This window comes from Staurois parvus, unplaced genomic scaffold (assembly GCF_062004578.1).
Source record: "Staurois parvus isolate SC_StPar_1 unplaced genomic scaffold, SC_StPar_1.0 ptg000054l, whole genome shotgun sequence".
Taxonomy (NCBI): Eukaryota; Metazoa; Chordata; class Amphibia; order Anura; family Ranidae; genus Staurois; species Staurois parvus.
Window position 1 is genome coordinate 4224247 of NW_028317850.1, and position 496774 is coordinate 4721020.

The 496774-nt window shown below is 41.4% G+C and overlaps 4 protein-coding genes across 9 annotated transcripts; 2 read left to right on the top strand and 2 right to left on the bottom strand.

Annotated features, from left to right (window-relative positions):
* The first annotated feature begins 5346 nt into the window (after positions 1-5346).
* On the top strand, positions 5347-64443 carry DNAAF4 (dynein axonemal assembly factor 4). Its single transcript, XM_089667890.1, has 9 exons — positions 5347-5515; positions 15226-15373; positions 17756-17889; positions 23214-23421; positions 38455-38582; positions 41314-41423; positions 55015-55168; positions 57423-57528; positions 64215-64443. Exons 1-9 carry the CDS (start codon positions 5393-5395, stop codon positions 64319-64321), a joined length of 1218 nt encoding a protein of 405 aa, XP_089524016.1. The 5' UTR covers positions 5347-5392; the 3' UTR covers positions 64322-64443.
* An 11107-nt stretch (positions 64444-75550) lies between these two features.
* Positions 75551-87051, bottom strand: PIERCE2 (piercer of microtubule wall 2). Its single transcript, XM_089667910.1, has 3 exons — positions 86899-87051; positions 83035-83176; positions 75551-76023 (listed from the first exon to the last, which is right to left on the bottom strand). Exon 3 carries the CDS (start codon positions 76011-76013, stop codon positions 75666-75668), a length of 348 nt encoding a protein of 115 aa, XP_089524036.1. The 5' UTR covers positions 76014-76023; positions 83035-83176; positions 86899-87051; the 3' UTR covers positions 75551-75665.
* Positions 87027-179119, top strand: CCPG1 (cell cycle progression 1). Of its 2 annotated transcripts, XM_089667907.1 has the most exons (11): positions 87027-87229; positions 105145-105210; positions 114680-114791; positions 114879-114958; positions 126713-126977; positions 137779-138027; positions 139488-139609; positions 146112-146237; positions 156497-157878; positions 158759-158824; positions 176357-176494. In XM_089667907.1, the coding sequence occupies exons 2-10, from the start codon at positions 105151-105153 to the stop codon at positions 158799-158801; spliced, it is 2439 nt and encodes an 812-aa protein (XP_089524033.1). In that variant the 5' UTR covers positions 87027-87229; positions 105145-105150; the 3' UTR covers positions 158802-158824; positions 176357-176494. The 2 variants fall into 2 exon arrangements, with proteins under 2 accessions (XP_089524033.1, XP_089524025.1); XM_089667899.1 differs by lacking the exon at positions 158759-158824 and having other exon boundaries at positions 87029-87229; positions 176357-179119.
* A 26022-nt stretch (positions 179120-205141) lies between these two features.
* Positions 205142-444099, bottom strand: NEDD4 (NEDD4 E3 ubiquitin protein ligase). 5 transcript variants are annotated; one of them, XM_089667943.1, is made up of 29 exons: positions 443963-444099; positions 383918-383991; positions 378777-378855; positions 376603-376641; positions 365329-365382; positions 314769-314819; positions 309763-309824; positions 297037-297139; positions 283000-283160; positions 270665-270782; positions 265555-265719; positions 258796-258861; positions 251688-251807; positions 248280-248474; positions 245210-245287; positions 244590-244644; positions 243355-243413; positions 241230-241295; positions 239869-240098; positions 238803-238924; positions 230054-230124; positions 220430-220525; positions 220244-220317; positions 219103-219163; positions 216085-216144; positions 215894-216001; positions 213584-213680; positions 209860-209932; positions 205142-209781 (listed from the first exon to the last, which is right to left on the bottom strand). In XM_089667943.1, exons 1-29 carry the CDS (start codon positions 444002-444004, stop codon positions 209679-209681), a joined length of 2682 nt encoding a protein of 893 aa, XP_089524069.1. In that variant the 5' UTR covers positions 444005-444099; the 3' UTR covers positions 205142-209678. The 5 variants fall into 5 exon arrangements, with proteins under 5 accessions (XP_089524069.1, XP_089524074.1, XP_089524046.1 ...); XM_089667948.1 differs by lacking the exon at positions 365329-365382; XM_089667920.1 differs by lacking the exons at positions 365329-365382; positions 376603-376641; positions 378777-378855; positions 383918-383991; positions 443963-444099 and adding an exon at positions 358614-360650.
* Between the last annotated feature and the right edge of the window lie 52675 nt (positions 444100-496774).

The window sequence follows — 496774 nt, forward strand, 5'->3', positions numbered from 1 at the left end:
GGGTTAGGGACTGATGTGAATGTACAATATATATATTTAAAGTGCTGAGTAAATGGACGGCGCTATATAAGTACCTGAAATAAATAAATAAAATAAAAAAATATACCCATGGCATGTGTGAGCAGTAAATTGTTTTAGTGATAATTTTGTGTAAAAAAGAAGAAAATTTTTTTTTGTCATTTTCCAAAACTTGTGGTTAAAAAAAAAAAAAATTCTTCTATTGATTTAACATACCTCTCAGCAAATAGTTTGGGGTGTCTACTTTTTAAAAAGGGGTCGTTTTGAGGGGTGGGGGCATTTTATACTCAGCATTAGAAGTTTATGCCACACATCACTCACTCCTCTAACCACCTGAAGATCAAGCCTTTTCTGACACTTTTTGTTCACATGAAATAATCAGTATTTTTTGCTAGGAAATTAATTTTTTTAACATTTTATTTTTTTTTAAAGCAGACACCCTAGTGAATAAAATGATGGGTGGTACAATTTTTTATGTCACATAGTACTCGCACAGCGAATTTTCAAAAGCAATTATTTGGTAAGATATAAAAGAAGATAGTATGCCAAGTAAATAAATACCAAACATGACATGATTTAAAACTGCGCATGCTCCGTGCAATGGCGACAAACTGCATATGTTTTTAATATCCATAGGCAACATTTTAAAAGCCTTTTCAAGCTACCATTTTAGATTTACAGAGGAGGTCTAGTGTTAGAATTTCTGCCCTTAATCATAAAGGTTCCCTTATGATTAAGTCGATGACGAAACGCATCAAGGGAAGTGACGTCAAGACGCACACGGGAACCGGAAGTTGACCGGTGGCCATTTTGGAAAAGGGAAAAAGACTATCTACTTGTCCCTGGACGTTTCCTGGATGGCAGCAAGGCTACTGCACGGTATTTAAGCGGTCTAAAAGTTTTAATAATGTGAGCATTTTGAATAAAGTTATTTTACTGGCATATTTCTGGCGGTATCACACTATTCTGTCCCTCATATGTTTATATCCATATGGTGCCTGGTATATGGAGAAATGGAACATCATGACTTATGGACCTAGATAGTACCTTGAATACAGTGTAAACCTTGGGGAGCTCTACAGGAGGGCCGTCTCCCACCAGATTTTATATGATATTGAAAGCGAGTTTGTTTTGGATTATTGGTAAGGGTATGCATTCCTTACTGCAATTAGAAGTGTCACAGTGTTGGTTTGTTTTGGAGCACTGAAGAGTGATTCACATACACAGTGTCCTTCACTGTTTGGATTCACGATTCCTCACTTTGTTCACCTTTGCACTAATTACCAATTTTATTGGTTATTCACTTGAGTGTTGTCACTATTTTGTATGTGGTTAAAAAGGTAATACACTATGTGATATTTCTTTTTTTGAGGGTATATCATCGTGGAAAGCATTGGAAGTATTTGAAGGAGTATATAATTTTTGGATACTTTTTTTTATCACTATTATCACATAAGAAGAAGATATACAATATGCTATATATTCTAATTTTATTTAATGTGTGGACTTATAGGATTTTGATTTTCATTGTAAGGACACTGTTCTGGAATATAATTCAGGCTTGAATAAAAATTGTCCACGTATAAGTGGTACCCCATATAGAAAAAGGAGGACACCAAGTCCCAAACTATTTTGCCACTGCTCCCCATGTAGTCTGGGCATCCAGGGGGCTCCAAGTAACTTTCTTTTCCCTCCTAAATCTGAAACTTATATGTATAGCCTGTTGCCCTCTCACAGGTCTTGTACATCTTGACTCCATATCTGGCATGCTTGCTGGGGAGAAATTGTTTAAATGCAAGGCGGCCAGAAAAATTAATGAGGGACTCATCAACGCAGATATTTTGCTGGAGAGTATAGACATCTGCAAATTTTTTGTTAAGGTGATTTACGAGGGGCTGAATTTTGTGGAGTCAGTCAGTCAAATTCAGGGTCACCTTGAGGATGACAGAGTGTATTGTCATTGAAATGCATAAAACACATTATACTCTCATATCTATGCCTGGCTATGGCAGCAGAGAACACGGGCATGTGAAGAATTGGGTCTGTGGACCAATACAACCGCAATTTTTTTTTTTTTTAGTAATGCCCATGTTGAGGGTTAGGCCCCAAAATAATGTAAATCCGGAAACCATAATGGGTTTCCATGTAAATGGTCTGGCAAGATTTGAATTTGGGTTGACGGCGATAAATTTTTGTGCATATAAATTGCTTTGATCCACAATCAATGCATACAGTTATTCCATGAAAACAGCTCCAAAAAATCAAGGGGAGTAGTTGAATTTGCTGTTTCCACCTGAATTCTGGGTTGGGCAGTGAATGGGGGAAGTACCGGTGCTGCAGAAGTTGTGGGCTGCCAATCAGGCTTTGCAAGTACATCCGGAAGGATACTAGGAGCTCTACGGGCCTGTGTGCAAATTCTTTGTGGTTGCAGGACAATACTTGTGCTCACCAGCTTGTACTACACTTGGAACTTGCCCAGGGGCGGACTGACCATTTGGAAACTCGGGCATTGCCCGAGGGCCTGGGGTCAGTAGGGGGCCCCATGAGATGCCCCTGGCACCTTTCTCATAGGCTTTTTTGAGTTTGGGCAAGGACACAGGGGCCCCATGATCCCCTATTTCCCGGGGGCCCCATGAGTTGTCAGTCCGTCCCTGGACTCGCCACTTCACCAAGTGATACTGCAGTGCTGGTATGTGAAAGACCAGGATGTACTAGGCCAGGTCACCAAAAGGTAGCGCGGCACTAGTACTGGCACTCTGCTGCATATGAGAGTCATCAAAATTTACCGGCAAGTGCTAACAGAGATCAGGCCTGATTCTGCGAACACTGCGGTTTTGTGTGCAATTTATCAAGTGACAGTGACCTACTTGGGGGAGAAGGGGGGGGGTAAGCGTAGGGTCTAAATGCAAGTGCTGGCAGGTGCCGGGGCTGATCCCGCTAATGCTGTATTTTTGGGGACGCTATACTAATGTGAACGCTGGTATAGTGCTGATCTGATCGAAGATATTGATCCGTTCAGACACTATACTAGCAATGGAGGTTTATTGTACATGAGCGTGCTCCTGGCAATTGAGGGGTTAAATGTGATTACTGGTTTACTGACGAGCAATCTGATGCTATCTGAGAGGGGTGTGAAAACCACGGGAGCATGAATCATGTGTATATATATGCGACTTTGTGCACCCGTGCCACCCTGTAGTAGTATTTCTGCTATAGGGCAGTCAGGAAGCGGTTCCATAAGCAGTTTGTGCTAAGTTGCTGCGTTACTTTAACTGACAACTGTGCCGTCATGCAACGCTGCACCAAAATTAAATTTACGTCCTTTTTTCCCCACAAATTGAGCGTTCTTTCGGTGGTATTTGATCTCCTGTGCGTTTTTTATTTTTTGTGCTACAAAAAAAAGACCGACAATTTTGAGAATAAAAACCATATTTTGGACTTTTTGCTACAAAACATGTCCAGTAAAAAAATTTAAAAATCAAAATTCTTCATAAATTTAGGCCATAATGTATTCTGCAACATGTCTTTGCTAAAAAAAATCCCATCAGAGCCCATCACGGAGGACGGCTGAGGTACTGCAGATGACCCAGGAGAAGGGGATTCCAGACCAGGTTGTGTGCATCCTTAAAGGGACCTCCGGCTGACCACATTACTTATACATGCGTATTATTATTAAGCATCTGGTGAGTGCGTAATCTTACCACATTCCTGGCACATCACTGAATATTGATTGTAATACGCGAAGCACCGATTTGAGATCATATTTACCTGGATCTCCACTTTTGTCACTTTATGGACATTGAATTGTCATTTTTCATTTAATTGACAGCCACTTATTGTCATTTGTTCACTACTGTCACTTTATTATAATAAGCACTTTATTTTCATGATGTTTATTTATGAGTGGTTCATTATTAGCAATATATTACAATAGCACTATATTTGCACCTTGTCACTTTCATGGACATTCTATTGTCACTTTTGTGGAATTGACAGTCATTTATTATTGTCACTTTATCACAACAGCTATAATAGCATTTCATTTGGATATTTATTTGAGATTGGTTCATCAACAGTACTTGATTTGCACTTTATATTGCGCATTTTTTTGATGGTCATTAGTTTTTTAGTCCCGTTTAGCTCTGCACCTTTTATATATTATGTTTGTCTTGGAGGTTTTTTTGGTTACCTTTCTGGTGCTTTAGTGCTCGCTTGTCCATTTATATTTTATGTCTTCTCTTCTGATCCCAATCAAACACCTATAGGGAATTCTGAAGAGACAAGCTGAGCATCACTTTCCATCCAGCATCCAGGCTCTAAAAGAGATCGTTCTTGAAGAATGGACAAAGATAGACGTTGCAATATGTCACCAACTTGTTCATTCCATGCCTAGAAGACTTGCTGCTGTCCTTACACATCATGGAGATCATACATACTAGATGTAGTAGTTTTTGTTGTGAGGTGTATTCATTTTTGCATCAACTAATTTGAGTAAAGAAGATTTTGTAATCAGTTATAATAAACCTTACTTTCATTTCATGTATTGAGTTAAACAAATGTTCTATAAGACGCTGCTTTGGCAGAATTGTGGAAATTGTGTTTATTGAGATATTGATTAAAGTCTTACTTTTCAAAAGGGGTGTACTCATTTATGCTGAGCGCTGTATCTGTGTGAGGGAAATACTCCACCTGGTTGCCTCCACCTCAGGAGCCCCAGGCACAGCCCATGTCTCTCACAGAACCCCAGCCTTGGCTGCAGCTAATATACACAAATGGAGGAGTGAGTGGTCACAGGGAACAACCCATGTCTGCTCCCAACACCTCCAATGTGACCAGGGGTGGACTGACCATTTGGAAACACTGCCCGAGGGCCCGGGGTCAGTAGGGGGCCCCATGAGATGCCCCTGGTACCTTTTTCGAGTTTGGGCAAGGACACAGGGGCCCCATGATCCCCTATTGCCCGGGGGCCCCATGAGGTGTCAGTACACCCCTGAATGTGACAGACTCAGGAACAAGACACTACTAGGGGGGATGTATTCCAGTATCAATGAGAGACACCAAGCAGTCTTGTTATAATGTCTCTGGCACAATGAGCAGGGAGGAGACCCCACACCTCAGAAATCCATGGCTAGGTGTGTGTAGAGTGGGGAGGACACAGGACATGGCGTTGTATTGTACAATGATACAGCAGGCAGTGTCGGCTCTATCCTGTCACCCAGCTCTGCTCTTCCTGCAAGCACAGCCTGCCACTACCCCCTCCCACCAATCAGGGGGAAGCTGTACAGAGCCGGATGTAGAACTGCTATAGAATACGGAAGGCACCCGGAAGTTGTCAGTTACCATAGCGACAAGTGATACCTCTCTAATCGGGAACATGCCGATTATGGTGAAGGATTTCACCTGGCAGCAGACGGAGAAGGAGATTTATATATCCGTACCGGTAAAGGGAGCCAAGGCGTGCCAGAGCAATGTGCTGTGTACCGAGGACTACATCAAGGTGAGGGGACAGCAACATGGAGGATGTCACTGGTCACCTCCACCTGCTGATAATGATACATGCCTGACAGTCATGCTGCACTCCTGTAATTGCTAGACACTTGTTTGTCATGTGCATCTCTTGAATATGTTGAAAGCCTGGCTGTCACGTGCATCTTCTGCAAATGCTATACACCTGGCTGCCATAGGCACCTCCTAAAAATGCTAGCACAGTGGCTAAGTGGTTAGCACTTCTGCCTGTCAGCACCAGGGTCATCGGTTGAAATCCCAATCACAACACAGCATGGAGTTTGCATGTTCTCCCTGTGCCTGTGTGGGTTTCCTCCAGGTACTCCAGTTTCCTCCCACATTCCAAAGACATACTGGTAGGTTATTTGGCTCCTGTCTAAATTGGCCCTAGTATGTGTATTAGGAATGCAAAGTTACCAGAATCCGTGCCAATACATGAGTACTCCTACTTGTGAAAAGGCTCCTGAAACTGACATTCTGCGGTGCGATTTGCGTCAATACAAAATGTATGGATACAAACTGCACCATAAAGAATAGCATGCAATTTGAACAGGAATGCAATTCCTCTCCAAATCGCATGTGATTTCCCCATTGCTCCTGTGTGAACCCAAGCTTGTCATACAGGAGCAGTGCAGGAAACTTCCCTGCATGGATCCCATGCTGTCACAGAAAGAAAAGCTGGGGATTTAAAATCCCCGCGGCTTTCTCTCCTCTGAGTGGAGGGACAGCAGTATGGGCTAGACGGCTTTTGACTGTCAGCACCACCACGGAAGCCATCTAGCCTGTACTGTCATCCCTGCAAGGAGAGGAGAGAGCCACAGGGATTTCAAATCTCCAGACCAGTGAAGCAGCTCTCTCTCCTCTCCTTTCAGGGATGACAATATGGGCTTGATGGCTTCTGATTGGTTAGCACCGTGGTGGTGCTGATCAATCAAAAGCCATGTAGCCCGTACTGTCATCCCTGCAAGGGGAGGGGAGAAAAGAAAGCCATGGGGATTTCAAATGCCCAACTTTTCTTTCTGCAACAGCGTGGGATCTGTGCAGGGAGGTTTCCCGCACCCCTCCTGTGTGAACTCAGGATATGACAAGCCTGGGTTCACAAGAAGCAATAGGGAAACCGCATGCAATTTTTAATAGGAATTGCATTTCTGTTCAAATCACATACTATTCTTTCCGGTGCAATTTGCGTCCATTCATTTGGTATGGACGCAAATTGTACCACAAAGTATTGGTGCATCCCTAATGTGTATGTGTGAATGTGAGTTAGGGAACTTCGATTGTAAGCTGCTTAGTCCTTAGGGATCGAACATACAATATATACATATGTAAAGCACTGTGTAAATTGATGCTGCTATATAAGTACCTGAAAATAAATGTTTACAAGAAACCAGTACTAGAAGAAGTGTAGAGGCTGACTTCAGGTTGTCCTGTTGATTCAAAAGCATTAAAGCGATTCTAAAGGTTAATTTTTTTTCTTGGGGGGGAAATAGCCAACATGTTACACTTGCCTACTGTGTGCAGCGGTTTTTGCACAGAGCTGCCCGAGTCCTCCTCTTCTCTGGTCCCCCGTGGGCTCTCTTGGCTCCTTTCTGTCGGGTGCCCCCACAGTAAGCAGCTTGCTATGAGGGCACCTGCTGCTCCGTGTATCCATTCACACACAGAGTCACAGCTTGGCCTTGCCCACTCGCTCCTCATTGGCTGACTGGCTGTGATTGACCGCAGCGGGAGCCAATGGCTCCCAATTGCTGTCTCAGCCAATGAGAAGGCAGAGACCCAGGACAGCTGTGCACATCGCTGGATTGAGATGAGGCTCGGGTAAGTATTAAGGGGGCTGGGGGCACTGTTGCACACAGGTTTTTTACCTCCATGCATAGAATGCATGAAGGTAAAAAACATTGAGCCTTTACAACCACTTTCAAACTAAAATCCAGGCTGCTATGTTGGAAGTGTGACTGCAGTTCTCAATGGAACATACACTATATTGCCAAAAGTATTGGGACACCCCTCCAAATCATTGGATTCGGGTGTTCCAATCACCTCCATGGCCACAGATGTATAAAATCAAGCACCTAGGCATGCAGACTGCTTCTGCAAACATTTGTGAAAGAATGGGTCGCTCTCAGGAGCTCAGTGAATTCAAGCGTGGTACCGTGATAGGTTGCCACCTGTGCAATAAGTCCATCTGTGAAATTTCCTTGCTACTAAATATTCCACGATCAACTGTTAGTGGTATTATAACAAAGTGGAAGCAACTGGGCACAAAAGCAACTCAGCCACGAAGTGGTGGGTCACATAAAATGACAGAGCGGGGTCAGCGCATGTTGAAGTGCAGAGCGCACAGAAGTTGCCAACTGTCTGTCAAGAGTCAATAGCTAAAGACCTCCAAACTTCATGTGGCCTTCAGATTAGCACAACAACAGTGCGCAGATAGCTTCATGAAATGGGTTTCCATGGCTGAGCAGCTGCCTCCAAGCCTTACATCACCAAGTGCAATGCAAAGCGTCGGATGCAGTGGCGTAAAGCACACCGCCACTAGACTCTAGAGCAGTGGAGATGTGTTCTCTGGAGTGACGAATCATGCTTCTTTGTCTGGCAATCCAATGGACGTGTTTGGCGGTTGCCAGGAGAACAGTACTTGCCTGTCTGCATTGTGTCAAGTGTAAAGTTTGGTAGAGGGGGATTATGGTGTGGTTCCATGAAGGTCCTGGCATCTAGTGGAGATCGCTGGAGTAGCGGTGTCTGCTTCAGTGATTTCTAGGGGGCTTAGCCAGGTATAGTTGGTATAGTACAGTTAGTGTCAGGAATGGACTGGCCAGCAATAGTGGGACTCAGCTGCCTTATGAGCTGCAGTACCAGGGCTGGCCAGCGGGTGCTCCCAGCAATCAGAGACTCAACCTGGCAGCCAGTCAAACCCCTGGAACTAATTATACTGGTGTATTTAAGGGACATTCAGACCTGCAGACTCTGCCTTGGTGTTGTGTTTCTCTTGGGCCCTGTATCCTGTTCCTGCTCTCTGTTCCTGTCTGATTCTCTGCTGACCCTGCTCTGATCCCTGGCTTGTCTGACCATTCTCCTCTGCCTGACCCTTTGTACCACGCTGCCCGCTACCTGCTGAACCTGGCCTGTGACCCCGACCATTCTCCGCTTGCTCCCCCTGTACCTACCTGCCCGACTGATATTGACCCGGCTTGCCTGATGACGCTCGCGTTGTATGTACTGTTATCTGTGGGTGGTTGGTTGGTTTGTTTGCACTGTGTTAAGTTTTAGTATTGCACTGCGTTTATGTTTGTATGGTTAGTGTTAATAAATTACATTGTTTATCACATATCTGAAGTCTGCGTTTCCCTGCGTCAGTCACACACCTCTGGTCACACTTGGGAGCCCTGACATTACACCAAGGCCAATCCTGACCAGAAGTGGCTGCACAGGGAAGCCATCTTGGCTTGTTGATGGGAAGGATGGATCTGGATGAGGTTGCGTATTTATATCTGCTAGTGTTTGATGACAGGGAGTATGCTTATCAAACTCTGAAGGAGTATCCCCGGGATGAACTGCTAGAATGTATACGGATCGCTCATGTTCTAGTAGATCAGGGCACAGAGTTCTCTGAGGTGCAGCCATTGATTCAGGTTTGTGCTGAGTTGGTTTCATCTGGTTCCCCCGAATGCAGGGATGAATTTTTGCCACCATTTAGTGCAGACCAGGTAGAGTCCCTGGTGTGGTTATTAGAGGATGATGTGGATTACTTTCTGGAGCGTTATTCTGCATGTTCACCACAGACACTAAGAGATTGTATAAACGCAGTGCAGTCTTTGGTCAGACAGGCTTTGTGTAAGCTCAGCTTTGTTCAACCCATACTGCAGACATGGACAGACTTGTTGCACCCAGCCCCAGTCAGCTTACAAAAACCCAGTCCTGCTTCTAACCTATTTCCTCAAAACTCTATTCCTGCATTCCCAACAGCTCCTCCTGCCCTGCTATCTACCGCATGTCAGTACCCTGTTCCCACTCGCTGCACCTATCCTGCCTTTAACCCTGTAAAAAAGCCCTCTGTAGCAACTGCTCCCTCCCCTGTTCCATCCTCCAGTTCTTCTCTGTCTCCAGCTGCTCCATTCGTTTGCAGACCTGTGTTTACTTGCAGTGCTCCAGTAGTTAAAACCAGAAAAAAGCGAAAATTCTTTCCAACCAATACCATCCTGCCAGTATCCAAACCGGTGAACCTGCCTTCCGTGGTTCAGTCTGAAGCCTCTACTCGGCCTGATGCCTCTACTCGGCCTGATGCCTCTACTCGGCCTGAAGCCTCTACTCGGCCTGAAGCCTCTACTCGGCCTGATGCCTCTACCCAGCATGATGAACTGATCCAGCCAGACGATCCAATACCTGGTGACCCGGTGCCCACTGCCTTGCCAGATGACGCGGTGCCCGCTGGCAAGCCAAATGACCTGATGCCTGGTGACCCAGTGCCCGCTGTCATACCTGGTGACCCGATGCCCGCTGTCGAGCCAGACCACCCGGTACCTGATGACCCGGTGCCCACTGCCTTGCCAGATGATGCGGTGCCCGCTGTCGAGCCAAATGACCTGCTGCCTGGTGACCCGATGCCCGCTGTCCAGCCAGACGATCCAATGTCTGACCCAGTGCCAGCGGTCATGCCAGTTGACTCGGAGCCTACTGTCGTGCCTGGTGACTTGGTGCCCGCCGCTTCGCCTGGGGGCCCGAGACCTGTCGCTCCGCCTGGGGGTCCGGCGCCCGCCGCTCCGCCTGAGGGCCCGAGACCTGTCGCTCCGCCTGGGGGTCCGGCGCCCGCCGCTCCGCCTGAGGGCCCGAGACCTGTCGCTCCGCCTGGGGGTCCGGCGCCCGCCTCTCCGCCTGAGGGCCCGAGACCTGTCGCTCCGCCTGGGGGTCCGGCGCCCGCCGCTCCGCCTGGGGGCCCGATGCCCGTCGCTCCGCCTGAGGGCCCGAGACCTGTCGCTCCGCCTGGGGGTCCGGCGCCCGCCGCTCCGCCTGGGGGCCCGATGCCCGTCGCTCCGCCTGGGGGCCCGATGCCTGTCGCTCCGCCTGGGGGCCCGGCGCCTGTCGCCCCTCCTGGGGGCCCGGCGCCTGTCGCCCCTCCTGGGGGCCCGGCGCCTGTCGCCCCGCCTGGGGGCCCGCTGCTCCGCCCGGGGGCCCGCTGCCTGCCGCCCCGCCCGGGGGCCCGCTGCCTGCCGCCCCGCCCGGGGGCCCGGTGCCTGCCGCCCCGCCCGGGGGCCCGGTGCCTGCCGCCCCGCCCGGGGGCCCGCTGCCTGCCGCCCCGCCCGGGGGCCCGGTGCCTGCCGCTCGGCCCGGTGCCTGCCGCTCCGCCCGGGGGCCCGGTGCCTGCTGCTCGGCCCGGTGCCTGCCGCTCCGCCCGGGGGCCCGGTGCCTGCCGCTCCGCCCGGGGGCCCGGTGCCTGCCGCTCCGCCCGGGGGCCCGGTGCCTGCCGCTCCGCCTGGGGGCCCGCTGCCTGCCGCTTCGCCTGGTAATCCGGTGTGCCTCTGCCCGGAGTCCAGCCCGGTGTGCCTCTGCCCGGAGTCCAGCCCGGTGTGCCTCTGCCCGGAGTCCAGCCCGGTGTGCCTCTGCCCGGAGTCCAGCCCGGTGTGCCTCTGCCCGGAGTCCAGCCCGGTGTGCCTCTGCCCGGAGTCCAGCCCGGTGTGCCTCTGCCCGGAGTCCAGCCCGGTGTGCCTCTGCCCGGAGTCCTGCCCGATGTGCCTCTGCCCGGTGTGCCGCTGCCCGGAGTCCTGCCCGGTGTGCCAGTCTTTGATATCCCGCCAGTTACCAGACCCGGGCGGTGGAACATTTTGACCAACTAGGACTGTTTGGAGCGTCCTGAGGCTGCTCCTTGAGGGGGGGGTACTGTCGGGAATGGACTGGCCAGCAATAGTGGGACTCAGCTGCCTTATGAGCTGCAGTACCAGGGCTGGCCAGCGGGTGCTCCCAGCAATCAGAGACTCAACCTGGCAGCCAGTCAAACACCTGGAACTAATTATACTGGTGTATTTAAGGGACATTCAGACCTGCAGACTCTGCCTTGGTGTTGTGTTTCTCTTGGGCCCTGTATCCTGTTCCTGCTCTCTGTTCCTGTCTGATTCTCTGCTGACCCTGCTCTGATCCCTGGCTTGTCTGACCATTCTCCTCTGCCTGACCCTCTGTACCACGCTGCCCGCTACCTGCTGAACCTGGCCTGTGACCCCGACCATTCTCCGCTTGCTCCCTCTGTACCTACCTGCCCGACTGATATTGACCCGGCCTGCCTGATGACGCTCGCATTGTATGTACTGTTATCTGTGGGTGGTTGGTTGGTTTGTTTGCACTCTGTTATGTTTTAGTATTGCACTGCGTTTTATGTTTGTATGGTTAGTGTTAATAAATTACATTGTTTATAACATATCTGAAGTCTGCGTTTCCCTGCGTCAGTCACACACCTCTGGTCACACCCCGGAGCCCTGACAGTTAGGTCCATATATATGTGGACAGAGGCACAATTTTCATACTTTTGGCTCTGTATGCCACCAGCATAAATTAAAACAAAACAATCCAAATGAATTTGAATTGCAGACTTTCAGCTTTAATTCAAGGGGTTGAACATACATATCAAGTACAAATTTTAGAAACTGCAACCATTTTTATACACAGTCCCTCTATTTTCAGGGGCTTAAATGTAATTGGACAAATATAATCATAAATAAAATATTCGTTGTTAATATTTTGTTGAGCATCCTTTACTGGCAATGACTGCCTGAAGTCTGGAACCCATGGACATCTGCAGCGGTCTTCAATTGTTCTTTGTTTGTGGGTCTTTCTGCCTTTAGTTTTGCCTTCAGCAAGTGAAATGCATGCTCAATTGTGTTGAGATCAGGTGACTGACTTGGCCATAGCAGAATATTCCACTTCTTTTCCTACAAAAGCTCCTGGGTTGCTTTTGCAGTATGTTTTGGATCATTGTCCATCTGTACTGTCCAATCAACTTATCTGCATTTGGCTGAATCTGGGCTGAAAGTATATCTCTAAACACTGCAGAATTAATCTGGCTACTTCGGTCTTCTGTCACATCATCAATAAACATCAATGACCCAGTGCCACTGTAAGTCATGCATGCCCATGCAATCACACTGCCTCCACCATGTTTTACAGATGGCGCTGTGTGCTTTGGATCATGAGCTGTTTCAAGCCTTTTCCACACTTTTTTCTTCCCATCATTCTGGTGCAGATTAATCTTAGTTTCATCCGTCCAAAGAATGCTTTTCCAGAACTGGTCTGGCTTTTTTAGATTTTTTTGGCAAGTCTAATCTGGCTTTTCTATTCTTCAGGCTTATGAATGGTTTGCACCTTGTGGTGAACCCTCTGTATTTGCTGGAGAGTGTCCTTCACTTGTCTGGATGTTGTGAATGGGTTTTTCTTTACCATAGAGAGGATCCTGCGATCATCCACCACTGTTGTCTTCCACGGATGTCCATGCCTTTTTTATGTTGCTGAGCTCACCAGTGCATTCTTCTTTCCTTAGAATGTACCAAACTGTTGATTTGGCCACTCCTAATGTTGATGCTATCTCTTTATTTAATTTGTTTAGTTTTTGAAGCTTTACAATGGCCTGTTTCACTTGCACGGACAACACATGATGTAGGTTTACAGCAATAGATTCCAAATGCAAATACCACACTTAGAATCAACTCCAGACTTTTACCTGCTTAATTGATGAAAAAACTAAAATTGTGCCTGTGTCCAAATATACAGTATCTCACAGAAGTGAGCACACCCCTCACATTTTTGTAAATATTTTATGATATCTTTTCATGTGACAACACTGAAGAAATTACACTTTGCTACAATGTAAAGTAGTGAGTGTACAGTTTGTATAACAATGTAAATTTGCTGTCCCCTCAAAATAACTCAACACAGCCATTAATGTCTAAACCGCTGGCAACAAAAGTGAGTACACCCCTAAGTGAAAATGTCCAAATTGGGCCCAATTAGACATTTTCCGTCCCCGGTGTCATGGCACTCATTAGTGTTACAAGGTCTCAGGTGTGTTAAATTTGGTGTTATTCCTCTCACTCTCTCATACTGGTCACTGGACGTTCAACATGGCACCTCATGGCAAAGAACTCTCTGAGGATCTGTTGCTCTACATAAGAATTGTTGCTCTACATAAAGATGGCTTAGGCTATAAGAAGATTGACAAGACCCTGAAACTGAGCTGCAGCACAGTGGCCAAGACTATACAACGGTTTAACAGGACTGGTTCCACTCAGAACAGGCCTCGCCATGGTCGACCAAAAAAGTTGAGTGCATATGCTGAGCGTCATATCCAGAGGTTGTCTTTGGGCAATAGACGTATGAGTGCTGCCAGCATTGCTGCAGAGGTTGAAGGGGTGGGGGGTCAGCCTGTCAGTGCTCAGACCATATGCCTCACACTGCATCAAATTGGTCTGCATGGCTGTCATCCCAGAAGGAAGCCTCTTCTAAAGATGATGCACAAGAAAGCCCACAAACATTTTGCTGAAGACAAGCAGACTAAGTACATGGATTACTGGAACCATGTCCTGTGGTCTGATGACACCAAGATAAACTTATTTGGTTTAGATGGTGTCAAGCGTGTGTGGCGGCAACCAGGTGAGGAGTACAAAGACAAGTGTGTCTTGCCTACAGTCAAGCATGGTGGTGGGAATGTCATGGTCTGGAGCTGCATGAGTGCTGTCAACATTGGGGAGCTACAGTTCATTGAGGGAACCATGAATGCCAACATGTACTGTGACATACTGAAGCAGAGTATGATCCTCTCCCTTCGGAGACTGGGCCGCAGAGCAGTATTCCAGCATGATAACGACCCCAAACACACCTCCAAGACGACCACTGCCTTGCTAAAGAAGCTGAGGGTAAAGGTGATGGACTGGCCAAGCATGTTTCCAGACCTAAACCCTATTGAGCATCTGTGTGGCATCCACTAATGGAAGGTGGAGGAGCGTAAGGTCTCTAACATCCACCAGCTCCATGATGTCGTCATGGAGGAGTGGAAGAGGACTCCAGTGGCAACCTGTGACGCTCTGGTGAACTCCATGCCCAAGAGGGTAGGGGCAGTGCTGGAAAATAATGGTGGTCACACAAAATATTGACACTTTGGGCCCAATTTGGACATTTTCACTTAGGGGTGTACTCACTTTTGTTGCCAGCGGTTTAGACATTAATGGCTGTGTTGAGTTATTTTGAGGGGACATCAAATTTACACTGTTATACAAGCTGTACACTCACTACTTTACATGGTAGCAAAGTGTCATTTCTTCAGTGTTATCATATGAAAAGATCTAATAAAATATGTACAAAAATGTGAGGGGTGTACTCACTTCTGTGAGATACTGTATATGGACCTAACTGTATATACAGTACATAGTTACATTGGTCCAAGATGGACCAAGGTAACCATGTATAAAATATCCACACCTGGAATGGTAAAGGGGCAGAACACAGTCTTAAAATATGGAAACTATGCTCTGTTCCTTCACTGTTCGTAATAGGTAAAGATTACATTGTAACTACATAATAAGAAGATGAATACTACTGACATGGCTCTGGATTGACTATGGTGAGTTAAAGACTGAAAGGCAGAGATTGGTGGATGCTGAGCTACCTTTTTCATTTATCTTACAATAAGGAATAACAACATGTTTCTCTTTTCTTTGTAATATATAGGTGAATTTTCCTCCATTCTTGTTTGAATTATTTCCACTGTTGCCTATTGATGTTGACAAAAGTAGTGCAAAGATTGGCAATGGAGTCATCCTCTTTACCCTACATAAGCAGGAGCCATCTATTTGGGACACCCTGTCTAATGCTAATAGTAAGTACTTTCCATACTGTGCGTGTCATTTGTTCATTTTTTTTGCAGCAACACTGAGCAAAACAAGAGCAGTAAGACTGGATTTACTATGAGTTGCATCTTGGATAATACATTCCTTCCCCTGCTTCTTATGTGTAGTACAGCACTAGTACAAAGCCTTTCCACAACCACTTCCTAAGTGCTTGTAATTCAGCCACTAAACCATCTTTGGGCTGATTCACATGTTTAGCTTTTAGTTCTGCCCCTCTGAAAAGTGATCTATGGTAGTGTTTACTAGGTGAAGATGCGATGTGTCTCCTGCTCCCTGCCTGTTTGTGCCCTCAAAATGCAGACCCACCGTGCTGCTACTGCATGGTTGCAGGGCAGTTGCAGTGTGGCCCCATTAACTTGAACAAGGCTTGCCATATAATTTTTTCTCTGGCTGCAAAGCAAATCATCGTGTTTGTGGCATGTGTACAGCCCTGGGCGGCTGCATCTCTGTGTTTACATGGGATGATGGGGTGATAAAACTGCAACTCAACCACCTACTTTTACATCTACCTGGTCGCCCGTGTAAACAAGCTTGTGTTTTTATACCAACACCAGCTATGCAGTATATTGTTTAGGATAGTTTTATATGAGGATTTCAGGATTGGAACTTACTAGTCCATTTGAATAGGGGTGCATATTGAACATCAATTAAATATATACTGTATATTACAAAAAAACTGACCTTCAGTACTCTTTATATCTGAAGAAGTCAGAGGGCTCAAGCTGGCTATACACTACTTGACTTGCGGCTGATTCCTGCTGAATTGGCTGAAATTTGAGCTGGGGTTGGTCCTTTTGGCAGTTGCCCACAAATCCCCTCCTGCTTCACAAAAGTTGAAAGAACAGTTCCAAAGATTCTTAGCCGAACAGCCCTTGCTTCCAATCAGATGCAAGCACTGTTCAGGTATTCAGCAGTGGCTGCTGAATGCAATAGCCAGCAGATGATATTCCTGTATCCACACTGCTTAGCATAGACGGGGTAATCATTGGATTTCTCTCATTCAGCCCACTGGACTGAACAAGAGAATTCAAAGTGTGCATGGCCAGTTTCATTGTGCAGGTGTGGCCTGGCTGAAGATGCTTTTTGTAAAAATTTGGAGCAGGTAAGTAAACAGCTTGGTAGAGGAATTTAGTTTGGATTCCTCTTATTCGTAAGCTGGCCATACATAGTTTTTTTTTTTTTCAGATTCCTCCATCTACACAAACAAGGTGGATGAAGGAGCCCCCCTCCTGCTGGCTGCCCGGGACTTTGTATTCTGACAGCAGGATCTTCTACTTGGCTGCTGCCATGAAAAAGAGTTTCCAGCATGTCCCTTCAGCATAAATCAATCAAACGATCGACTTCTGTTAAGCGGGGACAGGCACACACTGATTAAAATGTTCCCAGTTCAGTGTCTGGCCAGCTTTATTATTTTATAATGCAGGGTTTGTATAGAGCAAACAGTTTGGGCAGCAATTCTCCATATAAAGGAAGACAATACAGGTAAAATACAATTCAAGACAAGAGGGCTAAGCTGGCCATACATGGCCTATTGCCTGCAGTGCTGATCTATCAACTTTTATTCGACTGGGATGTTGAACAGATGTTGATTGGTAGATCGACTTGTGTTCAACTGCAGTGGCCATGCGTAGAACGAAATTCTGAACTGGCCCAATTTCAATCCATCTAGGGCCAGCTTTAGAAGAGTGTAGACTAGTTTTGCAAGACTGGGAAAGGGAAGGTCACCAAGTTTTATTAAAGAATATGTAAACCCAACATTTCAAATTCCTGATGCTTTCTGTACCATATACTTTTATGAAAAAGTATCCTGTTCTCTTTGTATCGGTTCCTTTGTTTTAAATCCCTAGTGTTCCTGCCAGTTCCTCTGCTTTCCTATTGAAAAATGACCACACTAGGCATGAGAGCACAGTGTGGTCAGTTCTCTAGTTCTGCTGGGAACTCAGTGTACTCCCCTCCAATCATCATACTTCTGCTGACACACCCCCTCCGCATACAGCCTTTCACTGTGAATATCGGTGTTCTGCTATTTCTCCTCCACCACTTCTCTATACAGCTGAGAACAGAGGGAATGTGATCACTTATAAAAAAGGGAAAAAAGATATTTGTAATGTTATTTTCTATCTATATGCAAAGGTTTTAACCTTTCATTTCTATTTTAAACTGAATGAGTTGTTTTACAAGGTGAAGGGTTTACAATCACTTTCAATGACAGCTGTTCTTGAACAAAATAAAAAAATATTCAGATATGTTATGGTGACTAATGCTGATCTTTTATGCTCACTTATGCAAACATCCTGAAATACATGTTTAGCTACAAATAAATGTTTTATTTTATATTTCTTAATTTTTAGTGGATAAGGATGCAATGCAGAAAGTCAGAGAGAAAGCTATTGCTAGAGTGCAGGAGAAAGCTAAAGAAGATGCAGAGGCTAGAGCGATACGTAAGAGAGAAAACGAGAAGTACTCTCTGGAGGTCATGATGAAGGTTGGTAACATACATGTCTGATTTAATATAAAGGAGACCATATCTTGCCATTACTTAACATTCCAATGCGAGACTGAAGCATGCATTTGTAGAGATGCTTCACGTTGCTCTCCAATGCGGGGGAGGAACTAACTTGACTGATTACTTCTTATGCCTCACTGTTGTACAGCAAATTACAGGCTTTTTTTCTTACTTGAAGTACAGGTGCAAAATCACATGTATTTGGCCCCATAGACTTTTAGATAGTAGCACCTGAAAAATGTGCATAGTCAATCCTATGGGGGCAAAAACAAGCAATTCTGCCCTAAAGAAGCTCATGTATTTTTTTTCCAGGTTAATTTTTTTCAAAAAGCTAAGGGTTATATTAGGTGTTACCTAGCACCACATCCCATAATGCATAAGCAGATAAATGTCTGTCAATCAAGACAGCACAAAAGGTATTGAGGACTTTATTGGTGTGTTACCTCTCAAAGACACACATGCATCAACAAATTAAATAGCAAATGTTATTGATATCAATCCAACCCGACATACCAGGTTAATAGATACTAAAATCCATCCAACAAAGCACAAAATGAGTTAAGAACATATGCTTGGTACTGAACATGACCGCTATTATTTATAGCCCCATCAACAGCACATACATACATACATACATAGTGAGGAGCAGAAGTATTTGAACACCCTGCGATTTTGCAAGTTCTCCCACTTAGAAATCATGGAGGGGTCTGAAATTCACATTGTAGGTGCATTCCCACTCTGAGAGACAGAATTAAAAAAAAAAAAAAAATTCAGGAAATCACATTGTATGATTTTAAAGAATTTATTTGTCTTGCACTGCTGAACATAAGTATTTGAACACCTAAGAAAATCAGTGTTAATATTTGGTACAGAAGCCTTTGTTTGCAATTACAGAGGTCAAACGTTTCCTGTAGTTCTTGACCAGGTTTGCACACACTGCAGCAGGGATTTTGGCCTACTCCTCCACACAGATCTCCTCTAGATCTGTCAGGTTTCGGCGCTGTCGCTGAGCAACACAGAGTTTCAGCTCCCTCCAAAGATGTTCTATTGGATTATGGTCTGGAGACTGGCTGGGCCACTTCAGAACCTTGATATGCTTCTTACGGAGCCACTCCTTGGTTATCCTGGCTCTGTGCTTCGGGTCATTGTCATGTTGGAAGACCCAGCCACGACCCATCTTCAATGCTCTGACTGAGGGAAGGAGGTTGTTGCTCAAAATCTCACAATAAATAGCCCCATTCATCCTCTCCTTAATACAGTGCAGTCGTTTTGTCCCCTTTGCAGAAAAGCACCCCCAAAGCATGATGTTACCACCCCCATGCTTCACAGTAAGGATGGTGTTCTTGGGATGCAACTCATCCTTCTTTTTCCTCCAAACTCGACGAGTGAAGTTTAGGCCAAAAAGTTCTATTTTGGTCTCATCTGACCACATGACTTTCTCCCATGCCTCCTCTGGATCATCCAGATGGTCATTGGCAAACTTCAGACGGGCCTGGACATGTGATGACTTGAGCAGGAGAACCTTCCGTGCAATGCATGATTTGAAACCATGACAGAGTAGTGTTCTAGTGAAGTGACCTTTGAAACTGTGGTCCCAGCTCTCTTCATGTCATTGACCAACTCCTCCCTTGTAGTTCTGGGCTGATTCCTCACCTTTCTTATCATCAGTGATACCCCACAAGGTGAGATCTTGCATGGAGCCCCAGTCCAAGTGAGACTGACAGTCGTTTTTAGCCTCTTCCATTTTCTAACAATTTCTCCAACAGTTGATCTATTTTCACCAAGCTGCTTGGCAATTGCCCCGTAGCCCTTTCCAGCCTTATGGAGGTCCACAGTTTTGTCTCTGGTGTCTTTTGACAGCTCTTTGGTCTTGCCCATGGTAGTAGTTGGCGTCTGACTGACTGTGGGGTGGACAGGTGTCTTTAAAGAGCTCAGACAGGTGCTACTAAGTTAGATTAATGAGTGGAGTAGAGGTGGACTTTTTAAAGGCACAGTAACAGGTTTTTGAGAGCCAGAATTCTTGCTGTTTCTTAGGTGTTCAAATACTTCAGTTCAGCAGTGCAAGACAAATAAATTCTTTAAAAATTATACAATGTGATTTCCTGAATTTTCTTTTAACATTCTGTCTCTCATAGTGAGAATGCACCTACAATGTGAATTGCAGACCCCTCCATGATTTCTAAGTGGGAGAACTTGCAAAATCGCAGGGTGTTCAAATACTTCTGTTCCTCACTGTACATATAAATGTTACATCTAACTGCTCTAGGAAAAGCGTATTGGCCCACCGGATGTATACTGGTTCAATATAAAATATAGTTCATATGCCTTGAAGGGGTTACTATATCTTGCCACATTGTACAGATGTGCTTCTTCAGGAGCGGGGTGTTCAAAAAAAGTATGTAGGATGTTGATGGCCAGTGAAAGGCAATTTGAACCGAGCTTCCTAACTAAATGGGAACATGAATTGTACACGATGCTCAAAAAAGAGAATCCTGCTATTTGCTCATAAAGCCTTATTAGCAAACACTTACTAAGAAAATGGATATAAAATACTCACAAGGTGGTACAAAATGGCTCAAAGTGCCCAGTGCTAACCGCTTTCTGGTCTGAAGCCAAGCGCTTTATCAAAAATCTTACTAGATGGTCCCTGATGGCAGATTCACCACATATCTTTTACATGATATGCAAATATTTTACAAATGCTGTAAAAACTCACTTCTGAGACAGCTGAATGCAGCAAAAGTGTGCATAGTGGCTTTATGGAAAACCACTGACTCGCCCACCATAGAACACTGGGGCGCTAGGGTATTAGACATCCAACTTATGGAACAATTAACCGTATTTCTCAAAGACAAATCTGAAAAACATTTAAAAATCTAGATACCGAGGTAGTTATATACTGACTCCCTATAAGCTGCCTTGTCACTGCTTTTATCCTCTAATCAGATTATTTCCCTACCCCTCTGGTTTATGTTTTAGTATTATTTTGTAAAAAACAGACCACTACAGGGACGTGATGCAGCCACAATGAAAATTCTGTAAGCCTGTTTTGTTTGATGAATGTTTGATGACTTCTGTCAAACTGACTTGTTGGAAAACTTCTATTCGACCAGCGGCTGCAGCTAATGCGCTGTAGCTGTTGATCAGTGTATTCTGACAGCAGACAGTTCCAGCTGTCAGAATACAGTGTCTCAGCGGTGAGGATTCCTCTATTCCACCTTGATTGCACAGATGGAGGAATCCATCTGTGTCCAGCCCTAGACTGTACTTACAGATGGTGTTGGTAAACGGTGAGTGTCTTAAAGGAATTCTAACCACAAATTACACACACTGGAATTTTTGAATAAATAGGAAGTACAAAAAGTGGTTCACTGAGATGCCTCTTGTTGTGTTTTATGGCTATCAGCTGTTTCTAAATGCTTCTTTGGGGCACAGTGAGGAAGTGAGAGGAGCACTCCCCGACATGGATACATACAGAAATAAAATCTGACAGAGGTTTAACTCTTCTGCACTGCATCCAAAACTGGACTTTTTGGGAAACGTATATCAGAAATAAAACATGATCACAATAGCAGTAAACACCTGGCCGAACTGTAATAAACACCGGGCTGACCTGAAGCATAAAGTGTGAAAATCAACAAAAACAGTATTAAATGATTGTAAAACAAATGAGGATCCAGTGGGATTCATATTGAGCATATTGACTTATATTTTCTATGGGTCAGCTGTTAAGGTGAGCATGCATGCCTGAAGGTGGAGGAGCACGATAGGTTTGCACACCTGTTGAAGTCACTGGTGCATTACTTTAATGTTGGAAGAAAGAGACTGTTATATCACTTTTGGACTGCAATTTGCACTTTATTAAGTGTTCTCTATCATTCATCATTTCTCTGGTTTTGTATATATTCAGTAGAGCTGCTTGGCTCTTCTTCTCCTTCTCCCTCTACTTCTTTTCCCTCTTCTTCTTCTCCCTCTTCTTCTTCTCCCTCTTCTTCTTCCTTCTCCCTCTTCTTCTTCCTTCTCCCTCTTCTTCTTCTTCCTTCTCCTTCTTCTTCTTCTTCCTTCTCACTCTTCTTCTTCTCTCTCCCTCTTCTTCTTCTCTCTCCCTCTTCTTCTTCTCTCTCCCTCTTCTTCTTCTCTCTCCCTCTTCTTCTTCCTTCTCCCTCTTCTTCTTCCTTCTCCCTCTTCTTCTTCCTTCTCCCTCTTCTTCTTCCTTCTCCCTCTTCTTCTTCCTTCTCCCTCTTCCTTCTCCCTCTTCTTCTTCCTTCTCCTTTTTTTTTTTAATGCACTTTTTGTGAACATCTAGCTTAGTTGAACATTTACTTGACTCATCACATATTTATTCCACTGGGGGGCTGATTGCTCAGCTGGGCATTCATTTTACAATCATTTAATACTGTTTTTGTTGATTTTCACACTTTATGCTTCAGCTCAGCCAGGTATTTATTACAGCGCGGCCAGGTGTTTACTGCTATTGTGTTTACATTTTATTTGTGATATACGTTTCACATATTTTACTGTTTTTTTTAATGGTTTTTACACTTTATTCTTCAGCTCAGCTGGGTGTTTATTATATGTTGTCCAGGTGTTTATTGCTACTTGATTTTGGTTTATTTTTGATAGATGTTTTACATATCATTTGGATTTAGTGGCTCAGCCAGTTTTGTATTCACTATTGACTTTATTTCACAGATTTATTCTATTACACATGGGGTTTGATGCTCAGGAGGGTGTTTATGTATTATTAGTGTATTTTTTGGGTCACTAGAGGGCAGCGCAGCACTCTTCTTGGGGAGTTTTATTGATGTGGGAACACATTTAGGTGCTTGCAGCAGCTTATCATTTATTTGTGGTAGCGCATGAGTATCTTATCCTTATCTTTGGGTGACGTTACCCTTCATCCACATAAACAAAATGGGCCATAGTAAGCCTATAGGTGATGTCCCTGCTCCAAGCTTTACTAGTTGTCGAAAACTCTCTGCTCTCCCCTGCAGCTGACTGCAATTACATCAAACTTGTGTGGGTTTGTTGTGGGAACTGCATGAATTACTAACCTGTCTTGTTTTTTATCTGAAAGATTTCTCTTAGATCATGGTTAATTTTTACGAGTAATCAATAAAGCTGTATAATGTTTTAATAACTGTATTTTTTTTTTAATTTTTCCCTACAAATAAAGAAATTCATCTCCACCATATTCTGTTGATATGATTACATACTGATAGATTTGTATCGCATATATGGGGCGTCATATTCACATTGATATAAATAAAAACAAATGTTCAAATCATTTTATATTTTTTAAGATTGACGAAGAAGAAAGAAAACGAATAGAAACTATTAAAGAAGAAGAAAGGTGGAAAGCGAGTGAAGAGCTGGAAAGGTTTAAAGAACAAAGAACAGAAGAAGAGCAGAGGAAAATCCAGAAGGAGCAGCAGAGGAGAGAGGAAGAGAAGAGAAAAAATGCTATAAACAAATCCAAAAATGCTAATAATCAAAAACCCCATCTACAAGGTAAACTAGTTATTATTGGTGACTGTCACTTAAATAAAATAATGTGTTAAAGTGACAATGAACTATTTCTGTATTCTCCAACTATCATTCATAGACATCTCTACTTTAACCACTTGCCTATCGGGCACTTTTATCCCCTTCCTGCCCAGGCCAACTTTCAGCTTTCAGTGCTGTTGCACTTTGAATGACAATTACGCGGTCATGCAACACTACCCAAACAAAAGTTTTATCATTTTGTGAGACATACAGAGCTTTCTTTTGGTGGTATTTAATCACCACTGAGTTTTTCTTATTTTTTTGCTAAATAAACTAAAACATACTGAACATTTTGAAAAAAAAGTTTTTTTCTTAGTTTCTGTTATACAATTTTGTAAATAAGTAATTTTTCTTCTTCACTGATGTGCGCTAATGAGGTTGCAGTGATGGGCACTGATAGGCAGCACTGATGGGCATTGACAGGCAGCACTGATGGGCACTGAAGGGCAGTATTCATATATAGCACTGATAGGCGGCACTGACAGGTGACACTGATTGGAACTGATAGGTGGCACTGAAAGGCAGCTCTGATGGGCAGTGATATGTGACATTGATGAGCACTGGTATGTGGCATTGATGGGCACTAACAGGTGGCACTGATGGGGTTCCACTGATAATCGGGTAGATGTCCCCTCTGAGGAACGCCGCTTACCAGCTTTCCTCTCCTCACGTGCAGTCAGCGTGAGAAGAGGACTGCCGATAACTGGCATTTCTTTTTTACATGCGATCAGTTGTGATTGGACACAGTTGATCATATGATAGAGCCTGTGTCATCGGCTCTTTACTGCGATCGGTGATCTGCTTTGTCCCAGGGACACAGTGCACCACCAATCGTCGTGCTGCTCACCCCTGGGGGTGCACATGCACAGCTAGAGTGGAAGGACGTCCTTTGACGTCCTCCCAGAACAAGAGAGCCACTGCCTGTCCGTCATTTACTTATATGGTGGGTGGGAGGCGGTTAATGGCCCTATAATTTATTCTTTGTTAAATAATTTCTCACTGTGTTTTTCTGCGTCTTGGTAACGTCACTGTGAGGTCTCAAACTTCTCCTTCCCCCCCCTCACTTCTGTTTGTTTGGAACGAACAGTGCACTTTAGTTGTTGTGGTCATGTGTACTGTTCTATCCACACTACAAATACCATTTTCTAAGGTCCCCAGTCCTTCCCAGGAGTGAGCAAAAGCAGATGGCTACATTCCTACATACAATGGGATTAGGAAGAACAAGCGTAGCCACCCTCTAACAGGAAGTCAGGTCGCAGCAGCAAAAACAAAGGGGGGGGGGGGGTTTGGAGGAGACTTAGAGCAAGAGAGGATTCTTTTTAGTTAAGAATACATACCTGAATACATTTTTTTAAAACTAAAGTTAAGTGTTACTTTAAACCTAGTGCAGCAATACATGGCACCTATATCTGTATTGCAGTGATGAGTGTTATGGATGTATGCTTCTTTTCATCATCACCTTTTATTACATGATTGGGTGAAGTTGCCTAGAGAGATATCATGCTAACAGATTAGGAGCATGCTAAATAATAATTTTCCCAGTATGAACAGTCCTGACTGTCTTTGCAGGCACTTGCATGTTTGTGTAATAGGTCTTCTCATGGCATTGCATCAGAAGACTTTTTCCAAAGACTTTTCTTAGGAAGGTTTATGTGACTGTACATTATATTTAATTTTTTTTTCTCCACAGCTATTTACTGACTTATTCATAGCAACATTTACAAATCTAAATTATAAGGAAAAATGTATCTAAATATAGTTTAAACAATTATTCACAACTGATTCAGCATGGATGTCCATAATAAATATTAGTCTCTCATGTTTGTTGTGAATAGAGGTTTGTAATATCACCTAAAGTTTTAAGATTATGACATGGCAGTTTTATACACTGTACAGACAGGTTTGTTGTGGGTTTTGGATTTTGTTTGCCCTCTAGTGGTGAAATCAAGAAAATCTCAATGAAATTTTACATGACTATAGTAAAATCATTAAAGTGGTTTTAAACGAATAGAATACATTAAGGTAAAAAACCTTCTACATTTAAAACCACTCTAATGATTTTACTTGATTAATGATTATAATTACCTAAGGCCCATCTTGATCCAGCGATGTGCATGAGAGCCGTTGCTCTCCCGGTTCTCTCTCTCCTCATTAACTCACACAGCAGTGGGAGCCATTGGTGCTGTCAATCACAGCCAGTGAGCCAATGAGGAGAGAGCAAGGGTTGAGACCAAGACACGCTACGTGTTTGAATGGACAATGTCTATTCACAGGAGAATGGCTCAGGCGCTAGCCTGCTCTACTGCCCCCATACCAAAAGGCTTGCTATTGGGGGCACTCGGCAGGGGGGAGGAGACAGAACCACTAATGGAGGAACCAAAAAGAAGAGGATTGGGACTGCTCTATGCAAAACCATTGGACAAAGCAGGTAAGTATAATATGTTTTTTTTTTGTTTTTTTTTTTGTAATTACAACCTTCAGAATAACTTTAAACATTGAAGGGCTCATCCTCATAGAGGAAACCACACACAAGGAAACTACCATGGAGTTTATACCTGAAAAACAGAAGAATGCTGCAGCCCCAGTTGTGTTCATTTAGGAGATTGTGATGTTTCCTAATTAGCCTATACAGATGGTAACATACAAAGATGCTGCACACATTAAATGGAACACTCTATAATAAGACCTTAGCACTTTTTCAGTGGTTAACACTTTTTTTCTCTAAAGTAGTAAACCATCAGATCTTTTTCATCCTTTCATCTGGTTTGCTATTTTTTTTACAACTCTTAGTAATGTACAAACCCCAAAAAGTTGTGTAAAAATCTACACAAAAAAAGATATCAAATGTTTAAACTGAGAAAATGTACCATTTTAAGAAAAAAATAAGGTAATTTTGAAATTGATGGCTGCAACATGTCTTGAAACAAATTTGGAACAGGCCATGTTTACCATGGTGTAGCATCCCCTCTTCTTTTAACAAGACTCTGAAAACATCTTGGAACTGAAAAATTTGGGGAGAAGGAAGTTGTTAACCCTTTGATCACCCCACATGTTAACCCCTTCCTGCCCAGTGCCATTAGTACAGTGTCAGTGCTTTTTATTAGCACTGATCACTGTATTGGTGTCACTGGGGATGTCAGTGACACCAAGTCAGTTCACCCCAGTGTCAGAATGCCTGCCACAGTCCCGCTATAAGTCGCTGATCTCCTGCATTACTAGTAAAAAAAACTAAAAAATCTCAGTATATATACCGCCATTTGTAAACGCTATAACTTTCACATAAACCAATTAATTTACATGTATTGGGATTTTGTATTGGGAAATGTAGCAGAATACATTTTGGTCTAAATTTTATGACGAAATTTAATTCTTTTGATTTTTTTACTGGACATGTTTAATAGCAAAAAGTCAAAAATATTGTTTTTTTTTCTCCAAATTGTCAGTCTTTTTTTTTTTTTTTTCATAAATAACGTAAATAAATTAAAAATGCACAGGTGATCAATTACCACTGAAAGAAAGCTTAATTCATGGGAAAAAAGGATGTAAATTTCATTTGGGTGCCGCGTTGCATGACCACACGATTGTCAGTTAAAGTAACGCAGCACCGTAATGCAAAAAAATGGTCTGGTCAGAAACGGGGGTAAATCCTCTGGAGGGCAATTGGTTAAATATGCTTTGGCCCAGGGAAGACGGCGGTGGTTCTCGATCATGTTCTGATATGGCTTCTCCATTCCATGATGGAGCTTTAACTTGCCTTTTTTGATGGAACGGTGAGCTGTGTTCACAAACAGTGATTTTTCCTGAGGATTTCCTGAGCCTATGCAGTGATGTCCATCACAGAATCATGCCTGTTTTTAATGCAGTGCTGCCTGAGGACCCAAAAGTCAAAGGCATACAATATTATGGTTTGGCCTTGTCCTTTTGTGCACCGAAATTTCTCCAGATTCTCAGAATTTTTTATGTACTTTTAGATGATGATATTTTTAAAGTCACTGCCCTTTTACGTTGAACATTATTCTGAAATTGTTTAACACTTTTTAGATGCAGCTTTTCACAGATTGGTGAACCTCTGCTCATCTCTACTTCTGAGACATTCTGACTCTCTAAAATGCTCTATTTATACCCAGTCATATTACTGACCTGTTGCCAATTAACTTAATTAGTTGCAAAATCTTCCAGCTCTTCCTTGTTAGTACCATTTACTTTGCCAGCTTTTTCTGGCCCTGTCCCAATTTTTTTGAGACATGTTGCTGCCATCCATTTCAAAATTATCTTATTAAAATGGTCAATTTTCTCAGTTTAAACATTTAATGTTTTCTATGTTCTATTGTGAATAAAATATGGGTTTATGAAATTTGAAAATCATTGCATTCTGTTTTTATTTAGATTTTACACAGTGTCCCAACTTTTTTGAAATTGGGATTGTAAATTTTTTTACACGAGTACTGTAAACCTATTTCACATATTTTATCAAAAACACAACCAAAAAGGGGGCACTCTACAATTATAAACCTTATTAAAGGTACCACATACTAAACATCAGACAAGTGAAACTCCCTAACCATAAAAGGACTTTAAAGGTACGAGGTCACAAACTAATTATCTAAAGTACACAATTTTTATTCTTCCATTTAAAATTCCAAGATAAAAAGTATATTGCACGTTTGTTCATTATACATCCATATTACAAAATACAGTATTTCATCCCAAAAAATCAATATAAATTTACAAGTTATGTCTTAATACATATTTCCATAACAGGTGCATATCGAGATATTAGACTTCAATGCATTTCTCAGGTCAGCTCCCTCTTCTCCAGTAAAATATGGGAGAATAGTTGTCCCCAAAACAGCAATCAATCTATAAACACAGTAGTACAAAAGTTAAAGAACAGGGCAGTGTTCCCAGCAGTGGCTGCATCCATCTCTCAAGTATGTTAACCACGGTTGTGGATATCACATCACATATTCTACTTTTGGCAGCTTGATGCTTATGTTAGATTTGATGAGGTGGCATTCACATATGGGAGTGTCTGACAAAACCAGCCTTGGTCATTCCTGCCCCTTGATTGGCTAGAATATGGAGCCCCTCTCCCGTTTGTTAACATACCTGAGAGTTAGATGCATCCACTATTTGGATCATGAAAGGATGATTTTCTTTATCCCCTCAGAGACCCCCGGTCTGTGGAGAGATTCCTGGTTTATCAGCAGAATTCTGGGAACACCCCTTGAACACGGAAATAACGGCAGCTTATGTTCAGAGATGTTCAAAGTTTATTAGACATTACTAAGATTTTATAGAATACAGATAACATAAGGGAGGGGGGAGCGAGTTTCAAAACTGTAACTTGTAAATTTCCATCATGAGCTAACTACATGAAACATGACATATACATTTCTTGGTATAAATTGTTTTGGCTAGCTTTCTGATAAACAACCAGACAAAGACATTGTCAGGGTCATGTTAGCTTCTGTTGATACATCCTTGAACAACTACAACAGTTTCATTAAGCTTCTAATATATCTGCAAAAAGCTAACTTAATACTTAAAATGGAGGTTATTTAGATCCTTTCAATCCCCTCTGAGATCATGAACATGATCTCAATTCTTTACCTCATTCATCTTTTTGTACATAGCCAGATAACCTTCATTTGTATTTTGCGGCTTGGTAGCTCTAGCAATGCAATATAATGAGCATTTAAAATATAGATATAAAGATAAAACAAAAAACAATATCATGACTATGCTTACAGCGATACCTTTCATCCATGAAAAACGGAACCAAATCCTGATCCTAACCAATCAAAAGGACTCCATCCATCTTTCCCTCTAGCTCTAGCTTCTTCCATTAATCCATCTACCTGTTCCCTATGTTGCTTTATTATTTCATAATAATCTGGAACAGTCATTGTGGTATTATATATCCAAGTACAACATTCATAATCCTCTGTCATCTCACACAAACCTGTCAGAAAAGCACTCATGCTTTCAATAGCTAATTCTTGCATCTCCAGCTGTTTTCTAATAGCTCTGGTCTCGGTATTTAGCAACCCTATATCCTTAGAGTTCCTCTCCAGTATATCATCAATAATGTTTGTGTAATTATTTATTTTGTTCATGAGTGTTATTCCCCATCCTGTGTAGGTAAGGAACCATGACCAAACCTTATCACCTGTAGAGAAAAGATCTACCTTTTCTTGTTTGGTTTCCCTTCTCTGTCTCGGGGTTAGTTGGTGTTTTGGGTATGTACTGGCTTTTACCTGGTGTTCCTTTTGGTCTATAGCTGCCATGATTGGCACTAATTGGGCTACATAGCACCAGCCCTGGACATTACTCGGTATCCAAGGATAACAGATCTTACCACAACAGATATAGGTATTGTTTCCCAAAAAGATCGGCAATTTTTGTATTGCAGAATGAAATTCAGGGTTGACAAGTGTAAAATAAAAAAACATTTTCCAAACATAGTTTTCCCCACATTATCTTGTATCCCTTCTAAACTTTCATTCAGAGTTCTACCATTTACTTGCGAGAGTTTCACAGAAGAAGTTCCATCCCTCCTTCCAGGATCAGATTTGTTTAATATGGACTGAGAGCACATTCCCTTTCCCTTGTGGGAAGTATTCCCCAGTCTAAAACACCAATCGGGGAGTTGAGTGACTCCCAAAGTTGGAAAAGATATGGTGGCATTAGAAGTAATATTGGTCAAACCAATACTTACATTCCCAGTTATTAACAAAAATATTTTGACTGGAGCGGCCAGAAGAGGAATTTCATATGTGCTAGGATGTAACTTACTACATATCCAACATTTATCATAACCTGACTTTTGAGCATAAGCATATTTAAACTGCATCATCAACATTTTTCCTGAAAAAGGATTGTTCTCTTCAAAACTTCTCTTTGACTTTCTTTCACTTTTGGTTATCTGGGTCTCATTTAAAACTAGTCCTTGACCACAGATACCTTTTTATTAGGCCCAAGTCCTCAGGGTGATAAATACAGTTAGTTATGATCCATACTGGCAGGAAAAATAGCACAGTCAGTGTGCCCAATAGTACCCAGATCTTTAAAGCACCATGAGGGCAGTAAAAAATGTCATCTTCAGTGTCTTTTTCACTTACTTCACCCGCTCCTCGAGGATTTTCCTCTCATACTTCACCTCCTTTTTCCATCTCATGTTTCTCAGGTGTTTGGTTCACTTTCTTCACTCGACTAGCATGGATCCAGGACTGGGAATCTCCACCAGAACAGCCGTTCTGGTAACCGCTATCACCGTAGTAGGTGGTCCGAAGGGGTAGCCTTGCTTCTTGTCTTTAGCGAGTTGGCGGACCACTACGACATCTCCCACTTGGAAAGGGTGTGTTGGTTCCTGAAAAGATAAAGAAAAAAGGTGTGAGCAACATTTCTTTCAACCTTATCTAAAGTTTGAATCAATTTTCTCACATATTCTTGTTGTACCAGGTCAAGGTCCCCTCTTTCTAACATAAGTGGTTGTCTAGCCCAAGGAGTGGGGAACGGTCTTCCCATTAATATTTCAAAAGGAGATAACCCTGTAGTCTTATTAGGTGTCATTCTTACTTCTGCTAGAATTGCAGGTAACATCTTCCAGTGGGTATAGGTTCCTCCAGTGGCCTTCCTCAACTTATCCTTAATTGTCCTGTTCATCCTTTCTACTATACCCGAACTTTGAGGATGATAGGGAATATGAAATTTCCAATCTAAGTACTTTTACCAGGTCTTGGCATACCTTGGCCACAAAAGCTGGTCCGTTATCAGAATTTATCTGCAGTGGACATCCCCATCTGGGTATTCTCTCCTGTGTAAGAATTCTGACTACAGTCTGCTCGTCCTCTTTATTAGTGACAAATGCTTCCACCCATCTGCTAAACATATCCACCATTACCAACAAAAACTCTTGTCTCTGTCCTGTTTTTGGCATGTGGGTAAAATCTATTTTTAAATGGGTGAAAGGTGTAGTTGGGTACACTAGATGCTGGTGTTGTGATTTCTTTGGGTTCTGTGGATTGTTCCTTATACATGTAATGCACCTGGAAACATATTCTTTCACCAACCTAGATAAGCCTGTAATGTAAAAATCCTGCAATAATGTTTCACATGTCGTTTTCCAGCCACTATGTCCTAGACCGTGGTAGTGTGCAATGAACAGTGGGGCACTTGACATGGGAATGCATGGTTTCCCCTCTAAACACACTAGACCAGAAGCTGGATCTAGTTGTGTGTGCTCCAGAACCATTCCAGTCTGCTAGATCGATTTTTGTAGCAAATTTTTGTAAATCTGCATACATCTGGTCATGTGGGGTAGTTGTGACGCCTGAAGTGAGCATAGGCATCTGTTCACTGGCCACCTGTTGTAATGCAGCTTCCTTTGCTACCTTATCTGCTAATGCATTTCCTTTGGCAATATGATCTCTGCGATTTGTATGTGCCCTGCAATGAAGAATGGCTAATGTTTTTGGTAACTGTATGGCTTTGAGTAGATCAGATATCAAGGAAGAGTGAGATATGGTTTTGCCATCAGCAGCAATGAATCCTCTTCTCTCCCAAATGACCCCAAAATCGTGTACAGCACCATGGGCGTACTTGGAGTCTGTGTAAATGTTGACATCCTGTCCTGCAAATAATTGACATGCTCTTGTAAGGGCAATCAGTTAGGCTGCTTGGGCTGACTGATATGGGATTGGCTTTGCCTCGAGTATTTTGTCAGGAAGTTGCACAATGGCATCTCCTGCATGGTAAATGCTGAGGGGGTGGTAAGTATTATCATTTGGCCTAGAGCATGAGCCATCTACAAACACATCTGGGGCCCCATCAAGAGCCACAGCTGACATGTCGGACCTAGGGGAAGTGTCTTGCTGTATGTGGGTTATACAATTATGTTCTGGTGCAACTTCATCCTGTTCCCCCTTTAGCCCCAATAGGGCATTCAAAATTGGAGCAGGACCTGAATTTGCTGAAGAATATTTAATAATCAAGTTGGGATCAGATAGAAGAATCACTTCATATCCGCTCAACCTTTGTGCTGACATGTGTTGAGTGTGTATGTTTTTCAGTAGTAAAGACACTTGATGTGTGTTGTGTAGGGTAGTTTCATGTCCCAATGTGAAAGAAATAGCCATCTCCACCAGAATCGCGCAGGATGCAACAGCTCTCAGACAAGCAGGCATGGCCTGAACCTGAATTGGCACTACTTTGGAAAAAAAAGCTACAGGGCGGAGCTTGCCTCCATATTCCTGAGCCAGGACCCCCGCCATGGTTGTACAATTTTCCCTAGCATACAGATGAAACATTTTCTTATAGTCAGGTAGTCCAAGACCAGGGGCCGTTACCATAGCATTCTTCAGGTACACAAAGGCATCAACCATTTCATTTGACCATGTGAGAATGTCAGGTGATTCTGAAAGTGTGGCAGACCTCAGAGTGTGATCATAGAATGAACAATCAGGTATCCATTGGCGGCAGTAACCAATCATACCAAGAAAAGTTAGCATGTCCTTTTTTGTTTGTGGGCTGGGCAGACCCACGAGAGCCGCAGCTCTTTTGTGATTGACATTCCTCTCACCATGACTTAGGATAAAACCAAGGTACTCAACCTGTTTTTGGCACCATTGCAATTTCTTTTTAGATGCTTTGTGACCTTTCCCTAACAACCATTCTAACAGAGACCAACTATCCTCCTGACTGGCCGCCTGACTTGAACTACAAATCAATAGGGTCATCCACATATATAATGAGGACCGAACCATTGGGAGGGGTCCAGGACCTCAGTGTGGTCTGGAGGGCAAGTGAGTAGACTACAGGCGAATCTACAAAACCCTAGAGCATTCTACACCAGCTCATCTGGCGATTTTCAGAATATAAATACAAATAGCGCTCTCGTCTGGAACCGAAAAAAATGCATTTGTTAAATCAATCGCTGTAAAATATTCTGCATCGGACGGAATGGAGGTGAGGAGTGATGGCACACCAGGCACTATTGGGGCTATTGGAACCACCAAATTATTTATGGCCCTAAGATCTTGTACAAACCTGTAAGAGCCATCCGGCTTCTTAACAGGATCGATAGGTGTGTTGTAAGGAGAAACAGTTTCTTCTAAAATACCTGTTTCTAAAAATCTTTCCACTAGAGGAGCAATCCCTTCCTCCTTCTCTGGCGACAATTTGTATTGCCTCTGTTTGTAGGGCAATACCCCTTCCTTGAGTGTGACTGTGTATGGTGTACATGAAATGAATCCTACATCCATAGAATTTGTGGCCCAAACTGGATATGTATCAGGAGGGGGTGTAATGTGTGAGGGATGACTCTCATCATTGAAATAGGTGGGTATAATGGGTACTTTGGAGGATCTGGCAACAATACCTCCTTCTGATGTTACTCTCAGAGAAATCCCTAAAATTCCCATAAAATCTATCCCTCTCTCTGGAATGGGTCTGTACTTCCCATGGCTTCTGTCCAACCTGCCATACAATCCACCCAGGGATTTATTAAATAATAGTCCGTTCCACAAACTCTAGCAACATCATCCTTACAATTTTCTCCCTTTTCTGGGGGACTTGGTGGGTAACTACCTCCTTGACCCATATTTAGACAGTGGATAAGACAATTTTACCTTAAAATCTTATTTTGTTCCACACAACAAATTATCTTCTACTTCTACGCAACAGAAAGAAAAAGCAAAATACAGATAAACCAGAATCTGCTCCACAGACTTATTAACCTTTTGATAACTTCCCAAAAGTTATCTCTTCACTGTTTTACCAAAAAACAGTGTGTTCTACCAGAGAACAATCTGTGTTTACCAAAAACACTCCTTTTTTTTTTTTTTATAGTGCACTATTTTGTAACTCTACCAAAGAGTTAAGTCTGCTTACCAAAAGCAGCTACAGATTATCACGGGTCTATATAGACAATACAGAATGATTCAAGACCTTCCCTCAACACAGGGCAAGAAAGAGCTTTTAGTCATAAAAAGACAAAAGGTTTACTTACCAAGTGAGGTGGGTGGTCATCCCGGACGAGCCCCCAGCTGAAAGGATGATTTTCTTTATCCCCTCAGAGACCCCCGGTCTGTGGAGAGATTCCTGGTTTATCAGCAGAATTCTGGGAACACCCCTTGAACACGGAAATAACGGCAGCTTATGTTCAGAGATGTTCAAAGTTTATTAGACATTACTAAGATTTTATAGAATACAGATAACATAAGGGAGGGGGGAGCGAGTTTCAAAACTGTAACTTGTAAATTTCCATCATGAGCTAACTACATGAAACATGACATATACATTTCTTGGTATAAATTGTTTTGGCTAGCTTTCTGAGAAACAACCAGACAAAGACATTGTCAGGGTCATGTTGGCTTCTGTTGATACATCCTTGAACAACTACAACAGTTTTATTAAGCTTCTAATATATCTGCAAAAAGCTAACTTAATACTTAAAATGGTGTACATTAACAAAATGGAGGTTATCTAGATCCTTTCAGATCACTGCCCTGTTCTTATGATTGTCTACTACTGTGGTTATTGATTGATTGTAGAATCTCTATTTGTCACATGGGTCACGAAACAAAGTGTCCCCATTGGGAGATTTCTTCTCTGCTCCTGTTCTGGTGACATCTCATCATTTTGGTCCTTCTTTCACTTTGAGGGATAATGGCAAACAGGACAATACAAAAATTATGTGAAATGTGTTATACTTTACTGGCTAAATTGCATCTACTACCATTCTGCTGTCCAATGGGTTTAGCCTTAAGGGCCGCAGAGGCAGTCTTAGGGGACACTGGAATTTCAGTTGGCACAGAATTGTGAGCTCCACAAAAGTCAGTCCGTGAAACTAAATAAGAACAGGCAGCACAGTGGCTAAATGGTTAGCACTTCCGCCTGGCAGTACTAGGGTTGCTGGCTCAAATCCCAACCACGTCACCACCTGCCTGGAGTTTGCATGTTCTCCCTATGCCTGTGTTGGGTTTCCTCTGGGTACTCCAGTTTCCTCCCATACTCCAAACATATGCTGGTGGGTTAATTCACTCCTGTCTAAATTGTCCCTAGTATGTGTATGTATGAATGTGAGTTAGGGACCTTAGATTGTACACCCCTTGAGGGTTAGGGACTGATCTGAATGTTCAATATATATGTAAAGCCCTGTGTAAACTGACAGCACTATACATGTACCTGAAATAAATAATACAAATAAAATAAGAATGGAAGAGGAAACTGGCTAATATGTGGCATCTTGCAGTGATTGTTCTTAGGTCAAGCTTTAACATTGGAAAGTTCTAAAATGGTTCATGTTAAATCATAATTTTGATAGTTTCAGTTATAGGTGGAGTCTGCTTGACCGAGTCATCCTTTTTGGTTTCTTATATCTGTTGGATATTCTGATAACATGAATGTCCATATCAGTGGTTCTTCGCTCTGTTCTTGTCAACCTTGGTGTGCTGAGAACTTCCACCCAATTTGGCTTTTTTTCTGGCCTTTCTGTTGAAATCAGAAAAAAATACAAAATTGAATTAAAAATCCAATGGAAAAAATTGAATCCCTTTGTATTGGCTGTGGCTGATGTGTAGATGTGTAGTTTTGGGGAGCACAGAGATCTTATTACAAAAGTCTTGAACTTGAGTAAGCACTTAGTGGTCTAAATCTTCAGTGTACTCCAAAAACTGAAACATTGGTTGAAGGTCAACTAAACCTTCAAAAGTATGTGCTTTTGATTCTCCCTGCGTGGAAACAATGTTCTTTATATACTGATTGCATAATACAGCAAGGAATATGCAATCTCCTTAATAGAGAAATTCAACAAGAAAAAGGTGTATGCACTTTCCTCATTCCGTTGGACGTTCGCATAGTATTGGTGGATGTAATACATGACACAGAGTAATTGTCACTGATTGTTTGTATTGATCCTCAGTTAGCTTGGTTATCTGTTTAAAGTGCTAAGATTTTCTCTCTCCTCAAACTGATCAGAAATATGAATGATGTTATTAAATCTGTCAAATTATTGATTATATCAAGATTAAAATAAGGCAGTTTTTACCCCTCCCCCATATACAGTCAGGTCCATAAATATTGGGACATCGACACAATTCTAACATTTTTGGCTCTATACACCAACACAATGGATTTGAAATGAAACAAACAAAATGTGCTTTAACTGCAGACTGTCAGCTTTAATTTGAGGGTCTTTACATCCAACTCAGGTGAACAGTGTATGAATTACAACAGTTTGCATATGTGCCTCCCACTTGTTAAGGGACCAAAAGTAATGGGACAGAATAATAATCATAAATTAAACTTTCCCTTTTTAATACTTGGTTGTAAATCCTTTGCAGTCAATTACAGCCTGAAGTCTGGAACGCATAGACATCACCAGACGCTGGGTTTCATCCCTGGTGATGCTCTGCCAGGCCTCTACTGCAACTGTCTTCAGTTCCTGATTGTTCTTGGGGCATTTTCCCTTCAGCTTTGTCTTCAGCAAGTAAAATGCATGCTCAATCGGATTCAGGTCAGGTGATTAACTTGGCCATTGCATAACATTCCACTTCTTTCCCTTAAACTCTTTTGTTGCTTTTGCAGTATGCTTTGGGTCATTGTCCATCTGCACTGTGAAGCGGCGTCCAATGAGTTCTGAAGCATTTGGCTGAATATGAGCAGATAATATTGCCCGAAACACTTCAGAATTCATCCTGCTGCTTTTGTCAGCAGTCACATCATCAATAAATACAAGAGAACCAGTTCCATTGGCAGCCATACATGCCCACGCCATGACACTACCACCACCATGCTTCACTGATGAGGTGGTATGCTTAGGATCATGAGCAGTTCCTTTCCTTCTCCATACTCTTCTCTTCCCATCACTCTGGTACAAGTTGATCTTGGTCTCATCTGTCCATAGGATGTTGTTCCAGAACTGTGAAGGCTTTTTTAGATGTCGTTTGGCAAACTCTAATCTGGACTTCCTGTTTTTGAGGCTCACCAATGGTTTACATCTTGTGGTGAACCCTCTGTATTCACTCTGGTGAAGTCTTCTCTTGATTGCTGACTTTGACACACATACACCTACCTCCTGGAGAGTGTTCTTGATCTGGCCAACTGTTGTGAAGGGTGTTTTCTTCACCAGGGAAAGAATTCTTCGGTCATCCACCACAGTTGTTTTCTGTGGTCTTCCGGGTCTTTTGGTGTTGCTGAGCTCACCGATGCGTTCCTTCTTTTTAAGAATGTTCCAAACAATTGTTTTGGCCACGCCTAATGTTTTTGCTATCTCTCTGATGAGTTTGATTTGTTTTTTCAGCCTAATGATGGCTTGCTTCACTGATAGTGACAGCTCTTTGGATCTCATCTTAAGAGTTGACAGCAACAGATTCCAAATGCAAATAGCACACTTGAAATTAACTCTGGACCTTTTATCTGCTCATTGTAATTGGGATAATGAGGGAATAATACTCACCTGGCCATGGAACAGCTGAGAAGCCAACTGTCCCATTACTTTTGGTCTCTTAACAAGTGGGAGGCACATATGCAAACTGTTGTAATTCCTACACCGTTCACCTGATTTGGATGTAAATGCCCTCAAATTAAAGCTGACAGTCTGCAGTTAAAGCACATCTTGTTTGTTTCATTTCAAATCCATTGTGGTGGTGTATAGAGCCAAAAATGTTAGAATTGTGTCAATGTCCCAATATTTATGGACCTGACTGTAAATGCAGCTGATAATAAGCTAACAAGCCACATATGCCAATATGCTATGCAAAAGAACCGTTTGAACCCCTCCAACTGCTAAAATGGTTGCGTTTGAATTAGTGAGAACATTGTCACAAATTTGGTAATTTCATATCACTTAACACAATGATTTAATCACAGAAGAGGCCAGAATGAATTGCATTTTCATTTTACATTATCTTGCAATTATGGCCATCGTGCTAACAATTGCTTTTAGGATAAAAATGTAAGCAAAAAAGTAAACAATTTTGTCTTATTTTTCAGCATCTGAAAAACCTGCCAGTGAAAAGATTTTGCCTCCCACCAGGAAATGCTGCAGTATACAAATTCAGTTTACCCCCCGTGTTTTCCCTACAGCTGTCAGGGAATCTCGTCTGGCAGAAGAGGAAGAGGTAAGAAGCTAGACTGCCAGAAGGATGCCATTGCACAAAATAGTAATTAAAGGATGTCTAAATCCAAGAACAACATTGTAATAATTGACAGATTTTCAGTTCTTAGATGTGTTCGCTACATTGGTTCCTTCTCTTAGGCTAAAAACACTTTCTACAAGCAGAGAAAAATACCTGTAAATCCTGCTAGAGATCCAGTGTCACTGCAGCTTCCTTTGCACCGTACTGATATTTTAAACAGCGATATCGACTTTTTTTTTTAGCTATCTTCTGTGAGCTACAAAACTATAAACACTCGAAATACAGAGTAGGGGAGGTGTTTGCAGTCCAAATCAAAAGCGCTGCCTAGGGTGACAACACTGCTCCTAACAGATGTAGTACAGTAAGTGAGTTCTGTCACCCTAGAACAGGAAGTATGCTACTGACTGGTTCACCAGGTAAAAAAAAATGGTAAAAGCCAAGAAAAAGAAAATTAATTTAGGTGCTACCTCTAAGGAATGGTAAGCTGCAGTGTAATAGATTTTGGGTTTTATACACTTTAAGTCATAGAATGCCAAGTCTTTTGCTAGCCATTAAATCTTTTGGGAAACATGGCTTCATCTTTATCCTAAGCATCTTCTTTATCCTGCTTGGGATGTAGGGGAAATAGACTGAGCAGCCAAGCCATTCCCTTTACTCCATCATGGACTCAAAGTGCCACTGGAGGATTCCAAGGCTAGCTGGGAGATACAGCCTTGGTCTGCCTAGGGTCCCTGCCAGTTGGGTGTATCATGAACATGACCCACATTGACTGGCTCTTGAGATGCAAGAGAACTGGTTTACCATGTGGCACTCCCAGATCACAGACCCACAATTCAAAACGGAGAGTAACAATCTTGTAAAGATGCCTCTTTTTTAGGATCATTTCACGCTGGGATCGATTCCTTCACATTCCCGTGCAGTGTGATTTTTGCAGCCCCTTCAACTGAGTGAAAAAAACATTCCGCACCAAATCACATGGTACTGCGATTTACCCTAACCCCCAAACAACAACTAACTACATTAATAATAAATAAATACATAACAAATAAAAAATCAATAAATTAATCTCTAACCCTAAAATAAATACATTTACCTTTTAAGGAGTACCCATCTGCAGACGAGCGGCCGCTGTTGGCAAAGCGACATACCCAAACTTTTAGGCGCCCGGATGCGCCACCCCCGGCTGGCACACTCTGTACACAGCAGGTGCCTGTCAGCAAGTCCCGCCAATGAATAAAAGCTGGGACCTGCTAAACGGCTGCAAAGCAGGGATGAGAAACTTAGAGATCTATTAGTAAATGCAGCACACTTTACAAACCAACATAGTTAGGCACAGATTTAACCCCTCGTTTACCCTAAATATTTACCCCTTCCTAGCCAATGTCATTAATGCAGTGATAGTTTATACTGTTATCACTGTATTAATGTCACTGGTGATGTCAGTTCCCCCCAACATTTAGTTAGTGTCAGATTGTCCACCGCACCATCGCAGTCCCATTATAAGTCGCTGATCACCGCCATTAGTAGTATAAAAAAAAATATTCCAGTATATATACCATAGTTTGTAGGTCCTATAACTTTCACGCAAACCAATCAATACACACTTATTGAGATTTTCTTTTTATCAAAGACCTGTAGCAGAATAGATTTTGGACAAAATTTATGAAAAAGTTAGATTTGGTTTTTTACATTTTTTTTGGAGATATATTTATAGCAGAAAGTAAAAAAATATTGTTTTTTTTTTCTGAATTTTCAGTCTTTTTTCATTCATCGCAAAAAATAAAAAACCCAGTGGTGATCAAATACCACCAAAAGAAAGCTCTATTTGTGTAAAAATAACTATATAAATTTTGTTTGGGTACAGCATTGCATGAACGCACCAATACCAGTTAAAGCAGCGCAGTACTAAGCAGCATAAAGTGGCCTGGTCATGAAGGGGGTAAAATCTTCCGGAGTGGTTAATAACAATAAATAATACAATTAATTAACCCCAAAACCCTAACAAAACCCTAACAAAAATAAATAATTAAAAATCCTAAATAAATAATCAGTAAAAGCAGATGAAAAGCTGAAAAACGTGGTAAGAAATAATGAAACATATGATTTTTTTCTTTACTGGCTAATTAAAAAAACACCAACGCTCAAAAATGCTGTAAAGACGTGGTACAAAAACGCTTAAATAACATGCATAAAAATGTGCAATAAAAAGCTTGAAAAATTGTACAAAAACTCCGTATTCAAGTGTGAATGCAGCCTTATTGCTCATACCTGAAACTGTTTAAATAGTTTTGACTCAATAAAAGACAGTGAAGTATTTCTGTAACATCTCTGATTTGTTTGACGCCTTCCTAATCAACACATGAGCTACTGTCTGTCTAGAATGCCATCCTTTATGTGCAAGTTCAAGGCTTCTTGCATAACTTCTATTGCAGCAAATGTAAGTATGGGATTGTTGGCAGCATAAAACAGGCTGGTAGTTAAGGAACATTTTTTTCTGCAGACACATTTGGCCTTTGTTGCTCACGCAGCACCTTCATAGAATGTTGCCAGACATAATACAATAAGTCTTGAATCTCTGATTTTTTTTTTTTTTTTTCTGAGTTCATTTCTATTAAAAGTTGTTCTTTTGCAGAGGAGAACTTTTAATATAAAAAGAAAGAGAATGTTGTCTGTGAGGGTTCACGCCATGGTTATTTTTTGATTTATATTATAGTGGTTGCAGAAGCAGGCAGCAGCGCGCAGAGCTATTATCACTGAGAGCCTTGAGATTCAAGACTTAAAGGAAGAAGAAAAAAACCCTGAATGGTTGAAGGATAAAGCCAAGTAAGTTTATTATACAGCTTTCTATAGAATTAATAAGAGCTGCTATTCCTGAAAAGTGACATATAGAAAGTTGGAGAGTAAGTAATTCCTCACTTTGAGAAATATTTGGTAAAAGAAAAAAAGGTAGATAGCATTATAATTCTTATAGCAACCTGTCGGCTATTGACTTTAAGAAGTCTAGTGTCACTAGATGAGCAATTTTTACTAAGGGCTTACACACAAGTTTACCTATGCCTTTTGAATGCAGCCCAGCTTGGCTCTTGTATAAAGATTGATCAACAGTAACAACTAACCACGTAATTTCATCTATTTTTCATACTGCGCTAGAATTCAAGATTCTTATTGGTTGTGGCAAACAGCAAATGTTTTCACTTTTGTAGGACAGTAAATGGCTTGCGTACAATATAAAGCATTTTTTTAAACTTTTGGATTGGGTGGGGCATGGTTATAACCCCTATTGCGTTTTTTTTTTTTTGTCATCTCTCTTTCCTTAGGGAGATTACCATTCATTTTACATAGTTACATAGTTAGTCTGGCTGAAAAAAGAAAAAAGACCATCTAGTTTAACTATATAAAAAAAAAGTTATAATTCTATACCCACAGTTGTAACATTTGACAAAACAGGAGGTGAGAGGAAAGCAAAATTTAGACAGTTGTCCATTAAAAGGCTTCCCCTCTATTTCTGTTTTGCTGACAAAACAAAGCTCTAGATTTTCCTTCACTTTCAGTCCTGGTTGCAATGGTCCGTTCTCACCTAAGCGAGCACTATGAAAGTTTCACCTGCCCCCCTCCCTGCATGCAACCTCTTGGGACACATCACATGTCCCAAAAGGCTGCAAGACAAAGCGCAACTCATCTCATGCACACGTAGTGTCAAGCGAGCTGTGAAACAGTAGCAAGCTACAGACCGCTTCCCATAGTCAAGATGGCAGTGCCAGGGACCTGAGGAACTGGCTCTGGTGAGGACAGCGCTGGACTCCTGGCCTTGTAAGTGGTTTATTTTTTTTGAGAAATAAACATAATTTCTCTTTAAGGATTACTTATCTAATCTGTGGCTTGTAATGTTATTCTTTCTGTCTTAGTAGCGTTGGTGAAATAATATTATTGCACTGTAACTTTAAAGAAAATAAAAAATTAGAATGAATCAGTGAATTTGTGTCAACACCACTGGTGAAACTTAAAAAGAATCAAAATATTGAGCTTCCCAGTGAGTTCCGCCACTGTTGCCACAAACAGCATCTTACCAATCCAAAAGATCCCAAGTTATTGGTGGTCTTAATGTGCTCATGGATGCCTAGGATCTGCTGCAGCAAAGCTATCACGGGATATGTCCAACAGGGACTGCGTTAAATCGCCTCTTCCGCTCAGCACATATAAAGAAAACAGATGTCGAAAAGCGTGAGGACATCCCTCCGAACCGTTGCATCAGGTGCGTGGGCAATGACAACTCATCACCCATGGAAGCAAGTACAGTGGTAGGGACCGGGGAAGGGGGTGGAATAGGGGGTTGTGGGGAGGCCACCTTTTCTCTCCCTTTTTCTGTAAAGGTGAACTATCACTTTAAGCCTTAAATCTAATAGCATGGAGTCTCTTTATGATATGGTATTGTGCTATTGTGTTGTACAGGGATTCCACTTTGATTTCTGCTCTGTAACCCAATGCTTCTAAAACTCACTCTTCAGTACATGTAATGTTTCCTCTATCAACCTGTCATTATTTTCTTGGATGGCACCTGCGGTCTGCTGATTGCAGGTGTGATGCTTTCTAAGCTCCTAGTAGAAAAAAAAAGAAATGCACAGTATTTTAACTGCAAAAAGATGTGCATTATCCTTTAATTGAAAGGTTTGTCCTGTGCCCTATAATATAGTCTGCGAAGCAATACTTGTCTTCAGACTGGAAAAATAATTTACATAGGGTTGTAGATTCTCCTTCTAGAGACTATGGCTGGCCATACATTATACAATTTTCTTGAGATTTTTGCTTTAGATTTACCAAAACCATATAATATGAGGTCAAACCTAATCAACACTTTCAATTGTATCCAATTAGGCAGGCCCTTGCACTACATGGTTGAAGGTAAATCTAAAGGAAATTGGGCAGAAATTGGACAGAAAATTGTATAGTGTATGGCCAGCCTATCTCTGTGTCAGAGACTGTACTCAGCATCCCGGTCTGACAGTACTGGAGAGATAATGAATTTGCAGCAAAGTCCTTGTTTATCACTGAGAGAAGAAAGGGCAAGAATAACACACAGTGTGCAACCTGATAAATATCCTACTAATAGATCTTTATATCATTATTCCTTCATAAATCTATATAAAAGACTACTTTAAAAAGACTGACTTTGTTTAATAAGTCATTCACACTTCTCATTGTGAACTTGTTGTAGTCCCCCCCCAAAAAAAATTAATTGCTTTTGTGACTTCAAAGGAAATGTAGTATTTTATACATATTTCTTTCTTTCTTGGTAAAGATTATTTTTTCTTTTATTGTTTAAATATGCTTGTCGGATAAATATGAAACATTGTATATAAGTATAAAGTATTCTTATATCCAGCCTAAAAGTGTGGTTACAATATATTTGTTTACATGTTTTCTTCTGCCTCCTTGGCTCCTTCTTGTTTGAAAAAAAAAAAATGTTGCTTACAGAGTTTAATAGCTCAAGCAGACCCTTCCCCCTTCCTCCCTACATTTTCAGTGGAAGTGGAGTATATATATAAATAAATGTATGTATTTCCCCTAAATCAACAAATATAGACCATCTGACACAAAGCAGTCAATAAGATAGGAAAACAAGTAAATAATAAAATTGCTTAGTGTTTTTCAATAACTCTTGAGGCAACTTAGTCCTAAAATCAAACATTTTTATTTTATAACGGATTATAAACCTAAGCAACATGCAATGTAATCTTGAATATTCAGCTTGTAGTAGATGGTCTTCATCTTCACTTGGAGGAGAAAGAGGAAGCCCTAAACATCAATAGAGAGTATCAGTATTAGACTCATTATTTGGCTTTGTCTAACAACTTCTACAGACCACTAATGTTTTGGGGGTCCTAAAAACTTCCTAATAGCAGCCAGCACACTTGACTGCTAATAATGACTAATGAAATATGTACTTTACTGGTAAATTTGCCAACAACTGTCATGTAAGTTCTATCACTCACATAGATTGCACACTCTTTTTCACACTTCTGCTTTTCAGTTAAGTGAATGAAGTGAAGCTCTGCTGACCTCAATTGTCCAAATGTGCAAGCAGGGATGCAGATTTTTTTCTTTTTCTTGCACACGATTGTGTATTCATGGCAAAGCAAAACTTCACTGAATTTGTGGAAAATTGCCTTGCAATGTGAACAGCCTGTTTGCGTTTAGTAAATCAACTCCAGTATCTCATATCATTGACTCTGCTACTCCAGTCACTCCTGTATCCAGGCTCTTCTGTCCCCCCGCATCCCGTGACCATATAACTCAGTTGTTTTTCTAGTCCCATTAACATATAACATTTTCCAGCTTTTTGTTGCCTTCTGTACTATATGATGCTGATCTATTCTCCCTACTTTTGGTAAGTACAGTGGATATAAAAAGTCTACACACCCCTGTTAAAATGTCAGGTTTCTGTGATGTAAAAAAATTAGAGAAAGAGAAATATATTCAGAACTTTTTCCACCTTTTTAATGTGCCCTATAAACTGTACAGCTCAATTGAAAAACAAACTGAAATCTTTTAGGGGTGGGGGAAGTAAACCTAAAAAACTAAAATAATGCGGTTGCATAAGCGTGCACACCCTCTTATAACTCTGGATCTAGCTGTGTTCAGAATTAAGCAATCACATTCAAAATCATGTTAAATCGGAGTCAGTGCACACCTGCCATCATTTAAAGTGCCTCTGATTAACCCCAAATAAAGTTCAGCTGTTCTAGTAGGTCTTTCCTGACATTTTCTTAGTCGTATCCTACAGCAAAAGCCATGTTCCGCAGAGAGCTTCCAAAGCATCAGAGGGATCTCATTGTTAAAAGGTATCAGTCAGGAGAAGGGTACAAAAGAATTTCCAAAGCATTAGATATACCATGGAACACAGTGAAGGCAGTCATTGTCAAGTGGAGAAAATATGGCGCAAATGTGATATTACCAAGAACTGGACGTCTCTCCAAAATTGATGAAAAGATGAGAAGAAAACTGGTCTGGGAGGCTGCCGAGGCCTACAACAACATTAAAGGAGCTGCAGGAATATCTGGCAAGTACTGGCCATGTGATACATGTGACAACAATCTCCTGTATTCTTCATATGTCTGGGCTATGGGGTAGAGTGGCAAGACGGAAGCCTTTTCGTATGAAGAAAAACTTCCAAGCCTGGATATATTTTGCAAAAATACATCTTCAGTCTCCCAAAAGCATGTGGGAAAATGTGTTATAGTCTGATGAAACCAAGGTTGAACGTTTTGGCCATAATTCTGAAAGTTATGTTTGGCGCAAAAACAACACTGCACATCACCAAAAGAACACCATACCAACAGTAAAGCATGGTGGTGGCAGCATTATGCTTTGGGGCTGTTTTACTTCAGCTGGAACTGGGGCCTTAGTCAAGGTAGAGGGAATTATGAACATTTCCAAATACCAGTCCATATTGGCACAAAACCTTCAGGCTTCTGCCAGAAAGCTGAACATGAAGAGGAACTTCATCTTACAGCATGACAACGACCCAAAGCATACATCCAAATCAACAAAGGAATGGCTTCACCAGAAGATTAAAGTTTTGGAATGGCCCAGCCAGAGCCCAGACCTGAATCCGATCAAAAATCTGTGGGGTGATATGAAGCATAATCTGTCAGATTGCAAGGGCATCTCCTATTGACTGGCATGGTACCACTGGATTGGCGTAAGGCCAATGTGGTACTTGCATTTAAAAAGGGATCAAAATCTTTACCAAGTAATTATAGACCTGTTAGTTTAACTTCTATAGTTGGGAAGATACTGGAGAGTTTAATAAAAGACCACATAAATGAGGTCTTGCTGGAAAAAAATATTTTACGCAGCAGACAGCATAGATTCATGAAAGACAGAAGTTGTAAAACAAATCTGATTTCCTTCTATCATTACAAATCATTTAGTAAGACCTCATCTGGAATTTGCAGTTCAATTTTGGGCACCAATGCTCAAAAAGAACATTGGGGAACTGGAGAAAGTACAGAGAAGGGCAACCAAACTGATAAGAGGCATGGAGGAGCTCAGCTTTGAGGAAAGATTAGAGGAACTGAATTTATTCTCTCTTGAGAAGAGGAGATTAAGGGGGGATATGATCAATATGTATAAATACATCAGTGGTTCATATAGTAAGTGTAGAGTTATTCACCATAAAGTCACCATAGAGGACAAGGGGGCACTCTTTACATTTGGAGGAAAATAGATTTAATCTCCAAATACGGAAAAGTTTCTTCACAGTAAGAGCCGTGAAAATGTGGAATAGACTCCCTCAAGAGCTGGTTCTGGCAAGCTCAGTTGATTGCTTTACAAAAGTCCTGGATTCTTTCTTGGATACACACAATATACCTGGATACTAACATTTATAGGTAAAGTTGATCCAGGGAACATCCGATTGCCTCTCGGGGGATCAGGAAGGATTTTTTTTCCCCTGCAGGAGAAAATTAGATCATGCTTTGCTGGGTTTTTTTTCACCTTCCTCTGGAGCAATGATGGGTATAGGATTATAACTTTTTTTTTTTTGGTTGAACTGGATGGACATTTGTCTTTTTTCAGCCAGACTAACTATGTAACAAGTTACTTATCTTGGTTACTGTGACATATCATAGCTAAGAACCTGTAATATATGGGAGGTAAACTTATTATTTTGTCTAGGAATATATTAATCTAGACTAAATTCTTACATAGAGTGTTCCATACTCCACAACGCCTATATAGGATCTGTCCCTAGACATTGCAGGCCTAGCCTCGATGTCGGGCAAACCCTGGAACGTACTTCCATATGTTTTGGACTTGAACCAAATTGTTCCAGTTTTGGATGGAAATAATTGAACATATCAATGTCCATCTGCAAATGAACCTGTTAATGTCCCCCGAGTTGGCTGTACTTTGGTATACATGATGATCATCAAACACCTCCTCACACTAAATTGCTGATTTCTTAATTGGGGTAATACAAGAAAAAAATCATTTTTGGGTGAAACTCACCCCTACTACCACAGTCAATTCTTGGCGTATATGAATAGAAATTGTCCTAAGAAATATGATCAGATTTGGCAGTCTTGGACAACTCATTAATGCTTGGATATGGGTATCTGCTGGTACCTCATTAAAATCCCTGGTTCCCTTCTCGTCCAGTCCTTTTCTTTTCCGCACCTTTCCTTCCTTCCTTCCTAAAGTGGTATAAAAGGGTAAAGGTTTTTTACCTTAATGCATTCTCTGCTTTAAGTTAAAAAAAAACTTTAAGGTCCATCCCCAAAGCCCCCCCCCCAGCCCTTTCTTTTAGCTTCTTGAGCCCTACGTTGGTCCAGCAGTGATGCGCGCTTTCTCTCTCTCCCCCTTCACTGGACCACTGGCCATTGGCTCTTTCTGCTGTCAATAAATACAGTGACGAGAGAGCAGGGAGTGGGACTGAGCCGAACTGTGTGTCAAAAGACTCGCATAGTGTGGCTTTGGATCGAGCCCGCACTAGTATAAAGCCAAGGGACCTGCCACCTTAGCCTCTGTTTGATCAGCAGTTGCCATGGGGTTGCAAATATGATCAGCTAAGATCCCCCCATGCACAGCTATTCACTAGGAAACACTAGTGTGCTGCTGTTTCTCCTCCCCAACTCTCTGAGCTCCTTATGCACCTTAGAACAGAGGGTATGTGATCACCTATAAAAAAGGGGGGGGGATTTATAATGTTTATCTATACACAAATGTTTTGCTGTTCAATTCTATTTTTAACTATTTTACAATGTGAAGGTTCACATATACTTTAAGATATTGTTTAGTCACATCATAACAAGTCAAGTTACTGGAAGTATTGTTTAACTCAGAACCGCATTAGTGCCAGATCTGTGAGCCTGGACAGATTATATTACAACAATACCCAAAATGCAGTTTTAAGCCTCTAAATGAAAGGGTATAGATAGGATTAGCCCTGAGTAGATTGATGTTAGGTAAGTGCCACTTCAATGAGCAAGGTATACAAATCCATTAAGAAGTAAGAAAAAACATGTTGGGGGGTAGAAGGGGGTACAGAACAGTGGGGATCCTCCAGGTGGGAGAGTCTCCCTCTTACTGAGAGAAGATCCAGGAACGAAGGGTGGGGAGGAGTTAGTTAGGAATAATAGACTCCTGGTACTAATCTAGTGAGCTAAGTAGGTGGTGTGAGGGTAGAAGTCGATTGCCCTGTAAGCAGTTTGTATTCATCTGTGAGTGTAAGTTCTAAACAATAGAGCCAGGTGGTCCTAAATACGGGATTGGTGCTATTCCTGGGTTTGGATGTAAACTTACATATGTTTAAGGACTGCTTTAGGTGGTACAAAGGAATAGGACGTTGCCAATATCCTTTTGTTAAAAGATTACAGCTTACAAATAGCTGTCAAGGTCAGTGTTGAGAAAAAAAAAAGCCCAGAATTCCAATCCTGGCTCAGATATGAACCAGAACTGGATTTTAAACTCCATTTTTGTTGAGAAAAAAAAAATCCCCTTTGGGTGATCAATGTACCTTGTTGGGATTTTAACATACACTGTTCGTTCCTGTTTCTGCTATGAAGAGATAGCTGTTTATTTGAACATGTGATTTGGATACTGATTCTGATGGGAGGAACTGGTTCATTATAATCGCGTGGTACACTCTCAAAATTAGAAAAGTTGTAGCATCTGCATCGTTTTATTATACAAAGGTTTGATTGGGTTTAAATTTTGTTTCAGAGTTGTACACAGTAGTGCAATATAAAGAAAAGGGAAAGAAGGTAGCGGAGGCAAGTTCATATTAACAAATCCTCCAAACATGGAGGTAGTACACAAAGTTACTTTGCAATTTGTGAGAGGTACAGGTAAGTACACATTTCCAACATCAGTGTAACTTAGGAGACGGGCCAGTAGAAGTGAATGCTGCTAACAAAGGCACCCGCCTCAGCAGGGATAGGGAAAAAGGCTCTAAAGCCCAAGTGAGAGCGCAGTGTTAAGGAGGAGGAAAGAGGAATGGAGTATAACTGCCTGTTGTCCATAATGGCCAGCAGAGAAAAATGGGAAGTTGAAGGGGAAGGAAGTTTGTGTGGGGGAACATGACCAGGCCATCTTTTCTTATATAATTGGATGCTGTTTTAAGTTTAATAAACTGTAATTGTTACACTGACATCACCCTGCACTCTGCTGTTTGTTCTTTTCTTTTTTCTTTTAATTAACAAAATAAAATTGATGTTTTCGAACAGTTTGGAGTAAATCCAATGTTTTCTTGGTTTAGAGGAATGCTTCATCTCTTTTCATATATGAAGCCCATTATATCATAGTCTTGTAAATACTCCTGTTTATATATTGTCTTTTGGCTGATCTGTGCTGGAAGCACCCCTATGAATATAATTTAAAAAATAGTGGTAATTAAAACGGGAGATTGTTTATTTTGGTTAATTTTTATTTACGTATTTTGTTCTGTAATATGGGTTTTTTGAAGTACGGTGTTCTCTGTGTATTGCTTACATCTATAGAAGTACTGTATTAAGCATTTAGCAGAAATAGCAAGTGTAGATGTTAAATACATATATTTGATAGCAGAGGGAGAGCAATCTGTATTCTCTCATGGGGAAGCTGTACAATATCAAGAGTCCAGGATCCACATACACTGCCTGTGCTGTATAGCCAGTGGGGGGCGAAAGTGCAGGGACCAGAAAGGCTGTAACAGGTTGACAGCAAGCAGCGCTTCAGAAGGAACACACGGGGATAAAGGGAAATTTTCTGTGTGATCTGGCCCATTATACAATACTGGGGTGGGCCATCTTGGCAGTCATATAAAAAGTGAAGAACAATCCAGGTTTAGGCAATCATTATAGGTTATATATGGGTCCCAAATCTTCAGAAATTTGGTGTGTGTATCCGTAAATATCTGGTGAGCTCCTCGTGAACCATGGTTCCGATAAGACCTCAGCAAAATTAAGAAACAGCTGGCAACAGTCCCTAACTAATGTTTGTTGTGCTGCTAGACTAACAAACCCTGCCAGCTTTCTCTTGGGCTTTGGTCAAGGATGGAGTAGACATATGCAACAAGGCTTTCACGGAGTCACGTGCTAAAGAGACTTTTAACACTGATCTGGACAATTAATAAACTGCAAGTGCAAGGCTTTTGGGCAGGACCACCAGACATAGATAAAAGGGTACCTGGTTCCCTGCACCCCTGGAAGCATGAAGGGGATTCAAAGGGAACAAATTTGGCTACTTGTACTGGGGTCATGTACCATCAAGAGAGCAACTTGTAGGCGTTCTCCTGTGCGAATATATTCCAGGAACACTTACTTAGATGAGTCAAGACAAATTTGGTTCAGGGTTCAGTTTTGCTTAAGTTAGTTTCCTATTTAGAAACATGGGAAAGTGTGCGGGGTCCCATAGGGGTTTATTTACTAAATCTGGAGAGTGCAAAATCAGGCTCACTTCTGCATAGAAACCAAGTGGAACGGTCTGCATCCCTCTTAGAAGTGATTTGCCCTTAGGGAGTATCTAACCAAAATTGAAATTTTAGTTGTAAAGGATGCCTGAAATCTGATATGCAGATTTCTTGGAAAATCAATGAACCAATCACATAAGCAGGAAATTACATTTTTAGAGGCACTTTGTACATCAATACCTCCAGTTTGCCACATTAAGTATAAAGTTCTCCAGATTAAAATGGAAAGGTAATTTTTAACAAAATTTAAATTAGGGATGGACGAATACCGATACCAAGCATTTGCACGACTACTTGTACAGTTGTGTTCAAAATAATAGCAGTGTGTTGAAAAAAGTGAATAAAGCTCAAAATCCTTCTAATAGCTTTTATTTCCATACACACAAAAGCACTGGGAACACTACACATTCTATTCCAAATCAAAACATGAAGAAAATATATCAAATGTGTTTTGTTCCTCTAAATAAATTGAAGAAAAGTGAATATTAGATGGTTCAAAAAAATAGCAGTGTTTGTATTCTTCTTTACAAACTCAAACATTCACTATATAAACTGAAAAATGTTTGAAGATTTTGCTTTCCTTTGAATCACTTAATGAATATTTAGTTGTATAAGCACTGTTTCTGAGAACTGCTGTACATTTGTGTTGCATGGAGTCAACCAACTTCTGGCACCTGTGAACAGGTATTCCAGCCCAGGATGATTGGACTACATTCTACAGTTCTTCTCTATTTCTTGGTTTTGCCTCAGAAACTGCATTTTTGTTGTCACTCCACAAGTTTTCTTTTGGATTAAGATCCGGGGATTGGGCTGGCCACTCCATAACGTCAATCTTGTTGGTCTGGAACCAAGATGTTGCACGTTTTACTTGTGTGTTTGGGGTCGTTGTCTTGTTGGAACACCCATTTCAAGGGCATTTCCTCTTCAGCATAAGGCAGCATGACCTCTTCCAAGTATTCTGATGTATTCAAACTGATCCATGATCCCTGGTATGCGATAAATAGGCCCAACACCGTAGTATGAGAAACATCCCCATATCATGATGCTTGCGCAACCATGCTTCACTGTCTTCACAGTGTACTGTGGCTTGAATTCAGTGTTTGGGGGTCGTCTGACAAACTGTCTCCGGCCACTAGACCCAAAAAGAACAATCTTACTTTCATCAGTCCACAAAATGTTGCGCCATTTCTCTTTAGGCCAGTCAATGTGCTTTTTGACAAATTGTAACCTCTTCAGCACGTCTTTTTTTCAACAGTGGGACTTTGCGGGGGCTTCTTTCAGATATCTTGGCTTCACATAGGCGTCTTCTAATTGTAACAGTACTCACAGGTAACTTTAGACCTTCTTTGATCTTCCTGGAGCTGATTGTTGGCTGAGTCCTTGCCATTTTGGCTATTCTTCTATCCATTCGAATGGTAGTTTTTTGCTTTCTTCCACGTCTTTCAGGTTTTGGTTGCCATTTTAAAGCATTTGTGATCATTTTAGCTGAGCAGCCTATCATTTTCTGCACTTCTTTATATGTTTTCCCCTCTCCAATCAACTTTGTAATCAAGGTACGCTGTTTTTCTGAACAATGTCAGTAACAAACCATTTTCCTCAGAATTTCAGAGAGAAATGCACTGTAACCAGCATGTACAAGATTTGCTGCCTTCCTTCCTTAAATAAGGGCAATAATTGCCACCTGTTTTTCAAAGAATGAATGACCTCACTAATAGAACTCCACACTGCTATTATTTTGAACATGCCCCTTTCAATTAGTGATTCAGTTACACAGAATCAGCAGCATGCATGTCATGACTGTTGGGTCTGTTGGATTTCTATTACTCTACTACACCTGCTAGTAAATTATTTGCCATGTAGAAATATAATTTCTACCAAAAACAGTGATTGATCAGGTTAGTGATGTCTGACTGCTATTATTTTGACCACAACTGTACTTGTGCAAATGCTCCAATACCTAAAACCGATACCTTTTGGGGTGCAATTTGAGCGCACACAAAATGAATGGGCTCAAATCGCACTGCAAAGAATAGCATACAATTTGAACAGGAATGCAGTGTGATTCCAGTCTAAATCACATGTGGTTTTTTGTGTCGCTCCTGTGTGAACCCTGGCTTCAGCCTAGGTTTACAAAGGGACGGTAAGGGAAACCGCATGTGATTCGGACAGTAATTGCACCGCATTTCTGTTCAAAATCGCACCACAATTTTATATCGGTAAGTGGTATCAGTGAGTACTTGAGTACAAGTATTGTTACTCGCTGGTAAAAAAAAAAAATGGTATTGGTGTATCCCTAATAAAATACAATATGGCTTGTGTAGTCATTGTATGCTATAATATTTTTTATTGGGTGTATTTTTTTCCACATTTCCACCTTTAAATGAAGGTGGTGTAAATTACTTTTGCTGCATAATCCCAAAGAAAAAAGTGCCTACCACCACTTTACAGCCACCTTAAAAGAGAAGTATGGGCTTTCTGAAAAAAAAAAAAAAAAAAAAAAAGAATTATTCTCACCTAGATGGATGCAGCATCGATCCATAGTTATATAGTTGGTCTGGCTGAAAAAGACAAATGTCCATCCAGTTCAACCATTTAAAAAAAAAAAAAAAAAAAAAAAGTTATAATCCTATACCCACAGTTGAACCAGAGGAAGGCAAAAAAAACCCCAGCAAAGCATGAACTGCATATATCCCCTGCCAGCTTTGCATTACAAGAACTGAGCGATCAAACACTGCTGACTGCTCAGTCCTCCCCCTCTAGTATCAGTCACAGGCTCTCTGCGCTGCCTCTCCAGTGCTCACTGTAGCATGGGCTGTGGAGGGGGTGGGAGTGGCTGGCTCAGGCTTTCAGTGACTCTCTGAGAGGCTGAGCCAGGTGCTGATCTGGGCTTCTGGGTATGGTCGGAATCTTTGCAGACTCTGGCCTGGCTCTATGATGTCAGCTAAAAACGGGTCACAGGAGTGCAGACCTCCTGTGATCCATAGGAGAAGTATAGCCAAAAGGCTATTCTTCTCCTTTTAAAGTGGAACTTTAGTCAGAAAATGAAGTCCTGCTAGATGACTTCAGGCAGGTATATCCATGTAAAACATTTAAAATAAGTGCCTATACTGTTTAAAATCCAGTAATACACTGTCTCACCTTGCTCTGCACATGTTCAGTTTCTCTCTATTTTTTGGCTCTTTACCCAAAATGTAGAGATCAATCTGCTGACAGCCTAAGATTTAATGCTGCTCAGGGGCTCTGGGTTTCAGCAAAATGGCTGCCTCCAAGTTACAGGACACACTACTTTTGGTAGCATATTTATCCATGTGGAATGTATGTGCTTTGCTAAAGAACATTATTTTTTATCACGTTTTTCCTGGGTAAAGTTCTACTTTAAAGCTATCTATACATTAATAGAAATCAAAGTTGTTCTTTTAAAAAAGATTTGTTCAAAATTTGAATCATTAATGGGGTCAAACCACCGTTCATTTTCAACCACAGTGATGAGAAAATACAAAGGAGCAGGATGGAAATTTTTTTTCAAACAAACTAATTTCTAACTGTACGTTCTTTTCGATTGGGAAATTACATTCACTCCAAAAAAGAATGGTAAAAGCAAATGAAACTTCGAAGTACTTTTGAACAACGTTTGTCAAATCATCAAATGTAGAGCATTTTCGTACAAATGGTAAATGTATACACTTTCCCTATTATTAGAGAACATTTGTGTAGTTCTAGGAACTGTCGTAAATTAACAAGTATATCATGTGGAAGGTTAATTTGTGTTTAGTGAATCCAGATATTCAATCTTGGCTCATCATCAATAATTCTTCTAGTAACCATTTCTGTGAAGTACAAATTCAATAAACCATTTTGAAACGTTATCCTTGTCTACTGGATTATAGAATTTATAAAATGACTAATTACAGATATTTGAAATTATTTTTTCTTATTCATTTTTCTTTTTGTTTCTTTTGGCGACAGTAAACTCTTTGCTGTCGGTGACTATCTTGCAGCTGTGGACGCTTTGAACCTGGGGATACGAATAAATGACAAGATCCCAGGACTGTACCTTAATCGATCAGCCTGCCATCTTAAATTAAGGAATCTTCATAAAACCATTGATGATGCCTCCAAGGTATACCTAGGTGACACACTGTGGAATTCTCAATGTGTATTTATTGCGCACAGCAGGGAGAATGTGGAACTATTGTATGAGCACAAAACATTGAAGTCGGTAGCGTGAACTTTTCTTGACCTTCAAAAAATTGATTTTATTCTGCTATATTATGGATTGCATTTCCACCTTTGAAGAGTGTATCTGCGTGCTTGGTTATTTGATAATGATTTTATTACAAATGTTTCCCTACATATCACCTCTGGCTTTGAAGGAAATATTACCAATTTATGTTATAAAGAATATCTGATCACAGATATTTAGGATATTATATTTTTATATATGGAGGGAATGGCCAGTAGTGCTAACGTGTATGTAAGCCCAAATGGCTAACGTCTCGAATTTGGCCCCTTTTAGGTCTGTTAAATATAGTGTTGAAAAGGTTTTGTTACATTTGTTCGATAAAGGCAAGGAGTACATGTTAATACTTTCAAAAGTCCGCTAATAATATCCTGTGCTTATTGTGTATGCTGCACTCTTATGAATTACATGGCTTCCAGTTATCTGAGGACTACAGAACCCCTCCGCTATGTTATGGGAGATGTTATCGTTGTAGGGTAACCATGATATACAGAATGGTGAATGAGCATTGATACCATAGGACAGGAAGAGTGTTGCTGGTAGAATCAGCATATGAAAATAAATAGGAGAATATCTCCAAGTAGGTGACCCCCATTCCATCCTGGCTAAATGGCAGAACGTTTCAATGGCATTCCCAACACTGAAGGATCAAGCATGTTGGCTTGTTCAAAGACTGCCTAAAATTAGACAAAAGCGCTGTTTATGAGGACAGTCAGCTACACTCATACAACTTTATATACATTAACATTCAATACAGCTGCTTTGTTATTTATATTTGGCTTTATGTTTATGTCCGCTTATTTGATGCTATGCAATTATTTGGGACTCATTTAATATTCCCCTTAACTAAAGCTCGGGGTTATAAGTTGTTTTCTGCTTATTCATTTCTAAAATTAGACATGTTGCAACTACATGAAGCGAAATCAATTTAGTGCTCAGAGTAAGAGGCAAAGCCTTAGGTACACATGAAACCCAGACGACTGGTAGCAGGTTAGTGTTGGATGACCAAAGTCACTGAAGGTGGACAGCAGGAATGGATTGAAGTTCCATGTTTCTCTCTGCAAGCAGGAGCAGCATCAGGTGGATGCATCCTTTTAATGTTGTGTGACTTGCAGGTTAACTCTACACTGTCCATCCCATTTGGGTCCGGACATAGAACTCCAAAAACTGGATAGTCATTAACACAGCATAACTGAATAAAAAAACTGAGGCATGCCAGTAGTAGGAGGGGTCAAACTGAGATGGCAATTTTTTTTGCCAGTGTCTGATCCTCCTGTAGGCAGCAGTATTACCCAAAGGTTGAAGGGTGAGTCATCAACCCACCTCTCCACCTCAGTCATTCATAGGAAGCGCTGTATTCCTTCATCAAAATACAAGATTTCCTGTGAATGGCTGTGCATTGCTGTATACTGTGAACACAGCATTGTATACTATGTATAGCTGGTGCTACATACAGTTCATACAGTGCTCCCAGAGGGCACATGTATTCGTGAACATAAGTCAATAGTTGGAATAATTGCCACGTGTTTGACCCACATTAAAGTATCAATAACTGTGGGGAAAAGTTAGGAACAACTTTTCAGATTTTATAAAATACATAGGACACGCATGCGGGGGGAAACGCTGATGCTGTATGCGGAACGTGTGGATCCCTGGGTGCCGGAGATCGCCAGGGATTTACGCTAGATTCGGAATATGCTATAAACTCCTCATGCACATGAACTCTTAGACTTGGGCAAATCTGTTGCATTTGGTTACTCAAGGTTACGGATGCAGGGGTCGCAAATCCACATGAAGCTGTCACATAGACCGGGCAGCCTGATTTGCATCTAAATGAGCGTCTGCAAAAAAAAATATTTTTAAACCTGGTATTTGCATCACTCAAGAATGGTAATTTTATAACAAGAAATGTTTTTTGATTAGTGTTTGTGTTTGCTAGATTGTCACCAAAGTTTAGCTTTTAATGTTACAAACCATAAATGCGAGATGACATATGAGAGTATGAGGAAGCAAAAGTCTTCCAATTATTAGTGAGCAGTTATTTCATGAGTTGTTTTCTATGAAATGTTCTGCTTCTACCGTACTTGTCATTTGATTTTTTTAATGAACTTCTTATTGATGTGAATTATTCTAGGCTCTGGAACTGCTGACACCGCCTGTTCCAGACAATGCTGCTGCCAGACTTAAGGCTTATGTGAGGCGTGGAACTGCCTTTTGTGAGTTAGAACTCTACGTGCAAGGTACAGATTATTCATGTTGTCTCAGATGCAAAAATCAATGCAGAGTTATCTAATGGTATTGACTGCAGCTGATGTAAATCTATGATTTATCCATCAGGTCTTATTCGCATGGGTGTCTAAAACACTGAACTTAGATGCGTTCACCATATGGTTTTGTATGCATCTAAACCCAGCACTATAGTAATCACTGGGGCCATACACACAGCTGCATCTACAAACATACAAGGGTAGAGTCTCTAGAAGAATGTTCAGAGTATAAATGCTGTGCACATCTAAACACAAGTACTTTAGATGTGTTTTCTATGCAGGATCTCTTGCTAGCTCTGCCAGCCAAAACCTGTGTTCAATGCAGAAAGTACACATGTGAATGTATAAAAAGGCAAAGCAACAGGTTTATGAATGCTGTGTGGTTCCTGTACAATTTACATGTGGTTCTGTGCAGTGCGAAATTTTACCGCACCAAAAGTAGTGCATGTACAACTTTATGAAACACATTGCAACTGGAATGCATGGTACTTTTGATCGTGTGTGAGCAAACGCACTGCCTTTGGGGTGTCGTTAACTTTGCACTGACACTCGCAGCAGATCGCTTGGCATGCGGTGTGGGAAAGCTCACCAGAACACAGGTTTTCCCGCATTGCATTCTAATGTGAACAAGCCTTCAGCCTTTTCTTGAACAGTGGCTGCCGTCACTGATCAATGTATACTGACAGTGGTTGAGTGTAGCTTTCAAAATACAATGTCCCAACAGGGATGGATTTCTCCATCTATTTTGTTTTTGTGGATGGAGGAAAAAAATATCAGTGTATGGCTGGCTTAAGGCCTGCTTCACATGGCCATGTGACAACATACATCAGCAGATTCTTGTGGTTTGAACGACGGGTGCATGTGGATAGCAGCGGCCGCTCTGCTTGTACAAAGTTATTGAGAAGCTGACAGCGGCTGTAACATGTAGCTACACAATAAGTGGTTACCTGTGGTTAGGGACAGGTGTCCATGCCTGGACACATCCGAACTAAGCATTGGAATCTGACTGTAAATGTATGAGTTAGCGAGCGCACCAAGTAAAGCTGCTGATGCACAAAAAGGAACCACAAAACCTTTCTAAGAGTATGACATAAAAATGGGGTGTGCAGCGCTATACAAATAAAACACACTGTCACAAGTATGGCAAAATATGACAAAAAAGTCCTATAAACTGAATAATATACAGTCCAAGGTGATGTGATATCAGTCCAAAAAGGTATATTCCAGTGATGGAGTATGAATGACTTCAATCCAAATGGGTATATTCCAACATCCTAACATGAAGGTGTAGAAAAATTTGCCCACTCACCGGAAGTACAATTTAATGTGCACATAGAAATTCCATGAAGCCGGAAGTCCCGTGAAGGTACAGCCTGATGATGAAGGTGCCCTCTGGTGGTAAATAGGGTGACGGCTGCCAGAGATGATGGTCTGGACCTATATCCCAAATTCTCCTGCCTGGATGGACTCCTAAAATGCTGGGCTGAGATGTGGAGGCTCAGTGCCAGGTGATAGAGATGGAAATACTCATAGTGTAGTATTATGAAATGTATTTATTGGGTAAAAATCATAATGATGAAATAATACACGTACAGGGTTAGAGTACCTATACAGATATAGTGTGAAATGAGCTCTTTGAATACACTGACCAGTGGGTAAAAAATGGTGGCCACCGGACCTCCTGATCCGGTGGCGTAACGTCAAGGCGTGCAGAGGCTCCTCCTCCTTTTAGGAGGAGCCTCTGCATGCCTTGACGTTACGCCACCGGATCAGGAGGTCCGGTGGCCACCATTTTTTACCCACTGGTCAGTGTATTCAAAGAGCTCATTTCACACTATATCTGTATAGGTACTCTAACCCTGTACGTGTATTATTTTATCATTATGATTTTTACCCAATAAATACATTTCATAATACTACACTATGAGTATTTCCATCTCTATCACCTGGCACTGAGCCTCCACATCTCAGCCCAGCATTTTAGGAGTCCATCCAGGCAGGAGAATTTGGGATATAGGTCCAGACCATCATCTCTGGCAGCCGCCACCCTATTTACCACCAGAGGGCACCTTCATCATCAGGCTGTACCTTCACGGGACTTCCGGCTTCATGAAATTTCTATGTGCACATTAAATTGCACTTCCGGTGAGTGGGCAATTTTTCTACACCTTCATGTTAGGATGTTGGAATATACCCATTTGGATTGAAGTCATTCATACTCCATCACTGGAATATACCTTTTTGGACTGATATCACATCACCTTGGACTGTATATTATTCAATTTATAGGACTTTTTTGTCATATTTTGCCATACTTGTGACAGTGTGTTTTATTTGTATAGCGCTGCACACCCCATTTTTATGTCATTGGAATCTGACTGTTTGCAATCAGAAAGTACACACAGTTCTTACTTCGTACACTTTGATTTGTAGGGTCCAGTATTCAGATGTAGAGACAGATGGGTGGATTGTCTCCTCTGTCTTCCTGCATGCTGGGAGTCCATTCTGAATAAAACTAATGGCGTTTTTTTTTTTTTTTTTTTGCAATTATACAAAACAAAGCCTCTGGGCATTCCCCGGGACAGGTAGATGCAAAACAAAAATAACACAGATTTACAGTCAAACCAGAACATAACATAACAAATAACCTTAACAAGCCCCATACTTGCTACTTCAAAAACAGCTTTAGACACTCTGCAAGAGAGACATAGCTGCCATGATAGAAAACAAATGACCTTGGAACTATCGGTCCCCCTCCACCCCCCTAGATAACTAGTGCATGATATCACAGAATATGAGAAAGACCTACGCTAAACTGCAGAAGGACAGGTATGCCCAGAAGACTGCATCCTGTGTTAAATTCTGTCATTGAGTTCGATTTAGGGTAGAGGATCCAGAGGAGTCACCTGGGCTCACAGTAGTAGCCTTCGATTCTAGCCATATATCCCATACCTTGCTGAACTTATAAGGGCATACCCTATTCAACTGAATTGACATGCGACTTCCAATTGTTTAAGGTAGGAGCAGATGGAGCTCTCCATTTCAGTACAATTGATTTCCTGGCCTAGAACAGGAGCAACCCCACCAATGTATGAACCGCTCTTGTAGGGGCCAGGGCCTCGACCAGCCCTTATATGCAAATGACTGTCTGTTGAGGTATAGAGATGGTGGTCAATTGAGTAATAAACTGGAGGAGTCCTGTCCAAAATATCTGCAAATGGGGACAAGTCCATAGCTTATGTAGGTATTCAGTCTACATTGCAGTGCCAGCAAGTAGCGGACAATCTGCATAGATTTGTGGAGTCTATGAGGTGTATAGTAGAACTTATGAAGAATTTTGAACTGAATCAGCCGGTCCCGGGAAGAGACCAGCTGAGTGAAGGGATACTCCCAGACCTCCTCCCAATCCTCATCGTCCATCACCGGCAGCTTCGCAAGTCAAAATGACCTTAAATCACCCAAACGATGATGTACTGTAGGCTGGAGGTCCTTCTATATATTCGATAAGGGTTTCACAGGGAAACGTTCCTGAGAAGAGATTACATGTCGAAATGGCGTAGAGTCAAGGAAGTGGTTCCAAATTGGTCAGCATAGGCATGGCGGAGCTGGAGGAAAAAGTAGGAGTTGAGCAGTGCAAACCTACTATTAAGGTTATCAATATGCCACTCTCACAGATATGGGACAGATATCGGATCCCCTTAGCTGCCCAGAGGGAGAGGTTCAGGATAGAAAAAAATTAAAGAAAGGTGGGATTCATCCATAATGGAGTATCAGAGGAGTACCACCCGGAACGATTCCCTACTGGAGGTGTGACCTGGGTCCAGACTCGTATCATGGTTTTCATGTTAGTAGTTGGGGTGTGTGGGGCTTTAACTCACTGAAACAAAACATTCCGCATTGCTTCAAATCAGCCCACAAAAGCAGCTTCTAGGACCATCACGGAGTTAGTATCGTCTGAGATAAGCCAGTTATGAGCATGAGAGAGTAATGCTGCTAGAAAGTATGAAAAGAAGAAGGTTAAATGACCTTTAATTGAAACAGCATTAAGAGCAATCTAAAGTAGAGTTTCTTCGCATTTTTTGAATACACATTGCTGTTACAAAATCAGATGCTTTGATTCAGTGGAACAAAAGTAGTATCGATTAGGGAAATTATTTTCTCTTTATATTTGATCGGTGTTATCTTTTTTTTTTATTAAAATATGTTTTCATTTCTGAGTTGTCTGATTGAGGTGGGAAATCTTTGTGAATCTGGAAGAAAGAGTATGAAAAGGGCTTTAGAGCCAATTAAAGGATATATTGTTCACCTACTCAGCTGTATTCTTCCGGAAAGGTCACTTTTATTTATTTTTCATGTTTGGAATTCCTTGTCATAGAAAGTGCCGACATAAGAAATCGCTTAAGCTCAAGAGCATTTGACATTGAGGAGAATAAAACAAGATGGTTCAAGCCCTTCCTGAATAAAGCAATTTTCTTTGCATTTTTCAAGATGGGTTCGTACAATGGATCCATTATCACTAGACAAGGCAATAAGTACAGCTGAGAAGACACTGGAACAATGACAGTTCAGCAGTCTGAAAACTTTCATAGTTGCTTTTCATTTGCTCTTTGTACTCAATGATACATAAAAGAATCAGACGTGTGTTAATCACTGAAGGACAGTTCGAAATAATTATAAATTGATTATCCAAAGCTTTTTTTTGCTAGCTCTGACACATTAATGAATGACTGTTGAAGACACAACATACTTGGGTTTGTTGCTTAAAGCTGCCCATACACTAGTGGAAGCTCGTGGGAAAAAAAATTTCATTTTCAGAACATTTGTCTTAAGCCGGCCATACTTGGATCAAAATTCAGATGGTTCTGCAGGGACTGGCCAAATTTCAATTCATGTATTGGTAGGCTGGTTGTACAGAAATCAGTCTAATCGGTCTTGCCCATCGACTTCTGTACAACCAGCCTGTCAGGTTTTTCATGATCAGTTCCCACTGTCAGAATACAAAGTCTCAGCGGGAGGATTCCTCCATCCACCTCGAATGTGGATGGGGGAATTGTGTAATTTCTTTTTGTTTAACCTGCTGGCTGAATGAAGAAAAAAAAAAAGTAATGTATGGGCTGCTTTAGATTATGTTTAAATAACAAATCTGGATGAAATTTAAGGGTTTTCAAATGAAATTAGTTGGCTCAATTGTAGCAAAAAAGGATGTTCTGACAAGAATTTTCGTACAAAATTTGTGAAAATTTTACTAGTGTATGTTGGCTTCACTGTTTTTGGGTTCAGTGGAAGGCATAATCGAGCTTAACCCCTTCACGCCTAAGGGTAAAACAAATCTAAATGCCTAAGCACAATTTTGCAATGTTGACATGTGTTAGTAAAACCGTACATATCATCACAACTACTTTGTACATCTAGCTGGATTATACCTTGTTTTTTTCAGGACACATTGGGCTTTCAATTGGTGGTAAATGGTAATGGATATCTCCTGATTTTTTTTTTTTTATTATTATTATCAAAGGAAAACTGGCCCAAAATAGTAAAAACAAATCATTTTTTAATATAGCTGTGTATTTCTTGTTACTACTACTATAACCTACCGCCAACAACCCAAAATAAGTTTTCCAGCTCTTGACGATTGCAGCGATACATATATGTGTATGTTTGTACTCGTACGCAATAGTTAGTGTCAGTGTGTTTTGGGTAAAAAAGACAAAAACAAAATGCGCACTGACACCAATTTTTTTTAAATCCTGACAAACCTTGACCATTGATCCTGACCTTGACCCAAACACTTACCCTGGCACTGAACTAGATCAAACCTTGATCTAGGTATTTTTTCTCTTTTCTTTCTTTCCTTTCTTTCTCCCTCTATGCCAGGAGTTAGAGAGATACTATGTATCTCTCTCCTCCATTCAGAGAGAGAAAAAAAACAAAGGGTGCCGGGCTGTACACTGACTGATCACTGTGATAGCCAATCAGAGGCTATCACAGCGATCATGTGACCCGGAATCGGGAGTGCCGGAACCCGGTGTTCTCAGTGACACCGCGGTCTTTGTGCTGGGAGAGCTCCGCGCGGCGAGCTCCCAGCAGAAAGACCGGTACGCAAATGTGTGGACCCACAGAAAAAAGCCCAGTTCTGTGAGGCCGCATATTTGTGTTATGTCGGTGTCAAGGGGTTAAAGAAGAAATCATTCCCCCCTCCCCTTTTGCATCAGTAGTATCTCCTTTTAAACCCCCTCATCACATCAGAGTCCTCCTTTCACATCAGAAGCTCCCCCATCACATCAGAGGCCCCCCCCCCTTTCACATCATAAGCCCCCTATCAAAACAGAAGCCCGGCCCACAATTGCTATTGGCCAGATAAAATCTTGTAGAGGGCTGGATTTAGCCCTCTGGCCCTATCTTGGAGAGCCCTGCCCTAGACCTCAACAAGCAATTAAACCTTGCAGTGCGGACACAGCTCCACTGCAAGGGATCATTTTTTTGTTGCCCATAGATGGGTATAACCACTGATAATCTGACAGGACTGCAAATTGTTGAATGTCACAAACTCTGCCCACACAGGGAGAAAACTAGCTGCTTGAATTGAATTCACTCTTCCTATTGGTCACATCTTGTGTGGCTGTTACATTGTGAATTAATAGTCATTTTGTACCTAACAGGTCTAGAAGACTATGAAGCTGCCCTTAAGATTGACCCTGCCAACCCCACTCTGAAATCTGATGCTCAAAAGATTCGATGCGTTATCCAAGGCTCCATTTCAGACTAGGAATGCTGAAATGTTTGTATCACTTAATGTTATTTTTTTTTTCTTTGTACTATTTGCTGGTTGTATTTTGTTTGTGTTTTATGTCTCTGTTAATTTGTAATAAATCATCTTGCTGTTTTGTATATTTGTTCTCGGCATTGGATGTTGAAAAAAAAAAAAAATGCTAGGGAATGTTTTTCAGCGTGTAGGCTTAAAGAGTAATTCCACTTTTGTTGAGAAACAAATGTTCCCCTCTGGGTGATCTATGTACATTGCAGGGATTTTATCAAACTTTATAGAGTCCTACTTGTTTCTGTTCACACCATGTACATGAATGAATGTGCGGTTCACATGCCTTTCTGTGCGGTGCAATTTCAGTTTATTCATTTTGAATGGTCTAAAACAGCATTGAACCAATAGTAGCGCATGCATTATTAACCACTTCCAGTCCAGACACTTTTACCCCCTTCCTGACGAGGGCAATTTTCAGCTTTTAGCTCTATCACACTTTGAATGACAATTGCGCGGTCATGCAACACTGTACCCATATGAATTTTTACCATTTTTTTGAGACAGATAAAACTTTATTTTGGTGATATTTATTCACCGCTGGGATTTTAATTTTTTTTGCTATGTAAATGAAAATGTCCAAAAATTTTGAAAAAAAGTGTTTCTCTTATAAAATTTTGCAAATATATATTTCATCATAACTCTTGGCCAAAATTTTTTCCGTTATCTTTTTAGTACAAAAAAAACACATTTAGTTTATAACCAAAAATTATAATTTTTAAACTTTTTTTTTACATTTTTATTTTTTTTATATTTATTTTATTTATTTATTTTTTTTACATACTGTCACTCTAGCAGTACACTTTTGGGGGGTGGTGAATATATATATATTTTTTTTTTTACACTGACTGCTTTTACACCCATATAGGATATAAAAGCAATCATTTCTCTTTCTCTCGGTCTGCATTCTTGCAGCCATTGAGAACTACTGAGTGAGCTGTGATTGGTCACAGCTTGCAACATGGTACAAGGCTGTTGTGAATAGCCTTGTACCATGTGACCTCTGTGATCATTCACAGATTTCACACGTAGTAGGTTACATGATCGGGACCTCGTACAGAGGTCCCGTCTGACGATCGGTGTTTCACTGTGTCCGGAGGACACAGCGGGCACCGGATCGCGGTGCTGCGCGCTCCCGGGGAGCACGCACAAGCAGGGTGCAGGGAGGCCGTTTATATATTAACCCTCAAGGGGCGTACAATCTAAGGTCCCTAAATTAAATGCATACATAGACATACTAGGGTGAATTTAGACAGGATCCAATTCACCTACCAGCATGTCTTTGGAGTGTGAGAGGAAACCAGAGTACCTGAAGGAAACCCATGCAGGCACAGGGAGAACATGCAAATTCCAGGCAGGTGGTGCCGTGGTTGGGATTCAAACCAACGACCCTAGTACTGCCAGGCGGAAGTGCTAACCATTTAGCCATTGTGCTGCCCTACTACTTTTTAAAACGCACAAAAGTACCAAGCATTCTGGTGCAGGCAATCGCACTACATTTGCAACCTGCGTTTGAGGTGTCTCTATTTCTATTGACACCTGCTCCAGATCGCAAATGGAGTGCGCTTTGCATTCAGTCTGAATCGCACAGGAACACAATGTTCCTGTGCAATTCATGTGCGGGCATGGTGTGAACTGACTTTTAAAGCGGAACTTTAGCCACTCAGTCAGCATTAACCTATTTAATCCTTATGCTCCTAGCATTAGTAGTAAATTGATAGGAAGGTTGAAATATTTTCTTGTTTTCTGGTTTCTGCCCTAGACCAAAATGATGCTATACATCCCAGGGGGTCTTCATTGCATTTTTTTACTTTCACCTGGAGAAGGAATAGAGGGGCTTTCTCAGCTAAGCACACCTTCCTGCCTGCATGTCTGAGCTAAGGGCAGATGGATTTCAGGAAGTAAATGCTACATGACTCATCTTCTCTTACTCAAGATGGTCATGGCTAAAAATGCTAGGGAATGTTTTCAAAGTGATATCTCAACAAAGTAAAGCATTTCGACATGGATGGGAGAGTTTGCTTTGAATATTAAAAATGTACACTTTATTTCCACTTTATGAAAAAGCTGTGTGTTCACTATGTCCTTGGAGTTCCTGAATGGGAGTGTATTAATTATAATCAGCTGATGCGCGTATATATATATATATATATATATATATATATATATATTTTACCTTTTTAAGTTGTCTACAGGCTATCTGGCTGTTTTCAGCCAGATGAGAAGAGAATCTGTCTCTTTTTTGCAGCACACGACACTGCGTTTGTGGGACAAAGTAATTGGGTGTCGCACAAAAAACCTTGCCTGATTTCTAATATATGCGGGTTGTGTTTCCACCAGTCAGTCACCACTGTACTATGTTTTTTATGCGTGCTCACAGAGCATACCTAAAAGTAATTTAAAAGTATTTCTTACCCTTCTAGTTGTTTGTAGCAGAGTTAGGTCTCATGTACACTACTGCTCCTAAATGTGGTTTTAGGACCTTTTGGCGTTTTTTTTGCCATGTACACATAGGCTTTTACCAGAGTTTAGTAGCAGCAGAGTTTAGGAGCAGTTAAACGTTCCTCTCCTGAACGCAGAAGAATCGCATTTAGGAGAGGAATGTTTTGGACAAAAAGTACTAAATGCGTCTAAATGCTAGCTGCGTTTAGCACTTGGGCATTTATTCATGTCAATGGAAAATACTCTGGGCAATCAAATGAATAAACATCCAAGCGCTAAACTCAGTTTACACACGTTTTTACCACGTTTAGCGTTTTTCTGTTGCCAGGAGAGCTTAAAGTCTAGGGGAGTTTGTGTGTACATGAGGCCTAAGTTAGATTTGAAAATAATAGACCCATTCAGACAGTGCTCACACCATAACCCTGTATGTTTTCCTTCTGTACACACCTTGCTCATTGTTTGCTGTTGCATTAAGTGTACTGAGATTTGATAGTTGTGACAAAAGTCACAGCTTGCAGGATATGTATGGAAAATTCAAGTATTTATATTCAGTGCTTTTTAGTTACTATGTTTTTATTGTTATAACATTCACATACAATTAGTGATCATTCAGTAAAGAATGAAAAAAGAACATTTATGCACACTACAGCTCCTAAATGTGAGTTTAGGAGATTTTGGCTTTGTTTGCCAAAGCCACTGCAGTCCACTCTGAGGTTTGGGCGTTTATTCATGTCAGTGGAAAATACTCTGGACAATCAAATGAATAAATGTCCAAGCGCTAAACGAGGTATCACGTTTTTGCCTTGTTTAGTGTTCTACTGCTAGGATGGCTAAATGTGTAGGGGAGTTCCTGTGTACACGAGGCCTTAAACACTATTATAACAGTAATAGTTACCTTTACTTCAATGGTTCAATGCCTGAGAGGTCCCTCACCGGGATGTCATCGCTCCTCTACATGTGCAAGAGTGTATTCATCCTGACACATAACTGAACTGTGCATGTACAGCTCAGTGCACATGTTGTAGAAGACTGTGAGCAGGCAGGGTAGGTTTATTTTATTGCAGAAGACCGTTTATATGTCTCTTCTGCAATAAAGAGCCTGCCTGCTCCCAGTTTTTCCATTTTAAAATTTACTTCCACTTTAAACTTGCTCATTACTGTACTAGGAACTACCCCAGAAACACAGAGAGAGAAACAATATGAAAGCTGGTAGAAGGGCATTATATACTTTGCTTCTAAGTGCAATATTATAAAGCCTAAGTGTAGCCGAAATGAAAAAAAGAAAAAAAAAAATCAGCAAAAAGGGACATAACTTACAGTCAGTAGGATGTGTCCCTGTACTATTAGCCACCATAATCATATCTTCTGGTGCAGCGGGGGTTAAATTAATCAAAGGGCTGTGAGAGGCCCTCTTCAAGAGAGACGACTATGCTCACCCTTTCCCCCCAGCTGTACCATTCATAGATGCCATACTACAGGACAGAGGAAGATTTTCAGTAGCAGAAGAGGAATCCGCACAAGGGACATATCCTGCTGACTGTAAGTTATGTCTCTTGTGCTGATTCTTCTGCTAGTGAAATTCTTCTACCGTCCTGTAGTAAAGCTTCTTTGAATGTTATAACTGGGTGGAGAGTAGGGTTGCTACCTCATCCCTTTAAAACGGAACACATATTAATTATACAGGTTCTGTGCCTGATTAAGGTGGAAATTAAACTCATTTAGTGCCTTATCTGCATTATATTTAATTGAAATATGTGTTTGGTTTTAAAGGGATGAGGTGGCAACCCTAGTGGAGCGGGTGGGTATAGCTCTCTTGATGGGAGCCTGTCACAGACCTTTTGTTGAATTAACCCATGCTGCATCAGAAGATAAGAATTAACCCATGCTGCACCACAAGGCAGCCAATAGTAGGGACAAAGATTTTCCACTAACAGAACAGGAATCAGCATAAAGAACACATTCTACTGACTGTAAATTATGTCCCTTGTGCTGATTTTTCTATTTCTGATTTTAGAAGCACTTAGGCTTTAACTGTTCCATCTAACAAGCCCATTTAAACACCTGGGGTTTCAGATACATTTTCTGAAGCTGCAAATTTGCAAACGCCATCAAATGTCAGTACATGTAATGCAGTGTATGCTGTATTCAGAAGGAGGAAATACTATTGGGCTATAGTGTGAGCTCTTTCTGACATTTTGGAGGGCTACGTTGTTTCAGACTCTGTTGCTGCATTTGTTAGCATGAGCTGGTAGGTTCCCAACTTGTGATTGTAGCATTTCATTACCATATTTAGGATTTGAAAATAAAACAATACAGGAGACACTGTAGCTGTAAGCACGTAAAATATGTAAATAATCCAACCAGGTTACTTAGGCCTCGTTCATATGGCGAAACAGGTGGCGCACACACCTAGTGCATTATCCAAGGTTTATTGTAGGAATTAAATCATAAAAACATACTCACAGACGAAGCATGTATCTAAAAAGCATAGAAAAATGACAATGGCCACAACGGCAGGCAAGGTGTTCTCACTGTCAGTGCGGTCAAATGGCTGACGCGTTTCAGGGACGAATCCCTTTCCTCAGAGCTGATGACCAACCTCTGATGCTGATGCACGATGAATGGAAAGTAAAGTGCCTTCGAGGCATCAACAGCAGGGCTCTCACTTTACTTTCCATTCATCGTGCATCAGCATCAGAGGTTGGTCATCAGCTCTGAGGAAAGGGATTCGTCCCTGAAACGCGTCAGCCATTTGACCGCACTGACAGTGAGAACACCTTGCCTGCCGTTGTGGCCATTGTCATTTTTCTATGCTTTTTAGATACATGCTTCGTCTGTGAGTATGTTTTTATGATTTAATTCCTACAATAAACCTTGGATAATGCACTAGGTGTGTGCGCCACCTGTTTTTCTCTCTATCCAGTGGCTGATTTCCCCGTCTGAGGAGGGCTGCACCCCTGGAACATTTCCTTTTGGTTGTCGCTGTCCTGGTATCCTTGGCTTCCCTTTTGGCTGTGCATATCTTGAGGCGCTGGAGAGTACATACGCTATCTCGTTCATATGGCGCTGAGGCCTGTATACCATAAATGGGATGTATTTTTTTTAGCGTCTCTTTAGCCTCCTGGTGCTGTGTGCAGTCAGCCTATTGAGGTCTATCAGGATGCAGTGGCTGCACAGACAGCCACTGGTCCTAATGTGCTAATGCACCTTCTGAGTTCGGGGACTCTCATCCACATCTAGACATCTGTCCCAATAGGACTGCCAGGAAGCTGACACTACACACTGCCAATCAAAAGTAGCCAAGGCATTCCTGCCCTCCGCCACATGTATACACACCCTTGTTTATGTGCAGGTTGGGGAATGCCTCACTGCAATCCAATTCAGTGACAGCTTCCTGGTGGCATAGCTCAGAACTCTCTGATGTGTAGGCAAAGATGGCAGTCCTGTACCTATTGAACATATGGGCCTGCAGGCTTCTGAGCTAAAAAAAAAAAAAAAATACTGGAAACTATGGGGATTAACAAATAGCCAAGTGCAGAGAATATATGCAAGAAAGACATTTTTGTTGATAGGCCTTGTATCCTTATACAGTTGTGTTCAAAATAATAGCAGTCAGACATCACTAACCTGATCAATCACTGTTTTTGGTAGAAATGATATTTCTACATGGCAAATAATTTACTAGCAGGTGCAGTAGAGTAATAGAAATCCAACAGACCCAACAGTCATGACATGCATGCTGCTGATTCTGTGTAATTGAATCACTAATTGAAAGGGGCATGTTCAAAATAATAGCAGTGTGGAGTTCTATTAGTGAGGTCATTCATTCTTTGAAAAACAGGTGGCAATTATTGCCCTTATTTAAGGAAGGAAGGCAGCAAATGCTGGTTACAGTGCATTTCTCTCTCTGAAATTTTGAGAAAAATGGGTCGTTCCAGACATTGTTCAGAAGAACGGCGTACCTTGATTAAAAAGTTGATTGGAGAGGGAAAAACATATAAAGAAGTGCAGAAAATGATAGGCTGCTCAGCTAAAATGATCGCAAATGCTGTAAAATGGCAACCAAAACCTGAAAGACGTGGAAGAAAGCGAAAAACTACCATTCGAATGGATAGAAGAATAGCCAAAATGGCAAGGACTCAGCCAACAATCAGCTCCAGGAAGATCAAAGAAGGTCTAAAGTTACCTGTGAGTACTGTTACAATTAGAAGACGCCTATGTGAAGCCAAGCTATCTGCAAGAAGCCCCCGCAAAGTCCCACTGTTGAAAAAAAGACGTGCTGAAGAGGTTATAATTTGCCAAAGAGCACATTGACTGGCCTAAAGAGAAATGGTGCAACATTTTGTGGCCTGATCAAAGTAAGATTTTTTTTTTTTGGGGTCTAATGGCCAGAGACAGTTTGTCAGATGACCCCCAAACACTGAATTCAAGCCACAGTACACTGTGAAGACAGTGAAGCATGGTTGCGCAAGCATCATGATATGGGGATGTTTCTCATACTATGGTGTTGGGCCTATTTATCGCATACCAGGGATCATGGATCAGTTTGAATACATCAGAATACTTGAAGAGGTCATGCTGCCTTATGCTGAAGAGGAAATGCCCTTGAAATGGGTGTTCCAACAAGACAACGACCCCAAACACACCAGTAAACGTGCAACATCTTGGTTCCAGACCAACAAGATTGACGTTATGGAGTGGCCAGCCCAATCCCCGGATCTTAATCCAATAGAAAACTTGTGGGGTGACATCAAAAACGCAGTTTCTGAGGCAAAACCAAGAAATAGAGAAGAACTGTGGAATGTAGTCCAATCATCCTGGGCTGGAATACCTGTTCACAGGTGCCAGAAGTTGGTTGACTCCATGCAACACAGATGTACAGCAGTTCTCAGAAACAGTGCTTATACAACTAAATATTCATTAAGTGATTCAAAGGAAAGCAAAATCTTCAAACATCTTTCAGTTTATATAGTGAATGTTTGAGTTTGTAAAGAAGAATACAAACACTGCTATTTTTTTGAACAGTCTAATATTCACTTTTCTTCAATTTTTTTAGAGGAACAACACAAATTTGATGTATTTTTCTTCATGTTTTGATTTGGAATAGAATGTGTAGTGTTCCCAATGCATTTGTGTGTATGGAAATAAAAGCTATTAGAAGGATTTTGAGCTTTATTCACTTTTTTCAACACACTGCTATTATTTTGAACACAACTGTAAATGCAAATTTATTTTCTGCAATTGAGCAGAGTTGACATTTTTGGCATTCATAATGCAGGTTCAGATTAAACTAGGGCATATAAAGCAGTGAATGTGGCATTCAGCATATACTCACTGCAGGTGAACCTTCCATGTGGCCCATAATAGTGTGAACCAAGCGTGAATGTAATTTTCACTGCGTTATGAATATGTCTGATCCAGATTTTGTTTTTGCAACAAGGAACATACCTTATTATTTATTTGTTTTAGTTACTTATATAGCGCCGTCAATTTACGCAGCGCTTTACATATATATATTGTACATTCATATCAGTCCCTAAGGCCGGCCATACATGGGTTGAAATTCGACTGATTTTTCATCCGAAAATCGGACCTAAGAATAATTGGCCGATTTTCGCTCTGTTAGTGGGTCAATGGCACCGGCCGATTTTCGTGGTTCCTCCCCTTTTCGGTGATCGGGCATGTTAGAAAATTTGTGAAAAACTACCGATTCTCGACTCAATGGTGGTCAAATCATATGATCATTTTTCCAAAAAGAATATGCGCATGAGCCTTGACCTGGAAGGAACAGAAGTTTTGCCTATTATATGGGGTGAATGTTATGATTTGGTCGGCCGATTTTCAAAATCATTGATGGCACCATCGGATTACCAAGCGAACGATGTTTTCGATTTTTGGACGAAAAATCGTTCGGAATTCGAACCATGTATGGCCTGCATTACCCTCAAGGGGTGTACAACCTAAGGTAGCTTAGAGGTGTTGGTTCTTTTAAACACTCTGGGAGTCCCAGCTGGTGAAGGAACAAACTAGGACATAATCCATTCAGCTACTTTCTACTTCCATGTGGGTGCAGACATCACCAGGTGCAGTAGAATTCTATCCCTTCTTTAGAGTAGAACCCAGTGCAAAGTAGTTACCCGGGTACAATCGGAAACACCAGTTTTTTTGTTATATTTCAATCTTATTTCTCATATAATTCAGGTTAGACGAATATTAGCATAGCCATCGCAAATAATCCCCATAATATGTCTAATCCGTGTATTTCCTAAGATCATCAGCTCCATCTAATGGACATTATGTAGTCTTTTCTTGATTGCAGTATTTCAGGAAAGTAGTACTCTATGGTCACTAGATGGAGCTAAGGATCATAGGAAATTCACATATTAGAAACATTATGGGGATTATGCATGACAGCAATTTTTTTTCTCAATAGATACCTTAACCAGTTGCCGTCCGGCCTATAGCCAGATGGCGGCCGGGCGAACAGCTCGTCCCTCCGGGTGGACGCCACATGGCGTCCTTTCTGGAACGCACATTGCACATTACATTACATTACATTACATTACATTGAGTTTATATAGCGCCAAAGGCTTTGCTCAGCGCTGTACAATAGAGGGGGGGACAATACATGAAACATTACAGCAGCTACGAACAGCACACGAGGGGTAAGAGGGCCCTACTCTTTCGAGCTTACAATCTGGGAGGGAGGGGGTAGTCGTACAGGAGGAAGTGGCTGTGGGGGATGGAGTGGTAGGAGGAATGAAGGAGAGCAGCAGTTAGGTGAGGGTGGGGTAGGCTTCCCTGAAGAGGTGGGTTTTCAGGGAGCGCCTGAAGGTGAGAAGGGAAGGTGACAGTCTGATGGATTGGGGTAGTGAGTTCCAGAGGATGGGGGAGGACCTGGAGAAGTCTTGCAGACGTGCGTGTGAGGAGGAGACCAGGGAGCAAGATAGAAGGAGGTCCTGTGAAGAGCGAAGGGTACGGGTAGGGTGGTACTTGGGAATCAGGTCGGTGAGGTAGTTAGGGGCAGTGTTGTGAATGGCTTTGTAGGTCAGAGTGAGTAGTTTGAATTTGATGCGTTGGGCGATAGGGAGCCAGTGGAGGGAGAGGCAGAGGGGGGTGGCAGAGGTGGAGCGGCTGGTGAGGTGGATGAGTCTGGCAGCTGAGTTCAGGATGGTCTGAAGCGGGGAGAGTTTGCACTGGGGTAGGCCGGTGAGGAGGGAGTTGCAGTAGTCAAGGCGTGAGATAATCAGGGAGCACATGGCCGAAGGGCCGCACAGTAGCGAGATCTGTCACCAGGCGTGTACCTTGGACACGGCCGATGACAGATCTGTGTACTGGCCCCGTTGCCAGTACCATGTGACCTGCTGTGACCAATCGCAGCAGGTCACATGACAGTTGTATACAATGGATGGCTTCCTTTCATGCCATCCATTGTATACAAGTGTGTCTAGCTGTGAATGATCACAGCGATCACATGCACAAGCTGGGCCAATCACAGCCCAGCTGTGTCATGTGATTAGCCGTGGCCAAATCACAGCTAATCACAAAAAAAACCCTGAATGAATCGATTTAATTCAGGTAAATGCTTGCTTATAGCAAAGTAATTCTTTGCTATAAGCAAATTGTGTAAAAAAAAAAAAAAATACAGATCACTTCCCCAAAGTAGTGCAATGTTACTATGGTAATGGTGCAATATGAAAAAAAATCTTAAAAAAGAGAAAAAAATGTAATAAAAAAATTTGAAAAAAATTATAATTTTTTTTTTCGTACTGTCAACAGTCAGTGTCCCCGATCACCGCCATGCCAGTTATATGATGATGCTGTACTGCACTGGTGACCGTATGTAAAAAAAAAAAAATAGTGAAAATCATTATTTTCATTTCTTCATTTTCCGAAAAATTATGACAAAAAAAGTACAACTTCAAAAAACTCGCTATGCCTCTTATAAAATATGTTGGACTGTCTACTTTGCAAAAGGGGTCATTTGTGGGCTATCTGTACTGTTCTCATATTTTTGAGCCTCAAGAAATGATATTGGCTGTCACTACTTCAGGATTAATCAATTTTCAGATATATCCCATAGTTTGTGAACTCTATAACTTTCCTACAGACTAAATAAAAAATACTAATTTGGGTTATTTTCACCAAAGAAATGTAGCAGATACATCTTGGCCTAAATTTATGAAGAACAATTATTTATTTGCAAACTTTTATAACAGAAACAAAGAAAAGGGTGTTTTGTTTTTTTTTTTCAAAAGTTTTGGTCTTTTTTTGTTAATTTAGCAAAAAATAAAAAAACCCCAGTGGTGATTAAATACCACCAAAAGAAAGCTCTAGTTGTGTGAAGAAAATGATAAAATTTTAGTTTGGGTACAGTGTTGTATGACTGCGCAATTGTCATTCAAAGCGTGACAGCACTGAAACCTGAAAAATGGCCTGGGCAGGAAGGGGGTAAAAGTATGGAAGTGGTTAAAATGTAACTAAAGCCAAAATATTTTGGCTAGGGAGATTCAACCTATTAGTTTGTCCTGCTAATTGTTATCAACAGCAATAAAAGTGAGGAAAAAATCCACCTTTTTGAGTTGGCACCAGAACAGAAATAGAAGGTATAAAGTCAAATGAGAGATTTACTTTACTTTGGAGAGAGATTTCCTCTCATTTCCTGTTGTGTCTACAGGACAGGAAATGGAGGGACATCTCTTTAACCATTCCCTATTCTATTCAAAATGACAAACTTAGTAAAGTATATAGCAAAATGTTTTATTAGAGAAGTCATTCTTTGGGTATTACTTTTCAAATCCCTTGGTATTTAGGTTGACAATCGCCAATCTCATTATTGTGCCGCAATACATGGCTATAAAGTGTTGTGCAGGTTGATACAGTCATTTACTCTGCTCCTATCAACAGCCGTGTTTAATGAGTTATTTCGGTACATCCCACAAGTACCCAGGTGTTCGGAAAACTTCTGAGACACAGGGTAGTGATAACATGGAGCCATCTCGTAGGTGGGACGGAGAGCGCCATATTCACTGGACGTTGTCTTGAACAGGATGCTCATTGGTTTGGCCTGGAATACACTACTGGAGGAGATCTGTGGATTTGTTGTACAGGAGAAGACCGGATTACCAGGACTTGTACAAGTTACCTTGGTCTGCTCTGTATCAATTTCCAAAGCTGGTGTTTGGCCCTCCAAGGAAGACATGTTATTTTATCTGTGAAATAAAATTTATAGGCAGCTCATCACTAATTTTTAGGATCATCAATATCTCAATATAACAGTGCATTGTTCTTCTTTGGTTGCTATGCTAGCAATTCATGCAAAGTCATTTCCTTTCATTCAACACGTTATTACAGCTGTGCATTGTGTGTAGAGCCCGTGATTCCAGAACATCTTGCAATATCACATATGTTTCTTACTATATATATATATATATATATATACAGTGGGGATCAAAAGTTTGGGCACCCCAGCTAAAATTTTTTATTAATGTGCATAAAGAAGCCAAGGAAAGATGGAAAAATCTCCAAAAGGCATCAAATTACAGATTAGACATTCTTATAATATATCAACAAAAGTTAGATTTTATTTCTATCATTTACACTTTCAAAATAACAGAAAACAAAAAAATGGCGTCTGCAAAAGTTTGGGCACCCTGCAGAATTTATAGCATGCACTGCCCCCTTTGCAAAGCTGAGACCTGCCAGTGTCATGGATTGTTCTCAGTCATCGTCTGGGAAGACCAGGTGATGTCAATCTCAAAGGTTTTAAATGCCCAGACTCATCTGACCTTGCCCCAACAATCAGCACCATGGGTTCTTCTAAGCCAGGGGTCTGCAACCTTTAAGACATAAAGAGCCACTTGGACCCGTTTCCGAGAGGGAAAAAAAGACTGGGAGCCGCAAAACCATTGCAACATTTAAAACAAATCCGACACTGCATATATTGCAAAAAGCGCTCTGGTCATGAAGGGGGTTTAAGGGCCCAGTAAGCAAAGGGTTAATCAGGGCCACAGTGTATCGTCATAATCACAATCATAGCCTTAGGTCAGTGGTGGGCAACCTTTTTTTTCAACTGAGCCAAATCTCGCCAAAACCACGATTGAAATTTATTTTGAGAGCCACATTTTTAAAACTGAAAATACATCCCCCATATAGTAATTCATCCCCCATAATAATTCATCCCCCATATAGCAATTCATCCCCCATAATAATTCATCCCCCATATAGTAATTCATCCCCCATATAGTAATTCATCCCCCATAGTAATTCATCCCCCATATAGTAATTCATCCCCCCCATAGTAATTCATCCCCCATATAGTAATTCATCCCCCATATAGTAATTAATCCCCCATAGTAATTCATCCCCCATATAGTATTTCATCCCCCATAGTAATTCATCCCCCATATAGTAATTCATCCCCCCTATAGTAATTCATCCCCCATATTAATTCATCCCCCATATTAAGTCCCCAAGTCCCCTGTGTCAATTCACTTACCTTTGCTCCGCGCGTTCCTCTCGCCATGTTCCCGCGCCGTTCCGGTGTAGCATGAAAATCTGTCTCCTATGAGGATCTGTCCCCCTCGACGTATCTGCACATGTGCCAGTTTCAGGCATTAGCAGCCGATCAGCGATCTCCGGCACATGCGCAGATATGTCGAGGGGGACAGATCCTCATAGGAGACAGATTTTTATGCTAAACCGGTCTTCAGGGCGGACTGTGAGAGGAGCCTAGCGGGAGCCTAGCTCCGCGGGCCGGATTAAAAGGTCCGCCGGGCCGTAGTTTGCCCATTGCTGCCCTATTGCCTGTCACCTGGTGGGCAGTGTGCTCCGGAGCCGCAGCCAAGGTGAAAAAGAGCCGCATGCGGCTCTGGAGCCACGGGTTGCCGACACCCGTTCTAAGCAGTTGTCTAGAAAACTGAAAATGAAAATAGTTGATGCTCACAAAGCTGGAGAAGGCTATAAGAAGATAGCAAAGCATTTTCAGATGTCAATATCCTTTGTTCGGAATGTAATTAAGAAATGACAGTCATCAGGAACAGTGGAAGTTAAAGCAAGATCTGGAAGACCAAGAAAAATATCAGACAGAACAGCTCGCAGGATTGTGAGAAAAACAATTCAAAACCCACGTTTGACTGCACGATCCCTCCAGAAAGATCTGGCAGACACTGGAGTTGTGGTACACTATTCCACTATAAAGAGATACTTGTACAAATATGGTCTTCATAGAAGAGTCATCAGAAGAAAACCTCTTCTACGTCCTCACCACAAAAATCATCGTTTGAACTTTGCAAATGAACATATAGACAAGCCTGATGCATTTTGGAAACAAGTTCTGTGGACCGATGAGGTTAAAATTTAACTTTTTGGCTGGAATGAGCAAAGGTATGTTTGGAGAAGAAGGGGCACAGAATTTAATGAAAAGAACCTCTGTCCAACTGTTAAGCATGGGGTTGGATCAATCATGCTTTGGGGTTGTGTTGCAGCCAGTGGCACAGGGAACATCTCACGAGTAGAAGGAAAAATGGATTCAATAAAATTTCAGCAAATTTTGGATGGTAACTTGATGCCATCTGTGAAAAAGCTGAAGTTAAAGAGAGGATGGCTTCTACAAATGGATAATGATCCTAAACACACCTCGAAATCCACGGGGGATTACATCAAGAGGCGTAAACTAAAGGTTTTGCCATGGCCTTCACAATCTCCTGACCTCAACATAATTGAAAATCTATGGATAGACCTTAAAAGAGCAGTGCGTGACAGCCCAGAAATCTCAAAGAACTGGAAGACTTTTGTAAGGAAGAATGGGCAAAGATACCTCAAACAAGAATTGAAAGACTCTTGGCTGGCTACAAAAAGTGTTTACAAGCTGTGATACTTGCCAAAGGGGGCAGTACAAGATATTAACTCTGCAGGGTGCCCAAACTTTTGCAGACGCCATTTTTTTGTTTTCTGTTATTTTGAAAGTGTAAATGATGGAAATAAAATCTATCTTTTGTTGACATATTATAAGAATGTCTAATCTGTAATTTGATGCCTTTTGGAGATTTTTCCATCTTTCCTTGGCTTCTTTATGCACATTAATACACATTTTTAGCTGGGGTGCCCAAACTTTCGATCCCCACTGTATATATATAAAACAGAGACCGCATAACTGCAAGTTACTGAAAATTTAAGAAAAAGATATGCGTACTTCTAGTAAATGTATACTTAATCTGCCATAGACTGTTCGAATCTTGGCCAGTACAGCAGGGACTGCCTGAGATTCGAACCATGTATGGGCAAGCTGATTGTACCCAAGTTGACGTCTCCTCCCGACGGGAGAACACAATGGCTCCGCAGGAAGGATTCCCCCATCAACACTGACTAGCGATTTTCTTTCCTGCAAACCGTGGTGGCATACTTTAGTGAGGCTCTTCATAATGCTAAGCATTTTTTTTAAATAGGATATCTATTGATTGACTTCAGTACAACCAGCCTGTCAGGTTTTTTTTGTTCAATGACTGCCAACTACTATAGCGAGCTACTATAGCTGCAAGCAGTGACCATTGTATTCCTACAGTGAACAACACGGGGCGCCAACCTAAAACCCTCACTTTAAATCAAGAGAAGCAGCCCTTTAAAATGTGCAAAACACTCTTTAGAAGACATTAATCATAAAATGCGCTACTCCCACCAATATTAAAAATAATAATTATGCATCAATCCTAGTATTCAAAATAATATGCAATTATATGGTGCAAAAAAATCATGAGGTTTCCTGATGACGCGATTCTGAGGCCTGGCCGCTGTCATCACTTCTGTCCCTTTTGAACATCACTTCCAGTGGGTTGGATCCGGTCCATGGAACGCACGCCAGCTCAGACAGGGTAAGCGACAGGGCGCATCGCTCTAATCTATTCCATGCTGTTGTAGTAGTAGTCCCGCAGGCCAGTGTAATATTTTACTTATCTCTTTCAATTTTAATAAACCTACTACACAATAACAAAAATGTTTCTGAGTGCATGTATTGTCACATCCCACTAACAAGTACTTGTAAGAAGATGTTGGCGATATCTGCTTCCTCCCCCTTCTGGTGGTTGTTTACACTGTGATATGCCTATTATGATAAGTATCTGGTAAATTAGCAATCTTACCGCACGTTGTGGAATATTGCATCATTGCAATTTATACTCATCACTGGTTTTGGGCACACGGTTTACAAAGATTCTTTGTGGAGCCACTGCATGGACTATTTATTTTATGGACACTGTTTGTTGTATTTTATTGTGTAGAAAAATGACTTCATGATTTTTTTGCACCATATATTTGCACATTATTGTGAGTACTAGGATTATTGCATAGTTATTTTGAATATTGGTGGGAGTAGCACCTTTTACGATTAATGTTTCTTTCATTATACTCTGACGGCTGGAAAATCTCCCACTGTCAGAATACAATAGCTCTATGCAGAAGCCTCCAGCTTTAGTAAATAAACCCCATATTTACATGACAGTTTTTGTGCAGAGAGTTTAGCTTTAAATCTTTGACTGCTTGAAGAATTATGATGTCAGATACCCGATACCCTGCTGGAGCGGAGCCTATTTACATATCTACAGTTTAATATCGCACATGCAGTTGTGTTATCCCATGTTATTCTGCTTAGGTGTTTTAAATGCTGCGTTTACATTAGTACAAAAGTAAGGGATGCATCATTCATTGGTGCACTGATAAGTGTCACTGATAGAGCTGCACTGAATCAGGGCCTAGATGATCAGTGTAAACAAAGTACTGACAGCCTTGCCAGGTATTGGCTGTCTCTTCCTCACACATACACAGCATGTGAGGAAAAGACTGCTGATAACTGGCAAATCTGTTTACATGCGATCACCTGTGGCTGGACACAGCTGACCACATGGTAAAGGGACGCTGTGATTGACAGTTTACTGTGATCTGTGATCAGCTGTGTCCAAAGGAAACATCGGTCACAGAGTGTATGGGAGGCGTGTTCTGGGATGACGTCTACAGGCGCCCTCCCAGAACAAGAGCACTGCGCTGTAACTGTGTGTCTGCTATAGTGCGGTATTAAAGTGGTTAAACTGCCTACGCCAATCAAAAACACTTGAAATCTTCATGTAATGTTCACCATAAGCCTGTTGTGACAGCTAAAATTTCACTCGCACGTTTGCCAATTTTCACCCAAAATTTGATGATAACTGGCTGCTCCAGATATTTGTCGCTCATTTTCTGTCAACAGCACAAAGCACACACGTTCGAGTGAAAATGGCTGTGTGACGCACCACCATAGTGCTGCACTGTGGGCATTCCAGAAATTAAACTCACACCTTGTATCTAAAGCCAATAGAAGAGCTCTACAAATTTAAAGGCAAGTACTCCAAAGACATGCTGGTAGGTTAATTGGCTCCTGTCTAAATTGTCCCTTGTATGTGTATGGATGAATGTGAGTAAGGGACATTAGATTGTACACCCCTTGAGGGTTAGGGACTGATGTGAATGTACAATATATATATGTGTAAAGCGCTGCGTAAATTGACGGCGCAATATAAGTACCTGAAATAAATTTAAAAAAATAAGTACTGTAGGCTTTATTCACATCTGTGCATTCCAGGAATGTGCGCAGAAGCACGTTTCCAAGCACATTCCTAGAACACAAAAATAACATGTTGCGCTCAGGGGCGGACTGACCATCTGGAAACTCGGGCACTGCCTGAGGGCCTGGGGTCAGTAGGGGGCCCCATGAGATGCCCCTGGTACCTTTTTCATAGGCTTTTTTGAGTTTGGGCAAGGACACAGGGGCCCCATGATCCCCTATTGCCCGGGGGCCCCATGAGTTGTCAGTTCGCCCCTGATTGCGCTTCATACCAGTGTGTTCCGGCAACACTTATAGATACATGTGTTTCTGCGCACATTCCTGGAACATGCTACAAATGCGTATCATGCCTGCAGTGCCATTAACTGTAAATGGCACACGAAAAGCAGCCAGCAAATGTGCGTTTTTTCACTTGACATGATGCACAGTAAAAACACACTAATCCCTGCAACCTAAAAAGGTGCAGGAGCTTCTTTTGTACATTTGTCAAGCTTAGTGCAGCCCAATGAAGTAAATAGGTTGTTCTATGCTGTCCTGCTAAAAAAAAACAACAAAAAACAAAGAAAGAAATGCGTATTACCACTACACCTAAGTGTGAATTCAGCCTTGAATGGGCTGCCCTACACATGAAAAACACACCAAAGAAGCTCCTATCCCTTTTCCGAGTGCAGAGCCTAATGCTTTTTTCTAATTATGAGTCTTGTTGTGAGACAAAACACGCGTTTGCTGGACATGTTTGGAATGCCATAATAATTAATGGCACTGCAAGTGTGATGCGTGTTTGTAGCACTTTTTTTTGTGCTTTCCCAGTATGCACAGGTGTAAATGGGGCCTTATGCTCACCATGCAATAGCTTGTATGAACTTTCTTTGTACATTCGATCAATAGATAAATGTTGTTTGAAAGTTTTGCTTTCTTTTAACAAATTAAAACCAATTCCCAAATGAAAACCACATAAACATACCAATTAACTTTCCATCCTGCTCCTTTGAATTTTCTGGTCACTGTGGTAGAAAACAAATGTTCATTTGACCCCACCAAGGATTTGAAAATTGAACGAACGTTCTTAAAGCACAAATTTTTTAACGAAAATCTATATGTGTATAGCCAGCATTAGGCCCTGTTCACACATTGCTTAGTGGGCATGCGTGTTCACGCTAGCGTCTCACATAGAGCAACTTATTCCCTCAGGGACCAAGAAGAAGCTCAGTTATCCCCCCCTTCTTTTTCTCTTTGAGCCCTGGTTCACACTTATGTGGTGCGGCATATCGCCTGTGGTTCGCACAGGTACCAAACTGCATTCCTGTGCAAATCACATGCGATGTCTGTGTGGTGCGATTTGAGCCATACATTTTGTATGGCTCAAATCGTATCTGCACCAAAAAGGTGCAGGACCCTTTTTTTCCTGCACCTGATTTGCATCCCATGGGTGTTCACAATGGTAATCGCACTGCGTTTTGCAATCAGTTTCGGGGTGTTGTTAATTTACCTGGTAACACCTGGTACATTGATACCTGTACAAGACGCCATGCAATTGCAATGGGGTGCAGGAAACACACAGAATTTGCTGTGTTTCCCACACCGCATTAGTGTGAGCTGAAGTTGAAAATGTGGCACATATAGAATTGCTCACCTGGATACAGATATTCCTGTTTATTCGCACTATTTTCCTTCCGACGGTCAGGCTGAACCCAGTAGAGTGCCTGCTTGGTGGCTTATAGCTGCTATTCAAGTGGAAGCTCGAGCTCGCACCAGCTGGGGGAACGTTCGAGTTACTGTAAATAATGAGAGTTACTTATGATTTTTATGGACAATACCTTTTGTTCTTGACCGTATTTTCATTGTTTTTGTATTACGCATTTTTACGTTTATTTGATTGTTATTGTACCAGACTTCTTAATAAAACTTTATTCTTTAAAAAAAGATGAAAAAGCTCAGGGACCCAATTTTGGCCCTGAGCCAGGTGTGTTTTTACACTAGTTTTTCTGTAATTCTCATGCTTTTTGTCACGCCATTAATGTGGCGAAATCATGTTGCATTTGGGTTGCCATTCAGAACAAATGGCACTTAAATGTTTGTTGCATGTTTTGCCATGATTTGAAATTGAGGATGATTCTGCCTGCAAATCCAAATTGCCTATATGTGAATGGGGCCTTAATGCCACTCTAAATGCAGCCAGCGAATGTGTGTTTTCGTGAGCGCAGCAAAACAAGTTGTGAAAAAAAACGTGTAAAGATCAACGCCCAAAACAGCTGTGGGACTCTCTTTAGGTGCAGTTGTTGTGTGTAGGGCAGCCCATTCACTATGCGTGTTGCGTGGAAAAACACACATGTTCATGTGACATGCATGTGAATGGGCATTTTGGTGTATTTTGCACAGGATCTTCTGCCAGCAATACACACATACACCCATGTGAATGGACCCAACACAGCAACACGGCACAGAGAATATACAGATGAAATTGCTGTGTATGCGGTGTGTAAGAATGGTACACTAATGGATTAGAATAATAATAATATACTATACTATGCTACAATGTAATACAATATAATATACTATACTATAATGTAATATAATATAAATATAATATACTATAATGTAATATAATATAAATAGAATATACTATACCATAATATATAATAATTTAATATAATATACTAAATATACTATACTATAATATGATATGTAATATACTAAGCTATGCTAATGGCTTAGAATATTAATAATATAATATACTATGCTACAATGTAATACAATATACTGTACTATACTATAATGTAATATAATATAAATATAATATACTATAATATAAAATATTGTAATATACTATACTATAATATTCTATAATATAATATGATATATAGTATACTAAGCCATGCTAATGGGTTAGAATACTAATATAATATACTATAGTATAATATAAATAAACAGTAATATACTATACTATAATATAATATACAATAATGTAATATAATATACTATATATACTATAATATAACATGATATATAATATACTAAGCTATGCTAATGGATTAGAATATTAATAATATAATATACTATATATATTATTATTTAAGGTACTTATAAGCTATGCTAATGGCTTAGAATGTTAATAATATAATATAATATACTATCATTTAATATAATATATTATACTATACTATAATATACAATATTGTAATATAATATACTATATGTACTATAATATTCTATAATATAATATGATATATAATATACTAAGCTATGCTAATGGGTTAGAATACTAATAATATAATAAAATATACTATAATATAATATAAATAGACAGTAATATACTATATAGTACTATAGTATAATATACAGTAATATACTATAGTATAATATAAATATACAGTAATATACTATAGTATAATATAATATAATATACAATAATGTAATATAATATACTATATATACTATAATATAATATGATATATAATATACTAAGCTATGCTAATGGATTAGAATATTAATAATATAATATACTATAATGTAATATAATATATTCTACTATACTACACCCTGTTCCAAATTATTATGCAAATTCTATTTAAGTGTCACAAAGATTAAATATTTTGTTTTTCAGTGTAACTCATGGATGGCATTGTGTCTCAGGGCTCTTTTGATCACTGAAAACAATCTCAGACACCTGTGATAATTAGATTGGCCGGTGAGCCCAATTTAAGGAAAAACTACTAAAGGACGGTGTTCCACATTATTAAGCAGAGCACCATTTTCAAGCAATATGGGAAAGAAAAAGGATCTCTCTGCTGCCGAAAAGAGTGAAATAGTTCAATGCCTTGGACGAGGTATGAAAACATTAGATATTTCATGAAAACATAAGCGTGATCATCGCACTATTAAGAGATTTGTGGCTGATTCAGAGCACAGACGGGTTCGTGCAGATAAAGGCACATTGAGGAAGATTTCTGCCAGATCCATGCATCGGATCAAGAGAGCAGCTGCTAAAATACCATTACATAGCAGCAAACAGATATTTGAAGCTGCTGGTGCCTCTGGAGTCCCACGGACATCAAGGTGTAGAGTCCTCCAGAGTCTTGCAACTGTGCATAAACCTTCTATTCGGCCACCAATAACCAATGCTCACAAGCAGAAACGGCTGCATTGGGCAGAAAAATACATGAAGACTAATTTTCAAACAGTCCTGTTCACTGATGAGTGCCGTGCAACCCTGGATGGTCCAGATGGATGGAGTAGTGGATGGTTGGTGGACGGCCACCCTGTTCCAACAAGGCTGCAACGTCAGCAAGGCGGTGGTGGTGTCATGGTAACAGAGCTGGTTGGCCCCTTTAGGGTCCCCGAAGGTGTAAAGATGACCTCTGCAAAGTATGTGGAGTTTATGACTGACCACTTTCTTCCCTGGTACAGAAGGAAGAACTTTGCTTTCCATAATAAAATCATCTTCATGCATGACAATGCACCATCTCATGCTGCAAAGAATACCTCTACATCAATGGCTGCTATGGGGATAAAAGGAGAGAAAGTCATGGTGTGGCCTCCATCCTCCCTCAATCCTATTGAGAACCTTTGGAGCATCCTCAAGCAAAAGATCTATGAGGGTGGGAGGCAGTTTACATCCAAACAGCAGCTCTGGGAGGCTATTCTGTCATCTTGCAAACAAATTCAAGCAGAAACTGTCCAAAAACTCACAAGTTCAATGGATGCAAGACTTGTGAAGCTGCTATCAAATAAGGGGTCTTATGTTACAATGTAATGTGACCTGTTAAAATGTTTAAAAAGTTAAAATGTTAAAAGTTTGATTGAAATAGCTTTTGATTTCAGTAAATATGCTGCAAACACAACAAATGACAATTTTCAGTTCTTTACAACCTATAAAGTGTTTTGAAACTTAGTGTGCGCAATAATTTGGAACAGTGCATTGGAAGTTGTTTATGTTTAACAAAAATCCTGTTATCATTAGGAGGTTTGTTCAATAAAATGTGAATTGTACTCTTAATAGTTGATAACATGAGAATTATGCTGACTGTTATTTACATCAATTATTTAGGTAAATGAGAAAAATATCATTTGCATAATAATTTGGAACACGGTGTATACTATAATATACAATATTGTAATATAATATACTATATGTACTATAATATTCTATAATATGATATATAATATACTAAGCTATGCTAATGGATTAGAATATTAATAATATAATAAAAATATAATATAATGTAATATACTATATATAATATGATATATACTATGCTAATGGGTTAGAATAGTAATAATATAATGTAGTATAATATAATTGTAATAATACACTATAATGTAATATATAATTCTGATGTACTGGAATAGCTGATGTGAATGTATAATAGATACAGTATGTAAAGCACTGTGTAAATTGACAGCGCTATAAAAGTACCTGTAATAAAACAATAAACCTGATATACTATGATATAATTGTGATGTATTAGAACATCCCAGCCCCCTCCACTTCCATTACCTGTGTCCCCCTTTCACCGTCTTCCTCCGCTCTGTATATCCAGCCGTCTCCATAACAACCCAGCCGGCCCTGCATACCCGGCCCCTTTGTTGACATCCGGAGCCAGGTAGGCGGGGCGGGACTACAGTTCCCGGCATACTCCGCGGTGTGAGGATCTGCCCTCCTGTCAGCTGTCTGTGGAGCGGGTGGCAGCGCAGTTGTTTTTGCACAGACGTCATTGGCTGGGGGATTGGAGGTGACCCGGAGCGGCGGGCGGAGGACGGGAGTCTGCCATCCCGGCACATGTAAACACGAGGCCTGGGGCTCCCCGGGGCCGACCTGTCTCCCAGCGGTAAATAGCTGTAGTGGGGGAGGGGAGGGGCTCATTCTCATCACACTGGTGGGGGGTCGCCTATCACTGCCCTCTATGTATGTCACTCCTGGCTGTGCTGTGTATGGCGGGTCCTGTCAGTGGTGATCACCAGGGGGGCTCCTCAGACCTGGTTGTCCTTGGAAACATTCCAGCCAATCAGAGGTGTGTGAGAGACCTGTGCTGGCTGTCACTGCTGACCTTCTATACAGCTTACACATGTAGTGTCTTCAGTATGCAGATCAGGAGTTCTGACTTCACTGGCTGCATGCTTGTTCCTGCGAAGGCCTCATTCACACCTGTATGACAGCAATGGGCGGCCCTTTCAGTTGAATGGACTTGTCTTATATGCAAAAAAAGACAGCAAAGTACCTAGTGGAGCATTTTGTCACATTCTGGCTTGCACAATCTTTTTCATTGTGTGTTTTGCAGTGTTTGTGGTGTCATTAACAATTAACAGCACTCCAAGTGTCACAAACAGTTTTGGCACATTGGGGGAAAGGTCACGTGACTGGAGCCTAATTGATGCCGAATATATCAATGGTGGTGGCAGCCAGGCAGATGACATCTGTAGATGGAGGTCACCCCTGATGGCCCACAGGTCCCCTCATACAGTCTTCTATTAAAATGTGTGTTGGTGAGAGTTCACATGATGTACAGTAATCTAGAAGGATTCACTCAGGCCCCGCACTGGCCAAAACAGTTTTTTTGTTTTTAGCTTTGATCCCTGTGGGGGAAGGGAAAGGACCTCCAGTGAGTTCATTGTTGTCAGTTGGAAGATTTGCCCTGACTTCCTGTAGACGAGAGAGATGATGGGAAGTCTCTCCAATGGGGACATAGACTGCTGCAACTGGGGAAGGACTCTTTCGCACTCACAGTGCAGAGCGATCCACTTACAGATCACTTTTCAGAGGGTATTTGACTGGCTGAGAGAAGGTGTTATATAGGGTTTCTCCAGTGGTTGCAAGGGGTTCCTTGAGTAGTGAGCAGTAGCCGATTGATCTTGTGCCTGACAGTGTCCAGCACCAACACCAGTCCGCAAAGCCAACCCAATGGGACTTCACTTCTAGTTTCTCAGATAAGTAATCACTGGCACACCAATGATCAGGTTAGCAGTCTGTAAAGGGAACATTCTTCCCATTGACCACCAACGGAAAGAGTATCCCTTCCAAAGGCCAGCAACGGAAGGAGTATCCCTTCCAAAGGCCAGCAACGGAAGGAGTATCCCTTCCAAAGGCCAGCAACGGAAGGAGTATCCCTTCCAAAGGCCAGCAACGGAAGGAGTATCCCTTCCAAAGGCCAGCAACGGAAGGAGTATCCCTTCCAAAGGCCAGCAACGGAAGGCGTATCCCTTCCAGTGGCCACCAACGGAAGGGGCATTCTCTCCAGTGGCCACCAACGGAAGGGGCATTCTCTCCAGTGGCCACCAACGGAAGGGGCATTCTCTCCAGTGGCCACCAACGGAAGGGGCATTCTCTCCAGTGGCCACCAACGGAAGGGGCATTCTTCCCACTGACCACCAACGGAAGGAACATTCTTCCCACTGACCACCAACGTAAGGAGCATTCTTCCCAGTGATCACCAACATAAGGAGCATTCTACCCAAATACCACCAATGTAGGGGTCATTCTTGTCATTGACTTCCAAAATGTAAGGGAACTATTCTGACAAGTCACCTGGCATGATTTCCACTGACCACCTGTATAGTGTGGGGTGATATACTGTGTTCTGTAGATATAATTTTTAACAGTTTCTCTGATATCAGATCATTATTTCAGGGTTCCTCCATGGCAGGTGTGTTGAGAAAGGCTGATATAGACTATTGTGGCTCAGTTGGATATGTGTTGCTTCTTGGTTGTCTGAGCCGGTAATGTCTTGGGGTAAGTTGGGTTATATCAGCCCAGTTGTAACTTGTCTCTAGAGACTATAATGTTGTGAAGTGTCATGCTGAGGAAGTGCAGGTTCCCGAGCTTTGTTTTCATAATGCTCAGTTCTGGCTTCCTGTGCAGTAAATCAAGATTATAACCTCCCAATGCACAAGTATTGCAGAAATATAGTCGCTATTTCATCAGCTGTGTTAACAAGTATTTAAATTCATAAGGAAATGTATCTGAATGGTGTTCATGTGGTGAGGACAGTTCATGTACATACAAAGAACAATAAACTACTCTAGTTATCGCCTTGTAGGACTGACTACAGACCTACCCGAGGCTCGTGAAGAATTGTTGAGCAGCCTAGAGCTATTAACCTGTTTCCACTGACGTGGCACATATATGCGGTCTCTCTGAGGCTGGGCTTTAACACCAAGCAGCCACATATATGCGTCTATTTGTAAACAATTTATTGTGCTGAGACCTTGCTCACAGCACGCTCCCAGCTCAGCAACTAACATAAGGCAGAGTTCCTGATGCATACTTGTAATTGGGAAATTTCCAATCATGTGACCGCTGGGACAGCCAATCACAGCAGTCACATAATCAGAATGCCCGCCTTTGCCTCCTGATATTTAGAACCTGTTAAAGGGGCAGGGGAAAGGGTGAAAGAGTAACTTCACTTTTGTTGAGAAAATGACAGTCCCCTCTGGGTGATAAATGTACATTGCCAGGATTTCAACAAAGTCTGTTGCAGATTCCTATCTGTTTCTGCTCCAAAGAAATAGCGGTTTGCTTGACCATGTCCTTTGGATACTGATTCTGAACAAAGAGGGTCTGGTTTATTATAATCACCTGGTACACTCTCTGATGAGAAACCTTGCAGGGTCTGCATCCCTTTAGACATGATTACCCTTTGGGAATATCTCACCAAAAAAATAATTCCTATTACAGAGGATGCCTAAAATCTGATTTGTATTTTAGTGCAGACTTCTGGGAAAGTCAGTGAGCCAATCACACAAGCAGGAAACATCATTATTGGAGGCATTCTTTATACCAGTGGTGTACAGAATGCCTCCAGGTTGCCATATTGCTTTGATGTTTACAGAAAAATGACAGCACTGCAGATTGAAAAGGAAAGGTCATTTTTAATACCATTAAATTACAATGTAAATCAGTTGTATATACTATATTATTTTTGTTTTTATTTGCTATATTTATTTGCCCACCAAATTAGAGTTACCCTTTAGGGATGCTGCTCATTTCATACTATTGCATCACTCTTAGGAGGAAAATAGTCAAGTTGATTAGAGGTCTGTGCATTAGTTCTCAGCCTGTGTAAAAGGTGGTATGACATGTTCCTCTCCCTGGAAGGGGCGGCTTTCTGTAGGAGTACAGAGTCTAGCCTCCAGTGATATAATTATAGTCTGTATTTAGAAACCAACTTGATGACTCCTCCTAAGGCTTGTTAATCTTGTGACTCTCAGATGCTGTTTGTTCAATTCTGAGGATCTTTTACACATTTATTATAGAGGTTCTTCTAGGGATTTACTTTTTAAAGGGTAAATTCACATTTTCAGAAAAAAATGAAGAGATGAACCAACACCATACACCCTCCCAACCCCCCACCCTGGTCCCTGCTGTTCTTTCCTCCATGATTGATGAATTGTCGTTGCCCACGCAGCTGATGTAGTGGTCTGAGGATATGAAATACCAGTTCTTCTGCCCCTTCTTTCTGTAGGGCTTCTTGGATGGATCAGAGTGATTCCAATTTGTCAAAGCTGGCTCTGACAAATCAGAATTGCTCTGATCCATTCTGGAGGCCTTACTGAAAGAAGAGGGAGAAGAGTGGAAGAGTGGAGATTTCAAATCCTGGACCCAGTCTACACCAACTGCATGGACACTGACAGCTCATCATCCACGGAGGTAAGTACAGCGAGGACTGGGGGGCGGGGTGGCTGCGGAAGGTGTACGGTGTTGTTTTACCATTTAATTTTTTATGAAAATGTGAAATTAAACTTTATTAATGCAAGTTCATAAAAATGCATATCTTTTAGGGTTGCACCGATACTGGTTTTTTTTTTTTTTTTTTTTTTTTAATCGGTGAGTACGAGTACCAATATTTTTGTTCAAGTACTTACCAATACCTTTGTGGTGCGATTTGAGCCCATACATTAAGTGGCTCAAAATCGCACTGCAAATCTCATTGCACCCACAGGGAAATCGCATTGCATTCCCATTCAAATCACATGCGATTTTTTTTTTTTTTTTTTTTTTTTTTTTTTTTTTTTTTTTTGAGCCCATTCATTTTCTTTGGACTCAGATTGCACCGCAAAGGTATTGGTTTCAGGTATCGGAGAATTTGCACCAGTGTGGGTACTCATGCAAATGCTTAGTATTGGTTTTGATATCGGTGCAACCTTAATATCTTTTTTTTATTGGATACTTATCTGGATTTAATTAGATGTATACCTAAACTGAATGACAGCTTGAGCTTTCTGCTTCTGTAAAAAAAAATTAAAGAGCAACTTTTCCTAGATCTGGGAAAATTAAACGTCAGCAGCTACAAGTACTGTAGTTGGTGACTTTTAGGAAACCGATACGTACCAGTGTATGCAATCTGTTTCCTATGCAGTTGATGCTTCTTAGAGTTCCTGTTCCTCTATGCCACCATTTTGATTTTGGATACTGGCTGTCACTTCTTGATGATTCACAACCGGCTCCCTACAGTGAATGTGCAAGACGGTCTGCAGCCTCCTGAGATGTGTGATGCTATCCCAGGAGGTTGCAAGAGGGCTGAGGCCATGTCATCCTCATCTAGATGAGTAACAAGGAAGTGGGAGCGAGTACCCCCAAAATAAAAATCTGTTATTTCTTGTCAGACGAGTGAGAGAAAAACAAAACATTAGGGAAAAAAAGGCAGACCTTCTGGACCAGTTGGTCCTTTTCTGCTGTCACTCTATTATGTTTCCATGTAATTGATATTTTTTAAAATACTTGTTTTCACCTTTTTAATCTTTGTAGTATCTCAGTTCTGCTGATTTCCTGCTGCACTTTTTATAGACACCTTCCACCTAAATGAATGCACTTCTGCACTGGCAAGTAATGTGGTCTAATACTAATGCTAGCAACATAAGGATTAAAAATAGTCAATGTTGACTGAGAGAGTGAAGTTCTCATCAGAGAAAGATAATATCACCCCTTGCACCACAAAATCTGGAGGAGGTGATTATATCTTTTTCCCAAAACAGGTTGTTTTGGGTGTTTTTTCATTATTTCTTAGCAATTCAGTAAGGTGGGGGGGGGGGGGGGATTGGCGAGTCCATCATAAACAGCAGACCTTGTGCTACATGTAAGGTCCACTTTAAATAGTTGACTAGAAGCTTTAACTTGTTTTTAAATTTCTGTTCAATAATTATTGTATTAACCACCACATTACTGCTGTATTGTATAAAAAAAAAAAAAAAGGCAGAGTGACGGACTTCTATATTTGGCATTTATAAATGTCACTCCAGAAATACGGCAGGTAAATAAGTATTGAACATGTCACCATTTGTCTCAGTAAATATATTTCTATTTCTATTGACATGACATTTTCACCATATGTTGGTAACAACCCATGCAATCCATGCATACAAATAAACCAAAACAGATAAGTTCATAAATCAAGTTATGTGTAATAAAATGGGGAAAAAGTACTGAACACATGAAGAAAGGGAGGCGCAAAAAGGCATGGAAAGCCAAGACACCAGCTGAAATCTTATCAGTATTTAGAAAGCAATCCTTCCCCTTGTTGGAGCAAAATAATATCAGCTGGTTCAGTCTCAACTGATGGCCTATGAAAAGGTCTCATTACCAAGGTGTGACACAAGAAACATCTCATGATGGTTAAAAAAAGAGTCCTCTCAAGACCTTCGCAACCTTATTGTTCAAAACATACTGATGGCATTGGTTACAGAAGGATTTCTGAATGTTCCAGTGAGCACTGTTGGGGCCATAATTCAGAAATGGAAAGAACATCATTTCACCATAAACCGGCCACAACCAGGTGCTTCTCGCAAGACTTCTGACAGAGGAGTGAAAAGAATTATCAGAAGAGTTGTTCAAGAGCCAAGGACCACTTGTGGAGAGCTTCAGAAAGACCTGGAATTAGCAGGAACAATTGTTTCAAAGAAAACAATACGTAATGCACTCAACTGCCAAGGCCTATGTGCAGGCTCACCACCAAGACTCCATTGCTTGTTTAAAGTTTGCTGCAAAACATTTAGACAAGCCTGTGAAATACTGGGAGAATATAGTCTGGTCAGATGAGACTAAAAATGGAACTCTTTGGATGCCATAATACACGCCATGCTTGGAGGTCAAATGGCACTGCACATCACCCCAAAAACTCTATACCAACAGTGAAGTTTGGAGGTGGGAACATCATCGTGTGGGGCTGTTTTTCAGCACACGGTACTGGCAGACTTCTGCAGATGAAATGAGGGTGGACATTTCGGCAAGACAATGTTCCCAAACATGAAGCCAGGGAAACTCTCAATTGCTTTCATAAAAAATAAAGCTGCTAGAAAATTGTCTGACTTTAATCTGATAGAAAATCTATTGAAAGAACTAAAGATCAGAGTTCATAGAATAGTCCAACGGAACCTTCAAGATTTGAAGACTGTTTGTGTAGAAGAATGGGCCAAAATCACACCTGAGCAATGCATGCAATTAGTTTCTCCATACAGGAGGCATCCTGAAACTGTCATTATGAACAAGGATTTTGTGCGAAGTATTAAATAAATTTCAGTTTCGTGTTCAATACTTTTTCCCTGTGTCATAACATTTTATTACACATAACGTTATAAAACTTTCATGTCAATAGCACCTTTTGAAATATATTTACCTAGAAAAACGTGTTCAATACTTCTGTTACCCGCTGTAGCATTTGGGCAGCAAGTGCACCCAATATTGTTGGTGAATTGAGCCATCCTTGAATGGCTGCATTCTCAGATAAAGATACACCAATCCAAGTGGCTCTATACCTTAGTATAGCTGTGATTGGTCATACAGGGGCCAGTCACTGTGATCCCATGATGTAAATAATATGCGCTTTACATATGTGAGCCCACCCCTTTCTCTTATAACAGAGGAAGGGGAGAAAGTGAACGAAATTAATGAATGAGTCATTCATTTCTGAACACAGTAGAGATGATTCAAGTACAGTTTAACTCTTTCACTCCCCCTTCTCTCCTATACATATGATCTGCAGCCTGTATCTTCAGTGAACTGTATATTAAATCTGCAGCATCCTTAATCTGTGCATCTGCGCTTCATCCCATCCCATGGCCTGTATGCACCACATCTAGTGCACCATTGCCCAGCCCTATGTTCTAATCCCTTCTACATAAGCATGTTTCTTAAAAATAAAAAAGTGCACAACTGAGATCACCCCAGGGTCTCTACTTTCCAAAACTGGATAATTTGGGGATTTTTTCGGACTGTTCTACCCCCCCCCCTTCCCCCAGTCCAGCTCAGAAGAGGAGAGTGTTAATCCTGTTCCATCTTTGGTTGTGCCATGTAATAACTGCACAGGCAGAGAAAAAGATATGAGCTGTCTACTGACAGCTTACATCCCATATGACAGGTTCGCATCTGATGGGAATCTGCAGCAGTTTTCTGTGGAAAACTGCCTTATTTCCTCTGTTAATTAGGTGCAGACCTGTATTAGTTTCTATATCACTCTGTAATAGAAGCTGAGAAGGTGGTGCAGATAGACCAGAAAGGATAAGTTCAGATTAAAAAAAAAAACATAAAAAAACACAACAACAATGATAATAAATAAATAAAATCAACTGAACTTTGATCTCCCTTCAGTATGAGGACAGTACATTTACAGTTGGACACCCAGCAGCTGGTATGACAGTAATGTGTCCGCACTCATCTCCTTCACTGCATGGTGATGACAGACCCCCCCCCCCCCATACATAACAATGTATTCCAAACTCCTTATTTTCAGAGATTTTATTTCTTATTTTCTGGCTTAGCCATTTGTATCGTGCTAAAGAGCAGGAATGGCCAAACACGATTGAAATTTCATACTTCCCAACATGTCCTACCATGTCCTACCTACTAGGGAACACAACGCATCACAAATTTTGTTACAGCCCATAAAGTGAAGAAGCCTTCGGTTGTGTATTAAAATATTAATTCTGGAAATACCAGAATACCTTTATACACTACTTCTCCTTACAATGGACAGATAAAAGATTTTTCCTCAAACCACTGACAGATGTAATGCCAATTAAATAACTCAGCTCAGCACTATCTTTACCTATAATGTCCACATACCAGAACCACAATATAATTCTAGAAATGATTCTTCTGTGAAAGAAATAGACTTTCATAAAGGAGAAGTATAGCCAAAGCTTTTTCGGCTATACTTCTACGAATCACAGGAGTGCAGTTGATCCTGCACAACTGTGACCCATTTTCAGCCAACAGTAGGCTAAAGCCATCACTCAGCTGGTCTAGGCTCTGGAAAGATCCAGACCATACCCAGAAGCCTGACCAGCACCTGGCTCAGCCTCTCAGCAATCCACCGAAAGCCTGAGCCAGCCACTCCTGCCCCCTCCACAGCCCAGTGCTCTGGAGGGGCAGAGCAGAGAGCCGGTGACTGACAATTATGGCTCTCTGTTTAGAGCAGAGGAGGAGAATTTAGCGATCAGCAGTGTTTGATCACTCAGTTCTCACTGCAGAGCCAGAAGCATTGATATGATACTGCAGCCACCTAGAGGAGTATACTTTTTTTTTTCTTTTAAAGCCCATAGTTCTGTTTTAAGCATATGCGAATACTCCAGTGTTCATAGGCTGGGCACAGGTTCACTTCAACCAACAACTTTCTTGTGTATGTATATTACCATATCAACCTATGAGATTGTGTTGTGGCATTCTTAATCGCATCACAAAGCTTTGGTGGTTTGATGTTAACTGATGGCAAAAAATATAAGCAGAATTAGAGAAGTGGATAAAAATATTAATCCCCAAAACGTTTGCTACTTTCTTTTACATGCTGAGAAAAATATAAGTGTGTTGATGAAGCCTCGAGTATGAATTTGAACAAAGTGATGTTCTGCGATGCTTAACTGTTAAGTGTTTGTATTCTGAAGTTATAATTATCCTTTATGGCAAGGGTAGGCAAACTTCAACCCTCCAACGGTTGATGGAGCTACAAGTCCCATCATGCCTCTGTCTCTGGACGTTATACTTGTGGCTGCAAGACTCTTGCAATGCCTCATGGGACTTGCAGTTCTTCAACAGCTGGAAGGCCGAAGTCGCCTAGCTTTGCTTTATAAGATACAATATAGTGGTGCAAAGATTAAACGAGGCAGAAACCAAACTAGTCTTCAAAACATTTGTTTCTCACCACAGCGTTCTCTCTGTGGCCTCCAAAAACAATTACAGCTTTAACTGTCACACCCATTCTTCCTTCAGTCTAATACCCTGAAATTCAGATGACAAACACCACTTTCAGATGGATCGTGCAATAATCTAATCGTTAGTACACAGCTTTCAACAGCCAATCACAACAGTTCATGCGACAATATCCAAAGGAACATATGTATGATAACAGCGCAAGTAATTTGCATTTAATCAGTACAGTATTCGTCTGAACAAAATCAAGAGACCAAGACCACGAATGCTCAGAAACTAAAGGATACATTACAATACAATATATTACATTACTTTCGAAGTTTTCTTCTGTCATACGAGAATTTTTGTAACTCTAGTAACCTCTTCATTTTCAATGTAAGACTAACATGCAACAGAAAACGAAATCAGTTGCCCGATTATCTAATCATTTGTACTAGGCATAAGGCAGGGCATAGATGATTATTTATTTTTAATTCAAGCAGCAGGTTGAAAAAAAAAAAAAGACGAACCGATTCCCTCATCCACACATTTGATGTGGATTGAGGAGTCACTTCTGCTGAGCTATTGTATTCTGCCGACGGGGAGCCTTCTGGCACTGATCATTTGGGAAAAACTTAACAGTCTGGTTGTATGTAAGTCAAATGGACAGGTTGACTTGTGTACAACCAGCTTGCCCATACATGGACTGAAATTCAGCTGGTCCCACCTGAAGAGGCAGAATAGCAATTCATGTGTGGCTGGCTTCATTTTGTAACCTTACCCATACTAATCACGTTTAAGCCATGGGTTGCAGGAAAGAAAATCGCTCGATTGCCCCACAGAGTTATTGTGTTCTCACGACAGGGGAGGGGAAGCCGTCCCTGCCAGGAGAACACAGCTGGCAATAATAGCATGAAAAATCCGACAGGTTGGTTGTACCCAAGTCGTACAACAATTGAATTGGGTACAGTCAGCCTGCTCATAGATGGTTCCATCTAATCCTAAAATACGATTTTGAGATAACGTGGACCATAGCTCAAAATGCATGGTGTGCATATCAGATTACAGATAACAAGTTTACTTGCCCAAGCAACATGGGCAAAAGCCAGGGTGTAAGGCAAGAGAATTTTTTTTTTTTTTTTGAGGGTGATGTCATTGGCCCTTTCAACAAGATCCTGGGAATGGAGAAGAACCCAAATCCCGCAAGAAGATGCTCCTACACAGTGCTGATGCGTGGGAGATTTGGAATTCTCAGCCTTGACCTCTGAAACATGTTTACTGATGAGTACTTCTAATGGCACCCATAGGTGCTCTGGTGCACACCAAATCTTTTACAGCTGTGCATAGTAACCAATCAGCTTATAACTTCAGCTTGTTCAGTTAAGCTTTGACAATAAAACGTGGAAGCTGATTGGTTACTATGCAGAGCTGCACCATATTCTGTGTACACCAGTTTTGGTAAATCTCCCCTTAGCTCCAGTTCACACTGGTGCTGCTTTGAAATCGCGCTACTTCTGCGCAATTTTAAAGCCGAATTTCAGTGCGATTTGCACTGCCGATTTCATTGTGGCTTGTGACTTCATATAAAAGAAGTCAATGCAAGTTGCAATAAAATCGGCATGAAGTAGTGCAGGAACCTTTTTCATGATCGCTGCGACATGAGAACGTTTACATTGCCAGCAGTGGGGTGTGACTTTTAATGCGATTTAGAATTGTCAAATAGCATGATAAGTCGCACCAGTGTGAACTGGGGCTTAGTGTTTGCTAGAGTTGCATTCATTTGAAGCCATATATTTTATTATTGTTATGCAGTCCGTTTATATATTTTTTTCTACCTAATATGTAGACTGTTGCAGTTCCAGCTGACTGTCCCTACATAGAGTATAGCGATCCAGATCTCCTGCAGTGTGACATGCTTCCTGCATAGTGCTTCACTCATAAACTGCTCAGGGAGTGGGAGGGTTGTTGATTGGAGCATCATGCATAGTGCGTGTCGGACTGCTGGAGATACAGACCACTGTGCTTTGTGTGAGAACAATGGTCTGTGGCATGTTGCTGCCACAAGGCAGATTGATGTGGCAGTAAAGCACTTCTAACACCCAGACAAAATAATTTACTGATTTTTATACACCGGATCTTTACATAGCTGTGTGCATTGTCCCATAGACAGTAATGCACCTGTATTTAGATCCATAAAAAGAAAAAACACTACAATGCGTCTTTTTTGCCCATCTGCAAGAAACAATATTCTTTACTTATTATGTAGCCTGACTGCAAAACAATAATACGCAACATGGCTTAAATTGGGCTTTAGATCACCAGTGTTCTGTACAAGAGAGTTTCTGCTTCTGGGAAGGAAGTAAAAAAATAGATTTTTTTTTTTACATGCTTACCTGTAAAATCCATTTCTTAGAGTACATCACGGGACACAGAGCAGGCTATTCATGACTATGTGGTTTATAGGCCACCTATAGGTGTATGGACACTGGCTGACCAATTAGAGAGGAGGTCCTCCCCTATATAACTCCTCCTATATAGGAAGTACTTCAGTTTTTGTAGCAAGCAATGAAAATTCCAGAAACGGGCGGGACCTCGGTGTCCCGTGATGTACTCCAAGAAATGGATTTACAGGTATGTAGAAAAATCCAATTTTCTTTATCATACATCACGGGATAAACCGTAGGCTATTCATGACTATGTGGGATGTTCCAAAGCAATTAGAAATTTGAGGGGAGGTGACACCATGATAGCCACCATCCATCATCCCTCAGGACCTACTCAGCCGCCCGTAAAACACTGCGGCCAAAGGCAGAATCCTCTGTGGCTCTGACATCCACCTGGTAGAACCTTGTGATTGTGTGAACTGAAGACCATGTAGCAGCCTTGCAAACCTGAGCCATTGATGACTGATGGTGGATTGCCCGCCAAGATGCCCCCACACTGCTGAAAGAGTGTGCCTTCACCTGAAAGGGTGGGATTTTAACTTTCAAACCATAGGCTTGAATGATTAATTGGTAGATCCAATGAGAAAAATAGCCTTGGATGTCGCATGCCCCTTCCTAGGCCCTTTGGCAGCACAAATAGAGCATCTGACCTCCTGACCCGTGCTGTCGCCTTCAAGAAGACTCTTACAGCATGTACCACATCCAAGGTATGCAGAGATATTTCTCTTGCCGACTGTGGCCTAGGAAAGAATGAAGGCAGAACTATGTCCCGATTGAGATGAAAACTAGAAACCACCTTAAAAAACCACAGATGAGGTTGCAGCACCACCTTATCAAAATGCAAAACCAGAAATGGATCTCTGCAAGATAGAGCTGCCTGCTCTCACACCCTTTTCGCAGAAGTGTTTGCCACTAGAAACAACACCTTATGAGTCAACAGAACCAGTGGAATCTCTCCAATAGGTTCAAATGGTGGCTTTTGCAAAACCTTCAAAACCAAGTTCAGGTCCCAAGGACACAAAGGCAACCTGACAGGAGGAGCCATACGCATCACTCTTTGTAAAAAAAGTGCAGACCAAAGAGTGAGACACAATGGGCCTCTGGAAAAAAATAGCTAATGCTGAAACCTGACCCTTAATGGTTCCAAAAGCCATATTCTTCTGCAACCCTGTTTGAAGAAAACAGAATCTTGCCAATCACTTTCATGGGTAATATTTGTGAACCTCACATCAGGCAATGTAAGCCTTCCAGGTTCTGTAATAAATGTTCCTAGAAACTACCTTTCTAGCACCCAAAATGATGGGGATGACAGAATCCGATACGCCCCTATCCTTCAGGATCTAGATTTCAATAGCCACGTGGTCAAATTTAGCGACCGTAAAGCTGGGTGCAATATACCTTGAGACAACAGGTCTGGCCAATACGGAAGGGCCCACGGCCCATCTACTGCCATCTTCACTGTGTCCAAGTACCTGGCCCTCCTGGGCCAGGCTGGTGCAATCAGTATCACCGGAATAGACTCCTGAATCCTGATCAAGAGACGCGGCAGCAGCTGGATCGGAGGAAAGGCATAAATCGGTAAGAACTGGTTCCAAGAAATCCCTGAGGAGTCTATCCTTGCTTATCCTGGACACAAAAACACTGACCTTGTTTAACCTGGATGCCAAAAGGGCAACCCCATCGCTGGCAGACTTCCTTCAAAATATCGTGATGCAAAGCCCATTCCCATGGAATCAACTGCCAGTGACTGAGATAATCCACTTGCCAATTTTCCACACCTGGAATGAACACTGCTGACAGACTTGGAACATATTTCTGCCTAGGTTAGAATGTAGCTCACCTCCATCTGAGCCTGGTGGTTGATGAATGTGACTGCTGTGGCATCTAACTGAATCCTTACAGGCCAACCCTGAAGCCTGGATGTCCAATACCTCAGAGCCAGCCTCACTGCTCGAAGTTCCAGGACATTGATGGGAAGAACCCTTTCCCGTGGAAGCCATGTTCAATGAATTGTGGCCTCCTCCAGAATGGCACCCCAACCTGAAAGGCTGGCATCGGTGGTTACCAACTTCCATACCACTGGTCAAAAAGATCTTCCCTTCTCCAAATTGTGAATTATCAACCACCAATTCAGGCTCTGCTGCACTTCTGGAGACAGAGATATGCAGTAATCCAGGCTGGAATATTTTTGTTCCAAACAGACAGAATGTACCTTTGCAGCAGTCTGGAGTGGAATTTAGTATAGGGAATAGCCTCGAATGAGAACACCATCTTCCCCAGCAACCTCATACAGAGGCAAATTGAAGGATACCTCTTGTTTTCAAACTGCAAACCTCATTCCCCAGGGCACAACTAGAGGCAGAAATACCTTTGCCTGAACCGGGTCTAGGACCATCCCCAAATACTCCAGCCTCTGTACTGGTTCCAGGGCCAACTTCTTGAGATTGAGCATCCAGCCCAGCTGTTCCGGGATGTGCATCGTAAGGACCACATCCTGCTTCAGATCTGGCACCGACGAATTTCTGAGCAAGAGATGTAGATAATCTTTGACCGATTACTTCCAGAGTTCTGAGTAGTCCCAACACCGTAGCAAGACGTTTTGTGAAAACTTAGGGAGCCGTGGCCTGCCCAAATGGTATTGCTATGAACTGGAAGTGCTGAGCCCCTACTGCAAACTGCAGAAATCTTTGGTGAGGAATGAATATCGGTACATGCAGGTATGTGTCCTTGATGTCTATATAATGCCAAAAAAATCTCCCTCCTGTAGGGAAGCCACTACTGACCAAACTGATTCCATACGAAAGGTTCGGACATTTAAGAACGGATTTAGCCCCTTGAGATCCAAAATGGGCCTTACATCCCAATTTGGTTTTGGGACTGTAAACAGGTTTGAATAAAACCACTGAAATCTTTTATCCGCTGGAACCTCTATGATCACTCCCTGAGACAATAAGCAATAGAGTGCCTGAAATAAAGCTCTTCTTCTTCTCTGAATTTATTGGTACATTTGATCTTAGAAACCGGGGAGAGGGAAATACCCGAAATTCTAGCCTGTACCCCAGAGAAATGCAGCCATACAATTCACAAGCCTCCCCCCCCCACACCTGAACAAGTGTGGGCGCCCCTTCATAAGGAGGCAGACCATGGATATGTCTTAAATGACATTTGTACCCAGGGCCTCCTTGGGTTTTGATTCTGAGATCTACCTCTGGAGCCTGGGACCTGTGTGTGGCGAAACGACTGCCGGGTAGATGAGGGCCCAGCAACCGAAGCCCCTGACACCTTAAATGAAGGACATTTGGATTTCCTCTTGAAGGGCAGAAGAGCACTCTTATCCCCTGAAATCTTTTGGATATAGTTGTCCAAATCTTCCCCAAACAGCCATTCCCCATGAAAGGGAAACCTGCCAAAAGTTTTTTGCATGGCAGATCTGCTGACCAACTCTTCAGCCACAAAACCCTGTGCATGTTCACTGTTAAGAAGGCTAATCGAGAAATTTGCTGAATTGAATCCTTAAGAGCATCAACCATGAAACACAAAACACGAGAAACATCCTACAAATCCTCGGCTGAGCATTTCCCCTGCACTGATGGTCCTCCAATCCGCTGCTTGATACGGTCAGAAAAACTCTGGCAAATGCAAATGGCTGGCTGTGTGGCAGAACCTGCCAGGGACAAGGAGGCCATAAGGAGAAACTCCAGCTTTTTATCCGCTGGGTCCTGGAAAACCTGTAAATTATCCACATGTTAAAAATTTATTCAGGGATGAAACCTCTGTATCCACTACAGGCAACCCCCATTTCTTAACAAACTTTTGTTCCATGGAGTACAAGAAAGAACACCTCTTTGGTGGAACAAAAACCCTGTCTGGATGATCCCAATCATCATACATAATTTGCTTCAGAAGAGGATGCACTTAAAATGCCTGAGTACTCTGTGAAGGCTTCAAAGAGCCCAGGGAAGAATAAGTAACCTCAGAAGTTTCTATCGGAGGTAGCCCGAATCTAGACCGTACCATATCAGCGAGGTCCTGGACTAAAAATCTCTGAGACTGGGAAGCAGAGACTACCTGCTTCTGCTCAGGCTGTGACTCCTCAGACAGAAATTCTACTGCCTGACCTTCCTCTAGCTCTTCCTCATCCTCAGGCTTCACCCATTCCTGCTCCAGGATTGGTGGTTCTTGTGACGGGGATCTATTCTGCTTCTTAGTCCCCTGAGAAACTGATGCTATCATCCCAGCAATCGTATCTTCTAAACCCCCTAAGGCTGAAGCAAGATCATGCATGGTTACATATGCTGAGGCAGAAGCCCCAGTACTAGCCACAATGCCAGATAAACGCAGAAGCTCAGGCTGCCCAGTTGCTTCTGGCCTGTCAAGAGAGGATATTACAGCGGACCTTTGGCTAGGTTCCTGAGGACATGGCGGTGGTACATTAGTGCCCTTTCCTGCTGCACCTCCCCCACTCTGCTTTCTGGAAGACATTACTTCAGATAGCGCAAACCTGTGTACCTCCTCTAGTAAAAACATCTCATGATACAGCTTTGCAAGTTGTGTACTGAAGTAAAAGTACTCAATGCAAATGCTGCCTTATGAGCCACCTAAGGTGGCTCCTGACTGGTCCACGCTTCCCCCTCAGGGGAGTACTCACACGCCCCTACAGAATAGCCCACTCTTTGTCCTGGCCACAGGAGATTCCCAAGCAGCAGCAGCCCACATGTGTCCTGGCCTCCAGATAAACAAATATGGCCGACTTCTGTTTCCGGCCACTACTGTTCATGCGCGTGCCCAGGCTGTACTCCCTCTAGTGGCTGAAAACAGAAGAGCAAGCACATCTCAGGAACAATTGTGAGCACTCCCCCTAATGGAAACTCACAGCCACAACACCTCTTCTTTTCCCTCCAATTTAGAAGTTTGTTTCTCTTTACAGAGAGAAAAAAGGAGATCTCTTACCAGTCCCAATGCAGATCCCTGAGTTCCATCAGGCACCAACCTTTACCCATCATGGTGGGCATTGTCATACATACCTTCAAGGGCTCAGTCTGCTGAGGGGCCACTGCCTTGGACCAGTATAGCACCCTGCTGGAAGCACCTTGGTCAGATTTTAAATAGCACAGGGTTCCATCTGCATGGGGTCCACCGCCATAAGGCTGCAATACAGGCAAACCCATGATGATTCTTCTCCTTATCCAGCGAGGCTCGGGTACCATCCATTTTGGCTCACAGCTTTCCGAATGGATCAGATTTAAGTCCCTGATTCTCTAATGGAACCGTTCTGGACTTTCGGGTATGTTCCAAGAGCACAACAACACTTTGTGACCATCCACCTTACAGACACTGGCGAAAAAACTGAAGTACTTCCTGTATAGGAGGGGTTATATAGGGTAGGATCTCCTCTCTGATTGCTCGGCCAGTGTCCATTCACCTATAGGTGGCCTATAACTCACGTAGTCGTGAATAGCCTGCTCTGTGTCCTGTGATGTATGATAAAGAGAGCTCACTTCCTTTAACTTGCTGGCAAATGTTTTTCTTGCACCTCAGTGACTACAGATCTGAAGGGTAAGAAATTTAGATAAAAGCATAGAAGAATTTTCAGATCTCGCAATTTGAAAGGCATTGCAGAGCTGTATAAAATATAATAATGAAATCTAAGAATTGTGTTCAGTTTATCAGGGTTGGAAGCCCATGGCCTTGCATCCAAGAAGCTATTGGACACGTTGACACTTGTGGTTTATTAGAAGTCAGATGTATGAAGGTCAGCTCTATGAATATGTGTGGTTTTGAATGAAATTAGCTTTTTAATTGTTAGGTATTTACTTTACAAGTACATCTAACATTTACTGTATATTCAAGTAAAGTAATGGCATCTTTTTATTAGACTGCTTTTCAGTCTGGATTGTCCTTTTTAATTGCATTCATTGGAAAGGAAAACACTTTCTTCTGTACTTTGTGAATATTTCATAAAAGTAGTGCTTTCTTTGTAGTGAAAACATAAATCAGCGGAGGCATTAGCATGACAAATGGTTCAATATAATAACCAAAACTCAATTCAGAGAAATTTTCTGCTGGCAAAGAGGTCTTTTGTTTTTTGAAGTGCTCTAACCTTCTTCAGGTCCTTTTGTTTGATTATTGCCCAGAGGACAGTTAGTCTGAATTCTTGACATCTTTTTCTTTTTTTTTTTTTTTTCAGAAAAACATGTCAGAAAACTCTAGTGACAGTGAATCATCATGCGGGTGGACAATTATCAACCATGAGGCAAGTAACTTTATCCTTTGTTCTTTAATCGAACAAAATGTTCACTCATATGTTTTTATTTGTCAGTGTCTTGATTCTGGGTCACATGTTCACTTTTGGAATGTTCTAGAGCAGAGGTGTCAAACTCAATTTCATTGTGGGCTGCATTAGCATTATGGCTATCCTCAAAGGGCTGGTTGTAGCTCTAAGACTACTTAAATGTATCTACTCGTTAACATATTAAATATTGCCTCTGCATTTGAATGTTACTAATTTTAGTAATAACTTGGGACTTAAAGGAGACGTATAGCCAAAGCTATTTTGTCTATACTTCTCCTATGGGTCATAGGTGTGCACTTAGTTCTGTACTCCTGTGACCCTTCTTTAGCAGCCTAAAGCTCGCTGTCGGCTTAAGTCACAGAACCGGTTCAGTCTGGGGAAAGATAGAGACCATATGGTTGACATCCACCCAGGAGCCTGAGCCAGCTCTCCAGTGACTGACAGTCACCGCTCTCTACTCAGAGTGGAAGGGAGAACTGAGAAATCAGCGGTCCGGTCTAAAAATATCCCAACCACATTGTTGGGATCTGCCCAGAAGCCTGGACTGGCAGCTGGCTCAGCCTCTCAGCGAGCCTCTGAGCCAACCATTCCGCCCCACCTCACCCCCTTTCCCAACACTCCAGCACTCCAGTGAGCACTGGAGGGCAGAGCAGAGAGCTGGAGACTGACAGTCTCTCTACTTACAAAAAGCTGAGAACTGAGCAATCAGCAGTGTTTGATCACTCAGTTTTCAGTGTAGAGCCGGTGGGAAACAGATGCAGCATCAGACCGATGCTACATCCACATAAGTGAATTTCCTTTTATTTGTTTTTTTCCTAAATCCCATTCTTCTTAAGCTGTGAAGGGCAGGTGCAGACTAGCATGGAGCCTGCTTCACACTCCTGTAGCATATGATGCAAGTCTGACAAGGAGGGTTGCATACCAATGGTATCATCCTTAAGAAACTTTATTGGAGACGGCTCAGACAGAATATGGACCTGCCATGGTGTTCTATATGAGCGGTCTCCAATAAAGTTTCTTGTGAATTATACCAATGGTGTGTGATCTGCTTTTTCAACTGCCATAGAGTGGTATTATTTTCATAATAATTATGAGCAGATGTCCAAAGCCCTCCCTTACATCAGATGTCAAGAGCCTTCCCATCAGAAGTCAAGAGTCCCCTACCCTCCCTTACATCACCTTGTGCTGCTGGGGGCGGAGTAGGGAAGCAGAAAGTGCAGGGTCTGGAGGAGGACCAGACGAGGGCTGGAGTCTGCTGAATACTGAGACCAGGGAAGGCAGAGATGAGGGGGTACTGTGGCTGCTAAGAGAGGTGCAAGATCTGTAGGAGTTCTGTTCTCTTTTCTGCCGACTGCTAAGATGATCCTCTGCACGACTGCAGGGAGAAGCACAGGATCTGGTAGAGGAGTTCTGTACTCCTCTTTTGCTGCCGATTGCTGAGACTAGAGGCTGGTGCTGCAGCTGCTGGAGAGGTGTGTGAGGGTCACATGAAATGGCCTGGAGGGCCAAATTTGGCCACGGGCCTTGTGTTTGACAGGTGTTCTAGATGCTAAAGCCAGGTCACTTACTAAAAAAATCAAGACCAAGGTGCTGCTAGGTATGGACATCCCTGGCTCATTCCTCTGGTCACATGTTTGGTACCATGGTTGTCAGGCTCATCACCAACACCCCTAAAGGTCCACCTTTAAAACCTGCTCATGTTATTTGTTTTCTACTCCTATTGCTTCCAGAACACTTTCCTTACATAAGCTTTCCTTTCATGTTTTGAGGTTGCTAGTCATCTCTTTTCACAGCTTCCCAGATTCCTTATATGCTTTGCAGCTTCTCTTCTGCTCATTCCTTTGGTTTACTTTCACTTTCTGTAGACTGCAGATCCCATGGCTCCTTGCTGCTTGCCTTCCTTCTGAATCTCCTTCTCTTCAGCACCTCCATAGTATAGTTTTAGTTTGCTCTAAAAAACACAGCAGAGCATATTAATTAGGTATAGTAAATATGATCCACAGAACTCATGGAATCAAAGGTGTGGGATTCTTTAAAAAGTACAGTTTCATACTTCAAGACCATTCATAAGAATACGGCCGAACTAATTGAAATTAAATGTGAAAATGTATATATTTTAAATGTTAGCCATAGACACACTTTAAAAAAATATGTAAAGCCAACATTTCATGTGCCTGCTGTACCATGTACTTGTATGATAAAGTATTCTGTTCTCTCTGTATTGCTTTCTTTGTGTGAAATCCCTGGTGTTCCTGCCAGTCCTTCTGCATTCCCTAAAGACTGACCATGCTAGGCATTAGAGCACAGGGAGGTCTGTTCTTTACCTGTGCTGAATAATAAGTCTGCTCTCCTCCAATGATCAGGCTTGTGCTGACACTCCCTCCTCCTTCCCTTGCACCCATTCACTGGGAAGATTAGTGTGCTGCTTTTTCTCCTCCCCCAGCTCTGAGATCCTTATGCAGCTGAGAACAGAGGGTATGTGATCACTTATTAAAAAAAAAAAGGGGGGGGGGGGTGTATATAATATTTTTTCATATGTATACGCAAATGTTTTGCCTTTCATTGCTAATTAAATTGAATGCGTTGTTTTACAAGTTTCACATTAATACTTAAATCAGCTTCTTGTAAAATGGTACCAATGGTGCTGCTAGTAACACTCATTTATAATAGAGAACAATAAGTTTTTACAACGTCATTCACTTTCATAGTGCTCCACTGGTTTCAGAGTCTCAAAGCTGGCAGTTTACTAAGCACATTTTTGAATCCCATCAATGTGCATTATCAGGGCTTGACAAATTTGCTTTAAATTTATGAGCCAGCTAAAAAAGTTAGGAGCCATTTTTTTTTGTGTAACGTGGGTTGTCAGTGCCTGGGACTTCACGAGATTTGCCACGTGACAATTACGGCAAAACCGCACCACGTTTTAGGCGCCACTGAAAATAATGGCACCTGAATCTGCGTTTTGCTATCACGGTGATTCTGCTGTGATCCCAAAACGCCCAGGTGTGAATGGAGCTACCCTGGTTCACACATGTGCGGTTCTGGGTGCGTTTTGAAACTCACTGATTCACATGACAGGCTGGATATTTTGTGTTCCTATTGAGGTGGTTCACACAAATGCAATCCACATGCATTGTGTGCCATTATGAAAAGGGTCGTGTGTAAGTTTGGAGCGGTGCGTTCCAGAAGCAAGTGATAGAATAGAGTGGCATGAATGTTTACATAGGATTGCTATTGACAGGAGTTTTTCCATTGAAGGCGGTTTCCCATTAACCCTTTCGCTGCCAGAGCAGTTTTTACCTTTCTTCACACGTTTAATTATTTCAGGCCTGAAGATAACACAAACCCCCAAACATATATTTTCTGAAAACAGACACCCTAGAGAATAAAGTAGTGGTAGATCCAATTTTTTATGTCACCGGATTTTCCTGCAAATGACTAGGAAATGCAGAATATCAGTAAAAAACGCTCTAAAATGAATTTTAGGGCAAACAAATGCAATAAATTACCCACATTTTTGGTAAAATATAAAAGATGAGGTTGCGCTGAGTAAATAGATACCCAACATCCCAAACCCTAAATTTGTGTGCGCCTATGAAATGGCGACAAACTTCGGTACCCTATATTTTCTATAGGCAACTCTTCAAAAGCCCCTATAGGTCATCAGTTTAGTGTTATGGAGGAGGTCTTGTGCTAGAGTCATTGCGCTCACTCCAGTGTGCGTGGCGATATGTAACGTGTATCGCAATCAACGTTCTCTTGTGTAGACACCCTGGTGTGTGCGTTTACATTTATACGTGCATATATGTGGGGGTTGGGATGCCTCAGAAATATTTTGTGGGGAATGTTATGTGCTTAGGTGTAACTTAATTTGTTTGCAATACGTCATGCACGTCACATTCCGAGTCACAGAAAGAAGGCACCCGCTCCTCCACCCACTGACACCTGTCATGGCGCACCCAGGCCCGCGATTGGGTAAGTGGGGCCCAGATACATTGCGGGAGCGTGTGTGGGGAGGGCACAGGTATCGGGGGCTGTGGAAGTGTTCAGGCAGCAGCTTGACTGCTTGTCAGTCTTCCTGTCAGTATTATACACAATCCCAGTGACTGAAGCCACCAGATTGTGTATAAAATCCCCTGCTGTTAGGTCTGTACGATGTACAGACCTGACGGCAAAAGGTGAGCGTGATTTCCCATTAAAGTCTCTGGGGCGTGATCTTCCATTAAATTTTCTGGGATGCGATCTCCCATTGAATCGCTGGGGTGCGATTTTTCATTGAAGTCTATAGGTGGCAGTGTGTGAACCCAGGTGCCAGGATGCAATGTCTAGTCGCCATTGCGACCTGGCGCCTGGGATTCATTGAGCCCTGTGCCTTATAAATGTGCGGATCTTTTTCTTTAAAGTAGCGGTATGATCTTAGTATGGCCATCTTGCTGCTTTATGAATTAGCTTCTATGTTTTTTTGTCATTGTAACATGGTGTCTGTAAGAACGGTGTTATTCAGAGTTTTGTAATGTTGTGCTATTCTGTCCTTCATAACATGGCACCTCTAGTGCCATTCTCTCTTTTTGTAGAATGGCACATTCAGTTATTTTGTGTTGTTCTGTCTTTTATTTACATTGCCTTGAAAAAATATTCATACCCCTTGAAATTTTCACATTTTGTCATGTTACCGAAAACGTAAATGTATTTTATTGGGATTTTATGTGCTAGACTAACACAAAGTGGCACATAATTGTGAAGTGGAAGGAAAATGATAAATGGTTTTCAAAAATTTTGACTAATAAATATGTGAAAAGTGTGGTGTGCATTTGTATTCAGCCCCCTTGTGCCAATACTTTGTAGAACCACCTTTCGCTGCAATTACAGCTGCAAGTCTTTTTGGGGATGTCTCTACCAGCTTTGCACATCTAGAGAGGGACATTTTTGCCCATTCTTCTTTGCAAAATAGCTCAAGCTCTGTCAGATTGGATGGAGAGTGTCTGAACAGCAATTTTAAAGTCTTGCCACAGATTCTCAATTTTGATTTAGATCTGGACTTCTAACACATGAATATGCTTTGATCTAAACCATTCCATTGTAGCTCTGGCTGTATGTTTAGGGTCGTTGTCCTGCTAGAAGGTGAACCTCCACCCCAGTCTCAAGTCTTTTGCAGACACTAACCGGTTTTCTTCTAAGATTGGCCTGTATTTGGCTCCATCCATCTTCCCATCAACTCTGACCAGCTTCCCTGTTCCTGCTGAAGAAAAGCATCCCCACAACATGATGCTGCCACCACCATGTTTCACGGTGGGGATGGTGTGTACAGGGTGATGTGCAGTTAGTTTTCCACCACACATAGCATTTTGCTTTTAGGCCAAAAAGTAAAATTTTGTTCTCATCTGACCAGAGCACCTTCTTCCTTCTTCTCGCAAGCTGCAAACTGGACTTCTTATGGATTTCAACAATGGCTTTCTTCTTGCCACTCTTCCATAAAGGCCAGATTTGTGGAGTGCATGACTAATATATGTCCTGTGGACAGTTTCTCCCACTTGAGCTGTGGATCTCTGCAGGTCCTCCAGAGTTACCATGGGGCGGTCGCTGCTTCTCTGATTAATGCACTCCTTACCCAGCCTGGCAGTTTAGGTGGATGTCCATGTCTTGGTAGGTTTGCAGTTGTGCCATACTCTTTCTATTTTCAGATGATGGATTGAACAGTGCTCCATGAGATGTTCAAAGCTTGGGATTTTTTTTATGACCTAACCCTGCTTTAAACTTCACCACAACTTTATCCCTGACCTGTCTGGTGTGTTCCTTAGCCTTCATGAGGATGTTCACTATTGTTCTCTAACAAACCTCTGAGGATTTCACAGAACAGCTGTATTTATACTAAATTACACACAAGTGGACTCTGTTTACTAATTAGATGACTTCTGAAGGCAATTGGTTCCACTGGATTATAGTTAGCGGTATCAGAGTAAAGTGGGCTAAATAAAAATGCACACCACACTTTTCAGATATTTATTTGTAAAAAATGTTGAAAACCATTTATCATGTTTCTTCCACTTCACAATTATGTGCCACTTTGTGTTGGTCTATAACATAAAATCCCAACGATTTTGGTTGTAACATGACAAAATGTGGAAATTTTCAAGGAGTATGAATACTTTTTTAAGGCACTGTATGTCACCCCTAGTAACACTGAGTTATCCCTTGTGTCTTTATGTAGCACGACTTCTGAATTAAAGGGGTATTATTCTGTCATTGGTAACATAACAACCCTGCTGCATTGCATTATTCTGTCTGTTAGGACATGGCGCTGATAGACACTCAGCAACATCCAGCTTGGGGTTTTTTTTCGCTAGCATACATGTGGCCACAGTGATAAGCTTATTTTCTAGTTCCCAGGTTGACTCTTGACATAAGAAGTTCATGCCCCTGCTATTAGCAAAAAAAAAACATAAAAGAGCAAAGCTTTTAGCTTTCATTCCACACATTATGGCATTATCTTGTTTGTGTATATACATTGAATACACTTACACACTAAATGGGTAGACCATGCCAATGTTTTCATAGAACATTATTGTGTACAATGTTATAGACACTTCTAATACAGCTCTAACTATTCAGGCACAATAAATTCTTTTGCTTAGTTTCAGAAATTATCTTTCTTATATTTTTTATAAAGTTAAAAAGTTCTGTCATGTGACCATGCATCTCTCCTTCCTGATAGTGAGTGGCGGGTTTACGGGACACTGTGCAGAGACACAGCATGCCTGTATTCCATTCAGCCTGAGGCAAGATGCAGGCTGTGTGATCAAGAGGCAGGCTGTAACTGAGAAGGGGTGTGTGCCAGAGACAAGCGGTGATTGGTCAGAGGCATGGTGGCTGAACAATCTACCCAATGCAGGCATGCTGTGTGTCCTGTCCCACTGAATGACTACCCAAGGGATGAAAACTGACTAAGCAAACACACCTCAACTCCTATGCTTTGTGTGGTCACTTTAGAACAAGCAAGAAAGGTGACTTACAGTATCAACCTGGTACTTAAGATGGAAGAAGTACATAAAAATTATAGCGACTGATTTATAAAATATGCATATGTGAACACAGATCGAAAAAAAAAAATATTTAGTGTAACATGTACGTTAAACTCTGCTTAAAAGAGAGGTGCAGGCCACCTAGGTGGATGCAGCATCGGTCTGATGCTGCATCTGTCCCCCACCGCCTCTAAGACTGAGAACCAACCAAGCAAGACTGCTGATCGCTCAGTTCACGGACTTCAGTGAGCAGCGATCTGGCGTCTGTCAGTCACTGGCTTTCTGCTCTGCTCCTCCAGCGATCATTGGGGCACCGGCTGTGGATGGGGCAAGATTGGGTGAGCCCAGGCTCTCAGTGGTGTGTTGAGAGGCTGAGCCTGCTGCCCGTCAGGCATCTGAGCAGACATTATTGCCAGGATCCCTGCAGAGCCTGGACTAGCTCTGTGTCATGAACTGTCAGCGAACTTTAGCCCACTGTCGACTGAATCTGTATCGCAACAGTGCAGAACGAAGTGCACTCCTGTGACCCACAGGAGAAGTATAGCCAAAATAGCTTTAGCCATACTACTGAATTACTTTGAATCACATATATTGTATGTTTTAGACAAGTGTGTGTTGTCAAATTCTTCTCTACCCTGCAGGGTACCTCTTGGTGTTCCATGTCTTTTGGTAAGCTGGTTGCATCTTTCACTTGAGACATAATTTAAAAGCTTAATTTTAATAATTTATTTAGTATATTTTTAAAGTGGTTCTAAAGCCTAACATGTTTTACTTTAACTGCATTAAGGTAAAAAAAATGTTGCAGTACCTGTATTGCGTTCCCCCCCTTATACATACCTGAGCCCTCACTCGATCCAGCCCATCTGGAGCAGCTATGTAGCTCTCCCAGCTCTCACAGGCTTTGCTGTAAAGGCCATTAGCTCCTGCTGCTGTCAGTCAAATCCTGTGATGAGGGAGTGGGGGACAAGGCCGAGCCACGCTGGCTGTGTCTATGGACGCAGGCAGCGTGGCTCAGGATCAAGCGCCCAGTTGTGCCACCATAGGAAGCAGATTTCTCTGGTGGCACACCAAGAAGAGGAGCCAGGAGTGCTGTCAGGGGACCCCAGAAGAGGAGGATCGGGGATAAGTATTACATGTTTGGAAAAAAAAATTAACTTTACAATCACTTTAATACAGCTACCTTTAGTTTTAACATAGTATGGCAACATTTCTAATTGCATGTAACCTTTTTCATATTAAAGTTGTTGTCCACCCCAAAATTACTGTATGACCATAAAAACAGCCATATAACACATGCACCCTGATAAATGCATAGCACCATGCTTGACTTCTTGACTTCTGCTCACGCTCGGTTGTCTTGCAATGACTGTTGGATGCTGCTGGCCATTTACCAACAATACCATGCAACTTATGGTGTTATCAAGGTACATGGTTTATATGGCTGTTTAATGTTTGTTGAGTAATTTTAAGGTGACTTTACACTTCAACTTCACAACAGATGAAATTTTAAATTTGGCTTGAAAGGCCACATCATAAGTTGCTATTGAAATAGGAAAGGGAAAGAACGGATAGTCTTGAAACAAAGTTTTATAGTCTTTCATATCTGCAGTTGGAACAGTTCTGAGTAACTTACTTTGCTAATGTTTAATAGTAAATATTCTGTTTCAGAGCACTGCTGAATTCAGGACTATTTGTTCTTAATGTTATCCTGATATGTCCTAGGTGCTGGATTGTAACCACCATTGTCAATGCACTACCTATTTATGCCTTGTGACTTATCATGTAGTCGCTTAGTGACTTCTGGATGAATTATTTATCCAGCACATTGTTTTAAAACATCTGCTACTTCTTTTGTTAACAATTAAAATTAACTTTCCATATTAGATGTCTGCTCTTAATGGACCTGCATAGCGCTTATTATAGAATTACAGTATTTATGATTGTTCAATTCAGTATCTTGTCACTGGATTTAGTTACTGTATCGTAATCATTTGTGGAGATTAAAGGACACAGTTTTCAGAGCTAGTTCTTGATTAGATCTGGACTCCCCAGTCAGGAGCTGGCTAGGATCTGAAAGGGAAACTCTATTGTAATTGTGTTGGTCCATTTTCTTTTTTATGTTTGTGAGTTTTTTGGCTGTTCTGCATCTGTTTGTACTACATGTATAAACTCTTTTCTTTTTACAAACCAACATGTAATACCTGACAAAGGATTCCCAGAGAACAGTAGGTTTTCTTAAAACGGAGCACCATAGTACTAACCTCATTATAGACTCTGCTATCTCACATTGAAACCTTAGAATCCATCATTTTACTAAGCTTACAGGTTTACTTTAAGTTGTACATAAACATGTTCTATAATATTTACTTTTTCTAACATGATTCCTTGTTTGTTTGTTTTTTTTTCTTTAGGGTTCAGATATAGAGACACTGCACTCAGAAACTGGAGAAATTGGCTGTCCTTCAGAACACAGGAGGACATTTGTCCAAGATTCGAAGCCAGATTCTCCAGCAGAGGCACCTGGTAAAGAAAGAATATTAAAAGAAGTGTAAATCCAGAGCAGTCATTTAAAGTCAGTGCACCAATTGTTTCTTGTTTAATCATTTATAGATCCGGGTATCAATGAGGATTCCTCTTCTGCTGTAGAGAATTTACAGTGTGCTACAGAAGAACATTTCCTGGCTCCTGAGGTAGGCATGTGTTGTAAAGAAATATAGGGTGCCGTATCTCTTCTGTATAAGAATGTTCCAGTAATGGTGTCAGGTGATTTTATCCATCGGCATGTGGTAACATTCAGTATAGTTTCGGAATGTATATGGGATTTGTAACGTACAAGAGGGTTTTAGAGGGTTTAGAACACAAGGGTATTTAATATGAGCATGTGGATTCGTTCTAAAATTATCACAGTATTTCATGTACAGACATTCAGCTCAGTAAGTCCTTGTTCACACGGGCAGCGGAGGGTTGATCCATGTTCAGACTGCCCAAGGATAAGTTGACATTGCCGGCGCACATGTCTGTGTAAATTGCCACAGTCACAGAGTGGCAAATTTTATACAGAATGTACCTTTGGCCGGTGGTACTGCTGCCAAGTGCACTGCATTCAAGTGAATAGGGCCATGCCTCAACTCCATCTAATGCACGTGGTTGCGGTGCAGTGCTGCGCGATTTCCACAAAAAAAAAAAAATAGGTAGCATATTGTCCCTGAGCCGCCTGTCAACCAGCTCTTAAAAGCTCTCCTCGTGAATCACTTTTCAGAGTGTTTAAAGAAACATTCACCTGTGTGAATGAGGCCTAACATTTTACTTTTAAATAATATTAAATATATTAAAGAAATCTAGTTTTGACAGGCCCCCCCCCCTTCCAAATTAGTGCTACAAGTTCATAGTCTGAATTGAAAGTAAAGCTTTGATATGCATTCAGGGGGGCTTAGTTGCCTCTGAGTCTTTTTTTTTTTTTTTTTTTTTTTTTTTTTTGGCATTGCCAAATTGCTCCAGACATTAATTTCATTCCTGCAACATAAAACACCACTTGTTGAGCAATGTTAGTATGCAGGCAAGATATTCCCAGCCCTTGCATTGTCTTGCACACATAGGGAAGTCACACAGTGTCATGTGACAAGAAGCTTGACTTCTTTCCAATAGCAAACTTAGAGATACACATGTGGGATTACATGGACATTCAGACAGTTAGGTCCCATGCACACAGGACGTTTAACCCCAGTGTATGAAGCTCTGGCATTTAGGTGCAGGCTGTGGGCACAGATGCACCATCACTACCAGAAGTCTGTCAAACTTTAGGGAAGGCTGTGAGCTACTGGCGCTGGACAGTGCTGCTAGAGGTACTTACAGTTAGGTTATTATGGGCCCAGGGACAAATTGCTAGAAAACAGACTGCTTGCAATTCAAGCATTTGTCCCTGAGCATACAGTGCCTTAAATTTGAGTACTGCTAGGTGCACCGTCCAGCCACATCCAGCTATGGCGGCTGTCAGCTTCTCTTAGTATGGTGGATGGTGCACTTGTGCCTGCCACCTGCACCTAAATGCTGGAGTTTCCAGTATTTCCTGGACACAATTATCAGTTTTCTTTTGCATGGTGCATGAGGTTATGTATTTTATGTTATAGAGGTTATGTATCCTGGGTGACGTGTCATCAGGTTTGCTTCCCCTTAAAAGAAAAGTTTGAGAATAGCCAAAAAAAATAAATTGTACTGGTCTATATGCCTGCACACCAATCCCAGCTGCAGCTGTCCCCCACTGGCTGTACACAGAGAACTGAGTGATCTCTCAGATCTCCCCCACCGCTTCGAGCAGGTAGTGGTGACTGTCACTCTCCAGCTCTCTGCTCTGCCCCTCCATTTCTCACTGGAGCAGCTGGCTCAGGAGGGAGGGGCCTGGAGCGCCAACAGGGGACCCAAGAAGAGGATTGGTGCTGCTCTGTGCAAAAGCAATGCACAGAGCAGGCAAGTATGACATGTTTATTTAACCACTTGGTGTCTGCCCTATAGCAGACTTGTTGCTACAGGGCGGAAGCTGTGTGTGTATGTATATGTGTAATATATATATATATATATATATATATATATATATATATATATATATATATATATACACACACACACACACAGTGGGGCAGAAAAGTATTTAGTCAGCCACCAATTGTGCAAGTTCTCCCACTTAAAAAGATGAGAGAGGCCTGTAATTGGCATCATAGGTAGACCTCAACTATGAGAGACAAAATGAGAAAAAAAATCCAGACAATCACATTGGCTGATTTGGAAAGAATTTATTTGCAAATTATGGTGGAAAATAAGTATTTGGTCACCTACAAACAAGCAAGATTTCTGGCTCTCACAGACCTGTACCTTCTTCTTTAAGAGGCTCCTCTGTCCTGCACTTATTACCTGTATCAATGGCACCTGTTTGAACTTGTTATCAGTATAAAAGACACCTGTCCACAACCTCAAACAGTCACACTCCAAACTCCACTATGGTGAAGACCAAAGAGCTGTCGAAGGACACCAGAAACAAAATTGTAGACCTGCACCAGGCAGGGAAGACTGAATATGCAATAGGCAAGCAGCTTGGTGCGAACAAATCAACTGTGGGAGCAATAATTAGAAAACTGAAGACATACAAGTCCACTGATAATCTCCCTTGATCTGGGGCTCCACGCAAGATCTCACCCCGTGGGGTCAAAATGATCACAAGAACGGTGAGCAAAAATCCCAGGACCACACGGGGGGACCTAGTGAATGACCTGCAGAGAGCTGGGACCAACGTAACAAAGGCTACCATCAGGAACACACTACGCAGCCAGGGACTCAGATCCTGCAGTGCCAGACGTGTCCCCCTGCTTAAGCCAGTACATGTCCAGGCCCGTCTGAAGTTTGCTAGAGAGCATTTGGATGATCCAGAAGAGGATTGGGAGAATGTCATATGGTCAGATGAAACCAAAATAGAACTGTTTGGTAGAAACACAAGTCGTCGTGTTTGGAGGAGAGAGAATGCTGAGTTGCATCCAAAGAACACCATACCTACTGTGAAGCATGGGGGTGGCAACATCATGCTTTGGGGCTGGTTCTCCGCAAAGGGACCAGGACGACTGATCCATGTACAGAACAGAATGAATGGGGCCATGTATCGTGAGATTTGGAGTGCAAACCTCCTTCCATCAGCAAGGGCATTGAAGATGAAACCGTTACAGGCCTCTCTCATCTTTTTAAGTGGGAGAACTTGCACAATTGGTGGCTGAGTAAATACGTTTTTGCCCCACTGTGTATGTACACACACACACACACACAAACACACACACTCACACACACTCACACTCTAGGAGGCGTGCATGCACTCCAGGAGTTCCGCCCAATGGAAGAGTGCTGTGTCCTGTCACCGGCGATGTGCTAGATTGATCCAGCACATCCATTAGTAAAAACAGCACATATTACACAGTAAAACACTGATAAGGCGCGTATTTAACCTTTTTATTGCCCTAGATGGTAACCATTTCACTGTCATTTAATACAGTTACAGTGTATATTTTTAGTGCTGATCACTGTATTAGTGCCACTGGTTCCTACAAAGTGTCATTGTCAGGCTTTCCACCTCAATATCTCAGTCCCTAGGTTGCTGATCGCCACCATTACTGGTACCAAAAATGAGTAGCAGGATACATTTTGCCCTGAATTTTATGAAGAAATTAGATTTTTTAAGTGGATGTGTTTTAAAGCAGGAAGTAAAAAAAGTTTTTTTTTTCCAAACTGTCTGGTTTTTTTTTTGTCTACAGCACAGAAAATAAAAAACCCAGGAGATCAAATACCACCAAAAGAAAGCTCTGTTTGTGGGGAAAAAATTATATAAATTTAACGTTGCATGACCGTGCAATTATCAGTTAAATTAACGCAGTGCCTTATTGCAAAAAATGACCTGATCATGAAGGGGGTAAATCTTCCAGAGGACAAGTAGTTTAAAGAAAAAAAATACAAGCCTTTAATATCACTTTTAGAGTGTGGGACTGAAGGAAGCTTTGTAATAATGTTAGAAAGTAAAGCTGAGAATTTACCATTGCTTTATAGCTCCACTCACCACCAACATTTAATTTCTGGATGGAGTTGTTAACCCATATCTGTCCTACTCTTTTGAAACATCTGTCCCTGCCCTCTAGCCACGCTGCTCATGTTTGCTTCTCTGCTTAGTCTGCCATATGTTCATTCTGTGTGTTTTTCTACATTAACTAGGTTAATCGCTTCATGACAGCCTTGAAATGACTAAAGATAGCGGAGATGTTGCATAATGTATGTACACAGTGCACAAAGAATTTGCCTTGCAGAGAAATATAACACTTCATTGTGCTGTGGTGGAGAGGTGTGATTGCATAGTTCCCTCCCAGTCCAATAACTTGGAGAGTGACTCAGTGGAAATAGCTGGGTATATCAACAGTCAAAAAAAAACCAAATACATTATTCTAATAAATATTACTAACAACAACGATATATATTGTTAACCGTGATCAGCACCTTGTGTATTACTAAAATAGTTGGCCTGAATTTACCATTTTTGTGCTGCTTATGCAGTAAAGCTTGCTTGTTATACTCACTGTGGAACCTAAGGGGTTAATCCTCTGCATTGTGTAAAAAGGCTGTTTGATCCTGACTTCTATGATCTTCTCCTTCTAGCGGCCCCTCTTATCTCCTGATAAGACATATGGTGTGGAGTCACTCTGCACATGCTCAGTTTGGTGTGAATTTGTAGAGAGGTTTTTTTTTTTCTTGGGAGAGTGCATGTGATCAGAACAGGGCCAATCAGCACTGTCCAGCCAGAGGTCAGGAGTTCTGCATCCTCCTAAAGCAGAATTAAAACTCCCCCTACATGTTTTAACCAGTGCTTTGCTGGACAGCGATAGAAGTCATAAGACTGCTCTAACTGCTGATAAGAAAAAGGTATTTAGCAGTTTATATTTACTAAAATAATTGCATTTCCATGTTGTGTGTTCTGTGGGAGACCAGATATAGTGAATGCAGGGTCCTGGGTTTAGTAACACTTTAAGCTCTGACTTTGCATGTTTTGCAAACCTTGCATCCAATGTGGCTTATTTTATGCTCCTATAAAAAAACACAACCAAAAACCCTTGCACTGAATGCGTACTCAAATAAAAATGTATAAATAATCTCATTAAAGTGATGATAAATAATGACCACTGCTGCCACCTTAAATGAAATAACTATGTATAAGTGAACATAAATAATTCAGTGGCGTTGTGACCAACCAGTGAATGATACATTCTCCAGTGACCAAATACAATGGAATAAAAGGAAATAAAACAATTGTGATATAAATAAATCAACTAATGTAAAAATAAAGTCCATTATAACCTATAGATGTCGCTTCCAGTGCCAAAATCACCACGTGCTCATGAAACAGCCTTCCCTTTTGGGTATGCACTCACCAGTCCCACATGCCTTCCACTCTCATGGTCAGCATGTATAGCTTATAAAATCTCCAATTGTGGTATCACCATGTAAACTTCATAAATCTCCTTACTCCTCTCCACAAGATACCATGGTCATGTAAAAGTAAGAGATCAACTCCAATGGTAGAGTAACCAATAATATCTACTTTATTAAATGTACTTGAAAAAATGCTTATCATAATCCAATGATATTAGATGCGAGAATCGTGCTCTCACCACCCATGGATCCCACAAAAAGGTGCTCCCACGTCCCTTCCAGTTCACAACGTCACTTCCGGTCACCGCACAGCCTCACTCTGACGTGTTTTGTCACTTCTGACTTAGTCATAGGTGATCCCTAGGACTAAGTCGGAAGTAGCAAAACCAGAAGTGACGCAGGAGCGCCATTTTGTGGGATCCAGCGGTGGTGAGAGTGTGATACTCGCATCTAATATCATTGGATTATAAGTGTTTTTTCTAGTACATTTTGTGAGTGGGTTTTACTTATTTAATAAAGTAGAGATTTTTGGTTACCGTACTATGAGAATGGAAGGCATGTGGGTCTGGTGAGCACATATCCAAAAGGGAAGGCTGTTTCATGAGCATGTGGTGATTTTGGTTTGGGAACACTGAGCAAATAAGATCACAGCACTGAAAGTGACATCTATACGTTATGATGAACTTTATTTTCACATTAGTTGATTGATTTATAGCACATTATTGTATTATTTAATTCTATTCCATTGTATTTTGTCACTGGAGAATGTGTTTCATTCACTTGTTGGTCACAGCACCACTGGATTATTTATGTTCACTTACGAGTGTATTGAGCTGCTGCCATGTGATTGACTGATTAGCAGTTTGTGGTACCAAGCAATTGAACAGGTATACCTAATAAAGTGGCGTGTGTGTGTGAGATTTTTTTTTTTTCACTACTGTGCAAAAGTTTTATGAAGGTGTGAAAAAATGCTGTAAGTTAAAAATGCTTTCAGAAATAGAAGTGTCAATAGTTTTTTTATCAATTACCAAAATGAAGAGTAAATGAATAGAAAAGCGATCTAAATCACATTAATATTTGGTGTGACCACCCTTTGCCTTAAAAACCGTAACCTCTAGCTACACAGTGCTTGTGCACACAGTTTTTGAAGGAACTCAGCAGGTAGGTTGTTCCAAACATCTTGGAGAACAAACCACAGGTCTTCTGTTGATGTAGACTGCCTCAGATCTTTCTGTCTCTTCATGTAATCCCAGACAGATGCAATGATGTTGAAATCAGAGCTCTATGAGGGCCAAAGCATATACTTCCAGGACTCCTTGTTCTTCTTTATGCTGAATATCATTCTTAAAGCGGAGCTTAATTCAAATGGGGAAGTTCCATCTTCAGTAGTGGTCCCCTGCTCCCCGTGAGGAATTGGCACCTTTGGGGAGGGAGGGGGGGGGTTAGTGGGTATCTGATTTTGACAGGTACCCGCTCCCACTTCCTTTGCGATCGCCTAAGTCAGTGGTCCCCAAACTGCGGCCCTTTGCTTGCTTTTATCTGGCCCTTGGGGCACAATTTCATCCACCTATACCAACATTGGGACATAATTCCCCCCCAATTAACACTAATAAAAGAGCAAAATTTGACCCAATGATCAGGCACAATGACAAAAATAATGAGGCATAATTCCCTCCCAGTGACAACAATGGGTCACTGTGACGGGAGTGACTTTTGGGGGTGGGGGGACCTCTGTATCATCTTCCCAAATTCTTATGTTTAAGTGACCCTGTGCCTGTTAGGGTGCAGGGTGTGTATGTGAATGTCTATTGTGTATTGGTGTGTCGTCCTTTGTTCTCGGCCACATGGCTGTCTATTGTCCTTTTGCCATGTGCTGCCCCATTGTTCTGTGTCTTGGTTGGATGGGGAGGGGTGATGATGTGTTTCCTGTAGCCCTACCCACTGATGGGGTGGGCTGATGATGTGTTTCCTGTTCCTGGTTGTGTTTCCCCGCCCTGTGTATATAACTTGTTGTGTGTGTAAAATAAAGTAGTTGACTTCCTGTTTTAAGAAGAGTCGGGTGCTGTCTATTTCCTGAGGGATTTCAAGGGTGTGGTCCGTGGATTTGTGTTCGGACAGAGAAGCTGCGGTATAACGGAATATACCCAAGTGCGGTCTGGGGTCCGGTTCTGTTACAGTCACAATTCCTCCGAATGACACCAATGATAGATGACAATTCCTCCCAATGACACCAATAATGAGTCACAATTCCTCGCAATGACACCAATAATGGATCGCAATTTCTCCCAATGACACCAATAATGGGTCGCAATTCCTCGCAATGACAGCTATGTTGGGCTGCAATTCCTCCCACTGACAACAAAGATGGGACATTGTCTGTTCCCACTGATGTCAGGACCTTTTCTACTCCCAATAGCCAAAGTCTGACCCCCTTGAAGTCTCAAAGGACAGTAAACTGGCCCTTTGTTTAGAAAGTTTGGAGACCCCTGGCCTAGGTGATTGGGGAGGGGAGGGGACAACTTCTACTTCCATAGTCTTCTGGGACATGCGACCGGTACCAGAAGACTATGGGACCATTCACAAAGTGCAGCGCTACTTGAGTCGGGTGCCCACACTTAGGATGCTGCCAGTGAAAATGGCTGGATTGTTGGACAGGTGAGTGGCTATTTTTTAAAAATCAGTAGCTACAGGTTTTGTAGCTGCTGTCTTTTATTTTTTTTTTATCTTTGACTGGAGCTCTGCTTTAATGACATTGGCTGTATGTTTGGAGTTGTTGTCCTGCTGCAGAATAAATTTTAAAATCAGTCACACGCCTCCCTGATGGTATGGCATGATGTATAAATATCTGCCTGTATTTCTCAGCATTGAGGACACCATTGATCCTGACCAAATCTTCCTCCATTTTCAGAAATACAGCCCCAAACTTGCAAGTAACCTCCACCATGCTTCACTGTTGCCTTCAGACACTCATTATTGTACCGCTCTCCAGCCCTTCGGCAAATTAACTGCTTCCTGCTACAGCCAAATATTTAACATTTTGACTCATCAGTCCAGAGCTCCTGCTACATTCATTGTTTTGTGTTGAGTTGCTTAGCTTTGTTTCCATGCCGGAGGTATGGCTTTTTGGCTGTAATTCTTCCATGAAGAAGACGTCTGGCCAGGCTTCTCCAGGCAGTAGATGGTTGTACCTGGGTCCTACTGGTTTTCACAAGTTGTTTGCTGATGATACTGCTGGACAACTTCTATGAAGACCACATCTAGATGGTAGATGGGTGTACCTGGTTTCTGCCAGTTTTGTGTGGATGGCACTGCTGGACATCTTCTGATGTTGAAGGGAAGAGAGCATGATATGTCTTTCATCTGCTGCATGTGTTTCCTTGGCCTACCACTGTGTCAACGATCCTCAACATTGCCCATTTCTTTGTGTTTCTTTAAAAGAGCTTTAATAGCACATCGTGAAATCCCAGTCTGTTTTGAATTCTTTGCCTGGTAGAGACCTTGCTGATGCGGTAGAATTACCTTATGTCTTGTTTTTGTGCTCAGTCTTGCCATGGTGTATGAGCTGCGACATGAAACTGTCTTTCACAACCTCACCGTAGGAGCAGAGTTTGACTGTTTCTGTCCCAGTTTTAAGCCTCCTGCACAGCGGTTTCTGTTTCAGTTATCAACTGTTTTGACCTACATATGACATTGATGATCATTAGCACCTGCTTGATATACCTGGTTAATCGTACACCTGACTTTTTACCTATAAAATCCCTGACTTTATGCAAGTGTACAAAGTGTACATTGCTATTGGTTTGAAGCCAAATGGTAGTCACACTAAATATTGGTTTGATTTAGATTTTTCTTCTGTTTACTCACTTTATATTTATATATCTAAAAATCAATTTACAAAATGCAAACAATCAAAATATACATTTTTGAAAGCATTCTTACTTTACATAATTTCTTCACACCTGCTTAAAACTTTTGCACAGTAGTGTATGTTTACATACATTCATACAAACACATACTAGGGCCAGTTTGACAGGAACCAATTATCTTACCAGCATGTCTATGGAGTGTGGGAGGAAACTGGAGCACCCCGAGGTACCCTACACAAACATGCAAAATGAATGCAAAAAGTGTCCTGGCTGGGATTCCATTTGCGGACCCTGGTACTGAAAGTTCTAACCACTAAGGCACTGTAGTTTTTTTGTATGTAAGCCTGCATCTCTTTTCTCTCGCTGTATATCTGGAAGACACAAAAAGGCTATTTGGAACAGCAAAGCGTTAGAAATGCTACTCCAGGACACAAGCACGGGTTTTACCAGTGTTTGAGCGTAGCAGTACTGTTGGTATTCACTGATGATAGCCACAGGCACTAAGTTTGTTACAGTTCTGTCTTATAAACAAAACCATATCTGAGACAATATGGAGAATTGTAATACTCCCAACATGCCAAAAGTAAATAGGATGGGATTTTTATTTTTAAGAACTGCTTACTATAAGTAATATAATTTTCATAAACATTCATCAATGTTTATTGGATTTGAAGTGAGGATATTAAACAATCTAATACAGAGTCGTTTTTTTCAATACACAACACACATTTCCTAAGCATATAAGGATACCTGCAGAACCCTTAGATGTCTGCCCCAGCACCTTGAAACTCCCAAATTCCACATCATTCTCTTGTGCAAATGTTAACACTTTTAGTGCTAAAGACTCGTACCCTTCAGACTTTCCCATTTGCCCTCATAGCTGCTCTTCATAATGCTGGACCAATAGCAAACCATAAACATTTTATAGGATAGTGGTGTGGAGGTCAGAGGGTCTTGGGGTTCTGGAGCAGGTATCTGAAGGTCTGTGCAGTCCCACCTAGGTACTTTGTGTTGTACTACTATAGTCAGCCCCTTCCTGCCCATGCCAGTTTTCAGCTTGCAGTGATATTACACTTTGAATGACAATTGTGCGGTCATGGAATACTGTACCCAATATTATTATTATTATTATAATACAGGATTTATATAGCACCAACGGTTTGCTCAGCACTTTACATACCCATTAAGTTTGTATCTTTTTTTGAGACAGATAGAGCTTTGTTTTGGTGGTATTTAAATAAGTTGACATTTTGGACAAAATTTTATAAATGCACATTTTTTTTCAGGCAAAAAAAAGTGCATTTATTATTTTTGTCCAAAGGATCCTGGAAAGCATTGCACCAGTGATCAATGGATCACTGATACCATGCAGGTCTCCTGGAGACCTGTCAGAATATCTGCTTGCCATACGGGATGTGCGAACAAGCAGATAAACTGAAAGGAAGCTTCAATGAACTACCACAGCGCTGTGGTAGTTCGTTGAAAACTACAAGCCGACAACCGCTAAGGCTGTCAGGACTTGTAGGCACTCATTCACAGAACTCAGTGAATGAGTGACATGGCTATGTGGGCGGAGCCCCGCATGGCTACGCTGTTTTCAGATCTGGCAGATAGTACGGGAAACTTCTCCCAGTACTATCTGTCAGAGGGAGGGGGTGGCAGGGGAGACTGCTGCTAAAAATGGGTGGAACATGTTACATGTTCTAAAGGTGAACATATCCTTTATGCACCACTGTTTTGTTTTTTTTTTTGTTTTTTGCTAAACAAACATGGATATTTAGTTTTGCTCTGATGGGCGGCATTGATAGGTTGCACTGATGGGGCTGCACTGATAATCAGGGCACTGATCATCAGTGCCCTGATCAGAGAAAACGATGTCTTGGCAGGCTTGCTGGTTAAAGGTTCTCTTTTCCTGCCATGGACACAGTATGGAAGGAAAGGAATGATGATAACCAGCAATCTGTTTCCATGTGATCAGCTGTAATAGGACACAGGTGATCACATGGTAAAGGGCTGCTGTGATTGTCCCTTTACCCCAATCTGTGAGAGAGTGTGCCCAATGTGCACAGCAGGAGGCGCATGGGAGCGGGGTTCTTGAAGGACGTCTATTGGCGCCCTCCCAGAACTGGATGACTGCGCTGTAGCCATCTTTCAGCTATAGTGCAATCGGCAAGTGGTTAAAGTACATTTAAACTCTTAATAGTGAACTATTCTTGTCAGTTTAATATACCATTTGAAGTATTTTTTTATATGTCTATTAAAGAACCTTACTAGTTCTCATCTTGGACTACAGATTGATTAGCTGGGGAAATAAATGTTGCCCATTTGTGTTTTAGATTGAGGCTTTATGTCAGGAGTAGGCAAACTTGGCACTCCATCTGTTATAAAAATAAAAGTCTCATGAGGCATTGCAAGACACTGACAGCCAGCACAAGCATGACTCCTAGAGCTAGAGGCATGGTGGGATTTGTAATTTCGCTACAGCTGCAGTGCCAAGGTTGCATACCTCTGCTTTATGTACTGCAGTTCCCCTTTAATGTTTTATTTATGTGAATGTACCCTACTCCTTTGAGGATGAACAAACAGGTTGCTTTTTGTAATGTAAGTTTATCTTTCTCTCACTTTTGTCAGGGTTTGTCATCTGCGGGTGTAGTGTCTGATAACTCACCTAAAAGTACAGAATGTGACAATAAGGAAGGTATGTCGGTAGATGAAGGTCACTGCGAGGCCGTCAGTGATGACTCTGACATTGTCACCTTGGATCCTCCCAAGGCTGATGAAGCTGGAACTCAAGGAGAAGAAGAAGAGGAAATTCCAGAGGATGGCACTGAAAGCAATGACCTTAACATGAGCTTTTCTTCAAGCAGTCAGTACACATTCAGTCAGCCAGAAACTGGTAAGATTCTGCATGGAAGGTTATTTATACTTTACAGAGTATTGTCACAGATGAACCTTTCTCTGTACCAGTAATAGATGGGTAGCCTTGTCCCAGTGTTGGCAGATCTAAATTATCAAATACAGTTGTGTTCAAAATAATAGCAGTCAGACATCACTAACCTGATCAATCACTGTTTTTGGTAGAAATGATATTTCTACATGGCAAATAATTTACTAGCAGGTGTAATAGAGTAATAGAAATCCAACAGACCCAACAGTCATGACATGCATGCTGCTGATTCTGTGTAATTGAATCACTAATTGAAAAGGGCATGTTCAAAATAATAGCAGTGTGGAGTTCTATTAGTGAGGTCATTCATTCATTCTTTGAAAAACAGGTGGCAATTATTGTCCTTATTTAAGGAAGGAAGGCAGCAAATGTTGTACATGCTGGTTACAGTGCATTTCTCTCTGAAATTCTGAGGAAAATGGGTCGTTCCAGACATTGTTCAGAAGAACAGCGTACCTTGATTAAAAAGTTGATTGGAGAGGGGAAAAACATATAAAGAAGTGCAGAAAATGATAGGCTGCTCAGCTAAAATGATCGCAAATGCTTTAAAATAGCAACCAAAACCTGAAAGACGCGGAAGAAAGTGAAAAACTACCATTCGAATGGATAGAAGAATAGCCAAAATGGCAAGGACTCAGCCAACAATCAGCTCCAGGAAGATGAAAGAAGGTCTAAAATTACCTGTGAGTACTGTTACAATTAGAAGACGCCTATGTGAAGCCAAGCTATCTGCAAGAAGCCCCCGCAAAGTCCCACTGTTGAAAAAAAGACGTGCTGAAGAGGTTACAATTTGCCAAAGAGCACATTGACTGGCCTAAAGAGAAATGGCGCAACATTTTGTGGACTGATGGAAGTAAGATTGTTCTTTTTGGGTCTAGTGGCCGGAGACAGTTTGTCAGACGACCCCCAAACACTGAATTCAAGCCACAGTACACTGTGAAGACAGTGAAGCATGGTTGCGCAAGCATCATGATATGGGGATGTTTCTCATACTACGGTGTTGGGCCTTTTTATCGCATACCAGGGATCATGGATCAGTTTGAATACATCAGAATACTTGAAGAGGTCATGCTGCCTTATGCTGAAGAGGAAATGCCCTTGAAATGGGTGTTCCAACAAGACAACGACCCCAAACACACCAGTATACGTGCAACATCTTGGTTCCAGACCAACAAGATTGACGTTATGGAGTGGCCAGCACAATCCCCGGATCTTAATCCAATAGAAAACTTGTGGGGTGACATCAAAAATGCAGTTTCTGAGGCAAAACCAAGAAATAGAGAAGAACTGTGGAATGTAGTCCAATCATCCTGGGCTGGAATACCTGTTCACAGGTGCCAGAAGTTGGGTGACTCCATGCAACACAGATGTACAGCAGTTCTCAGAAACAGTGCTTATACAACAAAATATTCATTAAGTGATTCAAAGGAAAGCAAAATCTTCAAACATTTTTCAGTTTATATAGTGAATGTTTGAGTTTGTAAAGAAGAATACAAACACTGCTATTTTTTTGAACAGTCTAATATTCACTTTTCTTCAATTCTTTTAGAGGAACAACACAAATTTGATTTATTTTTCTTCATGTTTTGATTTGGAATAGAATTTGTAGTGTTCCCAATGCATTTGTGTGTATGGAAATGAAAGCTATTAGAAGGATTTTGAGCTTTATTTACTTTTTTCAACACACTGCTATTATTTTGAACACAACTGTAGAACATCAATCATACTATGTTATTATTGAAAGCCCATCTGATGTTTTCCTTCACAGTATATAAACCATTTCAGGGTACAGCCAAACAGTAAATGATGAAGATCCTACTTTTGATTTATGGTGCTAGATGAGCTTCTTTAGGGTGAAATCAGCCTAAATTCCCCCAAGGTTTTTAGCTGCAGAGAGTCCTACTAATCTCTGTCTGGATGTAGGGGTCAGCAATCCAACACCCACCTGCTAAGTCAAAAGTAGAGCTATAAAAGGAGCATTCTATTTAACAGGGGATGTGTCGGACTGCTGTAGAGTGAATGCTACTTCCATAAAAAGAGCAGCGGTCCTCTACAGATAATTTCAGTTTAACATATCTTGAACTGGGGATTAAAAAAAAAAAAATATCTGAAGCAAAAATCCTTATGCTAAAGTAAATGACAAGAGACTCAAGGCAGATTGTTTGTTCTGTAGTAGGATGCAATAGGTAACTTTGTTTCACACTGCTCATTAACTGTCTAACTTTCTTCCTTCATTTTTCTTTCTTTCAAATTATGTTTTGTGTTCTTTACAAAATGGTGTCCGGTGGAGCAGTGAGTAAGAGGCTTATTATGTGAGGGCATGGCTTAGTGAATAAAAGCATGTTGTTGTTCACTATAGAATATCTTAATAGTGTGAAACTCACTCAAAATGCTGCAAAACTGCTAACACAAAATTGTAATAAGTAAAGGTATTTTTTAATTGCCGATGCATGTTAACAAGGAAACCGTTTAAGCCAGCTTATAATATGTCCAAGTGCAGCTCCCACACAGAAACCTTGTTTGCTCAAATGTTAATTGATAATATGTGGCCTGCCAGCGTAAAGGTTATACAGTAAATGACTGGTGGACAGCATATTAAAGGAAACGTATGGCCAAAGCTATTTTGGCTATATTTCTCCTGGGGAACATAGGAGTGCACTCCGGTGACCTTGTTCAGCCGACAGCAGGCTAAAGCTTGTTTATTGGCTAACGCCACTTAGCTGGCCCCGGCTCTTGAAAGATCCTGACTTCAAAGTTGGGACCCACCCAGACTGCTGGAGCGGCAGCTGGTTCAGCCTCTCAGCATGCCAACGAGAGCCTGAGCCAACCGCTCTTACCTGTTTCACAGCCTGGTGTTCCAGTGACTGCTGAAGGGGCAGAACAGAGTGCAGTGATTGACAGTCGCCACTCTCCACTCAGAGCAGAGGGGAGAGCCGAGCAATCTGTGGTGTTTCATTACTTGGTTTTCAATGCAGAGCCAACAGGGTAGAGATGCAGCATCAGACCAATGCTACATCCGCCTAAGTGAGTATAAATGTTTTTTTAATAAACCCGTACTTCTGTCTGGTATAGAGAAGAGCCTGGAACGCATGACATTGGATATTTAACCTAAACATAGCAACTCCTGATGAGCAGTTTAATAGGCTATATCAGAAGAGGTATACTAACTAACCAGCTATATTTGTCTTCTGAATGAATTTTGAATATGTAGTTTTATTTAACTTGCCCTGCACAAAATCACTAACCTCCATGAAAGCAGTTCTTGCTCCACGTCCTTTGTTTTTCCATCCTATATTTTATTTTGCAAACATGCCTGGCCTAGCGGGGTACAAGAGAATGCACTGTCTGATGAATATGTGCCAGGTTAGGCAAATTTGAAACATGGCAAATCAAAAGATTGGTTTGTGATTTACATGAGAGTAGCATTCCCAGGTTTCTGGATGAGCCTGCAGGGCTCTCTCTGCCTCAGGTACAAATGGTTTTGGTACTACTCAGCTATGTTAGGTTACAAGCATTGAACCACAGCCTGAGTATTCCAGCATTAGACTGTAAAACAGCACTGCAAAGTATATTGGCTATGGATCATATGGCATACCTGCAGCTCAAGTGCCAGGCTGAAAGAAGCTATAGAATGTCAGGCTGAGAGAGAGGCTGCAGAGCACCAGGCATAGAGGGAAGCTTCCCACCAACATCAAATGGAAATAGCTAAGCTTGAGCAACAGCATCAGGATCAGTCCTTCAGTTTCCTTGAGCGTAGGGAAGCACCTTGTACTGTAAGCCCTGCAGCTAATTCCAGTAACAGAGAAGGGCAGTGATATTGATACTCATTTGGTATCAAAAATGTGTTGTCAGTACCACTTACCACAGATAGAGTAGCTTCAGTATTTGACACCAGGGCTGAGAGGTAAAACCCTGGAGGCCTATGTGGCATTGCCAACCGAGGAGGATGAGGATTACGAGGCCATAAAAGTAGATATAATCACAAGGTATCAATTGACCCCAGAAGAATACTGAAAGAAGTGCATGTCACTGCAGAAAGGACCTGTATACACTTACACCACCACATCCTGGCAGTGGAGTAAAGAACTGAAAGGACCAATTCCTTTGTACTGTTCAGCAGTAGAAAAGCCAGGGGCAACATCAACAACCTACAGCCTGTTACTGTGGGCAGACAAACAGTTACTGGCATGTGATACACTGGCACAGAGGTCACACTCCTTCGCTCTGAGAGAGTTTCACCCTGGATAATCTCCTTTTACTGGAGTTGGGAGAACCTGCTCACGGGTACCTCGTGCATGGGTTTTCATTGGTTCGGGGATTGGAAGTGGGATAAGACTGGGATGAAATTCCCACACCGATGCACGGATCGTGGGCCTCTGGTCTCATAATATGCGCGTTCTGATGATACCCAGGATTCACCAACCCAATTCTTTGGACATGCCAGAGTACTGTGTAAAAATGTGGGTATGACATCTTGGCTAATTGGGAATGAACAGAGGGAGGGAAGCTTGGTGGAGGTACACAGTTCTTCTAGGAAACCTGATGAAGTGACCGGCTTGCATGCAGTTACCCGATACATGTATGTTTGAAGTAAATGTAATTCCTCTAGTACATCACTTGGAAACCAATAAGACCAAGGCTCGATAGAGGCAGATACTTTCCTGACCTAACATACTTACTGACATAGTCAACTACTGTCAGTCCTATGTTACCTGCCAGCAGGTTATCGAAACAGAATACGTTCACAGGGCTTCACTGAAATCTTTTCTTGTAATTGATGAACCTTTAGGAGAGTGCTGATGGATATTATTGAGCCAATAGCCATCCCAAGAAGTTCAGGCGAAGGATACATCTTGACATTTTTAACTATGCCACCTGACACCCAGATGCGTTTGCGCTCTCCTCTCTCAGGGTGGAGAACGTCACTGATGGTTTATTGGGGATTGTTAGGGGAATAAGATTCTCTGCAGCGCTTCCTTATGATCAAGGCCTGTTATTTGTTTCCAACGTGATGCAGGCTGTCTGTGTCACAATACAGATGACACATACCATGGCTTGACCTTAGCAGCCACAAACAAATTGGCTGTGCATGTTTTTCAATAGGACTTTGGAACACACACTGATCAGCCATAACATTATGAGCACTGAAAGTTAAAGTGAATAACATTGGTTACCTTGTTACAGTGGCCTCTTAAAGTGGGTGAAATAAATTAGGCAGCAAGTGAACATGTTGTCCCTGAAGGTGATGTGTTGAAAGCAGAAAAAAAAAATGGGCAAGCATGAGATTTGAACAGCTTTGAAAAGGGTCATATTGTAATGGCAAAACTCATGCTGGCCCTTGTCCACAGCCAAAAGTGCCTACACATCAACATCAGAACTGGACCATGGACCAATGAAAGAAGGTGGCCTGGTCTGATGAATCAGATTTTTATCTACATCTTGTGTATGGCCAGGGGCATGTGTGTTGCTTACCTGGGGATTAAATGGCACCAGGGTGCAGTATAGGAAGAAGGCAAGCTGGAGGAGGCAGTATGATGCTTTGGGCAATGTTCTGCTGGGAAACCTTGGGTCTTGCCCTTCATGTGGATGTTACTTTGACAAGTACCACCTACCTAAACAGTGTTGCTGAGCATATACACCCTTTCATGGAAACAGTACTCCCTGAAGACAGTGGTCTCTTTCAGCAACATAATGTGTCCTGCTGCACTGCCAAAATTATTCAAGAATAGTTTGAGCAATACAACACGTGGTAGGTTTGATTTGGCCTTCATATCCTCTGGATCTCAGTCCAATCAAGTATCTGTGGGATGTGCTAGAAAAACATGTGCGATCCATGGAGGCCCCACCTCAACACAGGATTTAAAAGATCTGCTACTGACGACTTGGTGCCATATACCACAGCGTACCTTCAGAGGTCTAGTGGAGTCCATGCCATGACAAGTCTGGGCTGTTATGGTGGCAAAAGGGAGATCTACTCAATATTAGGTTGGCGGTCATAATGTTATGGTGGGTGGTCATAAAGATATGAATGATCATTGTACGCTGAGGATATTTGTGGAATCTCAGGAAAAAGAGTGGGAGTAATATGTGATTTACCCGCTGTTTGCCTATAGGGAGGTGCCCAGTTCATAGGCATTTAAACCCTATACTGAAGTAGCCTGAGAGGACTCTTCGATCTTGTCTGAGAGACCTGGGAGGGCAAGATTGCAGGCTCTAATGTCTCTGGTCAGTTATATACTAAGGTTTTGGGACAAAATGGAGACATTGGTTGGAATGGTATGGGAGAAAATAAAATAGGTTCGGTTTGTAATACATCACATTCTGGTCCTCATCAGTGAGATCTGAGTATGTAATCATCACAGTCTTCTCTTCTGAAATCCCACATTCAGATATGATGTTGTATTAATTCTGGTATAACTGAATAGACATAGACCACCAAGAAAATTTTAACATCAACAGAGTGAGGGTCTTACTGTTAATGGTGAAAAACCCATCTTGATATTACTAGTAATAGTATTAATATTTAGAATGTTATTTCTTTGCTTACTAACAATACATATCTGCAGTATAATGGAGATTATATAATGAAACCTTACATGTTATGAAGATCAGATCACCTTCATCCATTGTGTCAATAATTTGATTGGTGGAGAAATGGGTATATGGCTGAATTATGGTATATGTCTACCACTCTGTTCAACAAAAGCTGGTCATTTGACCAGTCCTGCCAATGGCTGCAGTGCTGATCTGTATTTTCTGAGGAGGGGGGAATCCCCATGGTCAGAATACAATCGCACAGCAGGAGAGATGCCTCCATCCACATCATCTGCGTGGATGCAGCTATATGGGAGTTTTTTTGTTCAACGAGGTGGTTGAATGAAGAAAAAAAAAAACTCAACGTGTATACCCAACTTTAGTAACCAGTCAAGATTGGTAGTGTATGGACTTCTGGTAGAAAAAAAAATGCTTCACCTCTTTGAAGAGATATAGAGGACTGCTCTGTACTTGATCAGTGATGTATACTGCACTGTATGTGGTAGTCTAGATTGCATTGTAAAGTCACAAATAGTAATGGGTAAGAGTCCTTACAACAATGAGAAAGAGAGCAGGAAACATTGAAAGGTTTTCTTGTTCTTGTTAATAAGTTGAAAGTTAAGAAAGATTGGAACCATTATTGGAAATGACTGTAAGGGCTTGTGTTGCTGGGCTTGTGTCACTGGAGTCAGTTGGAGATACTTCTGAGATCATTCACAGTTCATTAATGGGTACATCTGACTTTCTTCCCAGACTTGTAAAAGAATGCAAAACCCACTTAAAGTGAACAAAAGCCTTCTGCCACAGGCTGTTATTTGGACCTAATTGCTGTAAATTTGAAAAAGTTCAAGTAGAACTAGCTTTCCTACACTCCCAAGCAGACCACATTTCTGGTAATTATGAAGCATTTTTTGGGTATTCTTAAGCATTTTACAAGCTTTGTGCGTTTTTGCACATGTATCATATGTCAGGCGTTTGTTTCCTGGGCTGGGCAAGATGAGGAGGGCAGTCATATAGAAAGAGAGGAGTTCTTGAAATTTGAAAACGTGGGTCACACATGCCTGATTATGCTTGACAAATAGCATACAATGTCAGTGCATTTATTATGCTTTATGTTACCTAGAGGAACTGTATGTTTATTTCCTCTTCACTGTTACTTCTATCCTTGGATTTATCTGATCTGATGACTTAATAAACTCCATTGTAAAAGAAAAATAGCATACAGTGAGTGAGCATTGAAATATAAACAGGCACAAATACAAACAATAGAATTTTGCATATTGAGTGTAGTCACATATAGGTAATCACTCTACAAAACACTAGAGTGTGTATGGGGACTCACAGTGCTGGGTAGAGAAACCTCACATAATTTTAGTGCCTCAAAACAATTAATGAAATCTAGGTTATTAAAGTGGAACTTCACCTAAACGGGGAAGTTTCCCTTTTCTTCCTCCTCCCCTCCTCATCTGCCATATTGGAATATATCTAAATATATATAGATTTGTTTTTTTGGGGGGGGGGAGTGGGTACCTAGTTTTGAGAGGTACCCAATCCCAGCTCTGCTTTGGCTGCCTAGCTGATCAGAACGCAAGTTTGCCACCCTATCCTGTCTGAAACCTTCTGGGACACATTACAGGTCCCAAGAGGCTGCAGGTCTGTTCACCACACTTCACATGCTGGTGCTTGGGACCCGGTGCTTGGGGCCTGAAGACTAGCAAAGAACCAGACTGGGAGAGGACAGCGCTGGATCCCTGGACAGATGAGTGTCTGTTTATTACAAGTCAGCAGCTACAATTTTTGTAGCTGCTGACTTAATTTTTGGAAAGCTGGCTCTTCCTTAACCTCCCTGGCGGTATGATTATTTCAGATTTTTGGTGCTGAAAGCGGTACCATTTTTTTGCATGGAAATATGTATTTTTTTTATTGTAGGCTATAATTTTTAGGAAAAACTCACTGAAATCTGTCCGAACAAGAGTCTAGTAAGCATCCCGGGTATGATAAAATTTGAAACACAAAATCATAAATTATAATTTAATAAATAATCATAAAAATAATATAAAAATAATAAAAAATTTAATTCAATAATATAATCAAACCAAAAACACTGAAATGTGAAATAGAGCGCCAAGTTCGCACATTGCTGAGCTCAGTCGCAAAATCGTTTTCAGTGTCTGATGACAAATTTCCCCCACGAATCATTATCACTCAATTCTGCAAGTGGTTCTGATTTACTATCGCTGTTCTCTAGCTGATCTAAACCGCTTTTGACCTAAAGGGACACTTTTTGGACGCCGTGGACATTTCTCAGTTTCCAGGCAGAAAGAACAGACAAAATGCAGGCAGGGCGCAGGACAAAGCACTAGGGACAATATGTATGTGAAATTGGTTGAGACAGCAATGTTTTACTATGTAAAATGTAAAAAAAAAAAAATGACATTTTTTAAAATTTTTAAATTTCCCGCCGGCGGCGGCGGCGCCCGTACGTCCCGACGTCACAGGACACAGAAGCCGGATGCCGGCATCGGCCGAAGGAGATGGCCGGGGACGCTGCAGGGGACACATCGTGGGAGCGCAGGGTAAGGTAAGTGAAGAACACTTGCCGGAGCAGTGCCGCAGGGTAAGCCCGAGTGTAGCTCGGGGTTACCGCTTTTGGTACTGAAATGTTACCCCGAGCTACACTCGGGAATACCGCCAAGGAGGTTAATGTTTTTCCACCAGCCCTCACGACCAACAACGCCACCATCAGCCCCACCGCGCAAGCCAGAGTACTAGGTGTCATTCTAGACTCCAATCTGTCTTTCCAGCCCCTGATCCAACCGCTGACAAATTCATGCAGACTCCACCTCCGCAACATCTCCAAAATACGCACGTTCCTAACTCCAGAAACTACAAAGCAACTCATTCATTCCCTTATCTCCCGACTTGACTATTGCAATTCCCTCCTCGCCGGCCTACCCCAACACAGGCTATCCCCGCTTCTGTCTATCCTGAATTCTGCGGCCAGACTCATCCACCTTACCAACCGCTCCACTTCTGCCATCCCCCTTTGCCAATCTCTCCACTGGCTTCCGATTGCCCAACACATAAAATTTAAAATATTAACATTAACATACAAAGCTGCTCATAACACTGCCCCAAACTACATCACCGACCTGATATCCATCTACCACCCAAAACGCACTCTCTGCTCCTCACAAGACCTCCTTCTCTCCAGTTCCCTGGTCTCCTCCTCCCATGCCCGAGACGGACTTCTCCAGGGCTTCCCCAATCCTCTAGAACTCACTACCCCAATCCATCAGACTGTCACCTTCAGGCGCACCCTGAAAACCCATCTCTTCAGAGAAGCCTACCCCGCCCTCACCTAATTTGCTGATCTTCTCCGCTCTTCCCACCACTCCATCCCCCACAGCTATTTCCTCCTGTACCACTCTCCCCTCCCTCCTAGATTGTAAGCTTCAAGGAGCAGAGCCCTCGAACCCCTCGTGTATTGTATTGTTACTGTACTGTCTCGTGTACTGCCTCCCATTATAATGTACAGCGCTGACCAAACCGTTGGCGCTATATAAATACTGTATAATAATAATAATAATGTTTTATATCTCTGTTGGTTGCATTACCATGTGACATAAAACCACATAGAAACCTTTGTTTTCCAGCATTGCTTGAGTTTATAGCAGTCCTGATACAAGTTTGTAAACCGGGATCTAGTATCTCAAGTCTCTGCCTTCTACTTTGCAGGTATCAGATCACCTTCTGTGTACATCTATAGACACATGCAAGCTTCTTGTATAGCTCTGCACTGAAAGACTTCCTTAGTGGTGACAATATTGACAGCAGAATTACAGCTGGTTTGTTGCCTTATCAGACTGTGTGAATTCTGCAAAAATTGAGCATGATTGAAAGGAAATTGCCTAAAGTATAATTACACTGGTTATTACAGATGGCGGCTGTGATAGTCTAAGCAAACACTAAAAAGTTGGTGTTAGTGAGACTTTAAAGAGTTAATAAAATGAGTGTTATATGGTTCCAAATACAGTAAAAATCCTTTCAGCTATACAAGTTAACCCGTGTTGCTGTTAAAGAGCAAGTATAATCTGATCATTGTCATGCCAAGTAACACCCACTACATCACCCCTGCGTTTGGTGTGAACACATTTTTCTGACTTGGCTACAAGTTGTGTTGTAATTGGTGTAAGTAATGTCTTTCTCTCTGCAGTGTATCCTTCCCAGCACAGTGAAGATGAGTCCAGCAATGATGAAGCAAGTGATGATTCTGGACCCATCTTGCGACGGCGACGTTCTAAAAGATCAACTGCCTCTATGTCAGAGTCTGAGAACAAGCTTACTCCTGACCATGCAGTGCTTCCTGAGCCAAGAACACCAGCAAAAACAGGGAACAACCTGAACAAGTGCATTATTCTTGCTCTGGTCATAGCTATAAGCATGGGGTTTGGACATTTCTATGGTAAATATGTTTCTCTAATCACAGCAGCGCTCCACACTTTTAAAAGCTCATAGTCTTCCACCAATTGGTGATGAAAAGTGCAACAAATCCCAAACAGTCAGTGAGACGTTTTCCTCTGGGTCAAATAGCTCACAGCTTCACTCCTCCACCTTTACTCAGAATAGCAGATCAATCACCCTTTGTGCTCAGTGAACCACATCCCCTTAGGATACACTCACTGCAAGCAAATGCCTGTCATATTTCTGAGAGGCAAACACTTTTATTCGATTATCCATTTAGGCGGATCCATCCAAAATCTTCCTTCCCCACAGCGGTACTTTAAAACTCTAAAAGAAACATAAAAAGAATAATCACTTATCACAGTCCCAATTCGTTAGACCTTTGCCATCACAGTAAAGTATGCAGTATCTCACCATCCCGCCGTTTAGCCACGTCCCTAACATTTTGTCCTTATGACTTTCAGGGAATTTTAGGGAGTTGCCTAGCTATCTCCAGCTCCATTACTTTCTGAGGTACTTATAAAGGACAAAATCAGAATCGGCTGACTTATTCCAGGTCAGAACACAAGGACACATGCAACAATTTGAATGCCAACCTATCCCCTTGCAGGCATCACAAGACTCTGCACTTCAGCATTTGTTATCTTAGACATATTTTAAGACATTTCAAGTTTACTTTTGTAGCCAAAGAAAGCTAACAACTAGAATGAGTTGATTAGGAGCTGTGGTGGTCTCCATGTTGCTTTCATGACAGATGCTGTTTAATATTTGGATTCAATGTATTTTATGTAATTTTTTTTTTTTTTGTAACGTTGAAAATAAGCCAGTTCTATTGAAAAAAAAGGAAGTTGTACAGGAGGAAACAAAACCCACTGTACAATATAATATGTGTGACTTCGTAAATAATGATTAAAAAGAACTAAAGGCCACATGAAGGACAATCAAATCAAGAACATAAAAACACTGGAGGTAGCATCAGTTGTCAAGGTGCAATCGTGAGGATACATAGCTAAAAGTGTTAAAATGGCTTACGATTAACATATAAAGTGGCAATAATACCAAGGTCCTTAGTGCCTGCATATAGCAAGTGAGAAATACCAGAAATGGAACCAATTAAAGTATCCCACAAGAAACCCTGGCCTGTTTCATAAGAAAGGAAGCGATCATATCTAGGTGTCAAGAGTGTAACAATCAGTTATATTTGAAGGGGTGGATTCAATGAGGGAGATATACCAATACTGAAGCATGTAAAATCTGGTGTAGTTCTGCATAGAAATCAATCAGTTTCCAGGTTTTACTGTCAAAGCTTAATTCAACAAACTGAAGTTAGAAGCTGATTGACTGCCATGCAGAGCTGCACCAGAATCTTAGTGCTCCATTTTTAGTAAATCTCCCCCAATGTATTTTTTAAAGTGTTACCAGTTTAGTCTAAAATTCCATGAGAAATTTTTTCTTTTAAAGGTACTGTTCAAATAATGGAACGTCAAAAATATGTGGAAAAAATACATGAAAATGAGCTAAATGACATGAAGGATGACCTGGTTCAGTGTCAAAAGGATCAAGAATCCACATTAGACCAGAAAGTGAGTCCAAATGCTTATATAGTGCATTTTTTTTTTTACCAAGGTGACCATTTTTATAGATTGAAAGTGTTTAAGCTTCTGTGTTGTACTTTTGTGTATGGTGGTTGAATCAGGGGGAAAAGGATATACAGTGAAGGAAATAAGTATTTGATCCCCTGCTGATTTTGAACGTTCGCCCACTCACAAAGAAATGATCAGTCTAAAAACCAAATGGTAGGTGTATTGTAACACTGAAAGACAGAATAGCAACAAAACATTCCAAAGAAAATGTATGTCTAACAAATTATGCACTGATTTGCATGTTCATGAGGGAAATACTGTAAGTATTTGATCCCCTATCATTCAGCAGGATTTCTGGCTACCAGGTGTCTTTCATACAGGTAACAAGCTGAGGTTAGAAGCAGTCTCTTAAAGGGAGTGCTGCTAATCTCATATTGATAGCTGTATAAAAGACACCTGTCCACAGGAGCAATCAAACAATCAGATTCCAAACTGTCCACCGTGGCAAAGACCAAAGAGTTGTCCAAGGATGTCAGGGACAAGATTGTAGACCTACACAAGGCTGGACTGGGCTACAAAACTGTCGCCAAGCAGCTTGGTGAGAAGGTGACAACAGTTGGTGCAATCATTCGCAAATGGAAAAAGCACAAAACAACTGTCAGTCTCCCTAGGTCTGGTGCATCATGCAAGTTCTCACCTGGTGGAGTATCAATGCTCATGAGAACAGTGAGGAATAATCCCAGAACTACATGTGAGGATCTTGTCAATGATCTCCAGGCAGCTGGGACCACAGTCAACAAGAAAACAATTGGTAACACACTACACCGACAAGGATTGAAATCCTGCAGTGCCCGCAAAGTCCCTCTGCTCAAGAAAGCACATGTCCAGGCCTGTCTAAAGTTTGCCACTAAACATCTGAATGATGCAGAAGAGGACTGGTTGAAAATGTTGTGGTCATATGAGACCAAAATCAAGCTCTTTGGCATCAACTCCACTCGCCTTGTTTGGAGGAGGAGGAATGTTGCCTATAACCCCAAGAAGAACATCCCAACTGTCAAACATGGTGCTGGAAACATTCTGCTTTTTGGGTGTTTTTCTGCTAAGGGGACTGGACAACTGCACCGCATCAAAGGGACGATGCACGGGGCAATGTATCGTCAAATTTTGAGTGAGGACCTTCTTCCCTCAGCCAGAGTATTGAAAATGGGTCGTGGATGGGTATTCCAGCATGAAAATGACCCAAAACACATGGCCAAGGCAACAAAGGAGTGGCTCAGGAAGAAGCACATTTAGGTCCTGGAGTGGCCTAGCCACTCTCCAGACCTTAATCTGATTGAAAATCTGTGGAGGGAGCTGAACGTTCGAATTGCCAAATGTAAGCCACCAAACATTAATGAGTTGGAGAGGATCTGCCAAGAGGAGTGAGCCAAAATCCCTCCTGAGATGTGTGCAAACCTGGTGGCCAACTACAGGAAACGTCTGACCTCAGTACTTGGTGGCAAATCCCTTGTTGGCAATCACAAAGTCATGTTTTGTGAAGGGGATCAAATACTTATTTCCCTCATGAACATGCAAATCAGTGCATAATTTGTTAGACATGCATTTCTTTTGAATTTTTTGTTGCTATTATATCTCTCAGTGTTAAAATACACCTACCATTCGAATTTTAGACTGATCATTTCTTTGTGAGTGGGCAAACATTGAAAATCAGCAGGGGATCAAATACTTATTTCCTTCACTGTAGTTACATAGTTACAGGTAGTCTGGCTGAAAAAAGACAAAATTCCAGTTATAATCCTACACCCAGAGTTTATCCAGAGGAAGGCAAAAAACCCAGCAAAGCATGACCCCATTTGCTCCTGCAGGGGAAAAAATTCCTTCCTGATCCCCCAAGATCGCATATTCCCTGGATCAACTTTACCTATAAAATGTTAGTAATCAATTATATTCTGTGTATCCAAGAAAGAATCCAGGCCTTTTTTAAAGCAATCCACTGAGCTGGCCATAACCAACTCTTGAGGGAGTCTATTCCACATTCTCACAGCTCTTACTGTGTAGAAACCTTTCCGTGTTTGGAGACTAAATTTATTTTCCTCCAGACGTAAAGAGTGCCCCCTTGTCCTCTGTGAGGACCTCAGGTTGAATAACCCGAGTTCACTATATGAACCACTGATGTATTTATACATGTTGATCAAATCCCCCCTTAATCTCCTCAAGAGAGAATAAATTCAGTTCCTCTAATCTTTCCTCATAGCTGAGCTCCTCCATGCCTCTTATCAGTTTGGTTGCCCTTCTCTGTACTTTCTCCAGTTCCCCAATGTTCTTTTTGTGAATTGGTGCCCAAAACTGAACTGCATATTCCAGATGAGGTGTTACTAATGATTTATACAGGGGTAAAATTATACCTCTCTCTGGAGTCTATACCTCTTTTAATACAAGAGAGATTTTGCTCGCTTTAAAAACCGCAGCTTGGCATTGCATGCCATTATTAAGCTTGTGATCTACCAGAACTCCCAGTTCCTTCACCACCATTGATTCCCCCAGTTGTACCCCCCCCTAGTATATATGATGTATGCATATTCTTAGCCCCCAAGTGCATCACCTTACATTTATCAACATTAAACCTCATTTGCCACATAGCTGCCCAGTTAAACAGTGCATTGAGGTCGGCTTGTAAATTGAAGACATCCTGTAAGGATGTTATTCCACTGCACAGCTTGGTGTCATCTGCAATGACTGAAATTATATTTTTAATGCCAAATCCTATATTGTTTATAAATATATTAAAAAGTAAGGGTCCCAACACTGAACCCTGGGGTACACCACTGATGACCCAGACCATTCAGAGTATGAATCATTAACCACTACTCTCTGAATGCGATCTTTTAGCCAGTTTTCTATCCATTTACATACTGATTTTTCCAAGCCTGTAGCCTTTACCTTACACATTAGCCGTGTGTGGGGAACTGTGTCAAACGCTTTTGCAAAATCCAAGTATACCACGTCCACCGCCACCCCTCTGTCCAAGGTCTTGCTCACCCCCTCATAAAAAGAAATCAGATTTGTTTGACAACTTCTGTCTTTCATGAATCCATGCTGTCTGTTGCTTAAAATGTTTTCCATCAAGAACTCATCTATGTGGTCTATTATTAAACTCTCCAGCTATGGAAGTTAAACTAACAGGTCTATAATTACTTGGTAAAGATTTTGACCCCTTTTTAAATATAGGCACCATATTGGCCTTACGCCAATCCAGTGGTACTATGCCAGTCATTAAAGAGTCCCTAAAAATAGAAACAATGGCTTTGAAATGACAGAGCTCAATTCTTTATGGACCCGTGGGTGTATGCCATCCGGTCCAGGTGCTTTATTCACCTTTATACTGTCTAAATATTTCTGGATCATATCAATTGTGAGCCAATGTGGATCACTAGAGCTGTGTCAATGCCATGCCCATTATGGACAAGAGCTCCCCCATGCTCCTTTGTATACACAGAGCTGAAGAAGAAGGTATGTAATAAATTTGCTTTCTCTTTGTCCCCAGTCACCCACTCTAGATTATTTTTTAAAGGGCCTACATGCTTGGACTGGACCTTTTTACTATTAATATATTTGAAGAATTTTTTGGGGTTTGTCCTTCTATCTTTTGCAGTCTGTTGTTTTAAATTTTTGCGACCTTGATTTCCTTTTCACATACGCTGTTATATTCTTTGTAATGTTTAAACAATGATAGTGTTCCTTCTTAGATTTAATAAAAGCTCTTTTCTTATTATCTATAGCTTTTTTAACTTTGGCCGTAAGCCACATAGGTTTGGTTTTTAGCCTTTTAAACTTGTTGCCCATAGGAATATATTTTGCAGTGTGTTCACACAGTCCTTTTGAAGAACTCCCATTTCTGTGTTGTGTTCATTGATGCCAATATTCCCTCCCAGTCTAAGTCCTGGAGAGCATCTCTCAGCCTTGGATAATTTCTTCCTTTTCTGTAAGCCCCTACCACTCCCTCATTACAGTAGCCCATCTTCCTACCTGATAATTCTGATTAGTTCCTCCACTCACCACATCAATCCCATTAGCTACCTGCTCAGAGAGCAGAAGACCCCTTTCAAGGTTGTTGCTTCTGCCCAGTGTGGCAACTTGCTCCTCTAATGCAAACTTCCAGAAGGGCAACCCGCTCACATCTGTTGCAGGGGTACCCATCCTGGAGTTGTTGCTCCATTACTGCATACATGCAGCACACTGTGCACTGCACAAAACCTTCAACCCTGCTAGCGCTCATATCCCAGTTACAATATTAATAGGAAATATCAGTTGTCACTTACAGGTTAGTAGATTACTGTTGTAATCTCCTGTTTTCCACTCCGGTTTTTTAACTCCACTTAAGCAAATTTCCACTTGCTGAAGGGTCCAGCAAGCAAAATACATGCAAGCTCAGAGTGAGCTCTACAGGAAGTGGAGCGCCTGTGACCAATTAACCCCTTCCTGTAATTAGTAGACTGAAGGAAGGCCAGGAAAGGAAGGGAAAAAAAGCTATTTAAAAAAAAGTAAAAGCTTCTAGCAAGACCCAAAAAAGAAAATAAAACAACTACAACCACCAGCAGTCAAAAGAAAAACTGCTTTTCACTCTCCACTCAAATTTGCCACTCTTTTTAGCTATCAGCCAGCAAAATGTGCCAGACTTATGCAGGCAATACATGGGTCTAATTACGAACAAATTTTCTTTAGAAAATTGGAAATTTTGTGCGTTTTGTAATCCGATGGTGCCACCATTGATTTTGAAATTCAACCAACCAAGCCTTCAATTTCACCTCATGTTGCTACAGAAAAGAATTTTTGTGGCAAAGAATTTTCTTTTCTTTCCAGTTCACTGCTCATGCTCATTTCTTTTTCGTTTATATTTCCCGCACGATTCTCCCATCATTGATTTGAAATTCGTTCATTATTCAAAAATTTCCAACATGCCCGACTACTCAAATTCAATGGTCACATAAAAATCGTCCGTTTCCGTGACCCACTAATGGTGCGAAATTCAAGCGAAAATTCTTAAAAAAGATCTTCTAAAGCAATATTTTTGGAATTCGACCCACGTGTGCCCGGCTTTAGTTCACTGACATAGCATAATGAAAGGGCAACTCAGGACTGAGTAGAAAAAGAGAATCAGAAAAGTCATGGAGCTTGCAAAAATGCCAAAAATTGAGGTAAATATCAGCATGGTAATAAGGGAGCACACTATACTTTTTGTTGTTGGATACAATTTAATGATGTTATAAATTAGAATTGGTGTGAACTATCAGAAGATTATCTTAACTTCCAATGGGAAACTGTGATTTCCACGGAGCCCTTTCAGATTCCAGCTGTTTTTCTAGTATAGTTGCGATGATAACTGATAATATTGTATTGCTTTACTATTAGAAACATCCACTTGGTATCAACTCCAAGTATGTCAGATATTGTCCCTCCTCATATGGTACAGGGGTTTCCTCTTCACACTGCAGTAGCATAAGAAGTCACATAATCTAAGGTGCTGCCCAACACTTTGCAGTGATGTTTTTGTGTTTCTTGGATCAGCATATTACTCCTAAGTGGTACATTATGAATACCAATTGTTCTTTCAATGTGTAAGGTGATCAAGGATTTATTGATTTTGCATTTATAGCCTTTGATTAGGTGTATGTTTAGGCAATTGTAATGGGCTTAGATATTTTTTAAAGAAAACCTTCCCCTTCCCTCACCCAGTCCCCCAGGCCCTTTTATAGATCACATCATGAAGATGATCTAAAACATAAACAAGTAAACTTCTCTACCTCCATAATACGTCTTCTAATTTTTTCTTACTTTTTATGGAGCCTCCATGCTTCTTGTGCTCTCACTCCTGTGCTGCCATTTTACAATTCTTTTCCTGAGTCCCCTCACAATATAGTCATTTTTGTGTGTTGACAGGATGGAGTGCACAATGTCATGTAACTCATCTTGCACATGCACCATATGGCATTACATTTGTTTGTTTAGAAAAAAGAAGCCTTCCCTCCTGAATCTGGGTGATAGGCTCTTTATTTTTTTTAACCAGAGGAATGTAAAGCCATATGGTGCATGTGTGAGAAGAGCCACATGACGTCATATGCTCCATCTCGTGCACGCACGGTACAACAGTACTGTGATAATCTAGCGAGATCCCACAGATAAGATACGAGATCTCTCAGAAGGCACTGATGACTTTGCCTTCCCAGGGAGTATCAGTGCGGCCAGGGCTACATAATCAGTGCCTTCAGGGAAACCAGAAAGTACACAGAGATGCATTGTAGTAAAATAGTGGTTGGTCCACTTTAAGTCTCTAAAAGCTCAGACTTTAGGACCATTTTCCTCACTTCCATATCAGAAGAGGCTTTCATTCCTTTGAATCTTGCAGAATATTTGGCAGTTATTCACATCAGTTTGGAAGAGTGACACAAGCAAGTATAATGTTAAGATTATGATACCATGATATATTTTTTAATGTTTCTTTCAGGAGGTTGTGGAGCAGCTTACAGAAGATCTAGAGGACAGACAAGATCTGGTTCTATCTCTTGAGGGACTAATGGATAAAATTGCCAAAGAAAATCATAAGCTCAAACAAAAACACACCGAGTTAAAGGTATCGTGTCTGCAATATTTTTGTAATTTCTAGTTGTATATATGGCATATCAGCACTGCTTTTTTTTTTTTTAAATTAGTTTGGATAGAGTAAGGGAGGGTTATAACCCCTGTGAGGTTGTTTGGGGTTTTTTGCCATCTTTGTCCCATTGGGAATATTTCCCTTTCTGTCCCATAGCCAAAACAGGAAGTGAGAAAATCCCTCCAAAGTGAGGGAATCCCAGCATGCTACCAAGGTCCCCATTGGAAGATTTCCCCTCCATTCCTTTTCTGGTGACACAAAAGTGGGATTTTACTTCACTTTGGATGATAACGGTATACAAGACAAATGGAGAGAGTGAATCTCCTTAACAGGGGCACAGACAGCAATAAAACCTGACAGGTGTTCTAATCCCTCCCCCGATCTAACTAAAACTAAAAAAAAAAAAAGTTTTGTGTTTAGTTCAAATTTAACTAGAAAAAAAAGTTATCAATAAAGACTTGAAGGTAATTTTTGCAGGGTTTTGCCTGTAAAATAAATCATTTTCTGTTAGTGAATGCTGTCAGAATTACAGGTAGAATACAAATAGTGTTAACTAGCTCAGACATTTTGTTACATATAATATTGTAACAATTATATTGACTTTAGATATCCTACAACTGTTTCCCAGCTATGGCATTTATAACATAGGTGTTACATCTTTTGGCCCCATTCATACCTGCATGGTCTGATGCAGTACATTATTGCGCATTATGTTGTGCACTAGTGGATTGAAACAAGCACTTGTGTCATTTTTGCCACCTCAGTGCATCATAACACACAGTAGTTTGATGCTGTATGATGTGGGGTGCTGCATTGCAGGTGGGTTGGAAGTGTCAAAGCTGAAGGCTCAGGGAGCCCTGAAAATTCTGCCTTTCAGTGGGACTATGCCTGCACTGCTTGTGTTCACTGCTCATTTAGTCCAGGGGATGGTATAAGCAATTTTATTTACCCAGTCCTCCACTCCTGCGATAGATGACACTTCCCTGTGCTCCAGTGGTGGACTGTGCCTTGGTGTCCTCACGTCCACTGCAGAGCTATGGACCCTGCATTAGTTTTAACGGCTCTCGGACCTTAGAACACCAGAGCATAGGGGAAAAGAGGATGCAGGGACCAGTCTAAGAGGAGCTTGTAGAAGGGAGGATTGGGTAAGTAAATCTACTTTTCCATGCCCCCTAGATCTAAAGGAGCAGTTAACCCTTGCTATGCAAATGCAGCTCCGCTGCATGGGAGGATTTTCACATTTCATATTGTGGTAATGCTAGTAAAAACAATGCATAGGGGTAAAGCCTGCTTGAAGGTTAAAGTATGTGTAAACCCTAACGATTAATTGTGCTTCCTTTAGATCTGTGAAGTATGCTAGATATACCGTATTTATATACTGTGTGTTCCCATGGTATATATTCAGAACAGTCCTGTGTTCAGTTCCCCTTGTTATCTCAAGGAGAGTTGATAGCCCTTGTATTCCTTATTCTTGGACTGCAAATTGATTATATTGTGCAGATGGGAGACTAGGTCAATGTGTGTAATTTGGCAAGAGAAAACTGGGCAGTGCTGACAACATTCAGTATTCAAAAATGTAGACAAAAAGAAAAAACCTCAGCGCCCAGGATTCTCTTATTAGACACACAATTCCCCGTGAGATGCTGCTGTACACAGGTGCAAAAACCGAAAAAAACTTATATCAATAAATACCAGCGCAAACCCACATAATAAATTGCATCACCCAACCTAATTAGACAAACTAAAAAAACGTGACCACTTATATGCTAATTAAATAATAAAAAATATATATAAATAAATACATAAATAAATAAATAATTATTGAATTAATAAGTCCAGTGACAAAAAAATCCCAAAATAACAGTCCCGTGACAAAAATTGTAATTATACTGTAATTTTCATTGGATTCTTCCGTGCTTTTGATCCCTTCACCATCCACCAGTGCAAAAACCAACATTAACCGCACTCACCAGATATTAGTGAGTCACACGCCTTTCAGGAATATTAAGGGCTCCTGGACCCCCTTTACTTTATATAGGACCTCCAAATAATACCTCCTTTCAGATCTGGGTACCTCTTCTGGTTACTCCTCTCACCGAATCCCCCAAGGAAAATCAGGAAGAAGAAAAAACCATAGCGTAATACCGTAGTGATTTCTCATCAAAAAAAATATATCTCTCCAGACCACTCACATTTTAGCAGGATATAACCCACATTTTATTTGAAACAACAACGATCTTTCTTTAAAAACTATCCTCTTTCCATGTACAGCGACTCTTGCATAAAAGACCCCACAGCCTAGTATACAGCAGGATGGCAGACCCATAGACCCAGTGGGTCTGCCATCCTGCTATATACTAGGCTGTGGGGTCTTTTATGCAAGAGTCGCTGTACATGGAAAGAGGATAGTTTTTAAAGAAAGATCGTTGTTGTTTCAAATAAAATGTGGGTTATATCCTGCTAAAATGTGAGTGGTCTGGAGAGATATATTTTTTTTGATGAGAAATCGCTACGGTATTACGCTATGGTTTTTTCTTCTTCCTGATTTTCCTTGGGGGATTCGGTGAGAGGAGTAACCAGAAGAGGTACCCAGATCTGAAAGGAGGTATTATTTGGAGGTCCTATATAAAGTAAAAGGGGTCCAGGAGCCCTTAATATTCCTGAAAGGCGTGTGACTCACTAATATCTGGTGAGTGCGGTTAATGTCGGTTTTTGCACTGGTGGATGGTGAAGGGATCAAAAGCACGGAAGAATCCAATGAAAATTACAGTATAATTACAATTTTTGTCACAGGACTGTTATTTTGGGATTTTTTTGTCACTGGACTTATTAATTCAATAATTATTTATTTATGTATTTATTTATATATATTTTTTATTATTTCATTAGCATATAAGTGGTCACGTTTTTTTAGGTTGTCTAATTAGGTTGGGTGATGCAATTTAGTATTCAAAAATGCTGTGTGTTTTCTGTTCCCAATAGAATTTACTTGTTTTAGTGCATTTCTAGCAGATCCCTAAAAAGGGATAAAACATGGTGAAATGTGCATGTATTTCAGAGATGTAATGCATAGGCTCCAGTAAGCAAAGATATTTACATGGAGATGTATTACAAACTGTATGCAGCAAATATAAGAGCAGTAGATAGGCAACATTTAAAAGGTGGTTATTGCATAGCCTTTCCTTTTACTTTAACTAGCACATGTGTGAAGTATTGCGTGCTGATTGTATATCAGTGATTGTGAATCAGTGAAATAAATCATTAAAGTGTTGCTCCTTCACTGGCTAAAAACTGCACACATTTCTGATCAGGAAGGTGTAGTCATCTAGAGCAGCGGTCTCCAGACTACAGCCCACAGGCTGCATCCAGCCCGCTACAAGATTTTATCCAGCTCGCAGCTAGGGTCTGTGATATATTATTAATGGGCACTGATTTAGGGTTAAGGTCAACAGAGGCTGCCTATGGTCTCCACTTCTGATGTAAGTGGGGACTCTGATAGGGACCTTATTGTAAGGGGGTGTTCCTATGGTAGAGTCTGATGTTGAAGGGGCTTTCATGGGGACCCTAATGTAAGTAGGGACCCCGATGGGAACCTTCATGTAAGTGGGGACTTTGATGGGGATTCTGATGTAAAGGGGGAACTCCTTCAGTAGACTCTGATGTAAAACGGCCTCTGATGGGGCCCTGATGTATGGGGGGACTGCATTACAAGATTGTTATAAGATTTTATCCAGCTCAAAGCTATGATCAGTGGCATATCCTGAATGTGCACTGACTGAGGATTAAGGTCTGCAGAGACTGTCTATGGTCTTTGCTTCTGGTATAGTGGGGATTCTGATGGGGGCCCTAATGTAAGGGGGGCTTCTATGGTAGACCCTGATGTAAAATGGGCTCTAATGGGGTCCCTAATGTATGAATGACTCTGATAGGGAATCTGATGGAAGGGGGGGACTTTGATGAGGACCCTGAAGTAAAGGGGAACTCTGCTACAAGATTTGCTAAAAGATTTTATCCAACTCGCAACTAGTGGCATATCTTCAATGTGCGCTGACTGAGGATTAAGATCAGCAGAGTCTATGGTCTCCACATCTTATATAAGTGGAGTCTCTGATGATGACCCTGATGTAAGCAGGTATTTTGATGGGGATCTTGATAAAGATGTAGATGTAGGGACGACCTGATAAAGTTTTTTTTTTCCCAGCCCACAGTTATATGTAAAAAATACAATGCGGCCCAGATAATGAAAATTTTGGAGACCCCTGGTCTAGAGCAACAAAACGGGGAATATCTGCACATTTGCCTCATATCATGTAATGCTTTGTTAGTTTTAGATAAATAGATTCCAGCATTAGCAAGTTGATGTGAGTACATTCTGTTTGGATTACAATACATTTAGTCCGTGATGCAATGTAGTGTAACAGCCTTCACTTCATCAGTCCTTTACTTCTTTCATACTTAGAGATTTATGAAGCATAGAGATCAGATTTTTGCTTGCATCAGTGTACAACATAATTGAACTTGGCATTGTTTTACACAGAGATAGAATGTACTGCCTCTGTTACAAGTTAAGAAGTTAAGGCTGAGGAGATCTCCGAGATGATTTGCTTAGTTAATTATTCAATTCGTTGTCCTGTGTCTAGGGGGCAGCACTAAATTATTCACAATACAGCACATGAATTTATCATAGGTTCTTAAATCAGTGGCAATGATAACGTTTGGATGGGCACATATATTGGCAAATCTATATTGTATACACGGGAAAGGATCAGAAATCAATGTGATATCATTTTATATAGTTAAAACTTTAATTCGGATGTTTTAAATGTAATTTACAGTAATTTGACTTTACATGCTTTAAATTTAATGGGGAATTCAGTTCAATCATTTAATGTGGAACAGAGCTATTATATTTAAAAAAATATAGTTTTGTAAGACTTTATAGACATTTACTATGGAAATGTTTTTTGTTTTGTTTTTCTAATTTTATACTTGTAAATTGTATAAAAGAAAGGAAATAAGCTAAAATGTATTGTATTGTTATCAAAATTCTAAAACTAAAGGAAAAAAATTTTGGAAAGGAAGTCCATAAAATAATTACAACATAATCATAAGATTTTATGTTTATAATTATATACATTATTGAAATGATCTATATAATAACAGAAAATGGATCATTTCATAGTAAAACCGACCCCTATTTTACTCTGATGAGTATATTTCTTTAATATATTGAAGTGGTCCTAAAGCCTTGTTTTTTTTTTTCCTTAATGCATTCTCTACATTTAAGTGGTTCTAAAGTAGGGGTGCTCAACCTTCTGAAGAGCCAGGGCCACTTAAGTAATTTAGTAAGTGGTTGCCGGCCACAATACAATGGCGCAGAATTTAATTTTTTTTATTTTGAATAGAATAATGAACATTTTCCTCCTACAGCTGCTTAATGCCGGCAGCAGGGAGAGGAGGAGAAGCCAGTTTTCAGTGGTTGCAGGAGGAAAATGGAGAGGATCAGCTCCTGTATATGCCGCCCCACCAAATGTAAAACAGAATGTGACAGGGAGGCCGTACGGGCTCCCTACAGCATGGGACAGGGTTGTGACCCCTGATGCTACACCAGTGGTTGGGGGTGTGTGGTAAAAACATCTCAACCGTAAATGTAAATGAGCCCTTACTGTCCTGAGCCCCCTACAAGGCTGTTTTCACACTGATGCATTGTGCTTTTTGGTGTGCTTTCAGAATGGTCATCAAACCCGCAGGATATAATAGAAGTCTAACCTGCAGAAAAGCCGCAGGTGCACTGCGCTGCACCTGCAGATCAAGGTGAAAGTAGCCTAATAGTTGTTAACCCCTTCACTGGTGCCCATTGCAGAAGATCAGTGTATGTGTTTTTCAATACCTTTTTTCCTCTTCTAGCTTCTCCTGGCATCGCTCTCCATCTCCAGGCTGCTAGAAAGGTCCCTGGCGAAGTGCACTTGGTTTTGCCTGGGATAGGAGACGGCACTACATAGGAAGCATCAGCTTATACAGCTCCTGCTCCCTCCACAGCAGCCAGCTTCCTCCATTACCAGTGCCAGCTTGATGCACTCTGATGCTCTGGGATGCAGGGTTGGCATGCTCAGATTACCGACCCCGGGCATGCGTGTTCCTGGTTTGAGGTTCAGGGCTACATGTGGCCACGGGTTGAGCACTCCTGTTCTAAAGGTTGAAGGTTTGTTTTTTTTTTTTTTTGTTTTTTTTCTTAGACCTTCATGCATTTTTTGCATGAAGGTACAAAAACCTTCAGTGTACAGCTCCCCCCTCAGCCCCCCTTATATTCACATGAGCCTGATCCCGATCCAGCAATGTGCACGAGAGCAGAAGCTCTCCCGGATCTCTGCCTCCTCGTTGGCAATCGCAGCCAGTCAGGAGGGAGCTAGGGGCAGGGCCAAGCCGTGCTCTGTGTGTCTCATAGACGCACGGAGGCAGCTCGGCAGTGGGCACACACGAGTGCCCCCAGAGAAGGCAGCTTGCTCTGGGGGCACGCAGTAGGGGGGTGGGGCCTGAAGTGGCGGCAAGGGACCTGAGAAGACTAGGATGGGGGACTGCTCTGTGCAAAACCATTGCACAGAGCAGGTAAGTATGACATGTTTGTTTGTAAAGGTTTACAAAAAAAAAAAACAACAATCACTTTAAGGTAAAAAATACACCCCATTAACTGTTTCCCTCCCCACTTTGTAAACACTTACCTGAGCCTGTCAGAGAACAAGCACTGTACCTAGCTGCAGTCTTTCCTCCCCTCTCTTCCTTTTCTTAGGCAGCCATTGGCTCCTGTTGCTGTCAGTCAGATCCTTTGAGCAGAGAAAGGGTGTTGAGTCTATAGATACACAGTGTGGCTCGGGATCAAGCCCATAAGTGTGCCACGATAAGAAGCGGCTTCCTATGGTGACATGTGAGAAGAGGAGTATCCAACAGTGGCCAGCATACACAATTATATGTATTTAATGCAAACATGTTAAAGAGAATGTGAGGTCACTTTGTCAGAATTCACCTCATTGTTTAAAATCTAGCCAGACAGATGATCGGAACAGCAGTGTTTAAGGCTTCAGGATTAGTAATATGATAGGTGTGAAAATGGCCAATACAAATGACACACATTAAACAATTAGAAAACACTAAAGATTTGTTTACATAGGCTTCAGCTTGTGTAAAGCAGTGTATACAGTAAGCTTTGAAAAAGCTTTTTGCAAGTTTCGATCAGCTTGGTTGAAGCCTTTTAAGCACCATCTCATTCCACAGTTTTGACACAAATCTTAATGGTATTGTTGACTGTCACTTTAAACAAGCTGCTAGCAAGCTTCAGCTCTACCTGATGTTTATTAAAAGCATGCTGAAGCCTGTTAACTGCTTGTTTAAAGTGACAGCTGTTCCATTAAAATCTTTGTTTAAAACGGCACATACACTATATTGCCGAAAGTACTGGGATGCCTGCCTTTACACGCACATGAACTTTAATGGCATCCCAGTCTTAGTCTGTAGGGTTCAATACAGAGTTGGCCCACTCTTTGCAGCTATAACAGCTTCAACTCTTCTGGGAAGGCTGTCCACAAGGTTTAGGAGTGTGTCTATGGGAATGTTTGACCATTCTTTCAGAAGCGCATTTGTGAGGTCAGGCACTGATGTCAGACAAGAAGGCCTGGCTTGCAGTCTCTGCTCTAATTCCTCCCAAAGGTGTTCTATTGGGTTGAGGTCAGGACTCGGTGCATGCCAGGCTAGTTCCTCCACCCCAAACTCACTCATCCATGTCTTTATGGACCTTCCTTTGTGCACTGGTACGTAGTCATGTTGGAACAGGAATGGGCCACCCCAAACTGTTCCCACAAAGTTGGGAGCATGAATTTGTTCAAAATATCTTGGTATGCTGACACCTTAAAAGTTTCCTTCACTGGAACTAAGGGGCCAAGCCCAACCCCTGAAAAACAACCCCACACCATAATCCCCCCTCCACCAAACTGTACACTTGGCACAATGCAGTCAGGCAAGTACTGTTCTCCTGGCAACTGCCAAACCCAGACACATCCATCAGATTGCCAGAGAAGCATGATTAGTCATTCCAGAAGACATGTCTCCACTGCTCTAGAGTCCAGTGGCGGCGTGCTTTACATCACTGGAGCCAACACTTTGCATTGCACTTGGTGATGTAAGGCTTGGATGCAGCTGCTCAGCCATGGAAACCCATTCCATGAAGCTCTCTACACACTGTTGTTGGGCTAATCTGAAGGCCACACGAAGTTTGGAGGTCTTTAGCTATTGACTCTGCAGACAGGTGGCACACAACGCGCTTCAGCATACGTGACCCCGCTCTGTCATTTTACGTGGCCTGCCACTTCGTAGCTGAGTTGATGTTGTTCCCAGTTGCTTCCACTTTGTTATAATACCACTAGCAGTTGACCGTGGAATATTTAGTAGCAAGGAAATTTAATGGATGGACTTATTGCACAGGTGGCAAACTATCACGGTACCACATTTGAATTCACTGAGCTCCTGAGAGCGACCCATTGTTTCACAAATGTTTGTAGAAGCAGTCTGCATGCCTAGGTGCTTGATTTTTTACACCTGTAGCCATGGAGGTGATTGGAACACCTGAATCCAATGATTTGAAGGAGTGTCCCAATACTTTTGGCAATATAGTATACTTAATTTTATACACTGCCTTTTTTTTTTTTAAAAAAGGGCATATATAATAGGAACCTACAAAGCATTGCACCCAAGATCAGTGGAGCCCTGATTTGAAAAGTGGCAGCAGTTGTGGGGAGATAAATCTCCCGCACACTGTCCTTGGGGGATGAGGGGGGCACATTTTGCACCATGTACCAAGTTACACCCTAAATACGGATGTAATGTAACATGGTGCAAAAGATGGAGTTGGCCTTTAAATAGAACTCCAGTGCACTAAACCAACACACTTCCACTAAACGGCAAACACGCTATGTACATGTGTTAATGCATCTCATTGGACCGGATACATCTAAATAAGACTTCAACAAAGCTGATCAAAGATTGCCAAAAGCCTTACAAAAATTTGCTGTACACACTGCCATTGCCATGAAAGTCTTATTTTTTTTATACACATAAAACAGATACAAATACGTAACTTGAATGTGTTATCTCATATTTCTATAAATTTCCTTCTCTGAGTTTTCTTTTCAAATTGCCCCCTGGCCGCACTAACACACTCCCCATACTATCTCTGCCCCCTGTGATTCCAAGATCCATAAAGTCCTGTATGAGTCTCCTCTAAGTTCTCACTCCCACTCTGTACGGCAAATCTGCGTGTAGCCATTGCAGGTGCTGCAAACACAGGCACCGCTCAAAGGACACAGGACAGCTGTCAGTCACGCCAAACTGTGGCGGAGGAGAGGTATGGTTTTAGCTCTGTGTTCCTCAGCGCTGCCTGTGTGTGCAACAGTTGCAACAGCTGCATGTAGAGTTGTAGTATGAAGCAGAAGAGCACACGTAGAGAAGACTCAATGGGACTCCATGGATCCCGGCAGCACAGGGGGCAGAGATAGCATGGGGAATGTTCACAGAAGAAAATTTGAAACGTAAACTTAGAGGAGCATTTTATAGAAATAACAGATAATACATTTAGCCCTGGTTCACACGGATGCAGTGCGGAATTCGCAGCAGTTTCTGTGCAAATTCTGCACCGCATCAGAATCGCACCCCATTCATGCAAACCGCTGCGGGTGTGTATGTTAACACGCGGTACGATATGCAAAATCTGATTTTGTATGGCTCAAATTGCACCGCACCCGCACCAAAAACGTGCAGGACCCTTTTTTTGGTCAGCACTAGAATCGGATCGCATAGGTATTCACACCTATGCGATTCGATTCTAGTGCGGACCAAAAAAAGAGTCCTGCACGTTTTTGGTGCGCTGCAATTAGAGCCATACAAAATGTATGGCTCCAATCTCACCGCACACAAATCGCATGTGATTTCCACAGGAATGTGGTGTGGTTCCTGTGTGAATCACATGCAATATAACACACCGAATATATGTGAACCCAGGCTTAAGTTACATTATTTGTGTTTGATTTAAAAAAAAATATTTTATTGTCATTTCAAGCAAGCTAAAGACCAAATGAAGTCCTAGTAGTTTTAGAGTAATTAATATATTCACATTTTAGTTATAAGGTGGTACATTATTTAAGTGGATGAAAAAACAGATACACACAAAGTGTGTTTTCCTTTGTATATTGCAGTTAGAGGCGGATGACCTGGCAACTAGCTTAAAAACAACAGAAGTACAAAATGGAAATCTTGCTTTGGAAAACCAGCACCTTAGGGAGTCTTTAGAAAAAGAAGAACAAGCTTTATCTTCTCTTAAAGAGGAACTAAGGAAATTGAGGGAACAAATAAGAAACCTAGAAGAAAAAGGAAGGCATGAGACAATACAGTCAGAAAACCATAAGCTGAAAGAACATTTAAAAGAGGAACGGCAAAAGATCCGCAGTTTTCGTACACAAAAGGAAGCATTGCTAACCGAAGCCCAGTTTCTCAGGAAAGAACTTGACAACGAGAGGCAAATTACAGACTCTCTGAAGGTGGAACTTGAAGAGATAAGTAATAGGAGAGCCTCTGGTGTCACTTATGATTCTATTAAGAGTAATGAAGAAATTGAACATTTGAAGAACCGTCTTTCCGAGTTAGAAAAGAAACTAAATTTTGAGCAGCAGAGGTCAGATTTGTGGGAACGGCTTTACATTGAAGCCAAAGAAGAAAGTGAAAAAAAAGATGGCAAAAATCCACATGCTCATCAGGAGCAAGACAATTCTAATGAAGGTAAATCAAGCAAACAAAAAAAGAAAGGTAAATCTACATTTTTCAACTCCGTTAAAGACACTTTTGATGCAATGAAAAATTCAACCAAAGAATTTGTGAGACATCATAAGGAAAAAATCAAACAAGCAAAAGAAGCAGTGAAGGAGAATTTGAAGAAATTCTCAGATTCAGTGAAAACAACATTCCGACACTTTAAAGACTCCACCAGAAGTATGTTTGACAAAAACCGCTATAGAAAACATGCAGAAAGAAGGAGGGAGGAATCTAAAGAAGCACATACTGTACGCCGAGAGTTTAAGCCTGGCTTTGAGAAGAACTATCCCAACAAAGCAACAGCCACTGAGCACAAATACAAAAACTCACACAACACTCATAGAACTGAGGACTTTAAAGATGCAGCAACCCAGCCATTAAATGATGATGAAACAACCAAAAGCCACCAGCAAAAGGGTTGTTCTGATGTTTATGAATGTGCTCACCAAGAATCAATTAGTCTCTTCAACAAGGTGCTGGACCCTGTGACAGTAGAAGAATTTCACGATTTGATGCAAGTATATTTACAAGAGCAAGTGGATAATTTCCGACACTGGAAAGAACTAGAGCAATTCATTAGTAAATTTTTTCACAATGGTGTTTTTATTCATGATCAGATGCTTTTTACTGATTTTGTGAACAACGTTGAAGATTACCTGGAGGACATGAAGGAATATCAGACTAACACTGGAGGAGTCTTTGAAGACCTTGATGAATTTGTTTACAGACACTTCTTTGGGAGTGCTTATTCCATTCCATATGGACCAAGGTTGGTTTATACTTAATGCTTTAAAATGTCATCATATTGATGCTGTCAGAGATTTTTGCAAGCAAATTAATATCCATCCTAAATATTAGTACTGCTATTATAGATTATACTTTTATTTGCCTAGTTATGCTTGTAGTCCATGATCTCCCAAACCAAACTGATTTCTGCAACAGGAGCCATAGATTTATAGAAGTTCTGGCAGGCCTCCCATGCCTTGTTGGGTAGGGGTCAGTCATTGTCTCAGCATGTAGTTGAATTTGGGAGACCTTGAACTGCAGGCAGAATGATTTAGGAATACATTCAGGCATAACTAGTAATAATGATAATACTAATCAGATAAGAGATAAGCAACTTATCAAAATTCATTCCACCAGAGATTTTGGACGCAGAAGGTTTTTCTGTGATCTGCAGGTGTCAAGATAGCTAAAAGGTCAACTTTGTACTGTATTTCTATAATCAAAAATGTGCTGTGCAGTCTTTCCACAGACATATACAGTAGCTACTTCTGTATGTTTTACATACAGACAGTATTTTTGGTTAGATTATAGAAAATTTCCTACAGTATGACAATTTGTAAACTTTAAACTGTGATAGATGTATTTTAGAATCTCTAAAAAAGATATTAGCGTGGAAGATATTGTTTGTGTTTCTTTGTTCAGGAATTGTATTGCCCAATGCAAAACCTAAGTCTTTCCCCCAAAACATTTTTTTACAATCCTATAAATGTCTAGTCCTAGCCCTGATCTACAGCACCGAGGAGTCTTCATATGTGTGGATTCTTATAAATGCACAGTGGTAACTAGGATGTAACTATTTAGAGAGCTGTATTCCATTTGTGTAATAGCCACCCACAGGCCTTAAAGCACATCTAATATTGCAGTTCCCACCTCCAAGACCCAAATGTTTTTGGATGTCCTTTTTGAATGCCCTAAAGACTGAATGACTGGTAAGTGGAATATTATAATTTAGAGTGCATGCTTCTCCTATTTTGGATGAGGTACCTTTAGTAACAGTCATGGTTGATGTTCGTGACCATGACAAGTTTAAATATAACAGTAGTGTGTAGCGGACTGGTTTATAACAGACCAAAAATAGTAAGATGGGTATGGCCGGTGACATCAGCACACAAACAGAATTTATGCCAATATTTCAACAGGCAGTAGACCCCATAGCCTTACCACGGCTGGTGTAATATTCAAGAACACAAGTTTTCCCTTCCCCATATGCTTACTAAGGTTTGTGCAAAATGAAACATTTTTATTCTGAATAGATATTTAAAGCATGGTGCACTGCCGCTAATGCTCGAAATAAGCAGTGTATAGATTTACTACTTGCATGAAAATATTTTGTAAAGATCAGAAAAAAGCAAACTTATCATAAGCTTTAATCGCATAGACTGAACCTGCTAATATGTATGCAAATCCTCTGCAAAGACTAAGCCTTTTTCATGACTGTGCTTGAATACAGTTTAGTGTCTGATATACAGTATATGTGTTTTACTTCACTTCTGATGGCTCAGTCTACAGTGTTCCAAGTAGTGCAAGAAATAAGTAGTGTTTAAGCAGCTGAGCTAAAGAACTGTTTCCTTTTTCCTTGCTATTGGCCTGTTAAAGTGGTAGTAAACTTGTTTCTGGGATTTTTACCTACAGCTAAGCTTATAATAAAGCTTACCTGTAAGTAAAATGAACATTTTCTAAACGTGCATCATTTAGAGGATATTCCAGTGAACAGCAGCTGATGATCGGCATACTCATGACATCCCTTCAGAGCTCTGTGCTGTGACCTTGACTCCCGTGACTAAAGTCATTGCGGCTCAGCCAGCCAAACGGCCAGAGCCTGCAAACCTGGAAGGAAGACCGGGTGAAGATGGAAGCCCTGTCAGTGATGACAGCTCACTGCTGAAGGGCTTTGTTTTAAGGTAAGTTTCTCATAATGTGCTAGTATGCAATGCATACTAGCACATTATTGCTTTGCCTTGCAGAGGGAAATCTTTTCTTTTAGTACTTTACTACCATTTTAATTAGACAGTAACTTTATTATTTAGGTCCTGGAAGTAAGGCCTATATTACTGTTTGGGGGAGGAGGGGTATTGTTTTTCAGAAAGTTTTTTTTTTGTTAACAGAAAAACAAAGCAATAATGGCCAATAATTGGGCAGCAATAATTTGGAGACTAGGGGTCTATTTATCATTCTTTTAACTTAAGATTTACACATTTTTTTCACCTACGATTCATTTGGAAAATTCTGTGAATCTTGAGTATAAAAACTAATTAGACCTACAGATTCAGAATAGATAGTGTTAAAATGGACCTTTTAATGCTAATATAGATATAAAATACAAATTTTATTCTGCAGTTGGTCTCGTTTATATGACACTATATTTATACACATTGTGACAAAATTATTTACAAATAGAATTAAGGCTTTATTTAATTTAGTTTGCAATGTGTCTTTTTTAACATATGCTATGAAAAGTGAGCAAATTCGTGTCTCTAAGGGCTTGTTCACACTTGACTAAATTCCTATCTCTTCAAAGACGCCCCTATAGCGTTATACAGGCGTTAATGAGCTTTAGTATGGGTGTTTTACAAGCATTAAAAACGCTCCTCAAACGCCCTATGCGTGGTTTTGAGGCATTTTATAGGCATTGTACAAATGTTAAAACCACTCTACAAATGCCTATAATAAACTCTAATGGTACTAACGCCCCACAAACGCCTGCCAGGGCATTTGAGGAGCATCACCATAGACGTGAATGGGAGGCGTTGAAAGGCTTCAACTCCTGGCTCTACATGAGGCTTCAATTTTGAAGCAACTCTAATGTTTCATGTTTTGATAATGTGAACAGCACTGTGTGCTGTCCATAGTATCATTTCCATAGGCATTTGAGGAGCGTTAAAAATGCCCCTCAAATGCCTGCTTTCAAAGCTAGTCTGAAATAGCCCTAACTCTAAATAAAGGTGGGTCAATTTGTTCAACCCTAGTATTGATATTCAGTGCTGATATTCATTTTCTAAATAAAAATCTGTGACAGATACAGTTTATATCTGAGCAGTTTTCTTGTTTAAAAATATTGCACTGTGTTCTAAAAGCTAGACAAAAAGATTATAGGTTTTTCACCCAAAGTTATTTTTTCTTTGATTTTCTGTAACATACACCAGAACATTTTTTACATTTATTTAATTTATGTTGTAACAACATATAATTTCCTCTCTTCCATTTGTTATAAATCAACCCTTTGAAAACTATATGTAATTTTTATAGTGGAGAAGGTGTAGATCAAAACGTCTTATTTTAAGACACTGCTGTTTGAAAAATATAATTTTGTACTCACAGTAAAATCCTTTTCTTGGAGATTGTTGAGGGATACAGGAAGTCTTGACTGTCAGGTTATACTGCAGCCTACAGGAAGACTGAGCATAGGAAAACAAGAAAATTGTAGGTCAGTCCAGAATAACCCCAAAATTACAAAAGAAGCTACAAACTCAGGGAGGTAAACCATTTGCCATCTTACTGACTCACCATCAATTTGGTGAGGGTGAACTTACCAAAAAACAGGATCAATATAAACTTATAAAGAGAGAGAGACCCACTAAATTCTAAGTAACTATACCAAGACCATGGGTGGGTCCATATACTGCCATGGATAGGCGCCAGGAAAAGAAATTTATTGTAAGTATTTGATACAATTTTCCAGTTTCCTGGTGCCTACATGGCAGCATTCTATTGATAAATAACTAGCTGCCAGAGAGGGTGAGGCCTGAATTGTCTTTCTGACAAAATCAACTGTTATGAAAGCTCTTGGATCTATGATGTAGTGCCTGTGGAAAATATCCTGTGACGATCAGCTTGAAAATGCTCTCCAATTAGACTATGACATGTGCCACCCACCAAAAGGCAATAGACCTAGTCAAATGAGCGCTTGCCACTACTTGAGGCTCACACTGAGCTACCTTGCACATTCTCTGGAAAATTTTAACAATCAAAAACAACAAAGTTCTAGAAGTAGTTTCCTTTTACTTTTTCGATCTGCCAGACAGCAGGATTAATAGCCTGTTTGAAGTATTCAGTGAAGCAATGGCTTGAAGATAAGTGCTTAGAGCTTTGGAAATGTCAAGCTCATGAAGAAGCAAGGCTTCTGTGTCCATCATGCCCATCTTTTCCTGGTGAAGGCTGGAATGGCTGACACCAGAGCCTTCAGGACAATGAACAAATGCACAAATCCAGACTCATCTACAGAAAAGATAATAGCTGGGAAATCCCCAGGCGTGTGGGTTGCAGTTCTGACCTGCTGCAAATGCTGTGAATCTGTCAGTTTTGGGAATAAAAACTGTTAGTTGAAGACTTCCTGGAAGGTCCTGATCAATGATAGAGGACAACCTAATTTCTCCAACCCTTCTACCCAACATCAAGGCCTGAAGAGTGAGCCGTGCAGGCTGACGATGGAGAGGCTCTTCCTGGGTCAGGAGTTGCAGAAAGATGAGGCACTGAATTTAGTGGGCAGAGACTGGGTTCTATGGCCATGTTAAACCATAGCCTGTGGGACCAATAGGGTAGGATGTCTATCACTGTGAGCCTTTCTGACAGTAACCTCAACAGGAACCTCAGAGGTATCAATGGCAAAAGTGTAGTCTTTGCCCTTTGCCAGTAGGTGAGAGTAGTGAGAAAAAAATGCTGTCCTGTTGTCCAAATGAAAAATGTTTGGTCGACCTTGACTATGTGACAATAAGATTATGAGAGCCTTCTGTGCTGCATGCAATTCCAGCATATTGGGAACCATCTTCTCTCTGAGTGGACTCTGGTACTATCTCTTACTGGAACCAGAGAGTGTCCTGGTACTGGTGGAGTATGCTTCTCTTTTGTGAAGAGTTCACCACTTTGGTGAAGTGAAAGAATATGCTGGTGGTCAATATCTGAGCATTCAGAAGCGGCCATCTTCACCATGGAAATTACCCATGGATCCTGGTAAGGATCTACCCAGATGTCCACAAAGAATTCAGGTGGGCAGTCTAGCCCCTGTGCCCACCTGAATGGGCTGCCAGCCGAAAAGTTTTATGTGAATTTGTAAAAGCTGAGAGGGTTCTGGGCCTCTGTGTCTTCAAGAAGGTGACCTGTGTACTCTTCCACTCTTTTTTTGAAATCTCTACCCCGATGAAAGGACCTCAGGTCCCTAAACCTGGACTGGTCTAACCTAGAAGATCAAATCTGCTGGTGTCTCATCTCTATCATGTAGGAGCAGGCCTGACTTGCCCCATGACTATTAAAATGGCCATATCTAAGTTCTGCCCAAAAACAAACTTGCCATCGAAAGAAAGCTTGCAGCAGCTCTGCTTTGAGGATGGGTCTGCTGACCAGGGTCTCAACAACAGGGCCCTTTTTATCTGTAATGGAATGCATCATAGCCCAAGAGGCACTTCTAGTAGTGTCTATTGCTGCCTCCCCAATAAAGTCTGCAGAGAGCTTGTGTTCATTCAGGGCACGGATAATATGTTCTTTGGGTAATGTATAAGCAATACTGTGTTGCACTGCCTCTTTAAATTATAAATCCAAAGGTGATATGATTACAAATTCAGTGATTATATTGCCACCATCTCAAAATCTCAAACACAATGATCTTTAGTCAGTGTGAATCACAGCGCTCAGTATCGATCAGTGAATAACTTACTGATAAACAAAGTCCATCATGTTTCAAACAATATTTGAATGCTTCATGCAAGAACCATCCATCCAGTGCTCCTCCACCTACACATGAAACTGCTTACCAGAGCAATAAACCCCACATTTGTAAAGGGTCTCTCAGCACTTAACATAAGTCCCGGATAAATGGATCAATATATTCTCCTTTATGCAAACTCCCTAAGTGATCTTCAAAAGCTCAAGCATATCACACAAGGAACACAAGAGAAAGCTCCATAGTGTAGTAATATTGGCAACCATTTTTTTTAAAAAAGAAGAAATCGGTACATAAAAACATTAAAGATTGTAATATAATACAGTGGGCCCACTAATATGAAAACTGGGCAAAATACTTGTGCTTATGTTGAGGGAGATCTGGATGTATTTAAATAATTATTTCTGTTCAGTCTTCTCAGAAAATACATTCTACTAACTACACAAGTTGGGGAATCATATTGGTTCTAGTAATGATGGTTCATTTTTAGGATTTCTGGAGACAGAGGTAGCAGAGGAACTGGCTTGGTTAAAGCTTAATAAAGCTATGGGCCCTGATGGTATTCATCCCAGAGTTCTAAGAAAACTAAGGTATAGTTATTGAACCATTAACAGATCTTTTTAATCAACTGCTTCTAACAGGAGAAGTTCCCCATGACTGGTGGACAACTAATATTGTATCTGTCCACAAGAAGGGTAGCAAGGCAGAAGATGGCAATCACAGGCCAGTGAGTTTAACATCGGCTGTAGTCAAGTTAATGGAATTACTCCTGAAAAGAAGGATCATAGATCACTTAAAAACACACAACATGGTGGACCCAAAGCAGCATGGCTTTACTAAAGGAAGATCATGGCAGACTAATCTGATTGAATTTTCTGACTATATCACTAATGTTTTGGACTAGGGTGATGCTGTGGACTTGGCATATCTTTATTTCAGTAAGACATTTGATATAGTTCCACATAATGATCTAATTAAAAAATTGTACAAGATAGGACGTAACCCTTGGGTGGGTCAGTGGGTATGCAGCTGGCTAAAGGGGTAGATACCAGAGTGTGGATGCAAATGGGGTTAATTCAGAACAGAGACCAGTCACTAGTGGTTTACCATAAGGCTCTGTACTAGGTCCTGTTGTATATAATCTATATGTAAGTAATGCAACTAAAGTGTTAGTGGGTAAGGTATGTCTTTTTGCTGGTGATACAAAGGTGTGCAATAGAGTTGATATCCCTGGGGGGTGTCTATAACATGGAACATGATGTGGCATTGCTGAAAGATTGGTCGAAGCAGTGGAAACTGCAGTTCATTGTTTCTAAATGTAAGATAATGCTCCTTGGAAAATAGAATCCCCTGACAGAGTACAGAATTGAAGGGACAATGTTGGCTAGCACTACAGAGGAAGAAGATTTGGGGGTAGTTATTTAAGATTATTATTATACAGTATATAGCGCCAGAAAGTTTGCTCAGCACTGTACAGAGTAGTGGGGGACAGTACATGAGACAATACAGTAACAAAACAGTATACGAGGGGTTCGAGGGCCCTGCTCTTTCAAGCTTAAAATCTAGGAGGGAGGGGATAGTGGCAAAGGAGGAAGTGGCTGTGGGGGATGGAGTGGTAGGAGGAGTGGAGATCGGCTGTTAGGTGAGGGTGGGGTTGGCTTCCCTGAAGAAATGGGTTTTCAGGGTGCGCCTAAAGGTGAGAAGGGTAGGTGACAGTCTGATGGATTGGGGTAGTGAGTTCCAGAGGATGGGGGAAGTCCTGGAGAAGTCCTGCAGTCGAGCGTGGGAGGAGGAGACCAGGGAGCTAGTAAGTAGGAGGTCTTGTGAGGAGCAAAGAGTGCGGGTTGGGTGGTATTTGGGTATCAGGTCGGTGAGGTAGTTTGGGGCAGTGTTATGAATGGCTTTGTACGTCAGTGTTAGTAGTTTGAATTTAATGCGTTGGGCAATCTGAAGCCAGTGGAGGGAATGACAGAGGGGGGTGGCAGATGCAGAGCGATTGGTAAGGTTGATGAGTCTGGCCGCTGAGTTCAGGATAGACTAAAGTGGGGATAGCCTGTGTTGGGGTAGGCCGGTGAGGAGGGAGTTGCAATAGTCAAGTCGTGAGATAATAAGGGAGTGTATGAGTTGTTTGGTAGTGTCTGGGGTTAGGAACAAGCGTATTTTGGAGATGTTGCGGAGGTGGAGCCTGCAAGAGTTTGCCAGCGATTGGACATGGGGTTGGAAGGACAGGTTTTAATCTAGAGTGACACCTAGGACTTTGGCTTGCGGGGTGGGACTGATGGTGGCGTTGTTGGTCGTGATGGAGAGGGTGGGGGCTCGGGGAGGGGGAAAATTAGGAGCTCGGTTTTGGAAAGGTTTAGTTTGAGGAAGTGGAGCGACATCCAGTCTGATATGTCGTTCAGTAGGTGGGTGATACGGGCGGAGACTGAGGGGGTGAGGCGAGGGGTGGAGAGGTAGATTTGTGTGTCATCGGTGTAGAGGTGGTAGTTGAAGCCGTGGGAGTGTATCAGTTGGCCAAGGGAGGAGGTGTAGATGGAGAAGGGGCCCGAGGACAGAGCCTTGGGGAACCCCAACAGAGAGGGGGAGAGAGGGGGAGGTGGTAGCATTATAGGTAACGCTGAAGGAGCATTGGGTTATATAGGAGGAGAGCCAGGAGAGAGCAGAGTCTCTGTTGCCAAGGGAGTATAGTTTATTAAGGAGGAGGGGGTGGTCAACTGTGTCGAAGGCCGCGGAGAGGTCGAGGAGTAAAAGGACTGAGTAGTGGCTATTAGCTTTGGCGGTTAGCAGGTCATTCGTGATTTTGAGTAGGGCGGTTTCGGTGGAGTGTAGGGGACAGAAGCCAGACTGTAGTGGATCGAGGAGGTTGTTGTCATTGAGGTGGAAGCTTAGGTGATTGTAGACCAAGCGCTCAAGGAGCTTGGATGTAAATGGCAGCAGGGAGATGGGTCTAAGGTTGCTAAGGTCGGAGGGGTCCAGGGAGGGTTTTTTGAGTATGGGGGTGATGTGCGTGTGTTTTAGGGGGGAGGGGAATGCGCCAGTAGAGAGGGAGAGATTGAAGATGTGAGTGAGGGAGCGTAGGATGGAGGAGGAGGGTGACCAGAGGAGTTGTGTGGGGACAGGGTCAAGGGGGCAAGTGGTGAGGCGGGCTTCTGTGAAGACCTCGGTGACTTCTTTGGTGGTAGCAGGGCTGAAGCAGTGGAGTGTTGGGGAGGCTTTAGTGTGCGGGATGTTAGGTATGGTGGGGGTCAGGGCGATTGCGAGGTCAGAGGAGGGGAGAGTTGCGGGGGTTATAAAGGGAGGAAGGCTAGGTGGGGAGGTAGATTGAGCATTGGCGATGTCCTTACGGATTGCGTTGATCTTGTTTTGGAAATGGTTGGCAATCTCGTGGGCGGTGAGTGAGGTACTGGGTGGAGATGGGGGGGGGAGAGAGTAGGGAGTTGAAAGTGGAGAACAGCCGGCGAGGAAAGGTGGAGAGGGAATTAATGAGAGTTACGAAGTAGGCTTGTTTGGCGGCGGCGTGGAGGGAAGAGTTGTAGGTGAGGAAGGTAGATTAGATAATAAGATAATTGTAAAATGAGCAAACTATGGCCAGGCAGTGGGAAAAACAAATAGAATTCTAGGATGCATCACTAGAGGGGTCACCAGCAGGAGGGAGGAAGTCCAGATTCCTCTATGTAGATTGTTAGTGAGGCCACATTTGGAATACTGTGTCCAATTCTAGAGACCTCACTTACAAAAGATACTGATAAGGTAGAACGAGCCCTGACAAAAATGGTGAAAGGTCTGAGGGATAAAAATATCAGCAGAGACTTCAGGAATTTATAATGTACAGTCTGGAAGAAAGAAGGGAAAGGAGAGACATGATTGAAACCTTTAAATACATCAAGGGGATGAATAAGGTTCAAAAGGGCAGTATTTCCAATATGAATTCAAGATGGAGGACACAGGGACATGATCTCAAACTAACTGGAGGAAAGTTCAAAACTAATTTTAGAAAGTATAATTTTTCTGAAAGGGTAGTGGATGCTTGGAATAAACTTCCAGCAGAGGTAGTGAGTCAATCAATAGTAAGTGGATTCAAAGATTTTTGAGACAAACCTAGATCCATACTCCGACCAAAAAGTAAAAAAAAAAAAAACTTGATGGACCACTTGGTGTTTTTATCTGCTGTCACTTTTCCATGTTTCTGTGATCATACAGCATGACACAGAAACACTCTCTCCATGGCGGCATGATGATGTCACTGCTACATTCTGCCCTATGCGTGTTTCTTCATGTCAGAGTTGCCTAATGGCATCAGAGTACCCTACCCTAGGGCTTGTTTGACCACACTGATATACTGCTGGACCAATGCAAATGCAAACTCTGAAGCCTCCGAGTCCTCCCCCAAGGAGGTGGACTACCCCCCTCTGAACTTGGTGAAAGCAGTTGACAACCTGAGGTGGACACTTGGGATGCAGGAAATGTGCCCAGGGTCCGTGAGTATCAAATGACAGGAAATTGTGGATAGAGACTGACCCACAACTTGGTTTAGGAGGGACATTACTGGCTGACTCTCAAAGTCTCAGCTTTCACAAATTAACTTGCCTGGTAAAGTTATTTCACTGCAGGCCCAGCACTTCTTGCGTGTTGGCTCCAGTGAGCCCTCAGGGGAAGTATGTCATCATTTATGAGAACATTTTCTCCATCTTTTCTGGGACCAGCAGGGCTGGACGAGTTGGCCCATCATGAGACTTTTTCCATGATGTGATGACATGGGTGGAGATAAGGGCAGAGCTCTGCTCTGCCTTCTGACATGTAATTTTAATAATTTTACAGTGAACACAAAAATCCAGTTCTCTTTTCTGTCCATTAGGGATACAGGAAGTCTTGACTGTCATGATATCCAAAAGCAGTCCAACTGAGGGGGTGGTCAACAACAAACAACACTAACAGGCCCACAGAAATAACCAGATCTGGGACTGCCTGCAGTTTGTATATGTACAAAAACTCATATGAGATAAGCAGTGCATTATATTAATAAATGCCCATGAATACATTCAAGTGTTCATAGAAGATCTTCAAACACCCTGTATCTTGTGACCAAATGGTATCGGCCAATAGAGTAGCCAGTGAGCATAAATGATATTATGTATACAATGAGGAACAGACTTATTTGAACACCCTGCGATTTTGCAAGTTCTTCCACTTAGAAATCATGGAGGGGTCTGAAATTCACATTGTAGGTGCATTCCCACTCTGAGAGACAGAATATTATTACTTATTATAGAATAAGTATTTGAACACCTAAGAAACAGCAAGAATTCTGGCTCTCAAAGACCTGTTACTGTGCCTTTAAAAAGTCCACCTCTACTTCACTCATTAATTTAACTTAGTAGCACCTGTCTGAGCTCTTTAAAGACACCTGTCCACCCCACAGTCAGTCAGACGCCAACTACTACCACGGGCAAGACCAAAGAGCTGTCAAAATACACCAGAGACAAAATAGTGGACCTCCACAAGACTGGAAAGGGCTATGGGGCAATTGCCAAGCAGCTTGGTGAAAACAGATCAACTGTTGGAGCAATTGTTAGAAAATGGAAGAGGCTAGAGACGACTGTCAGTCTCCCTCGGACTGGGGCTCCATGCAAGATCTCACCACGTGGGGTATCATTGATGATAAGAAAGGTGAGGAATCAGCTCAGAACTACAAGGGAGGAGCTGGTCAATGACATGAAGAGAGCTGGGACCACAGTTTCAAAGGTCACTGTCGGTAGAACACTACGCCGTCATGGTTTCAAATCATGCATTGCACGGAAGGTTCCCCTGCTCAAGTCATCACATGTCCAGGCCCGTCTGAAGTTTGCCAATGACCATCTGGATGATGACTAATACTGGCGTGAAAAAAGGCTATTTAAACTGGCAGCAGTAGTTGTCCCATTGCCGTATGGTCTTTTCCCTGCTCGTGTTCCCTGATTCCTGTGATTGACTCCTGATACCGAACCAGCCTGTTCCTGAACTCCGCTTGATTGCTTCTTGCCCTGACCTCTGGCTTGTCTTGGATTATTCTTCTGTCTCTGCTCCTGTCTGATTGATCTTTCCTTACTGACCTGGCCTGTAACCTGACTACTCTTCCTCCTGCCGCTGTAAGCCTGATCTGCCTGACCAATACCGAACCCGGCTCGTCTGACCCTGCATCCTCAGCACGCTGCACACGAGTATCCATCCCGCATGGCTACATCAGAACCCTGCTCCTTGCCTGCAACTCATGAGCTCACCTGCTATTACCGGACTGATCACAGGCACTCATACCCCACCGTGACCCTGTGACCGCTGTCTCACCATCAGCAGTCCTTGAGCCGGAGTTGTACGGGAAGCCTGCCTCTTCACGTCAGGCTCACTATCCAGGTACGTGACAGTTAGGTCCATATATATTTGGACACAGCCACAATTTTTATTCTTTTGGCTCTGTATGCCACCAGAATAAATTTAAAATGAAACAATCCAAATTAATTTGAAGAGCAGACTTTCAGCTTTAATTCAAGGGGTTGAAAACAAATATCAAGTACAAAGTTTAGGAACTGCAACCATTTTTATTCACAGTCCCTCCATTTTCAGGGGCGCAAATGTAATTGGACAAATGAATATAACCATAAATAAAATGTTAATTTTTCATATTTTGTTGAGAATCCTTTACTAGCAATGACCGCCTGAAGTCTGGAACCCATGGACATTACCAAAGACTGGGTTTCCTCCTTTCTGATGCTTTGCCAGTCTCTAACTGCAGCTGTCTTCAGTTGTTCTTTGTTTCTGCCTTTAGTTTTGCCTTCAGCAAGTGAAATTCATGCTCAATTGGGTTGATTGACATAGCCATTGCAGAATATTCCACTTCTTTTCCTTCAAATGCTCCTGGGTTGCTTTTGCAGTGTGTTTTGGATCACTGTCCATCTGTACTTGGATACACTGAATATAACTTGATACTAACATTTATAGGTAAAATTGATCCAGGGAATGTCCAATTGCCTCTTGTGTTATCAGGAAGAAAGTTTTTTACCCTGCAAGAGCAAATTGGATCATGCTTTGCTGTTTTTTTGTTTTTTTTTTGTCTTCCTCTGGATCAACTGTGGGTATAGGATTATAATTTTTTTTTTTCTGGTTGAACTGGATGGACTTTTTTGTCTTTTTTTTTTTTTTTTCCAGCCAGACTAACTATGTAACTATGTACTGTGAAGAGCCGTCCAATCAACTTTGCTGCATTTGGCTGAATCTGGGCTGACAGTATATCTCTAAACACTGCAGAATTCACCCAGCTGCTTCTCACCAATGAACCAGTGCCACTGGAAGCCATGCATGCCCATGCCATCACACTGCCTCCACCATGTTTTACAGATGGCGTTGTATGCTTTGGATCATGAGCTGTTCCAAGCCTTCTCCACACTTTTTTTCTTCCTGTTATTCTGGTACAGATTCATCTTGGTTTCATCCATCCAAATAATGCTTTTCCAGAATTGGTCTGGCTTTTTTAGATGTTTTTTGGCAAAATCTAATCTGGCTTTTCTATTCCTTAGGCTTATGAATGGTTTGCACTTTGTGGTGAACCCTTTATATTTGCTCTTGTGAAGTCTTCTCTTGATTGTAGACTTTGACAATGATACTCCCACCTCCTGGAGAGTGTCCTTCACTTGTCTGGATGTTGTGAATGGGTTTTTATTTACCATAGAGAGGATCCTGCGATCATACACCACTGTTGTCTTCCGTGGACGTCCATGCCTTTTTATGTTGCTGAGCTCACCAGTGCAATCTTCTTTCCTCAGAATGTACCAAACTGTTCATTTGGCCACTCCTAATGCTGTTGCTATCTGTAACGTAGATGTGGGATTCAAGTGATTGGACTGAGATGTGATCTGTAGCAATATGTAATTGTAAATTTGGTTTCATTCCTTGTCATTAAAGAAATATTCAGTCATAGGTATTCAGAGACATGTGCTCACCCATTAGCATCTGAAAAGACAGAGCAGCTTCTTGGCTGGAAGTGACACCTAAGTGCCAATAAGATTTGTCTATCTATCTATCTATCTATCTATCTATAATCAGACTTTGCCACCTTCCTGAAGTTTAAAAGAGGAATGCCAGACATTTTTGCTGCTAGAGACCAGGGGGGCTCCAATCTGTCTGGAGAGCTTTAAAGTATATACACAAATCAAAGGAATAGATTTCATCTCTAGTAAAAGCTAAAATATTAGTTGCAGAGAGATGAAAATACTTCCTTCTGATTGGTCACTCTGTGGGCTACATTTGCATGTAAAAACCGTATTTGTGGACTATGTAGAATGCCAGAAAAATGAAGGAAATGGTTATGTGGCACTGGATTGCGACAGCTGAACAGTGATTGGTACTGTCGTGATCGGACTGATGTGCTGGTGTCGGAAATTCAATCCCTGACTTGGTGATTCAGACCGTTCCTGGTCCAATTGACTTTGGGCATTTCAGCACCCAGAACGTCCTGCAGGCTGGTACGGGATCACCCGCCAGGGTTAATTGGCCAAGGACTAATGTCCAGCCCATGTCCATATTCCCATAAATTGAGGACTTGAGGTATGGACATTGTGATTCGTACGGAGCTCGTCCTATTGACTGACGGATTGCAGACTTTCTCTGACTTGCTCCAGTCGCAGGATAAATCTTGGTAAAGTTTTATTTCTGTTTTATTCCCTTTTATTTTATAGTGAATAGCCAATTATGTGTCTTTTTGTATTTTCTGTAACTTTTTATACTTTGTACATATTTTATGCACTGCCCACTTTGGGATATTAAATCATAAAATTAATAAGTGACTTTTGGGTACTTAAGCGGGCTCATATCTCCAGAGAGATTAGATCGTATTGTATTTTAGTGTCTTTATATGCTCGGTCAAGTTCATTGCCTATGTGTATGCAATTGCACTGCATGTTTGCAGATTATAAGGGTGACAGGTCTGCAAGACGGAGATCTGTGTGTGTGTTGTGTCCCAGCAGACTGTTCTGCGGATAAACTGTTGGGTGGTGGCAAGCTACCGTTTGTGGTGTGTCTGGTGTGGGGGTGTGTGGACAGTGGAAGAGTGATTTAACACCGGGGTTCTAGCTTGTAGGACAGCTGGAGGAATCCTAGAAGGGTGTGTCGATCGCTAGGCTGCTCCTCAACCCTAATTAGTGCACCAGATTGTATGTAAGATTTGTGTCTGCCCATGTGTGTGGTCAGTCAGCTGGATTGGAGTGGAGTCTCTCGAAAGTGGTGGCCAGAGGTAGCACGGGCTGTGAAAGTATATCACGGCCGGTCTTATATACGTATATATATTCAGATTAAGTCCCCCTTATTCCCTCTTACCACAAGCCACGGCCACACGTGCACGCCTCGGTTAATTGATTCCAAATGCAAATACCACACTTAGAATCAACTCCAGACCTTTTACCTGCTTAATTGATGAAGAAATAATGGAGTAGCCCACACCTGGCCATGAAACGGCTTTTGATTCAATTGTCCAATTACTTTTGGTCCCTTGTAAAGGGGGGGGTGGCTACTCTTAAGAGCTGTAATTCCTAAACCCTCCCTCCAATTTGGATGTACATACCCTCAACTTAAACCTGAGAATGTGCCCTTTCAGCCCATATCCATTATATAACTATAGCTTGAATATGTTTTGGTAAATACCTGAAAATCAAAACTTGTGCCTATGTCCAAATATATATGGACCTAACTGTATATGCGCTTACATGATTAAGGTGCCAAAGGGGGGGCACCAACACATGTAGGTCACTAGGGGGATCCCTTCTTCATACCGCCACATTCTTCTGCGGCTGACGTGCATTCCACCAGGCCGGATGTGATGTCAGGTGACAAAACTGGAAGGGGTGAATGCGGCCCAGTCCTCAATGCATTTCACTTGATACATGTTCTCAGGAAGCTTCAGCTGCTGCCATTTCCTGTATATTTATATGAAGTGTGAAAGCTCCATAATTGGTTGACCTAAATGTCAGTCAAAACCAGAAAAAGTCAAATAGAAAGTTTGAATCTAAAAAAAGTGTTTTTATTACAAAATTATATGAATTAAGCAAATATAGTGTATATGTTAAATATACACTATATTACCAAAAGTATTAGGACGCCTGACTTTACATGCACATGAACTTTAATGACATCCAAGTCTTAGTCCGTAGGGAAGGCTGTCCACAAGGTTTAGAAGTGTGTCTATGGGAATGTTTGACCAATCTTCCAGAAGCGCATTTGTAAGGTCAGGCACTGATATCGGACGAAATGGCCTGGCTCGCAGTCTCCGCTCTAATTCATCCGAAAGGTGTTCTGTTGGGTTGAGGTCAGGACTCTGTGTAGGCCAGTCAAGTTCCTCCACCCCAAACTCGCTCACCCATGTCTTTATGGACCTTGCTTTGTGTACTGGTGCGCAGTCATGTTGGAACAGGAAGGGGCCATCCCCAAACTGTTCCCACAAAGTTGGGAGTATGAAATTGTCCAAAATGTCTTGGTATACTGACGCCTTGATAGTTCCCTTCACTGGAACTAAGGGGCCCAACCCCTGAAAAATAATCCCACACCATAACCCCCCTCCACCAAACTTTACACTTTGCAGAATGCAGTCAGGCAAGCACCATTCTCCTGGCAATTGCCAAACCCAGGCATGTCCATTGGATTGCCAGACAGAGAAGCGTGATTTGTCACTCCAGAGAACATCTCTCCACTGCTCTAGAGTCCAGTGGCGGCATGCTTTACACCACTTCAGCCAACGCTTTTCGTTGCACTTGGTGATGTAAGGCTTAGATGCAGCTGCTCACCCATGGAAACCCATTCCATGAAGCTCTCTATGCACTGTTGTTGTGCTAATCTGAAGGCCACATGAAATTTGGAGGTCTTGCACTATTGACTCTGCAGACAGTTGCCGACTTCTGCGCACTGTGCGCTTTAGCATGACCTCGCTGTTATTTTACGTGGCTGTTGTTCCCAGTTGCTTCCACTTTGTTATAATACCACTAACAGTTGACTGTGGAATATTTAGTAGCAACGAAATTTCATGCATGGACTTATTGCACAGGTGACAACCTATCACGGTATAACGCTTGAATTCACTGATCTCCTGGGAGAGGCCCATTCTTTCACAAATGTTTGTAGAAGCATTCTGCATTCCTAGGTGCTTGATTGGAATTGATTGGAACACCTGAATCCAATGATTAGGAGGGGTGTCCCAATGCTTTTGGCCATATAGTGCATATATACCCATTTTGTGAATCGGATGTCCATTACATAAACCTAAGTACATACCACACTCTAAAAAGATTGCATAAACTTAAACATATGTTTATTATATAAATAAAATAAAAATGCCCCCAAAAATTGTTTTAAATATAAATGGCTAAAAACCTCTATATAGTATATAACTAAGTTGTGATACTCCACCTAGTGGACAAATAGTGTGTTACAGTCTTTTTTTTACTAAGAAATAATAACTGTATTAACCATAATACATCTTGTGCAAGAAGTGTATTTATGCCAAGAAATGTTGTTCTTATATATGTGTGTGTGTGTGTGTGTGTGTGTGTGTGTGTGTGTATAAAAAGATATTTTTAAAAAATCTTAAATTTATATTTGTATATAACCAGTTGAGGAGCTATATCTAATATTCAAATACTACATAGTGGTCTTGCATACTAAAAAAGTGGGTTAGTACTACAATTATTATTATTATTTGGCTATAGTCACAAGATACAGGGAGTTTGAGAATCTTCTATGAACACTTGAATGTAGTCATGGACATTTATTGATATAATTCACTGTTTATCTCATATGAGTGTTTGTACATATATTCTTCATTATTGCACAGACTGATTTGTTGAGTCCTGGTGAGTGTTATTCACTTGTCATTGGTCATAAAGTTATGGCTGATTGGTGTATGTCCAAGCACTCCACAGCACTGGTCCTTAGTAGCGTACAACTACTCTAGTAGTCACAACTCTCCTGCTGCCTGCCCTTGATTTAAGTATACTTTGGGGTTGATTTACTAAAACTGGAGAGTGCAAAATCTGGTGCAGCTGTGCATAGTAGCCAATCAGACAAAGAAACCTGGAAGCTGATTGGTTTCTATGCAGAGCTGCACCAGATTTTTCCAGTTTTAGTAAATCAACCTCTTTATGTTAGTCACCAGCTCTCTGCTCTGCCCCTCTAGCACTCATTGGAGCACTAGGCTGTGGAAGGGGCAGGAGCGACTGGCTCAGGCTCTCAGCGGCTCAGTGAGAGGCAGAGCCAGTTACTGGTCCAGCCTTCTGGATGGATCCCGACCATATGGTCCGGATCTTTTCAGAACAAGTACCGGCTCTGTGACATAAGCCTTAGGCCTGCTGTTGTTTGAAAATGGGTCACAGGAGTGTAGAACTAGCTGCTAAAAAAGCTTTGGCTGTGCTTCTCTTAACACACATAGTACTACAATGCACTGGTATGTGAATGTGCCATAGGTCTTCTTTAACCCCTTTACGCCGGCCTAGACGCCGAGCAGCTGTACATTTGCGTGCAATTAACAAAAAACATATGTGCTGAGAGCGTGCGCGCTCCCCACACACATGTCCAGTACTCAAGGAAAGGTCCTGATCTTTCGATCGGGACCTTTCACGGTCACATGATCCCTAAACTCCGCCCTGCCCGTCCCGCTTCCAGCTTCTGGAACTCTTAAAGGGCCGGGAGGTGCCGGCGGGAAGGAGTTAATCTATAATATCAACTAATGTACAATAGACTGTGCAGCCTTTTTTTCAAGTGTGAATACTTTTCTATATTTTTAATTACTGTTTTCTAGGAAACCTGAAAAAATACCTGCTTATAAAGAAAGAAAACAGGAACAGAAGAATCAAGCACGATATAAAAGGGAAGGTAAATGGCATAAGCATGGGCGTGCCAATGGAAGACACATGGCGAATGTTGAAATAGAATTAGGGCAGTTGCCCTTTGATCCAAAATATTGAATAGCATGAATCACTTTTGATCATATAGTTAGCCTTAGAGCCAAGATATGCAGTTGGTTACTGTGGAATTTTTAAACTTTTCCATTTCTTGCTGTTAGAGAAACTGTGGGGAACTTCCAAAGAAAGGCACGATGATGGACAAGTTCTTAATGAAACTTCGTATTCTGCAAATCTGTGACTTCTATGTCATCACATGATTTAGGGGGCTAGGTAATGCTCTGTGACATTTCAGTGTACAAATTTGACATATTTGGTGTCAGTTATTCCAAAAAAAAATTTTTTTCTATTTTAAAAGAGAAAAAATCCTAAAATATTAGTATGATTTTATACAGGCGTGGTCTACTGATAACCACTAGATGACAAATGAAGATGCAAGTAAGGCTGGCCATACACTTTGCAGTCTGATTGCACAATCAATTTTATATTTACCAAAACAAGGTAGTGTACGGGCCTGTTTATTAAAGCCATTCAATTTGTATCTATTCAGGCTGGCTCTTGTATTACATAGTTATTGGTAGAGCCAAAGGAAATTGATTGTGCAGTCAAATTGTCCCCTGTATTGTCCACCTACAGTTGTGGCCAAAATTATTCAACCCCCACTGAAATTGAGTGTTTTGGCCAGTTTGACATTGCTTTTGATCATTCAGTCATCTTGCTTACATTTACATTAAAGAGGCACTTGTAGGTCAGACAAATATAACATAACAGTTATAATGAAATAACCACAAATGTCTTTTCTGTGCTCACAGCATTATCAGTTTTATTCAACCCCCAAGTGACATTCAATCTTAGTACTTAGTACAGCATCCTTTTACAGTTATAACAGCTTTTAAACGTGAAGCATAGCTTGACACAAGTGTCTTGCAGCGATCTACGGGTATCTTCGCCCATTCTTCATGGGCAAAGGCCTCCAGTTCAGTCACATTCTTAGGCTTGCGCACTGCAACTGCTTTCTTTAAGTCCCACCAGAGGTTCTCAATCGGATTTAAGTCTGGTGACTGCGATGGCCACTCCAAAATGTTCCAGCCTTTCCTCTGCAACCATGCTCTAGTGGACTTGGAGGTATGCTTGGGATCATTGTCCTGTTGAAAGGTCCAACGTCTCCCAAGCCTCAGGTGTGTGACGGACTGCATCACGTTTCCATCCAATATCTCCTGGTACTGAAGAGAATTCATGGTACCTTGCACACGCTGAAGCTTCCCTGTACCTGCAGAAGCAAAACAGCCCCAAAGCATGATTGACCCTCCACCATGCTTCACAGTAGGCAAGGTGTTCTTTTCATCATAGGCCTTGTTCTTCCTCCTCCAAACATAGCGTTGATCCATGGGCCCAAACAGTTCTAATTTTGTTTCATCAGTCCACAGAACACTATCCCACAACTTTTGTGGTTTGTCCACATGGCTTTTGGCATACTGCAGTCGACTCTTCTTATTCTTTGGAGACAGCAAGGGGGTACGCCTGGGAGTTCTGGCACGGAGGCCTTCATTACGCAGTGTGCGTCTTATTGTCTGGGCTGAAACTTCTGTACCCACATCTGACAAATCTTTTCTCAGTTCCTCAGCAGTCACACGGGGACTTCTCTCCACTCTACGCTTCAGGTAGCGCACAGCAGTCGAAGTCAGCATCTTCTTTCTGCCACGACCAGGTAGCGTTTCAACAGTGCCCTTTGCCTTGAATTTGCGAATGATGCTTCCTAAGGTGTCTCTTGGTATGTTTAACATCTTTGCAATCTTCTTATAGCCATTGCCCTTCCTGTGAAGAGAAATCACCTCTTCTCTTGTCTTCCTGGACCATTCTCTTGCCTTCACCATGTTTGTAACCACACCAGTAAATGTCTAGAAGGAGCTGAGTATCACAGTCATTTTAAAGCTGCCTAATTGGTGCTTATTATGCTTGATTGCTGCTCGGTGACATCCACAGGTGTTTTCAATACCTGATGGAAAGCACCTGTATGAACCTCTGTTCTTCAGAGTGGTAGTCTTTAAGGGGTTGAATAATTGTGGCAATGAAGAAACCACATAAGAACCATTTACTACTGTATTACATAAACAATTGATGTCATTTTAGTTGCATTTGGGTAGTTACAACGTCCTTGTAGGATTTGATTCTGAATACAATTCCAAATGTACACTATAGTCCCTAAACCCCTTTACAGCATTGGGGGTTGAATAATTTTGGCCACAACTGTAACTGTAATTTCATCTCAAACACTGCACTGTCTCTCCTTGTGCCTTTATTTCTAAAAGACACCCACTATGCTGTTATCCTGGCTCTAAGTGGCTGGTGTTTTCTGTTGTGAAATCTGTTTAAGCTTTGCTAAGATTTTCAATTAGTAATGAACAGATTACTTTTGGTTGCTTGCATGACTCCGTGTCATCTATGATCCCCGAATCACAACAAATAATTGTCTGATGTGTTGCTGTGCTAATAGTTGTGCAATGTTCAGTTTCTTTTCCTATTAACAAAATTTTCGCTAATAATTTGTATTGTTCTTTCCTATATCATTTCTTGCGGTTCAGAAATAAATTGGTTCTCAGTGTTTGCAAGAAACATGACACTGAATAAAAATAATAAAAAAAGAACTTTATTTAAAATCATCTTTTGTTTTCTTTGACAGTAATTTATACATCTATACACATGTGTATCCAGTAGCTGCTTCTTTGATTTGTGGATCTTGCTTGGTTAGGTATTGCATGCAAAGGGCAAACTATCTGAGATGTAGTTCTTCACCCTTAAGAAAAGAACTACAACATTTGCAGCTGGTATTCCAACATGCAGCATTCATAGTATAGAACTCTCTGCCAACCATTGTCCAGGAAGCACCCGCTCTGGTTTTTAAAAACAGACCCAAACCACATTCGCCCAGACTTGTAGCAACATCTGAATACCCATCTCTTCACAAATCCCAATACCAATTTGATAGGTGCTTTCAGTTCCCAGGAGGCAAAGCCTTATAGAATTATTTTGTCACAGTGATTGCAGTATGTTTGTAGGAATGGCATGGCCACTTCAGTATGAATATTGCATTTTTATGTCTTATTTAGTTGGCCCTACATAGGCCCTTATCCCCTTCGATGGCATACAGCATGACTCAAAATGCCAGCCTGTTTCAGTTCAGGTCCCATTCATACATATATATTTAGCTTGCAATTTGACCCTCTGGGAGGTTAGTGTGGCCCCTTTCACACGGATAGACTCCACCAGCGAATCTGCCTGCTCAGCAGTGGATCTGTCCACTGATGCCCGCTGAGCAGGTGGATGACAGGTCTGTGTCAGCTCCACTTATGTAGAGTGGATATGGATACGGCTTGCTTTCCTCTGTGGGTGGTCAGATGTAAATGGACTACCTGTCTATTTACAACCGACTGTCATCCAATTCACTAGATGTACGGGGAATGGATTGCCATCCATCTGTTTTTAGAGCATCAAATCGAATGCAAGCAAGTCTAAATGGACTCATGGTCATTTACATCTTTAGAGGACAATGGATGGTCCGACTGGGTCCACCTGAAAAACGGACAGGTGGACCCAATTGGTCTGCCCATGTTAAAGGGGCCTGTGGAGTGGAATACGGATGCTTTCCTTATATCACTGTTTGTCAGAAATGCACTTATTTTCTTGTCCAAAGAAAAAGAAACGGTCATTATTCAGAGGCTCAGATTAAATATGGCTAAACCATGTCAATCTGTTTAGAAGCAGATTTGTACCAAACAACACTAGTTCCTATTTCAGATATCACAAATAGCAGCACTAAATCTATTGTACTGGACATTTGATAGCAAAAAACATGCTTTTAATGTTTTTATTTATCTTAATCCAGCCTTCCTTTTCAACTGTTCTTTTTGATGTGAAATGAAGCGACTGTCCAAACCCAGAGTCCTCCCAATGATTCATTATACCCCTGCTCTGATGAGTGAAGGATCTGGAGCAGGTGAAGTGTTATGAGGACAGTGGGACAATATCTCTTCTATCAAAGAGTACTTTTATGTGCTAAAATCATTCAACACTGAATATTTGTATACAGCAATTCCTCACATTCATTTGTAGACTTTAGTTGATGGAGAAGCTAAAAGTGTTCTTTTAATGCAGTTACCGTTATTGGGCTCAGATGTCTCACCCTCCAAATTTAATACCAGTCTTCACTCCACTGAAACCATCACTGTGCAGCCTTCTGAGCTCTAGTCATCACATCAGATTCTTCGCTGTTGGATCCAGCTCTGCCTACTTATGGGCTCAGCACTCTCTGTTCAGTACTCCAGGACACATGGAGCATACCTTTTCCTAGGATTTAATGGATTGTAGGGCTGATGATCAGGAAGAGTTGGACCTGAAGGTGAAGAATTTAAAGAAAGGGTAATGTAGTGCTGAGCACACAACAGAGATCACATTGGATTGGAGACAAGGGAAAGCCTAAGTGAAGCCAAACTCAAAAACAAAATAATCAGCACAAGGAACATACAGTGCCTTGAAAAAGGATTCATTCCCCTTGAAATTTTCCACATTTTGGCATGTTACAACCAAAAACACAAAGTGGCACATAATTGTGAAGTAGAAGGAAAATGATAAAAGGTTTTCAAAGTTTTTTGCAAATAAATATCTGAAAAGTGTTATAGGTACTGTAATTTACATTCAGTAGGATGTGTCCCTTGTGTTGATTCCTCTACTGTTAGGATAGTAGTAGTAATTCTTTTCTGTCCAACCCATCTCCCCACAATCTTCCGATGTGTCTGTGTTGGGGTGTAATACAACTAAAGGGCTGTCACAGGCTTTCATTAAGAGAACCTGACTATGCCCTCCCTTTTCATAAGCTATGCCATTCACAGAAGCCATACTACAGTTTCTAGTAATGAAACCGGATCTATGAATGGACCTACAGCACCACTTCCAGTTGAGCTTCAAAAGCTCCTCTTTGATGAACTAAGCCAGGGCAGGAAGGGGATTTGACCACTAAAACACCAACAGCTGTCTTCTTTCAATGTTTAATACAAGAAAAGAAACCGGTTTTCTAAAAAAAAAAAAAATATATATATACTGCTCAAAAATATTAAAGGGACACTTTTTAATCATAGCATCAAGTCAATTAAACTCCAGGGATATTGATCTGGTCAGTTAAGTAGCACAGGGAGTTGTTAGTTTCAGCCAGTTTGGTGTTAATGAAATACACTAGATGGACAACAATGAGACAACCCCCAAAACAGGAATGGTTTTACAGGTGGAGGCTATTGACATTTTTTTCACTCCTCATCTTTGCTGACTGTTTTTCACTAGATTTGCATTTGAATAGGTTCAGTGTCACTACTGGTAGCTTGAGGCGATACCTTGACCCTACAAAGGTTGCACAGGCTGTCCAACTCCTCCATGATGGCACATGTAATTGCCAGAAGGTTTGCTGTGTCTCCTAGCACAGTCTCAAGAGCATGGAGGAGATTCCAGGAGACAGGCAGTTACTCTAGGACAGCTGGACAGGGCTGTAGAAGGACTTTAACGCATCAGTAGGACCGGTATCTGCTCCTTTATGGAAGAAGGAGCAGGATGAGCACTGCCAGAGCCCTACAAAATGACCTCCAGAAGGCCACTGGTGAGAATGTCTCTGACCAATCAAAAACGGACTTCATGAAGATGACCTGAGGCCCGACATCCTCTAATGGGCCCTGTGCTCACTGCCCAGCAGCATGGAGCTCGATTAGCATTTGTCATTGAACATCAGAATTAGCAGGTGCACCACGTGTTTTTCACAGATTAGAGCAGGTTCACCCTGAGCACATGTGACAGACGTGAAAGGGTCTAGAGAAGGCGTGGAGAATGTTATGCTGCCTGTAACATCGTTCAGCATGACTGTTTTGGTGGTGGGTCAGTGATGGTCTGAGGAGGCATATCTATGGAGGAAGGCACAGACCACTACAGGCTAGACAATGGCACTCTGACTGCCATTAGGTGCAGTGAGTCCTGGGTTCCTCCTGGTGCACGACAATGCCCGGCCTCATGTGGTGACAGTATGCAGGCAGTTCCTGGAGGATGAAGGAATTGATACCACTAAATGGTCCCCACGCTTGCCTGACCTAAATCCAATAGAATACCTCTGGAATATCATGTTTCAGTCCATCCGACACTGCCAGGATGCACCTCAGACTATCCAGGCACTCAGTGATGCCCTGGTCCAGATCTGGGAGGAAGTACCCCAGGACACCATTCATCATCTCATTAGGAGCATGCCCTGACATTGTCAGGCATGCATACAAGTAGATGGGGGCTATACAAACTACTGAGTACCATTCTGAGTTGCTGCAATGAAATTTCAGCAAAATGGATTAGCCTGCTGCATAATTTTTTCACTTTGATTTTCAAAATGTCTTTGAATTCAGTCCTCTGCAGGTTGATAACTTTAATTTCCTAACACATTATCCAGTCCATCTTAATATAGATATCGAGCATATTTTTCCCCATTAAGATCTGATGTGTTTTTACAAAGTGTTCCTTTTTTTGAGCAGTATGTATATATACACCTGGGGCAGACTGACCATTTGGAAACTCGGGCACTGCCCAAGAGCCTGAGGTAAGTAGGGGGACCCATGAGATGCCCCTGGTACCTTTTTCATAGGCTTTTTTGAGTTTGGGCAAGGACACAGGGGCCCCATGATCCCCTATTGCCCAGGGGCCCCATGAGTTGTCAGTCCACCCCTGATATACACACACACAATATACATTCTGTACATTCACATCAGTCATAGAAACAGACTGAGTGAATAGATAGGCGCAAAAAAACGTGTTGTGCATCAACCAACAAGCCGGAAAAAATGAGCACATATATAATTTTTTCAAAATAAAGTCTCTAATAACGTGAACATGTGATGCACATAGTGAACAACACTAGTGACAGTCTCATTTCCATATGGTGCCAAAAACCATGTATCGTTATATCTTCACCACGTGCCCATAGGATATAAGTGGATTGCTCACTCACCAGACCTATTTCAGCCCAATTACGGTGGTCAAAGCGCTTTTTTGGAAAGATATAATGGAGAATCAGCCTCTGATTGTCCTATGATATTTCTCCAACTCATCAACAGACTGCAGGTTATAACATCAGGGAGGAAGGTAATGGTAGTTTCAGCCAACCAAACAGTGTGCAAAGGCTTCAAAACAGGCTCTCCATACTTTTGGTAGAATGTTAACAGCCATTCAAATAAACCAGAGATTAAGCCATTCTAAGCGTAGCATTTATTAACCACCGTGGTGACACTGTATTACTTGTGGGGTGTGATGAAGATTTTTTTTTTTTCTTTTTTTACACTGATTGCTTTTACACCCATACAGGCTGTAAAAGCAATCATTTCTCCTTCTCTCTGGCTGCATTCTTGCAGTCATTCAGAAATACTGTGAGAGCTGTGGTTGGTCACAGCTTGTCACATGGTACAAGGCTGTTGTGAACAGCCTTGTACCATGTGACCATTCACAGATTTTACTAGTAGTAATCAATGTTGTCAGAAGTGACATCTTGCTTACTACTATTCATGTGATCACTGATTGGCCAATCAGTGATCACATGATCGGGACCTCACACAGAGGTCCCGTATACAGTGGGCACCCAGATCACGATGCCGCGCGCTCAGGGAAGCGGGAGGACGGTTATAAACGGCCACCAGCTCCTGCAATGCTCTCATCCGGCCATTTATATACATGGGCTGGATGGGAGCAGTGCAGGGGCAGGTGGCCATTTATAAACATCCTCCCGACTGTGCGCGCTCACTAAGAGCACGCGGCACCCCGATCCAGAGCCCGCTGCACAGGACCTCTGTGTGAGGTCCCGATCATGTGATCACTGAATGGCCAATCAGTGATCACATGAATAGCAGTAAGCAAGATGTCACTTCTGACATCATTGCTTACTATTAATGAAATCTCCGAATGATCACAGAGGTCACATGGTACAAGGCTATTCACAACATCCTTGTACCATGTGACAAGCTGTGACCAATCACAGCTCTCACAGAATTTCTCAATGGCTGCAAGAATGCAGCCAGAGAGAAGGAGAAATGATTGCTTTTACACCCATAAAGGCTGTAAAAGCAATCAGTGCAAAAAAAGAAAAAAAAATCATCACCACCCACAAGTAGTACAGTGTCACTATCGTGACATTGTACTGCTAGGGTGACAGTATGTTAAAAAAAAACCATTAATAATTATAAAAAAAAATAAAATAAAAACGTAAAAAAAGTTTTGAAAAATTATAATTTTTGGTTATAAATTATTTTGGGTTTTTTCATTTTTTTTTTACTAAAAAGATAGCGGAATACATTTTGGCCAAGATTTATGAAGAAAGATTATTTATTTGCAAAATTTTATAAGAAAAAAACTTTTTTAAAAAAATTTTTGACCTATAATTTATATAGCAAAAAAATTAAAATCCCAGTGGTGAATAAATACCACCAAAATAAAGTTTTATCTGTCTCAAAAAATGATAAAAAATTTCCTTATATAGCGGGCGGGAGGCGGTTAAATATAAATGTTAAAAGACTGAGAAATAAATCTTACAAAAAGAATTCCCCTTTAAATGGAGAGAAAAAGAACTAAGGTATTTGGGAATAAAATTAACATTGTCTACAAGAAACTTATATCTGCAAATTATATCCCACTAATAAATGAGATAAAGGAGGAAATGAGGAAAGCTTCTATGGGAAAGCAGTATCCCGGATAAATATAATTAGGATGATAATAGTACTAAAAGTTTTATATAAATTTAATATGCTCCCAATATCTCTTCCAGGGTCCTTTTTTTAGGTGTCTTAAAAAAATGATAGTCACAAAAACACACTACCTCTAGGATTTATAGAATCCTCACTGAAATAGAAGGATCGGAACCCCAAAAATTCCTGGAAAAGTGGGAAATGGAGCTTGGAATACAACTGAAAGAGCAACAAAAAAGTAAAATGTTTAGTCTAACACATGGAGTGGTGAATATGAATATAGTGGAAATGAATGATAAATGTCTTGTTAGATGGTATATTACTCCTAATGTGATGCACAAACTAAGGCCAAAGATCTCATCCAAGTGCTGGAGAGCAGGTGGGAGTAAAGGTACAATCGCACATATCTGGTGGGACTGCCCCCAAATACAGGAGTTTTGGAGGAAGATGCTATATATACACAAGAGATCCAGAGGAATAGTGTACAGATGGATCCATGGGTCTACCTATTTCATAAATCAGAGCTGTCCGTGAAGAAATATAAAAATAGGATATTGTTCCATCTTTTAAATGCAGCCAAAAGTCTTATTCCGAAATATTGGCAAACAACAGAAGCCCCAAAAATAAAGGACTGGATTGAAAGAGTTTATATACACAGGATGGAAGAATTATACCATATAGATGAGGATAAAACGGAAACATCGAAGAAGATCTGGGAAGGATGGTATATTTTCAAAATAATCAAAAAGATTTTTAGAAGTGGTTGAAATGTAGGAGAATAAAGAAAATAAATAAGGAGACGGGAAAAACAAAGGGAAAAGACAAGGAGGAGAAATAATAAGATAGATTAACAAAAGAAGATCAAGAAGTAAGCGGAAGGATAGTAGGCAAGAGGTAGGGGTGGGGGCAAATATGGGAGTTGGGATTGTAATTAAGTATAGATTTTTGTATTATAAGATGTTGATTTGAACAGATTTGTATTATAAAAAATAATAAAGATATAATAATATAAAAAAAAGAAACCAATCATCTTCCCTACGCTCTGGTAGTTGGATGCCCCTGATGTCATCAAGATGGATGTAGGGACATGAGGACACCGAGGGATAATCCACTGCCAGAGCTTAGGAAAGCAAGGAAGTGGAGGATCAGGAAAGCGCCATTTGCAAGGAAGTGGAGGATCAGGTAAGAAGTGTTTTTAGGCCCTTTTCACAGGAAGGGTCCAATCCGAACTGCCTGTCAGTTTTTCCGGCTTACCTCATTGGAAGGTTCACTCACCCCTATGGACTGACGGGTGTGACTTGTGTCCGTAGACACCCGCCTACCTCCAGTCCACTACAAAAACACAGAAGGGGATCTGTCCTCCTTCTAGGTGGATTGGATCGGAGGGCAGTCGGGTGTAAACAGACAGCAGAGTACATTTACACTCGCTGTCCATAAAGCATACAGAGTAGATACAGACATGTCATCTGCCCACTCTGCTCTGATCAGTGGACAGATCACCTGCTGAGCAACCTGCATTCTGCCCCAAAGGGGCCTTACTGTCCCCTAAGAAAAGTAGAACGGGGGCAGCCCCACTGCAAAGTATGACTATTACTTTTCCCGGAGTTGGGCTTTCAATAAGTCTCATATTTTACATGTGAAAAACTATAAAAAACAAAAAAACACAGTTCACTCTAAAAAGCCTAATATATACTGCTTACATCTTAAGTTCTCATCTTCCTTTCATATTACTGATCCCGTTTCTGAAATCAGTTCAGGTCATGAAAATGAATCCAAAGCAGTAAGGGGTAGATTTATTAAAACTGGAGCACTTAGAATCTGGTGCAGCTGTACATGGTAGCCAATCAGCTTCTACCTTCAGCTTGTTCAGTTTAGCTTTGACAATAAAACATGGAAGCTGATTGGTTTCAATTCAGAGCTGCACCAGATTTTGCAATTTTTAGTTTAAAAAAAACAAAACAAAAAGCAAAGTGTCATTTCTTTCTGCTGCCTCATTCTTCTGCTATCAGCACAAGTCATTTCTGACAGGTTTTGCTGACACCAAAAGAAAAATGGTGACGGGAGGGAACTCCGGCAGTATGACAGCCTCAGCTCTGTTCCTGTGTACTGTGTGGAGGGGGGGAGGGTCTCTTCCCTGCAGAGTGTAACTTGAGAACAAAAGGTAGAAGCTAATAGTGTTGGGTAAAGCACACTGGAAGCCATGGTCTAATAGCGGCGTGCCTAGCGCAGCATACTGCAACTGAGACAATGGTGCACCGCAAAGAAATGGAGAGGAGGGAAGAGCTAAGGCTGAAGACAATCTTTATCTGAACTTGTACACAAGCTGTTGGTGTCTTTCCATATTACATTGTATACCGCGCTTGAATGAGCACCACAGACGCCGACACCCGCCCACAGTGGATCACCGAAGAGAAGTGACTGGAGCTTAGAGCAGCACTGAAAGCTATTAAATGGGGCTTCAAATGGTTTAATATCACCGCACTGCAAAGAAATGGAGACAATGGTTTAATAACGGACAAATATGGGGCTAAAACTGCTGTGGTTCGAGGACAGGCCTGCCAAAAATTAAATGTAAGTAAGCACTTGAGCTCCACAAGGTTTTACCCTCTTCATGACAGCACATTTTTTTTTACTATTCAGCACTGCGCTATTTTAACTGGTAATTGTGCCCTCACCAAACACTGTACCTAAATAAAATTTATATTTTTTCACACAAATATAGCTTTCTATTGGTGGTGTTTGATCACCACTGGGTTCTTTATTTTTTTTTTAACGAAAAAATACCAACATTTTATTTTTTTAATTTTTCGGTTTCTGCTATAAAACATGTCCAAAAGTAAAAATCTTCATAAATTTAGATCAAAATGTATTCAGCTACATATCTTTGGTGAAAAAAAAATCAATAAGTATATGATTACTTAAAGCATCATAAAACAATGGAATATATACAGGAATTTTTACTGATTTATTCTTAAACACTAGTAATGGCGGTGATCAGCGACTTATAGTGAGACTGTGTGGCAGCCAAACTGATGACAGCTGACCCTGGCTTGGAGGGACACAAACTGACTGACACTGACGTCAATAATGACACTAATAGAGTGATCAGTGCCAATACTGTACACTGTCACTGTACTAAGGACACTGGCCGGGTAGGGTTTAACATCTAGGGGCAAATCAAAGTGGTAACTATGTGCCTAACAATGCATAACGTGTGCTATATGTGCTGAGTTTACAAATAGATGTGCCTGTTTGCAGGGAGAAGAAACAGCCAGATCTCTGTGTACAGAGCCCTGTGTTGGTTGTAAACACAGAGCTCTGTGCTGTGATTGGACACACTCGATCAGCAGGTCTCGTCCATAAATCATTGACTGGGACCTGCTGACAAAATCGTGCTGTGTTCAACCGCAGCGCAGGTTAGCAGCGTGCGTGTGCTTGAGCGCCCCAGACTCAGGATGTAGGCTTGCAATGTTTTTTGACATTGCTGAGCCTGCAGCTGCCGCTCAGTCACAGTAAATCTACTATGACTGGGTGGCAAGTGGTTAATACGGTCCTCTAAAGCAGGGGTCTCCAAACTTTTCAAACAAAGGGCCGGTTTACTGTTCTTCAAACTTTAGGAGGGCCGGATTGTGACCAGTGGGGGTAGAGAATGTCCTGGGCCCAGCATCAGTGAAAATAAACAAGGGGTTCTATTCCTCCCATTAATACCCATCATTGGTATTAATGGGAGGAATAATGCCCCATCATTGGTATCAGTGTAAGAAATAGTGTCCCATTGTTGGTCTCAGTGGGAGGAATGGTACCTCATATCATTGGGAGGAATAGTGCCCCATGGGGCCGGACAAAGGCTAGCAAAGGGCCACATTCGGCCCTCGGTCCGCAGTCTGGAGACCCCTGCTCTAAAGAAACATCGATATATGGAGGCAAAAAAGAGCATTCGAGACCCCTAGACTGCAAGAGAGTGATTGTTAGAGTATGTGGACACCAAGTGGGTAACACACAACATGCAGGCAACAAGGAGGCAACACACAAGTAATCTGTGGGCAATGAATAGGCAATCATGACATCACATGGGCAACATACGGGCAATAGTGACAAAATGCAGGCAGCAAAAGAGCAACCATGTCAACAGCAGGGACAATAAAAAATGACAATAGGGGTGACAATAGCACAGAGCATAACTGGCGCTCACCAGCATTGAGCAAAGCTTCCACAGTACAGGTCTTCTGCATTCACTGACTTTAAGTGGAACTTCACTCTCTCAAGCAACACTATTTGTATTTCTTATGCTGCTAGGATTAATAAATAGGAAAGAATATCATATTTTATTTTAAACTTCTTTTTTTACATTTCATGAGTTACTTCCGGGTTTCTTGCCTAGGCAAATGTCATACAACCCAGGAGGGGAGGAAGGTTTTTCTCAGCTAAGCACACCCTCCTGCCTGCCTGAGCTAAGGGTAGACAGATTCCAGGAAGTAAATGCTACATCAGTCATCTGCCCTTACTCAAGATGGCCACTGCCAGAAATGGTGGGAAGTTCAAAGTGATTTCTCAGCAAAATAAAGCTGGCCATAGATGGATGGAATTTTGTCTGGTTCAGCAGGGACCGACTGAGATTTGATCCATCTATGAGCAGGCTGGTTGTACCCAATTCGATTGTTGGTGATCCGTCCATCGATTTCAGTACAAGCAGCCTGTCGGATTTTTCAGATGCAATTGCTGTTGTCGGCTATAGCCATCAGACCTGATCATTGTGTTCTACTGGACAGGAAGGCTCAATAGCACAATGGTTCAGTGGGAAGGATTCCCCATCTACAAGGACTGTGCTGATGGGGGAATCGAGCGCTCCCAGATTGTAAGGACCTTCTGGAGCTTCTCTGGCATGTTTGTCGCACATGTACCACACACAAAAATCCACCAAAAAACAATACGTAAGTGGGAAGAGTGAATGGGGCCCTTAGGTGTGGGGAATAGAAATGGCTGGGCAGGGATGTTTGTCATGTGGAGGGAGATGCATCCACTGACCCCTCAGCTCCAGCAGGGCCAAGCACCGGAAGTGACGCGCCTGTACCGTGTGATCTCCAGGTAAACGATGCTGTTGCAGGCTGGGATGTCATGGTAACCAGAAGAGACACCCCACAGCGGTCATTTGGGCTTTGTTCCCGGTTGCAGGACGGACGGTCCTCCTCTCCCCACATTCAGCTTTGGCTGGGAGACTCAGCGGGTCTTGGGGCCGGATCTAGCCGGTCTGATGTGGGGTGGCAGTAAAAAAGGTCAGGGTGGCAGGGGATGGGAGGTCTGCAGGACAGTGTAAAGAAACAGAAATCAGTAGGGCAGAGCACAGTTGGTTAGCAGGGCGGTGTCAAATGTGTGGATGTGGGAATTTAATAATTTTTTTGTTCAACCAGCTGGTTGGGCAGGAGGGGGTTAAACAGAAGCATGGCAAACTTGTGGGTTAAAAATCTATCAGTTTATCCAACTAGTAGTTGGTCAGCCATCCTCAGTAGCACTTTAGATGTCCCTGGACATGAAATCAAGGCTCAGTTCACACAAGATTTGTCAGCAGGCGTCAGGCGTTTGGGAAGCGTTTTTAACGCTTCTCAAACGCCTATGAAAATTCTGCACATGGCAGCACACAGTGCTGTTCACACTGAAGTGTTAGCATCACGGTAAAACTGACGCCTCATGTCAAGTCAGGAAGAGTTAAAGCCTCCCATTCAAGTCTATGGTGCCGCTCCGCAAACGCCTGGCAGGCATTTAGCGGTGCGGTTGCGACGCAGTTGCGAGGCATTTGCGGAGCGTTAATACCATTTAACCTTATTATAGGCATTTGTGCGGTTTTAACGCTTGGCAAACGCCTATCAACCGCCTCAAAACCGCACATATGGCGTTTGGGGAGCAACTGAAGAGCGTTAAAACCGCTTCCCAAACGCCAAACACCTGACAAACTCTATAGGGGCGTTTGGCAAGAGTTAGAAATAAAGTCAAGTGTGAATGAGCCCTTGTGACGATTGTGCAAATAGAGACATGGGACACTGGCCGCCATCTTGTTAGGTCCCTTCCATGTTCTCTCTCCTCCGTTTTGAATGGAATGTGAGTCTGTAAGTGAACTGAGTTCCAAAGTGCATATCGTCCTAAATAAACACAGCTACATGAGCTCCATGGCTGTAACCCCTAATTAGTCTGGTTCCAGGAGGTCTGCTTGAAAACCACTTTCCTCTGCCCGGTCGTAAAACAATAACTCAGTCATTCATGACCTGTTGGGGCGTTAGAGCAGAGTGTGCCATAAAACGTACATTCCACGAGTCATTTTTCATACAAATTTATAAACCAGCAGGAACTGGGCACATTGATATACAGTATATATTCGGATAGGTCATTTTAATGAGTCACATGACACCTTACATCCCTATGTAGCGCCTACAAGAGGGTAGAAAGCAATTTCTTTTATCCGGAGTGGCAAAGATATGCTAAGATTGGTATCTGTGCATTCGGAAAATAATTCTAAATATTAATCTGCCAGTTGCTAGGATGCTACCTGTACCTATTGAAGGTTATTGACTGTAGTATGAGCTTGTAAGGGAATTGGTCATAACCTTGGTCACTGCCTACCACCCATCCCCAAATGGGGTGATTGGCTATTTGTTCTCAGGAGACACCACTTTGAGATAATAGAAAAAGACTGACAGCCTGGAGAAAAGGTAGCTCTCCTTTTAACATCGATCAGGAACCATCTTGATAGCAAAGGCAACCTTTTGTTCGGACGATTGGACTCTGCTCAAGCCAAGGACTTTTGCAAGTATTCTGCCTTCTGAAACTTCTCTTTTATTTCTCTGTTGTTTTATTGCTCTCTATATATATATTTGTCACATCTTTTTCTGTAAATATTTTAATTGCACCATTCTGACCTTTTTAGTAATAAATCCTATTTTCTGAAAAGTGGTGAACTGTCTCTAAAGCTTTTAATGCAAACTAAAAATTCCCTGTCTCTGAAGAGTGCTACTGTATGTGATAATCCTCTGAATACATCTGTCTGCGGTGGCAGTGTGTGTTACAGACACTTATACGAATATCATAGTGTTACTGCTAAGATTTATGAGTTTCCTCCTTCTCTGTAAAAAGGTGATGGTGGCAGTGTGAAGGGTTAATTGCATAATTAACCTGATCCAGTAACAATCGCTCTCAGGCTGTGGTACATAGATTGTGGTCCCGCAAGCTGGAAAATCTTTGTGCAGGGCGCAGCTGAGAGTGGCATTGTTACGCAAGTGACAGCACGGTGTGAGATCAGCTGGTCCTTCGGTCACAAGTTGTTGAGAAGGGCTGGGGTCTGAAGCTGCGCACCGTCACAGCCCCAACTCTGCAAAACCTTCTAGAACAGGGAGGGGGAGAGAAGGGAGGAAGATGGGGACAGGTCAGTCATAGAGCAAGGCTCAGTCACCCCAAGCTGGGATCTGAAGACTCAGGCACCGCCATCAATTATGCAGAGAAGGTGGAGCTTCTAGGGGCTGGATCTCCCACCCACATTCCCTTTCTGAGGCACCGACCTGGCCGTGTGTGGGCGGGGCAGACAGGGGGAGAGGGGCGGGATCAGCTGGTGGAGATCGAGTCCTGTCTCCTCTCCTGTCTATGCAGAGGGGTGGGGGGTGCTCGTTACCTGGAGTCTGGGACACAGAGATTTGGCAGATGGAGCCAGCCGCCCCTACAGACTGCTTCCCTGACCAATGGTTTGGCAACCCTGCTTGGGCATAGTGTCCATGGGGGGTTGCCTGGGTGGGCGCACCTGCAATCTGGGGGGGCATAGCCCACCCCAGCACCCCCCTAAATCTGGCCCTAATTATACAATTTTCCTTTAGATTTACAAAAACCATATAATATGAGGTCAAGCCTAAACACTTTCAATTTATATGCAAGCAGGCAGGTTCTTGCACTACAGTACCTAGTTGAAGGTAAATCTTAAAGAAGTTAAATTAGAAAATTGTATAATGTATGGTCAGCTTTAGACAGGAATTCTACTTTTAGCCTCGGTTCACACTAGCAAGGATGGAAGCTACTGGAACCCACACTTTGTCCCGCAGCTGCAACCACCCTCACACAAAATGTGGGTCCCACGGGCTGGTGCTATTAATTTTAATGTCATGCTGTTCATGCTGGGAATCGCACCCACATTGGGAACTACACTGTAATGCGGTTTCCAGTGCGGGCTGCGATTCCTGGAGAGGTGCAGGGACTTTTTTCCTGCGTTATGCGACACTGCAGCTCATTCAAATGAATGGGCAGCTGTGTTGCATCTCGCAAAACTGCACTAGTGTGAACCAAGCGTAAAGTGGTTGTAAACCCTTCCATATATCCAGTGAAGTGACTGGCCCCAGTCACAGAGATAAAACAAATCCTCCCACTTAAGATGTACCTGTTTATCTGTAGCCCTCTCTCCTCGACAGCTGTTCAAAAAGCTGAATTTCTAAAGCTTGTCTGAGAGGTCAGAAAAAAGGGGGCAGAGAGCTGAAATTACACAGAGCTCAGTGAGGATATCTCTGAGAGCCGATTGGAGGGAAGAGACACCCCCCCCCCCCCATTCCACACAGCTCACAGGAACAGAGCTGAGGCTGTCAATCTGCTGGAGGTCCATCCCTGTAACCATTTTTCTCTTGGTGTCAGGACAACCTATCAGAAGTGACTCATGCTGATAGCAGAGGAACAAAGCAGCAGACAGGAATTACAATTAATGCTCTGGATTGGGATAAGTACAAGGGATATTTAAGTATTACAAATACTTACAGTGGGGCAAAAAAGTATTTAGTCAGCCACCAATTGTGTAAGTTCTCCCACTTAAAAAGATGAGAGAGGCCTGTAATTGGCATCATAGGTAGACCTCAACTATGAGAGACAAAATGAGAGAAAAAATCCAGACAATCACATTGGCTGATTTGGAAAGAATTTATTTGCAAATTATGGTGGAAAATAAGTATTTGGTCAATATCAAAAGTTCATCTCAATACTTTGTTATATATCCTTTGTTGGCAATGACAGAGGTCAAACGTTTCCTGTATGTCTTCACAAGGTTGGCACACACTGTTGCTGGTATGTTGGCCCATTCCTCCATGCAGATCTCCTCTAGAGCAGTGATGTTTTGGGGCTGTCGCTGGGCAACACGGACTTTCAACTCCCTCCAAAGGTTTTCTATGGGGTTGAGATCTAGAGACTGGCTAGGCCACTCCAGGACCTTGAAATGCTTCTTACGAAGCCACTCCTTCGTTGCCCGGGCGGTATGTTTGGGATCATTGTCATGTTGGAAGACCCAGCCACGTTTCATCTTCAATGCCCTTGCTGATGGAAGGAGGTTTGCACTCAAAATCTCACGATACATGGCCCCATTCATTCTGTCCTGTACATGGATCAGTCGTCCTGGTCCCTTTGTGGAGAATCAGCCCCAAAGCATGATGTTGCCACCCCCATGCTTCACAGTAGGTATGGTGTTCTTTGGATGCAACTCAGCATTCTCTGTCCTCTAAACACGACGAGTTGTGTTTCTACCAAACAGTTCTATTTTGGTTTCATCTGGCCATATGACATTCTCCCAATCCTCTTCTGGATCATCCAAATGCTCTCTAGCAAACTTCAGACGGGCCCGGACATGTACTGGCTTAAGCAGGGGGACACGTCTGGCACTGCAGGATCTGAGTCCCTGGCGGCGTAGTGCGTTCCTGATGGTAGCCTTTGTTACGTTGGTCCCAGCTCTCTGCAGGTCATTCACTAGGTCCCCCCATGTGGTCCAGGGATTTTTGCTCACCGTTCTTGTGATCATTTTGACCCCACGGGTGAGATCTTGCGTGGAGCCCCAGATCGAGGGAGATTATCAGTGGTCTTGTATGTCTTCCATTTTCTAATTATTGCTCCCACAGAAATCTTGCTTGTTTGTAGGTGACCAAATACTTATTTTCCACCATAATTTGCAAATAAATTCTTTCCAAATCAGCCAATGTGATTGTCTGGATTTTTTTTCTCATTTTGTCTCTCATAGTTGAGGTCTACCTATGATAACAATTACAGGCCTCTCTCATCTTTTTAAGTGGGAGAACTTGCACAATTGGTGGCTGACTAAATACTTTTTTGCCCCACTGTATATAGCGCCGTCAATTTACGCAGCACTTTACATATGTATTGCACATTCACATCAGTCTCTAACCCTCAAGGGGTGTACAATCTAAGGTCCTTAACTCACATTCATAATACACATACTAGGGCCAATTTAGACAGGATCCAATTCACCTACCAGCATGTCATTGGAGTGTGGGAGGAAACAGAAGTACCCAGAGGAAACCCATGCAGGCACAGGGAGAGCATGCAAACTTAAGGCAGGTGGTGCCGTGGTTGGGATTTGAACCAACAACACTAGTAGTGCCAGGCAGAAGTGCTAACCATTTACATGCTGAAGCCACAGCGGAGGTTCCCGTCGTTTAGTTGTGGATGAAAATCTCACTGAAAGCAATGGGAGGCTCAGAGCTATAGTCTAGAGTCAGCCAATAATAGTGATGGCAGAGGATTTCCTTGAAGCTACTGTTCTGCTAATGAAAGTTTATACATTGGGCCTATATGTTAGAACCATTTTCCATATTTGGTATGAATGCCTCTCTCTTGTACATGTATACACATAATATTTGTGTTGTGAGATTAATGCTACTGAATAAGGCCTTGTTCACGTGTTTTTCCTGTATGGGTGTTCCATGCATCCGTGTACAGTCTTATTCATGTCAGCTGGGATGACATGGACACAGCCACTGCTCCCAATTTGACATCTGTGTTGTGCTTGTCCCTGAACAAAGACAGTGTAAGTTAAGGGACATGCACCCGCACCGACACAGATGTTGAATTGAGGGCGGTGGCCATGTCACCATTGACACGAATGGAACTGCCTGCACAGGACACCTGTGCATCCCATGCAGACAAAACTTGGCCCTCACACGGGTGTACGCTTAATGAGGCCTAAAGATTATCTACTGTATGTCAAAGGTGCCCAACCTTTATCACTTTCCTGGGCCACGTTGGAAGAAGAGGAATTGTCTTGGGCCATAAAACACACTAACAATAAAGATAACTGATGAGAAGAAAAAAATCGGGAAGATCAAAAAACTGGGGAAGTTAATGATCACTGATATAGATAATGTATCTATCTACAGGTGAAACTTGAAAAATTCGAATATCGTGCAAAAGTTCATTTATTTCAGTAATGCAACTTAAAAGGTGAAACTAATATATGAGATAGACTCATTACATGCAAAGCAAGATAGTTCAAGCCGTGATTTGTCATAATTGTGATGATTATGGCTTACAGCTCATGAAAACCCCAAATCAACAATCTCAGAAAATTAGAATATTGTGAAAAGGTGCAATATTCTAGGCTCAAAGTGTCCCACTCTAATCAGCTAATTAAGCCATAACACCTGCAAAGGGTTCCTGAGCCTTTAAATGGTAATGAGATATCATTCTACCCCTGTACAAATCATTAGTAATACCTCATCTGGAATATACAGTTCAGTTTTGGGCACCAATTCACAAAAAGAACATTGGGGAACTGGAGAATGTACAGGAAAGGGCAACCAAACTGATAAGAGGCATGGAGGAGCTCAGCTATGAGGAAAGATTAGAGGAACTGAATTTATTCTCTCTTGAGAAGAGGAGATTAGGGGGGATATGATCAACATGTATAAATACATCAGTGGTTCATATAGTGAACTCGGTGTAGAGTTATTCACCCTCAGGTCATCACAGAGAACAAGGGGCACTCTTTACGTCTGGAGGAAAAGAAATTTAATCTTCAAATACGGAAAGGTTTCTTCACAGTGAGAGCTGTGAAAATGTGGAAGAGTCCCTCAAGAGTTGGTTCTGGCCATCTCAGTCGATTGCTTCAAAATTCTTTCTTAGATACACAGAATATAACTGGATACTAACATTTATAAGTAAAGTTGATCCAGCGTTTTTTTGCCTTCCTCTGGATCAACTGTGGGTATAGGATTGTAACTTTTTTTTTTTAATGGTTGAACTGGATGGAATTTTTTTCTTTTGTCAGCCAGACTAACTATGGATATGGGATAAAGGGCACATTCTCAGGTTTAAGTTAAGGGTATGTACATCCAAATTGGAGGAAGGGTTTAGGAATTACAGCTCTTAAGAGTAGCCATCCCCCCTTTTTCAAGGGAACAAAAGTAATTGGACAATTGAATAAAAAGATGTTTCATGGCCACGTGTGGGCTACTCCTTCGTTATTTCTTCATCAATTAAGCAGGTAAAATGTCTGGAGTTAATTCTATGTGTGGTATTTGCATTTGGAATCTATTTCTGTGAACCTACATCATGGGTTCAAAGGAGCTGTCCATGCAAGCGAAACAGGCCATTGCAAGGCTTCAAAAATGCAACAAATACATCAGAGAGATAGCAGCAACATTAGGAGTGGCTAAACCAACAGTTTGGTACATTCTGAGGAAAGAAGAATGCACTGGTGATCTCAGCAACATAAAAAGGAATGGACATCCACAGAAGACAACAGTGGAGGATGATCACAGGATCGTCTCTATGGTAGAAAAAAAACACATTCACAACATCCAGACGAGTGAAGGACACTCACCAGGAGGTGGGCATATCATTGTCAAAGTCTACAATCAAGAGAAGACTTCATGAGACCAAATACAGAGGGTTCACCACAAGGTGCAAACCATTCATAAGCCTGAAGAATAGAAAAGCCAGATTAGACTTTGCCAAAAAACATTTAAAAAAGTCAGACCAGTTTTGGAAAAGCATTCTTTGGACAGATGAAACTAAGATTAATCTGTACCAGAATGACGGGAAGAAAAAAGTGTGGCGAAGGCTTGGAACAGCTCACGATCCAAAGCACACGTCATCTGTAAAACATGGTGGAGGCAGTGTGATAGCATGGGCATGCATGGCTTCCAGTGGCACTGGGTCATTGATGTTTATTGATGATGTGACAGAAGCAGCCAGATGAATTCTGCAGTGTTTACAGATATACTGTCAGCCCAGATCCAGCCAAATGCAGCAAAGTTGATTGGACAGCGCTTCACAGTACAGATGGACAATGATCCAAAACACACTGCAAAAGCAACCCAGGAGCTTTTGAAGGAAAAGAAGTGGAATATTCTGCAATGGCCGAGTCAGTCACCTGATCTCAACCCAAATGAGCATGCATTTCACTTGCTGAAGGCAAAACAAAAGGCAGAAAGGCCCACAAACAAAGAACAACTGAAGACAGCTGCAGATAGAGCCTGGCAAAGCATCAGAAAGGAGGAAACCCAGTCTTTGGTAATGTCCATGGGTTCCAGACTTCAGGCAATCATTGCCAGCAAAGGATTCTCAACAAAATATTAAAAAAGAACATTTTATTTAGGATTATATTCATTTGCCCAATTACATTTGAACCCCTGAAAATGGAGGGACTTTGTATAAAAATGGTCGCAGTTTCTAAAATTTGTACTTGATATTTATGTTCAACCCCTTGAATTAAAGCTAAAAGTCTGCTCTTCAAATTAATTTGGATTGTTTCGTTTTAATTTATTCTGGTGGCATACAGAGCCAAAAGTATGAAAATTGTGCCTGTGTCCAAATATATATGGACCTAACTGTATGTGTATATATATATATATATATATATATATATATTACACACACTATACTACACCGACCAGCAGCACTGCACCTTGAGAATGTGCATGCAACAGCAAAACATAGGAAAATGCTGATGGCTCTCGTATACGGGAGTGTGCAAGTGTCTGTGATATCTATGGGGGGGCCGAAAATCCCGTAGGCAGAGAGAGGCAATCACTGAATGAATGGATACCATATTGAACTGATGATCCCACATAAAGATGAGAAGTGTCTTAAGGTCCAGGATCAGGTGAACCCCAACCATCTTGGGAACAGTGGACAGATGAGGAAAAAAATCCCCGAAACCACTCTGACTTGGGCACTGGGACAGGCACTCTTCGTAGGGCGTGAACCTGCACATCTCCATACAGGGCAAGGGTATGGCGAGCACCGCAGATTGGAGGAGAAAGCCATGAAGACCAGACACACTGTCAGCCAGAAAGAAATGAACTCTATTTTGCAACCTGAGAAAAGAGGTTTCACATCCGCTTTTCGAAGAAGAGGAAGGTCCACAGGCCCAGAAACCAGCAAAGGTGATCCCCCCCCCACTTTAACCTGTAATGTAAAGCCGTAACTCCCCACTGCCATCTAAGGACTCATGTCCACACACACCCTCTGTGCAGTGAACACACATAATCAGGAGGCTCGGAAAGGTAAAATCCATAACAAACATGGTGGCACCTGGGAGCATTGGCCCACCCAACCAGCCCTGTCTCCGACATGTCCGCCCATCCTAGGCGAGGGCGCCGATTGGCCCAGATCTGCCTCCAGCACAAGCAAGGGTGGAAGAGATGTCATGAAAAGGGCAAACTGCCCATAGCTGCCCCCCAATAGGCCGCAAAGCCCCAGCCTAAATTTTTGGCCAGCTGACCACGTGGAGCAGGCACTTGTATGAGGGGTGAGTCACACAGCACGGGCCGGGTTGAAGAGGTCTGCAGCTCATCCCCAGCCCCATAACATGCACCAAGCCTAACTACAACAACCACCCCCACCAGAGATGAGGCCTCCCAGTTACATACACACCCTGACCCTGGAGGGACCCGAGCAGTAAAACATCCCAGGACCATAGGATCGCCACTGGATGAGACCAGGGTGCTCCTTAGCCACCGGGCATAAAGCGCACTGCGTCCCGAGTAAGGCCCCAGTCCACCCGGGGCCGGACATCAGAGGGGAGGTTGGAAGTGTGTTTGTGGGGGGGGGGCTGTTCAGGACTCTAGACCTGTAGGGGAAGAGGAGACCCTGTAGAGACCGACCGCCCCAGGGAGCACATGCGCCCCGCACTGCATCCAAAAAGGAGGGGAGGGGCATTTTTCTACTTACCGATCTAGCTGGAGCGTGCAGGTAAGACTCCTTGACAGATCCTCCTCTCCACTGAAGTGGGGGGGGGGGGCTGTCGGCCAGGGGGAACACTGAGACATGGGCTACAGGAGCTCGGTCATGTGTCCCTGTGAGACGTTTAACTCACTGGCTGCCCTTATTCAAATTGGGGCTTTGTCACAGACAACCGAGCACGGAGCTAGCGGTCTGCATACGCTCGCCAATCAGACTGGGGTGACCACTGGATCTAGGTCACCCAGCCCGACTGTTGATAGATCTCTTCAGGAAAAAAAAAAAACTTCCAGGGAAAACAAAAAAAGGAAAACAAAGCTATAGGACCACGAGTCCCAGCAAAAAAGTAACGTCCATACTCCTGAGACATTAGGCAGAAATGACTGGAGGCCTAAAGCAGATTGGGGGGTTTATGTCCAGAGAGGACTGCTCATAGGAAGTGGCAATTCTCTTTTTCTGCTTAGTGTTCTACTCCTGTAGGTGGGGCTATAAAACCGTTTGATGTGGATAAAGAAGAAGCTGTGCCCGTCAATAAACGTAAGAGAAAGTCTGAGTTTTCAGTTAACTTTTAGGAACTATGAAAGATGTTGTTCAGCATTGTGGCATGCTCTATCACTATAGCAGTTTCATATTCTTGTAGAGCTTTTGCACTAAGGGTACAGCCCATATCTCAAAGCAAAATTATCTTTTTGAGATTCAAAAAGTGTGTTGGATATAACTGAAGCAAATAATGCCACATGAGTTATCCATAACTTAAGATGTACAAGGAAACATAAAACACATGGTTATGCATTCTAACAAAACCATTACATGTATTTTAATTTTAACCATTAAATGTATTTTAAATATTGCTTGTGTAAGCAGAACAAATCTGTCTTCAAATGAGCTTTCCATATTGCCCTGACAGCAGGACTAGCAAATGAACAGTCAGCGATGCGAGAAAATCAGTCACTACAGCAATGCACACTGCTGACAGAGCAGAGGTCTGACCGGTTGTAACCAGAAGGAAGGACATAACATGGGGTGTGAATTTGCAGTCCTAAATTTATTTTTGCCTAATGTTCTGCTTTAAAAAGAAATTGTGAATACGTGTACAAATTATACATTCAGTGAGAGCGCCTTATGTAGATTTCCATAAATTAGGTAGCAAAATAAAGTATACAGTTCCTTATAAAGCATAACATCTCTGAAATGTTTTAATAAATATATAAGAAATAAATCAAGGATCGAGTAGCACATGTCGTAGGCTAACAGTAGGACTGACCTGTGGTGTAACCACTTTTGCCTTGTAACAATGATCAATTTCATGTGATTATAAGAACTGCTACAACTTTTCAATATAGAAAAAAGCATTATTGTCAATGATACATTTAAAAGTACAGACTGGGCTATCAGTAATAGTTGCCATGAGGAACAAGTGGCTAACCTGAGAAGGATAGCACGGTGTGCGAGATAGAAGGTATACAAAGATATTTTTATAAATGAACACTTATAGACTCTACAAGCAAACCCCCAAATATCATCAAATACAGACAAGTTACCTGCAGCCAAAGGGTAAAAAAGCAGCACTTACAACATTCCTCAAGATGTTACTACTGAAACGTCTTGTTTGCTGCTTTTCAAATCTTTACAACTGTGTAAAAACATATCTTTGTTACATTCTTGTACTCACTTTCATGCTACATGTACTGTATACTTGATACCTCATATTGGCTACAGCACCCCATTTCACCTAAAATTTGCTGAATATGGAAGACCTGGTGCTCTCTGTTCAAAACAGATGGGGGCAATATTCTAAAATGTGGACTCCATGGAATATGTTTGTGTAATCTGATGAGAGCATGGCCCTACTGGAGACCTGTCCTGGGAACTGACCTTGCCCCAAATCTTTTTCTTCAATCCTGCCAAAGCCAGCATTGCACCCCCCCCCCCCCTTTTTGTTTTGTCATTATCCTGTTTGTCTCCCCCTTGCTTTTCTCCCATCATCTAGTCTTTTCTATTTAAAAGAGGGGAAAAAAAGTGAGGGTTCGATCTGCATCTTGACTTTAGAGTTCATATGCGCCATATAGTAGTAAGGAGAAGCTCATGGCTGATATTGTGTTCTGACTACAATACTTAATGTTGTCACCAAATGGCCGGAGGGGTACTATCTACATTGCAGTATTCTGGAATCGGTGTGGTCTGGCTTTCTTGAAATGGACCGCCTTTCTGGTTTTCAGTCTATGATTTGTCCTTATCATGTATTTTTGGATGTTACGATTTTGCACATGATTTCTGTGGGATACTCTGTACTTGATACACTCTGTTGTTCCTATTTGGATGCGGCTTGTTGGATCTTTCTTTACTAAGAAAACAAAATTACTGAACATGCTCTACATAGGTGGGTTCCTTGGATACATATTTACAGTGCACCTGCATATGAGCATGTGAACAGATTCCTGAAACCTTATGGATGAGAAATGAAAACTCAGAACATTGCTGCCAACTGGAAGCTTGGGCATTTATGCCAGAAAATTCCTTCTGTAGCTTCCCGTGGACTGAACTGAAATATCAAACAGTGTTACCTGCCTTCTCAGTTTTTTCTCTTAATTACAAAAAAAAACATTCTCTACACAAAGGATGAAGAGTGGGGGAGTTTTGTGGTGCAAACTGGAAGAGCAGACTAGGGCAGGGTTTCTGTGGTTCCGTCGCAATCTACCTATCAATCGCAGGCAGCTAATAGGTAGATTGCATCCCCCACACGCAGAGCTGCGCAGACAAGCAGGGAGTTTCTCCATTGGCCCCTTCTGCCCTCTTGTCCATCCCAGGTGCTGGTATGTGACATCACATGGGATGGACAAGAGAGAAGGGCCAGCAGGGAACAGCACGCCAGAACCAAGACTATTAGAGCTGCATCCCATCATTGCTCTGCACGAGATGGAAACCCCTGCTGCCCTGCTCCTATGTAATATGGCCTGTTCTCAGCTAAAGTGCCCTCCTCCCCCCCATACCCTGCTCTACTGACCTCTTGTACTGTGTCTGCACTACTAACCTACTGTGTTCTGCCCTGCTGAGCCCCTCTAGCCACCCAACTGCCTCACTCTACACGGTTTATCTCAAGTTTGAGCCAGAAATGAAAAAAGCCAACACAAATTTTACATTAAATAGGTATGTTTTAATATTTATTCTATTATTTAATGCTATTTCTAAAAAACAATTGTAATATCAATAGCTCACCGATGACACCAATGTGCTGTAAGCTGTAGATGTGAACATTATTTCAAGGGTTCCCCTAGATCTCAAACTATTTGCCAAGGATTCTTCTGAGGTAAAAAAGGTTGAGAAACCCTGGTCTAGGGTGACAATGCTGCTCCTCCACAAATACACAATAGTAAGTGAGCACAGTCACCCCAAGGACAGTGAAGATCACCAGGATCATGACAGCCGCATTGGATTGGTAAACTGCAATATAATCAGATTTTTGTACTCACTGTAAAAATCTTTGCTTGGAGTCCATTGAGGTATGCCCAAAGCTAGCATCAGTTTAGATTGCAACCACCATGTGTTGGGAAAAATGAGACAACAGAAGATCGTGTGGCATGTAGAACTGGAAAACCAACGCTTGATGTGGAGCAACAAACATTCACATAATCAGTGAATTACGTCTTGAGAGGGAACAGAGTAACCAGCTCCTTAAGACTATAATCTTGGTAGCAGATCTACCTGAACCACCCCGAAATTAAGAAAAAGTGCTAGAAAAAAAATAGATTAGTCTTTTTACAATTTAGTTACAAAAAGATTTCAATCCTCCTAGGACAGTAGAAAATCCTTGGCTGGTCTACAGTGTTTGTACAACAGAAGATTAAAGACTTCCTGTATCCCTCAATAAAAATGAAGCTATTAAAATTTTGATTTTGGGTTAAGATATGCTTTAATTAAAAAAAAAAAAAAAATACATGATAGTAAAGATGCAATTACCATGGAATCATTTACTCAGTACTGATATAGGAAGTATCCATACCAGGAGAAGATTAACTGTGGACGCCTGCTAGAAAGAGATATGATCCAACTCCAACTAAATGCTGGAATGGGGATTCCTCTGAGGTGTGAGATAGTTATGAAGAACATGAGATCCAGAAATATGCGCAGTTTGTGTAGGCAGTATACAGAACATAAGCAGAGACAGCTATCCTGACACCCAATGTCATCTTTACCTCAGTATGGAAGAACAAAGTCATTTTCTACGCACACTTACTAAACCCAGCAGCTGGGCAGGCGGGAATGACAGTAATGCTGTGGGATGCTGACATACATATCAAATTACCACCTAGTAAGGACTCTTTTTATATCTAGGGATGATGGACAGCATAGATATGAATACAACAAGCCTACAGTATATAAACACGTATTCAATAGCATTGGTATCTTAAAGAGCAATTGCACCCCAAACATGTATGTTTGCTGGCAAGTTGAATTACACACTGACTTCTTCTTATTATGACCAAAAATATGTTGACATGCCTCTAAATGAGTTCAGATGTTTGCAGTAAAGGATACTCTTAATGCTGCAGCATGCAAAGACATTTTGAATGATTGTGCACCTCCAACCTTGGGACTTGAGAAGAGCAGCAGTTACTGCAAGACAATCTTCAGCTCCGGAAATAGCAAGGGGATAATTGGTGGCCACCCAAAATCATATATTTTGCGTGGAGGGGTGTGTGAAGCCTAAAAGGTATTTTAAGTGTTTTCAAACAACAAGAGCCCTGTTCTCCATTCTCTGCGTATGGCCCATCACTGTAAAGGTTGTAGCTTCTGCTCATGACATCAGCTGTGTGCAGGAAAATCAATGTTACCATAAAAACCACTTTATCTCAGTTTATCTTGATAAGTGGCAAATGTTGTTCCATTCACACTTTCCCTTTACACGAACAAAAAGTACTGTAATCAACAAACATAATTAAACCAAACAGAGAATTGCTTAATAATGAATCTGTTTATTTACTTCTTAAGGATTATTACTGTGTGTTAGCATTTCAGATTAAAAATTATTAAACAAATATGCCAACATTTGAAATGATACTTTTGCTTCTCTACTTCAATGCCATTGTACAAAATATCTCACCGTGTTGTAAAACAATTATCTTGATATAAATTATTTACAAAGTAACACTTTTAAGGAATAAAGTTGCAGTCATATACATCAACAACATTTTCAATGGGATATTAAAAAAATCTTTCAAGAAAAATTCTGTTTTCTGTGCTTTCCATCAAGACATAAGGTGCTTCACCCCCTCATTGAGCATATGCTCCGCTTTGTATTGCTGTAAATACGTTGCAGGCTCCTAGAATAGCAGTGGTGTTAGAAGCAGCAATACAGTATATAGTCACCAAAAATAAGCAGCTGGGTTTATCTCACTGGTCATTAGAGTCAAGAAAGCCATACTGGTGGAAAAGTAGATAGCCAACATCTCCTTTCCAGGCTACTGCAGTAGTCCCTATGTACTGATTTTTGTTATTTTGTTTTAAATCGAAAGTCCAGTGATCATCACTGCATTGCGTATATGACAATTGCATATTTTTTTTTCTGTACTGCATAGAAACATATCAGCCCCAATTCAAGTTTGCATAAATACATCAGGACACAATATACAATCACAAGCAAAAGCTTGTATATAGGATTTTAAAAAGTAAAGTGTCTTAAGTTCCTGAAGTGTTACTCTGGACCTGCCACTAGCACTTAAAGTTGAACTTTAGGCTAGATAACGAAAATGGGCAGACAAGCAGGATTTTTAATGCAGAAGAGACCTGCCTGTCTGTCCCTGTACAGGGAGCCGCGCATGCACAGCTAACTGTACAAATTCGGTAATGCCAAATCTACCTGAACTACTGCGCATGTGCAGGACTTACGTCATCCCCACCCAGCCAATGACAGTGGCATGGCAATAGAGACCCAGAAGCCAGATGCCCGAAGAGATTAGTGTCCGGGCATTGAGCTCCTGGAACGCCGCATCGCTGGAGTTTAGGCAAGTATAGTTCTGCTTTAAGAGAGAAAGCCATTTTGTGGTCTGTATGTATTTAGTCTGCATGGCATGCAAAGGAACAAATCAGGATAGAAATATTTCGGATCAGCTACTGCTGACTTGGCAGAGGTCAGAGGTCATCTGAGGTCTGATAGTTGCTGGCATGGTGACTACCTCATCTTAAGTACTGTCTCCTGTGTGTGCAGTGAGCGAGACCAAGTAGTCCACAGGCACTGTCCCTAACAGTCCAGGTACGGCATCAAACTCAGCAAAGGCATATGAAGCTAAATAATATAAGTCCCTAAAGGGTAAGGCTACACACGTACATTAACTAAACACTTATTATTTAGATTCCAATGCTGTCACAACTGAGCTAGTCCCAGACCGAAGTTTTGGATCTAGAGTCTTATAGAGTGTCACAAGGAGAAAAATTCGGGAAGTTTATTCTACATTATATATGGTGTTCTAAACTTACCTATTACAAATTGTCCCGGCAAGCACACGGGCCGATTACTGTGTGAACATGTCAGAACTTTGTTGTACAAACCTCTCTCTCTTTATGGCCAGATTTAGTCATATTAGCAAGTGTGGTCACACGTGAAGCTATGTCTTGTCTAACTCACAAAATGGCTTTCTCTATAGTGAAGGTCCAAAAAAAAAAAAAAAAAAAATATCAGTGAAGATTTAAAGTTTCTTTTTTAACACAAAAATGGAAATTGTAATTAGATTAGCAAAGGAAAAACAAATTGCAAGGTTCCACAAAGTAAAATAATTTAAGTGTAGAAAAATAACACCAACACACTGAGCGACAAAGTGAACATAGACTACTCACATTACAAAATGACTTTGGTTACTTAGTATTATAACACATTATTTGGTAACTAGGCTAAAGACTGGGTATGTATATGTATATATAAATATATATACACACATATACATACGAGAACTAGAATAACTGTAAACGTATAAAAAGTCTGTAAACAAATCTATACTGTAAAACTGTGCAAGGTTGCAAGATTTCATGTACACGCTAAGTAAGCTGTCAAAATACTACCACATCTTGCTCCTCCTCAACTAGAACACAGATTTCATTTACAGTTGTGTGAACATATTTCATACAACACAGGAAAAAAATATAACAGCTTTCTAGCCTGAGCAAATGTCATTCTAGGTTCCAACAAACACAGGACACAATTCTTACAAAAACGGAAAAAGAGAAGAAAATAGGAATAATGTAATGTGGGGCAGCACTGCTTATGAAATAAAAACATGTAATATTAGGAATAATTGGGGATGGAGACTAAAATTTAAAGGCAGATATACTGAGGATGTTTGTAATGAAATGGAAAAATGACAAATTACACACAAGAATGTTAAAGAACTGTATTTAGAGTGATAGAAAAATATCCTAAAAATATATATATATTTAGCTTTTTTTTTCTTTTTTAAACACAGTAAAGGGAGTTTGTGGAATACCAGCTTTGCACATCATCTGTTTAAATTCATGCTTTAACCTCCTGTGGTTCCAAAGTATGATACGTGTTAAGGAGGGGGATTCAATCTACAGATTTTTTTAGTTTGTCAGTGCAATGTAGTGCACCTTGCTGCAAAGACAGCATGAATGTACACACCCTTGGGGTTACATGTACATCAGCCATCTGCTACAAAAGAGTGTTTGGACATTAATGCAGCCTTTTTTTTTACCAAAATAAAGAAAAACGTACACTGCACATTCATACTTCATGAATACATGCAAATACAGGATTCCCACACCTGCAGACCTCTCCTAAACCATATTCATATAGGCGTATCTGACACCAAAATATGAACCAAAACATGGACTGGTCAGAAGAGCTAGTGCATTATTAACTTGTGAAAAGTTTTTTTTTTTTTTTTTTAAAGTGTTGACTTTTTAACAACTTCAGGACCTCTGTACATGTGTATATCTTCTAATTTGTTAGCCTAAATGGAGATCTAACTCTCAAAACTAATCAGGTCCAGGCTACTTTTGCAGCCACAGGGAACACTGTCCTTTTTACAACATTAAAATTCAGAAGAAATGGGGTGTGTCATTGTGACAACACCCCTTAAGCAAGTCATACATATTTCAGGCACTTTTAAACACTTTCCATCCACTGAGAATTACACATATGATTGCAAGTAATCGCTAAAGTATAAGCAATCTAGTACTCCTAAGTTTGGACGATCAACAGAATTCTGTCAACTCTTTCAATAACAGTTGACTGAAAGTGACTGGATTTTTTCCTCTATGTCAGATAGGGGGAATTTTAATCCCATCTCCTTATGGGTAAGCAAGGCCACCATTTTGTGTCTTTGATTGGGAGACAATTGTTTCCCAATTGTGATCCTGAATTCTCACTGTGTCAGACAGACACCTGGTTGGGACTACCATTGGTCAGCTGACCCACATTGTGCAGCCATGTTCCACTAAGGTCACTAACAAGAAGCCAGTACAGTGTAACGACGTGCAACAGATATTGGCGCATGTAGACAGAAAGTGACTGAGGTTGCAGGAAATCCACATCACGGAGATACAAAAAATATAAATAAAATGAATGCAAGAGAATTTTATGAAACAAATACCATGGGATTTGTTAATAGTAAACAATGCTTTAGCAAACCTAATGTCATGTTAGGGTTTACATATATCCACTGTTGTAAGTGCATTTATTTTTTTCTTGTGCATTTTTAGACTATTACAATAATTGTTTAAACGATGTACATACAGTATATCAGTTTAATGTGCATTTTGGGCAATCAAAACATTTGAAGTGCGAAACATGTTTTAAATTTTATAAGAAAAATTATTTGCTAAATAAATATTTGGCGGGTTTGTTTGAAGCACATTTGTTTTAAGTTAGTTGTGAGGTAATCTGCAAAATTTTTTATATTTTTATTTTGTCCTAAATAAGTATGATTGCAAAGTGATGCTTTTAATAATATTTCTAATAATCACAAGCCATATGTATCCATATAACTTCAAATTCAGGATATCCTACAAAAACAAAAAGTTGACCAAACTGATGCAGCAATAGCATAAACGGATGTGGTCCTGAAGTGGCTAAAATATCTCTGGCCGAATATGAATAGGCTACGATAAGCATCTCCAAGTTGGAGAAAAAGTTTTATGTCTATGGCTGTATCTCACGCAGAGGGGGACAGACACAAATTCATTAACCAATCACATGCGTTAAACACTTTTCACAGCTTTTTACTTCAGTAGTTTTGTAATCATGTACGTTGTCTACCCTAAGAGGTAACAGTTAAATTAAACCAATATCACTATAAGGTGAAACACAGGAGGGTTTCAAAGTGGATCTTGCTGTACAGTACATCTTTCTGGTCGCAATCTTCAGTAAACTGAATTTCCAAACAGAACTGCAAAAATAACACTACAGAGGTTCCCCAGGAAAAACAATATTCTCAGCTGTAAACATAGAATGTTTTAACATTTCTCAGTGCAGTTATCCTCAATCCACCCCATCGAAACCTTGAGTATTTTCAATTGCTATGTGTAACTTATCCCACAAGTCTTCAAAAGTCTCATACGGAGGTAAATCCAACCGGTTAAAGCTAAGAAAACATAAGAAAGAGTCAGGAAAATGTCTGCTGCTCACATATTTCAAGACAGCAAAGACACAGACAACTTACCATGTGTGTGCTCTGGGAAGCTTTTCTGGGGAGCCCCATTTTTCAACTGTAAACAACTGTGGTCCATTTGAGCCTAAATCAAACATGTAACAGGGTTTATTAGTGACAGACATGTATTTTACAGACTACTCTGAAAACCTAACATGAAATACCCAGTACATAGCAGTCGTATACAGTACCTGGTTCATTGCAGTAAGTATTAGACAGTAGTTACAAAATGGCTAATTCCTGGAAGGTTTCCTGGAAAGAATGGTGTGGCATGGACTGCATTTGCAGTAAGAGTATAAAATATTGTAAAAGTTAAAGCGGAGTTCCAGTCAGTTTTGTGTTTATTAAAAATCACCAGCTACAAAACCTGGAACGGTTGACTTTTAATAAACACACACTCACTTGTCCCAGGGTCCAGTGATGTGCTCACCCGCGCCGTCCTTTCTCTGCCTCTTCTCTCTCCGGCATCACAACTGTGGGCACCAGGCTGTGACAGCTTGCGGCTTCACAGGATAGTCACTGAAAGGTTGGTATGTTCAGATGCCTAGACACAGGCAAAGCTTTGCTGGACACACACCCTCAGGATACTCCTATAACCCTATCACACTCTGTAAGAGTGCAGTTTTATTTTAGCAAGCAATGAAGAATTACACAGGAACAGAGGAGGGGATAGTCTGTGTCCTGTAATGTACTCCTAGATATAGAAAATTCTGCTTCTCTTAATTGTACAGTACAAGACACAGGCTGGATAATAATAGACCCTGGACTGTCCCCAAGCAATGCATAAGAAGGGTGAGCAACAACAAGGCAAACAGAACCGCTGCCAACAAGCCCACCAATAGCTAGGGTCAACTGACCAAACTTAGAGTGCTGCTGTAAGAACTCCACAGCTAAAAGCTGTGTCTGCAGTAGCTTGGACATCAACTTAGTAGAACTTGGAGAAGGCCAGGTGGCAACATTGTAAAGATGGGCAACAGAGGCTTGATGCCCAGGAGACACCAAGCAATTTGGTGGAGTGAGCAAGAGCGTGTAAGCTCTTGAGATGGGCTGTCTTATCCACCTGGCAATATTGGATTTTGAAGCAGGATTTCCTTTGCAAACACCCGACAAAACAGACAGAATCTGTCTTTCTTATAGAAGCTGTGGCTTTTAAATAAATTCTGATAGCTCTGACAACATCCAGACAATAAAGAACAATCTTTGGAGTGGTTAGGAGCAGGGGACAAAAGGCAAATCAAAAGTGAAAGACTATGTCTTCGATAAGGTGGAAGTTGGATCCCACCTTAGGAATAAAGGAAGGTCTTGGGCGAAAGACAACTTTGTCTTTGTGAAAGATCAGGAATGTGCCACTAAGAAGGCCACTTTGCAGGGAATGTCATCCAAAGAGAGTTCTTCTATAAGTTCCAAGGGTGGTTTCTGCAGGGCAAAGAGAATGAAAATAAGGATCCCAAGGCAGCAAAGGGTACCGTGTAAGGGAGGTCTAATTTGCAAAACATTTTTAACAAAAGTTTCTACCAGGGAAAATTAAGCCATAGGCTTTTGAAACAAGATGGACAAGGCCGAAACCTGTCCTTCAGAGTACTTAAGGCCAAATTCTAGTCAAGTTCTGATTGTAGGAAGGTCATGTGATGCACAGACAATGTGCCAAAGAAGGATTTCCAAGTATGATAGACATTTTTTCTGGAAATGGCTTTTCTAGCTTTGAGCAATGTGGGAATGACAGAATCAGACACAGCTTTGCCAGTGTCTCATCACCTGAAGGTAGCAGCATATAATCCAGAGTCCATTAATATCCATCTTGTGTGCTGTACTGTACGATTAAAAGATAAATGTCTCTGGTAGCAAAGTGGTTAATGGTTCTCTCCCGAGCAGCATATGCTCACTGTTCTTTCATATTCCCGCCATATTGTTCAGCTGCCAGGAGAGTCCTGAGCTCCTAATCAAAGCTTATACATCACTGTCTTTCTTCACTCCCAGTGGCTGAGCAGAGCTGTAAGTGTGCAGAAGAAAGGTATGTATACGCAGCTGGGAAGGGGGAAATGATCCATTGCCCTGCATGAACAAATAACAGGTTTGCTTTAAGAGTGCACCAAATTATGTAGAACAGGGATGGGCTGCAATTTTTCAGAGGTGTCAAAGACAACAGAAAAACTAGTAGACATTAGAGGGCAATATATTGAATATATTGATTTGGTGGCAGAATGTGGTAGGAAAATTCAGAGTTTTGGCAGAATTGTATACACTGTGACTAGACAGTTATATATTGTGTGTGGTACTTTAGTAAAAAGTGTGCCATCTTGTTTCTTGTAGTTTTAGAAGCCTCACAAATTACCTCAGCACAAAATGAATGTCAAATACAATTGTCTAATTGTCCATCTACCCCAACAAATTGGTTTCCTGTTATGTTTGCTGATTTTCAAATCTCTCAACCTCCCAACCTTAGCAGGATTATAAAAAGGTCCAGAAAAGGTGGTTGATACAACAGCATTAAGCATGTAATGTAGGTGGAGCACTTGTGACTAGTATCTAGGATCGCAGAATAACTTCCTCCATGTTTGTACAGAAAGTAATGGAACATGCCTCAGGATATTAATGAATGGTAGAGCAGGGAAGAGTAGAGGACTGGGGCTTCAATGTGGCTTATAAGTAGTGGCTATATAAACCAGGTTTTACTAAGCCAACAATTCTGTTCCTAAAGGTCTCAAGCATGCAGAAAAAGTGGTGCTCAATGGAGGATTGATGGAGGCAACTAGTAAAAAGACTCCCTACGTGGTGTATACAATTGAAGAAAAATATACAGGTAACTGTGCATGGGAGGTAAATAACTATTTTTCTGGACCAGGTTACTGTGATCAGGGAAACACCTTATGTGACATATATAGCCTACTTCCACTTCAACCCATTATATCTTTCCTGGATTTGACATGTTTGCGAGTTCAAAAGATCTAGCTGGACTCTTTGGTATTTATTGATACAACTGCCTCTCTTGGATTCTATATTTCACAGGGCATTATAAGAATATATGTGTATCTATTCTTAATATTTATTGAGAAATGTATTAAGCCCTTAAACAAGTGTATTGCAGCCAAGGAAGATCCACTTAAACCAACCTATTGGTAGTCTAATAAGCAAAAAATCTTTTTTTTTTTCAGATACTGTCAATTTAAAGCGGTAGTAAACTTTGGGGGAAAAAAAAAGCAACTTTCTGCCTTCAAGGTAAAGGCATAATGTGCTAGTATGCATTGCATGCTAGCACATTGTTAAGGACTTACCTTGAAACAAAGTCTTCCAGAGGCTACCTTCTTCACTCGGTTTTCCTTAAGGGTTCAGGGGCTGTGACCCCTTGAATTGCCGAGCCGCGATTACGTCACTCACGCGCATGTGGGAGTCTTGGCCAAAGCACACAGCTCTGAAGGAACCGCATGGGTATGCCGTTCCTTCAGAGCGCATGCACTGGTGGCATCACCGGCTGCTGCTCACTAGAATATCTCCTAAATGGTGCACGTTTAGGAGATATTCATTTTATCTACTGGTAAGCTTTATTAAAAGCTTACCTGTAGGTAAAAATCAAAATGCAGAGTTTGCTGCCGCTTTAAATGAGCAACACAAATACTCATACTCTCAAACACACAACCTGTAAGTAAAATGGATTCATATTAAAACAATACTGATTTTTATGTATTTGTGAATACACCAAAGGATTGCACCATTTGATCTCTAAATGTGAAACACTTACCATAAAGCTCAGCAAATCCATTCATAGGTACCCTGGAGGTACCAGTGACAAACTGAAGCAATCGAATTCTCTTCTCAGCATCCATCATTAGCACTGCCTGCAAAAAACAACCCCATAATCAATTAGACAGCTGTAAGTATGAAAGCAAGACACAATCACAAATAAATCAAAATCATTTGCAGCCTAGGAAGCAAAAAACCGATCTAACTGAAAAAAGTCTTCTTATACAAGCGTTATGAAAAACCACAAAGATATGATTACTGGCTCATAGCAGGCTGTAACCTGTTCTCCACCCGTGTTAGGTCTTTAGGTACAAAAATCTTTATTCTAGGATAGCATAATTAAAATTCTAGATCAAATGGAGGAGCCCAATGGAAGCCTCAACAACAAAGTGACACAGTATGCAATTCCAAATAGACTCCTGCCAAGTGCTTATTTTTCTGAAAATGATATCTCATTCCCATTGATTCTGTTTGGAAATGTCACCCAACCCTTCTCTAAAAAAGAACATCCCTTTTTCAAGATGAGTCTGTCTGTATTATTCATATCGAGTTATGGAAGATCTGTTTCCGCTCTGTTTATTTCTCAGAAAAGAGTCCCAGCAGGTCATACTTTGTGCCTTCTATTGAACATGATAGTAGGGCATTTTTATGCTGATCATTTTATGATAACACAAATATTTTGGTTTCTATCCCAGACATCTGCATAGCATCAGGCGTCTAGAGGATAGCTATGTATTTGGTCAAAAATGATTACAATGTTTAACAACAGGCTTTTAGCATTATCCTGCAAGGATCAAAGAGTGCTGCTTGAACACCCTGTACCCAGAGAAGGTGTAGTACAATATATCAGTCGTGGCCATTCAAACAAAGAAAATACTCCCTAATTCTTCCTGGTCAATATTAAAATGTTATTACACCCTAAAGAAAGAGAAATTTACATATCTAGGGAGTAAAATACAGGACACAGGCAGAGTATTCATACACCATAAGTTATTTGTGAGAGGAATAGTGCCCCATCAAAAGTGTCGATGGGAGGAATAGTGCCTCATCAATGGTGTCTATGGGAGGAATAGTGTCCCAACGTTGGTGTCAGTGGAAGGAATAATGCCTATTGTTGGTGTCAGAGGTAGGAATAGTGCGCGATCATTGTTGTCAGTGGGAGAAATAGTGTCCCATCATTGATGTCAATGGGAGAAATAGTGTCCCATCATTGGTGTCTATGGCAGGGATTGTTCCCCATTATCATGTAATGTCAGTGGGAGGAATAGTGTCCCAAGGGGTTTAATGACACTTTAAGTGATGGCCTTCACAGTTGTTTCAATATGCATTCTTTAGGTTTTTGTGCCGAGACACTGCAGAGGGGCTGTGGTGTATTCACCAGTATCCACATTTTCCTGTCTACTGAACCACCTGCTTATGCTATGCCAAATGCATCAGAATGAAAAAACATTAAGGTAGACTGGTCAATACTGTTTGTATTGTGAATGTTATGCTACCACCTTATACATTATCTAATAATGTTGCAGTACTGGCTACACAATGGGCTTGATTTACTAAAACTGGAGAGCAAAATCTACTGCAGATCTACATAGAAAAACAGTTAGTCTCCAAAGCTTAAAGGATAAGTTCACCTTTGGGAACATGTTACATGTACCACCCATTTTTAGGGTGGAATATGTAACATGTTCCCAATCCTGAAGCTGCTGCCCAATTCCCTCCCCCCCGTGACAGCAATACGGGCAGAAGTTCCCGCACTGTCACTTTTTAAAAACAGCACAGCTGTATGGGGCTCCACCCACATGACCGCGTCTTTCTTTCATGGTGTTCTGTGAATGAATGGACTACAAGTCCTGACAGCCACTAAGGCTGTAGTTCTCAATGAACTACCAAGGTGCTGTGAGCCCTGTGGTAGTTCATTGAGTCTTCCTGTCAGTTGTATTGGCATTCCCGTACGGGATGTACGAGCGAGCAAATAAAACTGACAGGTCTGCAGGAAACTTGCATGCCATCAGCATTCTGCCGATTGCTGGTGCAGTGCTTTACAGGCTCTTACTACAAAACATAATAAATGCACATTTTTTACACACATGAAATGTGCATTTATTATTTTTTGTAGAAAAGTGAACTTATCCTTTAATTGAACAAGCTGACGTTAGAAGCTGACTGGCTACCATGCACCAGAATTTGCACTCTCCAGGTTCAACCCCAATGAGTTGCACGACCACAAGAACGAATATGCTAATAAAATAGCATGTTCTACAAAAGATATCTTTTTAAAATATGCTGCATAAACCAACATAACACGCACCTTCCAAAACCACTGTATAACTTGATGTCCAGGAGAGTAAGCGTTCTTATACTTTGTATTTTCTCTCCAATTGTTGACATCCACATCTCCCAATCCACACATGAGGAGCTGAAAAACAGAGAGTTAAATAAACAGAGACCATCACTTCTAAAGGAATCATAAAAAGTATACACACAAGATGAATACCATACCTCCAATTCATTCTCATCAAATATTTTAATGAGATCCTGGGGAATCAGTTCAAAAAAGCCCTTTGAAAAAAAAAAATTGTATGAATTTAGTTTCATGAAAGTAACAAGAAAAAGAAAGAAAGAAACCTAGTAAATTATAGGTTAGAGTCCAGCATCTTACACTTAAACTGGTTGAAAACCTCAGACATGAGATATGAACAAAGCATATCCCTCTATAGCAGTGCTTCTCAATTATTTTCTGTCATGCCCCCCCTAGGAAGAAGAAAACATTTTGCGCGCGCGCCCCCCCCCCCCCCCCCCCCGCACGACTGTAAATGACACTTGCTGACCCCTGTTGCAGTATGGTACTGCAGCAGCCAGCATATGTGGTTGCAGCAGCACCTCTGCACTGCACACTTACCGGCTTTTCCCTCGCTCGATTTTCGCGGGTCCGCTCGGCTCCGCCTCCTCGCCCGTGATTGGCCGCCTGTGTACCTTTCCTGAGCTACAGTTCTGGCTGCCAATCACCGGTGAGGAGGCGGAGCCGAGCAGCAGGAGTGAGGGAGTGGCCAGAGTGACGGAAGGAGCAGCGCTTCCTGGATGGATCATCGTGGGAACCAGGTAAGAGACAGCAGCCCTCTGCCCACCCCTGTACTTAGTGTCCCTTCTGTCGGAAGGGGGGGGGGGGGGGGGACGGCCGGAAAATACGGTATGTTCCCCGAGGTCAAACGCGCCCCCCTTGACGGAGGGGCGCGCCCCACTATTTGAGAAGCACTGCTCTATAGTGTGTACGTTATCTAAACCAAGAGTTCTAATTGTCATTTCTCTCTCTTGCCTTGTTCCTCTGCTATCTGCATGAGTCAGTTCTTACAATTTTTCCCGACATCAAGAAATAGAAAAAAGACAGGGAGGGAGCTCCAGAACACAGCCTGCGATTGACAGCTTCAGCTATGTTCCTGTATGCTGTGAAGGGGGGTTGGGAGGGGGGGTCCCTTCCCTATAATCATCTCTCAGCTCTCCTCATTGATTGTAACTTCAGCTCAGTGCCCCCTTCCTCTGCAAGCTCACACAAGCTTTATAAATTCGAGACTTTGAATGGATGTAGAGGAGAGAGGGCTGCAGATAAACAGGTACAAATTATGTAGGAGGATTTGTTTCATCTCTGTGTATCCCCTGAGGCCAGGCACTCACTGGATATATGTGAGGGTTTAAAACTACTTTAAAGTAGTTCTAAAGTCAACGTTTTCACATTAATATAGTCTAAGCACTAAAGTAAAAAACTACCCACTACTTGTTCCTAATCCTCCCCCCCATACACTTACCCAACTGCTCTCTTGATCCAGCACTTCTCTCCTCACTTCCAGGGCTCACAGGAGACTCTGAAAGCAGCTGGAGTCAAGTGAAATTATGTGAGAAGGGAGCAGAGGGAGTGGCCAGGCCGCAATATCTGTCTATGGATACACACAGCTTGACGTCTGAGTTTGCCCACACTTGGCTGACTGCGGGGGCACCCACAGGTTGGGAGAAGTGGACAGTGCCGGTGGTGGGACTCTAGAAGAGAAGCTAAGGAGCTCTTTGTGCAATACCATTGCATAGAGCAGGTAAGTATAACCTCTTTTTTATTTTAATTTAAAAATATTTGCCTTCACAATCACTTTAATATATATGGGCAATTCAGAACTTTCAACTAATATAAGTCAAGTTTCACTCTGTATTGACTTACCATGAATGAATAAATTACCCCAAATCATGTACCTGTACATTGGCACCTTCTTCCAGGTTCAGGGAGTGTGCGCCCCTCTCCGGGACAAATCCCGCTGTGATTGGACACAGAGGGATTTTGTCAACAAGTTTCAGCCAATGATTCATGGCCAAGATCTGCTAATCACCTGTGTATAATCACAGCCCAGAGCCCTGTGTTTACAAACACGCAGGGCTCTGCACAGAGAGAACAATCTGTTTGTTTTGTTCTCCCTACACAAAAAGTAGAAAAAAATCTTCATAAATATAGGCCAAAATGTATTCTGCTACAAGTGTTTGATAAAAAAAAAATCAAAATGAGTGTATATTAATTGGTTTGTACAAAAGTTATAGCGTTTACAAACTATGGTATATATACCGGAATTTATGCAGCTATGATGCTATAATGGTAATGTTGGTGATCAGCGACTTATAGTGGGACAGTGACGGTGTGGTGGGCAATCTGCCACTAGCTAACACTGGCTGAGAGAGACACTGACTGACTGACCCTGACATTAATAGTGACACTAATACTGTGATCAGTGCTAATACTGTACATGGTCACTGTACTAATGACACTGGCTGATAAGGTGTTAACATCTAGGGGCAATCGAGGGGTTGTGTGCCTAACAATGTGTAATGTGTGTAATATGTGCTGCTTTTACTTTACTATATGGCTGTTTTTTCAGCTAGAGCACTGTTCCCTATACAATTGATCTATGTGATTGGACACAGCCGATCAGCGGAAATCATTGGCAGAAATCAGCTGCCAAATTCGTGCTGTGTCCAATAACTACATGCATGACCGTGCCTGGCCTGTCGCCTCGCTGCAGTAAATGTACTGTGGCAAGGTGGCAAGCAGTTAATACAAAGCATTTCAAAATGACAGATAATTAAAGACAAATTGTACAGAACGTTGGAAGTCCAAAACATTATGACAATGCAGCTGTATATATTGCAACCTATGTACAACAGAAAAAACAACTAAAGTAACAAAGCTAATAATAATGATAAAAATAAAAAAACTACATTCACTGTGTAGTGTCACATATTTGAATAATAAAAGTGCAAAAAGAAAGAGTTGTTATGTATGTTCTGGTCACAGTGGTTGGGAAGGAATATGGGGCTTAAATAATTCCCCAGATCTGGTTGTTGGGAGCCTAGATGCAGTGCAAAGTTGTCACAGGGCACCAGATGAAAGTTAAGTGTTGTCACTGAGAAGCAATGGAGCAGAAGGTACTAGGTTTTATTAAGAAAAATAACTATTCTGTAACCATATAAGCAGATATAATGCAATACCTCTTTAAAGGAACTCATCTGCTTCTGCACCCTGTTCACGAATCTCCACTGGATGACCAAACTGAAAAAAAAAAATAAAAATGTATGAAAACCTATACTGAGCATATACTACCCCTCATTATTTTTGATCACTTTACTTAGTGCTGCAGTGCATGACTGTGACCATATATTGTACAAATCTGGTTATCTACTATTTTAGATTGTTAATCTCTTTTAGATCCATCACCAATTATGTAATGTAAGGGTCTGTGCAATGAATATCACCTGAATGTATTGTTTAGATTTTATCCACATATTACTTTGTAATATGAGGACAAATCAATGGTTCAGTAAATTTAAAGAGATTGTAGAACTGAACTGTAATGTGTGTGTGGTACTCTAACAGTATCCTCAAGAGAAATACAGTAGGTGAACCACAGGTCTAATTCCATGTCAAACTGCACATTGTTTCTGCACTGGCTATCTTCTCTACAATCCTCATCTCCTTTCCTGTTAAACTAACACATTCTCAGGTTTAGGCCTGAAAGTTTATGCTGGACATATATAGCAATTTTTAGAGATTCCAAAGCAGCTTTCCGCTGCAAAAAGAGTTGGTCAACCAAGGCAGCCTTCCACCAACATCTTAGACCATTTTAGGCCCCTTTCATAAGGGCGGACTCCACCAGCAGGTCTGCCTGGTCAGCGAGGGATCTGTCCGCTGATCCCCGCTGAGCAGGCGGATGACAGGTCTGTTTCTGCTCCGCTTATGCAGAGAGGACACGGACACAGTGCGCTTTCTTCTATCGTCAGTCGACTGTAAATGGACCACCTGTCCGTTTACACCCGACTGTCATCCGATTCGCTAGACAGATGGGGAACGTATCCTCATTCATCTGCTTTTAGCAGATTGGATGCAGGTGGGTGTAAGCAGACACAAGTCTGTTTTCATCCGATGCGCCATAGAGTGCAATGGATGATCCAATTGGGTTAATCTGAAAAACAGACAGGCAGACCCAATCGCTCCGCTCATGTGAAAGGACCCTTACAATATTGAGAGAAAGGCTGAAAACTCAATTGAATTGATTAACACTGCCTGTAAACTGATGTGTGTAGAACTCCTTCCAAGAAGTTATAATATTGCTTAGATCACTTAGCCACTCACTGTATATATTCTCTCTTGTTTTTGTTGGTGACTACAATCTCGGCTCCACCAGGCTTAAGATCATGTTGATGAGTCTAGAAAAAGATTGCAATCATCACAAAAATGTGAATCATATACATTTTCAAAACATTTAACCATATAAAATAAATTTTAAATTACATAATAAGAAACGGTATAATGTATTACCTGTCCAAAAAGTTCCTCATCTACAGTGAACCGTAGGTCTAATTCAGTGGGGTCATTTTCTAGTATCCACTGGAGAGAATTGTGATACTCGCTGTCCTATGGAAGTAACAGCAAATGATTAAAGCAGAACTCCATGTAAGTATAAAGGAAAAAAATCTAAACATATTTTAAAACTCTGGTATAGGCGTATCACTTGCTGAAATATATCTGTATATTATCTCCCTTTAAACTCATGCATCAGAAACCAGGCAAACAGGGGAGATTATTTATTGTGAGGCACAAGTGTACAAGCCTTAAGGAGGTGCTATAGCAGTTTAAAGTGGCAAAAAAAAAAAACCCAAGTGAAAATCTCTTGCAAGTTAGAGCTATTACATTTACCTCTGCAGGGCCTATGTCTCCTACAATCCCTCTGTTCCAGCACTGCAGCCTTTGCCTGTCTCTTCAGCATGCAACACTTCCTGAAGTGTCAAATACCTGTTTCCCCTACTGTGCACTGTGGCTCCATTCTCCTAACCCTACATCACTGCTGCTTCCTGTAGTGATGTAGGGGTTGGAAGAAGTAACCACAGCAAGAAAAAGGGGACACAGGCATCCCACATTCATGGACATATAATGTATGTCACTTGAACAGAGGGGAAGTGAGAGACATGGGCTACAAGAAAAGTGAACATATTACCTCTTCTCTTGCAATCTTTGACTGCATGTTTTTAAAACTTGACAGGACTACTTTAAAGCAAAAGGGGACATTAAGGGAGGCCCTCAACAATCTGAACGTTGACTATTCTCTTTAACAGTTTAATGAGGAGATATGATACACAGATGGGAAGATGCAAATCTGCAACAGAAAATAAACTGTACCCTTCTAGCTATGTGGAGTGGCAGCAGTATGTGAAAAACAAGGCTAATGCAACAGAAATAGAAATATTTTGGCATGTAAGACTGTCCACATGTATGTATTCCTTAAGATAATGAAAAGGAAAAGTGTGCTAACAACAAAAAAAACATGTTGCCAGTAACAACCAGAGCGCTTCCAACTCTCATATCTGTGCTGCAAATTTGAAAATAAAAAGTAAACTCCTTTTCATACCCAAGTTCTTTTAGCTCTAAAATGTAGGTAAAATGTATGACCTCAATTGATTAACAGACTCAGTGAAAACTGGCCTGGGCAGGAAGGTGTAAAATTGCACGGTATTGAAATGGTTAAATGTGCACTTGGCTGCTTAAAGTGTTACTAAACCCAGGACTCCTCATTCACTATATCTGGTCTCCCACATGGAAGTGCAATTATTTCAGTAAATATAAACTGCTAAATACCTGTTCTCATCAGCAGTTAGAGCAGTCTTGTGACTTCTATCAGTGTTCAGCAGAGCACTGGTTAAACCTTGTAGGAGGAGTTTTCTCTGGCAGCATGCAGAACCTCTGACCTCTGTCTGGGCAGCGCTGATTGGCCCTATGCTGATCACATGCACTCTCCCAAGAAAAAAAAAACCTCTCTAGCAATACACACCAAATTGAGTATGTGCAGTGTCTCCACACGATATGTCTTATCAGGAGATAAGAGGGGGACACTGGAGGAAAAGGAGGATCAGAGAAGTCAGGATCAAACAGTATTTTTATACAATGCAGAGGATTAACCCCTTAGGTTCCACAGTGAGTATAACAAGCATGCTTTACTGCATATACAGGCTGATTTTACGGTTGTGGGTTTAGTAACACTTTAAATATTGAGCAGCTCTCCTTTTGTTGAGAAAAACATTTCCCTCTGGGTGATCTATGCACATTGCAAGGATTTTAACAAACTTTGTGGCAAATTCATAACTTTTGTTATTCTGAAGAAGTAGCTATTTGTTTCTCTGTGTCCATGTGCAGAGTGAATCTGTATGGGAATGACTTCATAATTATCTATCAGCTACTGCACTTGCAGTGCTCTAATGAAGGAAACCTGCAAGGTCTGCAAGCCTTTAGTCTAGGTCCACACCTATGCATTTTCCTCTGCGTTCTGCATTTTGCAGAAACGCACGACAGTCCATTTACCATGATTTCCTATAATACAGATTCACATCTCTGCGTTATCACCTGGTGCATTTTTTGGAAAGGGTCAGGGACATTTTCAAATGCAAAATGTAAAATCTTTGGTTCTATAGACTACAGTGGAGACGTTGCAGAAAAGCATGTAGTGCATTTTTGATGCGTTTTGCATTTTATTCTGCCCAGCAACAAGTAAAAAAAAAAGCGTCAAAAAAGCATTAGTGCAAAATGCAACCACAAAGAGCACTGCAGAAACACATCAAAAGCAAACTGCATAGGTGTGAACCTAGCCTAAGACGTGATTTCCCTTTGGAAGTATCTCACCAAAAATTAAATTTTTGTTGCAGGAGATGCTCAAAATCTGACTTGTATCTTGGTGCAAACTTCTGGGAAAATCAATAAGCCAATCACAAAAGCAGGAAATGACATATCTAGAGGGCTTTCTGTACACCATCTGTGTACAGAACACTCAAGGTAGCCATATTGCATTTTACAGAAAATTACAGCGCTGCAGATTGAAAAGGAAACATAATTTTTAATAACATTCAAATTACAATGACTTTTATTGCAATTGTATATTATATTTTTATTTGCCATTTTTTTCTCACAAAAGTTGAGTTGCCCTGTAAGTTTTGACCTCAAGTAATTGGGGGAAATGTGAATTAGCTCAGCATATCCATTCACACAGCATAGGTTGTGCACTAGCAAAGTGGAATGTGTGTGGCGATAAAGCAGCATCATGTTTTTTTTTAAACCTGACTGCTTGTAAGATAAAATAAAACACAGTAAAGTCATCATATGAAATTCTTGCTAAGGAATGGCCTTGTTCATGTGACTATCAGGAAAGTCAACAGCAGATGCCAAGTGCATGTGCTGTCTTTTCCATTTGACAGTCAACAAGAGGCCATCTGGCTATATTGAGTTGATGGCTCTTATGTTTACACTTGAGGGAGAAATAGGTTAGATATTAAAGGGGGACAAAGACCACCTTCAATACTGCAGGTTAAACAAATTAGTTAATGTTGTGCACAAATAAATTTCAACCTGTAATGTATTGGTCTCATTTAACAAAGCAAGCAACAAAAGAACAGAACTTCTTTGCATCTATTTGTCTAGACATCTGAATGCTCACTTTCCTGTAGTGATTTTTTACCAATACAGGATAAAAGGTGTAGTTGTAAGCTGCACATACATGGATCAAAATTCAGTTAGTTCAACAAGGACCAGGCAAATTTCGATCCATGTATGGGCAGTGGTGTATTTTGGTTTTGTGCTGCCCTAGGCAAGACTAAAATCGGGCACCCCCTCGCCGCATCTCAATTTGTCCCACCCCTTCCTGTTTAAGACCCACCACTTCATCTGTAAACCACACCCCTTCATATTTATGCTCCACCTCTTCCTATTAGAGCTCCACCCACTGACGATGGGGCGCAATTCCTCCCGCTGACATCAATGATGGGGCACTATTCCTTCCACTGATACCAACAATAGGGCACTATTCCTCCCACTGATACCAATGATGGGGCACTATTCCTCCTACTGACACCAATGATGGGGTACTATTACTTCCACACTGACACGGCACTCTTCCTCCCACACTGACACCAATGATGGGGCACTATTCCTCCCACTGACACCAGTGATGGGTCACTATTCCTCCCACTGACACCAATGATGGGGCACTATTCCTCCCACTGACACCAGTGATGGGTCACTATTCCTCCCACTGACCCCAGTGATGGGGCACTATTCTTCCACTGACACCAATGATGGGGCACTATTCCTCCCACTGACAACAACGGTGGATATTATTCCTCCCACTGACAACAACGGTGGGGCATTATTCCTCCCACTGACACCAATGATGGGGCATTATTCCTCCCACTGACACCAACGGTGGGGCATTATTCCTCCTACTGACACCAACGGTGGGGCATTATTCCTCCCACTGACACCAACGGTTGGGGCATTATTCCCCCTACTGACACCAACGGTGGGGCATTATTCCTCCCACTGACAACAACGGTGGGGCATTATTCCTCCCACTGACAACAATGGTGGGGCACTGTTCCTCCCACTGACACCAACGGTGGGGAACTATTCCTCCCACTGACACCAACGGTGCCCCGTCATTGGTGTCAGTGGGGGGAGGAATAGTGCCCCATCATTGGTGTCAGGAATAGTGCCCTGTCCTTGCTGTCAGTGGGGGGGGGGGGAGGAATAGTGCCCTGTCCCTGGTGTCAGTGGGGGGAGGAATAGTGCCCCGTCATTGGTGTCAGTGTGGGGAGGGGGGCATAGTGCCCCATCATTGATGTCAGTGTGGGGAGGGAATAGTGGCCCGTCATTGGTGCCAGTGGGGGGGGGGGGATAGTGCCCCAACACTGGTGTCAGTGGGGGGAATAGTACCCCATCATTGGTGTCAGTGGGGGAAGGAATAGTGTTCCATCATTGGTGTCAGTGGGGGGAGGAATAGTGCCCCATCGTTGGTGTCAGTGGGGGGAGGAATAGTGGACCATCGTTGGTGTCAGTGGGGGGAGGAATAGTGCCCCATCGTTGGTGTCAGTGGGGGGAGGAATAGTGCCCCATCAGTGGTGTCAGTGGGGGGAGAAATAGTGCCCCATTATTAGTATCAGTAACACTAATGATGGGGCACTATTCCTCCCACTGACACCAATGACACTTAACTTGCTGACCCCTGCTCCAGCCTAGGTGCTACTGCTGCAGCCAGCATACCTGGTTGCAGCAGCACCATCTGCACGGCACACTTTCTGGGTGGTCAGCTGTCCTCCTTCATTCACTCCGGCCGCTCCCTCACTCGATGTTCGTGCTGCCGCTCGGCTCCGCCTCCTCGCAGGTGATTGGCCGCCTGTGTGCTTTCCTGAGCTACAGTTCTGGTGCCCAATCACCGGTGAGGAGGCGGAGCTTGCAGAGGGTGTCATCCCGCCCACACATCGTGTCCAGGCAGCGGACCTGTGGACCTCTCTACCCCTCCTCCAGCAGCGCTTCCTGGACTGGATCGTCGTGGGACTTGGACCGGAGCCAGGTAAGACACAGCAGCCCCCTGCCTGCCCCTGTACTAAATGTCCCTTCTGTTGGAAGGGGGGGGGGGGCGGCGGCACAGTGCCACCCCCTAAGGGCTCGTTCACACTAGGCTGTTTTGCCAACGCTTGCCAAACGGAGCGGCACCATAGACGAGAATAGGAGGCTTCAAAGCCTCCTGACTCGTCCAGAGGCATCCGTTTTGCCGCGACGCGACGCAAACGCTCCCGTTAGAACAGCACCATGTGCTGTAATGTGCAGAATTGGCAGAGGCGTTTGGGAAGCGGTAAAAACGCTTCCCAAACGCCTCTCTGCCGCCTGCACACAAGGCTAGTGTGAACGTAGCCTAAAAAGTGCTGCCCTAGGCAAACACCCTGTTTGCCTCGCGGCAAATATGCCCCTGTGTATGGGCACTGTGCTTGTGCAAAAGTGGATCTATCGATCAACCCCTATGCAAGTTTTCCTCCACTTAATCAGCACCACAGGCTATAGCAAGCAGCGTCGGTCAGTGTATTCTGATGGCGGGTGTGTGGATGGGGGAATCAGGTTAGTTTATTTCGTTCAACCCACTGGATGAATGAAAAAACTGACTCATGTATGGGCAGCCTTAGGTAGAGCAGAGACTGACAAAAAATCAAGTAAGAATGTAGAAAATATTAAAATGCCACTGTTATCAGAAATATTGGACATTACGCATGTCGCCAATCATTGTAACATACAATGCCTCTCTCTGCACCAACTGTTACACTACTATTGTATCTACTCTAAGTAATGGTGGCCACACGCTCTTCAATTTTATTATCCGACCTGTGCAATTCAATCAAAATGATGGGAGCCGCAAAAACTCTAATACATAACTTGTCTTGCACTTCAATCTTCAATTCTGACTTGATTTAGATTGGATTCAATCAAACTGAATTGATCGACCAGGGCAGAAAATTATCGATCATTTTGCATCAACGGACAGCACTGGCAACACAAGAACATGATCGTATTGATCAGATTATGAGTTTGCATGGTGGAAACAGAGATACCAGTGATAACGGACATTCGCAAGATACAGTTGTATCTGAATTATTAAAATCCACTTCCCTGTGTGTGGCATATCGATCAAATGGGCTGTCAACTATAAAACGATTATTTCTATTGGAAGAGATTGTCCAGAAAATAATTTATCAACACTTTTATGGCTACCATAGTCCTTACAAAGCCAGCTATTCGGACACGCAGAACTACACAGAAAGCCACTGCTGAAATAAATCTGCTGAGTCTGTTAATCAGTTGAGGTCATGCATTTTAACTACATTTTAGAGCTAAAAGAACTTGGGTATGAAAAGGAGTTTACTTTTTATTTTCAAATTTGCAGCACAGAAATGAGAGTTGGAAGCGCTCTGGTTGTTACTGGCAACATGTTTTTTTTATGTTAGCACACTTTTCCTTTTCATTATCTTAACCATTTCGATACTGGGCACTTTTACCCCCTTCCCTCCCAGGCCATTTTTCAGGTTTCTGCGCTCTCACACTTTGAATGACAATTGTGCGGTCATACAACATTGCACTCAAACTAAAATTTTATCAGTTTCTTCACACAACTAGAGCTTTCTTTTGGAGGTATTTAATCACCGCTGGGGTTTTTATTTTTTGATAAATTAACAAAAAAAGACCGAAAATTCTGAAAAAAAAAACACGTTTTTCTTTGTTTCTGTTATAAAAGTTTGCAAATAAATAATTGTTCTTCATAAATTTAGGCCAAGATGTATTCTACTACATGTCTTTGGTGAAAATAACCCAAATTAGGATGTATTTTTTAGTTTGTAGGAAAGTTACAGAGTTCACAAACTATGGTATAGATCTGAATATTGATCAATCCTGAAGTACTGACAGCCAATCTAATTTCTTGAGGTCCAAGAATGTCAGAACAGTACAGATATCCCCTAAATGACCCCCTTTTGCACAGTAGACAGTCCGACGTACTTCATAAGAGGCATGGTGAGTTTTTGAAGTTGTATTTTTTTTGTCATAATTTTTCGGAAAATAAAAAAAATGAAAAAAAATATTTTCACTATTTTTTTTTTACATACTGTCACCAGTGCAGTACAGTGTCATCATATAACTGGCATAGCGGTGATCAGGGACACTGACTGGTCACAGTATGAAAAAAAAAATATATTTTTTTTTTTAATTTTTGTAATTATTTTTAATTTTTTATTACATTATTTTCCTTTTTTTTTAAGATCATATTTCACTATGTCCAAAGTAGTATAATGTTACCATAGTAACATTGTACTACTTTGGGGAAGTGATCAGTATTTTTTTTTTTTTTTTTTACATAATTTGCTTATAGCAAAGAATTACTTTGCTATAAGCAAGCATTTACCTGAATGACATCAATTCATTCAGGAGTTTTGTTTTTTTTTTGTGCTTAGCTGTGATTTGGCCACAGCTAATCACATGACATGTGCATGTGATCGCTGTGACCATTTACAGCTAGACTGTAGTAGACAATGCATGGCATGAATGAAGCCATCCATTGTATACAACTGTCATGTGGACCTGCTGTGATTGGTCACAGCAGGTCACATGGTACCAGCAACGGGGGCCAGTACTCAGATCTGTCATCGGCCGTGTCCGAGGTACACGGCTGGTGACAGATCGTGCCGCTGCGCGGCTCTGCAAGCGGGAAAACTGTGCATGCCCGGGATATGGCGTCCACCCGGAAATCTACAGCATTTTGTTGGCTGCCAAAAGGCTATTGGCCGGGCGGCTATTGGTTACAGTGGAATTCCAGGTAAAAACAAAAAAAAAAACCTTTTTAATAAATGAATAAGAAATAAAACTTTTATATTATGAATTATACTCTAGACATTCAGCAATCCTCCTCTGATACACAGACAAGTGTTCCTGGGAAGCCCAATGTGGCTGCTTACAGGCACTTGCTTGTACTGTTGTCAATGTCTTTGAAAGTAACACAGCACCCCCCCCCCCCCCCATTCCTTCCGACACTGCTCCATTTAGAGTTCTTATGTTTAATATGAACGAGGAGGCTGCAGTGGAGGAAGCTGCAGAGGAGGGGAGATGCCCTCTGGCCGAATTTCCAGGATGAACAAACAGGCATTTTGGTCACATGACCACAATGCATTATAAAGAAGAAAAGGTACATAAACAAGGCATTAAAACATTTTAGACATACCAATGTACTTACATTACTGAACTCATTGCACAACAAACCTATTTTCAGGCCAGTCTTGTCATGTGATCTCCCCTGTGACAGTCAGCTGCGACTGCAGGGATAGGAGATAGCATTCTGACAACAGTTAGTGAAGCCTGGCAAGGTGACGTCACCCATGGGCATGAATGGCTCAACCTTTGTAGGCATCCCCCTCTTCTCCTCTGCAGCCATGCTGGCCGGCACAGTAAAGCAAGACTGAAGCGGCCTGAAAATAGCAAGTATATATATATATCTTTCTTACACAGATAATTTAGCATAGTTGTTAGGAGGGTGGGAACACTTTTAGGGCTAGTTAGCTGTTTAGCTAAAATTATACTTAGCTGTCAGTGTCAAACATGAAATACACTATAGATAATTACACAATAAGATTCTAATGGAAAAAAATAATTTGAAACATGATCTGTATTCGTATGCTTTTGTCATTGGATTTACATTTAAATACAGAAGCATAGTCTGAACATATATTATTATTATTATACAGTATTTATATAGCGCTAAAAGGTTTTCTCAGCGCTGTACATTGAAAAGATAGTTTATAACTGGTGCTACAATGTGTTCATAAAAGGATGTAATACGGGTTGTGACTTGTATCTACGAGAAAATCACTGCCAACACAAGTGCTATTGGTGCAGCGATCTCCTCTGCTGTTTTATTGAATTCTGACAGCGGGGAGGCTCTCCCACTCTCCACGGGCCAGAATTCCTTGATCAGCACTGATTGGACGATGGTTTTCTGGCATGTCCTTTCAACAATTGCTGGCTGTTAGACCAGCTTCTTTCAGACAGACAGATGTACATACTGACCAAAAGTCAGCCGGTTCCTGTTGAACCAGCCGATTTTTAGCTAGTGTGTACCCAGCTTAGGCGTTATGAAAATAGTGTAGTATAAAGAATGCAGGGGGCCATGGGGTAATTAGACTACAAGAACATTAGCCACAAATAAGGGAGGTAGGAGTAGGTGGAAGCAGGACCTGCAGCTATAGCCAACCTCCTTTGAGAGCTCTTGGGTTGAAATATTGTTTATATTCAGAAAACTGTAGTTAAATTAGAGCGGTATCAATGTCATATGTAATTTTGCTACTGTATTCAACAGCATTACTGTTTTTTCATTAACCACCATCCATGCTAATTGTGCTTTCCCTTTGGAAGAGTTTAAGGTAATAGTCTGCCAAGCTTTTGTAATGACCTGCATACTTGCGGTGAAAATACATGTATGAAGCTTTGGTTGCAAGTTATCAAGAGTAAGCTCAAACATAAGCCACATATAATTATATAAAGGAATGATTACATGACATGCTAATACTTGCATTTCAATAAATTGATACCTACCACAGATTCCATGTCCGTCAGTGTTATTGCCTTCTGAAGCATCATTTTATAAAATGGTCGGATGAAGAACCCTGTAAAAATAAAAGTCTTTAGAAAAATACATACAATGAACTGGCAGAAAAGAGAAATTTTTACTTACCTGTAAATTCCATGTCTTGGAGTATAATACAGGATACAGGCAAATGATTCATAGATCCTTGGTTAAAGACTTGTAACTTCAGGTGATTGAACACTAGCAAGCTCCTGAGCACACACCCCCTGGGTGCCTACCCTGCCAGGATGTGACCTGTGCCCTGTACTGTACTCCAAGAAATGGAATTTACAGGTAAGCCAAATTCCTCTTATTTTCAACAGTCAGTGCAGGACACAGATGAGGGAAAACCACCGCAACAGGTGCCCAACCTATCAGAGTAACCCCGGATCCACTACTGTCCAAAACTGGGGACATCTCATAGGATATGGAGGGGGGGGGGGGGATGATCAGGTAATGAAGTGGTGGAAACAAACACACACACTCCAAACTCCAGGCAGGTAGTACCATGGTTGGGATTCAAATAGACAACCCTAGTGCTGCTAGGCAGCAGTGCTAACCACTTAACTACTTAAAGTGGTTCTCCGGTGACATTTGTAAAAATTAAGTCAGCAGCTACAAAAACTGTATTATTATTACTACAGGTACTTATATAGTGCCGCCAATTTACGCAGCGCTTTACATATATATTCTACATTCACATCAGTCCCTAACCCTCAAGGGCCGTACAATCTAAGGTTGCTACATTACATTCATACATACAAAAACTAGGGCCAATTTAGATCCTACCAGCATGTCTTTGGAGTTCCGGAAGAAACCGGAGTAAGCACAGGGAGAACATGCAAACTCCAGGCAGGAGGTGCCGTGGGTGGGATTCAAACCAACAACCCTAGTACTGCCGGGCAGATTTGCTAACCATTTAGCCACTGTGCTGATGACTTTTAATAAACAGTCAGTCACCTGTCCCCGGATCCATCGGTGTCCTCACCCAGGCCGGTTTCTTCACTGGTCTTCTGTCCCCAGTGCCAACATCTTAACTGCAGGCAGCTGGCTGTGAATGCTTGCAACTGCACAGCCTGCTGCCCACTTTGCATGTGCAAGCCAAGCTGTGCCTTGCGAATGGTCCCACAGTCTTCTGGGACTTGTGACGTGTCTCAAAGGACTGCGGGCAGGGAGAGCAGAAGTAGGAGCAGTTACCTGTCAAACCCAGGTACCTGCTGCCCCCTCCCAAAACAATCAGGTGCCAAATATGTCAGAGAAGTAGGGGGCAGGAGAAACAGCAGAACTTCCCCTTTTTGGGTAAAGTTCCACTTTCAAGAACTTGGAAAGGGAAAAAACATTCACGCCATCTGGGGAGTGGTACCTGAGAAAAACCCCTGATAAGAGACTCTTGCCTACATAATGGAACGGGCATAACCCCTAGTAAAACTTATTTGTGCAGAATAGTTCTACGCAACGCTCACAGAAAATGAAAAATTTCCCTTTTGGGGCGCAAGTGACATTAGGAATGTCTAAGGTGTGACGATTGGGAAAAGGCCGTTGAATGGGAGGGATCCACCACCCATACTAATGGAGAAGTTCAGTGAGTGGGTTCTGTCATCTCAGAGTCCCTCACAGCAGGGTCTCAAAATAGGCAGAAGATGGTAAAAAGGATATTGAGTTAAAAATTAAGCTGAAGCTTGCAATCTTAGTTCTGAAGCATTTTCATATAGACCTACAGGAAAGGGACAGGGGTAACCCCAAGCCCAAAAATTGAGTCAATCTGTAAAAATCAAGTGGAGCAATGCTAAAACTACTTGCTACAAGCAATAAATGATAATAAACATTAAATAGTGAGCAAAAAAATAGCTGGGCAAACATGTAGTAATATAAAGTGCAACCATGCCACAAAATAAATTATATATATCACACACATATATACAGTGAGTATAGAGAAAAGAATCACCCCCTTTATCCAGCTGTATTTACTTATAACATCCAAGTGAAAGATTTAACACCAACATGTCAGGATAAAATATAAAAATTAAAAAACAGTATAACCGAGTTGGAAAAAGGATCCCTCCTAAGAATAACTTGTAAACTCAATCAGGTGTAGCTAATCACCTTCTCAATGGCACACAAAGCCATTTGACTGTTAACTGTGATCAGCTGTGGTCATTTTGACTAGCTCAGCATGAAAAGAGCTTTCCTGGAGAATTTAATTCTCTGGTAGTGCAACTGAAGCTAACAATCAACTATAGCTGGCAAAGCACTGTTAAAAGTTCTCCAGGATAAAGTTGTGGACAGGCACAAGTCAGGAGATGGATACAAAAAAATGTCAAAGGCTCTATCAATGCTTAGAAGCACAGTGAAGTCTATTATTAAGAAGTGGAAGGTATTTAGTACAACACAGACAACACAGGCCCTCCCTGGATCAGGACGTCGCTCCAAACTGGATGAAAGAACCAGGAGGAAATAGGTCAGGGAGACTACCAAGAGGTCTACACCAACTCTGAAGCAGTTCCAGGAATTTATGACAAAGAGTGGTCATTGTGCGCATGTGACAACAATATCACAAATTCTCCACAAATGTGGCCTGTATGGGAGGGTTGCAAGAAAAAAGCCACTCCTCAAGAAAGGCCACATGCAGTCACAACTGAGCTTTGCCAAAAAACGCACCTTGAAGATTCTGAGGCCAAATGGAAAAAAGGTGTTAAGGTCAGATGAGACTAAAATTTAATTACTTGGCCTCAACACTAAACGATATGTCTGGCGGAAAACCAATACAGCTCACCATCCAAATAACACCATTCCTACAGTAAAGCAAAGAGGTGGTAATATCCTGTTATGGGGGTGTATCTCTGCAGCAGGGACTGGAACACTCGTCAGGGTAGAAGGAAGAATGGAAAGAACAAAATACCTCAAATTATTGAGGAAAATCTGCTGCCATCTGCCAGAAAGTTGTGAATGGGAAGCCTAATAGCACACAGTAAAAATGACCACACAGTGGTTGAAGGAGATAAAAGTGAATGTCCTTGCATGACCTAGTCAGAGTCCAGACTTAAACCCTATTGAAAATCTGTGGAATGACTTGAAGACTGCAGTCCACAAATGGTCACCATCAAATATAACTGAACCTGAGCAGTTCTGCAAAGAGGAGTGGGCAAATATTGCATAGTAGAGACCTATACCAACAAACTAAAGGCTGGAATTAAAGCATAAGGTGGTTTGCCAAAATACTGACACAAGGGGATGATCCTATTTCCAACTCGGCAATTCTGTTTTTGATTTTTTTTTAAATTCTGATATGTTGAGGTTATATCTCTTACTTTGATATTATAAAAGTTGTACTGAGTAAATACAGCTGGAAAAAGCAAAAACAGTGTATGCCTTAATTTCAGGCTGCAAAGCAACAAAATATGATTATTTTAAAGGGAGGTGTTTATTTTCTATACCCACTTTTTATATAGTGAGAACAAGAATCAAAGTAGAGCTTTAAAGGACATCACCACTTGCTTTACTTCTTTTTAAGGGATTTTCTTGCCCAATTTTATTAAAACCAAGTACAAAAAAACTTCCAGAAAAGAAAATCAATGAGTTTCCCTCACAGGAGTTTTCAGCATTTCCATCCAGAGATTAGGGTGGCCACCTCATCCCTTTAAAACCAAACACATTAATTACACAGGTTCTGGGGCTAATTTAATGCAGATAAGGCATTAAGTGAGTTTCATTACCACCTTAATCAGCCTCAGAACCTGTGTAATTAATATGTGTTTGGTTTTAAAGGAATGAGGTGGCAAACCTAAAAGAAATACACATTCAGCCTCCAGGCTTACACACACCCGTTAAAATGTCAGGTTTTAGTGATGTAAAAAAATTAGACAAAGATAAACATTTCTGAACTTTTACCACCTTTAACCACTTTCCCTCCCGAGGATTTCCCCCCTTCCTGACCAGGCCATTTTTTGCTGTTGGGCACTGAGCTATTTCAACTGGTAATTGCGCGGTCGTGCAATGCTGTACCCAAACAAAATTTATGTCTTTTTTCATACAAATAGAGCTTTCTTTTGGTGGTATTTGGTCACCTCTGCAGGTTTTAATGTCTGCGCTATAAACAAATTTTTGAAAAAAAACTCAATATTTTACAAATTTGGATATAAAAAATATCCAATAAACTCAAAGCTAGTCATAAATTTAGGCTAAAATGCATTCTGCTACATGTCTTTGGTAAAAAAAAAATCTCAATACATGTATATTAATTGGTTTGTGTGAAAGTTATAGCGTCTACAAACTATGGTATATATATTGGAATTTACGTAGCTTTTATTTTCTGACAGCCTATTACATTTCTTGAGGTGCTAAAATACCAGGGCAGTACACAGGAGGTCTAGTGCTAGAATTACCGCCCTCGATCTGACATTCGCTGTGATATCTCACCTGCATGGTGCAACCGATGTTTACATACCGGCATAGGGACAACGCTTGCACACGCAGGTGCGTGCGTGCGTGCAGGGAGGCAAGGGTGATTTTATTTTTTTTTTCCAGTTATTTTGATTTTTTACAATTATTTTTACACTGTCCCTTTCTTTTTTTGGATCACTTTTAATGCTATCACAGGGAATGCAAATATCCCCTATAACTTCAATGGGTATTGTCATATATTCTTTTTTGAGAAATCTGGGGTCTATCAGACTCTAGATCTCTCCTCTGCCCTTACATTATCTAATCTCACCAAGATCAGTGTGATCAGATGCTTTCCCAATTTACAAATGGCGCTGTTTATATCCTGCGAAAATGAAGTAATGAAATGCTGGTAGCTTCCGGTCTCTTAGACTTTATAGATGATTGGAGCCATTCTGGCCTCTGATTAGCTCTATGGTCAGCCAGCGGAACTACTGGCTGAATTCTTGGATTCCCCTGTGGGACAGGAGAGCTCAAGAAATCTGTGGAAGGCAGCAGGAGGGGGGGGGGGGGGGGGAATGAGTGTGAGTGTGATAGTGTGCAGGCAATCTAACGCTAGCTGACCCTGGCTGGGTGGGGAGCTAACTAACCCTAACATTGGGGGTGATCAGGGATTTTTTTTTTTTTTTTTACGCTTTGCTTCACAGGTGAAATAAAGATCATTTCTCCTGCAATGCAAAGCTTGCTGTCAGAACCTAACTGATTCATGAACTGTAAAGTTTTGACAGCTCAGGATAGTGATCTGTGATTGGCTGGAGCTGGTCACATGGTACAGGTGCTGTGATTGACCCCATGTATCATGTGACAGCTCTGGGCCAATCACAGCTCACCAGGAAGAGAAACAGAGCTGTTATGAATGAGACTGAATGATAACAGCTTTGCTTGCATAGCAATCACATGATCACCGGGTCCCGTTCACCAGGATCTTCATTCTGCTGTGTCCGCTGGACACAGCAGTTGCGAGGAGGGAGCACTGAGCACCCGCTCGGGTGTGCAGCGCCCCCCTGTGTTAGTACAGCCAGAGCGACGTATGAGTACATCGCTTTGCCTATAGCTGCCGCTCTGCCGCAGTACATTGCGGGCGGGAAACGGTTAATGTAATCTATAAACTGTACAATTTTGTTGAACAACAAACTGAAATCTTTTCAGTGGAGGGAAGTAAAAATAAAAAACTAAAATAATATGGTTGCATAAGTGTGCACACCCTTAAACTAATACTTCATTGAAGCACCTTTTGAATTTTACAGCACTCAGTCTTTTTGGGTATGAGTCTATCAGCATGGCACATCTTGACTTGGCAACATTTTCTCACTCTTCCTTGCAAAAACACTCCAAATCTGGCAGATTGTGAGGGCATCTCCTGTGCACAGCCCTCTTCAGATCGCCCCACAGATTTTCGATCGGATTCATGTTTGGGCTCTGGCCGGGCCATACCAAAACTTAAATTTTTTTCTGGTGAAGCCATTACTTTGTTGTTTGTTTGTATGTATGCTTTGGGTTGTTGTCATGCTGAAAGATGAAGTTCCTCTTCATGTTTATCTTTCTAGCAGAAGCCTGAAGGTTTTGTGCCAATATGGACTGGTATTTGGAACTGCTCATAATTGCCTCTACCTTGACTAAGGGTCCAGTTCCAGCTGAAGAAAAACAGCCAGAAAACATGATGCTGCCACCACCATTCTTCACTGTGGGTATGGTGTTCTTTTGGTGATGTGCAGTGTTGTTTTTGTGCCAAACATATCTTTTGGAACTGTGGCCAAAACGTTCAACCTTGGTTTTATCAGACATTTTCCCACATGCTGTTGGGAGACTTCAGATGTGTTTTTTCAAAATTAAGCCGGGCTTGGATGTTTTTCTTCGTTAGAAAAGGCTTCTGTCTTGCCACTCTACCCCATAGCCCAAACATATAAAGAGTACGGGAGATTGTTGTCACATGTACCACACAGCCAGTACTTGCCAGATATTCCTGCAGCTCCTTTAATGTTGCTGTAGGCCTCTTGGCAGCCTCCCACACCAGTTTTCTTCTCGTCTTTTCATCAATTTTGGAGGGATGTCCAGTTCTTGGTAATGTCACTGTTGTGCCATATTTGATTTGGTATATATAACCCCTTTATTATATTTATGAATTAGTACATTGAGAGGGGGACTTCTGTAAGGCAATTATAAGTTCTTATATTTGGAGATAGCGTAGCACCAATTAGTCTTAAATTTATACTATAGAATGCAGTGCTTGTCGTCTCCAATATGTGGGATGTACTATTCCTTCATTACGAGTCAGAATATCTGAACACTATAATGACACCAATAATCCATGCACTAAATATATTTCTAATGTTTCTAAACATTTCAGAGAGAAGCATGGTGGGAACCGTGACTCCTTTTCTTTCCTTGGTTTGGAACATGTAAGAAAACCTGTAAGAGGAGGAGATGTACACTGCGCCTTATTAAATGTGAAGTGTGGTGGATTTATATGTTCAATACCAGGGTCCCTTTTGGTCTAAACAATAGAATGGTTGTTAATCTTTTCTTGAAATAATTAAGATATGACTCATTATTTTCATGTTCAATTTGCGGACATCCATGTTTAGGAGAGTTTTAGTTTATTGTGCTGCTCTAGCATTAGGATGCTTGCAGTCAAGTGCATTAGATGAAGTTTTCTCTTTTTCTTCTTTTTCTCTGCAATGCTATTGCTTCACTTTCACCTGCAATCATTTAAACTGAATAATTTTAATTAAGCATGTACCACCCCTAATTTTGTGGGCTGCTATGTTATATAAGTTTGAATTTTATTTTTTTCTATGTAAGCTTTGACAAACACTGTGGCTGAAACCCGTCAGATTTCATGTATTCTATGTCCTCTACTGTGTGCCAATAAAGCATACATGATAAGGATATGAGTTGCCAGCTATTCTGTAACAAATCTTGGATCTAAAAACCAGCCTGAACACCAGCGCTCCATTCACATTCCTTTGATGAGCAGTAGAGCTTGGGTGAGTTGTTGACCAAGTGTAAAGTTTGGTATAGGGGGAATTATGGTGTGGGGTTGTTTTTCAGGGGATGGACTTGGCCCCTTAGTTCCAGTGAAGGGGACTCTTAAGGCATCAGCATACCAAGACATTTTAGACAATTTCATACTCTCAACTTTGTGGGAACAGTTTGGAGATGGCTCCTTCCTGTTCCAACATGACTGCATCAGAGATAAACAGCTCTGCATCAGCACACTGACCATGTGATGCTATAGTAACCTGTACAAAAGGGCTTGGGATAGAGATATCTTCCAAGGTTCTTTTTGCAACTTTCTCCAGGTCCTCCTGCACCTTTTGTGTGTTTGCCTAATTATGGGTGGGCAATTCAGGATCCAACGCTAAAGGAGACTGCTGGATTAGGAGATGAGCATGGTGGATAATGTTTCAGACAGAACTGGCATTTATTAAAATCATTATTTGTCTGAGGAATTGTGCCATGGATGCAGAAAATTCCTCTTTTGACAGCTTTTTTGGTAGCTTGCTGCATATCAGAGGTATAGGCAAGCACTGGATGCCGGGGTTGGTGTTATAGGTGTGAGGATCAAGCCTATACCTAGGGTCTGTGAATACTTTGCCTCAGGTTCTGTACTGTACAATTAAGATAATACATCTACCTGCATAACTCTGAGCAAACGTATGCGTTTTAAAAAAGAATAGGTTATTTCTTTGTGTTTCACTTGATGAAACAAGTAGGACATTTAGGAAAACAAATTAAGTATAGTAATGATTCCATCCAGATCACACATTTAAAGTATTTCATTCAGCATTGCCAGTCTACAAGAAGAAAAAAAAACAAACTAATTTTTGCTTGGATGGACTTTGTACTGGGCTATTTCATGAACATTTTCCATAATATGGCAAATCTATCATAAACAGGTTCCAAGTTAGAAAAACACTACAAAATACGCATTCACAGTTGGGTGTTAAAAACAAGTAATTGTTTGTACAGGACTTGTTGTCCAGTGGATCTTACTCTACGTTTCTGCCCACTTTATAATCTGCAAAACAGCTTCTGTTAACGGAAACATATCATATGCCAACACACACACACACACACACACACACACACACACACACACACACACACACACACACACACACACACACACACACACACACACACACACACACACACACACACACACACACACACACACACACACACACACACACACACACACACACGGAATAAAGAACGTGTCCCTATGTTACCTAATGCTGTGGTTATGGAAAGTTATATAAAACATAAACCAACCATCTAGCAGCTTTCCATGATAGACTGCCATCCCAGCCACACGGCCAATAAATTTGAAATAGGAAAGATGGTCTTCATTGCACAGGCCAGAGTTTGGATTTATCTGCAATGTATAATTATCACTGTAAAGAGAATCAGAAGCCAGTGTCAGTATTCTTCCACATGAAAATTCACTTACATAATTAAATTCAAATGGCGATAATGTAATCCTTGAGACACTGCACATATTTAATGCTATTTTTAAAAGGAGAAATATAGCCAAAGCTTTTTTTAGCTGTACTTCTCCTGTGGATCAAAGGAGTGCAGTTAGTTCTGCACTCCTGTGACACATTTTCAGTTCACAACGGATTGAAGTCCGCTGTGAACTGACGTCACTCAGCCGGTCCAGGCTGGGGACAGATCCCAACTTCAAAGTCGGGATCTACCCCAGAGCCTGGAGCGGCACCTGGCTCAGCCTCTCAGTGAGCCGCTGAGAGCCTGAACCAGCTGCTCCCTCCCCCTGGGAGGAGCACAGCAGACAGCGGTGACTGACAGTCAGTCAGAGCGGCTGTGACAATTCACCCTTAGGTCCCTTCTCACCCTTAGGGTCGGCGGGGGACAGATGCAGCATAGGACCGATGCTGCATCCACCTAGGTAAGTATAAACGGGTGGGGAAAGCCCTACTTCTAAGTACCATTTACATGGCAGATGAACATTACATACTGATCTATTTCATTTGAAATAAGTAATATATAATGGTGCCCACAAAATTGCAAGGTTATAGTGCATTTTCCAAAAAAGATTTGAATCTTCCTTCTAGTTTATCAGGAGAGTTAATTTTATTCTGCAGTGAATTGGATGAATAACTTGTTAACAACTACTTTGTTAGTGGAACAGTGGGACATCCTTACAAAGATTATATGGTGTGATGTAGCAGAACATGTCATCTACTTGTGAGGTTAAAGAAGGGTTTGTGAGCACATAAAAACTGAACGTGCTTTGTACAATTTGTGTACAGAAAAAAGCTATTTTCATTGCACCTTTATATAGCTTTAGAGCTTCCCTGACAACTGTAAACATACTTACGTTGCTGAATATTCAAAGAGGCCATAATAAGGATTGAACATTTCTTTGGAAATTAGGAAGAACCATTCTCTAGCAACTCCTCCATAATCCAAGCCTTTCTCATTGTCGAATTCAATCCAGAGTCGTGCTTTAAGGAACTCAGGCCTTTTCACTGCTATTATCCTCCTGTAGGAGTCTTCAAATATGGCTGTACGACGCAACTTCATTTCAAACCTATTAGGAATATCAAGCTAAAACAAACATCCTGATCAGTCATCTTGCTCTCACCAGTAGTTAGCTGGTTAATTTTAACATGAACTTTATCAACTCCCTTTTTGCAGAAATGCATTAGTTGCCTGCGTCTAAAAGATGCTAGCTGCCTGGCAGTTAGTGAGTTACTGACTTGCAACATGTATGTAGATCAGAAAGTCAGGAGTCTTTACTCATTCCAGGTGAGCAGCTCAGACTACTAAAGCAAGAGAGGCAACCAGGGAACAGTCAGGCAACCAGCATGTTTAAAACTAGAGATCAGACTCCATGTTTTTACCATGACAGGTTTTGCTGTAAAATTATGCTACCTAATTGATCTGTATACTCTAGAAGTAGAAATTGACACTTAACATGAAACTGTCACAGTAAAGAAAACAAGTGAGTGAAAGAACAGAAATCAATAGATAAAAGTCAGAAGATATGACCACTAAATTTTGTTTAAATGACTGGTCGAACCATACATGTGCATTTATCAGTTGAGCAAGCATATTTTTGCACGGTGGTGTCCTGCCCTATTTGTGTTGAGTAATAATGACCAACTGGAAAATCCAACCAGGGCAATTAATTTAGTAAAAAGTATCTGAAAATGCTCTCAGACACAATCAGACAGGTTAGTACCCAAAGTCCTCCTTTAGAATGCAGACAGAATTCAATTCCCACACTGACTTCAATTAACTTGAACAGGCAAAATCAATCTGTGTCAATGGCCAACATAATCTGAAAACACAGCTGAACAGAAAAAAAAATACATTTTAAATGCCATATTTGGGATAAAAATTATAGAATGAAATGAATAAAAAGTGCCAAATTTAACTGAGACACTAGTAATTCTATCAGTACATTTTGGACTTTTGAGATCATTCCCAGTTCAGTGACAGGTGCATTTGATCCACTATTGACCTCCTCCTAACCTGCATTTGAGTTGCTTTAATCAGGTTTTTCATTACCATAAAATTGCATGGGTATGCAAAACACACCTGACACAAACAAAAGCTCTTCGACACAAACAAAAGCTCTTCGACACAGACCCTAACTCTACATTTGCCTCTTCTTACTAACAAGATCACTGTGCATCAACGGATCTACCACAATGCTGTTTGGGAGAAATTTACCTGCTTCTTTAACTTTTTCCGGAAATATTCATATTTTCTTTTGTAATCCCGTGAATAAGGCACAGCCTTCAAAGCAAAAAAAATGGAGAATTTAAAATAATATTTAGGAAACCGGGTATATTCAATGATGTATAAGAACTTCAATTGAAACCTTTTATTAAGTAAGCTGTATTTTGTGCTATTTTTAGTGTGAAGCATCTCCTCTGTGACTAAAGTGGATTAACATATACCTTACATATACACAATGAAGTGACTAGCCTCAAGGAAACAAATCCTCCTACAAAAGTTTTACCTATTTATCTGCAGTCTTCACGGCTCTTACATAGTTAGTCTGGCTGAAAAAAGACAAAAGTCCATCCAGTTCAACCATTAAAAAAAAAAAAAAGTTATAATTCTTATACCCACAGTTGATCCAGAGGAAGGCAAAAAAACCCCCAGCAAAACATGATCCAATTTGCTCCTGCTGGGAAAAAAATTCCTTCCTGATCCCTCGAGAGGCAATCGGATATTCCCTGTATCAACTTTCCCTGGCTCTACATTAGTTCGAAGTGCAGAATGTGTACAGCTTGTCTGAGCTTTCAGAAAGTAGGGGGTGGGGAGCTTAAGTTACACTTTGCAGCGCTTAGTGATCAGAGCTGATTGGACGAAAGGGAAGGAATACCCCCCTTCATGCAGCACAAAGAAACAAAATTGAGGCTGTAAATCACAAACTGTGTTCTAGTGCTCCCTCACTGTCAAGTTTTTACCTCTTGGTGTCAGAAGTAAGCGACTCATGCAGATAGCAGAGGAATGAGGCAGGAGACAAAAATGACACTTAGCGCTCTAAATTGAGACAAGTACACAGTATACAGGGTAACTTAAAGTGGAGCTCCACCCAAAAGGAAAAGTTTTGCTTTAAGGCCTTCTCCCCAGTTCCTGTTTTTGAAATGGAGCTTTTGGGAAGGGGGTAGCAGATACCCGATTTTCACAGGTACCCGCTCCCACTTCCGCTTCGACCGCCTAGGCAATCGGAAGCAAAAATTCTTTTTCCCCCCTCCCTTCTGCAGTCTTCTGGGACACGTGACAGGTCCCAGAATACTGCCGAACCAGTCACAGTGCGCAGGATGAAACGGCTGGGCTGAGCACAGTGCTAGTACGCAGGACAGGCGAGTTGCTGTTTATTAAAAGTGAGCAGCTACAGTTTTTGTAGCTGCTGACTTTTCATTTTTACATAGGAGACTGGAGCTCTGTTTTAAAGTGATTGTAAGGGCACATGTTTTTATTAAAAAAAAAAAAAATTAACAAACAAGGTATACTTACCTACTCCAATGGTTTTGCTCAGGAGCAGCTCCGATCCTCCTCTTCTCAGGTCCTCCGCCGACGCTCCTGGGTCAACCTCCTGCCGAGCTCCCCCATAGCAAGCTGCTAGCTATAGGAACAATCCTGCATGCTCACTCCCGATCCAGCTCTGTGTGTCCATTGACACACAAAGCATATCTTGAACCTGCCCCCCCCCCGCTCACTGGCTGTGATTGACAGCAGCAGCAGCAGCCAATAAATGCCACTGCTGACTCTCTGTCCAATGAGGAGAGAGAGTCAAGAGCTGCTGCTCTCATGCATAACACGCTGGATCAAGATCGGGCTTGGGAAAGTATTTAGGGGGCTAGAAGGCATTAAGGTAAAAAAACTTCTGCCTTTATAACCACACTAAGTTCCACCTTATTCAAAAAATAAATGAAAAAATGTAAATAATATCACAGTCCTCATATGTAAATGCTAGCTAGTTTGTGCAGCACTAAGCAGTGTTTTAATCCAAAATTGCGCTGGACATTTCAGTTCTAGAGCATGTGTGTGGCAGAGCATGTGTGTGGCATACAGCTACAAGAAAAAAGAAACTTGTATTATTGGTTGAACTCGAAGACCAACTATGTTACAATGTGCACTAACTAGCTGTTTTAATAAATAATGCAGGTAAAAAGGGGCTGTTAAAACATACATATTGTTGGTTATACAGTAATGGCAGTCGTGAAGAACAATGTAGTATTGTCTTAATAAAAAAAAAAAGCAACATTAAAAAATAAATATTTACCACGATAATATAAAATCACAGTGATTCAAGAGGATCAGAGAAAATACAGAAACTTACTGGCCCAGCTATTGCTGCAGTCTGTAATCGTGGATCTTCCCACTGTGTTTTCTTTGTGTCTGAAATGAACAAGAGTACAAAATTAACCACTTGCCCTCCAGAATATTCACCCCCTTACTGACCAGGCCATTTTTTGCGATACGGCACTGCGTTACTTTAAATAATTGCGCAGTCATGCAACGCTGTACCCAAATGAAGTTTATGACTTTTTTTTCCCCACAAATAGAGCTTTCTTTCGGTGGTATTTGATCCCCTCTGCGTTTTTTATTTTTTGCGCTATAAGCAAAAAAAGACTGACAATATTGAAAAATATATATATATTTTTGACTGTTTGCTATAAAACATATCCAGTAAAAAAAAATAAAAAAATCTAATTTTGTCATAAATTCAGGCCAAAATGTAATCTGCTACGTCTTTGCTAAAAAAAATTCCAATACATACATGTAAATTAATTGATCTACGTGAAAGTTATAGCGTCTACAAATGGCGGTATATATACTGGAATTTTTTTTTTTAATACAAATAATGGCAGCAATCAGCGACTTACAGCAGGACTGCGGCGGGCATTCTGACACTGGGGAGGGACTAACTGCCACTAGCATCCCAATGACACTAATACAGTGATCAGTGCTAATAAAAAGCACTGACACTGTACAAATGACACTGGGCAAGAAGGGGTTAACATCTTGGGTGATCAAAGGGTTAACTGTGTGCTATTTTACTGTGTGTGTGCTTTACTAGGGAAAAATACTGCTTTGTATTGCTCTGCTATGCATGTTTACACACAGACCTCTCTCCTTTCACTGTTCCTCGGCGATCGCCGGGGAATCTCTGCCCGGGACCTGGTGATCTGTAGCCACCAATGGCAGGCGCGCATGCCCCCTACCCGGAAACGCATAATCACGTATATATACACATGATTTTGCGTAGGGCTGCTGGCAAGTAGCAGTAGTTCTGCTATAGGGTGGCGGGGAACTGGTTAATAACATATTAAAATCATTATGCACACTCACAATCTGTATATCAGCTTTCCCTAGTATAATGCCTTGTATGGGAATACACTGGTGGATCGAATTTCTGGCTACCATGGTTCATGTCAGCTATGAAACTATCTGCCTAATACAGCAATAGTCAAACATTTATGGTATTAAAAATAATTTCAAAAATAAAATAGTTGAAAAAAATAAATAAACATATCAGCCTATAAAATAAAACAAAAACAGATTGTTGCTTACTGTGGTCAATATAAAAGACTCTGCCATCTGTATGTGTTCGCTCTTCCCAGCCAGGCTGAAAGAGAAATAAAATATTTGATAAACAGAGCAATGAGAAATAACAATATACAGATGCAAAGTTCATTGCAGAAACATTATAAATTGAACACTGAAAAGTGTGAAGTCGCACACCTGTGCAATCAGGCTGCATGGTAGAACCTGGATGCCCTGGACTTACATATGACACTCAACCTAAAGGAGCTGCACAGCATCAATGTATTAGTAAGCCTAAAGGGCACAACACGGGAGGTCGGGTGAGTATAACAACAAGAGCTGCTTTTCTATTTTTCACTTCTACCTAGGACTGACATATTGGATTTTTTGCCCAACTGGAGTTAGGCTTTATGTTCTCAAGTGATATAAAATGCCAGTGGGTGAATAGTCCACCAAACTCTTTCTAGAACTTAAATAATAGTTGGTGAAAGGCCACTTTGAGGTAGAATTAATGATAGATTTGGGAGAAAGTACAAGGAAAGAGATGAAACAATCATATGAAAATGCATGGAAAGAAAGCGGCAATAATTAACAGAACAAAGGAATGACTTGTATCCCTATTTAGTTTTTTTTTATTTTTCACTCACTGGTAGTGGTCCCAGGTCTAAGAGATCAGTGGGTGGCTTTGGCCTTAGCTGAACTGGAATTCTCAACCTTGGATCGTCCTACAATAAATCAGAAATTTTGTTATGGAAGGGATAAGCTGTGACCAACGAAAGTTTAGAAGAATCAAGAATATATTATAACTGCTCGGAATAGTATATGTTGTGCGACTCTGTCTTCTGTACTGTATGATAGATACCAACCACCTCTGGTAAGCCACGTTGCACTAAACTAGTTGCATGTAGCATTAAAATACTAATAAAAACCCGACTCTAGGCAAACTATTATTAATTTTTTTTTAAAGGTTTGCATATAGTGGAGAAGGGTTAGAACCCTTGTAAGTTTTTGTATTGTTGTTTGGATTTCTCTGGGGGAGATTTTCTCTCACTTCCCTTATGTTCACAGAGAAATCTCCCAAATTGGGACAGAAACAGTTTTTGGTTACGTTTGGGTTTTTATCAAGACAGGATTTTTTTGCAGAGATCCAGGCAACAGTGTTTCATAGATTTAGTAAAATGTTTGCAGTATATTTTCATACTGAACCTGCCCGGTCTTCCATATAAAACCTAAATGTGCAAGAACAAGGTATCTATTTATACCTCTTTTTTCCCCAGACACTATTCTCTGACCCCATCTGAGACAGCTTTTAATTAGTTGTGAAATCCCTAACTTTTTTTTAATTTTTTTTTTAAATCAAGTAAAGTTTTATTGAAATCCCTGACTTCTAAACTTGGGAAAGAAAATCTTTCCATGTAAGACAGTAAAAGCTGGTCATACAGGGATCGAAATGCAGTCGGTTTCATTAGGGACAGGCCGCATTTTAATCCATGTGTGGCCACTGTGGTTGAACAGAAATCGATCTACCAATCGATTCCTGTTCAACTGCCTTATGGGTATATTCATGCTCTTTGAGTGGCACAGGCAATAGAATGCAGCGCTGATCTGTGCATTCTGAAGGCAGGGGTGTTTCCCTGCTGTCAGAATACAATGACATATTGAATGGTTTTGGTTTGATGAAGGAATTGTGTCAGTTTTTTGTCATTTAACACACTGGTTAAACAACAACAAAAAAACTGAACCACGTACAGTTGTGCTTAAAAGTTTGCATACTCTGGCAGAAATCATGACATTTTGGTAATGATATTGAAAATATGGCTGATACTGAAAATATGGCTGATCATGCCAAAAAACTGTCTTTTATTTAAGGGTAGTGATCATATGAAGCCAATTATTATCACATGGTTGTTTGGCTCCTTTTTACATTATAGTGATAACAGAAATCACCTAAATCACATGGCCATGATCAAAAGTTTACATTCCCTGGAATGTTTGGCATTGGTGCAGACACACAAGGTGACACACACACAGGTTAAAATGGCAATTAAAGGTTCATTTCATTTTAAATTGCTATCAGTGTCTGTGTATAAAGTCAGTGCGTTTGTTAGCTCTCAAGTGAATGCACTGAGCAGGCTAGATACTGAGCCATGGGGAGCATAAAGGAACTGCATAACAAGATAATGGAACCTTATAAAGATGGAAAATTATATAAAGAAAGATATCCAAAGCCTTGAATATGCCAGTCAGTACTTTTAAATCACTTATTAAGACATGGAAAATTCAGAGATCTCTTGATACCAAGCCAAGGTCAGGCAGACCAAGAAAGACTGCAGCCACAACTGCCAGAAGAATTGTTCAGGATACAAAGAAAAACCCACAGGTAGCCTCAGGCGAAATACAGGCTGCTCTGGAAAAAAATGTTGTGGTTGATTCAAGGAGCACGATACAACGATACTTGAACAAAAATGAGCTGCATGGTCAAGTTGCCAGAAAGAAGCCTTTGCTGTGCCAATGTCACAAAAAAAAGCCCAGTTACAATATGTCCAACAACACCTTGACATGCCTCACAGCTTCTCGGACACTGTAATCTGGAGTGATGAGACCAAAATAAAGCTTCATGGTCACAACCATAAGAACTATGTTGTTGGTCAACTGTGACAAGAATACCATCCCCACTGTGAAGCATGGTGGTAATTCACTGATATTTTAAGGGTGTGTGAGCTCTAAAGGCACGGGAAATCTTGTAAAAATTCATAGCAAGATGATTGCAGCATGTTATCATAAAATACTTGCAGGCAATTTGCACTCTTCTACATGAATACTGCACATGGGACACTTGTAGACTTTTCAGCACAACAATGACCCTAAATACAATGCCAAGTTAAACCTCCAGTGCTAACAGGAGGTGAAAAAAGGTGAAGGTTCCGAAGTGGCCATCACAGTCTCCTGACCTTAATATCATCAAGCTATTCTGGGAAGATCTCAAATGCGCTCATACACGACGCACTCATGCAAGACAACCAAAAACTGTGCATGACCTGGAGGCATTTTGCCAAGACGAATAGGCAGCTGTACCACCTGCTAGAATTCGGGGCCTCAGACAACTATTACAAAAGACTGCATGTTATCACTGATGCTAAAGGGGGAATACACAGTATTAAGAACAAAGGCTATGCAGACTTTTGAACAGGGGTCATTTCATTTGTTTACTTGTCACCATGTTTTGTTTTATGATTGTGCCATTCTGTTATGACCTACAGTTGAATATGAATCCCATAAGAAATAAAGGAAATGTGTTTTGTCTGCTCACTCAGGTTTTCTTTAAAAATGGTACACCAAGGGTATGTAAACATTTGAGTACAACTGTAGGGCCAGCTTAAGCCATACACACCATCAGGCCAGTCAGATATTCATAGCTATCATAATGTATTTAGAAATCTCTTCTACTCATTTGAATGGCTGCAGTAGGTTACTGCACTTTCACTCATTAAATAAGCCTGTATGTGTATCTCGGAAAATGATCTATGCACACTGAGAGGGAGGACATTCACTATGATGTTTTCCACAATTAAAAATGCAGCAGATACCTATAAAATGCATACAACATATTTTGAATGAATACCTTGCTTATAATCATCTCTCATATTTACATAGTATATTAAAACTATTTACTGATACCATTTAATTTGTAACATCATATGAATGTAAACCACATACCCATGTAGTAGTTTTAGTGACATGATTTATGAAGAAAGGTCTTCCATTTGGTGCGTGCCGCATTTCCCAGCCTTTGGGGAGGAAGCCCTGATCCCGGTCCACTGACAGTTTTGAAGATTCGTTTGCTGGTATTTGAACCTGACGACTGGTGGTGATACTCTGTACGGAGGGTGCCTGTGCCATTTCCACTGGTACCTGTAGAGATTCAGTTTTTAAGACACTTTGAGAGTACTTTTCAACTCTTCAGAGTTTTATTTAAAAGTTACCTGGAGGTTTCCTATGTCTTACTCTAAACAAAGACAGTGATATTAATGAGGGTAGCATAGAAGCTTGCTCTACAGGTATCTTGTAGGTGATGTTATTTCTACACAACTACAGCTGGCCATACATGGATTTCCATCCTGTTCATGAGAAGTTGACCTATGGATCGACTTTTCATGAACGAGCCTGTTGGAATATTTCTGGTCAATCAGTGCATGCAGCTGGCTGAAGGAAAACAACACTGAGTAATTTCCCGTGGCCAGCTTAACAAAAAAGAAAAAGCCTGTCTCTGATATTTCTATGTTTATCCTGAAAGGACAATCTCCAAGAGGCAATGATATCCACAAGCAATTAACAATAAGCTCAAGGGTTCTAAGCTTCAATAAAAACTTCAACAACAACACAAGCCCAATTAGGAGTGTGCTTTTTTAACCTGGCTGTCCCTGTTTTGTGTATGCACTTTTGACTGTTACTTTCTGTTATTAGCATATCTTTGGACAGCAGCATTGTTAATCTGGGGGAGGGGAGTGAAAACAGGTGGCGCACACACCTAGTGCATTATCCAAGGTTTATTGTAGGAATTAAATCATAAAAACATACTCACAGACGAAGCATGTATCTAAAAAGCATAGAAAAATGACAATGGCCACAACGGTGGGCAAGGTGTTCTCACTGTCAGTGCGGTCAAATGGCTGACGCGTTTCGGGGACGAATCCCTTTCCTCAGAGCTGATGACCAACCTCTGATGCTGATGCACGATGAATGGAAAGTGAAGTAAGAGCCCTGCTGTTGATGCATCAACAGCAGGGCTCTTACTTCACTTTCCATTCATCGTGCATCAGCATCAGAGGTTGGTCATCAGCTCTGAGGAAAGGGATTCGTCCCCAAAACGCGTCAGCCATTTGACCACACTGACAGTGAGAACACCTTGCCCGCCGTTGTGGCCATTGTCATTTTTCTATGCTTTTTAGATACATGCTTCGTCTGTGAGTATGTTTTTATGATTTAATTCCTACAATAAACCTTGGATAATGCACTAGGTGTGTGCGCCACCTGTTTTCTCTCTATCCAGTGGCTGATTTCCCCGTCTGAGGAGGGCTGCACCCCTGAAGCATTTCCTTTGGTTGTCGCTGTCCTGGTACCCTTGGCTTCCCTTTTGGCTGTGCATATCCTGAGGCGCTGGAGAGTACATACGCTATCCTGGGGGAGGGGAGTGTTAGATGCACTAGCAGATTTAGATACACTAAACAAATTGAAACCAAACTCCAGCACACTTTATAAGCAGTTACAGCAACATTTGTTTTTTTCTTTTGGGATAAAGGTTGTACGAAAATAAATAAAAGCTGGTCACTGTAAGCCCCCCTGTCAGTTTTAAATGGTTTGTCACATCCTTCTAACTGCTATATCTGCAAGAGAGATTGTTCTTACGAAAAACAAGACTTACTGGACAGATCATACAGTGAAAATAAGGGAAAGAAAGACTAAAAAAGAAAACCAATACAGCCACTACATCGAAGAATTGGTAAGCTGCAATAGAATAATGGTTTTCTTTTGGGTTTAATACCTCTTTAATATCAAATGCTAAAAAGGTACAAGTCTCTGCTAAGCCTTCCATTCCATATTCCTCTGGTTTAGCTGAATGATAATGGGCCCAGCAGGCAAAAGCATTCTAGCCCTGCGCATTTTCTGCTACTGAGAAGAAACCCATCACAATGCCCACAAAAAAAGCAGTATGTTCTCAAAGCAAGTGCTGTGTCAGCTTCCTTTTCAACTGCTTAAGATCAACAAGAACTAGTCAGACAAGAAAAACTAAAAGTTGTTCTCCAATGAAAAAAGGAAGCCACACTTTAAGTTAGATCAAATAGTATATCTGTAAATATAATATGTATTTACTAACATAAGGTTAATTTTAATAAAGGTAACCTACAATCCCAATTCCAAAAAAGTCGGGAAGCTGTGTAACATCTACATAAAATATAGAATGCAATGATTTGTAAATTTCATAAACCCGTATTTTATTCACAATAGAAAATAGAAAAAATATAAAGAGTTTAAATTGAGAAAATGTACCAAAAATGTACCAGAAACAAAAATAAGGTAACACGTGTCAAAAAGTTGGGACAGGGCAACCAAAAAGCTGGAAAAGCAAGTGACATTAACAAGGAAGACCATTTTGCAACTAATTAGTTTAATTTGCAACAAGTCAGTAACATGATTGGATATAAAAAGGGCATCTTAGAGAGTCAAGAGTGTCCCAGAAGTAAAGATGGGCAGAGGTTCACCAATCTGTGAAAAGCTATGGCTAACAATTTCAAAATAATGTAAAATTGCAAAGACTTACATTACATTATTTATTACAATATTTCATCAATTACAGTACATATTTCATCAAAAGATTCTGAGAATCTGAAGAAATCTTTGTGTGCAAGGGACAAGGCAGAAACACAATACTAAACGCATTTGATCTTCAGGCCCTCAGACGGCACTGCATTAAAAACAGGCATGATTCTGTGATGGACATCACTGCATGGGCTCAGTTATACTTTCAAAAATCATTGTCTGTAAACAGTTTTCCATGCCATCCAAAAATGCAAGTTACAGCTCTATCAAGCAAAGAAGAAGCCATATCTGGACATGATCCAGAAATGCAACCATCTTCTCATTTAAAATAGTCTTTTGCAAAGTGGTAGACTGTTATGTGGTCAGACCAATCGAAATGTGTAATTCTTTTTGGCAACCATGGGCGCCATGTCCTCTGGACTAAAGAGAAAAAGGTTTAAAAACCCACATCTCTCATGGTATGGGGGTGCATTAGTGCTTATGGAATTGCCAGCTCACATATCTGGAAAGGCACCATCAATACTGAAAGATATAGTCAGGTTTTACAGCAGCATATGCTCAGGCAAGAAGGGCATAACATTCCTGTCCCAAAACTCCAACAACTGGTCTCTTCAGTTCCCAGACATTTACAGAGTGTTGTTAAAAGAAGAGAGGATGCTACACCATGGTAAACATGGCCCTGTCCCAACTTTTTTGGAATTGGGGTTGTATTTATTTGTCTGTTTCGGAAAGGAAACTAAATAATTATACCAAACAATAACAGCAAAATTATCAGAAAAAGAAAAGTACTGTACTGTGTCCTGATACCTGTACTGCAGGCCTCTCCCACGTAGTTGTTCTTGTGTTGTGATCTATGTAATATGACCTTCCTTTCTCATCTTGTTTTTCCTCCCAACCAGGGGGTAATCCACAGGAGGTAGGCAATAACTGTTAAAAAAGATAATTACAAAGTATACAAAACCCTATGCATTTTGGCAGGTGGAAAGAACTTTATCTTGCAAACGTGATCTATTTTCTGAGAGAGACTGCCTAGAACTTCTCTCCTGTAGAGTGTAGACATTGTTGGTAGACATTGGCTGGAGATCACAAGATCCTGTGTCTCCAGCTGAACCCTACACTGTCAAAGGTGATGAAAGTTGCAAATTTTCATTTGTGCTGTAAACATATTACAGCAACAGAAACCAACAATAAATAGAGTACCTCATATGGCCAGGAACTAGAAATAGAATGTTTTAAAATGCCAATCTCCAAAGCTTCAGTTTGCTGTAAGTTTCAGAAGGAAACTAAACCACAGCTTCATATACACTGGCAGCTCCTAAACTTGAGTTTAGGAGCTTTTGGCATTTTGTTTTACCAAAGCTCCTAAACTCAACTCCATAAAAGCCTGTGTGTCCATTTACACATGGGCTTTTAGCAGAGTTTAGGAGCTGCCATATTTAGTTGAGGTTAAACCTCCCTCTCCTGAACGCAGAAGAATCGCGTTCAGGATATGAACGTTTTTGACTGCCGGCTGTGGGAAACCACAAAATGCAGAAAAATGTATCACCTTTACATGCATTTGGCGCTTTCCAGCAACCGTGGTCAGGGTAGGCTAGTGTACATGTAGCCTAAAGAAAAGTCTGGGCCTTTGTCTTCAAAGGTACAGTTTACAGTTAAGTGAATCCGTGGGTTTTTGTTTAGCAAAATCTCCTGCTGCTTTTACATCCAATTTTCAGAACTGGGTGCATGTTCTTTGTTTTCATTGGTCCAGCATGCAAATTAGTAACGAAATGCACAATAACCTGAAGCAATCCATAAGCAAAATGCATGCAAACCTAAGGCGCAATGCATGCAAACCAGAAGAAAAATGCAGGAATTATTTAAACACAATTGACTGGCTCCAGTCAACTCTTTACATTTAAACTGACTGGGACAAGGCTTACTCGCTAAGCAGCTCTAATTTTTACCCTATTATTTATCTTTAAGCAGTTGGCTGCCTTCCAAGCTAAATCACTTCAGGTCCTAAATATAAGCTTTCAAAATATAATGGTGTGGGGGTGGGAGGTGATTTATAAAACTGGAGCACACTTAATCTGGAGCAGCTGTGCACAGTAACCAATAAGCTGCTAACTACAGCTTGTTCAGTTAAACTTTAAAAATGAAAGCTAAAAGCTGGTTGGTTGCCTTGTAAATCTGCATCAAAATCTGGTTGTTCTAGTCTTAGTAAATTCCTTTCAATCTTGTGTTTTAATTGGTTTCCACACTGCCCTCCTTCATTGCGTTCTCACCATTACAAACCTTACAATGAAGAGAGCTGCAGTGTCACCTAAACCCTGTGATATGCTTGCTAAATCTGACTGTAGTGAGCAAAGTAGCACATGCAGATGATAGCACAGCTGCACTGACTGTCCTTGTCTTCCGGAGCTGGTTTTTAAAGATATAGCCCAAATAAAAGCAGTATTTTAGGTAAAGGTAGAAACTTGTGGGCTTTCTTGGGTGCTCCAACAGCAAGATACCCCTGCCAAAAACACAGAGATCTCACCAAAACATATGAGATACAGGAAAATATTAGGTGGCTAATAAACAATAGGTGGCTTAACTATTGAGCATCTACCAAAAACTGCAATATCGAATAAAGAGCTAACCCTCTTTTTTTGGGACTTTCAATGCACATATAAGCACAAATTATAAAATAGTAGACAAAATTTATGATACAAAAGATGATAAAATCACACAAAGGATAGGAGGTCAAGTGTTTTTACATCAGTCATAGATCACATTCAATACAGTTTTAGAAACAGAGTTCAAGTCATCAGTAATTGGGCACCTAAAACCTTTAACTACTGAGCTACAGTTGTCTTGTGACAGAAAGCCCAGGAAACTCCCACCGTTCTGGCGAAATGAGCACCTTAAAAATGCAAATGGAGATTTGTCCTTGAGAGCATAAGCTCTAGCAATCAGATTTCTCATCCTTCGACCAATGGTGGATTTGGAAGCAGGGCATCCCTTACAAGGTCCTAAAGACAGGACAAAGATGTAACATTTTCCTGATCAAAACTGGTACTTTTAGGTGAACTCTAATGGCTGTGACTATGTCCAAGGAACGAAGAGAGACTTTTTCTTTTTTTTTATGAAACGGCATCAAGATGGTAAAACTACTTATGCCCTCACTGAGGTGGAAGACTGATACCACCCTTAGGAAGAAAGGATGATCATGAGCTTAAGACTACTTAAAGAGCCAGCTCAGAGACTCTTCTGACAGATGTGATAGCAACCAAAAATGGCCACTTTGCAGGAATGGTCATCAAAGGGAATATCCTTGAGAGAGCATCAAGTTAAGATCCCAATGTAGCCCAGGGTGCTGCAAGGGAAACCTGATGGGAGATACACCTTGAATACAGGTTTATTACAAGGGTTCGTTAAGCCAGAGATCTTTGAAAAAGAGTGAAAAAATAGAAAAGAATGGACAAGGCCAAAACCTAACTTTTTCAGAGTGCTTAATGCAAAATTTTGGACAAGACCTGATTATAACAAGGTTAGAATACAAGGCACACAGTAATCTCGGGGATTTAATTGTGTGCGTTCACACCAGGCAAAGAAGGATTTTCTGGTACGGTAGTAGATCTTTCTAGAGCTGGCTTTTCTGGCTCTTTTTAGCAAAGTAAGAACAACAGATTCAGAGACATCTCTCTCCAGCCCTAGGTTTCAAAGCCATGCCGTTCAAGCCAAGGACTGAAAAGCAGGAAGGAATACCGGGCCCTGAGACAGAAGATCTGACCTGTTGGAGAGAGGCCAGGGGTCATCTGTTGGAAGTTTGAATATATCTGTGTCAGACTCTTGTGGGCCAGTTTGATGCAAGAAGAATTTTCTTCTCTGGAAGAAACCCTTATGTGGGATGTGCCCAGGAACAATCCCAAGTAGTCTAAGCAAAGAAAAGGTTCTGATCACACAACTGGAGGCCTGGAGCGTCTCCACTGTCATGTGGATGTTTTGTAGACAGCTTTATAGGGCGAGTCCTTTAAGAGAAGATCACCTAGATCAGTGTTTCTCAACCTTTTTCCAGTCAAGGCACCCTTTAAAATTCTGCACAATCTTGGGGTACCTAATTCTGGTCCATCCACCGTCATTCTGCCACGGCACCCCTGAAGAAACCTGAAGGCACCCTGGTTGAAAAAGACTGAGCTAGACAATCTGTGACCTGGATACCCTGAGTGCTGTGGAGGGCAAAAGACAAGGTGCTAGAACCTTTGTGAATACTCTGGAAACAGGAGGTCAAAGGGCACTGTGACAAACTGGAAATGGCCATATGCCACTTTAAATTGCAGAAAGCACTGAAGAGGTAGATAAATGGGAATATGCAGATAGGCATACTGCATGCCTATGTATGCCAGGTATTTCCCCTGTCACAGTGAGGCAAGTACCAACCTTAGAAACTGCACTTAAATTTAGCAATTTGAAGGTGTTTGTTGAGGGATTTTAAGTTCAGAATATCACCAATAACCCTATTGGGCTTTGGTACCATGAACAGAAGAAGCCTTTGAACATGTTTTGTGGAGGTACCACTCCCTGGGACAAGAGATGGTTCATGGAATTCAGTAAATCTGACTGTCCTTGGGCAGTTTTTAACTTTACTTTGTACATCTTTGAAACCACCTATTAAACCCACAGATTTTGGACGTCTGTGACCTAGAGAGAGGCAAACTGTAACAAACATACCCCCAACTCTTAGGAGGGAGACTTCCCCTTCATTGGGACGAGGATTTTGGGGATTACTTGGTGGGCTTTGTGGGCCAAGTCTTGCACCAAAAGTAAGGGGTAAGCTTAAGTTTTGAGTAGAAGATTTTTTTTAATACAGCGGTTAGGTGCTCTGCATTTTGAGGAGGAAGAGACTCCGGAGCAGGGGAGTTTTGGACTCTTCCTCTGTATAAGTAAAACCTTCTGTCCAGTGACATCTTTGATGAATTGTTCAAGTGCCTCCCCAAAAAGGTCTGCCTTAAAAAGGCATACGTGTGAGGTGGTTTTCACAGTCAGCTGCAGCTGTCCAGGCTTTGAGCAACAAGATTCCATGTATGTGAATGGAGATCAGAAAATCGAAAATTTGTCTCATGACGTTGTAGGACATCCACAAAAAACAGCAGAGCAAGAGGTAATTGCTGTAACCTCTCCATTAAAGAATAGTCCTGGAATTATAGATACTCTTGGCTGTGTATTAACCTAGTCCAGTTAACTGCAGTTTGCCACATTTCAGCAGGAGCTGGTTGCAGAGCTGGGCCTGCTACAGTAAACAGTGCCTTCAGAAGTGTCTTAAACTTTATATCTGCAGAACCCTTGAATGAGCATCTTGAATTGGTACAGTGAGATGTTAAAGAAGGAGACTACAAGATCCATTACAGGAACAGACCACTTTTTAGTGAACTTTTTCCACGGGATAAAGTTTGACTAAATATTTTTAGTGATTAAAAATAATTTCTGGAGTGAGCATATCCACAATAACAAGCATGTTGCGGGAAGCTCATGCTTCAGATGTAAGAGTGTGGATGAAAAAAAATCACACCCTCTAAAAATGTTTGTATATAACTTCCTCATTTCCTTTGATGTCTGTCTTGTTTAGGGCAGGCATATCGGAATCCGACTCCTGTAAAGACGGAAAAGATGGCTATATCAAGGCTGTTAATTGTCCATGGTACTGTAACATAGATGCAGAAAATTCTGCTTTTCTGAAGCCACTTGCTGCATTCCTGAAAGAGCTAGAATCAGATTCAGTGACCGGTGTTAAATCAGGTTCATGCTCCAATGCAAGGGAAGCATCATCACTCTGAGACTGAGTGTTGTACAGGCCTTCAGCAGAGTGAATGTTTGCCTGGCGTTTAGCTGTGGCTCCCTCTTGCCTGTTTTCCACTATAGCTACAAGTGAGGGTATTCCAGCACAGCGGATAAGTAGTTAGCAGTTCCACTTGGCAGCACTAGGGTCATTGGTATGAGTCCCAACCATGGCACTACCTGCCTAGAGTTTGCTTGTTCTCCCTGTGCCTCCATGGGTTACCTCCAGGTACTCTGGTTTCCTTCCACACTCCAAAGACATGCTGGTAGGTTAATTGACTCCTTTCTAAATTGGCCCTACTATGTGTATGTATGAATGCGAGTTAGGGACCTTAGATCGTAAGATCCTTGAGGGCAGGGACCGATGTGAACGTACACCTGGTCATCCACGAAAGTGGTTGAGTTTTAGTGCCGGGTTTGATCATACAGGAGGGGAGAGCACATATCTGAATGTGACATACTGGTGGTCATGATACCACGCTTGTGGAAAGTTAGTGCAGCTTATGCACATAGTATACTATGGGGAACTTCTGTTCTATTTGAGCTTTTACTATCTGTGGATGACGTATATATGTGTTGAAGGGGATGGCATATCCATTAGCCTCTGATAAGAACATAAAAAAACGCTAGTAGGTATTCAAAAATGGCGCCGCGCTGGAAGTACGTCACCCGTGAATGCCATCGACGCGTTGCGTCACGTGACCTCGTGACTTAGAGCTTTTCTCATGCAGAACACCTTGTACATTGGATTCTACCTTGATATATGATGTACATTGTGCACATTGGATTCTACCTTGATATATGCTTTCTACCTGATGCAAGCTACATCTATGTGAGTGCACTTTTGTCTTCCTTGATTTTATATGCTATTAAACAGTAATACACTATGGAGATTGTGTTCTCTCTCTGTTTTATGGGCATATGATTTTTATGAGAGTGCTAAGCTGCCTGTTGACCGGTCCAGTGGATCTATGAATAGCGATTGCCTGCTAACATCGTCTGGCTATTAGAGCGGTTGCTTAGAGGATCCAGAGGAGAGTTTATTTGCTTTGTGGCCCTGCAGGGTCATGAAGTGGAGGTGAGAGGCCATTGCAGCCATTTCTTTGGGGTTCACAGTGAGGGTGTGCTGACATCCACATCGTGTATGAACCGGAAGATCACTACACTGATTTATGGACTGTTTTGCCACTGAATTATTTAAATGTGATGAGTGTCTCACTAAGTGTGTTTTTATCTGATCCCTCATTAGGGATTCACATCTGTGTGGATTAATATTGTGTCCTATTAAGACACTTGGGGGTCACGAATATTATATCCCCATGTGGATTGGGGTCACTTTTTGTGATCATTAATAGGTCTGGTCCTTTAGACCTTTTTTATCTGTTTTATATTGTCTGTGTTCATATATTGTTTATTACCGATGATTGTTTATCAGCGCTGCATCATTATTATGTTTATGTGACGTTAGACCTATATGGTATAGGATGGGATGCTAGCTGCGTTCTAATATCTACACATTGTTTTTGTCTCGCATAGGAGCGCAGGAGGATCTTGTTAATTTTATCCCTCAAGAGTTGGTTCTAGCCAGATCAGTGGATTGGTTTAAAAGGCCTGGATTATTTCTTGGATACACAGAATATAACTGGATACTAACATTTATAGGTAAAGTTGATCCAGGGAATATCTGATTGCCTCTCGGGGGATCAGGAAGGAATTTTTTCCCCTGAAGGAGCAAATTGAATCATGCTTTGCTGGGTTTTTTGCCTTCCTCTGGATCAACTGTGGGTTAAGGATTATAACTTTTTTTTTTTTGTGGTTGAACTGGATGGACTGTTGTCTTTTTTCAGCCAGACTAACTATGTAACTGAGCTGAGCGACCAATGTAATTAATTTTACCAGTGCTAGCAACTATAGAAATATTAATCTCAGACGCATTAATCAGCAGGTCTCCAAATAATTTATCTGCACTGTGAACTGACTATTATTGGTTAGAGTAAGCCTGTTCCATGATACAGTTTAATAAAATAATATATGTTTTAAACACAGCATTAAACAGGCCAAACACCATTAGACACAGCCAATTCATCATGCGTTGGGAGACAACAGAAAATCTTACAACTGGTAACGTAGGTAGTTCTTCCTGTGTATAAGATTGCAAGCTCCCTCTTCTGCTGGAATTCACCTTTACAAAACACATTTAAAATGTGATGAAAATGAAAGATGAAAATCTATGAAAAAATCTGAGCATGAGTATAGTTCTGAAACAAAATTTTGCCATTTTTCCTAAAAGTTCTATAATACTTCTTAAACAGAAACTACAAGAAATGTAATTTTATATACAGTATATACTTCAATCTCTGGTGTCCTTCACCTTGCAGGGAAATTTCAGCTCTCAAGAGGTTCACACACTGCCTGCACATGCCCATTCCATCTGCTCTGCCCTGGGTAGTTGAGAAACCCCACTAAGCTTCTACTGTCCAACTAAGTCAATTCAAAAGATGAATAGCAAGGCACTGCAAATGTAAGCATGTGGGCAGTGGGTGAACAGCATAGTTTTGCAGGAGCATAGCTAGCAAATGGCAAACATAATAAACTTAACTCCACTAAGTTCCTGGGATCCCTCTAACTCTCACACCTGTATACCCCCTATGGACCAGTGCATTTTATACATTTTTGCTATGTATAGTTTATTCTGCAACAACTTTTTAATTACTTAAGATAACAAAATGATTACGGTCTCATGTATACTGCTGCTCCTAAACCTGAGTTTATGAATTTTTGGTGTTTTTTTGCCAAAGCCTCTGAACTCAACTCAATAAACCAGAGTTTAGGGGCAGTTAAACGTTCCTCTCCTTAACACAGAAGAATCACGTTCAGCAAAAGAAATTTTCGGACAATAAATGCTAAATGCAGCAAAAACATATGTAAACGCATCTAAACACTAGTCCAGTTTAGGCATTTATTTATGTCAATGGAAAATACTCTGGCCAATCAAATGAATAAAGGTCCAAGGGAAGGTTAAACGCAGTACCACGTTCAGTGTTTCTGCTGCCAGGATAGCCAAATGTCTAATGGAGTTCATGTGTACATGAGGCCAAACAGATTGTTCATTTAAAGTAAGGATTTCTTTTCATGATTTTTTTTTGTGTAATCCTTACACAAATAGCAAAACCTAAAAAACCCACTTTCTTCTTTTTTGACCAACAAAATAAGGTCACCGTACATATATAGTATACATTTATTCTATAGCTTGTACTGTTTAAAATGACACTAACATTATGATTCTGGCACAAAAAATTAAAGTTGTTTTTCAATTTTATGTATTTGTAAATGTGGCACAAAAACAAAATTAATGAATAAAACAAAAAGTATATATTTTAATGGTTCATAAAATACAAAAAAAACCCCCAGGAAAATAATAGTTGAGTGAAAAGGGAAAACAAAAGTTATTCAGGGCTGATTAGTGTAAACTACGGGTTATTAAGGGGTTAATTAAAAGATACACAAAATATAGAAATTTAGATATACCTGTAAATTCCTTATCAAAATACAATTACAGGATGCAAGAGTTTATTATTAGACCATGTGTTATATCCCACTACTTTCAGATGATTGGACACTGGGAAAAGCTTTGCTGGGAAATGTCCCCCAGTGCACCCATGTAACCTCACCCACACCATGAGGCTTTAGTCTGTTTAGCAAGCAGTAAGGAGATCACTGAGGAGGAGGGAGGGACCTGTGCCCTATATTGTACTCCAAAATATATAATTTGGAGGTATGCCAAGATTTTGAGTATTCTGCTCATACAGTACAGGACACAGGAGTTTATTTTTAGACTATGAGACGGGGCGTACTGGGCCGGGGGGCAGGGAGGCAAGTACCAAGAACAACAAACATGGTACTATTTTTTGGCTGCTCAGCATCAGACAGCGTAGGGGATCACTACCTGACAGTGTGATTGTAGCTCCAGCTGTCAGCAACCTAGACAGCTGCCAGAGTTAGAGCAGTGAAAGCTAGCTTGCCCAGAAGTCGGGCTGTATCTGCTCTGTCACCCATCCAGTCGTCTTGTCACCACTGTCTTCCTATTTCCTCCCTCCTGCCTGTCCAGTCCGACACTCCGCCTCCCATTTGTATCCACGCAACCCCGCCCACACTACAGCCCCCTACATGCACTTTGCTTTGCCTACCTGTGGGAGACCATCCTGAGGGGGGAGGCATAATTGATGAGTGAGCCTTCTGCAGCCTAAAAAAAAACCCTCTCACCCCCACCCCCTTTTGCTTTGCTCCTTCTTTCCCCCCCTCTCTTTCTCATTTCTTTCTTCCTTCTCTCTCTCCCTTCGGCAGACTGGGGGGGCTTGTGCAGACTGGAGGGGGGGGGGACTGTGCAGACTGGGGGGAGGAGATTGTGCAGACTGGGGGGAAGAGATTGTGCAGACTGGGGGGAGGGGGGAGTAACTGTGATGAAGACTAGGGGGAGGGGGGAGTAACTGTGGTGCAGACTGGGGGGAGGAATTGCGCAGACTGGGGGAGGATAAAATTGCATAGACTGGTGGAAGGGGAGATTGTTCAACCTGGTGCAGGATTCTGCAAACTGGGAGGGGGGGGGGGTTTGTGCAGACTTGGGGGGGGGGGCGGGGGGAATTGTGCAGACAGGGGAGGAAACTGTGTAGACTGGAGGTGGGGGGTTGTGCTGACTGGGAGGAAGAGATTGTGCAGACTGGGGGGAGGGGGGGGGGGAACTATGGTGCAGACTGGGGGGAGGATAAAATTGCATAGACTGGCAGTGATTGTTTAGACCGGGGAGGGGAAAATTGCGCAGACCGGTGGAAGGGGAGATTGTGCAACCTGGTGCAGGACTCTGCAAACTGGGAGGGGGGGTTTGTGCGGGCTTGGGGGGGGGAATTGTGCGGACGGGGGGGAAACTGTGTAGACTGGGGGGGATTGTGCAGATGGGGGGGGAATTCTGCAAACTGGAGGGGAAATTGTCTACACTGAGGGGATTGTGCAGACTGGGGGGGGGGGATATTGTGCAAACTGGGAGGGGTATAGTGCAGGCTGGGGAAGGGGGAAATTGCACAGACTGGTGCAGACCAGGGGATTGTTGAAACTCGGAAAGGAGGGCGGGGATATGCTACTACATATGTCCCAAGTGTGAACCTTGATTTACTAGCTGATGAGCTGGAACGGAGGTCGTCCCCCCCACTCTTACTGAAGCCCGGAAACTCAACTGCCGGCTAGGGGAGGGGAAGCGCTGTAGGGCCAAGGCAAAACCATGCCTCAATCTCACATACAGACAATGAAACCGGAAGTGATGTCACTTCAAGTATTAGATGCATCCTTGCCTGGCCAGTAGACACATCTAACTAAGCTGATCTGTGATTGGTTAGATGGATTGAAGGGCAGGGGAGACACTGGGGTCTATTACACCCCTAATGTCTCCATAAAGAGTACCTGTAACCTGCCCAATGCTATCACATAGGGGTTTATTAACCCCTTGTGATAGCAATCAAGTAGCAAATAAAAAATACCAGAAAAAAATAAAATTCTAATAAAATGTATTAAAATAAAGAGAAAAAATTGCCATAGCCCCCCATGCCCTACACACCTGCGCAAATGCAAATGCAAGCAGTAAGGAGATCGCTGAGGAGGAGGGAGGGACCTGTGTCCTATATTGTACTCCAAAATATATAATTTGTCAAGATTTCGATTATTCTGCTCATACAGTACAGGACAAGCCTGGGTGTGCACACGTAGGTAAACCACGGTAGCAGCACATGTGACACATCGCCCTGAATGTCAGACTGAGAACATTCTAGCACAAGAGCTCCTAGTTAACTCTAAACCGATGAGCTGTAAAGGCTTTTAAAGCGTCACCTATGGTGATTTTTGCACCATAGTTCTGGTTATATAGTGGGTGCACGCAATTTAAAGACATGGAATCTATTTACTCGATGCAACCCCATCTTTTATATTGTAACCAAAAATGGGTATTATATTGTGCGTTTTTGCACTATAATTCATGTAATTATATTTTTTCCTGAAAATTTGTGTTTAATAAAAATTTTATTGCCAAAAAACTAAGGTTTTAATATGTAGGCACATTATGACATTATCCTGCGGGGTCCCACTTTTTTTTTGTGTGCGGTTTACTACTGCTTTAAGAGTTGGGAATTGCCAGCAAGGAGGCAGGCAACTGGGCAGGATAGGCTGTGCTACACACATCATATGTACTTTGATGAAGATTTTTTGGGCATGCTAAGTCAACTAGTTAATTATTTATTAAATGAAAGTCCTTAACTTTTGGAAGAAATTACAGTTAACTGACATGCATCTTAAAGTGGCTGTAAACCCTTACATACAGCGGCTATAGAAAAGAATCACTCCCCTTTAAGATATTCATATTTTGGTGCTTTGCAGTCTGAAATGAAGACAGACACCGTTTTTGTTTTCTCCAGCTGTATTTACTTAATGCAACTTATTACATCCAAGGGAAAGAAGTAACACTAACATGTCAGAAAAAAATTTAAAAAAATGTAAATGATTGTATATGGACTTCAGTCTGCAAGTCATCGCACAGATTTTCAATGGGGTGGCCATGCAATAACATTTACCTTTATCTCCTTTAATCACTGTGTAGGCATTTTTGCTGTGTGCTTTGGGTCATTGCCATGTGGAAAGGTAAACCTTCGGCCCAATGAAAACTTTCTGGCAGGAGGCAGCAGAGTTTCCTCAATAATTTGACAGTATTTTACCCCATCCATTTTTCCTTTTATCCTGACAAGCACTCCAGTCCCTGCTGCAGAGAAACTCCCCCATAACAGGATATTACCACCTCCATGCTTTACTGTCGGAATGGTGTTATTTGGATGGTAAACTGTATTGGATTTCTGCCAGACATATCGTTTAGTGTTGAGCCCAAATCATTACATTTTAGTCTCATCTGACCATAACAAATTCTGACCATGCTGCCTCAGAATCTTCAAGGTGTGTTTTTGGCAAAGCTCAGTTGTGACTGCATGTGGCCTTTCTTGAAGAGTGGCTTTTTTCTTGCAACCCTCCCATACAGGCCACATTTGTGGAGAATTTGTGATATTGTTGTCACATGAACACAATGACCACTCTTTGTCATAAATTTCTGCAGCTGCTTCAGAGTTGCTGTAGACCTCTTGGTAGTCTCTCTGACCAGTTTCCTCCTGGATCTTTCATCCAGTTTGGAGCGACGTCCTGATTAAGGAAGAGTCTCTGTTGTACCAGATACCTTCCACGTCTTAATAATAGACTGCACTTTGCTTTTAGCCATTGATAGAGCCTTTGATTTTTTTTTTTTGTATCCATTTCTGTACTTGTGCCTGTTCACAACTTTATCCCAGAGATCTTTTGACAGTGCCATGCCAGCCATAGTTGAACGTTTGCTCCAGTTGCTTTACCAGGGACTGAAATGCTCCAGAAAAGCTCTTTTCATGATGAGTTAATCAAAATGACCACAGCTGATCACAGTTGAAAGGCAAATTGCTTTGTGTGCCATTGAGAAGGTGATTAGCAACACTTGATTGAGTTTACACGTTATTTTTAGGAGGGGGAGGTGATCCTTTTTCCAGCTCAGTAATTGCAAGTTGAAATAAAAAAAAAACATTTCTGACATGTTGATGTTATATCTTTCACTTGAATGTTATAAGTTGCACTACTAAGAGTAAATACTGCTGGATAAAACAAAGACTGTGTCTTTTTTCTTTTCAGGCTGCAAAGCAACAAAATGTGATTATTTTGAAGGGGTGATTCTTTCCTAAACCCACTGTAAACAAATCCTACCACATAAATTGCACCTGTTTATTTGCAGCCTTCACTTCTCTACAGCCATTCAAAAGGCAGAATTGACACAGCTTATCTGAGCTTCCAGGAAGCAGGGGGTGGAGAGCTGAAGATCGGATTGGAGAGAAGGGACAGATTCACCTTCAACCATCACACAGGAACAGAGCTGAGGCTGTCAATCACAGGCTATGTGCTGGAGTTATCTCACCCTGTCATCTTTTTTCTCTTGGTGTCTGGAAAACCTACCAAAAGTGACTCATGCTGATAGAAGAGGAAGGAGGCAGCAGAGAGAAATGACACTTCGTGCCCTGGAATAAAACATGTACACACTATAGAGGGATATGCTTTGTTCATATTTCGTATCTGAGGTTTGCAACCACTTTAAATAACACTTTTTTCCCCCATTACATTAAAGTCATTTTCTGCACTGCTATCAGTAATTAGCCATACCATATACTCAAAACTTACAGATGCTTGAAAGATAAATCCCCTAATAACTTTTGTACTTCTTAGGAACTTTGTGAGATCTCAGAATCCTAGGTCTGTGCACCCACTTACAATGTTTTCCTTCCAATGCTGCATTTTTAGTTTGGCTTAAAAACAGTGCAGAACTATGTAATGGAGATCTAAACTGGTGAAATCACCAAGTGATACAGGGAGCCAGCAGGTGATTCAGGATGCCAGGCTCTAACTTTAAATAAGATATCCCATTTGGGTGTAATGACCCTTTAAAAAATCCATAACCAGTTTGTGGAACTTAAAGGTTTAGGGAATAATAAAAGAACGGGTGTAATATAGTGGATAGTAGGATCTTTCCATCATTAAGCTCTTTACCTTTCTGAGCCAATGGTTATAATAATCTTTTCCTACATTTGTGCAAGCATTAAATATCAAGCTAAGACGAAAACACATTTACATGTTGTTTAATTGCTGTTTGTGATTAAAACAGGAGGTTTTTAGATTCTGTTTTTGGCTTGGTGGATCCTGACAGAGGTCATAAGGTTGTGTCAGGAGGCTTGTTAATGTTTCATTTATAAATGATAATAGCAATACAAAAATAGCTTACAATGCTTGAGCTCTGCCTGCCACTGGCAGTATTCCCAGATATGTGAAGCCTTGCATTGAGCTCATCAGTAACTTGTGTTTGGAGGTCACTGCTAGATAATGAGTGTGGTTGAGTACTGTGGTTGCTGTATACAGTGGAATCATCCTCGGTTATAATTTCCCAACTCTGTTAAGAAAGCAAAAACATATTATTACTAAATTTATAAGACATCCAGTCAATATCATTACAAGATGCAACATTTCGGTTTGATTATACCGAAAAATAAATGAACCTAACAATAACCACCCAACTACTGACCTTTTTTAGATGTATATTTGTCAGATCAAGAGAGATAGGCAAACTGATTTGGCCTAGGCCCACACTGCTGCAGCATGATCTGATTTTCAGTGCAATTGTGTAGTGTGAGACTGCATGTTTTTGATGTGTTTTTCATGCTTCATGCATTTTGTTTTGCAGAAGGAGCCTGGATTTTATACACAAAACACTGCCATAAACACATTAGAAATGCACGTACATGTGTTTCACACGCAGTTTTGGTGCACTTCCATTGAAGTTCATGAGGCCAAAATTGAGCTGTAACAGTACCAAAGTAGCAATTATACCTTTTCAAAAAAATTGCAACAGCCATGTTCCATTGATGTAAACTGACACCATAGAGAATAATGTGATTTTCACTGTCATCCAGTGGTGGCCAACAACAGCTGCATCAGAAATTGCACTAAGGTGAACTGGAGCTTATTGCATATTGAGCGTAAGAAGGTAGATAAGATAACGGACCATTATCAGGCGGGTGAGAATTATCTGAATTATAAATTCTGTCTGCTACAGAATGGGAATTTTATAGGCGAGGCATACTATACTTCAAAAAAGTACCAGGTTCAAATTCTGCACAATGGGCATTTGGAAGCAAAAATAATAATCAAATTTGTTTACAAGATGATATGTAATCTCCACATGACTAACCTAAACAGTATAAAACCGTCATAAAATTCTTGACTTGATGACTGACTTTAAGGCAGAACTCATGGAGAACGAGATGTAGATGTGCAAAACTGAACATATTTCTGACCTCTCTAGTCCACAATAGTGTGCGGGGATGCCTTTAATATTGATTGGACCCTAGGCAAATGTTTTCTTGGGCCTCCCCATGCATTTTTGATCTCCACCTGCTCAGAGACACACAATAAATAGCAGCTAGACTCAAAATCAGTATATTTAGCAGAAAAGGCAGCAATTGCAATTGGTTGCCGGAGGTTACAGCATATCATTACAGATCACTGATTAGTTTCTAGAGGTTACAGCACATGATTTCTGCTTGCTGATTGGTTGTTAGAGATTACTGCACATCATTATTGCTCACCCACTGGTTGCTAGAGGCTACTGCACATCATTGCCGCTCACTGGCTGCTAGAGGTTATTGCACATCATAATTGTTCACTGATTGGTTGTTGGAGGTTACTGCACATCATTATTGCTCATTGGTTGGTTGCTAGAGATTACAACATATCACTACTGTACACCGATTGGTTGCTAAAGGTTACTGCACATCATTACCACCCACTAGTTGCTAGAGGTTACTGCACATTACTCACTAATTGGTTGCTGTTAGTTATTGTGCATCATTACCACTTACGTATTGATTGCTCGAGGTTACGAAACATCATTAGAGTTCACAGGTTGGTTGATGAAGATTACAACACATCATCTCCTCACTGCCTGCACACCATGGACTGGGAAGATGAGGGGACCCACTAATAGACAGAAAACTCCTAGGAATTCTAGGACTCCTTAAATCAGTAGCAGTGCTGGGGGGAGGAGGGTGTGACTATAGGCAGTGCTGGGGGATTGATGGGATCAGTAGCAGTCATGGTAGGGGATGAGATAAGTGGCAGTGCTGGAGGGATGGAATGAGTGACTGTGCTGGTGGGAGGATGGGATGAGTGACTGTGCTGGTGGGAGGATAGGATCAGTGGCAGTGCTGGATGGGGATGGGAGGTGACACCTCTATATTGACCACCAATGTAAAGGGAAATTTACACTGACCACCAATGTAATGGGGAATTTGCACTGACGACCAATGTAATGGGGGATTTTAAACCAACAACCAATACATTTCTACACTGGCCACCAATGTAAGGGGGAATTTACACTGACCACCAATTTAAGGGGAGCATCTACATGGACCAGCAATGTAAAGGAGGATTCAACACTGACCACAAATGTAAGTTAGGATTTTTTACTGGCTACAAAAATAAATCGGAGTTTCCACAGTGGCCACCAATGTAAAGGGGATTTACACTTACCACTAATAAATTAGGACCATTCACAGTAACCACCAATGTGAGAAGGGATTTACAGTGACCACCAATGTAAGGGGGACATTCACACTAACCACTACACCAAGCCCCAATGTAATGAGAAGATATACACTGACCACCAATGCAATTGAGACATTTAGCCTATGATCACATTTGTGCATGTTGGAAATGCATGCAAAATTGCTTTCCTGACAGCACAGCAACGTGCCAACCTTCAGAAGATACACAGCAGTGTCATCAATTGTTAATAACACCCTCACGCATTTGCTGACGCACGTGTTTCCACATGCACCAAAATTCACAGTGCTGTGGCTCGGTGTGATTTTGAAAAGAGATAGAGGACTTTATTTTTGCATTTCTAGCACACAGAGTAGCCCATTAAAATGAATGAGCTGCTGCCCTACATGTGACATACAGTCAGGTCCATAAATATTGGGACATCGACACAATTCTAACATTTTTGGCTCTATACACCACCACAATGGATTTGAAATGAAACGAACAAGATGTGCTTTAACTGCAGACTGTCAGCTTTAATTTGAGGTTATTTACATCCAAATCAGGTGAACGGTGTAGGAATTACAACAGTTTGCATATGTGCCTCCCACTTGTTAAGGGACCAAAAGTAATGGGACAGAATAATAATCATAAAATCAAACATCACTTTTTAATACTTGGTTGCAAATCCTTTGCAGTCAATTACAGCCTGAAGTCTGGAACGCACAGACATCACCAGACGCTGGGTTTCATCCCTGGTGATGCTCTGCCAGGCCTCTACTGCAACTGTCTTCAGTTCCTGCTTATTCTTGGGGCATTTTCCCTTCAGTTTTGTCTTCAGCAAGTGAAATGCATGCTCAATCGGATTCAGGTCAGGTGATTGACTTGGCCATTGCATAACATTCCACTTCTTTCCCTTAAAAAACTCTTTGGTTGCTTTTGCAGTATGCTTTGGGTCATTGTCCATCTGCACTGTGAAGCGGCGTCCAATGAGTTGTGAAGCATTTGGCTGAATATGAGCAGATAATATTGCCCGAAACACTTCAGAATTTATCCTGCTGCTTTTGTCAGCAGTCACATCATCAATAAATACAAGAGAACCAGTTCCATTGGCAGCCATACATGCCCACGCCATGACACTACCACCACCATGCTTCACTGATGAGGTGGTATGCTTAGGATCATGAGCAGTTCCTTTCCTTCTCCTTACTCTTCTCTTCCCATCACTCTGGTACAAGTTGATCTCGATCTCATCTGTCCATAGGATGTTGTTCCAGAACTGTGAAGGCTTTTTTAGATGTCGTTTGGCAAACTCTAATCTGGCCTTCCAGTTTTTGAGGCTCACTAATGGTTTACATCTTGTGGTTAACCCTCTGTATTCACTCTGGTGAAGTCTTCTCTTGATTGTTGACTTTGACACACATACACCTACCTCCTGGAGAGTGTTCTTGAGCTGGCCAACTGTTGTGAAGGGTGTTTTCTTCACCAGGGAAAGAATTCTTCGGTCATCCACCACAGTTGTTTTCTGTGGTCTTCCGGGTCTTTTGGTGTTGCTGAGCTCACCGATGCGTTCCTTCTTTTTAAGAATGTTCCAAACAATTGTTTTGGCCACGCCTAATGTTTTTGCTATCTCTCTGATGAGTTTGATTTGTTTTTTCAGCCTAATGATGGCTTGCTTCACGGATAGTGACAGCTCTTTGGATCTCATCTTGAGAGTTGACAGCAACAGATTCCAAATGCAAATAGCACACTTGAAATGAACTCTGGACCTTTTATCTGCTCATTGTAATTGGGATAATGAGGGAATAACACACACCTGGCCATGGAACAGCTGAGAAGCCAATTGTCCCATTACGTTTGGTCCCTTAACAAGTGGGAAGCACATATGCAAACTGTTGTAATTCCTACACCGTTCACCTGATTTGGATGTAAATACCCTCAAATTAAAGCTGACAGTCTGCAGTTAAAGCACATCTTGTTCGTTTCATTTCAAATCCATTGTGGTGGTGTATAGAGCCAAAAATGTTAGAATTGTGTCGATGTCCCAATATTTATGGTCCTGACTGTACATCTTTACCCACCCTGTCAATACACCTTTGCATCCTAAATTTCACTGCTAACCTCTACACCCCAAAACTCCCCTATCCTCTTCACTCTAACCTCCCCCCCACCGTAACTCCACATGCCTCCTCTGCTTATCTTTGCACCCACCTTCCTTACCTCTGTACATCCCCTCCTCGCTCACCTGTGCACCCCAAACTGTAATTTCTTTGCTTACCTTTGTAGATCAGGCTGATGGTAGGCTCAGTGACCACAGTTGCAGGCAGGACTTTCAAGCATGCCCCTGTTTACCTCCCCAGTGCGCAGCATTCAGAAAAGGTGATGAAGGCTGAAACCTCTGGGAGGCATAATAAACATATGAATGCCACCTCTACCTATATATATGAATACCCCCGCTATTTACATATCAATGCTGAGGACCCTTCTCTATTTACATATGAATGCCGGTTGATTAAATGTGAATGCTGATGAGGTCTGCATGTGAGTCATGGCAATAGGGCAGAGCTGGGCAGCATAAGTGGCAGCACTTCACACTGAGATATCGGGACACAGTGCAGGATGAAGAATTTAAGGGACAAGGGAATGTAACTGGGACAGTTGGCAAGAGTGGAGCAGCTGCTTTGGGCCCCACAACAATAAATGGGCCCAGAGCAGCTGCTCCTTTTGCCTCTCCTTAAAGACGGCCCTGATAGTGTGGGTATTGTTGTGCTGTTTTGTGTTCATAATTGTTTTACCTCTGGAGAATCTCTTGCTTCTGGACCTTCTGTTTCCTCAGAGATTTGCCTTCGAGTTTTAAATGCACGTTGTGCTTCCAACTGCACGTTCCCGCTTTCTGGACCAGCAGTGCCATCCCTGGAAAGACATTCAATTATAGCTGTACACAGTAAAACAAGAAATCTTATTTACTGCTTATCATGGAAGTGTGCAACAAAATAAGAAAACTATGTTATGGTTCAATTTGGCCACTCATTAAGCTTTGCCTGGAGATGGTCTTTCGAAGAACCAGTCTTCCCTCAAAAACATAATAATCAAATTATACTCAGCTGATGGGTAATATTTCTACTGAATATATAATAATTTAATGGAAACTATGAATTGCACTGCAAGTCTAATAATGCCACACCATGAAAATTTAACAGAGATGTAGATTTACCACCAGAGAAATAAAATTAGTTTTTGGCTGCACTATCATCTATTGCCTTTTACAGTGTACAACAGCGGTAATTTTTGTTTCTATTTTCTAAACAATACACCAAAAATAGAAGACACAGTAATTACAAAATATCAGTATATTATCATGGATTTTGCATAGGCTCTTGTATACACAAGGAGAGGATAATGTGACAACTTATCCCTAATAAAAGGTAAACAGGTGTAAAATAAGGCTGGGGAAGGAGGGGGAAGGGGTGGTTAAGGAGACAGGTCGGTGTGATGGTAAAAGTGGACTGCACCTTGGCATCCAGTGGTAGCACAGGACAACAAATTATGTAGTTTCCGAGCCTCTATGCGTGCAATACAAGTTTCTAGATGAAGACAGCAGGACATTAAGGACTTATACTCATGTGAATGGGTATAGTATTTCCAGTAGAATCACATCTCATAAAAATTCACAAGCCTATTCATTTTGTCAAGCATCAGTTCATCCACTTTGCAGATGTACTTAACATGACTTAGAGCATCCTTTTGCTGAGGTAGGACACCTGGGTAGAGTACCAGTCTCTCAGGATAGTGGCTCTGGCCATATTGTTGAGACAACTGTAGAGGGATTTATGGAAAGTCAAACTAGATTGGGCAGTACGGAAAAGAATATAGAATTCCGAATGTAGCCCCTAGGAATGTAGTCAGGATGTCATCAACTTCACTCAAGAATAGTTGGATGTTTAGGCAAGACCATAAAATGTGCACAAGCACACCCACATGGCTATAACATCATAACACTTAATAGGAATTTGACTGTTTACTTTGTGTAGCACATCTTTTGTTCTGTAAAAGTGGGTTAAAAATCTTGCAGTTTGTTTTCTGAATGCAGCTGATGAATGAACTCTTGTGTACAGATACCCTGCCATGTGTCATAAGTTATAGTAGGGATAAGTTTCTATTCCTGTTTAGTCATCATCTTAACTAAACAATTAGGGCAGTCCTCCCTCAGCAGGCCATAAAGACAGGTAATAAGTGGCTATTAGGAGCCGCACCTTAACATGCTTTTCAAAGGAGGAAGGTAGTCCTGCACAGTGATACAGTGAAGGAAGACCTTTGAGATAGTGGTGCACCTGAAGGAATATCCACCAAAATATAAAGACCCTAAGCATGTAGGAGGCAAGACCCGCCTTGTAAAGAAATACATAATTCCAGGAAAAAAGGATCCTGATTGAAAAACTTTGAGACCTGTGCCCTTTGAACGTCGAATAGCTGTCTGGTGGTGATCCAGGGTTCAATCCGAGGGGTGTCCTAGGGTGGAGAAAGAAGCAGATGCCCTCTATTGTATGCACAGGGGAGAATTTCTTCAAGATCGCCCCAATGAGCGGATAGGTTGCAACCTATTCCAGAATATCCTGAGGTGCCAGCCACGCCACAGATGTATGTTAGTGAAGTGCCCTTTCACATTCTATGTTAATCCATTGTTTAGACTGGCCATGGACATGCCAATAAATAACTCTGGTATGGTGGGCAGCCAGAGACCTCATTGAAGTCATGGACACTGATCTGCGCAAGCAAAACTGGAAAAGTCGCCCTATTGGAAGAGACTAAAAGAGAGATGACATGGAATAGGTACAACAATCTATGTTTATTTTAAGGATTATGGTATACCTCAGCTATGTAATGGAGAGATTTGAGGTCCAACTGCACTGTAGACCACAAAGGCGCAAACTTAAACTGGAACAGTTGATAGGCACCAGAGGGAAGATTAATCCCCATAAGCGTTGCTCCACTGGAATTTAGGAGTATGCTATTCCACAAAGTAGGATTAAATAAATGTTTGTGCATATATATGTAATTTTTATTTCTTTATTCCGTGTCATTAACTACTTCCCACCCAGGCCAATTCTGACATTTATCTCCTAAATGTAAAAACTATTTTTTTTGCTAGAAAATTACTCAAAACCCTCAAACATTAAAAATATATACATATTTTTTTTAATCAGCGGCCCTAGAGAACAAAATGGTTGGTATTGCAATGTTTTATGTCACATTATATTTTTGCAGCAATTTTCAACACAATTAAAAAAAACCAAAACACTTCAATGAATTTTAATGCAAAAAAACATAATATGTAACCCAAATTTTTTGTAAAGTATAAAAGATGATGTTACTCCGTGTAAATAGAAACCTAACATGTCATCCTTTTAAATTGTGCACACTTGTGGAATGATGCCAAAACTACAGTACTTAATGGAAGCAAAGTGATAGAATTATTGCTCTTGCTATAACATTTGCGGCGTACCTCAAATCAGAGGTGCAAACAGTAGTGAATGCATATCTAGGTCATGCCCGCATATGTGAATGGTTACATATGCAGGCACGAACTAGGTGTGCATTTACCACTGCGTGTGAGCACAGGGGGATGAGGGCACTATAAGATGTTTTTATTATTATTTTTTATTTTTTTATTTTTACGATGTCCCTTTTAATTTTTTTTTTATAACTTTTATTCCTATCACAAGAAATGTAAACATCCCTTGGGAAAGAAATGAAGCATGATCGGTCCTCTTTATGGAGACATCTGGGGTCAATAATATAACAGATATCTCCTCTACCCTGGAAAGCATGAGATAAAAAAAATGGCAGGGAAAAAATGGCAGTGTTTACATCTGCCAGAACCGGAAGTGATGTCATGAAGTCGCTTCCGGCCTCCCAGAGCAATAGAGACCAGCTGGTCCACGACTAGCTCTATAAGCCAGCGGCTCAAATTCAGGGCTTCCCGATCATATGGGAGAGCCCAAAGAGGAGCCTGTGGGCAACGGAAGCGGGTGACATCCCCTCCCACTGCTTGTAAAAGCAATCCAGTGACTAATCAGCCACTAGGAAGGCTTTTATATTTGAGGTATTTACTGGCTGAAAAAGAAAAAAAGGATACAGGAATGATTCATGTAGCTGCAGGCGTTATCTCCATATCTTCACTTCAAGTCTTTATTTGCACAGAGGAGGTGAGTATAACATGCTTATTATTTTATAACAAAAAAAAAAAAATTCCTAGTAAAACTTTACGCATGGCTCTTCTAAACAGATGCCTCCCACTATAGTTGAGAGGGACTGACAAGGCTGTAATGTCACGTGCCAGCCACATTAAAGATTTTTTTTTAGAAAAGAAAGGTGTATTGGGACATTAAATTGTATATGCTATGTTACAATGGCGTTTTGAAGCAGTGTGTTTGCAAATTTAAACTTGCATTTCAGGCATGAGAGGGAGAAGAGAGGGATGCTGACATTCAGGACTGATGACTTAACATAGTTTATTTTTAAGTTTAGTAAGGTGCCATATTCTTCGAAAAGTTGCATCAGCTGAAGCAGGGAGTTCCTACATGTACCCAGGAAAAGCAAGTTATGAGCATACACTGTGACTCTGCAGTTGCAGTCAATAATGACGATGTCCTGAACATCCTAGATGAACTGTAGTAGGCGTATTAGGTTATTAGAAATCTTAAACTGGCTAGACAAGCAGCTATTTGTTTCTTCCCCTGGCCGTCGGGTTCAAGTAAACCATCTACACTCACCAGCCACTTTATTAGGTACACCTTGCCAGTACCAGATAGGACCCCCTTTTACCTTAAGAACTGCTTTAATTCTTCGTGGCATAGATTCAACAAGGAGTTGGAAACATTCCTCAAACATTTTGGTCCATATTTACATGACATTATCATGCAGTTGCTGCAGATTTGTCGGCTGCACATCCATTATGCGAATCTCCCATTCCACCACATCCTAAAGGTGATCTATGGGATTGAGATCTGGTGACTGTGGAGGCCAATGGAGTACAGTAAACTCATTGTCATGTTCAAGAAACAAGTTTGGGTTGATTTGAGCTTTGTGACATGGTGCATTATCCTGCTGGAAGTAGCCATCAGAAGATGGGTACACTTTACTCATAAAGGGATGGACATAGTCAGCAACAATACTCAGGTAGGCCGTGGCATTTAAACGATGCACAATTAGTCCTAAAGGGCCCAAAGTGTGCCAAGAAAATATCCCGCACATCATTACACCACCACCAGTCTGAACCGTTGGTACAAGGCAGGATGGATCCATGCTTTCATGGTGTTTAAATGCCAAATTCTGATCCTACCATCTGAATGTCGCTGCTGAAATCGAGACTGATCAGACCAGGCAACATTTTTCCAGTCTGCTATTGTCCATTTTTGGTAAGCCTGTGCATATTGTAGCCTCCGTTTCCTTTTCTTAGCCGACATGTGTGGCACCTGTTGTGGTCTTCTGCTGCTGTAGCCCATCTGCTTCAAGGTTCGATGTGTTGTGCATTGTCAGGGATCCTCCCGCCGTGCAACGGCGACAGATCCCCTCGGGCCGCGGCAGTACGAGTGAGTTAGCTCGAGTCAGAGTACCTAACACATTGGAAGAGCTTATTAATCTGGCTATCCAAATTGACCACTGACTTAAAGAACGAAGGTTGGAAAGATCCGCAGGCCAAGTTCGCCCCATGTGGATGCTACCCAGGGTACCACCTCCAGCGAGCATGGCACCAACCAGTCCTGCCACACCCAGTACTGATGAATCTGAACCCATGCAAATAGGGTTGCTACGAACCTCACTCACCCCGGAGGAACGTCAATGCCGCCGACAGGGCAACCTATGCCTCTATTGTGGAGAACTGGCCCATTATGTACGGAACTGCCCTACAAAATTACGTACGTCTCTGACTACCCTGCCTGCTAAAATACCAACTATCAACCCTGCTCATCTTACCATTTCCATCTCATTCCAGCTTTCAGGAAGAACCCTGCCAGTACCCGCTATCATTGATTCTGGGGCCTGCAGTTGCTTTATCAATCCAACCTTCGCTCAGCAACACCAGATTCCCTTAAAAGCCAAAACTCAGAGACTGACCGTATATCCGGCCGACTGATCTAACATTAAGTCTGGGGCAGTCACACAGGAAACAATCCCACTTCCTGTGATAATATCTCCATCTGGTCACAAGGAACTACTATGCCTGGATGTTATTGCAGCACCATAACTTGGGGATCCCATGGTTGCAGGCCCACAGCCCCAGTGTAAATTGGGTATCTGGTGAAGTGGACTTTCAATCGGCCTACTGCCATGAGCACTGTTTGCCCCAAGGTCCTGCTCCATCCGGGCCCCTGTTATGCATGGAAAATGATACCGAAGTAGGCCAAATGGTTCCTACAGCCTACCATAACTTTCTGGACGTCTTCAGTAAACGTGGTGCAGACAGCCTTCCACCTCACAGGCCCTACGACTGCCCGATCGAACTTCTACCTGGAGCTGAGATTCCCTTTGGCCGGATCTTTCCACTGTCAGAGCGTGAGTTGGAGGCATTAAAGGACTACATTGAAGATAATCTCAAAAAGGGGTTCATCCACCCCTCCACCTCACCAGCAGAGGCAGGGATCTTCTTTGTAGAAAAAAAAGATCACTCCCTCCGTCCATGTGTGGACTACCGCAAATTAAATAATATCACGGTGAAGAATATATATCCTCTGCCACTAGTCCCAGAACTGTTCCAGAGGCTCAGATCCGTGACCATATTTACTAAACTAGATTTAGGAGGGACCTACAATCTCGTAAGGATCAGAGAAGGAGATGAGTTGCCTTCCGTACCAGGTTTGGGCACTACGAATATTTAGTTATGCCCTTCGGACTGTGCAATGCCCCTACAACTTTCCAGCACCTAGTAAATGACATCTTCAGGGATTTCTTAGACATCTTTGTGATTGTATATCTGGATGACATCCTGATCTTTTCTGCATCCATCGAGCTTCACCGGGGTCATGTGCAGAAGGCCCTTGGTCGCCTCCGACTACACGGAATTTACGCAAAGCCAGAGAAGTGTGAGTTTGAATGTCAGAGCATTCAATTCTTAGGATTGATTACATCCACTGAAGGCTTCAAGATGGATCCCCAGAAAGTCTCTGCCATCCTGGAATGGCCTGCACCATCAGTTAAAAAGGGAGTATAGAGCTTCATAGGCTTCGACAACTTTTACAGAAGGTTCATCAAGGGATTTTCAGCCATCATCATTCCTACCAATCAATTAACGCAAACAGGGAGTCCGATTCCGTTGAACACTGGAAGCCCAAAATGCTTTTGACGCATTAAAGGGACTTTTTACCTCAGCGCCCATATTAAGCCATCCGGATCCAGCACTACTCTTTGTGGTAGAAGTAGATGCCTCGGAGAGCACTGTTGGGGCCGTTCTATCGCAGCGGCAAGGTCTGAAACTCCTGCTTCATCCTGTTGCTTTCTTTTCCAAAAAACTATCCCCGGCGGAGAGAAACTACAATGTAGGGGACCGAGAATTACTGGCCATCAAATCAGCTCTGGAGGAATGGAGGTACCTTTTAGAGGGAGCAGCACACCCCATTCTGATCTACACCGATCACAAAAATCTGAAGTACCTAAAGACTGCAAAATGTCTAAAACCCCGACAAGCCAGATGGGCACTCTTCTTTTCCAGATTCAGCTTCCACATTACCTATAGACCAGGCTCTAAGAATATCAAACCTGATGCCCTGTCTAGGATGTTTGATGACCTGAAGGATCCTCCTACCCCTGATACAGTGCTCTCAACAGGTAACTTCTGTCTCTTGCAACCAGACCTTTTTTTGCAGATCCAGCAGGCATCTTTTGGGGCTCCATCCCCTCCAGGAATAACTCTGTCCTCTAGAGAAGGGTTACTATGGTCAGGGAACAGAATCTTTGCACCAGAAACTACCCAACTGGCAATTTTAGGGCTCTGTCATGACCATCCGCTGCCAGGACATTTCAGGGTCCACAAGACCTTAGACCTAGTACAGCGCCTGTTCTGGTGGCTTGAGTAGGAGAAGGATTGCAAGGCTTGCATAAATTCCTGTCCCACATGTATACGAAACAAGGGTAACGGAAGCAAGACCTGAGGATTATTAAGGCCTTTACCAGTTCCTGACAGTCCTTGGAGAATGATATCGATGGACTTCATTGTAGAACTGCCACCATCAGAAGGATGTTCAGCTATCTTTGTTATAGTGGATCGGTTTTCTAAGATGGCTCACTTCATTGCCATGAAGGGAGTACCATCTGCAGCAGAAACAGCCCAAATCTTTGTAAGAGAGGTGGTGAGGCTCCATGGTGTCCATGGTGTCCAAGGGAACATCGTCTCGGATCGAGGGGTGCAATTCACCTCGAAATTCTGGAAATTCTTCTCTTTGCGAGAAGTTGAAAGTGGGACCCTTACTCTCTTCCGCCTATCACCCTCAGACCAACGGCCAAACAGAAAGAACCAACCAGACCTTGGAACAGTACATCCGTTGTTTCACGTCCCTTTCCCAAGATGACTGGGTATCACTTTTACCCTTGGCTGAATTTGCATATAACAATTCAAAACACTCGGCCACAAAACAGTCTCCCTTCTTCTCTAACTATGGATTTCACCCTGCATTCATTTCCAATCTAGTGCCTGAATCAGCAATCCCAGCAGTCCAAGATACATTTGAATTCCTTCAACAGAACAACAAGATGCTACAGGAGACAATCTCAAAGGCTCAGCTAGATAATAAGAAATTCTTTGACAGAAAAAAGAAAGGGGACCTGGTCCTGGAACCTGGCGAAGAGGTATGGTTGTCAACAGCCAATCCTGTCCTGTCCCAAGCCTGTTAACCTGTCCCTCAAGGAAGTTAGGCCCCAAATTCATGGGACCTTTTCCAGTAAAAAGGAGAATTAATGATGTAGCATACGAGTTCACACTACCAGAATCACTAAAATCCATCCCGTATTCCACGTATCGTTGCTCAAGACTGCAGTTTCTAACCCCTTTCCAGGTCGGGAATTGGGGCCACCTGAACCAATGATCATCGACGGCGAAGAGAAGTATGAGGTAGAAACTATTGTTGACTGTAGGAAAAGGAGGAACCAACTCCAATATTTAATTAAATGGAAAGGTTATGGACCTGAAGACAATTCATGGAAACAGGAGTTTAACATCCACGCTAAAGATTTAATTGTGGCATTCAAGCGCAGGCATCCAGAGAAGATGGCCCAGTTGGGCATCCGGAGGCTGCCCTTAGGGAGGGGGCACTGTCAGGGATCCTGCTGCCGTGCAGCCGTGCGACAGATCCCCTCGGCCCGCAGCGGTGCGAGTGCGCATGCGCGGGAGCGCAAGTGCGTGCATGCGCAGTAGCGTACACGTCACCACAAGGCGGGCTATTTAAACCTGCAATACAGTATAATCAATGGTGAACAAAAGCAGACAAGGGCGCACTCTCATCGTGCATTACCATGGTACACCACATATTTATTGTGTAGAAAAATTAATATATACTCACAAACTAAAAGGAAATTAAAAGCAGGATAAGTAGTCCGCAATAACAGTCAATGCAATACTGTGTCCTTAATAGCCCTTAATAAATGTATGCCTGCTGGTCCCAAGCTTATATATCAAAGAATGTCAAGAAAAGGGTAAAAAGGCCCTCCCACCCACTCCAAGCGCCCCAATCCCAGAGAAGGCCGACCTGCCCACAAAAAAAACAAAAAAAACAAACACAAATAGTGTATATTAAAAACGTATACCTGAATGAACATACAATATACACTATATGTTTTTTTTTTTTTGTGGGAAGGTCGGCCTTCTCTGGGATTGAGCCGTTTGGAGTAGGTGGGAGGGCCTTTTTACCCTTTTCTTAACTTTCTTTGGTATACAAGCTTGGGACCAGCAGGAATACATTTTAGCTCTGAGGAAGGGGGTTCGTCTCCGGCAACACGTCAGCTTATCCCTATTTAGGGCACAGTACTGCATTGACTGTTATTGCAGACTACTTATCCTGCGTTTAATTTCCTTTTGGTTTGTGAGTATATATTCATTATTATACATAAATAAATACGTGGTGTACCACAATAATGCACGATGAGAGTGCGCCCTTGTCTGCTTTTGTTCACCAGTGTCCAGATTTCCCGATCTTTGAAGAGCAGCACCTCTTCATTTGGTATTCTGAATATCCTTTGGTCTGCATGAGGACTTGAGTGCTGGTTTCATTTGTTTGTCGTTGGATTACAGTATAATCAATGCCTTCTGGTCTAGAACATTCTGCACGCCATAACCTGATTCTGTTGCCTGTATCCTGATCTGACTTGACTAAGAAAGAACTCCGCCTGCACCGACCCCAGCTATCCCTGACTATCCGCTTGCCTGCTCCCTTGTACCTGATTTGCTTGTTTGATCCTGACCCGGCTTGTCTGACTCTGCTGCACCTACTTACCTGTATCTGCATCTGGCTTATATCCTGATTGCCGCCATACTTACCTGCTGCTGCACCCATGGTCCTGCACCAGGGCTCTATCCTGGTCACTGCCATATCTGCCTGGTGACGCATCCACGCTCCTGTGTCCAGTCCCAGTCTGCATCCTGATTGCCGCCATACCTACCTGCTGCTGCACCTACGTTCCTGCAACTGGATCTACTGGGTCTTCACCTACCTGCCACCAGCTCCAGACCTACCTGGCACTCGTGCCACTCCTGGATCTGCGCCCTCTGTTCCCATTATCAGGGGCTCTGAACAGGAGTCGTAAGAGGACGCCTCCTCTCCACATCAGGCTTCCCAACCAGGCACGTGACATGCATTCAGAGATGGTATTCTGCATACCTTGGCTGTAACGTGTTGTTATTTGAGTTACTGTTGCCTATCATCTCAAACCAGTCTGCCCATTCTCCTCTGACATCAACAAGGCAGTTTCATCCCCACAACTAGCGCTCACTTGATATTTTCTTATTTTCAAACCATTCTCTGTAAACCCTAGAAATGGTTGTACAAGAAATTCCCAGTAGATCAGCAGTTTTTGAAATACTCAGCCCAGCCTGTCTGACACTAACAACCGTGCCACATTCAAAGTCACTTAAATTCCCTTTCTTCCCCATTCTGATGCTCCGTTTGAACTTCAGCAAGTCATCTTCACCTTGTCTACATGAACTGAGTTGCTGCCATGTGATTGGCTGATTATCAATTTGTGCTACCAAGAGATTAAACAGGTGTACCTAATAAAGTGGTTTGTGAGTGTATATCCATGCTAGCATGTTAGATTCCAGATATATGTCCTGAAGCACTGAAGTCCTAAGCAACCCTATTGAGCACCTTTGCAGCATCCGTGGACAGAAGCCCCATTTCTATTTTCATGGACTTAGTACAATAAACTTCATTTCTAGCCTTGGTCATGTTGTCATGTGCTTTCTGGCCAGGGACAAATTCTACCTGATTGCTTTTGATCAAAGTAGGTAATGGGTAGTAGGAAGATTGTAAAGATCCCAGTAAAGAGCTTCACATTAGGCAGAGAACTAGGACAGTAGCTGGTCCACTCACGAGGATCCTTCCCTTCCTTAAGGATCATGGTAATTTTGGCTTTTAACATTTGGGAGGGGATCGGAAGGGTAGAATTCTGTTCATTTAAGGCTTTCAAAAAAGGAGGAGCTAGCATGTGCTAGAGTATTTTAAAGTATAGTGAGGGGAGGCCGTTCAGGTCTGGAATCTTTCCAGTTCTTTGTTTAAAAACAGTCAAAAACTCAGCAGAGGAAATAGATGTCTCTAGGCATTTAGCAACAAGAGCATCCAAAACAAGCATGTCAGATTTTTAAAGAAAGACCTAGATATGGAGTGCATATCCAGCATTGTGTACAGTGTAATCCATCTGTGGTAGTATGTTGTAAAATAATTTACAGTATTCCTAAATTTCTTTATTTGTTATATCTGGAGGAGATTAGATAATGTGTTTAGTTCTCATTTCCTTATTGAGATCAAAGTAATTTAGTCTTGATGGCCATGGCCAAAAGAGTTCAGTCTCCTGGACTATTACCTACAATCAGAGGTCGATAGTATAGTTTGCCCACCAATGTTAGGTACAGTATCTTCTTAGGATGTAGCGTGGACTTCATAAATTAAGTTTCTTCTTTAAGAGTTTAGAAATCCTGCATCATAATATTGAGCATTTGTTGAAGGTATCCAAAAACAGATGCAAAGTCACCTCCAGTTATAGCAGTAATATTCGTTATATTCTCCATCACATTTGGCATTTCTGCTAACTCTATGATGTTAGAAAAGAATGCAGGATTGAATGTGCAAAGGTATGAACTATTGCACTATAGGTTTTGATGTGTTCCTATAAATACCAACGTTAGCAGACTTATGAGAGAAAGGCTGGCTCAAGGAAAGTTCTGAAAAATCTTGAATTCAGCATATGAACTTCAGCATAGAGTGCATTCATCCTGGTGAAAGATATAGGTTATTCAAGGATACAACTGCATCCATAAGCTACAATGGGGCCTGAGTTCAGGGAGAAACCTCATAAATGTCTGAAAAAGGAATGCATATAAAATATCTGCTCACTTTCTTCATTCATTGACTGACTTCCCCTTTCAGTTAAGCATTGTTCTGACTGCTGGCTGAAGGGGTGAGGAACAGAAACTACTTTTCACCTATGTTAACTACCTGAACTAGCTTAGTCTAAAGTGACAACAAAGGAGAAGCTCAAGAAGAAGGAAGTTTCTGGAGTAGCTATAATTGCTGGATTATGAGGTGACCCATTCAGAATGCTTGCTTACAACTTGTTATTGTTAAACCATAGTGACAAAGGGTGAAAAAAAAAAAGGCTATAGGTTTGCCTAAGCCTGACAGTCAATGCAAGAAAATGTAAACAAAGGTGCATTATATAGGCCACCTATAGCTTGTTGGGAGCCCCATCCACATTTTACTGTGGGGCCCTGTGATTTATGGTTATGTTACTGAGTTTAATAAGTTTTTTTTTCTTTTTTTTCTTCTTTTTTTAAAGTGATCTGAAACACAGATCTAAAAGATTATGAACATATACTGTGATTTAGGACACCATTGTAAACTCTGTGATCTTGGTTTAAACCACTTACTGAATAGTAGGTCTTTTCCACTGTGTTCTTTTAAATTGATGGCTGACATAATACGTTCTACCAAGGATATCTTGTCTCTCTTCCCAACCTGGAGGTAGTGGAGAATCTTGCTGTTGTGGCTGGCAAAGAACATCTGGTTGGTCCAAGATAATCCAGCCGGGCTACAAGACAAAAAGGTGTTGTTACTCCTGGAGAAGGGTTCTTTATGTGGTTTTATAATCAAAAGCGAGGGAAACTATGAACATAAAGTATACCACAGTTCTAAAGTGTCTCCATAGAAGACATTTTTGAAGTAATTGTGGGAATTAGCCCAGGTTAAGCACAACTACACAGGCAAATTAGAAACAATTTTAAAGATGAGTTCCAGGCATAGTATATTTTACATAGTTGCATTGGTCCAACTTGGACCAATGCAACTATGTATACTGCTCAAAAGAATTAAAGAAACACTTTGAGCACATGTCAGATCTCAATGGGGAAAAATATCATGCTGGATATTTATACTTATATGGACTGGGTAATGTGATAGGAAAGCAACGATGCCCCATCAATTGATGGAAATTAAAATTATCACCCTACAGAGAACTGAATTCAAAGACACCATGAAAATTAAAGTGAAAAAATAATGGACGGATGGTGTCCTGGGGCAATTCCTCCCAGATCTGGACCAGGGCATCACTGAGCTCATTGGCAGTCTGGCGGCTTTGGATGGACCGAAACATTATATCCCAGATGTGTTCTATTGGATTTAGGTCAAGCGAGTGTGGAGGCCATTCAATGGTATCAATTCCTTCATCCTCCAGGAACTGCTTGCATACTCTCCCACATAACACCGGGCACTGTTGTGCACCAGGAGGAACCCAGGACCCACTGCACCAGCGTAGGGTCTGACAATAGGTCCAAGGATTTCAACCCAATACCTAATGGCATTGAGATTGTGCTGGGAGACACAGCAAACCTTCTGGCAATGGCACGTATTGATATGCCATCCTGGAGGAGTTGGACTGCCTGTGCAACATCTGTAGGGTCTAGGTATCACCTCTTGCTACAAGTAGTGACACTGACTCTAGCCAAATGCAAAACTAGTGAAAAACAGTCAGAAAAGATGAGTAGGGGAAAAAAATGTCAGTGGCCTCCACCTGTACAACCATTCCTGTTTTGAGGGTCATCTCATTGTTGCCCATTTAGTGAACCTGTTGTTAATTTCATTAACACCAAAGCACCTGAAACTGATTAACAACCCCTCTGCTACTTAACTAACCAGATCAATATCAAATGAGTTTAATTGTCTTGATGCTATAATCTGATTAAAAAGTGTTCCTTTCTGCTCATAGCCTTGTCATCTTTTTCCTTTTGTACTCCTCCTTCCTTTTCTATTTCTGTTTGTTTTTGGTGTGGCGGTGGATAGCTGCCTTAGGTTTGAGTTATTGTCAATGTTATACCAATGTTTTTGTCATTTATATGCCATTGATAGCCCCTGCGTGAGCACAATTTTTGCTCTGTTGGTGTTCGAGCACTGTTTTCTATAATTTTTTATGTGCAATTGATGGTCCCTGTGTGGGCGTGTCTTGTTGCTCCTGTTGTTTTTTTTTATGTTTTTAAACTAATAAAAATCATTGAAATACAGAAAAAAAAAAGTGTTCCTTTACTTTTTCTGAGCAGTGTATATACCATACCTGGCCAAAGTCCTTGGAAGCTGCAAATCACTGAAGTAGACGCTGCAACTTTAGTGATCTCCATTCTGAAAGAATGCAAAGCATTCTCTGATTGGAGAAAATGAAGAGTGTGACTTCACTACCCTGCCCCTCCACCTTGTCCAAAAAATTCATTCAGAAAGTGCAAAGTAATCTCTGAATAGTGCCCAAGCCAAGCGGCCAACCTCCTGTGTTCCGAATGCATCAGGTCAGCAGCTCTGCACGTGACCCTGAAGCCAGTGGAGATCACTGGAGTAGCATTGTCTATTTCAGTGTTTTCAAGCTTCCAGGGACACTGGCGCTAGGTATGATACTGTATATACAGTTGTGTTCAAAATAATAGCAGTGTGTTGAAAAAAGTGAATAAAGCTCAAAATCCTTCTAATAGCTTTTATTTCCATACACAAATGCATTGCGAACACTACACATTCTATTCCAAATCAAAACACGAAGAAAAATATATCAAATTTGTGTTGTTCCTCTAAAGAAAATAAAATAAAAGTAAATATTAGACTGTTTAAAAAAATAGCAGTGTTTGTATTCTTCTTTACAAACTCAAACATTCACTATATAAACTGAAAAATGTTTGAAGATTTTGCTTTCCTTTGAATCACTTAATGAATATTTCGTTGTATAAGCACTGTTTCTGAGAACTGCTGTACATCTGTGTTGCATGGAGTCACCCAACTTCTGGCACCTGTGAACAGGTATTGCAGCCCAGGATGATTGCACTACATTCCACAGTTCTTCTCTATTTCTTGGTTTTGCCTCAGAAACTGCATTTTTGATGTCACCCTACAAGTTTTCTATTGGATTAAGATCCGGGGATTGGGCTGGCCACTCCATAACGTCAATCTTGTTGGTCTGGAACCAAGATGTTGCATGTTTACTGGTGTGTTTGGGGTCATGGTCTTGTTGGAACACCCATTTCAAGGGCATTTCATCTTCAGCATAAGGCAGCATGACCTCTTCAAGTATTCTGATGTATTCAAACTGATCTATGATCCCTGGTATGCGATAAATAGGCCCAACACCGTAGTATGAAAAACATCCCCATATCATGATGCTTGCACAACCATGCTTCACTGTCTTCACAGTGTACTGTGGCTTGAATTCAGTGTTTGGGGGTCGTCTGAAAAACTGTCTCCGGCCACTAGACCCAAAAAGAACAATCTTACTTTCATCAGTCCACAAAATGTTGCACCATTTCTCTTTAGGCCAGTCAATGTGCTCTTTGGCAAATTGTAACCTCTTCAGCACGTCTTTTTTTCAACAGTGGGACTTTGCGGGGGCTTCTAGCAGATAGCTTGGCTTCACATAGGCGTCTTCTAATTGTAACAGTACTCACAGGTAACTTTACACCTTCTTTGATCTTCCTGGAGCTGACTGTCGGCTGAGTCCTTGCCATTTTGGCTATTCTTCTATCCATTCGAATGTAGTTTTGCGCTTTCTTCCACGTTTTTCAGGTTTTAGTTGCCATTTTAAAGCATTTGCGATCATTTTAGCTGAACAGCCTATCATTTTCTGCACTTCTTTATATGTTTTCCCCACTCCAATCAACTTTTTAATCAAGGTACGCTGTTCTTCTGAACAATGTCTGGAACGACCCATTTTCCTCAGAATTTCAGAGAGAAATGCACTGTAACCAGCATGTACAACATTTGCTGCCTTCCTTCATTAAATAAGGGCAATAATTGTCACCTGTTTTTCAAAGAATGAATGACCTCACTAATAGAACTCCACACTGCTATTATTTTGAACATGCCCCTTTCAATTAGTGATTCAATTACACAGAATCAGCAGCATGCATGTCATGACTGTTGGGTCTGTTAGATTTCTATTACTCTACTACACCTGCTAGTAAATTATTTGCCATGTAGAAATATCATTTCTACCAAAAACAATGATTGATCAGGTTAGTGATGTCTGACTGCTATTATTTTGAACACAACTGTACACAGTTACATTTGTCAAAGCTTAACAATTCTATTTGAATTTCTTCCGACACACAATTCCAGAATTGCTCCATTAAAATTACTGTTTGATTTATCTTAAATATGGCAAACATATAATTGTCTAGAAGTTTCAGTAGAAGTCAGTGGTGATTGGGTTGGAGTGACTGATCTCAGGAATCAGTCTTGGAAGATTTATATTTGCATGGCTGAACAACACTTCAAATTGTTGTTTTTTTTTGTTTGTTTTTTTTAAAGGGGTATCTATTATACACAAAGACATGCTGTTAGGGTAGCAGAGTACGTGTCTAATTTCCGGTTAAAAATAGATTGTTCCCAACATCAGACCTTTAGGTACTGACTGTCTGTGGAAATGCTAAAGGAGAGTTGCAGGCTATGCCATGTTGATTTTAACTACCTCATGAGCATAACCTTCCCACCACCCAATGTCACCAGAACATTTTGCATTTAATTTCGATATATTTTGTTTTTCTATCAAATATATTTTTCATCATTTTGTAATCTATCCTAACATACTGTACATAGTACTTCAAAGTTGTACATACATATTATACATATTTTACATAGGACTTTAGGGGCTCAGTTAGATGGGCATTTCCTGTATCTGACATGCATTTAGATGGCACGACAAACGCAGGTCAGCAAAATCTTACTGACTTTGAGGTCTCATGCACACAATATGTAAAAATCTCTTTTTATTTTCAGCCTCTAAGGGTCCCTCTATGCTAGCCTATGTGTCCATGGGCACATAGGCATTTACAGGCATATTAGAAGAGGTGAGACTAGGGGCTAAAAAAAAAGAGAAAAAAAAAAAAAAAAAGACGACACTTGCAGATTCAGGAAGGGAGCTTTTGGCCAGAAAAATGCTAAGAACATTTATGCACAACAGAATGCATTAACGTGTGTGCAATACATGGCTTACAGGAGAAAAGCATTCAGAGCAGCTAAGCAAACACTTAGTGTGTATGAGGCCTAATTAAGGAAAACACATGGCAGTTCTGAGGTTACATCGACCTGCTTTGCATCGTACTGCATTTCTTTAGATGCAGCATAAAGTGTGTTTAAACTTTAGGCAAAGCAGACCAAAAAGTAGCCTTTTCTTGTTGAATATTGCATTTGCCATTTGAACGTATGCATTTGGTTTGAAAAGCAAATGCATGTATTTGAAAAGAAAACTCATCAACATGAATTTTAAAGTGAAGTTTTAGCCACCCCAATAGTCATGTTTAATTTTCCAATGCCCAGTTATGTTTTTATAATTTAATACTAAGAGCTGTAATGCTTTGTATTTGAAATCACTTGCGTCTTTCTCTATTTACAGCCCATGCAAGACAACAGGAGAAAGTCTGTAACCACTGTCTGGAGTGGCCCCTAGGAGTCAGGACAAGGAAACTACCATCACACCTTCAGATATAATCAGGATATTATGTGATATTCAACTATGCAGAAGCATTGTAATTACACTGTATTACAGACTGCTCTAAGAGTAGTATCCGAAGCCCAAGTGTTGATCGATTAATCTCTTGGACTGTGCGCTAGACCCATCTGTCACTGATAGGCACCAGTTCTCAGATGTAAACTAGCTGGGACACGTAGCCAGCAGCTACAGCTATTTTAAAAGAGTATACTGACTGACAACAGTAGTTAAAGCTAAATCCAGGCAAACATCTAAATACACAGATGAACTATGTATAAGGGAATGGTTTTACCTGTCAAAGATTTGCATTTCTTTCCATTTAGTCAAATATACACTAAGTGTGCCAGAGAGCACAGTCAGGAAGATCACAATACTTTGTTAGCAATAGTAAGGGTGCTTAGCTGAATTCTAGGATGGTGGCAGCACATAGAGGGTTTTGCTCCTGTTCACGCATCTGACCGGGAATCCTGTAGTGGCTGACCTGTCTACAGTACACTGTTGTGTCTACAAACCTCCCTTGCACTTCCCCAGCCACCATGCTGGTAAAGACTGGCCAAAATAGTACCTGAACTCTGCCAGACAAGCTGATGAAGTTTGCCAGGGACCCAAGGCAAGATGGCGATACTGCCATTTTTACAGAAGATCCAGTGCTGGCTGCTTCACAGAAAGTACTTCTATTATCTACTCTGCTATCTGAGTGCTGACAATGAGATTACAGTAGGTAACCATGATGAATACCCTGCTACAGACATAGTGATTCTGACTGTTTGGACAACAAAAAAATAGTGCAAGCTAGAAATATTTTATTCTACGTCAACATCCGATTTTCATCCAGTGTGTACAGTAATGTATGGAAATATTCAAACAGGAAAAAAACGTGCATGATCAGGAGGAAAGAACGACCCTAAACATACTCTTCTACTACGCTAGTACGTAGCTACGTCTGCCTTTGTTGGTTGAGAAATTTCGTACAAGTTAACACTATTGTTGGTTATACCATGATTTGCACCTTCATGAAAAATCAGACGATCATTCGTCACATTTTTCTCATAGTGTGTCCTAAGCATAACATATTGTCCTGGAGACTAAATGCAGTAATACATACACTCTCATCAATGTGGACCAAACCGATTTATTATCTGGTCGTACAAGAAATATTAGACTTTACCAATCTCCATGACTCCCCTAGGCCCAGAGGTATCGTTGTTCTTGATACAAATAAGATGTTTTATTTGGATGGTTTATACATGACTCAGTCCCTTTCTGAATTTGGGTTTGGCTTCAAGTACATAAATTGGATTAGAATTCTATACAATAGACCAACAGCCTGTCTATGGGTAAACAACTTGATTACAGATCTTTTCCTATACCGAGGGGCACACGGGAGGGGTGCCCGTTATCCCCTTCCTTTCGCCCTGGCTGCTGAGCCTCAAGCAAAACTACTCAGGGTCACCCCATATATCCAAGGACTTGTTATTAGTAAATTGGAAAGAAAGATTGTTCCTTTATGCGGATGACCTGCTCATCTATTTAACCAATCCTAAAAACTCATTACTACGGTCTTTGATCTGAAACTTAAGCGTATATTCAGGACTGAGGGTACATTGAAGCAAATCCATTTTTCATATTGACATGCCCACAGTTCACTAGATAGTTGAGATCCAGTCATCATCAACTTATATTTCCAACAAACTGAACCTGCTTATATTTTCAGTAAAAAATACACTCAAGTTAAATTTAGTACAGACAAACACGTTAAATTACTCGTTTGGTAAAATATAAAAGATTAGGTTGTGTTGAGTAAATTTGCATGCACCCGTGGAACAGCAATAAACTACAAGACTAAAAATCATCCATAAGCAATACTTTGAAAGTCTTTACAAGTCATTAATTTACAGTTAACAGTGATGATGGCCTTAGAAGTATTGCTCTCTCTCTGGAGTGGAGTGGAGTGTGAAGCATTACTGTATCTCATATCTGTGGGCAATCACTGGTTTCGTACACAACCATACCAGCTGCGCGTATTGGCATACATATGTGCCTGTATGTAGGGATGGGAGGTTTGCTGTTGCTATTTCATTAAGCTTAATTTTTATAAAACTTTTGTTTGTTCTTTAAAAGTATAAGGAAAGGCTAAAATAAAGTTTAAAGCTTTGCCTCCCCACTGCTGACAAACATGCTGCATACTATTTGCAACAAATCACAGACTACACACCTTTTTTTTATAACTTCTTCAGAGCAGTCACGTGATCACACAGCTCTTTCTGCTTTCTATCAGTTAGCAACCTGTGGGAGGGAATTCTCTCCCTCCTTAAAGTGGAGTTCCACTCACCTGTCAGAAAATAAAAGTCAGTGGCTACAAAAACTGTAGCTGCTGACTTTTAAAAAACAGCCACTTACCTGTCCCTCGGTCCTGTGGTGTGTCCCACGCAGCCCATTTCACCGGCCGTCCCCCGCAGCCCGTTTCACCAGCCGTACCACTGTGGGCACCCGTCTGTGGTAGCTCCTTAATGGGGAGCGGGGGAGCAGTCCTTAAAGTGGAACTTCCCCTTTTGGGTGGAGCTCCGCTTTAACAATGCATAGCATACTGGAAGCTGGCAGGAAACATCATAGTTCAGTGAATTTACCCCTGTTGTGCAGACTCATTCCCATTTTAGACCCTAACAAGGAAGAGTACTTGGAGTCTGTGTGATTAAGGAAGAGTACACCAGGACACCTGGTTTGTTCAATAAGGCTTCTAAAAGGGTGTACAGGAAGATAGGCAATTGTAGGTCTTGTAACGCGTTTGTAATTGTAAAGGCAAGAAATGTTTAATTTGGAGTTATTGAAAAACATTCCTAGAGTTGAGTTTATGTTTGTCCTCGAAAGTCTCAAAAGAAATAACGTTCAAGTCCGTCAGGAAGTGAGTGGTTAGGTACAAGTTATGACAAAGCTAGTTAATAAAGGCTTGCAAGTTGGTATCACTTGAGGGAAACATAGGGTAAAATAATATCAATAGTAAACGGGTGTGCATTGAAAATTATTTCTGTAGAAGTTTTAGGCTATCCCACAGCCTTAAGGAATGTTTGGTACCAGGGAATGTTATCACCTCCCAATCCCTTTGGGACAGCCAAAAGGAGGTTGCCTGTCAAAACTGGGGTGCAAAGGTATGCGTCCAAGGAGACACATAAGGGGGTCCCTTTGGTGGACTGCCACTGCACCACTTGAGTGAGATGGGCTACGTGGATGAATCTATGGAGAAGAGGGGAGGGCTAGGCCTCCTTGGAGTTTGGGTCTGTATAAGATTGGTTTAGCCACTTGAGGGAAGCTAACCTTCCAGTCAAATTGTGAGAATTGCCTCTGTATTACTTGAAGGTGGTAGGACGGAACAGGGATAGGCAAAACATGGGCAAGGTAAAAAAATTTAGGTAACTCAGTCTCCACTGCCCAACCAGGATATGTTGTGGGCTTCGTAGAATGTCAGAATATAATTTAGGTGAACAGTTTGGGATAGTTGGCTTGATAGAGTGTGTTGTATGAAGCGAGATTAATGCCTTTACAGGGCAGAAGGGAAGGGGTCCAGAAGAACGCAGAGGACTGCTGGGTGTATGCACAGTATCAGCAAGCAAGGATAAATGTAGGCCCTTAGATTTTATCTCATAAACACACAGGGCAAAGATTTGGCTATACATGGTCAATCTTGATATAAGATATTGAAGAGAGATCTACAGGTGGGCTAAGGTAAAAAGGGCATCATTAGCAAATAAGCATTTTTTTGGGTGGTATCCTGCCACTTCAATCCCTTGCACGTCCCTGTGTTGCCAGAGAGCCTGGGCTAGGGTTCTATTGCATAAGCAAGTAGGAGTGGGAACAGGAGGCACACCTCTCTTGTTCCTCTGTTCACTGGGAATTGATCTGATTGAAAAACAGAATTTTCTAATGTGGGCCTCTAGAGAGCTAAACAGGACCCTGATCCAGGTAGGAAACTGATGACCAACCTCTCTATGTTGCAGTACAATCTGTGGGTCATCTCAGCAGAGGGAATTATAGTATCTCCCAGAAGTGAGTACACCCCTAAGTGAAAATGTCCAAATAGGGCACAATTAGCCATTTTCCCTCCCTGGTGTCATGTGACTTGTTAGTGTTACAAGGTGTCAGGTGTGAATGGGGAGCAGGTGAGTTAAATTTGGTGTTATAGCTCTCACTCTCTCATACTGGTCACTAGAAGTTCAACATGGCACCTAATGGCAAAGAACTCTCTGAGGATCTGAAAAAAAAGAACTGTTGCTCTACATAAAGATGGCCTAGGCTATATGAAGATTGCCAAGACCCTGAAACTGAGCTGCAGCACGGTGACCAAAACCATAGAGCGGTTTAGCAGGACAGGTTTCACTCAGTACAGGCCTCACCATGGTCGACCAAAGAAGTTGAGTGTACGTTCTCAGCATCATATCTAGAGGTTGTCTTTGGAAAATAGACGTATGATTGCTGCAGAAGTTGAAGGGGTGGAGGGTCAGCCTGTCAGTGCTCAGACCATATGCCGCACACTGCATCAAATTGGTCTGCATGGCTGTCGTCTCATAAGGAAGCCTCTTCTAAAGATGATGCACAAGAAAGCCCGCAAACAGTTTGCTGAAGACAAGCAGACTAAGGACATGGATTACTGGAACCATATCATATGGTCTGATGGGACCAAGATAAACTTATTTGGTTCAGGTTGTGTCAAGCGTGTGTGCTGGCAACCAGGTGAGAAGTACAAACACAAGTGTATCTTGCCTACAGTCAAGCATGGTCTGGGGAGCTACACTTCATTAAGGGAACATTGAATGCCAACATGTACTGTGACTTACTGAAGTAGAGCATGATCCCTCCTTTCAGAGACTGGGCCGCAGGGTAGTATTCCAACATGATAATGACCCCAAACACACCTCCAAGATGACCACTGCTTTGCTAAAGAAGCTGAGATTAAAGGTGATGGACTGAACCAAGCATGTCTCCAGGCCTAAACCCTACTGAGCATCTGTGGGGCTTCCTGAAATGGAAGGTGGAGGAGTGCAAGGTCTCTAACATCCACCAGCTCCATGATGTTGTCATGGAGGAGTGGAAGAGGACTCCAGTGGCAACCTGTGAAGCTCTGGTGAACTCCATGCCCAAGAGGGTTAAAGCAGTGCTGGAAAATAATGGTGGCCACACAAAATATTGACACTTTGGGCCCAATTTGGACATTTTCACTTAGGGGTGTACTCACTTTTGTTGCCAGCGGTTTAGACATTAATGGCTGTGTGTTGAGTTATTTTGAGGGGACAGCAAATTTACACTGTTATTCAAGATGTACACTCACTACTTTATATTGTAGCAAAGAGTCATTTCTTCAGTGTTGTCACATGAAAAGATATAATAAAATGTTTACAAAAATGTGAGGGGTGAACTCGCTTCTGTGAGATACTGTAAATGTCTTTCTTTGATGTCCAAGGAGAGGGGCACTTCCTTTGATGCCCTCTATGGAGAAGAATGAAGATCTGTTGTGCAGTAATGCCTGTCTGTCTGCCCAGAATGAACCTTACCTCGGCTTTAGAAATGTGACCTGTGAGCACAAAATCTACCAAGTACCTTGGCCTGTAGTTGGATGTCTATGCTTATTAGTGAAAAGGATTATAGTTAGTCTAGGAGGTACGGTCTGTACATGGTTTAAGAATCAGACCGTTAACAGTAAGGAATCAGGGCTAGGAGGAGATCCCTTCCTAAGTTCATTAATTAGCCTAGTCAGATATGGTGAGAGAAGGTTGGTGAATTTTTGGTACCATATTGTTATATACACTATATTGCCAAAGTATTGGGACACTCCTCCAAATCATTGGATTCTGGTGATACAATCACCGCCATGGCCACAGGTGTATAAAATCAAGCACCTAGGCATGCAAACCGCTTCTACAAACATTTGTGAAAGAATGTGTCGCTCTCAGAAGCTCAGTGAGTTCCAGTGAAGGGAACTCTTAAGGTGTCAGCATACCAAGACATTTTGAACAATTTCATGCTCCCAACTTTGTGGGAACAGTTTGGGGACGGCCCCCTCCTGTTCCAACATGATTGCGCATCAGTGCACAAAGCAAGGTCCATAAACACATGGATGAGCGAGTTTGGTTTGCAGAATTTGACTGGCCTGTACAGAGTCCTGAACTCTACCCGACAGAACACCTTTGGGATGAATTAGAGCGGAGACTGCAAGCCAGGCCTTCTCAACTGACATCAGTGGCTGACCTCACAAATGCGCTATTGGAACAATGGTCAAACATTCCCATAGACACACTCCTAAACCTTACGAACAGCTTTCCCAGAGGAGCTGAAGTTGTTATAGCTGTAAAGGGTGGGCCAACTCAATATTGAACCCTGCAGACAGACTGGAATGCAGTTAAAGTCCATGTGTGTGCAAAGGCAGGTGTACCAATACTTTTGGCAATGTAGTATAATTTATCTACCTCCCTAGTTTAAATCCTTAAAGAACTAAAGGCAAAACTTTTTTTTAGTTTTGGATAGAATGGAGATGGATTAGAACACCTGTCAGTTTTTATTGCTATGTGTGCCCATTTTGGGGAAATTCACCCTATTTGTCCTGTTTACCATTATCATTGAAAGTAAAAAAAAAAAAAAAAGAAAAACTTTTTTTGGGTTGTCCCTAGAGTCCCCAAGGAATTCCCTCAATTTGCAGGGATTTCCCCTCACTTCCTGTGGGACCGGAAGTGAAGGGAAACCTCCACAGTGGAACACTGCGCTGTGGAGGCCTCTGTCACTTTTAAAGTAAGGTCTGCAGTGTAAAGAACCTTTGACGCGGGACTGCAGCTTCCTTATGTATTTGCAAATGTGTTCAAACAAAACCCTCTATTTTTAATGCAAACTGTTAGACATTGCCAAATTGGTTGTTTTGTAGGCTCGCTGGTAAGTGTGCTGGGAAATCCTTTGTTTGTTTGTGATGTACATTGCCCTTCCATGTGTATCTTCCTGCTAAGGCTGGTTATAGGTTGGGACAGTTGACATTTTTTGTACTAACCGACATATGAATAGCCGTTTATTTTGGAAAATCAATGTGCAAAGTGTTGGTCTTATTTACAGTAAATCCATTATTATAATAATACTCATCAGAGTGCATTTTGCATATTTTGTACTCCACCTTGACAAAAAGTAACCTTAGGTTTACAGTGCACGCCCATTTAGAACAAAAAAAAAAAAATATGTGGAAAAGTATCCAAATAAACCAGTTTAGTTACAAAGCATAAGTTCATCTTTTCACAAAAAATGCAAAGGTTAACACCACACACTCTCCCCAACCCTCTGGCCCCCCCACTGCACTTACCTCTGTGGGTAATTATCTGTCACTGCCCACAGAGCCGATGAGGTGGTTCGGAAGATTTGAAAGCCCTACTTCTCTTCCCCTTCTTTCTATAGGACCTTCCAGGACAGATCAGTATGTTTCAGATTGGTCACGTGCTGGCATGTGACCATTTTGACCAATTAAAAAGCTTTGATCTGTCCTAAAAACCATAAGGAAAGAAGGAGAAGAAAGATAAGTGCGAGGTAAGGGGATGGGGTACGGTGTTAGTTTACCTAGTCATTTTTTGTGAAAAGGAGAGCTTACACATTAAAGATTAGCTCCTCTACTCTGAATGAAAACATTTGCGTTTTAACACCAAATTGGGATTGGGCAATTTTGTATGTAACGATGTACTGTATATATCACTGTCAACTCCTTTTGTTTTTTTTTGGTTTGTATAAAAAAATAAAGCAATGTAAACTGAGAATGAATGGTATATCCACAGCATTACATCTCAGGTGTACAGCCTATGGACTAAACAAAAAAGTGAGACTCCATCAATGACTTCTTGGGTACCTAAATAGTTATATATATTTAGTAGATTGGGAAGCATTATTGAAAAGGTGGATGTGGAACACATCAAGCTGACAAAAGGCATTCTGTGAAACTGTATATTATTCTCTGAAGCCTGAGCAATAATATTTTTTGGAATTCGTGCTGGACTGGAGAGGGATGAAATATGGTAATTATACAGATCTTTTTTACAAAGAGTATTCAGGATAGGTAGTAGGAGGGGGTAGGGACATTTTTAAGAATAGTTATGGCCATGCAGGAATTCTACTTCAATGTAACACTCGCATGTATTTATTGCTATTCACAGAAATTACAATACTCCCCTTGACTGTACTTTTCTGCTGAACAATGATACCACGTTTGTTCAGGCATCAACCAGGGTGAGCATAAACTTTCTGGACTAAGATGCTAGGTAAGATATGACACAGCCATGTGAATACAGGTGTTTGTACAGTTCTTGTCTGTGTTCAGAACCGCCCAACACAGATCAGACCCTGATCTCACCTTTTGACTTCTACTAACTTACACTTTTTCAGCCCAATCACTGGATAGACAATACTGGGGAAGTCTTCCTTCTGCTTGAAACAGACCTATGACATCATCTCAGCTTAGACAAAGCCACTGACTGCAGCTCAAGGACAGCTTTTTAATAACAACAACAGGTGGAGCTTTTTCTGAAAAATGATTATGTTGCTGTATATTGCCAAGATTTTATTCATACACACTTGTAAAGTTACTCCACTTTCAGCAACTGCTTTAGAGAATATGTTAATGGTCTGTTAATTTTTTTTCTAATTTCTCAGTACTAAATATTTCTATTACTGATACAGTCATGAATCATTCAAAAGTACAAGAATTGGTGTGTACTACAAATAAATTCCTGCTCTGCCAAAAGGATGTGTGATTTTATAATATACAGTACATTAGCAGCTTGCTGCAATCATAACAGAAAAGCCATGATCACAGAAATGTGTTTAAAAAAACAACAGAATTTAATTTTATTAAAATTAATTTAATTTTATTTAATTTTAAGAGCTCTGTATCAAATATTCAAATATGCAAATGCAAATATATAACTAAAGCTATGAAACCAACCTCCAGCTCTTCGCCTTGCTCTGTATTTTCTTCCTCTGATCCACTGCTTTTCGGTAAGTAACTCATTTTTAACCTAAGATTTCCCTTGACTTTAGATTTATGACTGTTAAAAAGAAAACAGACATTACTCATTATATAAGACATGTTTATACTAACACCTCTATAATAACAAGCAATAGAAAGCCACAGTGTTTAGCCGGTTTATAAACAAACTGTCACAAAGACATCATTAAGTGTAGTACTAGCCAGTACTGTGCTTTCTCCATCTGAGAAAAATGTGGCCAGGCAAAAAAGGAGAGTCTTCAGGAAAATCACTTGACAGTTGTGTCATGGTCTGTCATTGTTAACAAACCATCAAAGAAATAAGCATGAAGTATGTCAGGTCAAGTTCTCATCTTAAGACTCCATGCTCAATGGGCATTTTAATAACGCTGGTAATGTTAGCTGTGTACAGTTTTTCAGCTTCTTTTAGCATTTTTACATTAGTGTTTAGCGGTTTTTCACTGTTTTTGCCAAAAAAAACCTAAACGTCCAAAAACTCCGGTTTGCTGCGTTTTTCAGCGTTAGAGCGTTTTTACAGCTAAAAAGCTCCTCTAGAACACAACTAGTTCTGGGTTTTTTTTCCAGCCAAAAACCGCCCCTGCCAAAAAACACTGATTACAGTCTATGTGCATGGACACATAGGATAACATGCTGGGGAGTTTACTGGCTGTAGAAAGAAATGCCAAAAGCCAAAAACAGCAGCTGTAAAAATGTCCAGTGTGCATGAGCATTTAGAATGGTGTATGCAATTAAAGTTGACCTTTTATTTAGCAGTAATCTTCTCAAACAAGAGGGTAGGAGAGGTAGATACTTCACTTTTGGATAGAGGTCCATTTTGAGCACTGGTAGAAAGTAAAGTTTACTTTTCATAAATATTCAGCCTGCAGGCTGTGCAAAAGTGTTAACAGGTGACCAAAAACATTTCATCATTAAGGGAAATTCCACATCACTTTGGTGCCCATTTAACTGACCCCTCCAAGACTCCTGCCTGTCAGGTGTAAGCAGTCGGATGGCTGCGCTTCTACTGGATCACTTCCACAGCCCCTGGTAGCAATGCCACTCCCCCTCCCCCAATGTGATGGGAAAAAAGAAAGTTAAGCAAAAACAAATACATACACATAAATGTAAAGGCACACGTTGGGGGGCCTACGTGTGAAAAAGATGATGGCAATATACATGTTACATATCGCCGCGCATGCCAGAGTGAGCATAATAATTCTAGCACAAAACCTCCTAAACACTAAACTATAGGGGCTATTGAAGCGCCACCTATAGAAAATATAGGTTACTGAAGTCTGTCGCCATTTCATAGGCACACACAAATTTAAAGTTTTGGCATGTTGGGTATCTCGATGCAACTTCATCTTTCTATTTTAGTTGATCAAAAATGTGGGTGATTTATTGTTTGTTTACCTTATAATTCACTTTAGTGTGTTTTGTACTGAAATTTTACCTTTGCGGTAATAACGTGTGACATAAAAAACTGGAACTATCACTATTTTATTCTCTAGGGAGTCTGCTTTCAGAAAATATATAATGTTTGGGGGGGTTTGTGTAATCTTAAGCCTGACATAATTGTGTGCAAAAAAGGCTCTGGCAGGGAAAGGGCTAAAGGTTACCATTGTAGATTTATAGAGGAGGTCATATGGAGAACATTATCTGCTAATGAACCTGTGCACAGATATAACATCTTAACAACAATAACTCAGAAAATGTAGGAATTTTATTTTTCCTTTTCTTTCCTGGGGCTCAGAGTGAAGTTTTCATTCACTCTAACACTGGGAAAATACATGATAATATATTATTTTGCTCTTGATGATAGTTTGTCGATTTAGTATGTATGTGGTTTTTTTTTCTCTTCCAAATTGACTTATTACCTCTGCTGGAAGTTAGTTCCAAGCATTCACTATTAGTTTAGTCATTGGGAACCTCTCAGAGGTTGAGTGAGGGGTTATTAATGGTTTCTAAGTTTTGTATTTTAGGAAAAATACTAGAACATCAACGGATAATACAGACCTGACCCAGACTAAGCAAAATACTTGGAAAAGAGGACCTTAAAGCATAGCAAACTTTACATGTTTGCTTTAAGGAGAAGCCTCTGAATTACAGTTAATTAATGGCAGTCGGGAAAAACTAAAACTCTAAAATAAAAGGTGTTTTTTTTTCCTCTCTCTACTTTTTTTTTTTGTGACCCTGCCTTGTAAAGTGAGTTTAAAATGGATCAATTTACTCACTATAATAGAGGAGTGGCTTGTGCTAAGTCACTGTATAACAGAAATGTTTTTTTTGTAATGCAGTTTGCATTTTGTTTTGGAGACCAAATACAGATTCAATGCTCACTAACAAGTTAATGAGAAAGGTGTAGGATAAATATCATGTTGAGTCAGCATTAAATCTGTACCTTTTTGTTATTTTTTTTTTATTATTATTTTTTCTGCTCTTTTTTTTCTGTCTATCCTTTTAGCACAATTTCTCTTCCTGGGTGCTTCTTAAGTTGTCTGGCTTGGCTATGGTGAAATAAAAAAAAAAATAGGAGGGGGATATGGAGAACATTATATGGAGAACATTTTGAAATTGCACAGGGAGAACATTTTTTTTTATGTTTTATATAGAATATTAAAGCTCCCTTACAGCATTTTTGTGTGTTTAAGTGAATTCCCAGCATTTTTTTTTCTCTTCCAACATCGAATAACGGTTTTATATAAATGTAGTGAAGCTCCCTTATTGTCATTTAACTATTCCAACTACAACAAAAGTAACACCAGGTTTAAGAAACAGCTGTGTATCCATTCTACAGTATCTCTACATCTCACATGAAGTCCTCTCTACAGTCCTAGAATCTATCAGTCCTCATATGCGGTCATTTTTTTTCCCTCTGTTTGTTGGTTGTTGCCATAACGAAGTTCAAAAGGCATTGCTTGAGTATCACATAGATATACTGGGACTTGAGATGAGATTCATAGTGATTGGCCATTAGCAGGTATAGTATAGTACAATTGTACTTAAGTGTAGTTTAATTGGATTATTCCTGAAGCCACAACAGGTGACATCACACTTCCCTGTATTCTGAAATTAAGTTATTTGGTCTGCTTATATGACACTGCCTACTCTGCTCTGGGAACTCTTCCCTAGCCTGCTAAAAGTATGACCTCAACTTAGCCTGCTAAAGGCATGGCTCATACATTAGCTACACCCAGTAGCCAAGGACAGAATTCAGTGCACAAATGTTCGACGCCAGCGAAGGATTTAGCCCATCAGGGTTTGTATAACTGGACGCAGATTCCAGTAAAAGCATACAGTGGTGAGTTGCGATGGCAACAGGATCCCCAATGGAGACGTGAAGGGTCATATACACACAGTGGGCATCAGCAAAAGGTGGGAAATTACTTGCAGGCTTATGACAATGGAAGGAGACAGAGAGTGTTTTTAACCCGGAGATACTGGCTGAAGGTGATAACCATCCAAATTGTTAATGTGGCAATGTAAAAGGGTCTCATGAGTATGTCACAGTACATCTATAGCAATTGCCAACAACGGTCCATAATAATCAGAAGTACTAGATAAACATCACTTTGAATGAATCTGTCTTACAAGTACTCTTCAGGAAACCTGTGTTTTCCAGTATTATATTGGTGCCCACAATAATAAAGCATACGTATACCAAAGCAAAATCGCCATGGAAGGATGTCACAGAAGCAAGTGCAACATGATCAAAACAGCATTATGGACTTAATATTATGGGACTGTTGAGAAACAAGATCCTCAGTTTTTCGGCTTTGTCTCTTATTATTAATATGGACTTATTACATCCAACACAAGTTATGAACTACAGATATTGAGATCCAGAAATGTGGACTGTAGAGATGAGTTTAAAGAGTCTTTTCAAAGAGATTTTTTTTTACTCAGAAGGTAACATTAAAATTCTGAATATTAAAGAAGATTACACATAAATCATTATTTTAGGTGTGGCCTAGTTTCACTGGTCACAAGGGGCGGACTGTTAGATAATGAGTTTATGTGAAATCTCCATTAATGGATGTAAATGGTGTTGTAATTGCAAGTATATTTTGGTTAGATAGAAATGTACAGTATTTGGGCCATTGAGTGTTTTGCAGCATCAAGGCTTTCTGGCTTCCATGCTGGTGTGGATGTATATAGAGTTTTCCACTGTAGAAGTTCTGGCCTTTTGTTGTCCACTTAGCATATCTCACATGAGTAGTAAACAGCAGCCTCCTTTGAACTTCCAATCGGGTTGTGCCCAATATACATTGGCTAGGTACAGTGTCCAATTAGTGAGCATTATATTAGCCACAGTACAGACAGGAGGGGGGATATAAGGCCTGGTCATCCAGCTGGAGATCTCTTTGTGCTGGGACGCCCAGCAGGCAGCATGAGCAGGCCTGAAGTTGAGAGGTAACTAACTTTTTACCTGTATTGTACATTGTATTTTAAACATGGTTTTATGAATACATTGTAAATATCGTATAAGTCAAGAGACTTAAACTGTACATTGTGTTGTAAATACTGCTTAGTGTGTAATTTGTATATATTATGTACCTCTATCAATAAATGTATTTTGCAGATTGAACTACCTCTTTTGTATAGGAACTCTCAGATCTAGCTGTGTACATGTAAATACTCCTACAAGGATTGGGGTGCATTCACAAACCTATTTAACAGGTGCTAGAATTAGTGCCCATGATCTGACGTTTGCAATGATGCTTCACCTGTGTGGGACTATCGCTGTTTGTGTGCGCGTGTACCCGACGCATTCGATTGCCTTTGTCTGCGAGCACAGGGGAGAGATCTCTACTCTGTCTTTAAAAGCATTTGATCATACCAAGTGTGATTAAATGCTTTCATTTTTAAAAGTGGTACCACTTAGATCCGGATAAACCAGAAGAGATGTAAGGTCATCGCTTCCGGTTTCCCTATATCATAGAGGCAAACAGAGCAGTTCTGGTCTTTGTTCGCCTCAATGATCAGCCAGTGGAAGCCGGTGGAAAGGGACAGCCTGATCAAACTGCGGAAGGGAGGGTTTGTCCCTTCATGTAAAAGCAATCTAGCGGCTAGTTGGTCAATTGTATAAGCAATCCTAGTGGCTGTTGGCTCTAAAAAGAACCGGGATGATGCTTACAGCTGCAGGCATCATCCCAATATAATCACTTGAAGTCCAGTGATGTACAGGTACGTTGCTGGTCGTCAAGTGGATAATTGTGCTCTCACTTTCGATGTTATGTCTGTTTTCGCGTCATGTTTAAAACCTGCTTAGTAACCTTGGCTTAATGCTGCCATAACATGACAGAAAGTTAGGTTCTGGTGAAAACATGGGAGCAAGGATAAAGAATGAGTGAAAACACTTTCATCAGTTTTCTCTTTTTGTAGGTTGAGATCTCTTCAGCTCCCTTTGGACTCCATTACTGTTTTCAGAGAACTTATCACAACTGAATCTCCTACAGTTGGAAAAGTAGCAGCCATGTATGAAGAAGTAGGACTTTAATGTACAGGAGGAAGAGTGCAGTACTGAAGAAAAGTTCCTAAAGAATATGTAAACCCAAAGCTTAAAATTCCTGATATATGCCTGCTGTATCATGACCTGGTATGCAAAAGAACCCGGTTCTCTTTGAATTGCTTAAAGCGGAGCTCCACCCAAAAGGGGAAGTTCCGTTTTAAGGACTGCTCCCCATTAAGGATTGGCACCTTTGGGGAGCAGGTACCCAAATTTGACAGGTACCCGCTCCCACTACCGGTGTCCTCCCTCCCTCCCTGTAGTCTTTTGGAACATGTGACAGGTTCCAGAAGACTACAGGACCATTCATGAAGTGCAGCACTACTCGTTTATGCGCAGTGGGTACCCGGCTGTGAAGCTGCAAGCTATCACAGCCGGGTGCCCACACTGAAGATGCCGGCCCCCTGGAATACAGGACGGCCGGTGAAACAAGCTGTGGGGACACACCACGGGACCGAGGGTCAGCAGCTACAGTTTTTGTAGCTGCTGACTTTTATTTATTGATGGTTGAGTGGAACTCCACTTTAATTTGTGCAAAATCCCTGATGTTCCTGCCAGGACCTCTGATTTTTTATTAAAAACTGACCACACTAAGCATGAGAGCACAGCACGGTCATTTCTCTACCTGTGCTGGGAACTCAGTCTGCTCTCCTCCAATGATCAGACTTGTCCTGGCACCCCCCCCCCCCAGCCTGCACAGACTTTCAGATCAATGTGGTGCTGTTTCTCATTCCTTAGCTCTCTATGCAGCTGAGAACAGAGGGAATGTGATCATTTATAAAAAAAAAAAGGAGAAGAAGGGTATTTATGTTTTTTATACCTTTACACAAATGTTTTGCCTTTAATTTCTATTTTAAACTGAATGGATTCTTTTACAAGGTGACGGTTTACAATCCATGCTAAAAGGCAGACTCTCTAACTGAAGGTGAATGCAACATGCGTTTAAACACTTTATAATTAATTTTTGTAACACAATCCAGCATTTTTAATCAATATTTCATATCATCTTTCCTTTCCTCACTTTAAACTAGAATTGTCGGCTATCAATAATAACTAGTAATATTTTAAAACGTTCACAAATTCAGTTACACAAATATTTCTACAGCTTCACTTTTTCAACTGCAAAGGTTAATCTCTACAAATTGGAACTCCTCTGTGAGCCAGAAAAAAATACACTGGTGCAAAGGAGAATGTCTTTTTAGAGTTTACCTGCTACACATTTTGATTAATTTTATACTGCCAATTGTAAAAGAAAGCCAAATGCAAACAGAAATGAAATGGGAAAAAAAAAATTAAACAGTAAGGGGAATTAAGCAAATGTTTTTCAGACTTCTGCAGAATTGGTCAGAAAGTATGCAAAGAAATTCCATCTCTGTGCCCAGTGAAAACCAGAATTATGAAACACTGGAAGCTTTGCCTGAAATAAGGAGCACTGTGTTATGAATTTAAAGCCTGGCAAAAAGGTTCACTACATAAAATGAACAGACGTAAAATTGTTAGGCTGTTTAATTGATAACTAAGAAAAACATTTGCCTCCTATGGAAAAATCATATACATTGCCTATTCCATGAAGCTAAATATTGAAAGATACTCATTTGAAAGTTATAAAATGACAAGCTTCAACCACTACAACTTTTACTATTAAAATAGGGTTAACAGAGGGTATTTGCTTACTCTTGCAAAAACAAAGTTGGGAACAGAATGTATTATTTATCATTGCCTGAGATAATAGGATAATTCAGTGAAGCAGGTGGCACTTTATTGCAGATTCGCATTCTTCTGGACTTTTCTGGAACTGAATCCCTTAACTCTTCAACAGTCTTCATAGTTTAGGAAATTGCAAGGTAGGCCATGAGAACGAAACCCAGTATGGCTGCACAGCTGTACTAGCAGCATAAAATATTTCTCTTTAAGCTTGGAATTTAAAGTGAAAAATAATTATTTTATTTGGCTGGCACAGATATTGCAAGCAAAAACACCACAGTAGTAATGGTTAGGTCCTTTGGAACAGTATTTATTGGGCAGCCAGTCAGGGTCTTTGCCTAACACACTGGAGAAGTGTCAGAGAACCAGCGGTGGTCTAAAGAACCAAGAAACCCAGTGGTCAAAAGGGGAGTTAAAGTGTTACTAAAGTCCAAAATTAAAACAACATGTTATACTCACCTGTACAGAGCGGCCCCAATCTTCCACTGCTTGGGTTCCCAGCCAGCAATCTTGACTCTTCGTCTGTCCCCATAGCAAGCCGCTTGCTATATAGGCACACAGTGTCTGCATGCTCCCGGGCTGTGTGTCTATGGAGCTGCCCACCACTTCCTCCTTACTGTATTTGTTTGACAGCATTGCACTTGATTGACAGCTCAAGTGCCGTGTGAAGAGGAAGAGAGGGAAGAATAGCCATGTACAGTGCAGGGATCTATTCTCCGCCCGCTTCCCCTTCACATAGATACAGTGTGAGTGTGTGTGGAAGGGGGGGGTTGATGAGACGAGAAATAGAAAACATTTTTTATCTTAATGCAAGGAATGCATTAAGATAAAAAATGATTTTAGCTTTAGTATCAGTTTAAGCCAGAAAATTAAGTCCTGTTAGATTATTGCAGGCAGGTATCGCTATGTAAAACATTGAAAAAAAAGTGCCTATACTGTTTAAAATCCACTAATACAGGTTGTCACCCTGCTCTGCACATGTTCAGTTGCTCTCTTTTTTGGCCCTGTGTCGAATAGGAAGAGGCCGATTTGCTGACAGCCTAAAGATTTACTACTGTTCTGGGACTCCGGGCTTCAGCAAACTGGCAGCCTCCAGCAATAAGAAACAGGAACAAAGATGAAGGCAATTTAGATCACACACTAATTTTGATAACAAAATTAATAATGTTGAATGTATGTTCTTTGCTAAAGAACATTGTTGTGGGTAATGTTCCATTTAAGCTTGCCATACTTTAATAGACTTTTGTTTGAAAAATTCCTGTTTAGGAATGTTCATTTGGCTTTCTAATGGTTAGTGGGGTCAAATTAATGTTGATGAGAAAAGTTGACAAAAAAATTCAAAGGATCAAGATGGAGGCTTTTCTTCTAACAGACATGTTGCTAAAAGTGAATGTGGTTTTTGTTGAGAAAATTCATTGCAAAATTGAATGTTAAAAGCACACTAATATTGAAGTACTTTCAAACAACATTCATCAAGTCATCAATTGTACTGAGAATATTCCTACGAACGCTCGTATGAAAATCTTCTCATGGCCAGCTTTAGCCCACCCCGGCAAGGGAGCCCAGCAAAACTTAAGTACATTTTAAACCTTAGGCCTACTTTAATACTCAGTTGAAACTCATACAGTGTATAGAAACATTTTATATCCCAAAACATTATTAAAATGGGTGCACTCCTCATACATTTGAAATATTACCAGTCAAATGGGTTAAACGTAATGAGGTTGTTTGATTTTACTTTTCTATTAGAAAGTTTTCTTTAGGAAAGGAAAATGTTTTCCATTATTGGTGCATTTGGAAACTATACTGCTTTGAATACTGCTTGAATGAAGAATTTGTTTAGATGGTTCTTTAAAGGTCTAAACACTGAAAATAAAAAAAACAATAGGAGGTAGAGCTTTTTGGCACAACAAACCTGTGACAATCACGACGTCAGATCCCAGCCCTTCACACCAAAGTCGTGACCGAAGGACTAGCCAATCTAAAACTGCGATGTCACGTGCGTAACAATGCCACGCCCAGCTGCACCCTGCACAACGATTTTCCAGCTAATGGACCACAATCGATGTACCGGCAGCCTGAGTGTGATTGTTACTGGGTCAGGTTAATTACCTAACTAGCCTTTCACACTGCCACCACATCCTTTTTGTACAGAGAAAGAGGAAACTCAGCAATATCAGCAATAACACTATGATGGTTGAAATAATCGTCTGTATACCGCTGTCACCGCAGGCAGGTTATACAGAGGGTTAAACACACACAGTAGCGCTCTGCAGCGGCAGGAATTCGTAGTTTGCATTAAAGGCGTTAGAAACAGTTCAACACTTTCAGAAAGTAAGATTTATTACTAAAAGGTCAAAAGGGTGCAATAAAAAATATTTACAGAAAAAGATGTAGCCTAAATATATATATATATATATATATATATATATATATATATATATATATACACAAAGAACAATAGCACAGGAAAGAGATAACAGGAAGGATTTTAGAGGGTTAAAGTACTTGCCAGTCAGCCTTGGTGCAAGCAGCTTCAAGTTTCAGAAGTCAAAAGGATTTTGTTGTCTCTACTGTCAGTTTCGATGTTAAACAGGAGACTCTTCTTTTCTCTCTCACACACACACACCACTCCAAGCATAACAGCCTTTTTCTAAGATCTCAGGAGGGTGTCTCCTTACAGTAGAGAGCCAATTGCCTCATTTGGGGAGGGGTGTTGGGGCGGAGAGCCAAGCTAGAACAAAAATCCCTCTTAGCTTATATTATGGCCCATAACTTTTCCTAGGTACATGTAACATTCCACCCACGGGTATATTAATACGCAGAATCGTCTGCTGAATGTCTACATATGAAATATGACATATTTACTTGAATGGTTCAGGAGATACAATTTTCTGCTCTCTTATATGTGTCAGATAAGGGGTGCAACATACCAGGAGAATGGTCTCAAATTGAGCCATCCGAATATGGGCTCCATGTTTAGGTAATTATGTCCTACGTGAAGATATCAACTTATATGAAAAAGTGAGTTTTTAAAAGTAAGTCTGTTTTTACGACTCCTTGGAAGGTCTTTTGAAGTTAAGTGAGGGACTTGGTTTACGCTTTTACGATATCCCAGACTGCACAACTAACAGACAGCTAGGCTCCAGCTCCGTTGGGGGTTCTATAGCTCGGAGCTCTCCTGCTGTGCTTTGGCTGCCTGTGACCTCTGTCATCACTCAGCCCACATGTCACTCCCCAGCGAGGGAGGGGGGTGGGGGTGATTGGAGGAGGCAGCCTGCTTTAGGAGTGAGAAATGGAACAACATGGAAAATTCTTAACAAAATGGAGGTTCGTATCCACCTCTGGGTGCACGATTGCTACAACATGCAAAGTCTATTAAGCCAAAAAAAAAAATCTCTTTTCTCCTCTTCCATTTTTTATTTTCTGTGCACATTTGTCATGGTATCTGCAGGGTGCAGAGAATTGGTGGTAGGGGAGATGTAACTCCTGCTGTGCTCATGAGCAGGAGCTACAACATTAATGACTGCCCAAAGAAGGACGACAGAAGACTCAGAAGAAGGGACAGAGAAGATGGCAGAGGCAGAGGACAGAGCAGCAACTAACAGTTAATATAACATTAAAGGAGGGCACGCCCTTGCAGCTAAACATGTTATAATCTGCAACTATGATGCGCATATTTGCACATTATGGCAAAAGCCCTTTTAAACAGCTGATTTTAGTTTCACTTTAGAGTGTGTTATATGAATTCCCATTCCACCTACTTAAACTGTAATAAACCCACAACAGTACAATCAATCAGTCTGTATATGCACTAAAGCATGCTTGATATACTCACCGTGGAACCTAAAGGGTTAGTCCTCTGCATTGTGTAAAAATGCTGTTTGATTCTTACTTCTCTGATCCTCCCCTTCTTCCAGTGTCCCCCTCTTATATCCTGACAAGACATGTAGTGTGGAGACACTCTGCACATGCTCAGTTTGGCGTGTATTGCTAGAGAGGTGTTTTTTTTTTCTTGGGAGAGTGCATGTGATCAGCACAGGGCCAATCAGCATTGTCCAGACCGAGTTTAGAGGTTCTGCATCTTCCTAAAGCTAAATGAAAACTCCTCCTACAAGGTTTAACGTGTGCTCAGCTGGACACTGATAGAAGTAACTAGACTGCTCTAACTGCTAATGAGAAAAGGTATTTAGCAGTTTATATTTACTAAAATAATTGCATTTCCATGTTCTGTGTACTGTAGGAGGCCAGATATATTGAATGAAGAGTCCTAGGTTTCATAACACATTAACCATTTCCTCATTTGGCTACAGTAAACTTAAAGAGTAACCCCACTTGTGTTGAGAAAAAAATATTCCCCCTCTGGGTGATCTATGTACATTGCAAGGATTTTAACAAATGTCTTCTTCTTCGGAAAACCAGTTAAATACATAGTACATGTTTGCGGTTTTATCTTCCAAAAGATTTGAAGTTCTGTTATACACACACACATGCTACACTGTACAGGCACACAGCTGGCTTGTTAAAAAAAAAAACAATATTCCATGTCACTTCTCTGCATCCACTCTGCTGATTGGTAGCTGGACCAGAATCAGCACCCTTGCCTAACTAGCTTGGAGATGATCTAGGAAGCTGCATCAGGAACTTGTAAAAAAGATCTGTCTGGCTGTGCAGTGTAGCAGAGGTGATCAAATCATAAAACTAGCTCAAGAAAAAGACATTTTTTTTGCCAGGTAAAAGTTTAAAGAGTTAGTTAACACCTTTTCGTGAAAACTGAAAATGTGAACTAACCCACAACACATATATGCCCACCACATTTCAAGCTGGTACACAGCCCTGGAAGGGCATAAAGTGAGTGATAGTGAGTGATCATTGGCCAGTGCTGGCTTTGAAACCAATGAGAACCTCTGCCTTGTTCCAGGATGGCCTCCTGGAAAGCATACTCAAGGCTCCTTTACCTTCAAAAGTATTCTCACTGGTCAGTGTGATGACGTGGCCAGTGCTGACCAATAACCTCTTCCTATTGCTTGCATTATGTTGCGTAAGAACTGTTATACTAGCTGGAGAGTGCAGCAGATAATGTGGAGCACATAAGGTACATGCAACAGAGACCGGAGGGGTGGGAGGGTGTTGTGCGTTCATTTGCCTTTTCATTTCTGTGAAAAGGTGAACTAACCCTTTAAACATACATATATTTTATCTGTGTAGTGGTTTGTTCCATCTTGTAAAAAATGTCATATACAACAGAATTTATGACTTGGCCTTGGTTCTATCTGAATTAAATTCAAGCTAAATTTGCGTCAACAACTCTAAAAAGCTGTGGAAATTGCCCAAAACAAAGTAATTATCACAATGTATACAGGTGGTTTCAAACACAAACCAGTAGGTAGATGAATATACTAGACAGCTGAGCAGTAAAAACAACACTCAGTGGTGAGGCAAGAAGGACTGTACACAGCTCTTCTGCTTACCTTCGGGGATGAAGAATAAAGTCTTTAAATGTATATGGTCGCTCCAACCGGGGATTTTCTGTCTGGAAAAAGCAATGATAACTGGTAAGACCATATAAAACATACATACAAAAAAGTCTACAGTCATTACAAAAAATTAAATTAAATTAAGAACAATGATAAAAACAGGACATTATTAGTTGACAAGATTTCTGGCATAATCAACAGGTATTTCATATATCACACTTTCAGGTGTATACTTAAAAGGCCGTAAGAAAAACAAAGTCATTTGCTAAGGGCTTACATACACTTTTAAGTCTATCTACAGCCAGAACTTTTTTCTCAGTTTTGGTTACAGTCCCAGGTCAAGTTTATTTATTTTGTGGCCCAATGCGAAGATTTTCTTTCACTTCGCCCATTTGCTGTCCTGGTATCATTACAGGAAATGATTGGATAACTCTCCAAAATGAGTTGAGATCCCATCATCATTGTCATTACCAGAATAGGTTTTCCTGTTCCTCTACTCCCTGTTCCAGTGACAACTATTAAGTTTTGAATTTCATATAATTTCTTGTTCCAGTAAAATCAAGATAAAAAAAAAAAGATATGCGTTTTTTTCCAAATCTTTGGTAAACAGCAGACAGGGCATCCAACAGCCTAAGGGCTCTTTCACAAATGCGTCTACTACTCCAGCACTGCTTATATCTTTCTCCAAGGACAATGACTATTAATCTGAACTCCAATAATGCTAGAGGTCTCAATATTCTTGGCAAATGCTTAACAATAAAAGAATACAACTCCATGAAAGTGGACATTCTTTTTGTCCAAAAGACCCACTTTAAAAAAACCTGAGCCTCTAAAGACACTACTACAAACATTATCCACAGGCATATAAGACGAATTGTGGAAAGCTTATTACTTTTAAAGAACTCTCTCCTTTAAATATCTACACAGCATAGAGGATAACCAAGGCCATTAGTACAAACAACAATATTGTTTATACTCCAATAAACCTATATTATCACCAATTCACAAAACAAAGTCACTGGAGATTTCAATAAAGTGGGAAATGCAAAAAAAAACCCCAAAACAGAATATAGATAGAAGGTTCAGTGACATGGATTGCTTCACATTTTGGAATGCTCATAAGGCCTACATGCATAACATCCTGCTAAAAATAGGCACCTATGCAACTCAACAATACATGCAACACATAGATGAGATGCTACAGAAATTTAAAACTACTGAAATATTAAAATAAAAAACTAAATTCAGAGATTATTAAACACAAGTAAATGCTCTGTACCCTTCCTCTATGCAAATATGAGAAAAGCCACATATGTCTTATTGTTACCAGCTATGCTCTTAAAACCAAAGCGGGGCCTACCTAGCAAATCAACTCAAAGTAATAGATCAAAATAACTCACAACCCACCCCAAGACCTAACAAACAAAAAAACGTTAGATTTTGTGACTGCCTTCAGCACACACTGTAATTACCTGTAAGACCTAAAAAAAATCCTCAATACTCTACAACCCACCTCAACTAAAATCAACTTCCTCCACTCTACAGACCTTTCTTCTTTCACCCAAGAACAAGTTATTGAATTGTCAAGACCATTGATTCCTCAGGAAATCAGCTTCAATAGACTGCTTTCCACATAAATATTATAACCAACTAAAAAATACATTGACCTTTTACCTTACAAATGTTTTCAATATGTCAATGTCACAGGCTCCAGTCCAAAATAAATGTTAGAAGCAATTATTATAACTATCCCAAAACCAAACCAAGTGAATACATCTCCAAGCCCAGTGGCTACAGACATATATCATTACTAAATGCAGGCACCAAAGTATATGCAAAATCACTTGCCTAGAGACTCTTAATTATCCTCCTAAGAGGTACAAAAATACAGGAGGCATGGCACTTGCCAATATTCTACATTACCAAACACTATGCTACTGTACTCAATCAATTCCAAGACTGGTGGGGTAACTCTAAAAAATATGGTCTGAGATGGAAAAACTACATTTATTCAACTTAAAAATCTGGATAGCTCAGGTATAACATCGCTAATATAAATTATACCCAACCAAACCAAAGTTATCATTTAAACCTTTGACTGGTAAGTAACTAACTCCAGCTAATGTATGTGTTATATGAACCCTAAACTCTATCTATTAAAAATTACCTCTCCCAAAAATAAAGGAATATAAAAATATATATTCTCATACATCCTGTGACACACTGGGAAAATATTTGTAAATAGATGAATGGTCTAAAGCCATACAATTTTCCTATAAGGAAATTGCTCCAATCATTGGGAATTTCTCCAAAAAAATCATTTTTAGATGGTACACCACTCCATTTAAACTATCCAAATTGTCATTTGAGTGATTCCTGTTAACATCATGATTCAAAAAAGAGCCAAACAACTATGTGATAATAAATGGCTTCATATGATTACTATCCTTAAATAAAAGACAGTTTTTTGGCATGATCCATCATATTTTCAATATCAATCCCAAAATGTCACAGTTTCTGTCAGGTTATGCAAACTTTTGAACACAACTGTTGTCATTTACAGGCAAAAAAAAGATCACAAGCCCATTTAGTAGAGGAGCTGAAGAGTAGAAAATACATCTAAGCGTTTGAGTGTTAATGCACTCCAATGGTTAGAATAAATTAATATTTTGGTCAATGGAATCCATTAACGCTCAAATGGTTGATGCACCTAACGTGTGTGCAATAGACAGCTTCAGGCGCACTTTTTTTTAAGCAGTGTTTCTCCTGGTAGGAGTTCTGATGTTCACAGGAGCAACTCAAACACCCTGTGTACATGAGGTCTAAATTATAGTGGAAATGAAAATTCTGGTGCTGAAACTGAAAATTCAAAATGCACTTGGCCAAAAACCAAAACAAGCTTTAAAATTGCGCACGCTCGTGGAATGGAATGAAACTGTGCTTTAAAAATTGCTACAGGTTAGCAGTTTAAAGTTTCAGAGGAGGTCTAGTACTAGAGTTATTGCTTTTGCTCTGACGTTCATGGTGATACCTCACGTGTGCGGTTTGAACTCCATTTACATACGTGGGCATGGCCTACGTATGCATTTACCACTACGTGCGAGCACAGGGGGACAGGGGCACTTTAAACTTTTTTTTTTTATTTATTTAATGTTATTTTTTTTTCATGAACTGTCCCTTTAAAAAAATTTTAATCACTTTTATTCTTATCACAAGAAATGCATGAATCCCTTGTGATAGAAATAATTAGAAACAGGTCCTCTTTATAGAGAGATATGGGGTCAATAAGACCCCACATCTCTCTTCTGCAATGTAAAGCATTGGATAAAAAAAAAAAAGCATTGATCTAGTGCTTTAAAAAATGTTTTAAATAATGCTGGAAGTGACATCACTCCGGTCCTCCAAGGGCATAGAGACGAGTGAAGGCCATCTTTCCTTCACTCATTTCTATGTCCAGCTCCGGGATCATTCGATGGTTTCTCAGGTAAGGCTGAGAACTACCGAGCGGCGGCCGGTCGTGGCAGCGACGGCAAGGGGTGGGGTTTTTTCGGCACCTGTATTTTTTATGGACAGCTTATATTGGTGCTTGCATTAAAAAAAATCACAAGTTTAGCCACTACAATGGCTGCTTCTGATGTATTGTAAAAAAAACTTTCAAAGTATGCATGAGATCAATTGGTTTCTAAATGTAAAGTACATTAAATTGCAACATTTTCTACCATACTGAAGAATTCACTGAATTCAAGAATTCTCTAGCAATGAATAAATGTATTGCATTGCTAGCAAAATTAGGGTGATGTGTAGCCTGCCACATAAACCGAAGAGAACTAGTTACAAAACAAAATCTGGAAATAGTTGTGCTCAAGTTCTCTTTTCACCAATTAATTTCCAACATTGTGTATTGCAGGTTCCCAAAGCCCTGAATCCTGTGCTAAGTGTTGAACTCTCAACTACACACACAGGCAGATGGACCTGGAACTCAGAACTCTATAAAAGCAGAAATGGGATAAGTTAGAAAAACTGTGGTTAACTATGGAATAAATGTGAAGAAATGTCACCAGCACACAAAGGATTCCTCAAACAGGTTCAAAGTTTTATTCTGTGGTCATATAATGCAAACAAAGGCTATTGTTTGCACTATGGGACCACAGAGTAAAACTTTCTTCACATTGAGTGCCCAGGTTCCCAGCCTGTGATCATTGCAGCACCCAGCTATACCGAACAGCCATCTTCAGGAACGTGCGCATTGGCAATATTTTGATTTAACTACGGAATAAATCTCGTTGCCTTTTGAAGGCAGTTGTTCAGTGAATGTCTCCCTAATAAATGTTGCTGACACTTAACTGCAGCAACTTACAATCTAAAAACAAAGACCTGACAACACTAAAATGTAATGCCTTCTGTTTGTTTGAACACAATAATAAATCTGATATACTGAATCAACTGTCATTGTGCTACATTCTAGAATGTACATAAAGCTGAAAAATGGTTAAAACCGTTACTAAATTTTCAATGTGCTAGATAAGTCACTTAACTGTAAAGGCTTATGGGTAAACCAACCTAAGAAGCCTGCTATAAAACATAGATTGTAACACAGAGTCATAAACACTCTGAGAAACGCTTGTCTGGCAGCACATCCAGTCTACATCTCTTACTGTAAGTTAACCACTTTATCGCGTGGAGGAGAGGCAGCTGTCTGCAAAACAATGTAGAGTGCTTGGCAATATCCAAAACACTAAGCTTACATAAGGTTAATTATTTTCATATTCACAAAGCCTGATATTCTCTTATATCCAAAAAGTCATGTGGTTGTTTCTGTCTAAAGGTAAGAGCTTCAGTCCTGAAAGGCAAGATTTGTATTTGAACTAAGGACACATATTGGCTTTAGTGACCTTACATAAATGGAAAAAAAAACAGACAAGATTTTGATTTGCAGGTTAGGTTTACAGAGGTATAAAGCAAAACATTAGGGTGTTCACGCATATCTTTACAGTACATACCGGCAACTGGTAAAGAGGAATATCCACTTGACCAAGAAAGTCATCTCTGGTCTACAAATGAAAAATAATGGTCAATAGAAAAAAATTAAACTGCTGCAAAACATGGCACTACAACTTTATTTAACTACTTGAAGACTGGACTGTTCCATCCCCTTCCAGTCTTGGCCATTTTAGAAGTTTTCAGCTCTGTCACACTTTGAATAACAATTAATGTTAATTGAACAACTAAGGCAACACTGTACCCACATGAATTTTATATAATGTTTTTGAGACTGATAGAGCATTCTATTAATATTTATCCACTACTGGGCTTTTTACTTTATGAAGTAAAACAACATTTTTCTTAGTTTTTATTTTGTTATAAAAATTTGCATAGAGGGGCCCAAAATCCCAAGGGCACCTTTAGGCTTTCAAGGAGCTTAAATTGCGCATCTAATTTCCTGATTAACCCATCGCATTTCTTGGGTCCATGAAGTACCAGGACAGGAGAAACACCCACAAAATGGCCACATTTTGAGAAAGCAAACACTCCAAGGTATTTTCTGAAAGGCATAGAGAGTATTTTGAAAATTGTATTTTTTTCCAGAAGTTTTTGGAAAATTAATTTTTTTCTTTTTTAAACAAAGTTGTCAATTTAATAAGATATTTCTAACACACAGCAAAGACATACTTAGAATTACACTCCAAAACATATTCTGCTACTCCCCTGAAGTATGGCAATACCATGTGTGAGAGACCTTTCACAGCCTAGCCACAAAGAAAGGCCCAAAATCCAAGGAGCACTTTCTGGCTTACTAGAGGTATAAATTACGCACCTAATGTCCTTACTATTCACCTCATTATTTGACAAAGACTGGCTCCACCATTCGAGTTCATTAACACATGAGGTTGGAGGGCAGTAAAAGCTTGCTGTTAAGCTGGGAATAATGCTCCTTTATTACAAACATTTAAGCAGCTTGATTACTGACAAAAGGTTGTGGTATGGGGCACTTTATACAGTTATACTTGACTTATTCACTCAAAGTAGACCAATACACAAGAGAGATGAAACAGTGCACACTCAAGATACACCTCACTGATGAATAACAGACAGAAGCATTAGGGCTAGATTTGAGGTACATAGGCATCGCACTCACACCCTGATCAACAGGAACAGTTCTTTAAATTGTGTGCCCCATGGCTCTATCATTAATGATTGCTCTAGAGGACCATTTCTCCAACACTTTGTAACCCAGATGCTACAGCAGCAGTATACAGTCAGGTGCACTGTCCCTGTTAGTTTGATTTCAAACGGTGAGTAAGGGGCCCCACTGTTTAAAGCGTTACTAAACCCACAACAGTAAAATCAGTCTGTATGTGCAGTAAAGCATGCTTGTTATACTCACTGTAGAACCTAAGGGGTTAATCCTCTGCATTGTGTAAAAAGGCTGTTTGATCCTGTGTTCTCTGATCCTCCCCTACTTCCAGTGTCCCCCTCTTATCTCCTGATAAGACATATCGTGTGGAGTCACTATGCACATGCGCAGTTGGGTGTGTATTTCTAGAGCTTTTTTTTTCTTGGGAGAGTGCATGTGATCAACACTATCCAGACACAGGTCAGGGGTTCTGCATCCTCCTAGAGCAGAATGAAAACTCCTCCTACAAGCTTTAACGTGCTCTGCTAGACACTGATAGAAATCACAAGACTGCTCTAACTGCGGATGAGAAAAGGTATTTAGCAGTTTATATTTACGAAAATAATTGCACTTCCATGTTCTGAGTACTGTGAGAGATCAGATACAGTGAATGCGGGGTCCTGGGTTTAATAACACTTTGTTTATACTCTAGGCATTATTATTTTATTTTATTTACCTTGTATAAAAAAATGGTCTGTAATTCAGAACATTGTATCAGATTTCACCTGTCATTCTTCCTATTTTATGCCCTTTTATAAAATGTGACCATAGCTTTTAGCAGTGCATTTTCATCATTGTGCATATCTTTTTAACCAGTAATGTAGTAAACCAAGATAAACCCAATCATACCAGTATGTGAAAGAAAGGAAAGAATCATGTCTGTGGCTCGTCCTAAGTGTATCCGCTTTTGATAATTAAAAAAAATAAAAAAAAGTAAAAGGGGGGGGGGGGGGTTAAACAAATATCTTAATAGTGCAAAAGATGGCACACACTGCCCCCCATTGGTATTTTTTTTAACTCTTAACTAACATAGCTGTGCAAGTGCCCAGATATCTGGCATGCATTGAGGTCTAGATATAGAAAACACTGAAGGTCATACCAAACCATTCTGTTTATGACTTTTGAATAATTAAATGCTGTAGAATTGGCTTTACATTTACTATAATGCAAATCAGTTAATGGTATAAAGCTGTATCACTAGCATCTGTAGTCAATGCCACACAGTGAACACATTAGCAATGAACATTGGTTTACAAAAATATTTCAGCAAAACTCTGTTGGATACCGCAGCTGTAATAAAATGTAGCAAGAACATTTGTTATTGCAGTCATATAAAAGGAAAAGATGCAAGACAATAAAGATTGATTTGACATGAAGCATGAATCAATTTTTACAGGTTAGACAAGAACATTAAGCAGAGTATCAAATGTGCAAAAGATGAAGCTCTTGACTTTACCTTATATAGTTTAAAGGCTAGAAGCATCTTTTGGATGATGTATGTCTAGTGTTATAAACAGGAAATGTATTATAGACCTATATAAGATATACTCTCACCGGCCACTTTATTAGGTACACCTGTTCAACTGCTTGGCAACACAAACTGCTAATAAGCCAATCACATGGCAGAAACTCGATGCATTTAGGCATGTAGACGTGGAGAAGACAACTTGCTGAAGTTCAAACCGAGCATCAGAATAGGGAAGAAAGGGGATTTTAGTGACTTTAAACGTGGCATGGTTGTTGGTGCCAGAGGGCCTTGGCCCACGTATTTAAAATACTGCTGATTTACTTGGATTTTCATGCACCATCTCTAGGGTTTACAGAGAATGGTTTGAAAAAAAAGAGAAAATATCCAGTGAGCGGCAGTTGTGTGGACGAAAATGCCTTGTTGATGTCAGAGGTCAGAGGAGAATGGGCAGACTGGGTCGAGATGATAGGCAACAGTAACTGAAATAACCACTTGTTACAACAAAGGTATGTAGAATACCATCTCAGAAGGCACAACACGTCGAACCTTGAAGCAGATGGCCTAGAGCAGCAGAAGACCCCACTGAGTGCAACTCTTGTCAGCTAAAAACAGGAAACAGAGGCTACAATTCACACAGGCTAACCAAAATTGGACAATAGAAGATTGATAAAAGATTGCCTGGTCTGATGAGTCTCGATTTCAGCAGCAACATTCAGATGGTAGGATCAGAATTTGGCGTAAACAACATGAAAGCACGGATCCATCCTGCCTTGCATCAACAGTTCAGGCTGATGGTGGTGGTGTAATGGTGTGGAGGATATTTTCTTGGCACATCTTAGTATTAATTGAACATCGTTTAAATGCCACGGCCTACCTGATTATTGTTCCTGACCATGTTCATCCCTGTATGACTACAGTGTACCCATCTTCTGGTGGCTACTTCCAGCAGGATAATGAACCATGTCACAAAGCTCAGATAATCTCATACTGGTTTCTTGAACAGGACAATGGATTCACTGTACTACAATGGCCTCCACAGTCATCAGATCTCAATCCAATAGAGCACTTTGGGATGTGGTGGAATGTGAGATTCACATCACGGATGTGCAGCCGACAAATCTGCAGCAACTGCATGATGCTATCATGTCAATATGGACCAAAATCTCTGAGGAATGTTTCCAGCACCTTGTTGAATCTATTCTATGAAGAATTGAGGCAGTTCTGAAGGCAAAAGGGGGTCCAACCCAGTACTAGCAGGGTGCACCTAATAAAGTGGCCGGTGAGTATATGATCCTTTTATACCAGAAATAAACTATTATAAAGCTCCTGAAAAGTGCAGAAAAAATCTCAAACAATACAGTGTCCTAATTCTGCACAAATCTACCGTAGCCCATGAAAATGATGGCTGCTGTTAATTACATTGTAAAACTAACTTGTAATATCACTACTTCAAAACTGGTTTATATATCATATTTAGTATTAGCTTCAAAAAAACGTAGGCATACTGAAACATGGGGTTAACTTTTTTCCATGCCAGAGGTTCTAACTGTCCCCCTTGCATTCAAAAATAAAATACAGATATTGCTAGAGACAGGCTTTACAAAAAAAAAAAAAAAAATTTAAAAATGATTGCTACCTCCGCTTCCCTAACCTTCACCATTAGAAAACGTAACCAGAATACTCCAGTGACCACCAGTACCTCACATTTTCCCACACATAAAAACCGCCCATATAGGTACATACACCAAATAACTAAAATATAAACATCAATTTTTCTTGAAGACAAAACACATCAACATTGTATCTGTTTATGTTCAGCACATTAACCTCACCAGCTGAACAGCAAATTACAATGTGTTATTGGCCAAACTGGCTGAGATCCTTCATGAGTTGGCCTTGTTGCTGAAACTAACAGAAGTAGAAACCATCATCACATAATTACTATCCTATTAGAGAACACATTTCTTTGTGTCTTCTGCATATCCAACTTGTCCAATTGTAAGCCATATGGAAAAGGATCACAAACCACAGGTTAAGAATATCTGCCACAAAGGTATGATACTACAATTAAAGTGCTATATCAGAGGATATGTCTCTAAAATGACAGTTGATCAAGGGGCCCTCAAAGTGTTTCTTCAGTCTTTCTCCATTCCTATCCAGACCATCTGTAATAGCTTAGCAAAAAGAAAGCTGGAGTAAAAAAAATCCTAGTGACCAAGACTAAACAATCTAATTTTACTTCCATCAGTCCAGAAAAGACAGAGAAATGAGACTATGATGAGGCAGATCTTGAGTTCTCAGGCCACAATGACTGCCAAAACAATTTAAAGGATAAGTTCACGTTTAGAAAAAATAAATGCACAATTTTGCAGGTAAAAAAATATATGCATTTTTTTTTTGTTAGGGACCTGTAAAGCATTGCACCCACAATCAGCAGATTTTGGGTATAATGCCACGGTCCTGCAGACTGTCTGTGTAGCTGTCTGCTCATACCTCAGATACAGGCAGGCAGTTACACTCTATAAGGAAGCTCAATGATCTACCTAGAGAGATCAACAGAGCTCTGGTAGTTCATTGAGAACTGCAAGACGACAGCTGTAAAGGCTGCTGGGACGTCTAGTTTTCCTATTCACAGAACACTGTTAGTGAATGACGTAGCCGGGCGGGAGAAGATCCCCTGCTAGCTCTAGCTGTCAAAATGGAGGGGGGGGGGGTATGGGGTCCGCTGCATTTCTAACAGGTTACATGTTACACCCTGAATATGGGTGTAACATGTTACAAAAACTGAGAAGAACACAATTGGAGCTTCAGGCTTCTAGGTAACTACCTATAATTGAAGTATTACTTTTGGATGGACTGATCCTTTAAAGTACCACCTGCCAAAGGAAAACATGTGGGATGCCATTCTTGGCCTCTTTCTCAAAGTGCTAGCTACAAGTCTGGCTTCTAAAATGTCTGCTTCCCTGAACAAGCATGCAGTAAATAAAGTCACATAAAAGTCTGAATTCCTTATTATTTACATATTAGTAACTCAAAGTAATCAAGCCATATGCAAGTAAATGTTAAAAGAAACAAGCCATATGCATGATGGCCAAGCAACCAGCATCTTCAAATAAAGAGCAATCGCAGCCTAAATATTTTTCTCCAGCTAGTTTCCTTTAAATCAAATGAAAGGTGCTATTAATACATAAAACTGTGGCAGTAGCACACTGCTTGCATCTAACGGTGAACTGTTTGCTTACGAACTGTAGAGCACCTCCTTGTCCTCACGACTGGAAAGAAAAACAGAGAGCATACACACCTGTGGCAGCTAATTACCAAAGCTTTCAACAAAGCGTTATTCTGAGGTGTTATGGGCAAGGTCATTCAGTGCACTATTTTCATTCCCAACTTTCCTTATTAAAGTGAATGGCATTTTTTCAATAAATGTGCTATTTCAACATACAGAAAATGAATCTGTCCATATGGTTGGCCTATTTTAAGGCTATGCCTGTAGTAGATGCAGGCTCAGTTGGTCTTCACACAGAAGTCTATAGTTGCAGAGAAGAAGAACTCACTTTTTATTGGCGGGAATAAAAATAACATCACGCACAGCAAAAAATAAACAAAGATGTGGACTATTGCTCCTGCTTATAAAAATATAGACTCAATAGATGTCTTTTATAGGCCAACATTCTTTCTGCTAAAACATCCCAGACATAACTGTACATTCTGGGCTTCTACTGCATAAATGGCTTCTCAGAAGTCACAGTAGGAGTGACCATCAAGCAGTTATTTTAATCAACACAGAATGTTTCTCTGCTCCCTCTAAAAATAAATCTGGCTGTCACAATTTCACACAACGCACTACTTTGAATATATCAATATTTGGCACAGTTGACTTACAGGTGTTGCACAGATTAAGCCTCCCATAGCACACTTAGATACTTGTTTAATTAAACAGTGCAGTTAGCACATACTGTATGTAGCAACCCATAGCAACTAGATATCAGTTAAGGATGTTGGAGCACAGACTACACTACATTATTTAATGCATACATTTGTTTAAAATGAGAAAACCATGATCCAGTGAGGGTAAGGCATAAGACATTTCAGAGCTCAAAATTCTGGCACTATCAAAGTAGAACTATAGACTAAACTTTTTTTTTCCATTTTGGATAAAATTAGGGAGGGTTATAGCCCCTTTCAATTCTGTTTTGCCATCTGGGGAGATGTCCCTTCACATTGTCACATTTCCAAAGAAGGAAGCAAGAAAAGTAAGGGAATCCCTTGGGGCCCCCCGGTCACTATAACTAGTGCCTCCATTGGAGGATTTCCCCCATTACAGTTCTGGGGTACAACCCAAAATTTGGGATTTTCTTCCACTTTCACAATCAGTGATAATGACAAACAGGACAAAAAGAGAGAGTGAATCTCCCTATTAGGGCAAATTTCATTTGTCATACGTAAAGCAGTAGAAAACTCTGCTTTTGAATTTGTACCTACAGGTAAGCCCAGGGTGGATAAAAATCAATGATTTTTTTTTAAAAAAATCAAAAAAATCGGATTTTTTTATTTAAATCGGATTTTTTTTAATTTAAATCGGATTTTTTTGAATAAAATGCTTTTTGAGGAAAATATATTACCATCCAAAGGTTATTCCATCATGAAATAAAGATTAGTTTTTTAATTATGTAGAATAAGGCTGTATATGTTTAATTTTTTTGGTAAATAAATTCCATTAATCCATTCACAATGTCATGCTCTTCCAGAGGTTTTTGTAAGATTATTGGGCAGTTTCTCTGCCTACAAGTTATTATCACAGATGCTCGGTTAACTTTTGCAGTTCTCAAAACTGAATTTGACTCAGCGGAGATCACATGCCTCTTCTTCACAGCAAAAATGTTATAACATGAACAGAGTTAAGAAAAAGACCTTAATCCTAACTTCTACAAACCTATGAATACAGAATCAACCCCTTCAGTGCTAAGTTTCAAGAAGTTCAGTGAATAGAATAGAAACAATATTTTTCTGATTGTTTGGAGTGGAATAGATCTGCACAAGAAGAAAGTGAAACGAAGTGTGAGGAGGAAGGGGATGACAGTCTAAGTTTCTTAAAATATATATATTTTGTTTAGCCAAATTAGTTAACAAACATGAATGTTTGTTTAAGCAAATAACATATGCTGGAATGGTATTGTTTCAGTTGAATAAATCTATTTAAATTGTTATTATTAAGGTAATGATTATTTTTCTCCTTCCTAAGTACAACAGAAAAGTTGTCCAAATATGAATGATTAACCTATTAAACTGGGGATAAAACTATAACTAATATGAAAAGTTGTTATTCTAAAAATCTTCATCTCCTTGCATATTAAAGTTATACCAGCAAGAATTAGTCTTTATGTAGAAAACTATGATTTAAATCAAGCCTTACTGACTAGTGATTTAAATCGTGATTTAAATTGTGATTTAAATCAAATCCACCCTGGGTAAGCCTACAATAAGGTACAGTGAATATCTCCTAAACTTGCGGTGTTTAGTAAATATTAACATTGGATGCAGCCGGTGACTTCACCAGTGCATGTGCTCTGCAGTAATGGCATACCTGTGCGGTCCCTTCAGAGTTCTGTGCCGTAAACCGTGACTCGCATGCGTAAAAGTGACATCACTGTGATTCAGCCATTCTAAGGACCGGAGCAAGTGAACCCGGAAACAAGAGCTGAGAAAGATGGAAGCCCTGTCAGCAGTGATAGCACATCGCTGGAGGGCTTCATTCTAAGGTAAGTCTTTCATAATATGTTCGCTTGCGATGCATGCTAGCACATTTTGCCATTGCCTTGCTGGGGATTGTTTTGTTTTTTTTCCCTGAAAGGTTGAGGTTTACTACCGCTTTTAGCATTTCACGCAAAACTGATATTTCAGATATGGATGGGGTTTGTGTACTAATTGGTCCTGGACTCCACACCATTAACAATAGTGCACAAGAGGAGTCTTATGTAAAAAAAAAAATAAAATAAAATAATGGCAATGTAGGTATAAACATAGATCCACTAAAATGTTAGGTAATAAAGCTGCAGGATGATGAATGTTGTCTACTGAAAATACAAATACCAAAATAATTAGCTAAAATGTGTTTTACTAACAAAATGCCTCTGGCCTAGAAGTGTTAGATGTAGAGTGGCTAGCTACTAATACCACTAAACTAAAAAGTAATTAGCTAAGTTGTGTATAGTCATTTGCTCCCTTTTGAACAAAGGGAAGGAAACAGGGAAACAATGCATAGGTATGAGGCAAAGCAAAGCATAGTAAAGTTGGCCATAAACAATAAATAAATCACTGGATACAGGACCCCGTAGATGGCCATAGTTGCCATTATTAAAGTTTTCAGTGTAGCAAATTCCAGCATTTACTAGCCACAATCGGAAGCCTTCAGGGTAACAAATGTGTGGCAATTACTGTTAACAGCAGTCAGAAAAGATCCCTAATGCACGCTGAATTCTTGGAAACCTCAAAGAGACCTAGAACTGATCGTTCCCTTTTCTATGGAAAAAGGGAACAAAGTTTTCACTGTGTGTATGTTGTGATTCCCTGCCAAGCTAGGAAGAAGACCGCTGTAGGTTCCCGTGGCATGTGAGTCATTTGAGGACAGGCAGATGTTCCACTGCCTGTAACCCTTCTTTGTGAGACATCCACCCCTTTCTGGCCAAATTTAAAAAATCTTTTTTTCTTGGAGAATTTTAGAAAATATAAACTACACAAGTATAATTATAATGAATTTCTACAATGTAAGTGAAAGGGGGTCATGTTCATTTTAAAAAGGTTGTCTCAACAATACAGTTGTAAAAAGTGAGGAATATAGTTTAACACCCATTTGTGAATACAGTTTTACATCTTTATAGTGAATGTTCTCTTAGTTTTTTAAATTATTTTCCTTGGTTATTTGGATTCAAAAACATTTTTGAAAAATGATTTAGGAATACAAGTTAAATTGTATTTAAAAAAAAAAAAAAAAAAACACATACCGCTCCAGGTAAAAGTGTATATAAACCAAAGAATAGAATAGTCAGCATACCAATCCTTAGGTATAGTGGTTGCATTAGTTTTCTTTTTCTAGCCTTCTTTAACTCTTTACAACTAGTCCCCAGCATAGGAACATTCAACTTGCAAACTTTCAAAAGATGCGAACACATGTGTTCACATGTCACACACTCAGTTTTGTTTTCCATTCAACCCAGATCCTCCTATCAACACAAGCAATGTTGGTGCTGCAATCTCCCCCACTGTGTCTTTATTTTATGACAGTGGGATTTCCCTCCCCAGAACACAGTGATCAGTGCTCACAGCCATTGTTTGCAAGCACTGATCTTTGGTGGATTAAGGAACAAGTTGGACCTACAAACGAGCTCCCTAAATTAACCTTGTTCGTAAGTAGGGGACTTGCTGTATTTTCACCTGATCCTGCGAGTTAACACACTTCATGGCAGGCTACGCACACTCCTCCACTGTATCTGTGGAGGAAGCCTTGCTGGTCACTCAGGCTGGATTTTAAACATGCCTGCATTTGTTCATCTCCATTACAGATATTTTTTCTATCTGTTGAAAACAAATGCAGCCACCACAAATAAGGACTGGTGAGCTGCAATATTTGTGTTCATGGTAGCTGCATGACAAAGACAAAATAAGGGGCGCATTAGACTTGTGTATTATCTAAGATTTATTGTATAAAACAAGTGGATATACTCACAAACCACGTTGAGTGGAAAGCAATTAAACATGAGGCAGAAACCAGCTTCAAGAACCACCTTGAGCAGTACTCAAGGGGGGCTTAGATGACAACATAAGAGAAGCAGAAGCTTTAAAAGGTTCCACCTTCTTCCTCAGACTTGAACACTGAAGAGGTTTTTTTTTGTTTATTTTTTTGTTTTTGGGATTGGTTATGCTTTAGCCCTGGTTCACACCTGTGCGACTTGTCATGTAATTTGGCAGTTTCAAATCACATGACAAATCGTACCCTATTGTTCACAATGGAACCGTTTAAATCAGTGCGACTTCAACTTTGCAGTGTCACACCGATTTGAAAAAAAGGTTCCTGCACTATTTTTTGCAATTTCATATGCGACTAGCATAGAGACCTGTGCATGAAGTCGCACAGATGTCAGCAACGTTGCACTGACATGCATCTTTGATACTGTCAACTTCAAGTGACGTCACATGATTTCAAAGTCAGATTCAGTGTGAACCAAGGTTTAAACTGGCTGCTCACATTACAATCAGACTGTACATTTCTAACTCTGCAACAGTCAGCTTAATACTTTTTCAAGATTACTTAAAGGACACCCAAGAAGTGCAGAGATGGTGTGGAAGTGCAATGTATCATAATGAATGTAATTGTAAGTAAACAAGGTTCTGTGTTATTAAGGATCCATGTGGCCATGTGCCATCTTGCTATATCATGTTGGCATGAGCTGTGTCACTGGGATGTTATATTACACATTGCATTATCATATACATCTTAAACCATTTTATTTATGAAGGTGCCATATTTCACCTTTGCATGTTTTATACTTGACAGCCTTGGTTGCCCTTAATCTTTGTGCTCCAAACACCACTTACTACCTCAAAACCTGCTCTTAGAGACCTTAGTCTAATTTTTTTTCATACATTGTAGAAAGCCCTACACTGGTGAGCTCCCCTATTTCCATCAAATTCTATAGTATGCAGCATGGCCAGCATACTCCTAATACTGACTGCCTGCACTACCACCCATGGCCCCATATACTCACTTGCTGTTTAAAAAAAAAAAGTGCAATCCTACACCCCCAAAGAAGGTTACTCACAATTCACAAAGCGCTTTTGGTCTTTATTTTTATTTCCTTGATGCTGCACCTTCCATAACTTAATTCACAAAGGTGCATGATTTATTTAGCATGATCTTTAAGTTACAGTGTTTGCATTAGTGCTACTGAAACAATGTTAGTTTTTGGGGTTTTTTTTATTATTTTTCCAACATTAAATACAAACAGATAAAGAGCACAATCGTAATAATTTCCTGATAAACCCAGTATAATAGAAAGAGATAACGACTTTGCAGTATATAATTATGAACAAATAGGAGGAAATGAATGTCCTGTATTGCTTGAGAAAAAAAAGCACCCCACGTATAGCTCTTCTGCCAGGAACCCTGGGAGGGTGAGCATGTTAAACCATAAGGTCCTACATTAAGTATGCCGTAGAGTGAGCCTGCTGGAGATTTCTGTCAAATGATATGGGACTGTCCTGGGGTGAGGCGTTTTTGGTCTAGTTTTACCTTGTTCATGGAGGAAAAGTTGGCTTTGCCTAATATATGTATCCTTGTACATATATGTGGCAAACCACTTAAACAATGACTTTTATCCAGTATTCTCAGAAATAAATTATACTAACAATAAGTAGTTGGGAAATCATATTGGTTCTAGTAATGATAGTACATTTTTAGGATTTCCAGAGATAGAGGTAGCAGAGGAACTGGCTCGGTTAAAGATTAATAAAGCAATGGGCCCTGATGGTATTCATCCCAGAGTTCTAAGAGACGGGTAACAAAAATAAAAAATGGTGACAGGTCTGGGGGTCAAAACATATCAAGAGCGATTTCAGCAACCTTACATGTACAGTGTGGAGGAAAGAAGGGAAAGGGGACACATGACTGAAACCTTTAAATACATCACGGGGGTGAATAAGGTTCAGGAGGGCAGTATTTTCAACACGTAATCAAAATCAAGAACACGGGGACATGACCTTAAACTAACTGGAGGAAAGTTCAAAGCTATTCTCAGAAAGTACTAATTTACTGAAAGAGTATTTGATGCTTGGAATAAACTTCCAGCAGAGGTAGTGAGCCAGTCAACAGTAAATAGCTTCAAACATGCTTGGGACAAGCATAGATCTATACTAAAAAGTTACCCCCCCCCCCAAAAAAAAAACAACAACAAAAGAAAGAGAACCGAAAAAACACACTGGAAAAAAAACAAAACAGAAACGGGCAGACTCAATGGACCACTCGGTCTTTTTCTGCAGTCACGTTGTCTCCTCAAAAGTGCTAGTGTCTCTCAAAAAACGTTAATCGGATTTCTTTTCTTTTATGCAAAGAAGCCACTGTTCTAAAGTGAAAAAAACATGATCCCCCTACTTTACAAATTTAGATAGATTTAATAAATAATGGTTTACCTAGCCATAAAATGACTTACACAGCCAGGGGTTGTCCAAAATTTTTTTTATAAAATTTGGTCGCCCTGGACCTCTGCGGTCCCAGGGGATGCAGAAATGTAATCTCTGTTAAACTCCCTTATGATTTATATAGTACCCTGATGCTTTGTGATCTTGTATTAAATTTGTGACTTTGTATATACTGTGTTCTTTTCTTTTTGTACTCCATGTGCCTATACTGGTAAAACACCAGCTGTGCTGTTCGTGTTGTACTTATGATAGGCTTTCATGTGATGTTCTATAAATGTAAGCATTTGCTCTGGTCTATTCCCGACCTGTCAGTATGTACCCTCTCCGGTTTTCTTTGTATATTATGTTGTTGGCTAGAAAACTTAATAAAAGCACCTTAAAAAAAAAAAAAAAAGTATGTCGTAGAGATCCCCTCCTTAGTCTTGGAGTGTGAAGAGTGACAAAAGCAGAAACAGGGCAATGCATGCCAACTCAGAGGGATGAAGATTGCGGTCATGAGCAATGTCCTATCCTACATCCATGACTAAATGGGAAGTTAAATGGATTAAAGAATGAGGCAGATAGTGGGATAAAGAGAGAGTGAAAAAAAAAGGAAAGTGAAGAGGAGAGAAGAGGGGTGATAGGTGTTCAAGTACAAACGGCCTACATGGACAATAGCGCAGTTGAGTTTCAAAGTCAGGAGAAAATCGTTTGAAACCGACGGGAGTCCAAAAAGACTATACAGACATACTGTACCAGGTAGCCATATATGCAGATAATTCATCGTTATGCTGTGCCAGCAGTTCTTCCAAACGTTTTATACGAGTTCAGTAAGCCACTCAGCAGTCATGAGGGTATCCACTGGCTTCCATTGCCCAACAATTATGTTTCTGGCAGTAATTAAGAAGAAGCGTAGTAAAACTCTTCTTTGCCAAAGAAATGGTGCCCAGTATGAGGAAGAGAAGGGCAAAAGATGAAGACAGAAGAATATGCACCTAGGCATGCAGAGTGCTTCTACAAACATTTGTGAAAGAATGGGTCTCTCTCAGGAGCTCAGTGAATTCAAGCGTGGTACCATGATAGGTTGCCATCCATGGATTTTCCTTGCTACTAAAAATTCCACAGTCAACTGTTAGTGGTATTATAACAAAGTAGAAGCAACTGGGAACAACAGCAACTCGGCCACGAAGTGGAAGGCCACGTAAAATGACAGAGCAGGATCAGCACATGATGAAGCACACAATACACAGAAGTCGTCAACTGTCTGCAGAGTCAATAAGTAAAAACCTTCAAACTTAGTATGGCCTTCAGATTAGCACAACAACAGTGTGTAGTGAGCTTCATGGAATGGGCTGCTATGGCCGAGCAGCTGCATCCAGGCCTCACATCACCAAATGCAATGCAAAGCATCGGATGCAGTAGTGTAAAGCACGCCGCCACTGGACTCTAGAGCAGTGGAGACGTGTTCTCTGGAGCGACAAATCATGCTTCTCTGTCTGCCAATCTGATGGGCGTGTCTGGGTTTGCCAGGAGAATGGTACTTGCCTAACTGCATTGTGCAAAGTGTAAAGTTTGGTGGAGGGGAGATTATGTTGTGGGGTTCTTTTTCAGGTGTTGGGCTTGGCCCCTTAGTTCCAGTGAAGGGAACTCTTAAGGTGTCAGCATAACAAGACATGTTGGACAGTTTCGTGCTTCCAACTTTGTGGGAACAGTTTGGGGGAACAGTTTGGGGATGGCCCCTTCCTGTTCCAACATGACTGCACACAAGTGCACAAAGCAAGTTCCATAAAGACATGGATGAGCGAGTTTGGGGTAAATAAATTTGACTGGCCTGCACAGAGTCCTGACCTCAACCCCATAGAACAACTTTGGTATGAATTAGAGCGGAGACTGAGAGCCAGGCCTTCTCATCCGACATCAGCGCTTAACCTCACAATTGTGCTTCTGAAGAATAGTCAAACATTCCCATAGACACACTCCTAAACCTTGTGGACAGCCTTCCCAGAAGTGTTGAAGCTATTATAGCTGCAAAGGGTGGGCCAACTCAATATAAAGACTAAGACTGGGATGCCATTAAAGTTCATGTGCGTGTAAAGTCAGGCATCCCAATACTTTAGGCAATATAATAAATTGCATGTGTCCTACATAGACAAGGACCAACTTGGCTGATTACATTGATAAGATCTATTGCTTACTGAGCATATTTGCTTATACTGTCATAATGGAGTGATCTCCAAGCTTCCTTACTGCATATGCTAATATTCTCCTGCTTCTAACAGCCTAAACTGCTTTGCTTTCTTTTCACGCTTATTACCGCCTGCCGCATCAGCTGAAGGACTTTATCCAGTGTTTCACTATCTCAAGCTATTCGCAGATTTCCATACTCATGCTCAAATAATACCCTTGCAGCACTGTCTTTAGGATGAGCCACCTATCATAAAGGAGGAACTTCTCTACTTTTTATTTTTCACTTGCAAGACTGAACTGATTGCTGCAGCTCAGTTTCAGGGTCTTGGCAATCTTCTTATAGTCTAGGCCATCTTTATGTAGAGCAACAATTCTTTTTTTCAGATCGTCAGAGAGTTCTTTGCCATGAGGTGCCATGTTGAACTTCCAGTGACCAGTAAGAGAGAGTGAGAGCGATAACACTATATTTAACACATCTGCTCCCCATTCACACCTGAGACCTTGTAACACTAAGGAGTCGCATGACACCAGGGAGGGAAAATAGCTAAGTGGGACATTCTCACTTAGGGGTGTACTCACTTTTGTTGCCAGCGATTTAGACATTAATGGCTGTGTTGAGTTATTTTAAGGACAGGAAATTTACATGTTATACAAGCTGTACACTCACTACTTTACATTGTAGCAAAGTGTCATTTCTTCAGTGTTGTCATATGAAAAGATAGAATAAAATATTTACAAAAATGTGAAAGGTGTACTCACTTCTGTAAGATACTGTATCAGCAGTCCAAGGTATGGACCTCCATGAAGATACTTTAATTTGAAGATACATGTAAAGGGACATGGAAGTATCATTCTGTTAATTCCCCTCTCCTTAGTCCCAATCAAAGTACATAACTCACAGTTGAGCACTGGCCTCCCAGAAGCAGCCAGCTCTCACTTTGCACCCTGTTCCTTGAGTCTAGTATACTGCTGAAACATTAGTAGTAATGATAAAGGTAAAAGGAAAATGATTGGTTAGTTGCCTACAGCTTAGTACAGTGATTTGGCTTTTTTTTTTTTTTTTAGCTAAAAATAAATTTTCCCTTTATAGAAATATAGAAATGGCTGTAGCTGCCAGGAAAGCAGACATTTTTTAGCAAGCAATACAATTTCACAGTTAAACAAAAATAGTACTCCAAAAGAAAATAAATGTGTATGTTACTTAAAGTGGTAGTAAAGTCCCTTTTAATTTCTACCTACAGGTAAGCCTATAAAAAGGCTTACCTGTAGTTACAGTAAATATCTCCAAAATGTGCACCGCTTAGGTATCCCCTCCCTCCTAGATTGTAAGCTCGAAAGAGCAGGGCCCTCGAACCCCTCGTGTATCACATTGTATTGGTATTGTTCTGTCACATGTTCTGTCCCCCTTTGTAATGTACAGCGCTGAGCGAACTATTGGCGCTTTATAAATACTGTATAATAATAATATACACTGCTTAAAAAATTAAAGGAACGCTTTTTAATCAGATTATAGCATCAAGTCAATTAAACTCCTGGGATATTGATCTGGTCAGTTAGGTAGCAAAGGGGGTTGTTAATCAGTTTCAGCTGCTTAGGTGTTAATGAAATTAACAACAGGTGCACTAGATGGGCAACAATGAGATGACCCCCAAAACAAAAATGGTTTTACAGGTGGAGGCCATTGACATTTTTTTCCACTCATCTTTTCTGACTGTTTTTCACTAGTTTTGCATTTGGCTAGGGTTAGTGTCACTACTGGTACCATGAGGGGATACTGAGACCCTACAGAAGTTGGATGGGACATCAATGCGTATTATTGCCAGAAGGTTTGCTGTATCTCCCAGCACAGTCTCAAGAGCATGGAGGAGATTCCAGGAGACAGGCAGTTACTCTGGGAGAGTTGGACAGGGCCGTAGAAGGTCCTTAACCCTTTAGCAGGACTGACATCTGCTCCTTTGTGCAAGGAGGAACAGGATGAGCACTGCCAGAGTCCTCCAAAATGACCTCCAGCAGGCCACTGGTGTGAATGTCTCTGACCAAACAATCAGGAACAGACTTCATGAGGGTGGCCTGAGGGCCCGTCGCCCTTTAGTGGGTCTTGTGCTCACTGCCCGGCACCACAGAGCTCAATTGGTATTTGTCATTGAACAACAGAATTTGCAAATCCGCCACTGGCACTCTGTGCTTTTCACAGATGAGAGCAGGTTCACCCTGAGAACACGTGACAGACGTAAAAGGGTCTAGAGAAGCCATGGAGAACATTATGCTGCCTGTAACATTGTTCAGCATAACCGTTTTGATGTTGGGTCAGTGATGGTCTGGGGAGGCATATTCATGGAGGGACGCACAGACCACTACAGGCTAGAAAATGGCACCCTGACTGCCATTAGGTATTGAGATGATCCTCAAAAAACTACACTCCCTCGGCCTCAGAGATTCTGCTCTCTCCTGGCTCTCATCCTACCTGTCACAACGCTCCTTCAGCGTTACCTATAATGCTACCACCTCCCCCTCACTCCCCCTCTCTGTCGGGGTCCCTCAAGGCTCTGTTCTTGGGCCCCTTCTCTTCTCCATCTACACCTCCTCCCTTGGCCAACTCATACACTCTCACGGCTTCAACTACCACCTCTATGCTGACGACACACAAATCTATCTCTCAACCCCCCACCTCACCTCCTCGGTCTCTGCCCGAATCACACACCTACTGAGCGACATATCAGATTGGATGTCACTCCACTTCCTTAAACTGAACCTCTCCAAAACCGAGTTTCTTGTCCTCCCCCCAGCCCGGACACCACCCCCCATTGACTTCTCCATCACATCCAACAACGCCAATATCAAACCCGCCCTGCAGGCCAGAGTACTTGGTGTCATTCTGGACTCCAACCTATCCTTCCAGCCCCAAGTCCAATCTTTAACAAACTCGTGCAGACTCCACCTCCGCAACATCACCAAAATACGCACGTTCCTAACCCCAGAAACCCCTAAACAGCTCATCCACTCCCTCATCATATCACGACTCAACTACTGCAACTCCCTCCTCACTGGCCTGCCTCGCCGCTGGCTATCCCCGCTTCAGTCCATCCTGAATACGGCTGCCAGAGTCATTCACCTTTCCAACCGCTCCATTTCCGCCACCCCCCTCTGCCAATCCCTCCACTGGCTTCCGATTGCGTAACGGATCAAATTCAAAATCCTAACACTGACGTACAAAGCCGTCCACCACACTGCCCCGACCTACATCACTGACCTAATATCAAAGTACCGCCCAGCACGCACACTCCACTCCTCACAAGACCTCCTTCTCTCTAGTTCCCTGGTCTCCTCTTCCCATGCCCGCCTCCAGGACTTCTCCAGGGTGTCACCCATCCTCTGGAACTCCCTGCCCCAACCCATCAGATTAACACCTACTCTCCTCTCCTTTAGGCGCACCCTGAAAACCCATCTCTTCAGGGAAGCCTACCCCACCCCCTGCTAACTTGACCGACCTCCTCCACTCTTCCTACCACTCCATCCCCCACAGCTATCTCCTCCTGTGCCACCATCCCCTCCCTCCTAGATTGTAAGCTTGAAAGAGCAGGGCCCTCAATCCCCTCATGTTTTGCATTGTAATGGTATTGTTCTGTCACATGTTCTGTCCCCCTTTGTAATGTACAGCGCTGAGCAAACTAGTGGCGCTTTATAAATGCTGTATAATAATAATAGTAATAATAATAACATCCTTAGATCCATTGTCAAACCCTATGCTGGTGCATTGGGTCCTTGGTTCCTCCTGGTCCATGACAATGCCCAGCTTCATGTGGCAGTATGCAGGCAGTTCCTGGAGGATGAAGGAATTGATACCACTGAATGGTCCCCATGCTCGACTGACCTAAATCAAATAGAACACCTCTGGGATATCATGTTTCGGTTCATCCGACGCCTCCAGGTTGCACCTCAGACTGTCTTGGAACTCAGTGATGCCCTGGTCCAGAACTGGGAGGAAATACCCCAGAACACCATCCATCGCCTCCCAATGGCAATGATCAGCAACCTATAGTGTGAGTGCGATGGTGTACGGGCAATCTAACGCTAGCTGACCCTGACTTGGAGGGGAGCTTACGGACCCCGACGCTATCTGATGGCGCTAGTGGCAGTAATGCAGTGACCAGTTAAAAAAGGTATAAGCTGACACAGTACTAATGGCACTGGCTGTGTGATGGGGTGACCAAAGGGTTAAAAGGGGCAATCAAAGGGTGCTAATCTAATGTGTGTGTAAAATAATGTACTGCTTTTCATCAGTGGCATGTTCTCTCTTCTCTCCCTGAAGACTGACCAAGGGGGGTTTGCAGCGAGCGCACTTGGAAATAGATAGCGACATAAGGGTATGTCGCTTTGCCAAGAGCCGTCGCTCACCCGCACACTTCGGGCGGTTGGCAAGTAGTCCAAAAAAAAAAAAAAAAAACTTTTTTTTTTTTTTAAGTTCTCAATTTTCAGATTGATTCATAACAGCTTTGCTAGCATTGTGAGCATGTGATCACATAGCGATCGCATGATCACTGGGATCTTAATTCCACTGTGTCCGTTGGGCACAGCAGACGCGTGTTAGGAGAGGCAGAGCGACGTACCAGTATGTCGCCTTGCCTATAGCTGACACCCATTCGCAGTACATTGTGGGAGGGCAGTCTTAAAGTGGATAAACTGCATACAACAATGTAAACAATGTGAAAACCAATGAGAACAAATTAAAGAAACCATTAAACTGTATCGTAAGTAGCTCTGATATAAAAGCTGAAGTTTCAATCCCTTTATAACCCTCTTGAAGCTTTAATTACTACATTACATTTTGTAGGCAACTGCAGTATTTTGTTGTCTCATTGCAGCTTACCGATCAGATGTGGTGGCCACATCAGTTTTCTTTTCTTAGTCTTTTTTTTCTGTTTTGACCTGGTGACCTGACTAGTTACACACCTTCTGTATTAGGCCCTTTTCTCACGGGGCAAACACAGAAGGGAATCTGCCTGCTTCAACTCAAAATACTTCACCTGACAAAAGTTCCAAAACTCATTACTACATAGCAGGGTGGATTTGATTTAAATCAAACGGATCTAAATCACGATTTAAATCACTAGTCAGTAAGGCTTGATTTAAATCATAGTTTTCTACATAGACTAATTCTTGCTAGTATAACTTTAATATGCAAGGAGATGAAGATTTTTAGAATAACAACTTTTCATATTAGTTTTTTTATCCCCAGTTTAATAGGTTAATCATTCATATTTGGACAACTTTTCTGTTGTACTTAGGAAGGAGAAAAATAATCATTACCTTAATAACAATTTAAATAGATTTATTCAACTGAAACAATAACATTGCAGCATATGTTATTTGCTTAAACAAACATCCATGTTTGTTAATTAATTTGGCTAAACAAAATATATATATTTTAAGAAACTTAGACTGTCAGCCCCTTCCCCCTCACACTTCGTTTCACTTTCTTCTTCTGCAGATCTATTCCACTCCAAACAATCAGAAAAATATTGTTTCTATTCTATTCACTGAACTTCTTGAAACTTAGCATTGAAGGGGTTGATTCTGTATTCATAGGTTTGTAGAAGTTAGGATTAAGGTCTTTCTTAACTCTGTTCATGTTATAACATTTTTGCAGTGAAGAAGAGGCATGTGATCTCCGCTGAGTCAAATTCAGTTTTGAGAACTGCAAAAGTAAACCGAGCATCTGTGATAATATCTTGTAGGCAGAGAAACTGCCCAATAATCTTACAAAAACCTCTGGAAGAGCATGACATTCTGAATGGATTAATGGAATTTATTTACCAAAAAAATTAAACATATACAGCCTTATTCTACATAATTAAAAAACTAATCTTTATTTCATGATGGAATAACCTTTGGATGGTAATATATTTTCCTCAAAAAGCATTTTATTCAAAAAAATCCAATTTAAATCAAAAAAATTCGATTTTTTTAAAAAAATCATTGATTTTTATCCACCCTGCTACATAGTAAAAACTGTCTTACCGCCCCAAAGCACTACTTGGGTTAACAGTGTGTTAGCACAAAAGATGTCCCTGGTTGCTAGTATGCACAATAGTAAACATAAATGCATTTCTATAGGGTACATTCATAGATTCACCCGCTAGCAATATAAAGCAAAATGACTATGATCTGCTAAATTTCTTCATAATGTGACAAGCCTCTGAGAGGTCCTGCAAGCTTCTGTACAGATAAGAGGTGCAGTTGTGGACTCACAAGCTCTCAAAGGGATGCTTCTGACCTGTCTACCTCTGAATTAGCAGGTGGCTGAGGTCATCCCATATTGGAGGCTCCAGGATGTGTGCTGCATAACATTAGAGAATTTAAGTTTAGTCTCCAAAATATTAGTCACAAAGAGATTAAATGGATTCCATCTAGTAGTACATATTATTGACTATGCACAAATATGAAACATTATGCCCCAATTACACAAACAGAAACTCTTAAGGGGCCTATGCACAGCAGCCATGTGGTGTGTGGACTTGTGATCTGGCTGAGGTTTGAAATCCTTTATACTTTAGCACTTTACAAGGCAAAACCTTTCCTTCCAGCAGGTGAGGTAATGACTCCATTGGTGTTTGATAAATCAGTGCCATACATTTACTCAATAAATTTAGTAATCTGAAAAATAAACATTGTATTTGGCGGGAGAGTGTATTCAAAGACACTGCATTTAGTGAATTTTGTCATTCTCCTCCTGCCAACTGTATAAAACAATACTCCCCAACTGTAACTTTTTTCTGGATTTCTTTTTCTATTTAAAGTGGGTGTAAAGGCAAAACCTAACTAACTCCAAACTTACTCTCAGCTACATTCTTAGCCTAATCTACCTAGCCCTGTAAAAAAAAAAAAGAAAAAAAATCACCATACTTACCTGTTTTGCAGCCGCTCCGATCCCATGCTGAGCTGTCAGAGGTGGCTCCAGTGTGTAGGAGTGTGCAATAGCGGCAGCCAACAACAGACATCACTTCCCAGCCGCTGTTGGCGGTCTCCTGCACACAGATGGCACCACTGGAGACTGGACCGGAACAGAAAAGTATAGTGATATTTTTTCTTTAAAGGGCTAGATAGATTAGGCTAAGGATGTGGCTGAGAGTATGATTATAGTTAGTTGCCTTTACTTCCACTTTTTTTTTAATTTTTACCTTTGTACATATGCACTGCCTTCTGGGATATTAAATTATAAAATAAATAAGTGCCTTCTTTGGGTTCTTGGGTCAATGCCCCAGCATGGTCGATTTCTGAGTACGCGTTACAGACAGCAATACCCCTCCAACATACACCCTATATATGTCAGCACACTTCTTTCAGTGTTCCAAGAACTTCCTACAGAAATGCTGTATGAGAGACTCCCATTCACAGGATGCCATAGTTAATTCTGGCTTGAAAAACCTTTTCACATTGTGTGTGCCTTTTCCCATAATGCACATGGCAGCATGCAGTTATAAAAAAAAAAAAAAAAGCACAGCTGCAATGTGTGAAAATAGTTTGTGGCACAGAGTTTAGCTGAATGTTGCAATATGTCCGGCACAGATCTGTAAACAAAATGGTACATGACTCTGCAAAAACTATTCTTACACATGAATAATTTCCAGTACCCTTGGGATAGTCTGTGAGTGATTTTCACTACAGATATTTAGCAGGGATAAGTGCTAACCCAGGTCATAAAGTTTAATTGTCCAAACAGTGACTCATGATCCTGCCCTCAGACTAAAGGTGTTATTTTAAAGGGGAAAAATATTTGTAATTTTGTAACATGTATCAAGACTGTACTCTGAAATGTTCCTGGCTTAGATAAAGTACTCACCTAAGTAGATGTAAATTACTGTTAAACTTGACATCATTTCTAAATACACCGCCTTCTAAACATCAGGCATTGAAGTAAATCATCTGCAGTTTGGTGACCTGTGTGTGATTTTTATCTATAGACCTGGAATCATCTGGCTGTAAAAGATAGCACTGAAAAATGAAGGTTAATTCCTCTCGGTGAGCTGTTTACTGTTCTGAAAGCGATTGGAAAGGTGACAAGCCTAATGCCATTATGCAAGAACTGGGGGAGTCAAGATCAGGCAAGGTTTTCAAATCTGTCCTACTATCTTCACCTGAAGAAAATATCCAGGGTCTGCTGCTACTATAGACAAAATGCACTGGATGACTATTTCCTCAAGTCTACAGTAAGGCTGGCCATACATTATACAATTTTCTTGAGATTTTTGGTTTGGATTTACAAAAACCATATAATAGGAGGTCAAACCTATCAACACTTTCAATTGTATCAAATTAGGCAGGCTCTTGCACTACATAGTTGAAGGTAAATGTAAAGGAAATTGGGCAGAAATTGGACAGAAAATTGTATAGTGTATGGCCAGCCAAAGCTTCAGAAACCGCTCAGAATGTGTCTCTACGCGCCATCATGTTTTTTCTGTGAAGCAGGTAAAAAGCAGAAGCTTACACAACAGCCAGTTTTGCTTATGTACCGTCAATAAAGTATCTGCCTGATGATGTCTGGGCCAGGAGATGACTTCCTGTGACCTACTGTCAAGGTCCTACCTTTTCCCTGAGGTTATGTTACTCCATGTGCTGGCGTCCATCTTGGATTCTGCTGTGCATGATGGGAATCCTTTTTATGCCTTCAGGTCTCTGAGGTCCACCCCCCAGAGGGGCGTGGCTGATGACATATAAGCCTGTGGCCCGCACATGCTCTTTGCACTTGTGTCTTGTGTCTTTGTGTTACTATTACGCTGTTCTGACTCTTGTGACTCTCCTGGTATTCTGATTCGGCTTGTGACTTGACTATTCTTTGTATTCTCCTTTGATCTGACCCTCTGTTGCTGAACCCGGCTTGTGACCTGTGATTCTCGTCTGCTGTCCTGTACTGTTTTGTCCTGTTGTTGTTGACCCCGGCTTGTCTGACTACTCTTTTGTTTCTTCCACCAGCTACACGCCATTGGCGGCGGCCATTACCGCAGCTGAGGTGTCTCGGGGGCCGCGACCTGGTTCCTGGCTGCGTCAAGTCCATCCCCACCATCAGGGGCCCTGGTGAAGGGCAGCCTGGGACTTAGACTCCGCGCCCTGAGGGACTTCGGTCTGTGGGTGAAGGTTGTCGTCAGCCAGTGCGTTACATTGTTAGGCCTGCCTGTCCGTTCCTCGGCTCCTGCCCTGACACCTACATCTCCAGAAAATGTAGCTGGTAATACCACGGGGATTCTGTCAGTAAGGTTTTCTCTGTCATGGCTAGGCTGAAAGTTTTTTACTGTCATGCATTTTATGTATGAAGGGAAGAAACCTTCTATGTCCACCACAGCCCCTCCTAATACTCACCTGAGCCCCCTTGGTCCAGCAATGTGCACGGGAGCCTTGGCTGTCCCGAGTCTCTCTCTCCTCAGTGGCTGAGACACAGCAGTGGGAGCCGCAGCTCTATGTGTCGTATAGATGCATAGAGAGGGGCTGAGGAGCAAGCATGTACCAGTGCCCTCATAGCAAGTGGCCTGCTATTGGGGGCACTTATCAAGGGGGAGGAGCCAGGAGTGCCAGCAGAGGACCCAAGAAGAAGAGGATTGGGGCTGCTCTGTACAAAACTATTGCACTGTGCAGGTATTACATGTTTGTTATCCATTTAAAAAAAAAAAAAAAAAAAAAAGAAAGGATCCTTTAGTATCACTAAGTCAAACAAACTAGCCGTCCTGCCATTGGCAGCAACAACAACAAGCCAGCATGACAGTATCAATAAGATAGCAGAGAGAACATTTTCCTGCTCCTATTGCATTGCTAGCTTACAGGCTGTACCAGAGAGATGATGTTCTATTGCTGCTACCTCACTGGCAAGCACAATTCCACAGCATTCAGACTAGCAAGGAATCAAAGCCATAGGAGTAGGTAAGTGCTCAAGTGACATGTCAGCTGTCTCTTACCTCACAGTACTTTCTGCTTCCAATGAAAACTAAGGAATGGGTTCTGAGAAGCATAGCCACCAATGTACACAAAAATGTATGGGGGCTAACCATTAATATAACTACAAATAACCATTAATTTCAGTGTACCTGAATATAACAGGGTAAAGAGTTGTATTTTTAGTGAGGAAAAAAGTATTAGAGACAAAATGCTCAAAAACAAAGAATGTAGCAAGAAGAAATTTTAGTAAAGGAGGGTATTTACAAGCCTTTAAAATACAATTACCAAGGTTTAAATACTTCTATTTATAAATTTGTCCCGCTGTGGTCACAGTACTGGTAGACCCTCAAGTCACACTGATGCTAGGCAATCATGTGAACAAATGTATTTATGTATTTGCATGTCTAAGCATGCCTGAGAGAGCACAATCAATCTATAGCCATACATAAAACATTCCCAAAGCACATGCCCTGTTCTGTTTCAGATTACAATTAAGCAATTTTATGACCAGTAAAAGAAAATACCAGTAATAAATTAAGTTTGGTCATAAGGAAGAATTTCTATGGTTTCAAATATTGGTTGATGAACTTAGGATCAATTACTATTCTTTCTATTATTTTTCTTCATTCTGCCTTTCAAGTGAGGCTTTATCTCACTATAAAATCTGAAAAAATACTGTAGCTCTTTGCTTCAAATTCTGCTGGAAAAGATCAATTGTGTGCATTTTTCAGTAAATTTTCTTTTAATTTATTTTTGTAAAAATTTATTAAAATGGTTAGTATCTTCTTGTTACTATAAGGCCTCATGCACACAGGACGTTAAAAAAAAAAAAATCTCTGAAAAGCTGTCCTCTGGCCGCAGCGTTTTTGCAGAAAAAACACCTGACGCTTGTAAAAGTATCTAATGCTTTTACAAGCGTTTAGGCGCGTTTACAAGTGGCAAGTGCTTGGGCGTTAATTCAGTGCATTGGCCAGAATGATAATTTATTCTAGCCATTTAAATAAATTAATGCTCAAGTGCTAAACGCGACTAGCATTTAGCCGCAACAAGTGTTTTTTCTGTCAAAACGCTGCTACCCCTGGATGCACGGAATCCTAGGTTTTTCTTCCAGCTGGCAAACGCTACTGCTACTAAAAGCTTCTAAAAGTCTGTGTGCATGGACACATAGGATAACATAGAGGGCCGTTTAGAACCAGTAAAAAAAGAAAAAAAAAAAGCCTAATACCCCTAAGGGCTCGTTCACACTTGACTGTTTTACCAACGCTTGCCAAACGCCCCTATAGCGTTTGGCAAGCGTTGGTCCGGCGTTTGCGGAGCGTTTTTTAACGGCGCATGCGCAGTTTAGCGGCGGTTACTAGGCGTTTGCCGAGCGTTAAAAAAGCCCCACAAACGCCTATAATGAAGTTTGAATGGTGTTACCGCGTCGCAACCGCACCGCAAACACCGGCCGGGCGTTTGCGGAGCAGCACCATAGACTAGAATAGGAGGCTTCAACGCCTCCTGACTCGACCAGAGGCGTCCGTTTTGCTGCGCCGCTAACGCTCCCGTTAGAACAGCACCATGTGCTGCAATGTGCAGAATTGTCCGAGGTGTTTGGGAAGCGGTAAAAACGCTTCCCAAACGCCTCTCTGCCGCCTGCACACAACGCTAGTGTGAACGTAGCCTAAAAGTGGCTGCAAAAACACCCTGTGTGCATGAGGCCTTAAGCTACACTATTTGTTTTACAAACTTTCAATCCTCAATAGCTCACTGGTCTTCTTCAGCAACTGATCTATCTTTTAGGGTAGGTTCACATCTGTGCAGGAGATTGCAACTGCGGTATAACATCTGTTCCCGCAGCCACAACCACTCACACGGAAAAACACACTGGATGCCTATGGGTGTCATTAATCCTAATACTGGAATCTCTCCCGCATTTAGGAACCACACTACACTTGCTGTTGCCATGTAGGTTGCGATTTCAGAAATGGTGCAGGGACGTTTTCCTTGCTTTTTAGGAGGCATGGCAGCCCATTCAAATAAATGGGCTGCCGTGTCCACGCAAAAGTGGATTGCAGAACTGCCTCACTGTGCATCACTGTGAACCTAAGTGGTATGGGATCTCAGCACTCTAGTAGAAATTCTAAACCCTGCACCAACAGCTCTGCGATTACACATGCATTGTAATACTTTTTGTGCATTTAGACCTGGTTCACATATGTGTGTGCTACATTCTGCAGGTAGGGCAGTCCATTCATATCATTGGGCTACCATACCTGCAGAACATGAAGAAATAACTACCAGACCCTTTGGAAAACTGTGCTGCATGAAATAGCATGGTGTTACAGCATTAAGTTGCACACACTTAAAACTTTTGCCGATGCGTGGGGTGCCATTAGGAATTAATGGCACCCCCACTTTTCTGCTAAACAGAACCGCAGTTCTCCCGCGTGTCAGGAATGCAATAGTATGTCTCGGCACGCAATAGTGGGAACTTAGCCTAAACCAGTGTTTCTCAACTCCAGTCCTCATGGACCCCCAACAGGTCATGTTTTCAGGATTTCCATTATTTTGCACAGGTGATTTGATCAGTTTCACTGCCTTAGTAATTACCACAGCTGTTTCATCTGAGGGAAATCCTGAAAACATGACCTGTTGGGGGTCCATGAGGACTGGAGTTGAGAAACACTGGCCTAAACTGTTATGAACCAAGGAAAAAAAAATATCTCATAAGTATTTTTGTTTTCAACATAGAGCACCGGATATCATGCTCTGGGGGTACAATGTAGCACAATTTCCTTAGTATATATGTTGGGATACTGTTTAAAATGAACGGCAAATCACTTTTACATTGGGGTTTATTTACTAAAGCTGGAGCGTACAAAATCAGTCTCGCTTCTGCAGAGAAACCAATCAGCTTTCATGTTTTCTTGCCAAAGCTTAATTGAACAAGCTGAGATTAGAAGCTGACTGGTTTTTATGCAGAAGTGAGCCTGATTTTGCACTCTCCAGCTTTAGTAAATAAACCCCATTGAGTTGCAATGTGCAGTAGTAAGGCACACAGTAGCACGTTACAGTGCTGCATCAGATGTGACCAAACCCTAGATGAGCGTTAACCCTTTTGCTGCAGGAGCCAGGCTTGCTTATTTTTTTGCACACCGTTGAAAAAATTATTTTAGGCCAGATGATTACATAAAATCCACAAATCTTATATATTTTCTGAAAGCAGATACCCTAGCCTAGACAATAAAATAGTGGTCATTTTTTTATGTCACACGATATTAGTATATATTAGACTTACCGTCCATGTTTCACATGCACAGCACCACCTGCTGACTGACTCAATCGATCTCCTCTCTGGATCAGACACACTACAACATCTGGCTACAGACGTCTCACCCTCTTACCGATAAGCCTGTTTTTATATTCTAAGATGTGAGTTACTACTTATCTTTCTATTAAATACCTTCACAGTACACACTTAGAGGCGCTGTGTTTCATTCTTTCATTTATTTGGGCAGACTGTCAAAAACACTACGATTCAAAAATTATACCTTGAAAAAAATATAGATGTGCATTTACCACACTGTATAAACAAACTAGCAGGCAGACTTTCTTTACCTAATTGACATTACCTGGCTTATTAGATCAGTCTTAGTACTGGTGGAACCCCACTCCTGATAACCTGTGGGCTACTATTGAAACTTACTTGTTACCTTGCATATATGTTGGTACGGCTTTATTGCTGATTCTAACTCATGACCTACTAACCTTGCCTTACCCGACAATTCAAGCTATGTGCAAGGCCATTAGTAAATTGTCTATTTAAACTAGTACCTATCAATCATGACCACTACCATTAGATATACTAAAAGTGTTTATTCCTTCCATGTTTCCCACTGGGAAGATAAAGGTATACGCATTTTAGGAGAACACCCTCCTTTACTTTACCACACACCTGTCTCCATCTTTACAAATAGATAGGTCACTATACCTATTTTATGAACCTTCTATGAGACGACCTAAGGGAATTTCTTATTTTTATAACAAGTTGCAAGATAAGACTACTTTTGTTAAACTGGCAGTCGTGTATAAATGGGAAACAGATATAGGTAATGATGATCCTAATGATGTTTGAAAGCAAGCTCTCAAATCTACTAATAGCTCGACCTCTTGTGTCGAACATTGGGAAATTATGTGTGAAATAACACACAGATGGTATCTTATTCCATATAGGCTATCGGAATTTAAACCTACTAACTCGCCTCACTGTTGGAGACAATGTGGAGTCATAGACTCACTCATTCATATTCAATGGTTTTGCAAATCTATCCGATCATACTGGAACCGTGTTTTTGCTTTGATTTCTGAGTTTACCCATTTCCCATACAACCTACAGTTGAATTGGCAATTTTACACCTTCTGATTGAGGTAATTATTCCTTCATTCTTTGAGGTCATCGATGAGGTAAATCTGTAATCTGTATAGTTCTTATGAAAAAATGTTTGCCACAAACAAGGATTCTTTACACAAATTCTATTATATATGGGATAGCTGGCTCAAACACCATTACTGTAATATCCAATAAGCCTTTTTTTTTTTCCTTTTTCTATATTTACTCATGCTTCCGCCATATATACTATATTACCAAAAGTATTGGGACGCCTGCCTTTACACGCACATGAACGTTAATGGCATCGCAGTCTTAGTCCATAGGGTTCAATATTGAGTTGGCCCACCCTTGCAGCTATAACAGCTTCAACTCTTCTGGAAAGGCTGTCCACAAGGCTTAGGAGTGTGTCTATGGGAATGTTTGACCATTCTTCCATTTGTGAGGTCAGGCCACATGTCAGACGAGAAGGCCTGGCTCGCAGTCTCTGCTCTAATTCATCCTAAAGGTATTTTAACGGGTTGAGGTTAGAACTTTGTGCAGGTCAGCCAAGTTCCTCCGCTCATCCATGTCTTTATGGTCCTTGCTTTGTGTACTGGTGCATAGTCACGTTGGAACAGGAACTGGTCATCCTCAAACTGTTCCCACAAAGTTGGGAGCATGAAATTATCCACAATGTCTTGGCATGCTGACGCCTTAAGAGTTCCCTTCACTGGAACTAAGGGGCCAACCCCTGAAAAATAACTCCACACCATAATCCCCCTCCCCCAAACTTTACACTTGACACAATGCAGTCAGGCAAGTACCGTTCCCCTGGCAACCGCCAAACACGTCTATCGGATTGCCAGACAAAGAAGCGTGATTTAGTCACTCCAGAGAACACGTCTCCACTACTGTAGAGTCCAGTGGTGGCAAGCTTTAAACCACTGCATTCGGCGCATTACATTGCACTTGGTGATTTAAGGCTTGAATGCACCTGCTTGGCCCTGGAAACCCATTCCATGAGGCGCACATGAAGTTTGGAGGTCTTAAGCTATTGACTATGCAGACAGTTGGCAACTTCTGCTCACTGTGCGCTTCAGCATGAACTGACCCCGCTGTCATTTCACGTGGCTTACGACTTCGTGGCCGAGTTGCTGTTCCCAGTCGTTTCCATTTTGTTAGAATACCACTAACAGTTGACCGTGGAAAATTTTGTAGCAAGGAAATTTCACGGATGGACTTATTGCAACCTATCACGGTACCACGCTTGAATTCACTGAGCTCCTGATCGGTCGACCCATTCTTTCAAAAATGTTTGTAGAAGCAGTCTGCTTGCCTAAGTGCTTGATTTTATACACCTGTGGCCATCGAAGTGATTGGAACACCTGGATCCAATGATTTGGAGGGGTGTCCCTATACTTTTGGCAATATAATGTGTGTCAACACCCATAATATTGATACTACTACTCTGGTCTCTGATGCCCTTGACTACATGTTCCTCTATCTGTGTGTAATTAACCACTTGCCCTTCTGAGGATTTACCCTCCTTCCTGACCAAGCCATTTTTTGCGTTACGGCACTGCATTACTTTAACTGACAATTGCGCAGTCATGCAACGCTGCACCCAAATGAAATTTATGTCCTTATTTTCGATTGAATTGAGCTTTCTTTCAGTGGTATTTGATCACCTGTACATTTTTTATTTTTTGCACTATAAAAAAAAAAAAGTCTGACAATTTTGAGAAAAAAAAATATATTTTTGACTTTTTGCTATTAAACATGTCCAGTAAAAAATTGCAAAAAATAAAATTTCATCATAAATTTAGGCCAAAATATATTCTGCTACATGTCTTTACTAAAAAAAAAAAATCCCAATACGTGTAAATTATTTGGGATTACGTGAAAGTTATAGTGTTTACAAATGGCGATATATATACTGAGAGTTAACATGAAGGGCAATCAAAGGGTTAACTGTGTGCTGTTTTACTATGTGCTGTGTCCGTGTGCTTCATTGTAAGCACACTGCTTTGGATGGCTGTGCACAGCTATCCAAAGCAGTGTGCCCGATCTCACAAGGAGAACTGTTTTGTTTGCAAACAGTTCTCCCCGTTGGAGATGCTCGGCAATCACCGGGTGCTGGCGAGTAATCACTGGCCGCGAATGATGGCTCGGGTAGGGCACACGTGCCCCCTACCCAGAAATGCAAAATCACGTATATATACACGGGATTTTGCGCACCCATGCCGCCCTGTAGCAGTATATCTGCTATAGGGTGGTTGGGAAGCAGTTAAAACTTATGACTAGATGTATGTAGTATGTATAAAGATTTTTGTACATGTAACCAAAGTTCATTAATTTCCTTGTCGTCTATGCACCCACTTTTCATGGCATTTCCTAATGCATTATTTGTCTTTGTTAAAACCTGACACAGAGCTCCACCCAAAGGGGAAGGGAAATTTTCCTTTAATGCCTTGTCCCCCGTTCCCCATTAAGGATCAGCACCTTTAGGGAGCGAGGGGGGGGGGAGGGGTCCTCCCTCCCTGTAGTCTTTTGGGACACGACAGGCCATTCACAAAGCGCAGCGCTTCTCGCCCATGCGCTGTGGGCACCCTGCTGTGAAGCCGCAAGCTGTCACAGCCGGGTGCCCACACTAAAGATGCCAGCACCAGGGAGAGAAGGTGACCAGTGAAACCAGCAGTGGTGAGGACCGAGGGACAGGTAAGTGGCTATATCTTAAAAGTCAGTAGCTACAGTTTTTTGTAGCTGCTGACTTTTTTTTTTCAGCTAGAACAACTCTTTAAAGTGCTGCGTAAACTGTTGGTGCTATATAAATCCTGAATAATAATAATAATAATAATACCTTATATAAATAAAGATTAATTGAAATGAAAAATTGTACCTTCTGCATTTTTGGTAGCGCAGGGCATTGAACAGCAGTAGGTTACCGTACACTGTGGTGCGCTCAATGAAGGTGCGTTAGTGTTTGATTCAAAATGTAATGTAATGCGTGTTATCGTGCATTGTGATGCAACTTAATGGTGTGAATGGGCCCATAAAATAAGCCCACAATGACCTCAACAGCTGCAGACACTGTGAAGTAATTTTTTCTCAAAGTTTACAGCAGAAGTACTTTCAGTGGCTCAGTTCACTCTGCTTCCTTCCTTCCACTGCAAATCTCTAATGCAGGCACACAGCATGTAAACTTGGAGCAGGGACGACAGAATGCCAAGGTCCATTTCAATAACTTCACTGCTTCTTTTTCAATTTAATTAATTGCTCCACAATGCCTGCACAGGTCAGTGTGGGCTTGCTTTAAAGCTCATTTACTGCTTTTTAAGAATGTTGAATGTCCATAGCTTGGCCACAAGTGGAACTATGGGGAAAGTTAAATTCAATTTATGATGCAGCCTGTTAAAAAAACAAAAACCTCCCTTATTGCAATTGAGACACTTTTATTAGCAGATGATTCTACCAGCAGATCCTTTGACTTTCTGCTTCCTTTAACAGCGTGACAAAGCTGTTTTGTCTATGGTGACATCACTACAACATTGTCATTCTGTGAAAGGATGGCCTTAAAAACATTAATGCCCAACCTGGGCTTGGATGGGGGAGTCTACACTGTTGGCTGTGGTGTTCTGCAACTGTGTAAAACTCATGGCTACTTGAGCCATGAGTCATTTTCAACCCTTCGCAGTCAATTTTTAAGTTGACTATTATCAAGCCAGGTGGTGTTTGCAGGGCCAATCACGACTCAAATGTTAGCCAATTCACCAAGAATCATAACCAATTTGAGGCATCTATGGCCACCATAACACTTTTCAAGCAGTTACAGCAGCAATTATTTTTTTCTTTTTCTTTTGAAAAATAGGTTTAACCCTGTCCCTCACTGCCTGTTACTCATTTTGGCTTGACAGCTTGCTCTTGATGTGGAGAAAAATATAAATAAAAGCATGTCAAATAAAAAAGGAATTAAGATTTCGAATACCATCATTAGAGGTATTAACAACATACAACTTCCCGAATACAAAATTTGCTCTATAGCGGGACTTCAAGTGAATGTATAGCCTTTTTTTTTGTTTTGGATTAAGTAAGAATTGTTAAAATCCCTGTCAGTTTATATTTAGTGGTCTGTATCCCATTCCTGAGACACAAGAGTAAGTGAGAGGAAGTCTCTACAAAGTGAGAATTCCCTTTGTAGTTAACTATCACCAGAACAGGTGTCCCCAATAGAAAGATTTATCCTCATCCTTTTTTATAGTGACTACTTTACAATTTTACTTTTCTCACCACTTTCTGGCTCTGTGACAGTGGTTAACAGGACAAATAATGAAACTGCATCTCCACAGCTTGGACCAGAAAAAAGCATTTTTGGGTATACTTCTATTCTGGGTCACAGGAACACACTTACTTGTGCTTTCCTGTGACCCAGAATCAGCCAGGCTCTGGAAGGATACAGACAATAATATAGGGGTCCACCCAGATGCTTGATCGGCAGCCAGATCAGCCTCTCAGTGTGCTGCTGAGAGCCTAAGCAAGCCAATGAACGCTGGAGGGGCAGATCAAAGGGCGACAACTGACAGTCACCGCTCTCTGTTCAGAGTGGACTGAGAGCTGAGTGATCAGTGGTCATGTGATTTGTTCATTTCTTGGGCTTCGAGCTCGCAGTGAGCAACTGCAGCATCAGACCAACCAAAAAGCCATTGTAGATTTGAGTTTAACGGTTTTTCTTTTAGTTTTTGATACTTCTGTAATATTTTTTGCGGTTTGTGCCACCACTGAGGAGATTAATGCTATCTGCAGAAAATATGGGAAAACTAAATTTGTGGAATTGGAGGGGAAATCTTTTTGTGAAGCCCCTTTTTCTGTGACAAGTAAATGGTTATTTTTCATCGATTAGGAGAAATTTCCTGTTGTGTCTCCAGGAATGGAAATAAGGAGGGTCTTATTCCCTACTCAATCTAAAAAAACAAAAAATAACAAAAAAAAAAGTGATTTAGATGCATCTTAAAAGCCCTGCAATTTTTCTCTTTCTCCAAAAAAAGAGTGCCTTTATTACTGTTAAGGCGCTCTTATTGGACAAAGAATTAACTTTAACAGGCTTATCCCTGCAGTCAGTAAATAAGTGATTAGTTAAAAAAAGGTAACAGTAGACTACTCTTCGGCAGACCATTTCAAAATGTTAAATGGTTGACAGGCTCTCTTAAAGACAAGTTAAAAAAGAGTTTGAAAAAGAGTTTGAAAAAGACCAAACACTGAAATGTTGTCAGCAGCAACAGTAGGTACTCCTGTTAGCAGCAACAGTAGGTACTCCCATTAGCAGCAACAATAGATATGCCCATTAGCAACAAACAGTAGGTACTCCCATTAGCAACAAACTGTAGGTACTCCCATTAGCAACAAACTGTAGGTACTCACATTACCAACAAACTGTAGGTACTCACATTACCAACAAACTGTAGGTACTCACATTACCAACAAACAGTAGGTACTCACATTACCAACAAACAGTAGGTACTCACATTAAAAAAAAGTAGGTAATTTGCACCAAATAGTAGGTACTCCCATTACTAACACGAATAGATACTCCTATTAGCAACAAACAGTAGGTACTCCCATTAGCAACAAACTGTAGATACTCCCATTAGCAACAAACTGTAGATACCCCCATTAGCAACAAACTGTAGATACCCCCATTAGCAACAAACTGTAGATACCCCCATTAGCAACAAACACTAGGTACTCCCATTAGAAACAAACTGTAGATACCCCCATTAGCAACAAACAGTAGGTACTACCATTAAAAACAAACTGTAGGTATTCCCATTAGCAACACGAATAGATACTCCTATTAGCAACAAACAGTAGGTACTCCCATTAGCAACAAACTGTAGATATTCCCATTAGCAGCAACTATAGACACATGACGGTGAATTTTAATTATCGGTCAGCAGGAGAGTGAGGAGTCATGAAGTCCACAGCACAGAACACGGATCTCACATAAAGGTCATCAAGACAGAGGGGGGAGGTTCCAAGGCAGGGAAACAGAAGACTGAGACAGAGATCAGATATCAATATGCCGATGACTGTGTGAGGCTGCAACCAGCAGCAGAAAAGAAATGTTGGATAATGCTGCTGCTTTCAGATCACTTTGCCCTACAACTGTTAAAAATCAGAGCCCCTTTCTCTGCAAATAGATCTGTATGTATTGTATATACACTGTTACTAGTTAGGAGAAGGTGCAAAGACTCATAGCTGAGGCTATGGGAAGTGGGACAGACCCAGAGTGTCCTGAGCTGTCATTCTTAGAACACTGCCTCAGTGGGAGGTACACACCGGAAATCTGACTCCCGCCCACTACTGTGCGCAGGGATGGAAATACATCACTGTTGGCCAGAGAAAGAACTACAGATGGGAAGTGCCAAGACCAGTGCCTAGGGAAATAGGAGGAATAGCAGCCAAACAGGAAATCACAGGAGATTAACGATTTTATTTGAAAATCATCAGCCTATTTCAGAGCAACTACTGCGTGAACCAAAAATATGGATGACATACAGTGAGGAACAGAAGTATTTGAACAGTCGTCTTTAGCCTCTTCCATTTTCTAACAATTGCTCCAACAGTTGATCAATTTTCACCAAGCTGCTTGGCAATTGCCCCATAGCCCTTTCCAGCCTTGTGGAGGTCCGCAATTTCGTCTCTGGTGTCTTTTGACAGCTCTTTGGTCTTGCCCATGGTAGTAGTTGGCGTCTGACTGACTGTGGAGTGACAGGTGTCTTTAAAGAGCTCAGACAGGTGCTACTAAGTTAGATTAATGAGTGGAGTAGAGGTGGACTTTTTAAAGGCACAGTAACAGGTCTTTGAGAGCCAGAATTCTTGCTGTTTCTTAGGTGCTCAAATACTTATGTTCAGCAGACAAATTCTTTAAAATTCATACAATGTGATTTCCTGAATTTTTTGTTTAATTATGTCCCTCAGAGTGGGAAAGCACCTACAATGTGAATTTCAGACCCCTCCATGATTTTTAAGTGGGAGAACTTGCAAAATCGCACGGTGTTCAAATACCTCTGTTCCTCACTGTATTCAGTGAAGGTAGGAGATCAGCAGCAAGCACATGGAAAAACGTTTGAGCCCAGAGTTCAGCTTTAACAATGCATTGGGAGGTATAAGTGCTAAAACGTACCTAATTCCTCGCTTTCCTGACAGACAACATTCACCTCTGTTGTATTTTAATTTATGCATGGCCTAACACACAGTTTTCAAGCTCCTGAGCAATATAGCAGTGTAAACAAAAATGAACTTTTCAGTGAGGGTGCATTTACACTGGCAAATACACCCACACTATGCGAGAAACCCAGTGGGGGTTCCCTGGAATAGCTGCAGGAAGCAGCCCCACTGAAAGCAATGGGAGGCTGCCAGCAGATTTAGCTCGAAAGGAATAAGTACTAAATCTTAACATACTTCTCACTTCCCTGACAGCCAGTATACTCCTTTGCTGCATTTTAAGTTATCTCTTTCCCCCTAGACAAACGCCCATTTAACCTGGGGGGAGGGGGCGCACTGTATGGATAGATTTAACAGCAATCCCCAAATTAACTTTTTATTAGGTTTCCCCTCTTACTTACCTTTGCTCAAGCCAGACTTATAATTATGAATGTCAGGTCACCTGATACCAGACAGTTGCAGCCATGCAAGCTGCATGGCCTCACACAAGGTTTCCAAGCTATTGAGCCATATAGCAGTGTCAACAAAAATAAGCTTTCAAGTGAGGGTGCAATCACACCTGCAAATGAACCTGCATTCTGATTAGATTTGATAAACCCAGCAGGGGTTCCTACAATCAGCTGCAGGAGGCAGTCCCATTGAAAACAATGGAAGGCTGCCAGCTCCCTCAGCTGATCATGGCCACTCCCATGTAATGATCACCTTCATGTGATTGGCCCTGGATGCAGGCAAGTCTGTGTCCAGGTTAGATAACTCGCATGTGATCGCTGCTTCAGTGATTACATTTGAGTGGCTACGATTAGCTGCGGGAGCCGGCAGCCTCTCATTTCTTTCAATGGGGCTGCCTCCTGCAACTAACTGCAGGAGCCCCCGCTGAGGAGTCAAATATAAACCTTTTATATTTAAATTAGAACCAAAGGCAAACCTTTTCTTCATTTTGAATAGAGTATGGGAGCGTTATAACTACTGTCAGGGTTTTTACTATCTGTATTCCACTGGGGAGAGTACTCTTCATTTCCAATCCTATAGCCACAATAGGAAGTGAGAGGAAATACATCCAGAGTGAGGGAATCTCTAGTTGACATCCAGGTCACCAGAACTAGTATCCACACTGGAAAATTTCTTCTTAATTACTGAATTTTCTTTTACTCACTTTCAATAATAATGGTAAATAGGACAAATCGAGAGGGTGATTTTCTCCAAAGGGGACACAGAGAGCATTATAAAACAGACAGGGGTTTTAATCCCCATCCACTCTATCCAACACGAAAAAGAAAATGTACCTTTAGTTATGCTTAAATTCTTCACAGTCATAATACCTTAATAGTGTGTTCCAATTCATTAATAAATCCGAGCACAACTGGTTCTCTTTAAGCCCAGCTAGTATCAGCTGATAAGAGGGTGTGCCACTTCCTAAAGCCTTTAAAGAGGAAAAATATTAATATTTTGATTACCTGTGGCAAGGATGATCCCATTTACGTGACAGAAAACATGTTAACCACCTCAAGTCTGGACACTTTCACCCCCTTCCAGTAGATGCAAATTTTCAGCTTTCAGCACTGTCACACTTTGAATGGTAATTTACTCAGGCATACAACACTGAACTCAAATAAAATTTTTAGCATTTTTGGAGACAGAGCTCTCTTTTGTATTGTCTTTGTTGTTGTATTTATTCACCAATGTTTTTTTTTTATTTTTTGCGATATAATTTAAACATTTGACAAATAAACCAACTTTCTTCATAAATTTAGTACAAAACGTATTCTGCTACATTTCTTTTTATTTACAGAATACTGGTATGTATATGTGCAAATTGATCAGTTCTGATGTACTGACTGCCTATCTAATTTCTTGAGGCCCTAAAATGCCGGGCCAGTACCAATACCCTCCAAATGATCCCTTCTTGGAAAGTAAACAGTCCAAGGAAAAAAATGGGTTTCTTTGCTACACAGATACCAACAAAAAAATTTGACAAGGTGGCCAAACAATGCCTAAAAATGAAAAATTTACTTTATATAAATTTTAATGCAACAGTGTTAGGATGTTCAATAACTGACACTCCTCAGTACTGCTGTTTGGGATCTACAGTACGTGGAGCAAGATGATGAGGGCCATAATCTCATACATGTTGATGTGAAAGAAAAGAGGTGATATTGTGTAAATTTCCTTGGCCGGTTTACTTTCCAAAAAGGGATCATTTGGAAAGTATTTGTACTGGCCCGGCATTTTAGGGCCTCAAGAAATTAGATAGCCAGTCAGTACATCAGGACTGATCAATTTGCACATATACATACCAGTATTCTGTAAATGAAAAGAAATGCAGTGGTTAGCAGCTGTGCCAGTGGTGGTGATGATAATGATGAAAGATGCCAGTAGGCAGATGACAGATATACAACTGTGTACTCACACAGGCTGGCAAGCTGCATGCTCCATGTTGGAGCTGTAAGAGGCATTGACAAGATATTAAAAGCATAGATGATTGCTAGGTAACCATGTCTTGAGACCATTGTTATGAAAAATAAATTGGGGAATGCTTCAAGGCTTTTGAAATGGAAGCATAACTATGAATAGCTTTTCATACTGTGTGTACCATTTACTAAGCAGATGGCTTTGAGTCCTGAGGATGATACCTCATTTTTGTGCATCACCATCTAGTCACTTATGATGTTTCCAACATCTCACCTACTGATGTCTCCACCTACTGTAGCACTTGCTACAGTAGGAGTACCAGCAGCTGACAGGACAGCATACTGAGGTTGCTAAAAAATGTCTTTCAGATAGTGTCTTATCGAGGCACAGACACCAAGTGACATCAATATCTGGAAAAAGATGACTGACGTGTAGCTTATGGGTTATTGGGTGGTGGTCTAGTTTTCCATAGAGATGCTTGCATAACTGGTCTCAAATTTATATGAAAGAGTCTTCAGTGTAGCTGGTACCATCATCACCACCAATTTTACTGAATTGTAATGAATTAAAGTGGTTGTAAAGGCTGAAGGGTGCTGCTCCCCCCACAGCCCCTCCTAATACTCACCTGAGCCCCATCTAAATTCAGCAATGTGCATGAGAGCCTCGGCTGTCCCAGGACTCCCTCTCCTCACTGGCTGAGACAACAGCGGGAGCCACTGGATCCCACTGCTGTCAATTACAGCCAGTGAGCTCATGAGAAGAGAGAGGGGGGTCGGGGCCGAGCCATGGCTCTAGGTGTCTGATAGATGCATAGAGCTGGGTTTGGGAACGAGCACGCACCAGTGCCCCCATAGCAAGTGGCTTGTTGGGGCACTGATCAAGGGGAAGGAGCCAGGAGTGGCGGCGGGGGACCAGAGAAGAGGTGGATCAGGGCTGCTCTGTGCAAAACCACTGCACAAAGCAGGTAAGTATGACATCTTTGTTATCTTTTTTTTTAACCTGTTCCCACCCAGCAAAATGACGGCCAAGAGGGACTCTCTTCAATCCAGGTGGGCGTCATATGACGTCCTTCTGGGCCACGCTGTGGTGAGATTTGTCACCGGCTGTGTACCTCAGACACAGCCGGTGCCAGATCTGTGTTGCCAGTACCATGTGACCAATCACAGCAGGTCACATGACAATTGTAAACAATGGATGAATTTCTTTCATGCCATCCATTATATACAATTGTGCCACTAGCTGTGATTGGTCACAGTGATCACATGTACAGACTGGGCCAATCACAGCCCATCTCTGTCATGTGATTAGCTGTGGCCAATCACAGCTAATCAAAACAAAAAAACCTGAATGAATATATTTCATTCTGTTAAATACTTGCTTATAGCAAAGAAATTCGTTGCTATCTCCTAGATTGTAAGCTCCAAGGAGCAGGGCCCTCCTATCCCTCTTGTATTGAACTGTATTGTTGCTGTATTGTCTCCCGTTATATTGTAAAGTGCTGAGCAAACTGTTGGCGCTATATAAATCCTGTATAATAATAATAAGCAATCATACTGTGTAAAAAACCCCCACAAAACTGATCTCTTTCCCAGAGTAATACAATGTTACTATGGTAATATGCTACTCTGGTTACAGTGTTTTATGAAAAAAAACATTAAAAAAATAAGTAATAAAATGAAAAAAATTGTTTTTTTCCCCATACTGTTACCAGTCAGTGTCCCTGTGAAAAACATTTTTTTTTTTTTTCTTTCACCTTCCAAAAAATGACAAAAAAATGACAACTTAAAAATGCTTCTTACTAAATTTCTTGGACTGTCTACTTTGCAAAAAGTGGTAACTTGGGGTATATCTGTACTGTCCTGACATTTTTGGGACACGAGAAATTAGATTAGCCGTCTGTACTTTAGGATTGATCGATGTTCAGATATATACCATAGTTTGTGGACTCTAACTTTCCTACAGACTAAATACTAAATACTGATTTGTAAATGTAGCAGAATGCACCTTGGCCTAAATTTATGAAGAACAATTATTTATTTGCAAAATCTTATAACAGAAATGTATTCGTTAATTTAGCAATAAATAAAAACCCAGTGGTGATTAAATACCACCAAAAGAAAGCACTAGTTGTGTGAAAACAATTATACAAATTTAGTTTGGGTACAGCTTTCCATGGCCATGCAATTGTCATTCAAACTGCGAGAGCGCTGAAAGCTGAAAATTGGCCTGGAGAGGAAGGGGGTAAATGTGCCCGATACTGAAGTGGTTAAAAATCGAAAACCTTTAATACCACTTTAAAGCTGGGTGAGTGGCCATTTCAGTCATCCGGCACTAGAACTAATGAGCACATCCATTAATACGACCAGTAACTATTTGTAACCCAGCTGCCAGTCCACTTCAATCCAAACAACTACTGTTTTTTTTTTTTTTTTTTTTACTTTAAAATGTAAATAAAAGGCAAATTTTTTTCCTTTATAATTTTGGATAGAGTGCAGAGGGATTAGAACACCTGTCAGCTTTTATATTTGTCTGTACGCTCATTGGGGAGAGTTATTTTTTTATATGTAACGTTTACCATTATCATTGAAAGTTTAAGTATTTTTAGTAGTAATTATGAGTTGACACCAGAACAGTAATAGTAGGGGAAACCTTCCAATGGGACACCAGTTCTATAGACATACCCAGATTCCCCCACTTTGTAGGGTCTTCCTCTCACTTCCTGATGTGGTTATGGGACAAGAAGTGAAGGGAAATCTCTCCAATAGGACACAGATGGCAGAAAAAAATCAGACGGGGTTATAACCCCACCTCCTTACTCTATTCAAAATGAATGCCTGTAGTTCTACTTTAAAGTGTATGTAAACCCCAACAATTAACTTATTGAGTTATTTTTGGTCTATTAAATATACAATTAGAGGGGTTTTTTCATATCTGTTTAAAAAGTTCAAAAATATCAGATATTTCCAGAAATATTGTGAGCTGATAGCTACCTATGCTCTCTGCCTGTGCCAAATACTAATAATTACATTATCAGCCATAACTAGGGGTAGCACAGTGGCTAAATGATTAGCACTTTTGCCTGGCAATACTAGGGTTGTTGGTTCGAATCCCAATCATGGCACCGCCTGCCTGGAGTTTTCATGTATTCCCTGTGCCTGCATGGGTTTCCTCCGGGTACTCTGGTTTCCTCCCAAACTCCAAAGACATGCTGATAGGTTAATTGGATCCTGTCTAAATTGGCCCTTGTATATGAATGTGAGTTAGGGACTTTAGATTGTATGCCCCTTGAGGGTTAGGGACTGATGTGAATGTACAATATATATGTAAAGCGCTGCGTAAATTGATGGCGCTATATAAGTACCTGAAATAAATAAAAAATAACTGAAGACTACAGAATTAAGCTCTCTATGTTATTGGGAACAGGGAAGAGGCAGAGTTCTGTAGTCCTGCCTATTTTCTGTATTCATGATATGAAAGAATGAGTGAGTGTTGTCATCCTAAAACTGAAAGTGTGTACCTGGCAGACCTACCAAGTGAAAATAAAGGGAAACAGTCTTGAATAATAATAAAAAAAAAATCTAAAGCAACAGCATAGCTAAAGACTAGTAAGGTGCAAATACTGTATATTACATTTTTTTTTTTTAGGTTTAGATATTCTTTAAGCTAGCTACATGGCTAATGTCACTGGTACACCCCACCTCCTCCCTCTTGCAAAAAGAAGGAAAACCGAAGAAAAAATTAGGTTAGCAAGATTCTAAGCCAAATACATCTTTAGTATAGTATCTAGTGTGCTTAATAGAATTGTGCTCAGGTGAAAAAAGAATGATGGCGGCTGGAACTCAGCAAGGAACATTATTTCTTTTATTTTTCCAGGAGAAACATGTTTAACCCCACCACAAACCACAAAGGAAAAACTGCATGAACTGGGTAATATTCAGGACATGTTTACAAGAAGTAAATTTGTTTTTAAGACCTTCACTTATTTATGTTAGCTATTAATTACATTTAAAAAGTGATATTCGTAGTCATGGGAAAATGTTATATTTGTTTTTACAGAATAATAGTGAAACTAACATATACAGTAACAGGTCACATTTCACTCTGAATTTCAGAAAGCCACCCTTAACAAGCTGTTGATTATTGAAGCTGGGGAAATTGATATGATGCTACTAGAGGCTTAAACCTGGGCACACACGTTAAGAACGAACAGACCTTTCAGTGAGAGCAGTCACAGACCAAAGCACTGATTTAATTTCATGACTGCTGGGTACAGATAGCTAGCATTACTAAATGCTGCTCTAATATCAACTTGTTAAATTTGAACCCACCCTCAGAATATCAGTATACATGGCCAGACTAACTGGAGTCAAGAGAAATATTTTGGGAGCTGGTTATTTTTAACTGAGCTACAATGCTGTGCTAGAGCTGGACTGAACACATTCAAAATGACAGTATATATATATATATATATATATTAAAAAAGGTCAAGCTATAACCTCCCTAATTTGAAAAGGCATTTTGATGATGTTGTAATAAGGAAAACTAAACTACCTGCACTGAATAGATTTTAAACAAATTGAGCATAAACTACTGTACATAAACTTAAAAACAGACCGAAAGACATAATAAATTTGGTACAACAGATTTTTTTTAAACCTATGAAATATGGGTAAACAATGATTCTAAAAATCATAGCTATGACCATTTCAAATGAACACAAAAAAGTATGACTTGCATGAATAAGAAAAAAAAAGGAATCATATAAATGATTTAAAACGAGGATATATGCAACATCAAATAGGTCCTCTTTCATTTCATGTTAAAGAAAAATTAGAATTTGCTTCTAGAGCTTTTAAAGCAGTTAAATACCTGTTTTTTAGGTCTATACACATGGAATAAAAGCATAACTATGCAGTGTAAGAAAAGAAAGTACCTACCTTGTGGCATTTCACAGATGGTTTACCAGGCACATTTGTGGAAGGGTTTTTAATAAACTGTCTTTTAAAGCTACTTATCCTACTTTCACTTCCAGGTGCAAACTGAATGTGCAAATGGGATGAACCCAATTTTGGACAATTATACTTAAGACTAGAAGAAGGAAGTTTAGGAGGAGGCCCCTCAGATATACTTCTTTGGAAAATGTGATTTGATTTATTGCTGGGTATACTTTTGTTTCCCCGGTCTCCATGGATATTAATTTGGCATTCTGTTACTTTACTTGAAGGAGAACAAGCAGAACTACTGCGCAACAGGCGTATATGGCGTTGTGAATGAGCTCTACTATTGGGCCGGACCTCCTTTTCATGGATCTTTGGTATGGCGTGGTCTCTGAGAGATTCATTAGCGACTGACAACTGTTTCTGGTGAGAAACATGTACTGAAATAAAAGACAATCCATCCTCTGTAGTGTCAGTTTTTTGAAGACCATCAGATGGACAGGGATTCTCTTGTAATGAGTCATTCAAGTAAAGTGGTTTAACATCTCTAACTTCACCAATAGTGCAAGTATTTTTGGAAAGTCGAACTCCATTAACTGCTGTTGAAAGAAACCCCTTAGATAATGCCTGTTCCTCGTTTTGCGGAAGCTCACTGGAACAAAGCATTAACTGATACGATGTTTGATAGGGGCCTCTATTCGATGGAGGGCTTGGACTAGTCGGAGAGGTTGGTGGAGTCTCAGAAGGGCTGCGAGGAAAGATGACTAATGAAGAACAGCGCCTCAGAGGAAGTTTACTTTTCTTCCTTGATGGAAGGTTTGCCATGTTCACCTCCTTGACTAACTCATCCTGATCAAATGGAAATGTACTTTTGCATCTAGCTAATACCTGTCGAACTCTATTGCTTTTCGTAGAATTAGTGTCTGCATTTATACAGGATGCATTGCTACTAAGCATATTACTAACACAACTGGCATCACTTAAAGAATGTGTGCAGCTACTAGTGTCACTTAGGATACTGTTCGTAAATGAACCAGTGTCACTTGCAGTACTTGTGCATGATCCATAATCGCTACTGTTGCTGCTAAATGATCCATTGTCACTGGTTGCAATGCTACACAAACTGCAGTTCTCAGTGGAGGTGCTATTTGGCAAACTGCTGTCATTTACGACTGGGTGACAGCCATAATTCTTGCTCGCATTATAACTACAATTAATCCCATCCTGGTAAGCACTGACGAAAGAAATGTCTTCCGTAGCAAGGTCTGTGTTGTCAGATTGATGACATCTACTATTTCTGCTGGGCTGTAAAGAAATCTGCAGCGATGTGCTCTTCTTGGTAGGTGGTGAAACAGAATTACCTTGATGTGACTGAACGATTTCTGGTGAAGATGACAGTTGTAACGTTTGCCGTGGAGAAAGTCTCATCTGGATCACACTTGGTGCGGACGAGTGAGAAAATCTTCTAAAGCACATGTGAATATTGCTGTCCAGGCCATTTTCTGAGCTTTCTGGCAGAGGATCGGTGTTGCTTCTTCGGGTGGCAAAGTGAAGTCTTAACCGACGTGCCATTTGTTCTTTCTGAACATATTATTAATTCAGATGTACAATTATTCTTTTCTGCAGGAGCACACAAAAAGCAGCAGAAAAACATGTAGAATGTTTGCAATACACGACAGGGAAGAGCAGAAAACTGCCTCATGTGTCCCAGTCAAACACAGCAAAATGATGAGCCACGGGGTAGAGCAAAGCACGTCATGAAACAAACAAACCATTCCTGACTCCACGGTTTCTAAATCGTCTTGGATTGCTTGTACTCCAACTGCATTCACTTACCAAGCACTTGATTTCTAACGACCTTTAAGCTCAGCTCTGCTGTTGCAACTGGCTGAAACGCTGCCAAGCTTGATTTAATTATACCTTCTCCAATATGCATGAATGAGTCCTTCCCAAAAACAACACCATGCCTGTATTTCAAATCTAACTGTTCTTTCTTGCTCGAGTCTCCCAGGCTGAACACATGTCCTAGCTGAATTGATGTGTCTGAACTTCCCAGTGCAGTGCACAGCCTCTAATATTTTTACCCATACATATAGTGTTACAGGAAGTTGCAGGGGAAAGGAGTTTCACATAATTGAGTATCAAAGTTGGGTTTAAATTACCAAAAACTATCCATAATAGGAAACTGTTGAAGATTCTGCTATGCAAGAAACCACTGGTATTCATTTGAATTTCAGATTCCAGCATAAGGGGTAAAATCATGCCTGCTGTTATAATGTAACACAATGTGCATGTTTAATTACAATGCAGTATTTACAGCAGAGTTAAATGTACTCCTGAAAGCAGTCATTAATATTTTACAAATATACAAGTGTAAAGCACAAATAGCAACAAACTCTTTTTTATAGATCATTCCTTATGTTGACATTATTCTAGCCATTTTTAATATTAGTTGGTTTGTAGTCATCTTACCTAATATTATCACGCCATATATTAGGAGCAGATTACAAAAGCATAATGTTCTCTTTAATGTGTTATTTTACTCTTATTGTTTTATACAATCTAATATATATTTTTACGTTTACTAAGAGTGTTACTGCATGGTTCAGATAAATAAACTTCTCACGTTATATTTATTACACACTTTTTTTAAAGTCACTTTTACACCATTTATAATTTAAAGGTCAATTCACAAAGACATTCTCATGTCCCGATTCAGGCCCCTGATAACAGAGTTTCAAAGAAGCAGTAACGGGGGCCATGTAAGGTAGTGATACAAGGATAATTTGTGACAAAAAGGAGCATTCATTAGTTATATACACATTCTGTTTCAAAAACAGTGATTTTCATTTCATTGACGTTTATGTTAGTGAAATAAACATGTTAAGGAGAAAAATCCCCATGAGATAAAATTATCATTTATCACAATGAACAGAAGTAGTGGAGCCAAGTGCCATCTATTTTAGGTCGAACGTGTGTGTTAAAAACAATGTATAAAGTAAAAGTTTTTAGCTGATAATCTGTGCTTTTTTTTACAATGTATTATATTGCACCAGTCACAGCACAAAAATTTTACAAAATATCTGAAATAAATAATAGTCACAATGCACACTTGCTAGAAAATGAAACTAAGGAGACATCTAGTGGTAAAACAAGGATACAGTAGAATCAGTATAATAATACTAGCTGTATCACGTTGTTAACAACAGTTTTATGCAGTTAAAGAAATACAACTTCGTCAAAAGCCACTTTAGTCTGTGATTGGATATCAAAGGAATTCTCCTTTATTTGCTAGGCTGCTCAATGCATAAAGCCTGATTGGTTTACAGTGCTGCCCTTTCCTATCCTAGGCTGAATCTCACTGAGCAGGGGAATATAAACTAAAGCGTAATATAAAGAAAAAAAAGGCACTATTTAAAAGCATAATCCACTTTCAGAAATGTATTTAATGTACCCACAATTAAATGGCTCTAAAGGCAAAAAAGTTTTTTTACCTTACTGCATTTTCTGAATTCCTGGAACTTCACTGGGAGCAGCCAGCGGAAGCCAGTCAGACAAGTCCTGTGTGTGTGTAGGGGGGGGGGGGGTTTCCTGAGCCTTGCTGTCAGTGTCTATGGAAGTAAACAGCCCAGTCCTGGAGCACACCCACACACACTTGCTGAGGGGGTACTCAGAGAAGAGGAGGTGTGGACAGCACTGGGAGGGGACTCCAGGACAGGAGATAAGAGACGGCTCTGTGCAATTCCATTGCACAGAACAGTGAAAAAGTTTTATTATTTATTTCAGGTACTTGTATAGTGCTGTCAATTTACGCAGCGCTTTACATATATATTGTACATTCACATCAGTCCCTAAGCCTCAAGGGGCGTACAATCTAAAGTCCCTAACTCACATTCATACATACACATAATAGAGCAAATTTAGACAGGAGCCAATTCACCTCCCAGCATGTCTTTGGAGTTTTTTTATTTTAATTTATGCCTGTAGAATTGCTTTCAAATAACAAAAAACTGAAGCCTGCAACTGTGATCAGCGAATTGTGAGTACAGTGCACAGGATATTGCATTGTTTACATCTCAGAACACGCTGAAATGGAGGAAGTGCTGAATGGACATGTGTGGAAATGTCTCCGCACTTGTGTTTCATTGCCATCTTGATTCACTTTGTCATTATGGCAGATGGGACTTGTAGTTTTTCCATTTACAGATCCCTGTGAATGGATGGCACGGCTGTGCAGAAGAAGACATACACAGCTGTGCAAATTAAAAAAGGGAAATATGAACGTTTCATGTGTTACACTCTTAAAATGGGTGTAACATGCTTAGCACTGCTGCGACAGGGAGAGAGAGTGCACTGCACATGCACAGCCTTCAAACAAGATGAAGTGCTTGCTCCTGTAATGCTAGGGGGCAGGTGCTCAATCTGTTCCAGGTCCGACAGGTATAATTTTACATTAAGCATCATTTTTCCAAGCTGCATAGTCTATTTTTAATTCAAAATGTAAACCTAGACTTTAAAGAGGAGCTTCAGAAAGGTTTTCAAAAATTAAAAGTAAGCAGCTACAAAACCTGTAGCTGCTGACTTAATAAACAGACACTCGCCTGTTCAGGGATCCAGCCCTGTCCTCACCCGGGCCAGTTCCTTACCAGTCTTCAGGTCCCCGAGGCCAGCTTGTTGATTGTGGGAAGCCGGCTGTGATTCCTTGTGGCTTCACAGCCGGCTTCCCACTGCACTGTCCCTAGTGAATTGACCCACAGCTTCCTGGGACCTGTGACATATTCCACAAGGTTGTGGGTGGGGGGTTTGGGTGGGGAACTTCCACTCAGATCACCTAGAAGGTTGGAGCAGAAGTGGGAGCGGTACCCATTCCGCAAAAGAATAAACTATATTCCAAGTATGGTTAGAGGGGGTGGGAGAGCAGAAATAAAAGCGGAGCTTCCCTCTTTGTGTGAAGTTCTGCTTGAAGTTCAACACACACATTCCTAAATGATCGTACAATCTCCTTTAGATTTATAAACAAGTATGCAGTGCAAGAGCCTGCCTGACTGAATATAAAATATTTGGATAGATTAGGTAGGCCCTCATATACTATTTGGATAGATTAAGTAGGACCTTCATATAATATAGTTTTGGTACATCTGCATTTGATTGTGCAAAGATTGTATGAGCAGATTGTAACACACTATATTGCCAAAAGTATTAGGACACCTCTCCAAATCATTGGATTCAGGTGTTCCAATCACCTCCATGGCCACAGATGTATATATCAAGCACCCAAGCATGCAGACTGCTTCTACAAACATTTGTGAAAGAATGGGTCACTCTCAGGAGCTCAGTGAATTCAAGCGTGGTACAGTGATAGGTTGTCACCTGTGCAATAAGTCCATCCGTGACATTTCCTTGCTACTAAATATTCTGCAGTTGTTAGTAATATTATAACAAAGTAGAATCAACTGGGAACAACAGCAACTCAGCCATGAAGTGGTAGGCCATGTAAAATGACACAGCGGGGTCAGTGCATGCTGAAGCGCAGAAGTCTCTGTCTGCAAAGTCGATAGCTAAAGACCTCCAAACTTCGTGTGGCCTTCAGATTAGCACAACAACCGTGCATAGAACTTCATAGAATGGGTTTCCATGGCAAAACAGCTGCATCCAAGCCTTACATCTCTAAGTGCAATGAAAAGCGTCAACTGCAGTGGTGTAAAGCACGCCGCCACTGGACTCTGGAGCTGTGGAGACATGTTCTCTGACGAATCACACTTCTCTGTCTGGCATACTAATAGACGTGTCTGGGTTTGGCAGTTGCCAGAAGAACGATGCATGCCTGATTACATTGTGCCAAGTGTAAACTTTGATGGAGATTATGGTTCAGGGTTGTTTTTCAGGGGTTGGGCTTGGCCCCTTAGTTCCAGTGAAGGGAACTCTTAAGGTGTCAGCATACCAAGTCATTTTGGACAATTTCAAGCTCCCAACTTTGTGGGAACAGTTTGGGGATGGCTCCTTCCCGTTCCAACATGACTGCACACCAGTGCAGAAAGCAAAGTCCCTACAAACATGGATGAGCGACATCAGTGCCTGACCTCACAAATGCACTTCTGGAAGAATGGTCAAACATTCCCATAGACACACTCCTAATCCTTGTGGACAGCCTTCCCAGAAGAGTTGAAGCTGTTATAGCTTCAAAGGGTTGGCCAACTCAATATTAAACCCTACAGACTAAGACTGGGATGCCATTAAAGTTCATGTGCGTGTAAAGGCAGGCGTCCCAATACTTTTGGCAATGTAGTATATATTGTATGTATAATGAGCTTTAAGCTGGTCATACATTGAGCAAATTTTGATCAATGGATAGCCCTGCTCCATTTAAGAAAAATTATCCAACAAAAGTTAATGGAATGGAGGAGTCTGCTGTAATATTTTTAGCCAAACAAAGGCTACATCTATCAGAAGCAGTCAAAGTTTGGGTATTTGATAGCCGCCAGCTAAATCTAGAAGTGTATGGCCAGCTTTAGACTTCTCTTTGTATAGATCATAAGACAGATATGCACTGCATACACTTTAATCTTTGCCTGCTTGGGAAAAAAACTGAGTCAGCAGTGAATATTAATATGTCTCATAATATCAGCCACATGATTATGGAAAACACCTTGGCTTTAGACAAGAGTAAGCACATAGTCAAAACAACTCTATGATAGGAAATCATAAAAGGGCATACCAAACGGTTTTCATCAAATACTTCAAAGAGAAGTCTGTGCGTTTTTGGATACACCTGGAAAAGAAAATAAGGTGTGTGCAAAGTATTCATTACACCACAAAATGTTATAAAAACATTCAGAGCTATGAAAAGATGCAAAAGATTAGCCACATGCAAACCTACACAAGGTACAATTTGAATATATATTTTGGAAAATGTAGTGCAGTTTTAAGCTCAGTGAATGTGCCATGTTTACACAGTTTTTTCAATAGAAAGAACAGCTTTTAGGTTTTCTGTACTGCCTGCTACAATTTATGTTTAGTTTTATATTGTTGAATATTCTTAGCAAAATTTGCATTTGAATAAACTAATCTAAGGTCTCTTTTATTTCTCAATGTCAGCTGGGATGGAAGTCTATGAGTAATGGGTATACTTTTATAAAGAAAACTATTATCTCCAGGTCCATGAGCACAGTGCGGGGACAAAGTCATCTAGTGCCCAGGGCAAAGATGCCAAACAGCACTAACCCCCCCCCCCCCCCCCCCCTCAAAATGTATTCTTCACACATACTCCCTGAGCATAAATTCCCTTTGAAAGCCAAAATTCCCCCCAAACAAATATCTCCCCTCTTCCAGTGTAAATCCCCCCTCCCAGCTCAAATTCTCTACCCCTTAAATTTTCCATCTGAGCATAAATCCCCTCCCCCCTCCAAATGCCCCTCTCCTTGTACAAATCCTCCCAAATCCCCTCTCCCGGCACTAATCCCTCGAAATGTCCCCTCCTAGCACAAACTCACATTCCTAAAACAAATGCACCCCCCCCCCCCCAAATCTCTCTTGTCCCAGTCCTGCATGTACACATTGCAAAAAACTTAGCATGTCTAGCTGCAAAATCTTACCTTTTTTTTTCATGGATACATGACAAGGCTAACGCATTAACCTCCTAAAAAAAACTACTAAGGGCCCAGTCACGTGGGCGTCTAAAACATTGGATATAAATGCATACAGTTTTGTGCACACCTGAACGCAAAACTATAGTAATCAATGAGGCCATACATGCAGCTGCGTCTGCAATCAAATGGGCACCGCGTTTAGTTGCAAACAAAAAAGTACTACACACATACATCCAGGGCTGCACAGATTTTATGTGTATATGTGCATAGATACATGTAAAATACACATGCATAAGCCATTAGAACACTTGTACACATCTAAAAGTGAGTACATTATCTGCATATTTACACAGGATCTTCTGCTGGCTTTGCCCGTGTGAATGAAACCTAAGTAGGAGTGTCTGCCTAATATAATCACTTAGTCAGTCAAAGTGTTGTAAAAAGAAAACACTTTCATTTTGACATTCCAGCCAAATACCACTGCTCCTGGCAAGTATCTCACTAAATAATAAGACTCCCTGCAACAAACATAATGAAAGTGCAGGGGATGGCTGAAATTCTTTCTCAAGCTCTGTGCACAAATATGAAAGTGGTTTTGGGGTCAGAATCACTATCAGGTTTTTATTGCTGTTGTGAAAAGTTCATCATCTCTGTGTGTCCTGCTGGCAATTGTCACTAATGGGACACAAATGACAAAAAAAAAACCCCACAAAAATGGGTTGCTGCCAAACAGAATTTTGTTGAAACAAATCTGTAAGCTACCATCTTGCCCCCTTCTGAAAATGTAGTTTATCTAGTTGCTTCTGACCATAACATTTTCTAAATCACTAGCATGTCATAGGAAGGATGTACTTACTGATGTTTGAACTTTCAAAAGATGAGTTGGGTAACAGCAGCCTTTTCCCCAGTACAGATTTTCCTTAAAGTTATCATAAACCCTTCCATATACCCAGTGAAGTAACTAGCCTCAGGTGATGCACAGCAATGAAACAAACAAATCCTCCTACATATAGTATGTTGTACCGGTTTAACTGTAGTTATCTCTCCTCTACATCTATTCAAAGTACAGAATTTACACAGCTTGTCTGAGCTTTCAGAAAGCAGGGGACAGGGATCTGAAATCTCAAACTTCAGAGCTCAAACAGGAGAGCTGTGACAGCTGAATTGAGGGGAGGGAAATGACCCCCCCCCTCCACACAGCACTCAGGAAACAAGCAGAACTGAGGCTGCCAATCACAGGCTGGGTGCTGGAGCTCCCTCCCCATCTCCCTCTATCTCTGGGGAGTCAGAAAACCCTGCCAGAGGTGACTTATGCAGATGAAAGAGGAACAAGATAGCAGAGAGAAATCACACTAAGTGCTTTGGATCGAGACAAGTACACAATATAGAGGGATGTGCTTTGTGTATATTATACCACAGTCACCTAAATCCCCTTAATTACACACTGGTGATCTAAATTTAATTATCTAGGTGTCTTTGTGTTTTGTTTTAGAAGAATTGATTTAAATCACTTTTCATACATCTGTTTTCACTTAAAAATGAAAGTTTATTTCTGTTGATCAGCTTGCAAGATTTCAATACACTGTGATTCAGTCTTCTATGGCAATGACAAAACATGAAAACTTCCAAGTTACATAGTTATTCTGGCTGAAAAAAAACAAAAGACCATCCAGTCACACCATAAAAAAAAAAGTTATAATCCTATACCCACAGTTGATCCAGAGGAAGGTAAAAAAAAACCCCAGCAAAGCATAATCTAATTTGCTCCTGCAGGGGAAAAAAATTCCTTCCTGATCCCCCGAGAGACAATCGGATCAACTTCCCTGATCAACTTTACCTATAAATGTCAGTATCCAGTTATATTCTGTGTATCCAAGAAATAATCCAGGACTTTTTTTAAGTAATTCACTGAGAAGGTCAGAACCAACTCTTGAGGGAGTCTATTTCACATTTTCACAGCTCTCACTGTGAAGAAACCTTTCTGTGTTAGGAGATTAAATCTCTTTTTCTCCAACCGTAAAGAGTGCCTCCTTGTCCTCTGTGATGCCTTAAAGGTGAATAACCCTACACCAAGTTCACTATATGAACCACTGATGTATTTATACATGTTGATCATGTTAATCTCCTCTTCTCAAGAGAGAATAAATTCAGCTCTTCTCATCTTTCCTCATAGTTGAGCTCCTTCATGCCTCTTATCAGTTTGGTTGCCCTTCTCTGTACTTTCTCCAGTTCCCCATTGTTCTTTTTTGTGTATTGGTGCCCAAAACTGAACTGCATATTCCAGATAAGGACTTACTAATGATTTGTACAGAGGTAATATGATATTTCTCTCTCTGGAGTCTATACCTCTTTTAATACAAGAGAGGATTTTGCTCGCTTTAGAAACCGCAGCTTGGCATTGCATGCCATTATTAAGCTTGTGATCTACCAGAACTCCCAGATCCTTCACCACCATTGATTCCCCCAGTTGTACCCCCCCCAGTTGTATGATGCATACATATTCTTAGCCCCCAAGTGCATCACCTTACATTTATCAACATTAAACCTCATTTGCCACATAGTCGCCCAATTAAACAGTGCATTGAGGTCGGCTTGTAAGTTGAAGACATCTTGTAAGGACGTTATTCCACTGCACAGCTTGGTGTCATCTGCAAAGACTGAAATGGGATTTATAATCCCAGACCCTATATTGTTTATAAATATATTAAAAAGTAAGGGTCCCAACACTGAACCTTGGGGTACACCACTGACAACCCTAGACCATTCAAAGTATGAATCATTAACCACTACTCTCTGAATACAATCTTTTAGCCAGTTTTCTATCCATTTACTATGCCAGTCATTAAAGAGTCCCTAAAAATTAGAAACAATGGCTTTGAAATGACAGAGCTCAATTCTTTAAGGAACCGTGGGTGTATGCCATCCAGTCCAGGTGCTTTATTCACCTTTTATTCTGTCTAAATATTTCTGGATCATATCAGTTGTGAACCAATGTGGATCATCTGGTGTTAATACCATGTCTATTTATGGACCAGAGCTCCCCCATGCTCCTTTGTATACACAGAGCTGAAGAAGGTATGTAATAAATTTGCCTTCTCTTTGTCCCCAGTCATCCACTCTAGATTATGACTACATGCTTGGACCTGACCTTTTTACTATTAATATATTTGAAGAATTTTTGGGGGGTTGTCGTGCTATCTTTTGCAATCTGCCATTCAGTTTCAATTGTTGCGGCCTTGATTTCCTTTTTACATATTCTGTTATATTCGTGCCATGCAGTGTGGGAAACCAAATCCCCCACCCCTTGCCTTCTAGAAGCTGAGAAATACCATCTAAACTGTGTGCTTCTGCTTTCCCTTCCCCCTCCCACTTCCTGGTTCTTTTCCCTGTCCCCACCCTCTTCTCTTTATTCTGATTATCAGGAATTCATTAATGCCAGAAGCCAAGCTTGAGATGTGCTGGTGAAATAGAATCATGATCATGAATCAAGCACATAGCTTATCCAGGATTAATTGATGACTCAATTATCTACTCCAAGGATCTCCCATGTACGCTTCAAAAACAAACACTTTTCAACCTCAGCAAAGTCAAGAAGGGGATATTGTCAGCTATTACAACATCAACATGGAGCAATCAATAGCCATAAATAGCTTATTGCCTTAGCCCGACTCTAACATATAAAAGCTGGAGCTTTGTTTTGGAGGTCAAACATGAATGAGATTGCCATAAAGTAATATTTTCCTATACACAAATTAACAATAAGTGTCCAAGGGTTCCCATTAACAGAGGAGCTCATTGTTTTGTAAGCGGGGAGATTGGGGGGGGGGCGCAGGTAGGTGGGTAATGGTTTCAGGGGATGCAAATAGTTAGCAGCCCTGGGGATTCAGTTGACTCTCAGTCCATACAAAGTACATAAGGGGATCACAGTCACTTGCAGGCAAGTAAACAGATGTGGGGCATTTTAAATATTTAGCATTTTGGAGGAATGACTCCGTGAGAGAAAATTCGCCAAAGGATGTGGGGATGCAAGACCTTATCCGCAAATGGAGGGTCCACAATAAGTAAAAGGGTCAAACATGAAAATGTCTATATTAGGTTGAGAATAAAACCAGGAATTTGAATACTTGACTCCTAAAGGAACTGGCACCTTTTGTTCAAACAGACCACATTGAATAAATCTATGGGTAAAGAACATAACCTTTTTAATTGCTCTCCATTAGCATGACCTCCACTCATTATATGTAGCATGAGAAAATGTTTTGTGTAACCTAGCTGATTAAATAACATGTAAATCCATTATTTCATATTCATGATAGGTTCCTGCTGTAGCCAGTCTGTCTGCTTTCCTATTAAAACTGACTACACTAGGCAGGAGAGCACAGCGTGGTCAGTTCTCTAGCTGTACTGTGAACTCAGCCTGATTTTCTGCAATGCTCAGACATCTACTGAACCCCCCACACACACACACACACACACACACACAGCCATTTACTGGGAAGATTAGTGTATTGCTGTTTCTCCTCCCTGAGCTCCTTAAACAGCTGAGAACAGAGGACATAAGACACATTAGAAGAAAAAAAAAAAGAGGAAAAAGGCATTTCTAATGTTTTTGTATGCATACATAAATATTTTGCCCATTCATTTCTATTTTGAACTGAATAGGCAGTTTTACACATACTTTAAGTATGTTTTTAGCAAGAACAGAAAAATATCGATTGATCCTGTCAGAATTCCACTGTCCCATGTTATCAACTTTTATCAGTTTTCTTCCATCAACTACAAACTGCCATCCCCTTTCAATATGTAATTGAGAAGAAAAGAGGGTGTAGGTGTTTTTAGTCTAAATCGAGAGAGAAGTCTAGAGTGTCAACGATGCTCCACCATAGATAAAGTACAGTGATTATGTTTTAAAATGATATTACAGGCAGTGTGTTACTGACAGGATCTAATGGAGAAAACAAAAAATGAAAAAAAAAAAGTAAAAGAAAACAAAAAACTAATTAGGCCACCGCCTCTAAGGAGTGGTAAGCTTCAATATAACAGGATTGATTACTCACTGTAAATTCCTTTTCTTGAATTCGTCAAGGAACACAGGAAAAATTGATTTCAGGAATACTGGAGCATATTTTTACCTTTAGTAGGATTTGGACACTGGCAAACAAAAAAGCCATTGGCTGGCCAAGTACAATGCCTTAGGAATAGATAATAAAACACAGACATGAGTCCCTTAATGAACCCCAAGGTAAGGATTGTAGGCCAATACAAAAATCTTGTTATCTTAATCATTCAAAAAGGGATACAGGAATAGTAGAATTTAAGAATAATTGGATGTCACAAAGCAGTACAACTGAAGGAAGAGCAACACAGCAACACAATGCTAACAGCCCAAGACTCATATTATAACATGGGTGAAACAAAAAAAACAAAAAAAAAAAAAAACTGTGGGTGCCTGCAGCTTAAAGGCTAATTCTATTTGGAACCATGTTTCATGCTACACCCATGTCGAAATATGAGTGGTTCCCCCCTACAGGATTCTGTTTATTTTTTTACTTCATCTATTTACAGATACAGTGAGGAAAATAATTACTTTTTTTTTCCCCACTGTACCACCAAGGCAACAAAGGAGTGGCTGAAAAAGAAGCACATTACGGTCATGGAGCTGCCTAGCCAGCCTCCAGACCTTAATCCTAAAGAAAATTTATGGAGGGAGCTGAAAGTTCGAGTTGCCAAGCGACAGTCAAGAAATCATAAGGTGGAAAGAACAGGTTAAGATCCCCCAGAGTCACTGGAGACTGTATAGGAAGAACTATACCTTGTACAAAGGCCTTCACGTGGGAGTGAGAGTACATGGTTTTTGAAATAAGAATACAAGAGTCAAGATCAGAGTTTAGCACACAGAGTATTTCATGGAATTAAATTTTTTTCCTAGGCAAAGCAAGTTTTCCATGTGCAAAGGTAAAACATTGGTGACATGGACCTCCTACCTTTCAGTAGCATAGGAATGACCAAATCATAAAATCCCATATCTCCGAGGATCTGGGTTTTAATAGCCATGCTGTCAAACAGCAACTATGAAGCAGCATGGGATAGTAGATTGAATGGCACTGGGACCGTAGGTGGATTTTCCTCTGTACCTATCATTGGTATCGTCACAATACTCTATTATCCTGATAGGACATCTGGGTGATGAGTAGGCTGCTTCCATACACTGAGAGACGTCTGCAGAAATCCTCAGGCAAGCAATATAATTTTTGGATCAAACAGTTGTAGCATTAAACTAAAATGTTAAAATCCAAACAGGTGGTTTTATTTCAAAACATGCAGTGAACTTAATAGCCAAAAGAGTTTCAGCCATTTCACTCCACACCCTTCATCAGGGCTACAATGTGATATGAAAAAAACAAACCTAAAAAAAACAAAAAAGTAATAATACACAATGATTAAAAATAATTGTTAGTAAAATAATAGTATTTTTTAATGCTATGCAGTTCTATGCCTTTAAAAAAAAGGTAGGTATCCTACTATAGGAATCCCCCTATGAGCATAACAAGGCTTTATAAAATAAAGCCAGGACATTTCCCAGTAAAGAAAAAAAACGTTTCTGCACACAAACAAAATAAAGCCACGGCAGTTCCCAGTCCTCAACGATAGATATGCTTTCTGAATGGAGGAGGTAACTAAGGTCTTTGTTAAAGCAGAAATAAAAACGACCATTTCCAAGTACAGCAGGTTGATTAGCATAAGAGATAGCACAGCTACCACATCAATGAAGTTGGAAACAACTGTCAGAGGCATTCTGGAACTTATCTGTCTCTTTGGAGACAGAATGCAAATCCTATAAATGAGTCAGAGACAAGGCCAGAAATTAAAATCTTGTTCGTAAAGGAGTGGAAAACATCAGCCTTTACTTTACAAATTAAATCTTACACATATGACTGAAACAGTTGTATTATGCAAACAAAACTTTCCATTCATGTGGTAGGTGGAAGGGTTAAGTATTTAGGGATTCAATTGTCAGCTTCTTTTTCGGAGTTCTACACCTGCAACTTTCTCCTTCTCAGGGATCTCCATCAGGACATTAAAACCTCTTGTGGTTTGGAAGGATGACAGTTCTGAAGATGAATGTCCTTCCATGGCTTTTGTATGTTATGCAAGCAATCCCAATAAAATTGTCACTTGCTTTTAGGAGGCATAAGAGGACCCTAGGTACTTGATTTCTCCCTAGATGAACTTCTGCTACATCACAAATCCTTACCAGGAAATCTCTATCCGAAATCTTTAGCTATGCACATGATTAAGGCGGTGCAATCTGATACACTGATGAAAAACTCAGGTTCCTATACTAAGAGAATCATTCACAAGGTTTAAAAGAGTGAATGAAATGAAGGAACTTGTACACATCACAGGATAGGTCAGTCAAGTTCACAACTTGGGTGCGTTTGTCTCACTGACCCCCACCATACAAACAACACCTGAGCAGATACATTAATGGGCAACACGCACACAGCCTGTCCACTATAGAAGAGTGATAAGACATAATGACCCTGGATGGCCCATGAGGGAACAGAAACCAATAAGTATCTCACACTCATTGTTTGGGAAGGCTGCTGGCTGACTCCACTAATCCTACATTCATCCCCTCCCTCATATTATATCCCTTCTTCCCCTGTAAATCTTTGATACCACCGCACTCCCATTTCATGCTTGCCCTCTTTCCTCCTACTTCTTTTGTTGTAATTTCATTGAAAAAAAAAAAAAAAAAAAAAAAACGATATTTACATCTACCTTAGCTGACACTAGAGCTGCATTTGAATCTTTGCTAGCAATATTTGCAGATACACTTACACAGGCTGACACAAGTCAGGAGGCCTTTTCGACATAGTGCACATTATAGACAGCGGAAGTATAGCAGCTGTTATGAGGGTGAATCTATGAAGAGTAAAGGGTCCAGGAGATAAAATACAGGCGACAGATCCAATACCAGAAAGCTGTTCCTCAAAAATACAGTACAGGACAAGGTTACCCACTGTAGCAGGATTGTCTTAAGTTTTTTCAAAGATAGGTTGCACCACATTACAGAAGCAACAGACTTAAGTGACGAAAGATATTCATTTTTACAAACTCAGGTGCCCAGACAAGGGTTGTAATCAGCTGAAGGTGACTAGAATACTGAAGGTAAGCAGTGGAAAAAAGAAGACTAGACAATCCATAAGTGTACCAAACAAAGGAAGCAGCAGAAAAAATGTCCTTCTGAGTGGAAGGCTGGGAAGGGAACAATGACAGCGTGTGCTCAACTCTGCCTCCAGTGGATGACATCAGTTCTGAGCAACCAAGGTTAAACTTCACCCCTGTAAAAACAGGACAGGAATTTATAAAGAAAAGGTTGCCCAAGGCTACAGTTGTTACAGTTCTGTTTACTGCAATCCATGGGTTTTATTATAAATAAACAACAGAGAGACTTGATCATTTATAGAAAAACTCTTAAGAAGGGCATCTTAGCGAACGCAATATACAAGGATATAGGCAATGGTATTGACACACACTGAATTGGATATATGGTGGCTTTATTCAACCCTACCAGCTATGTAACTATGGATAACACTTAGACTGTGCGCCACAGATTTAAACCAAGACAGTAGTGCAAAACACCCAAATCAGTGCAGAGGCAGTTGAGGGGTGACACAAGACAGAGAGCAGTGTATAAGGGTTAGATATGAAGATGTTTTATCCTCAAAAAAACTCACAGGGAGAGAGCACATAGGGACTGGGGCACAGTAAGAGCTAAGCCACAGCTCTGAGGTAATAATCACAATGAGGTCACAATATAGAGCACAGTCCTCACGGCCACAATTAGGCTCATAACAGCATTTAAATGTTCGCTCAGAATGCAAGAGTATAAAGATTGGTAGTGATATCACTCCAAATTGAGGGAGCACTGTGCAGTTAAAATAGTCTCAATTCAAAGCACACCTCAAAACCAGGAAAAAAAACTTGTGCAACAAATTTTATTAAAATTTCCAAGTTAAAAGAGATATTATACACGTAAATAGTGCCTTTTCTTGGCACCCGGTATGACCAGCCAACAGGTTGTATAGAAGTTCTGCTGCTCCTCCAAGTTCTGGAGCCAGTGTGCATTTTAAGATGTGATGTCATCAACTGGAAGTTAAGCTTCTATGTGTATCACCACAGAACATCATCAGGATGCAGCATGATGTACTTTGGGGGATTTTTGAGTTTTAGAGAAATTTGGATGTGATATTGTCACGTTGAGCACTTTTATTATTATATTAACGCTGCTCTTTTTTTCCTATTTAGTCACTATAGTGCAGTAGGGGTTGCACACAGAGTGGTAGCTAGGAAGGCAAACACTACACACCTTTTTTGGGTACACATTTTTCACATGCATTAAGCAAGGGAGTCTATAGAATATTTGGCCTCAACAATAAGAACAATGGGAGTTCAAAACCTTGTACTGAAAAGAAGGAAGCGATAGTGTAAGTGTGTGTGTGACACAGCTTTTATTGATGCAGCATTTCATTCTTAAGTGTGTTAACCCTTTGAGAGTAATTGCAGGAGAAATAGTAATACATTGATATGTTCACATGGGGACAAGTCCCACACCTACCACAGTTGTGGGTCTTGGAAAGTGTTTTGCAGCTAACAAGCATAGTATCTAAGTACTGGAGAACACCACATGCAGAACCCAAGCAGACAATAGGTTCACATTACAATTCAAGTGATTTTAGAGGGCTCTGCTCAAATGACCTCACAGTCTAAATGAAGAGGCAGCTGATCCAAAAAGATAACTGTTGGGGATGCGTTTATAGAGAAAGTAGCTGCAGTGGTCCCAACTCAGTAGCATAATTAAAAATCTTAACTAAAGAAAAAATAGTCTTGATATGTAAAGGTTTCCACAAAAAAATGGATTTGCTTTACTGCAAAGAGAAAAGATGTCCATCCTCCTAGGACACTAGAAAAAAACTAAAGCATCATGGGAGTGGGGTCAGTTATAGATGGTCGATCAATAACTTTTTTTATTTGCCAGTATTCAAATCATTCTAGTGGTAGCAGTAGAACCCAATATTCCTGAATAATACTGTTCCTGTGTCGTTTGATGAACAATTGTGAAGTTAAAATATTGGTTGTTCGGTTTAGATACACTTTAATTTTCAGAACTGAGCTCTATTTTCCTAGTTCAAAGGATGTAATAAGGACGTACAAAGAATAATGGACGTGCGTGTTGGTGAAGGGAGGATCACTAAAGGGTTTCTTTGTTCATTTCTATCAGAATCTAGACAGATTTCTTCTTGAAATAAGAGTATACATATTTCCAACAGGCGTTAAAAACAAAAAAGGACTACAGTAGAAGTGTTTTAAAAACAAACAATAAATAAACTACTTACTCTGAGTAATATTTCCTCATTCCATTTTGGATTTAAGCTCTGAAATAAAAATAAAAAAAAGTTACAAAAATGGCTTTTCCTTTTCTTAAATCAGAAAATCAATTTATATCATATGATATAATCATTATATAAACCTCAGAGCAACTAATATCCCCAATTCCTGGGATAACTGGACAACAGCTATATAAACTCTAAGTTGCAGTAAGGTAAAGTATGTAACGTTAAAGAAGCCATCATTCTTCAATAGTGATAAAGGATTCTGTTCTGACTAGACTTTAGACTTTTTTTGGATAGCTGTTATCCTCTGAATTAGTTAAATCTTTTAAAACTATAGTTTGTGATCATAGAGTCTCCTTACAAACATATAACATTTTGAAACACCCAATATAAAGTAATTAGATTGTCTTTCATTAAATCTCCTAGATTGTAAGCTCGAAAGAGCAGGGCCCTCGATCCCCTCATGTTTTGCATTGTATTGGTATTGTTCTGTCACATGTTCTGTCTCCCTTTGTAATGTACAGCGCTGAGCGAACTATTGGCGCTTTATAAATACTGTATAATAATAATAATAATAATAATTAAAAAAGTAATGGACAAGTCCTTTTAAATGTTATGATCACGATTTTATTTTTTACATTTTATTTTTTACATTTATAAATATAAGGGCAAAGAAGGTAGTATGTGAGGTTACAATTTTCTTGACATCTTTGCTATGTTATGGAACCCATTTTCTGTCATAATTGATCCTCAGTTACACATCATCGAGGATGTCAGTGCCGTATCTAGGGTAATGCAAAAGCAAGGGACCTAAATAATAGACTTTAGAAGTTGTGTGCTGAAAGTATATCTAAAGCCAATCACTAAAACCTCATTTTCAATAACATCCTAATATCATCTCAAAAATTATTTTCAGTGTCCTTAAATCTGCAGCTCTGTCCCTGTCTTCTAAGTGCTCTACGGTGTTGTCACCCTCTCATATGTGCTTCTATTGGAGACTATAAGTAACTCAATGTGCAGCCATGTTCAGCCAATGTTATGTATGATACACAGTGCTTTAGCAATCTAAAGGTCATCCAGCTAGGGTTTAAATTTATACCAGTTATAGTACACCAGTTTTCACAAGACTGTCTTGCTTTTTAGTATACATTTGGTAGAATGACTTTCCTTTCTCATGAAAGCAGTTCGAGCAGCTAAATAAGCATTGGGAGGAGCTGTGCCCCCCGGCGTTTCTCAGGCTTACTGCTTTTACTGACGAGCCCGAGAAACGATCCGATGATTCATGCAGCTGGCCATAGAGGTGAACAGAGACTGGATCGTCTCTGATCACCTCTATGATCTTGGAGTACAGGAGAGACTTCATGATGCCACTTCCAGTCTAAAGTGGAAGTAAAAAATTTTCATTTTTTTTTTTTTTTTAAAGCAAAAGATTGCCAAAGATAACAAAAATATTGGGATATGTATTGAGCTTTTTAGGATTAAAATTCACTAAGCATATTTTTTCAAAAAGTTTGCGTTTGAAAAACTACTGTATAAATACCTTGTGACATAAAAATTGCATTTTATTCTCTAAGGTCTCTGCTAAAAAAAAAAATTTGATATTTGGGGGTTCTAAGTAATTTTCTTTGATTTTTACAAAAAGTGCCAGAAAAGACCTGGTCTTCAAGCAGTTAAAATACAACTGCACCTTTGCATAAACTTGCCTTTTTGAAACATAGAGGTATCTGGTACATATCTCAGACCCACAGGGCCAGGTCTATCTCTGCACTGACAATGTAGAATAATGGGAAATCCTTAAAAAAAAAAAAAGCAAAGTACTCTGAATTGTGCCTATCTGTTATGATCAACCGCATCATACTTTTTAAGAAATTTTGTAAAATGAAATGAAGAGTATGGCCAGCTTTAAATATTGAAAAATACTGCTGGGTATCTTATGATATATTTTTAAGGATTTTCAGGAAAAGTGCCTTGCACACAAATGTACTGCTCCAACTGCCTTCTTCTGTATGCCAAGTCTTATTCTACCCTTATTTTTATAATATGGAAAAAGGAATGGAACGTGAGAAGTCGTGGCTTGACTTTATTATGGCTGCAGCAGGAAGTGTGAGCAGAGAAGGGAACTCTGACAAGAAGAGCTCCTTAGGGAATTTGGATAATAAAATAACACACATGCCTACCTTCTTTACAGTTTTTGTTTGAACACTGGCCATTATTCCATTTTCCGGATCATAAAGTGTCAATTTCACATATGGGTCACTGGAAAACATTTTTTAAAAATGGGTTATTAAAACAAAAACAAGGAAAAAACAGAATCAAATTTAAAACAAAACACAAATGAAAGGACTCTCACTTCATGTGAGTATTTCATGTTTTGTTCCTCTATTAGCCAAGATCTTTCTCTTAAAGTTACTGTGTGTTTATAGGTTCACAAACAAAAAACACCAGTCCTGTAAGAAAAATAATCATATTTCTTGTAGCCCCATCTTGAAATGCAGTCACTTAAGTATTGCACGGTTACTGTAAGTATTCCACACTTCCACTTGTGTGACTACCTTCACCTCCAGCCACACGCAGTGGTTTCTCCCATCAGAACGTATGTCATTACAGCTTGAAAAACCAGCAGGGGCTGAGAAGCAGTGAAGAGGTGGCATTTCTAGATACAGACCTATGGCTAAGGTAAATACAGGTCCTGTTCTTTTACAGGACTGGTTTATTACAGCTGGCTAAAGGAGATAGTTTATACATTTTTATTTTATGCCCGCTTTAAATAATCCTCTATTTTTCCATAGCTTCCATCCTAGAATATAAGGAAACGACTGACCCGTTTCATCATGCAGGTGTATAAGCCACACCCTACCTACTGCTCACATCATAGCTCAGGTGATCAAAACTGAAAGCTGCCATTTTTTTCCCCTAGGGTACCCCTACGACTCAAAGGCAAATTTGACAAGGTAATCTATAAAATACGTTATCCGTATATTTTTTGTGATTTTCTGTCTCTGAATATACACTATATTGTCAAAAGTATTGGGACGCCGGCTTTACATGCACATGAACTTTAATGGCATCCCAGTCTTAGTCCGTAGGGTTCAATATTGAGTTGGCCCACCTTTTGCAGATATAACAGCCTCAACACTTCTGGGAAAACTGTCCACAAGGTTTAAGAATGTGTCCATGGGAATGTTTGACCATTCTTCCAGAAGCGCATTTGTGAGGTCAGTCTCTGCTTTAATTGACCCAAAGGTGTTCTATTGGGTTGAGGTCAGGACTCTGTGCAGGCCAGTCAAATTCCTCCACCCCAAACTTGCTCACCCATGTCTTTATGGACCTTGCTTTGTGCACTGGTGAGCAGTCATGTTGGAACAGGAAGATGTAATCCCCAAACTGTTGCCACAAAGTTGAGAGCATGAAATTGTCCAAAATGTCTTGGTATGCCAACGCCGTAAGAGTTCCCTTCACTGGAAAATAGGGGCCAAGCCCAACCCCTGAAAAACAACCCCACACCATAATCCCCCTCCACCAAACTTTACAATTGGCACAATGCAGTCTGGCAAGTATCGTTCTCCTGGCAACTGCCAGACACATCCATCGGATTGCCAAAGAAGCACGATTCATCATTCAACAGAACACGTCTCCACTGGTCTAGAGTCCAATGGTGGCGTGCTTTACACCACCTGCATCCAACGCTTTGCATTGCACATGGTGATGTAAGGTTTGGATGCAGCTGCTCAGCCATGGAAACCCATTCCATTAAGCTCTTTATGCACTAGTGTTGAGCTAATCTGAAGGCCACACAAAGTTTGGAGGTCTTTAGCTATTGACTCTGCAGACAGTTGGCAACGTCTGCACACTTTGCACTTCAGCATGCGCTGACCACGCTCTGTTATTTTAGGTGGCCTACCACTTTGTGGCTGAGTTGCTGTTGTTCCCAGTTGCTTCCGCTTTGTTATACTACTAACAATTGACCGTGGAATATTTAGTAGCAAGGAAATTTCACGGGTGACTTATTGCACAGGTGGCAACCTATCACGGTACAACCCTTGAATTTACTGAGCTCCTGAAAGCGACCCATTCTTTCAAAAAAAATTTTAGAAGCAGTCTCCATTCCTAGGTGCTTGATTTTATACACCTGTAACCATGAAGGTGATTAGAACACCTGAATCCAATGATTGGAAGGGGTGTCCCAATACATTTGGCAATATTGTGTACATACAGTACTTTGCAAAAGTTTTAGGCATGCGTGAAAAAATGCTGTAAATGAAGAAAACCTTCGGATATAGTGTTAATAGTTTATTTTTATTAATTAACAAAAAAGAAGTGAGCAGAAGAGAAATACAGATCAAATCAATATTTGGTGTGACCACCCTTTGCCTTCAAAAACAGCATAAATTCTTCTAGGTACACTTTTTGAAGAAACTCGGCAGGTAAGTGTACCCCTACAGTGGGTGTCCCCCATCCCCTGGTGCTGGAGCTGGGATGCTGTATTCGGGGCTCTGTCAGGCTGATCTCTGCTGCAGTACAGTGCTTGGTGCTTTCCCCCAGGTGCTGGGTTGTCTCCCCCTCCCCCATACCCAGCACCCGGGGGCCGATGGGAGCAGACTACAGTAATCCGCTTTCCTTCTAGGAGGAACTCTAGCTAAGGATTGTGAATATTGCATCTGATTGACCATCGATCATTGCTACTATACCAATAGCATTCTGGTGAATGCATAGTGGTGGTGGAGTGTTCACTGGATCCCTTCGCACTGTTTTGGAGTAGTACACGTTGCTGTTTTGTGTCTTGCAGTACTACGGACAAATATATAGACTATATTTTTTCGCATTTTTTGTGATTTACACTAGCACCTATATTTTACACTGTACGGACTTAATTTATTAATTGTTTCACCGATGTTTATGCTTTGTTTGCACTGATGTGTAAACTCTTGGATGTTTTACTATATGATTTAGTGCTGCACTTTATACACATATATTACTGTGATATTTATTGTCCTTGTCTCTAGTGCTAGCTGCTTTTTGCTATACACAGCGCTCGCCATTTATTATCTTGATATTCTGTTTTTTCCTGTTTTTGCAATATTTAAACATTTTAAAAATTAAGATTAAAAAAAAAAACCATATTCTGCCTTTTTCTAACAAGTCAGGCCAGAATTAAAGCCAGTAAAGTATAATAAAAATTGCCCACTCACATGTATGTTGTAAGATATTCGCCTGTCACCTCATGCTATGGGTGTACTGCATGGGTATAAAGGTGCACCAAAATGGCGCCCATGCCGGAAATGACGTCACCGCGTACCGGAAGTTCCTCCCCGCGTCCCCTGAAGAAGTCACATGACTAGCGTGACGTAATACATTGGTACGCGGAAGGAACTTCCGGTACGCAGTGACGTCATTCCGGCAAGGGCGCCATCTTAGTGCACCTTTATACCCATGCAGTACACCCATAGCATGAGGTGACAGGCGAATATCTTACAACATACATGTGAGTGGGCAATTTTTATTATACTTTACTGGCTTTAATAAAACATTATCACACTATGGAGGATCTTTCTGCTTTATTATTTTGATCCTATATGGAGGGTGAGTGGTACTACTGATACCAGTGTCTGGAGGAGGTCTTTAAGGAGAGGAGTAAGTGCCACCATTGATGATACCGAGTGAGGTGATTGACCTGAGACGATTTATACCTGTGAGGATCGTGGTGTGATCCTATAAGCGCGCTGGCCCGTGTGGTCACTGTAAGGAGGTGAGGGGGCATTTTGGCTACTTGAGGATTTGCACCTGTGCTGTGACCACAATTACACGTTATCACCTGCATGATTTTGACGCTGGAGCACGATTTTACATTTTCAGTTTTTGGACTTTATCAATTTTTTTGTGTATATGCATCACTTTGGTGTGCTTATGATCAAAATCTTATTGTTTATGTGGACAATTTATGTAGTTAAGTGTGTAGCACTTATCACTTTGTTTTAAGAATTTATCCCTTTCAAGGGATGCACACACAATTTTGCACTATTGATTTGTGAGCCACTAGATCCCTCAATTGTGGATTAGGGGGATTGGGAATTTATATTTTCACGGATATACATGATTGTTTGTATTGTTGCCACTTTGTCACTATTTTTTCACTCATAGATCCATGAAGGATCTGATCACTTTATTGTATATATATTTATTTTCACATAGTATATATTATATAGTGCTGCACTACATTGTATTTTACTTAAGTGGTTAAAATTGCATTATTCTTACAATAAAGAATATACAGAAATTACAAGCTCTCTGTCCCCTGTAGATCCTACCCCCAAGCTGTACATGGAGAAGTAACTGCTGTCAAAGGCAAAATTAAAGCGCAGCTGCACCCAAAAGGAGAAGTTACACTTTAAAGTACAGGTCCACTGCTCCCCGTGAAGAACTGGCACCTTTGGGGAGGAGGGTAGAAGCAAGTACCCGATTTAGACAGGTACCCGCTCCCATTTCCGCTGCAATCACCTAGGTGATCGGAAGCGGAAGTTGTCCTCCTCCCCTCCCTGTAGTCTTCTGGGACACGACAGGTCCCAGAAAACTACGGGGCCAGTCACAAGGCACAGCACTACTTGTGCATGCACAGTGGCCACCCGGCTGTGAAGCCGCAAGCTGTCACAGTTCAGAGGCCACACTTAAGATAGATGCCAGAGCTGGGGAGCAATGACAGCCAGTGAAACCGACTGCAGTGAGTACACTGTTGGATCATGAGACAGGTGAGTGGCTGTTTTTTCTACAGTTTTTGTAGCTGCTGACGTTGATTTTTTTTATGGTTTGACTGGAGTTCCGCTTTAAGTATCACTCCATCCTGGCACTAAGCCATGCCCCTTCCCCCTGCAGTTCTTGCAATTCGCAGTTGAATTCTATGGGGGACACACAAAATCAGGAAGGCTGGGAATAATCTTGACTAGGGCGGCAGTGGAATCTACAAGTACAGCCTGGACCTAGGTTTCAAGGGGTCTAAACAGGGACAAAGAAATAGATTTGAACACTAACATGGGAACTTGTAGGCACCAAAGGTTTTCTAACTCGTTGCACTGTTACCTTAGAAATTGTTTAATGCCAGGTCAAATTTTCCTAAAGATAGAATACTTAATTTGAGCTATAGCTTTATATTCCTATACTATGCTCTGTTCTTTTGTTACTCCACCTCTATCCTACAATTGTATTATCTGTAAGCCATAAAACCTGTATTAAATGATCTTGTGGACAATTGTGAGGAATCAGAACAAAATAAATGAAAAACTCAAGACACAAAAACTGAATGTTACAACAGAAGAGATTAGTTTACCTTGCTCCTAAAAGGTCTTTCTTTGCCAATCCAATCCCTGCAATGACTTTCACACGAAGAACACGTGAATCTTCCTAGAGCAAGCAGATATATAAAAATTAATGTTGCTACAAAATGTACAGAATGTATCTATAAGACTCATCATTGGTGATGTCAATCAACAGCCCGCAGACTTTCACAGAGACTTTACTATGACCACTTTTTACATGAAGAGCTAAAAGAACAATGCATCAAGCCATCAACACACGTCTTTTATTCCCCTCTTTTTATAATGTGTTGATGTGTATCATGTTGAGCTGTTCACTCTTCTGGACCTGTTCCATTGCACAGTGTCTGATGGAAAATAAGATGGCAGGCACCATTTTATTATTGTGGGTTTTGGTCACTTGCAACTGATTCTACATTTGGTGAGCTTGAGATCCTCACAGAGGAAAACTTTTATAGCAAAAATTGTATAGGGCTTAAGCGGTCCCATTTTTCTTTATAGAGCTTGTAATTGCACAATGCAGCACAGGTGTCGGGGGAAATTGGATGTAAGCCCTCATCGGAGTTCTGTGATTGAGTAATAGTAGAGGCAACCTATACAATATTTTTAAGTATAAAGGACTCCTCTAGTGACCAGAGCTGCTAAATTTGTAAATGTGTACTTTATAACTTCAGTTACCAAATATGATACAGGGAGATTCTAAAAACTCTGAGTTTACTAAGCTTTTAGATGGATATAGTTTAGAGAAGGGGTCTCCAAACTCTCTAAACAAAGGGCCAGTTAACCGTCCTTCAAACTTTAGGGGGGCCGGACTGTGACCAGTGGGAGAAGAAAATGCCCTAGTGTCAGTGGGCGTAAACAATGCCCCATCATTGGTAAAAAGGGGAGAAATAGTGCCCCATTATTGGTATTAGGGAGAGTAATAGTGCCTCATTATTAGTATCAATGGGAGGAAAAGTGCCCCATCATTGGTATCAATGGGAGACATAGTGCACCATTGTTAGTATAAATGGGGGAAATAGTGTCCCATCATTGGTATCAATGGGAGAAATAGTGCCCCATCGTTCGTATCAATGAAAGGAATAGTGCCCCATCGTTAGTATCAATGAAAGGAATAGTGCCCCATCGTTGGTATCAATGGGGCATAGTGCCCCATCACTGGTTTCAATAAGAGAAATAGTGCCCCAGCAATGGTGTCAATGGGAGGAATAGTGCACCATTATTGGTATCAACGGGAGAAATAGTGCCCTATCGTTAGTATCAATGGGAGGAATAGTGCCCCATCACTGGTATCAATGGGAGAAATAGTGCCCCATCATTGATATCAATGGGAGAAATAGTGCCCTATCATTGGTATCAATGGGGAAATAGTGCCCCATCATTGGTATCAATGAAGAAATAGTGCCCCATCACTGGTTTCAATAGGACGAATCGTGCCCCATCGTTAATATTAATAGGAGGAATAGTGCCCCATCATTGATATCAATAGGAGGAATAGTGCCCCATCATTAGTATCAATGGGAGAAATAGTGCCCCATCGTCAGTATCAATGGGGGAATAGTGCCCCATCACTGTTGTCAATAGGAGTAATAGTGCTCCATTGTCTGTGTCAGTGGCAGAAACTATGCCACACTGTTGCTTGCAGTGGGAGGAATAATGCTTTGAGGGCCGGATAAAAGCAAGCAAAGGGCCACATCCGGCCCCCGGGCTGCAGTTTGGAGACCACTGGTTTAGAGGAAATCAGGGGAACACAATATCCACACACAGGACTTGACACATTTCACAGAGAAGTCCACTTCTTCAACAGAATGCCATTATACAATATAGTGTTACATATAACAGTATCCAGGAAACACATCAGTACCCCATTGAACCAAAAATAAAATCTGCAGTCATGTACTGCTATCCTGTCATTTAGGATCACCTGTATTTTAGATCACTGACAGGAGTAGATCATTCTACTGGATTGTAGGATTCCCTCTTTGAAACATTGCTAAATATTATAAAGGAGTTTTATGGCAACAGCATACACATTCCTTTTTTAACATCAGCATTGTTCCACACACTGAGGAACAGGTTTTCATTAAGGATATGTCTGTACTTTGTTCCATTCAACTTTCTCTCAACACTGACGAGTCTCCCAGTCCATGCTGCTGAAAAACACCCCCACAGCATGATGTTATCACCACGTCTCACTAATGGGATGGTATTGGGCAGGTGATGAGCAGCGCCTGGTTTCCTCCAGAAACAACATTTAGAATTGAGTCCAAACAGTTCAATCTTGGTTTCATCAGACCAGAGAATCTTGTTCTTCACAGTCTGAGAATCCTTCAGGTGCTTTTTTTGCAAACTCCAAGCGGGCTCTCGTATGTTTTGAAGAGACTTCTGTCTAGTCACTCTAACATAAAGCCAAGATTGGTGGAGGGCTGGAGTGATGGTTGTCCTCCTGGAACTTTTTCCCACAGAATCTCTGGAGTTCAGTCAAATTAACCACCTCTCTTACTAAGGCTCTTCTCCCCCAATTGCACAGTTTGACTGGACAACCAGCTCTTGGAAGAGTCCTGGTTGTGCCAAACTTCTTTCATTTGAGAATTATGGAGGCCACTGTTCTCTTGGGAACCATCAGTGCAGCAGAAATCTTTTTGTAGCATTTGCCAGATTTGTGCCTTGTAATAGTCCTGTCTGAGCTCTGCAGGCAGTTCCTTTGACTTCATGGCTTTAACTCTGATACTGTATGCACTGTCAGCTGTGAGGCCTTTAATAGAGAGGTGTGTGCCTTTCCAATCAATTTAATTTACCACACCTGAACTCCAATCAAGGTGTAGAAACATCTCAGCAACAATCAAAAGAAGTGGGAGGCACCTGAGCTACATTTCAAGTGTTGCAAAGGGTCTGAATACTTCTGCCAACGTGATATTTAAGTTTTTCCTTTTTCATACATTTTCAAACATTTCTAAAATTCTGTTTTCACTTTGTCATTATGGGGTACTGGGTGTAGATTAATGGGAAAAAAATTAATTTAAACAAAAATCTACACTTGGCACATCTATTATCCTTTCTTAAGGTCCATGCACACTGGCTTCAAAATCTGCTGCTTCTAGAGTTAAGCGCATTGTCTGTAGAAGCAACTAATGTTATCCTATGTGTCCATGCACATTAGTTTGTTTAGAAATATATTTTAAGCTCAGGGTTTTCTATTTTGAGATCAGTTTTCGGGCACAAAAAAAAAAGCTTAATGCTCTTAAGTGCTAGTACAAAATACACTCAAAATTAACTTTTTTCCGCCGCGATCACTGGCTATTTTTAAGCCAGTGTGCATGGACCCTAAAATGGACCCTCATGTGGGCTCGCTCCCGAACCACCCTGACTGCATCTATTGACACAGACCTTTAAAGTGTTACTAAGGTGTCCTTTTATCATTCAGCGGTAAATGACCGCTGCTCAGTTCTCCGGCATTCTCAGAGGAGAGAGTTCTCCTCTGAATGCCTTTCTATGAAGCGGTGTAGATCACTTCTCAGAATGAAGAGAGAAGCGATCTACAAATGCTTTGAACGCTCGAAAACGGCTGTTACTATAATCTTGCGAGATTACAGTAAGAGATCAGTCAAACACCGTTTACTAAGCAGAGGTAAATTACCGGTGCTTCGTTTGCGGCTCTTCCGATTCTCCAGCTCTTCGTTTGCGGCTCTTCCGATTCTCCAGCTCTGGGCTGGAGAATCTGGAGGGAGAACACAGATCGCTCCTTCATACACTGGCCGTCTGTGTGCTGAGATGACCAGCGGAGAACATGTTCTCCGCTGATCATCTCAGTTTCCTAAACCACTAATGATCGGAGATCAGCAACGATCCTCAGGATCGCCGCTGATCTCTGTTTCATAAAAGGACACCAAAACCCAGGACCCTACATTCACTATATCTGGTCTCCCACAGTTACACAGAACATTGAAGTGCAATTATTTTAATAAATATAAACTGCTAAATACCTTTTCTCATCAGCAGTTAGAGCAGTCGTGTGACTTCAGTCGAGCACTAGTTAAAGTTTGCAGGAGGCGTTTTCTTTCTGCTCTAGGAGGATGCAAAACCCCTGACCTCTGTCTGGACAATGCTGATTGGCCCTGTGCTGATCACATGCACTCTCCCAAGAAAAAAAAAACCTCTCTAGCAATACACACTGAACTGAGCATGTGCAGAATGGCTACAGGTTCAGTCTGTCTTAGCAGGAGATAAGACATGGACATTTGAACAAGAGGAAGGGCAGAGATGAAAGAATCAAACAGCCTTTTTTACACAATGCAGAGGGTTAACCCCTTAAGTTCCACAGTGCACATACTAAGCATGCTTTACTGCATATACAGACTGATTTTACTGTTGTGGGTTTAGTAACACTTTAAGCTTTAAAACCACTTTAACAAAGCTATCCTATTTTTTCTGATTTACAGTACATGCCTCATGCCTATGTTTCTGCAATATATATTATGCCCATAGGAACAAATAAACACCTCCTTGATAGAAAGCCCATGCTTCAATTCGGCCTACCCCAATACAAACTATTCTGTTCTCTTAGGCCAGTTTCACACTGCCGTGCTGCGTTAACAGACTTGCATTACAGTTGCAAGAAAAAGTATGTGAACCTCTTGGGATTACGTGGAGTTTTGCATGAATTGGGCATAAAATGTGCTCTGAACGTCATCTAAGTCACAACAATAGAACACAGTCTGCTGAACATAATACTACACAAACATTAGATGTTGCCATGGTTTAATTGCACATAACATTCACAGTGCAGGGAGGAAAAAGTATGTGAACCTTTGGACTTAATAACTGGTTGACCCTCCTTTGGCAGCAATAACCTCAACCAAACGTTTCCTGTAGTTGCAGATCAGACCTACACAACGATCTGGAGTAATTTTGGACCACTCCTCTTCACAAAACTGTTTCAGTGTAGCAATATTCTTGGGATGTCTGGTGTGAATCGCTCTCTTAAGGTCATGCCACAGCATTTCAATCGGGTTGAGGTCAGGACTCTGACTGGGCCACTCCAGAAGGCGTATTCTGTGCTGTTGCAGCCATTGTTTTGTTGAATTACTTGTATGCTTTGGGTCATTGTCCTGTTGCATCACCCATCCTCTGCGGAGCTTCAGTTGGCGGACAGATGGTCGTACGTTTTCCTGCAAAATGTCTTGATAAACTCTGGAATTCATTTTCCCATAAATGACAACAATCCGTCTAGGCCCTGAGGCAGCAAAGCAGCCCCAAACCATGATGCTCCCTCCGCCATGTTTTACAGTGGGGATGAGGTTTTGATGTTGGTGTGCTGTGCCTTTTTTTCTCCACACATAGTGTTGTGTGTTCTTCCCAAACAACTCAATCTTGGTTTCATCTGTCCACAGTATATTTTGCCAGTAGTGCTGTGGAACATCCAGGTGCTCTTTTGCAAACTTCAAATGTGCTGCAATATTCTTTTTGGACAGCAATGGCTTCCTCCGTGGTGTCATCCCATGTACTCCATTCTTGTTTAATGTTTTCATTATTGTAGATGTGTCAACAAAAATGTTAGCATGTGCCAGAGATTTCTGAAGGTCTTTAGCTGACACTCTGGGATTTTTCTTTACCTCATGCAGCATTCTGCGCTGTGCTCTTGCAGTCATTTTTACAGGACCACCACGCCTAGGGAGAGTAGCAACAGTGCTAAACTTTCTCCATTTGTAAACAGTCTGTCTTACCGTGGACACATGCACATCAAGGCTTTTGGAGATACTTTTGTAACCCTTTCCAGCTTCGTGCAAGTCAACAATTCTTGATCGTAGGTCTTCTGAGAGCTCTTTTCTGCGAGGCATGGTTCACATCAGACAGTGCTTCTTGAAACCAGTAAACACAAAACAGGTGTGTGTTTTTTAAGGGCAGGACAGCTGTCAGCAACACATCCAATATCATCACACTGATTGGAGTCAAGGTTGGCTCACTCCTGGCTCCAATTAGCTCTGGGAGAAGTCATTAAGCTAGGGCCTCACATACTTTTTCCTCCCTCCACTGTGAATGTTTACATGTTATGTGCAATTAAACCATGGCAACATCTAATGTTTGTGTAGTATTATGTTCAGCAGACTGTGTTCTTCTATTGTTGTGACTTAGATGATGTTCAGAGCACATTTTATGCCCAATTCATGCAAAACTCCACGTAATCCCAAGGGGTTCACATACGTTCTCTTGCAACTGTATGTTTTATGTTGCATTAAGGCAACTCATTCAGGTGCATCCCACATTTTTGGCAGCGCACTGCAACAGATGTTAGTGCATTGTTCTATGCTGCAATTTACATCAGTTGATCAGATGCGTTGGGGTGTATTTCAGAACGAATGGCAACCTAAATCACCACTGCATAATGATCCAAGTTTGAAAAGATGTATTAACAGCTTTACTACCTGTGTGCTTTCTTGTATCCTGCTTTTAAAAATCCAAAATGTTGGATAATGGACATCATGAGATATGTCCAATCTACCAGCACACTACATCTTATGGCATGCTAGCAGTCTCATTTAATGAGGAAGCTTTGGGAACAATTTCAATCTAAAACACTGGCAGAAAACAGGATACATGTATGCTTTGTTTGGATTACCTGTATTGCTTCAAAACTATTACCCCTGGTTCACATATATGCGGCCGCACAGGCCGCATTTGCGTGGGCACAAGAGCCCATTCATTTGAATGGACTCCCGTGCCCTGTGATACGCAGGGAAGAAGTCCCTGCACTTCTTTGGAAACTGCAGCCCGCACGGCAACCTTGGTTCCCAGTGCGGTTGCGACTTCCAATGCAGGTGGCGTGCCATTAGAATTAATGGCACCTTCCCGCAGGTCTGCATTCTCCTGTGCTAGTGGTGTGGCTGCACGAATTTGTTTGTGCGGATCCGCAGCTGCACCACCCGCACATATGTGAACCAAGCCTTAATAAAACAAATGATTCAACATAAAAAACAGTGGGAAGGAATTTTTTTTTTATTACAACCATCATAAATAAACCACCAACTGCAAAACAATGTATCCCAGTCCACTGGCGCTCAACACATGTTCCCACTATACGAGAATGGTTTGCTAGGATCGACAAAACTGAGGAAATGGAGGAACTGATTTCTATAGCTAAGGAACATCCCGAGAGATTTAGGAAAACATGGGCATGCTGGAGTCATTTCAAATCCACTTCTACCTATCATCTAATAGTAAAGGATAAATCTATATCCCCTGACTGAATGTCCTAATACAATGCGGTATTGGGAAATACCCGGATCACCGGGGACATTTTTACCACGTGTAAGGATGGGCTGTAGGTCTATATCATGATATGACTTACGGGGTTTTTGATCCACGGGTTACCCCACTGACCGATCTTGCACGTGCCATATTCTAAGCCTTATTACTACCTTTCTGGCTTGGCTAATGCTTAGGGAAGTGATCCAATTTAACTTTTTATTACCTATACATTCTACTGTCACTTAACCCCTTACTCCCCCCCCCCCCCCCCCAAATTATTTTTTTTTTTTTCTTTCCCCATATTCCCCCCTCCATCTCATCCTACATTTCTTTTTCTTACTGTTCTTCTTTCAGACCTCCTTTTTTTTCACACCTGTTATACCACCATATCATTCATTCTTCACCAACCAAATAGAGCATTTACTTCCACACAAATATGACTAACTGCAACTATAACACTCACTCAAGTTATAAATACGTAAACCATGACTTTCACAGCATCCAATGCTTTTCCTACCCTAATCTGCATATCACCTCATCACTTAAATCTGCTGATATTCAAGAAGTGACAACATATACATACATCGATCCTCTTTCCTCTGCGTATCCACTGGTTTACATTGTATGCTTGACGTAATGTTCTACCCCATTTTGACTTGTATTACAGTTTACAATATGTCCCGTCTGCGAAACAGGAGGCAACGTGTCATGTTTATGTTCTGACTGTGATCTATGGCTGTATATGCTCTATATGCTATTTTGTTTCTTCTTATATTAATAAAGTATTTTTGGAACAAAAATAAATAAACCACCAATATTTGCTATGCTGGTGTTAATAAACTGCCAAAGTCTTCCTAGAGATAGAAGGGAGTCACTTAGACATCTCTGACGATACGCTAGGCTATATTAATGTCTGATCCAATAGCTCTTTTGCCTATTATTTGGAAAGGCTGAACACCGACATTATTCCATTCATATGCCTTTATGTGAACTGCTTAAAGGCGAGTTCACACTTGTCATGAAATTGTAGAGCAGCCACAGTGATTCAGCGATCTGACCACTCTGCGATGCCTGCTGGCTAGGCAGCAGTGTGGTGCGCGATTCAGCACACCACACCGTCCCTTTTTTTTTGTTTTGTATTAGCTTTATTGAAGTGTACAAAATGTACACTTCAGTCATTGCAATTTTAGGCAGTGCACTGCAATAAAATACAGCATGTCTGCATTTTAGCGCAGCGCTAGGTTGCATTACAGTGTTAATGGGACACATAGGAAACTATTTCCTGAGTGTCCCTGTGATGATAGATGTTTTAGGATGTGGTACAATTTCTGTCACCGCATATAGTGTGAAATTGCCTTAAATGAAGCTATTCCTAATCTTGAGAAATCTTTAAAAAAAAGTCCATATTTGGATGTAGGTAAACAATGAGGAGCTGAACCACTCACTGCGGTAAGTTTCTTAACCTCCCTAGCGGTCTGATTATGTCAGTATTTCTGTGCTAAAAGTGGTACATTGTTTTCAATGGAAATATGTTTTTTTTATTGTAGGCCTGTAATTCTTAGGAATAACTCACTGAAATCTGTTTAAACAAGAGTCTAGTAGACATCCTGGGTGCAATAAAGTTTAATAAATTAAATCATAAATTATAATATAATAAAAAAGAATACTATAATAATAAATTAATGTAATCAAATCAAACACACGAAACTCTGTCCAAACAATATTATATAGACACTGCATTTTGTTTTAGAAAACATCACGGGTGTGGTAAACTTTGAAACACGGGACTGCACAAAGTCCGACATTGCAATCAAGACAGTGGAACCTCGTTTCCTTGTGGATTTATTTTTCCACGCTCATCTCGCCGAGAGCAACATACCACGCACATCTGTGTAGGTGCTGCCTTTTTTTGGGTTGGTGGGATGTGGTCCATAAAATGACGTCCAATCAGACGTTCTGGGTTGACAACTCCCACAGCACATCGTCCGGATCTACCCACAGACACTGATGGTGTTTGATGCTTGAGGAAAATCGATTCCGCCACTTTCCAGATAAAGTCCACATGAACCACAGGCTTGTCACTGTTTTTGCGAAACAGAATATAGGCATTCCACAAACACTGTTCCAGAAGATGCCGGAAAATCTTTTTATAGTATTTCCTTTGCTGCTTTCTCATCACCGGATAGAAAGTCATAGCTTAGTCAGCTCTGTCAACACCTCCCATGGTGCTGTTGTAGTCAATGACAACCTGCAGCTAATGGATGTTTTTCCCACCTTTTGTTTGTACCATCACTGTGGAGGCATTGTGAACGGTGCTCATTAGGCACACATCCTTCTTGTCCCACCATCTAAGTGCAATCATTTTGCCTTTCTGCCAGGCAACTAATTCTCCCAACTTCAGGTTGTTTTTTGCAAACATGGATGGCAAGTTGCGCCGGTTAGCCCGAACGGTTCCATAGACATCTGTTTTCTGCTGAAGAAGAACCTCGTAAAGTTGTGGAGAGGTGTAGAAATTGTCCGTCGTTACACAGCAGCCTTGGTTTAGCAGAGGCTCAATCAGTGACAGGACGGAAGATGTTGTAATTTCGTAGTTGCTGTACTTGGGATCAAATTTTGTGCCTTTGCCGGTGTATATGACTGTGTTCCAAATGTAGCCGGTAGAGGATTCGCACAGCAGGTAGGATTTGATGCCAAATCGTGCTCTCTTGGACGCGATATACTGTATCCAGCTGTGCCTTCCTTTGTAGGCCATTAGACTTTTGTCTATGCTGATGTCTCTCTCTGGCACATAGCTCAGCTGGAAATTTCTTACAATTATTTGGGAGACTTCCCAAATTCTTTTTTAGCTTGGGAGCCAGATGAGTCAATTTATCAAAACCTCATTATTTGCGAAGTGCAAATTTTTTTTTTGTTTGTGGTCCAGTACCACTTCTGCAGCAGTTTCCCCACCACTCCTTGCAGAATAATTAGGCCGAGAAACAGCCAAATGTCCTCTTTGGTGACAGGCTCCCACTTTCTGCTTTGTGAAAACCGGCTGTGTGGAGCAGCTAGTTAATGCGCTGTGTACCTATTTGTCTCCATCGCGATAATTTCAATAACCTCATCGGTCAGAAACAATTCCAAGTACGCCAAGGGGTTGTCACCTTCAACGTGTATTTTCATACCAGGTGTGCCGGTAAACGGAAATCTTGGCGGCGCTGGCGTATTGCAATCAATAGTGCACCACGTGCGCAGATCACTCACGTCAATATCAGATTCGCCGCTGTCTTCACTTTCTTTCACTTCACTGAAGACAAACCGCCACATGAGTCACTATCGCTCAATTCAAGTGACTCCTCACTGTTGCTGTTCGCTAGCTCATCATAAACCGCTTTAACGCTAGCAAAGAGCTTTTTGGAAGCCATGAGTGCAAAACCGTTTTTAGTCACAGAAACTAAAAAACTGCACTATGGAAATATCTGAGGGAAAGTTACAATGTATGCACTAGAGCAGGGGTTAAAATTTCGAGTCCAGACCTACTAGCTGGTCACAAAACTTACTCTCCACCAGTTGCCCCACCCAACCTTGCCCAGGTCCGCCCCCAACCCCACCCATGCCCACTTAAAGTTTATGAAATTACATTTTTCTTTAGAAGAGTCCAAAATATAAAACTGTACACAGTAATGTATATCCCGGCTCCCCTGTACTCCATTATAGTGATATGACATGTATACAGTATGTATATCTCAGCTCCCATGTACTCCATTATAGTGATATGACATGTATACAGTAATCATTACTGTATACATGTCATCACTATAATGGAGCACAGGGGAGCTGAGATATACATACTGTATACATGTCATATCACTATAATGGAGTACAGGGGAGCCGGGATATACAGTGGGGATCGAAAGTTTGGGCACCCCAGCTAAAAATTTGTATTAATGTGCATAAAGAAGCCAAGGAAAGATGGAAAAATCTCCAAAAGGCATCAAATTACAGATTAGACATTCTTATAATATGTCAACAAAAGTTAGATTTTATTTCCATCATTTACACTTTCAAAATAACAGAAAACAAAAAAATGGCGTCTGCAAAAGTTTGGGCACCCTGCAGAATTTATAGCATGCACTGCCCTCTTTGCAAAGCTGAGACCTGCCAGTGTCATGGATTGTTCTCAATCATTGTCTGGGAAGACCAGGTGATGTCAATCTCAAAGGTTTTAAATGCCCAGACTCATCTGACCTTGCCCCAACAATCAGCACCATGGGTTCTTCTAAGCAGTTTTCTAGAAAACTGAAACTGAAAATAGTTGACGCTCACAAAGCTGGAGAAGGCTATAGGAAGATAGCAAAGCGTTTTCAGATGTCAATATCCTCTGTTCGGAATGTAATTAAGAAATGGCAGTCATCAGGAACAGTGGAAGTTAAAGCAAGATCTGGAAGACCAAGAAAAATATCAGACAGAACAGCTCGCAGGATTGTGAGAAAAACAATTCAAAACCCACGTTTGACTGCACGATCCCTCCAGAAAGATCTGGCAGACACTGGAGTTGTGGTACACTATTCCACTATAAAGAGATACTTGTACAAATATGGTCTTCATGGAAGAGTCATCAGAAGAAAACCTCTTCTACGTCCTCACCACAAAAATCATCGTTTGAACTTTGCAAATGAACATATAGACAAGCCTGATGCATTTTGAAAACAAGTTCTGTGGACTGATGAGGTTAAAATTGAACTTTTTGGCCGGAATGAGCAAAGGTACGTTTGGAGAAGAAGGGGCACAGAATTTAATGAAAAGAACCTCTGTCCAACTGTTAAGCATGGGGTTGGATCAATCATGCTTTGGGGTTGTGTTGCAGCTAGTGGCACAGGGAACATCTCACGAGTAGAAGGAAAAATGGATTCAATAAAATTTCAGCAAATTTTGGATGGTAACTTGATGCCATCTGTGAAAAAGCTGAAGTTAAAGAGAGGATGGCTTCTACAAATGGATAATGATCCTAAACACACCTCTAAATCTACGGGGGATTACATCAAGAGGCGTAAACTGAAGGTTTTGCCATGGCCTTCACAATCTCCTGACCTCAACATAATTGAAAATCTATGGATAGACCTTAAAAGAGCAGTGTGTGACAGACAGCCCAGAAATCTCAAAGAACTGGAAGACTTTTGTAAGGAAGAATGGGCGAAGATACCTCAAACAAGAATTGAAAGACTCTTGGCTGGCTACAAAAAGCGTTTACAAGCTGTGATACTTGCCAAAGGGGGCAGTACAAGATATTAATTCTGCAGGGTGCCCAAACTTTTGCAGACGCCATTTTTTTGTTTTCTGTTATTTTGAAAGTGTAAATGATGGAAATAAAATCTAACTTTTGTTGACATATTATAAGAATGTCTAATCTGTAATTTGATGCTTTTTGGAGATTTTTCCATCTTTCCTTGGCTTCTTTATGCACATTAATACAAATTTTTAGCTGGGGTGCCCAAACTTTCGATCCACACTGTACATTACTGTATACATGTCATATCACTATAATGGAGTACAGGGGAGCTGGGATATACATTATTGTCTACATGTCATATCACTATAATGGAGTACAGGGGAGCTGGGATATACATTACTGAGTAATGTATATCCCAGCTCCCCTGTACTCCATTATAGTGATATGACATGTTGTATACAGTACTTACCCCTGGTCCCCCCGAGCCCTCCACGGCGGTGGAGAGGGTGTCTCCTCTCAGCGGAAGAGAGCGGACCTCTCCTGCATCTGTCCCCTCAGCGGCGGTGCCTCAGAAGCCGGAACCGGAAGTTGTAAACCGGAACTCGGCTTCACAATGAGGCTTGGAACACAGGTGCAGTCGCTCAATGCTTCATCTGTGCTCGCTGCTCGCCACAGAGGAATTTCTCCTCGCATTTGGCAAGCGGGCGAGTGGCTTTTTCAAGCCCTGCACTAGAGTAACACTTGATTTTGACACTGATCTATTTTTATAACTCCCGCCCCTGATGGCACAGCACGGCAGACTCACGCTGATCACGCTGATCACACTGATCAGCTTGAGATACCAGGGAAGCAAGGAAGGAGACTGGGGACGGACGGAGGGGATGGCTTCTGGCAGCGCAGGACCCGGATCGGCACCAGGTAATTAGTTTGCGGTGAGCCGGAGTCTGGCTCGGGGTTACCACTTTTGACAGCTAGATTTAACCACGAGCAAGACTCGGGAAAACCGCTAGGAGTCCAGTAGTGAAATGCTTACCTACACCATAGAGTCTCGGGTCTTCCAATGCAGTCCTCCAGCTACAATTCCAGATGATGTCATTAAAATGACAAATCCAACAGGACTTCCCTTAGCCTTTGTTTACACTTGAACAGAGCATATTCTTGGTGATTTTGAAGCTTTTTTTCAGGTGTTTTTACAGGAGTATCAATCTTCAGTCATTTGTTTCCAGGGCTGAGTAAGGGAAGGAGAGTGGTCTTACAGGAGTAGAGGAGTCCTTCTAGTGCAAAAACACGCATGAAAACAAGTGCATCACGCATTGAATATGTGTGGAAAAAAAAACTAATGTGCATTTTTGAGCGTAGGACTTCCAGCGTAGGGCAGCTGAGCAAGCAAAAGCGAACAGAAACAAATTAAAATAATAGGATTCTGCATGACTACTGTAGCCAGGCATAGGGAAACCAACTGGAAACGCTTGAAAAGTGTGAGGAGGGGCCTATAACTGCTGCAGCATGTGGGTTAAATGGGAAACTCTCACAAATATCACAACCATAGCCCCTGAGTGATTTAAGAAGTCACTTTTTAAGAATATACATATACGGTGTGCAACCACATTGTATGATCAGCATAGTCAAACGTGAATTTCTAGCTTCTAATAATAACAATATGGGCAGCTTTGACAGAACTTTAATTGTATAAACCAGTTATATCTAAGCAAAGCTAGCTAGCTACATTTCTAATAATAGGGTGTGCTCAAAATATTTCCCTAGGTCAAAGCAGGTACAATGTGTCATTTTTCTGCTTCAGGCAAATGAAGTGCACGTCTTGGAATTATCCTTTATTATCATCAATGAGCACAAAGTAAACCTGTGATTTTTTCCAAATACATTTGAGTCACCTCCCTGCCTGTCTCCAGCCCTGCACCCGGGGACTAGCAGGAAAGGGAGAGCACTTGCAGTGTGATGAGCACGATTGGGTGCTCGTCAGGAAAGGCGTGTTGGGCTCTCTTAATGCTCAGCAGAAGCGCATATGCTAAATGGGTAAATGAGGCCCTGACCCTGGCCCTACTGAGAAAAAAACAAACTATTTTATTCCTTCAGGTTACCCTCGCACGCGGAAGCACTTGGTGCTCAGTACAAGCGCATGCCAACCAGCCAAATCAAACTTCAGAGTTCCCTCCATTAGAGGATAAATTTACCTTAAAAAAAAAAAAAAAAAAGAATAATAAATGCACTTTTCTTGCAGGGAAAAAAATGTGCATTTACTATTTATTTTTTTTAGGAGCCTGGAAAGCATTGTAGCAGCGATCATCAGATTACGGGTGCCATGCAGGACTCCTGCAGGCTGTCAGTGTAATCTGTGTGCTTGTACCTCATACAGGCAGGACGTTTCACACTGACAGAAAGACTCAATGAATTACCAGGGTGCTCAACAGTACTGTGGTAGTTCATTGAGCACTACAAGCCAACATCCGCAAAGGATGTCAGTACCTGTAGCTGATTCATTCACAGAACTCTGTGAATGAATGACGTGGCCACGTGGGCTGAGCCCCGCAAGGTTGTGCTCATACAAAACATGTAACATGCTCCAGAAGGTGAACTTATCCTTTAACTCTCTCGCTGCCAGAGCCTTTTTGCGTTTTCTGCACACATGATTAAAAAAAATCATTTTAGGCCTGAAGATTACATAAAACCACCAAAACATATTTATTCCCTGAAAGCAGACACCATAGAGAATATAATAGTCGTAGTTCCAATTTTTTTTATGTCACACAATATTATCACAAAGGTCTAGGAAACGCAAAATTAAAAATAAAATACACTAAAGTTAATTTTAAGGCCATAAAAATCCAATACATTACCCAATTTTTTTGAAAACTACAAAAGCCAAGGTTACACCGAGTAAATAGATACCCAACATGTCAAACCTTAAATTTGCGTGCGCCCAAGAAAAGGCAGTAAACATATATATATATATATATATATATATATATATATATATATATACATATACATATACATATATATGTCATCAGTTTAGTGTTACAGAGATGGTCTGGTGCTAGAATTATTGCTCTCATTATAGAGTGCAGGGCAATGTGTAACAAGTGTACCGCAATCAATGTACCACAATCAACGTTTTCATGTGTAGGTGACCCCCCCGACACATTTTTTACAATTGAAAAACATTTTATTTATTTTTTATTGTATCACATGTAATGACTTTTTGGTGACAGGTTCTCTTTAATGAGACATCCAGGGTCTAAAAGAACCTGCATGTCTCCTCTGTGCTTCACTAAATATAATGTAGTGCAGATCGCACTGCATCACATTATTTCCCGGCCTCCATGGCCAGGGACACTGACAATGGGGACCCAAAAGTGACGTCATACATGTCACTTCTGGGTCAGGAACATGATGGGGAGGAGAAGAAATGTTTGTTGAAGAATTTGGGCGGCACCTAAGAAGTAAGCCCTGCTGCTCAACCAGAGCAGAGCTAAATGTCGCAAAAAGACTGCCTGCCCGGTGCCCGCAGCTGCATGCCCCAGGCGTCATGTGATAAAAATTGTGCATCTCTGACTTCACAATCAATCCACAAACATTCCACTTGAAATACATCAATCCACTTGAAATAAAGTTTGCTCCTGTATATGTTTACAGTATAATGGCCCTTTAACAAACGCATACTGTATGCATACTATGGATACATTTTAGATGGAAGCTACTTACCCTTACCCCTTGGAATGCAAACTCCACCACTTAAAAGCTGAGGTTTGTGAGTGAACACCTTATCCCCACAGCTGGCCATACACTAGTAGAATATTGTTTTAAAAACATCCGTTCAATTCCTTATCGTAAGCGGGGGTTGAACTGACATTTGTTTTTAACTGCAGTGATAAGAAAATTTGAAGGCGCAGGATGGAAAATTTTTCTGCAATGAACAAATTTCTAACGGTGTATGTGGTCTTCGTTTGACAAAGCCTATTCATTCTAAAATCGAACGTTAAAAGCAAACTAAATTTTGAAGTACTTTTAAAATGAAATTCATCAAGTAATCAAATTTACTGATCTACTGGTGTAGGATTATGCTACACACAATAAATCATTGCTATACAAGGAAAGACAGCTCACGATGACAGACAGAGCTGCTGCCAGACGCATCTACTTTACTAACCATTCAGTGTCTCTTAACGCAATCCCCCAATCCTCCACTGGCTTCCACTCACAAATACAATTAAAAAATACTAACAGGAACCTACAAAGCCATCCAAAACTTTGCCCTATTAACCTTGTTTCAAAATACCATCAAACTGTTCTCTTCACTCCTTTCAAGATCTCCTGCTCTCTAGCCCCTTCCTCATCTCCTGCCATGTTCACCTCTAGGATTACTAGAGCCTCTCCAATCCAGTCTGTCCAACTATTTCCTACTCTGTCCACCTTTAGGCAATTCCTGAAAACCCACCTCATCAGAAAGGCCTACCCTGCCTTTAACCACTTCAATACCGGGCACTTTTACCCCCTTCCTGCCCAGGCCAATTTTCAGGTTTCAGCGCTCTCACACTTTGAATGACAATTGAGCAGTCATGCAACACTGTACCCAAACTAAATTTTTATCATTTTGTTAACACAACTAGAGATTTATTTTGGTGGAATTTAATCACCACTGGGGTTTTTATTTTTTGCTAAACAAAAAAACCTGAACATTTTGAAAAAAAAAGTTTTTTCTTAGTTTCTGTTATAAGATTTTGTAATTTTTCTCCTTCACTGGTGTGAGTTTTTCTTTGTTTCTGTTATAAAAGTTTGCAAATAAATAATTGTTCTTTATAAATGTAGGTCAAGATGTATTCTACTGCATTTCTTTGGTGAAAATAACCCAAATCAGTATTTACCATTTAGTCTGTAGGAAAGTTATAGAGTTCACAAACTATGGGATATACAGTTATATTCAAAATAATAGCAGTGTGTTGAAAAAAGTGAATAAAGCTCAAAATCCTTCTAATAGCTTTTATTTCCATACACACAAATGCATTGCGAACACTACACATTCTATTCCAAATCAAAACACGAAGAAAAATATATCAAATTTGTGTTGTTCCTCTAAAGAAAAGAAAATAAAAGTAAATATTAGACTGTTCAAAAAAATAGCAGTGTTTGTATTCTTCTTTACAAACTCAAACATTCACTATATAAACTGAAAAATGTTTGAAGATTTTGCTTTCCTTTGAATCACTTAATGAATATTTAGTTGTATAAGCACTGTTTCTGAGAACTGCTGTACATCTGTGTTGCATGGAGTCAACCAACTTCTGGCACCTGTGAACAGGTATTCCAGCCCAGGATGATTGCACTACATTCCACAGTTCTTCTCTATTTCTTGATTTTGCCTCAGAAACTGCATTTTTGATGTCACACCACAAGTTATCTATTGGATCTGGGGATTGGGCTGGCCACTCCATAACGTCAATCTTGTTGGTCTGGAACCAAGATGTTGCACGTTTACTGGTGTGTTTGGGGTCGTTGTCTTGTTGGAACACCCATTTCAAGGGCATTTCCTCTTCAGCATAAGGCAGCATGACCTCTTCAAGTATTCTGATGTATTCAAACTGATCCATGATCCCTGGTATGCGATAAATAGGCCCAATACCGTAGTATGAGAAACATCCCCATATTATGATGCTTGCGCAACCATGCTTCACTGTCTTCACAGTGTACTGTGGCTTGAATTCAGTGTTTGGGGGTCGTCTGACAAACTGTCTCCGGCCACTAGACCCAAAAAGAACAATCTTACTTTCATCAGTCCACAAAATGTTGCGCTATTTCTCTTTAGGCCAGTCAATGTGCTCTTTGGCAAATTGTAACCTCTTCAGCACATCTTTTTCTCAACAGTGGGACTTTGCGGGGGCTTCTTGCAGATAGCCTGGCTTCACATAGGCGTCTTCTAATTGTAACAGTACTCAAAGGGAACTTTAGACCTTCTTTGATCTTCCTGGAGCTGATTGTTGGCTGAGTCCTTGCCATTTTGGCTATTCTTCTATCCATTCGAATGGTAGTTTTTTGCTTTCTTCCACGTCTTTTCCCACTACATGGGAAAATAATAATTTTGCCAAGATTTCTTCTTTAAGCTCAAATGAGCAGGGCCCTCTGATTCCTATTGTACTAAATAATATTGTAAGTGTACTGTCTGCCTCAATTTTGTAAAGCACAAACTGTTGGTGCTATATAAATCCTGTACAATAATAATAATTATTATGATTATTAATAATACTGTTATATTATACATAGCGCCAACAGATTATTATTATTATTTTTATTATTATTATTATTATTATTATTAATAAGGAAAATATAGTGGTTTTATATTATTTTTATTTCTAATAATTATTAAAAAAATTAAAAAAAAAGTATAAAACATAATATTCATTCTTTTTAACTGTAAAGTCTATAGGATTTGTTTTGTATTTTATAGCATACAGTGAAAATAATATTAGGGAATGTTTTTCTACAAAGAACATTAGGTAAGAATCTAATTTAAACAGAGATGCTGCATACAATCAACACCATTGTGTGCACCCACAAACCATGGGAATTTTGAGTGTAGAGATATATCCATCAAACCAAAAGAAACACACACACACTAACATTTGACTCAGACCTTTGGCCAAAACACTAACCTAAATCAAACCCGGATCTGTTTTTTATTGATTTTGTTTTCCTCCTCTTTGCTTTACTAGGAGAGGGTTATATTTATATTATATTATATTTTTAATTTTTGTTTGAATGCCTGTATTAGATTATGTATGACTTATGGATTAATAGCCAATGTACATTTTTGATGGCCAATGTTCAAAAGATATATGCTCTTTATGTTTTATTATTTTTTTTATATTTATAAGTCTTTGGTGTTTAAAAATAAATTTAAAAAAAAGCCAGTGAACTAGCAATTTCAGGAATTGATCAGCAATGGTAGCCCCTATACCATAACCTTACAAGTCAAGCTGAGAACAAGATGAAAAAATGTTAAGGTAGAGGTAACCTTCTGTTAAAAAAAAAAAAGACACAAAGAAAGAAAAAAATGCAAGTCAATTGTTAGACATGGAAAATATACAACAGTATGTTTTGCGATCCTTTAAATCCTGTAAGACAAAAACACATCCATATGGCATCACATCCATGATATAACCAATATGCGGGCAGAGGATTGGGGCGGACTTTGTCAATACCCCTCAGGGATAATATAAATGTGGTGTTATCCCCGAGTGGTACTGGCTGGGTGGGTTTCAATCTCCTCTTTGCATTTTCCTTTAATCCTGTAAACTGGAAAGTCAGTTCTGTATGAAACTGCTAAAAAGCCTTTTTTTTTCTTAAATGTAATAGTAAATATTAACAGGCTGTAAATACGAATGCCTTTGAAAGTAATTGTGCTGGATTAGTGCTATTCTCCTGGATTTCCTTCCCTTTAAAACTTAAACCTTGTTAAGTCCCTCCTTCTGGTAAATTCATTATTTAGGTCCTTTTTCCTGACCTCATAAAACCTGCTTAAAGGACAAAGTAAAAAAAAAACAAAAAACCTAGATCTATTTTATCTTTATTATTACATTTTTTTTACACAGGCTTTTTTGTTGTTTATTGAGAAGGAAAAACAGTACAGGGGCATGTTTTACTGTGTCACTTTGATGGTCACTTAACTGTTAGTATGCTATGCGTAGTGGTCAGCTCAGTCTCTGTGCTGGATGCATGTTTAAAGCAAAAGGCTGGTACACATTAATGCAATGCCATGGAGGACGAAGTTTTTGAGTAAATAGATACCAAACTTGTCAAGCCTTAACATTGCACCTGCCGGGGACACACAAGTATTCACAATAAAAAGACTTCTATTACATCAGAACACTAATGTCATGCGTATACTGTCAAAATTTCTGTTCTAAATATGGACAATTATAACTGGAGCTGTTATTCATTTAAGAGTGTCTTTCCCCTGTTCTTCTTTGTCTTCTTTGACATCACAATCTGCACCTTGTCCAATCACAAAACACTTCGTATACATTGAAAAACTGCAAAATTTTCCCTGAATGGTGCCCAATACGAGGGAGTGACCACCTGTGGTCAGCAACCAGCAAGGCAGCTAGTGGAGATCACTGTAGTAGCAGTGCCGATTACAGTAATTTCTAGCTTTCACAAGCACAGTATATGTATAGTATGTAAAAATATCCAAACCGGGAGTTCATGTTTAACTGCCTTGTTATATAACCACTGTTTATATACTGTGGCCGGACAGGAGCAGTGCTGATGCGGGTGGACATACCTGTACATATTCCCACATCCGCCGCTCATGTGTGCTCTCTAGAGCGTGCAGCGGCAGAATCTGTAACAGCTGTGCCCGCTGGACACAGCAGATCACTGACTGTTGTACCAGGCCCGCTGTGAGAGGCCCTGGTACCATGTGATTGCTGTGACCAATCACAGTGATCACAGTTTCAGTAGTAAATAAGGCTGTCATTGTTTACTACTGTAAGTTCTCTGTGATTGGTTACAGCAATCACATAGTACCAGGGCCAATCACAGCAGCCCTGTACCATGTGATATCTGTAACCAATCTCAGCATCAGCGTAGTAAACAAGGTTTTATGAATAAAAACCTTTGAACGATCTAACAGATTGCCTACAGTGATCCTCACTGTAACAAGAAATCACAGGTCACCCCTGAAGGCACTACAGTGTCACTATGGTAACACTACATAGCCCTGAAAATTTCCTTGCTACTAAATATTCCATGGTCAACTGTTAGTGGTATTATAACAAAGTGGAAGTAAACTGGGAACAACAGCAACTCAGCCACAAAGTGGTGTCCACTTAAAATCACAGAGAGGGATCTGCACATGCTGAAGTGCACAGTGCGCAGAAGTCGCCAACTGTCTGCAGAGACCTCCAAACTTCATGTGGCCTTCAGATTAACACAACAGTGCATAGATAGCTTCATGGAATGGATTTCAATGGCCGAGCAGCTGCATCCAAGCCTTACATCACCAAGTGCAATGCAAAGAGTCGGATGCAGTGGTGTAAAGCATGCTGCCATTGTACTCTAGACCAGTGGAGACGTGTTCTCTGGAGTGACAAATTACGCTTCTCTGTCTGACAGAACACCTTTGGGATGAATAAGGGTGGAGACTGTGAGCCAGGCCTTCTTGTCCGACATCAGTGCCTAACCTCACAAATGCGCTTTTGGAAGAATGGTCAAGCATTCCCATAGACACACTCCTAAACCTTGTGGACAGCCTTCCCAGAAGAGTTGAAGCTGTTACAGCTGCATAGGGTGGGCCAACTCAATACTGAACCCTACAGACTAAGAGTGGGATTCCATTAAAATTCATGTGCGTGTAATGACAGATGTTCCAATACTTTTGGCAATATAGTGTGTGCGTGTGTGTGTATATATATATATATATATATATATATATATATAATGAAAAAATTATAATTTTTTTTATTTTCTTTTACATACTGTCAGCGTCCCTGATCACCGTCACAACAGTTAGTGTCCCTGATCACCACTTTTGCAGTCCCAGTGTCCCTGATCACCGCCACACCAATCCCAGTGTCCTTGATCACCGCCACAACAGTCCCAGTGTCCCTGATGACCACCACACCAGTCCCGGTGTCCCTGATCACCGCCACACCGGTCATATTGTCCTTAATCATCTCTACACCAGTTATAGTGCCCCTGATCACCACCACACCAGTTACAGTGTCCCTGATCATTATTAGATACGCAATTTATGCCCTGAGATAGCCTGAAGGTACTTCTTGGATTTTGGACCTATGAAAAGGCTATAAAAAAGACTCACACATGTGGTATCACCATACTCAGGAGGGGTAGCAGAATGTGTTTCGGGGTGTAATTCTAAGTATACCTATATTGTGTGTTAGAAATATATTATTGACAACTTTGTCTAGAGAAATATATTTTCATTTTCTTTCCTGCAATGGAATCATTTTGTGGTGATTCTACTGTCCTGGTGCTCCAGGGCCTCCAAAAATTTGACACGTAGTCAAGAAATTAGATATGTAATTTATGCCCCTAGAATGCTTGAAGGTGCTCCATGGATTTTGGTTCCCTCTATGCGGCTAGGCTTTAAAAAAGTCTGGCACTTGTGGTATCCCCATACTTGGGAGGCACAGCAGAATGTGTTTTGGGGTGTAACTTCAAGTATGCCTATGCTGAGAGTGAGAAGCAATTTGTGAAAAAATGATATAACATTTCTTCAATTTCCAAAAAAAAAACCCATAAAAAATTCACCATACCTCTTATTAAATACCTTGCACTGCCTACAGGGGTCATTTTGGAGGGGTATCTGTACTATCCGGGCATTTTAGGGCCACAAGAAATGTGATAGACAGTCATTAAGTTAAGATTGATCGATTCTCATAAATAAATATATATATATCATAGTTTGCAGACTCTCTAACGTCCACACTAAATAATATCAATTGATTTGGGTTATTTTTACCAAAGAAAAGTAGAAGAATACATTGTAGCCAAAATTTGTGAAAAAAAAAGATTTGCTAAATTTTTTGCAAACTTTTTGGTTTTATTTTCCCATTTATAAAGCAGTGGTGATTAAATACCAACAAAAGAAAGCTTTGTCTAAAATATGATAAAAATTCCATTTATGTATAGTGTTGCATGACTGAGTAATTGTTATTCAAAATGTGACAATGCTGAAAGCTCAAAAATAGCCTAGATTGGAAGGAGGTGAAACTGTTTAGTCTTGAAAGTGTCAGTCTCCACTGAACTTGCACATATATTACAGGCTAAAATAGGCTAATTGACCAAATCACACAAACCGAATTGAGTAGCAAACACTACATCAATGGTTGAGCTCTTGTTAAAGTGTAAGCTGATATATATACACCTATTGCATAACTTTAATATATAGAAAACATTTGCATATTTCAACATAGCAAAACTATGTTATGCAAGCTTATTTAATCCAATACCATAAGGGGCCAAAAAATATCATGTACCCGATAATTAAACATGTTATCAAAGGAATAAGAATGCTTGAGGTCACGCTTATTTTCAGTGTCAGTAAACAAACATACTCATACTGGCTCCATTATATAGGCAGAATGAGCATTTGATCTAAGGAACAAGCAAGAAGTCAGAAATTGCATGAATAGTAAGTCTATCATGACAGGTTTGCTTTAAAGAATAACTAATGGCAAAACTGTGTAGATTGGAACCCTTGTCGGTTTTTAAGGAGATACAGCCTATTTGTCCTGTTTACCATTTTTATTGAAAGCAAAAGAAAATCCCAAATATTGGGTTGTCCCCAGGAATACAATGACCCAGGGGTCCCCAAGGAATTCCATTAATTTGCAGTGAATTCCTCTCACTTCTAGTTTGGCTATGGGACAGGAAGTGAAATCTCTACAATGGGACACAGTTGGCCAAAAAAATAAAAACCCTCCCTTGCTCTATCCAAAATGAAAAAAAAAAAGTTTTGCCTATAGTTCCACTTTAATGCATCTCCAAAATAACACAGCCGATTTATCTTTTAAATTATTATTGAGTTCAGGAGACAGAAAGTTCAATTGAGGAGGCAGAAAATAAATATTTTCAATTGCAAGAAAAAAAACGTTAGGCACCAGCTGTATGTTGTTATATGCATAGCTACAGTCATGGCCAAAAATATTGGCACCACTGCATTTCAGATAATGCACCACTTTTGTTTCTCCACTTTTTTTGTCATACCAATACAAACAAAAGAAATAAACATGAGAATGCCAAAACATTTGTATTTGCAACAATTTTCTGGGTGAAGTGGTACATTATCTGACAGAAATGCAGGGGTGGCCATGACTGTTTATGATACAGTTGCAAGAAAAAGAATGTGAACCCCTTGGGATTACATGGAGTTTTGCATGAATTGGGCATAAAATGTGCTCTGAACGTCATCTAAGTCACAACAATAGAAGAACACAGTCTGCTGAACATAATACTACACAAACATTAGATGTTGCCATGGTTTAATTGCACATAACATGTACACATTCACAGTGCAGGGAGGAAAAAGTATGTGATCTTTTGGACTTAATAACTGGTTGAACCTCCTTTGGCAGCAATAACCTCAACCAAACGTTTCCTGTAGTTGCAGATCAGACCTGCACAACGATCTGGAGTAATTTCGGACCACTCCTCTTCACAAAACTGTTTCAGTGTAGCAATATTCTTGGGATGTCTGGTGTGAATCGCTCTCTTCAGGTCATGCCACAGCATTTCAATCGGGTTGAGGTCAGGACTCTGACTGGGCCACTCCAGAAGGCGTATTCTGTGCTGTTGCAGCCATTGTTTTGTTGAATTACTTGTATGCTTTGGGTCATTGTCCTGTTGCATCACCCATCCTCTGCGGAGCTTCAGTTGGCGGACAGATGGTCGAACGTTTTCCTGCAAAATGACTAAACTCTGGAATTCATTTTCCCATCAATGACAACAATCCGTCCAGGCCCTGAGGCAGCAAAGCAGCCCCAAACTATGATGCTCCCTCCACCATGTTTTACAGCAGGGATGAGGTTTTGATGTTGGTGTGCTGTGCCTTTTTTTCTCCACACATAGTGTTGTGTGTTCTTCCCAAACAACTCAGTCTTGGTTTCATCTGTCCACAATATATTTTGCCAGTAGTGCTGTGGAACATCCAGGTGCTCTTTTGCAAACTTCAAACGTGCTGCAATATTCTTTTTGGACAGCAATGGCTTCCTCCGTGGTGTCCTCCCATGTACTCCATTCTTGTTTAATGTTTTCCTTATTGTAGATGTGTCAACATAAATGTTAGCATGTGCCAGAGATTTCTGTAGGTCTTTAGCTGACACTCTGGGATTCTTCTTTACCTCATGCGGCATTCTGCGCTGTGCTCTTGCAGTCATTTTTACAGGACGACCATGCCTAGGGAGAGTAGCAACAGTGCTAAACTTTCTCCATTTGTAGACAGTCTGTCTTACCGTGGACACATGAACATAAAGGCTTTTGGAGATACTTTTGTAACCCTTTCCAGCTTCATGCAAGTCAACAATTCTTGATCGTAGGTCTTCTGAGAGCTCTTTTCTGCGAGGCATGGTTCACATCAGACAGTGCTTCTTGAAACAAGTAAACCCAAAACAGGTGTGTGTTTTTTAAGGGCAGGACAGCTGTCAGCAACACATCCAATATCATCACACTGATTGGAGTCAAGGTTGGCTCACTCCTGGCTCCAATTAGCTCTGGGAGAAGTCATTAAGTTAGGGCCTCACATACTTTTTCCTCCCTGCACTGTGAATGTTTACATGTTATGTGCAATTAAACCATGGCAACATCTAATGTTTGTGTAGTATTATGTTCAGCAGACTGTGTTCTTCTATTGTTGTGACTTAGATGACGTTCAGAGCACATTTTATGCCCAATTCATGCAAAATTCCACGTAATCCCAAGGGGTTCACATACTTTTTCTTGCAACTGTAAAGGTAGGTTTTTTTTTACCTTAATGCATTCTCTTGCATGAAGGTAAAAAAAACCTTCTGTGCATAGGAGACCCACCGCCCCACTTAATATTTATATGAGCCTAATCTTGATTCAGTGCTGTAACCAAGTGCAGTAGCTCTCTCCGCTCTCTCTCCTCACTGGACATGGAGGCAGAATCGGGAGCCATTGGCTCCTGCTGCTGTCAATCTCAGTGTGTGAGGAGAGAGTTGGGGGTAGGGCCAAGCCACGCTGTGTGTCTGTGAACACACACGTGGCGTGGCTCTGGATCTAGCCCGAGTGCCACCCATAGCAAGCAGCTTACTATGGGGGCTCTTGGCAGGGGAGAGAAACCAGGAGCACTAGCAAGAGGTCCCCAGAAAAGGAGGATCGGGACTGCTCTGTACAAAACAATTACACAGAACAGGTACGTATGACATGTTTATTGTTTGAAAAAAAAAATAGGTTTATTATAATTTTTTTGCTTAACAAGTCTAAACATCGATTTTCTTGAATAAAGTCTCTTTGCACACACATTTAACCTTCCTAGCGGTCTAATTATGTCCATATTTCTGTGCTCAAAGTGGTACATTTTTTTTGCACGAAAATATGTATTTTTTTTATTGTAGGCCTGTAATTTTTAGGAATAACTCACTGATATCTGTCCAAACAAGAGTCTAGAGTAAACATTCTGGGTATGTTAAAATTTGAAACACGAAATCATAAATTATAATTTAATAATCATAAAAAATAATAATCTAATAATAAATTTAATTCAATAATATAATCAAACCAAAAACACTGAAATTTGAAATATGGCTCCAAGTTCGCACATCACTGAGCAAAGTCGGAAAATCGTTTTCAGTGTCTGATGATGAATTTCCCCCACGAATCATTATCACTCAATTCTGTAAATGGTTCTGATTTACTATCGCTGTTCTCTAGCTGGTCTAAAACCGCTTTTGACCTAAAGGGACGCTTTTTAGGACTCCATGGACATTTCTCGGTGTTCAGGCAAAAAGAACAGTAAAAATGCAGGCAGGGCACAAGACAAAGCACTGGGGACAAAATGTATGTGAAATGGTTTGATACAGTAATGTTACACTATGTGATTTTAGTGAATTTAGTGAATGTGGCTTTTAAAATTTAAAAATTTCCCGCTAGTTCCGTCCCCCGTACGTCCTGACGTCGCAGGGAACGGACCCCGGAAGACAGATGCCGGCATCGGCCGGAGGACATTGCCGGGGACACTGCAGGGGGGACATCGCGGGAGCGCAGGATAAGGTAAGTGAAGAAGAGATCCTGGAGCAACGCTGCAGGGTATTCCCGAGTGTAGCTCAGGGTTACCGCTTGTGGTGCTGAAACTTTACCCCGACCTACACTCGGGAATACCTCCAGGGAGGTTAAAGCGTTGAAAAAAAACTTGTTTAAAGTTTAAAGTCTAAAGGCTCTGGAAAAACTGCAAAACCAGTTAGGAAGGTTCCCACTACATAAATGGCAATATACACAACTGAGCAATTTTATTTCCACTATGCAAAAAATTAGGCCTCATGACTCCCGGACCCCCTTTGAATCTCTCATTGTGGGGAAGCTGAAACATAAAGGCCTCCTGTCCAGTATACTATGGAAAAAGTTACTACATGAGCAAGGATGGACTATCTCCACATGTGGAGGGAATGGCCTAAAATTAAACCTTACTGGGGCTCTATACATCAACATATAGAACATATCATGCATGAACACCTACCAGGTTACTCCCTCCCTATTCTTTTTCATCTCCTCCATTCCCATGTTGTTGTGGTTTGGGTCTGCTTTACTTATAAAAACCAAGACAGAAAAAAAGAAACATGAAGTCACCGGTCACACCGCTGCGATTTAAAATTGCACAATTTGTGTGCAATTTCAGATGCGATTTCTTATTGCTACTTGTGAAGAACAATTTCTTGCAATTTGCAGTGCATTTCCATTATATTCTATGTATGAGAAATCACAACAAAACTGCAGAAAAAGTTATGCAAAATCTACTTTAGAAATCGCACTGCAGCAAATCGCACAAGTTAAGACACTCATATTCACATTCATTAGATGCGATTTCAGGTGCGATTTCCATTTGCAAATCACACCTGCAATCGCAACGGTATGACCAGACATTTTTGTACAATAGCATTATTCACCTGTATGGAAATTGTACGATGTCTTTCAAATGCTACATTGTAATGTTCGCTTTAACCCACAGGTGTCACACTGTTGGCCCTCCAGCTGTTGCCAAATTACAAGTCCCATGAGGCATTGCAAGATTGACAGTTACAAGCATGACTCCCAAAGTCAGAGGCATGATGGGACTTGTAGTTTCGCAACAGCTGGAGGGTCGCCAGTTTGACACCCCCGCTAACCCCCCTTGTTTATTTAATAAAGAGTAAAGGAACAGGCATTTGCCTTTCACATGGTGCAATATTGAGGTTTCACTTTATCTATCAAGGACTTTTAACTACTTTTAAATCAGCAAAATAATCTTTCCCCTGGAAAAAAATTAGTAAGACCTCATCTTGAAAATGCAGGATATTGGAACAAGAAAGCATGCAGAGAAGGGCAACTAAATTGACAAGTGTTAATCTAGGTTCACACCTATGCGTTTTGCAGAAATGCACAGCAGTCCATTTAACATGATTTCCTATGGGACAGGTTCACTTCTCTGCGTTTCACCAGGTGCGTTTTTTGGAAAGGGTCAGGGACTTTTTAAATGCAAAAGTTTGAGTTTTTGGTTCTATAGACTCCAAAAGAGATGCTGCAGAAAAGAATGTAGTGCGTTTTTGATGAGGTTTTTTACGTATTTGTGCGTTTTAATCTGCCCAGCAACAAGTTGAAAAACGCATGTGCAAAAATAAGAAATGCACCGCAAACAGCACTGCAAAAACGAATCAAACACAGAATGCATAGGTGTGAACCTAGCCTTAAGGAGGACCTAGGCTATGAGTAAACATAACTTAATGTTCTTTGAAAAGAAGCGCAATATGATCATTATAGTTTTACAAATGTGTTGTTGTTTTGTCCCACGTGAAGATGATCTGTATAGCTAGTCTACCAATGCTGCTACTGCTAGCTATCTCACCATAACTGGATCCGTTAAAGAGATCACACTTGCAATCCTTAGCTTAGGGAAGCAGAATATTCAAAAAATCACTTAGCTTCAGCCCAAAAAAATCATCTATAGCTCTGGAATATACTGCGACATAGACACTGAATATATAGCAGCTTAGGACAAGGCAGCCATTGTCATACAAGCCCGTACAAGCCTGCAAGCTATTCACAGCACATCTTACAACCTACAATACCAATACTAAAGTAATTGCCTAATGGGACTCTTTCCCAAAGCAAGGCAGTTAAGGTTCGGTTCACACTACGTGACTTGGGATCCAACTTGTGAGACCCCAAGTCACATGACATGTGAAATACCAGAGCTGTCTTAATTAGCACTACTGAAGTCGCTTGGACTTTAGAAAAGGTTCCTGTACTACTTCAAGGCAACTTCTATCCAACTTGTGCACATAGACTATAATGAAAGTCGTCTCCATGTCAGATCCTCATCTTTATTGATTTGATTCCTTTAAAAATTTAGAAAAAAAAAAAAATGCATGGGGGTCACCCTCCATCCATACCAGGCCCTTTGAGTCTGGTATGTATTTTAACCGCCTGCCGACCCGCCGCAGTGTTTTTACTGCGGCAGGGCGGCACCTGTGCGCACAGCGCCATCTTTTAACATCGCTGTGCAAAACAGGTAGAGGGCGCGCGCAAGGCATGTGCCCGCCCTACCCGTCCCGCTGAACGTGGCAGCGGGTGTCCGTCACCAGCTCCCGGCGGCTCATTTCCCGCCGGGTGCCGGCGATTACAAGTAATCACTGACAGATAGCACAGCCGCATTGTTTACATTGCAGCTCTGCTATCTGTCAGTTCAGAGCACGCTGAACCTGAGAGAAGACTTTATCTCTCGGGATCAGCGTGTTCCTGTGAAGTACACACCCCTGCCCCCTAGTAAAACACTCCCCTCACACAGTTAACCCTTTCTTTACCTAATAAAAGTTAACCCCTTCCTCCCCAGTGCCATTAGTACAGTGTCAATGTTTTTTTTTGCACTGATCACTGTATTGGTGTCACTGGGGATGTCAGTGACCCCAAGTCAGTTCCCCCCAGTGTCAAAATGTCCACCGCAGTCCCGCCATAAGTTGCTGATTGCCGCCATTATTAGTATAATAAAAAAAAAATCCCAGTATCTTTCCCACCATTTGTAGACGCTATAACTTTCACGTAAACCAATTAATTTACACGTATTGGGATTTTTTTTAAGTAAAGACATGTTGCAGAATACAAGTTGGCAGAAATTTATGATTAAATTTGATTTTTACATTTTTTTTACTGGACATGTTTTTTATAGCAAAAAGTCCAAAATATTGTTTTTTTTTCTAAAGTTTGTCAGCCTTTTTTTTAGCGCAAAAAAATAAAAAACGCACAGGCGATCAAATAACACCGAGAGAAAGCTCAATTTGTGGGGAAAAAAAGGATATAAATTTCATTTATGTACCGTATTGCATGACCGCGCAATTGTCCGTTAAACTAGCGCAGTGCTGTATAGCAAAAAAATGGCGTAAATTGCAGTATCTATACCATAGTTTGTAGACGCTATAACTTTCACACAAAGCAATCAATATACACTTATTGGGATTTTTTTTCCCAAAAACATGTAGCAGAATACATTTTGGCCTAAATTTATAACTAACTTTGAGTTTACGATATATTTTTTATAGCTGAAAGTAAAAAATATTGTTTTTCTTCAAAATTTTTGGTCTTTTTGTTTATAGCGTGAAAAATAAAAAGCACACAGGTGATCAAATACCACCGAAAGAAAGCTCTATTTATGTGAAAAAAAGGACGTAAATTTCGTTTGGGCGCAGCATTGCATGACCGCGCAATTATCAGTTGAATTAGTGCAGCGCCGAGTAGCAAAAAGAGGCCTGGTCAGGAAGGGGGGTAAATCCTCAGGAGGGCAAGTGGTTAAGGGGAACCTTACGCCAAAATGCCTTCAAAAAATGGAATGGGGGTCCCCCCCACAATCCATACCAAATCCTTATCTGCGCATGCAGCCCTGCAGGCCAGGAAAGGGGGGGGGGGGGGAATGAGTAAGTGCCCCCCATTCCCGAACCATACCAGGCTACATGCTCTCAACATGGGAGGGTGCTCTGGGGCTTAAAAATTATGAAAACAAACTGTGTGCCCCCCCCAATCCATACCAAGCCCTTCAGATCTGGCACGGATTTTAAGAGGAACCTCATGCCATTTTTTTTTTAATTGCATGGAGTCCCCCCTAAAATCCGCTCATCCTCCCCCTTTTCTGACCTGCTGGTCTGCATGCTCAGATAAGGTTCTGGTATGGATTTTGGAGTAGGGTTACACTTAAAATCCATACCAGACACAATTTTTAAAACGGATACATTAACCTTTTAACAAAACATAATAAATGCACATTATTTTGCAGGTAATCAAATGTGCATTTATTTTTTTTTGTTTCTAGAGCCTCTAAACCATTGCACCAGCGATCAGTAGATCGCTGGTGCCATGCAGGTCTCCTTTTGACCTGTCACTGTATCTGCTTGCTTGTGCATCCCATATGGGCAAGCAGATATTTACTGACAGGAAGACTCAATGAACTACCACAGTGCTCAACAGCGCCGTGGTAGTTCATGAACAACTACAAGCCGACAGCCGCAAAGGCTGTCAGAACTTGTAGTGTTCTCATTCACAGAACACTGGGAATGAGTGACACGGCCGGTCGGACGGAGCCCTGCACAGCCACATTTTTAAAAAAAAAATTTTGACAGCTAGCGGGAAGGAGAAGGCCCCCCTAGCTGTCACAATGGGGATGGGGGGATTTCGGGCACTGGCCCCATTGTAACGTTACATGTTACAACCTGAATATGGGTGTAACATGTTACGAAAAATGAACTTATCCTTTAATTGCCACCAGTCTTTTTTTTTTTGACATTCAGCTGTGGTGTAACATGTAACATTTTACTGTAGGACCGAAGCTTTTCCTGGTTGTGACAGCTAGTTTGTGGGGGGGGGATTTTTTCCCCGCTGCTAGCTGTCACAATTAAAAAAAAAAAAAAAGCAGCCAAGTGAGGCTTCATTCACAGAGTTTCTTTGCGGGTATCAGCTTGTAATACTCAATGAACTACCACAGCACTGTTGTAGTTCATTGATTCTTTCAGTCAGTGTAAAACTAGCTGTTTGTAGGAGCAGACAGATTATACTGACAGCCTGCAGGAGACCTGCATGGCACAAGCGATCTGCTGATCGCTGGAACAGTGCTTCCCAGGCTCCTAAAACAAAACAAAAAAAAAGGAAATGTACATTTTTTAACCTGCAAAAACGTGCAGTTATTTTTTGTTAAAAGGTAAACTTATCATTTAAGCATAGTACTATACAGACAAAGACATAAGTGAAACTCACACAACTTCATGAATCTAAATCTCATTGCTCCGCATCCATAAGACTTTCCTCAAAATTCACCATGTCTCTACAATCAATCTTCTACTCTAAGCCAACAACTTATTAAAGCCTGTACCGATACTGAAAAATCTACAATTAAAGAGGCCTTTGCCCAAAAGAAAGCAGAGATAGAAGCAGAAGCTTTAGAAGCTGCACAGAAGAAACCAGATGGAAGCAAAAGTGAGAGCAGAAGCTGCACTCAAGAGAGCAGAGATAGAATCTTTAGAGTAACAATATGATTACACCTCAGCCATAGCAAGGCTAAAGGTTTCAGAGCAAGTTGTTAGCGACACAGCAGCAGATACTGTTGCATTATATGCATCATATTCCTTATGCTCTCTCAAAAATTTAAACTCCAAGCCACAGCAGCTGTAATCCTCAACCTCAAGGTCAATACACTGCACCTACCACCTCTCAAGGTAATCAGCCTACTCATCCCTCAGTGCACGGCTTGAAAAAGCCGCTCGCCCACTCGCCAAATGCGAGGAGAAAGTCCTCTGTGGCGAGCGGCTGCGAGAGGTGAGCACAGATGAAGCATGGAGCGACTGCACCTGCGCTCCAAGCCTCATTGTGAAGCCGAGTTCCGGTTTACAACTTCTGGTTTCTGGCTTCTGCAGCACCACCGCCGAGGGGACAGGTGCAGGAGAGGTCCGCTCTCCTCCACTGAGAGGAGACACCCTCTCCACCTCCGCGGGGGACTCGGGGGGACAGTAAGTACTGTATACAACATGTCATATCACTATAATGGAGTACAGGGAAGCTGGGATATACATTACTGTATACAGTTTTATATTTTGGACTATTTATTCTAAAGAAAAATGTAATTTCATAAGCTTTGAGGGGGCGTGGTTGGGGGCAGGGCGGAGGTGGGGTTTGGGACGGGCCGGGGGTGGGGTTGGGTGGGGCAACTGCTGGAAAGTAAGTTTTGTGACCGTCTAGTAGGTCTGGACTCGAAATTTTAATCCCTGTCTCAGTACACCAGGCCTTTGACCCACAGCAAACTGTAAATACTGGTATACAGATAATAAACACTACATCTTACCATGAGGCTAGTCAAAGTCAAGCATGAACACCTTTGCACCACCATACAGCCCAAAGTCGCTCAATCTCTGCACACCAGTCAATGTAACTAACTTTGTTCTGCATCCAGCTATGAAACAAAAGCACAAAAACAGAGACATATCACAGTTCACAAAACACATACTTCACTAAGAATTCACCAAGACAGATTTCACTACATTTGAATTAGAAAACTGCAGAGGCTGGAAATCCACCTTCAAAGCTACACCACGTTAAAGCATAACTGCAGAAGAACTAGACCTGCTTTTCAGGTGGCTAGGTCCTTAATCTGCTGAACATATCAACAGACTCAAAGCTGTTCACATTGACAATCCTGCTGCAGGTCTTAATGCCGACAGTAGAGACTTGAGCGTAGCTTCAGTAGCCCAGAAGCCAAAAAGGATGCTTTTTTTTTTTTTTTTTTTAAAAGGTTGCAAAGCTTCCCAAATATATCTAGCAGAGACAATCTAAAATTTTAAGAGCTATTCTCCTGGACCTTCAACTTGCCAAAGCTAATACCCACCTACCTGGCCTCAGTTAATTAGATACAGTGGGGCAAAAAAGTATTTAGTCAGCCACCAATTGTGCAAGTTCTCCCACTTAAAAAGATGAGAGAGGCCTGTAATTGGCATCATAGGTAGACCTCAACTATGAGAGACAAAATGAGAAAAAAAAATACAGACAATCACATTGGCTGATTTGGAAAGAATTTATTTGCAAATTATGGTGGAAAATAAGTATTTGGTCAATATCAAAAGTTCATCTCAATACTTTGTTATATATCCTTTGTTGGCAATGACAGAGGTCAAACGTTTCCTGTAAGTCTTTACAAGGTTGGCACACACTGTTGCAGGTATGTTGGCCCATTCCTCCATGCAGATCTCCTCTAGAGCAGTGATGTTTTGGGGCTGTCGCTGGACAACACGGACTTTCAACTCTCTCCAAAGGTTTTCTATGGGGTTGAGATCTGGAGACTGGCTAGGCCACTCCAGGACCTTGAAATGCTTCTTACGAAGCCACTCCTTCATTGCCCGGGCGGTATGTTTGGGATCATTGTCATGTTGGAAGACCCAGCCACATTTCATCTTCAATGCCCTAGCTGATGGAAGGAGGTTTGCACTCAAAATCTCACGATACATGGCCCCATTCATTTTGTCCTGTACATGGATCAGTCGTCCTGGTCCCTTTACGGAGAAACATCCCCAAAGCATGATGTTGCCACCCCCATGCTTCACAGTAGGTATGGTGTTCTTTGGATGCAACTCAGCATTTTCTCTCCTCCAAACACGACGAGTTGTGTTTCTACCAAACAGTTCTATTTTGGTTCATCTGACCATATGACATTCTCCCAATCCTCTTCTGGATCATCCAAATGCTCTCTAGCAAACTTCAGACGGGCCTGACATGCTTTGTATTAAAGCAGGGTGACACGTCTGGCACTGCAGGATCTGAGTCCCTGGCGGCGCAGTGTGTTACTGATGGTAGCCTTTGTTACGTTGGTCCCAGCTCTCTGCAGGTCATTCACTAGGTCCCCCCGTGTGGTCCTGGGATTTTTGCTCACCGTTCTTGTGATCATTTTGACCCCACGGGGTGAGAACTTGCGTGGAGCCCCAGATCGAGGGAGATTATCAGTGGTCTTGTATGTCTTCCATTTTCTAATTATTGCTCCCACAGTTGATTTGTTCACACCAAGCTGCTTGCCTATTGCAGATTCAGTCTTCCCAGCCTGGTGCAGGTCTACAATTTTGTTTCTGGTGTCCTTCGACAGCTCTTTGATCTTCACCATAGTGGAGTTTGGAGTGTGACTGTTTGAGGTTGTGGACAGGTGTCTTTTATACTGATAACAAGTTCAAACAGGTGCCATTGATACAGGTAATGAGTGCAGGACAGAGGAGCCTCTTAAAGAAGAAGGTACAGGTCTGTGAGAGCCAGAAATCTTGCTTGTTTGTAGGTGACCAAATACTTATTTTCCACCATAATTTGCAAATAAATTCTTTCCAAATCAGCCAATGTGATTGTCTGAATTTTTTTTCTAATTTTTTCTCTCATAGTTGAGGTCTACCTATGATGCCAATTACAGGCCTCTCTCATCTTTTTAAGTGGGAGAACTTGCACAATTGGTGGCTGACTAAATACTTTTGTGCCCCACTGTACTGCTCTTGTGACCAACCCAATAGTCTCTAAGTTACCTTATGGCATACAGGAAAAATTGTCATCACTTAGAGAAAATACTACTTCTGCGAGTACTTTAGAAAAATTGCAGATACTAAGAATGATCCAAGCTTCTCCTAAGGGGAGTCCAACCTTCTCAGTTCACATTCTCCAAGGCCTGCAAGCTCACACATTTCACAGAGACTGCAGAGGTCTGGTGTCTGTGAAAAGAACTGATTTTATACCTACAGCTACTACACTCGCTGAAAAGAATGACACCAAAACACCAATGTCCTATATGTAACAAACCACACCTGCTTAGGAAGTGTATCAGCTTCAGAAAGAAACCCTTGCAAGAATGCAAAGAGTTTTTAAAGAAATTTGGAGTTTACTCCAAATGCTGCACTTCCACAGAACACCATGCTAAAGACTGTAAGGCTACTTGTAAGTGCATAGAATGCGACAATGATGACACGTGCAAACCCTTCATCCATTTCAAGACTGCACCAGTGTGTCCACAGGAAAACCTCCTGAGAAAAGCATGGCGGGGAATACAGACCAAACAGTTTCTCATACTCCAGTTTTCTCTACATGTACAGATTTCTGTGGAGGACACCTTTGCCAAAATATGTTTAGTTCATGTATACTCCAAGGGTCAACCTGAAAAAGCTGTAATACTGTATACTATTCTGGATGATCAGAGTAACTGGTCTCTTTCAAAATCAAACCTTTCTGATCTGTTAAATCTAAAAGGAGATGCCTAACTGTACACCCTGGGTACCTGTGCTGGCATTACAGAAGTTTCAGGCAGGAGAGCCACTTGTCTTGTATTAGCCCCCTGAATGATAGTGTAGAAATACATTGCCTATGAGTACAACCAGATCCCAAGCAAAACAAAGGAAATCTTCAATCCTGCTGATATTCTTCTGCTTCTTGGCAAAGACATCTCAAAAGTATGCAAGGCTCGACTTGCATATAAATCAATGGACCACATGATGTCCCTAGGCTGAGTCGTCAATAGGCAATTTTTTTTCTCGGTAATGTCAGGAGGTCTTCCACAGTTTCTTCTTTCAAGACTCGCATCCTGCTGCATTTCCTGTTTTGAACAGTGCCCACATTGCTACCATGTCTAAGAAAGACTTTACAGTAAAAGGCATGCAACAATTCTTCACACAAGGCAATAACAAGGCCATTCATCTCTGGGATGATGTCAGCACCATAGTGTCTGATGTAACAACTAATGACAATGAGCTGGGAGCCACCATGGAAGACAAGAAGTTCCTAAAACTATGAGTAAGGAGTTCTATCAGGACAATTCCAACAGCAGGGTAGCACCACTAAAATTTCATATCTCAAGAAGGAAACTACCAAATAATATTCAGCATGTAAAAGCACAACTTACCCTGAACATAAAACCTGAGATGAAGGTAATTTCTTTAAGCATAGGGGTCCTTTTACCCTGTTATTGTCAAAGGAAAATGAAAATTCCACCATCAGAAACCTTTTGGTTCCTTCAAATTTCTCACTTCTTATGTTCCATACCTGTGGATCCAGCAGCTCGATTTAGGGTTACACCTTATGAGAAGCGGTGGGGAATCTCTGCCATATATGGCCTACTGTTCTATAAGTCAGCTAAGTTTACGTAAATGACCTTACTGTTACCAGAGATCCTACAAGGGCATTCTAAATGTATCACTGATTGAGGCCAAGATAATAATGGTGGCATATGGTACACACACCCCAACTATCTAAAATTTACCCAAACTCCTCATCACTATGTTTCAGGGGTTGTCACATGCAAGGCTCAATGTATATTGTCTGCTGGGAAAGCCCTCAACTACAAGGTTTTTGGGATAAGGTTTCTGCCCTCCTGAGACGGGTGACTGGAGTCCCTGGTCCCTTTTCTGGATGACTGGAGTCCCTGGTTCTGCAATCCCTGGATATAGCTCACCTAAATTAACCTATTGCCCAGGCTCCTAGGGCTACCCAGAGGCTGGCATTTTAATTCTCTTAGCAGCCAAACTATTACTTGGCATTGGAAGAGGGCCTGATTCACCAGTCCTGGTGAATCAGGTGCCGCAAAAAGTCTCTTGGATAACATATTATAAACGACAGTCTAGTATAATCCAAGACCCTCATAAATGTTTTGAAAAGGTATGGAGCCCTTGGGCGCGCTCTATGCATATTGAATTGTAAGGGTTCTGGAATGGTCGAGTGTATAGCAAATATCTGCATCCTCCTTGGGATTCCACTACTTCTTTCCTCATCGCCTTTTTTTTTTTCACTCTCTCTCTTTGACTTTGTAATTATTTTCCTTTAACCTGTGTTCACTTATTTGGCTTGTCTGGAGATCAGGTCAAGCTGGTTTTAATTATTCATAACAGTGTGTGGATAGTTTATGCATAGTTGGCATAAAGTCTCACTTTGACACTTTCGAAAGTTTTCTATGCTATGCAATTGGTCCATGTACAACTTTTTGTTATATTGTTTAGCTGAAGCAGTATTGTATTCTTTAGTATCTGAAACTCCAGGATGAATTTGCATCCTGTTTCATATGTACACTAATATCTTTAATAAAAATTGAAAGAAAAAAACCTGCGATAAAAAAACTTTGTTAAATTTATGCAGAAGGTGTTTGTGAGAAATCATGCTGAGCCTGCACTACTTCTTAGGGAAGGAGAGGAATGATGGTACCTTTTTGCCCTTCCTCACTCTGTAGCTAGAAGATGCTCTGTATATATATTTTTTGACCTGATGTTCATCTGTCAAGAGCTGCAAAAGTTTTGGATTAAAGCTTTCAATGACCGTAGTACTGCTTGGATCTTGAAAAGGGGGACATACCCCAAAAGCTTGTCCTGAAAAACTTTATGATAGTGCAAATAAAAAAAGTATCACAGACAGTACCCAACTGTTTCTACCATAAGATTATAAATCTTAGGAAATAGATTCCTTCACCTGCCATTTATCGATCTCTTTATACCTTAAAAGAGGATGGTCAAACCCCCCAATACTCCAAGATAGATAAAGCCACGTTCTTTGCCAAACTTCAACTAACTAAACTTTCTCAAGTACAATGTACCATTTACCCCACAAGAAATTCTTAAAACCATAGAATCTTTACCTAAAGGCAAATGTCTTTTCGAGTATTATAAACTCTTCAAAGCAGAGCTAAGCCCTTTCTTGAATCTTATATACAGCAAAGCTATGTCCTGCTTTTCTCCTTTTAAAATCCTCAATACTCTTTTCCTTATCACCCCCATGCCAGGGAAAGAGTTACCCTCCAAAACCTTTACCCCATATCATTACTGAACACAGTTAAGATTTATGAAAAAATTGTTGCCCAAAGTTTGATGGAAATTATCCCTATCCTTGTACTACCAGGCCAAACGGGAATCACCAAGGGAAAACAAACATCAGATGTAACCTGGAGAATTCTTAACATAATACATTATGCAGAAACCAACAAAGTGCCTTTTCAGCTTCATGCACTTGATGGTGAGGAGGCATCTGACAAAATACACTGGAGTTATTTTACCAAGGTTCTCCAAAAAATCAGACTCTCAGGCACCATACTAACAAATATTTTGGTCCAACTACCCAAGTCTATCCACTTTAAGACCATGCCTTTTCTGACACTTTGGGGGAGATTCACTCAAACTGGTGCACACAGAATCTGGTTCAGCTGTGCATGGTAGCCAATCAGCTTCTAACTTCAGCTTCTTCAATTAAGCTTTGGCAATAAAACCTGGAAGCTGATTGGTTTATATGCAGAGTTGCATCAGATTTTGCATGCTCCAGTTTTAGTAACTCTTCCCCCCTTTTGTGTACATGTGAAAATTAGTCTTTTTTGCTAGAAAATTACTTAGAACCCCCAAGCAGAGGCCCTAGAGAGAAAAAGAATGTTGGGTGTTGCAATTTATTATGTCACACAATATTTGTGCAGCGGTTTTTCATACAAATGTTTTTGGGAAAAATACACTGTAATGATTTTTAAACACACAAAAACACAACACCCAATTGTTTGGTAAACTAAATAAGTACGGTAATTCACTGGAAAATGTTCTTCCAGCTCTTCCTTGTTAGTACAACTTACTTTGCCTGCTTTTTGTTGCCCTGTTTCAACTTTTGAGATGTGTTGCTGCCATGAACTTCAAACTTGCCTTTTTTTTTTTCTTAAAATGGTACATTTTCTCAGTTTAAACATTTGATAGCTTTTATATTTTCTATTGTGTATAAAATATGGGTTTATGGTATTTGCTAATCAATCATCCATAATAAACCCTCAAAAAAACATCCCTGCTATAGAAGTAAAGCTGAACCTTAGTATGGGTTTAAGACATAAGGTCATGGTGTGTATTCACCTTTATTTTGTCTGTTTCTGGTCCATATTTTATTTTTTTGTTATTGCGGTTTATTTCAAATTCTTTTTAACTTTTATTATACAAGTAGTACCCCTGCCAAGTAGAGTTACACCTGCCATAACTCTCCCATCATCATCTCCCATTTCACCTTCCTCTAGTAGTGTCTGGACCATCTTTCCCTTTATTTCTAACCCTCCCCCTTCCTATGAATCTCTTCCCTAGCACAGCAGACCACTTTCAATATAAGTGTAAATCATCTTCAGAATATATGTTACCAATGACTAATCCCCAATTAGCACCACCTGTCTAGGCCTTCCTGCATTGTACAGCGTACACTGTTGGCACTCTGTCTGCACTTGCTCCAATATTACTATCAGGAAGCTGTGATCTCTTGCAATGTTTCACCCCTTTGACTTTTGCTATTTTTTTAATCCAATCCACATGAAAATCATATTGGCATACATTGTAAGCACATTTACAAGCAAAATAAATGTTATGCACTGCAGCCAACTTGCATATGGACTGGGGAAATGGTACTCTTACATGACAATTATGAACCCTTTTTGGCCATAATTCAAAAATAAATATTTGGCGCAAAAATAACACTTCACATCACCAAAAGAACACCATACCCACAGTGAAGCATGGTGGTGGCAGCATCATGCTTTGGGGCTGTTTTTCTTCAGCTGGAACTGGGGCCTTAGTCACGGTAGAGGGAATTATGAACAGTTCCAAATACCAGTCCATATTGGCACAAAACCTTCAGGCTTCTGATAGAAAGCTAAACATGAAGAGCAACTTCCTCTTTCAGCATGACAATGATCCAAAGCATACATCCAAATCAACAAAGGAATGGCTACACCAGAAGAAGATTTAAGTTTTGAAATGGCCCAGCCGGAGCCAAGACCTGAACCTGATCAAAAATCTGTGGGGTGATCTGAAGAGGGCTGTGCACAGGAGATGCCCTGACAATCTGACAGATTTGGAGTGTTTTTGCAAGAAAGAGTGGGCAAATATTGCCAAGTCAAGATGTGCCATGCTGATAGACTCATACCCAAAGCATACCCAGTGCTGTAATTAAATCAAAAGGTGCTTCAACAAAGTATTACTTTAAGGGTGTTCACACTTATGCAACCATATTATTTTCGTTTTTTATTTTTACTTCCCTCCACCTAAAAGATTTCAGTTTGTTGTTCAACTGAGTTGTACAGTTTATAGGTTACAGTAAAGGTGGAAAAAGTTCTGAAATTATTTATCTTTGTCTCATTTTTTTTACATCAAATAAACCTGACATTTTAACGGGTGTGTAGACTTTTTATATCCACTGCATATCTGGAAGCAGTTCCACATGGGTTTGTAGTCATTTTAAAGGATAAATTCACCTTTAAAAAAAATAAATAAAATAATTGAACTTTTTTTGCAGGTTAAAAAATGTGCATTATGCTTTTTTCTTAGTAGACTGTGAAGGAGATTGCAGTTGCAATGCCAGACTACTGCAGACTGTCAGTAAAGCTGTCTGCCCATACCTCCAATACAGGCAGGCAGTTACTGGAGTCCAAGAAGATCAATGATCAGCAAAGAGCTCACCAGCACCCTCATAGTTCAATGAAAGCTACAAGCCGTCTTTCTGAATGTCTGATGTTAGCTGTAGTTCATTCATTCATAGAACTCTGACGTGGAAGTGGAGAAAGAGCACGGCCGTTCTGTTTTTGAATTGTGACAGTGAGTGTGGGGAGAGGGTCCCCTGTCCACTGTCACAATGAGGGTTGCAAAAAAAATAAAATAATAATAATAAACTTTAAACTATGCTAACACTCATTATCCCACTTACAATATGTATATTACTTAAATAAAAATGGAAACATTACTTACAGCTTTACAACTTCTGTTTTTCTTTTTAGTCACAATTTTTATTGAAGTTTTACAAAATATACAACAAAGATGTAAATTGCAGATACAGGACAAGGAGATAAATTATTTAGGCAACAGCTGCAAGTCAAAAATACAATGAAAACACAACTCTGTATGTAAAAATCGAATGGTAGGTGTATTGTAACACTGAGAGACAGAATAGCAAAAAAAAATTCAAAAGTAATGCATGTCTACCAAATTATGCACTGATTTGTATGTTCATGAGGGAAATAAGTATTTGATCCCCTATCATTCAGCAGGATTTCTGGCTACCAGGTGTCTTTCATACAGGTAACAAGCTGAGATGAGAAGCAGTCTCTTAAAGGGAGTGCTGCTAATCTCATTTTGTTACCTGTATAAAAGACACCTGTCCACAGGAGCAATCAATCAGATTCCAAACTCTCCACCATGGCAAAGACCAAAGAGCTGTCCAAGGATGTCATTGACAAGATTGTAGACCTATATAAGGCTGAACTGGGCTACCAAACTATCGCCAAGCAGCTTGGTGAGAAGGTGACAACAGTTGGTGCAATCATTCGTAATTGGAAGAACCACAAAACAACTGTCAGTCTCCCTAGGTCTGGTGCACCATGCAAGATCTCACCTCATGGAGTGTCAAAGATCATGAGAACAGTGAGCAATTATCCCAGTACCACACGTGAGGATCTTGTCATTGATCTCCAGGTAGCTGGGACCCCAGTCGCCAAGAAAACAATTGGTAACACACTACGCCGACAAGGATGGAAATCCTGCAGTGCCCGCAAGGTCCCTCTGCTCAAGAAAGCACATGTCCAGGCCCGTCTGAAGTTTGCCACTGAACATCTGAATGATGCAGAGGAGGACTGGTTGAAAGTGTTGTGGTCAGATGAGACCAAAATCAAGCTCTTTGGCAACAACTCAACTCGCAGTGTTTGGAGGAGGAGGAATGCTGCCTATGACCCCAAGAACACCATCCCAACTGTCAAACATGGTGGTGGAAACATTCTGCTTTGGGGGTGTTTTTCTGCTAAGGAGACAGGACAACTGCACCGCATCAAAGGAATGATGGACGGGGCAATGTACTGTCAAATCTTGGGTGAGAACCTTCTTCCCACAGCCAGGGCATTGAAAATGGGTCATGGATGGGTGTTCCAGCATGACAATGACCCAAAACACACAGCCAAGGCAACAAAGGAGTGGCTCAAGAAGAAGCACATTAAGGTCCTGGAGTGGCCTAGCCAGTCTCCAGACCTTAATCCGATTGAAAATCTGTGGAGGGAGCTGAAAGTTAGAGTTGCCAAACATCAGCCACCAAACCTTAATGACTTGGAGAGGATCTGCCAAGAGGAGTGGGCCAAAATCCCTCCTGAGATGTGTGCAAACCTGGTGGCCAGCTACCGGAAATTTCAGACCTCTGCGATTGCCAACAAGGGATTTGCCACCAAGTACTAAGTCATGTTTTGTGAAGGGGATCAAATACTTATTTCCCTCATGAACATGCAAATCAGTGTATAATTTGTTAGACATGCATTTATTTTGAATTTGTTGTTGCTATTCTGTCTCTCAGTGTTACAATACACCTGCCATTCGATTTCTAGACTGATCATTTCTTTGTGAGTGGGTAAACATTCAAAATCAGCAGGGGGTCAAATACTTGTTTCCTTCACTGTAATTAAACATTTACAAAAATGTGAGCCGTGTACTCACTTTTGTGAGATACTGTATCTGAAGAATTCTGTGTTACTGTAAGAATGAATGGACAAAGGTAAAATTATGGGAGGAAATGCAGGGTTTTGAAGTAGGAGAAAGTATTGGTGAGAAGGGGGATATCAATTTACTAAAATATTAATTTTATCCCACGCTGGGCATGAGCCTGCAGTTTGGCCAAAACAAAATGCTTGACACTTGTAAAAGTATGTACCATGTTTACCCACCTTAAGCGTTTGCGCATTCATTTATTTCATTGACCAGAATAAATTATTGTGGCCAACTAAATTAATTAGCGGTCAACAAGCGTTTAGGTGCTTTAGCCGCGTTTACATGCATTAGGCGTTTTCAGCCTAAATGCCCTGGTAATGGGTTTTTTTTCTGCCACTAAACTCTCCTGCCACAAAACACTGCTAAAATCATATGTGTGCAAGGACACAAAGGATAGCATGCAGGGGAGTTTAGAGGCAGTAAAAAAAAAACAAAAAACAAAAAAACGCCTGATGCCCCTAGGTGCAGCTGTAAAAATGTCTAGTGTACATAAGGCCTAATGCTCCAAGAAACTGTAAAGGGAAAAAAAGGGATGAAAAGTCTTCTTAGAAAGTGATAGCAAAGCTGATTTAAAAACTGAGATAAAAGGAACACACCTCCAAAAGTAGTAAATCAACAAACAAAATATCACACATTATTACAAGTAGCAGTACAATACCCCAAGCATTAATAACTCTTCTTAGTTTAGGCCACCATGTTTACAAGACTCTTCTGTGAGCAAAAGCCCAAGTTCTTCTCCAGTCTTCTATTCCCTGCAGTGCTCTGTCACTTGGTAACATGTCTGTCAATGTCCTACTTTCCTGCAAGTTCTCTCCCAATCATTTGATGTTCGACTTGCAGAATTCTCCTGCCTGTGCATCCACACATATGGATATGCATACTGTATACAGGAAAATAAAATACTAGAACAGATTTCCTCTGTTAGCAAATAATATAAATTTTTCCTTTCCGCCGAATACAAATATATTAAGAATATTATAATTAAAAAACAAAAACAAATGGTCATAAATGGGTAGAAAATCAACCAAAACTGTGTGGTTTCTTTATGTTTTGATAGGTTTAACAACTACAGGTTAAAAATTCAGAGTGTTCATCATTAAAATTTATACTCCCCATGAATCAAAAGAAATCATGCCAGTATAACCAAATCGCCTTATTAAAAAGTACTCTTTTCTTGTCACAAATAAAACGGCTGGTCTTAGCTAAGCAGCCTAGAGTCATTACTGCAGTCTATTGTTATCAATCTGCAGTGAGATAAGAGGATCACAATGGCTAACCCATGTATAAAGATAATTAGAAACTGTACATAGAAAAAAGGTTAATAGGTTAGCAAACACTGCTAAAAATGTTTACACTTCACCTTTTACTAAGAGACCCGCAGAGGGAAGTGAAAAATGTACAGAAACATATTTCTGCAATCAAGGGCAGGCTGCAGCTATATACTGATAACCACACATCTTGATCCTGAACATTCTTTCAGGTAAGGATGTGAACCCCTGGACACAGTCTACAACCAGGTGCAAACATCTGTCCCTGCAAACCCATAACTCGTTATACATCAGTTTTTGCAATGTTTGTTAGAAGATTTGGATAAATATACTTTAAGTATTTTAATCTGGGGACTGAAAATCTTTATTATACATATAGAAGCATATGTGTGCATGGACCCATAGGATAACATGCTGGGGAGTTTACTGGCTGTAGAAAAAAACCCTGAAGCCCAAAAAAGCACCTGTAAAAAAACACCCAGTGAGCATGATGCCTAATGCAGAAGCATTGTATTCACATCAATCTGCTACAAGTGCTCCTAAGAGCTGAAGCCCAGCTGATCATGTCAGCTCCTGGGCTTAGAGCTAGACGCCAACTGGTGTTATGTTATGTTCTTTTTTTTTTTTTTTTAAGCCTGTGGGCTGAATGAAAAAAAGAGAAGAAATCTCTGCCAGAAAAATTTTGTCATATGCCCACCACTAGAATATACCGCCCTGCATCCACCCACTTCTAATGGTGGACACACATGAAATGTGCCAAAAAATATTATAAAATATATATTTCTAAATTGGCCCTAGTATGTGTATGTATGAATGTGAGTTAGGGACCTTAGATTGTACACCCCTTGAGGGTTAAGGACTGATGTGAATGTTCAATAAATATGTGTAAAGCGCTGCGTAAAATTGACAGCGCTATAGAAGTACCTTGAAATTAAATAACTATGCCGACGCATAGGGCCATCCACGCACTGGCCACCCCAGACCCTCATGCCTCGGCATATATGCTCTTTTTTTTAACTGCGGATGAAAAATCTAATCCAACAGCACTGCGCACACCTACTTATGTATATTCTGAGAGCAAGACCCTGTTGCTGTCAGAATAAACAAGTCGGTGCTGCAGCTGAATGACATCCTCATTTCTCAAGCAGGCTTTTTGCCCCCTTTCTAAGACGGGTATTTACAAGCCATTGGGGGAAGTCCTGGCGATTAGGTCGCACGGTGCCACATGCGCCAATTCCAATATTGTACAAATGTCTGAAGAGTGGCACGCTTGAATAAAAACTGTTCACATATATGTGGTACCCCATATGTAAAAAGGATGACACCAAGTCCCAAACTATCTTGCCACTACTTCCCATGTAGCCTGGGCATACGGGGGGCTCTTTTCCCTTCGTAAATCCAAAACTTATATGTATAGCCTGTTGCCCTCTTACAGGTCTTATACATCTTGACCCCATATCTGGCACGCTTGCTGGGGAGAAATTGTTTTAATGCAAGGCGGCCATAAAAATTAATGAGGGACTCGTCAACGCAGATGTTTTGCTGGGGAGTATAGACATCTGCAAATTTTTGGTTAAGGTGATTTACGAGCAGCCGAATTTTGTGGAGCCGGTCAGCTTCAGGGTCACCCCGAGGATGACAGAGTGTGTCATTGAAATGCATAAAATACATTATACTCTCATATCTATGCCTGGCCATGGCAGCAGAGAATATGGGCATATGATGAATCAATACAGTGTTCAGTGCTACAAAAAAAAAAAAAAGCACCGACAGTGTACTAATGGCACTGAGCAGGAAGGGGTTAACATGAGGGGTGATCAAATGGTTAACTGTGTGCTGGGAGTGTTTTACTAGGGGGCAGGGGGGTGTGTGCGTCACTGCAAGGACACTACTCTGGATGGCTGTGCACAACCATCCAGAGCAGTGGGCCTGAGCCGACAGGGAGGAGGACGGTTAGTAAACAAAGCAGCCCTCCTCCCCGTCGGTGATCGTCGGTAATCACCGGATGCCGGCAGGTAATCACCGGCCAGGACTAGGTGATTGACAGCCACGGCCGCGAATGGCAGTGCAGGTATGGCATCCGCCCCCCACCCGAAAATTCAAAATCATGTTTATACATGTGATTTTGCACACTCGTGCCACCCTGTAGCAGTATTTCTGCAATAAGGCGGTCGGGAAGCTGTTAAACAACAACTTTTTAAACAAATCAATGGAAAACTATAAAAAGTTAGGATTTTTTAGGTGCTGATACCTTCCTTTCAGAGCAATAACAACCACGATTTATAAAACAAACAACTTTTATTGTACAATTAGTTTAAACATTAGTGAGATATTACATATTCCCATAAGGCAAGATCAAAATGTACTGAGACAACAGAATCACATTTTTGTCCTCAATATCACAACCCCCATAATGCAGTTCCCCTTCCACATAGAAACATGTTTTATTATTATCTTATTATTCATTATGTTTATTATGTTTCTAGTCCAGCTATGTAGGGTCATAAATTAGACCTTAGGATTCAATGGGAATAGATATATGGTGCCATTTAAGAATTATAATCTGTTTTCTGGCCACAAGATTGCATGTGTTTTGACCTTATGGCAGTATGGGGTGGGACAGGGCGGTGTTTATTGCCTCCTCCCTACTATCCCTTCTCAGTTGTGGGGCGGGGATGTCTATCCGGCCGCTTCTGCGTTTTGAATTGGTGGGTTGGTGGCTTGCCGTGGTCCCACCACTCGCTGGGCATGTGTGGTTGGTTGGCCGGCAACTGCCTTTACTGGGCATGTGTGGCCGCCTTGGTGTCACTAGTGCACAAGTGGGGTGGCATGGTCACGCATGGGCAGTGGTACATCCACGTGGGTCATCCATTTTGGGCTGTGGGACGAAAGGGATGGCCGCATATGAGTGGGTGGGTTGGCCTTATAGCTCTCCCCCTCTATATATATATCCTAATTCTAGGTTCATAGTAGACACTCCTGGAGGCTCTAGCGTGTATCATGGATGGAGAGGTAAATATTTTTGTTTTGAGTTTCAGGGGCTCAGATTGGCTGTATTGAGGGCAAATATGTCCACTATGTTTTGAGATAGCCATTGTGCTACCGTTGTTGGCATCCTTCTTATATACCCACATATATCCTTCTATTTACATTTTTCGTTGGCTTTTTTTGAAAGATCTTTAGACCGCCTTACACCTTTAAAGGTATTTGTACAAATACCAATGTGGTGCATGGGACATATATGTAGTGTCTAGTAGAGTTTTTGATGATGCTTTGTTATCTTTACAGTTTCCTTCAGCCGTTGGGGAGCACTGCCACCCTCCCTCCCCTGTGTGTAACCTTTGGACCTGTGGGCTGGTCCCTGACTGCCCTCTTCGTTATGGCACCATCTTTTTGCTCATGCGCCCGCTGACACATCTGTGAGAATATAACCTCAACATGACACATAGTTTTTGTTTTCTTTTTCTGAACATGTGAGATTACAGATATACTGATACAATAAAGTGTTTGTATATTACTTTGGATGTCTGAAAGTATACATTGTTATTTTGACTTTTTTGTGCTTTTAGCAGCAAATCACAACTATGCCCCCTGAACCCCTGAAGAAGCTAAAGTGTGAAATGCTTCGGGATCTGGCACATCCTCCCTTTCATAGACTGGCACATTGTGGCAAGCAATATATGATATCATGTGTCTATATGGGTGCATTATGGCAGTTGTGATATTGAGGAAATAACTGTGATCTTGTTGTTTAAGGAGTTTATGATCTTACCTTATGGGAATATGTAATATCCCACTAACGTTTAAACTAATTGTACAATAAAAGTTGTTCGTTTTATAAATAGTGGTTGTTATTGTTCTGAAAGAACATACATTTAACTGTCACTGGATGCAGCAAAAGAATGTGATAGTATTGAGTGGGTGCACTTTTGGATACTTCTCGGAAGATCTGGATTTTGGCTTTGGGTAAGGTTATTGTACATGCTTTCTCAGGCAGGCGTTAGTATGACTGTAATGTATGTTCTACAGTGGGAGACCCTCTGAAGAGAATGGGGGTGGGAGTAGGTTTAGCATTAGTAAATAGTAAAGTGGTTGTAAAGGCTCGAGGTTTTTTAGCTTGCTGAGTCACATTGATGTGAATGGGCACCATCGAACACAAAGGGATTTCAGGGATGCTTAATGTGTACAGCCTGCAGGGACATGCAGTCCTGGGTGCTGAGCAGGTAGGTTTTGTTTTTATTTTTTTACATTTAGCCCTGCTGCAGGCAAGCAGCAGGGCTTACTTGTCAGGTGGAAGCATTCAGGCGACTGCGCTGCCACCCGAATGCTTCCAGAGACCCTGACAAAGTGTGCATCCCCCTCCCTTCCCCCGCAATGTATTCTGGGCTCCGCTTACCCATTTGCGGGCCTGGGACTGGCATAGCTGGGTGCTGCTGGGTAGAGGGGAGGGAGGAAAGCAGGCACATGTCTGCTCTGCTCTCCTTCTTGTTCCTGACCTGGAAGTGACATGTGACATCAATTCCACTTCCCCGTTGACAGTTTTCCTGGCAAAGATTGTAGTGCAGTGCAATTTGTACTGCATTACATTCAGGGTAGACATCCAGGGTCTTTTAGACTCTGGATGTCTCATTAAAGAGAACCTGTCACCAAAAAATCATCACATAGGGGACTTTTTGTCCCCTTTGTGATGCAAAAAAAAACCTCTGTAGTGCTAAACTGATGACCTATAAGGGGCCTTTAAAGCGTTGCCTATAGAAAATATAGGGTACTGAGGTTTGTTGCCATTTCACACAAATTTAAGGTTCGACATGTTTGGTATCTATTTATTCGGTTCAACCTCATCTTTGATATTTTACCAATAAAATTTGGTAATTTATTCTGTTTTTGTGCCCCTAAATTTAACTTTAATGTGTACTTTACTGAAATTTTACCTTTGTGGTAATATTATATGACAAACAACTGGAACTGCCACTATCTTATTCTCTAGGCGGTCTGGTTTCAGAAAATATATATATAATGTTTTGGGGGTTTTATGTAATCTTCAGGCCTAAAATAATTTTTTAAACGCGTGCAAAAGATGAAAAAAATCGGCTCGGGTAGCGAAAAGGTTCAACGATAAGTTCACCTTTGGGAACATGTTATATGTTCCACCAGTTTTTAGAGTAACATGTTCCCGGTCTTGCAGCAGCTCAGTGATCCGAGTCCTCTGTGTGACAGCAGTACAGGTATAAGTGCCCTGTACCAGCTGTCATTTTTTAAAAGCGCGACTGTTCGGGGCTTTGTCCCCACATGGCCGCATCATTTACAGATTTCTGTGAATTAATCAATTAAAAGTACCGACATCATTTGCGGATGTCGGCTTGTAGTTCTCAATGTACCTCCACAGTGCTGGTGAGTACTCAGGTAGTTCGTTGATTCTTCTTGTGAGTGTGAAACTTCCTGCTTGTATGCTGTACGATGTACAGGCAGACAAATGACACTGACAAGAGTCCTGTGTTACACCCGCAATCTGATTGCTGGTGCAATGCTTTTCGTGCTCCTAATTTTTAAAAAAAATTGTAAATTCTAATTTTTTTACCTGCAAAAAAAATGGGCAGTTATTATTTTATTTTAAAAAGGTGAACTTATCCTCTAATGGAGGGAACACCGGAGCTGCTTAGCATGTGCTTGTGCTGTGCTCCCAAGTGCTTTAGAGTGCATAAGTAACCTGAATGAGTACTTTTTTTTTTTTTTTTCGGGGGGCAGCACAATGTTAAAAACATAAATCATCCTAAAACACCTTTCATTTATAAAAGCCCCAGACATTTCTAAAAGCACCTCGGATTTAAATGTGGTTTTGGTTACAATTACTTTTTTTTAAAAAGGACAAGTAGATTGGGACCCCAATTTAGTCCCTTGGACAAGTAGTTTTTTATCCCATGCCCCTATATCTGAAATTGCACTAGTGTGAACAGAGCCTAAACTAGTATTAAAGTGGAACGTCATGTAAATTATAAAAAATGGGCAAACAGGCAGGATTTTTAATGCAGAAGAGACATGTTTTGACTCTTCTTCATTAAAGTGGTTCTAAAGGCTGAAGGTTTTTTACTTTCATGCATTCTATGCATGAAAGTAAAAAATACTCCAGTGTGCAACTGCCCCCCCCCCCCCAGCCCCATCGTGATCCAGCGATGTGCACAAGAACCTCGGCTTTTCAGGGACTCTCCCTTCTCATTGACTGAGACAGCAGTGGGAGCCATTGACCCCCGCTGCTGTCAATTACAACCAGTGAGCCAATGAAGTGAGAGAGGGGCAGAGCCAAGCTGCAGCTGTGTGTGTGAGTGAACACGCAGAGCAGTGGCTCGGGAGTGGGCCTGCTAGGGTTCCCCCATACCAAGTTTATTGCTTTGGGGGCACTTGGCAGGAGTGAAGGGCCAGGAGTGAAGGTGGGGGACCTGAGAAGAGGAGGATTGGAGCTGCTCTGTTCAAATCCATTGCACAGAGTAGTTATGTATGTCAGGTTTATTTTCTTAATAAAAAAAAAAATTGCCTTTATTATCACTTTAAGTTATGACTGGAATTCCATTTAAAACATTCCAGCAGAGTGTAGAATATCAGCTAAGCAACAAACTATTTTTCTCAATACCTACAGATCTGGAATGCGCTGAAAGTTCAAAGTTTCAAGGCACCCCAGTTAAAGGCTAAGTTCACATTCCAGACACGCAGATAAACACGCTGCTCTTTAGCAGATGCACAGGGGTGCCATAGAAGTGCCATCACAATGCCATACTGCTGCTTTATAAATCAGCCCCTAAGAGTTCAAAAGTATACCCCCTATCCCCTAATGAACCTTTTTCTCACCCTGCTTTAGTTTTTTTTATGGACAGATGTTTTGGAAATATGGTGAGCATTAACAAAATGTACTGCACCAAAGTGACAAATTTATTACCAATTCAGGAACAAAGCTAAAATATGAAAATTGCTCTGCCTGTAAAGCTTTACATTTATGCAAAGGCTAAGTTCACCTTTTGCATAAAATTCACTATGCAGTTAAGGAGCCCCAGTAAGTTAAACACACTGAGCAGCTTCTAAAACATTTGCTTAGGTTTTAATGTCCTACCTGTAGGCCATTTGCGGCACCCCATATTCTGGCTGAAAAACTCCCATTCTGACCTTTACCCCATCCTGACTACATGTTAGGATGGACCATAAGCTGAGCTTGCTCCCAACATCACAGGAAAGTGCTATAAAACTATAAAGCTCAGCACATCTGCTGCTGCTACAGAGAACAGAGAGCACTCACTCCGATGATGCATCCCACAGCTACAGTCCGCCACAATGTTGTAATCATGCAGCTGAAATCTTGTCTGAACTTGTCATGTCTAAATACTTTCATGGGACTTTCACCCCAAGTGTCTCCAACCAATGGCCCCATTGAGCTTTGCATTTTACAGCTCCTTGAAAAAGTATTCACACCCCTTGAAATTTTCCACATTTTTCATGTTACAACCAAAAACGTAAATGTATTTTACAGGGATTTTATGTGATAGACCAGCACAAAGTGGCGCATAATTGTGAAGTGGAAGGAAAATGATAAATGGTTTTACATTTTGTTTTTTAAATAAATATCTGAAAAGTGTGGCATGCATTTGTAATCAGCCCCCTTTACCCCTAACTAAAATCTAGTGGAACCAATTGCCTTCAGAAGTCACCTAATTAGTAAATAGAGTCCATCTGTGTGTAATGAAATCTAAGTATAAATACAGCTGTTCTGTGAAGCCCTCAGATGTTTTTTTTTAGAGAACATTAGTGAACAAATAGCATCATGAAGACCAAGGAACACACCAGACAGGTCAGGGATAAAGTTGTGGAAAAGTTTAAATATCCCAAGCTTTAAACATGTCACGGAGCACTGTTCAATCCAGCATCCGAAAATGGAAAGAGTATGGCACAACTGCAAACCTACCAACACATGGCCGTCCACCTAAGCTGACAGGCTGGGTAAGGAGAGCATTAATCAGAGAAGCAGCCAAGAGGCCCATGGTAACTCTGGAGGAGCTGCAGAGATTCACAGCTCAGGTGGGAGAATCTGTCCACAGGACAACTATTACTTTTGCACTCCACAAATCTGGCCTTTATGGAAGAGTGGCAAGAAGAAAGTCATTGTTGAAATGAAGTCATAAGTCCTGTTTGCAGTTTTGAAGAAGCTATGTGGGGGACACATCAAACATAAAAACTAATACTGCACATCACCCGGAACACACCCTCCTCACCGTGAAACATGGTGGTGGCAGCATCATGTAGTGGGGATGCTTTTCTTCAGCAGGGACAGGGAAGCTGGTCAGAGTTGATCGGAAGGTGGATGGAGCCAAATAATGGACAATCTTAGAAGAAAACCTGTTAGAGTGTGCAAAAGACTTGAGACTGGGTAGGCGGTTCACCTTTCAGCAGGACACCAACCCAAAACATACAGCCAGAGCTACAATGGAATGGTTTAGATTAAAGCATATTCATGTGATAGAATGGCCCGGTCAAAGTCCAGACCTAAATCCAATTGGGAATCTGAAGACTCGAAAATTGCTGCTCACAGACGCTCTCCATCCTCTCTGACAGAGCTTGAGCCATTTTGCAAAGAAGAATGGCCAAAAATTTCACTCTCTAGATGTGCAAAGCTGGTAGAGACATCCCCAAAAATACTTGCAGCTGTAATTGCAGCGAAAGGTGGTTCTACAAAGTACTGACTCAGGGGGGCTGAATACAAATGCATGCCACACTTTTCACATATTTGTAAAAAAATTTGAAAACCATTTATCATTTTCCTTCCACTTCACAATTATGTGCTGGTCTATCACATAAAATCCCAATAAAATAAATGTATGTTTTTGGTTGTTACATGACAAAATGTGGAAAACTTCAAGGGGTATGAATACTTTTTAAAGGCACTGGATTTGAGTTACATACTCATATGTGCACAAACACAAAGAAGCCCATATATGTATTCTCCCATGATCATCAGCAAGTTTGGGGACCAGAACACAGTAATTTCCAGATTGTGGCATTTTAGAGAAGCACCACATTATGGTCACTAGATGAAGCTGACAATAATAGGAAATACACATATCAAATACATTACATGGATTTACAAAGTAGTAATTTTGTAGTATTCTACAAAGGATTCTTGTGATCAAGCCATTTTGTGAAACGCGTTAAGGAGACGGCGGTTTTTGTGTGCAGCTTTTGGTGGCAGCTACTTTGTGAATGTTTGAATGAAACAAGCTGGAGAAGCAGAGATTGGAGCACAGATCTCATTCAACTATTTTCTCTAATGATAAGCAAAGATGGGCTTTTTTGAGCCAGCACTCCGTTAGGTCGTCCGTGACAGGGATTATTTGCACTAGCTGTGCAAATTACTTTTCATAAATAGACCCCAAAGTTTCCATTGGTGAAGACAGACATCAGTCATTTCATCCACCCAGTAATGCTGCAAAAAGCATCAGTAAAATTACAACTAAGCAGAAAGCAATAAGGTTTATATAATTTATTTAAGAAAAGGAAAGATGGGGGGGAGATACAGGAATTATGGATATGTCAATATATTCGCTAGCATTGCACTCTTCAGTATAAGGAGTGTTAACTTGCTTTATTTAACTTGCTTACTTTATACTTACTTACTTTTGACTTTTTCCAGCTATGAAGGAAGTTAAAGTACATTTACTAATTGTGCCTGCAGCATGGATGAGGGGGGATCAATGGATTTCTTTTTTTCACGCCATGTATGGCCAGCTTATACTGACACTATACCTTTAAATAAACAAATATCAATAGTAGCTGGAGCTTTATGTTAGTATGCAGACCTTCTTGTTCTTGGCAACTATGTTTTCTCTGCTTGCCTTAATGGAGCTTGTAGCATAGCCACTAAAATGCTCACTCTCAAGCAGAACTATAGAAAGGATACCTGTGCTCCAGAGGGTTTAAAGTGCTATGAGCACTGTGGTAGTTCATTGATTCTTCTTGTGAGAAGTACCAGCTTGATCGTATGGGATATATGAGCAAGCACACTGAGTCTGCAGGAGACCTACATGGCATCAGCGATCAATGCTTTAGAGGCTCCTTACAAAAAAAAAAAAAAAAAATAATAATAATAATAATAATAATAATAAATGCACATTTTTTACCCGCAAAATTATTATTTTTTGTGGAAAGGTGAAATTATCCTTTAAAGCAGTACCACAGTCTCTTTTTCAAAAACTGAGAGAAAGCAGGCTTTTTATTGCAGAAAAGACATGCAATGTCCAACCACGGCATCACCTGCCTGGAGTTTGCATGTTCTCCCTGTGCCTGCGTGGGTTTCCTCCGGGTACTCCGGTTTCCTTCCACACTCCAAAGACATGCTGGTAGGTTAATTGGCTCCTGTCTAAATTGGCCCTATTATGTGTATGTATGAATGGAAGTTAGGGACCTTAGATTGTATGCCCCTTGAGGGTTAGGGACTGATGTGAATGTAATATATATGTAAAGCGCTGCGTAAATTGATGGCGCTATATAAGTACCTGAAATAAATAAATGTCACCTTCTGCAATCTTTTCTCATGTAAAACCTTTTCCCAAAAAGGAAAGTGTTTCTTTAACTGCTTATAAAATGTTAGCTGGAGTTTGGCTTCAATTTGTTAGTATATATAAATCTGCTAGTACATCTACCACTCCCTCCCCCCAGACTGACAATGGTGCTGTCCAAAGGTGCCCTCTGTGCTCATTCAGAGCGTGGGCACTCTAATACAGGAGGTACAGCGAGTAAAATAAGTATTGAACATGTCACCATTTTTCTCAGCAAATATATTTGTAAAGGTGCTATTGACATGAAATTTTCGCCACATGTCAGTAACAATCCATGCAATCCATACATACAAAGAAACCAAAACAAATAAGTTCAGAAATTAAGTTATGTGTAATAAAATGGAATGACACCGGGGAAAAAGTATTGAACACATGAAGAAAGGGAGGTGCAAAAAGGCATGGAGATCCAAGACACTAGCTGACATTATCAGTAATTAGAAAGCAGTCCTGCCCCTTGTCAGTGCAAATTAATATCAGCTGGTTCAGTCTCAACTGATGGCCTATAAAGAGGTGACTGATTGCGAAGGTGTCACACAAGAAACATCTCATGATGAGTAAAAGCAAACAGCTCTCTCAAGACCTTCACAACCTTACTGCTGCAAAACATACTGATAGCATTGGTTACAGAAGGATTTCTAAACTTCTGAATGTTCCAGTGAGCACTGTTGGGGCCATAATCCGGACGCGAAAAAAAATAACTTCACTATAAACTGGCCATGACCAGGTGCTTCTCGCAAGATTTCTGACAGAGGAGTCAAAAGAATTGTCAGAAGAGTTGTCCAAGAGCCAAGGACCACTCGTGGAGAGCTTAAAAAAAAAACCTTGGAATTAGCAGCTACAATTGTTTCAAAGAAAACAATAAGTAATGCACTCAACCGTTATGGCCTGTATGCACACTCACCATGCAAGACTTCATTGCTGAAGTTTGAAGTTTGCTGCATGACATTTAGACAAGTCTGTGAAATACTGGGAGAACATAGTCTGGTCAGATGAGACCAAAACTGAACTCTTTGGATGCCATATACAACATACTTGGAGCTCAAATGGCACTGCACATCACTCCAAAAGCACCATACCAACAGTGAAGTTTGGAGGTGGGAATATCATGTTGTGGGGCTGTTTCTCAGCATACAGTACTGGAAAACGTCATATCATTGAAGAAAGGATGAATGAAAAAAATGTATCAAATTCTTGATAAAAATCTGCTGCCATCTACAAGGATGATGAAGATGAAACGAGGGTGGACATTTCAACAATTTTACAGAAACAAGAGAAAAAGGCATAATCACCCAACCAGCCACCTCTACAAAAATATTTTATTCAGTAAAAAACATGACAAATATTATATTGCATCGCAGGTGTATGGACCCATCTCCCACCTGACAACTCATCTAAAATTCCCCTATATAACCCCCATCCCAAGACACTCCCCCATGGACCACCCACCTCCATAAACCATGAGACAACCCCCCTCACAAAGAATCCCCCATCAAAACAACCCCCCTAACCTAACCCTTTCCCATCCAGGAGCTGGGAATCCCCCCCCCCAGAAAAGAAGAAGAGATGGAAGATACCCCTACACACACCGCAACATACCTGCCTGAACTATAAGAAGCCAACCAGGACCAATCCCAATGCCCTCTGAGCGTATGCCGCCAGGGGCTGCCTACTAGGCAGAGGTGCTAATTGTCTCCACAGTAACCATGTGTCACACACACTCTAATGCTGCCGACCCCCATAGATGTAACCCTATGAGACAGACAATCTGTGTAAGCTAGATATCAAAAGTAATACATAAGGCCATAATTGAAAAGGTATATCTCATTCCATAGAAAACACTGTGTGTAGCAATGAACAAAGTATAGTCCCAAAGATGAAAGCAGGCAACTATGATCAATGTAAGCCCTTTAAATGAAGTGGTATATATGCAATGTAAACATAAATAGGATTGTCATGAGCTCATGGATTGAAGGGTGAGCTACAGTAGGTTTAACCTGAGTGTCCATGCAGCATGCATAATAGGAAGCCAAGCTGTGAAGTGCATGTTCAATACCAGTCAATGACAGATGCAAGATATGACAGATAGGCCAGTCCATATTACGTGTGCATTCAATGTAGCACAGAAACACTTACAACTGTTAGTAACAAACACCAATGATCGTGGTTGAACCAGTGGAACTGAAATCACATGGTATGCTGAGAAAATGTAATACAGTAACCTCTCTACTGTGTCCTCGATCCAGCCTGTGCTATCTCTACACAGCCGATATGACCTGGGTACACTGGTACTCACTGTATACTGTATGATGTCACTGTATGATGTATCCAGATCATCCACTACTGGGTCATTCACATAGGAGGAATTCGGTGTAACCAAAGCTCAGCTGTTCAATGGGCTGAATGCTGCATGAGCCAATGACCAGGGCTACATGAGCCATAATCCAGGTCCCGGTGGAGATACCATCATGCTGCTCAAGACAGTTGGCTGGCCAAGGTGGCCATGCAGGGGTAGGGGGGAATCCTAATTCCATGCTAATGCGTTTCGTCCCGCCCACACCGGAACTTCTTCAGAGCATAACACATCACACCAAAAACAACATACCAACAGTGAAGTTTGGAGGTGGGAACATCATGGTGTGGGGCTGTTTTTCAGGATACGGTACTGGCAAACTTCATGTTATTGAAGGAAGGATGAATGTAAAAATGTATTAAACACTCTTGATAAAAATCTGCTGCCATCTACCAGGATGATAAAGATGAAACGAGGGTGGATATTTCCGCAAGACAATGATCCCAAATACAAAGCCAAGGAAACTCTCAATTGGTTTCAAAGAAAGAAAATAAAGCTGCTAGAATGGCCCAGCCAATCACCTGACTTGAATCCAATAGAAAATCTATGGAAAGAACTAAAGATCAGAGTTCATAGAAGAGCCCCGATGAACCTTAGAAGATTTGAAGACCGTTTGTGTGGGAAAAATGGGTAGAAATTACACCGAAGCAATGCATGCGACTAGTTTCTCCATACAGGAGGCATCTTAAAGCTGTCATTACCAACAAAGGATTTTGTACAAAGTATTAAATAAATTTCAGTTAGCGTGTTCAATACTTTTTCCCTGTGTCATTCCATTTTATCACACAGAAGTTAATTTCTGAACTTATTTGTTTTGGCTTCTTTGTACGTATGGATTGCATTAGTTGTTACTGACATGTGGTGAAAATGTCATCTCAATAGCACCTTTAGAAATATATTTATGAGAAAAATGGTGACGTGTTCAATACTTATTTTACCTGCTGTACGTTACTGGCCAGACCAGAAAAAAGCAGAGAGGAAAAGCCTTAAAAAACGGTAACTCATGCAGCCACTACTGGTAGCTGCAATATATTACAATTTTGTTTTGAATCTGTTCTATATATCCAGGAGCCACAGATCACCCATAATCTGTTCTACATATCCAGGATCCACAGGTCCCCCATAATCTGTTCTACATATCCAGGATCCACAGGTCCCCCATAATCTGTTCTACATATCCAGGATCCACAGGTCCCCCATAATGTCCCATATATCCAGGATCCACAGGTCCCCCATAATGTCCCATATATCCAGGAGCCACAGGTCCCCCATAATCTGTTCTACATATCCAGGATCCACAGGTCCCCCATAATCTGTTCTACATATCCAGGAGCTACAGGTCCCCCATAATGTCCCATATATCCAGGATCCACAGGTCCCCCATAATGTCCCATATATCCAGGAGCCACAGGTCCCCCATAATCTGTTCTACATATCCAGGAGCTACAGGTCCCCCATAATGTCCCATATATCCAGGAGCCACAGGTCCCCCATAATGTCCCATATATCCAGGAGCCACAGGTCCCCCATAATGTCCCATATATCCAGGAGCCACAGGTCCCCCATAATGTCCCATATATCCAGGAGCCACAGGTCCCCCATAATGTCCCATATATCCAGGAGCCACAGGTCCCCCATAATGTCCCATATATCCAGGAGCCACAGGTCCCCCATAATGTCCCATATATCCAGGAGCCACAGATCCCCCATAATGTCCCATATATCCAGGAGCCACAGGTCCCCCATAATGTCCCATATATCCAGGAGCCACAGGTGCCCCATAATGTCCCATATATCCAGGAGCCACAGGTCCCCCATAATGTCCCATATATCCAGGAGCCACAGGTCCCCCATAATGTCCCATATATCCAGGAGCCACAGGTCCCCGTAATGTCCCATATATCCAGGAGCCACAGGTCCCCATCATTCAATAATGACATCACACTCCACATCAGATAATGAGATCAATGATCGGGCAGATGACCTCTGACCCCGGTCTCCATCCTTTCACACACACCATGACCCGCCCCTCATCTCCCTCATATAACTCAGGTCAGGGTGGCTGCACTGACAGGCACAGACTGGTCACCACAGGCCACCGCTGACTACAGGGAGACAACTTCCCGCCCCCCACTCGTCTGTCTCCGCCCTCACCTCCTCCTCCGGTAGACCGAACACCTCCATGGAGGAGGCCATACTGTGTGGCCCCACACCGGCCCGGGGGACGTCTGAGACACTCCGGAGTTTCCGCTCACAACTCGCTCCGCGCTCGTGCGCGAGACACCCTTAGTCACGCGCCGTTCCCAGCGTGCGCGCGCCTCTGACAGACGTCTTGTGTCATCCCCGGGCGCAGAGCGGGTGTGTGAAGTGGGCGCTGCTGCTCCGACCACACATTGCGCACACCTACTGTACAGGAAGTGTATGAACATTACACACATGTATCTACATCTAGATTCCTGAGAGAACTCATGAAAGTGACACTAGACTGGGTTACAATACAATCTATGCAATGATATATTCCGGACAGTACAAGTAAAGACAAAACTTATATTTCTCAGGTTTTACGGCGTGTCCCATTGGGGAGATTTCCCTTCTGGCCTCGTTCACATCATTCGTGCAGAAACATGCGCAGATTTCCCGTGCAGAGATCAGTTTTCAGGCGCGCTCCAATGGGTTTTATACACGCTGCAAATTCCTGAGCAGAAAATATCTGCATGTGATATCAGTGTTGTATGAACAGGGCACATAGAGAACAACTGATTTCATTTTGCCCTTGCAGAAAAACTGCCGTCTCTGCATCATGGGGTGACCCAGCCCTCACTTCCTGTCCTAGAGCCAAACAGGAAGTGAGAGGAAATTCCTCTAAAGTGAGGGAAGGTCTGGTTGTCCAGAACTAGTGTTCCCAGTGGAGGATTATCTCTCTAATTCTGTTCTAACAACAACCCAAAATTTGGGATTTTCTTTTAGGCCTCTTTCACATGGATCCCTGCCCGTTTTTCACGTTCTCCCTGCCCGTTTTTTAGGCAGACCCGATCAGAACCTCCATTGTCCTCTATGGAGCAGCGGGTGTAAACAGACATGTACTAGTAAAATTAGGAAACAAGGGGCTTATAAATAACACGTATCGCTAAACGTACAGTATCTGCCCAGTAACCAAAAAAACGAACATCAAAAACAAAGGAATGTGAAAAGGGATTCACAGAAAAGCGGTTACATTATGGACAGAAAGCGATACTCAAAGTAATTAAAAAAAATGATGCTTTATTTCACAATGCACATATGGACATACAGGTGAAACTCGAAAAATTAGAATATGGTGCAAAAGTTCATTTATTTCAGTAATGCAACTTAAAAGGTGAAACTAATATATGAGATAGACTCATTACATGCAAAGCAAGATAGTTCAAGCCGTGATTTATCATAATTGTGATGATTATGGCTTACAGCTCATGAAAACCCCAAATCCACAATCTCAGAAAATTAGAATATTACATACAATCAATAAAACAAGGATTGTACATAGAACAATATCGGACCTCTGAAAAGTATAAGCATGCATATGTACTCAGTACTTGGTTTGGGCCCCTTTTGCAGCAATTACTGCCTCAATGCGGCGTGGCATGGAAGCTATCAGCCTGTGGCACTGCTGCGGTGTTATAGAAGACCAGGATGCTTCAATAGCGGCCTTCAGGTCTTCTGCATTGTTCAGACTCATGTCTCATCTTTCTCTTGGCAATGCCCCATAGATTCTCTATGGGGTTCAGGTCAGGCGAGTTTGCTGGCCAATCAAGCACAGTAATCCCACGGTCATTGAACCAGGTTTTGGTGCTTTTCACAGTGTGGGCAGGTGCCAAGTCCTGCTGGAAAATGAAGTCAGCATCCCCATAAATTCTCGTCTGTGGAAGGAAGCATGAAGTGCTCCAAAATCTTCTGGTAGACGGCTGCGTTGACCCTGGACTTAATGAAGCACAGTGGACCAACACCAGCAGATGACATGGCTCCCCAAATCAACACAGACTGTGGAAACGTCACACTGGACTTCAAGCATCTTGCAGTGTGTGCCTCTCCATTCTTCCTCCATACTCTGGGTCCTTGGTTTCAAAATGAGATGCAAACGTTGCTCTCATCAGAAAAGAGGACTTTGGACCACTGAGCAACAGACCAGGTCTGTTTTTCTTTAGCCCAAGTAAGACGCTTCTGACGTTTGTTTTTCAGGAGCGGCTTGACAAGAGGAATACGACATTTGAAGCCCATGTCCAGGATCCATCTGTGTGTGGTGGCTCTTGATGCACTGACTCCAGCCTCAGTCCACTCCTTGTAAAAGTCCCCAACACTTTTGAATGGCCTTTTCCTGACAATCCTCTTCAGGCTGCGGTCATCCCTGCTGCTTGTGCACCTTTTTCTTCCACACTTTTCTCTTCCACATAACTTTCTATTAATGTGCTTTGATACAGCACTTTGGGAACATCCAACTTCTTTTGCAATTCCCTTTTGAGGCTTTCCCTCCTTATGGAGGGTGTCAATGATGATTTTCTGCATAACTGTCAGGTCAGCAGTCTTTCCTATGATTGTGATTCCTACTGAACCAGACTGAGAGACCATTTAAAGGCTCAGGAACCCTTTGCAGGTGTTATGGCTTAATTAACTGATTAGAGTGGGACACTTTGAGCCGAGAATATTGCACCTTTTCACAATATTCTCATTTTCTGAGATTGTGGATTTGGGGTTTTCATGAGCTGTAAGCCATAATCATCACAAGTATGACAAATCACGGCTTGAACTATCTTGCTTTGCATGTAATGAGTCTATCTCATATATTAGTTTCACCTTTTAAGTGGCATTACTGAAATAAATGAACTTTTGCACGATATTCTAATTTTTCAAATTTTACCTGTATAAGGTAAATACCTCAGTTAGTTATCACCTCAGTATGAGATAATACATCAATGTATAACCTAAAATCAATTAAAAACACGTCATGACCGGTCAAAGTAGTAAAGTGCTGTAAATATAGTGACACCTGGTCTAATACATTTTCAGCACTGACACAATGGTTACACCGCCATGTAGGGGGTGTTTAAAAAAATTGTACCAAATGGCAAAGCAAACAATGCAGTATAATGGATGATCATAAGTACCAGACAGTGGATATAGTAGCCCAATAATAACCTTACAAGTATATAGTGACTGTAGAGAGATGTATAGAGACAATCTACCTCTACAACCACTAGCTGGGTAATAACCAGATCAGGTAGTAGTTATAGCAGGCTTGATATGGCAAGATGTAGGTGGTGAGGTTTCAAACAGCAGCAGTCATGTCCATAATACTTGATAAGATGCACTTGATAGCCGTAGTATTGTCACCATGTGACTTCCACAATGTAGTAGAAATGGCAGGGCCCTGCTAATACGTAAAGGGATTCTTCACCGCAGCATGCGGGCTACACACCTCCTTTATAATGATACTGTGATGTAGAATACAGGAGCATCCGTGCCTTATAATAAATATGGGGTGCTGTAGTATAAGTTTAATTAGTATAACATGATGTCCCCATCCTGAAATAAATAGGTGATATATGGAAAGTCAGTGAGTTAGTCACTTTAAGTAGATAGGCAATGGTGTTGTGCGCCGTATTTCCTTTTACATGTGCTGTATATCACTCACCACCCATGCCTTAGGTGATATTCTTGCAAAGTTACACCCGCCGATATCCGATCCGACCTGCAAAAAAGGGACAGATGGGGATCCAATTCCCCTTCTGTCCATCAGATGCAAACGGACAGGCTGTCCATTTTCATCCAATTGCCCACTGAGGAGAGTGAGCTGCTCTGTGTCCGTTCTGCAGCAGCCGAGCAGACACACACCTACACACCTGTCATCCGCTTCCTTAGCGGGGATCAGTGGAGAGATCCCCAGCTGAGCAAGTGGATCCGCTAAACAGGTCCGCCCATGTGAAAGGACCCACACTCACATTTGGTGATAGTAGTACAAATGGGGGGGATCTCCCTAACGGATAACCATCCATATTCCCCTTGCACATGTTCCTGAAACAGGTTCTGGAAAATTTGGTCCTGCAGTAACCTCCAGCTGGTGACCGGGTCACACATTGTGGCAGCACCCAGATATTACAGAATTTCCCTTTAAACTTTAATATTTTTAGCAGTTTCTATTTGCAAAAGCAAGGTCATCAGCTCACTTCCCTCCTCCCTTATTTCCTGTGAAGTAATGTGTTCCAACCTAGAGCTGGTATCCTTATCTGTAGCTGGTATTCAAGGCTATATTTTGCACAGTTTAGAAAGTCTTTTGAATGTACAGAAAGTGAAAGAGGAAAAATATGCATTGTAACATAATTGTTAATATGTCTACTCTGTGAGATGTTTTTCATGCCACATAGCTTTGCAGACATGAGTCTGGCTAAGTCTCAACCAGCGCTGGTTAAATAAAAGGTTTGTTTTCCTCATGTTCGTGTCCGGAGTCTACCTGGTATTCCCAAAGTTGCCAATACAACATGACACAGTGACAACATTTGCCACAACACCATGGATCTTCAGAATGAGCCCAAACGTTTTTTTTATTTGAAGAATGATCACATCACAGATAGGAAAGTGCAATGTTTTTGGAGCCATGCAGGACCCCTTCGTCAGGCAATATATCCCCTAAAGGAGACATAGACAGTAAACAAAACAAAAAAAAAACCTGACAGGTTCTAATTCCTCTCCACTCTGTCCAAAGCTGAAAAATGTTTTGCTTTTAGTATATTTTAAAAGAGAAGTAGGGCTTTTCTTCCTGTTTTAATACGTACGCTCCGATGCTGCAACTGTACCCCTCAAGCTCTAAGGGTGAGAACTCAGTGATCACATGACTGATTGCTGAGGTCTCACAGTGCTCTCTGCTCTACTCCCCATGCTCACTGGAGCGCTTGGGCTGTGGAAGGGGAGAGAGTGGCTGGCTCAGGCTCTCAGCAGATCGCTGAGACTGAGCCAGGTGCAGCTCCAGACTCTGGGGTGGATCCTGACTATAAAGTCGGGATCTGTCCCCAGCCTGGACCGGCTGAGTGATGCGAGCCAATAGTGGACTTCAGTCCTATCCGTTTCTAGCTTGTTTTTGCTGCGGATCAGTGTTAAAGTAGCCTAACAGTGGGAGTGACTTAAAGCATAACTAAACCCATTGATTTAAATGTTTCCTAAAATAGTTACATTCAGTGAATGATAATGGTCACAGTTGCTTGTGCTCCCAACTCAATTGTGAAGCCATCAAATAGCTGGTGCAATACTGATCACAGCACCATATCAACTACAGATCAAACAGAGGCTAAGATGGCAACTTCCCCGGCTGTATAGGATGGAGCACTTAGTTGTGCTTTATAGGGGGATGATTTAACTGAACCTACACATTGAACGGTCATGCCACAGTCCTCGTACTCACAAAATACTCCTAATTACTGTGCCACAAGTCACACGTAAACTGCAGGACAAAGGATCATTTGGAAAAATGGAAACGTTCAATTACATATTCTTTTTTTGCACAGAAAAATTCTAATATCTACTAAGTGAATGAAATGTAAAGGTCTAGCAACATTTGTAATAAATTATGTGATTGCATATAATTATGAAATATGACATGTAATATTGATTTGTTTTATTTCTATTAGTGCCTGTATATTCCTGATGAATAGCACGCACTCTCGCTGCTCCAAGGTGGGTCGGCTGAAAATTGGATTGTTTGGGCTGCTTTCCCAGTCGTAGCTGTAGCACTTCCATGGAAAAAATCGAGATGGCTGCACCCCCAAATGTCAATAGCTAAAATCGACTTTATTGTAATGTACAGTGCTGAGCAAACTGTTGGCACTATATAAACACTGTATAATAATATAATAATTGTAGAAAAAAGTATATAAAAAGCACAACAGCTGGCAGAGAGAGGGAAGCAAAAAGGTTAGCACATTTTACACTTCAAAAGTGTTTAACCACTTGCCTACCGGCCACTTCTACCCCATTCCTGCCCAGGCCAATGTTCAGCTTTCAGCACTCTCGCACTTTGAATGACAATTGTGTGGTCATGCAACACTGCACCAAAACAATTTTTTTATAATTTTTTGAGACTTCTAGAGCTTTCTTTTGGTGGTATTTAATCACCACTGGGGTTTTTTATTTTTTGCTAAACAAACTAAAAAATACAGAAAATTTTGAAAAAAAAAAGTTTTTTCTTAGTTTCTGTTATAAGATTTTGTAAACAAGTAATTTTTCTCTTTCACTGGTGTGCGCTAATGAGGCTGCAGTGATGGGCACTGATGGGCAATGAGAGACATCACTGATGGGCACTGAAAGGCAGCACTCCTATATGGCACTGGTAGGCTGCACTGAAAGGCAGCTCTGATGGGAACTGATATGTGGCATTGATGTGCGCTAGTAGGCACTGGTGTGTGGCACTGATGGGGCTACACTGCTCATCAGGGCACTGATCATCAGTGTAGATGTCTCCTCTGAGGACATCTCTCCTCACATGCTGTCAGAGTAAGGAGAGGACTGCCAATAACCATCATTTCCTGTTTACATGCAATCAGCTGTGATTGGATACAGCTGATCATGATAGAGCCTGTGTCATCAGCTCTTTACTGCAATCGGTGATCCACTGTGTCCCAGAGACGCAGCACACCACCGATCGCCGTGTGCCCCCGGGGGCGCGCATGTGAAGTTAGATTGGGAGGACGTCATATGAACAAGAGATTCCAGAACAAGAGATCCACCGCCAGTCCTTCATTTCATTATATGGCAGGCGGGAGGTGGTTAAGGGTGGTTATGCAGCCATCCCAATTTTGTCCATGGAAATACTCCTGATGAAGCTTTTCAACGAAAAACATTGAGTCTTAACTTGGTCCATATTCAAGCCAGTATGAAAAAGGTGTATGGAGAAGGGAACTTTATATGTTATATGACAAATGAAGACTTTAGGACAACTCATCAGAGGCTTGTGTTATATGCTATGGGTCATTCCTTTTGTTGTAACTACTGTAGGTCTGTGTGCACTAGTTTGTTATGACTGTCAGGCTTCCATGCACATCGATCTGGTGCCAGGTTTTGCTTCCTGTCCGAGGTTGCTTGGCTACCTGCCTGTCCACCCTGAACCTAGGTATTATTAAGCCTTTGTACCTGTGTGTTCGTGTTTGAGCAACATGTCTTCAATTGGATGCCAGACCCCTCTGGTTCCTGTGGTGTTCACTGCTGCTTGAGTATTCCCATATTCTCTGTGCTGTTTGATCCTGTCTTTATTCTCAGTGTTTCCTCTCTGTTTGTACGGTTATATCCCCTTTGGTTTTCTGTCTGTGGATCCCTTCAGTTCCTGTTACTGTGTGTGCCCTTCTCAGCAGTTTCCTGTTGTTTGCCCTGCAGCCCTTTTCAGCTTGCTGTCTCTGTACATTGCTCAGTATCCCTCACGGTCCTGCGTTTTATGCTTGTTCCTGCTGTGTCTTCTTCCCTGGTGTTCCTTCCTAGATTACTGCAGTAGGTTACCTTGGTTTCTAGTAGTCTAGGCATACCCCATGTCCTTCCAGCATGCTATTTGGTTCCACTGTGCCCGCATGGATGTGTTAAGAGAGCCGCAACATTGACACCTCTAGTGGCTCTGGTAAAGACCAGGTAGCTCCTTAGATCCTGCAACTCTGACACACCACCACTTGCATGCGTTCACACTGCTCCTGCATTTGCGAGGATCAGTACCCGGGTACACCTGTTTAGTTGTTTCCACTGGCCCCCTAGATCTTGAGTTTACAGCCCCAGGTGGTCTTATCCTCCTGATCATAACAATGGCATTTTACAATATTTGTAATAAATATATATTTTAGTGAAAATTTTGTGTTCTTGGATGGCACTATAAAAGTCTCATACTTTTTGTAAATCTAGTTCTGACTATGTGAAGGGATAAGGTGCCATTACATAGCTGCATATTTACATAGTTGGTAAGGTTGAATAAAGACATCAGTCTACCCAATCGACAGCCATCTGATGAGGGTAGATGAGCCATTGTGTTCTACTGGAGAGAGAAAAAATGTTTTTGAGGAGCAATTGCTTTGGGCTGTGCGATGATGTGGAGATTCTCTAACAAAGGTCAGGTGTTCAATAGTACAAGTTCCTCTGCTGGTGTTAATAAGATCCTGCAGTTACATAACAATAGCTGATAATCAGAAAATGAAGAGCAAAAAAAGGCACTGGGTCTTCTCTTGGGTTTCAAATGAATACAAAGGGGATTGTACCCTGTGTTATGTGTACAAGTGTAAGCTGGGTCCACATTGGTTGGCTGTTGGCACCATTTGGACCCTAGAACCACCCTACTTCTTTTTACATAAGACAGTCAACCACCTGTTTTAGAGAAACTAGTGTGTCACACATGTTCCTGGCCTGAGGTCTGTTACCTGGAATAAAATGTCCAGACATGTTGAATTTTTACTGCATCACTATACACATGTCACTTCAGCACAGTTGCAGCACAGCCCTTCCTCACACACGAAAGAGATCCTCCATTGGCCTAGGGCAGTGGTCAGCAAGCCGCGGCTCGCGAGCCACATGCAGCTCTTTACACACATTAATCGGCTCTTCTGTGTGCCGGGCGCCCGCTCCCCTCCCTCCTCTCGGGCGGCCGCCCCAAAAGTCAGGACTCTGCAGCTAGCCCAGCAATGGGCAAACTACGGCCCAGCGGACCTTTTAATCCGGCCCGCAGAGCGTGGCAAACATTGGCTGTCAGGATTTAGGCGGGGCAGCGTGACGAACTCCTCTCCTCTCACAGTCCGCCCTGAAGACCGGAACGGCGCGGGAACACGGCGAGAGGAACGCGCGGAGCAAAGGTAAGTGAATTGACACAATATGGGGATGAATTACTATAGGGGGGATGAATTACTATGGGTGATGAATTACTATAGGGGGGATGAATTACTACATGGGGGATAAATTACTACATGGGGGATAAATTACTATAGGGGGGATAAATTACTATAGGGGGGATGAATTACTATAGGGGGGATGAATTACTATGGGGGATGAATTACTATTTGGGGGATGTATTTTCAGTTTTAAAAATGTGGCTCTCAAAATAAATTTCAATCGTGGTTTTGGCGAGATTTGGCTCAGTTGAAAAAAAAGGTTGCCCACCACTGGCCTAGGGGACACTCTAAACCAAGCCACATGACTTGTTAGGTAAGAGTCAAGGATAGCACAATGGCTAAATAGTTAGCACTTCCGCTTGGCAGCACTAGGGTTGTTGGTTCAAGTCCCACCCACAGCACCACCTGCCTGGAGTTTGCATGTTCTCCCTGTGCCTGCGTGGGTTTCCTACGGGTACTCCGGTTTCCTCCCACACTTCAAGGACATACTGGTAGATTAATTGAATCCTGTCTAAATTGGCCCTAGTATGTGTATGTATGAATGTGAGTTAGGGACCTTAGACTGTATGCTCCTTGAGGGTTAGGGACCGATGTGAATGTACGTATATATGTAAAGCGCTGTGTAAATTGACCACGCTATATAAGTATCTGTAATAATAATAAGGGGGGGGGAGGTCAAGGTCCCCAGTGTGCCTTCACTTACCCCCTTGGCAGTTTAGCCCTGAAGATGCGTATTTTTTGCAGATCAGGGGTGTCCTGCTCCCATACCCCAAGTGCACTGGGCCTCACCTACAGCTGACATATAAAGGGGCACTTTCTCCACCCATTACATCACTACATGAGGGGCAACAATTAATAGGCACTAACACCTGCCAACACACTGTTTAATCATTCAAATCCAAACAAATTCACATCAAAAGGAGTCTAAGCCTATACTCATGAATGAAGTTCTAACACTTCGGCTTTATATATTGGAATTTCATTTGCAATTCGTTTTCTAATAAAAGAAATTTGGAACATTTATATTTAACTTACATCTGCTTTCTTCATGTATTGAGCACATAATAAAATACTGTAACTGTATTAATGCTTATAGGCTTTAGGAAATGAGAATTAAGGACATAGTATGGAGACCGAGAGCTAACACTTTAAGCTTTAGTATAAAGATCTTTATTTCTGCCATGTAACTGCAAATTTTAAACTCAGTAGATTCAACTGACAATAAGGGTTTTATTTACTAAAGCTGGATAGTGCATAATCAGGCATACTTCTGCATAGAAACTGCCAGGTTTTATCTCCAAAGCTTAGTTGAACAAGTTGAAGTTAGAAGCCAATTGGTTTCTATGCAGAAGTGAGACTTAGCCTTTTGCACTGTCTAGCTTTAGTAAATAAACCCAAGTGTTAGTGAACAGAATGTACTTCAGTGCAATTATCTAAAACCTATTTTCTCCCTCTAAGTGATAAACTGTAAAATCTACAGAAATGCCATGCAATATACAGTGCATCCAGAAAGTATTCACAACGCTTAACTTTTTCCACATTTTGTTTTGTTACAGCCTTTGTCCAAAATGGATTAAATTCATTTTTTTCTTCAATATTCTACAAACAATACCCCATTATGACAACGTGAAAGAAGTTTTGAAATCTTTGTAATCTATTAAAAATAAAAAACGCGAAAAAAAACAGGTACATAAGTATTTACAGCCTTTGCCATGACACTCAAAATTGAGCTCTGGTGCATCCTGTTCCCACTGTTCATCCTTGAGATGTTCTACAACTTGATTGGAGTCCACCTGTGGGAAATTCAGTTGATTGGACATGCTTAGGGAAGGCATAAACCTGTCTATATAAGATCCCATAGTTAACAGTGCATGTCAGAGCACAAACCCATGAAGTCCAAGAAATTGTCCGTAGACCTCCGAGACCAGATTGTATCAAGGCACAGATCTGGGGAAGGGTACAGAAAAATATCTTCGGCATTAACGGTCTCAATGAGCACAATGGCCTCCATCATCCATAAATGGAAGAGGTTTGGAACCACCAGGAATCTTCCTAAAGCGGGCCACCCGGCCAAAATGAGTGATCGAGGGAGAAGGGCCTTAGCCAGGGAGGTAACCAAGCACACGATGGTCACTCTGAAAGAGCTCCAACATTTCTCTGTGGAGAGAGGAGAACCTTCCAGAAGAACAACCATCTCTGCACCACTCCACCAATCAGGCCTGTATGGTAAAGTGGCCAGACGGAAGCCACTCCTCAGTAAAAGGCAAATGGCAGCCCGTCTGGAGTTTGCCAAAAGACACCTGAGGGACTCTCAGACCATGAGAAACAAAACGCTCTGGTCCGATGAAACAAAGATTGAACTCTTTTGCCTTAATGTCAAGTGTCATGTCTGGAGGAAACAAGGCACCGCTCACCACCTGGCCAATACCATCCCTACAGTGATGCATGGTGGTGGCAGCATCATGCTGTGAGAATGTTTATCAGCAGCAGGAACTGGGAGACTAGTTAGGATCGAAGGAAAGATGAATGCAGCAATGTACAGAGACATCCTTGATGAAAACCTGTTCCAGAGCTCTGTGGACTTTAGACTGGGGCGATGATTCATCTTTCAACAGGACAACGACCCTAAGCACACAGCCCACATAACAAAGGAGTGGCTACGGGCCAATTCTGTGAATGTCCTGGAGTGGCCCAGCCAGAGCTCAGACTTGAACCCGATTAAACATCTCTGGAGAGATCTGAAAATGGCTGTGCACCGACACTCCCCATCCAACCTGATGGAGCTTGAGAGGTACTGCAAAGAAGAATGGGAGAAATTCCCGAAAAATAGGTGTGCCAAGCTTGTAGCATCATACTCAAAACGACTTGAGGCTGTAATTGGAGCTAAAGATGCTTCAACAAAGTATTGAGCAAAGGATGTGAATACTCATGTAGATGTGTGTTTTTATTGTTTGTTTTAAAATCTTTAAGATTTTATTTAAAAAAACAAACTTCTTTCACGTTGTCATTATGGGGTATTGTTTGTAGAATTTTGAAAAAAAAAAATGAATTTAATCTTTCATCAGCTTCTTCCAGGTGTCGGACTGCAGCCATCTTCATTGGCCTTTTGTCAATGGTTTACTTATTTTCCCCACAAAAAGACCAAACTAAATATCAAGATTTTACCCCATAGACTTTAATGAGGTACAGAGAAATGTTCAGGCTTTCAGAATTTTAAGAAAATTTCATAAAATTGGCTTCAAACCTGAGCAGATTTGTTGATCCTTATTTACTGACCTTTTCAGTAACAAAAAGAAATTAACGTATCCATAAACCGATGAAATTGGTATGAACAGACATTTCCCTAAATGATTCTCACTTTATCTGAAATGTGGGGAAAATAAGTAGAGAAATGTTATGGGTCAGCTTTCATTAGTAAAGGTATGCAGTGCTAAATGAGATTGGTCAGTTTGGACTAAAGAAAAAGTTTATTTCTCATGGCGCAGTTCTGTCCAGAGGAAAAACTGCAGGAATCTCCTATGTGAGATATAGCAAAATAATTGTAACTTTTCCAGCATTTTGTTGACCTGTCTGAACTTTTTTGAGATATTGTGCTGCCATTAAGTTCCAAAGTAGCTTATTTTTTTCTTAAAATGGTAAATTTTCTCTGTTTAAACATTTGATGTTTTCTATTTTCTATTGTGAATAAAATATGCGTTTATGAGATTTGGAAATCATTGCATTCTGTTTTAATGTAGATTTTACACATTCAGTTTTAATGGGGGAATCTCCCCCCTGCACTATAGTATCCTGACAGCTGGTGATCTCCCTTCTGACAGAATACAAGGATTCATGCTGCTGTGACTCAAAAAGACAAAATTAGGTGCCGCTAAGGTAGGGAGGTGAAGTCCAAACTAGAGAGCTGTGAGTGCTGGCAGGGATAGGGAGCTTGCCCTAGCTCCAAACTGCAGCAATGTCAGAAGAAAAGATCCATAAGTTGTACATCAAAGGCAGACCCATATGCATGAGGTGAGATGAATGTCAGCCTCAGCCCGGACTCCAGCCAGGTCACGCCCCCAATGCATTTCATTCCATCCCTTGGAGTTTAATCATCCCCATGATGAATTGTGATGGGGATAGTGTTGTTGTATTTGTACAAAATATAATATTTACCTTATTCCTCTGTCTCTTTGCTCCATTTAAATTAGGAGTTAGTCCTGCCAACTTTTCAAGGAGCTACAGAAGACTGCAGTGCCTACTCTGTGTAGTCACAACTTACCTCTCTAGAATGAGAAAGATGCAATCAGCAGAAAGTCTTTGTTTTGCCACTGGTACCAAATAAAGCTTATGCGTTGCCAAAAATGATCTACTCATTAGAAATGAGCTAATCATCCTCGGAACTCAACTCTAGCCAAACTCTGAGCTATTGCTTCAATCTGCGGGCCAGGTGATTCCACAGAGGCCATCTGAGGAATGGGAATGACCTGGCCCACAGATCACTGGAGCAAAAAAAAGAGCACAAGTTTGGCTAGAGAAGAGTTTGAAGGACATCTGAGCTCATCTCTACTCTTCATGGATCATCTCAAGATTATATAGTATGCATACTCTTCCTCAGACCTTCTCCCACCAGCTGAAGTGAAAGAGCACTGGATCAGAGATGTTGGGAGGACACAAAGTTTCTGCAGATATGGTATGCCAGATAGGGAGCTGCAAATCCTTGAATGCTTTTCATTCAGCAATACTAAATGCAGCAGCTATTATCTCATCAGTTCAATAAAATATGTTTTTTGGTGTTCTGGTCTTTGGCTCCATCCCCATGCTACCTTTTATTACAAGTTGTTTCATCCTGTCTATTCTGAAATGAGATGAACCTATAAAAGTGTTATCTATACTTACCCTAGGCTTCCTTTCTTGGTTCAACTTTATGTCAGCATACTTCCCACCTGTATCCTCTCACTTCCTTATAGAATTACAAGGTAGGTAGGATTCTTTCAGCCTTGGACTAGTTAGAAGGGTCCTGTGGGGTCAGACGGTGGAGCCGACCCATTCTATGCTGATGTGAAGTTGAGCCCAGAAAGGAAAATTATGGTAAGTATGGATAACAACTTTCCGTATGTTTCATTGTGATTTTTTGTGAATATGCTTTTAACTAGTGGTTTTTTTTTTAATGAAGGGGTGGACACTGAATAGCAGATACTTAATTTTCTGTGCAAGTCTGCTTTAATATAGACTTATAAATGGAGAAACAAAGAGGATAGCGTTGTAAGCACAGCAAAAAATTCTTGCTGCATGGCTATCAAGCTTATGCACATGATTCTTTTCTGACCTAGGTCTGGTTTGCAGATAAGATCTCTCAACTTTTCTCCAATTTTCTTGAACTGCACACATGTTCCATTCAATAATACATATGTATATTAGCACAATACCCATTGTGTAGTACTTCACGCTCAAAAAAAACCTTTGCTACTTAGAGCCCATTCAGGACAATGGCATTAAAGCAGAACTAAACCCTCCTATCCTGTACAGCTATGGAAGTTGCATTCTATATATCTCACATAGCCTCTGTTTCACCTAGAGTTGTCATTACGCTGCACATGTGATCAGTTACGATACCAGCCATTTGACAACTTGATGGATCAGTTAAGAACACAAACAACTGTGACAGTTATCATTTTTGTCATGGCTTGAATGTAACTGCTGTGGCAAACCGTTACATCAATGGGTATTAGTTCTACTATAAAGCAGAACTATACTTGTCAGGGATAAAACGCACGCCCACAGCGACTAGCTAACCGAGGCGTGCATGTGACTGGGGTAAAGAGGGATTGAAGGGGACCTTCAGCATAAAAGGCTGGTCTTGATACCCTTTCACAGCCTGCACTACCTCTAGCCACCACTAGAGGGAGACTCTACTTCAATCCAGCTGGCTGTCCACACACAGGCAGATACAAATATTATATACAATCTCGTGCACTCTAAGGGTTGGAGAGCAGTCTAGCAATTGGCACACCCTTCTAGGATTCCTCCAGCTATCCTACAGCTGGGCCTCGTTAGAAGGAAGTGGGCGTGGTTGTTGCAGACTGCTGTGTGTGTGTGTGGACTGTCCTGAGCTCCACAGGCCCCATCTGGAGCCTGGGGCTCAATTTTGGAGCATATCCCAAAAAGGATGGCGGAGCCCGGCCGTGATCCGGGTGGAGGTGACCCTCCAGGGACACTTAGTACTGGTCCTGATGCCATGCCAGTAGAGGACCTGGGAAAAGGTCCTAAAGCAGGTGAAAACTATGCGGCTTACAGGGGGAGAGTAACATCTCATATCAGAAGGATTGGGAGAGAGGAGGAGAAGCTGAAGCAAATGAAGATGGAGTTGAAGAGTTTCAAGGCTGCCTATGACCGTGTACGGAGCACATGTTTCCACTTCTGCTGCAGTCATGGCTGCTGGTGGGTTTCCCGCACGTTTCCACCTCTGCTGCAGTCATGGCTCCCAGTGGTGTCCCCACCCATGTTTCCACCTCTGCTGCAGTCATGGCTCCCGGTGGTGTTCCCACTAGAGATGAGCGAATCGAACATGACGAAGTGGAATTCGTTTTGAATATTAGGAAAAATTCGATTCGCGCCGAATCCGAAAATTAGCAAACTTCGGATGCGCGAATCGAATTTTCCCCGATCGGCCGATTTTCATCCCTTCTACAGCCGGCAAAAAGTGTCCCTGCAGAGAGCTCCGCTATTTCTGACAGTTCTCTGACAGTTCCTTCACATTTACAGCGGTTGAAACATTGTATCTATTTGTTTCCATTTAGGATACAGATGTTTTTATTCGGAAACAAATAGATACAATGTTTCAACCGCTGTAAATGTGAAGGAACTGTCAGAGAACTGTCAGAAATAGCGGAGCTCTCTGCAGATACACTTTTTGCTGGACTGGAATTCTTCTTCTTCTTCTTCATCCTCATCCTCTTCTTCTTCTTCATCCTCATCCTCTTCATCCTCTTCTTCTTCTTCTTCATCCTCTTCTTCTTCTTCTTCATCCTCTTCTTCTTCTTCTTCTTCTTCATCCTCTTCTTCTTCTTCTTCTTCTTCATCCTCTTCTTCTTCTTCTTCTTCTTCATCCTCTTCCTCATCCTCTTCCTCTTCTTCATCCTCTTCTTCATCCTCTTCTTCTTCTTCATCTTCTTCATCCTCTTCTTCTTCTTCATCCTCTTCTTCATCCTCTTCTTCTTCTTCATCCTCTTCTTCTTCATCCTCATCCTCTTCTTCTTCATCCTCATCCTCTTCTTCTTCATCCTCATCCTCTTCTTCTTCATCCTCATCCTCTTCTTCTTCATCCTCATCCTCTTCTTCTTCATCCTCATCCTCTTCTTCATCCTCATCCTCTTCTTCATCCTCATCCTCTTCTTCATCCTCATCCTCTTCTTCATCCTCATCCTCTTCTTCATCCTCATCCTCTTCTTCATCCTCTTCTTCTTCCTCTTCTTCATCCTCTTCTTCATCTTCATCCTCTTCTTCATCATCCTCTTCTTCTTCATCATCCTCTTCTTCTTCATCATCCTCTTCTTCTTCTTCTTTTTCCTCTTCTTCATCATCCTCTTCCTCTTCTTCATCATCCTCTTCCTCTTCTTCATCATCCTCTTCCTCTTCTTCATCATCCTCTTCCTCTTCTTCTTCTTCCTCATCCTCTTCTTCTTCTTCATCCTCTTCATCCCCATCCTCTTCTTCTTCTTCATCCTCTTCATCTTCTTCATCCACATCTTCATCTTCATCCTCTTCTTCATCCTCATCCTCTTCTTCATCCTCATCCTCTTCTTCTTCTTCTTCATCATCATCCTCATCTTCTTTTTCTTCTTCTTCATCATCCTCATCATCATCCTCTTCTTCATCATCATCCTCATCTTCTTCTTCTTCATCATCCTCATCTTCTTCTTCCTCATCCTCTTCTTCTTCATCATCCTCATCTTCTTCTTCTTCATCATCCTCATCTTCTTCTTCTTCTTCTTCTTCATCATCCTCATCTTCTTCTTCTTCTTCATCCTCATCTTCTTCTTCTTCATCCTCATCTTCTTCATCCTCATCTTCTTCTTCTTCTTCTTCATCATCATCCTCATCTTCTTCTTCTTCTTCCTCATCCTCATCTTCATCCTCATCCTCTTCTTCTTCATCCTCATCCTCTTCTTCTTCTTCTTCATCCTCATCCTCTTCTTCTTCATCCTCATCCTCTTCTTCTTCATCCTCATCCTCTTCTTCTTCTTCATCCTCATCCTCTTCTTCTTCTTCATCCTCATCCTCTTCTTCTTCTTCATCCTCTTCTTCTTCTTCTTTCTCTTCCTCATCTTCTTCTTCTTCCTCTCCTCCTCTTCTTCTTCATCCTCATCCTCCTCCTCTTCTTCATCCTCATCCTCTTCTTCTTCTTCCTCTTCCTCATCCTCTTCTTTTTCATCCTCTTCTTCCTCTTCCTCTTCATCCTCTTCTTCCTCTTCCTCTTCTTCATCCTCTTCCTCTTCTTCTTTTTGTCTTCCTCTTGCAGGTCACTGCTCATGCGCAGATTTTTTATTGGCAAAAAATCGTCCGATTTGCCCACTATTGCCGCGAAAATCGGCCGATCGGCAAAATCGGCCGATTTTTTTTCCAACTTTACAGAAAAAAAAAACGGCCAAAATACCGAAAAACGGCCGACCAAATAGCCCACTAACGATCCGAAAATCGGCCGATTTTATTTTCGGCCGAAAAATCGGCCGATTTTCGACCCATCTATGGCCTGCATTAGGGCCACAGAGACTTTAGGGCCACAGAATCTGAAAATAATTCAAGGTCCTCCTGCGCTATGAGAGTGAAAGTATAAAGCCTATTGACTAGCTGCCAGCACTCTAAACTGATACCAATCCACAGTGTCAATAAATCATAAAACAGTGCAGCGCTCTAAGAATTAAATAATAATAAATCAATAAAATAAAATAAATATAAATAAAATAATAGTGCCAAAATACATAAAAAATTAGTGCCAAACCATAATAGAAATAAAGACAAGGTGTCAAACCATAAAAATAAATGGTGTGTACACAATTGATAATAATAAATCACACTCCAAAAGAAACCATCCAATGTAAGAAAACTTAGCAGTGCTCACATAGTGCCACAAAAAAATGAACATGAATAAATGCATCCAAAGCAATGTCCTTATAGTGAAAAAATGACATAAATCTTAGCCGTGCTCACATAGTGCCACAAAAAAATGAACATGAATAAATGTATCCAAAGCAATATCCTTATAGTGAAAAAATGGCATAAATCTTAGCAGTGCTCACATAGTGCATCAAAAAAATTTTTTTTTTATAAATAAACGTATCCAGACCAATGTCCTTTTAGTGAAAAAATGACAATAAATCATGCGACGTGCAATAGTGATATTAAATGCAACACGTGACTGTGCCAAACTCCTCCTCGTGAGCAGCTAAATTGCCTCCTCACCTCCTCCTACTGACCCCTGGGGGCCAACAGGCTTGCAGGATCACCCTGGATCCTTAATAGATCATGGTCAGCAGCTTCCTTCCTTCCCTGGATCTCCTTAGAGGGGCTCCTATTTCCCCTATTCAGCCAGGGCGGTCCTGAAGAGTAATAGCTCACAATCCAGTGAGCCACAAAAAAAGCCTCTAAGTGCAGTATTCAATTAACTCGGTTTTATTTTAAAGAGTAAAAAAGGTTTCACTCACATTACAGACAATCTCCCTCCTCACTGATGTGTGGGTGTACTGCATGTGGCTGGGACCTATCTATGATACCCAGATGAAGTCACGAGCAGATGGTGACGTAACGCGTAGGTACGCGAGTTCGTAGTTCCGGTGCGTGGTGACGCATTTCCGGCGGGAGACGCCATTTTGCTACACCCAAGAGGTCCCAGCCACATGCAGTACACCCACACATCAGTGAGGAGGGAGATTGTCTGTAATGTGAGTGAAACCTTTTTTACTCTTTAAAATAAAACCGAGCTAATTGAATACTGCACTTAGAGGCTTTTTTTGTGGCTCACTGGATTGTGAGCTATTACTCTTCAGGACCGCCCTGGCTGAATAGGGGAAATAGGAGCCCCTCTAAGGAGATCCAGGGAAGGAAGGAAGCTGCTGACCATGATCTATTAAGGATCCAGGGTGATCCTGCAAGCCTGTTGGCCCCCAGGGGTCAGTAGGAGGAGGTGAGGAGGCAATTTAGCTGCTCACGAGGAGGAGTTTGGCACAGTCACGTGTTGCATTTAATATCACTATTGCACGTCGCATGATTTATTGTCATTTTTTCACTAAAAGGACATTGGTCTGGATACGTTTATTTATAAAAAAAAAATTTTTTTTGATGCACTATGTGAGCACTGCTAAGATTTATGCCATTTTTTCACTATAAGGATATTGCTTTGGATACATTTATTCATGTTCATTTTTTTGTGGCACTATGTGAGCACGGCTAAGATTTATGTCATTTTTTCACTATAAGGACATTGCTTTGGATGCATTTATTCATGTTCATTTTTTTGTGGCACTATGTGAGCACTGCTAAGTTTTCTTACATTGGATGGTTTCTTTTGGAGTGTGATTTATTATTATCAATTGTGTACACACCATTTATTTTTATGGTTTGACACCTTGTCTTTATTTCTATTATGGTTTGGCACTAATTTTTTATGTCTTTTGGCACTATTATTTTATTTATATTTATTTTATTTTATTGATTTATTATTATTTAATTCTTAGAGCGCTGCACTGTTTTATGATTTAGGGCCACAGAATCGTTACTCAGGGCCACAGAATCGTTACTCAGGGCCACAGAATCGTTACTCAGGGACACAGAATCGTTACTCAGGGACACAGAATCGTTACTTAGGGCCACAGCTATCAAAGAATCGAAAATTTAAAGTGACACACCCTTTTTTTTTTTGGTGGCTGTCGTGCACAGTTGGTGCTGCAGTTTGCCGATTGTGCAAAATAAACTGACTTTCTGCTTCACAACCAATATTGTACGTTCAAAGAGTTAAATCCATTTACACGCCGGCTGGCGGTAATATTTTTTGGGTGATTAGTGCATTCCAGTGACACAAATGTACAGTTTCCAGCCAACGGCAAGCTGCAATTGACCGATTGTGTACCATAAACTGACTTTCTGCTTCACAACCACTATTGGCCTTCAACTGAAGCTGCTTCCGCTCCGCCACTCTGCCATTGGACTCTTGATAGTCGTCTCCCCACACTGCTGCTGGAGGGACTTTTTAACATAGGCCTCTGTATGGCCTTCAATTTAAGCTGCTTACGCTTCGCCACTCTGCCATGGGCCCCTGTACCGCCTCCTCTTGCTGCTGCCAGGTCCAGAGTGTGTCATGGGTCCCTGTACGGCCTCCCATTGCTGCTGTCTCCATTGCCACACTCTGCCATGTGCCACTTTCAGGTCTCCTCACACTGCTGGTGGGTTCCATTTTGTCATAGGGTGCTGTATGGCCTCCCATTGCTGCTGCCTCCACCGCCACACTGTGGCTCCACACTCTGGTTTTGGCCCCGTGACTGCCCAAATGAGTGAAGTGTGCGGTGATTCTAAGATCGACGGCACTCATCTGCATGTCATACTGACTGACAGTATTATTTCTCTTCCCCAGCAGACTCCAAGGGCATTTAAATTAAAGGTACAGTGTTCTGCACTAATATAAAGGCTCTCTGAAGCCTAGAAACCCTTTTAATAAGTTAAATTCGCATCGAATCGAATTTATTCCGCAAATTCGGCGAATCAGCCGAATCGAATTTTTGAATAATTCGCTCATCTCTAATAATAATAATAATAATAATAATAATAAATCTTTTGCAACATTACGTGAGGATTTACCCTCTTGAAGAAGTTTTATAATCCTCTCCTTTGTTTCAAGTGACATCTCTCCTGTTGGAGCAATGATTCATGTCAATCAGCTGGTGCAACAGCTCACCAAGGTGTGCAAGCACTCTTTTTTTAACTGCAGTCTAATTAACTGTAATCTGATGCAGATGTTTGTTTTAGATCGTGGTGATTCCATATTATTTTGCTCAGATATGAGTGATCCATATTTTTTTTCCTCTGCTTGATCTGCAAAAACAGTTGCAATTGACTACAGCATTTTTTTTTTTTTAAAGTGGTTCTTAAAGCCAGAAGGTTGGAATGTTAAATGAAAATAGTTTTGAGGCATCTCTGTGATAGTTTTTTTCTACACAATTAAATAGTTGAATGAACATTTTCCAAGAGTGGTGATTCCATACTTTTTGCCAGGGGTTGTAGAATACACTGGCTCTGTTTTGCACTTTTGTACACTGGCTGCAACATTTTAAGGTTGAGGAGAGCTGTTACATTGTGGAAGAGACATCTGAAAACAAAATGCTCATTGTGCACACATTCCTGCCTGTTACCTCATAATGGAAAAATTAAATGATGGTTTGGGCTAAGCAGAGCCCAGCCGCCTGGCAATCACAGGTGTAAATTCTTTCCTAGCTTGTGTACCATGAGTAGAAATAAAGGGGAGGGCTCCCCTGTGTGGCCAGCAAGTGAATTACATAAAAATAAAAGCAAGCCCAGAGGTAAAAGTCCAGGTCTGCCTGGTAAAACTTAACAAATGTGTGAACAGAAGACCAGATGGTGGGGAGGAGCCTGAGCATGGAACCAACAAGGTGCATGGTGTGAGATACCTGAAGTGCCTTAATCTTACCTTGTCCAAAGGGTGTCCCGTCCGCCTGCGGTTGTTGTGTGGGCAGAGGATTGTGAGCCGGGTGCCGGCTGGAGAGGAAGTGGACTCCACTGGAGTGTGGAGCTGTGAACACTGGGAAGTCATGTAGTCACTGCGGAGGAGCGATGGGAAGCACTGGCCAGGTGTGAGAAGAGAGGAGCCGGCGTACCCGGACCTGGAACAACCAGGATCCTGTGGATCCGGCAGAGGGTGATCCCCCTTATACAGACCGTGTTAGACCACCCTGGAATTGCCTGGGAGAGGAGGACTGGGAATTGGTGAGTGTAAATCTAAAATTCAAATTTACTTATACTGTCAAAAGGAACTTTTGGGGGGATCACCTAGTGGGCCTAGAAGGGAAGAAGAAGCGGTTCAATAAAGAAAAGTGGTATAAAGAGCCCCAAGGGAGAAAATTGGTGAGGGGACAAACTGGAGAGCTAAGTGCTACTATTTCTATATGCCAAATAAAAAGACTAAGAATAGCCACAGTGAATTATTACCCCAATCTATTCTGTGGAAGTAACCTTCTGTCCTTTGACTTAAAAAGATATTATATGAACATTATGAAGAGTAAATCTGCGAAAGGGGGAGGGACCAAAACATCCCAATTAAGTACATTTAAAAAAATATATGACCCCACAAGAGAAAAGTCCAGAGGAACAAACCACAGAGAGACAACATGCAGCAAGTGGAAGACGGGAGACGGAAAATATTATCGGTGACTGCTCTAGATTGTCCTTGGGAGTACACAATCTGAGTCAAACTGAAGAAACTGTAGATATGGAAAAGGAATTGGATATAGAACATTCTGAAGAACAAGAGAAAAGCTCACAGATGTCTACTAAAACTGAAATTGCAGAAATGTTTGTAAGATTAGAACACTCCATAAAAAACAAGATGGCGGTAATACATAAAGATCTGGGGTACATCCTATCCTGACTAGAAGAAACGGATTGAAAACTGGATAAACATGCCCAGTAATAACCAATTTGGAAAAACAAATGGAGGACATGCGAAAGGAGCAAAGGAAACTGCTATATATACACTGGAAGATCAAGAGAACAGAGATAGACGGAAAAACCTGAGGATACAGGGTTTGCCCCAGACATCGCAAGGAGAAGATTTGATGGCGATAATGAGGAAAGTGTTTAACACAATGATGGATAGATCAGTAACAGATCAAATGAAAATTGACAGAGTACACAGAATTGGAAGACCCCAAGGAACGGCGAGTGAACATCCCAGAGATGTGATTGTGCGATTTCATTATTACAAAGATAAAGCAGATCTATGGAAGAAGATAAGAGGGATACCAGTAATAAAGTATGAAGAACTGAATTTACAAATCTTTGCTGATATAACACCAGAAACATTGGCTAGAAGGAGAACTTTGAAACCATTACTGGAACAAATAAAAAACCAAAACGTACGATACAGCTGGGGGTTTCTAGCATGTTTAATTGGATGGAAAAATGGTCGCTCTGCAAGATTGAGGTTCCCAGAAGAACTGTGGGACCTTTTGCGAGAGAGTAGAACTACAGATAATAGACATTCCAGGATGGGAAGAAGGGGTAAAGGAAAATATGGGAATAGAAAAAGAGATGGCAGTCCCTAAAAAGAGAGCGTATCAGAGATAAAATAAGTGGGGGAGAGCAGGAATAGGGGGTTGAGTTATGAAGTTGTGTGAGGACTTCTTTTTTTTCTCCTCCTCTCTCTTCTTCTTTCTCCTAGGCAGGTTGAGAATTTTAGAAGACAGGCGGAGAACGGGAGATCAGACATGTATCTGGACTCGCGACCCAGGGATTGGGGACGCGGGTGTGGTTGGGCATATGTGGTCAGTTTTACCCCAGATTGGAATCGAAAGTGGGTCTAGGACCACAAAAGATTCAACGGCAAGACAAGGGGTTGCTAGGGGGATGGGAGAAGGAAAGAGATAGGGGATATGAATTATGGTGGAGATATCTTTGTGTTCCTGATGATAGATATCTGTATTTCCTTCACGACGAATATAGTAGGAGAAAAAGGAAAATATAGGAAATGGAAAAGGTTCATTTTATGACCTATAATGTAAAGGGATTGAATACCCTGGTGAAGAGGCATACGATTCTTAGAGAATTACAACATTCTATTGAAGTAGTGTTTTTACAAGAGACTAATTTATCTCAGGAAACAAATGTTAAGTTATACTTTAAATATTATCCAACCTGGTATTATGCAGATTCACCAACTAAACGCGCTAAATGGGTAGCAATTTGTAAAGCAAAGAATTTAAGATTTAACATTGAGGTAGGTGGGTGGATCCTGAATGCTGATTTTTGTTTTTAAGGGGGAGATAACAGGAAATGGAATGTACATTAGCAAATATTTACTGTCCCTAATAAAAATCCAATGGTTTATCTGAAGAATATACTAAGAAAGCTTTTGGATTTTAAGAAGGGCAAACTGTGGCAGGAGATCTTAATTTTTGCATGGACCCTCATGGATGGATACATCGTCACATGTGCAGAGAGATAGAGGTAAATGTATAAAATCTATCCAAAAAATGCTATATCAGTGTCAGCGTATGGATTCCTGGAGAATTAAACACCCCAGAGAAAGGGATTATACATTCTATTCCCCTGCACATGTTATGTACTCTAGATTGGATTATACAGTTGCAAGAAAAAGTATGTGAACCCCTTGGGATTACGTGGAGTTTTGCATGAATTGGGCATAAAATGTGCTCTGAACGTCATCTAAGTCACAACAATAGAAGAACACAGTCTGCTGAACATAATACTACACAAACATTAGATGTTGCCATGGTTTAATTGCACATAACATGTAAACATTCACAGTGCAGGGAGGAAAAAGTATGTGAACCTTTGGACTTAATAACTGGTTGACCCTCCTTTGGCAGCAATAAACTCAACCAAACGTTTCCTGTAGTTGCAGATCAGACCTGCACAACGATCTGGAGTAATTTTGGACCACTCCTCTTCACAAAACTGTTTCAGTGTAGCAGTATTCTTGGGATGTCTGGTGTGAATCGCTCTCTTAAGGTCATGCCACAGCATTTCAATCGGGATGAGGTCAGGACTCTGACTGGGCCACTCCAGAAGGCGTATTCTGTGCTGTTGCAGCCATTGTTTTGTTGAATTACTTGTATGCTTTGGGTCATTGTCCTGTTGCATCACCCATCCTCTGCGGAGCTTCAGTTGGCGGACAGATGGTCATATGTTTTCCTGCAAAATGTCTTGATAAACTCTGGAATTCATTTTCCCATCAATGACAACAATCCGTCCAGGCCCTGAGGCAGCAAAGCAGCCCCAAACCATGATGCTCCCTCCGCTATGTTTTACAGTGGGGATGAGGTTTTGATGTTGGTGTGCTGTGCCTTTTTTCTCCACACATAGTGTTGTGTGTTCTTCCCAAACAACTCAATCTTGGTTTCATCTGTCCACAGTATATTTTGCCAGTAGTGCTGTGGAACATTCAGGTGCTCTTTTGCAAACTTCAAACGTTCTGCAATATTCTTTTTGGACAGCAATGGCTTCCTCCGTGGTGTCCTACTCCATTCTTGTTTAATGTTTTCCTTATTGTAGATGTGTCAACATAAATGTTAGCATGTGCCAGAGATTTCTGTAGGTCTTTAGCTGACACTCTGGGATTCTTCTTTACCTCATGCAGCATTCTGCGCTGTGCTCTTGCAGTCATTTTTACAGGACGACCATGCCTAGGAAGAGTAGCAACAGAGCTAAACTTTCTCCATTTGTAGACAGTCTGTCTTACCGTGGACACATGAACATCAAGGCTTTTGGAGATACTTTTGTAACCCTTTCCAGCTTCATGCAAGTCAACAATTCTTGATCGTAGGTCTTCTGAGAGCTCTTTTCTGCGAGGCATGGTTCACATCAGACAGTGCTTCTTGAAACCAGTAAATCCAAAACAGGTGTGTGTTTTTTAAGGGCAGGACAGCTGTCAGCAACACATCCAATATCATCACACTGATTGGAGTCAATGTTGGCTCACTCCTGGCTTCAATTAGCTCTGGGAGAAGTCATTAAGCTAGGGCCTCACATACTTTTCCCTCCCTGCACTGTGAATGTTTACATGTTATGTGAAATTAAACCATGGCAACATCTAATGTTTGTGTAGTATTATGTTAAGCAGACTATGTTCTTCTATTGTTGTGACTTAGATGACGTTCAGAGCACATTTTATGCCCAATTCATGCAAAACTCCACGTAATCCCAAGGGGTTCACATACTTTTTCTTGCAACTGTATAATGATAGAACATAGACTCTTAACTCTCTGGTTAAAGTGGATATAGATGTTATATCAATATTGGACCATGCACCTGTCACAATGAAGTTACAATGGGGAAGAGAACAGAACAAGATAAATATGTGGAAATTGAATGAGATGCTCCTCCAGAATCATGAGACGGAAGTGAGAATAAAAAAAGAAGTAGAACAATACATTAGAACAAATGAGACTGAAGGAGTTTCAATTGCTATGGTGTGGGAAGCACATAAGGCACATATTTAATTGAGGTAATACACTATTTCAGTTTCTCTTTCCTTTGAGGTATACGACTTGTTTGGACACATGAGGATGTTAAAGCTGAAAACGGAGGAATAATTTCATTTATTTTTTTTGGACTTTGAGCATATTATTTTTTCACTGACACAAAAAGGTTTATATAGATAATGGAGAATTGGTATATTCAACCACTGATATCATTAATGCATTTAAAAAATACTACAGGAAGTTATATGATGTAAAACCAAAAAACCTAAAAGGGATGTAGAAAGAACTAAAAAAAGCTACATGTATTTAGAGGAGGCTGAATTACCGAGATTGGGAGAAGAAAGTCTGGCATTTTTAGAAAAACCAATAACACAGGAAGAAATTCAAGAGGTACTGAAGAGTGCAGTCGCAGAGAGGAGCCCTGGACCAGACGGTTATAAAGTGAGATATTATAGGAAATTTAAAGAACAATTAGTTCCTAAATTGAGTGCATATATGAACGCACTTAGAAGATGGAAATGAGGGAGGAGTCATTACAAGCACACATTACAATTATACCGAAACAGGGAAAAGATATGTCTCAATGTGCTAGCTATAGGCCTATATCACTGCTAAATATCAATACAAAACTGTATGCGCAGGTTTTGGCAACTAGGATGAAAGACTTAATGCTGGAATGGATTAATTTATATCAAGTGGGGTTTATTCCTGGAAGAGATAATGAGCTATGATACTCCTACAAGAAAGTAAGAGAGTACCCCCCCATATTGGTTCTATCGATAGATGCTGCGAAAGCTTTTGACAGCGTAGACTGGGGATTTATGATGGATACATTAGAGGTATTGGGAATTGGACCGAAAATGAGAAAGTGGATAGGAAAGCTTTATAGTCAGCCTTCAGCAGCGGTAAAGATTAATGACTCGTTATCAAAGTTTTTCAAAATGTATAATGGGACAAGACAGGGGTGTCCGCTTTTGCCCCTGTTTGTTTTATCCTTAGAGCCCCTTCTTTCGACAGTACGAAAGTCTTGATGTAAAAGGTATACAGATAGGAGAGATAGAACACAAAGTTGAAGCATATACTGATTAAATGTTATTTTATGTTGTAAACCCTAGGCTGACACTACCCAGTTTAATGAGAATATTAAAATATTATGGAGATCTATCAAATTTAAAAATGAACCTGTCAAAATCAGAGATCTTAAATATCAATGTCCCAATAATAGAAAAAAAAGCCTTACAGTGTGAATTCTCTTTCATGTGAAGGGAACAAGAACTAAAATATCTGGGAATAAAATTGACCTTGTCCCTTAAGAATTTATATAAAGTAAACTACATTCTATTGTCAGGAATGGACTGGCCAGCAATAGTGGGACTCAGCTGCCTTATGAGCTGCAGTACCAGGGCTGGCCAGCGGGTGCTCCCAGCAATCAGAGACTCAACCTTGCAGCCAGTCAAACACCTGGAACTAATTATACTGGTGTATTTAAGGGACATTCAGACCTGCAGACTCTGCCTTGGTGTTGTGTTTCTCCTGGGCCCTGTATCCTGTTCCTGCTCCCTGTTCCTGTCTGATTCTCTGCTGACCCTGCTCTGATCCCTGGCTTGTCTGACCATTCTCCTGCTCCTGATCCCTGGCTTGTCTGACCATTCTCCTCTGCCTGACCCTCTGTACCACGCTGCCCGCTACCTGCTGAACCTGGCTTGTGACTCCGACCATTCTCCGCTTGCTCCCCCCTGTACCTACCTGCCCGATTGATATTGACCCGGCCTGCCTGACGACGCTTGCATTGTATGTACTGTTATCTGTGGGTGGTTGGTTTGGTTTGTTTGCACTGTGTTATGTTTTAGTATTGCACTGCGTTTATGTTTGTATTGTTAGTGTTAATAAATTACATTGTTTATAACATATCTAAAGTCTGCGTTTCCCTGCGTCAGTCACACACCTCTGGTCATTACCCGGGAGCCCTGACATTACACCAAGGCCAATCCTGACCAGAAGTGGCTGCACAGGGAAGCCATCTTGGTTTGTTGATGGGAAGGATGGATCTGGATGAGGTTGCGTATTTATATCTGCTAGTGTTTGATGACAGGGAGTATGCTTATCAAACTCTGAAGGAATATACCCGGGATGAACTGCTAGAATGTATACGGCTCGCTCATGTTCTAGTAGATCAGGGCACAGAGTTCTCTGAGGTGCAGCCATTGATTGAGGTTTGTGCTGAGTTGGTTTCATCTGGTACCCCCGAATGCAGGGATGAATTTTTGCCACCATTTAGTGCAGACCAGGTAGAGTCCCTGGTGTGGTTATTAGAGGATGATGTGGGTTACTTTCTGGAGCGTTATTCCACATGTTCACCACAGGTACTAAGAGATTGTATAAACGCAGTGCAGTCTTTGGTCAGACAGGCTTTGTGTAAGCTCAGCTTTGTTCAACCCATACTGCAGACATGGACAGATTTGTTGCACCCAGCCTCAGTCAGCTTACAAAGACCCAGTCCTGCTTCTAATCTATTTCCTCAAAACTCTATTCCTGCATTCCCAACAGCTCCTCCTGCCCTGCTATCTACCGCATGTCAGTACCCTGTTCCCACTCGCTGCACCTATCCTGCTTTTAACCCTGTAAAAAAGCCCTCTGTAGCAACTGCTCCCTCTCCTGTTCCATCCTCCAGTTCTTCTCTGTCTCCAGCTGCTCCATTCATTTGCAGACCTGTGTTTACTTGCAGTGCTCCAGTAGTTAAAACCAGAAAAAAGCGAAAATTCTTTCCAACCAATACCATCCTGCCAGTATCCAAACCGGTGAACCTGCCTTCCGTGGTTCAGCCTGAAGCCTCTACTCAGCCTGAAGCCTCTACTCAGCCGGACGCCTGCATTCAGCCTGATGCCTCGACCCAGCATGATGAACTGATCCAGCCTGACGATCCTATTAGGCCAGTTGACTCGATGCCCGCTGTTGATCCAGACAATCCGGTACCTGATGACCCGGTGCCCGCTGTCGTGCCAATTGAGTCAGAGCCCACTGTCGTGCCTGGTGATTCGGTGCCCGCAGTCTTGCCAGACGACTCGATGCCCGCTGCTCCGCCAGACGACTCGGTGCCCGCAGTCTTGCCAGACGACTCGGTGCCCGCAGTCTTGCCAGACGACTCGGTGCCCGCAGTCTTGCCAGACGACTCGGTGCCCGCTGTTCCGCCAGACGACTCGGTGCCCGCAGTCTTGCCAGACGACTCGGTGCCCGCAGTCTTGCCAGACGACTCGGTGCCCTCAGTCTTGCCAGATGACTCGGTGCCCGCAGTCTTGCCAGACGACTCGGTGCCCTCAGTCTTGCCAGACGACTCGATGCCCGCTGTTCCGCCAGATGACTCGGTGCCCGCAGTCTTGCCAGACGACTCGGTGCCCGCAGTCTTGCCAGACGACTCGGTGCCCGCTGTTCCGCCAGACGACTCGGTGCCCGCTGTTCCGCCAGACTCGGTGCCCGCAGTCTTGCCAGACGACTCGGTGCCCGCAGTCTTGCCAGACGACTCGGTGCCCGCAGTCTTGCCAGGCGACTCGGTGCCCGCAGTCTTGCTAGACGACTCGGTGCCCGCAGTCTTGCCAGACGACTCGGTGCCCGCAGTCTTGCCAGACGACTCGAAGCCCGCTGTTCCGCCAGTTGACTCGGTGCCCGCAGTCTTGCCAGACGACTCGGTGCCCGCAGTTTTGCCAGACGACTCGGTGCCCGCTGTTCCGCCAGTTGACTCGATGCCCGCTGTTCCGCCAGACGACTCGGTGCCCGCAGTCTTGCCAGACGACTCGGTGCCCGCAGTCTTGCCAGACGACTCGAAGCCCGTTGTTCCGCCAGTTGACTCGGTGCCCGCAGTCTTGCCAGACGACTCGGTGCCCGCAGTCTTGCCAGACGACTCGGTGCCCGCAGTCTTGCCAGACGACTCGGTGCCCGCAGTCTTGCCAGACGACTCGGTGCCCGCAGTCTTGCCAGACGACTCGAAGCCCGCAGTCTTGCCAGACGACTCGGAGCCCACTGTCGTGCCTGGTGACTCGGTGCCCGCCGCTCCGCCTGGGGGCCCGAGACCTGTCGCTCCACCTGGGGGTCCGGCGCCCGCCGCTCCGCCTGGGGGTCCGGCGCCCGCCGCTCCGCCTGGGGGCCTGAGACCTGTCGCTCCGCCTGGGGGCCTGAGACCTATCGCTCCGCCTGGTGGCCTGAGGCCTGTCGCTCCGCCTGGGGGTCCGGTGCCCGCCGCTCCGCCTGGGGGCCCGAGACCTGTTGCTCCGCCTGGGGGTCCGGCGCCCGCCGCTCCGCCTGGGGGCCCGAGACCTGTCGCTCCGCCTGGGGGTCCGGCGCCTGCCGCTCCACCTGGGGGCCCAATGCCTGTCGCCCCGCCTGGGGGGCCGATGCCTGTCGCCCCTCCTGGGGGCCCGGTGCCCGCCGCTCCGCTTGGGGGCCCGATGCCTGTCGCCCCTCCTGGGGGCCCGGCACCCGCCGCTCTGCTTGGCGGCCCGATGCCTGTCGCCCCTCCTGGGGGCTCGGGGCCCGCCGCTCTGCTTGGGGGCCCGGTGCCCACTGCTCCGCCCGGTGGCCCGCTGCCCGCTGCTCCGCCCGGTGGCCCGGTGCCCGCTGCTCCACCCGGTGGCCCGGTGCCTGCTGCTCCACCCGGTAATCCGATGTGCCTCTGCCCGGAGTCCGGCCCGATGTGCCTCTGCCCGGAGTCCGGCCCGATGTGCCTCTGCCCGGAGTCCGGCCCGATGTGCCTCTGCCCGGAGTCCGGCCCGATGTGCCTCTGCCCGGAGTCCGGCCCGATGTGCCTCTGCCCGGAGTCCGGCCCGATGTGCCTCTGCCCGGAGTCCGGCCCGATGTGCCTCTGCCCGGAGTCCAGCCCGATGTGCCTCTGCCCGGAGTCCAGCCCGATGTGCCTCTGCCCGGAGTCCAGCCCGATGTGCCTCTGCCCGGAGTCCAGCCCGATGTGCCTCTGCCCGGAGTCCAGCCCGATGTGCCGCTGCCCGGAGTGCCTCTGCCCGGAGTCCAGCCCGATGTGCCTCTGCCTGGAATCCAGCCCGATGTGCCTCTGCCCGGAGTCCAGCCCGATGTGCCTCTGCCCGGAGTCCAGCCCGATGTGCCTCTGCCCGGTGTGCCGCTGCCCGGAGTCCTGCCCTGTGTGCCAGTCTTTGATATCCCGCCAGTTACCAGACCCGGGTGGTGGAACATTTTGCCCAGCTAGGACTGTTTGGAGCGTCCTGAGGCCGCTCCTTGAGGGGGGGGGGGGTACTGTCAGGAATGGACTGGCCAGCAATAGTGGGACTCAGCTGCCTTATGAGCTGCAGTACCAGGGCTGGCCTGCGGGTGCTCCCAGCAATCAGAGACTCAACCTTGCAGCCAAACACCTGGAACTAATTATACTGGTGTATTTAAGGGACATTCAGACCTGCAGACTCTGCCTTGGTGTTGTGTTTCTCCTGGGCCCCTGTATCCTGTTCCTGCTCCCTGTTCCTGTCTGATTCTCTGCTGACCCTGCTCTGATCCCTGGCTTGTCTGACCATTCTCCTGCTCCTGATCCCTGGCTTGTCTGACCATTCTCCTCTGCCTGACCCTCTGTACCACGCTGCCCGCTACCTGCTGAACCTGGCTTGTGACTCCGACCATTCTCCGCTTGCTCCCCCCTGTACCTACCTGCCCGATTGATATTGACCCGGCCTGCCTAACGACGCTTGCATTGTATGTACTGTTATCTGTGGGTGGTTGGTTGGTTTGTTTGCACTGTGTTATGTTTTAGTATTGCACTGCGTTTATGTTTGTATTGTTAGTGTTAATAAATTACATTGTTTATAACATATCTAAAGTCTGCGTTTCCCTGCGTCAGTCACACACCTCTGGTCAGTACCCGGGAGCCCTGACATCTATTAATAAATTACCATATTTTTCGCTCAATAAGACGTACTTTTTCCCCCCCAAAAAAGAGGGGAAAGTGTCAGTGTGTCTTACGGAGCGAATGTAAAGTGGCCGTTTCGGTATTTCTGCCGCCAACATGTCAGAATATCGGGCCGGCCGCTTAGCTCTTCTCTCCTGCAGGACCTTACCTGTTCCTCGCTCTAGCGCTGCAGTCTTCCCGCGGCGGCTTCTGTGACAGCCGGGTGCCCACTGCGCATGCACGAGAAGCGCTGCGCTTTCTGAATGGTCCGGCGTCTTCTGGGACACATGCCAGGTCCCAGGAGGCTCCGGGCCAGTCACAAAGCGCAGCACTTCTCGCTCATGCGCAGTGGGCACCCGGCTGTCACATAAGCCGCCGCGGGAAGAAGAAGGAAGGACAACTCCGCGGAAGTGGGAGCGGGTACCTGTCAAATTCAGGTACTTGTTCCCCCTCCCTCCCCAAAGGTCCGCAGTCTCTGGTAATCTCCTTTACTGTCTGCAGTCTCTGGTCATCCCCTGCAGTCTCTGGTCATTCCCTGTACTATGTCCGCAGTCTCTGGTCATCTCCTGTACTGTGTCTGCAGTCTCTGGTCATCTCCTGTACTGGTCCACAGTCTCTGGTCATTCCCTGTACTATGTCCGCAGTCTCTGGTCATTCCCTGTACTATGTCCGCAGTCTCTGGTCATCTCCTGTACTGTGTCTGCAGTCTCTGGTCATCTCCTGTACTGGTTCACAGTCTCTGGTCATTCCCTGTACTATGTCCGCAGTCTCTGGTCATTCTCTGTACTATGTTCGCAGTCTCTGGTCATCTCCTGTACTTGTCCGCAGTCTCTGGTCATCCCCTGTACTGTGTCCGCAGTCTCTGGTCATTTCCTGTACTGTGTCCGCAGTCTCTGGTCATCTCCTGTACTGTGTCCGCAGTCTCTGGTCATCTCCTGTACTGTCTCTGCAGTCTCTGGTCATCTCCTGTACTATGTCTGCAGTCTCTGGTCATCTCCTGTACTATGTCCGCAGTCTCTGGTCATTCCCTGTACTGTCTGCAGTCTCTGGTCATCTCTTGTACTGTGTCTGCAGTCTCTGGTCATCTCCTGTACTGTGTCCGCAGTCTCTGGTCATCTCTTGTAGTGTGTCCGCAGTCTCTGGTCATCCCCTGTACTGTGTCTGCAGTCCATTGGTTCAGAATATTTTTTTTTCTTGTTTTTCTCCTCTAAAACCTAGGCGCGTCTTATGGTCAGGTGCATCTTATGGAGCGAAAAATACGGTAGATAAAAGATGAATTGAGGAGACTCTCTATAGGATCACTCTACTGGATAGGATGAATAAATATGGTAAAGATGTTAATAGTTCTGAAAAAATCCTATATAAATTTTGTGCTACCAATATATCTACAAGGAACCTATTTTAAAATAGTTTAAAAAAATTATACTAAGGTATATATGGGGAAATAAACAACCAAGAATAAAATATGAAGTGCTGTGTAAAGATAAAGAAAATGGGGGTGTCACGGAACCGAACCCAGACCGCACTTGGGTATTTCCGTTAGACTCTTTACTTCCCCGTCCGAACACCATCCACGGACCCCCACCGCTGATCATGCAGGAAATAAGACAGCACCAGACTCTTCTTAAGACAGGAAGTCAACTGCTTTATTTTAACACAAACACAAGATATATACACAGGGCGGGGAAATACAACCAGGAACAGGAAACACATCATCAGGCCCTCCCATCAAACCAAGACACAGAACAATGGGATGCAGCACATAGCAGTGAACATTGCCCAACCCCCACACCAATACACAAACAGTGCATCCCATAATAGTTTGCTAGAACAATAGGATGCAGCCACATGGCAAAGAACAGTGAACAATGGACAACCACATGGCAGAGAACAATGAACAATCCCAACACCAATACACAATATTAAGACATTCCCACCCTGTACCCCTTAACCATTTCAATACCGTGCAATTTTACACCTTCCTGCCCAGGCCATTTTTCAGGTTTCAGCGCTCTCACACTTTGAATGACAATTGCGCGGTCATACAACACTGTACCCAAACTAAAATGTTATCATTTTCTTCACACAACTAGAGCTTTCTTTTGGTGGTATTTAATCACCGCTGGGGTTTTTATTTTTTGCTAAATTAACAAAAAAAGACCAAAAATTTTGAAAAAAACCCCACATTTTTCTTTGTTTCTGTTATAAAAGTTTACAAATAAATAATTGTTCTTCATAAATTTAGGCCGAGATGTATTCTGCTACATGTCTTTGGTGAAAATAACCCAAATTAGGATGTATTATTTAGTTTGTAGGAAAGTTATAGAGTTCACAAACTATGGTATAGATCTGAATATTGATCAATCCTGAAGTACTGACAGCCAATCTAATTTCTTGAGGTCCAAGAATGTCAGAATAGTACAGATATCCCCAAATGACCCCTTTTTGCAGAGTAGACAGTCCGACGTACTTCATAAGAGGCATAGCGAGTTTTTTGAAGTTGTACTTTTTTTGTCATAATTTTTCGGAAAATGAAAAAAGTTTAAAAATTATTTTCACAATTTTTTTTTTTTACATACTGTCACCAGTGCAGTACAGCATCATCATATAACTGGCATGGCGGTAAACAGGGACAATGACTGGTGACAGTATGAAAAAAAAAATATATTTTTTAATTTTTTTTATTATTTTTTATTATTTTTAATTTTTTATTACATTTTTTTTTTTTTTTAAGATTTTTTTTTCATATTTTACTATGACCAAAGTAGTACAATGTTACCATAGTAACATTGTACTACTTTGGGGAAGTGTTCAGTATTTTTTTTTTTTTTTTTTACACAATTTGCTTATAGCAAAGAATTATTTTGCTATAAGCAAGCATTTACTTGAACGAAATCGATTCATTCAGCTTTTCTTTTTTTTTTTTGTGCTTAGCTGTGATTTGGTCACAGCTAATCACATGACATGTGCATGTGATTAGCTGTGACCATTCACAGCTAGGCACTAGTATACAATGGATGGCATGAATGAAGCCATCCATTGTATACAACTGTCATGTGACCTGCTGTGATTGGTCACAGCAGGTCACATGGTACCAGCAACGGGAGCCGGTACTTGGATCTGTCATCGGCCGTGTCCGAGGTACACGGCCGGTGACAGATCGCGCTGCTGCGCCGCTCTGCATTAGCGCAAACTGTGCATGTGCGGGAGCACGCCAAATGGCGTGCACCCGGAATGCAGCAACACTTTTGAAGCCGCCAAACGGCCATTGGCCAGGCGGCTAATGGTTAACAGGCACAGGGTGGGTTAAACATAATAGTAATTTAGGGAGCTGAGACAGGGGTCTTCCCACCCCCAAAAGTCATTCCCGTCACAGGGGGTCTAAACGTGCCGGAATTTAAGAGATATTATTGTCATGAATATTTGATTGGATATATAATGCAACGGGGAAAAGTTGGGTTAAAATAGAAAACACATTACGTGAATCACAATCAGAGTTATTTGGCTCCCACATCAGCACTGTATGTTGGCTGAAAACACAAGCACTTACACACGGAATGTAATTAGGCTATGGGATGTAATTTATAAACAAATGAAATATTTCACCACTAATACCGTTGGTGGGAACAAATTTTTTTCCCGCCAGGGAAAGAGAATATTTTTGGTAAATGGATAAAAAAATTGGAAAACACAGTTAAAAGATATAATGAAAAATATGCTCCTTTCAGGAATTAAAAAAATAAAAAGGAGTTGTTTTTTAGATGAATGGCGATATTTTCAACTAAGACACTTTGCTGCAATGCTCCCACAGCCACTAAGAACAGTGGAGGATTTTAATCCATTTGAACAATTGTTTAGTGTAAGTTAAATACGGAAACATAGTACCTCTCGTATTTATAAGATCCTTACTGCAATAGTAAGACCCACTTCTCTGCTGTATATGGAGAAGTGGCAAAATGGAACTTGGAATATCATTTAACAAACAGCAAAAAAAGAAAATATTCAGATTAACACATGGGGCTGTAGATATGAAGGTGGTGGAAATGAATTAAAAATGTTTAGTAAGATGGTATATTACACCTAGTATGGCACATAAGGAACAAGTAGACAAGTCACCTATGTGTTGGAGGGGGTGTGGGATTAAGGGCACAATAGCACATATATGGTGGGAATGCCCGAAGATACAATAACTCACCAAATACAGGAGAATATGGGGACTAATATCTCGAAGGATACATGTGTATGCTTATTCCATAAAACTGAGTTTTCAGTGGAAAAATATAAGAATAAGATAATATTCCATTTAATAAACGCAGAAAAGGGGTTGATACTTACATTTTGGCAAGCTCAAGAGGCACCAAAAATAAAAGACTGGATAAATAGGGTCGATTACACATACATGATGGAGGAACTCTACCATATTTTAGAAGATAAAATTAGGAAATTAAAAAAAAATGGAATGAGTTTAAAAGTTCAAATAGATACGTTGAACTAGTAGGACTAGAGAATGAAAAGAAAGAATATCTAAAAAAAAGTAAGGTAGGAGGAAGGAAGGAGAAGGAAATTACAGAGAGTATAGGAGGAATAGGAAGAAAAGGTAAAAGAGAATGGGAGTTGATAAGAGGGGCTTGGGGGGGGGGGGGTAGTTTGGGAGGAAAGGCTGGGGTTACGGAGGGAGGGTATTGGGCAAAAAATGTATAGGAAAATGTTTTTTGTAATTATTAGGAATGTGATGATCTATTTTTGTAACATTGAAACTAATAACATATATTAAAAAAAAGAAGACCAGAAGGCGGCCTTGCATATTTGACAAACAGATGCTCGATGCTAAAAACCCAGAAAGCACCAACTTATCTGGTGGAGTGCGCTTTGACAGGGAAAAGGGGAACCTTGTCCTTGAGGTCATAACCTTGAATGATGGACCAACAAATCCACCTGGTGAGAGTGGAACAAGAAGCAGATTGTCCCTTATTAGGACCTCCAGGAATGACAAACAAAAATTCAGACTGTCTATGGGGAGCTGTTGCTGATAAGGAGCTAAATCTCCTTTGGGTGTTTAAGAGATTACAGAAATGAGAAAATTAATGAGAAAGCTCTTATCATTTAGTACAAGCAGGCTAGCTAGAGCTGTTCGTTAAATGATATTCCAAGTTCCATTTCCCACTTCTCCATATACAGCAGAGAAGTGGGTCCTACTATTGCAGTAAGGATCTTATAAATACGAGAGTGTTTAGGAGATTACAGAACAAAGTCCTGGCTAAGGTGAAAGAAAGAAACCACCTTGTGAGCATAAGAGATTTCGAGTCTCAAAACAATATTTTCTTTGTGCAGCACAAGAATGGGTACTTTACAGGTTATAGCTGCCAACTCTAAAACATCCACTTGTGGAAGTGATAGCATGAGAAAAGCAACTTTTCGCATAAGGGAAAGCAGAGAAATAACCTTAACAGGTTCAAAGATCAGTTTCTGAATAACCAACAGAACTAAGTTGTGATTCCATGGAGTATCTGGGGAAATACAGAAGAATACAATGTGATCGACACCCTGTATGAAAGGCATTTACTAAGGAGTAAGAGGCAAGCAGTCTGAAAAACGAACCATTAAGGTGGTGATTTGACCCTTATTTGTGCTCAGGGCCAAACACTGATCTAGATCAGACTGGAGATAATTTATGATCTGCCCCACTAAGAATTTCCTGGAATGGAATTTAATTGTCTTTCATTAAGAGAAAAATACTAAGCTAACTGGTAGACATTGCAAAAAGATGATTTCCTAGCTTTTACAGCATAGGGATGACCAAATCCCAGAGACCCCTGTCTCTCAAGACCTGGGTTTCAACAGCCAGGCAGTTAAAGCCAGCCCATGAGAAACAGAGTGGTAAACAAGTCCTTGGGACATAAGATCCAGATGATTTGGGAGAACCCATAGAAAGTGTGCCAGACGGCTAACAAGCTCCTAGTAACATGTCTTCCTGGGCCAGTTTGGTACAATGAAAATCACTGGAATGCTCTCCCTCTGAATCCTGTGGAGCAAGCAAGGAAGGAGCTTCAGAGAAAGGTATAGAACCTGTTGAACTGAGAGTCACCAGAGTATCCACTGTGAAGACTAGAGGATCCCTGGTTCTGGATACAAACCTGCTCACTTTGTTGTTGAACCTGAAAGCCAGGAGCGACCATGTGCAGGATTTCCCACCTGCAACAGAATGCTTGAGATACCAGAGTGGAAGACCCTTCTCCAGAGTCCATAGTTTGGATACTGAGAAAGTTGCCTGCCAATTTTCATCGCTTGGGACGTGCACGACAGACAGGGCTAGAACATAAAGCTCTGCCAAAGCCAAAATCAGATCTGATTCTCCATGAGCTGAAAGGCACTTCCCTATATGTATTGATAGGAAGCTCATTATGGATATTTGGCATATAATATCTGCCATCCCACCGCACAATAGAACAGAGGCACAGGCATGAGCTCCAGCTGCTGGAGGATCCATTAGGATAGATCCAGGATCCTGGGACATGACCTTGGACCAGGTAACTAATGTCTTGTAGATTGACATGATAGGGTAGGGCCTGCAAGGCAGAATAGAGTCTTAGAAATGGCTTCTAGCTTAAAAACTTCTTCAGCACTTCTTTAGCAAGCCAATATCGATTGAGTATTGCCTGGGCAAATTTAAAAGGACTAAAAGGACCTTTATCCGGGTTAGGACTCTCACTGTACATGACCGAATGCAATAGGGAATACCCTGAAAAAATCTTAACAAGCTGGGGTCTTTATAGAAAACCCAGATTAGTAACCTTAGGCTTAGCTGATGCAGGTAGCTCCAACTTTAGGCATGTGTGAACTGCATAAATAAGGACAGAGATGCTATCCTTAACCACTTGCCGTCCGGTCGCTGTATATAAACGTCCGGACGGTGGCAGTGCAGGGGCGGGTTGCCGTTCATAAACGGTGCCCACCATTTTGGATTGTGCGTGCTCCCTGGGAGCACGTGACACCGCAATCTGGTGCCCGCTTGTCCTCCGGACACAGAGGAACACTGATCGCTGTATGGGACTTCTGTGTGAGGTCCCGATCATGTGATCACTGATTGGCCAATCAGTGATCACATGAAGAGTAGTAAGCAAGATGTCACTTCTGACATCTTGCTTACTACGTGTGAAATCTGTAAATGATCACAGAGGTCACACAGTACAAGGCTATTCACAACAGTCTTGTACCATGTGACAAGCTGTGACCAATCACAGTTCACACAGTATTTCTCAATGGCTGCAAGAATGCAGCCAGAAAGGAGAAATGATTGCTTTTACAGCATATATGGGTGTAAAAGCAAGCAGTGTAAAAAAAAAAAAAATCTTCATCACCCCCCACAAGTAGTACAGTGTCACTATCGTGACACTGTACTGCTAGGGTCACAATATTGAAAAAAAAAAAAAAAAAAAAAACCCAATAATATAAAAAAAAATGTAAAAAAAAGTGTAAAACATTATAAATTTTTGGTTATAAATTTGGGTTTTTTTTTTTTACTAAAAAGATAACTGAATAAATTTTGGCCAAGATGTATGAAGAAAGATTATTTATTTGCAAAATTTTAGAAGACTTTTTTTCTAACTTTTTGGACTTTTTCATTTAAATAGCAAAAATAAATAAAAATCCCACTGGTGAATAAATACCACCAACAAAGTTTTATCTGTTTTAAATTCATATGGGTACAGTGTTGTATGACCGCGCAATTGTCATTTAAAGTGCGACAGCACTGAAAGCTGAAAATTGGCCTGGACAGGAAGGGGATAAAAGTGTCCGGACATGAAGTGGTTAAGTTTTAGAGTTGCGAGACTCCTATACCAATTGCTCAAATGAAGAAAGGGTACAATCCTTTTTATTGACTGCCTGTATATAGAAGCAGCTGCAGCCATAGGAAATTCAAAGACCAACTCTAGGGGAGAGGGTGTGGAAGCACACTTAAGGTCCCTGCGTTCTGAGTCAGCTATCATGGCTGCAACATTTCTCATAAACAGACGTAGTGGCTGAAAGTTCTTCCCTAGATAAATAGAGGCATGAGTCACCCCTGAAGGGGTTAAGGAAGACAGAGTAGTGCCGCAACTCAGGCAGGGGACAGCAATCTGGGTTATTGGTGTTGGGCCCCTTGGGCTACTTTCACACTGATCCACCGCAAAAACGCATATGTGTGTTTGCCGCACTTTTGTCACGCTTTCTGAGCATTTTCTAAAGGACACGTGACTTAAAATAAGCACCAAAAATGCTTCTCAGAGACATTTTTGGGGCTTTTTTTAACTGAACATGCTCCAAAGATGCTACAAGCAGTTTTTACACAGCAACAGAAGCGCAATGCAACAAAAATTTCATTTTTGTTGAGATACTTTCAAACGAAATGACATCTAAAGGGATGCAGACCCTGCAGTTTTCCTCATTAGAGCCCTGCAGGTATAGCACCAGACTGATAATTACAAATCACTCCCATACAGATTCACTCTGCACATGGACACAGAAACAAACAGCTACTCCTTCAGAATAGCAAAAGGTAGGAATCTGCAACAACGTTTAAAATCCTTGCAATGTATACAGATCATCCAGAGGGGAATGTTTTTTGTTTTTTTTTAACAAAAGTGGTTATTTGTTGCTGGACAGACGTAAAACGTGGTAATTACACACTACACGCATTTCAGACTACCAATCTGATTGAATTTTCAAACTGAAATGCAAATAGGCAGGGAACCATTTTTCTTGGTTACGTTGTGTAGTACAGGGGAAATCATGAGAAACAGACAAATCAGTTAAATCCCAGAGGGATGACTTAAAGCTATGTGGTGGAAAACAGCATGGATTTTGGGAAGAGCATCAGGGACAGCATACTTTGGCACTGGATATTTGGCTGTGGAATTTAATTTTTTTATTTTTACAATTAGCTTTGCTTACAAAGAGCAGCAGCACCTCAAGCTGATTTTTAGTAGTTAACGTCAGTTGCAAATGCCTTTTCTCTGGTAGCTTTAATAGTGACAACGATCGGTGTGTTTTTATCAAGTAGTACTATGCCTACTTTAAACCAGCAGAAGTAGCCCTAAAATACTGTACAGTACTTTTCTCTGTGTTCATTGGAAGACAAAGATCTGCTTTTGATCATCACCAAGTTTGTATAGTGCTACTTACATTAGTAGGACTTTAGGTGTAAGACAGCCTAAGAGTGGCCTCTACTGGTGGCTGAAACCCCCCAACAAACTCAGTTAAATGACATTAGTGCAAAAACACCAAAATATTTGAACACATGAGCAGCAAAAAAGCCAGAGGCAGGAGCTGTGTCATTCAAGGGATGCAGAAAAAAGACTTTTGCGGCAAATACAAAAAAAATCCTAGCTTTGCTTTAGATCATAATCTACTGGGACATACCAAAGCAGTGCTACAAGGCAGGCAAATAAATAAATGGAAAACCAGGCTATGGCTAAGTTTCCATGTCTGGATACATTGCTGTCCCTCTGAAATGTGATCCACATTTGGATTGCTCTTCAGAGGTATTTGACAGTCAGTGAGGAGGTATTTTAACCCCATAAATGGCACACTACTGTGCCGCATCCGCATGCATTGCTTGAATGGATTCATTCAACTAAAGATATACTAAAAGTGTTTAAAGAATATTACAATAAGTTATATAATATTAAGCCTCATGGTACCAAAGAAGATGAAGTAAGAAATAAAGAGAGAAGATGGGCATATTTAAAAAAGGCGGGATTACCAAAATTAAGGGAACAACAATTAGAATCCCTAGAAACTGTAATAACCCAGGAAGAAATACACCTTACATTAAAAAGCACAGTAGCTGAGAAAAATCCAGGACCCGATGGGTATACAGTGAGATATTATAAAAAATATGAAGAAATTCTACTACCTAAATTGAGAATATATATGAATGCTTTGGGAGGAGAAATGGAGATGAGGAGGGAATCCCTGCAAGCTCACGTGGTTCTCATACAAAAGGCAGGTAAAGATAATACTCACTGTTCAAGCTATAGACAGATTTTCTTATTAAATATAGATACTAAACTATATGCAAAAGTACTGGCAAGTAGATTGAAAGACCTAATGCCTAGATGGATACATATAGATCAAGTGGGGTTTGTCCAAGGGAGAGAGGGTAGAGACAACGGTTTAAGATCTCTGTTCCTTATACAAAAAAGTAGGAAAGAAAGAATTCCGGCATTGGTACTTTCGATCAACGCTGAAAAAGCATTTGATAGAGTAAATTGGGGATATATGTTAAATACCTTAGAAGTAATAGGCATGGGACCTAGAATGAGAGAATGGATTAGAAAATTATATAGCCAACCCTCGGCAGCAATAATGGTAAATGGGGAAATATCCGAGTATATTGGGATGCAGAATGGAACAAGACAGGGATGCCCTTTGTCCCCATTGTTATATGTACTGTCTTTGGAATCTCTTTTGGCTACCATTAAGAATAATATAGATATAAAGGGAATTTGGGTAGGAGAAATCGAGCATAAGGTGGCAGCTTATGCAGATGACATGTTGTTCTATGTAGGAAATCCGAGGATAACATTACCAAACTTAATGAAATCTTTAAAATATGGAGAGATGTCAAACTTAAAAATTAATCCAACTAAAACAGAGATCTTAAATATAAACCTTATAAATAGAGAGAAAAAAATGCTACAGGAGGAATTCCCTTTCATCTGGAAGGAAAAAGATTTAAAATATCTGGGTATAAAGCTGACTGTATCTTTAAAGAATCTATAAAGATTAAATTATATCCCACTATTAAATGAGATTAAGGATGAAATAAAGAAATTAGGAAGAGGATTTCAGTCATGGATTGGTCGGATAAACTTGTTAAAAATGGTAATCGTTCCTAAAATTCTATATAAATTTCAAATAATACCAATTAAGCTCCCAGAGGCATATTTCAGAATAATGAAAACAATTTTTAACAACATATATCTGGAGAAATAAGAAGCCTAGAATAAGCTATGAAATATTAAGTAGAGATAAAGAAAAAGGCAGCCTGGGGGTACCAGACCTGAAGAGATACTATAACTCCGTAATATTGGCAAGAATTTTTGATTGGACACATAATGCACAGGGGAAAAGTTGGGTAAATATAGAAAACACATTAAGTTACACGAATTTAAGTAGAATCATCTGGTTACCTCCTCAATTTCGAGGATTAAAGATAGCACAAGTTTGTTTACACGTAATGTTTTGAGAGTTTGGGATACTTTACACAAAGGGGGTGGGAATTTAATTCACTGCTAATGCCCCTAGGATCCACAGAGTTTTTTCCTCCAGGTAAAGAGAGTATCACAGGGAAGTGGATAAAGAAGAAAGATGTTCAATTAAGAGATAATGGCAGAAGAAGAAATATGTCCACTTAGCGAACTGGAAAGTAATAGGGATATATTTCCGAGAATGGATGAATGGCGTTATTGTCAACTAAAACATTTTGTAGGGAGTCTCCCAATGACATTAAGAAGAAAAGAAGATTGGAACCCCTTTAAGCACTTATTAGATACACGAGGAGATGGGAAGCACGGGATTACTAAAATATATAAGATTCTCACAGGATTAACCACAGCTATAAGGCCATTATTTATAGAGAAATGGGAAAGGAATTTATTATTATTATTATACAGTATTTATAAAGCGCCAACAGTTTGCTCAGCGCTGTACATTACAAAGGGAGACAGAACATGCAACAGTTCAATAACAATACAATGCAATACACGAGGGTTCGAGGGCCCTGCTCCTTCGAGCTTACAATAGGGGATAGTGGTACAAGAGGAGATAGCTGTGGGGGATGGAGTGGTAGGAAGAGTGGAGAAGGTCAGCAAATTAGCAGTGGGTGGGGTAGGCTTCCCTGAAGAGGTGGGTTTTCAGGGTGCGCCTAAAGGAGAGGAGAGAAGGTGATAGTCTGATGGGTTGGGGCAGGGAGATCCAGAGGATGGGTGACACCCTGGAGAAATCCTGGAGGCGGGAATGGGAGGTGGAGACCAGGGAACTAGAGAGAAGGAGGTCTTGTGAGGAGCGGAGTGTGCGTGTTGGGTGGTACTTGGATATTAGGTGGGTGATGTAATTTGGGGCAGTATGGTGGACAGCTTTGTACGTCAGTGTTAGGATTTTGAATTTGATCCGTTGCGCAATCGGAAGCCAGTGGAGGGATTGGCAGAGGGGAAGTGGTGGAAACGGAGCGGTTGGTAAGGTGAATGAGTCTGGCTGCCGTATTCAGGATCGACTGAAGCGGGGATAGCCTGTGGTGAGGCAGGCCAGTGAGGAGGGAGTTGCAGTAATCGAGTCGTGATATGATGAGGGAGTGGATGAGCTGTTTAGTGGTTTTTGGGGTTAGGAACGTTCGGATTTTGGCGATGTTGCGGAGGTGGAGTCTGCATGAGTTAGTTAGTGATTGGACTTTGGGCTGGAATGATAGGTTGGAGTCCAGAATGACACCAAGTACTCTGGCCTGCGGGGCAGGCCTGATAGTGGCATTGTTGGACGTGATAGAGAAGTCATTGGGGGGTGGTGTGCGGGCTGGGGGGAAGACTAGGAGCTCGGTTTTGGAGAGGTTCAGTTTAAGGAAGTGGAGCGACATCCAGTCTGATATGTCATTTAGTAGGTTTGTGATTCGGGCGGAGACTGAGGGGTGAGGCGAGGGGTTGAGAGATAGATTTGTGTATCATCGGCATAGAGGTGGTAATTGAAGCCGTTAGAGTGTATGAGTTGGCCAAGGGAGGAGGTGTAGATGAAGAAGAGAAGGGCCCGAGGACGGAGCCCTGAGGGACCCCAACAGAGAGGGGGAGTGAGGGGGAGGAGGTAGCGTTATAGGTAACGCTGAACGAGCCTGGACGTCGATACGCTACGCCGTCGGAGCCACGTGGTGGCCCGACGGCCATCATTCTAAGTATTAGGGTTAGTTTTATCATAGCATCTGGATGACACTTGCTGTTTGAATCTGGCATCACTGTCTTTAATAAAGCCGTTTTAAACATACTACACTATGGGCGTCCTTTCCTGACTCCCTTGGAGGAGTACCTCTTTGCAGAGTCCTTATTAGGAATTCAAGCACCCACCTGAGGAGGAAGAATTTTGCTCTGCACCCTTGAAGAAAGGAAAGGCCAACCCACAGTGACCAGATCTATCTCTTCTTGACCGAGGATCCATGAGCTTTTGATATATACTGCTTATATATATCCGCCTTCTGGTGAGTGCGCATTTCTGCTACTTCCTCACGGATCACCATTGTGGATTTTCATCTGTCACCTGGCACGTTTATATAAACTGGACTTACAGTGGACAATTTTAGATTTATTAATTAGCGCTGCACTTTTATTCATATTATTCAGTATAAGTATTTATTGGTTACTTAGAGTGCTTAGCTGCTTTGTAGGATCAGCGCTCACTTTTTTCATTTTCTATAGAACGCTGAAAGAGCGTTGTGATAGGTAGGATGAGAGCCAGGAGAGCGGAATCTCTGAGGCCGCGAGAGTGTAGTTTTTTTGAGGAGGAGGGGGTGGTCGACTGTATCAAAGGCCGCGGAGAGGTCGAGGAGTAGGAGCACTGAATAGTGGCCATTAGCTTTGGCGGTTAGAAGGTCGTTGGAGTGTTTGAGTAAGGCAGTTTCGGTGGAGTGTAGGGGACAGAAGCCGGACTGTAGGGGATCGAGGAGGTTGTTGTCGTTGAGGTGAGAGCTTAGGCGAGTATAGACTAAGCGCTCGAGGAGTTTGGATGTGAATGGGAGCAGGGAGATGGGTCTGAGGTTGTTCAGGTCACTGGGGTCCAGGGAGGGCTTTTTAAGTATGGGGGTGATGTGCACGTGCTTCAGAGGGGAGGGGAATGCGCCGGAAGAGAGGGAGAGATTAAAGATGTGGGTGAGGGAGCGTAGAATGGAGGGGGCGGGAGGTCGTAGGAGTTGGGAGGGGATAGGCTCGAGGGGGCAGCTGGTGAGGCGGGTGTCAGAGAAGACCTTGGAGACCTCCTCGATGGTAGTAAGGTCGAAGGTGTGGAGTGTTGAGGGGGCTTCAGTGTGAGGAGTGTTGGGTGGGGTGGAGGTCAGAGCAGTGGTGGGGTCAAGGGAGAGGGTTGATGAGGAGGTAGCTGTGTGAGAGGGGACGGGGATGGAGGGAGTTTGAGCAGCGACAATGTCTCTGCGGATTATGTCGAGGAAGAGGGGTGATGAGGGGGTAGTTGTGTGAAAGGGGGACGGGTTTGGAGTTTGAGTAGTGGCGATGTCTTTGCGAATTGTGTCAATCTTGTTTTTGAAGTGATTGGCAATCTCAAGGGCGGTGAGTAAGGTGCTGGGTGGAGGTAGGGGCGGAGAGAGAGTAGAGAGTTAAAGGTGGAGAAGTGTCGGCGAGGATTGGAAGAGAGGGTCTTGATGTGGGTCAGGAAGTAGGCTTGTTTGGCAGCGTGGAGGGAGGAGGTGTAGAAGGCAGATTTATAGCAGGTGAAGGCTTGTAGGGATCTGGTTTTGCACCATAGTCGCTCCAGGGCACGACTGTGTTGTTTGAGTTTTGGTGTGATCAGTCTGCCAGGGCTGCAGCGGTCGGGGTCTGATGTTTCGTGTGGTTAAAGACGCTAGTGAGTCAAGGGCTGTTGACAGCGTGTTGCTATAGGCAGTCATAGCCAGGTCGGGGCAGAACAGGGGGAGGATGCTGTCATGGAGTTGATCAGCTGCAGAGTGGAGGGGGGCAGGGTTCAGGTTGCGGAGGTTACGGCTGGTAGTAGTATGACATTTGGAGGGGTAGGCGTTAGAGGACGAGGAGATAGAGAAGTAATAATTGATGAGGGAAAACAAAAGAAAATATATAGTTTAATTCATGGGAATTGAAACATGAATGAAGTGGAAATGAATTACAAGTGTCTAGTAAGATGGTATATTACACTGAATGTATCACATAGAATAAGTGGAGATAACTTACCTTTATGTTGGCGGGGATGTGGAGAGAGAGAGATACAATGTTTCGCCTGTGGTGGGAGTGTCACAAAATTCAAAAATACTGGGAGGGTATAGTGAGTTTAATGCAGGAAATAACAGAGGTAAATAAATATTCCTAAGGACCCCGAGACTTGCCTTCTATATGGTACCGAGTTCTCAGTTAAAAAAATATTTTAAAAACTGGATTATTGTATTATCTGAATGCAGCAAAGGGACTGATACCCAAGTTCTGGAGGAAACAACAGGCACTAAAAATAAAGGATTGGGTAGAAAGAGTGGAGAAGAAATATAGAGTGGAGGAACTTTGCCATATGGAGGAAGATAAAATGGAGGTCTTCCGTACAAGATGGGAAAAGTGGGTGCAATTTAAAAAGTCAGATTTATACCTAAAATATGTGAAATAGGAAAAAGAAGTTAAAGGGAATAAATATAGTATAATATCAGTATTACCCAAGGAATATGATTTTTAGTATGAAGGTAATCAAAGGGGGATTGGAGGGGGGAGATTAGGAAAGGGGAGGGGTAAAAGGTCACCAAGAGTAAGGTTATATATGTGGGGAATGTTTGACAGATATGTGTAAGGCATTCTGTCTGTTTTATTAGCTATTGTATATTTAAAATGGTGATTTGAAAAACAATAAAAAAAAATTTAAATTAAAAAAAAAAAAAAGGAGGGGCAGTAAAAATATGGCTCAACCACCTGTTTTAATGTCCCCCAATCTAAACGAGCCCTTGCCATCTCAAAAAAGAAAAATTATACAGGACAGGTCAGACTGCTGCCTGCAAAATGTTAGGCAGAAACTGGCACTAACTGATGCTGCCACATCCACCTTGTAAAACGTGGCAAAACTATGAACTGAGGACCAAGTGGCTGCCTTAAAAGCATGAAAAATGTATGCTTGATAGCAGAAAGCCCAGGATCCACTTGGTTGTGTTGTAACCAGAAATGGTTGTTCTAAGTGAGTGATAGTATACACTTGGACAGTAGTTTGATCAGTCATGAGGCTTTCAAAGTAACACTGCCAGTATGGAAATTCTACATGTCGAAGTAATGGCTAATGAGAATGCCACTTTCTGAAAGAGTGTTAGCTGTGAGATCTTCCTCGAAAAGCGGATTTTGCAACACCAAATATACCAGGTTATGGTTCCACCATGACGACAGTTGCCTGACCGGAGAGACAACCTGAAAAAAGGTGCAGACAAGCAGCAGCAATGGTAGATATAATGAGAGATATCAGACCATCAAAGTTGACACGTGATCCTTAATTGTGTTTAAGGCCAACTATTGATCCACTCCACTCTGGAAAAATCCAAGGACATGGGCGATGGGGAGAAAAAAAAAAAAAAGGAAAGGTGTACCCCTAGGAAGTCTCACCACAGAAAATATGTCTTTTAACCTCCCTGGAGGTATTCCCGAGTGTAGCTCGGGATGAAGTTTCAGCAGCACAAGCGGTAACCCCGAGCAACACTCGAGAATACCCTGCAGCGCTTCTCCGGGATCTCTTCTTCACTTACCTTGTCCTGTGCTCCCGCAATGTCCCTCCTGCAGTGTCCCCGGCAATGTCCTCCGGCAGATGCCGGCATCTGTCTTCTGGGTTCTGTTCCCTGCGACGTCAGGACGTACAGGGGACGGAACTGGCGGGAAATTTAAAAGTTGTAAAAGTGACATTCACTAAAATCACATACTATAACATTACTGTATCAAACCATTTCACATACATTTTGTCCCTAGTGCTTTGTCCTGTGCCCTGCCTGCATTTTTACTGTTCTTTCTGCCTGGAAACTGAGAAACATCCATGGCGTCCAAAAAGCGTCCCTTTAGGTCAAAAGTGGTTTTAGACCAGCTAGAGAACAACGATAGTAAATTAGAACCACTTGCAGAATTGAGTGATGATTTGTGGGGAAATTCGCCATCAGACACTGAAAACGATTTTGCGACTTTGCTCAGTGATGTGCGAACTTGGCGCTATATTTCAAATTTCAGTGTTTTTGGTTTGATTATATTATTGAATTAAATTTATTCTTATTTTATTATTTTTTTATGATTATCTATTATAATTTATGATTTCGTGTTTCAAATTTTAACATACCCGGGATGTTTACTAGACTCTTGTTCGGACTGATTTCAGTGAGTTAGTCCTAAAAATTACAGACCAACAATAAAAAAAAAATACATATTTCCATGCAAAAAAAGTACCGCTTTGGGCACAGAAATATGGACATAATCGGACCGCTAGGGAGGCTACGTATGATAATAAATTTTACAAGAGGTTGCCTAGCAAGCCTTAGGGCTTGTTCACACTTGACTAAATTTCGGACTCTTGCCAAATGCTCCTATAGCTTTAGTATAGGCATTAGACATGCATTAATGAGCTTTAGTAGGGGCGTTAGACTGGCTTTTTACAAGCTTGAAAAACGCTCCCCAAAAGCCCTTTGTGCAGTTTTGAATCACTTTATAAGCGTTTGACAAGCGTTAAAACCACACCACAAACTAAATAAACAGTAATGTTATTGACACTCTGCAACCGCACTGCAAACGCCTCCTGCCAGTGCGTTTGAGGAGCATCACCATAGACTTGAATGGGAGGAGTTGAAAGGCTTCAAACTCCTCCAGACTCGACAGGAGGCTTCAATTTTGAAATGACGTGATGCTAACACTTTTATGTTTTGATAATGTGTGCTGCCCATAGTATCATTTGTATAGGCGTTTGAGGAGCGTTAAAAATGCCCTGCTTTTAATGCCACTGTGATCTAGGCCTTAAGAATGAAGTGGATAACTGTAACCGATAACAGTTTGTCCCTCAAGCACTTGGCTTTTAACGAACACCTTTCCATTGAGGGGAGAAACCAATATCATCATCCAGACCTTGTCTACTCAGTGAGCTTACCAGTTTTCTTCCCGTGGTATACGTACCAGACCAGGCAGTGACTATCTGCTTAACTCAGGATGTGAGCTACTTTCACTGCTGCTGCTGAGTTCTTGGTCTCCCCTTGCTGATTTATATAAGTCGCTGTGGCATTAGCTGACTGCACCTGTACACGGTGTCCCTTCTGGAGAGCTTATGCTTGAGATGGGAACTGCCTTGAATTGGCCTCGCGCATGCTCCAAAACGTGTTGCACTGAATGCTGGACTTCCCCATGTCATGTTGACACTGACGTCAGGCTCCAGGGTGTACTCCAGACGCCATCTTCCGATACTCACACATGCCGACCGGCTTCTTGTGAAACATCCAGAGTCTCTCCCCCAGCGCTGACTATGGCTATTGCATCAAGGGCACAGTCATGCCTTCCATCTTTTAAGGCAATCTCTTAACATATGCCAAAGCTATTTTTCTCCTCCATCATGTGAGTGTTTCTTACTGTGTTCTTCAATAAATGTTCTACATACTGCACTTAGAGGCGTGTTTTTATATCTTTTTTTGTCCCTTCTGGAGGTGCATCTACCAAAGTGATGCCCATCTGATCACTCTAATCACCTGATCACATGACCCGGCAACATAGAGAATAATTGATTTTTTTAGGTTTGAGTATTTTTGGAGCTTCAAGCTCCAAAACACTCAAGTGTGAATGAAGCCTAAGTTCCAGCATGCTGATGGGAAGCAGGGACTGCTTCAGGCTCCAAGAACCCTGAGTGGCACCCATCTCGGGCTGTGCAGACTTTCATTATTGTTTTCCAGTACAAAGAAACAACTTCCTGGCTAGCAGCAAGGGGGAGTGGAGCCACCAAACTAAAGAAGACTTCATCAGGAAAAGTTTCCTTGATTGTTTTGGTGTGGTGTTGCGCAAAATTGCTTCAAAGGCCACTACCATGAAACCCTCAAATTAGCATGTAGTGGAGAATGGACGGCCACCTACAAGTATGTGGTAGGTGAACCTGAAGTTATAGATTCTGTAATTTCTCTAACGGAAGGAACACCTTGGCCTGGATGGAAGCTCCAAGGAGCAGGGCCCTCCTATCCCTTTTGTATTGAACTGTATTGTCTCCCGTTATATTGTAAAGTGCTGAGCACACTGTTGTCGCTATATACATCCTGTATAATAATAATAATGGTGTCGAAGGTATTCCAGGTTAAGTGACCGAATCCACTAGACCGAATCCAAACTCCTCTAGACTCCAAATAGTAATGCACAGAGTAAACTCCACTTCTGAGAAAGACTCCGCATGCAACAAAATGACCGGGGTGCCCAACAATCTGTATTTCCTTGATCTAAAGGTGGCTAAACACCCGAGGAGCAGTAGCTAGGCTGAAGGGTAATGTTGCACACCGATAATGCTCTTCCCCCTACTGTGAAGCGCAAGATCTGCTGGTGCCACTGGAAAATCGACATAGAAAGGAATGCATACTTCAAATCTATGGATGCCAGAAAGTGGGGTCAGGGGTGATGGACGGGTGACATTACGGAAAGGATCAACTCTCTCTTGAAATTACAGATTTTGAAAAAAAAAAAAAAAAACATTTTAAAGGTTTGAGAATCAACACATGTCATACTCCACCCTTCTTAGGCACTTGAGAAAAGGAAAAAATTAATCTTCCTAGAGCTACAACTGGAATAACCAATCCCTGGGCCAGGAATACCTCAACATCCAAATGTAAATCCAATACGCGCTGGGGAGTGAGGTGCAGATTTGGGTGAAAAACCTCTGGGGAGGGGGGGAAAGTGTGAAACTTGATTTTGTAGCTCCAGGCTACCAATTCTTAAATCCATGTAACTGACATATGGGTTAGCACCGTTGTTCAAAATACTTTGCAAATAAAAAAGGGAAAAAAATGCTTAAAAACTGAAAAGGTAGATTTGTGATGAAAATCCCTGCCCTTCTTGTGCTTAGGCAAAAACGTACTCTTTTCCCTTGTGAGTTTCTTGATAATTTCATCTGCTGTCATATTGAAAAGTTGATCCCCTGTGAATGATAGATCAAAAAGAGCCTTCATAGATGTTTGGTATGCTGACCAACACTTCAGTCACACCAACATGTGGGTCCTGAATCCAACACTGCGTCACAAATGTACTTCAAATTTTGTAACAGCTGCTCCACCAAATCCACATAAACACGTGAAACTCGTTCCTCCACTTGACCCTTGTTTACAAGTGTTGCCTACTCGGGTTTTTTTTCAAACAAACCGATGCTAAAGCCTAGAAGCAGTAAGGATCCCATGACTATATACACAGTAATGGACTCCACCTTCCTCTTTATAGGATTTTTAAGGCCCCAAAGACTAGGCCTTTAACCCTCTGCATGGGGCTCTGTTGTTTAGCTGCAGGCAGAGGGCACAGGTGTCCCATCCAGCCCTGCTGCCAGCAGACTGTAAATCTCTATGAGTTGTATGTGCTCATGAATGAAAGCCCAGAGCACGAAAAAAGCATGCATTACTGATGCATACTTCCCAAAAATGTTCACACTGCTAGGTGGCCTTTCCAACCTCAGCAGCTGTCAATCTTTCAAAGAGTTTGACAGGCTGCTGGAAGGGCCTGAACAGGACAGATATGCCCTCTGCCCGCAGCTAGATGCTACAGCCCAAGGTACCAGGGCTAAATGACTAGTGTGCATGGGGCCTTAAGAGGAAACATCCAGGCAAAACTGTGGCCTTGTATAATCAACAAACTGGAAGATCCACCGCAGGCTGAGACACGCACTTTTTAGTAAACTCCTCCTCAAAGGGGTTATGCTCTGAAAATGGAGTGACAAAACATACAGCCAAGTCGGTTGCGTCAACTCTTTGTAGTTAAAATTATCAAGAAATGGGTGGTAGGAAAAACTTTAGTGGAACACTTTGGCTTCTGTGTACCAAAAAGTAATGGCTCGTTGGACGGCACAGTGGGGGAATCTGCAGTCTTAAGTGTATACCTAAATGACTTAATCAGCACCAACACCAACTCCTCCCAGAGTAAAGTTATTGTAGAAGTTTCATCATTGCTTCCCAAGGAGGGTCACACTGCATGTGACTTCTCATTGGGTGCTGAAACTACAACCACTGCCTGGAAAGACTCCACTTTGAATACCTGAGGCTGGCAGTGGGTAACCAGAGGATTGGAGGGAT

Bases quoted from the DNA above. Each gene is read 5' to 3' on its own strand.
- DNAAF4 (XM_089667890.1), top strand. From the start codon at position 5,393: ATGCCGATTATGGTGAAGGATTTCACCTGGCAGCAGACGGAGAAGGAG. The intron at 5,516-15,225 runs GTGAGGGGACAG...TGTAATATATAG, and splicing joins GTACCGAGGACTACATCAAG to GTGAATTTTCCTCCATTCTT. The intron at 57,529-64,214 runs GTACAGATTATT...TGTACCTAACAG, and splicing joins GTTAGAACTCTACGTGCAAG to GTCTAGAAGACTATGAAGCT.
- PIERCE2 (XM_089667910.1), bottom strand. From the start codon at position 76,013: ATGTCTTCCTTGGAGGGCCAAACACCAGCTTTGGAAATTGATACAGAG.
- CCPG1 (XM_089667899.1), top strand. From the start codon at position 105,151: ATGTCAGAAAACTCTAGTGACAGTGAATCATCATGCGGGTGGACAATT. The intron at 105,211-114,679 runs GCAAGTAACTTT...TTTTTTCTTTAG, and splicing joins GGACAATTATCAACCATGAG to GGTTCAGATATAGAGACACT. The intron at 126,978-137,778 runs GTAAGATTCTGC...TTCTCTCTGCAG, and splicing joins ATTCAGTCAGCCAGAAACTG to TGTATCCTTCCCAGCACAGT.
- NEDD4 (XM_089667920.1), bottom strand. From the start codon at position 360,185: ATGGCACGTCGGTTAAGACTTCACTTTGCCACCCGAAGAAGCAACACC. The intron at 219,164-220,243 runs GTGAGTGGCTAA...TTTTTTTTTCAG, and splicing joins AACAAGAGAGAATATATACA to TTTGGTCATCCAGTGGAGAT. The intron at 209,782-209,859 runs GTAAGTTGTCTG...ATGTTTTCTTAG, and splicing joins CTTCCCAGAGCACACACATG to CTTTAACCGGTTGGATTTAC.